The 452369-nt window shown below is 40.9% G+C and overlaps 1 protein-coding gene and 12 non-coding genes across 14 annotated transcripts; 9 read left to right on the top strand and 4 right to left on the bottom strand.

The window, feature by feature from the left end:
- Positions 1-3564: 3564 nt before the first annotated feature.
- trnap-ugg (transfer RNA proline (anticodon UGG)) lies at positions 3565-3636 on the bottom strand. Its single transcript has one exon. It is a non-coding gene; the product is annotated as a tRNA-Pro (tRNA).
- A 3577-nt stretch (positions 3637-7213) lies between these two features.
- Positions 7214-7285, top strand: trnap-ugg (transfer RNA proline (anticodon UGG)). The gene has a single exon. It is a non-coding gene; the product is annotated as a tRNA-Pro (tRNA).
- Positions 7286-10980: 3695 nt separating this feature from the next.
- trnap-agg (transfer RNA proline (anticodon AGG)) lies at positions 10981-11052 on the top strand. Its single transcript has one exon. It is a non-coding gene; the product is annotated as a tRNA-Pro (tRNA).
- Positions 11053-13938: 2886 nt separating this feature from the next.
- Positions 13939-14010, top strand: trnap-agg (transfer RNA proline (anticodon AGG)). The gene has a single exon. It is a non-coding gene; the product is annotated as a tRNA-Pro (tRNA).
- Positions 14011-16351: 2341 nt separating this feature from the next.
- On the top strand, positions 16352-16423 carry trnap-ugg (transfer RNA proline (anticodon UGG)). The gene has a single exon. It is a non-coding gene; the product is annotated as a tRNA-Pro (tRNA).
- A 638-nt stretch (positions 16424-17061) lies between these two features.
- Positions 17062-17133, top strand: trnap-ugg (transfer RNA proline (anticodon UGG)). The gene has a single exon. It is a non-coding gene; the product is annotated as a tRNA-Pro (tRNA).
- Positions 17134-19914: 2781 nt separating this feature from the next.
- Positions 19915-19986, top strand: trnap-agg (transfer RNA proline (anticodon AGG)). The gene has a single exon. It is a non-coding gene; the product is annotated as a tRNA-Pro (tRNA).
- Positions 19987-25636: 5650 nt separating this feature from the next.
- Positions 25637-25708, top strand: trnap-ugg (transfer RNA proline (anticodon UGG)). The gene has a single exon. It is a non-coding gene; the product is annotated as a tRNA-Pro (tRNA).
- Positions 25709-37091: 11383 nt separating this feature from the next.
- LOC110951091 (partitioning defective 3 homolog) lies at positions 37092-437124 on the top strand. Of its 2 annotated transcripts, XM_051940403.1 has the most exons (25): positions 37092-37759; positions 90914-91015; positions 171465-171639; positions 202111-202295; positions 206055-206192; positions 231398-231504; positions 232236-232319; positions 236081-236206; positions 238796-239026; positions 240085-240272; positions 245731-245870; positions 246348-246476; positions 264201-264386; positions 264957-265127; positions 278476-278620; positions 290813-290999; positions 301081-301229; positions 312790-313023; positions 316230-316461; positions 338453-338572; positions 347803-348105; positions 413386-413506; positions 424084-424149; positions 425900-426027; positions 431486-437124. In XM_051940403.1, exons 1-25 carry the CDS (start codon positions 37640-37642, stop codon positions 431937-431939), a joined length of 4221 nt encoding a protein of 1406 aa, XP_051796363.1. In that variant the 5' UTR covers positions 37092-37639; the 3' UTR covers positions 431940-437124. The 2 variants fall into 2 exon arrangements, with proteins under 2 accessions (XP_051796363.1, XP_051796364.1); XM_051940404.1 differs by lacking the exon at positions 424084-424149 and having other exon boundaries at positions 37093-37759.
- trnaw-cca (transfer RNA tryptophan (anticodon CCA)) lies at positions 50938-51009 on the bottom strand. The gene has a single exon. It is a non-coding gene; the product is annotated as a tRNA-Trp (tRNA).
- trnaw-cca (transfer RNA tryptophan (anticodon CCA)) lies at positions 81668-81739 on the bottom strand. The gene has a single exon. It is a non-coding gene; the product is annotated as a tRNA-Trp (tRNA).
- trnaw-cca (transfer RNA tryptophan (anticodon CCA)) lies at positions 129662-129733 on the bottom strand. Its single transcript has one exon. It is a non-coding gene; the product is annotated as a tRNA-Trp (tRNA).
- trnac-gca (transfer RNA cysteine (anticodon GCA)) lies at positions 185432-185503 on the top strand. Its single transcript has one exon. It is a non-coding gene; the product is annotated as a tRNA-Cys (tRNA).
- Positions 437125-452369: the final 15245 nt, after the last annotated feature.

Below are 452369 nucleotides of genomic sequence, written 5' to 3'. Positions count from 1 at the left end.
CTCTCTACACAAAGTTTCACTGTCATTAACATATTGAGTCACTCTTGACATGGCAGATTCATGTCTGTTGTAAACTGGCAAATCCACCACCATGATTGCTGTCGTTATTGTTGGACCACCTGGATTCACAAACATTCCCACCTTGAAGTACATGAGTCCTGGATCATTCATGGGCCATGGGCATGTGAACTGAAAAACTGAAGCTACTTTAAAAATCTGTAACTCCTCATCAGTGAGTTATAAGTGAAGAAGCCTCTTGAATGAGATAATCTAAACTCGAAGTCCAGTTGATTTCTGCTGAAGGTAAGGGGATTACCATGGATGAGAGAAAATCTGTACAGACATATGAAGTGTGGAGGTTCATATAAAGGGAACATATACAGCTTTCACCACAGTTTAACAGTTCAATTGCAGCACTTTGCTGCATGGAATTATAGATGTGAATGACTGGATATGTAGCTCATTGGTCTATTGGTATCATTCTCGCTTAGGGTGCGAGAGGTCCAAGGTTCAAATCCTGGATGAGCCCTAAGTTTTGAAATCTAAACAGAACAACTAATTTCAATCTGAAGCTGCTGGTGTTCTCAACTGTGCTGTGATAAAGGTAGCACAAAACTTGTCATAGCCAGTCAAATTCCCAGTAGCTGCTACAGAGTAACCTATACTACGCATAAAACGGAAGATATTTGAACACCATATCAACAAGAAATCAGCTTTTTTTCATTTGAGCACCAAATTCTAATCAGTCCACGCTTGAGTCGAGAGTCTAGAGTCTATTGCAGTACAAAACATTCCTACATTCACAAGAATAGGTGGTAAACGTTCCATCCACAAATCAAATGCTGAGGTCTCTCATTGAGAGAGAATAGTATGATTAGAAATAATAAAATGATTATTTGAATTCTTCTTTTCCTGGGAACAGGATGAATGTGTGATCAACAACCCAAAAACGAAAATCTTAAATACTTCAACTGTGATATGTAAAGGTTGAAATCAATATGGAACTTATCAGCAAGATTCGGGAAGACCAGCAGGGCTGGGCCACGGCGATGCACATTTACAAAACTATACATAATTTGTGAAGCATCCCACATTTAAATCCTGGACAAGCACATTGTATATACTTTCAGGATGTGTAAATGTCTCTGGGGCCAAACTTTCTGGGAATCAGTGTTATAATACACAGCAAGGTGAATCCATAAAATCCCTCACCAGAGGGTGCTGTTGGATCAGATAAAATGTGGAGCCCCAAGTCGCCACATCCCCACCTTGAACACTTCAATTGCAGGTCTTTGCACACAGAATTACAGATGTGAACAGCTGTATATGTGGCTCGTTGGTCTAGGGGCAAGATTCTTGCTTAGGGTGTGAGAGATCCCGGACGAGCCCTCACTCGAACCCGTGAGTGATGTACTAACCAAAATATTTGTATAAAATGTATCTCAAACAGAGCTGTCTTCTGAACAGGTCTTGTTTACTGTGTCAAAGTAATAATATTTCAGATAAACCGGATTCTGTCTGCCACAGTCAAAACTGTCAGAATGTAGAACAGTGACAGTAGATACTGAACTGAAACCTCAGTTAAACAAAGTTGGTGCCAGATTTCATTTGATGTAATAATTTCTTTGGTATGAATTGTAACAGAGCTCAAGTAATCCTGTGACTCTGACCAGTGAACACAAGTTTCAGCTCATTTAAAACCTTCAACCACAACTAAGCTAATGGCAGAGCAACAGGTGCCTTGAGTTAGCTGGACAGAATTACAGCTGTGAAGACACCTACATGTGGTTCATTGGCCTAGGCGTATGATTCTCGCTGAGGGTGTGAGAGATCCAGAGTTAAAATCCTGGACAAGCCCTTGCTTTAAACTACAATTCAATCAAACAATGGCTTTCACATTTGTGCCAAAATGTACAGGGCTTAAAATGCAAATGTGTCAACAACCCCACAGATTCAGCTCAGTTGGAGGACAAAATTAAATGACGTTACCTCACAGAAATGCCAGGTGTCACAAAAGAGTCAAACAGGTCATGATACCTTAAGGTCAAATCTGGATGGACATGGTTTGTTGGAGGCATAAAACAGCAAAGCACTTTATTTGTACAGTACATCTGTAAAATAAAGTACATATACTGTGTTCTAGCACTGATGCCACAGTCACAGTGCAATTTGAATACAATAAATGAGCAAATTGATTGTCCCTGACTTCTTCTTGACACTGAAAGAGACATGTCAGCCAAGACAACCCAACTGTGTCCTGAGCCTTCAGCATCTCATCCAGATCTCATTTACCAATCACACATTGTCGTGGTGAAGCTTTTTCACCATCTCAGCAGCCAAAATCAGAGAATTGTACATAGATATTTAAACTGCAGCATGAAAAAAGCAAGAAGAACATTTTAACCACCAGGGATGCTGTTGGACAAGGTGAAATGTGGAGCCCCAAGTCACCACTTTGAGATCTAGTTTTAGGTCTTGGCACCACACAATTACAGATGTGAACAGCTGTATGTGTGGCTTGTTGGTCTAGGGGTATGATTCTTGCTTTGGGTGTGAGAGGTCTCGGGTTCAAATCCCGGACGAGCCCTCACTCTAACATCTGAAGCTCACAGAAACCTAAAAATAACAATTGATGTCTCATGAAAACCTTAAGATGTTGATTTCCCAACACTGCTGGGACAAAAGCAGCACCAATCTTGTCATCGCTCGTCAGATTACCAGCAGCTGGTACAAAGTAATGCAAGTTGTCACATATTAAATGAAAGTTGATATATATAATGAAAGTATGAATATATTGAATGAAAGTTGATGCATGTTGAATGAAAGTACCAATATATGGAGTGGAAGTCTGAACATTACATATATTCATTCTTTCATTCCATATATTCCAACTTTCATTCAACTTTTTGTACGCTAAGCGAGAACCATACCCCGAGACCAACGAGCCACATATACAGCTGTTCATACCGGCAATTCTGTGCTGCTCAGACCTAATATTGGACCATTCAAACTGGTGATGTGGAATCTTGGAATTCTGCATTTCATCTGATACAACAGCACCCCTAATGGAGCATTTTACGTATATGGCTATCGGGCTGTGTTCTAGATATGATAATAAATCCTAAAATGTTCTCAGCTTCACCAGAAAACATGACATATTTTGTTGTATGTATGCTATATCGTTGGTATGGAACAGCTGACTTCTTGTTTATAATCCACACCAGTGACAAACAAGCGTTTTGTTTTCGAATTGTCTGTCTGAACCTCCCATTCCCAACAACACAAAATCCCAGGAATCTTCAGAGGGTTTTTTTAGATTTGACTTTTATTCACATGGATGAAAGTCATGGATTGATAAGAATGTGGTGGTGAAATGTCAGTACAGTTGCAGGTATACAGTTGATTTGTTGTTGGTATCATTTTGAAATATGTCGTGTTTTTTGTCTTCATTAGATTACTTTGTACCAGCTACTGGTAATCTATCTCGCTGTGACAAGATTGGTGCTACTTTTGTCCTGGCTGTGTTGGAAAACCCAACAACTTGAGCTTCAGATGTTACAGTGAGGGCTCATCCAGGATTTGAACCTGGGACCTCTCGCACCCAAAGCGAGAATCATACCCCTAGACCAACGAGCCACACATACAGTTGTTCACATCTGTAATTGTGTGGTGCCAAGACCTAAAACTAGATCTCAAAGTGGTGACTTGGGGCTCCACATTTCACCTTGTCCAACAGCATCCCTGGTGGTTAAAATGTTCTTCTTGCTTTCTTCATCCATCCATCCATTCTCTATACACCGCTTTATTCTCATTAGGGTCGCGGGGGGTGCTGGAGCCTATCTCAGCTGACTCGGGTGAAGGCAGGGGACACCCTGGACAGGTCACCAGTCTGTTGCAGGCCTAAATATACAGACAAACAATCACACTCACATTCACACCTATGGACAATTTTAGAATTATCAATTCACCTCAGCTTATTTTTGGACTGTGGGAGGAATCCGGAGTACCCAGAGAAAACCCACACATGCACAGGGAGAACATGCAAACTCCATGCAGAAAGATCCCAGGCCCAGGCCAGGATTTGAACCAGGGATCTTCTTGCTGCAAGGCAAAAGTGCTAACCACTACATCACTGTGCAGCCCTGCTTTCTTTATGCTGCAGTTTAAATATCTATGTACAGTTCTCTGATTTTGGCTGCTGAGATGGAGAAAAAGCTTCACCACGACAAGGTGTGATTGGTGGATGAGATCTGGATGAGATGCTGAAGGCTCAGGACACAGTTGGGTTGTCTTGGCTGACATGTCTCTTTCAGTGTCAAGAAGAAGTCAGGGACAATCAATTTGCTCATTTATTGTATTCAAATTGCACTGTGACTGTGGCATCAGTGCTAGAACACAGTATATGTACTTTATTTTACAGATGTACTGTACAAATAAAGTGCTTTGCTGTTTTGTGCCTCCAACAATCCATGTCCATCCAGATTTGACCTTTGACCTTAAGGTATCATGACCTGCTTGACTCTTTTGTGGCACCTGGCATTTCTGTGAGGTAATGTCATTTAATTTTGTCCTCCAACTGAGCTGAATCTGTGGTGTTGTTGACACATTTGTATTTTAAGCCCTGTACATTTTGGCACAAACGTGAAATTCATTGGAGTTTAACCACAGTTATCGAGAACAGACCTGGCTTTTCTTCTGCTGTTAATTCTGAGTGAAAGACAAGTGCAGAAAACTATCAGTGAAATGATCTTGAAATCTGTCAAATTGACAACTTCACTATGATGTGTTTTAAGTCCATGTGCATATCAGGTTACTCCAGAGTTTTAATCATATACTGTAACTTAACACAAATGTGTTAGAACTGAAGATAAAACCATCATTTATTCATTGTTAAAGTTTAAACTATGTCTGATACAAGTCACAATTGTTACACAGTTGTCCAGTTTAAGGACAGGGTCGCCAATATTTTTCTTCCTAAAATGATTATTTCAGTATTAAACAGTTAACATGCAGTCAGTGTTACAAAAATCAATCGACTATCACTTTTCATTTGTGACACAAAGAATGAGTTTTGTGCTATAAACACTGGAAGTGAGTCTGCTGAAGTCTCACATTTTTGTGCCTGATTGTAGATTTTGTTCCCCATCACTGACATTCAGAGGAGACTTCTTAATGACCTGTATGACCAAGTGGAATGATTACTGCAAGAAATAAAATAAATGTCCATTTGGGATTCTGGCTATTGATTTCAAAGTAGAAAAACTGTGAAGCTATCCTTTAAGACCCCACTGATCAAACATATGTGTGTTACGTCTCTGAAACACACGAAGAAAGCTGTTCATTTACAATAAAATTAAATTCCACTTAAAGCGAACTTCTTAGTACAACGATGAAGTGGAAATCTTGATGCTTCTCTGGATGGATAACCTGAAGACGAGGAAAACACACTGACAAGCTGCCTACAAACATCAACACTGACAGCTGTAACTTGAGATTGAATGAGATCAAGGTTTGTATCTTAGTGATGGGTTGCAAAAATCAGTGGGCAATAATGATTTAATTTTGTGTTAATACTTTACTTTGATACTTTTAGTTTGCCACAGTATTGATAATAAACTAGTATAATGTGAATGTATGATGAATTGTGGAGAGACTGGGTTGTGATGACACGGTGGTTGGAAACGGATACATAGTTGACCCTCCAAAGTCAAACTTAAGAACTTCGATGGAAGAAATCCGATGGCAAACTTGGAAAGAGATGGAGTTGTCCTCCAAAAGAAACGTATTAAACAATTCAATAAATGCAATAAAACCCACAAAACAGTTGATATCACCTCGTTCTCGATTGCCTGACTGACTTTCCTGCCTGTTAAAATGATCTCAATTTGTTTGAATAAACTGTTTGTATTGATCCAAAAGACAAACACTTCAAAGAATAAAGACATGAGGAGTTAAGTCATGCTGTTGGCATGGTTTTAGGTTTGACAGTGTTTAACAACCCTCATTTTTCATTTGTAAACAGAACACACTATAATGTATTTGTACACGGAAATAAGAACATTTAAATGTGTAATAATGGACAGTATTTGTTGATTACATCTGTGTTTTACAATATTGTCACTCAGCCTATTCTTATGAATACCCACAGAAGCAATTAATAATATACTTCACACATACTCCTCATCTGGCATCACCAGAGGATGAGGGGCGACTCCTCTGGTTGCAAAAGTAAGTCAGATTGTATAGAAGTCTGTGACAAAATGACCCTACTTCTCACTGGTTGTGTTTCCTCACTAGAAATTTCCTGAATGAGTTTACGGTCTATAGCCCCTCCTGAAATTGTCGGCAGTGAAAGACAGGTGAAAGTACTAAAGCACACGACAATTTAAGACCAATTCTTCTCTACGGCGCTGAGGTGTGGTTGCTGATGAAGAGAAGGTCAGAGCATGAGAGTATTGAGATTCATTTATAGAGTCGCCAGATGAGATAGAATAAGAAATGTGAAAAGGGGTCAATTTTGACCCACAGCACAACACGAGGGTTAAACTTATTTTGGGTTTTCTTGTAAAATTCAACTCAAAACAAGATAATTTCAAGATTGTTTGACTTAACAGGATATTTAAGACGCATTGTCTCAAAACAAGTCAGTCTATATTGCTGAAATGTCACAAGCTAAGAGAATTTGTCTTAAATCAAGTAGGATGAGACACTGGAGCTACAGCCTCAAATTAGCAAGTAGATTAACACAAGAGCTTAAAAAAAGCCTTACAATTAATGCGTGCACAAATACATAGCTGTAGCTTTAGATAGAAGACGGTAATTGTATTATTATTATTTCAACTATGCGTATGTATTAAATTCAGAATGTGTTTCCCCAGATGGCCACTAGTAAGCGTTGTTCAGTGAATTGAGTCCATTGAAAGAGACATGTCAGCCAAGACATCCCAACTGTGTCTTGAGCCTTCAGCATCTCATCCAGATCTCATCCACCAATCACACCTTATCGTGGTGAAGCTTTTTTGCCATCTCAGCAGCCAAGACCAGAAAATGGTACATAGATATTTAAACTGCAGCATGAAGAAAGCAAGAAGAACATTTTAACCATCAGGGATGCTGTTGGACAAGGTGAAATGTGGAGTCCCAGGTCACCACTTTGAGATCCAATTTTAGGTCTGAGCAGAACAGAATTACAGATGTGAACAACTGTATGTGTGGCTCGTTGGTCTAGGGGTATGATTCTCGCTTTGGGTGTGAGAGGTCTCGGGTTCAAATCCCGGACGAGCCCTCACTCTAACATCTGAAGATCACAGAGATCTAAAAATAACAATTGATGTCTCATGAGAACCTTAAGTTGTTGGGTTTTCCAACACAGCCAGGACAAAAGCAGCACCAATCTTGTCACAGCTCGTCAGATTACCAGCAGCTGGTACAAAGTAATCTCATCAAGACAAAAAACACAACATATTTGAAAATGATACCAACAACAAATCAACTGTATATCTGCAACTGTACTGACATTTGACCACCACATTCTAATCAGTCCATGACTTTCATCCAAGTGAATAAAAGTCAAATCTAAAGAAACCCTCTGAAGATTCCTGTCACTTTGTGTTATTGGGAATGGGAGGTTCAGACAGACAATTCGAAAACAAAATGCTTGTGGTCTTGATTGTCACTGGTGTGGATTATAAACAAGAAGTCAGCTGTTCCATACCAACAAAATAGCATACATACAACAAAATATGTCATATGTTTTCTGGTGAAGCTGAGAACATTTAAGGATTTATTATCATATCGAGAACCTCTGACGCTCACAGGGATCTAAACATAACAATTAAGTTCAAGTGAAAACCTTAAGTTGCTGGGTTTTCCAACAGTGCTGTGACAAAAATAACAATTCTTGTCATAGCTAGTCAGATTCACAGGAGCTTGTACAGAATAATCTAATCTACTTGCTTGCAAAAATCCAGACTGACTTTATTTATGTATTAATACAAATAAAGGCAGTCTGACATTGTGATGATAGGAGACGATTTCTAAAAGGAGGGGCTAACGAATGCAGCTTGAATGAGAAAGAACCAATCAGCGTAACACGGATGTGACGCACAAACAAATCGACCTTGAAGTCCATGCAGTCCAAACAACAATTGCATGCAGCCGAGAAAGCGTCGTGGTGAATGATTACTGCCGTTTTTGTCACAAAAATCTGCGAATACATGGGGTGCTCTCAAGTACAACACTTATTTTTGAAAAGGCTACGCAACAAAAGACTCCTTCCAAACGATTAGCGGTGTTAGGAATAACTTTGTTAATGTTTGTGTTTGGTTACGGGAGGTGCGCAGGTGTTTTATGGGTAATCCAGGCACTGAAGATGATGCAGCATTAACTAAAGCCTCCCGTGCTAGGATTGGTTGTACCAAACTTTCCTGGGAGGGAAACGTGATTCAATTCGTCCAATGCCAAACTGATTCTCCTGTATCTCCTAACATGAAAATAGGAGATTACATGGAGATTCAGTTTGGATTTTCCAAGCTACTAATCTACATAAAAACAAAATGGATTTGAACATGTGTGACGGCCACAGGACTTGGAGTCAGTATGTTTGTTTTCCTGTGTCCTGTCTTTGCTTTTCATTTTAGATCCTGGCCTGCCTGCCCCTCCCTCCTCTCACCTCTGCTGTTCAGCAGAGCAGCAGATCCTTCTGCCTGCCCCTCCCTTTCATTATTCAAGATTGGCTTCACCTGCTGGGGGCCTTTAAAAGCAGGTTGAATCCAAGATGTTTTTTTCTCTCCCCTCCCGGATGGCAGGTGCCTGCCAGGCACTCTTCTTGATTTTGGTTTGGATTTGATTATGTTGGGTTTAGCTTGGGTTATTTCTTGATTGAGTTCTTTAATAAATTAATTTTATTGTTTAAAAGTTGTCACTGTGTCGACCTCCTTCTTTTTGTTATGCTCTACAACGAGCTGGGCATAACAAATGGGGGCTCGTCCAACTTTGAACCTTAAATATTACTATTGTAGTTGTGTTTGTGTGGTCTGGCTACGTTAGGAGGCCAGAATTACAGATGTGAACAGACGGATGTGTGGCTTGTTGGTCTCGGGGTATAATTCTCGCTTAGGGTGTGAGAGGTCCCGTGTTGAAATCCTGGACGAGTCCTCTGTTTCACCTCAAACCTTAACATAGGGGTGTCAAGCCCACCGGCCAAAACAGAGCATCCAATCTGGCCCACTTCACAATCTGTAAAAACTACAGAGAAAAAAATGTGAATTTGAAACAATTTCTAGACCTTCACAAGTTATTGGGATCATACAGTATAATATTGTGTCCTTTTGTATTTCCTTTTTGCAATTTGTATCTATTTCATCTTGTTTGTTTTGTCTTTTGTTTTTTGTCTCAGGTTGTTCATAATGTTTTGTAAAAAGATAGTTGATTCAGTGTGAACATTTTCAGAATGTATTTTTTTGCACGACAAAGAAGGGAAATATTTGGAGTTGTGGTTATTTATAAGTTATTATTATCTGATTTTACTGGTCCCGTCAACTTGAGATCAAATTGGGATGTATTTGGCCCCTGAACTAAAATGAGTTTGACATCCCTGTCTTAACAGAACAACCAACTTCAATCAAAAATCTTAAATTGCTGGGTTTTCCAGCAGTGCTGTGACAAAGGTAGAACAAACCTTGTCATATTTGTCATAGCTAGTCAGATTCCCAGTAGCTGCTACAGAGGAACCTAAACTACACATGAAATAGGGCATATTTAAACACGATACAAACAACACATCAGCTGCAAATGCACTCATTTTTTTCATTTGATCTTCAGATTTTAATCAGTCCACACTTGAGTCCAAGTGAATAAAAGTCAGATCTAAAGAAGGTTTTAAGATGCAACTGTGTCAAAGGTTCAACTAAACTAAACAGTTAAACTAGACACCAAGTCATCAAACAACAGCCTTGGTTGGAGGCACTATCTGGTGGTCAAAGATCACTTTGATATTTCTGGTCACAACACAGAATTCCTCCACATTATGACAGAACTTCACAGAAATGTCCTATTGGAAGAAATGATGAAGCCACAACAATTTGTATCCAGCAGGTGTAAAAGTCAGAATAACATGGATGGAAACTGCAAATTGAGCATTTCAGAGTGAAGCAGTAATTCTAGTTTCATAGATACAAAGATTTTAAGGAAACAGCGCAATAATTACGGACTGGATTTCTTCCACTACAGACTGTATTTCAGACTTCACTTGATGGCATTTATATCCAAAAGGTATATGTCAAATCTAATTGTAAAGCAGTAATTCTATTTTTTCTACATCTACATACCACAGGTGAAGTAGCTAAACTCATCCGAACCTTAACTCATCCGACCTGCACCGTCTGACTTATGTCACTCTGGAAATGGTGACTGCTTGCGTGGTTGCCATTTTCAGAGTGATGGTGAAGTCATGCATGCTGCTGAGGAGTATTTGGAGGCCTAAGATGTGACCTTCTCCCAGGAAGCAAAAGCAGAGCTTAACATTGGTCAACAATGTTAAAATAAATGCAAGAATAATGTTTGTCTTGTGATGTTGTTTGGTGAGGTTGAGACCTTTCTGAAATACTCTCATGAGTCTAATTAACAGAATGTCATCACTGTAACAGAATAATGAACCTGTCAATGTTATGTATCCCATTTCAGAAATTGATTCAAAAATCTTCCACACACAGAAAACTAAGGTTGAAACTATGCCTATTTTTCAAGACTTTTAAAGCGCAGTGTTGGATATGATAATGTGTACACATCTGTGAGGCCAAGCTTTCTGGGGTTCAGTGGTGTGTCTACACACAAAGCAAGATGAACATATAAAATGCTCAACCAGAGGGCGCTGTTGGATCAGAGAAAGCACGCAACTCCAAGCCGCCACATCGCCACTTTGAACAGTTCAGCTGCAGCAGTTTGGAGCTCAGAATTACAGATGTAAATAGCTGTACATGTGGCTTGTTGGTCTAGGGGTATGATTCTCGCTGAGGGTGTGAGAGGTCCCGGGTTCAAATCCCGGACAAGCCCTGCTTTTGATCTCCGAATCTTACGGAAATCGACATATCACAATTAATTTCGACTGAAAACCTTAAATTGCAGGGTTTCTCAACACAGTTGTGACAAAAGTGGCACAAACCTTGTCACAGGTAGTTATTTTCTCAGTAGCTTGCATCGAAAAAGTTTGACCTGCTCCTGGCATAAAGCAAAACCCAGGATGTGTTGCACAAATATAAATTTTAAATTTAATTTCTGAGGAAAACAGAAATTTGCAGGGATTTAAAATGCAACATTACACTTCACACTCACACAGTAGAATGTACCGAAAAGCCAGAACCTATTTGAACCTGTTACCAACAAGAAGTCAGCTGCGTACCCATGCACACCTATAAACTGTAACTCTATACTATCCTTGCTTGAGTCTAAGTGAACATTTGAGTCAAATCTAAAGAAATCCTCTGAAGATTCCTGAGATTCCTATGATTTTGTGTTTGTTGGAATTGGACAGTTGTGCAGACAGAGAACCCAAACGCAAAATGCTACTGGAGTATCAACAAGAAATCAGCTGTTCCATACTGACTACAGAATACCATACATACAACAAAAGATGTTCTTCTGTGCTGCATCTACCTCTGATATTGCAATAGTTTATCTATAAGAACACTTAAATAACAACATAAAACACTTGGTCAACAAAAAGACAATAATAATTTATATGTTTTTCTTCAGATTGTAGTAATTACACCTCTCATCACTACATACCCCTTTTTGTACTGTACTTGTATATTTGTACTTGCTACTTCAGTTTAACTGATAAATGACTGCCTTTTGTACATAGGTTTATCACGGCACTCGGCAGAGACATGAACTCAGACCGCAGAGAGGACAGATGGTTTGAGAGAGCAGTGACGGAAGTCATCTATGTCAAGTTGGAACAGCCATCTCTAAACAGACGGGGAGGTCAACAACAGCACTTATAATGCAACGATAAGGTCTCTCTCCACAAAGTTTCACTATCATTAACATATTGAGTCACTCTTGACATGGCAGATTCATGTCTGTTGTAAACTGGCAAATCCACCACCATGATTGCTGTCGTTATTGTTGGACCACCTGGATTCACAAACATTCCCACCTTGAAGTACATGAGTCCTGGATCATTCATGGGCCATGGTAGCCTAGCCGCGCTAGACAACCCACGGCAACAAATTTAATTCTCTGCCAGGGTGGGTCTAGTTCCCCTCCATAAGGCTCAAGGCTGGATTCTCCTAAAACTGGCCGGACCAATCACCATGAAGTGTAGAGTCAGAAGGCGGGCGTAACGAAGTGACGAAAGAGGCGTGACGATTCTGACAGAAACAACCGGCGCACAACAAACAGTTATCTTTCGACTCGGCTTTGGCCACAGCCCTTAAAGATTTGAAGCTAAAATTCAACTTGAAAGATAAACAAAGCACGGCACTGAAGTGTTTCATTGAGAAGAAAGATGTATTTGGACTTATGCCGACGGGATATGGCAAATCCTTAATATACCAGTTGGCTCCGTGGCTCCGCTGGTTGGGAAGCTAACGGGACTTAGCCACAATCCCCCGGTGCTCTCGGAACTACGTCAGCCTATTCGTTGCGTTGATTGGTTGTATACCTACCCAATTGCTGCAGAGGGATTTGATAGACAACCTTTTAGCCCGCCTCCCTCCCCGTCGAGCTTCCCCAGACCCTTGTGCCGTCAGAAACATGGGTGTAGCATGGCTAGGCTAGGGCCATGGGCATGTGAACTGAAAAACTGAAGCTACTTTAAAAATCTGTAACTCCTCATCAGTGAGTTATAAGTGAAGAAGCCTCTTGAATGAGATAATCTAAACTCGAAGTCCAGTTGATTTCTGCTGAAGGTAAGGGGATTACCATGGATGAGAGAAAATCTGTACAGACATATGAAGTGTGGAGGTTCATATAAAGGGAACATATACAGCTTTCACCACAGTTTAACAGTTCAATTGCAGCACTTTGCTGCATGGAATTATAGATGTGAATGACTGGATATGTAGCTCATTGGTCTATTGGTATCATTCTCGCTTAGGGTGCAAGAGGTCCAAGGTCCAAATCCTGGATGAGCCCTAACTTTTGAAATCTAAACAGAACAACTAATTTCAATCTGAAGCTGCTGGTGTTCTCAACTGTGCTGTGATAAAGGTAGCACAAAACTTGTCATAGCCAGTCAAATTCCCAGTAGCTGCTACAGAGTAACCTATACTACGCATAAAATGGAAGATATTTGAACACCATATCAACAAGAAATCAGCTTTTTTTCATTTGAGCACCAAATTCTAATCAGTCCACGCTTGAGTCTAGAGTCTAGAGTCTATTGCAGTACAAAACATTCCTACATTCACAAGAATAGGTGGTAAACGTTCCATCCACAAATCACATGCTGAGGTCTCTCATTGAGAGAGAATAGTATGATTAGAAATAATAAAATGATTATTTGAATTCTTCTTTTCCTGGGAACAGGATGAATGTGTGATCAACAACCCAAAAACGAAAATCTTAAATCCTTCAACTGTGATATGTAAAGGTTGAAATCAATATGGAACTTATCAGCAAGATTCGGGAAGACCAGCAGGGCTGGGCCACGGCGATGCACATTTACAAAACTATAGATAATTTGTGAAACATCCCACATTTAAATCCTGGACAAGCACATTGTATATACTTTCAGGATGTGCAAATGTCTCTGGGGCCAAACTTTCTGGGAATCAGTGTTATAATACACAGCAAGGTGAATCCATAAAATCCCTCACCAGAGGGTGCTGTTGGATCAGATAAAATGTGAAGCCCCAAGTCGCCACATCCCCACCTTGAACACTTCAATTGCAGGTCTTTGCACACAGAAATGCAGATGTGAACAGCTGTATATGTGGCTCGTTGGTCTAGGGGTATGATTCTCGCTTAGGGTGCGAGAGGTCCCGGGTTCAAATCCCGGACGAGCCCTCCCTTCAACCTGTGAGTGATGTACTAACCAAAATATTTGTATAAAATGTATCTCAAACAGAGCTGTCTTATTTACTGTGTCAAAGCGAGAAAAATATTTCAGATAAACTGGATTCTGTCTGCCACAGTCAAAACTGTCAGATTGTAGAAGAGTGACAGGAGATACTGAACTGAAACCTCAGTTAAACAAAGTTGGTGCCAGATTTAATTTGATGTAACAATTTCTTTGGTATGAACTGTAACAGAGCTGAAGTAATCCTGTGACTCTGACCAGTGAACACAAGTTTCAGCTCATTTAAAACTTTCAACCACAACGAAGCTAATGGCAGAGCAACAGGTGCCTTGAGTTCTAACCACTCCATTATCACAGACTAACACAAAAGAAACACCAGTATGATCATCCATCCATCCATCCATCCATTCATCCATCCATCCATCCATCCATCCATCCATCCATCCATTCTCTATACACCGCTTCATTCTCATTTGGGTCGCGGGGGGTGCTGGAGCCTATCTCAGCTGACTCGGGTGAAGGCAGGGGACACCCTGGACAGGTCGCCAGTCTGTCACAGGGCTACATATACAGACAAACAGTCACACTCACATTCATACCTACAGGCAATTTAGAGTAATCAATTAACCTCAGCATATTTCTGGACTGTGGGAGGAAGCCGGAGTACCCGGAGAAAACCCACGCATGCACAGGGAGAACATGCAAACATGTAAGGCAAAGTGCTGACCACTTACGCCAATGTGCAGCCCCCCTATCAGTACGATCAATAAAACTAAAAAATACATTGAACAAGAAGAGAAATAATGTGATTAAATCAAAGGGACAGAAAGAGGTAGAGATGAGGGTATAGAACTGTACTCACCTGCATTGAAGAGGACTGTGTTTCAAATAGATCTCCTGAGGACTCTGGCTTATTCTGTTATGAACGTCTCACTGACATCGCTATAGTTTATCTATAACGACAATAAAAAATGCATAAAAAACATTCAGTCAACAACCATGAAAAAAAAAACAGTGTATGAAAAAACAGAACAAATTTAGCTGTTGAGTTGGTTGGGTCTTTATCTCAAGTGTACTTGTGGCCAACTACATCTCACAAGTAGTTTTCTTTATTATAATTTCAAGTGAATCTTATTCATCACACTCTGTCAGACACACTGTATTTGAGACTTAAGTAAACACTGCAAACAGAGCATAAACAATAAAGAGGAAAAAAGAAGCTACATTCACGGCCTGTAGAGTTTAATCACAGACATTACGATATTCCATTGTCTACAAATCTCACTCACTTTGTTTTGCACGTTAACCTTCACACTATAAACATTGCACATATTTTTTTTTACCCTGTTTCTTCAGCAAATTATGTTTTTGCACTGTACATTTTATGTTCAGTATCGCCAAAGTTCATATGAGTAGATCTCAAGTTTTCTGTCTCAAAAAGAGGTGCACAAAATAAATGCTACAAAAAAAACTATTATCTGTAAATGCACTTTTTGTATTGTTTGGTACAGTACTAAACTAGACTTGATTGTTGTGTCAAAACACCTCACATGACATGAACGAATCATGCTGACAGGGTGCCAGTTTATGAGATGGAATGTGAGGCAATACCACATCAACAATCTGAAATATTCTGTCAGCCCTGAAAACACATGTTGTTGACACAGAGACGTGTCCTTTCACAACATCTGTGGGTGAAAGGTCACATCAGATATGGTATGAATGATCTAAGCTGACACCAATGACTCGCTTACATCATACCTCGTATCTCAACGAGGATCAGGATTCATTCACAAAAAAAAGAAACTCAAGAACTTCTTCAAGGCAAAGACGTCCTAAACCTTAAATTCTTTGTATTTGTATTATGTCACAAAAGAGTCAAACAGGTCATGATACCTTAAGGTCAAAGGTCAAATCTGTACATCTGTAAAATAAAGTACATATACTGTGTTCTGGCACTGATGCCACAGTCATAGTGCAATTTGAATACAATAAATGAGCAAATTGATTGTCCCTGACTTCTTCTTGACACTGAAAGAGACATGTCAGCCAAGACAACCCAACTGTGTCCTGAGCCTTCAGCATCTCATCCAGATCTCATCCACCAATCACACCTTGTCGTGGTGAAGCTTTTTCACCATTTCAGCAGCCAAGACCAGAAAATGGTACATAGATATTTAAACTGCAGCATGAAGAAAGCAAGAAGAACATTTTAACCATCAGGGATGCTGTTGGACAAGGTGAAATGTGGAGTCCCAAGTCACCACTTTGAGATCCAATTTTAGGTCTGAGCAGAACAGAATTACAGATGTGAACAACTGTATGTGTGGCTCGTTGGTCTAGGGGTATGATTCTCGCTTTGGGTGCGAGAGGTCCCGGGTTCAAATCCCGGACGAGCCCTCACTCTAACATCTGAAGCTCACAGAGATCTAAAAACAGCAATTGATGTCTCTTGAAAACCTTGAGTTGTTGGGTTTTCCAACACAGCCAGGACAAAAGCAGCACCAAGCTCGTCAGTGTACCAGTAGCTCGTACAAAGTAATCGAATCAAGACAAAAAACACGACATATTTGAAAATGATACCAACAACAAATCAACTGTATACCTGCAACTGTACTGACATTTGACCACCACATTCTAATCAGTCCATGACTTTCATCCAAGTGAATAAAAGTCAAATCGAAAGAAACCCTCTGAAGATTCCTGTCACTTTGTGTTATTGGGAATGGGAGGTTCAGACAGACAATTCGAAAACAAAATGCTTGTGGTCTTGATTGTCACTGGTGTGGATTATAAACAAGAAGTCAGCTGTTCCATACCAACAAAATAGCATACATACAACAAAATATGTCATATGTTTTCTGGTGAAGCTGAGAACATTTAAGGATTTATTATCATATCGAGAACACAGCCTGATGGTCATATAAAATGCTCCACGAGGGGTGCTGTTGGATAACAAGATTCCACATCGCCAGTTTGAATGGTCCAAGTTTAGGTCTGAGCAGCACAGAATTGCACATATGAACAGTTCTAAATGTGGCTCATTGGTCTAGGGGTATGATTCTCGCTTTGGGTGTGAGAGGTCCCGGGTTCAAATCCTGGATGAGCCCTTCTTAAACCTCCGACGCTCACAGGCATCTAAACACAACAATTAAGGTCAAGTGAAAACCTTAAGGTGCTGGGTTTTCCAACAGTTCTTGTCATAGCTAGTCAGATTCACAGGAGTGTGTACAGAAGAATCGAATCTGCTTGCTTGCAAAAATCCAGACTGACTTTATTTATGTATTAATACAAATAAAGGCAGTCCGACATTGTGATGATAGGAGACTATTTCTAAAGGGAGGGGCTAACGAATGCAGCTTAAATGAGAAAGAACCAATCAGCGTAACACGGATGTGATGCACAAACAAATCGACCTTGAAGTCCATGTTGTCCAAACAACAATGGCATGCAGCCGAGAAAGCGTCGCGGTGAATGATTACTGCCGTTTTAGTCACAAAAATCTGCGAATACATGGGGTGCTCTCAAGTACAACACTTATTTTTGAAAAGGCTACGCAACAAAAGACTCCTTCCGAACGATTAGCGGTGTTAGGAATAACTTTGTTAATGTTTGTGTTTGGTTACGGGAGGTGCGCAGGTGTTTTATGGGTAATCCAGGCACTGAAGATGATGCAGCATTAACTAAAGCCTCCCGTGCTATGATTGGTCGTACCAAACTTTCCCGGGAGGGAAACGTGATTCAATTCGCCCAATGCCAAACTGATTCTCCTGTATCTCCTAACATGGAGATAGGAGATTACATGGAGAATCAGTTTGGATATTCCAAGCTACTAATCTACATAAAAACAAGATGGATTTGAACATGATACCAACAAGAAATCACCTGTAACTGTACTGACATTTGACCACCAAGTGTGGAGCCCCAAGTCGGCACGTTTCAACAGATCGATTACAGCACTTCGCTGCATAGAATTACAGATGTGAACAGACGGATGTGTGGCTTGTTGGTCTCGGGGTATGATTCTCGCTTAGGGTGTGAGAGGTCCCGTGTTGAAATCCTGGACGAGTCCTCTGTTTCACCTCAAACCTTAACATAGGGGTGTCAAGCCCACCGGCCAAAACAGAGCATCCAATCTGGCCCACTTCACAATCTGTTAAAACTACAGAGAAAAAAATGTGAATTTGAAACAATTTCTAGACCTTCACAAGTTATTGGGATCATACAGTATAATATTGTGTCCTTTTGTATTTCCTTTTTGCAATTTGTATCTATTTCGTCTTGTTTGTGTTGTCTTTTGTTTTTTGTCTCAGGTTGTTCATAATGTTTTGTAAAAAGATAATTGATTCAGTGTGAACATTTTCAGAATGTATTTTTTTGCACGACAAAGAAGGGAAATATTTGGAGTTGTGGTTATTTATAAGTTATTATTATCTGATTTTACTGGTCCCGTCAACTTGAGATCAAATTGGGATGTATTTGGCCCCTGAACTAAAATGAGTTTGACACCCCTGTCTTAACAGAACAACCAACTTCAATCAAAAATCTTAAATTGCTGAGTTTTCCAGCAGTGCTGTGACAAAGGTAGAACAAACCTTGTCATATTTGTCATAGCTAGTCAGATTCCCAGTAGCTGCTACAGAGGAACCTAAACTACACATGAAATAGGGCATATTTAAACACGATACAAACAACACATCAGCAGCAAATGCACTCATTTTTTTCATTTGACCTTCAGATTTTAATCAGTCCACACTTGAGTCCAAGTGAATAAAAGTCAGATCTAAAGAAGGTTTTAAGATGCAACTGTGTCAAAGGTTCAACTAAACAGTTAAACTAGACACCAAGTCATCAAACAACAGCCTTGGTTGGAGGCACTATCTGGTGGTCAAAGATCACTTTGATATTTCTGGTCACAACACAGAATTCCTCCACATTATGACAGAACTTCACAGAAATGTCCTATTGGAAGAAATGATGAAGCCACAACAATTTGTATCCAGCAGGTGTAAAAGTCAGAATAACATGGATGGAAACTGCAAATTGAGCATTTCAGAGTGAAGCAGTAATTCTAGTTTCATAGATACAAAGATTTTAAGGAAACAGCGCAATAATTACGGACTGGATTTCTTCCACTACAGACTGTATTTCAGACTTCACTTGATGGCATTTATATCCAAAAGGTATATGTCAAATCTAATTGTAAAGCAGTAATTCTATTTTTTCTACATCTACACACCACAGGTGAAGTAGCTAAACTCATCCGAACCTTAACTCATCCGACCTGCACCGTCTGACTTATGTCACTCTGGAAATGGTGACTGCTTGCGTGGTTGCCATTTTCAGAGTGATGGTGAAGTCATGCATGCTGCTGAGGAGTATTTGGAGGCCCAAGATGTGACCTTCTCCCAGGAAGCAAAAGCAGAGCTTAACATTGGTCAACAATTTTAAAATAAATGCAAGAATAATGTTTGTCTTGTGATGTTGTTTGGTGAGGTTGAGACCTTTCTGAAATACTCTCATGAGTCTAATTAACAGAATGTCATCACTGTAACAGAATAATGAACCTGTCAATGTTATGTATCCCATTTCAGAAATTGATTCAAAAATCTTCCACACACAGAAAACTAAGGTTGAAACTATGCCTATTTTTCAAGACTTTTAAAGCGCAGTGTTGGATATGATAATGTGTACACATCTGTGAGGCCAAGCTTTCTGGGGTTCAGTGGTGTGTCTACACACAAAGCAAGATGAACATATAAAATGCTCAACCAGAGGGCGCTGTTGGATCAGAGAAAGCACGCAGCTCCAAGCCGCCACATCACCACGCAGAACAGTTCAGCTGCAGCTGTTTGGAGCTCAGAATTACAGATGTAAATAGCTGTACATGTGGCTTGTTGGTCTAGGGGTATGATTCTCGCTTAGGGTGCGAGAGGTCCCGGGTTCAAATCCCGGACAAGCCCTGCTTTTAATCTCTGAATCTTACGGAAATCTACATATCACAATTAATTTCGACTGAAAACCTTAAATTGCAGGGTTTCTCAACACAGTTGTGACAAAAGTGGCACAAACCTTGTCACAGGTAGTTATTTTCTCAGTAGCTTGCATCGAAAAAGTTTGACCAGCTCCTGGCATAAAGCAAAACCCAGGATGTGTTGCACAAATATAAATTTTAAATTTAATTTCTGAGGAAAACAGAAATTTGCAGGGATTTAAAATGCAACATTACACTTCACACTCACGCAGTAGAATGTACTGAAAAGCCAGAACCTATTTGAACCTGTTACCAACAAGAAGTCAGCTGCGTACCCATGCACACCTATAAACTGTAACTCTATACTATCCTTGCTTGAGTCTAAGTGAACATTTGAGTCAAATCTAAAGAAATCCTCTGAAGATTCCTGAGATTCCTATGATTTTGTGTTTGTTGGAATTGGACAGTTGTGCAGACAGAGAACCCAAACGCAAAATGCTACTGGAGTATCAACAAGAAATCAGCTGTTCCATACTGACTACAGAATACCATACATACAACAAAAGATGTTCTTCTGTGCTGCATCTACCTCTGATATTGCAATAGTTTATCTATAAGAACACTTAAATAACATAAAAACACTTGGTCAACAAAAAGACAATAATAATTTTTGTTTTTCTTCAGATTGTAGTAATTACACCTCTCATCACTACATACCCCTTTTTGTACTGTACTTGTATATTTGTACTTGCTACTTCAGTTTAAGTGATAAATGACTGCCTTTTGTACATAGGTTTATCACGGCACTCGGCAGAGACATGAACTCAGACCGCAGAGAGGACAGATGGTTTGAGAGAGCAGTGACGGAAGTCATCTATGTCAAGTTGGAACAGCCATCTCTAAACAGACGGGGAGGTCAACAACAGCACTTATAATGCAGCGATAAGGTCTCTCTCCACAAAGTTTCACTGTCATTAACATATTGAGTCACTCTTGACATGGCAGATTCATGTCTGTTGTAAACTGGCAGATCCACCACCATGATTGCTGTCGTTATTGTTGGACCACCTGGATTCACAAACATTCCCACCTTGAAGTACATGAGTCCTGGATCATTCATGGGCCATGGTAGCCTAGCCGCGCTAGACAACCCACGGCAACAAATTTAATTCTCTGCCAGGGTGGGTCTAGTTCCCCTCCATAAGGCTCAAGGCTGGATTCTCCTAAAACTGGCCGGACCAATCACCATGAAGTGTAGAGTCAGAAGGCGGGCGTAACGAAGTGACGAAAGAGGCGTGACGATTCTGACAGAAACAACCGGCGCACAATAAACAGTTATCTTTCGACTCGGCTTTGGCCACAGCCCTTAAAGATTTGAAGCTAAAATTCAACTTGAAAGATAAACAAAGGACGGCACTGAAGTGTTTCATTGAGAAGAAAGACGTATTTGGACTTATGCCGACGGGATATGGCAAATCCTTAATATACCAGTTGGCTCCGTGGCTCCGCTGGTTGGGAAGCTAACGGGACTTAGCCACAATCCCCCGGTGCTCTCGGAACTACGTCAGCCTATTCGTTGCGTTGATTGGTTGTATACCTACCCAATTGCTGCAGAGGGATTTGATAGACAACCTTTTAGCCCGCCTCCCTCCCCGTCGAGCTTCCCGAGACCCTTGTGCCGTCAGAAACATGGGTGTAGCATGGCTAGGCTAGGGCCATGGGCATGTGAACTGAAAAACTGAAGCTACTTTAAAAATCTGTAACTCCTCATCAGTGAGTTATAAGTGAAGAAGCCTCTTGAATGAGATAATCTAAACTCGAAGTCCAGTTGATTTCTGCTGAAGGTAAGGGGATTACCATGGATGAGAGAAAATCTGTACAGACATATGAAGTGTGGAGGTTCATATAAAGGGAACATATACAGCTTTCACCACAGTTTAACAGTTCAATTGCAGCACTTTGCTGCATGGAATTATAGATGTGAATGACTGGATATGTAGCTCATTGGTCTATTGGTATCATTCTTGCTTAGGGTGCGAGAGGTCCAAGGTCCAAATCCTGGATGAGCCCTAACTTTTGAAATCTAAACAGAACAACTAATTTCAATCTGAAGCTGCTGGTGTTCTCAACTGTGCTGTGATAAAGGTACCACAAAACTTGTCATAGCCAGTCAAATTCCCAGTAGCTGCTACAGAGTAACCTATACTACACATAAAATGGAAGATATTTGAACACCATATCAACAAGAAATCAGCTTTTTTTCATTTGAGCACCAAATTCTAATCAGTCCACGCTTGAGTCTAGAGTCTAGAGTCTATTGCAGTACAAAACATTCCTACATTCACAAGAATAGGTGGTAAACGTTCCATCCACAAATCACATGCTGAGGTCTCTCATTGAGAGAGAATAGTATGATTAGAAATAATAAAATGATTATTTGAATTCTTCTTTTCCTGGGAACAGGATGAATGTGTGATCAACAACCCAAAAACGAAAATCTTAAATCCTTCAACTGTGATATGTAAAGGTTGAAATCAATATGGAACTTATCAGCAAGATTTGGGAAGACCAGCAGGGCTGGGCCACGGCGATGCACATTTACAAAACTATAGATAATTTGTGAAACATCCCACATTTAAATCCTGGACAAGCACATTGTGTATACTTTCAGGATGTGCAAATGTCTCTGGGGCCAAACTTTCTGGGAATCAGTGTTATAATACACAGCAAGGTGAATCCATAAAATCCCTCACCAGAGGGTGCTGTTGGATCAGATAAAATGTGAAGCCCCAAGTCGCCACATCCCCACCTTGAACACTTCAATTGCAGGTCTTTGCACACAGAAATGCAGATGTGAACAGCTGTATATGTGGCTCGTTGGTCTCGGGGTATGATTCTCGCTTAGGGTGCGAGAGGTCCCGGGTTCTAATCCCGGACGAGCCCTCCCTTCAACCTGTGAGTGATGTACTAACCAAAATATTTGTAAAAAATGTATCTCAAACAGAGCTGTCTTCTGAACAGGTCTTGTTTACTGTGTCAAAGTAATAATATTTCAGATAAACCGGATTCTGTCTGCCACAGTCAAAACTGTCAGAATGTCGAACAGTGACAGTAGATACTGAACTGAAACCTCAGTTAAACAAAGTTGGTGCCAGATTTAATTAGATGTAATAATTTCTTTGGTATGAACTGTAACAGAGCTGAAGTAATCCTGTGACTCTGACCAGTGAACACAAGTTTCAGCTCATTTAAAACCTTCAACCACAACTAAGCTAATGGCAGAGCAACAGGTGCCTTGAGTTCTAACCACTCCATTATCACAGACTAACACAAAAGAAACACCAGTATGATCATCCATCCATCCATCCATCCATCCATCCATCCATTCATCCATCCATCCATCCATTCTCTCTACACCGCTTCATCCTCACTAGGGTCGCGGGGGGGGGGGTGCTGGAGCCTATCTCAGCTGACTTGGGCACCCTGGGACACCCTGGACAGGTCACCAGTCTGTCACACTACTCCACTGTGCAGCCCTATCAGTCCGATCAATAAAACTAAAAAATGCATTGAACAAGAAGAGAAATAATGTGATTAAATCAAAGGGACACAAAGAGGTAGAGATGAGGGTATAGAACTGTACTCACCTGCATTTAAGAGGACTGTGTTTCAAATAGATCTCCTGAGGACTCTGGCTTATTCTGTTCTGAACGTCTCACTGACATCGCTATAGTTTATCTATAACGACAATAAAAAATGCATAAAAAACATTCAGTCAACAACCATGAAAAAAAAGTGTATGAAAAAAAACAGAACAAATTTAGCTGTTGAGTTGGTTGGGTCTTTATCTCAAGTGTACTTGTGGCCAACTACATCTCACAAGTAGTTTTCTTTATTATAATTTCAAGTGAATCTTATTCATCACACTCTGTCAGACACACTGTATTTGAGACTTAAGTAAACACTGCAAACAGAGCATAAACAATGAAGAGGAAAAAAGAAGCTACATTCACGGCCTGTAGAGTTTAATCACAGACATTACGATATTCCATTCTCTACAAATCTCACTCACTTTGTTTTGCACGTTAACCTTCACACTATAAACATTGCACATATTTTCTTTTACCCTGTTTCTTCAGCAAATTATGTTTTTGCACTGTACATTTTATGTTTAATATTGCCAAAGTTCATATGAGTAGATCTTAAGTTTTCTGTCTCAAAAAGAGGTGCACAAAATAAATGCTACAAAAAAAACTATTATCTGTAAATGCATTTTTTTGTATTGTTTGGTACAGTACTAAACTAGACTTGATTGTTGTGTCAAAACACCTCACATGACATGAACGAATCATGCTGACAGGGTGCCAGTTTATGAGATGGAATGTGAGGCAATACCACATCAACAATCTGAAATATTCTGTCAGCCCTGAAAACACATGTTGTTGACACAGAGACGTGTCCTTTCACAACATCTGTGGGTGAAAGGTCACATCAGATATGGTATGAATGATCTAAGCTGACACCAATAACTCGCTTACATCATACCTCGTATCTCAACTAAGATCAGGATTCATTCACAAAAAAAGAAACTCAAGAACTTCTTCAAGGCAAAGACGTCCTAAACCTTAAATCTTTGTATTTTGCCCTCACAAACACACAAGCTCACCATACTGTTACTCTCAATGTCATTACTTTGGTGTTCAGCATTAATTTGACCATAAAATGGCCTCAAACTCACAAAGAAGTCAAGTTTAATTAGACAGAAGCAGAGTTGTAGCCGTACTCGAAACCTAAGTTTGAATTTATTCACTAATTATGACAAAAATGATGAAGCCACGACATGGCAGTTTGAACAGTCCAATTTTAGATCTTAGCTGGACAGAATTACAGCTGTGAAGGCACCTACATGTGGTTCATTGGCCTCGGCGAATGATTCTCGCTGAGGGTGTGAGAGATCCAGAGCTCAAATCCGGGACACGCCCTTGCTTTAAACTACAATTCAATCAAACAATGAGTTTCACATTCATACCAAAATGTGCAGGGCTTGAAATGCAAATGTGTTAACAACACCACAGATTCAGCTCAGTTGGAGGACAAAATTAAATGACATTACCTCACAGAAATGCCAGGTGTCACAAAAGAGTCAAACAGGTCATGATACCTTAAGGTCAAATCTGGATGGACATGGTTTGTTGGAGGCATAAAACAGCAAAGCACTTTATTTGTACAGTACATCTGTAAAATAAAGTGCATATACTGTGTTCTAGCACTGATGCCACATTCACAGTACAATTTGAATACAATAAATGAGCAAATTGATTGTCCCTGACTTCTTCTTGACACTGAAAGAGACATGTCAGCCAAGACAACCCAACTGTGTCCTGAGCCTTCAGCATCTCATCCAGATCTCATTCACCAATCACACCTTATCGTGGTGAAGCTTTTTCTCCATCTCAGCAGCCAAGACCAGAGAATTGTACGTAGATATTTAAACTGCAGCATGAAAAAAGCAAGAAGAACATTTTAACCACCAGTGGTGTTGTTGGACAAGGTGAAATGTGGAGCCCCTACTCACCACTTTGAGATCCAATTTTAGGTCTTAGCAGCACAGAATTACAGATGTGAACAACTGTATGTGTGGCTCGTTGGTCTAGGGGTATGATTCTCGCTTTGGGTGCGAGAGGTCCCGGGTTCAAATCCCGGACGAGCCCTCGCTTTAAGCTCACAGAAATCTAAAAATAACAATCGATGTCTCATGGAAAACTCAAGATGTTGGGTTTTCCAACACTGCTGGGACAAAAGTAGCACCAATCTTGTCATAGCTCGTCAGATTACCAAAGATTACAAAGTAATGTAAGTTGTCATATATTAAATGGAAGTTGATATATATAATGAAAGTTGATGCATGTTGAATGAAAGTACAAATATATGGAATGAAAATCTGAACATTATATATATTCGTACTTTCATTCCATATATTCCAACTTTCATTCAATATATTCCAACTTTCATTCAACTTTTTGTACGCTAAGCGAGAACCATACCCCTAGACCAACGAGCCACATATGCAGCTGTTCATACCTGCAATTCTGTGCTGCTCAGACCTAATATTGGACCATTCAAACTGGTGATGTGGAATCTTGGAATTGTGCATTTCATCTGATACAACAGCACCCCTAATGTCAGTTTTACGTATATGGCTATCGGGCTGTGTTCTCGATATGATAATAAATCCTAAAATGTTCTCAGCTTCACCAGAAAACATGACATATTTTGTTGTATGTATGCTATATAGTTGGTATGGAACAGCTGATTTCTTGTTTATAATCCACTCCGGTGACAAACAAGCATTTTGTTTTGGAATTGTCTGTCTGAACCTCCCATTCCCAATAACACAAAATCCCAGGAATCTTCAGAGGGTTTCTTTAGATTTGACTTTTATTCACTTGGATGAAAGTCGTGGACTGATTAGAATGTGGTGGTCAAATGTCAGTACAGTTGCAGATATACAATTGATTTGTTGATGGTATCATTTTCATTGTCTTGATTTGATTACTTTGTACCAGCTACTGGTAATCTGACTAGCTATGACGAGATTGGTGCTACTTTTGTCCTGGCTGTGTTGGAAAACCCAACAACTTGAGCTTCAGATGTTAGAGTGAGGGCTCATCCGTGATTTGAACCCGAGACCTCTCGCACCCAAAGCGAGAATCATACCCCTAGACCAACGAGCCACACATACAGTTGTTCACATCTGTAATTGTGTGGTGCCAAGACCTAAAACTAGATCTCAAAGTGGTGACTTGGGGCTCCACATTTCACCTTGTCCAACAGCATCCCTGGTGGTTAAAATGTTCTTCTTGCTTTCCTCATCCATCCATCCATTCTCTATACACCACTTTATCCTCACTGGGGTCGCGGGGGGTGCTGGAGCCTATCTCAGCTGACTCGGGTGAAGGCAGGGGACACCCTGGACAGGTCGCCAGTCTGTTGCAGGCCTACATATACAGACAAACAATCACATTCACACCTATGGACAATTTTAGGATCATCAATTAACCTCAGCTTATTTTTGGACTGTGGGAGGAAGCCGGAGTACCCGGAGAAAACCCACGCATGCACAGGGAGAACATGCAAACTCAATGCAGACAGATCCCAGGCCCAGGCCAGGATTTGAACCAAGGATCTTCTTGCTGCAAGGCAAAAGTGCTAACTACTACACTACTGTGCAGCCCTGCTTTCTTTATGCTGCAGGTAAATATCGATGTACAATTTCTGGTCTTGGCTGCTGAGATGGTGAAAAAGCTTCACCACGACAAGGTGTGATTGGTGGATGAGATCTGGATGAGATGCTGAAGGCTCAGGACACAGTTGGGTTGTCTTGGCTGACATGTCTCTTTCAGTGTCAAGAAGAAGTCAGGGACAATCAATTTGCTCATTTATTGTATTCAAATTGCACTGTGACTGTGGCATCAGTGCTAGAACACAGTATATGTACTTTATTTTACAGATGTACTGTACAAATAAAGTGCTTTGCTGTTTTATGTCTCCAACAATCCATGTCCATCCAGATTTGACCTTTGACCTTTTGAGTATAAGTTATCATGACCTGTTTGACTCTTTTGTGACACCTGGCATTTCTGTGAGATAATGTCATTTAATTTTGTCCTCCAGCTGAGCTGAATCTGTGGTGTTGTTGACACATTTGCATTTTAAGCCCTGCACATTTTGGTTTTAATGTGAAATTCATTGGAGTTTGATTTCTGCAGTTATGAGAGTTTAACAATGTCTAGACTGGATTTCTTCATTGAAAAAAATCTTTTCCTTTCAAAAATGAGGACATTTCTAAGTGACCCCAAGCTTTTGAACAGTAGTGTGTATGCCTCGTGATGTCGGTAAAACGTTCTGTCCATAGTTGATGCTACAAATACTGCAGGTGGCGCTATGGAGCCATTTTTCCACACACATATGCAAGTCCCATAAAATATTTTTAAAAAATCTCCAGTTCTGATGTGTGTGCAAATTTCCATGAGTTTTTGAGCATGTTTAGGCCCTCAGAAATGTGATTCTTTAGTGTGAAAAACAATGACTTGCATTCCAATAGGGTTCTATGCACTGTCAGTGCTCTGGCTCTAATAAGTATGAAATATTGGGGAAACAAAGCTTTACAAAAGTAGAACAGAAAAATAAGAAGTAAAACTCGTAATGATGCTGAAGTAGTAATGTTCTATGTACACAAATGAAATATTGCATGTAATATTGAAATAATCACTATCATGTACCCTCATATACAATTCACAAAATTTAGATGGGATTTTTAGGTAGAGGTGAAATATCATAGTAAGTCTGTATTCTAAGAAAATCTACATTAGTATGTTTTAACAGGGATCGGAAAATTACAAGACAGAGAGAATATGCAAAACAGCAGCTGGCAGCATTTGCTAATCCATGAAATCAGAGAGCTAAGACTGTGCTAACACCGTTGTCAGTGTTCACAGCGTGCGCTGGGCCCAATCCTCACAAACATGGCAATTAAAGGCTCTGGGCTTAATCCAAACAAGGATGATTCCTGCAGAGAAGACAGGACCAGGTGTAATACTTCTTAAAGCCTGCAGATGGGACCTTTCAGCTTTCAGAAACACATACGGTTTAGCAGTGAGGCTCAGTGAGCTAACCTTGCCAGCAAGTTGATTTCTCGCGACATTTGTGAGTTCACAAATATCTCAAGAAAGGATCTTGCACCGCTCCAGCCTTCACTGTCCGTACAGAGCCAAGTTGGTTCGGGCCAATCACTCAGCAGTATTCGTGTGTGGGGCGGGATTTCCGGGTGTGAAGACGACACCAAGCGCCAGTAGATCAAAACAAACACGGCAACGGAGGACAACGATCGTGTAGATGCTGCTATTAAGTCAGTTTTAGCTGAATCTCCTATCACTTCTTTGAAGGAAGAACAACGAGAGGCGCTTTGCGCATTTCTGGATGGTAAAGATGTTTGTGCTTTTTTACCTACGGGTTTTGGTAAGAGTTTAATCTACCAATTGGCTCCGCTCGTTGTGAAGATCCCGCGATTGGCTGAAAACAAGCCTGTCAGAGGCGGGACATACTGTTGCATTGTCCAATCTGTGCCTCTTTCCTCCGAACGGATTTCCATGGAGCGGTCCCAGATTGATATTGTGGAGTACTATCAAGTACTACACAATTATTAATCTGGCTATTGCCAGGTTATCAGTGAGCTGCAGGCTGAAGAACACATCAGACTGAAAGAGACATGATGTGATTCCTACATGTCAATATTCAGATGGTGCAAAAAATGTCTGGTTTATTTATAGGTATGGCAATCTACCAGCTACAAGAATATAAGCCACGAACAGATCCCAGTGTTTGTTTTTAGGCTTAAAGTCTTATTCCATTTTTGCACGTTTTGGTGCATTAGTCAGAGTTAGGTTTGACTGCAGGGTTCCATGGCCTAAAGCTCTTCATGATTCATATAAAGTCACAGTTCTGTTGTAACAGCTGCTCATGCATCTCATCAGTGAAACTTTAATCAGCCCCACCACTGGAGGAATTGCACAGACCTTGGCATGTATCAGAATAATGTTTAGCAGGACACTGATTAAGTAATGTCAGACATTGTTGAGTGTGATTTATTTAAACCACAACACTGCAGGGTTTTTCAAAGTTGTGCCTGCAAGAGAGACATCTGTCTAACATGATCCAATGCTTGTATCTTGGTGTACACACTCACATCTGGAGAAGAAATTTCCAAAACTAGAGTCAAAAGTGCATCATATGAGAAGCTTTATGCTTACATTGCATGGAACATTAAAGAGAACAGCTTGCACCCTCTCTGCAGTGTCAAAATAAAATCTGTTGAATTTTTCTCTTTTGCTAAAACAATAGATTGTCAGTTTATGTCTCTAATGTGAAATTAGATTCAGTTTTTTAAAGATTTTGTTTTTATTTACTATAATAATAGTTAAATTTGAGTTTAATAATGTAAATCTATTTATAAATTTACATACCTTTAGTGACAGTTGACAGGAAAAAAAGTATTGGTTTTTGAAATTTTTGAAATTTATCTAAGTTCAGTTTGCTGCTTCCAGCTATTTGTAAGAATTCCTCTAAGTTTATTAAATATCTGCAGGATCGATAAGTGCGTCTAAAAGAAGAGAAGTGTTCACATTTATGCACAACATGCACACCCACACAAACACAATGGTAGCTTCATTCATTACTAATAATTATGAATTATCCATATTTATCCTGAGCATCATCACATCTTAAAATTATTTTAATGGAAGTGTGAAAATTTCAGTGACATTATTGTGGATATAGATACCTTACAGAATGTGACCTCTCTACTCATTAAACTAATGACATACTGGGTCACTTAGTAACAATGATAACACGTTGTTTGATAAAGTTCGATAAATTTTCATTAAGCATGGACAGAATTTTCATTTTAGAAATCATAAATAAACCAACGGATGTCTTATTTAAAGCTGAGCTTTTCCCCTTTGAATCCTTTGCAGCGGCTGTTCTGCTGCTTTAAACAGAGGTCACTGTGAGAACCAAGATGCTAACTTTAGCTGTATTGGTCTGTGCACATCTGGTAATTAGTAACTGTAGAGACTAAAGGATTGTGAATTGCAGTCTTATTTTGACACCGTTTTCAACTAGCATCTATAGTGAAACAACATAATAAAATACCTGAAATTCATTTTTGTTTTTGGTTTTTTTATGCCAACACAACGCTTTCTGTGGCACCATCTTTCCACCCCTATGAAACATCTCTGCAGGCGCCTCTGCATTTCATCGCTGACCCTGGCATGGTTTGGTTTTCTGATAAACTGGTGTCTTTATCTGCGCTTCACTACCGCTACAATGTGTTTTCTGTGCCCGTATCTCTCCACAGCATGTAAGTTCTTGCACCACATGTTGGCAGTAATCAGAAAAACAAACAAGGAGGAAGAGATAATTCCTCAGTTTGTTGCTCTTAAGGATTCTCATAACATGTGAGACATATACCTTGGCTTTCAGTGCAGCTCACTTTTTTTGGGATCTGAAACGATTGATACAACATTTATTTGATTCAGTTTGATCACTGACATGTCTAGGTTTGAAATACTGATTCCAGGTGAGCTTCATATCTTCAGATGAAGTCCTGCTGGTTGTTACAAAGTTGCATTGTTGATTGAAAGACTGTGTGGTGCAACTGTAGCGTGTCTGACTCCAGATCAGAAGGTTGTGTGTTCAAATCAATGACTCTGGTTAATACTTTGGGCTTCTGATCTGAGGGTCTGCACCCCTGAGCAAGGCCCTTTACCCTACCTGCTCCAGAGGCAATGTGGTGTGGCTGCTCCTATGCTCTGATACCAGCATCCTGGGAAATGCCATCAATAAAGTACATAAAATTAAAATGAAAGTGCATTTGTCATCAGGGACCACGAGCTTTGGAATGACTTGGCCGAGGATAAAATTCTGTCAGAATTAATGACTTCTTTTAAATCACTTATTTAAGCCCATTTTTATGTGATAACATCTTTTTGTGGTTTATTAAAGTTTAATTGCTTTGATTATTTTATGTCTATTTATTAATATTAACATATTTCTTTTTATACTTTTGTGTCTGTTGTCTTCTTGTTTTAACTTTATCTTAATTTTACCGTGTTGTTTCCAATAATTATCACAATAAAACTTATTATTAAAAAAGATTTGCTTAAGTGCTGATTAATCACTTCTATTATGATAAATGAATAATAAGAATAAGAAAACAGATGGAGAACAGAGACCACCGCCTGCTCTCAGCACCATAGAGGGTTAGCTTTGTTATTCCATTCTGTTTTACAGCAGCTGGCATCCAGATAGTTTGTCTTTCTTTTCCGTCTTTGAGTTAAAGCGAATGGAATTTATGACACTGCGATGCCACGCTTCAGTGGTAAACAGCACGTGGGTTGGTCTATTTATTACAGTGAATAAATGATGAATTGCCCTCATGCATGAATCATACATCAGTAAAAGCATGATTTTACACATGATCCAAGAAGATGAGGATACGGAGACGTAGAAATACCATACTGTCAAGTTTTAAACACATTTTAAAATTTCACAAATCCATGTGTTTTATTCAGAGGAGCCATTCTTACATTTTATGTTCATGTGACAGTTCACTTAGAAAAGACATCTTCCCCTGAGCTCACAGCCAAGTCCATATGATACTAAATTTTATTTATAAGAGCCTCAACGGTGGTATTAAAAGGTGGTATTAAGAGGGAAGAATGCAATAAATTCCACATGTATGAGTGAGTGTGTATGAAGCAGTGTGTGTGTGTGTGTGTGTGTGTGTGTGTGTGTGTGTGTGTGTGTGTGTGTGTGTGTGTGTGTACTTGTTTCTGCTATACCGGTGGGGACTTTGACCTGACTATTTGCTATAAAGGTGGGGACCTGTCTTACGGTGGGGACCTAAAATGAGGTCCCCACGGGTGGCAACACCGTTTTCTTGGCCATATTGTTGTTAATAAAAAATGTAAAAGTGCAAAAACGTTTGTTTAGGGTTAGGCATTGATTTGGTGATGGTTAAGGTTAGGGTTAGGGTAAGGGTTAGGAGTTAGATATGAATGGGAGTCAATGGTAAGTCCCCACCGGTATAGAAAAACAAACATGTGTGTGTGTGTGTGTGTGTGTGTGTGTGTGTGTGTGTGTGTGTGTGTGTGTGTGTGTGTGTGTGTGTGTGTGTCAGTGTTGAATTCTCTGCTGTTGAGGTAAGTCTGTCATGACAGTGGGATGTGTCAGGAATGACCTCCTCCACTCCTGGGACCATGTTGGAGCATGTCTGCCATGGAGGTAACACCTCTCTGGCAGCGACAACAGACAGACAGACAGACAGACAGACACACAGACAGACAGACACACAGACACACAGACACACAGACACAGACTTTGTTCACTGTCTCCACTGTAAGGTCAGTTTATCTGTAGAGCACAATTCATACACAAGGCAATTCAAGGGGCTTCACAATGGCAAATAAATACATGCAGAAAAAAAAGATTTAAAGGTAGACAAACATTAAAATCACAGAAGTAAAATATAAAATTAGACATTAAGATCATAAAAATGCATTAAAAGACCATAAAGTAGATTGAGCATCTAAGAGAAAGCTGCAGTTAACAATCTGCTTGTCAGGCCTGATTTAAAAATGCCGACAGTTAGAGCAGATCTCAGGTGTTCAGGAAGTTTGTCCCACGGGTGAGGAGCATCATAGCTGAACGCTTCTTCACTAGTGTTGGCTCTGATTCTGGGAACACACAGTAAATCTGTCCCTGATGACCTTAGGGCTCTGGATGCTTCATATGGAGATAAGTCCAGGATGTGTTTTGGTCCAGGACAATTCAATGCTTTGTAGACCAGGAGTAAGATTTTGAACTCTATCGTTTGACTTACAAGAAATCAGTGTAGTGATTTGAAGACCGTGTAATATGGTCCTGTTTAATGGTGTTAGTTAGGACTCTGGCAGCAGTGGTTTGATTAATTTCTTGTTAAGATCTATAAAGACACCATTAAAATAATCTAACCTACTGAAAATAAATGCTTGAACAAGTTTCTCTGTGTCTTCTCTGACAGGAAACCCTTGATTCTGGCAATGTTCTTCAAGTGCCAGATTTAGTAACAGCTTTCAAATGGTTGTTAAAATTAAGGTCTGAGTTAATGACACCAAAGTTTCTGGATTCTACTGGTTCTGCTCTCCACACAGGACCAGTCTGGAAATGTGTGGATGAAGAACGGAGATCTTCCTAAGGTTCAAAAATCAGGGGGATCGTGAAAGAAACTGAACATTGAGACTGTGTGTACACAAGACTGAATATCTGTGTCATGCCTGCTCTATAAATCATATTACACACCCACAAGACTACTTCACTTTCCACACCTGTATTGTGTCATGCTTGGCTTTGCATCATCATACATTAAACATGTGAAGAAGCTTTCTCAGATGTAATTAAATTCCATCACTCTTAGACTCAATAGGCATGACTCCCATTATGTGGTATATTTATTTTAAAATGTAAGAAGCCAACGAGTGTAAATTACATTCAAATTTAAGATGATTACTATACAGAACCCTACGTAAAATCACATTTATAGTGCATGTGAAGGTCCCTGTGGACTCAGTAAAGAAGTGTTATTTTACCACGAGCAGTTCAAAAAGGCAGATACAGTGGTGGAAAAAAGTTTTTGGACACCCGCAAAATTTTACACAATCTCCAATGTTATCATGAAATATTCATGGAAAAATGCTTTTTGTGTTTCAAAAGGTGTGACTGCATCAGACAGACACAAACAAATACAAATTATATTTTTTTTGTTTATCGTTTACAAGGAAAACTAACAAAACTAAATTCTATCAAAATGACCCAATATTTGTTATTGTTATGGAACCAATCAAGTTTAAGTTTTTAAAGTCTTTTTAAGGATTTGTTTAGTATTATGGCTGTGATTGTACTAAAAGAAATTTCCCTTGAAGACCACACCTAAGAGTGATTCTTTATTCAGTCCACGTGCAAATGTATGGGCTGTCTGAATTGTTTTGTTCCACCACTGAATAAAGGGATTCCTTGAGAGCAGCGTTTGTGTGTTTTTTGTGATGTTGGTGTTGAAAGTGATACTTGAAGAATCCTGATTTGTTTAGGTTGTTTGAGGATAACATGATGAGTTGTATTTTTTAAATGTGGAGACTTCTGTTTTTCTGAGATAGCTAGAAGATACCTGATAGCTAAAACAGAGGACACTATCGAACATATCAGGGCTTGTGAATTAACTGAGAAGAACTCTTTGAAATCTCTGAAACTGTACATTCTGAATTGTCACATGGCCATTCAGGTGTCTGGTCAGCTCATATGCAGGGATGGAAAGTTGGCCAGCCCACACAACCAGTGAAGCCTGTTAGATGACCATTACATACTAATAGAACTGTAATTATATCCCCTAATGTAACTGGAATGAAATCTGCCACTTTTGCATAGTAGTCTGGCCTGCATGAACAAATGATCAAAGTGAGGGACTAAAAAAGTGCAAGTACTTGACCTACAAAAATTTCACACAAAGAAAAAAAATAAAACATAACAAAAATATCCTAGTGTGAGTAATGGTCTGTCTGCTTCCATAACAGCTGTCTGGCTCTGTAATTGCTAATATGGGCTAGGAGCCAGACTTTGCAGGACACTCAGATAAACAATCAATCAATAAGTCCGTCAATGTGTTAAATTAAGAGCTCTTGTGCATGTGGACCAGTCAGTGGCAGAGAAGAACTTCCATCTTGGCTTAACATGTCATTTCCTTCACGTATCACACAAATGCAGCTTGTCTCTCTGCCTCAATAAAATGCAATGCTGTAAAAAAGAGAGGCCAAACTGTATTCTTTTTAGGTACACAGTGCAGAATGAAGATGTCTCCATTCGATTTTTAATAATAAACACAACAGTGAGGACTGTTGAGACATTTTATGTTCCAAACATGCTGAGAACGAGATACAGGACCATCTTTCAGCATCGCCTTGCTCCTCCTCCTCTCTACATTCCTGATGTGCAGTGGACACACTGCATCCCAGACTGTGGTCTTATCTTACTGTAGCAGTGCAGCTGAGTAAATAAATGGCATTAATGAGTGAGCAATAACTCTGGGGCTGAAAATCAGTTTGGATTTTATGCTCACAATTTCATCCTCTTTCAATTGTAAAGAAATGACAGTTGAAAGACACGATGTCTAATTGAGTAAAAAAGAAGCCCGTTGTGAGCTTTAATTATTTGTGTCCATGTTTCTAAATGATTTCCAGAGTTTCAGAGTCAACTGATGCACACATGGAGCTCATAATTATGGATACAGCTGAGACTTATCACTGAAAAGCTAAAAAAAAATTCACACTTATCATTTGCTAACCTTTTTCTCCTCGGTACCACTAGAGGGAGTATTAGTAGTGTGAAAGTGCGAGTGTGTGTTGGAGCTGCACTTGTCAAAGCACATTTAGTACAACCAGTTGAAACAGTTCCCACAGATCCAGCTTTTCACTTTTTCTTTGCACTATTTATGAAATTCAGTGCAAGTGGAAGCATTCACATATGGTTTAAGGTTTCTGGAATGGAGTCAGACACACAGCACTGGCTTCCAAAGGCCAAGATGAAGACATTTCAGGAATTATACTGCACCTTGCATCACATCTAGAGCCCAGCAGTCTGGTTCTGGATCAGTGAATGTAAATGGAAAGGAATACAAAATGAAAGGCTACATTCATTAGAAAGAAGCAGGCTGTATTAGTGCAAAATACGGGAGTTGTTATAGAACTTTATGACCATCTTTCAATATGCTGATGGTAGAGTTCATCTTGCAGTGGTGTTCATGTTCACTCACTTGGACCACATTCGATCATAAAGAGCAAGAGCTGCAGGGAGCGAGTGCAGCTCCACAGAAAGGAGGTAAACTGGGTCAGACTTTATATTCAGCCCTGGGCTGGTTCCTCGTCCTGCACTGCAGGTCAGCAGTATCTCCTCATTCATCACATTAATATATGCTTTGCAATCAGTGGCATAAGTGCAGATCAGTCAAACCTCAGCCTCCATCTGAGAACTTTCTCACTCTGCTGGGGAGTCCGACTCACTCAGTGTGTCTCATTTATTCAGACTGAAATTCAACATCTGTTCATACAGAGTGTTTCATGTGTTGAATCATTCGAACATTTCTCATATCTATCAAATCTGAGTGTGGCAATAAATGAGTAATGCTTGCTGCAATATATTCCTGGAGCCGAGATCAGGTTTTCCCAGACTGCAACTCTCAAACAGACTTTGGCCAGAGGAAGTGTAAGAAACGTTTGTAGAACAGTTAGAACAGTGTTGTGCATCTGTGGCAGTTTGTAGTTGTGTGAACTTCTAGCCTGGGAAATCACTGTTCATTTAATATGGTTTCAACAAGGTGAGAAATGAGCAAAGTGGGAAAGTTGTCAAACACTTAAATGAACCAGAGGTGGGCTTCAATGGCACCCGCAACTCATGTTTACCCATTTATAATCCAGTAGTAGTTTAAACCTTTTGGATCCCAAATTACAGCCACTAATTGAATGGAAACTAAAAAATGTGGTTGTTCTATAGTTATAATAACCAGAAACCATCGTGGCAGCTGATTGTAAAACTACTTGCAAACGTTTCATTCGATGAGGTTTTCCATTTGACTGTCATTCCTCGAGAATCCCCACTGATACAAACCTGCAAACTCAACTTTCAAAACTGTTTTAAAAAAGATCAGATCCAAAGCCCGAGCTGCAGCTACTGGCTGGTGCTGGAAACATTCTTAGTGCCTGCTCTAACATGTGGGCGCACTCGCAGTGTCGGTTGTCAGCTGTCCAGTTGTGCGCTCTCGCTGGAGAGGCTTTTTGTTGGGAAGTTTCTGTAAGTGAGTCAACACGGCACAGGGAGGACGCCACCCAGCCCCGCCGCTGGATCCTCCGCTGGGCTTCTCTCTGCTTCCTCCCAGGACACGAAAGAACAACTTGACTCCACAACAGAGGATTGAGGTTTTTGATCTTCACACACCGGGGATGGTTATCGTCGTTTTTACGCGGCTTTTTCCTCTTTGGAATTAACGCAGCGGAGGAGAAATGAAAGTGACGGTGTGCTTCGGGAGGACCCGGGTGGTCGTTCCGTGTGGAGATGGGAATATGAAAGTCCACAGTCTTATCGAACAGGCGGCCATGAGGTATAAAAAGGCCATAGCGAAGGTAAGTCCCTCCTGACACACACACTCCTCCGCTGCTGTGTGCTTTTGTAGCGTTTCCCTGTGAGAGCGCGGAGCAGCGTGTTCTCTGGAGCCTCAACATGGCGCTTTTCTCGGGGAAAGAGGCACAGATCCAGCGGCTGCCCTCAGAATCGGAGCCGGTGGAGACCCCCAGGGGCCCCTGGAGCAGGGAGAGAGGGGGGAGTGCGCTTTTTGTCATTGTTTCAAAGGAGGCGCACAAGAGAAATTACTTTATTAGCTGGTTTTCTGTTTTGTCTTTATGAAAGCTGTAAAGCAGTTGTGATCACTTCATGATCACATGTTTGTCTGCTATGTTGTCCATGAAAAAAGTTCAAGAAGCAGAAGTACTGGTACAGTAAAGGCAGAGAAATGCGCAAAAGTGCACACAATGGGCACCTGCACTGCCCTAACTGCAGGTTAATGTCACAGTGAAACTCGATTGTGCAACAGCACACACAATAACTAGATCCACACATAATAAACCGGCTGCTACATTATTTTAAACAGTCAGTCCTACAGGTGCTGTCCACCTTGCTGTATTCACTCTTTAGACATTCCAAATCTCATGTCTTTATATCAGTTAAATAAAAAAAACTGATAACACACAAGTGGAGCATTTCCCTTCTATCCACTGTGCACTCATTGCCCTTCTAATTACATGTTTAGAAAGTTCATCCAAGTTTCATGTGCAAATGATGGAACACATGACTGTGTGAAACCCCTGTGCCAAACTCCAATGAGGACACTGATTGCTTTTCCCTATGTGGGTTTCAAGTGGCTGAGCTTTAAAGCCCATTAAATGACTAATGAATGAATTGAAGTTTGCTATGCCGTGGCTGGTAACAGCACTTTCTCCCCTTTCAAAGGAGGTGTCATTACTATTAGAGTCACGTTAAAGCTCCTGCAGGATTGGAATATCTTGGTGGGGCTGTGCTGGTTTTCCCAAGTTATTGCAGTAACTTTCAGATGTGTTTCAGTAAGGTCAGGAGTGGGAACAATATCTGCTTTTTGCCATCAGTATAATCCCAGACATGCAGTGATTCACTGTAAACCTGTACGCAGATACCCTCCTGGATAATGTGAATATTCGCTGTTGTACTTCGGTTGCACATTTGACTTCTGCAGTCAAACAATGGCGAAGTAGGTCAACATAAACACTCTTTCTTGAGAAGCACTTCCTCCTTAGACACACACCAGCTACAACACACATACGTCCATTCACTCCTCTGTTTACCACTGCTTGATGGTTTTCCATGCTTCAGCAGAATGGAGGCGACTGGTCCATTGATCCATGCAGCTGGACTGTAAGTGTAGACGTGTGTTTTCCCTCTGGAGAGCGCTTGGCTCTGGGTTAACACAAACTAAATACCATGTGCCAGACTTCTAGATGACAGGAAGATGTAATCATACATAGGTCACTTCCACATTTATAATATCACAGCAGCTGACAGCTATACATCATTTCTGCAGCCTATCATCTTAAAATGCTGAAATTTTTTAAATGTTCAACCAAATTCACAAATGTGCTAAAAGATGTGACACAAAATTGCGTTGCCTAGCTTGCAGACACTGTGATATACGGTTTTTGTTTGAATACACAAATCTGAATGAATTATTGCTCATATATGAAATCCGATATTATTCCACAGCAGTCAGACTTGCTGGCTGTAGACTTTGAAGTATGACTGTGCCATGGTCTTCTTCTTCCCTCCTATTACTTCCGTTCATTTACAGGGTATTAAAAAGTACCTACTCCATAGCAGGTGCTTCTGATTAGCTCTGAAAAACTGTTGTGTGAGACTCAGTGTTGATTAGTTAAATTCAGAGAGGCCAAAAGAGTGCCATCTTTTCTGCCATCTTGATAGCCTCCAAAATTGCAGTCTTTTCCTTTGTAACATCACCATAGACAATGTAAATTTCACGACATATGCTAACATAGCAAACCTCCATCGTTCGACTTCCTATGAGCTTAAAAAATGGAGTTATGTCCAGTATGTGCTATCTGTCATTTAATTGGTGCACTCAGCGTTAGTGTTGTGGTCAAAGCTGCCACAATCTGCACTATAATGGAAACAGAAAGGCAGAAAGGCTGATTAGGAAGCTGTTTACCATAAATGTTGTGCCACATCACGCCTTCCACGCCTTCTTGCAGTGGAAAGACGCTATTTTGCAAGGACACCATCACTGATTGTGATGCTGTAGGTCTGGTTATGCAAGACTAAGGTGATCCAGTGTTTACATTTAGAACTGAGAACCCAAGGACAATAGAATAGGTGTTGGCTACAAATCAATGTCCAACACTGGCAATACACACTTTGAGAGAAGCAGTTGACGAATGTGATATACAGAAGTCAGTCAGTGTCAATATTTTTTTGTGTTGCAATTGGATGTATCTGAGAACATATTTAACACTTGGCATAAAAGCACTGTAGTTATGATCCAAAGGCCTTGAAAGCTTGATGTGCTCCTGTTGTCTTCTAGTTCATTAGCCATGCACTAAGGTTAAAACATTTATACAATCATGAGCTTCAAACATGAAGTGATGCAGACCAGCAGTTGAGTCATTAATTGGTTGGTTATTGTAACTGTTATGTATTTTCGAGCGACATGGACCCATGTGGTGAAGTCAGATCACCAAGCTGAGCATCACCAACTACTTTTCGCTGCCTTTTCTCTAACATCGGATCCTTCTCTATGCTTTGGTCTAGCCTTCACCTCCCTTCTGCCTCATGTCCACTACCATTCAAAAGTTTGGGGTCACTTAGAAATGTCCTCATTTTTGAAAGAAAAGCAGTTTTTTCAATGAATATAACATTAAATAAATCAGAAATACAATCTAGACATTGGTAAAGTGGTAAATGACTATTCTAGCTGGAAACCGCTGATTTTTAATGGAATATCTCCATAGGGGTACAGAGGAACATTTCCAGCAACCATCACTCCTGTGTTCTAATGCTACATTGTGTTAGCTAATTGTGTTGAAAGGCTCATTGATGATTAAAAAGCACTTGTGCAATTATGTTTGCACATGAATAAAAGTGTGACTTTTCATGGAAAACACGAAATTCCCTGGGTGACCCGAAACTTTTGAACAGTAGTATGTGTGCCTATCTATTATGCACCCCCTGTCAAAAGTTTTGAGATTGGTTCTTATTCAAATAAATGAGAACCTGTCTCAAAACTTTTGACGGGGGGTGTACATAAACTATGTGGAATTTGAAGATGTTTCTTACATGTAGCATTCAGCTTTTTCTGCCATTGCTCTGCTTTTTATGTCTTTGTTTTGTATCTGAGGCTCTGATTTTACTGTGTTGAAGTATCTGAGCTCTATCAGCGACACCACATGCCATGCTGGTGTACCTGATCTTCCCTGGAGAATCTTAAGAGTTGTGTCACAGTCTCAGTGGGACCAAAAATTGTGCATCAGTCTTCCGCCCAAGCACCATTAACTTCAGACTCAATCTGCTCTACAGTATGCACAGTCATGAAGGATTAATGCTAAATGGCTTTTCAGGCTCCTCATCCTGCCTCTATGTTCTCAAGGCTGTTGTTTTTAGCACTTAGCCAGTTGTGTATTACTGTGGATTTACCATTGTTTTTTTGTTATTTAAGCAGGAGCAATATGAAGATGTTATTTTGTTGGCTTTCCTTTTGGCACACAGAACACCACATGGACGTGACTGGGAGGTGCAGATCTGAACTCTTCCTCTTGCATTCTGATTTCACCCACATCTGGTTCAATGTCATGCGCGCATGAAACAAAAGAATACTCAAACATTCAGTCACCGAATCCGTAATTTGTGACTCTAAATCTAGAGCTGCGTTTCTACCTCCTATTTGTCCTCCACTTTCCCACAGTTACTCAACCTAAATATGGGCTAAACCCTTAAAGCACATAATTGCCCTTTTTTCTCCCAAAATTCCACAAATGCAGACTTGGAGACATGTCACAACATCGTCATGTTGTGTAATTACACACATGTGGAAAACAGTCAAACTTCTATATTTCCATATGATCATTTCTGTCATTATCAGCAGCATATGATGAACATGTGTGTTCTGGCCCCTGCATGTCTGAAGGCAAATGCGATGATATGAGTCAATGATTTATATATCATAGCTCATAAAAATGCATATGACATCAGGCATCGTATATTAAAAGGGTCACAGATTGCTTAACTGTGACTGAGTCAGCTGTAGAAACCCTTGGAACTGCTTGATGTGGTATTAAATGGTGCAGAGATATGGGACTGTACGTGCTGATGTTCATGCACTGCTGACTCTCTTGATTACAATGTAGTTTGAAAATAACAGACCTTCTTATGCCCTGACTGGGATCACTTCTCCAAGAAATTATTATTTTCTTCTACGCTTATTGTCACCATGTCAGTCCTTTTCGTTGCTCTAAACTACAGGCTTTTTACTAACAACCATGCGACAGAATCCACAGTGAAAATTAGGAGTTACTGAGAGTTCAGTCAGAAGAAGAAGACACTAGTCAGAGGTAACTGTTTGACATGATTGGAGGTTTGTGTTCTTGCTGACCTTTAGATGACAGGATAGATATTATTCTCATGTCTGTCACACAAATATGAAACTGGCAGTCAAATAGGATTGTTTAAAGACACAATGAGGGATAATTAGTTTGTTTTACCCTTGAAACAATCAAAAAGAAATGACACGGTAAAGCTGCAGTAGGAAGAAATTTGGAAAAACTCTCTGATTGGCAAAAATCTCTGATCACAGAGTACTCATCCATCCATTATCTATACACCGCCTAATCCTCATTAGGGTCGTGGTGGGGCTGGAGTCTATCCCAGCTGACTCGGGGTGATGACAAGAGACACCCTGGACAGGTCACCAGTTTATCACAGGGCTACACATAGAGACAAACAATCACACTCACATTTACACCTACGGACAGTTTAGAATCACCAATTAACCTTAGCAAATTCTTGGACTGTGGGAGGAAGCCGGAGAACCTGAAGAAAACCTATGTAGTCAGAGGGAGAGCATGCAAACTCCATGCAGAAAGATCCCAGGAAGGCCGGGACGTGAACCGGTGATCTTCTAGCTGTAAGGTGAAAGTGCTAACCACCAAGCCCCTGTGCTGGCATGGTCACAGACTAGATTTTCTACAACCAGAAAACACTTCCAGGATGAGGTCTAGAAGTCTAGTTTCATCTTAGATCAATTGAATTACTAGCCTAGCCACGCTAGACCCAGGTCTGAAGACACAAGGGTCTAGGAACTCTCGACAGGGAGGGAGGCGGGCTAAAAGGTTGTCTTTCAAATCACTCTGCAGCAATTGGGTAGGTATACAACCAATCAGCGCAACGAATAGGCTGACGTAGTTCCTAGAGCGCCGGAAATCAGAGGATGCGATAGTTCGGTGAAGCCTTATTTATACAGTCAATGGGTGAAGCTCAAGTATATTACAGACATGTTAACAGAAAGATGATTCAGAGTCGGTACTAATGGAGTTCAATGACTGTTGTCGTTTTTGTTGTTGACCCTGGCAGAGAATTAAATTCGTTGCCGTGGGTTGTCTAGCACGGCTAGGCTAGTTGTTTCCGGTTGTTTCTGTCAGAATCGTCACGCCTCTGTCGTCACTTACTTACGCCCACCTTCTGACTCTATACTTCATGGTGATTCATCGGCCAGTTTTAGGAGCATCCAACCTCTAGGCTTACCGAGGGTAACTAGACCCACCCTGGCAGAGAATTAAATTTGTTGCTGTGGGTTGTCTAGCGCGGCTAGGCTATTGAATTACACTATGCTGAGAGGTTAGTTTGGAAAAAAAATCCACTGTGATAAAACAGATGGGTAGAAAAAGTGACAAAGATGAATTCAGAATTGTACTCAGAGGTGAACATTTTTCAATTCAAGGTGCAACTTAATGCAGAACCAACCCTCAGTGCCCCATCTCACTGTTGACATTTTTAGCGTAGTCTAAAAACCTTTTGCGTACAACTGTCCTAGCTTCATGGAAACATATTTTGTTGGACACGCCCAAGAAATGCTTGGAAATGTTTCCCCTGTTTCCCGCTTTATACTAAGTTAAACTCATTTGATGCTTCATATTTAAGCTATGAATATAGTCTCTCACATGGACAACTGTGGACCTCACAGATGTGTACTTGTTCTCACTATAGTACTTTTCGAGTTTGCGTGAGTCCATTCCATACAAAAGCAGTAGGGCATATTTACGTATTTTGCACGTAAAACACTGCTGTGGAGGATGTGCACCACCCTTGTAGCATAGTGGCAGACAGAAACTTTGTCCTGCACATAGACGTCTGCAAAGGTAGCCATGCAGACTTGAGGAACTATGAAATATATGTAACACAGACCCTCCAGTACCCTTGTGGATGTGGAAAGTATATCACTGGCTTCTGAGTACAGACATCGACATTCTCAGAATTTTTAGCAAGAAAACAAGTTAACGTAATTCCAGAAATCTCAAACTGTCCTTTTTAAAATTCTCAACAGTCCTGAAGAATCAAAGGTTGTCAGTCAAATAAAAAATATCCACTAGGGATAAGGTGTTTTTTTAAGGTGTTTCTTTGACTTCTTGTGGCAGATTTCTCTGCCACAAAGTCTGTTTGTGTGCCATTTTTTCCCACTTTACTTACACTATAGTTCAAAAAATTTGGGGTCACCCAGACAATTTCATGTTTTTCATGAAAACTTACACTTTTATTCATGTGCTAGCATAATTGCACAAGAGTTTTTTAATCATCAATTAGCCTTTCAACACCATTAGCTAACACAATGTAGCATTAGAACACAGGAGTGATGGTTGCTGGAAATGTTCCTCTGTAGCCCTATGGAGATATTCCAGCATGTGGTGTCGCTGATAGAGCTCAGATACTTCAACACAGTCAAATCAGAGCCTCAGATACAAAACAAAGACATAAAAAGCAGAGCAATGGCAGAAAAAGCTAAACGCTACATGTAAGAAATATCTTCGAATTCCACATAGTTTATGTATAATAAATAGGCACATACACTATTGTTTAAATGTTTTGGGTCACCCAGGGAATTTTCGTGTTTTTCATGAAAACTCACACTTTTATTCATGTGCTAATAATTGCACAAGGGTTTTCAAATCATCAATTAGCCTTTCAATAGCATCAGCTAACACAATGTAGCATTAGAACACAGGAGTGATGGTTGCTGGAAATGTTCCTCTGTACCCCTATGGAGATATTCCATAAAGATCAACCGTTTTCCAGCTAGAATAGTCATTTACCACATTAACAATGTCTAGATTGTATTTCTGATTTATTTAATGTTATATTGATCGAAAAAATGCTTTTCTTTCAAAAAATGAGGACATTTCTAAGTGACCCCAAACTTTTGAACAGTCGTGTGCGTCCCAGATATTTTACCTCTTATAACTCCCACCAAAACAGCTGTAAATCATGAATTTTTGTTTTCATTTTGAAAGTGAACACAGTCATAGAACAAGCTGTGTAGTTAGTTCAGTTTGCTGCCACATTCACTTATTCAAACACCCTTTGTCTGCTCTGGGAATTGTTGGCCTTCAGTGAGAGTACAGCTAAGGTTTTTAATCCTCATCTATTCTCAGGTAAGGGCCTGAGTGCAGCTGTGCAGAAACACACTGCAATGAGAAAGTGGGAAGTGCCTCCGAAAAGGATTGTCAGGCCCTATTAGCTCACTACACTCAGCGGTTATGTAATACAGTGGAGCTGCACACTGTGAATAGGTTTATGGAAGATAGTTTAAGAGTGTGTGTGTGTGTGTGTTGGGGGGGGTCATCATATGAGTTGGATGATGGGATGCAATGTGATTGATGGTAACTGAGTATGAGTAGGTCTGTGGTTCAACTAAGTGGCAGTACTTCATTTCTAGAGAGTAGGGAAGAAAAACGGGGGAAGAAGAAGATGAAAAATGTGGCCTCAATAACCTCTCATTCTCTTGTTCTTGTTCTCCTCTGGCTTTTCTTTAGTTTTCCTTCCTTCTTGTATCCCGATCTCTTTTCTTTCCAGCTGCTTGACACAGTCCCATCTTCCAGCTGACTGAGCGGTATCCTTGCTTTCGTGCTGCTGACTCCTTCCAGGGGAATTGTTGGCTGCCAGTGTTTGAGTAAAACATCAGACACCCACAGCTCCAAAAGTCACGAGTTGAAGTTTGGCCAAGCATCCTAAAAAGATGTTCAGCTCCCTTGGCCGGCAACGCAATCCTTCACTCTTTGTCTGCTGACATTATTTACTTAATCTTAGCGTTAACATGTTGAATTGAGCTGCTATATGCAAAGTCAAGCATTTGCTACAATAATAGAACAGTAGAATACAGTAATGCAAAAAAAAAAAAAAGATTACAGGGGGAAAAGCCTGCAATTTGACGTGGAGGCTGGTAACAACATGTTGTACACACGTGGACAAAATTGTTGGTACCCCTCAGTTAAAGAAGGAAAAACCCACAATTCTCACTGAAATCACTTGAAACTCACAAAAGTAACAATAAATAAAAATTTATTGAAAATTAAATAATCAAAATCAGCCATCACTTTTGAATTGTTGATTAACATAATTATTTTTAAAAAAACAAACTAATGAAATAGGGCTGGACAAAAATGATGGTACCCATAACTTAATATTTTGTTGCACAACCTTTTGAGGCAATCACTGCAATTAAACGATTTCTGTATTTGTCAATGAGCGTTCTGCAGCTGTCAACAGGTATTTTGGCCCACTCCTCATGAGCAAACAGCTCCAGTTGTCTCAGGTTTGATGGGTGTCTTCTCCAAATGGCATGTTTCAGCTCCTTCCACATATGTTCAATGGGATTCAGGTCTGGGCTCATAGAAGGCCACTTTAGAATAGTCCAACGCTTTTCTCTCAGCCATTCTTGGGTGTTTTTGGCTGTGTGTTTTGGATCGTTGTCCTGTTGGAAGACCCATGACCTGCGACTGAGACCGAGCTTTCTGACACTAGGCAGCACATTTCTCTCCAGAATGCCTTGATAGTCTTCAGATTTCATCGTACCTTGCACACTTTCAAGACACCCTGTGCCAGATGCAGCAAAGCAGCCCCAAAACATTACTGAGCCTCCTCCATGTTTCACCGTAGGGACAGTGTTCTTTTCTTCGTATGCTTGGTTTTTGAGTCTATGAACATAGAGTTGATGTGCCTTACCAACAATTTTGTCCACGTGTGTATGTAAACGCAAACTGTGGTGACAGTAAATGCAGTAATTCAAGTCCCTCCACAGTTGTTGATTTAACCCCTAAAAACTCATTCTGTGTTTCAAAGTTAGAAGCTTTTTAAGAAAAGAATTCCTTCCTGCCTTCAAACGGCTGAGATGTAACTCTGCACTGTCACTTTCTCTAGAATGCGCAGATCTACGAAGTCCTTTCTTCCCAATCACTCCTCAAACACCGTAGAACTACTCTACACAAGGGCACGCTTTAATATTAGAGTAATTCAGCTATACATGTTGGACGTGTTCATAAACTGGAAACTGATTATGAAGAAGCATATTGGTGTGGAAAACCCCACTCCCACCTTTGAATCCTTAGGTTTGTTACATATAAAAACCTCAGAAGTCTGAACCTGGGTCATTTCAAAATGCACACTTATGGTGTTGATTTAATTCACTCATGGTATGCCTCTGTACATACCATGAGCACCATATTAAAGAAACAACATATCAAAAAGTAAATGAGGCAAATTTTTGATTGGGGGAGTATAAAAATTTGTAACTTTTTTTTTCAGTGTAGAAGCATACATATTGCAGCCCATAAGTCACTTGTGGCATGTTTTTTTCTGTTATGTTAGCAGTCAGCTCAAGCACATGTATAGTAAAGCACTAACTTTGTCGTAAATTTGTGTCTTGTAGCTTTTACAGTGCTAAACAAAAAATCCATTGATATACTTTTTGATAAAACTCTTTCATTCAAGCTCCATATTAAAGAGGTGATCAGAGTGGCCTTTTTATTTATTTATTTTTTTTACCTCAGAAACATCTCCAAGATTAGACAGATTCTGTCATTTCAGGAGGCTGAGGTCTTAATTCACGCTTTTGTTTTCTCACGGTTGGATTATTGCGATGTCCTTTTATCAGGTGCAGATGGTCCAGAACGCAGCAGCTCGCGTTCTGACCAGAGCGAGTAAATATGAGCATACTACTCCAGTGCTGGCCTCTCTGCACTGGCTACCTGTTCTTGTTAAAGCAGACTTTAAGGTGCTGCATTAACCTATAAAATTGAAATCTTATCTGTCCAGCCTGCTGAACCCGTATGTCCCCACTCGGGTTCTCCGTTCCCAGAGGACTGGACTTCTGAATATCCCGAAGGTCCGTAAAAAGACGGTTGGGGAACCGACATTATGGAACAGTCTGTCTGCATTAATGTATTTAAAACTAAGCTGAAGATCCACTTCTTTTTTATATATGTGAATCTTAAATAGTTTGTTTTACTGATGTCTTTTTTATTGTTTTATTTTCATTGTTTGTATCTGTCTTGACTGTTTTTATTGTTTTTATTTCTGTGTACAGCACTTTGACGGAAAGCGCTGTATAAATAAATAAATACAATTATTATTATTATTATAGATTGATATTATGTGTGTGTTGTGTTCCAGTTTTTCCAACTGTTCAACCAGTTGTGGCAACCGGCAGTGTTAATGCCCTTGTAGTAAGAACAGTTGTTGCTTCATGTGTACTCAAGTGTGCTGGAGCTGGTACAACAAAAACTGTGCCACTGTCCAAAAAAGTATCAGCACTGTAGGTGCTACGGGCTCTGGTCTGCATTTATACAGCTTTGCATATGGGTCAATGGCGACTACTTCCACAAAGCCAGCCTGGCTGGCTGATTAAACGGCTGTCTGGCGGGCTTCCCTGCTCACGTGAATGACATCAAGGACAATGACACCACACTCTGAGACTCTTATCTAACCCAAACAGTGCCGCTCTTCAGGGTCAAATAATGTTAAGGCTTCCCACTGAGTAGCAGGTGTACACACATGTACTGATATATAGTATTCACATGCATGCAAAGGCTGCAGAGAGGAAAACATCAGCAGGTCTGGATCTTGAAAGCCCTCAGCTTGAGCATTACAGACAAAGCTGTGAGAATTTCTGGCTGTGGTGCTAAACACACAGTGTGAGCAGGCTACATGCCATGTTGGTAACTGTCAGAGTCTGAGTATGCCATCGCCATGCCAAGCCATTGCGTGACTGGTATCCTGGCTACATATATCCTGTTTAAGGCATTCAGGGTCATGGTCAGTTTTTGCAGCCATTGCTGATGTGGTTTTGCAGATTTTAATTTTGGTTTTGCTTGTGTTTATCCACTGCCCTTGGAGCTGAATAGCAAAAATTCCTTTTGTTGTCAAATCATTTACAGATTTATCACGACGTAACATTATGTGGCAAGAAGCACGCGGTGAATTTCTGGGCTGTGTTTTATATGTAAACATGTCTTAGAGTGTGTTCTCCAGTAAGTCTAAATGGATAACTGCATTTGGACGCACTGTGTTGGGACTGAGCTCACATATCCAGTTTGTGAGTGTTTCCCTGTCCCAGCCACAGCCTTGTTATGGTGGGCATTCTCTCTTTTGTTATCTCAACCTGCTTTTTCAGACAGTCCAGCTAATCATTAGCCTGAACCGTTAGAACCAGGACAATAGAAGCGATGACTGCATGTGATCCTGCATAACTTGGACATATGCTGGAGTTATTTGCATATTTTCAGGCATATTACACCTCAGAGACATGAGAGCCTCTAGTGGTTCCCGTATATTGAAGATGGTGAATAACGCAATGTAAAAATGTGACATCATCAACAACTCCTTATTTTGCCATTATTGTAAGAAATTGTTTGTATTTGTCTGTTTGAAGGGACCTTTAATATTATTAGGCAGACATACTGATTTATCAATCCTGATAAAGGGAATCCCTGATTGGAGGTTTGGAAGAGACTGATGGTTTGCACAGATTATCTGATTAACTGACTGAATGGTCTGAGCTGTATGAAACATTAGAATGTTGTAATTCATCAGCAGCAGCATCCTGAATCGGCCCTTTCATACAGCTATTTTTTAAAGAGGTGAGGCTACCTGGGAGGAATTTGAGATGTTTCAAATCATGTTTACCAATATAATACAATTGAGGAGGATCAAGGAACATATACTCTTCAGTGTCTTCAGCAGTGTGCACATTTAAACAGTTCTCTGTCTAAATAATTCAAACAGTGATTAAAATACATTTTCACTCTGCCCATTGGGTCTAACTACTTTAAAGTGATAGCAGCGGCAGCAGTGGTAGCAACTTAAGAGTATCAGATGTTTCAGGCTTTTCCAAACAGCCAATGTGCATATCCACCTCTTCTTTTGCCAGTCAGGTGGCACAGATGGCAGAGATAGATGGTGATGGAATGCAGGAAGAGAAACAGCTCGGAAACTAAGAGGTCGTTTTGTTTACTAACTGATCTGATGTCCTGCTGAACCATGTCACTTTTCACTAAATGCTCTATAGCAAGGTGTCTGTAGACCTACTTGAGACAAGTTGACTAACTGTCTGTCTTAAGTTCCAGTTAGGCTGTTGAGCTTGTGGTTTGAGCACAATATCAAAGTATTACAAATTACATCAAGCCTGTGTAATGCAAGCAAGTTTGATTGTTTTCTATCTATAGCATCATTTATGCCTGGATATATTTTAATAATTTACAATGTGTTAAATAGACCGATCCATGCATATTAATCCATTTATAATAATGTCTTCTACTCCTTCACCAGCAGCCTTACATCACCGTTCCTGTATTTGATACTGATACTCAAAAGAGTGCACTTACAGAAAAGTTTTATTGTCATCAGCTGGTCATTTTTCACACTGACACATTAGAAGCAGAGGCCTGTCAGCACTGATCATTTATGGTTTATGTACAGTGTGTCAAATGATATCAATCACAGGACTACTCCTTTACCTATATAAGTGCCTTTGATCCAAATGCAGGCCTTTGTATGTCAAAATGTTTTGCCTTTCTCACATGTGCATGCATGCCAACCCAGCTTGTCCACATTACAAACCCTAGTTCAACCTCTGAGTTAAACAATGGTCACTTCATGTACTTGAGAGCATTGCTAATATTCACATCCATCATATTCCAAAGGATTGATGTGCCTGTTAAAACCATGACCCCGACGTGATTTGAACACGCAACCTTCTGATCTGGAGTCAGACACGCTACCATTGCGCCACGAGGTCTTCACCTTAGTACATCCAGCATGCCTTTTATGACTCTCCTTTCACACGAAGGTTTAGGCCCGTTCCCCTCTGTGGAAAGAAAGCATTGTGAGTTAACAGTGTTTAATGCTGCCTTATTAAAGAGTTGTGTATGATTTGGCAACAACACAGTTTCTTTCTGATCTCTTGTCAGCTGCTCTATCATTAGTCACTTCACGAATTTGTGCGTTTCCAATTTGTCTTTCTTTTTGCTCCTGCTTCCCATTCTAACTGCGACCTTACTCACCTAACACACTCCCATTAGTTATCACAGATTAGTCACCAAAAGATAATGGGTTTGCTTTGAAACGCTTAACAATAAGCTCCTTTCATGTAATTCTGTTGATCTGACTGGTAGCTGGAAGGTCGTGTTTGGGAGTCAAAGGATGAGCTTCACTGCAGTCCACTGAAATGTAGTAGAACGTTGCAGAACAAGTAGTAATCTTTTGTTATACTATACCTGCCTGTAGCTTATGGTTTTAATGAATAACTTATCCGAACTGTAAATGATTTATATGTGTTTTTTTCTGCTGCATTCAGAAAACTTTGTCTCTTTTGTGCCAGAAAAATTGATCGAGCAATCTTATTTTTTGGTAGCAAGTTTCAGAAATCTAAATTGACTTCTTCCTCAAGTGTCAAACCACCCTCTGATGTGTCACAGAGGCCTATAATATGAAAGAAAAGACATTGTTCATCTGCTGTTGCCATTTGATAGGTTAGAAGATGGACTGCATAACCCATATCTGGATAATTTTAAATGGAAAATTCGAGCAAGGTGACAGCCAGAATGAAATGTATTTCAGGCAGAAAATCCCAATAGTATGTTTGCTAATGCAGCTAAGATGGAAAAACACTTTCAGCCTCCCTGGTGCATTCTTAAAGGCTTTTTTGACAGCTTCCATTCTTTACACTTTGCACGTCTTAACACGGAGGTCCTTTTTTTCTGCTTTTAAAATACACACAGACATTACTTTTCCATTCAGTAATCGTGTAGTCTGCTGCAGCTCCACGTTTTAGTTGAGAGATGCTCCTAAATCTGGCACTGTGCAGTGGAGAAGCTTTCTTCCTGCTTTTATAGATCCCAGTTATGGTTATACAATCATTTTTCACAAGCAGAGCTGCTCTGGAGGCAGAAATAGTCACTTGGGTTGACTTAAACTTCTGTGGGTGCAGCAAAGGAACATGACTTTATAAACTGATAAACTAAAATAGTTGAGTATAAAATACTGATCTAAAATTTACTTAGAACATGAGTTAGGAATATAATGTATCTCAGTCTGTAAGAATAAAGAAATGTATCTAAAATGCAATACAAATGCAGCTACCCATGTAAAAACTTACAAAACCAGAGTTATTCTCTCCCACGGCAAACAGCTCTCCCTACTTGCCTGAAACACATTGTCTGAAGTCTGAACTTTTCTTCCGTTACTTATCTATGTCATCATGTAAGACATTTGCATAATGTCTTTGGCCACAAAGACAGAATGGGCAGCTTCCTCACAGCCAGCCAATTTTTCCTCACCTGAGCCTCTTCTGCTCAGACTCTCCACTGTAATTAGAAATCTAGGGTTACTTTAAATAACCTACCCCTTTTTTCTTGGTCTAAAATGGAGCATTCCAGACAGAGGTTAAAAGAAGTGCTGTAGCAATGTGCATTATGAGAAAAATAGTGGGATTTTGGAAAAGTAAAGCATGTAAACCCATTCCAGTAGACCCCCAAAATCTAATTAGAAACCTTTAAGTCTGCATAACATGGATCCTTGCAGCTGACCAATGAGTCAAGGAATGCGAAAGATCTCCATGAACAGCTCACTAACGGCTACGTTGTTAAGGATAATGTATATTTGTTTTGTTGATCCATACGATTAGAACTTTTTCTCATGATGGCATGATCAGGGTTAAGAATTATGCGTGTGTTTTTGTGCCTGTGGATTTGATCAATCTATTGATTTGGATAACTCCAAATTAAATTTCCCTCTGTTTATCTATACAGTGGCTTTTTGAAGTACGTGCTTCATGTTGACTCTCTTGTTTTTCTCATCCCACATCTCCGTGAGATGACAATTCCTGCCTCAAGCTGGATCCAGCAACGAGCAAGTTGTAGCAAAGGCCAACTATGTGGTTTGTGGTGTTTCGACATGCAGACCATGCCAGGCCCTCCTGGGTGTGATCCACTGTTTTGTCAACAGATTATTTCTATGGCTCTGATTGCAGCTGCAGCACTTGGCTATTGGAGTGAGAGCACAACGTGTTTGTCAGAAGATTAGGAACTGTCTTTCAGAGTGGCAAGAAGATATATTTTTAGGAGGTTATTTTCACATCATGTATTGATGAGGAGTTTGATACATTTGATGTCACAACAAGTTTGCAAGGATATGTGGTTTATAGCACTAGAACAGTGGCATAGTTATTCCTTTATTTGTGCTTTATACTTTTTGAAATAATCCTAAATTAAAACATTTAAAGAAAAAAATTACATATAAAATCTTATCAGTTCAAAAGTCTACACAGTCATGAATTTAAAGCTGCTAAAGACTATTTTAGCTGCTGTTATTTTAACTTTCTATTGCAAACAGAGCACAGGTGTAGCTACTGACTTTAACGATGTGCCTGGTTCCATTTAGTTTTCTCAATAAGACCTGATAGTGAGTCACTATACACAACACCAGGCCCATAGAACTAGCACAGCTAAATGGAATGCAGCCCCAATGCTCCTAATTACATTGTGCTTGTCCACCTGCTTCATGTCCTGTTTGTCGTGTACGAAATTAGCAAGCAAATGCCTATTTTACAGCCAGCAAATAACCAGAAAATATTGCAGAGCGGCATTTCTCACCCATATGTAAGATAAATATTTTGTCAACTTTACCCTTAAAATGACCTCCATTGACCACTGTGAAACATATTTAGCTTTTAGCTCCCCTGGTGCAGACTTTGTTCAAAACTAAGCTAGCTGCTAATGAGCTAAATGGTGCTTTGAGGCTCTTGTTGTACAGTTAGGAGATATTTTTTTTCCCGTGCTTGTTACTGTGAGTGTTTCTGTCATGCTATATGTAGCATTTTAGATAGTTAGTTTTTGTGTTGATACAAAAAGATTTGAACTGTGTTTTAGCCACCCAGCAACACTGCCTTTGTTGTGCATGCTTTCGACTGTAGCTGTGTTTTTACACAAATTGTAAACACATTTTGGAATATTGCTTTAGAACAAGTTATTGGAAATGACAACACTGCAACGACATGCTTAATTTTTGCAAAAATGTTCTTATGTACGTGTTTGACTTTTAGAAGAAGAGAGAGGGAAGGAGTTGGAAGCATCTTTCATTGTAAATATTTACTAGCTGACTTGAAACAATAATTCGAACTTGGCTGTTCGAAAGCAGTTCCTGAAGACTTCTCTTCATTTTTTCTTCATGTACGTAGGTTCAAAGTTTAGTTTATTTATCTTCTTCAATTTTTTTTTTGCAGTGAGCTAACAACTGACTTTGTTTATTACAGCCATGTTAATGTAACCTATACCACTGCCTTCTGTTGACACGATACAGCCTTGTTTATTTAATTCAAAACAGCTAATTGAAACAAACCTCATTTACATTTTGTGTTTTCCTTTTTTCCTGCAACAGTTTGGCAAATTTGCTTGACAAATGTTTGGGGACATGGCTTGTTTTATTAAGATAATGGTTACTCTCCCTGTTGCAGTGTTTTCATAGATAGATAGAGAGATAGATAGATAGATAGAAACTTAAGAGAACTGTCTGACAGATTTATGACCATTTCCTCTTTAAGCAACAATACCAGAGTACTGCTGATGGTTCAAATACAATGGCTGTGTGCACCAAGGGAACTGCACCAGCTTTTACTCTCACAGTCCTTGCTTTGACATCCCAACTAAAACTTTACAGTATCTCTATGAAATTATGTTTCTGTCCAAAATGCACACAACAAAATACATCCTGCACAAACACAAAAATTCACCAAAGAGGAACTCACTAAGAGTCACCAGTCATTCTGACTTAGAACCACATACTACTGCAGAGTGTAGAGATGAGTCCTGTTTTTGTTGACGTGTAGTGTGTTGTCTTAAGAGCAGAGCTGAAAATGCCTCAGAATTTCCACCTTTAAATCTCATAAAACGTATAAAATCAAATATAAACCTAGTGTTATATGAAACACTTTTCCTGATGTGTCTGTTCCACTTAGTTACGTCTTTTCAACTTGCTTAATTTTTGTTTCTTTTAGCATCTTTATCAACTGTGTTATCTTTCTCTGAACAAATCCTTTCATTTTCTCAAGGGTCTCTGTCCATGCATGTCTCCATAAATCTTTACACAAGTTCCTAATTAGCTATCTGTCACTTGGCTGCTGATGAGAGATGCTTGAAAAATAAGCAGTTCAATGAGGTGTGCAAAGCAGTAAAAGGAGTTTTGGCATTTTTTTGTGGCCTCAGTGGAAAAAATGTTTTGTATCCTAAGATGTTAGCTCTATGCCAGGCACAGTCAACACATTCTTGCTCAATAACACCAAGGCAGGGCAGTTGTAAGTTAGCCTCTGGCAGAATGAGTGAAAGTCTTTGAATACACAGTGTTTAAAAAACAATTATAATGATAATGATAAAAAAATGCTAATTGATTCATCTGGGGTTTTAAAATTGGTAGTGTCTACAGATACGGACCCGTACCCGTAGCCTGTGGGCTACGGATACGGCACTTTCCATTTGCCAGACAGATACGGACCCGTACACGAGTCTCGCGAGTCAAGAAGCTGCTAACCACTGCAAACTGTTGAAAGGTAAGCAAAGATTAAGGTTAGGGTTAGTGTTAGGGTCAGGTTTAGGGTCCGTACCTGTAGTACCGATGCTACGGGTCCGTACCTCCAGCGTCTACCGGGAGTCACGTGACCAGATCTCGCGTATCTGATTGGCAAATGGAAAGTACGGGTCCGTACCTCTAGCAACTACCTTTAAAATTTGTTTGGAAGTCGTAGTTTGGCTTGACTAAGTCACGCTAGATTTGGAAAAAGACTTCGACACATCAAAGTGGTCCTGCAGCTTTGTCTGTCATTGGCTTTTGATCCCCCTTTGCATTCTGGGTCTTTTAACCCTCGAGCACTGCGCACATTTTCAGTGGATAAAGTCAATAAACATGGTTATGTATGAAGAGTAGCTGGACTAAGCCTTCATCAACGCTGTTTAACCTACATTTTGATCTCGCATTTGTAGATAAGCTTGAAAGATGTCAAAAATAAATAGGAAATGGCAACTCAATAAATTTGTGACACTGTACTTTGGTCAGTCAATAAAACAATTATAGTACAGTAAAAAAACAATTAGTGAGCAAGACCGTAGCAGTAACTTAAATTACACCAAGATCAGAGGCCTTTCTGATAATCAGTGCATTGAAACTTAGAAACTTACAATAATGGAAGTGAAATATCTAATTCCAATATGTTTTTCAACCCTGATTTTAACTTTAAACTGGGTTTGCCTTCAAGACTTTTCAGTATTCATTATTCATTTATCATTCAGTATTCATTATCAGCCACAGGTTAATTTTTCATGCTGTTGATACAGCAGTTCACTGGATGCAGATTAACCTGATTAACTTACAGATACAGAAAAACCCTTGTGCCAAAAAGAGACGACTAAAATGAATTTAAAACCGCATATCTATTGATCCTTTATAACAATGAACTGTGTACTGCTCCCACTGGTCTGAAATCTAATTTATTTCATGTCTAATACAATTTATTTTATTCATCTGAGCTGAGGGCACTTCAGCACTCCTTCCTTCTTCTCCCGTGATGTATTATTTTCATTTCATTTTATTGCGTTGTTGCAAACACATTTGCAAATAAGCCAGTTTTTCTGAAAAGAAAAAGCAAACTCCTGTCCATTAGCATCTGATAGAAAATATCCAACTAACACAAAAGTATAGCATTCACCCGTGAATGTCAGCTTCAAAATATTTATACGGATCCTCATAGAAATTCAGTGAGAATGCTGCTTGCATTATTGCTCATACATTGAGATCAGTGGCGTTTTATATAAATCTGTTTGTGTCAGTTTTGCCAAGTCTCTTCCCACCAAGATACCCTCTCAAACATCCAGACTAAACCGTGAAATGGAATTGACATGCTCAGGGCTACGGGAGAAAAGTAAATCCTTGATATTAGAAGGGCTTAGACATTGGCAGGACTGTGAGATATTGCAGTCATTTAGAATGATTCATTTTCAATCAAGAATTGCCTTATGAACATGGTAGTAGGAACATTCTGCTACTATGCTGAAGTGGGTTTCTCCCTGTGAAGTTATTGAATGCACGGGAAAAGGTTTTAGCAGGCTTTGTATGCTGGAGTTTACTGTCTTTTTAAACTTACAATTAGGACTTTCTATGCTGGGAATTCACTCTTTGCATGGCACTGATTCTAGAGTTTCTGTCGTGGAAGTAAAGTAGTCAGGAGTCCAATGTGGCTTAATTCCGATGAACAACCTTTGAGATAAATTATCGCTCTGAGCTCCAGCCTGTTTCTGCCGTGTTCCCATTCTGGAGTCCTGTAAAGTGTAAATTGATGTAGAATGTTCTTTCTTTGGACCGTCTGTCTCTACTCAAGCTGTTTTTGTTACTGTAACACTGAGTAGTGTTGTATGTGTGTGGCTTCAGTGTGTATGCCCTTTGGAGTAAATGAATGAGTCCTTCATTGCTTTTCAACAATTATGTGCTCGCACCCCAAGGCTACCAAGATCTTCTTGAGAAAAATGATTCAGAGATGACTCAGTCTTTTTGTCATGCTGACTGAGATGCCTTTAATTTGAATTGACATGTGCCCAGAGGAGCAATACCAAGATGAATAGTTTGTTGCTTATCTTGTGGACACCTTGAGAGAACCGCATCATACATAAAGAAATTATTTTCTTTTTTGCTGTAAGGATGGCTTCACTACAAAGGTTAATATCAGTATCTGCTTTGGTGCGCTGATGGATTAGAGATGATAAATTTTTTTTGTGTGTTTTGATTGATGATGTCGTGACCTGTCGGTTTCATGCTCATCCAAGTCGGCAAGAAGAAAGCTACTAACAGTACAAGCATCAGATAAATCCGCCTCATCCAAACAATCCAATTATCTTGATTGGTTTTTACCATAAAACTACATTCTTGCTGGCTCCCCTACCTTTCTGCATTATGAAGAAATAGTCAGATAAAAACACCGGAATGAGAGTTAGGCTGCAGTGTAGAGGATAGACTGCATAATAAATTGACTTGTTTAGTCATTAAAGGCCAGAAAATTCAACTAGTAATGATAAAACATCTACAAATGTCTTGTTTTGTTTTCCACCCAAAGATATGTCATAGACTGTCATAGAGGAGGAAGAAAATATTAAATCTGAAAATCTAAATCTAAAAAGAGATGAAATCAGAGAATTTATTTATTTTTAAAGAAATTACTGAATTTGTTGATTATAAAGACAATTGATGAATTTAATAGTTTACAACTAATCAATATATCATTGTGGCTCTAAAGGACAGCAGGGTAATGTTTGTTAAGATGCACCAACTACAAGATAATCCCAGAGGACTAAGCTCTACTTTAACGGGACGGGTTATTGGACACGTTTTCATTTCAACTTCAACACTGCGGTTCCACAAATGGGTCGCATATTCAGCTCATCTGGTTTTGGTGGCCAACACAGAGATTTTGCTGGGAGAATTTCGCTGATGAATATGTAAAGTTGCGGATTTGTCTGTGCAGAGTAATTTCCTGCCCAGACATTTTTCTCTGGTCTCAGAACATGTTGCGGGATGATTAGTCTTTGCTTGGACCGTGAAATGGGGTCGTTCGGTACAGACTAAGGAAGTGCGGCTGAAAGACATGGGAACTATTTAAAAGTGAAATCAGGGTCATTCACAGTGCACTCTTGTGTTTGTCTTGACCTTTCTGCCTGCTCACATTACACTTTGTGGGTACATCGTGGACCAGTTGTCCCAGTGAGGATGTTTTGCACTTTGACAAAGTTTTAGGAAAAGCCAAGATGGTTTCTGCAGGACACTGACTTAGAATCTTAGAATCTGTCAAAGTAAGATTTCTCAGCATCTTTTAGAGTATAACTGACCTTCCCAAGAAACAACTGAAAGACAGTTGAGGCTGACAAGAAGATGGCATGAGGAATGGTGTTTGTGTTATCCTGCAGCTTCTGGGGTTAGAGTTATAGTACATTGATAACAGATGGGTTTGTGCTCGTCTGTTTTCTGAGGCTGTGAGGATGCTGAGCTGCCGCTGACAGGCCAACCATCTCACACCCTATGATTAGGGATCAGTAATGCCAGAGGGAAGGAGGCAGCCTGCAAATAGCATCTGCTTTCAGCAACCAGATCTCCAAAAACGCCTAACTATAAGATACCGACCAGAAATTATAGCTGCTGATTTTATGGCTGTTTGGTGAAGAGATGGGAAGGCTTGCACCATTAGATTAAAATTTTAATTCTCTTCACACCGGGGGGGTATTGTTTGTAGTGGAGGATCGAGAAGTTCTGTTTCTCAATGCGAAAAATGTCTGTGAAGAAAACATGCTTGTCTTTGGTGCAGATTTGTTTTGTAAATATGCTGTTGCTTATGAAATGGAATGTGGCCAAGGTTTGCTGGGTATAGCAGTCAATTTTAAACAGTCAGTAATTTATGGTTAGCATAAAGCAGATTTTTATTTTTATTTTTATTTTTACCAGCACTTGTTGTAGTCTAACATAGGCCTGGATGATAAAATGATGATGATACTGTGAGACACCTCATCAATAGCAATACTAAATTTGTTCAATGAAATCTTGAATATTTTCACTTACAGTATATCCATCAGATGCAAATCAGCATAAAAGCACAGAATGAAAACAACAAGTTTGTTTGCATGAACAAACTCCAAACATGCTCTCTTCCTGACTTACAGATAGTCCATGATAATAGTTTAATCATGGAGCTCCTTCTCCTGAAAGGACTTGACGTTGTGGTGCTCAAAGGGGTCAGTACCGGGTCGCTGACACATGACATCTGGTCCAGGCCTGGTTCTCATGACCTCAGTGTGGTGTGACAGAAACGCTCTGGTCTCACTCCCTGCACCTTTGGGCCTTACAGTCAAATGACATCTTTTGAATACCTTTTTTTTCGTTTAAAAATGATCATAATGTTTTGATGTAAACTGAAATAGGGTTAACAGTACTGCCCAACCCTAGTGTAGCATTTTGCTTAGGTTATATTTGTAAATTTCTGAACTGAGGTTTTCAGGGTTTTGTGTGTCCATCTCTTGTACTAAAGAAAGTGAGTGTAGGAGACTGACTGGCAGTGGGTGTTAGGTGTCTGAGATCACATTACACCACAGAGTTTGCTGACTGGCTTAACTGTGACACAACAAGGCCTCTGAGCTGTTTGTGTTTTAATGTACTTAGTGAAATATACTGAGAAGCAGGGCTATGTCAGTACTCCCCATCTGAATGGTACATCAGTCGGACACAGAAACCTGATTACAAAATAATGCTTGTGTTTTCCTCGGCATATATTAATGGCAACCAGGAGAAAGTCAGTGTGTGTGTGTTACTGTATAACTGCTGCCAGGCGTAGGTGAAAGACCTGGTTTAGCCGGTTTCTCACTGTCAGCACTGTCAACCCTCTGTCTGTCAGCCAAATAGATTTTCCTGCAATTTCCTGTTTGTAAATGACAGCTCACCCTGAGGATCTGTTGCCTGTAGTATTCCCCAGACAAACTTCAGCCTGCCCCTTCAGTTCTTCGCTGACCCAGGGTCAAAATTTTGCACTTCTATGCAAAATCTGCTTTCTGAAGCTCATCTTTTTTGTGAAAGAGCACTAAACTTTCACTTGATATTAACATTCATGGCACTGAGTGTCTTTTGGCTTAGAAATACTGCACCGATCCGGTGCAATCATTAGTGTAGTTGAAGAAAGTTCACTTTTGAAGTAATAAGCTGTTGCTGTTGAAATCCGTTGACCTTCAAGTGATTCTAGCGCCCAACATTCTGATCCAATGGCAGTCAAGAAAAAAATGGTGGATTTAAATAGTATTTTCTCCTTTGGAAACAAAACAGGTTCTCTCTTTTCTGTGTTGGCTAGGAATCAGTAGAAAAATATTCTGCTGTCAGACATAAACACACGCTCTCTCTGATGTAAGTATCCAGTTTAACCCTGTCTTCAATTCCTCGTCACGTTTTCATCTTTACAAACAGACAGCCCCCACTCTGCCAGCACATTTAATCCCACCATCTCCACCCTTGCGCACTTAGGCTCGCCACCACCAAGCAGTGATGCACATGGACACTGAAGTCAGAGCAGTACGATGCCATTTTCCTTCTCTGGTGGCTCTCCTTTGACACCAAGCCTTCAACTGTGGTGGTCCTAAAGACGATTGATGGCACGCTCCTCCATCACTCACTGACTTTAATGAGCACAGCTTCAGTGAAAGCGGTGGGAGGAGGAGGTGGAGTGATGGAGCAACGAGGGAGTTATAGGCAATCAAACAGATACAATGCCACTTACGTCACCTTTCACTTCTCAGACTAAACCACAGTAGAGTTGGCGCACTGGCGGCTGGCTCTCTAAGCATTTGTTTGTCTGTTGGAATTTTTGAGTTGGACTGAATTGTGTTTGTGTCATGCTATGGCACATAATAGAGCAAGACATAAAACAAGAAAGAACAAGCTGAAAATTGAATAAAATAAAAATAACAGAGCCACAGGAATGAAATCCGTGATCCACATGGAAGCATGTTGTGGATGTACTTCACACGTGGAGCTGCTTTGCATCGATTCTGGAGGTTATTTTCAGCTATTTCCAGATGCCCAGCCTTCAGAGAATGAGATGTATTGAGGTTGCTTGACGTTACAGTCTTGTTTCAAGCGTCAGCAGGTCCCGAAATTACCTAGAGTGGTTGTGTGTCTGTGTGCACGCATGCGTGTGTTTTAGCGGGTGAACATTTCTGCTCTCACTGGTGTAATTGTGTCCCTAATTCACTCGTCGATAAACACTGAACTCATTAGATTTAACCTTGCAGCGTAGCCACCGGTGCTTTCTCTCAACATCTTCCTTATTCTCTCTCAACCTTCTTCTCCTCCTTCACCTCCTGTTGTTGTCTTCCCTTTTTCTCCCCTCCTCTTTCTTTTCTGTTGCCCTCCTTTTACACTCTACCCATTCCCATTTCTTCGGTTTTATTTTCTCTCTTCCTTCTCTTCCTGTTCATACTTTGGCCCTTGTTTTGGTTTTCTTCTCCACATTTCTAGCTATCATCTTTTCATTCTCGTATACTTTCTCTTTTTCCTTGCGGCAATGTATGAGAGGTGATTGTTACGCATTCTTGCAAGATGCTTTCAGGATATTCACACCCTCCAATTCATATTCATTATCTGATTATACACTTAAAATTTTTTGCTGAGAGCACATCGGAGACATTTTGAAATACGTTAAGAGATTAAAATAAAAAGCATGATGCTGGATCACGTTGAGAGGTTTTGAAGGTTGCATGGTTGGTCTGTTAGGAGAAAGCAGAGGAGAGAGGGTAGTAGTAGTAAGAGTAGGAGGAGCAGCGGCTTAATGACTGCAGCCTGGAGACATGACATACTCAGTATTGTCTACTGTTTCATTTCTTAAACTCTATATTTTCCAGCTGCTGCTCCTGTGGAGAGATGATGAAACCCATGTGAACACGCTATGTCTGTGCTTTGCCATAGAGGACATTTCTCATGCAAACCCACTCTTTACTCGTTAGCGTACATTTTGACGGGCACTGCTCCTCTGTCTACAGGCACTTCATTAGTTGTGGGTGGGTATCCTGAAAGTTAAACTTAATGTTATTATGTTTGGAAGACTCTGTTGCCAGTAGAAGGGTGACACAGGGAGATCGGAAAATTACAAGGTGGAAAAACAAGACAGGCAGTTCTGTTTTTGAGGTTATGGATTTCCCTCTTTTTGACACTTTACACAGTTTTGTATGGAGGAAATTTTTTATTCAGCTGGCGACTGGAATGAATATAAGACGTTCTGAAACTCAGTGTTTTTTGGATGATAGTCAGACCTGGTGACAGTGATAGTGATGAATGTATTTTTTTAAGACAGGCTTAAAGAGACTTATTTTGCGTTGACAGCTAAAGTGTGTTAAAGTTGGTTTTTAACGAGCTTTGGATGACAAAGTCTATACTTTGTTAGTACACATGGATGTAGTTTTCATGCAGACTCACACAAATAAATAAACATGCAGCACATATGTAGAAAGACTGTATTTAGTGAAAGCTGGAGACGAGTATTGTTGTATAGTAATACCTGCTGTTCTTTCTGAACAGCGGGAGCCGGGAATCAGTTTGTTTTACACTCTGATCTGACCTTCATACATTTTTAGAATCTCACCACTGCATTCCAGCACTTACACTTGGTAGTTCAGACTAGTGACAGTGCAGGAAGTTTACCTCAATATGGACACTGGAAACTAGTTTTTAGACACTTTCACTAGCAGGTTGTTGACAGTATGTGTTAGCCAAATGTGTCCCACAGCTTTTGGCCTGAAATGTTACCCGTGCTGCCAAGATTCGAAACAGTGAAACGAAAAGCAGCCGAGTGGCCATGTGTGCTTCCTCCTAACACTGCTTTAAGAGTTGACACTAGGACACGCCAAGAGAGACAAGTAGACTGCATTAATCAGGTATGTGCTTATGTGGCTGTGTATAATTCAAGATGAATTTCCTAACATCTCAAGTCATGGGTGAAATAAGACTGGGCCTAATTCAGTAGCTGTGTCATGTTGTTCCTTTGTGTCAAGCCCACATCCTCTCCATTGGATTTAGAAGATCTTTGCACCCACATTTTAACACAGCTGGGTCGTAATTATGAAATATTTATTAGGATAGGACAAATCTAATCTGTCCCTCCACCTTTGAATCCTTTACTGAATGTTATTCTGTATACTATTTGAATTTCTATAGAACCCACTAGCTGTGGAGCAGTGGAGTCAAGAGACAGTGGAAGACTTTTATAATGGGCATTATCAAAGTGCCAACATCAGTGATGCAAATAGCTGCTTCAGTTGAGTGCATGTGCTCAGAAAACCTTTATCTGGAACAGTTAGTAGAAGGCCTGTACAATATAATGTGTCTGCAGTGACACTGGGATGTGTGCACGCAAAATAATTAAATCGCAGGAACTGCAATGTCTGATATGGCAAATTAAGTCAAACACATCATACTACTAAATTTTTTGCTGCTTGAAACAAACTTGCACAGTTCTGATTTTGCTTTACTAATATATAAGATAACTTTTTTGATAGAACATTATTTATTCCAACTTAAGGGTTCTTGGATACTGCCTTTTTTAACCCTTTAAGCTGCAGTCAATTCCAGCCGTTTTCAGTACAAAAAATCGCTAATATTCTATTTTTAAATAAAAAAAATTATGAAAAATACAGAGAATATTGGACGCGCATCACGAGGTGCATTTCCTTGAAAACGACCGATTCGTGGATTTTATACCGACTTCAGGACATGTTTTGGATAAAATAGTTTACTGGCTTGTGTCATCTGGATGTCCAAGGTTGGATTATGGCCGTTTTTTGTGGAATCTTTTTTTCTGTGTGTAATAATAAACCCGGAAATGTGAGTCGCGTTGTGTGCGTTGAAGCCGTGTATAGAGAACGGATGGATGAATATTTGTTTTTGTCGGACAAATGTGTTTTTCTCACCCGCTGTGGTAATCACATCTGAAAGTGGTTTATACCGGCCGATTCATGAGAATCTAAGCTTTCCATCGGCGTATAGTGTTTGTATAATCGCGTTTGCAGCCGTCGGACATTCTTGAAATTCCTATGCAAATTAGTACGCACTGAAGCGCAAAGGGTTAAAACATTTTTCTTTTAAAGAGATGGAAATTGCTCACATGCAGGTTTCACCTATACGCAGTAAAGTGAGTAAGGATCAGGTGAGAAGCACAGAAAATTTAAATTTGGTCGCAAAAAGAACTCAGCTTCCAACAAGCCCTCAAACTCATACGACCACACAGGTCGTATGTACGGTGCCCCTGAATACGACCCATGAGAGCGTATTTAGGTTAGCACCCCTACGAGGGACAGGAAGGCATTACGGGATTTAATTCGCGAAACAGCTTTTCCCTCGCGAAACGGCTTTTCCCTCACTTTCGCAAGATGGGTTTAGGGTTAGGGTTAGTGTTAGGGTTAGTGTTAGGTCAAAGTTTGTTCATGGTGATATTTCAGCTGAGACACCAGAGTGTCGATATTTACTCAACCGCTAGAGGTCGCTTAACTTCAAAACGTAACACTCGGTCGTAATACGGGCGTGTACAGATGACCTATGTAGTCGTTTTTTCAAGGACAGTCTCCACCTTCAGTTGTCTTACCATTTAAATCAGCACCACAAATGTGCAAAAAACATTATCCGTGGATTTGTCAGTCTTACACCATATTAGAAAAATTCCAAACACCTTGTTTCAACTTGTTTAAACTGTTTTTTTTTAAAGTTTGCAATGTAGCTGCACTGCACTACAAAATCACCCTAATCAGTCTACAATTGTACATTATTTTTGCAAATAGAGTTATTGAAGTAAATTGGTTTAAATCCTGTATGTCTGATATTACAAAATATACATCATAGAAAAAGAAAACATCAACATCGCAGTCTTTTTTTCAGTATTCTGCTGTCCATTATAGTAGTACTATGGTTCCACATTATCACCACATTAAAGCAGGAGACTATGATCAGGAAAAAGGTTATTGATATTTACTCAAACCGCATATTTAGACAGTATGTGGCAGATTTACTGTCACACTTGCTCCCACTGCCCCTTCGTCTTGTCCTGTGTGTTTTGTAGTGGTGTTGTATGAATCAGCCCGAGCCGATGTTTGTTTACCATTTACAGAGAAAGGGTTGTGTATGAATGTAGTTTTTTTCAGTACACAAGTGGACAGCTAGTAGACTATGAAGGATATTCACTGAATCTGACATAATTTGCTTTTAACTCCACAAAAAATCTAGGGATACATGACTTTAACCATGCTGCTATGTGATGAAAATTCAGCCAATTCATCTAGATAATGGGTTTGAATGACGAGGCTGCAAATGAGAAGAAATCCTTTGAACCTTGCTAATCAAGGTGCTGATAGATGTGTGTTCCTTCAGCACATCTACTCCAGAAGTAAACAGTAAAATGATTCAGACTCTCAGATATTCAGAATCAGAAAATCAACTCTCAGAATCTTAGAAAGTCCAGATAAAATGTTGTACTGTGATGTGCAGGTTGTTTAGTTTTGTTCAGGTAAATATCTGTCATTTAAATGTACCAGATAAAAGAAAGAAGCTTAGTCATGTTTAAACCCTGGTGTGGATCTTTGGTCTGTGAAGATGCTTCACTGCACTAAACTCAACATGACATGAACATACAGCCTTTTGATCTGAAGTCAGCTTTGCTAACACTTCGTCACAAAATGTTTTGGACGCATCACAGCTCTCCTTTGTCTGAACGTTTTACCTCTGTCAGTTTTGTACATATTAGCTGCTGTGTGATTATCTGGAAATGGGGTTTCAGTGAGATTTTTATCCATCTATCTGTGTGTTTTTCTGATACTGAAACATGATTCTGGCAGAAATCTTTTTCCAATCGTCAAACTTTGATTACATTTTAATCTCCTTCCTGACCAGGGGTTTCTGTCTTCCTCTTTAGTTATAATGTCATGTGCTGGAGGCAAGTCTCACACTTTGTTTCCTTTGTAACAATGTATTTAAATTATATTTGTTTAACAATTCCTTGAAGTCAAACTGTAAAAAACTATAAATTGATCACATGGGGTAGTTTTGTATGGTTTAGCAAATGGTTAGCCATTTTGCTGTTTTACTATGAGTGTGTTTTTGGTTTATCGTCTTAGTTTGTAACTGAGTTTGAAGTTCCCAAAGTGTTGTAGTTTGTAGATATAGAATCAGATCTGACTTCATTATGTTTAGAGGTGATGCACTACACTTACTCTCTTTCCTATCTTCATGTTTACTCTGTCTGAGCTACTGAATGTATCCGCTGTTCTTGTTATATTTCCTTTCTCTCTTTTTCACTCTTTTCTGTCCTCTGTCTTTCCTGTGTGCCGGTCCCACTTCACTTTTATCATCCTCTGTGTCTTTTAACCTTCATGCAAGTTTCTCCCTGCTGTTACCTCTTTTCAGCCTGAAGTGCTTCCCTTCTGTGTCGTCTGCTTCCTGTGACGGGTCAATAAGTGTTTCCTCAGCTCGTCCATCACTCACTGGGAAACTGGAGTGCTGATATGAATCTGCAAAGTCTTCTGCTTAACAAATGTACATTGGCAAGTGTAGCATTTGTCCTGGTTAAAATTTTACGTATAAAGCTGTATATTACTGTGTTTAAAGAAAACGTTACTTTCTCTATTAAGGATAGTTTTCCAACTCTGTCTGTAAAGCTTTGTGAACATGTGTAGCTAGGCTTTGATTGTTTTCAATAATAGAGTAAGAAGTCATGATTGTCCGTATTATTCTGTTTCTTTGGCTGTGTGAAGCATCAGAGTTAGCTTTTGTGTTACAGAATGTAATTGCCACAGAAAAAAACAAATGGAAATCATGTCTACAGTGCTGTATAAATGACACGGTTTATGAGTATTGATCATAAATTTGTAAATGATCAACAATCAACAAGTATTAGACTGAGCATGAATTTACATGAACTGACAATGTTGTTAGAATGACAGTAGTTCAGTCCTCAGGACATGGAATATATCATCAGTTGTAAATTGAGATTTTTTTTAACTTCCTTTAGCCCACTGGACCCCAAAATGTGGTAATGGATTGTAAACGTGGTTTGAAACAAATTTCACTTTTTTTCATGAAATCGTTGTAAAACAAACAATTCATGAAATTTAACTCATTTTTTGATTTATAGCATTATCATATTATATTATTATTTTCTTTTACACAACATAAACAGTATTTGAGATTTCACAGTATTTCTAGCCATGGTGTTGCAGTTTTCATAGAGGTGCAGCTTTTTGTAGTGAAAAATTCACTCACGGTGAGAAAAAATGTGACAAGATTAAAAAACAGGTAGTAAAAAACAACAGTCTGGGGACCACTGGATTAAGTACGTTTTTGTGTGGGGTTTTGTTGCTTTTTTTTTTTTCCAGCAGTGCTGAAACAGTCAACTGTACATTAAGATGGACAGCCCGTTCGTGACATCACCCATATATTTTTTGTTTTTTTTCAGAAAAGCAGTTTTGCGGTTTGTTGTGATGGTTCTGTCTGTCTACTCCTAACTCTATCTCACCCAATAATGAGCCAAGAGGTGGTGCTTGAATGGAATTGGCAGGCCATGGTAGTATCTGTGGGATATGGACTATCCTGTGATGACACCCACCTGTCACTCAAAGCAGTCACACAAAAACATCAACTGATAAGTTACTTAAAAATGGGCAGCATAGTGACTCTGTGGTTCGTACTGTTCACTCTCAGTCAGCTAGGATATGCTCCAGCTCCCAGTCTGTGAGCCTACAGAGGATTAAGTGGTGTAGATAATGAATGGATGTGTGGAGTTATCTAAAAAATCACCCCTCCACAGTTGTCTTGAATGGAGAAATAAACTCTAGATAACAAGGCTTTGGTTTTTACCAGACTGCAAACATTTCTGCTGTAAAGTCAGACACTTTAACAAGGGGGTCAGAGAACATTGACTCACTTTTGAAGTTAAGTGGCCGTTTGAGGAACGAGTGTTTCAAGCACTTTGCGTTGGCTTTAGTTTTCAATCCCAAAGGTTGCTCTTGTGTTAAACAGACACAAGCAAACAAAGATTCTCCAGAGTCACATTACTGTAAATAGAGCTGTTACTTTCAGGTTTCTAGTGAAATATGATGACACACACACAGTGCTTTTAGATTCATTTTACTTTGACCAAGTATTTACTTATAATCAGTAGCTAATGGATATTATAAGAGAGGTGAGCTCAGTCTGACAGCTGGTGAGACATTAATAGAATGTACATGGATACATTGAGCCCAGCTCCTTAACGCAGTTCCACATCTGCACTTCCTCTTTTCCTCCTCAAATGTTTCTCCCTTTGATTCAATCCATCAATCAAGTGCTATGCCATTCAGCTTAGGCAAGCATTTCTCTCCATCTAATCTGATCTTTTGCTTTTTGAATTGTGACTGTTGCCTGTTCCATGTGTAGCCATAATGTCAGTCCGTCTATCATTTTTATTCTCTGTCTGCCTCTTCCTCTCTTCCCATTATTATTTTTTTGTTGTGACAGTATATTCCAGGATCTCTTTCCTCATGATGTGTCCATATAGTGTTGCTTGTCATTTCCTAATTTTGTTCAATAGCCTCTAATTTGTGTATGGTAATTTTAAAACATCTTCATTGCTTATTCTGGCCGTATACGTAACATGCGTCTGTAAAACCACATCTCTGCTGCAGTATTTCGGTTTGCTTCTTTACTGTAACTCTGTATAGCTCAAAGTCTCAGATGTTGGTGTTTGTGGATTTTGGATGGTTGCCCCTATGATCCTTTGGAAAATGCTTCTCCTGAACTTTTTTTTTTCTCCTTCCATGTGTCTGGATGTTTTTAAACGGTGTTTTTAAAGCTGAATTTACATTGCCTCTGATTTAGAGCGTACCAGCTGTGTGTGTGAAAGTGGTATTAGTGAACCCTTTACTGGGTACATGAGCTAATTTTGTGCCCAGCAGTTGCAGTACAGATGTGGGTACTGTGGTGCGCTGTCTCAACATGTGAGACCAAAGAGTTGCCACTCCCTTCTGCTGGCCTTCACACCCTTAATGTCTGCTCTACATGTGTTGTTCTTGAAATGACTGAGATTTGCACACACATGCTCTCACAAAGACAAATGCACATGGCACTGAACCAATCCTCTCTTCATGGTGTGAAGTGTGAGGTGTGTGCTCTTTTGTAAGGTGTGTTTGACTGTTTCAGGGTCACAAACCATGAGCTGCACACTCCTCATTAACAGTGCATTCTGTCTTTCAGGTTTTCTTCACAAATTTGCTAACTTGACTCACAACTGTTCCCTCTATGTAGATAATTAATGTAGCATCCCTGGCTTTATTAAAGAAGTGCTCTCTGACTGATGCCTTTTCAGTTGTTTTTATTTTGTAAGACACCGTAAGAGCTCGGACAATTCACCTTATTCAGGAACTGAGGCAGGGCGGTGCCATTTTTGAGATCGACTTCCGGTTGACCGTCTTCGCACTACAATAACATCGAGTCCTCTCGCTCCTGTAGCTACTTTTAACTGTTCTTTTAAGTGATTTTAACATGTTTGGCATCAATTGCGCTGTCCGTGTGTGCCACAACAACTGGGGAAAGATGAAGCTTTCTCTCTCTCAGAATTGTTTAGAGCACGGAAAGGTTAGATCTGAATGCTGCGGACCAGCTCATGGCTATGTAAACACACAGCTTGCATCGGTCACTGTCAGCGCAGCTACAGCGATTCTACCAAAGTTCAGTTTCCACTAAAGACCTAGCTATGCCATCAGTGAGGTAAAAAGATACTCTCTGCTATTTTGAAACGTTGTTATGACTGCGGTTTGGTCAGAATCAGTTTTTTGTTGCTCCAGGGAATTAGCATTAGCTTGTGACAGGGCTAATAACACAGTAAACCGCAGGAGCTGTTTCAGAAATGACAATAACAACCTACATTTGCACAACCACATCGTATATACATGAATCAAATAAAGTTTTATTCAAATCAACATACCTTCCATAATATCGCAGCAGTGTGACTGCAGGACCGTCCCAACCCAGCGATACAGGAGCATCCCGTGGTCTCCACCGCTCCATCAGCTGTCACCAACACCCACCATGTGTGAGGAGGTACTAGCCTGACTCAGGCTGACGTTAGCTTTAAGAAACATATATTCCCGTTCTTGATGTAACAGAACAGCGCCGACTTTACCACTGTGCAAATATTGATAGGCTTCAGTGCTCTTATAATTCCTCATAGCTGAGCGATCAACGCCAAGAGACAACACGATATAGTTAAAAATATCGCCATACATGACTTGTGGCCACTTTTTCATGTCATCCTCCCACTCTGTAATAAGTCGCGGATGAGGCAGACTTGATCCATTTCTGTTTTTTAAAGAGGTTTTCGTTACTTCCCACATCACTTTCTCAGTTGTAAACACCGCCATGACCGAGTTACCGGAAGTGCTACTCAAAACAGGAAGTCCCGCCCGTTGGAAAATGGGCGGAGCTGAATAAGGTGAATAACAGAAAAAGAAAACGAAATATCACATTCATGTTCATATCTTAACTTGAATACATTTACTGTAATAATAACTGATCGAATAACTGAAATAATCCCAAAATATACACATTATAAACGAACGAGTAATGACCGGACGATACTACAAAAACTCAACCTAGCTAAAACACACAGTCAAAGTCAACACAAAGTCCACAAAACCATCAGTAAAAAAGTCACAATTTAAACTACCATAAACTCAAATTAAACAGAAACACACACAAACCTTGTCCCCTTTAGCCAGGTGCTGAACTTTAAATGGTTTGTCCGTTTTCTATTTCCTTAACTTTCCGTTTTTTACTTACACTCTACACCCTTTTGTTGTCGGACGCCATACTCCTTTGTGCTGTACAACACTACCAAAATAAAAGCACCCGATTTAACTTAATCAAAAGGAACTTAAATTATAAGAAAAACCGAGATGAACAGATAAAATTTAGGTCATTTACAATTACTACTGTTTAATATTTATACTATAAAATATGCCCTTTGTGATGAATACCTGACTATACTGAGTACCCACGGCATTTTTCCTTTACAAAATTAAACTGCAAATCTACACACTGAAATCAGGTTTGTCCTTGTCCTGCCAGAATGCCTATTTCATCAGTCAAAAAAGTGTCTTTTCCTCGCATATTTTACATTCCAGAACTTGACACTCAGCACTCTGTCGCATCTGCTCACAATCCACACATACAATGACAGTTGGACCTGCCTGCCACCTGTTTAACTTGTGTGTATTGTTTTCTTGTTTCCAAATCGGCTGTAGGTGGACATTTGGCAACATGAGCAATGATGTAATGTTTGTATTTAAATACTACACAATAAGTGGCATATAGTGATGTTTATGTGGACGTTTAGATCCAAGACACCTCCTCCTCCTCCAAACACTCTGTGACTTCTTTGTGCTTCACATCTGCAGGCTGTGAAAGAGCTGTGTGTGTCGTGACATCTCCACTTCGGGTTGTCTGTTCTCAGTGATTCACCCTGCGCTCTGTGTTTCTTTTGGCTCATTTGGAGGTCCCATCTGGCAAGCACAACCTCTGCGCTTACAAAATAATAAACAAAAGTGTGCCGAAATCGTGCTGACTGCCGCCTCTATAAGTAGACAAAGAGTCTCACAGGGCTCAACAAGTTAGACTGAAACAGCAGAGCTTCAATTGCAGGGACTGCATTGACTTTGGTGGTAGACATTGTTCCAGGAAAAACTGGCAAACTAAGTAGTTTTTACTTTGCTAGGTGAAAATGACAGGGATTTATTCTGAGTATCTTCAAAATGCACAACTAAATGGGATCACATTTATTGTTGTTGTTTTGCCTTGCTTTAATTAACAGAACATTTTAGGCATGCAGATAAAATGACACACTGACAACAAATAATAGATAACTGATATTGCACATCTGCACCAAATCTGACTGTTGCTGTTTTCTGCCCAAGGCTGAGCAGATGGGCTACGTGGGAGATCTCCCACAGGGTTTGACTTAAAAGCTTTCTTCAGTAATGTGACACCTGCACCCTCTGTTACTGCTCATAGATGATTTCTGATAAACCTTTGAAACTGATAGATTGACTCTTCAGGCAACTGTCTGTTGCTTTGTCTCATTTAGGAAGGTCAGAGGTCAGGGTCAATTAGAGCACCATGTCCTGTTAGCATAAAGGTCATTTCATGGTTTTTGCATGGCTGATGTGGAATTTAAAAGCACACTTGCTCGTGGTTCTGTTCATACTATGATAGGTTTCCGTCAGGCTGCTGCAGATGTTTGATTTGACCCTCACATTCACTGGTAGATGTTTTGAAAGGCTGTGACTTTGCTCTTTTTACACATTATAGCAGCTGATTACAAATTGGGCAGTAGCATTTGAGCATTTGTCTTAGGCATCACTTTTGTTTCCAGAGCATAGACAGTGCATACAGTAATCAAAATATTTGGGCTACACACAGACTTGAGTTAATGTAATTTACATCATACAGACCCTTGTGGACTCCTGTGGACGTGGGGACATGGAAAGCATATACTGGCTTTAGGAATTCAGTTCCTCGCAAAGTAAATTCATAAGAGAACTAAGACAAAATAATGTAATTCACTCTCCAAGGTTTAAAAGTCCAAAATTTAGTCAAGGAATGTTTTACAAGCCTGTGTATTGTCCCTTATAAAATGTTTACCCTAATGCATGACATGATTTTCTCTTTAGAGTACCACATTTGCCAAACCATGCATGTTACTTTACATGTCTTGTGTTCCCATAAGGTTTTGATGGCTAAAATGTGACATGCTAACATGTGTGCATAAAACCCTCCTGGTGCTGCTAATGATCGCTTGTCTCAGATGGGATGAAACTGACTAGCTGCTCAAATGAGCTGCCTATCGTGGCCCTCCAGACAGACTGCTCATAAACATGCTGATAAAATGCGACTTTGGGATGCGAGCCAACATGCTTCCAGTGTAGAATAAGCATCTGAGTGAGTCTTTGTTTTTATGTCAGTTATTTGTAACTACAGTAGCCTGTTTCTTTTTTGAAACATTTATAAAGTAATGCATGTGGATAGCTTCTGCATACTCATGCAGCTATATGCTTATAATCCATGGAGAAGTTGCTTTAAAATTGTCCAAGTGAATTGAATCCACTGAAATATTCTGTCATACAGTAGCAAACTACTGTATTTTCTAAGTCCTTTCATACTGCTCTGTCACTGATATGTCCTGCCTAAAGGTTTACTCTTTAATTGCTCTAATGATCATTATGTATAATTATGAAGCTACTCAGTGAGCTCCTCATGTGATAATGTCTGTTTAACTTTGTTGGTGAAGCCTTCATCGCAGCAGTGGGTCCAGCTCATACTGAGCCATGAGGCAGCATGTCTGGTCTGTGCGGACACACATGCACACACACACACACTCTCCGACCTGCTTTTTTTATGCAGACCAGATGCTCAGCTTTCCACGTTGTACTTACCACGAGGGCAGAGGGTATGCTGTTGTAGTCCTGGAGACTACAAATCCCCGACTCAAGCAGATCACACAGCAGGGAAGATGTCTACAGAGGTTTATCCAAGCACATAACTCATCTGAAATCACAAAGCTTCAGGTGTCGTTGGAATAAAGAATGGTTGTGCTTTTGACTTACAGTGACTGTAGGATATTTATTCTGGCTCTTTTCTTCTTCCCTCCTCTGTAGCTACAGTATGAGACTCCAGAGAATTGACAGTAGCAGTGGCTCAGTGTGTGTAGGTGTGGTGGATACATGGAGGGTCTTCATGTCACTAGGCTGCAGAATTTGGCTGACTGTTTGGCAGGCTGGCTTGTGTTACCAGCCTGATTCCTTGCTAACCTCTTTGGCACTAATACTGCTACGTTTTTAGTACTGATTGGGTAAATATTAACTGTTTAGCCAAAAGGAATATACATTTATCTCTTATAGTCTTTCATATGTGCCGCTGCTGCCCAATGGACAAGCCGTTAATCTTGCAGTTGATGCTTTTAAAATCATGTTTCTTAGTACAAATAAAATTGTCTGCCAGCGGACTGGCAAGCTTTTGCTTTTCTCCCTCTGAAAAGCATATGGGAAGAATAATTCATTAACAGACTTGTTTTTTGGGGTGCTTTCTGAGTACTTTGTTGAGCCTAAATGGAATATGTTGCTTGAGAAACCGAGCCACTAACCTACATACCTGCAGCTGAATTTTTGAATTAACTAAATGATTCATCAGAAAGTATGTTGTTCATTGGACCACTGACAGCAAGTGAATGAATGAAATTTGAGACCCGGTAAGTTTGTTTTTGCATCCAGGCAGCGGTGAAGCTATTGCCAAGTTAAACTGATGACAACTATCCTGAATGCTTTCTTTACAAAACTGTAATAGGTGTAGTGAAGCGGTGTTTTTATTTTTGACTCACTTGGCTTCATGATTGAGAAATTCTTCATGTGCAAGTCAGTTTGTCCTGGGTACTTGACTATTGTGCGGAATTTTTGTAATGCCTGGTAGTCTGCCTTCTAATCGCGCCATTGGAGAAAAAACTTGAATAACGTCAAGTTAGCAGAAGTTTAAGAAAACCATGCATTACTAAAAGGATGGCTTCATTGTTGAGACATTATTCTCTCTAAGCTAATTACTCTGACATCATTTTCATCACATTTCATGACATGCTGTTTAATACAGAGCACTGATGCTTTATCAGTCTGTTTACATGAAAGCATTCCAGCATTCTTAGGTCCTGATCAATCCTCTCTCTATGTTGGGGATTGTGTCAAAGTTATCAGTGATTAATCAAGTTACTGATGTTATACTACATGTGGAAATATGTGCAACACTCTCAGCTTTGGAGATGCTTTTATGGATCCTTCTGCTGTGTGATGCTGCAGATTTTGAATAACCTAAGAGAAAAAAACTCCTTTAAGTTTCTGAGAGTGCCACTGCTTGTGTGTACCTATCCTGTGATGTCTCATAGTTCATGTGTGTCATGTTTAAAATGATACGGAAACGTCACTCGGTGTGACCTAGTAAGATTTCTGTTCCTACTTTTGTGGAAAAGTGACCATGGAAGCTCATTCAGACATGAAGTCGACACATTCAGATGCCATCAGATTAATAGGAAGGTGTGCATGCATCTTAAAGGGGATTATACAAGTAGTCAAGCACAATCAAAATGTATACTAAATATGTCATTAGTGTGAAAAGCAGCATTTTGATATTTGATAAGTATGTTTGGGGTAGTGTAAAGTTGTCAGTAGAAGACTGGCTAGTTTTTTGTCACGTTGGTTGAGTTTAAGCAAGACACTATACAAGTTACTTAAACAAGCATTCAAACATGAGGTCACCCCTCCTGTTTGTTTATGTTTCTGTGGGTAGCCACCCTTCTCTTTCTCTGCCTATCTGGGTGGAGTACAGTTGATGCCTTTTTTTTCTCTCAGAAACAATGTTGTAAAGTAATGCATTTTCTGTTACTAACCAATTACAGTGTCTGCACCTCCTTAAGATATACAATGTGTGAAAATCTTTTAAATGTAATTACCACAACATTGAAAGGTCTTTGTGCTCATTAAATGTAGTTTTTGACTTTCCACTCCAGTTTCGTTGTATCTTGTTTTACGCTATGGAGGTGTTCCTATGGAGAATAATTTGCAGTGGGCCTCCAGACCTGCATGCATGTCTGCAACTGGGTGTCACATTTCTCTCAGTGTTATGCTCTGCAGGGTTCAAGCAGGTAAGCCATCAATAATGCACAGACCCTGGAGGTGACTTTGTCTCAGAGGAATACCAGTGTAAGGCTTCCCTCAGTACACTAGCTTTAAAGCCAGTTGCAGTGTACCTGCATACAGACAGACTGTAGTTAGCCACAGTTTGGGAGTGTGATTTTACTCTTGGAGAAAATTGTTATGCCCTGATGGGACGTTCAGTCTATTTTAGTGAGCTTAAGCAAACCTGGTGAACTAAACTAAATTGGAAAATTAACTATTGTTTCCACAGACAAGAATTTGCCTCAGTAAGATGTCGACTGGCAAGCTCATCTAGTAGGTCCACTAGGGTTAAAGGCACTCAGTAATTAGTTCTCATGAATTAACAGTGTCCGCTATACAGGAAAGTCTGACTAGACAACATAAGCTGTCTGTAGAGCAAAGCCAATGAATGAACTCATTTTTAATATTATAGGAGCATGACCTTACTGTGCAAAGTGCACTTCAATGACATGAGCTGTGATTTGGTACTATATGAATACAATAGAACTGAATTCAAATTGTGTATGTGTTTGCATAAGAGTACATTTATAGAGCCTATAAAAAGACATGAAACACAGTTATTTACCCAGGATTTTGGTAAATCTATCACTAATTGTAGCTTTCGTTTGTCATTCAATAATGCACATTTAATTTTTCAGCGGTTGTTCCTTTTGAGGTTTGTGGTCTTTGACCTCTTCTCAGCCCTAATAACATATGAGTGTCAGTGATATAAAATTAATCTGTTTTTTTGTGAAATAAAGTATGACACGCAAAGCAGCAGCCCTGCTTGTAATCCTGAGGAGTATTAGCAGTAGCCTGCTCCTGTTGTGTAGCTTCTTTTTTGTAACTCTGTTTACTTTATCCTGACAGCAGTTAACGATAAGAAACCTGGGAGTTTGTGTGTGTGTGTGTGTGTGTGTGTGTGTGTGTGTGTGTGTGTGATCAGGTTGTAGCTATGGTTGTGGGGACCTAATGTCCCAACCATAGGAAAACCAAAAGAAATGTCATTTGTGGGGACCTCATTTGGGTCCCCATGAGGGGAAACAGTGTTTTCTTGGCCATGTTGTTGTTACTGAAAAAAGTAAAAGTGCAAAAACGTTTCTTTAGGGTTAGGCATTGTTTTGGTCTAGGTTAAGGTTAGGGTTAGGGTTAGGGGTTAGATATGAATGGGAGTCAGTGGTAGATCCCCACAAAGATAGGAAAATACAGTTTGTGTGTGCGTGTTTGTGTGTATGTGCATGCACAAGATGCAGAAAGTGTCTGTGACATTTATGTTTATGACTCACAGGGGAGAACATGCACTCTGTAAATCACAGCCATTATTGTGTCAGTAAGTGAAAACTCTAAGAGTGGGAGGTTGAAAAGTTGAACTTCTGGTTTCATCCACTGATTCACAGAGTGGCCTGTACTCCCAGGGATCAGGGGTCACAGTGTGATGTCGTTCCTAAGCTCCTTGGTTAGACAGTGAAAGTCTGGACATTCTGCAGTCACTTCTAAATGACTTTTTGAAATTGTTCTTAGATTTTGGTAGTTACCTTTTTGGTTTTGCATAATTTTGTCTTGATTAATTTACCGTTTGAACAATATACTTCTTGCAGTATAACTCCAGAGTTTTCCATAAACACCGGCTGTTGACCAAGCTACTCATATAAGTCCAGTTTTTTATTTCATTATATTATTTTTTATTCTAAAAATAGCTTTGATTAAAAAGTTGCGTGTACATTTGATGATCACTGGCCTCTGACCTGTACGCTCAGTTGAGAGTCCTAGTAAGTAGAAAACAGAGTGTCGTCTTCAGTGTCTGATGAATACTGACAAAGTAACTAATGACAGAGCACATTAGAATTTGCATGGTTTGCACAGTAAAGGGGGATCCTCAATAGACAGGCTTCTTTGAAAAACACCAGAAAAGACAGATGGCAACTTGATGAAGTGCTGTATTTTCCATAGACAGCACACAGATGTTTATGGGCTTAATGAATGAACAAATAAATGAATTATCTTTATTAACTTTGCTCTCTTTACAGCAGACAATGACTCAGAGTTGAGCGGATTCATTTGATTCTGATGATTTGAGTCAAGTGAGACACATGTTTGTCATTTTAAAGTTATTTTTGACACATTTTTCTTTCCTCTGAACAGTATTGGTCCTTGAATTCAAGCTTCATTTTACATTGCAGAATACACAACTTTAACTGAGGGAGATTACTTGTCTTCTATCTCAAAAAACGAACACACTCAACAAATAATAATTTAATGAAGACATACATATGATGAAACATGGGATTAAAATTATGATTCCCCTAAAATAATCTTGTTTATTTTCACTGAACAAGAGTGCATTTATGTTTCTTGTGAAACACTACATTAACCGTCAGTCTTAACTATAACAATAACAACAACAACAACAATTACATATACTGTAAGAAGAATAAAGTAGGTCTAATGCAAAAGTTTTGATCATAGTGGAATAGGCATGGTTCAATCATAATAGCTACTTAAAGATTTACAAGAGAAGTTTAATTCTTCTTTACAATACATGCAATAATTCTTGCCTGGAAAATCCAGACTGACTTTATTTATGTATTAATATAAATACAAATAAAGGCAGTCTGGCATTGTGATGATAGGAGACGATTTCAAAAAGGAGGGGCTAACGAATGCAGCTTGAACGAGAAAGAACTAATCAGCGTAACACGGATGTGACACACAAACAAATCGACCTTGAAGTCCATGTAGTCCAAACAATAATGGCATGCAGCCGAGAAAGCGTCGCGGTGAATGATTACTGCCGTTTTTGTCACAAAAATCTGCGAATACATGGGGTGCTCTCAACTACAACACTTATTTTTGAAAAGGCTACGCAACAAAAGATTCCTTCCGAACGATTAGCGGTGTTAGGAATAACTTTGTTAATGTTTGTGTTTGGTTACGGGAGGTGCGCAGGTGTTTTATGGGTAATCCAGGCGCTGAAGATGACGCAACATTAACTCCCGCCTCCCGTGCTATGATTGGTCGTACCAAACTTTCCCGGGAGGGAAACGCGATTCAATTCGCCCAATGCCAAACTGATTCTCCTGTATCTCCTAACATGGAGATAGGAGATTACATGGAGATTCAGTTTGGTTTTTCCAAGCTACAATAATTCATGTTTTTGATCAACTAGTAGAGCCTCCAGAAAACGCGATTATGTGATCGCATGAATTCCCGCATTAATCACCAAAATGCTGCGGATTATGCGGGGGTCAATTATTTCCCAAAAGGCCGCATAATCCCCGCAAAACAGCTCATAATTCCCGCAAGAATCTCACATTTCCACGAAAAAAAGAAAAATATGTGGGTCCCACTTGATTTCACAATTTCCGCGTAAAATGAGAAAACTATAACCGATATAAATGGAGTTGTGAGTGAGTTTTTATGTGACGCCCGGCCTGACGTCATCAGTTCGCGCGAGAAATTTGTGATTGAGGAATGTTTAAGTCATGCTTAAGCTGATAATAAATGAAACACTGGCAGCACTTACTGTGATGTGTCTTGCATGTAGTATGTCTGTTTATCTTTATATTGCTCTTTTTCATTCAGTGGTAGCCTAGTAACAGGATGTATGAGAAGAATCACCTTTTTTCCCCAGTTCTTACATATTTTGCATCTTTTTGCATATTTCACAACTATTCGCATACTTTGCAACTTTCTGCAATTTCCCCGCATAAAATGGCATAAAAACCCTGCATATATATTCGCATAATCAAGGATTTTAGCCCGCGGAATCAAGGATTTTTGCCCGCTTTTTTCTGAAGGGTCTAAAGTAGGCGAGCTCATTAAAGTATTCAGTGATAATATTAGCTTATATGATGGAATAGTGACATTAGAATTTAGCAGTAAGAGACCAATAACACCATAATAGTTTATGTTTTTGGAAAATTTGAAAACAGCTACACAAAATGACACGTTATAGATCCATAATAATACAGACTTGGAGGTTGAATCCCAAACCTCTTTAGGTGCGAGACTGCTGTTCTAAAGGCTGAGCTCTAGAACTTGCCAGGAATCCTGCCTTGCCCAAGTTTTCTGAAGCTTTATGACATTTAATTAGCACCCAACATTGTGAGAGCTGAAAAATGTTGTGAAAACAGGAAGCTTCAATGATTCATCTAACTTCTGGCCAGTGCTGTGAGCGCTATCAATCATTACAAAAACTGTCCACGCCAGGATCAAAGTAGGAAAATTACTGTGAAGAAACTGCACAAACCACTGACCCAGCATGCCTCCCTGACAAACAGATGTGCTCATGCACACACATTCTTGAGCTGAAGTCTAATTAGATGAACATTGTACATAGATGGAATAGCTTTGTGAGAGGGCACAGTAAAATTGTATCTGCAGAAAGGCTGGAGTAGATGATGTCATCGTGGAGTTTGGATTTTGTGACCTGCAGGCTTTCAGATTTGAAACGTACTTACATTCATACAGTTTTCCCCATGCAGGTTTGTTCATTTGTTTTACATTTCAAAGCTTCTTAGGCCTTCATTTTTGACAGATGAAGTTGTGTACTTTACGCAACAATGTCCAAATTTTAACTTAAAGATAAATCAAACTGGGACATTGCTAGACTTTTTGAATTGAATTCTGGTCTTGATTTAATTACCTGACACATGAATGAATGTATTTTGAAAGGAATAAATTAAAAAATAGGTTTTTCTATTCTGGACAATGCAGGAAAGCTGTGGCAAGATAATGAACACAATGTTGTTCTTCTGCGTTACTTCTCTTTTGGCAGCTGCTTGCATACTTATTACATCTCACCCACTTTCTCAGTTTACAGAGCACAGTCTGTTGATGCCATCTTCACGACAACAAATGTGATCGCATTTCATCAGTCCTGTAGACTGTGGCTGCTTGTGGTTTGTGAAACAGCATTGTCGTACGAGCTGTGTGTTTCAGGGATCTTCTCCTGGTGCTTGACGTTCTCCCGTGGTAACCAGTTCACTGCGATCAGTGGTGTCTCTCTTTTGCCTTCATTAATTTGTGTCACAACAGTATTCAGCTGTGTAACGTAAATTACGTGGCAAACCTACACTGAGGTTGAATGAGTGTTCATGCTGAGACTGGTCAGTCTTTAAAAATCACTGACCCCGACGTGATTTGAACACGCAACCTTCTGATCTGGAGTCAGACGCGCTACCGTTGCGCCACGAGGTCCTGCTGCTGTCCTCTCTATTTGAGAAATCTATCCAGCCGGTGATATTTCCCCGCTGGGAATAGCAACACTTGCAGGAGCTAATAGCAATCATAAAACACACACAGGCGCATGTTCTCTCTTTCTCACACACACTTTTTCCCACCCTCCTCCCTCACCAGAGTTTCCTCCAGGGCACCAGTCTTTGTGTGGTCTTTGACAGAAAGAGGCAATCCGCTTTGGTGTAACACAAAGACACAGATACAGGGGTGAAGAGAGCTGTTGTCTCACCTTTTGTCACAAGTCTGTGTGTCTGTGAGTGTCTGTGTGTGTTACACAAAGAGAACAACTAGCTCTCTGTTTCCCTTCACCTTCTGTGATGAATCACTAAAGCAGATACCTGATAAGACAGTGGTGGCAGTGTGTCACTCATTCAGTGCGTGAATGAATGAGTCAAACTCACAAGTGACTGAACAGGTCACTGGAGCAGGAGCTGAATGCGATGCTCACTAACTCAACCTGCAAATCTGCTCACATCTATTGCACCAAATACTACAGTCTGATAATTAACAAATCTCCCTCTTCATAAGCTCAATACACTTTTGACAGTAATTCAAAGATTTTTGGAAGAAACATTTATCAAATTAAAACATTACTATCTCAAGTATATTAATGATAGTGAAGTTATCGGCTACCTGCTGTATGCTTCCATACCTGTCAAGTGTCATCTTTTAGAATCTTCTCTGGCATCTCCTATTTCACTGTAACATGGAAATCCCATGGATCAGAGTATGTGCATTGCAGTCCTTATTCCCGGTGATAAGGCAACAGCACTGTGAAGATGCTGCTGTTCAGAACTCATGGCTGACCTTAAAAACTCTGTACTTGATCTGAGATTGTTGTTCAGCACTGGCATAAAAACTTAAACTTGACAAAATGTTGATGTCACCTCAGATAGATGCTGATAGGTGTAACACTGGTTACACTGGTTTCTACAGGTTTTTAATAATACTTCTCCCTGTTTGCAGGAATGGTTGACAGATATATGCTACTATCACATTTCACTGTGCACCTGGATCAGAATGTCTCCTAGAGCTGGGCTTGGCAATTGTACTTGAGATGTTTTGTTCATGTGATTCTTTTCTTTCTTGCTTTATTAATGAAATAATGCAGAGCTTACCTACTGGCTGTTTAAAAAAATAATTATGAATCACGATAGTTTTAGGCAAGAAAAGCTGCGTTTTAAAACGAAGCCGTATGTAAAACTTAAGCAACAATGTGTACTTTATGAATGTGGATTCTGTTCCTTTGATGCATATGAATTTTTTTGCAAAGGTTTAAAATGCCTTTTCTGATAATCAAAGACTGATTGTCTGTCTGTTTCTGGAAGGGCTTTACTTGAGACTAGTTTTTGGGTGTTAAGATGTGATTATACTGAATGCATCTGGACAAGAGTTTCTTCACCTGCTGGCTTGAAGACTTTCAGTTTTGTGAAAGTAAATGTGAGTGAAACCAAGTATTGAAGAAAATATATTTGTTAGGGGTGTGACGATACACTCAGCTCACGAGACGAGACGATACACGATAGTGGGTTCACGAGAACGAGATGAGAGGAGACGATATTTTCACATTACTTTAAGAAAACTAAAATGACAAAATATATAACTGGACAAAGAGGTTTTTTTTAGGTTGATGCTACAGGTACGGACCCGTACCCGTAGCATCTGTACTAGAGGTACGGACCCGTTAAGGTCACTGAAGAGCTGGCGCCGGTTAACTACTATTTGCTGCACATTACAGGCAGTTTATATGAATGACTTTGACGGCGAACATTGTATAATTTAACCAAAAATACACCGTCTCCTCTCACACTTTAGACATTGCAGTTTTTACGCTTTTAGACGGCGTGTCTAAATTGTTTGAAGTCCAGTTCCTATTAATTAGTTTACCGTGTTCGGTGGTGGAAGCGGCTGACGAACTCCATTGCAAATGTTCCCATTTAATTTCGGATGCTAATTTACAAGATAAAGTTAAGGATGTCGAATATGAAACAAACACTCGTGAATGGTGAGGAGCAGCTCTTTAATTCGGCATGAATTAAAAAACCCACAAACTCGATTTACTGTGATATTGTGAGATTTGTTTGTGGTTATGTAACTTAGCCATTCAACAGAGTCCGCTAACATTAAAGTGACTGACGTGCAGTGTCTGTGTTGCCAGACGTAGAAAATACGTCAGGGTTTTGTTTAGGTTGTTAATATGTAATAGTCTGTCGCTACTTTTGAAGGTAAAAAAAATACTTGTAGTTTGCTGGCTGTTAGTTCCGCCATTTGTTTTGTTTGCTGTTTGTGCTTTATTAGAACAGGATCACGTGAATAAAAAGTTTTGCTATTTTTAATAGTAGTGCTGATTTCAACCCCCAAATCGCTGTCCGTGAAAAAGTCAGATAATGATATTTATAAGACATTATGCATGATAGAAAAGAGAACAGCAGATGACTGACATGACAGGCTCGGCACGCAGATTCACTTCGAATCACGGAAGCGTCTTCATCACTCGGATTACCAAACCGGCTCATTAATATTTATGTACGTCGGATTACCAGCCAATCACAAAGCACGTTCATCAGCCGGCTCATTAATATTCATGTCCGTCTCATTAATATTTATGACAAGGTAAAGTGCCGTATCCGTAGGCCACAGGCTACGGGTACGGGTCCGTATCTGTAGACACTACGTTTTTTTTATTTGACAGTCACAAAAAGATGCACGGGCATTTTGAAATGTTTTGTAACTTACATCCTTGCATGACTGAAGCATGAGCTTTTAACTGTTGGCCTTCTTTCCACAAATTAAAAAAAAGTACTTATTTTTTAATGTGCAAACAATATGCGCAAAACTGTAACCAAAGTACTACTCTGTCAATACAGAGTGCAAAAAAGTGCAAACTTTAGTCTTCGACTCCTTATAAAGGTTCGGGACCACTGTGCGTGTAAAATGCGTACCTGACGGAATGGTGTACTTCGGTTCCAGTTTATGGAGGAGTCGATGAAATCCCGGGTTTTCTACCACAGAAAACGGCCTCATATCAGCTGCAATGAAAACGCCAATTTCTCTCGTTATTGCCGTGGCCCTGGCGCTTGAGTCTGGAAGTTTAGGTGCAAAGGCGTCAGTCAGTGTTGTCTGGCCTTTAGCTGCTTTCATCACAGGTGCAGGTGATTTTAGCGAGCTGTGGTAGTTCTGTATGTGTCTTAGCATTGTGCTTGTGTTAGCAGCGGTGTACGGCATTATTTTCTTACACTGCTTACATATTGTCCATGTCTTGTCCGTCACTTGGTTGTTGGTTGGATGTTTCTCCACTGGGTACCCAAAATGCTGCCACACAAACGACTTAAATGTGGCGGGGGCATCTTCAAAGGTGATTTCAGACTCCGACGTCATTCTGGCTATTGCTGCTGCAGTATTCCTTCACCTTCTTTTTGTCAGTTTTTGGCAGACTAAACGCAGCAAAGGCACATTACTGCCCCCATAGGTCATAAATAGATGTTTACATAGCTCACAGTCTGATAGACTTCTGCCCTGTGCCCGCGAGACAGCTTTTCACTTAAACGAGAAATATCGTCACGATGTAATCTCGCGAGATCTCGTGGGACGAGATCTCGTCACTCCCCTAATATTTGTAGATGCAGAGAAATGCCATTTTTATTAAGTTACTTTCCCATCTTGCTTTTTGCCTAATAGCAGTGTTAGCATTACAAAGAGCAGAGCATATTCACATGGATGTATCCCCATCCTGTTTATCTACCTTTGCCACTAGCTTCAGATCTTTGATTTTGGTGATCCTTGCTGGCACTGATCTGCTGAACCCAATTAAACCTAACTGACCTAATTTTCAGCTATAGTGATCCAACATGAAGTCATGTGGCTACTACTACATCTAGCTATCACGGTAAAATATACAGACATAATACAGTATATGAATGAACTAATACAAGAAAACAAGTAAAGCACATATAAGTCCTAGAGGGACAGGAGTGCTTGAATCTAGTATAGCAGTAGTCAATTGTAAGGGACACTCTTAAAAGTAATGCAAACTTGCCTACAGGGAGGCAGTAAAGTTTTCATTGGTCCATGTCATAGCTGGCATTCTGTTGGCTGGGGACTTTTGACACCTTGTTTCACAAAGATCTGGGTGCAAGAGCACAGATGTGAGAGCTGAAGTTTTGCAAGTAGAGAGTGGAGGAGATGCACTTAAGCTGAATAAACAGACGTTTGTACAAGTAGCAGTATTTCTGAGTGCAGACAAGCAGTTTTGAGCAGGAGCTGAGCAGATTTGCACTGAGCATGAGATAATGGAGAAGAGAGCAGAGTTTTGAGGGAGAACATTACAAAATCTGAATGTAAAATGAAGAAATAATGCTCTCTGATTAAAACACAGGGCTCTTGATTAAAGACAGGAAAGTAACTCCCAGAAGTACAGAACTGAAAGTGAGAAGGCTTCGTGACTTTGCCATGTAATCTAACACCAAGTCTTGCATACAGTGTTGATTTAGTTGCAGAGATTACAGTAACAAAATGAGCTGAGGTTGACTGCTTAGCGTGCTAACACTTTATCAACTCTACGCTTGTCCTCCCTACTCGTTGTTACTATACACTACAGTAATACAAATGACTTACAATGCACTCTTTGTTGGAAGGATCTGCTCCTCTTCTTCTCTGTTTCTCTTCAGTCCATTTGTACTGGTTTCTAGCGTAACATTTCATTCGGCCCATATGTGCCTATATGTAATGACACTTTCTTCACTTAAGTACACTTGAGATTGCTCTACTAACAGAAGGTCCTTGTGAGCAAGCATGCACTGTATACCAATCTTTATATATTAGTAACTGTTTTTATTAAATACACAATAGCAGCACATGGTATGTAATATGTGATGACATTAAAGAGACCTCTTATGAAAAGCTGAATTATATAGCAAACACAGGACAGCCCACCAACAAACAAAAACACCCCACACAAAATAACAGAGCTTTAAGCAAGAATACATCATCATCACCATCATCACCATCATCATCAAATTGCGTGGTACATTCTCGAAAGTGGCAGTAGTCTTCAGAGTGAAAGAGGAAAAGTGATACTAAGAAGTAGGCTAAATAGGATTTGACCGTTGGCATGGTTTTGTGAGTGGAATGGCTAACATGACCAGCTGTGTCTTATAAGGAGGGCTTACTAGTATTTACAAGTATCCACCAGAGGAAGAAAAAAACCTGTAGGCATCATTTGAGACCTTGGTATTTACACCAAAGTATTCAGATGACCCGCAAAATACAAAATCCAACCAGAGTCAGGCAATGCTGCAGTAATGAGTCCTTGGCTTTTTGGCTTGCTGGTGGCAAAACATTCGTGATGTAAGACTCCTACATAATTCTAACCTAATCAAATCTAAACAGTGGTTCTCTAAGTCAAAATCTTCCCTTCCATCTTGAGTGTATTTTTAGGATTACGTTTTGTAGCTGAGCTTCTATCAGAATGTCCTTGTAATCCATCTGAGGAACACGTCAGGATGAGGACCGTGCTAAATGGAGCGTGTCAGTATTTGGACAGTTTCCATTTAAAGCTGAGGGTCAGTTTGAGTTTTGTAATGACTTACAGTTTATGTGGTGTCTTTCTTGTTTTTGTTGGTTTTCACTGTGTTTGTAGTGGTATTGTAGCATTGTTTCGGCATTTTATTTTTATTTTTATCCCAAATTGGATGTCTTTCAAACCCAGACAAACGGTCTTATGTTTTTCTGGGGATCAACACATGAGATAATCCAGATACACATCAACTCCACAATGTTCTCTAATGTCTGTAACATGCATTGTTCTTTTAGTGGTCATTAAACTACCCAACTCTCTCTTTGTTTCTGACTTTTTGTCTTGTCTTTTGGAAGCAGCCTGATGAACTCACCATATTTTCCCTCTTAATAACCTCAAAAGGAAGAAAAATACCACACAGTCATTCCCCTCATGATTTGGACCATTTTCTCTGGTGAACCGCAGTGAAGTTCAGTACAACAGAGCTGTGCATGAAGGCATTTAACCACAGTCCTGAAGACAGCTCAGTTTGGAGGAGAGCGCAGTGGGGAAAAGAGGCAGAGGGAGTGAAACAGAGTGAGACCAAAATACAGACAAAAGAGTGAGGAGGTTCTTTCATAACATGGTGAAGGAGAAAGGACAGCCACTGAGCTGAGCGGTTTGTCTTCACCATCCTGCCTGACTAGGCCATCATGCTTCAATGCTTGTAGGCTATGAGCTGGGCAAAGCCAGACTGTGGGAGCAGAGCACGGAGGGAACAGGGCAAATGGAGAAAATGGGAAGCTTTCTTTAGCTTTTTATTTCTCAGTATCAGTCATCCAAACCAAACATGAAGGCCGCACTATTATGAGTATTTTTCGGGATGAACATTTTCCTCTACATTTGGGCCTCTCATCCACATGCAAACAGTGCTTTAAGGTCACTCGAGCTGTGATTTTCTTTTTGCTTTCTGAAGCACAGATTTTTAAAAATCCAGTTTGTGTGAGTTCACACATCTAAAACTGAGAGTTTGGGAAGCAATGATGTCTCACCTTAGCTTTAAATATCTTATGGTTTCTGAGAGAAACTATGCTGGTAAATATTGGCTAAATGTAGTAACTATATTTGTTTTGTTTTTTTTACTTTGTAAACATGTTGTTATGGTGTTTTTATATGGTAGAAGACATAAGTCGAGTGAAATAAGCAGTGAATGCCAAACAGCATTTTCTCAATAACAGTCTCTAAAACATGGATTCAGACTTCATAGGTTTTATTTGGAACAAACCTCAATAAAATGGAAAGCTAGGGTGTGACTTTCCACTTAACTCCTCTTCTTCTGAATCAATTTCCAGCTGAAACATGTATGGCTAAATTACTTCAATATTACAACTTGCCATTGGGTAATGCTGCATAGTTTTGTGGGGTTTGAGCAGAGTAAGCAGTGAGCTAGTGGGCTCCAGCTGCAGCAGTTGTGTACTGGATGATATACGGCGAGAAACTTCATAGATCTGTATATTTTAGAGGAGGCAACATTACATAGTTACATCTAGTCCATTTATAAGCATAAAGGGATTCTTTTAAGCAGTACATAACTCCATGTAGCTAAATCAGGCACTAACCTGATGATGGAGAAACCCTACCTGCTAAACTCCTAAAGCTGACGAGCTCATCAGTAACTGCCATTTTGAATTTTGACTCTACTGTCATGTGAATTTGTGTGATTCAGCTACCTTTTAGTTACATAAAACTGATGATTGAATTACTCTACTGATTTTTACAATTGACAGTCATACAAGATGGACAGACTTTGAACTTCACCAAGCTATGAACCATACATAGTCAAAGTAGTTAGGGTTAGGGTTTTTTTCTAGCCTAGCCGTGCTAGACCCATGCTCTGAAGATGCAAGGGTCTAGGCACGCTCGACAGGGAGGGAAGCGGGCTAAAAGGTTGTCTATCAAATCACTCTGCAGCAATTGGGTAGGTATACAACCAATCATAGGCTCCTAGACCGCCGGAAATCAGAGGATGCGGTAGTTCAGTGAAGCCTTATTTATACAGTCAATGGGTGAAGCTCAAGTATATTACAGACATGTTAACAGAAAGATTATTCAGAGTCGGTGCTAATGGAGCTCAACAACTGTTGTCGTTTTTGTTGTCGACCCTGGCAGAGAATTAAATTCGTTGCCGTGGGTTGTCTAGCGCGGCTAGGCTAGTTGTTTCCGGTTGTTTGTCAGAATCGTCGCGCCTCTGTCCTCACTTAGTTACGCCCGCCTTCTGACTCTACACTTCATGGTGATTGGTCCGGCCAGTTTTAGGAGAATCCAACCTTGAGCCTTATGGAGGGTAACTAGACCCACCCTGGCAGAGAATTAAATCCGTTGCCGTGGGTTGTCTATAGAGCGGCTAGGCTAGTTTTTTTCCACAAATAATCCAATCCAATCCAACTTTATTTCTAAAGCACTTTAAAAAAAACACTGTCGACCAAAGTGTTGTTCACATTAAAACAAAACAAAATAAATAAATAAAAAAATACAAATAAAATGATGCGAATATAAAATAAGACATAAAACACAGGTTGTACAATAAAAGTCAGCTCAAAGCTAAAAAAAAAAAGTATTTTTAAAAGAGGTTTAAAAATAGTTAGAGAATCAGCCAGTCTGATATTCAGTGGTAGCTCATTCCACAGTTTAGAGCAGCCATGATCACTCCTCAGTTTCTTTTTGGTCTTTGGCACCACCAGTAAACCTACATACAGTATTGTATGAGCTCTACAGTTCTGATTTCTAAGAATAACATAATCTACCCATCCCTAACTTGAAAAGGTACTAAACAGAGGCATTATAAGGAAGAATAAAGGGCTATGAAACATACAAAGGTGGGACATATGGAAGAACATGTGGCATCCTGTGCACTGTACACTTCCTGGTGCAGCATTATGTAAAAGACTCTTTGATTAGGACAAAGCACCAAATATTATACACCAGCCTCAGTTAGAATTTGAGAATATCATGTTTATATCATCCACCTCATCATATGGACTACATTGTTGTGGTTGTAGAAAAGGAACTGTTGAGTTATAAACAAGCTGAGTTGCTAACAGTAAGCTGAGACGATCTGGAACTTTCTCTCTTCCTGCTTTACTCACTGCATTATGTATGTGGGGACCGTGTTCATATGCTAATTCAAACCAGGTTATTACAGCTTTATTTAAGTGACTAGGGGAGGGTGGAGGAGTGTTGTCTTATCATCTTATTTGCATGTAAATGTGTCCATAAGAACTGATGAATATTATATCTCCTTCTCTGCCTTTATCAAGCTGATTCTCTTTCTGCACACATGGAAAAGAGATCTGAGCCATATGCTTAGCTTGCACGCCATCCATCAGCAGATTAAAATATTTCATAACAAGTACCATGATGTCAATCCATAACCATGTCAGAGCCCTGCCTGCCAGCTGACTGGATCATTATATGAACCACATTCTGATTAGATCAGCTGATCAGCTCCTAATTCTTGTGGCCTGGCAAAGCTAATGTATTGTATGGCTTTACTTACATAATGCTGCAATTCCTAAGGCTATATGGTGGAAATACAGCTGATCTCATTACAGAGCTAATACTCTCCTTCTCTTTTCTTTTAGGACCCCAGCTATTGGGTTCAGGTCCACAGGTTGGAACATGGAGATGGAGGCATTTTGGACCTGGACGATATGCTGTGTGATGTGGTGGATGACAAAGATAGGGTGAGTCAAAGTGTGTGTGACATTACAGAAAGAACAAGTATGTGTTTGCATATCAAGCCATATTTTATTTATTTTAAAAAACTGTCTTGTTATAGCATCTTTTTCTGTGGAAAAGTAGCCTCTCATGGCGTGCACAAAAGCCTGGCAGTGCTACAAAGGTTTCACTGACATGTGCTTATGATTTCACCTGTCTGCTCATACTGTGTCATCATTACTGAAATGCTACAGGACGGTAAACCACTGCACACCGCCATGTTCTCTGTTTAATTTTTTCAATCTGTTGGCCGTGTTCTATAGCTTTCATATTTGTGGAAAGTTAAATGACGCAGTATCGTTTGCCGTGTTACGTTCAAAGCCCCACTTTGATGTGTTTGTTTCTATATCTGCAACTATAAGGGTGTGTGAGCAGAATCTGTGTCAGAGGCATTATGATATCACACTACCACCCCACCCACTAGACCAACTGGAAGCGATTACCCACAGTCCCACTGCATCCTTCTCATGGGAACAGTGCTGACTGCACCTGAGTCACAGGCAGGTTGGCTTTAATGTTGGGCCAAATAGTGAGCTATACCCTCTTATTGTGTCTCTGAGTCGGAAATGGTTTAGATTAATGTTTTCAGCTAGTTTTCAACTCATTTCAAATTTTAAATGTTTACTAGAATGACTACAATTTACTCCAAAGCCAGTGAATACATAGTTACTAATTTGAAACAGTTCAAAGATTAAAACCCCCCAAAACAGAACAAAAAACAGAGAGAGATATTTAAAGCAGTAATAACTATCTGCCATTCCTCACTGTGGTGTATTGTAGTATAGGATAGCTGGGATTGTTTATCTAGTGTTCACATCACTGTTATCTTTATTTCCAATCAGTCAGCAGTTTTCTTGCAGTATCTTGTATCTTGCAGCCCCTTTCACCTTTCTATCTTTCTTAATATCTTTTATTTGTTTAAATGGCACATTTCCCACAAGTGATATTGATGTATAAGGCAATTTGTCAAGCTGATTGATGTGACTGGTTTGGACAGTTGGTGTGTTGGATACATTGATGCTTTTGGTTTTCTTTATGCATATGCAAAGGGTGTGCTTCTAAATACCTGACAATGACCATGTGGAAGGTGCCATGGTTACACATCAGGTGGGATCGCTGAGGAGAGCAGCTGTTTTGCAACTGCTGCCTGAAACACTCCTTTTACTCTCTCATCTCATCTTGTCCCCTGTCCTCGCCCATCCTCTGATGCTTTTGTCATTTAAATCTACAAGAAAGAAAGAAAGAAAGAAAGAACGAATTGCACTTATAGCAAACAAATGGAGAACTACTTGTCAGTGCTGTGGAAATCTGCTCCCCCTGGTGGTAGTTTGTACTCATTACCAGCTCGCTGATGACAGAGTGTACTGTGTAGTATAATAGAATAAAAAATTCATGACCATGACATTTTAGCCATATAGCTATAAACAAATTAAGTTTTATAGTGATTTTCTTAAGGTTATCTTGTAGCTCTGAACTCTGCTTTCTACCTGTATTACACTGAAAAACCCCAACTATTGTCAGTCAGCCTGAAAAGTAAACAGTGAAACTCTGGTCACAAGACTCACATAGTGTAGTAATACTCTGTTGATAGTTACTGTATGGTGGAGCGCAAGGCTCAGCTGGAAGTGGGCTGGCACAACCAGCTTTGCACTGGTGGAACAGCCTTCTGTCTGTGTGTGTATACACACAGACACACAAAGAAGCAAACACCCACACACTGAGATAAACTCATGCGTGTGTATACAGTTGTAGAAGTAAATCCAGTCTGTCCAGTTCTTTCCATCTGCCACTGCCTCCCTTCCTGTTGCCTTATCTATTAACAGGCAGGAACCCAGTTAACCTGTTGGTTTTAACCTGTTAATGACAACACTGCTCTGACAGTAGTACTTCCACAGGTATCCTGAGCTGGACAGTTTAGAGACTGTATTGTGGAGTAACTGATGAGCCACAAGTAACATTTTAATCCCGTACATGTCAGCCATTAAGCATTTGTGTGGATTGCTTCAAAGATATTGTAGGTGGAGTGACAACAGTCCTTTCTTACCTCAGAAGCCCCTGACCCTGACATGAGCTAATGCCAAACATGCTACTGTTGTGACTTGAAGTTCCACATTAAAGATTTGACCTCTGATACAAGTTGACATTACCTGGTTTACATAGCAGAACTATTTCAGCTCCTAACAGCTTTGTATGTTTCTTCCTGTCTGCTCATTTAGAAAACACAATGCCACATTTACAGTTAACATTGGGCTAGTCAGAAATTGGGGAACCAGACAGACACAAATTCTGCATAAACAGTCTTCTAATGTCCATTTAGTGCTGTGATGCTTCAGGTAAAGAGCATGTAGGGTTAATTTTTCACTTCATAAGCACAGTTTTCTCATAGATTACCCTGGGCCAGTTAGGTACATTGGTACTGGATCAATGCTGGTGAACTGTCATAGGAGTTACTTTTGTTTGTTCAAAGTTCAATTTTACACTGGAATTAAAACAAACCACACCTTTAGTTGATATATACATAGATACTGCTTTATAGATAACCATCTTGACTGTAATTGCTCTTTCTTTTAATCTCACGTCACATTGCAAGTTTCAGTCTCTCTCTCTCTCTCTCTCTCTGTGTGTGTGTGTGTGTGTGTGTGTGTGTGTGTGTGTGTGTGTGTGTGTGTCTGGCTCAGGTTCAGCAGGTATATTATCATGGTGTGATTCATTTGCAGTCAGAGCTGCATGCTGCAGCCTGTCTGTCTCTGCTCCACAGATCTTCACACTGATGATCTAACTTCCACTTCACAGGCTGGATGAATATGAGTGTACTTGTGCAGTTCGGTTAGTTTTGGTTTTGTGTTGCTGACAGATTCCTGTTTTATGTCTCCCTTTAATTCTTATTTTAAAAGAAAGACGTTTTGTTGGTGTTAGTGCTCAGACTTCATATGCTGTTGAGATTCTGTGTCTCTGAGGAAACTTCTTTTCTTCAATCAAGAAGTTAAATTAGGCTCAAGCCTGTTTGTCCATGACGTCCAAGTACTGCGTTTGACCTTTTACTGGTAATATGCATTTACTATGTGATGTAGCAGTAGTGAAAGTTTAATGGTTCATTGATGTTTTTTGGCAGTTGCTATGCCATCTTTTTGATGCAGTACTGCCACCACCTGACTAAAGTGTCGTGTGAGCAGACACTGGGTTTACCAACCTCAGTTTATCTCTAAATACAGCTAGATTTAAGTGGTGTCACTGTGGCCTCTTCCACCTTGAATATACCCACTCATGTTTATGTTAGAAATCTACAGATTACGTAAAATGAATCGTTCCTCTCTCACCATGTCACCAATCTACAGTCAAAGTAAAGGCTAACTTCCTTTATAGACATTTATAGAAATTATTCTTCTCATTTTTAGAGTTTGTTACAAAAACACGAAAATTGGATGGATTTAAAGGGAACATCTTTATGACACTTGTAAAACATTGTAATTCTATTTAATCAATTAGTCGTTCTTTGTGTTTTTATGTGCACGGTGTTAGTCTGACCTGACAGCTGCACAAATGTAGATATGATGATTCAAATATGATGAAAATGATGAGGAACAAAAATCTCAATCCAGTTTTTAAACTCTAAAGTTGAATAATGTTTGGATTCATTTGCAGTAACTAAAATGTGCTCACTCAATAACTGAAAAGTAAACAGCAAGACAGCAAACTGGGCATGAAGTTAAAAAGCATGTTCCCTCTAAGCTTCTCAAAGCAAACCAAATTATTCAGGCTTTGCTGTATTTTCCTGTCATTTTTTTTCACACTACGCATCCTAGAAATATACAATTCCCTCTTCAATCTGTAGGAAATGCGGACTGCAGACATCCACATTCAGTGCATAATCAATAACATTCATTAAATGTCTTGATACCTGTCGTCTACCACCTCACGGTCACTGCTTAGAGCAAGACGTAATTCAGTAAAAATAATGAAAAGACATCAGTTTGTATACAATTTGTGTATATTGGTGAGGAATGAATGCTACTGTGTTAAACCAGACAGAGAATGTTATGGTCAGTGACTCAGTGAGGGACTGTACAAAATGAATTTGCTGCAGAGGTCAGAGGTGTTCAGGACAAAGGTGGATGCAGGTAGAGATGCTTGGTATTTCTTCTATTAAGAAACTTAAAATGTTTCTAAGGTTGACCTAGAGGTTCATGAATACCCTCAGACCTCAGACTCAGAGTTGAGGAAGGCCGACGATGATTTGCACAGCACAAGAAAACAAACACTGACCACATTAGATCTGTGATCAGACCTACAGAAATGCATGAATGTGTAAATCAATGTGTCTATAATCTCACTTAGATTTTGCATGGACAAAAGGCACTTGAAATTACATGTACAGGGGCATTAGATGTTGATGGTTTTTAACCTCCTAAATCTTCAGCAGGGCTGCATGAGAGCTCTGACTAGTAAAATAACAACATTCAGTCTCATGCTGAAGAAGAAGATGTAGCTCAGCCTTAGGTTAAACTTTGAAAAATTAATTTAGGGTGAAAAAAAAACTTATGATAGCCATCAAGTGGCTGGAAGAGCTGCAACACAGATACTTCAGCCATACACCAGATGGCAATGTGCCAATTAAAATGACTGTTGGTTAGAAGATGGCCTTAGGTAAGAAATTCACAATATGGGTCTGCTGAAATGAGTTCATAAAAGCAGGAAAAGCCTGTGATATGGCCAATTAGACTAAATTAGATTAAGCTTTAATGGTCATTGCGGGGAAATTGGGCTATTACATTTGCAATTAGAATGTTATATTAACTGTCTAAATTGTTGTTGCTGCACAAGACAAACTGATCACAAAGTTCTTTGAATGGGTGGTAAATAAAATGTGAATTGCACATCTTCTATCAAGCAGAATGTACTTAATTATCTGATATGTAACATTTGATTTCATAACAGAAAAGAGAGCATGTAAAACATATTTTCTGGAGTCAGATGTATGTCTGTTGTGCTGAAAGGCTAGCTTAATGGAATAAAGTTTAGGAAACATGCAACTCTGACCGACACAAAAAAAATGCCTATTTGAGTTCAGTGTCCGATGGCTCTGACTGCCCATGCATTCTTCTTTCTAAACTGCAGTGCTTTGATTTTCCCTTCACTTCGGACAGAATTAACCCTTCACACTCAAACTTGTCAGCTTGCTTAGTGTGCAAGATGCTGGCTAGATGTTTTGTCTAAAGGGAACAAGTAAGTGCAGCTGATTTGAGGAGCTGGGTCCCTTGGTGTTTGCTGTCTGGATCTCCCTCCTCATTACGAGAGGCGAGACAAAGCAGGCCTGTCTCCTGGGCTTAGTGACTGTAGGGGTGATGGGTGAATCCTTAAGTCATTAACAGAAAAAGCTAATTACAGCAAAACTACCTGAATCAGCAGCGCTGTGTTTTGTGTTTTACAGCAGGTGCATGTTGACGTGGACCTGCAGGCTGACGGACGTTGCAGTGACACTTGTAAACCACAAAGAGGCACTCAAGCCTTGGTTATAGTGGCTTACACTATTGTCTGTGTACTGGATGCTGCTCAGAAACTGCATTTATATTTTTGTTTTTGGCCGTGGACATTAGTGCAACAGAGAGTAACAAACAAATGTCATTTCATAAAAGAAAAAGTAAAATTGCAAAAACATATATAGATATGAAGTACTAAGAAAAGAAAAGATATTAAACAATGAAACCTAACTGAACTGTCCAGATCTGACTGCTTCCTTTATTTCTGCTAATGTGTCCTGTTCATAATGAGGATCACATCCCTGGCCCCTGTGGCTGAGCTCCTTTGACAATTGGCATTTTCTTGGCCCCTGAAGTTGGCATTACCATGGTAACGGTGGTTGGGTGCCAAGTGGGCACCTGTGCTGGGTCGAGATCAAGCCGTGAGTGAAATTAGCCAAGGCTAAAGCAGGGTCCCAGCAGCTGCCCCCTGGTACCAGAACACTGCCGAGGGAAATCAAAGACTAATTACTCTGTTTGTCTGTCAGTGTGTGTGTGTGTGTGTGTGTGTGTGTGTGTTTGTGAGTGAAGGAAGCCTCTTTTGGCATAGATTGAAGAGTGTCTGGCTGGCTGTGTTTCACCATCGTCTCTCAGACAGTGTAATGCATTCACTTGGCACTTTGCGAACTCTATTTATTCTACATTTTCTGTCCATCTTTACACCCATTGTTAGGATTAATCTGACTTGAGCAGTAGTTCCTGGATATGTTAATAGATCTTCCATTGAGCCTAGTTTGATTTTTACAATATTGCGTGATAAAGCTGGCATTTCTATAGGCAACAGCAGAGAATATGCAGCTACAAACATTCTCTTAATGTTTAAATATAAAAACTCCATTGAAATTAACAGTAATTCCTCTTCCAAGTGTAACAGTTTTATATCTGTTTTGCTGAATTGAGTTACAACATGTGCTATTGCTCATTACTAACACTGCAAACTAGTTATTAACTTTTATCATTTCCCATGGCTGCAGAAACATTGTGATATGTGCTAAAACTGAGACCGTTTCCAGGTTCCATTACCCCAGCTGCTGCCCCCTGGTGGTGGAACGTTAAGCTCATGGCTATTGATAGAGACATGGTTCATCTGAGAAAGGATTATTTTTGCAACATTGCCGACTGGATTGATGTTTTGTTTTGCAGGCCTGCTTTGTTCCTAATCTTCAGCTAATCTACAATCACCACACCCTGGAGTGCACAGTGGTTGCAAATGTGGTGTAGCTGACTTTGATAACCCTGTTTTAGCACACCTTACCTCTCTGACAGAGGGAGGCGAAAACTGCAAGGATGTATGAATGTATGACAGTTTTTTTGGTTCTCTGTCAGCCGGCAAGGCCTTTTCTGCCGCGAAGAAGAAATCCCTTTAAACTGACGCATGTTCTCAGAGTGACACTCAGATTAAGCCAAATATATGGTTATATACTTGAACTCTGAAAGGCGTTACTGCTGTTGAAATTGCACATGCACACCAAACACACCTGCTTGCACATGCACACTCACACCGGAACGTCTCCCGGCCAAGTGCAAATGCCTTCACCTCATACAGAGACAGTAAAAGAACACTCAAGACAAAATAATGCTTAGCTCTTACACATACAGAGTCACACATATCCACACTTACATCTTGACAGAAGCACTCTTGGTTGTCGTAAGCTGTAATTAGCCTGTAAGGACCGGAGTCAGCTCTGCGTCCTGAAAGACTCAGTGTACTGGCGGATTTTATCCTCACCTCCGCTCCTCTGCTGAGAGACTTGTGGGCGGCAGCAAGCAGTTTTTCATTTCATTTTCCTCTGGGGCTTTGGATTTATTGTCTGTTGTTGCTTGTTTATTCGGTTCCCAGTTTTTGAACTTCACTTACTCTGGGAAGATTTGTTGAGCGCTGTTGTTCTTTTTTTTTTCAGCAACTCCCTCCTTCCCATTTAAGCAGTTACATGCCCTTGCAGTGGGGAACTGCTCGGTGTAGCCCATTGTTTGTCGGTCAGCTTCCTTTTTTTGATCGCCATGTGAGACAATAGCCTGCTTTTACCATGTGGAAATAATCTTTGCGAGCAAAAGAGTGATGTAAAATTGTAATCTTATTTCTGTGTGCACATTTACACTCAAGTACATTACAATTAGATAGAAAGGCAGGCAGGTTTACTGGCTCCTTAGATTAAAAAAAGCCTGTTTTTACATTGTGAACTCTTTTATGTTTCATTGCTTTTTATGTAAAGATTTGAGGGTGACACTATGTCCTTATTATGTGAAAAAGTCTTCTGGATGAATGATTATAAGAAACCTGAGCTGTGCGTCAGGAAGGCAGGCTTTTCAGTGTCTATTTGTAGAGTTTGTAAAGGGACAATCCAGAGGAGTTGTTTGTTTGCAGTGTAATGCTGGTAGCATTTGTTCAACATGTCTGTCATCAGTGCAGCTGTGTATTTTGGTGTCTTGTGAGCATATGTTCTCTAGGTTTTTGTATGTGCATGCTTTTGGAACACACTGACATTGTGATATTTTGTTTTTCTGTAATATATATTGTGAAGAACCAGAGAACAACTCGTGATGATTTTGTCGGTGCATCTGCAACAAACAAACAAACCCTCCCCCCTGTGTATTTCTAAAAGTGGAAAAATGCTATTTGGAACTTTTTTCAGATACTACAACAAAGGCATCAGAAACATGTATTTTTTGTTTTTGATGGCTTTAAAATCTAACCATGTTGCCTCATTTGGTGGCAACAATTGCACGACACTGATAAAGTACCTGTTTTGGGTCAGTGTCATCCTTTCTGTATCCAAAATATTTCCAAGCTGTGTATTTACTGGGCTGCACAGTGGTCTAGTGGTTAACACTTTCACCTTGCAGCAAGAAGATCCCTGGTTCAAATACCGGCCTGAGCCTGGGATCTTTCTGCATGGAGTTTACATGTTCCCCCTGTGCATGCATGGGTTTTCTCTGGGCGCTCCGGCTTCCTCCCACAGTCCAAAAATATGCTGAGATTAATTGGTTACTCTAAATTGTCCATAGGTGTGAATGTGAGTGTGATTGTGTGTCTGTATATGTAGCCCTGTGACAGACTGGTGACCTGTCCAGGGTGTCCCCTGCCTTCACCCGAGTCAGCTGGGATAGGCTCCAGCACCCCCCGCGACCCTAATGAGGATAAAGCGGTGTATAGAGGATGGATGGATGTTTATTTATTCCCTTTTAAATATAAAATCTTCCTTTTCAGTGTTTCTCCTCGCTCATTTTTCTGTGCACATGTGGAGCCAACACATTAACAAACTCAGTGTCATGTGAAAGAATTTTAAAAAACTCATTGTTTCCCCTTTAATTGGAGCAAGTTATTTCCTCTCTCACACGGACTTCTTTTGTAGATTAGTAATGAGAAATGAGAACTGTGCAAATTTTCTTTTTTATCAAGCAGAAAATAAACTTGTTGCTTTCTGCGTTTCAGCTAATTTGCCTTACCTCACTTCCATTGCACTTCTAGTGATTTGACTATTACATATGCAGCCCTCATAGTGCTCTAAAACATTATATTGTGCAGGTCTAGAGCATGACACACTGAATAATTAACTTAATAACTGTATTGTATCAATTAAGAAATACTATAGAAACTTGAAAATTATCTGAATAAAACATGCACAGAATTACAAAGTAACCCCACAGAGGTTGTTATTGTGACATGTTTAAAAAAACAATGCAATTGCTGTCAGACTTTCAGAACTGAATGTTGAATGGGGTCAAATGTGTGTGAGTAAAAAAGAAAATACCTCTCTAAAGCTGTGTCCGTCTGTGGTACCGACTCGTGTGCTCCTTTGTTGGCGCTGATACTGATAATGTAGACTAACCAAACTGAAGAAACTAAGAATTAAACAAAGATGTTTCATAAGCAATGTGTTTGTATTTTGTAGCTCTTACTTTTACTAGGAGAATGTCTTTAGATTAGAGTATCTGAAATAGTCACATATTATCATAATGTGACAAAAGAATGTAACAAAGATGTCTGTGTAGGTTCTCATTCATCCAGGTCATGTCTGAAGAAGGAACAAGGACAGTCTGAGAAGGTCGGCATGTGTTCTTGAACTTTTGGTAACACCAGTGTCTTCTGAATCTGCTGAGCCTGCTGTTATAGACCTGCTGGGGCACCAGTAAGGAGAACATTAGTCTTCCTGTTGTGTTTTTGTTGACAAAACTAGAGCTTCAGCTGTACAGCATATGCAGTATGACATACACATCCCTGTGCCTGGGGTAAGAATGATATTACTCCATATTGCAAAGCAGCAGGCAACTCCTCCATCTTCTGCCATGGTTTTCTGTAAAACTGGTGAAATCAGGTCATGTCACCAAGCTTGTCTCTCAGCTCGGGGGCAATCCAGCAAGTCACGTAAGTGTCTTTGATTTCTCCTCCATGACAGCTCCCCTGCAGGAAGAGATTTCTGTCGATGCGCCAAATTGGTCCTGACATGGCGTCGGGCCGCCTGAATACTGTCTGGAAATGCCAGGCTGTTTAACCAAAGCTGTGGATAGGCTGCGCCAAAGCAATGTGTACACATTAAAGCACCTATCGAGTAAAAACAACCGTACACATCCTCACACAGGCAGAGACGTACTCCGGTACAGACACTCACTTCCATCCTCTGTATTTGCGTGTGTCATGCAGGAGGATGTTGGTTCTGGTTGACAGCTGTCAGGGCTGCTTTGGTTCCAGTGTCTGGATACTTTGCCAAACAAGCCTATTATCTGCAGTGGTGGAGTCTTGTGGAGGACCCCGGCATTCCCCCGGGGGGCTGATTTGGGTCAGCCGCCATGAGACAGGCCCTAAACTGAGGTGACAGATACAGGCCCCCTACTGGGATCCTGCTGGCCTCCTGAAGACCCCTGGAGGGGTGTACCTAGGAGCGCTAATATAACAAAGGAGGCATTTTCCTCTGCAATGTGGCGAGTGCTACACCCACAGAATCCACTGGCATCAGACAGAGGAGCAGACAATGGCCTGGTTTCCACTTTGAAACTAGATGAATATTATTTGATATTTGTTTTTATTGTCTCATTATGTGCACGCTGTAAGTTTGGCCTTTTTCAGAAGAAGTCATCTTCTCCACGTGTTAGTCTTTTCTACCTTGCCTCTTGGGGGCAACAGTGCATTCTCCATGTGTCTCTAAACCTGTGATTGCCTGCAAGGAAATTACTTATACAAAGTCACCGCCAGTTCAACAGAAACCACAGTCTTAAACAGAAAACTTCAATCTACCATCAATTGCTTATTCTTCTGAATATAGACCTATTTCCCTCTCACCCCGCTGCCTCTCAACTACTTGTTAAACCAAGCGAGTGTCTCTTCTGCATGACAAGTATTCCTCTGTAGCTTTTGTCTCAAGAGTCCCCAGACCGTGAGCGGCTGTTTTCAACACTTGACTACTTCTCTCGGAACCATATATAATTACCCTCACAGATCCAAAGTCACTCCAAGGTTGTGTCTGAAAATTGGCTCTCAAATAGATGTTGGAAGGCAAAGCTCTGTTTTAGACTGGGTTAATTTATTACAGGGTATATGATATATACCAGGGTAGTTAGGCAGTTTGAGCGGTGTGTGGATTTAAATTCTGCAGTAATTAGTATAGATGTGAGTATGGTCCAGGGGCTAATAGCAGAAGGATTTGGTGAATCAGCTCTGCATACACATGAGCTGAGCTGCCAAAAACATACTTACTGTAGATGTACACACTTAATTTATCTGAAATGAAAAAGAGGCGTTGCTTTTGCTGCAACAACATGGAGTGCAATGACAAGACAGCTCCAAAGAATACTTTTTAATAACTTACGAAGTGACTCAGCCAACGCCTTTTCACCATACCAAGCTGGAAATACACACTGAAGGCAAAGAGGACAATGAATTGTGTCTAGCAAGACAGAACAATGAACAAAGGAAGGGACATAACTGACATCCAAGCCTTGGTAGGAAGGAAGCGATGATGTTGAGAGTGTGGAGTAGAGGAGCGCAGGCTTTGCCACAAGCTAAGCTGAGTCTGGCGTTGGCAGCTGGCACTCAACCGAGCTGAAGTTGACACTGGCAGGGAGAAGGAGGGACGTGGTGCCAGGGCCAGGAAGCTAAGCCTGGTTTGGAGAGCTTTAGACGGGCATATTGTAGCAGACAGAGAGCAGAATCCGTCCTAACACCATGACTGTGTGCTCTCATTGCCTCTTTTCTCATGAGAAAAGGCTAAAGACCTCTTCAGATTATGTCCTGCTCTGCTAAAATACTGGAGGCTTACAGACATGCTGAACCGCCGTATGTTCTCCTCTTGCACAACTGCTGGTCAGTTGACTGTCAAACACTTTTTGATATGTTCAGCTAGGAAAAAGTCAAGTCAAGCAGTAGTTGCATTTTTTTTAAACATAGTCTTTTTTTTACACAAATAATATAGTTTATTTTTCACTCAATGATGCTAATGCTACTAGGCTTCACATATCGTTTCAGTATTGACACTGCAATGTGTGTAACAGTCACACTGCAAGATGTGTGATGCAGAGTAAGGCAAATTACTTAATCACATCATGCTACAACAATTTTTGATACAAAAAGGAAATGCATGGGATTCACATTTTCTCATGACTGGCCGACAAGAGAGGTCTGTCTAATAGAACATTTGCTCCATTACAAAACACAGAGTTTGTTGACATCTAGTCTGCAACACATGCGAGAAAATGAGCAAGAAAAAGGTGATAAGCACTTGTTTGGTTGCATAAAGAAATAATTTGACTACAGAAAAGGTGATTCTGACAGCTACATTTTCTGCAGCGTTTTGCAGTTGTTAGTGTAACATGAGATAGCGAATCACAAAGTAAACAAACTGCTTTATATGACTTTGTCAGTGTTACACCATATTACAAAGGGTCCAAATGGCTTTTTCAGCCTCTTTTAAATTAGTTTTTTCTTTTCTTTCTTTGTATTTTCTTCACTCCCTTGAAAATCCCCTTAATCATTCTAGAATGATTAATTCTTTCCAAAAAATAATTAAAATCATCTGATGATGTCGTCAAGAAATACTAAATGTTGTAATGTCCAATATCCAATATCGTGCAGCCCTGTTTGCTGCTACTAACACAGTTTCTGTAGAATACAGCGGATTAGTCAATGGAACAAGAAAATTATCAACAGAAAATGTATTTTGTGAATCTTTTCTTTCATTTTTCGAGTGCAAATGACAAATGTTAGTTAGTTGCAGCTTCCTATGTGGAACTGCTGCTGGTTTTTGTTATATATGACAATGTGTTTTCTAGATTTGAGACTGGGGTTTTTAGACATTTTTAGTCTGGGGATTTATCCTGTAATATCCATCCATTTATTATCTATACACAGCTTTAACCTCTGTAGTGTCGCAGGGGTCTGGAGTCTATCCCAGCTGACTTTGGGTGAAGACAGGGGGCACCCTGGACAGGTCACCAGTCCATCACAGGGCCACACAGAGAGACACACAACCAAACACACTCACATTCGCACCTGTGACTGATTCAGAATCACCAGTTAACCTTAGCAGACCCAAACAGCCTTCTAGCTGCACCAACCACTCTGATAATATATTATTGTTACTATTATTTTCACATTTTTGTCTTCATGACATAGTGGGAGTAGAAAGCAGACATAAAATGAGGCTAATATGTAGGAAATAGGAAAGAGAATAGAGAAATGACTGAGAGCTGAGCCAAAACCTCACAGCTAAAGGCATTTGTAACCACGTGGTATACGCCCTAACCACTCGACTTGCCCCAACCTCTTCCATCTACTATTAGCTGTGCTAATGATGCATATAATAAACAGTTGATGCAGTGGAATCTGATCAAAACAAAAGTTTGCCATAGACAAAGAGCACATATACCGTAAATATTTAAATGGAAAAAAAAAATCCAACTAACCAAATCATAAGACCATAGAGACTCATTGTGTGTATAAAGGATTTTCTCTGTCTTAAGCAGACAAAGTTCCTCTGTCGCCATCATATTCTGTCCTCTGCCTGCACTTGAAGTCAAGAATACTAAAAGCTGTATTCATTATAGAGGGTATCTGAAGGTCACTGGGCCAATTTAAGAGAATGTGTCTCAGTGTGTCTTTGTGAGCAGCCATGGTTTTATCCAGAAGGGATTTTTAGGTAAGACTGTCATAAGACCCCTTCACTACTATGTCTTCCCTCTTCCTTTGTGTTTTAAAAGAGCTCATTCATCACATGCAGTGAGTGTGTATGTGTGTGTGTGTAGAGTGCGTGTGTGTTTGTGTGTACAGTATGTGTGAGTGTGGTATTATGGAAAATCTTGAGAGTCCCTGCATGAATGCCTTATGTCTCTTCTACAACAGATGTGCCACAGCCTAAGGCCCCTCAGTTGTAGCTCGTTATGTGAATGTGTGTGTGTTTATGTGTGTGTGTGTGTGTGTGTGTGTGTGTGTGTCTGGAGGAAGACGGCACGCTACTTCCATTCTGAAGTCAGCGGGGAGTTTGCCTATAAAAGGCACAAATAATAGGCACCCATTTATCTCTGAAGACACTCATCCATCAGCGTACACACAGCCACATATGTGCACACATTAGATGGTTTGGGATATTATTGCTCTGTTGTGCCAGAAGCCCTGTCCTGTATACATGCATTAGTGTAAATGTCTGTCTTTGCACAGGGAAGGAAGTGTCATGTGACATTCTGTATTGTCTTCTATCAGTCACTCTGTCTGGCTTTCTTGTTTGAAGGCCATTACACTGTAAAAGCCCTGATTCTCACACTGAGTCTGTGTGTGGCCTCACCCACTGCTGACACTCCCACAGGACACACAAAGAACCCTCTCTACAGCCATCATAAATGTGTGTGCATTATTTTATATGTTCGCAATCTTGTGAGTGTCTGGCCTGTGAAGCTTATTTGTTGCCTGTAAGAGTCAAAAATCTTGTGCTTGGGTGTTTTGTTAAGGCTGAAATTAAAATAAGTATCGGGTAAAGTAAGGCTTGTTGAGATGAATAAGAAAAGAACTCACTCTTCAATGTGTCAACCTGTTTTTTTTCCACATGAGGTTACATGTCCAGTCTGTTACAGTATATGTTGGACTCCTTCAAGATTGCACCTTTTCTCCAATCCTGTTTATCATGGATAGGATCTCAAAGTGCAAGTGTTGTCAGGAGGGTGTCCATTTTTGAAACTTCAGAGCTGCATCTCTGTTTTTACCATATGATGTATATGAAGACCTTTAGCACATATTGGGACACTTTGCAGCCAAGTGCTTACACTGCAAAAACTCATAATCTTACCAAGTCTATTTGTCTTGTTTTTAGTCAAAATGTCTCATTCCATTGATTTAAGATGAATTCACTTAGCAAGTGACATTTCAGTAAGATGGAGGGACTTGTTTTAAGACAATGCATCTTAAATATCTTGTTAAGTCAAAAAATCTTGAAATTATCTTGTTTTGAGTTGTATTTTACAAAAAAACCTCTCAAAATAAGTTTAATACATTTCAAATTAGAAGGTTACATGAAAGCAAAAATCTATTTTTGAGTGAGAAACTGCAATTTTTTTAAGCATATCTGACTTATTTAAAGACACCTAAGTTTGACAATCCTGGTAAAATATAGCTTAAAATAAGTTTTCCCAGCAAATTTTAAGATCTCAGTATTCTAAATATCACATCTTATTTCAGGAAATCTTACAAAGCCATTTTTCACTTGTTCTATTGGCAGATTTTTTCACTTATTTCAAGGTAAAAGTTCCTTGAAATGCGTTTTTTTTTCTTGTTTTGATTTTTTTCCAGTGTAGCGGCTCGGATGAGAGTCATCACCTTCAAATCAGAGGTCATGGTTCTCTGCTGAAAACTGATGGATTGTTCTTTCTGGGTTGGGGTTTCTTCCCCAAGTGAAGAAGGTTAAGTATCGCTAGATTTTGTTCACGAGTGATGAGAAAATGGAGTGTGAGATGGACAGACGGACTGGTCCGGTGTCAGTAGTAGTACTGGCTTTGTTCTTGACCAGTGAAGAGGGAGCTGAGCCAAAAGGTGAACCTCTTGATTTACCAGTTGACTGACATCCACAACCTTATCTAAGGATGTGAACTCTGGGTAATGTAGGGTTGTTGGCCTCTGCCTTTGAGAATGAGTGAGAAGTTCAGACATCCAGAGGGAGTCGCTGCTCCTTCACGCTGAACAGAGAGGTATCTGATTAGGATGTCTGCAGGACTCCTTCCTTTGGAGGTATTGTAGGTATGTCTGACTGGAAGAAGACCCCGGCGCAAACCCGAAAGTAACTGGAGGGATTATATATTTCATCTGGCTAAGGAACACTTCAGGATCCCTCAGGAGGAACTGGAAAATGTTGCTGGGCAGAGGGATGTCTGGAATGCCCCACTTAGTCTGCTGCCACTGAGAACTCTGGATATGCAAAAGAAAATTGATGAATGTACAGAAAGACACGACATGACAAATTACTAGAGTCAACAAAAGTTACCCAATGCTGCCATGTGGGAACGCAAATGCATTAAAGTACAGCATAGTTGTAAGGTTATGGGTAAGGGTTAGATGACGGTTTATGGACTATATCGACCATGTGAAAAAACAGAAATGTTGTTGTCATAATCATGTGTGTATGTGTCTGAATCTGTAGTCTTACAGCTTCCTTTTTGTATGCATGTATCCTCACAGTGTCTTGTAATGACCTAATTTTGGTATGTCCTGGTGAAACTTTGTCCTCATGGTAGCGCTGGGTGATATGGCCAAAAAATAAAATCTCGATTTTTTTAGTCATCTTGAACGATTACAATTTTAATCAATTTTTGTTGTTTCTTTGCGGTCTGTTTGCTATGGCTAGTGCTAGCCATGCCGCACTCCCGTAGCTGCGAGCACTCTTCCCATTCTTTAGGATGCCTCTGCCGGAGGTGCTGAAAGAGGTTAGTTGTGCTGCTACTTTTCACAGTACTTTTGCAAACCTTGCACATGACTGTAATTTGCTCTGTGTCAGTCTTGTCAAAGCCGAACCACTTCCATAGAATCGATGTAACATGAGGCCCTTTTCTTGCGACCAACTCTTCGTCTGCTGTTGTCCGCCGTGACGGGAATGTGAGTGTTTTGGCGGAAGGAGATAAGAGGTGGAAGCAACCGCCAGTGCACAAGTCGTGAAAGGCAGAAGAAGAATCTGTATTGTTATATATTTAAGCTCGCCTCGATTTTACGATTTGACAAATTTTCAAATCGTCAGGTTTTAAAAAGGCGAATTAATCGAATTAATTCGATTTATCGCCCAGCCCTACCTCATGGTGTTCGAGGAATCACAGTTAGTGCTGTCTCTCACAACCCCTCCTTAAGCTCCACTAAAGACATTGTCTTTCTGTCCACACCTCATTTTCATTCTCTTTTTTATTCTCTACTGCCTGCGTTGTCTTCAACAAGGCCCATAAAACAATCAATGAAATGACAGAAAAGACAAGAGTCAGACCTTGCTTGTCCTCTCTAATCCCATATTGATCATAAAGCAGCATACATACTGCACATGTGCTACCTCTACTGATCACATCAACATACTTATACACACACATTCGCACCCTCGTCTCAGCTCCCAGAAGTCTTATTATAGAAAACTCTTCTGTCAAACTCAAGGATGTTACTGTGTGGAAAATGCTAGTTATATTATGTGTAAAGTGGTAAGATGGTATCAAACTGTGCCAAAGTAAATGTGAGTGAGTTCAAGCCCCACATTAGTGAAATGAAGTTTCTGTAGCTCACAGATGAAATTAGATGTTTTCTTTTCCCAAATGCCAAACATTTATTCCAATCCACATACGGAAATAATCAGAGTTGTTTTTGTTATTTAATTGAAAGTCAGATATTTAGTTTTCAATCGTGACTCTATTTAAGAGCAATAGCCATGTTTTATCCGGTATTTTTTGGCTTTTGCGTCATGATTTTACCGACCATTTTTGCCAAGAATCTGTTATTGAGCAACATTTTAAATCCCAACCAGAGGGTTATTCTATGAAATGAGAAAAATGGGTTAGTGAGGTATGTGGAGCTTAAAGCCACATTTTTGAATGTCACGAAGGTGGCTCTATTTTAACTGGGCTTGATCACCATGGTAACTGATGCTGCACAACTAGCCTTCATCTTAGGAGGTTCTGTTTAGAGTCTGGGATTATAATCAGCTATAAGTGCCACTCTTTCACAAATTTGTGATTTGTGAAGTGATGTGCTAAAGGCCTGTTCTACGGAAGTGTGCACAGAGCCTGGTGAAGAAAACGTGGATTAACAAATATAGTTGCTACCAATTATCTCTGATTAGGAATTTAGGTTTTGTTGAGCCAGCTTACACAAAGAAAGCCAGGCTATGTTGAACTTGAACCGTAGTATAAACCTCAGCTTTACAGGTGTTGTTATGCTGCTCTTATGCAGCTGATTGCTGACCTCTTGTGCATGCCGGTCTGGTATCACCCATTAAAGTGCACATGTAACTGTTTGATTAAGTGCAATTTAAAATCCCTGTCATAAACTACAAAGCTTTTGCTGATCATTTGGTTTGTTTTCTGTGCTGCAAAGTATGGAAACCCCCAAGCACAAAGCATGCTGCAGATCTGGAAGTGCAACATGTAAGAAAACTTCTGCAAGACAATATATGGATAAGCTTACCTCTGGTGAAGTATATCAGTCCTAGAATAAAAATTTCAACAGATTTAAGCAAGTATCTCTGTAACTTTGCTCCATATCCAATTAAGCCCATCACTCTCTGTTCGGGTCCTGGAGAACTTTGTTATTTTTTCATGTGCTTTCCCTACTTGTGTGTGGTTTTCTGTATACCATATATACAGCATGTTTTCCTCCATGTTTGCCCTTTTATTCATGTATGTGTTTTGTCCTAAGGGTCTGCTGCATTAAGGGCCTCCAAGTTTCCACACCACAAACACTGTGTGGTCCCAGATACAGCATACAGTTCTGGCACATTACTTTTATTTCTAAGTAAAATGGTGACGGTTGCTGCTAGCGATGACAGGATGTTAATAATTCATGACAGAAAAAAAAAAAAAACATAGTTGACAGATGTGCTACCTACTTGTATTCAAATATGGCCCTTGGAACAACAACTGTGTAACACACCCCTTTCACACAAACAACCAAAAGAAATCTGCTTTTTGTTGTTTTGATTCACTACGCTCCTTGCTTCTTCTGTAGGAGTGTGCAGATGAGATGCATGTTTCTTGCAACAACACACAACTCTAAGTGAAATGAAATAGCAGAGGAAATTATGTGTGCTGAAGATGTGGGATTCAGCACAAGTAGGATAGAATACGTGTGAGATTTACACAACAGTGGAGGACGGTGTTCACAGCAATCTGTATGTGTGTGTGTGTGTGTTTGTGATCCAGATAGTTTGTGTAATGTGGAGACATACTGCAGAGTGACAAGTTATTCATTGTGTTCATGCACACACACATACACTCAGATCCATAACCAGGTTGCTCCATCAACAACACATGCTAATATTTTATTCAAGATGTTGCTTCCACACTTATTTTTAGGAAAAGAGGGATTGAATTAAAAAGACCTAGAAAGAGAAACACACACTTCTACACTTTTGTCAAGTCAAAACACCTCTGAGTCTTTGCATCTCTTCCAGTTTCTCTGTGTGTTTTATGTATGCTAATGTTTAATAATTCAAAACCAAGACATTAAAAATGCCCCTGTATAGAAACACTTGTTCCACACACACACACACATGCACACACACATACAAGCACACACACACACACACACACACACACACACACACACACACACACTAGAAAAACCCTGAGTGTATCCTACAACTCCCCTGTGGCCTGCATGTGTGTATATGTGTGTCTACTCTTATAGTGCTATGCTCCAATTAGCAGTCCTGTTAGCCGAGGTGTGTCACCTGAGACCAGACAAACTGCACTGGGAGTTCCTCCTCTTCAAGCAGCTTTAGGAGAACCAGCCCCTACTTTAGTTTAACAAAGAACTCACTCTGACATTTCATTCTGAAGCCTATGTTAATATTTTGTCATGTGGCTGTGAAAATGAGTTTTGCCGCAGGGGGAGAATACAGAGCTACATTTCAGCCACACATTACTTGGAAGGCAAAATAAATTGCATAGTGAAAACTAAAGCATTTACCATTACAGTTGTGTTTCATATAAGGAGAGGAGAGGGTTTTGCGGCAGAGATACATTTTCCACAAAAGTGCAATAAAGTCCAATATTATTGCACAGTGAATACTCAATCTGTGTTAAACAAAGCAAAGCACAGAGAACAGTGGATGGCCAAGACACGTGTAGAATGAACCTATTCTTCTTGATTTGACAACCCCTCATCCTTATCAGCATCTGCTCGGGTGGGATAATTTCACGTGTTTCAGAAGCAACTGAACATGTTGATGTGTGTTGTTTGTTTTTTGTTATTACCTGTCATTCTCTTTGCAAAGAAGATTCCTGAAAATGTATATGTAGAAAAAAACAGTTACCTTAATCTGATACTAGAAAAATAGTTGTGTAATTGTGTTGTGTGAAAGCTATTAATATTACTTTTATGTTGCACATATCTGCTCATTGTCTGCATTTTTAAGATATTTTTTATTTATCATTTTTTTGTCCCTCTCCCCCCATCAGTGCATCCGAGTCTACCAGCTGGGCACTGCTATCTAATTGTGATGTTGATGACAGTCATGATGGTGGATTGTCCTCGGCTGCCTGGAGGGCAGTTTGGCAGGACAGTCACCCTGGCCTCGTGCCCTTCCATAACCTGGCTTAGTGCCCTTTCTGTTGCTGCTTACATCTCCACACACCAGTCGAGAACAAGTGTGTGTGCAGGTGCTTCTGATATGATACGTTCATACTGCTGCCTCCATTTTTATTTATTTCTTTTTGTTGCCGCAAACTTTTTTAGACTTCTTAGCACTTTGTTTATTTGTCCCTTTCTTTGCTCTCTCCACGGTTTGCAGATTGCGCGGCTCTAGAAAATCTGGCGCGTTTTCTTGGGATCAAACACCCCCTTGCACAGCTTCATTTCAACATGCCACTTTTATGTGGTGTTATTATTTCTGGGAGAGCGATAGAAAGAGATAGAAAAAGGAAAGTAAGAGGTATTTGATTGGAGTGTATGGAGCTGGAGGTTGATATGAATATCAAAGAGTTTGATTCCCGCAAGCAGGTGATGCTGCCTGTGGCGTTCGGCGCACATCGACAGGTGGTCTGTTCTGGTGTGTGTGTCTGCATATATGTCTGCCTTTCCGTTGCTATAGGTTTGGCTGCGTCTACGTGTACGAATGCACGCCTTTCTTTGTGTTATTTGGGTTGTTTGTAGTAAGCTCTGCAGACGGTGTGTATTTGTTCGTCTGCAGATTAACCCCACCATATCAGACTGTGGCAGTGTGCCTCTGTTATTTAACACGTGTGACGTCTCATCCATTTAAACGAGGCTGGTCTCAGTGAGGGGGTGCTGTGTTTATGCCGAGTGGAACAACACACTCACCGCCTGTATTTCACGGCTGGCTTGATAGAGGAGAGACTCCAGATGAAATATTGAAATGTGTTACCTGTGCTTTCCCAAAAAGGTTTTTTGAACAAATGTTGCTTTGTCAAGACAGCATTTCTGTGTTAAATTATTGTGTACCATTACTATACAAAGAAAACACTTGGAATAGCAATAACAAACTATAACATTTTTGCACAATACATTTTCCTGTAGATATATGAAATTCTCATGGCTCTCCGGGCAAGCCCATTCAAGCCCAGATCTACTGATTCTGATTTTGAACGACCCTGTCTTTTACAAAAAGGTCTGTCTCAGAAAGTTGTATGGAAGCTTCACTACGGATCAGACATAATGTATCAGGAATGAGAATGGATGGGCCTTTTTCCACTGTCCACATTTGCAGTGTAATAGTGTTTGTAAAACATTTGTCTGTGATATGGGCTAATTCTTCTTTGATATCTGAGATATTGCTTTTGAATTTGAATACAGAGGAACACCCATTTTTTTGTACATACTTGAAAATCTTTGATTCACTGCATGTGTAAATGCTGTTTTGTATAACTGTTGTAGTAGCTTGTATTGCTTCTCCCAAGCAGGATTGCAGAGCAGGTAATGAGGAGGGTTTTAAACTATTTTTGTCCAATATATCTCTTCAACGGGAGTGCTATAATTATCTTAACACAGTGCTTTTTTTATGGGGATTTTGATGAAGAAAGAAATAGGAACTTCATAGATCTGCACATTCTACTGGAAACAACAGTGTATAGATACAATCGAACCATTTAAAGGCAGAAAGGGAATATTTTAATGAAAGATACTTGTCAGTATGTAACTTTGACATGAAGATGAGTTTTCAATGACTGAGTTATTAGAGAAACTTTAAGAAGATGTATATCTTTGTGCATCCAGTCAAGCCCCCCTCTAAACATGGTACAAAATCTAAATCATCATGCATGGCTGGTAAAGGCAGAAGCATTATACCTGTTTCCAAAAAGTGATGATGTAATTCAACAATTAATTACTCACTCAATAATGCCAGTACAGCTGGAGATGCATATAACATTGTTAACATCATTGAATCCAAAGGAGCTTGTAATTCTAGCCTGGTTTCTGGATCTTTTATGAGCCATTCTAATCTAAATCTTAAATGAGAACACAAGTGTTAACATTTAGTGGATAGACCTGCTGATCCTCTGAGGTGGGTTGAAAGGGAATAATAAATATGTCATACAGAGGATGTAGTGATGATCAGAGTTTTCATCACTGTTGAGTTTCTTTAGACACATCTCATTAGTAAACAAGGTATGTTTTGACCTTGTTTCACCACACGTGATCAACTTACTTTTGCAAAAGTCAGTATCTTACCAAGTCAGACGGAGTAACCTTGCTGTAAGTGCTGCTATGGTTGATTGATCAAATCAAACTCTTACAAAAAGAAACCAGATACACAGATAAAAAATGTAACCTTTATCTCCAGGAACGTATTGCACATGTTCTTAATATGAGCGCCTCAAGTGAGAGCTGTCAGAATCTGATACAGTCTTTATGACTTGCTTTACCCATTGACTAAACTCTACAAAGCACATTACTCTGAGGGGACAACTGGGAATTCTTGATCTATAGCAAACATCTCCCACTGACTCACTCAACTGTGGCAGGAGCATGTCAATGAGTGCATACATCAGAAAAAGTATAATCTCCTCTCCTGGGTGTCAGAATGATCCACCAGCTGAAACAGGAGCTTCCAGCACACTGATGACTTGAGGCTCCCCAACAATCGTATAATTTTCCTGCTTCAGCAGGGGGCACTGTGGTGTCACTGTTGGAGCTTGTGTAGGCCGACTATTGAATCAGGTCAAATTCCTCTGTAAGCAGGAACGCTTGTAGTACTTACTGCCAAGTCACTCCCAGAATTAACTTTTAAAATCTTTCACATTAATACAGAATTTTGTGATTATATAATAGATTGTATCCATTTGGCCAAAGACATATTTAGACCACATTCTGTCTTCTATTATTCCATCACTATTTCAAGTATTCAGTTGATGCTGTTATCCTAAAAGTGACGTTAGGTGGGTTTTTAGTCAAGGACACTTAAGTCAGTTGTTGGTTGCAGATCAAAACCATGTGCTGTGCTTCTCCACGTATCAGGGATATCACATTACCCCTGGTGTTGAAGCGTGCCTGTCTATTCAGGGCATATTGAAGACATGGGTATTCAACAGCAACAGTCCACATCACGAGAACTCAGAGCTCCACAGATTCCTGTGGGGCTGCCACTAAAGACTGTGTTTTTTAAATTTATTTATTTGTCGACTATTGTACAGATTAATCAATTAATCTGAAATAAGTTTCCTTCAAAAAATCAAACAGACCATACAATTTAAGTTCCTTTTGAGTTCTGAACTTTATGAGTGTATTTCAAAGCTGTAAGGACAATAAATCCTAAAGTTCTCCCTAATGAATTCACAACTCTTGAGTGGCTTTCCTTTTTCTGGAGGTGATCTTCCAGAACGGCACCTGTTTGTTTTATGTTCAGGTGCTCGTGCAGTGGGAGTGTTGTGGTATCCCATTTAAACTGCTAAAACCACCAACCACTAAAATATTTATTTGCAAATTTTCTGACAGCTATTGCGATTATAATTTCTTGTTTTTTTTGGTCAATTTTGAAAGTCAAGCTTAAGTTTAATATTCAGTGTAGATTTTGAACGTGTGAAAATTTCCACATGAGATACCATCAAAGCATGACTGTCACACAAGGAGGCAGCCCTGTCACAAAAAAATAACACTCCTGTGCAATTGTATTCTCATTCAATTACATTTCAAGGAACATATTTTCCACGTTATTACCTTGACAATATGTTTCAAATCAACTTAACTTTGCCATTTATTTTATTGCTTTACTGTTGCTCCCTTTTAGCCAACTGATCAAACATTAGATGGGACAAGACTTGTCAGCCTGGTAACCCAGATAATAGAAGAGTAACTTCAAGGATTTATTTTAACCCGAACCAAAGCATTTTTCTACATGTAGTCACATAGATGTGGCACCTAAACTTAACTAAATAATAACAATGTAGCTATTGTTGTGAAAATGTCAACCAAACTGAGATTTTCCCTAAACCTACAGCCATGGCCATAAGTTTGGACACAAGTACCATGACGCTTGTGAATCTCAGAAAATACCACAAAATTGTCACTTACAATACAGTACACAACTCCTGAGAACTATATTAAGTTTCATATTTAAAAAAAACATCAAAAGAGTTTGGTGTCATTTTGTTATTCTTACCAAATTCGGTTGTGAAAGTACTGCATTTTTTTGTTATTTTCTTCTAATATTATGTTTTGGGAACAAAGTTGTTCCAATTATTGGAATTTATTGATAATATTATATCCCTTGTTGATTTGTTGACTAATTAAACTGGTGCTATCAAAAAATATTAGTTATGTTCTGTAATAGACATCAAAACAGACATAGTAAGTCATGCTGTGTCCAAACTTATGGCCATGGCTGTAAGCACATAGGTTTGGTGCGTCAGCTTAACCAAACAGCAAGTAAAATCAAAAGCAGACATTGTAAACAAAACGTACGTATAAATATAGTGGTCCACATGGGATATGGGCCCTGGTCTCCTTGGTAAAAGTCCTGTTGCTGACTCATACTGCCATCCTTCCTCCTTACATTGACTTTGTGGGTCACACATACTGCATAATGCATGTTCTAAACTGTAGCCTTTGTGATTTGCTAACAGCATTGTCTCAAATCCATATTTCGATTTAAAATCAAGTAACCGTTTACCCTAGTTATAAACATTGATTGTCTTTGATTATGGTGACTAATCACCGCAGCCTTAGATTCCTTTAAATGGTCTCTAAAGGGACTTTTGATCACAGAAACTTAGTCTGCTTCTTCCACTCTTCAGGATAACGCATGCTTTACATAGATATGCATTTGACCAGATTTGCAAAGTTACGAATGACAATGTAATGCTGGAAACTTCAGGAAACTTGTTGGAGATGTGAAGACCTACATTTCCTCAAAGAATTACTGAAGTGCTGGAGTTCTTAGGCATGCAGTCATACCAAAAAGCATAACAGGCATGAAGTAGAAACCAGCCATGCTCTCTCTTTCCTGCCGTCACCTTGATGTGGGAAGAGTGGGAAGACTGTCTTTCTCCAGAGGCAGATGGGGAGGGAGAATGTCCCATTTATTATCCACTGTCCTCCTCCTCCTCCTCTTCCTCAGACAGTTGCCTTACACCATGCGTGAAATGACTCCAAATGGTTTCCTTTTGTCTATTGGCAGTGCTGCTGTTATGCCTTACATTAAGCCTGGGTGCTATGGGTGCACAGAGCTTCTGTGGTATATGATTCAGCCTGCTTTGTAGCAGTCACTCTGTAAAGTATCTCACAGCAGGGGACACCAGACACACAAGCTCACCTAAAGTGTCCAGGAGTGTGTGCACATAAATCTGAGCATTCAGCCAGGATTTATGTTTCTATTCCATGGTCTGCTAAGTTGTATGTGTGTTTGTTTGTGATTGTACATTGGATGGATTGTCATATTTTCAACTCAGAAAGTTTTTGGACCGCTTCTGTTTCACTCAGTTTCTTCCTGAGTGATCAAAAGGGCCTCAGCAGACCCCTCTTCTTTTACGAGTAAATCCTGTTCATTGACTTTTCGAAGACACGGATGGGAGCACAAATCACTTTTATCAGTCACACAGATGGTTTACACATTAGTTCTTCAACTCATCCCTTCTACTGTAAGACTGGTTCTCCCTCCCTCTGCGAGGAAATCTCCACTCAGCGTACTTCAGAAAACTTCCCCACAACTACAGTACTTTAAAGCCCTAAGCCTTCTGCCGCTCCACTCCCACCATACACATCTTTGAAGCATCGCTCATTGGCAGTACTACACAGCTCTGAGAGCTTACGCATTGAAAGCCTAATGGCCCAGTGCTGGTTAACTTTCAGGCTTATACCCTCGATGATGAACTCAAGCAGCGATCACCACTGTCTCTCATCCCTGCTAAAACCTGTATTGTGCTGGTGAGGTTTAGAGATGAGGAGAGTCCGGATTGTCGATAGATAGAGGGAGAGAGAGGAAAGCTGGGAGGAGGACTTGCGAGAAACCTGTTAATAGGCGTTTAAGTCGCAGCTAAAAACTCTGGAATAATGAACTTTGTGGAGAAGAGACACACGTGCATACACAGTGTCGACCAGATTTAGAGAATCTTCAGGGTTGGATTTACCCTGTATAGCACCTACACAGTTTCAGTCAGGGTTATGTGAAGTCACGTAAGCCCTAACGACACTGAGTTGTGCTGCACTTTAGCTTCAGTCAGACACCCCTGACTGAGACTGAGTGGCATTAAGATGTAAAACATTTGGAGAACATCTCCATGTTGACACGAGCGCAAGACTTTCTAAAGCTGTTCTGATTAAGGGCAGTCATACAAATCCAACTTGACACAAAATACAGCTCTTGTCACACTATACAGATGTCTACTTTACTCTGATATCAAATGTGACAGCTGTTAAACTATAAAGTTGACACTGCGCTCCGGCTACATTGGTGATGGGGACGTGTTCTGTGACTTACCTGCGACTGTTAAACCTAATGGGGCTTGAGATGATGTTGGTGATGTAATGGCCTTCGCTAACAACGTGCTAACCTCCTTCCTCTTCTGTCTGTGATGCCACACATCAATGTGTAGATTTTAGAGGATCTGTTATTGTGTCTCTGGCTATGGTACATGTTCAGCAGAGAAATCAATGCTGTAAAATATGCAGCATTCTCACAAATATCAATAAAACCCAGGAGGAAACATACTATGTTGAATCACATCTCCTGACATAGTTAGAAATATATGTGAAGGGTGTATATTTATGGTCTTCGCTCCTGCAGCATCCAGCAAACCTGTGTATGTGCTGCTGTTTTATGACCATCCCTCCGTAAGCCCAGCTGACAGGCAGGCCTATTTACCAATCAGCCTGCCATCATGGTTTACAGCTGCTGATTTCACTGCTCCACTTCCCTGTGGCCCTCAGTTTTCTAGATGACTCCTTTGTCCAAAAGAGGAAACATTATGGTATTTCTTTGTGTGTGTGTGTGTGTGTGTGTGTGTGTGTGTGTGTGTGTGTGTGTGTGTGTGTGTGTGTGTGTGTGTGTGTGTGTGTGTGTGTGTCTTTCAACGAGAGAAGTTGGGACTTAAATTTACTTGAGGAGTAGCAGTTTTCTGCCCGGGGCGGCTGAGTTTTATTGCCTCCATGAGAGGGGCTTATTGGAGGGCTTTTTTGTGTGAGGGTGAATTTTACAGCTGATTGCGTGTATTGAAGTAATCGTAAAACTAAGTAGACGAGACCTGTCTTTATGGTGTCAGTGGTGGCCTGTTTTACCCAGAAATAGAACTGCAGTATGTCAGTGTGTATGTGACTGGGGCCTCACAGAAGCTAGTCAAGACTCTCTGGTGTGAAACAGTAGCTCAGGTTCCCTCTAAATTTAGTGTCTCCTTCCAGAGTAACAGTGCAATGCGCTTGTTGAATAAAACACAGACGTGTGGATTTGTTTAGTGTCATTGCGGTGTGTATATCACCACAACCATAAATGCCAGAAGTGCTGTGCTCGCTCAGTTTGTGAATTTTTAAATGCGTTTCTTTTTATTTCCATAAATGTTCAAAGAGTAGGGGAAAAGGGTGAATACCGACTTTCTAAATACTAGCGTGCTCTAATTTATATTTATGCTCTTCATTTGTGAGACTGAATCACATCTAATTGGCAGTTATTAAAAATCATTGTGACATTAAAGACAATCTGTGGAGTTTTAGACCATTAGTGATTCTATTAAACGCTGTGTTTATAAGTACAAGGACACTGGTTTTTGTTGGTGTCTCTTGCTAAAGGGTGCAAGATGAATGTGTGCAAGAGCATGCAAGTCGGAAAAAAAAGAAACCAGATACACATATATAGAATTCATTGCATATTATATTTTCAAATGAGAGTTATCAACATGTTATACAGTCGTTATGATTTGCACTACCTGTTGACTAAACTCTACAAAGCACGTTACCATGAGATCTGTAAACAGTGAAGGCCATAACATGTGGTTCATGCACTCATTGAACTATTCAATGACCTCTCATGTCTTGTGGATGGGGACATTTTCATCCCGGAACTAACTGTCTGAAATGAAACTTTTATAAGCTTCTTTCTCACTCACACTGAATTGTGCAGCTTGAGAGACAAGAACAGCAAGGAAACAATTCGTTGGGAACATGTTGCCCACACCCGGTGGTTTTCTCAGTAACCATGGAATGCTACAAGTCTGTAGTCTTCAAGGTGCAATGTGTATGAGGGCGGTTTAAGAAGAAGATGTGTTTAAAACATGTTGGGGTCCAGTTTTTTCAATGTTGTAACAATCCTCTGTTCTGCACTCTCTGGCATTTCACTGCTTTTGTGTAACAGTAAACACAAACTGATTGTTATATGAAGACAGAAACATTGTAAATAGTGGAGTACAGCTGCAATTCAGAATGAAAAACATCATGTATTTGCCTTTTTAAAAAAATGGATGCAGATCATCTCAATTCCAGCATCAATGAAAATTATGCAAGAGAAAGTAAGGGTCAGTGTCCTACCTCATTTATTCGTTCACTCTTTTGTTTTTATCTCTACACAACCACACCGGAGCCTTTGGTACAAAGTGTCTGTTTCATCTTCCCCAGAAATCTGTTGTTCTTTGTCTCTCTCCGTGTCTCTCAGGCAGATTACAGTGCAGCACTGTGTATATGTCCAGAGGTTGTTGATGAGGTTATGGTCAGTGTATTAGCATAGAGCTGAACGGGGAATACTCCACACCTCATCTCTCTGCCCACACAGCCACTGATAGGAGGCTCATTATGCATCAAATGGCCGTAAATGGCCCTCAGACTGCTTGTCTTATCTGGATGAGCAGCTTTCCTCAGGCTCTGTGTAATCTGAGTGCGTGTGCTTTACAGTAGTGAGTCGAATGTCTGCATGTGGTCAATATATGCACACTTATCTATGTGTTTCATACTTAGATTTTCTATGTGCATGTGTTTTTTATGTCCTTATGGTACCTGTACTCCATGGCCAACGTTTGTTTGTCTGCATAATTCATGCATTTTTGTATTTCTGTATGTTTGTGCATGCATGAGTCGATGCTTGTTTACCAGACTGCTTACTTGCCGCCCTGCATATCTAACCTCCCCTCCCCACTCTCCTCCATTAGCTCATGCTTCTGATAGAGAGCTGCGATAACACACGCTATCACATCAAACAAGCTGAGAAGGGGGCTTGGAGCGAGAACTCCATCCTTCCTTCCACTCCTCTCTCTCATCCTTCTTTCCGTCCATCCCCATGTTAAACCAATTAACAGTAATTACCGGGCCACCCCAGGCGCAGCTTCTTTCTGCTGGCTCCGCTGTTTTGTCCTCATCACCACGCCGACATGAAGTTAGGCTCCGAGACGTGTCGGGAAGCAGGTCATTACCGTTTATTAGCTAAGGGAGGTTGATTTCCCTTGATGGTCCCTGTAGGAGGCTGGTAAAGTTTGACTGTTTGGTCATACAGCTGACTTCACACATCGGTTGACTTTTAGTGGTATTGTTGTGGTGTTACTGTCACTTAAGGAACAAGTGAGAAGAGTTTTCAGAAGCTGTGGATAATACAGCCTCATTTGTTATATTGTTACATAAGGTCAAGTGCACTGGTACAGTTTAGGACAACTTTGCAGCTTGTTTTCACCCACATTGTACTTACCTCAGGGTCTTTCCTTGCCTTTCCTTAAATGCTTACTACATTCTTAGGAGAAACAGCTTCCAAAGGAATATACACATAATTTAAAGCTTATCTGCCTGTGTCTATTTTCCTTCAGCAATTTGGAATGCATACACTATTTAAAATGTAAACTTCACAGGTGTCCAATGTTTAGAAATTCATTGCTGTCTTCCTAAAATTTGCCTCAAGTCCCTCTCCAGTCATACATGAAACCCCTGTAAGGCCTTCTGTGTATCAGCGTTAGATAATTAGAATGAGAAAACATGTTACTTTCAAAAATGAAATAAAGTTTATTTCAAATGAAAATGCAGTTTAGTTCCAACCCTCCCCACTCGCTGCAGCTCAAGCACTTCAACTCATCTAGGACTCAGAATGGTAAGTTGTAATGTCTGAGTCATTCAGCCCTACATGTGTGAAGCCCTGAAAGTGTGAATCTGTGTGTTATTGTGACTGTCATTGGTACACTGATGCTTGAAGGTGCAAATGCTCAGTCATGGCGCTGCCTAATTATTTCGCTCATGATGTGTTTTCTAGCACGTAAAAAACACCATATGGACGTGTTAACAGGGTAAAAAACAGGATTTTTGCCAGAGGGTGTCTTTAAGGAATGGATGAATGGATGTGATAAGTAACTGTGTGAGGCAGCAATCTGTCTCTTCCTATCTCTGTGAAGTGATTGACAGTAACCAGACTCTAATGTAATGCACACAATGATATGAAAATACTCATCTCAGCACACTGAGATAATGACAAAACAGGCCAAATGCAAGCTTGATAGTTGTTTTGATGGATTGTCTTGCAGTGTGGAAGTTGTTTTTCATACAGTACAGGAATGAATGGAAGTTAATGGCTTCCTTCTCAGGGGCGGAAAATGAGTCCTGATATTTCCATCAATGCTGAAACTCTTCAGACTCTAGACGTCAAATGTCTGACTTTGTTTAGACTACTCTGGGCAAAACTAGACTGTCGTGCTGTCTGTGTTTATCATTGCTTTCAGAAAAAGCTTGCAATTATGATAGCTGCAAATCAGGCATTTCAAAGTGTTTTTTTTCTGTGAGAGAAAGTCATAAATATCACTTGCTGTGGAATTCAAGTGTGAAGATATGAAAACAGCCTACCGGACTGATAAGTTAGAATAAAGACATGATGCCATTGTCACTGTATGAGTTGTTATATATGATTTCAGACTGTAACATGCAAAACTAACAGCTAATCTTTATTTGCTCTGAAAATACCGTAATTCTAGTCTAGCCGCGCTAGACAACCCACGGCAACGAATTTAATTCTCTGCCAGGGTGGGTCTAGTTACCCTCCATAAGGCTCGAGGCTGGATGCTCCCAAAACTGGCCGATGAATCACCATGAAGTGTAGAGTCAGAAGGCGGGCGTAACTAAGTGACGACAGAGGCGTGACGATTCTGACAAAAACAACCGGAAACAACTAGCCTAGCCACGCTAGACAACCCACGGCAACGAATTTAATTCTCTGCCAGGGTCGACAACAAAAACGACAACAGTCGTTGAGCTCCATTAGCACCGACTCTGAATAATCTTTCTGTTAACATGTCTGTAATATACTTGAGCTTCACCCATTGACTGTATAAATAAGGCTTCACCGAACTCCCACATCCTCTGATTTCCGGCGCTCTAGGAGCCTATTCGTTGCGCTGATTGGTTGTATACCTACCCAATTGCTGCAGAGTGATTTGATAGACAACCTTTTAGCCCGCCTCCCTCCCTGTCGAGAGTTCCTAGACCCTTGTGCCGTCAGAAACATGGGTGTAGCATGGCTAGGCTACCATAATTCCACTTTCACATTTACAATCAGCATTTGGTTGAGGCATTCTTCATATATATTTTTATTTATTTACAACATCGTTTTGATCCATCTTCAGAAGAAGAGAGGTCCAAACACAGAATAAATATGTATCTCGAATGTAAAAACTGATGTTCTGGCCACTGGAAGAGATGCTGAATTTCTTCCTTGAGATGTATAAATTTTAGTGTCTGCTGCACTCATTATGCAGCGCTGATGAGTGAAGATTTTCTATCACATTTAGGAACAATTTGATGACATTTCATAGCAACACAAGTAGTCGGCAGTAAAAATTCAAATGAGCCATTTTGTGCTGTGAGACACAATCAATCGGTCACAGATCACACATTATCCCAACAATGAGACACAATCAATCATGCTTAGCAATTTGCCTAACCAGTAATCACAGTATATGCTGATTCCTGAAGTTTACTTGAATACAAATGAGTCTCACCCCTCCCTCTTCTTTATCAAACGCACACACACACACAAACCCTCCTGATTAATGAAGGTGGTGTTAGACTGTGGTGGTTTTGAAACTGAAGGTGAGGAGTGCAGGAGGTCACAGCCCTGCCGCTTCCCCTGGTGATAAATCCAGCGATGGACTCGGTCGACTTCTTTTATTTACTAACCTCCAGTTGACACATGACACATGATCATGAGAATACATACACACACATATAAACACACAGACACACCCTCACGCCCTCCTGCGTCTGAGAGGCCATGAGCTCATCGTGTGAGAAATCCCCCACTTCCCAGCGTGGTATGGGCACCTCGTTCCTGAATAATTTAAGGCCCTTTTATATTGGGAGTCTTGATGTTGGTGAATGATGCCCCTCTGCAATTATGTCAGCTTCAATAATAGATGAGCAGCAGAGCGGGTGTTGATGCCCATTCACCAGTTTGGCAAGGAGGGCTGGCATGGTAACACGATCTGGTCCATGTCAGAGGGAAAAAGGCACTTTTCACATTGGTTTCATAAAGAGACCGGGGACTTGGTGTTGTGCATGTGTGTGTACATGGACAAGTGTGTCTTTAGTGCCTGTATATATGTGGTAATTTCAACTCTCACCTGTCCAGATGAAGGCACACACATACATACACACACTCATGTGCCTGACCTGTTTTTGCATGTATGTTTTTGTGTGTGTGCTTTCGTCTGTAGATCTCGGTGTGTCTGGTTGGTATGCTCTTTTTTTTTTCAAGGAAATCCATCTGTCTAGTAGTTGGTCAGCCTTCTCTGTCTTTGTTCTCCTCTTTCATGCACACACAGAGTCAGCCTCAGGTTGAGGTTCAGCTTGCGTCTCACAGCTGCAGGTGGCTCAGAGGTCTTATGGCTGCAGGGCTGGAGGGGCGCACTGACCTGTGAAAACCTTCAGCTCCAGACCGCTCGCTCTAGTCTCTGGTTAATTCAATAAAGGCCATTCAGACAGACTGTGGCCAACATCTGTGTGCGCTCACGCATCGTAGTGGCCCCACTTGGAGCCACTGAGGCCGCGATTTATACTCAGTTACCGCTTCACTTAAGTTTTGGGCCTGAACAAGCAGCCATTTAGTGACCCACAATGCTGCAGAGGGACATTACTCTCGGGGTTTAACTGTGGCCAAGTGCTACAGTATTTCTTGTGTTCATTTGGAATATTTTTGTACTAGGGCTCCAAATATATTCTATTTTCAGCAAATCTGTCAATTATTCCTCTGAAAGCAACATGTCAGAACTGTGAAAAGAGCCTATCACAAGCTGTGAGAGCCCAGTGTGATTTTATCCCACCCACTGCTTCAAACATAAAGATAGTCAATTCACAATCAAATAAACCAGAGAAAGGCAGCAAACCATTACTTCAGTAAAACTTTGCTTTTTCCTTTATAGTTTTTTTTTTTTTAAAATTTCCATTTGACTTACATCACAAAATTGCACACTGATCAGTTTAAAGAAGCTAAATCCCAAATTTTTGAACCTGTGTTTTGCACAAGGGAATATAAACATGATGAAATGGACTGTGACCATGTAGAAGTCAGACTGCCACTGTGCATAGATGCAGAGTTCTACAGGTAATGTATCTGAGATCCAAAGCACCATGTTGCTCATCCACCTGTCTCTCAGCTTCATTGTGTCATCTGTCTGACAACAGAAAAGATGGCAGAAAGGAAAAAAAAACAGGATGTCTTTGTCTGGAGATGCAGGGGATGGATGGGGTGGGGGAGCAGGGTGGAGAACAAGGAGAGGAGGAGGTGTGTGAGGTGAAAGGGGGCAGGAGGAGGTATTGAGTTACCTCCCTCCCCCTTTGCTCCTTATGCTGTCTCCTGGTTTTATCAGTCCTCTGCACCTCCAAATTAAATTTGTCCAGAGATGGGGTGAATAGTGGGGAGTGGGTGGATGGGGTAAGTGGAGGGAGTCCAGCCTGCTTTGCTTCATCAGAGCAACAGGGGCTCCTGAAGAGCTGAGCTGGCCACTGATGATGACAGACCAGATGCAATCAGAGACTGGGCCAGGGCTTGAGCAAACCTGTGAGTGTGTGTGAGTGTGTGTGTGAGAGAGAGAGAGGAGGGGGTGAAAGGAGAAGCCTAACATAGAGATAAACATAGTGCAGCATCAGTGGGGCCCTCAGGCTGGACCAAGTGCACACTTCCTGTCTGCTCCATGTGTTCACTCACAGAGAATTGATTCATCTCTCCTGTGCAAGTTGACCCATCAAGAGGAGCCTGTTGGACTGCAGCTTCCTGACTCAGTGCAAACTGCAGCGTCTGTCAGAGCAGCGGATGGACAACAGATGAAAGCAAAAACATCCTCTCAGGAAACTTTGAATGAAGGCACTCAAGTCACAACTGACAAGCTCCCTCAATCCCCTTAGTGCTCAGAAACTATGGAGAAGATTACAGTAACAACCCCTCCAAACATCCTCCGTGCATCTATTCTTAGTCTGCACATATAGATTGCAGTTGCAGAATTCAACCTCCGTCCATTCATCCATTGCTGGTATCGTTATGAAGATCATTATAAAGTGCTCTGTGTTTTATAGATTAGAAATGATGGATTAGTTGATAAATCAAATATTTAAATAACAGAACATTAGCAGCAATTTTAATGGCTAGCTTATATTTTGCATTTCTTTGAGTAAAGGTGGCAGACATTCTCTGGGTTTGAACTAGTGGACGCTAGGGGCAAACAGTTATTTTAATGGTTGATTAATCTGTTGTTTGGTCTATGGTAAAAATAAAAAGCTTAATAACATCAACTTGGGATCTGACAAAATTGTGATGGAATGTTTGACTATTTATTTATCCAACCACAACCAAAAAATGGTCTTAATCCTACCAGCAACAATAAAATTAAAGAGAAGAGAGAAGACAGGACAAATCAAATTAAAGCAACTCCAAGTCTATTGTAACTCTTAATTGTCCTTTGTAATATAACTATCCATTTCTGACTATTTTTTCATATCCCTGCCTTGTTCTTTTGAGGATGCAGTGTACCAAAAATAATATGACTGTGGTGTCTGAATTTAAATATACACTGACACATATCACGTGGTTACATTTTTTCACACATGTAATAAGTATAGTTAGCAGGTACACACTTTCTCCAGCACTTCACCCCACACCAGAAATGGAAATTCTCTCCCCTAACTGAAACCTTATTATCTGCTTCTTCATGTCACACCAGTAAAGTGTTAAAGTCACTGTAATGTATTCATGCAAACATTCGTCATTATCAGTGTCTGACCTCAGCTTGTAATGCCTTCTTTTCCCCCAACATGTGTGCAAAAGTTCTTTCAAGTTCCATCGGTAGAAGAAATTCCCCACAGAAAATGATTCACCCTGTATGTGTAGCACCATTACCCAAACACATTTAGTTTTTAGCATCCTCCTGTGAAGAGGCTCCGTCAGCTTTAGTGGGCTGCTGGGGAGCTCTATTGTTTGTGGTCTTTTGGCACCATCTCGTCAGGCAATCGCTGTGTGAATACTGGGAGTTTTGCTTGGCATTTTGTTTTGTTTGCTTTTTTTTGTTTTGTTTGCTCAGACGTCTTAGTGAAAAGGTCGATTCCCTGTAGGGCCCACTGTGAAAAAAATAACCACACCGATTGAACTCTGCATCTGACAGCTACAAGTACCGTGGCTCCAATTTCTATTGTCGTACATAGTGTAAAAGCAGACAAGAAGCTTTTGTGGGATGTGAATCCTTCAGCATAAAGGTTACTCTTAATTGACTGAGCATCTATGAGCCCTTTGGCAGTTTCAAAGCATTCTGCCGGCTGTTGAGATAAGAGGCAATGTTAGCGGCTTTGAGATATGCAGTGTGTTGGTACAAAGAGTTATAATGAGCTGCTGGTATGCAAACACACGGCCTGCTGCACACACACAGAGATGCAGTAGTAAACAAAAATGCAGCAAAATACACACACACACACACACACACACACACACACACACACACACACACACACACACACACACACACACACACACACACACACACAGACACGGTGACGCAGACACACGCCTACACAACAAAGCACACACTCACACATATATTCCCTGATTGGCCTTCCATTGGTCCTTGGTGATGAATGGAACGAGAGGCCCAGAGTGCGAGGCCTGGTCTGGCTGGCTGATAGAGCCATTGATTCTGGCTCTAACACACACACACACACATATGCACATGCACACACACACTCATTGTCTATCTATGATTTGACAATGCTTCTTTTCAGACCTCTTAATCGGCCTGACATTGACTAATTGAATTCATTAACCGTCCAGCCGCGGGCCGCTCATTGTGCTCCCAGTTATTTACAGGTCCATTTGAAAAGCAACAATACAGAGGAAATGTCAGGTTATAGTTGGAATGACATTATATGAAAGCGCCGACTGTGTGTGTCTACATCTGCGTGTGTGCTCACATTTAAGTGTTACATTTTAAATACACACATGTCCTGTTTAATAGCCATGAATGATTTAGTACACAGCCTAAAAGGAGTGAAGGAAAGCCCCCATTTGCTTCAACTGACTTTGTTTTATGGGTAGACGATGACAAAGAAAATGAATAACAACCTAGTTAACGTTTGGTGTGTGCGTGTGCGTGCTGAATTGTGTATCCATGTCAGGTAGGGTTAACTAGGCTATAGGAGGAGGAGAACTCTAGGGACGGTTTTTATTCCAAGCCAAATAAAATCCTACATCAAGCATGGTTTCAAGCTATCCCTAAGGCCCACTTAAGAAAATATCAACGCCCCATATTCCAGATCCAGGGAGTTTTCAATTCTGGGAACGACTCTCCCTTTCCTCTCTCCTGTTTTTCCACAGACAAACTATTTGGACATGTCATGAAATATGCTTTTCTTACTCTCTCGTTAGTTAGCTGTGATTTATTGAATTAATTTTTGAAGTGTAGCATTTTGGAATAACATATTTGGGCATGGCTGAGTAGTATTTCAGTGGAATGGTGTGGATTTAGTTTCCCTGCCTTGTCATGTGTTTTTCTAACGGCCTCACTTTGGTTTACACACTGACCAACAACAGTGCTTCTTTTGCCAGTTGTCAGACTGTGGGTGTTTAAGTCAATCAAAGGCCAGTGTTACAGCAAATTGATTACTTTAGTTTAATTACAACACGATTTTTATTCATTCAACTCTTGATTTAATTCCATCATGTTATGTTTGCAGAGCACACTTACCGTATTTGTGTGTTCTGTCTCTGTCTCTCACTCCTCCTAACATACCAAGTGTTTGAGAGTGTGTCCTGCCCATGTCACAGCCCGAAGCTTAATTTAGACTTCCCAGTGATGCTGCTCTGTTCAGAGCACGTCACGCTTGTTTGACAGGGCAGCAGTGAAAGGGGCCCAGGTGTGTGAATGAGCTCTATCCACACTCTAGTAATGGCTTTTAGTGCCAGATACACACACTCCCTATCACACACATGCATGCACGCACGCACGCACGCACGCACGCACGCACGCACGCACGCACGCACGCACGCACACAGTCGCCTATGTATAAACCTGAACCCTAAGAAGACAAAACAGACAGTTCAGCTAACTCCCTTGTATTTCTTTACGTGTTTTAAACAAATTTACTTAGAGTGCGCTGCAGGGAAGGTTTCAGTGGCCCAGAGGTTAAATGGTTAACATGCTGGATGTGATCACCCCAGGGTCAGGCTGGAGAAGAACTTGTCTCTAAAATGTGGGTGCTGAGGAAACGTAAGACTAACAGGGGACAAAAGGAGGAGGCACAAAGAGAGTGACTCTCATGTTTCCCTGAATGTGAAATAATTGTGTACTTAGTGTCCCCCAAAAGATTTGCTTCATGGGAAAAGAAAGGGATGAAAAATATAAGTAGGTGCAGACTTGAAGTGGAGGATAACAAGGCAGGTCCAAAGGCACATACATTTTGTCAGGGCCAATTAGCTGTGGGAATGTGAGCCCAGCTCAGGGTTGTGAAACCTGCCTCTCAGTGTCTCCTTGGAAATGTTCAGCGGAAACCCTGTCCATACAAAGGATTTCAGAGGTTAGGTGTTGTAACTGAATCACCCGTCTATGCGTAGGACATTTGCCTAAAAAAGCAGTTTAGATGGTGGATTCAGGCTGCTCTGGACAGTTGTATCCATCTGTTAGTAGGATCACAGGACAGTAGACACCTTGCTGCCTGGTAGGTACGACTGTGAAAATGATTATCACATTAAGACACACAAAAGAGTCCTGTGTCACAGACAAAAACATGGAAGAGAAAAATGCAGACATTTGTTCTTTCATAGGAAATTATTTCAATGAGACCTGATGCTGTAGTATTATTTTGCTCATGAGTGACAGACGTGAAATTAATGGATAGATTTAAGCTGTTAAACACAAGGCCTCTCAGATTTCTTTGGTGGAACTTTTTATTCCTGCTGTAATAACTCTTTGAACATTTCAGCATGAGACAGGTGTTTGGTAAGAAGTTTATTTGTTGCTAACAATTGTGGAGCTTTTGTAAGTTGTGACAAAGAAAAGCTCTGACCCTGACGTGATTTGAACACGCAACCTTCTGATCTGGAGTCAGACGCGCTACCGTTGCGCCACAAGGTCCTCGTTTTATGAGCTTTAAACCATACCTCCTGAGTGTTGTTCCATGGAAACTACAACAGTTACAGAGTGAGGATGTAGAGGCAAAAGAGGAGCCAACAAGGCTTTCAGTGCACATTTCAAAAAGAAAGAGAAAAACAGTGTAGCCATATGATTTCTTGTTTTAAAAAAATGAGACTAGTGGTGGAGCTCAACATTTTATAAATCCACAGCAGTTCAAAGAAGTAAACTCTAATTAATGCATGAGAACTGTACGGCATTTCCCCAATATATAAAGCCAAAATAACTACATTAAAGATGCAACTTCTTCACCATGTGTTGCTAGTTAAGAGACCTGAGGCTCAGTTTAAGAATGGCCCCCATCTAGGCCTCTACCCCAAAATCCTGTTCTTATACAACCAATCTGCATTCTCAGTTTTTGAAAGAAAAATATTTTCTGTGGCATAGTAGAAAGGGTTTCCAGGCTGAAGTAGCCACTAAGATGACATAAGCAGGTGAAAGAGGAGGTTGTGTAAGTCAGACACAAGATATAGAACCAGAAGACTCTGGTTCATATCCTGTCTGGGGCTATTTTTCTAAGAAATAAATTTAGTTTTCACATGTTGTTAAAATGAAAATGTGTTTAAGTTTAGGAAAAAAAAGCATTGTTCTCATTAAAATATGACCACCGCATAACATGTTTAAAGCTTAAGTTTAAGTTAAGCTTCAGCTAAAGTTTCTGGGGTGATGAATGCCATCCTGTTTAATATACGATTGTTTGGCTGACAAACAAAAGTAACTCAGCTGAAAAAGCCTTCCCCTGTCAGACGTAAATGAAAATGCAGTGTAGTTATGCAGAAATGTCATTTTTGTCAGGACTCCATTGAAATACTCTGCACAGCCTTTGGTGTCATTTTTGAATGTTCAGAGTTATGCGATACACCTCTAAAAACCTTCATCAGGCACCGTGACCCTGTAGCCAAGTGTTCGCTGCTGGTGTGTTGGTGAACTTGGTGAACTAGAACAACTAGAAGTTTGCCTTGTAAAATGTGGTTAATGTTGTGAAATAGTATATTTTAACCTATGCTCTTCCCATACTTAATAGTTTGCTTATTTTCATGTAGTTTTATTGCCAAAGCTAAGAAAAGAAATAGAATCATCCAACTAGATAGATAGATAGATAGATAGATAGATAGATAGATAGATAGATAGATAGATAGATAGATAGATAGATAGATAGATAGATAGATCGATATTAGACATGTATATAGATATCTATATAGATATATAGTTAGATAGATATGGCAATAGGTAATGCATTGAGAATTGACAGCTCTTATTTTGCGAAATCTCACCAAACTGCAATGAAACAAGTGTTGAAGAAATGCAACCAATTGTACAGAAATTTTGAAAGCACTCACATTAGTCTTTATTCTAAATTTTGCCAGGAACCACATTGTTTGCTGTACTTGAATGTAGCATTTCCTTTCATTCTTTCTTTTTGGTTCTCCTGTCATTTAAGCCTTGTCTTCCTCCATTTTCTAAAATATCTTGTTTTTGGCGTGCAGCTACGAGTCCTCTCTTTTTCTCTATTTCCTTCTCCCTTTCTCCTATTATTTCTTTTCTCTTTGCCTCATTGCTATTTTAATCTTGTATAAGTGCCTCAGTGTTTTTCTCATCATCATGCTGCAGGACAGTGGAGCATGTCTGCGGTCTGCTATTCCATAAACCCTTACAGGCCAAGTACCATATTTGGCTGCTTCTTCATTCTAGCACACGTGCACAGAACATTATGATGTGTTAAATACATTCAGCAGCTGTTTAACTATTGCTGCTTACTGCTGTGTGTACTGAGAGTTCAAGTGAAGCGGTTGAGAAGCGAGCCATAGCAAGTTGTTGAATTGCCACTATAAGAGCCTGATATTGCTTCAAGGCAAGAGATGAATATGTATTTAAAAAAAGATTAGTATACATATTCATTCAGATACACACACACACACACACAGGCATGCACACACTCAAACATCCATCAAAAACACTGTGGCCTTCAATTGTGTCCTGATGCAAACTACCACATCATAGGTAAACAGTCCATTCCAGCAGTAACCTCTCTCTATATAACAAATGGCTGGTCGCTGAAGGAGAGCTCGTATAAATACCTATTAGACGACCCAATTGTCTTACTGCCAGCTTAGGGATGGCGCCCTGGCTCACTAAATTGAGCCCTGAGTGGCATTCATCAGCGTCCATTGTCATTCTTCCTTCTGCCTCTCTCACTAGAGGTAATTGACTGGAGAATAATGCCAGCCGATCAGTCCACCTATGGAGAGACGAGCCGTAGATTGATTAGCTCTACGGCAGTGCGGTGAGCCGCACAGTGACTGAGATATTGTTATTCTCCGATATGAAACAGCTCTAATGGAGCTGGACAAGGACTGATGATCAGAGGGGATGGAATGGAATAAGAAAAGTGCTTGAAATATTACTGTGACTCGTTTATTTAAGAGGCACATGTTGCACAATGAAAAGGTTGAGCTTCTCAGAATTGCTTGTCATATTTAGAGGGCAGGGAAGCAATAACGGAGGTTATTAGACTGACAGTCTGTGTGGATGCTTGCTTATTGCAGATGGCACTTTGTGATGCCATAAACTGAATGCTAAAGCTGAACCAGACAGGTTTGCACATTGACAACTCTGAATGGCAGTGAGACTGAAAAGTGATAAATTTTATGATGTAAGGCCCCTGTAAGGGTAGAGGAATGAGACCTATGTTGTTTGTATTTTGTGTCTCATTAGTAATGATAAATTCTAGGTGTTTAGGCTGGTAGAAGGGGGTCATTAAATACAATATGGAGATCTAAGACAAGTTAAGATAAGAGACTTTATTGTCATTGTGCAGGAGTACAACGGAATTTGTCTGGAAGAACATGACATTTAGCAGCAGTGCAAATAAGAATAAAAATAGATAAAAACACTCTTAAAAAATAAAAAGAATCAAAATACTATGTACAAAGTAAAGTGGTCCGTGTTGATAAAGTCGTCAAGTGTTGCAGGAGTAGAGTTCTTATTGCACAGATGAGCCGGGACGGGGGAATGTCTGGATGGTGGGGCAATGGATGGGGGGTGTGATGGTGGCAACAGCTCTGGGGAGGAAGCTGTTCCGCAGTCTGCTGGTTCTTGTTTTTAATGTCCGGGACCTTTTCCCTGATGGAAGAGGGACAAACAGTCTGTGTTCAGGATGTGTGGGATCTCTGGCGATGCTGCTGGCCTTTTTCCTCATCCGGCTAGCATAGACAGAGTCCAGGCTGGGACTACAGCAATCAGTATTACTTTATTGATACTGTTCAGACCAGGTTTTAAGTGTCATGTATTAGTGGGTGTCTGTGCGTTATGCTGTGCCTGTGTAGTGATTACTCTGATTTACTTAGTAGCTAAAGGCTGCTTGTATTTGAAGAATGCTTGCACTTCTGCACAGCAATGCTCGATCAAATCAAATCCCTGATGTGTGCACTTTCCAGATTAAAACTACATTTTACACTTGCACGCATGCTTGTTATACACATAGCCATTTAGGTGTACTAGCATTCACATGCAACACAAGATCCCCTTTATCATTGGACGTGAACACCCACACAGACATTTGAGCATAACAGTTAAACTTGCACCCAATCAGCAAACCAACATTGCTTTGCCCATTCCCTGGAGTCTGTCCTACTTTATCCGTAAACAGCTCAGATACACTCACCAGCAGTTGGATTTACATAGAAATAAATTCCACACTACAACCTGTTTTGTAAAGAGACTTGCTGAATATCTAATGAAAGAGAAGTTTATTTTAGTGGCACTACAAATATTTGTCCTATTATTTATGTGTCACATAGTCAGTGGCATTCAAACTCATCTGTAGTAGCACTTTATGACTCGGTCATTGTATCACACAAAGGCAAAAAAAGGATAAATTACAAACAAACTCAATGTATTGCCGAGTTGGTTTTGGATTGGTTTGTGTTCTCCCAGGTATGCAGCCAAGACGAAACTGAAAATATCAACGTAGAACTTTGTGTTCTCCATTAGCTTACCTCCATGCTGTACAACAGCTATGTCAAGAAATTAAATTGCCCCTAACATGCCTCATATCATTCATGTTAATTATAACCTGAACAGGCCTTCTGTTTGCTGCTGACAGAAGGTACAGTTGAACTGGAGCAGGTGAATGTACATTGTCTTCAACATCTATACCTTAACTCATTATTTTCATATGTGAGAATGTTTTAATGTTTACCTAACTGTAAAGAGGAAAGGCAAGAAAATCCTGGTTTGTTGAGCCCTGTGTACTATTCTCTTCTTGGTACATTCTGGTTCTTTCTACGTGTCTTTCCGTACAATGGTTGGATGATTTTTCCAAAGCTGCCCTAAAGAGAGAGAGAAATATCAAAAGACAAGAGACAAAGTGAGAAAGAAAGAGTTTCTTCTGATGAAAGTGACAGTGACACCGGGCTTATTGCCTAGTCAAACACACACAGCCGCTGCCACACGCAGCCTGACCCAGTAATAGAGGCCAATGAAATCTGCTCATTGGGAGCAAGGGACCCGAACGTCGGCGCGGTAACTGAGCCGAAACAGTCTCATTCTGCTGCTGTCATACGCAGAAAATAGGCTGACTTCAGTCACAGTCGCGTGAGGCCCTGTGAGGTTCCTGCCACTTCTCTGCTGCAGCTGTGGCGACTGTGACACCGAGGATAAGAATTTATGCTTTTACACTTGATACCAAAACGGATGTGACATGCAATTTCACCTGGAATGAACACAAACTGTGTTTTTATGGAGTTGTACTTTTCCCGGCTTGTTTAAAATCAAACCCACGTTCAGCAGGGAGGGGAGGGTTGAGCTTGAAGTTGAAAGAGATACAAACAGACCTGCATCCACCTCATAGATGGTGGATGGTATTTTTCATCGTCTTCCTTTGTTTCCCTGCCTGTAATCAGATTGTACCGTAATGAGGCTGTAGGGGAAGAGGAGAACAATTATGTGTTCAAAATGAGCTCAGCTCCTCTGTGGAAAGCTTTTTTCCCCTTTACGTGGCTGTGGGAGATGCTGCTTGGAAATAGCCCAGATTGCTCCCCACAGGCTTTTAACACAGCTCTCTTCTGATTGCTCTGTGTGATTGCAGATTGAATGCGGACATACACGTGATTTTGTATCATTTTGCCAGACAGAGCTATAAACAATGGTCTGGCAAACTCAAACTGCCTTTGTTTAGGGGACTGTCATCCCTGTAGATCCAGGTTTGGAGCAGGTCATCTATCTCTGCCAGTTCCTCCATAATAAATATCACAGTTACCCGTCCAGTGCAGCAGAGCACCTCATTCATCCCATTTCACAGGGGTTGTTCATGTCATGGATTATGTTGGGTTTGGAGATGAGCTACCACAGCCGTATCAGATGTCATCATCCAGCTCATCATCCAGTCTTAAGAGTCACATCACGTGTGTTCATGTGTGTGTTGGCATGCAGCAAGCCTTCTGTTGTGATCCCGTGCAGTGCACTGCTAAAAGGATTTGCAAACGGACAAATGTGAGCAATTCTCTGCAAATCAAATTGTCAGTAGGTTGACCATGCTTTTTACTATGCCACTTTCATGCAGCTAATTTACGCATAGCTCTGTGTATGTATGCAAGTCAACCAGAAGTCCATTCATTGCTATGGGAACCTCTGGTTTGGAATTTGTGGCAACCATGTTATTAAATTTCAAACATTTGTGGTACTTGCCTATGATGACAGTCAAAGAAGAGACTAATATAGTTTATTTAATACATGCCAGCTTTGTAATGCACACCATGCATACATAGTGCTTCATATGTTAATATATTCCACAAAAGTGGCTACACAACAGGCAGAGAAACCTTCCGCTAGAGGGCCTACTTCATATGCTGTGCAAAATTCCAGAAATCAAGAAAGCTATGTGGAAATGAGGCATTCATGTCTGTCTGTCAAACCATTAGGCCACAATTATATCCGAGACGGTGCTGCACATCATTAGTAAACTTTATTTGGCAGGCTAGGATCTTCACTTTCACTATTGTGACTAAAAAAAGAGTCAATAAAACTTTACTTTCTTGGCTAAATTATAAAGGCAGATGAAAGTAAACACAAAACAACAATGCTTTATGTCTGCTCTCTCCCTCCCTCTCCTCCTCCTCTCCTGCCATCTAGCTGTGTGTCTCGAGGGGTTTGGAGAGCCGAGGAAAACCCTCTTTTTTGGAAGCTTATCTGTCGTGCAGCTTGCCCTCATGCAAACACCTCACAAATGCCTCAAGACACACTGAAATTAACATAATTTCCAATTCGCCATGCTTTTTTTTCAAGTTTTCTTCTACTTCTCTTTCTTTTAAAAAAAATTCTACCACCATTTCTGCATCTAGTCAGCTGCGCAGTAAGTTAACAGTAAAAATAAATAGGCTTTTCTCAGGAAGAAGAAGCTACACAATCCCATTGTTTCTTCATCCTTTCAGTGGAGGTGTTTAATATCAAGTTCAAATTCATGTCTTTCTACTAAACAGCAGTATATACAACCAGTTGCTTTGTCACATCTATCTATCTATCTATCTATCTATCTATCTATCTATCTATCTATCTATCTATCTATCTATCTATCTATCTATCTATCTACCTGTCACCTTTCTCATAAATCATTTTATCATTTCATAGGTCACTGTCTTTTTGGAAGGTTCAGTTCAGGTCAAGGTCAAAGTGTCTTTCACAAGGATCTTAAAGTAGTCTCCTTTTCTCATGATGCGAGGTTGCCCAGCTGCCCAGGCCCTTAGCTGAAAACACCCCCAGAGCATTACATTCCCACTAACATGATTATCTATTGGCATGGTGTTTTGGAGTTAAATCGTTATTCTTTGTTTTCCCAATTGAAAAGTTTTGTTGTCCAAACAACTCTTTTTTTTTATGCCAAAAGCTAGTTTGTTTTAGAAAAATGGGCTTCTTCTTGGTTGGCATTCATAGGAACCAGCCTTGTTCAGTGTTTGCCTTTAGTGATTGGTCCCAGAACTTCACAGATTCATTAGGATGGTCTGGAATGGACAATGCACAACTCTCACTCAGTGATGGACCTTAACCCTCCTGTTGTCTTCATTTAAAAGCACCAAAAAATATTGTTTCCTTGTGTGAAAAGATTTCCAAAAATTCAGCAAAAAAAATCCCCACATTTCTGAAAATTTGCAAAACTTTCAGGAAGAAAAATTAAACAATTCCTTAAAAGTTTCTCTTAAAAGTTTTAATTAAAAAAATCCACCAAATTTGGCAAGAACATTTTTGCAAATATTTTCAAAAATATATTAATTATTTTCCCAAAAAAATCCTAAAAATATCTAAAGTGATTACGTATATAATCAGTAAAACTTCTAATATTTTCTTTAAGAACATTCACATAAAATCAACCAAAATCGCATTTTTAACATTTCTTTTTTTCCACCAAAAAATGTTTAAAAATGTAGAAAATGTGGACATCAGAAGTTTCACTGTGAAAATATCTATATATTTTTTTCCCACATTTTCAAACTTTAAAACGGGTCAATTTGACCTGCATGACAACACAAGGGTTAATAGACTCACTAAGCTAAGGTAGAAATTATTCTAATGTACAATTAACATTAAACAATGTGTTCATGTTTTTTTGTTATGTGTTTTGTCACATCATTTCTTCCACATAGAAGAATTGTATTGATTTAATTAAAAAAAATCGCTATCAATCAAAATTAGGCATGGTTATGGATATTTTGGGCTTAACTGTGTCTGTACATCTATACATATATACATAGTTTATATTTTCATATCAAATAATAGACAACAACTCTAGAAAATATGGTCTTTTCAGTCATTTTACCTGTAATCTACATGTACAATGGTCTCCTTTTGATTGGGTCTTTTCTATCTGACTATATTTCAAGTCTCATTATTTTATTCTGTAGATACCTTTACATGGCCTATTTTACAGCCTTTGCCAGATATGTGTTTCTTGAAGGATTCATATCTCACTTCTTTTCCTCTGCTATTCTCACCACTGCACAGGATGTCTCGCTCTTTATCTTTCTCTCCCAGTTTTCCTCTGATTCAGTCCCTGTTTTTCTGGCTCTCATCTGTATTCTTGGTTCCATCACAATGCGGTTTTTACTCCTCTCCTCTCCTCTCCTCTCCTCTCCTCTCCTCTCCTCTCCTCTCCTCTCCTCTCCTCTCCTCTCCTCTCCTCTCCTCTCCTCTCCTCTCCTCTCCTCTCCCAGTAAGTGATGCTGGGTTGCCTGGATACTTGTTTTCTCCTCTATGTATAAGGGGGGTGGACTGGAGTTAAAGAGTGGATGGAGAAGGGGAGGATAGAGAGAGGGAGCGAAGAAAGAGGCCAGTAACATCACCACAGGGCTATGAACCCACTGAAGAGAGACGGCTGTAGGAGAAATGAGGAGAAAGGGGAAACAGAGGGGGATGGGGGCAGCTGTCAGTCTGTCACTGTGCTTGTTACAGTCCCTCCTTATTTATCCATTTCCTCCCTTTTTAGCTTCATCTGTCAGACTGTATGTTTCTTTGAATTATTGAGTAATTTGTCTTTTGTTAAGTATTGATATTGGTAGTGAGACAATAGAACTTTGTCTGTAGGTGAACCTCTCGATAATAACACACACACACACACACACACACACACACACACACACACACACACACACACACACACACACACACACACACACACACACACACACACACACACACACACACACACACACACACATCTGTCTTGCTGCAGATTTTTGTATTGTGGCCCTCGCTCACCCCCTCTCACCCTTCATTTCTTCCTTCATAATAACCCATGCCAGTCTCTGTTTCCAAGACAACCACTCCATCAGCCTCTCATGGCTTTGCTGCCAATGGTATTGCTGATGATTTGTGTGCGTGTGTGTGTGTGTGTGTGCGTGCGTGTGTGTGTGTACTACAGTACTCCGTGTGCTCTTTTTCTCTCCTGTATGACATATTGAAGATCAAGAGTCAGTCAAGATTGAAAATTGATTTCTGATGTACTATGTCTAGGCTTGCCCTAAAAACACAGGTGCATCCAGGGATACATTAGGGAGTAAACTCATCAAAACTTTCTAGACTCATATACAAACTGTAGCAGCATAACAATCATAATGTGTACAATTTACCAACATCACTGAGGCTCAGAAGAAGACTACATGACACGTTTATTTACTCTGTTCTGATAGTATGACTGAATTTGTTTGACTTGTGTTTTTTCAGCTTTTTATTTACCACAACCTTACTGGGCGAATCCCTTTTCACATGACCTTGATTTTTATTCAGCTGTAGTGCGTTTGCACAGTATGCTCAAACCTCACATGGACTGTTTGTTTATATTAACACATCTTTCTCTCTGTGTCTTTCTTTCCCTGTGCTGTCCTGCTGCTGCCCGCCACGTGTGTGTTTCTGATCCACCAGGTAAGTTATTTCATCACCACCGTGTTCAAACCAGCTGGTCATGCAGGCAACATAGACCACACACACTTCACACACACACACACACACACACACACACACACACACACACACACACACACACACACACACACACACACACACACACACACACACACACACACACACACACACACATCACAGTGCACCCACAATGATCAGAACTTTCCTTCTCCATCTTCTCTTCTCTAGTTCTTGCCACAGTGATAACATTTCACGGGGTGGGTGTGTGTTTTTATTTTTATGGGATGTTTGTTCATGCCCCTCCACAATAAAGCGCCCAGCGTGTGTTAGTGTGTGTTTGGTGTGAGACAGCGGTGTTGATGAATGGGCTGTCAGGGCCAGATCCAGATGGAGGCAGGCCTTGTCTAATAGGATTCCATGAAGACAGAGTTCCCAGTAGGGTGATGAGATGAGTGGCCTCGGAGTCAGAGTAGGCTCAGTGGAGAAAGAAAGAGAGAGAGAGAGATTGAGATGAGAGGCAGATTTGAGGCCTATAATTGTAGTTTTTGTTTCATTCTCTTTCTGTCACTTTCTATTACATTCACTAGTGTTATAACTGTTACTACTCTTACTGCATAGACTATTTGCTTTACCTTAAATCTGAAACTTAAAAAAGCTAACTTAACTATAACCCTGATCAAATCTTTGCATTTGAATTTAATGATTTAGAGTATGACATGTGTTTTGTCCCCGAAATAGATGAGAGTCCCCTTAATGTGACTGTGTGAACAGATGTATGTTTCATCATGAGCACATGCACACACACATTCATTCTTTCAAAAAAACTTTACTTTTTTAAAATACTTATTTCAGCAGAGTATTTCATTTGACATTAAATATTAAAAAGAAAGACTTTGAGAAAGGTTTTGATCATTTCACTTTCCAGAGAAACAAATCAAGTTCATCTGAAGTTCATATAATTAAGAGTGAGAGTATTACTGACATAGCGATTTGTCTTAAATTGAGGATACTGGAAGCAACAGTATAGAAGAAACGGCAAGCAATTAATAGCTACCTATTTTACAGTCATTTTGTGAGCAAAATCAAGTTAAAACAGGTTAGAAATGATTCACTGTAAGAGGGCGACATGTATTCACATCTTCTTATCTTTCATTCCTTCCTAAGTATTATAGTGGTACTGGGTGTAATATGTTGAATATTTATGGAAAATGTCTTTACTTGTAATTATATGAAAAGCATGTAAGCAATGACTGTTTAAGTGTCAGTTGTTCCATATTGATGTGCATGAACGGCTCAAGGACTCGCATGTAAATGAAATTCTACCATCACTAATTCATTATTTTTATGACCTGTGCTTTTGGCCTTGTTACATGTCGAAGTACCTCTTCTGAAAACGCCTATTGCGATGTTGTGAATTCTTTAACTCTTTACTGAGAAACATAAACATGTCGGATTTGATTTCTACATGGACCTTCAACTCCTATAATTTGATGCTTCAAGCTTGATTTTCTTTCAAAGAAGATGTAGCTTTGACTCCAGCTTTCTCAGTTTGTTCTCTTTGTTGATGGTAATTACAGTTACCCTTAATATTAAATTAACAATGATTTATTTCTATATGTAAGACATTTAAGTTAAATCCAACATGCAGCAGGTTTTGAGATTGTCGTTATTTGCTAGACATTTGCAACAATTTAGCATAATAGGCTGTTTTCCAGTCTAAGAAAGTTCGGCATTTTGATGCAGTCTGTTTACTTTAGAGGCATGTGGAGGCCCTCAATATCAGATCGATGACACCATCATCACTGGAGAATTATACAGACAAGATGGTCCAAATACAAGGATCCTTTATATAAAAACTTGATGTAACAAATTTTAGAGTTAAAATTCTTAGGAGACAAAATACATGAAGTCTGAAAGGTGCATTATCCATCTTTATTGTGATACTGAAACTTTGTTCCCCATACCTGCAGCTACTGGTTTTAAATGAACTTCCAACACACAGAGAACCAAATGAAGTACCAACACCCGTTACATACTGAATGCTGTGCACCTTTTTTTCTAATCTAATGGGGCTACATCCTCTTCTACATGCTCGAGAGAATAGAGACAAAGAATAAAGGGTTCTTGAGAACAGTATGAAGCTAGTGTGGGATTCATGACCTTGCTTTTAAGCAAGTTAAACAACTTGTTTCACAGCATAAAGCTCTTCTAATAAAATGACAGAAAACCATCTTACTCGTGTCACTGCTGTGCTGTAATTATATGCAGAATAGAATGAAAGCTGTAATAATACCAGTGAAAGGAATGAAGAAAAGACCATAATGTATTCAAAATATTTCATTGTCATTGGCACCTCAAATACCTGCCAGCAGGGTGAAAGCTGCAGCGCCTCGAAGTTTAAATTAGAACAGCACTTCGGAGACTGCAATCAAAGAAAAAGTAGGAGACACTTTTGTTCAGCTTAACATAACTTTATAAAAGCATCTATGTCTTTGTCTCACCTTGGTTCATGCGAGAAATCTGAACTAAACAGTTTTTATCTAATTTTTGCAGCTTTTTCTCACTTACTCTTTGCCCCGCTTTAACCTAACGTTAGCATAAGCTCTGGTTTTTCAGGTGTAATGTAACAGACACTGTGTGAATGTTAAAACATATGAAGTGGGCCTATTCTTGGAAGTCACTGTAACCCCTTTGTTTGAAATGAGAGCTTTCCTCAGCGTGTCAGAACTACAGTAACAGTGCGTCTTATTCACTTTGAATTGGCCAGTTTGAGGTTACACTGCTTGGGTTCGCTTTGCTGCTTCTCTGGTACACACACATACACACAGTGTCTTTGTCCACATGTCTTCCTCCATCTCATTTTCCTCTAATTGATGAATGCCGTCTCTCACCCCTCATTCAGCCTCTCTGGCAGCTTTTAAGAATCTTTTGATGGGAGCTCAGAGGACAACCAGCACCGTCTTTCTTTCCCTTTCTCCTCCTTCAAGCTAACATCCTTCAATGAGTCTCTTGAAAACCTTTCTATATGTGTGTTCGAGAGAGAGAGAGAGAGAGAGAGAGAGAGAACCAGCTGTGAAGTGTGCTAATAGGCTCGCCCGGCCCGATGTCGCTGTCTTGCACGGTCACCACTTCCATCTCCTCCCCGCCGCCCTCGTGCCCGATGGGAGCTCAGGCAGCCTCCGCAATGAGAAAAAAAAACACTCAGACATTGTTAGCTGAAGAAAGAGAGAAACAAGCGGAAGCAGAGAGAGAAAGTGAGAGCTGAGGAGATAGAGAATGACTCTGTGTACACCCAGTATTACAACTGTTTGATCCAAATTTGGTGGATTATATTTAATTTTAAAATGTTTGGTTTCTATCATATTAGATTTTTCTTGTAGTCAGCATCCTTTCCTCATCACCTCCATATTTGATGTATGTAGCCCTTCTCAGACTCTGAACACGTGACACTGCTTCTTTATCAATCTGTTAATGTGACGGCATTCTAGGGCACTTTTGCATTATTCTTTATTCAGACAGTCACCACAGTGATGGGGAGAGCCTCAGTACATGTGTCAAATCTGTCATACAAGAATGATTGGACAATACCTTAAATGAGGTATAATACAAAATAAATCCAAATAGTAGCAGCTTATCAAACAGTTAAACTTAAAAAAATATCTATACTAGTTTATTTATGGTACAGAAAAATGAAAAGTAAAAAAAAAAAAAAAATCCCAACAGCTGTGGTGGAGCTCACCCTGGGGATGCGCCGTCTGAAGTGAAGAAAGGTGCACTGTTTCATGAACATTCAGATCCTGGCTCTATGTCAGGGATAATTTAGAATTGTATGTAATCAGTGAAGTTACACCTGTTGTTTTTATTTGGAACCTGCTGCTGTCTGATGCTGGTGATAGTTAATCTCAGAGGAAGTTAGCTACAAACAACTGGAAGCAAGAAAGTAAACTTCATATCCTGTAAGCCTCTTTGTCAAAACCTGGACTGATGGTGAGTCTCATTAACCTCATTGACGCCTGTTGTTGTGAATTTACATCATCCCACTTTCATTTAGACTGCAGCCGACATGGTGTATCCATTCCCCCAATGCTGGTTTGTGCAGATTCAAAACGTACCTCAGAACTTTTTGCAAGCACTGGTTTCTCGTAGGACCGGTCAGAGTGAGACCTAATTATTATGTATCTGTTTTTATTATTATATATCTGTACCATGTATAGTAGACCAAATAACAGTGTCCACTTATTTTAGCATCAACTGGAAAGTAAAAACACACTTAAAAAATAATTGTAAATATATTCAGGTGTCAAGGGGTTAATCTGAGCTATTACAGTGTCTGTCTTCATCACTGTATAGTTTATTGTTGTGGACATTTAAGTGTGCAATAGATGTGAAATGGCGAGGCACAATAAATGAGAAAGGCATGCAAATGTCTCTTTTGTGCCCTCCGCGATGTTTTTGGACAAGGATCGGTGCTGAAATGTGTCAAAAATCTTCCTCATATTGCTTCATGCAGCTTGAGGTGTCCATGCCTATCTGTTGATGTATCAGTATGCAGTTTAGGCTTGTGCTTTGTTGACAGCAATGAGGAAATTTTGCTAGGTAAAGTCTAGCAAGTTCAAGCAACTATTATGGGAACATGACCAGAGTGCTTGTTCGTACATGAAACCGACACATTCAGATGTCGTCCGATTAATGGAAAGGCATACATGTCTGGAAGCGGTCTATGGTCATGTCCAAATTACTTCATCACTGTGACAATTAGATGTGTTTGCTTGATGGATTTACATGTCAAAGTTTATTCCATGAATGTAGTTGCTGAATGTAATTTAGATAAACTGCTCCTCAGTATTTCGGTGGTTAAATTTTTAATCTGGAGAAAATAAGCATGCAGACAACCACAATTCTATACTTTTGATCACTTAGGCAACATGCCGCAAAGGAAACAAGGTCAAATACAGTACAAAGGAAGAGCAGAAGAATGAAAAAGAGGCCTTTTTCTATGAAACGCTGCTTTTTCAAAATGCTGTTTGTTGCACCTTTTGTCTGTCACCACCAGTTAGTTGTGTAAACTGTGTGATGCTTTGTTTGGAGGAGCCACAGCCCTTTGCTGAGCTGATCAAAACAGGCAGAACCAATAGAGATGAAGGGCTGCAGGTGGGAAGCAAAGACAAGGGGGTTTATCAAACACACTCTTCCTGCCTCTCTCTCACACACACACAGACAGTCATGCTGTTTTTGACTCTCCCTGTGTTAGCCTCCCTTGGCACGACTCAATGAGCACATCTGTCAGTTCAGTTCTGCTCATTTCATTAGCTTTATTGATATGACTGCTGATCAGAAACAATATGACCAAAGGAGTATGCATTTCACTATAAACTGTTTATGTATTCACACATCAAACTGACATTACTTGCTATGAAATGATTAACGCTGTCTCCTACAAATTACTTTCCTAAACAGGTAAACTGCATACTCATTTACATTTCGAAAACCAACACAGTTCTGTTTTAGAAAAAGTATTTTGTAACCTAATGACACAACTGTGATGTAGTAGGAAAGGCATTCGATTTAAAAGAACCACAATGTCTGCATAGTATGTATAGAGGCATAATTCGGCAGCATGACTGGAGCCCACATCTCAAGTGGAACCAATATTCTTCAATTCATGCTTTCTTGTCAACAAAACTACCGTAACATACATTTTGTCGACCAACCAAATCATCTGTGTACGTCCACATTCAGCCCAAACTCTGACTGTGCAGACTGTCTGGAAGCACACTGGCTACGCACATTCCAGGGAAACAAGTGTGTGAGATGATTCTTTGTCATCCACACCTTTATGGTTCATTATTTAAAGAGTTGTAATTGAAATAGTTTCTTTGACTTTGGAGGTGCTTTGATTTGTACATGCTTTCTATCAACAAAGTCCAACCCCAGCAGGAAGTCCTTATTTCCCCAGAAATCCTGAGCTGTGTCCACCCGCTGTGGTTGGTACACCTCAGGAATAAGAAGATTAACACGATGCTACAGCCCAGTCTATAACCAGCTGCTGTATCCTGTGAAAAGTGCAAAATCACAGCCTTTCAGAAACATCTACAGAAGCAAGTATGTTTTTCTGTTTCCAATATAAGGGGCAATGTGACTAACTTAACTTTTTTTAATAACTTTTTTTTCACCTGTTGTTTACTTTCAGTGTTCACATGCTGTTTGTTAAGGTTTAAGCACTAAAACTGTGGTTACATTTAGGAAAATAGCACGGTAGTTAAACTACAGCCCTTTAACAACATGTTAAAGGGCTGTATCTATCTATCTGTCTATCTGTCTATCTATCTATCTATCTATCTATCTATCTATCTATCTATCTATCTATCTATCTATCTATCTATCTATCTATCTATCTATCTATCTATCTATCTATATTCTAGGTAGACTGAAGAGAAGCAAAAGAAGCAATAAAATAAATAGCCAAAAAATGTTGATTTGAAATGTATTTGTGATATGTTGCAAACAAAAGAATGCAGTTCTATAAATTTGGGGAACAGCGCTAAATTTCTATGCACTGACTTGTAAAAATATTACGATATGAATTCCAACATATGGCCTATATTACGGACTATTTCTCTTGAAAAGCAGGCAATACACAGTCACACTGCCTCCCCGTTCTCTTTGTCTTTATCACCCTCTGCCGATCTTCATCCCCTCACACCCCATTCCCACCACCACCCACACTCAATATTACAGCACTAATACTGCCACTTCATGTGCAAATATTTGAGTCTGCTGTCAAATCCCTAATCACACTGATCAATCTCCCAGATATTACCGTTCAACTGAAGGCCTTTGGACAACCGCATTGATTTTGCCGTTTTTCTTGACATATCCCTTCCCCACGGATATATCAAACCAAAGCTTTTTTAATATTTTGTAAATATTCTCTTCATCCACTCTCAGGGTGACAAGGGAGGCTTGTCTCATAAATCTGCTGAAGTTGGATTGCTATCAAACAGCAATAACTGGCGACGTTTTTCTCTTGCCTTAGAAACCTTTCATGGAATCCTAGCTTTACTTGAAGCCAGATCTTGCCCTTTTCACGCACAAATGCAGCTAAAATGCCCAGAATTCAAATCACATTCTAATCGTGCCTGAAAGTGCACCAAAATAACAAGCTTGAAATGTTTGAGGGTAGAAAACAAGAAATGTCTGCAGCCTGCATATCATCAGGCTAATTAGGCAGAGCCAGGCATTCTAAATGCATAGCTAATGAGTGCCTTCTCCATCTCTGCCGGGATCACCCGACACGTCTAATGGTCACATAAATTCTCATTTATAGGTCATAATCTGTCATTTATGTACATGGGCTCCCCCAATTAGAGACTTGGGCCCTTCAGACTGATGCGTCTCTGGGGGATTCACAGCTCTGGTACACTGGCATTCACACAGCCCCATTAATGACAAACCCTGACCTGGCGTCTCAGTTGACCCCAGAGGACTGTGGATAACCTGGCTCATAAATGACGCTGGTATGGGGAATGGTTCCAGGTGCTTGTTGTGAGTATCCTGTGTGTCTGTTTCCATGTCTGTCGACTGAAGTGGTATGGGACTGGCAGGACACCAGCATTGAATCTTTGACATGAAAAGCAGGAGCCTGGTTTGACTGTGCTTCTTGTGCTGCCATTTGCCATTCTGCTGCTGCCATTTTGCTGGACAATTACCATTGTATTATGAATTGCCAAAATATTTGTATGAAGCATGTGGGCTGAATTAGAATTGTAAATAGATCATAAACCTGGACTGCATTCTGCTTCACGTTAATTAGGAGACAAAATGAGAATTGCCAGTGAATGGGGACATTTAACTTCTTCCCAGTGGAATCACCTAAAGGCCAAAAAGTCACTTTCTCGTGACCCCAACAATGCTATGTGAGTTTGTCCCTAGATGCAGGAGATGCGGGCATCCAGCTATTGAGGGTGTATGTTCTCTCCCAGAAAACTCTCGGGGTTCAACCTTAGACTCAGATTTTAATTAACTACTCACAGCAATGTCCTCTCAAAGCAGTGAAAGGAAAACAGAACACGTGCAGTTCTGAGGGGTTAGATCATCCCTGAAAAGCAACAGCTTCCTCCTTGTATGCATATTTGTCATTGCACCTTAGCTTGGCAGGGATGAATGAAGTGTTATACTGCATTATTACTGCTGCAACCAGTGAGGCAAAGGGGTGATTTATCCTTAAACCTCTGTAAGAAAAATGAACTGACACCAGTTTTATCTTTAGAAATATCTTTTCAGGCTTGCATACTACTTTGGAACACTACTGAATAGCTTCATGCTATTGGATGCCTTCTAAAGATAATGGAAATACATAAATGTTTTGTTGTGAATTTGCATGCTTTACTTGTAGTGTTCACTCATCTATTTTTGTCAAAATTTTTCCTGCCTACATACAATAGTAGCTGTACCAAAAACAAAAGATGCTAGTCCCATTGGTTTAGCATTGTCCCTTAGTAAAAATGAACTGCACATGGATCTTTTCATATTAGATGAGATTATCTCTTTCACAGTTACTCTCATGCTGCTGACATACACTTACAATACCTGCAAAGTATGCAGATTAAAAAAGAACCTGCCTCGACAGTGAGTCACTGTGCCAGACAAGGCTAAAGTTTAGTTAGCTTTAATGGGAAAAAAAGGCCAAGCAAAGAAGAGAAAGTTGAACTGCCTGCACTGTGATGGCCCCCGGACGAACCCGGCTAGTTAGCCCCTGTTGACCCATTCCACATGCAGTACGTGTTGCTGTTGCTTTTCCAGGAAGTCGATTTGGATGCTTTCAGCTTCAGCTTCCTCTGGAGACCCCTCTATTCTCCATGGTATGTCATCGTAGTCACATCTTGTCTTTCTCTCGCTCTTTCTCCCCCTCCTACTCTGTTCGTACTGACTTTCTATGGTTCTTAGAAAAAGATCTCTGAGAGACTTCAAAGTGTTATTTTATTGAAAAGGAAGGCAAGGAGGCCATCCCACTTCTGTCATCCCTGTCAAATGGTCAGTGCACATGGTTTGCTGTGGAAAGGAAGCATGTCTGATATCAGCACAGAAAGCAGATAAAAAGGACAAGAAAAGTAGGCCAGGCAACCAGTTCACAACCCCGGCTTGTTATTCACTTACACAGCAGTCTGTATTACAGTGTGCTGTAATCAAGAATTTACAGTAAAAGAGCAACATTTTGACTGCATGGCCAATGTTTCTTGAACCATCACTCACAGGAAGGATTCAAAGTCAGTACAATGGCACAATCCAAGCTCTTGTCGTGGGCCAGCCGGCTGTGTTGCAACCCAAGACCTTATAGTTGAGCCAGAAAGCCAGTACAGGTCAGAGTCGGTATGTGGGCGTTTAGCAATTTGCTTCTTGCAAAGCACTCTCCAGAGAGGTTCCTCTTGGGTTCTGTTACCAGACAAATAAGAGAGGAGACAGTTGTGTTGTGGTTCACCTCTAAATCTGTGGGAAAAACTCAGAGTGCATTATTTGATGCCTCTCTAGGATGCAAGCCAAGCATATTTTAAGCTCTTACTTGAAAGGCAAAGTTTTGATGGCTAAGGCTTTGTGTGGCTGGAACTGTCAATCTTCATGAGACTAAAAAGCTGGAGTACTCAAGGATGGATAAAACAACTGGGCAAAACAACTTAAAAATCAAACTGATATAGAAAATAGAAGAAGTTACAGTCGAGGCTATAGTATAAAACCAAGGTACGAACAGCTTGTATAAATATAAGTCTTCACTGGCCCTGTGTCACTGCTTGACAAATCAAACCTGGCAATCGTATTGCTCTTTCCACTCTGCTGCAGTTTGTTTATTCACTGCACTGAAAGAGTCATTGAGGCTTTGATGTGGCCCTGACTCTGCTATTATATTCTTGTTGACGTTCGTTTCTCAGTTCATACTGCAGTCTCCACTGGTCAGTGGTTAGCTCTGAATAATGCATATTAAGTAATGAGCTGCCCAAATGGATCAGTGGACAGTCAGTTAGACCATGCATAAAGCAATCAATTATTCGATCAATAACCCTCATTAGGCCATCATATAGTTAAGCTGTATGTATGGGTCTCGGAATGAATGAATAATTTACAGACAACAGAGGAAAATGGGAAGGCTGGCCTAGTTCAGTGCTGTCTGATGTCTGATGTCACCTACTTGTTGGAAGAAATAAGAATACAGACATGTATGGGGGATACTGTGGGGTACTGTTTGTAAATCTTTTAATTTGGTACCATATAAGTAAAACTTAAAATGTAATTGTAGGAAGATATTTTTAGAACACATTTCCACATAGAACACTAAATGGTACGTTTGTCCATAGCACTTTTGTCCAAGTGTTTACATGTGGAACATAGTACCAAATAAGGTAGCATTACCCTACAGAATGGAATGCATTTGAGGTAGAAACCTTGGCGACACATGTGAAATTTCACCTTGTCTTCAAAGCCCTCGAAGAAGAGTCGTGCTGCGCGGTGTACTGTAATAATTCTAAGACGTGTTTTCAGATCTTGGTCGGCGGTCGAGATTCAGACCAGCAGTGGTTTGTCTGTGTTTCGGTGCTAATGAGCGCCGTGACATGCGCCGAACACAACCTCACTGAAGGGGGCAATGGTGGGAACCTGAGCCAAGCCGAAACCGCTGGCGCCAGTCCCACATAGCGATAATCTGAATGGGGCGAAGCCTTTGGAGATCAGAGTGTAGTGCTTCCATTGCCGCCTTTTCCCATGGGAGCCTTAAAAACTCCTTAAAAACAGCCTATAGGACCATTACACCCATTTTTTTGCTTTATCACGTTATCATCCTGAACCTGAAGATTTTCCGAGGTCTAGGGATTAGGCAATTTTCGCCTTACCCTCGATTTTCACTCACAATTATCAACAAATATTGTCTACCTTCCAATCATTAGGCTAACCAACAATAGTCTCAATTCCCTGCTCAGTGTCTTAAATCCCCTTCCTGCTATAAGTGGCCATGTTTCCTCCTTCTAATTGCATCCAGCTGTTTGGAATCAGACCTCAATGGTTGTCTAGGTGTTAATTGGTTTGAAGGACTGCTAACAGGAGACGAACACTAGAAAGGTGAATTAGGGCGGTGCATGTGGCACATTAATAGCACGGTGTGGCCTGGCTGCTGTCATGCCTTGTTTGGAGGTACTCTGGTTTATGTTGTGCCTCAGGTGGCTGTAGAGAAAAGACACATGCTTACAATGTAACTCACATGTTTTTGCTTTTTATTATTCACCCTTAGTAACAAAGATGGATATTAACTTTAACATGAACTAAGCCTTAATACGCCTTTATTAAAAAAAATACATTGAAAGGTATTAGAAACTTACAGCTAGCTGCTTATTTTTTCCAAGGACTGTTGAATATCAGCACTCCTAAAACTTTCACCCACACCCACACATAGCTCATTTGGAGTAAAGAAGCATCTTTCATGCTTCCAGAGCCATCCTCGTCCCCAGTCACACCATTTATTCATAAAGTGTTTTATAAAGCATGAGCTATGGGTGGAAACATGGTCATGCTGCTCATGGGAAGCTCACATTTGGTCACTTCTGTTGGCATTGCCCAGTTTTTACTGTAAAAGAAAAATGTAATCAAGTGCTTATCTTGTACCCCATCATTTAAAATGCAGAGCGTAGGAAATGCACTTTTAACAGTCTGCTTTACTTAACTGTGAGATGGTTGTGCCACAATGCCTAGTTCCATTCCTTCAATGACTCCTCCAGTGATTCTCAGTCTAAAGAAACTTAGTTTTGAGTGCTCTTGAAAAGGTGAGAGTTTGACATACCAACACTGAAAACTAAAGAAAGGCAAACTTTGCCCTTTTCCGTGTCTGATTTACAGCTTTTTTTGAATATCGTCCAACTGATTTCCTTTCCAGAAGCCATGTTCTCTGTAGCTTTAGCAAAGTATCATCAGGTTTTACATGCACTTCTTGTAACAAGTGTCACTAGGTGTCAGAAGCTGCTGTTTTCCTGCTGAGAAATCTGCTGATTCTGTTCCTTCAAAGCTGCAGCTTACACATCTTCTGAAGGGGGAGCTTATACTCTTGGGAGGCTTTTTGTTGCACCTCAAGACACTGCTGCCTTACCCGCCTGCCAAGGCCTATTTTCTGTCCAGATCAGCTGTCCACCTGCTAGAAGAACTGACATTTTGGCTGCTGTTGCATGCTCTACTTTCCAAGGGAGCCTTTGAACAGGGCTGAGGGGATTTGCAGCTGTGTACAGCACAGGGGAAGCTGGATCTCCAGCTGGTGTTGGCACTGTGGTGGCACAGAGCAGCCTAGTGTCACTCTGGCCAGAAACACTTGCCTCAGTGCTGCGAAGGGATGGAGTATGAATGAACATCTCTCTTTCTTCATCAAGCTTTTTCTGTTTTTCTTGTTTTTTCCCCCCATTCTTTTCCTTGAACCACTTTCACACCTGCCCAGAATTCTCAGTTGCCACGATGGGCACTAAGAGGCAATGATTGGAAAATGTTGGTATCAAGGTGGTATTGCCTGTGGTATTAGATAGCTGACAGTGGAGAATTGACAGGAAATTAGGGGAGAGACCAAGGGAAAGACAATAAAAAGCCCCCTTTATATAAACTGCTGTTGCTGAAATTGTCCCCTAAGCCAGCGTTAACCAGCTCTTACAATGAAGAGGTACTATTTCTGGCCAGACCTTCCACCAAGTACTTATCTATTCTCTGATATATAATGATGAAATTAACCCTTAACACATGTCACAAAACTGAACAATCCTCAACCTGACCTGTAGTCTAGCCTCTTATGGATTTAGGCTTCAGTCCAAACCTACGTCTGAATCCCCAATTCAAGAATCTGTTTCTCACAGGTTTAGAAGAAATATCACCCACACAAAGAGACACTCATATGTGTCTGTAATCACTTCCTTCTTACACCCAGTGCTTTGGTCATTTACACTGTGTCAACCGCTGACTGCCTTGGCAGTGTCAGTTTAATAGCACAGCAAATTCATGCAAAGCTTCAGTGGAGAAGCTCATTTACTGCTCCATATTCAGACAATGAAGTATGCAAAGACTGGTGACTAAAAAGAAATCAACCCTCTGAGAGTGGCCAATTTATATACTTGATCTTTGAAAAGAGATATTTCAAGATGATAAGTGAATGGTATGCACAGAGGATGCATCTGCTTAGGGTTGTATTTTTTAATGAGAAAATTAAAAAGTGGAAAAAAAAAACTGATGCACAGAGATAAAGTTGTACTATGCGGAGAGACAACGAGAGTAAGGGAGTAAGAACAATACTGAAAAAGAAAAACAAATCTTGTAGACAAAGAAAGAAAGACTAAGTTTTGGACAGACGAGAGTAGAAGATATGAGTGGTAATTCTGTGGTTGTGGACAGGAGAGAGGTGCAGAGTCTCTGCTCTCCACCCCTGACAGCATCTGACAGCATGATCCACCAGCTCATTTACATTCATGCCACTGTGTGTGAGCCGAGCTCTGCCATCTTGTGAAGAACAGATCTTTATTTTACCTCTCTATCTACCTCTCTTTATCTCCCTCTTCATCCCCTGGCTGAAAATCTCTTTGGTGTTTTTTAAAAATCCTTTGAGTTCTGGGTGAGTCCGAACAGTTGGATGGTTTTTCAGTATGCATCAGGTTTTGCCAGAGTAATGTGTTGTGTACCTGAATGAATTTTGCCTCTAGGCTGCTTCTCTCACATGTATTTGATAAGTCTCAAACTCAGGGCCAAGTCTTGACAGGTAGTATCTAAGATGACCTTACTGATGATTTGTGCAACTTCTTGCATTTACAGGGCCTTTTAAACTATACTGTTGACTGACAAATACCATAAAATGACACCAATAAGTTAGGACAGATCTGTGTTGCCAAAATATAACTTGGTAGCATCAAAGCACATTTTGAACCCAGGTCTAACACATCTCTAAGCACTGACACAAACAAGAAAAGAAACTCCAGTAAGACACAACATAATCACATGCTGCTGACATGATGTACAGGTAGAAACACAGACATCTGCATGTCTGGAGACAGTTAATACGTTGCTTTAAATCTGCAGTAGACAGCAGTAAACAGGCACTGTAGTCTGCCCTGCTTGAACTTGTCATCAACACTGCCAATTAAGCACTGATTGCCGTGGAGCCGAATTGCCGACAGCTAACTACTCACTGCCAAGACCCCAATTTTACCCTGTTCACCTTTTAGCCACCCTCAAAATACACACTCCAGAAAATACACCTCCACTAACCTACCAGAAAATTCATCAGCTGTCAAAACTGTCTCTCAAACTCAGCTCCTGCTTCTTAAAAATGTTCATCATGTGTAAATGGATAAAACATGCCTGTGTGGTGAGATCTTTCAGCATTGATATATTTTTTAAAAGTTGTGATTCACAGATTTAAGTACAATACCACAATTTAATGGATTCTTTACAATTTGTCCTCAAACATACAATACACAGCACAAACAGTAACACCAAAGAGGCATACATAGTGCATACAATGGCAGAATGACTTCGCTCACATGTTCCAAGATCTACTGATTATCTAAAATATAAATGCAAATCATTTAGGAAGTCCCTTTTAAAAATGTATTTGTTTTTAAACTTTCTTGAAACAAGTGACAGCCACTGCAAATAAGAAAGATCATTCCATTAGCATCATGCTATAATCAAGAGTTTCTTTTCCTGATTTGTTAACTTTCTTCTTTTAGCAAGAAACAATGGGATTTTTATACTATTTCTTAAAGAAGACTTTTAAAGAAGTGAGATTTTAAAATTCAACACTAGATTTATGCCTGAGGACATTGCTTCAGCACTCTCTCTCACCTCTCCTCAAACCTCTAAACCCCTGATCCACCTCAGCCTCCTTGAATTAGCACACGCTCTGTTAGGCGTCGGGCCTCAGATTTGCCCCCTCCAGTTTTCAACCTCCAAACCTGCTCAGCCCAGATCAGTGCTCTGCTCAGCCCAGCACAGCTTCTCAAGGTTGGGCCAAGGAGAAACTGCAGAAAGGCAACTCTTGCCATCTGTTTTATTTGGAACCTGACCCATGTCTGATTATCCAGCCAGGTACAGAAGAAGGCAGACCTACCTCAGATCAAGGTGTGGTTCAATAGTCTTTTTTTTTTGCTAAGGGAGGTCTCTGACTGGATGTAATGACCCAGAAGTCTCTAAGTGGCAGCCATGATAAGAGTTGGTTGAAATCTCTAAATGCCGAAGTAAAGTTCTTCAGTATTTCATTTCTTATCTCCTTCAACATAGGATACATTGTTCCATCTGTTACAAAAGGAAAAGTGATCATGCTGCTTCAGAATTCTATGCAGCAAGAACATCCTTTGTTGCATGTTTGTGCAGCCTTGTCTAAATAAATCAGATTGTCTTACCACTGCAACTGTCTTTTATTTTGTCCTCATAAATTCTCTTTCACATCTATTCCTGACATCATGACAGTTTACTTGTAAGTCAAGGAAAAGTGTTCAGAAAAAGCGTGAGACAACTCCTGGACAGTGTGAGAAATACTGACGCTGACTTTTCCTTCATCGTAGTGTTATTTGTTTTCACTGAGGATGGCTTGGACACTAATGACTGCTTGAGAAAACGGCTCAACTCACCCAGATCGTCAACACTAGTAAAAACACCCTATAACCTCAAACAATTAGTCTCCCCCGCATATGGGACAGCCACAGAGTTTTCCTTTCAAACATAAATATTGTTCCTCCCTCAGCAGGACCCTCAGTCATGGGAACCCTCTGGCCTCTATGCAACATCACCCTCTCTCCCCAAGGTCGTCAAGCCACACTAACCAGTCCCCTCAACTCTCACAAACTAACTAGTTCATGAGCTGCGACATCTTCATCTATCACAGCCTTGATAAGGGGTATCTTTAATTACACCCTCCTCTCCTCCCGTTGATCTGTATCTCTTTTCTCTCTCCCCCTAACAGACTCCCATCCATCCATTCTTAAAGATCCCTCCCAGGGAAGGCTATAGCATGTCACTGTCCCAATGCTCGGGACTCAGTAAGTCGATCCAACAGGAAATCAATAGCAGGGCCTAATGCTGAATAATTGAGGTTACGGGAGTTCAGCAGCACTCCCCAGACGTACACCCCCACCCGTCGTGTAACCTCCCATTATGCACAGGGTGGGGCGCACTGTGTCCTCATGTCCCTTCACTTATACTGAGTGTACAAAGGCATTTGTTTGACTTACTGACCATTTTAACACTCCATTGCTCTTAAAGTTTACTCGTAGCTTTCCAGTCATTGGCCTTTGGCAAGCAGTCTTATTTAGTGAAGCTACAAATAAAGATCAGCACAGACAAAAGGCCAGATTCATGTGCCATCCCATGAGAAACATACTGAAGATGTGAGAAAAAAATCAGTAAGAAGATACAGATGTGCACGAAACACCATATTTTCAAATAATAAAATCTTGATATCTGCTTACATGTGGTAGCGCGCTGTATAGTCACTTTTCTATTGCCACTGCATGCTGAAGTGGTAAGAACAGAGGAGAGAGTACAGTTACTTGCAAGATATTTGGAGTGTGACATGCACTAGAGGGCACAAGCTGCCTTGCAAAGACGCCAACTTGCAGCTGGAAAGAGCAGAGAGGGTGAACTTAGATCTGGACCTCGACTCAGAACATTATTAGGAGACAGAACCAAGGGGATGAGGGACTCACTGAAATGTTTCACTTTTGTGAAGAAGGGCTTGCAACATGAAAGCCGTTTACTTTTTGGAATGTGTGATTCAAGTGTTTGTCTGAAGTTTGAGTGAGTTGGCATTTGAGAGACAGCCTGATTGTCAGTTTAGGCTGCAACACTCATACATTGAGATTTGAGTTGATTTTATGCTTAGCTGTCAGTGTTTCATGTAACAGTATGAAACAGCAAAAAGCTGTCAGTGTCAGTTTACTTTTGACAAATAGTGTGCTGACCTCTTCTGTCTTGGAGAAGAAGCAGAACGAGAAGCGCTCACAACACACGCACAAGCACACACACAAGCACACACACACACACGCACACGCACACACACACACACACACACACACACACACACACATGCACAAACACACACACTGCAGCTGTATCAGTGCTGCTGATAAACTGATAAGCTGTGTTTCATGTCCTTTCTCTTCAAACTTACACCGGCTTCTGGTTCTCTCATCACTTCTGGGAATCTGCGCACACGTCAGCGTCTTCTTTCAAACTCATGGATGTAATTCAGCTTCTGCATGAAGCAGACTGCAACACATCATAACACACACTCACTTCTCCACAGCCAGAACCTTGCTGCTGTAGAGGTGCCGAGCTCTGTGAAGTGATGTGCTTGGCTACAGCCACAGAAACAGCAGGGAGAGGAAGGAGCCATAGAAAAACATTCAAAATCTCAGCAGCCTGTGCCCTTGTTATTCAGTCTAAAGCTCCTGTGCTGAGTTTTCTTGCTGGTGTTTTATTCTGCTACGTTCTACATACCCTGCTTACAGTTTGCCCTCTTAGGAAAGCCCTAACACCTCAGTCCTTCATACAAATACGCTATGAATAAATCTAAATAATTGCTTCAGAAATTTATTACAGCGGGACCATTTTTGTAAATAACACACAACAACAATTATAGGGAAGGATAAATGTGTTTCATGAACATCTACATCTGTCCGAATTGTGCGCACTATGTGAGAGTCATCCACACACACTTCACACACACACAGATACACTTGTCATGGTGTTTTGTCTACCAGGTTGCTCTTGTTGAGCACACTGATGTATTGCTCTCTTGTAGTGTAACACACTGCTTGTACACTTCCCTCTCACAAAGCAATGCCTGTGTGTTCGCTTATGGGCACAAAGCCATTTCTTTGTTGTCTTCCTGTGCATTTCGGGGTGTCGGTGAGAGCGTATCACTTCTCACGTTGTGAGTTTACTCCTCTACAAATACACACAAAAGTACAAGAATCCTCTCTCCCTGCTTCACCTCCCTCCTGTTCCCTTCCTCTCCCCTCCAGGCTAAGGCCACTCAGGCCTGCAGATGGCAGATAATGACAGTGCTGTCCCCACTGGCTAGTTGTGTGTGTGTGTGTGTGTGTTTGTGTGTGTGTTGTGGGTGTTGGCTCTGCCTCGGCTTCGGCTCAGTTCAGTGCCAGCAGTGGGGTGTTTCGCTCCACTTGGCTACCTCCTTGCTGGCTGGCTAGGTGACTGGGCCACTGGTTGGCTTTCTGGCTGAGCACTTCTGTTGGCTCACAGCTCACTGGTATACTAGTGGTTGATGTACTAGATAATGCACACACTGATTGGCTGAGTAACTGGTTGACTGGTTGGATTTTGTTGGCTTACTCATCAGCTGACTGGCTTGTTGACTAATGCATTTCCTGGCTGATTAGCTGTCCAGCTGATCACCTGACAAGCTGATTGACAAGCTGGCTGGCTTAGTGGCGCAACACTGACAGCTGCACAGCTAAAAGACAGGTAGGGATATGGTGAACCAACCTATATGTGTGTATGTGTGTTGTAAGGACCTCAGATGTTCCTGTGTCTGTATCCTTCAGTTTGTGCCTGCTTGTATTTGTCTTCCTGGTAGATAAATAGATATTAGTCTCTAGTAGACCATCTATCTTTCCTCCTTGTCCTATGACATATGCGTGTACTTAGCCTCAATTTTGGAGAGAGAGCACACTACCTATGATCATACAGTGAGGGTTTTGTTATTCTTTTGCTTTTAGTTACACTCCCCTCCAAAAGTATTGGAACAGTGAGGCCAATTCCTTTATTTTTGCTGTAGACTGAAAACATTTGGGTTTGATATCAAACAATGAATATGAGACAAGAGATCAACATTTCAGCTTTTACATCCTGGTATTTATATCTGAATCTGATACACAACTTAGAAGATAGTATTATTTGCAACGGAAGACCCAATTTTGAGGTGAGCAAAAACATTAGAACAGATAGACTTAAATATTTAGTGACAAGTCATTTGCTTTCAATAACTGCATCAAACCTGTGACCCATTACCTTCACCCAACTTTTGTATTCTTCTTTTGTGATGCTCTTCCAGTCTTCCACCGCAGTGTCATTCAGTTATTGTTTGTTTTGGGGGGTTACTCCCTTCAGTCTCCTCTTCAGCAGGTAAAATGCAGCTGTATAGAGTTGAAGTCTGGAGATTGACTTGGTGACTAAAAACTTCCACTTCATGTCCCTGATGAGCTCTTTTGTTGTTTTGGCAGTGTGTTTTGGTCATTATCTCGCTACACTATGAAGGATCTGTCAATCAGTTTGGTTGCATCTGTCTTTAAATTGGCAGACAGAATGTTTCTGTAGACTTCCGAGTTTATTTTACTGCTGCCATCATATGTTATATCATCAGTGAAGACTAATGAGTCTGTCTCAGAAGACGCCTTGCCAGCCCAAGCTATGACATTACCTCCACTGTGTTTCACAGATGAGTTGTATGTTTAGGATCACAAGCAGATCCTTTCATTCTCCAAACTTTAGCCTTTCCATCACTTTGGTAAAGGTTCATCTTTGTCTCGTCAGTCCATGAAACTTTGTCCCAGAATTGTTGAGGCTCATATCTGTACTTTTTGTCAAATTCCAACCTGGCCTTCCAATTCTTCTTGCTAATCAGTGGTTTGCATCTTCTGGGGTAGCCTCTGTACTTTTGTTCATGAAGTCTTCTGTGAGGGCTGCACAGTGGAATAAGTGGTTAGCACTTTTGCCTTGCAGCAAGAAGATCCCCGGTTCAAACCCGGGGGTGGGCCTGGGATCTTTCTGCATGGAGTTTGCATGTTCTCCCTGTGCATGCGTGGGTTTTCTCCGGGTACTCCAGCTTCCTCCCACAGTCCAAAAATATGCTGAGGTTAATTGATGACTCTAAATTGTCCATAGGTGTGAATGTGAGTGTGATTGTTTGTCTGTATATGTAGCCCTGCGACAGACTGGCGACCTGTCCAGGGTGTCCCCTGCCTTCGCCCGAGTCAGCTGGGATAGGCTTCAGCACCCCCCGCGACCCTAATGAGGATAAAGCGGTATATAGAGAATGGATGGATGGAAGTCTTCTGTGACCAGTAGATTGTGATGCCTTCACTTCTGCCCTATGGAGATTGTTTCTGATGTCACTAACAGTTGTTTAGGGGCTTTCTTTACAGCTCTCACGATGTTTCTGTTGTCAACTGCTGCTGTTTTCTTTGGCCTATCCACTCAACGTCTGTTGCTTAGGCCACCAGTGGTTTCTTTCTTCTTCAGGACATTCAAAATGCTTGTGCTGGCTATGGCCAGTGTTTGTGCAATGCCTCTGATTGATTTTCCATCTTCTCTCAGCTTTACAATTGCTTGTTTTTCAGCACAGGCAATACCCAAACCTGAAACTATACGTAGACATTAAGCACTATTTATTGTTTGAATAATCAATGTAGTAGGACACACCAGGGTAACAAAACACACCGGTTAGTCATATGTTCTAATACTTTTGCTCACATGAAACATGGATGGGTTCAAACAAAGGTGCTGTCTTCTAAGTTGTGCATTAGATCCAGCTGTAAATACCTGGAAATATAAACTGAAATGTTGATCTCTTGTCTCATATTCATGGTTTGATGTCAAACCCAAATGTTGTCAATTTAGAGTAAAAATAAGGGAACTGGCCTCACTGTTCCAATACTTTTCCTCTTTGGACTTCCTCTTAAGAGTTTTCTGGAGTTAAAAGGGTTGGGATATCCTGAATTTTAGTCCTAAATCCTACATTTTCACTATAGATGCAATCATATATTAGACCTTCCTTGTAGGACGATGAGATACAGGTCGATGTTTTATTTCAGTTAATAATGAGGTATTTTATTTAAACAACGACAAACAGAAAGGGTTTATTTTAAACTCTATGCACTTTGCTTTGACCACTTTAACCTTTTTATGAAAGTACACAGATAATAATTTTATTGTTAACACAACATGAAAAACACAAACAAATGGATTGTTTCTACAAATACTTGCTGAATGATGTCACCTTAATAAACATCAGATTTTTAAAAAAGAAATTGTAACCTGGAGGTGCACAGAGGATGACTATGGTAAAAGTACTGCATTGTGTTGATGTTAAAGTTCGAAGGGCCACGACCCATTACCACCAGACAGAGACACTGCTCAGGCCTCTGCACAAACCCTGACATCAAGTCTGTCAGTCCTGGGAGCACGTTTCTTCAAAGTGGATAAAATGTTGTAGGTTTTGATGGTAAAGCCTATCCTGCAATGGCAAAGGCAAGTCTACGCCGACTGCAGCTTCTGCAGGAGATAGTTTGAGGATGTGGTTGGAGGCAGTCGGACTCCAAGGCAGCTGCAAACTAGTGCATCATGGAGGTCCTGCACTGAAACCACAAGAAGTACAACTAAGGGTGAAGAGGTTCCATTATCAAGGGATATAATTAACTGTTGTATGAGTTATTGCGGGAGCACACCTTGTTTGTTCATGCAGCAATGAATCATTTTCATTAAGTGCTTTCATGGCATTGTTCATCTGATGCATTTCAGTGAAACTATCAAACATTCTATCAAACTATTATTTTATTATTCTTCATGAAGTTTTTGTAGCCTATACGTATTGCTGTTTTTCTGTCACCAAGGACTATGTCCTTAAATCCTTATATCTTTCAAAGTGCACATACTTTCTTTTTAAAATTTATGGAATTCAGGGCCAAGCTGAGATGCCCCAGATGCAATCATTAGGTTTATTTTCTCAGACTTTAAAAGGCTCCCTTCAACGCCACTGAAGACATTCAACAATTGTTTACATAGGCCGAGTAATGCTCCTTGTGATTATACTGAACTGTAGCTGTAAGTAATACTCCCCTTAACCAACAGTAACATGGAAGGTTTTTCTGTCTCTTAGTAAACATTAAGTACATTTTACCATGCTCACTATCTTAATTTCTAATCCAAGATTATTTTTATCCAGTGAGAGATTTCATTATTGCTTCTGAAATTGTGTGATTTAGTTATGTGTTAGTTTGTTACAGACCAGTGAGTTGCGTCTTTATGGTATTTTCCTAAATTTCATCATCTAGTGCGAGTCGAATTCACAGCTCAGAACATCAAAACACATGAAACTGCTATGTCGTATGTAATTTATTCCAAGTGAGGTTTTGCTTTCAGCCGATAAACCCATTGAGGTGTTTGTTTTGAAGTCTACTCTACACAAGTTCAAAGTGCCTGCCTTTGAATGTAAAGTAGCCTGTGCACACATACAGCCTCTGTTGTTGGTCCATGGCCTCAGGCTATTAGGCAGCTCACCCAGGGCCATCCCAGGTGACAGGGTGAAGGCCACCCGAGAGGGCAGCAAAACCCTAGAAACTGTATATACATCTCAAATAATAATAATAAAGAGAAAATAAAATACAAAAATCTTTGTGTCATATTAGAATTGTGTTTTGATCTATAAATGTAGTTGCTGAAAATTTCTGCCTGAATCTGCCGAGTTTATAGAGGCTTGTTTGAAAGACACAGCTCACTCTTTCTTTATTGATCCTCCTGGCTTCCTTTTTGAGAGTAAATCTCGCTTTAAAGATCATACACAGTGCTCCTATCCAAACTCCAACAGGTAAACGTAACACACAAAATGAAAACAGTGATTCAGATTTAACACTCACGCTTTAAAGCACTGTTGCACCCTGGATTCTGATGTATGCTGGATTTTGGAATTTTTAAATGTTTGCCTCCAGCTACAAAAGATTTTTAATCTGTACAGCTACAATGGAAATTCTGTAGCTACCCAGTATATTTGTGCTAGATGTAAGTGTTGGAAATCAGCCTATTCTACAATTAACCAAGCCAACAGAATACGTGTAAGGCTATTTCCGCCCAGTTCTTTTGATGGAGTAGTCAGGAGACTTCTTCTTAAAATCAAAAGTATTTATTACAGCAAAATTGAATGTGAGATACAGAGCTCTGGGCCTGAATCCTCTGTCCCTAACCAACAACAAGTGTTCGGTCAGTTCGGATGGAATCAGACTGCTAACTGTTCCTGACCCAGTCTTCTTATACTCTCACAGCGTGTGTAGCTATCTAGGTCACGTTGCTGGCCGCCCCCTCTAGTGCTGCGTTGGTCCATTCTCCTCTTTCACAGCTGATGTTTTGTCATTATCGCTCACATAGAAATGACTTCACCCCTGCAAAGCAAGATTAGAGACTGCACACGCAACAAGCTCATGTTCTTTACTGATTATGGCTTATGTCAAAAACTGTCTCTACTTTAATTATCAAAAACTGTCTGTACTTTGATTATCAATCACCTTATGTCTAGATCATCCTTGCATTCAAACACATGAGTAATCAGTAAAATAAAGCATAAGCCCTTCTTATTGATTCTGGACTTTTCTTCTTTGTTCATTACAGTCACACCGTGGTAATGATGCTCTTGACCTTCCTATTCCTCAGAACCAATACAACTCAAATATGCACTCTTAGCAAGTTATAAAACACACCATTTCCCACATTTTCCTGCTGGTGCATGGACTGAGAATCAAAGAGAAAGAGTTCTTGTTTAGATCTTTTCACCATGACTCTGAGACAGACGATACTTAAGCAATTAGGGCAAACGTGTATGTTCCAACAATCCTGAGGTGTAAATTGTTCTGATTAATGATCAGGTCTAGCCTTGCTGAAGGTATGAAACACCTGATTTCTATCCGCCTTCACTACAGAGGATGTATGGCCTTGTCAAGGATACGGCCCTCCCTCTCTGTCTGCTCCACTCCACTTTCTGCTACTCATTCCTTCCATCTCTTTCCACCAGGGAGGCCTGAAATGTTTGAAGCTTTCCCTTTTTTCTTTTGGCCCTCTCTCTCTCTCTGTGCCGAGGTCCCTGGATGTGGAGTTTTTAATTACTCTCTCCTAGCTTTGTGCATAACCAATGAAAGATTGAAGGGCACTTCCCTCTGAAAGGCACTGTTAGAATATGGGTTTTTCTAATGCTATCGCATTGGGAGAGGAATACTAATACACAAACTGTGACTTTTTGTGCTTTTGTGTGTGTCTGCAGTTTGTGTGTGTAAGGCTAGGTGGGTGTGCTCATGTACTGTGTGTGTTTGCGAGTGCGGCCCCTAGACAGACTGTCTGGTTGTTGTTTTGCATGTGAATCAGGGCTGGGGACGAGAGGCATTATTAGATTGGGTGTGCAGTGTGGTGGGGGCGGGATGGATGAAGACTGTGAGAGCAGGTAGGTTCATTGCATTGATTAGATTTCTTTAAGACCAGTTTGAGGGTGCAAAACCTGAAGGTGCCCTCAACAACTCTGTTTAGACAGCAAAACGAATATAGGGTGGCATGAAAATCAATAGAGGATACCATAAACAAATGATTAGATGACACAAACTGTTTTTGGCACAGCCTGTAATCTCTCCACAGTCAACCTATGTATAATGCCCTTCATAGGACATGCAGCAGAAGAATATCTTAGACTATATTTGTGAAGGTTGTAGCACAAAGTGAATTGAAAGTAGGACACGTTTCTGTACGCATAGACTATAATAGGTTAATGAATATTATTACATTTAAAAGTGTAGATGGGCTGATGGAACAAGATTAGGTCAGCATTATTTCATAAGTCTGCTCAGTGTTAATTAATGTCAGGTGACTGATTGTAATTTATCCCATCAAGGTCATAAGATGCTGATCATGTTTCTTACTTTCTTATGGACACCCACCCTAATTGCTTTCATGAATGTGTCATCACTTTTCCTTCTATTGCTCCCTCCTCTCTTTCACTCTAGAGTTGCAGACAGCGAGGGTCTTTTGTGTGTCTTCAAAAAAGTGTTATTTATTTCCCAAGGCCTGAATAGTGTTGAATTGTACATACGTCCACAGGTTCGAAGGTATTAATAAACATGGAAGAATGCGTCGGGGGCGTAGTAGGAATTTTCCCTCCTGTCAGCACTGTGTAGGTAGCGCTCACACACAGCGCCCTAATATGTGTGAATTCATTTCCCCTACCGCAGGAGGAAAACTTCAAAGGCAGGGACGAGAACTTAGCCTAGTGGATTTGAAAGGGATGAGTCTCTAATCTGGTTAAACTTTGCTTGCTCTGTATATTTTCTCACTGCCTCTTGGTCCACTGTAACACCCCTCCCACCTTGTGTTTTCTTCTTTCTGTGGTGGAAGTACCTCTTGAGCTGTTTTTTTTTAAGTGAAAGAAATGATGATTTAATGTTTTAGTGAGTACAGCAGCGTAAACCAATCTCAGGACTTGCGTCTGCTTGTTTGGGGATTATATTTCTTTAAGCCTGTCATCGTCCTGCTCACCGGAATATAAACTTCCCCCTCCCCTTTCATTCCCACCACCCTCCACCACTGCCCTCGCACACCACCGCTGTTATAAACGGGAGGATGTATTCCATGTGTCGCAGCATCTTTATGCATTAGATTTGCTTTGTGGCGTGTGTCATCGTTTCAGGTCTTGCCTTAGCAAGCCTTTGTGGTGCGGTTCCTTTGCATCAACCCCCTGTGACAGCACCTGAAATATGCATATGTTTCCAAAGCGCTGCAGGGTGCCATTTGAGCGTTATTCGGAATGCTAGCGATGGCAGGCTGGAGTGCTCAAGACTTACTCTCTGAATATTTGATGGTCTTAATGAGCAGGAAAAATACAGGACTAAGCACTTTGTTGGGTTGCTTGACTTACGGTGTGTGAGAAATAATGGACAGCAGGAAAGTATAAAATATTGAAAACTGTGTGATATCTTTAAGAGGAAGGTTTGTCCTGTGTGATGTTGCCAAAGGTCATAAAAAAGTGAAAAGTAAACGTCATGTTCTCTCAGATTAGTGCATTAAGGGGAATGAAAAGACCATGACTGCTTCTTCAGTGGAGGATGTATGGTCAAAAATCATACTCGACTGATGATTGAATTGTACATAAATGATGAATGCGTTAAGGATCCATGACTGCTTGAGAATGCCAAAGGGGGTGAATGGATGGATGGACAGATGGATGGATAGATGGGTGGTGTGTGGATGAGCGATGTTGATCCATGGCTATTACTCAACAAGTTTGGAGTCCTTGGAGCTTCTGGTGGAGTAAGTGGCTTTCACAGTTTCCACCACTACTGTACCTGTAATAACTTTGCGCCCCTGGTGCCCTTGCAATAAAATGATGATAAATGATAGGAGGGGAGATGAAACCGGTCTGGGTGTGTGGGTGTGAGGGTGTGTTTGTGTGTTTTTGTGTTTTCCACCAGAGACAATATATATGCAAAGGCAACCCTGTCTCCCAAAAATTATGTTCCTATGCCACTAAACTGCATTCTCATTTAGGTTTGGAAGGAAATGTAATTTTGTTTTGAAGGAAACATTTTCCACATTGACATGTAATCCTGTGATGTAGTAGAAAAAAGGTTCCACTTTGAAAAGTCACAAAATCTGCATACTTTCTACAGGTATGCAGGGTCCAGAGATGGTATACGTTTTCTCTAAAGTCTGCCAGAGTTTGCACAGACTCCTCTGCACATGCCCAACTATAGCCCATAAATTTGTGTGTGTGGAGACAGGCAATGCAGTTACTCTGCTGCAGGAGGAAAATGTGTATGCACAACAGTAGTGTGTATGTAGAGTACATAGATACAACCTACTGTCTACAAGGTGGACTCTCACAGACTAGAGAAGTAGTATAGAAGCAACAACCACATATAAGCCGTATCCATGCGAATAAAAGTAAAATTTAAGCTCAAGGAGTTTTTGACTCTCCACAAACTGTTTCATAGTACGTAATGGTCTGTCTGCACCTCAGCATCATTCTACTATTGGGAGAAGAATTACTCTGGCGTTGTCGTATGTCTTGAAACCAGTCACTATTGTCTTGAGTGGAGCTAAGTGAAGATGTTTCTCCAGTATCTGGGTTAACATAGTGATGAGTTTTGCTGTATTAATATATGATTGGTTGGTTTGAAAGTGTTGACAGTAAAGCAAGAAAATACATGGCAAAGATATGCTGATTTGAATTTATGGGATGTCATAAATGTAATTTTTCAGAAATTGAGTGTCTGTCAAAATGTAACTAAAAATTAAATTTAGTTGAGTAGAAGTGGATTTTTTTTTAGATGCAAATGATGCCTAAGACAACGTGACTTTCATGCTTTCATCATGCCAAATAATATACAGACTAAAGTGTTACTCCTTCTTTCATGTCCAAACACACGTGAAACATTCCTACAGAAAAAAACCAAACAAACACATCCACACAAGCAAACACTAATAAATCAGACAAAGGGATATAAATGCAGCTCAGTATATTAGCCTTATCAGTCTATTGTTTGAGTTCTAATCTGTACTTATTAGACACACACTGAGTTTTTGCTTTTGAAAGGGGTGGGGAAAGCAAAAAACAGTGCGAGACAAAATAAATAAGCTTGCCTCCAAGGGGTGACTTTTTGTGAGGCAATAAATATTCACAGCGGGATGCAGCCTGGCAAGACATTGGATGTGCTCTTTAATTGAAGGAATGGACTGAGCGGACAGGTTTCCCACGGGTTGACTCATGTCAGCCGTCCCTTCCACTCGGCTGTGAAAAAGCCGTTGTGGCAGATATGGATTAGCGTCAGACCATTGCGGTGCAGGTATTACATGTCTCTGTTGGCACTGCCAGCACTGCGCGATGACTGCTAATAACCTCTGTTGTCTAGTGTCTTTGGAGCGCCACTTGGTGAACGTTTGCGATGGCTGTTTTGTACCAGCGCCAATCCTAATGCCCTCGCCTCCTGGCGGATCAGAGTTTCTGGAGGTAGAGGGGTGTATTTGGATGGCGGGGGGTTGAGGAGAAAAGAGATAAAGCGAGGATTGTCAAAACAACTCCTCATCCCCCCTCAGCTGCTTCCTTTCCATCTCTTCTTCTTCTCCACCTTGCTGCCAAAAGTTGGAGGAGATCAAAGGAGGCCAACATGAAAGGAATCCCTGAGATTCTGTTTTTCGGTGCCCTGTCTCCCTGCTCTCTGTGTTATAGATATGGAAATGCTGAATCCCAAATACGACTTGTACCTCGGCTGCCGAGAATGCCCGGCCTCATCTGAGTTTCTCTCTCTCTTCCTCTTTTCTCTTGCTTCTTCTCCTATCCTGCACCTCGTCTCACCCCTTCATCATCATCTCTCACCATTCCCTGCTCTTGCCTCTCTCCAGCAGCCCTCAGGCTTCCAGGTAGATAGCGGTTGATTGGCAGCTGCTGTGACAGTCAGTGGAACCGTCTGAGAGTGGATAAGTGTCAGCCTTGCTCCAGGGGCTTAAGGCAACAGCAATGTTGTAGCTCCCTGCTGCTGAGAGAGAGGCCCATGAAATAAGACTCAGTCAGTTCTTCTCTTTTCCTCGCTTCTCTCAACTGAAGCAGGTAGGAGCTAAATAGGTTTTTCAAATCGCTCCACAGTTTATCCTGAGACTGGAAACTGGAACATTTCTCCAACTCACATCCTGTAATGTGCTCTCTTTCTCTCATTCCTCTTTTCCCACCTTTGGTTTTGATATAAGTGTGGGTTTTATTGTAGGTTGTAGCATCTTGTTATTCAGAGGCACTTTAAAATTCTCTCTCTCTGCCTGCTTTCCTTCCTCCCTCCTATCTGTTCTGAATCCACACACTCAGCTGTCACGCCACTTGACAATTAGCCATGCTGTTCCCGTCTGTGCATCACTAAAAAACTTTTTTCTCCTTTTGAAAAACTTCTGAATACAACTCAACACCCGCTGTACAGCAGCCACGGGGGGAACGTGCGAGAATAAAAAAAGCTGAAACGTGAAATCGTCTCAGTTCTAAAGTGGCTGTGACCAATTCCCAGACGGAGGGAAAGCGTTTTGTGATGGCTTTCGCTGCGTTGCCGCCTGAGCTCTGTCCTGTCAACAGCAAGAATTGCGTCACTTTTCCCTCTGGCCAAGTGTGCCCTATTCTCCACAGCACAGACAGAGGACAGGATGGTGATGGAAAATGCTCAGAGAGAAGCAAGAAAGGGAGGACGCTCCACGGGGTACTTCTCAAAATCTGGCAGCCCTCTTCCAAAGACGCTGCAGATGTGTATTGATGATAACTGTGGAAGTCAAACAAAGGTTTAGGCCTTTTCCACTCCTCCTCCCACCCTCATTTGTATGTTGTGGTCACAGCACAGACAGCAGCCTTCAATCATTAATCTTCTGGAAATAATAATTCTGAGTGTCACAACTACAACCGAATACACCAGCATACTTGTTTGGAATCCAGATCGTAAGGAACTTTTACATTTTGGTATGTAAAGATTATTGACTGATAGTCAAATAGTTTGCATCAGTGCAGATATGAAATGATAAAAATACAGCTCCTTCTCTCTTTCTAATACTGTACCATTCTAATACTATATGATATTAAACTTCACCATTCTTTTTATCGAACTTCTTTTTTGAGAATTAATTGGAACTAACCTTAAGTGAACAGATCAATAAGAGACAGCAAAAAGCAGAAGATGTGTCTACTGCCTGGAAATCAGACGATCATTCCATTTTCTGTTTGGCCTTATAAGCTGGATGACTTGCAGTGGTTTTATGTCTCTGCCCTCAGCTTACATTAAAAGCCCTCCGATTTCAGACTAGAGGGAACTTTTTATATCTTTTTTTGGTTTCAGGGACGGACGCGCACTTTCAAGAGCCCATAAATATTGAATGCAGGATAAATGCAGGCCCATTTGATTATGAGATGGAGGGTGTGTGAATGAGTTTAGCTGCACATGTCAGATACCAACAGAGTGCTCTGGAGTGTCTGGTGAAAGGATGCAAGGCATGGCAAAGTGGACCTAATTAGAGGGATTTGGAATGTATTTAAAAATGAATCACACTTTCCCGCGACACCAACAACAGTATTCACCACTTCTCTAAATGGGCAGCTGGCAGGCACAGGGCTTGTCGGGCTGCTAAATACTCCCAGCAACATATGAATGGGAGGCCTGATTACTTTGTCACTAATGATTCATTGGCTTGCACATTTACACTGGAGCAGTGTAAATACCTCTGGGGACAGCGCTTCACTCTTGTCTGTGTTCACAGCCGCCTCTGGTTCTTCACTTAGCTGTCCTTCTCATCATTATCACTCCAAAAATGTTAAGCCGAAGCAGCGTTTATCATTCATACAAACACAAACAAATCTGAAATAATCTAACGTGTGTAAAGAAGCATCCCTAAGCCACTTTGATCAATATTTATCCTCATTTTGCCTAGTTTGCAGTTAAACACAGCAATTTCCATGCTTCACATAAGAATTTACACATTTACCAATAAGCTAACCTGCAGGATATTACCTCCTCAAGCTGCCTGATTTCTAATATTGAAGCTCTGTTGCTTTGTAGCAGCGGATCTTCCTCCTTGCTGATTGCCTCTCTTTTGCAATGAGCAAATTTGTGATAAACCCTTACAACCTGAGGAATGTAATTTCAAGATCAGAATGGAACGTGATTAGAGTGAAATGGGTGAAGCCTTCAGTGATAGAGTACGTCTCAGAGATGGTATTGGGATGCGAAGAAACATCTTAGGAGGGAAAAAAATAGCAGTCTGCTTTAATTGTGCCAAGCCAGCGTGAGAGATATCGCTGTGAATTACGGCAACAGTAAACCACATGGGCATACTCACAGAAAGGCATAAATTCAGCAGCAGATACACAAACATATACACACTTAAGCATCATCCTCTGCATATGAATTAAATAAAAAAGGAGAGCAGGGGCTTCTAAACTTGTTTATATGCAGATTTTCCAATGTTGGGGTGATGAAAAACAGCAAATACATGGAAAAACACTTGTGCTATTTTTACCTTCAGACAAATACTGTGTGGGATACACGAAAGCTGTTTGCTCCCAACAGCGACTAATGCTTTCTTTGTTGGCTGCTCTCTGCACATTTATGCCTTTCCTGTACATAGATTTGCAGGTAGCACAAAGACATGAAAAGAACTCATCTCGAGTCTGTAATACACATACTATTGTTCCATATAGCATGGTGTATATCATTCCTCTGCTGTAAGATTGCTCTGTCTGGATGGAAGAAGAGGTTAATCTTCCTGTGAGAGGTGTAGTGACAGGTTGTGCTGGTAATAAAAGCCGCTTGGCACTGCTCCCCTCAACCGCTACAACAGTTTGTGGAGTATTTCCTGTGTCGCTCGCTCATCTCTCTCAATTTCTTTTTCGTCCCAAAAGCTTAAAGAAAACCCTTAATTCATATGTAGTCAACTGAATACTTAGATCATTTTCTTAAACAGTGTAATGTTTCTTTCATGCCACATTCCAGATTGCTGACTCGCGTTTACCATCTTGTTAAGTGGGCAAGCTGGCTATAGTGAGGAGCAGTGTGTGTCAGACTGATAATTATGGGATGCAAGGGGAAGTACTCCCTATCTGGCTTGGGAAAGGTGACAACATGTCACCCTTGTTTGCTGCTTGCTGTGGGAGCCAGACCTGGCAACCTGGAGCACCCTTCGCTGCATGACTGCAGATGTTGTAAGATTAGATTGTAGAGAGTGAATTTGTGTGTATGTTTGTGTGCTACTACCAGACTTCCAACACAATTAGATGATTTGGGTTGATGCCTAATCCATATTACAGCATGACAGCAGATTACCTGAACAAAAACACACTTGGATATAGTAACTGCATAGTGAATATCATGGTATATAACCTTTTACATGCAAGGAGTGATCCAAAAATTCTGAAATTGTGTCCTGTCGAAGTAGTGATCTTGTGTAGTGATACACCGCTCCCATTGCTCCAGCAATGCTTGTGATGCTCCTTGGAAGGCCTGTTATGTACACATGTCAAGCACCATCCGCCCTGGTGTGCTCATGACCAGATGCAGTTTTTCTCATCTTGGAGACGTCAGGCTCTTTCAATGTGAAAACTGTTGTTTCTTCTCTTGGTGGTAGCCGCAGACCCACCTCTTGCCACCAGTAATGGATGTCAACATGAGGGCTGGTTCATTCTGGCCCTGTTGACTGACGTTTGCTCACCATGGAGAAATCACAAGTGCACACTTGTCAGTGGTCCCAGCAACATGTTTAATACAGGTCCCACCACTGATTTTAGGATTATCAATCTTGACTTGAGACAATTACTGCTAACACGTGTTGCATGTGTGTGACCATTATGCAATTTGTGCACATTGACAAACAATAATTACTGCATAAACCCCACATTTATGTAGTTATTGGCAATATTTTTTTCTGTGTTTGCTTTCCAAAACATGTACTTACATGCAAACATTTTTTTCCCTTCTCTCTCCAGCTGGTCGCCGTATATGAAGAGCAGGATCCACACAATGGAGGTGATGGTACAAGTGCCAGCTCCACAGGCACACAGAGTCCAGAACCTTTTGCCAGTGACATGAGTTCAGCATCGGCTTTCCAGCCCTATCAAGCCAACAGTGAGATCGAGGTTACTCCGTCTGCTCTGCGATCCAGTGAGTCCAATGACAGTGCTAAACTCAATTGCTTTATACTGCTACCAATAGTTGTGACCGTAAAGGAAATCTATCATCATTATTGTCATACACATAAGAAAAACCTTTATTAAATGCTCAATTCTATCATAGTTTTTAGTATTTCTAAAATCGCTGCGACAGCTTTAAATTCTACAGAGAAAAAAAGAAACAATTACGGCTTTTGTTGCGAACAAAACAACCCACTACTTACTTCACCAGAGTATCAGTCTGCTAGAAGTGAACTTCCTACCTTCTAGCAAAAAGTAATTGACATTGTTGAGAGCTACAATATGAAATAGAAAAGGCAGTCTTCTGATGCAAAGAAGTGAAAATTTAGCATCAGTATGACTAGTACCTTAAGGCCCATGCTGTGCTTTTTAAAAGAATGAGCAGGTATTATATGCCAACAGCAGGAATTCAGATGTGAGGCTTTAAAAGTCAGGAACATGAAAGCTGACATCTGAAAGCTAAAAGTTACTTGAGAAGCCAAGCATAACAAAAGGGAGTGAATGAAAACTGCTGTCTGGACTGATGCTTAAAGTCAACTGTGTGTTGTCTGGTATGGAGTTCAGCTAGCCTAAATTACAACCAAAAACAAAGATCTACCTTGGGTAAAGCTATATTTTTGTCCTGAATCATGCAAGTTGTCTCAAAAAAGATGGAATGATTACAGGTTGTCAAAACATATCCAATAAATTTTGATTTTCTGTCATGAGACTTTTATTATTAAATTTAATTTGTTTGCAACAGAGCAGTCTTATATTACCTGACAAAACCAAGAAAAAAATGCGAAAAAAGAGAAAGTTAACTTTTTGTACTCTACAACAAAGTGGCCAGACTGTGTTTTATTTGACATGCTTCAGGTGTATTGTGTGGAGTTGAGTGTCTGTCAAGCTTGTGCAGCGTGTCCAGGGAATGGCATTGCACTAACTTAGACAGACAGGTCGAAACCGAGACAATGGAAGGAATTGAGACACTGTGGGATACTCAGTCGTGCATGAGCGAAACCACACATGCCAGAGCAAGGTGGACATGCACACACTCACACTCACACATCACACACAAAACCAGCAAATGGCACACACAAGTGAGTGACTCAGATGTTTCTTATGTCCACATATTCATGGGCCATGAAGTGGAACCAGTGAGGTGGTGCAAAGCTGTCTTAAACTTCAAACGACATCTAAGACATTCAAAGCCAAAACTCACGTACATGCATAGACTGACACACTCATGCACATGAATGAACAGTTGACTTTACTCCCCTACCTTGACGTAAGAGCTCATTCTGGCCTGATAGACTGTGGAGATTTATGGAAATTGTTCTCAGGAATGGTGCAATAGCAATCTGAAAGTGAGCCAGTAGCACAGTGTGAAAAGCAGGATTATTTGATGCTATCTGACCCGCTGTCAGCTAACTTCAAACAAACCAATATTTGAAAGGTGGATTTGGTTTATGAGAGATATTTTGGTGTCGCTTATTCCCTAAACCAACAACGATTCTGCAGTATTGATTTGTTGCTTTTTAAACTGTTCACATATGGCAAAAGGATGGTTTGAAATTGCATCCCACTGCCCCCAACAAGCCTTTAGACAGAGTTAGAAGCTTCTGACCTCTAGAAGTGTCTTTGAACAACAATGAATGTCTTAATCCCAATTTGGCCCTATGCTGCATGTTTGTGAGGACTGTTATTCTGTGGCCAGATTGGACGCTTTAAGGCACAGTATTGAATTACAGGTCAGTCACATTTTGACAGCACCCAGAGCCAAGTCTACAGTCACTGTGCTTAAGTGAGTAAACTGTAAAGGAAAACAGAATTGAAGCATGCAAATACACTTTGACTTGAACCACTACACAACCAGTCTAGACAGTTGGACTGCTTGAAGTCGAGGCACATGACGAGAAAAGTCTTGTCTGGGAAGACACACCTTAAAAATGGCCTGTTGCAAACCTGTGTGTGTGCGGTGAAAGTATGCAATAAAATTATGAAACAGTAAGTATATCTTAAGGGATAGTGAAATGTTTAATAATGCAGGAGATATCATACTGCCTGGTTCATGAATCAACCACTTATGGAAGAGTCTACCATCCAGCAGACATGACTTCTTTGGGTTGCTGATGGGCATGGGCATTGTTGTGCATTTACAGTAGTTACATGTATTGTAACTTAACATGTACAGTATCTACATCCACACGATTATGGGCAAAAGCAGAATCGCAATGTTTTGATCATTATTGAGATCATGATTATTTTTTGATTTTAAGTGCAGAATGTTTTTTTTGTTGCACTTTCACATTTGAATAAACAGAGCTGTCTTTACTTCACTGTAGCTCTACATTCCTGCCAGTGTACAAAACTTTTTCTTCACCTCAATTTAGTGCATTTCCAAGAGGTAAAATATAAAACAAAACTGTATCCAAAATGCCTCACTTGCTTAACACTTCTTCATCGATGGACATTAAAATTTAGTGATTATCTATAGACATTTGATGTGCAGGCTACGATAGCTCAGGATTTCAGACATAACAAGAGAGGGACTTTAATAGATAAAGACTTGTTAGAAATATTAAGACTTGAGTTTTAGTTGGAATCTTGTCGTGCTACATTTAATTTTTCTCTGATATCACAATGATGAGGCTATAAAAGCTATATCCACCCAGACAGCCTACTTCGAAGCCTGTCCCTTGCATTTTCTGAGAAAATTGTACATCTTAGAGTGAGAGCACTGATTGCCACCTCCACATGGCATCTTGGTGATAGGTATATGTGTAGCTCTGTGATTTGTAGTTAATGACTGTGATAAAGATGGAAATGGTCGTCAGGCAGTTAATGACAATGATGTGTTTTCTTTGAATCCAACACGATACCAATCACAATGCATTGTTCGCAGGGTACGTTTGTTCTTTGGAGATTATACATATATAATGCACTTCAACTTTTCCCTCTTTACAAGTTCTGATTTTCACTCCAAAGGTACCTCAAAAGTTGTTTAATTTTAAGCGCTGGGCTGACTGGCATCACATATACATGGTCAGGCAAGACAGACAGCTGACGGTCCCTCCAGAGATGCAGATGAGCGAATTACTGGCAGCAATATTGCATATCAGACATCAAAGTGTACCAGCGGCGCCCTTGGCAGCTGTGCTCTGAGGCAGAGAATTATGGCTATTTAAAATCATCATCTTTTAGAGCCATATTGATTGTTTTTTCCCCTCCCACAACTCCCAAAGTCCCAAACTCTACCTCTCGCTTTCTTTCTGCTCTCCACCCCTCCCTTGCCACCGTCTTGGGAGCCCATTTTAGATTTCCATGCTAACATGTGCCATGCAGGTCAAACTGCTAATAATTGGATTGGAGATGAGATGTAAATTACAATAATGAATGTAATTTTCCCGTAATTATACGGATGCCGGAGCTGCCTCTGCCTCTACTTTGGACTAAATTCTAATCTTTCAGAAGTAAGAGAAAATGTCTTAAACTTTAAATTAACGCTGGATCTTAATGGTGCTGGCTTTGAAATTGAATTTTCTGTTCTGTGTTGCTCCAAGAGTTTTACCAGGGGTTCATTTATTTGACCCATGAGATGGCTTCAGTTGTTTATATCTGGCAGCGAGGTTGTTATTTGTTAAAGTTTCCTGTGGAATAGAGAAACAGGAATGGACACAACCTCAGTGACAGAAATACTGCAACAAAGTAGGAGAATTTTAATAGTTATTTGAGACTACAGTTAATGAAGGTTGGATATTAGATGGCAGGTGTGCATAAAGTCCACCATAATGGCTTTAATTCCCTGCCCCTTCCACCTGCAGACAAACGAGAGGGATAAATAGAGAAAGCTCCCTGGAGTCGGTGTTGTAAACAAGAATCAAGCATGAGTGTCCAAATCAGAAAGTAAAGTACACAGTGCCAAGGTCACAGGTATATAATGCATATAAGCTGATGTCATCTGTGTCTTAATCATCATATTTCCTACATTATTGAACCAAAATGTTAATATTTCTGCTGCTTGAAAAACACTTTAAAGGATCGCTATGACTTACCTTCGACACACACTTATATGTTTGAAGTAAGTATTTGACAGATCACACAGACCCTCTTGAACATCCCATTGAGGTTCCTTCTTTGAACTTGACTTTCACAGATTACTAATTTTCCTAGATTATTATTTGACTGCAAAACTTTTATTTTGAGGCGCAGTGGCAGTTGTTCAGGATACACAATCAGGAAAAGGCAGAAGCTCAAGGGCTATTGACTGAGGTTAAAACTGCACTGTCATTGATGTGGAGTAGCTTTAAAACACTAACAGAAGATCACAGTGATTGCAGCGATACTTACACAATTGACCCCCTCCTGAAAGTCTTTTTTGTCTGTGTACAGATCAAACTAAAATAACTTGTCATTTTTCCATTTACACCACTTTACAACTTTCAACTCCAGCCAAATCACACTTACAATGTAATGACAAATTGTCCATTCCTTGACTGACCTGCTCCTCTGGTGAATCTCTTGAATCTCTGCCTCCTTGGTCCTTAAAGCTCTGTGGTGACAGGGTTGCTGGGACACCATTAGAGAGATTGCCCGTGGGTGGGGCGGGGTGGGGAGTGGGGTTGACACCTTCAAAGAAGAGGGCCTTCATCTAATCAATTTGACTTAGTGGTGTGCCACTGAGGAGGCTCCCTGCCACCAGCCAAGGCCATATAAAAGTCACTGCAGAGGAGAAGACATACCGTGACACCCTGGCAGCACACAGCATTAGGGCACGTGATGCATAATGTCCAATACAACTGTAGAATGCCTCACCAAATTTGAACACCACAAAGCTGCTCATAAAACACATTTGTTCTCATAGACACTTGTATGTATGTCCATTTCTTTTTTTTAAGATGTCCATCTCAGATTTAAGGCTTAGGAAGTGAACTGTCCCTCCATCATCGGCTCTCCCAATGGGTTTGGGTGACTTCCAAAGGCACAGATTGCCTATTATAGATAAACTACCAGGGTTAGCTTTGGAACCAAATGCAGCTAGGTCTGATAGTAGGAACTGATACTTATCTCTCTCATCTGTCGTCTCTCTCTCTCTCTAACCTCTCTGGCCCAGAACCACCTCTTCAATCTCTCACTTCAGCGGCGAACAGGTGATGCAGTATGATCTTGTGGCTTTGATATCGGAAGAATCACAGAGTTGATAACAGTGGTGGTGTGCATCAGCTGATTGGACCTGTCTGATGGTTAACCCATCTCGCGTTGTCTTGCTCTGTCTCCCTCCTCCTTTGTCTCTTAGTAAAGTTCTTAGAGTTTTTCTGTGGAGCATGTTATTACATTGATTCACTGTATGAGCTTTCATGTAGGATAAGGCTATGTACCAATTGTCTGTAGTTCAGATTGATGACATTTGTAGCTGTTGTCTTTTGGAGGGTGGGGTTTGTATTTCTTGAAAAGTGAAAGTTGAAATACTGGCAAAGTAGAGAGATGGGTTTATGACATGCAAGAAAAGTCTGGACAGCTGGAAGATGAACTGTGGAAGTGATAATGTGATATGCTCGATTAAGCCACTGGATGCTCCTGCTATTGGTAGCTTTGAACATATTCTTAGCTCTACCTATTCTCACCAACAGGATCTTGACCTCATACCAGTCTGTGCATGACTGGATTAAGACACCCTTGAACAAAAGATGGATTTTGGGCCACAATGACCCCCTACCTCCCTGCCTATCAATGCTGGTTTAACATGTCTGTGTATTGTGCACGTACCCCAATGCCTACTAGATCCCATCAAGTATACAGCAGGCTGTAAATGGTTGGTGACATCAGTGAATTTGATGGAGAGGTGAACTTGAGTCTGGTATGCAGGTGACAAACAGGGAAAGAGGTCTTGAGCATGGACTGAGCATGTGGCAGGAAAGGACTTGCGAAAGATAAAAGACATGTAAGATGCTGCAGGAAGAACATATATGTGCACAGTTGCTTGCAGGAAGAGATAACCAGCAACCCAGTGCTATTAGTAGAGCCATCAGGAAATTACTTAGTTGGAATATGGATAGTTTAATGATTTCTTAGCAACCCAGTAACACAATCAAACTCAGTGGGAGGACTGGCCAGTGGAATAAAGGGATGCACAGTGCTGGAAATAGAAACACTCAAAGTTAGTGAATGAGTTTAGCCAGATTTAAGACTGGATTGCAGTGTGTGTAGCAATAATGTTGTAACATGGTTATACTAGGCTGGCAACCATTTGCCAAGACTGACAGCAGGATGCTGCACTGCAGGAAAAAAAGACTTAATTTGATAAAAAGAGGGTGACACCAACACAACTCATACAGGACTTTTTACACTTACGTTAGTGGAGAGTAAAAAAGAAAAAAAAAGAAGAAGAATTTTAAATCCAGTTGTACTCAAGGAAATCTGCTGTAAATGGGGGATGGATTAAGAACCTCACAACCCAGTGCTGATAATGTGATCGGATTTATTAGGAGTTTAAAGGTTTGTTAATATATGTTAGGGCTACAAGGGAAAGGGCTACAAGGTGTTACAGCAAAATTAGCTGTTATGTAAGTACTCCAGCACCTACATCTGTAAAACCAGATTTACAACAAGAAAACTGTAGAGTAGAATAAATCTAAGAAGCACCCTCCATTTCTCACTGAGTTTTATCATTACAGCCAATGGAATTGTTAAGAAACAGTTCTGTTTGTTTCTTTCTCGCTTTTATTTATGGCCTCTGGAAGAGGTGATAAAATGGCTTTTTTTTTTTTTAACTCTGTTTCTCTCTCATCCTCTGTAGTACCACACTATCCATCACCATGACATTTGTCATGACAAGCTTATCCTCTTAGCTCACACATAACAAGAACTGGACATTTATTTAGCTCTGATTCAACAAAACGGTGAAACACACAGAGTTGTGTATGTATTTCTCCCTAAGATTTATCTCTGTTAAACGTGGTTACATAAATAAATTTCCATTGTTCCCATTCAGCTATCAGTATGAATCTCCGAAATTCTCTATGAAGAATCAGGTTTTGTCAGTGCAGGGATACCGAAGAGTTGATGGGACAGGGGGCATGTAACAAGGGTCCTTTTTTGTGTAAATGTATAAGATTTTGGCAAAATAGGGAGTAGTAGAGCTATGATAAACACACATGGTTGTATACAAAAGTTCATGAAAATTACACATTTTGTCAATTTGTGAAGTAAAATGTAGTAAATAGAATTAATTATAATTAGCTGCGTTTTATTTTAACTGAATTTTTAAATAAAAAAAAAAAACAGGTGAATAATTGAAAAGTTCAGGCACCTTGCTCCCAGACTAACCCCACCTTCAGCAGACACCACTACTATTTGTAGGAAGTTTTTTTAAAGTCTCTTCTGATCATTTTTTGAACTGTGTATTGTATTTTTTTCTCTTCAAAAATGAACAGAACATACAATTTGCCCGAGGACTCCAAAACCTTTGCATATAGAAGTGTTTGTGACATTGTCGCCCTTCGAAGACCTACTCAGCCCTTCGTTGCCAATGATCCAGAGCCACTCCAGCTTTGCATAACACCTCTCCAAGTAGCTTCAGAGTTGAGTACACACTCAGCAGCGAGTATGTTGGGATAGCAAGCTCATCATTAGCGAGCTGAAAACACTTTTAAGCCAATTGGTCCTTGTGAGACTCTGAACTGCCTTTCTTTACCTGCGTTAGTGGAGAGGCTATTAGTTATGTCAACTCTTAATCAAACTCACACTTGCACTGGGAGAGGGAGAGAGGGAGTGCCCAGGGTGGGTCTTTAAACTGCTGAGAAGTGGGCGTTCTGTTCATAGTCACTGGGAATATTAGTCATAAAAACACTCATACTGTCATAATATCATCCAGAGCTGATTATAGCTAATTATTGCAAGTGCCGGCACTGCTAAATGGTGAAGACAGTGTTTTGGTAATGAAGTGTGAAGTGCTTGGAGTGGTAAAAGTCTCCACTCAGCACTGCTGGGAATGTGCTACCAGTATTATTCCTATTATTACTTCTGCCAGGATCCTAATAAAGCCATAGCTAGACAGCTGAATCATGTGGAGATGTGTGTGTGTGTGTACAAGTGTGTGTTTGTTGACTGCTTTATTACTTCCTGAGCTGGGCTGAGAGCGGTTCTGCAGGTCACTTGTGTCACACTTAAAGCAACACAGGAGCACTGAGGTCCTGATTGGGAAACAAAGTCATTTACACTTTCTGACATGGAGAAATAGACTCAAATGGTGACTGGCTATAACCCTGTGACAGGGATCATGGGAAAAGAGTCAGAGTTTGTTTGCACTGACTTAGGTGTCATCTCAGTACCAAAGACACTGAGCAGAAGGACATTTAGCAGAATTATGTGTCTGCCTGTTATTGAAATATGGCATTCCCATCTCCTTCTGACTTCCCATAGGACTCTTAATGCACAGTTTGTTTGTCTGCTATGTTAACACTGACATCTTTGTGGATGTGGTAAATCTTTTTCAGAATGACATGGCTTTGAGTGGCTATTTGCTAAAACTTTGCAATTTTCCAGAGCTGTGAAACGTTACAGGAATTGACTGAACCATCTTGGTTGTCTGACCTTTCTTCATTTATTTTTGGAAAAGAAACACCAGGAGATCATATCTCTTTCTGCCTTTATGTCCACAAAAAATATCAAGCATGCTTTAGTTACCAAATTCCAAACTGAACATTCTAGGTTTAAATTTTAACAAAAATGTCAGGGCTTGAGATCTTTAGTAGTAATCCTCCGTGTCATTATTAAAAGTAATTCATTTATTCTCTCTGCCTGGTTCTCTCTCTTAAACGCAGAATAGTTAACAGAGTGTTTAAGCAGGAGTGTTTAATTTACTGCAGTCCTACTGATTTCAATCACATGAAAAACTGATTTGAAGCTTTCATTATCCTTTTTTTACTTCCCAAATGGATAATTGTCTCTCAGTTTAATTTTTAATTGTTCATGTTTGAGTTTTTAGAATTATTTTGTATTCTTAGTGTTTTAATTTTTAATGACTCATTATTCAAATTTCCCATGCCCCTGTTTTGAACTTGTTGTTGGAATATACCACTGGTGATGGGGGAATGTGTGTGTGTGTGTGTAACCATGGACCCAGTTGAAAATCATGTATTATTATCTATCTGAACATACAATAATTTATTTGGCTATACTACATGTTAGGCATGAAATGAATGCTGTACACAATATATTGTCTTTAACAACATTACAGTAATATTATTTTTGCATGCATTTAATTTATTCATTCATTTATTTAGCCATTCACTTAAAAATATTTAAAGGTCACTGCTGGAATGTTTAATATAAAAAACATCAATAACAATGTGGCTCCAGTCTGTGAATAATGTTTAGTCATGTCTCCAAAACCTCCCAACAGAAGATGGCTGATAAAGTATTCCATGGAAAGATGCACCATGATATAATACATAATGTGACTGTGCTATTGGATCCATGACGGGCAGTAGACTCCCCCTAGGCAGTAATGGTACAGTCCAATCATGAGCGCCAAACACAGAAATGGAAATTTAAAAGAATGAGTCAATTTAATTTTTTGTTTAAAAATCAAACTTTGAAGCAACAACCCTAACGTGAACAATTAAAAATTTAAATGACAGACAATTATCCATTTGTAAAGTAAGGCAAAAAAAGGGTAATTAAATGTTCAAATCTATTTTAGAAGCATCGTATGAACCACACTGGCTTTGCATTTCTTTCACCCTGTTTTGAATTCCTCTGCTTGCTTTTTAGTCTCCCTCTGTTTGAGCAAGGACACCAACCAAAAGCAAACCTCTTGTAGTGTCAGTCAGCACTTAAATGGCATATCAAAAGCAGATTTTATAAAACCCAGTTTGTTTTCTCCCAAATAAATGAAACGGGGAGTTCACTGCTATGTGTCCTCCACTCAGATGTCTGGCAAAGTATTTATTTGCCAAAACAAAAAATATGAAACATTCAAAGAACATTTAAAGAAATCATAGAAAGTAAAAGAAAAAAAATAGTGTAGGCCCCATCTAACAACATCACTGCAGATATCATGATAATTATAATGATTATACTTGAGAATAATTAGCATAATTACTTAAGCTTTCATGTCTGTTCAAATTCAAAATATTTCTAAGAACTGATTTGATTATATATGCACACAGAACATGTGGTAAATTGTAAATCCGTCTTTATTTCTCTGTCTGTCTCATTAGTCGGTGAGAGCCTCTGTGGCTCATTTACATCGTGTAGAACATGTCAAAAGAGGGTCACAGTTGGCCAAGGGCAATACCTCCTGCTCTTGACACAATAAGTTCACAAAGGGTTTTGGGGTGTTTAGCATCTCTTTGTCTCCAAGCTCTTTGTCCCAGTGGACCGAGCACACAACCCCTCGATTCCTCCACCCTCCTCATTAGTCCTTTTGGAAGAGCCTCCCTCCTGTGTTTACTTCTGCGTCAATCTCTTTCATTGTCTTCCACAGGGAGGTCACCTGTGAAATTTGTCTGCTTCATAGCACACAAGATAAGAGCACTCAGACAAATGTGTAGCCACATGTGGTTGGCAACACATGCGTGTTTACACATACTTCATGCGGCAAAACAGGTATTTATTAGGGATGGGAATTTTGACTAATTTCCCCACCCACTAGTCTCAAATTGTATTTGCGACTAGTCGACTAGTTTATAAAGCCACATAATGACAGTGAAGAAACATTTTCATTTATATCCCGTTCCGTAAGTCTGGATGGGATCAGTAGTGACTTTGCGCATGCGCGATTCATCTGCCGTCTGGCCGCGGAGTGATGTGGGTCTCCTCCATAGACTGTATATAAAGATGGACGTAGCATCTGGCTCCAAAAATGAAGCCCACCCGGAAGTGTCAAAAACTTGCAATATCACGCTGTCCGCTAGGGTTGGCTCCAAAAAGCTTTTGCTCCATAGACCCCAATTCATCACCGGAAAAAATAAAATTTGATAGACTGATTTTCTACAGCTCAGGATTTTTTTCCCGTTAGTTTTCATGGTCAGAATGAGAGATCAGGTGGCCGATCTTAAAATAAATCAATACTGAATTTTAAATAAATCGTTAAAGTTGGCGGAGCCAGCGGGCGTGGCTATACTTGATAGACAGTCTTGTCTGGACTGATTGACAGATCCTTTAGGGCGAAAGCAGCAACAGAAGCCTCTGCGGTAAAATGTGGGCGGGATAAGAGAGTCTTCAGCTCTCAATCTGGCCTGCCCATAGACTGGTCCTGCCCCTAGTTGCTCTCCGGTCAAGCCTGTTTGAAGACGCTTTTTACGTCACTGGCTCCAAAAAATCCAAAATGGCGACCAGGAAGTAGCAAAATCCAGACTTCATTTTCTCGCCGTTGAAACCAACGGGTGACGTAACGGTTAGTTCACGCCTGGTCTCCTCTAATCAGACACTGGGACTGCTGCGGGGTTACTGGACTGACAGCCTGTGCTTTGGGACGGGCAGGAGCTCACAGCAGCACCTGCTGCTTGTTGAGGACAGTAAGGTGCATGATAAGTAGGTGCATGATGGTTACTGCAGCGTTTAACTGACTAGTAAAATACTAAACGTTTAATTTAGTAGGCGGTTAAAGGATTAAACGACTCGTCGTGCGCATCCCTAGTATTTATCAGCACCTGCTAAAGCACAATATGCGGGCATTGTTTGCATACAGACAGGACTGATTAATTGTTTGAAATGTGAATGTGTCCATAGATGAGCACACACTGACCAATACTCTACACAGATATGGACATGCTACACAAAAGAACTGCCTTAACGATTGTTCAGTCATTAAACTCATCTTAAGATTCAAACTATTCAAGGAAATCTCACTGTTACCTTCTCTCATTGAAAAACCCTTTATTTACCACCACAGTAATCAAATGGTGTTTAGAACTGTTCGCAAGGTTTCTACATGGATCCACTAGTATTTTGCTCCACTCTTTGTTTGAGATGAGCTTCATGTTTTTCAGATTAAAAGCTTCTTCACCTTCTCTCTAGTCATCGCTTTCCTCCACAGATTCTTGTTGGGATTCAGGCTGCAAACGCTTGATATCTTTTTTTCAACATTTTTAACCACTTTAGCTGTATGTTTCAGATCATTGCCTAGTCGGAAGGTTCGATGCTACACAGAACAAACTGCATGAAGTTTTCCTCTAGAGTCTAAGAGTAGTCCACTTTTCTCATGACACCTTCTGCTTTGAACCGACTGCTTGGATCATCAGCTGAAAAACACATTCCAAATATTACATTCCAACCACCATTGTGGGCATGATGTTCTTGGGACTGAATACTTCTTCTTTCTCTTGTCAAATTAAAGGTATGTCCTTGTGTTCAGACAACTCCATTTTTATCTCATCTGAGCACAGAATTGATTATGAAAAGCTTTCCTCTTTGTCCAGGTCAGCATTTTTTTTGAAGAAGCAAAGTCTTCCTTAGTTGGTGTCCATGGGCATCCTCGTGAAGGACTAAAGTTCATGTCTGTCTTGAGATATTGGTGCAAGAATTACTCAGATAGCTCAGAACTTCTTGATCAAACACAAATTCATAACTACGCATCCATATGAATAATTTTGGCCTGAACTGTATGTCAGGAACAAAACATTTTCCAATTATAAAGAATATATGGAAATTGCTTCAAGAAACTAGGGCAAGTTAATTTTCCTTGATAACAACTGAAATGATCTCCCTGTGTGACTGTGCTAGATACAATTAGACCACCGATTTTCTTTTGCTGTGCACTCCAACAATATTTGCTGAATAACAAGCAATGCATTAAAACCCACAGTTTTATGAAGTAAAATAGCAGAATGAAAGTGTACGAAGTACTCATGAATAATGATTAAACTAGTCCTAGCGTGCTTATGGAATAGAGAGGCATCTCCTTGGCCATAGCTACAGTAAGTCTGTCATTCCGCTTCTCTCCCTCCTGTTTTTCATCAAATCCATAAAGATACAATCCACCCCCAAGCTGTGTGGAAATCCCAGAACACTCCTCTGCAAAATTCCCATATTCCCGCAAACATGATCGCTTTCAGAGTGCTTACTTTGGATCACAATCATAGCTTTGAGCAAAGCAAAACACTTGTGTGTATCCTTCTCATGGAATGGTTTCATGTGAAGCCATGTGAACATTAAGGTCAAATTAATTTGACGATGTGCAGCAACTAGCCAGTGGACTTCCTGCTAACCATGCAACTGTTTAGAAGCACATGTTGGCATATTTTAAAGTCTGGAACTCTTTCAATTAAACATAAAGCCACTTCCTCTATTCTGTAATAGATTTGAACTGTGAATCTTTTAATACATCTTGAGATGCTTTGATTTGTCTACAGGAAACAGCAGAAACAAATGCATGAAAAATGAAAACATTACTGCCTTGCCTTTTGTGCTAAACTCCCTGATAGTCATATCCTTCTTGGACTGATCAGTTACAGAGTTCTGTTTCCATCATGACAGCACATTCATAGTAACAGTACTTTATTGATCTTCATAAGAAAAGTCTCCTTTCATTTGCAGCCCTGTACATACAGTTGTCAGCACTTAGCACGAGGAAGCACCCTGGAGCTGACTCGGCTTTTAGTGTCTTACTCTAACAGAGCAGATGCAGGTTGACATGAGAGGTTGAATTTCTTGCCTACCTCCTAAAGCCCGTTGGCCCAAATTGTCTTTGTCATGTGGAATTTAGTCAAGTAGCAGAGATCAAACCCCCAACTAGCTGACTTGTAGTATCTCCCCAATCAGCTCCTGGAACAGTATCAGGGGGTATACCTCAGTGGCAGAGCATTTGACTGCAGATCAAGAGGTCCCCAGTTCAAATCTGAGTGCCCCCTCATCTAAAAGCAGGGTGATGACATGTTTCACACTTAAAATGGAAATAGGGCTGAAGTAGCCCTGTCAGCAAGCTCACACCCACGCTCAGTAGGTCTTGATTCAGTCTTAAAAGAATGCCCAGCTTCATCTTTTTCACTTAAGATCAGTGCCTCAATCTTGCCCAGTTTCCAATTTTAAGAAATGGAACAATCCAAAATCTTACTTCAGTCAGATTTGTTTTTTAAAAAGGGCATTTTTTGGAACAACGTGAAAGTTTGTCATGAATTTGTTACAACTGCAGGACTGAAGTATGTGGCAGGGCTTTATCTCTAATTGACCTGTACAATGATGCAATCAACAGTTGTTTTAGTTGTGTTCACTTGTTTCCTTGGTTTCTCATTGGAAAACTAATTTGCAACCGCAAATACATTTTGGAGGAAACGTAATTCTGCTTGGATTAGGTTTTCTATTAACTTAATGAGGAAATGTTGTTAATTAACATATCTGCTAGTCCTCTGTTCATTTGATTTCAACCCTTACTATCCTAAATTCCTTTGAATAACCCATGATAGGAGACAGGAGACCCTGTAATTTCTTCTGATTGATCACCTTACCTGTTTACACAGTATGTGATTAATCAAACAACCACTAAGCACACTGTTAGCAGGGTTTTTTTTTTTTTTGAAGGGCTTAAGCACTGCTGGCAGAGGGGGTGGGTTGACTTTTAGTTTTCAATTTGATTTTAATTCATCATGAAGTTATTTCCTCTGTGGCAGCAAAATAAACTATAGAAGCCTTCACAGTCTCCTGTAGGTTAAACTAAGTTAATCAAACAATTTGCTGCAGTGTTGGTTAACTCAGTAAAAACAGACTGAAAAAACTTCCTTACTTAGCTACATAAAGGCTACCAATATGGCCTGGGCAATAAAATTATAACAGCATTTCCCACGAATAGCCTCTTTATCAGTCACAATAAGAAGATAATTCAATAGAATGTTTGAAAGTTTCTCTTAAAAGCAGTGATGCAAGCTGGCACCATAGCACGTACAGAGAATCCAGAGATTGGTTGCATGAACCAACTAGATGAGCCCTCAGTAGAGGGCAGAACCACGTCCTCTGCTGGCGAAAATCCTGTCTTCCCTATACAACTGATGCAATATGTATCAATTTTGATCATCGTACGTATCTCCCTCCCTACTTGATCTGCTGACCTGTAACTCCACAACTGAGCAGGGGACCTTAGACTGATCTTCAGTGCCAAGTTTGATTATCCTGACTTCAGCCCTTGCAGAGATATCGGACCGGACATAACCACATACATACATGCATACACACATACATACATACATACATACATACATACATACATACATAGTTACCCAGCCAGATACCGCACCGAATGCAATAATCCCGCCGACGTATCCGTCGGGCGTGGTTAATGACAAGTATGTTTACTGCCTGACTCATAACAGTCTATCACATCTCTTAATAAAGGAGTACCTTTGCCCATTTACCCTCCAGTCGAGTCGTTCTCAAGTCTCATAACCCTACATATTAAAAAAGGCTCACATTCACATTCAGTTTAGTTGCTAACAGATACCTTCAACTTCACCAAAAACATAGACATTTTCAATAATTGTGCTTTTTCAACACAGCCATGCACAACACAACAGCTTTTGACATAGGTTTTTAAATTCAGTGCTACATGAAAATATTGCCTGTGTTTTGCATTGTAGGGGAAACTTTACATGTGATGCAACGACTGCTTAGATTCAAGTTAGCTGAGCTAGGTGTGATCATTTGAACTGAGACCAGTGTGAATCATGGTCCTTTTGATGATGGTTCAAGTCCAAAGGACACAATTCTATATGTCTCAAGAAATTAAGTAGCAGGAAAACTTCTATCTATGCATGATGACACAAGGCTTCTTCACTCTTCAAAGGTTGTACCGAAGGAAATATGTGTGTGTCCAGACAACTTTGAAAGAAGAAACCCTGACATAAAAGTTCATGCTTTTTAGCATACGATCACTGCTTCAGTACTTCAAGTGCTGTTGCAATTGCTGAAATGTTGCTTGCACATTTCATCACTCTACACTCTGTACTGCGGGGTCAAGTTGTGCCACTGGCATGAGTGAAGGAGACTCTGGACCTTGGATGAGACTGTTTGCTGTTTCCATCTGCAACTGCAAGAAACTCTGTAACTTAGACTCTTACTGAAAGAACATAATTCTTTTCCTGAGATGTAAAGCAAACTCAGTTTTGTGCCATGACAAATTCCAGCTAATTCCCTGTGAAATCCAACCCAGCGGTATGTGAAGTTAAAAGCCGTATAGAGTGACTGAAGTAATGATTTATTGACATTTAAGTGCTACATGTAAGCACTTAAATGTTACACCAACACTGTGTATCCCATTTAATACCTTTTAAATCACCATGCACATATTATTTTGTGTGATATTGTCATTATCATACCCATTATGCTACCCTGTTGCCCAATTAGATGTGCTATCCCTACCCAGGGTCCTAACTAGAAAAAGTTAGCTTTTTTAAACCCCTCCTTCCCTCTCATTATCCCCAGCCTCCAATTTCAATGAAAACCTCATGTACTTTCATAAACCTGCGTGACCGATCAGAGCTTATCTAAACCATAAACTGTGCACATCAAAATACCATCTGTTGCCAACAAACTTATAATCACCTTTTCAAAAACAATTTGAAATAGTAAAAAAGTTCTTAGTACAGAGTACTGCTTTTGTTTGAGTTCTTCTCTTCTGTTTTTGTTTTCACTGCTCTGGTCTGCATTAAGGAAAGGACTCTTCTCTGATGTGCTTGGACTTGTCGCGTGTCAACTCCTCTGAACTCAGACATGCTGTTATGTGTGTAGAGATTTTTGTGTATGAGACCTTTATCAAGATTAACATCTGCTCTCAGCGGCAGCTCCCATCAGGCAGTCCACACACTGGACATCATATTTACACCAGGCCAAACACCAGTGTCCATATCAGCTGTCCTGCAGCACTCCTCTCATCTCACACACCAAATAACTTTCTGGTTTTCCCCAATAAATCGTTAAAAGGATTCAGAAGAAAAAAGTTAGTTAGTCTGGTGGAAGTTTGTGTTTGTCCTCTTTTCTGAAAAGAGCAGTCGGATTGAGGATGTTTTTTGTTCACAGTGTAGAGGAAGAAGCTGTTCTTACTGCTGAAATGTTTGCGATATGGATTTTGTGTACGTGCTGTCTGGAAGCTGCAGTGGAATGAGCTCCATGCTTTAGATGCTGTCCAACCTGCCAGAAACTGAAATTCATTCACTCACTCATCGGCCTCCAATTTCTGTTTGCACGGCTGCTGTGACAATTAAATCTGTGACGATTTAAGCTTGCTTGGAGATAAAAAGGAAAATATTTTGTGCTGTAAAATCATTCTGAGAGTCACGGATTCCCATTGTGTAAACAAAGTGTAGAACAGTGACACTTATCTTACGGCCTGTGGGCCTAATCAGGTCCGTGATAAGGTGCAGACTGACCCGCCGACATCTTATTAAATTCAGTTGATTGTGGCTACAGATTTATTTCCTAATTTATTTTTTTTTTATTTTTAGCCATATTCCCTGGCTGTTACTCAGTTAATTGCAAAAATAAATATGACAAGTAAGGAGCCTTTTAATGGTACTTCAAACTTCTGTTTAACCAGAAAGTCTTTTTTTCAAAGGAGAGCTGGCAAAGAGGGCATGTCATTTCTCAAAAAAGTCTTGTAAATATTTTATATTTGTTTACTAATTGGCCTCTGGCACCGGCCAATTGCCAAACATATCCTCTGGGTAAAACAAGTTGGTTATTCACCTTATTCAGGAAGTGAGGCAGGGCGGCGCCATTTTTGAGATCGACTTCCGGTTGACCGTCTTCGCACTACAACAACATCGAGTCCTCTCGCTACTGTAGCTACTTTTCACTGTTCTTTTAAGCGATTTTAACATGTTTGGCATCAATTGCGCTGTCCGTGGGTGCCACAACAACTGGGGAAAGATGAAGCTTTCTCTCTCTCAGAATTGTTTAGAGCACGGAAAGGTTAGATCTGAATGCTGCGGACCAGCTCATGGCTATGTAAACACACAGCTTGCATCGGTCACTGTCAGCGCAGCTACAGCGATTCTAACAAAGTTCAGTTTCCACTAAAGACCTAGCTATGCCATCAGTGAGGTAAAAAGACACTCTCTGCTATTTTGAAACGTTGTTATGACTGCGATTTGGTCAGAATCAGTTTTTTGTTGCTCCAGGGAATTAGCATTAGCTTGTGACAGGGCTAATAACACAGTAAACCGCAGGAGCTGTTTCAGAAATGACAATAACAACCTACGTTTGCACAACCACATCGTATATACATGAATCAAATAAAGTTTTATTCAAATCAACATACCTTCCATAATATTGCAGCAGCATGACTGCAGGACCGTCCCAACCCAGCGATACAGGAGCATCCCATGGTCTCCACCGCTTCATCAGCTGTCACCAACACCCACCATGTGTGAGGAGGTACTAGCCTGACTCGGGCTGACATTAGCTTTAAGAAACGTATATTCCCGTTCTTGATGTAACAGAACAGCGCCGACTTTACCACTGTGCAAATATTGATAGGCTTCAGTGCTCTTATAATTCCTCATAGCCGAGCGATCAACGCCAAGAGACAACACGAAATAGTTAAAAATATCGCCATACATGACTTGTGGCCACTTTTTCATGTCATCCTCCCACTCTGTAATAAGTCGCGGATGAGGTAGACTTGATCCATTTCTGTTTTTTAAAGAGGTTTTCGTTTCTTCCCGCATCAATTTCTCAGTTGTAAACACCACCCTGACCGAGTTACCGGAAGTGCTACTCAAAACAGGAAGTCCCACCCGTTGAAAGATGGGCGGAGCTGAATAAGGTGAATACCGCATAAGGAGTACTATATCGTAATGATCTTGTCTTAACGTTACTGTCTCAAAATGTCTGCAGTTAGTATTATTAATTGATGTTTACATGCTACACATTTCACCTGCGTACAGCATAAAGATGCATTGTGGATATCAATGCCTGAATGCTACATGAGCACAGCTTGTTCTCACATGCATAATCAATGCAATAAAAACCTGGATTCATAGTCAGTGTGGATTTGTGGTTTAGTGATGGATTTCTGCTGTTGATCACTCCACAGCAACACCGCTCCTTAATTGCATTCTCAACATTCTTTCATTTACTCTACTAGTGTTTACTCTACTTTGTGAAATGGATGAAGGCAGAAACCTTGTTTCATTACAGAAACAGCATTTGACGACAAGGTGACATGGCTTAGGGAAGTGGCATTTAATTTAACAAAGCCCACCTGCAAAGTACATGTGTATAGTTTAGTCTTAGGTAGAGATTAATATTAAACACAAGTAAGAAATGATTACGCTTTACATAAGGACAATGCAGCTCAAAGCCAGAACTGTTTTCTGTTGTCAACATTAATGTGCAACATTTTGTGCCACTATGGCAGCAACTAGTAATTATTTCTATTGTTGATTAATCTGTGAATTATTTTAATTGATTAGTACCTTGATCTGTAAAAAGTCAGAGAATACTGAAAAAATCTTAACCTGTGTTTCCCAAAGCCCAAGATATTCAGCTTATAGTTGCAAAGGAGTAAAGAAACCAAGCAACCTTAAAGGTTTTTTTCTTTCTTAAAAAGCTGCTGATACCAAAATTAATCAGTCATCAGAGTAGTTGGTGATTCATTTAAGAGTTGATAACTAATCGACTCAACTGTGTTGAACTCTATGTGCCACCGATGTTCAGTGTTTTATTCTAGAAAATAATATTCTTTTTTTCAGTTGCAAAAGCCTTGAAATACCTGCAGAAGACAAAAGTAACTCAGAAGGATATTAATAAAATTGTTTAGGGTGCCTGAGTGACTTTTTAATGGGATTCCAGTTTCATTGCAGCTTTTACAGACTGACACCAATGAAGCTGACTAAAGTAATCTCCCTCACTGAAGTGACATCTCAGAAGAGAGAGAAGGTTTGAATTAGGAGAAGCGTTTAACTATTTTAGCGGTAGCAGCTTTTTAATTCTTTGTGCACAAGTCAGAATTTGTTCAGTCAACCAAATCCTAAATCTAAAAATTGAAAAAAGGCTGGTAGCTTTGTCCATTCTACTAGCTTCTGTTACTCCTGGCTCATGACATTTTCACAGCGGTGTTTTTAATCATCAGTGACTGGGCCACATATCGGGCTGAGTGAGATTTATAGCCCCTTTTCTCCAAGAGCCTGTTCTTCTGGACCAGCCATAATGGAGAAACACACAAAATGGTGTTTACACGGAAGGTGCTGCTGTGGTCCTGTTTCTGGACCGACTCAGGGTTGTTTGGTTTGTTGATTAGCAGCTCCCTGGAGGCCTGGGTGTGGAGGGAAGTCTCTGTGAGTCTGGTCCAGGTTGGCATAGAGCGGGATGTTGTAATAGGGCTGCTGCATTTTTAACTTGGTTTGTACCATTTTTATCTTTCGCAAATAGGTGGGAGATTATGAATAGTTCATTAATTCAATTTAAGCCAGCATTGAAGCTTGCAAACCATTGCATTCTTTAAAACCTTTTCAAGTAAGAAAAACTTTCCTGATCCTGAGATCAACAATGATCACCTGACCCTCAGTGTTAAATGTTCAACAATTTTAACATCACATGTAAGTTGCACTCATATGTGCACAGTTGCCAACACACATGCACACATATGCAGTTTTTTGTTGCTCTCTGGAGTCCCAACATGAGTAGAACCTCGACCTAGATGAGTCAGGTTTGATTTGGGGAATGAGCTCCACCCCGCCCCTCCTCGCTGAGATCGTCATTGTCTAGGGAAACACGCTCACGCACACACACACACACACACTTTGGTGTTATTGTTGTTCAAGTGTCTAGGTGTCTGCTGTTGGAGGCCTCATCTCTGAGGGCCTGGAGGAGGCTGACATCCTCTCCTCTTTCTCTCCAGTAAATTGTCTGTATTGTCTTTCTGTCAGGAGAAAAGAATCAGTCTCTGCCTCTCTCTATTTCTTGTTCACATTGAAAACTGGATGGTTGACTCAGCAACCCTGTGGGAAAAGAGCCTTCTCCTGCCTTAGTCTTCTACTCAGGCACAGTGATGGGACATTACAGCCAACTCCAAAACAAATATGACTGACATGGGAAGTTTGACAAAGAGGACAAGGCTGATTCTGAGCAGAATAACTTTGTAGGTACACTGTAATATCCTCATTTAGTAGTAAAGTAATCAGAAGAAATCCCACGAGCAGACTATTTGAATTGTTTGGTTGCAGAGTAGTCTAACCCTCTTTCTGTAGTTTTTAAGAAAAATAAGTTTTGTGGTTTTAAGAATGGTCTAATATTTGAAGCCTCACTGTAACGCTGTATTTGGGCGGTGGGTTAGACCATTTTGTCACTGAACTCAAGACATAAAATATTACTGAAATTACATAAAACTCAGTTTGGACTTTTTGTGGGTTAGCCCAGTCTGCTTCTAGCCTCCTAATATTCAAAAGGAAAGACATAGCAACAATGACATTACTCAGTGATTTGTGATTAACTGTTGGCTTGATCTTTTGAAACCAGACAAAATGAGCAAGGGGTGGATATGACTAAGATACCATGGCAACCTGTCAGGAGCCTCGTCCTAAAACACAACCTGCTTTATCTACTATTTTGCTCCATATGGGACCAGAATCTCCAAAAAGAATATCATGCTGTATTTGAACATTATTCAGACTAGTGTTTGCCACCATAAACTATAAACCTCTTAGGTGAATGTTTGCTGTGGTAACACATCATGTGAAAAGTAGGGTCGTTTTCTCCTAGGCGTCAATACAGTCTGAGCTCTATTTGCACCCAAAGGAGTTAACCCTCCTAATAAGACATTTCCCTTCTTCACATTAGACAAAATGCAGGTTTACAGCACTTCCGTATTGGCTTTACATTTCAGACAACAGAGGCTACGTACATATTTTATTTACAGCCTAGAACCACCCCATGCACTGTATGCCAAGTGAGGCCGAGGAGGATTCAAGTGATCACTGACAGTCATCAGGCTGATCCTTTAAGCACTTCATTTTCAAGAGGAAATATTGATGTACAGCACCAGCACAAAGATAGCAGTTCAGTAAACCATCAAAAGAAGTGCAGATTTTTTTCTAGAAAGGTTACACAGCAGGTCAAGTGATAGTTTAGGGCAGTTTACGAAAGACGCCGCTGGGCAAAGAACTTCATCTTAGCTGTAAATAGTACAGGTGACAAAGTCAGGGCAGTGTTTTGATTTCTCTGCAAACAATGCCTTCTGTGCCTTAACCAGCTAACTTATGACTGGAGCTTTTCTATAACGTAGAAAGACCAAGCTTTTTCCATGACACATTAGGAGTTTTTCTTCTTCTTTTTTTAAATCCTGTTGTTCAAGTGAAAGTCTGTTGAAGGATTTGACCTTTCAGGTTCTGATGGAATAAAAATGAAATGACAGAAAAAGCTGGTGGCAGTCATCTGTTATATTTCCATGTTTGGTCACGCAGCCACGCTGTGCTTATAGTATATATAAAGGATTTACTTAAAGATAAGTGAACATGACATTGCAAAAAGAAAATATTTATATTTATGCACAAGTGCACATGTAGAAGAAAGCCCAACAAACCCTCATATAGATTTAAACAAACATACTGTACATATGCTCAGAAGCACGCACACAAAAACACGATTTATAGACAGAAGAGCACTTAACTCTAAAGTCAAGCTGGGTTTTTGTTTTCATAACTGCTGCTTTGCTTTGAAGTGTTTTTCCATCCATCCATCTATTGGATTACATCTTCACCTCTTGGAAAAGGTCAGCAGTCGGTGTTTATTCAAAGTTTGTTTCGTTTCGTTTTCTGACATTACATCAGATTGGAGTTTGCTAAACATTTCACAGAAGCATTCTGAGTGGCATTCTCGACCTTGCTTGGCCTTCGGTTGACCAGCGTCCTATTTAAGCCTTCTACATATTTCATCTCCTTCTCCTGAATCTTGGTTCCCACCACTCCAGAACTGTCTTGCTCCTCTCATAAAATGGAACCTTTTGCCCCCCTGTTGATGATTCAGGTCAGGGTGTATTCAGTGGAAGTCCCCCTCGCTGCACACAAGGGACATCAATATGTAGTCAGTGGTTGGAGAGAGAGTTAAAATGGCTCAGTGCCATAATTTATTCAGACATTGAACTGGCCCAAGCTTGAAGTATTCAAAGCAGCCCAGGAAAAAATAGCTTTTAGACATTTCATGAAGCCATGGTCGCTTGGCATTTATATTTAAATCAGCTCGATGTGAAAGCATAGACTCAGAGTACTCCAGGACTAGAGGGCCACAGGAGAAAATACCCAATTCATGCACCATATAGACTTCATCCCTAGCTGGCTGGTAGTGCCTATAGGCTTACTCTGTGCACACATTTGTATTTAAATACTAGTAAGGACCTGACTTTATTTATTCACTAACCTCTAACCCGCATATCATGCAGAATAATTTCAACCTTGGACACATTGTAGCATGTTGCCATCTGCTATGTTTGGTGCACTGCAGATTTTTTACTGAAATTATAAACTCTCCTCACATCTTTCAGTGAAAGTAAGGATGGATCTATACCAAAGCACTGCTCTTGATCATAGTCAAACTCTTCAAAGTGTTGTTCTTCTGGGCACTTCCCAGTTATTAATGTCAGAGCAGGTGCATTTTTATTTACAGCTGTGGTCAAATACCTCACGTTACAAGTTTCAATCTACAAAGTACCAGCTTTAAGCCCTGTGAGATTTACTTTTGAATTTCGCCTTTAAGTTTCATTTTGATCTTACTGTTTGACAACCTCAAGAGAACGAGCGTATTCAAGCGGCAATGAAATCATTGTTATTGGAGCAAAAAGTGTTCCAGTCAAGAGTCATGACAACACTGAATCTTTACTCACCAAGCTGCTGTTTATCACACGAGTTTGTTTTGAAAATGACCCAACAAACTAGTGTAAAAGTTGGAAAATTTGACTAAATTTACTTTTTCAACCCCTGTGAAGTAAATGTCTTCATGAAAACAGAAATCCAAGACTACAACCACAAGGAAGTCTATCCTTACTGTGTCCTTTCTGTAACCTTATCAGTATGCTGAAGCACTAGCTCCATTACCTTAAGTTGGCAGTCAGTCAGAAGGGAAGAGCCACTCCCTACTTCCCAGGTATAGTAAGGACTTTATACTTCATGCCATTTCGGTGATTGGAAAATTCCAGAGCTAATACATTAGAGCTGACCCCCCCATCTCTTTCATCACTAGGTTGGAAGCTGATTTTGCTGTGTTATTAGAGCCACTTGACGAAATAGTGGGGAAATGAGTGTAGTGAGGTGAATGTAACTGTGCTGGTTGGTGTTGTTTATAACCCACTAGACTGATGACTAAGTGAAATGTTTGCAGTGTTGTAGTGTTTCTAGCGGAGTGAATTAATGTGTAGACGTGTTTGGGCCATTTTTACAACACGATGCCTCATTTACACTGCAGAAAATGTTGTTAAAAGGTCATCTGTGCAGATTCATCTCAGCCATCCAGCTAATAAGCCTTAGGTAGGTGTGTAACATTCCCCTGGACTCACTGACATCAATGTTAATCATAGCATTCTATCTACTGACAACACAAAATTATCAGGAAAATCTCAATGTACTGTAAAACAGCTGTGTTGTGTGGGTGTTCTCAAACATGTCAGGAGAAAAAACACCTCGTCAGGGATGAAGTATGATGTTGCCTATTGTTTTTAACCATAAACACACCAAACAGGGGACTGGTATAAATGATTTCTTTAGATTTTGCACCTAGAAAGATGCCGATTGTCTTCGTTTTTTCCTCAAAAGTAGTGTATTAATACACGTGGTCAAAAGTAAGCCACGAAATGTTCAATTACGTTCGACTTCACATTTCTAAAATAAGCATTTGTAAGTGAAGTCATCATCCATGAAAATAGTGAAAACCTTTGCCCCAACTGTTGACCCAAATTCAACTATGGTAGCCTCATATGATTCAGAATACGATTAAGATTCTTCAATGTAATACGAGGCTAAATTACTTTTATATTGACTTTTTGCTATGTATATTTGACAGTGATTTTATCCTTGGTGATTCATACAAGCTAATATATTTCTCCTCCAAACAAGGTGAGTGTGAAAGATAAATAAAGGACAAAGCAATGTGAAGTAATGGCCCCTGGAGGGTCTGACCTCTCAGTGGTGAATCGTGATGTGTGTACATGTCTATGACCCTGCGCCCTGACCATAATCCCTCACTACAGGGGCTGGATTAGGGCCTCGTCTTATTAGCCACCCCCCCAATGGTCTCACTCCCTCTTCAGCCTGGATCGATTGCTGGCTCAGTCTGAAGTGGCGTTGCTGGTTATTAAACGTGGGACCAACCAAACCCTTCGGACAGCCGGGATAATCCCATCACAAATTAAGTGGAGGAAAATTGGTCAGGGAGAACGGGGAGGGGAGAGAATCTTCATATTGTGACCTTCTTAACAGTGAACATATAAACAAGTGTACACTGTCTTGTTTATCATATGTTAATCTGTAAGGATTTGTGCCCAAGATGGATCAGCATTTATTAAAGAGAAGAACTCACTAAATGGGAATCTTGTCAGTGTTTAGATGCCACTGGCATTGTAAAAAAGCCAAACATTATTAATAGTTCATGTGTTTGCACAGACCCAAAACGAGTTGAAGGACATGCTTTGTATATATAAAACATGTGTGTCTACATCAGGGATGTTTTGAAATCTGGAAGCAAACATGTGATGGCCCGCAGTGACATTTGATAAAACTGCAAAACTAATCATGAGTCTTATACATATAAAATTAAATGACATCTTCCAGATCCTCATCACATGATGGAATATCCCATCTTTTATAGGAACTGTCAAATTCATTTGCAGGCTCTCTGAGCTCTCTTTATCAACAACATTACAATTTATATCGGTTGTTAGATGTGACTCTTGGATAAGCATGTTGTCTAAGTGATACAAATCAGGATTAGTCGATAACAATGAACATATTCTGTTAACATCTGGAAGCGATCACGCCAAATAAAACAAGATTTATGTTGTCATGGTTTCCAAAGACTCAGAGATGTCCAGTAAGAGCTGAGCCTTGAGTTATTCTGGGAAATGCATCAAAGCTTTTTAATTCATAACAACTGTCTTGTGTACATGCTTGTCCACAGACACATAAAGGTTCAAAAATTGTTTTCGATTTGGATTTGTCATTTGCTATCAATTTGCCTCCTGCGGCCACGTCCAGGGAGACTGGCTACAGTCCCACGGATCTTAAATTTCTGAATAACATGTGCAACTGTAGTCACATGAACATCAGGCTGCTTGGAGATGGTCTTATGGCCTTCACCTTTAACATGCATGTCTATAATTTTCGTTCTAATTTCCAGAGATAACGCTCTCCTTGGCTTCCTGTGGTCCATATTTGGTGCCACCAAACACCACAGTGACTACTTGTAACCCTATAAATAGGCCGACTGACTGATTACAAGTTTGTAGACACCTGTGATGCTTATTTTCAGTCTTTTCTAGGGGTAACACCATTTTTGTCCAGGCCTGTTTCATGAGTTGTTTTTTTTTTTTTTATAATTCTGTTGAACCACTGTTCAAAAGCAATGTCTGATTTTCATTGGTTAATTTTCACACATTTTTTATTTATTATTACTTGTGTCAGATTCAAATTATTTCTGTGTATTTCTGTTATCATTGTGGGTTTTTCTTTCATTAACCGAGGGGTACTAAGAATTTTGCTCACGTGTGTGTGTGTGTGTGTCTGTCTGTCTGTCTATCTGTCTTTCTATCTATCTATAATTGCTTTATTGGAAAATACAGATGTTCAGACATTTATTGTGAAGGATCAGTTAAGTACATTTTCTGACCCCGTTTTTGTGTCAGTTTTCCTTCTTTGGTTTTACAGTTTTTCCTCTGAAATTTCCCTCGTCTCCTTGTGTCACTCTCCCTCCTCCCTCCAGTCTTGCTCAATTTGTGTGTCATCTCTAAGATAATAGTGGACGTTAATTACCTTTGCTGTCTGAGGTGAATATCATTAGAGCTCTGAACTGGACATGAACCAGCCGTTACTAAGAAGGGGCAAAACTTAATTAAATGCCATTGTTGAATCTTCAGTCTCTTTTAAAAGTAAACGCACAAAGACTGGCCGTCTGGCTGCTAGATGCAGTTTCTCCCTTCCACCCCCAACATCCTTTGACGAAGCCAGTGGGCAGCAGCCAAAATAAATGAAACACATTTTGCAACAAAGGAATACACATTATATTAGAAGCTGCTAGTGAGTTTTGTTGGCCTGGTCTGTGTCAGAGGAGCGGTTTTGGAAATAGAGAGATTCAACTTTGTTGAGAAAGTTTGGTTTTACCAGCTACCTGTTTCTGCATGAGAACTTGAGTTGCACCAATGATTCCCTCATGAGAAATAGTGTTTTATTAAGTTGAGTTACTTTGAAGAGTAGTTTGAAAGGTCTGTCATCAACTCTCTACTTTCTGGTTGCTGAGAAAGTTCCGAGAAGTTTCCAGATGTCATCATACAGTCATTTGCATATCAAGTCTCCCCTCCAGAGTTACCCTGCTCTGAGTGGAAGGAGGGGGCTGTGGGACATAGCGTGACAACAGATGTGTTTGACTGAAAATGTAGAATGGTGCAAATATTTCTGCACTGGCATCAGTCATACCTGGAGCTCTGGAAGTTTTATTGGGAGACTTAGGGTAGGTTGTTAAAAAACCCGCTAGCACAGTTGGCAAGGATTTTTTTTTTTTTTGCTGTTTTTTTGTAACACACAGCTAAGATTTAATGACAAGCAATCATCACCTACATTTACATTACTCTGCTGTAATGTTACGGAGTCCTGACATTGGATTCTTTTTTGCTGCTCTGTGTTTTTTTAAAAAAAAGTCTTTCCCTCTTAGAATAATGTCAAAGTTGTTCATTTCAGGAAGTGTCCAACAACAATATTTCATGTTGTTTTGACTGCAAAGGAAGATGTCAAGTTACTCAATAGGAATGAAGTCAGAATGTGCAGATGAAACATTAAACTGTGTTTATTATTGTTGAGATGTCAAAACTTTTACAAACCTAATTTAGTAATCATTTTAATCATAGACCCAAACAAACCTAACCAAATCTTGATCATAGTATTTTCATATTATGTATTGACTTTTACATTTCAGCAGTGATTTGTTTTGGAATACAGACACTAATCCAAATGTTCTGTTCTGTATGTTAAAAGCATGGGCAAATGATGTCATTTATTTTACAGGACTTGTTGTTATCATCAAACAAGAATCCCACATATTTTGAAAAGGAAAAATAGATTGTATCCAATTCGGAAATCCTAATTTGGATTTTCTATTTTTGCGATGTAATTAAAGGTAGGGAAAGAAATTAGCCTATGGCAAGACATTCTGGATAAAATACCAGGTAAATCAAGCAATACACAGTTAATTAAGGGCTAATGTAACTGTATGTCACTGCCAGGACATAAATGGTCTTTAGTCTACTGCTTAAAGTGAAGTGGTTGAATTTGAATCTGCTGTTCGGCTGCTGTTTCTGTATGAAGTTTGCATGTTCTCCCTGTGCTTAGGTGTGTGTGTCTCTTTGTGTTGCCTCTGAGACAGACTGGTGACCCTTTCAGTCTTGGCCCAATGTTAGCTCAGACCTTCTACATAGCTGATGGATGGATGTAATTCATAGAAAACCAGGCTGCTGTGCCTGAGGCTGCATAAGGACACCAAAGTTCCTCATAGAATCACTTTCATATGTATGTGGATGTAAGACCCAAACCACGTAGACTGCTACATGTCAAGCTTATTTCTATAGCTGTTTATGACAGTCATGGTTCAAGTTTCAAAAGACACACCTTGAAAATTGCAGCAATCATATGGCACAGGTAAGCAAGAAACCAAAGTAACTCCAAATGAGTGTAAAATAAGGTTCAGTTTTAACATAGATTAACAACTTTTCAAGCAAAGAGTAAATGAGAAAACAACAGTCCAGTGCCCTAGAGCCCTGATTATAATAGGGAGATTATCATGTTGGAGATAGTTGGAGCAGAGCTGAAATAAATCACCTTAGCAAAAAAACAAACAAACAAACAAAAAAGCATCAGGCATGGAGAAAGGTAGAAGGAATAGTTTATGATGTGAACAAAACAGAGCATCATTGAATCACTGACATGGCAGAAAGAATGTGAGTCACTGGGTTCATAAGATGCGTCTTGAAAAGATTACTATTTGGTTGGTTCATGAATACTATAAATATACAGGTATCTACATGCACATGTTGATCTCACCTTTATTTTTGGGGTTTTGTCTTTTAATTTGCCTGCCTTTCTTTCTTGCTACCAGCAGGTGAGAAACACTTACAGTTGTGCTCAAAACTCCCCAATCTTGTCACAGTGTTAAATACGCATGACTTGCAGCACAGCGTAAGCCGTGATTAAAATGCGCTGCCGCTACCACTAAGTCGTGTCTCTGGTGTATCAGATGGAAGCTTAGCTCCAGCATATGCTCACTGCAGTGATCCGCCGATGGATGACAGGTGCTATCCAACTATTTGCATAATTCTGGGTGTAACATGCAGGCTGCTAGAGCGTCATAAACAAATCCATATGGCCTTTTGGGAATATCCAGATGATTTACACCACAGTTCATGGATGACATTTCCCTGTGTTACAGGCATCAGCGGGATTTGTCTCTAAATGTTTTGACCGGAGTGTGAATCGTGGTGCGACTTCACTCTCTGAGCTTGTTTTGGCAGCTGTAATCTGATGTGGGGACTTTAAACCAAGTTTTAGTTGCAGATAGGTCACTGTGGCAGCTGTAACATGGCCCCATGTTTCCTCTAGGGTTTTTCCTGGAGATGTTTGATGACTGGGGCAGTGTTGGCTGTGACACCTTGTTTCAATCCTTGGAAACTTTCCTGAATCAGCTTTAGTTGGTCGCAGAGTTTGTTAGAATGACCCTTATCTGGAGAGCCAGATCATGATAAATGAGCAATTTTACTGCAATTATAATTATTATTTTTAGAGTAGCTACACTGAGTACAGGGTTAGATGATCCCATGTATATTTTTTCTCTCTCTCATATTTACTTATTTTGTAGCTGTCTGGGTAATTTTCCAGCTACAATTGTGTGTGCAGTACAGCTACAGTAAATTTCTTTCACTATAGCCGGACTTAAGCCAAACCAAACTTTCCATCGTTAGGTTGTGCAATGTTTTCTTAAGGACTTGACAGACTTTTTAAATGAAAACAACGGTACTTATAATAACCACTTCCCATGCCTCAGCTAGCATTTCATATAGTGCAGTTGAAGAGGTGCAGTAGGGGACAGAGCAGTGACTCCAAAAACAGGCCACAGTTGTACACCGCAGTGAAAAGTGAGCTCTTTAATAAGTAGATAAACCAGCAAGTGGTTTGATTTTACTGAAACTCTTTTCTTAAGTCCACTTTTTCTTGTCATGTCACCGCTCTTACCTTTCCCTTCTTATTCTTCCTTTCCACCCCCCTCATACTCTGCTTTCCCCCCACAGGCATGTCTCTCAACGTCCGTCGCAGCAGTGATCCCTCTCTGGCTGGCCTTCCTCTAAGCGAAGTCCCAGTTGGTCCTGAGGAACCGTCCAGAAAGAACCCAGCTCGCTGGTCCACAACTGCTGGTTTTCAGAAGTACAGCCATAAGCCAAGCACAAGTGGAGGCACAGGCAGCCTAGAACGAAAGGTAACATATTCCTGCAGGGGGTGGTACAGCTGTTAATCTAAAGTCAAGGTTGACTTGAGCTGTGAATTCAATCAAGAGAAATACATACCTCCAACAATGTATTATTCATGTCATCAACACTGAAGTGATTGTAAAAGGTGTCAAAATATGAGGAAACATTAAAAGGTTGACATTGCACCTGTTCTTTGTCACACCACTGTGAACTAGTTGATAGTGATTCAAACAGCATCTTAGCCAGAAGTTTTGCCTCCACTATGCTGCAGATGTACTGAAACTGCGTCAATTATAATGTCAGATGTGTGTTCTGAAATCTTTCAACCTCCAGCAGTTTCTTTTTTCAACTTTCTTACAGCTTTCTACCCTCATTTACATTTGCTCTCTCGTCTGCGCCCTAAATCAAAGAAAATAACTGTTAGATATGAAACTTATGCTGCCCTGCTTGCAGATATCCAGCGGTGGCATAGATAGCCTTTATCTTAAACTAGTTCCTTCTGATAAGACTCCTTCTTGTCTCCCACAAAGACGAGCAGGGATTGTTAAACACTTTCCCTTTGTTCTAAATTCACCTTTCGGAGGCTTTTTAAGCCTCTGATTATAAATCCTAAAAGAAAAAAAAACACAGTTCAGGTACATCCTCCCTGCGGCTCTCAAAAGAGAAGGGAAGCCAATTAACTTCTCAAAATGGCTGCCCCCACAAGGTGCTGACAGACCTTTACTTCTTGCTGAGAAAGAGGTATGTTCCCAATCAAAAAGAGGAAATGATTGAGTGCTCGGAATGCGAGACGGCAACTCTCCACGTGACTAGAGTGTCTGGAAGCGTAGGCTGACAATCCTATTTAAAGACACTTTAGGTGTCAGAGCACAAACAATGTAACAGCACAAGTCTCAGCTGAAGGTAGAGGAGATAGCTGTGGCTTAAATAGTTATCAGAATTATTATTAGAACTCTCATTTTGTCAATGAAGCTTCCTTTCTGACCTATGCCACACCGAGCTATGATGAAAGATTTTTTTTTTAAACCAGGAGATTGTGTGCTTGTATTGAATGAAACATGTAAAAGCAGAGGACTAAGAGTGTCAGTAGATGTTGTCTCTGAATTTCTGCTTTTCTTTGGCCCTCCTTGCCTGCCTTATAGTGCTTGGTTGCTTCCACTTTTGAAAACACTGCAGGGAAATGCAAGTTTCTGTTTACTGTGATGTAAGAAGAGTTTCAATATAATATACAACAGGACTGAGATTGTAAGCAGTTACTGTGACATTACATAGCAGATCTATTTAGACAGCTCAGTGTAATTTAATGACAATTCTAGAATATTTACCAGTGAATGGAAAATGAGACATACAGAAGCCTGACCTGTGCTCTCACACTCAGTCTCCCAACTCGACCAACAACTGTATGTTTGTGGAAAAAGTGTTTTGACCATTTTATTCAAACAGAATGTAGTTATCTTTATTCACTGCATAGACAGTTGTTGGCCAGTTGGATTTCTTTCATACTTGGGTCCAGTTGATTTACTGAGCAACAGTTGAAGTCTGTCTTCCCTCCCATCCAACAACTACTAAGTGTGCTTTAAATTCAAAGCTGTTGGAGGGTTCTACAGATAAGCAACTAGCATTGTTGGAAAGTTGGGAAGTTGCATTTTTTAATGTGCTGCAGTAGAAATTTTGAGAGCAGTATAACAGAGACAAATTTGTGTTGATTTGAGTGAAAAGTGAGACTGCTGGTCTCTTAAAAAACACTTCTTGGAAACCTGCAGGAACGTTGTAACACTCACAATGTACAGTACATGGGTTTGTTCTGGAATCACTACAATGGATGTACAGGGCACACATTTAGCCTTACCCACAGAACTTTAATAGGAAATATGTCTAGTTGAAGTAAACTAGAATTATCCTTTGATGACAAACCTACAATGTTCAAATACCCCATTTAATTCCTCACTCCCATCTGTAGCAGGTGATCGGTTATCTGAATAGAAACAATTTAAGTCGTCATCTTGTTACAGGCATTTAAAATAGTATGTTATGAAAAGTAATGAGCTAACACCAGGAGGCTGTCATTTTTGTTCAGCTGACAGAATCATTAGATTTTTTTTCAGTAACAAGGGAGTCTTAGGCCTCATAATCCTCATTCTATTTTCATACATCCAACTGTCATGTAGCCCAAGATGAAGTCTATTTTCATGCAATCTACAACAGATGTTTAATCTATGAGTCAGAAATGATATATTTGTTTCTTGGCACAACAACTCTGAAAAGGAAACATACATCAGAGCATATGGATGACAGCCATACACAGCATGCTCCTAGAGTCTCTCAGTTGTCTGGAATCCTTGCCTTTACAGCCAGTCATGTTCTGTTCAGTTAAATATGGCTGAGTCAGGTACAGCTCTGCTAAATCTCTACATTATAATCCAATGGGAGTCCTCAGTCATCAGCTAGCACTGTAAACTCATCACATCTCCCAATGACTTTACAATGCTTCATATTCTGGCTTCTCCACGCTTAGCACAGTCAACTAAAGGGATTAGGCAGTCGATATGAGCCTGCTGATTTACTGCTACCTCTCTGCTATCTGGCTTTCTCTGCATTTTACGATCTGATGTGTCGTTAAAGTTAGTGGAGTGGGGTCCTTTGTCGTGCTGTGACAGAGACCATGATGGCTATCAGGGCTGTCTGAGTATAGAACCCACATGTCCAGCTGAGTTTTACAGTCCTGTCTGCACTGCTTCCTCAGGCCCCTTCACGCCACATTCAACTGTACTAAAACACACATGGCTTATTATAGCATGCAGGGGATAAATTTCTCTCTCCTGATCTTCCATTGTTTGGTCTTATTTTGTGACTCGTTGAACATAACTTGTTTTCTTTTGCCTCTGCTCATCTTTCTGGCTGCTTTTCATTCTCAATCTGTTTTTCAGCAACAACCCACTTGGGAGTTTTTTCTTTTTCTGCTTTAGATTTTGTCTGTGTTTTTTTTTTTTTTTTCCAGTGTGATGTCTCATTACAGATATCAAAACTTCTTTTTTCTGTCTGTCACGCTCTTCAACTGCTGCTTCTGTAACTCATCAAACCTTAAATCATTGTCATCCTGTTTGTCTGTCCTGGTGAATCATTGCACTTTGAGTTTTAATATTGATTTGCTTTCTTTTTCATGCTAATAATTTCACCCATGACCTTCAACTGCAGTCCCAAATCCAAGGCGAGCATGTCTGGAACATACTTTTGTATGTCTGGGTGTGTTTGCTGCTTGTGGCCATTGTAATAAGTCTGCTTAAGTCTGCTCGTGTTTGACATTACCTTGGCAGGAGCATTTTAGAAGGCGTTTATTGTGTAATGGAAGAGCTCAGCTGTGGCTGTCTTATTATAAAAAGCCTCTTATTAGCAGCTCAGGTTTAGCTGTGAGGAAAGGTCAGGGGTGAGGGTGGGATAGAGTGAGACTTGAATGAACAACTTGAAGTCTGTGGCACAAAGTAGATAAACTGAACAAGTTCGACCACAAAATGTCAGTTATATAGCCGCTATAGATAGCAGCAGGCAACAACAATGCCTCTTTATGGGCTGAAAATAGAGAGGATGGATCAGTCTTTGATTTTGGTGGTTTACGCAGGGTTTTAGATTGCTGATTATGTGCCTAGTCATTTCTTTGTGGCAGCAGTGATAGAATCAGTGTAAAGAAACTTTCTCCTCTGATAGTATAGCTTCTGTATCAAAGACATGTAAGGGTTTTAATCTCTCCATCTCGTTCTGTTTCCTCTCAGGGGAGAGGGGCCCATGCCTACCGGAGTCTTCCTCGTGATACGAGTGGCTGGACCACTCAGTTCCAAAGAGAGATGACTAGATCCTCTTTGAGTGCCAACCATCCAATGGTGGACAGATGGCTAGACCGACAGGAACAGGTATGGACTAATCCGAAAGCATATGGTCAAATGGTTTTTGGGTGGTTTATAGTATGTACACTGCAGTTTTTCTACAGATGTACACAACTGAATTTACACAAGAAATATATTCAATTTAAACAGAATGAACTGATGCTGGATTGATTTTTGTCTTGATATTCACCTAAGTAAGTGGATTGAGGATTGGCCAAAACATGCTGATCAACATTAAATACAGTTTCTGTCTCCATGTCTACCATTCGCTTAGTAATGGTAGACTACTGACTCAGTGTTTAGTGCCACAGCAGTCACTGCCTCCCTGTTTTGTCCACAAAAAGAATTCTGACATACACAATGACATACACACAGTGAGACACTAATATTGCATTTGTTGTTGAAAGATACACAATACATCTGACACTGTATGGCAGTTATTACTATCTGAATGCAGGAATAATTTTCCTATCCCCTTGACAGTCTTGTTACCTTAACAAAATGAGGTTTGATCAAAAAGTTCAGAGTCTGCACACATAAAAAGCAAAAACAGTACCTGATTTAAAATTGGCTGCCAACCCCTTTGGAGTACCGTAGTTGGCTGTTGCAGTGATACATAGCTTCCAGCACTGTAGCCATGCTTGGAGCACTTCATGGAAGTCCTGTTCTGTAAACATGTCAAACGCCATCAGTGATGCATGCTTGATGTCCTCTACTATGGCAAAATGGCAGTACACTGATTTTTTTTTTAGCTTTAAAAAAAATCTGTTTTAATTTTCATGTTGGGGAGGAAGACATCAGAGGGAGCCAAATGAGGCAATCTTTGAAGGTGGAAAATCAACAGTTGTTTTGGCATGGTCAGAAAACATGCACATTTTCAATGCAGTGGGAGCAGTTGCATCGTAATGATAAAACACTGAGTTGACATTGGGCTGCACAGTGGCACAGTGGTTAGCACTTTCGCCTTGCAGCAAGAAGATCCCTGATTCGAGTCCCGGCCTGAGCCCGGGATCTTTCTGCATGGAGTTTGCATGTTCTCCCTGTGCATGCGTGGGTTTTCTCTAGGTACTCCAGCTTCCTCCCACAGTCCAAAAATATGCTGAGGTTAATTGATGACTCTAAATTGCCCGTAGGTATGAATGAGAGAGTGATTGTCTGTCTGTATATGTAGCCCTGCGACAGACTGGCGACCTATCCAGGGTGTCTCCTGCCTTCGCCCGAGTCAGCTGGGATAGGCTCCAGCACCCCCCACGACCCTAGTGAGGATAAAGCGGTGTATAGAGAATGGATGGATGAGTTGACATTGTGCCACAATTCAGGTCATTGGCTGGCTCTTCAATTGTAAAAACTGTTGTTTGGTCTGTGGGTCAGAGCTATAGACTGACCTCTCAACACCACAGATGATTTTTGACATGAAGGTTGGATCATCCCAGGCTGTTGAACTTGCAGACGTCGACACAGTGTTGCTTCTGCAGGTCCATGGTGAAATCACAAATACCATGCAAGCGATTCCAAAAACACATCCAACAGAGGTCTTGATTTTGATCACCTAAACACCTGATGCATAGAAGAATCCTGATTCACAATAGTTGCTGCTCTCACCTGTTACATGCCCATGACCACACTGCACTTCACTCATGTAAAATGGTAAATGGTTGTATTTATATAGCGCTTTTATCCAAAGTGCTTTGCATGATACGTCACATTCACCCATTCACACACACATTCACACACTGATGGCGGAAGTTGCCATGCAAGGCGCTAACCATGACCCCCCAGGAGCAATTAGGGGTTCGGTGTCTTGCTCAGGGACACCTCCACATGAGCTCGACGGGCCGAGGATCCAACCGGCAACCTTCCAGTTACAAGACGGCCACTCTACCCACTGACCATGCCGCCCCATGTGCAACAGGAACACACTGAACATTTTTGATCATCTCACATATCCTGTTCAGCAGCATTAACAAGTAAAATATGCCATTTGGTTGACACATTAATTGAAAGCACCTTCAACTTCCATGAGTAAATATATTTCTTGAACGTCACTTGCTCCAATGTTTGTAGCAAATTCTGTTTGCAGAATAACTGTGCCAGGTTTTTTTTAGCCTGTGCTGCACTGCTTTCTATTCCTCATGTCTTGCCATAGTTTAATAGCAAAGGTAAACACAATAGTGACAGAGAACAGAGTAGTGATTACAACAACGCTGACTGCTCACTGACCTAGCCAAGTTGAAACAGATTCAGTGGCTGACATCAGACTTCATACTTGTGTTGTGTGTGGCGATACTTTTCATAAAGTAACACTGCTAGTCATTGCAGGCATGTCTCCTCACTTCACACCTCCTCGCTCTGTCGGCACTTTGTGATTGACTCACCCTGTGACTGGTCCCTCTACTCCTCAGTCTGTCAGAGGAGAGAAAATATGCTCCCTTTAAAAGTTATTAAAAGTGACAGAGGCTCTCTGTAGGGAGAGCAGAAATGACCTTGGGAAGTGTTGAACACGCTGAGCTCGATGTGAAGAGGATTTTTCCCAGCTTGTGTGTCAGTCTCTGCCCATCACTACCACAGCTACCTGCTCTGACTCATGTAGGAGGTGTTTAATCGATCTCTTCTTCACATTAAAGAGCAAAGACAAAGGTGTGAAACATCGAGAGATGAAAAGAAGACCATAGTCAATGCAGTAGCAATTGAGAAAATAATGATGGATTCAAAATGAAAAATCAATTGATGGATGTTAAAAAATGCCAAATATATTACTGCTGACTTGTTTCACAAAGTAGAACTTGATTCAGCTTTTTACTGATTGAATTATTATGCTGTGGTCCATTGTGCTTTGTCTGCCTTATACTCTCTCTGAAAAGCAAGATTGTGTTTCATTGTCCCTTGCAGCATTTTTCTCCAGCTAGATACATTTAAAGATCCTCCTGACAGTTGTTTGCTAAACTCAGTAAATGAAAATACATACAAATTGTTCTGGCAGCCAGTCAGGTCATGCGTGTATGTTAATTCATGGCTGTGCAATCCAGTGCTCAGCCAGTGCCACAAGAAGAATGTAATATCATTATTATTATTATTATTATTATTATTATTATTATTATTATAAAACCTATTACATGTATGCTCATGTAATTTCAGATATGTGAGAGTCTCTACTCCTGTTTGGAGGCTCCTCTCTGCTTCTTCTTCTACACTTGCATGTGTTTTGCTCTAGTCTTTGTGTGTCTCTTTCCACACATGAATCCACTCTGTGTGTATGGATCATGGGAACAGACTCATATAGTGCAAAGCAGACGACATGCTGCTCTTTAAACATCCAGTACTGCATGTCACACACTAAACTAATTAATGCACATACAGAGTTCTTGTAGCATATTTTATGACCTCTGTCATAAAGCAGGGCTCTCTGTTTTCTTTCACTGAAAGCTAAGCTAGATGGCCTTAGCATTAGCTTCATATTTATCATAGGGACATGACAATGGTATGGCTTTTCTTTTGTAGTTTTGGGCAAGAGAGTGAATAAGTGATAATGTCCAACTCAATCCTTAAATACTAAGAGTTGTTGCATTGCTATGCCAAAACTCCTGTCCACTTGATTGTATACTTCATTTATTTTTATTTAAGCTGCATTTAGCATTTGTAGTTTTCTTCAAACTCCTGATTTTAGTCATTGTTAAACTTGCTCCAGTAGAAAAGATTACATGAGCTAAAAGGGCACTCAAACAGTGTAAGAACATGATTTTGTTCAAAACCTTAAAACCCTCCCAAATCCAAGATTAAAGTTTCAAGTTAATACTCATCAACAAAATGTGAATATAAAATATGAGATTATTATTTTAGAGCAGGGGTTATACCAACAGCATTATGCAAATATATAATGACTAGCAGCGGGAGCACCACAGTAGGAGTCTAAGCATCCACACAGTGGCTAATTCTTAGTGCTACCTGACTGTTTGTAATCTGACAGCTGTGCGGCTAAGATGAGTCACAAAACACAAATCCGCTCATTAGAGGTAACACAGTGTAGTGGCACCTTGTCGCTCAGTTCTTTCTTCCCTTCACTCACTGTATCTCAGTCTTGATCACTGCTTTCCCTCCCACACATGACAGTTTGATATTTTGTCTTCTTTGTTTGATGGGAGGGCAACACAGCAGCAACGCATTGTAAGATAAAAATACACAGCGTAGGTTAATTAAAAAGAACTGTGATCAGTGCTAAAGCGCTGGCGGAGCTAATGAATGTTCGCACACACACACACACACACTCACACACACACATGTGCCAAGGTTTTAGGGAAAACACACCAATTAACACTTGTTTGTTTGTCATAGATTATTTATCTGCTGTATTTTGTTCTTCTACTTTATGAAAAAAAGATTAAAGTTAAAACGAAGAACACTACAAAAGAATATCACACTCATTACTGTCTCTTCACTTGAACAGCTGACAGACACTTTACTTTGTACATTTGTTTGTGGGTGTGCAGCATGCTCCAGCAGCATCATTTCTTAACCACACTCATTGAATCATACAGTAGCTTAAGTTTTTAAGTACTTCTCACATCACATCTTTTAGCTTAATGGCTGCTGTATGTGAAACAGCTCTGTTGTACCCGCCACCATTTGGCAAGCTCTTAAAGTGCTTTACTTCCCCATTTATATTTAAGCAGGCCTGCTATAAATTAGGAATGTAAAATCAGACCGACTGAAATGACACATTGACTTCTGGGCTTAAAATACCAAAGAGGTTGGAGGAAGCTGAATCCACAACACCATTAGGGGTACAGCCTGTCGTCACCGTGAGAACCCAGAGGTGATAAACTTAGAGAGGTTTGAAGCTGGGCTGCAGCAGAGGAACTGTACGTGCAGGAGTTTTTTATTTTTGATCAGTGGCTGGTACCTTCAAAAAAATGCAGTGATTAGTGTTAGTTTTTGTAGCTTGATCTGCTTTTTTCTTCAAATGTTCACACTGAGCACAAGGTTGTCTGGCTCATTGTTGTATCAGACAATTATGTTTATCTAACCAGTTAATAAATTCCCTTCAGTGTCAAATGGTTCCATCGAAGACTCCAGGAGCCCCTAAATCCCTCATCACCCTTCCTCACACACACACACACACACACACACACACACACACACACACACACACACACACACACACACACACACACACACACACACACACACACACACACACACACACACACACACACACACACATGTTTGTTTTTCTATACCGGTGGGGACTTACCATTGACTCCCATTCATATCTAACTCCTAACCCTTACCCTAACCCTAACCTTAACCATCACCAAATCAATGCCTAACCCTAAACAAACGTTTTTGCCCTTTTACATTTTTTATTAACAACAATATGGCCAAGAAAACGGTGTTGCCACCCGTGGGGACCTCATTTTAGGTCCCCACCGTAAGACAGGTCCCCACCTTTATAGCAAATAGTCAGGTCAAAGTCCCCACCGGAATAGCAGAAACAAGTACACACACACACACACACACACACACCCTGCCAAATGTGGCGTGGAGAAAAGCATGCTTTATCAGCCCATATACACCAAGGCCTTATGAGTTATTCTTCATATAAACAGCTGACATTAATGCTGGCCTATTATCCCACTGATGAATGTTAATGGGCCTTCCCGCTCACCAACACACACACATGCTCACACACACACACATTTTGATCTGGTTGAGTGGCTCTCCACTGTATTATTTTGCGGCCTTGATGAGGGACCGGAGGCCATTATCATGAGCGGTATGAGAGGCGGGACAGACACCAGCTGTCAATCACAGAGGGATTTAACCCGATCAGTGGCTAACAAAGAGAGAAACAGATATGTTTGTGCTTCGTCAGTAAAGTTCACAGTTGGGGAGTTTCAGGCAGGAGTGAACACAGAGACAGCTGAGTATATCCATGCTGGTTAATCATATTACATGAGTATATTTTCAAAACAATTATCGTAATATGATCTGCATGCTTTCTTTCTTTATTTTGTTTTTTGTTGGTTTGCAGCTTCTGAAAATGCTGTAGCAAACAGTCATGCCCACAACAAATTAAAATAGAGGGGAAAAAACCGAACTAAACCGTTACATAACAGCATCAAAAACATGTCTGAGTGGAAGCAGCTCTGATTAGACATCTTTGATCAGGCCTCCAACAGTCGGAGTGCCTCTCTCTCTTTGTTGTCTAAATGAGGCACCTTGTCTGGCGAGTTTTTAAGGAAACGCAAAGTGGCGAGGTGCCCAGCTGAATCACTGAGCCAGCATGTTGAAAGGAGATGAGCCCGTTCAACTTGAAGCTGGAAGGAAAGAGCGAGGAGCAGTGTCAACACTCTCCTTTCCTTTTATATTTTCACATCAAAGATTTCTCACCAAACAAACATGGGTTGGCATTTGTGAACCTGTTTGATTGTTATTTGCGGTCTCTTGTTTGATTCCATCAGTTCAGTCAGAAGCTAACTGTTCTTAGTTGCTAAAAAACTGAAACCCAGTGAATTATTGTATTTGAATGATTCTGAAATGTGACTTGCTTTAAAAGGATTCCCAAATTGCTACTTTCTTTAAAGATTTAGAGTGTTTGAGCGGATTGCTGTTCAAATGAGGTGCTTTGGAAAGCTATGGGAGGATTGCACTCCCTGCTCCAATCAACCTCATTGTTGCCAGAGCTGTAAAAATCTGAATACAAAGAAGGTAGTGAGTAAAATGTCTCCATGGCAAATAGTCATAATCAGTGCCAGGAAAGTTCACCTCACAGAAGCTAAATCAGAGTTCAGTTTAAAATCAACTGGTTCACTTTCATAGTTCACAATTTTGTATGTGAAACAAATGATCTAGTTCACATTCATTTCTTCTTTTTTTATGAGCTGCTCTGAACTGTTTTTTTCAGTAGAGCCTCCTCCTACCCATCCAGCCCCAGCTCCCAGTCATTTCCACACAACAGTAATTTTTGAAATACACTGGTTTTGTAGGTAAACTCTGCCACTTTGAAATCCTGCAAGGAATTTTTTTTCAAAGTTAACACTAATTTAAATTGACCTGCTGTTCTGTCTTGACTCATTGTTACCATTAGATGGCTACATTTGTGTCCTTCTCTACAGAACACAGAAAGATGAACATGAACGGTTGCTGTTGTTCAGTTCTATCAATGGTCTGTTACGTTTAGAAGTGTTGGTGATCTGAACTCAGTGTTGAAGGATTCACCCAACAGGATCAAGAACGTCTAACCTGTGAAGTATCCCCTCTGTCCAAGTCTCTGTGAAGTCTCTTAGCCTTGTATATTAATGAAGCTCAAATTCACATTCAGTGACATACTCAACAAACACACTCTTATTAGTCATAATCACAGATCATTTGCATATATACTGGTCAGTATGAACCTCCCCAACCTTGTAGTAGGCCAGAAGCTGTGTGTTAATATTCACTCTGATCATTGATAAACAGAAAGTAATCCTAATAGTGACAGCAACCACTTGCATTAAATAAGTGCATTTAAATCCTCAGGTGACGTTATCATCCTGAAAACATACAAAATGGAGCTTTGTTACATGCAGTAAATGCAGGTACTTGATGTGTTTAAAGCTTCCTGATCCTTTTATAAATATATCCAAATAGTAGCGGTGCCAAACACTGACTGAAAACACGAGTAAACATCATTTGAAAAACAGCAAGTCAGAGTGACAGTCAAAATGAGACCTAAATGAAAATTAAAAAAAAAAAAGACAACTTTCAAACGTATTGTTTTGTTCCTCTTTTAACGTGTAAAATCTCAACTCCTCCACCATTACAAGGAGGTGATACATTATCTCTATTACTGTGACAATAGCCTACTGAGTGTGGTGATGATCTGCAATGTAAAAGATATCTATTAGACTGATAGCATCCACTGGTGACAGCACTCATCATAACAGATATAGCCATTAGATTAATGACTTTAAATTCTGATGCTTTTCTGGTTGTTTGTTATTGAAAATGCACATTCAAAAACAAGTCACGCTGAGTTTTCATTTGTTTTATTCAAAATGCAATGAATACAGTGTTGAATGTTCTGAAGTGGAGGGTCTTAAATTCATGACAGTCTGGAAAACCCTTGGGCAAGACAGTATGAAAGTTAGCATTTAAATCTTGGTGCCGTTGTTTATGAGTGAACTAGGTCTATTCTCCTGACTAGCTAGTTGGTAAAGCCCACACAGTCTGCAGACCCTGAGGCGAGCTGCGGGCAACGTTAGAGCAGCTGAGCATGGAGAGAAAACACTGCAATAACCCCCAATCCCTCCTTGGCTCATATAATCTCTCTTTCCATCTCTCTCCTATTCTCTCTGTACCTGTCTGCACTGCCTTCATCTCTCTCCACTGCTATCTGGTGGATGCAGTGTGCATTTGTCTCGCTTGCATTTAATTCTGTTAAATTTGGGGCAATGTATGATGAAGAGCAGGGGGTTTGTTCAGTGCAGGGCAGAAAACACAGAAACCCACATTCCAGAGGAGTGCCGTCAGTCCTGCTTTGGTGTCTGCAGAGAGGATCTTGCATTTATCCAGGACTCGCCTTTTAATTCTCCCTGAAACACACTGATGGGTCCCCAAAAATGCTACAAAGAGGAGACGGGAACCCTTGTTTGTTTAGTTTCTGTACACATGCACTGATGCTCAGTGGGTCTGATCAAGATCTTGAGGTGTGTATTCAACTTCCACACCCACAAATGTATTATTTTTCTATCGTACTCCATTTTTGTCTGATAAATAATATATTTTTCCTGCACTGCGTTACCCTATACATTTTAGGGTTTGTATTTTGTATTTATTTATTTTTTTACAAAAAGCACCAAATCTGCCATGAGGTTAAATTTTCAATATTCCAAAACTGCTAAAGGAAATGGTCTTACATATTGTCTCTCATTATTTTAGTTGATGCTTGTAATGCTGCTAATTTGACCTATTGTATCTTTCTTTGAAACACTGACTGCATCTTAGTGATTTTTGACAAAAAATAATTTGGGCAGCTAATTGAATGATCTCACCTGAATTAAACAATCGTTTTTTTGAAAGACTGAATTGAAGACAGTATCTGAGAATAAATGACTTGCACTGTACATTATTGACATGGAATAATTTCTCTTTTCTCCTGTGTGAGTGCTGTGTAAATGGCAGCTCACCAGAGATGCTCCAGTCCAGCTGAGGACCTGAGTGAGAACAATGTAGCCCTGAACCTCACAAAGGCCTCTCTGCTCTTAATTAGCCGCCGCCGCTGAACTACTGCTGGAACAGCGCGACCTCAGACAGCCTGGTTTATTTTCAGCTTTTTCTCTCAGGGTCTGCACTGCTTTTTAAGCCTCATTTAGTACTACTCACCTCCTCTTTTCACCTCTGAGTGGGCTCAGGTAGTTAGCTTTGGCATTGTACTGACTTGTAGTGCTTGTTGAATGACCCAGCCTATTAATTGGGGGACTCAGCGTGAGTTCTCCAAGCTTTATTATTTTTATTACATTCATATTTTTTGTGATGCTGTTGTAAATCTTATGTACTGCTTCACTCTTTTATTGTTGGTGAACTCACTGTTAAACTTTAGACATGGAGGACGGTCAAATCAACTTTATATTTTGTGTTCACCTCAAATTTAATTTCTCTTGGTACTATTGTATGTTTTTCAAGCAGTTTGTACAATTTTTGATGGTAACTTGAACACAACATTCATTGCTTGTGGGGGTTTTTTTTGGCACATTTTAAGTTGTTATTCTTTTAGGTGAACTATTTTTAAAGGCCTCTAGCAAGTCTAAAAGAACACCAGAGGCATGTATGTGCTTGTTGTCTTAATTTTTTATGCTTTTTACTGGGTTTTCTTGTACAACAAGAACAAAGGATCCAAACATCTAACCTTTCTATGCTGGGAGTAAGCAATAAAACAGCTTTACTGCAACACATGTCAGTGCAATATTATCACTATTCTCTATGTTTGAACATTTAAAAATCCAATAATGTGGTGGAAGTTTTACTTAAACTCACTTGAAGTACACTTTTGATTTACATCAGACTCTAAATTAGAAACCTTTATTGCTCAAAAAGTTTCACCTCAATGTGTTTGAGTCACCAAGTGAGAGAAGAATCCTGCAGACTGCCTGGAGTAACACAATTCATCGTATTCTGTCATTAAATAATTGTCTCTGTGTGTGAGTGTGTATTCATACTGTAGGATGTACATGCAGGTAGTACACACAATCACGCGCTGTTGGTAGTGCCATTTAGTTGATTCATTCCACAGCGGGGTAAATAAGTTGTAACAGAGCAATTATAAAATTATTGCGACTTCGCATCTCATTATTAACTTAATGTCTTTGTAAGAAACAAACAGCAGTGATAATGACTGTGAGCCTTAATGTGGATTTGTGTTTGTGCGTGTGTGTTTGATTTATACTGAGACTGCAACAGTTAACCATCCACCAGCTTTTCTGCCCAGAAGCTTTTCTCACTCGACTCTCTGCGTCTATCAGCATTCATGATGGCTCCCCTCTCACCTTCACACACACACATTCATAGACACGCAGTGGGAGACGGGATGAAAATGATAGAAATAAGTGTTTAACAATTCCCAACAACTTTCACAACTTAATCCCAGGCAACATAACAGAAGAAAAATGCAGCTCCCAAGGACAGTGTGAGAAAAGGCCATCAGCAGGAGACTGGAAGAGAGACAAAGACAAAAGTGTTGTTCTACTCAGAAATGTGAATGAACTTCTATGGAAAGACAAGAACAAAAGAAGCTGTTATTCTCTGTAGTTCCACAACAAATTTCATGCCACTTTGGCCTTTTCTTTCTCCTCTAAACAAGATATGTCTCATTTGATCTTGTTCTTTTCTTTGTATTCCTACTTTATTGAGAACTGTGCAAATCATGTCTCCTCTCTTATCTTGTTTGAACAGAAGACTAGACGGCAGATTTTTTTTTTTTTTTTAAGTTGCCAGCTCTCTTCTCTATCAGCTATACTGTAGCCTGAAAATGTTTAACCTGTCTTCCACTGTGTGTGACTAGACAGTTCCGATTAGAGCTTGACTGATTCAGGCTCCAGGAGGTTGATAGCAAAGTTTTTCTGAAGCTCCCAACAGTATTTGTGCACCATCCTCTCAATCTGACTATTTACTGTTAAGGTTTATAATATTCATACACATGTCAAATCAAGATTAATGGTGATTTTTTATTTATTTTTTTGACAAGTAATTTTTATTCTGACTGGAATTTACTTTAGAAAGTGACAAAAGATGATAAGGCACCGTATTAGTGATGTTAATGAGAAACTTTTACTGTTCCCATGTCCAAAATAGCTCCACTCTCCACTGGGATTGTTCACCACTCTGTATCTTTGAAGTTGGAAGTCTTCCTTACGTCACTCTGGTCTTCAGTTCCCTCCTCAAACTCTTGATGGGATTTGGTTTTGGACTCTAGCTGTGCTTCTCCAACAAGTTTATATTGTTTTCTGTTAACCACTTGTTGACCACTTTGGTGCCAATTTTTATTGTCATTTTCCCTCATGATGCCATTTATTTTGACAAGGTCATTGTCAAGGTCATTTCCTGAAAAACACCCCAAAGCATTACATTCCCCCATTTTTGTGTGGTGTTCTTGTTGTTGTATGTTTTCCCTTTCTTTTGACCATAGCGAATATCCAGAAACTTTTTCTTTGTCCAAATTAACTTTTGCTTGGGGAGGTGGGCTCTTGTTAGATGGCTGTCCATAGGAGCCGTCGTTGTTTGGTGTCTGCCTTGATATGTTAGCACAAGAATTGCTCAGATTCATCACAGGGGTCAATCCTTGGATTTTTCTTGGCCTGTAACATTCCTCCCAACTCAGGGTTGAATGGTTCCTTGCATTGTGACCACTGACACTTAATCACTTAGACATGGTTTTATAACATTTCCCCAACTCTGTCTCAGTGATGGATCCTAACAGCAAGCTCACTAAGCTTTTCGGTTTGAGCCATGACTTGTAACTGAGAGGTAACTGGACAACTAAACCATCAGTTGTTCTCAATGTATACTTTGTATGTATTAGAATATTGTGACTCATAGTAGAAACTACCAAGATTGCTCGGAATGGTATCGAAGTTGTATTTTTTTCTCAAAAATCTGCAACAACTTCAAGAGTTCTGGATGTTGAGTAAAGCTGCTTTTTAAAAAAATCAATCAATCATTATCATTGAAATCTCTAACACAGTTTCTTACCATCTAACTATTTGTCATTTATGTCATTTCTAGTGAGAAGAAACGTATTGGTTAAGTATAAATTTGCTACGAATGGAAATTTGTCATGAGTATGAATAATTTAGGGCTTAACCGTATAAGCAACAATTTCCATCTAAGAATTAAACATTTTGGTACATCTAGTTTTGGTACAAATCTACAACTAAGACTTAGTTGTGGTGTTGAGTAATTAATAAAACAGTAGTATCACCTTTATTTATTTATAAAGAAACGTATCTAGTTTTAAAAGTTTTAAAAAATGTCATTGTCCTCAATCTTTGTGCTGAAACTGTCATTCCGTCTCCTTTGTTTTTCTTGTCTGGTCATTAGTAGTCGCTGAGATGTGGGTTCTCTTCATCTCTCCTCATCACTCATTTTGCTTCTCTTCAAAGTTTGCACTTGCGTCTTGCTTGTTCCTCTTTTAGCTCCCACTCTCTGTGGTTAATTACCACTCAGATATCATTCTGTCTCACACATTCACCTCATCCCTGCGAACAGCCCTTCAGCAAGGCTGTCTGTGCTTCACTTGTAAACACATCACCTTTCTCGACATGTTTTGTTCAATTCTTTATTTTTTCTCTCACTTCAAAGCACTGAAGACAACAGAATGTACAAATACAACATTTTCCAGGGACAGGTTTATCTCAGTGACTGTCAGTATTATATTCCTCTACCCTCCTCTTTACTTTCTTCCCTCTTTTTTTGCCCACATCTACTGCACCTCTACAGCATCGGTGTGGCTATCCTTCTCCGCACTGTTGGTTGTGAACGTGTTAATTCTTGATTAGAGTTCATGCATTCGCCTTCTCCGATTTGCTCTGTGGAGTGAGAAATCACTTTCTCAATGAGAATAATTGAACACGAGCAGGGGGGTGCCAGCTCATTACCCACAAATCACAGGGAGCAGGGGCACCTTAGCTGAAGACAATAATGACTTCTGGGAATAAAACGGGGCCGCCAGCATGGAGCCAAACCAGCATGGGCAGCAGGGAACAAAGCTGGGAGAGGAAGATGCACACTCATCTTAACATTGTCCCTTTTATCCCTATCTTTTGTGTTGAATCAGTCTACTTTCCTCAGAGGGACCAGTGTCTGCGCTGTGGATGGAAGTTCAGGCAAGGTGTCAAGTGTGTCCAAATCCACTCTGGTTGGACAAAAGATGTCCTCAAATTATATTTCTATTAACACTAACACTTGACTCGTGCTCAAAAGATAAGGTAGAAATGAAGACAGAAAGGTTAATCAAACCATATTCTTCAACAGTTGTCTTAAAAACTAAGCTTGACACTGAGGCACAAAATGAACCTCAGTGATTGACAGTACCCGTTTCCCAGAGAGCAGTCATTTACCCCTATTTATTTGATTTCTCTCTACTTTCTCACCCACTCTCTCCCTCACTGCTTTTTTTTTAATATGCCATACATTTCCACTCTCCACAGAGTGCCAAATGAGTCCACTCTGACACAATGAGGTCCATTGTCACAATAGGCTTTTCTCACTGTTTTATAGGTCCCATTAGGGGGCCAATGCTTTTAAGTTGCTGAAGGAATGTAATAAGGCCCCGGCCGACAGTAAACATCCACATCTCGGGGCCACAGAGAAACATGAGATGGAGCTGCTTCGCCATCTCAGCCGAAGAGAGTCGTTTCATTTGCATCGGCCAGAGAACAAAGTGGTCACAGTTGGATGCAAAGAGAGAGGAATAGGGTGGTTTTATTTCAGAGCCAAGGAGATGGAGGAATAGAAAGCCTCTAAAGAGAGAGGCTAAAGAGGAAAGAGGTGGTCGTGGGCCAATCAATCCATTTCTGTTACTCACATACAGATGTAACCGTGGTAACCACCCATTTAGAGCTATAACGCAAAAGCGTATTATTGAGATCCATTCAGATATTTGTACGGAGCTCTTAAATGTGCACCTTTTCTATCAGGATTTGATCAAGAAAAGACCACAGCAACTTAAAAAAATTGTTTTATACAGTGACATGTGACAGTATAATGGTTGTCAAGGCCATGCCCATGCATACTGATGAACAATCCCTCAACTTTTCAAGACTTTAAATTTGCTGTTGTTGTCGTTGTAAACACAATGACACCTGCATACTGTCTTGGTATTTTTCCAGCAGGTGAAAGTATCAAATGGTCAAAATGCCCTCTGACAGGAAGCTCAGATATCCTAGATTTCAACATTGCACTTAGACGTGAAGAGAAGCATGTGGCTAATGTGAGTTTTGCATCACCTTGGGTAATGTTAGGGAGCTAAATCTAAATTCTTGGATGTTGGAATGGATTAATTCATCATACTGGAAGACAAATTATGTCATGCTTGAGGACGGCACCCTACCATGAAATGTACAGCGAGTTTTATGAAGGTAACATTATGTTCCGAGTGATTGACTGGCTATCTCAAGCTTGTTTTTATTGTCGCATTTTACTGAAGTGAATGAACACCAAGTGGCTCCCACAATGTCTGAACAGCCTGACAAAAAATGGAAACACCTATGGTATACCTTTGGAAGTCTTTTGCTGTAAAACATGTAGCAATACTCTCATAACTCTTTGTGTTTTTCAGGGTTGGATACCCACAATGAATCTGGAATACCCCAGATAGCGTTAATGATGTCATTCTAGCAAAAGTACCACTGTAATGGGCATGCTTTCCCCAGCAGAGCAGTTTTCCATTGGAATGTTCTCTTTATGCTCTAGGTATACAGGCCATGGGAGCTGTTGTGTAGAATAGCACCCCCGCTGAGTTCCATCACAGCAATCTTTGATATTCCCACATCCGTTCATGATTTCAACCAGAACCACGCTGACATCGTTTTCCATTTTGAAAACGGAGGAGCAGAGAATCATGTGTTGTTGTGCTTGATGGGGTTCCTGTGTGTCTGTTGGGTTAGATGGTGAGAATCCTGCTGATGCTGTTATGTGGTTGGCTGAAATAGGCACAGGTTACTTCATATATAAGTGTGCCAAAGGGTGCCCCCTGTGTGTTGCAGGTGTGTGTCTCCAAATGTACAATGCTTACATGCAGCTAATTGACTATCCATACTCCGATCTGTCTTGTTTGTTGCACCACTGATGATTTCCCTCTGCTCTTATCTCATCAGTGATTGCAATCACTTGTTGTGTTTAGCAAATAAATTATCATCAGCTCTAACTAGCACACTCCTTTGATCAATCGATATCTTCTGTAATCTTGCACTCATTGCATTCAGAGCCAGAATGAATACAAACAAAATCTGACTTTTTTATAGTAAAGTAATTACAAGGCAGTTCCCTGTTTTGCACATAACTTAAATATCACCACTTATGGGTCATTTTCTCTTTATACCTCGTGTTGCCTCCCTTCCCTTCCTCTTTCCCCTCTCCTTCTCCACCCTCACCCCGCCCTGCTTTCCTGGGCCCGCTAGATTACTGTGGCTGTGCTCAAATCTTTAGGGACCTCTCTTCATTACTGGCCCTCCACAGGCCCCTCATCTCCACACGGTCCTCTTCATTTAGCCCTGGCTGAGAGCAAGGACTCGGCCAAATGGTTTTCTGTCTCCCCCTTATCCAAGAATTTCAGCTTCCAATTAAAACTAAATGGAAAGTGCCCCCCCACCTCACCCCACTCTACTCCCATGACGCTACAGATGAGGCCCCACTCAGCAGCCGCCCCACCTGCTCAAACAAGGCAGCAAACACTGGCTGATAGACCATTCACCCCCTGTAATAACCATCCGCAATGTGTACCAAAGCTTTACTTTGCTCTAAATTATTCATAGTTCAACATCATTCATTCTCATTCTCTCTTTTTTTCCTCTATTGTATTGAGTACATTTAGGGTTTGAGGTCATCGCATGTTAAAAAAATCCTATAGAAAATGGATGAGCTTCTTTCCTCTCCATCTTCCCCAGTGGTTCCAATTTTACTTGCTGATACGACATTTGCGTTGCGGTACCAGTTGTATTAAGTAGTTCAGACGGCAATTTGGCAGCGCAGGAAGCGGAGTTTGTTGGCAGCCACCGTGCAACTCAATAAGTCAGCGTGATTTTGACTCATGTAATTGTAGGAGCGGCTACTAAAAACAATTATAAAAACGACACTGAATTTAATTACAATCCAGATCTGATCCATGGGTGCTCTCATTGAAATTCAAACAGCCGTTATTATTTCAACGGGGGCAACATTCACTCACTGACCTTCACAGTTTGAAAGATGGATTAAACGTTCTGAGCAGTGGAAAGCAGACTGTCCTCCCACTTAATAAGCTCAAAATGATGATTAATCTGTGAAAAGCACCACAGAGCTCTTTTTAATGCATGGGTAAAGACCTAGGATTCAGCTGGGACCGTCCGCTCAGCGGGGCTGCGCACTCAACCCCCAGGATTATCTGTTCAGAATCATCTCCCTTCACCTAAGCCAGGTGTCTAGAAAGTCGCCATAGCCTTTTTGAACTACTTTTTTTTTTCAGAATGCATCAGAAACTCTAAATCTGCTTTAAACACCTCTTTTGAAGTTCTGTTCCAATGCAAAACGCCAAGCACATTCAAACTCTTTGAAATGCATCTACTGTATTCAAAAAACATTATTCACAGAGCTTAAGAGTAAGAAGCAATCTGGACAATCACCGGTGATGATAACTCAATTTGCAGTAATTCCTACCCGGTTTGAACCTCCGGCTCTCCGGTGCAGGAGTGGTCTGCTCCAGTTGCAGCTGTTATTGATGAGGTTTGGAAAAAGTCTTGTGCCTCTCCGTCCGCTTTGGGCCTTAGTTATTGACCTAGTGATTGATTTAGGCCCTCATAATTAGCAGGCCTAATTTAATTAAAGTGCAATTTAACGATACAGTAGGCAAAGGCAAAGGCAGCTGTGTCATTGATAGATCAGCTCAGGGCTGATATGAAACAGGCACTGGCAGATGATGTATCCCCCACAGCAGGGTTACCAGTGACAGGGAAGAAGAGGCAAAGATTGAAGCCAAGAGACAAAGAAGGAGAATGAGGGGAGTAAAGAGAGAGACAGGCCTTTGTTTTTCCAAATGTCAGCCCACAAACAGGACAGTCTGCCTCTCACCTCCGCCCCTCCACATCTCACTGCTGCTTTCTGATGTGGACAAATGCAGACTCACATCTCTGATCTAATTTGCTTAACAGCATTAGGAACCTGTCTGTCCCTGTAATTTGCTCCAAGTATCCACGTCAGAGTCCAAACTTTATGAGCCAGAAGCCATGTCTTTCTAAAGCAAAACAAAGAGAGACAGATTTAAAGGCTGGAGATTTTTGTTGATTAAAAAGAGCTATAAGGATGGGAGAGCCATGGCCATTTGGGAATAGAATCAGAATCACTTTATTCATCCCTGAAGGGAAATTCAGTTGTCAGGGTTCGTATCTGTTTAATTTTGAATTGAATAGCCTGACTGCTAATGGCAAGAAAGATTTTTTAAATCTTTCTGTCCTGCAGCGCAGGGATAGGAGCCGTCCACTGATGTTTCGTTGTTCACTGAGGCAGATGTGAAGTGGATGATCCATGTTTGTCAGAATGGCCTCCATCTTGCTCAGTGCCTGTCTCTAGACCTCATCCTCCAGCGTGTTCAATCCGATTCCAACCACAGAGCCAGCTTTTTTAATCAGTTTGTTCAGACGCCTTGCCTCCTTCTGTTTTATGCTGCCTCCCCAGCAGACTGAAGCATAAAACAGGACACTTGCTACCACAGACTGATAAAACATCTGCAGCATCTTACTGCAGATGTCTAGTGATCGAAGTCTTCTGAGGCAATAAAGTCGGCTCTGACCCTTTTTGTAGATGAAGTCTACGTTTGTAGACCAGTCCAACTTATTATCAAGGTGGACACCTACATATTTATATGATGTCACCATCTCGATGTCCACAAGTGTTCACTGGCTGAAGAGGGGGTTTGGATCTGCGGAAATCTATGATCATTTCCTTTGTCTTTGAGGCGTTGAGTAGCAGGCAGTTTTTGTGACTCCAGTCACTGAAGGCACTTATCAGATCTCTGTATTCAGCTTCATGTCCATTTCTGGTACATGCCACGATAGCAGTGTCATCAGATATTTCTGAATGTGGCAGGACTCAGTGCTGTATTTGAAGTCAGATGTATACAGAGTGAACAGGAATGGAGCCAGGACTGTTCCTTGTGGAGCCCCAGTACTACTCATTAATGTCCCAGAAACACAGTTCCCAAGCCTGACAAACTGCGGCCTTCCTGTCAGGTAATCTGTAGTCCATGAAACACAGGAAGGATCCACTCCCATAGAATATACAAGGGCTGCATGATATTGTAAAAAGTGGACATTGTGATAGTACATTTTTCTATGAAATATATTGTGATTTGAAAAAACACGTAAATTCTCTCTAGATGACTTTGAACTCTATTTGAAAATAATTTTAGACTGATTGGGCTCTGTAAGGGCATCAGAAATAAATTTTAAAAAATCTAAAACAAAGGCAGAAAAAAGCCATTTAGAACCTTTTTGCATATGCATTATACGGGGAAACACACTGGATGACATTCAGATCTGGCTTAGCTGTTGCCATACACAGCGTAATACTGTTGACTTAAATGGCCAAACAAATGAGTCATGTTGCCTCATGCTGTGGCAGCAAATGCAAGACACTGCAACAAAGTACCTGGTTTTAGTCAACATCATCTATTCTCTTTCCCAAACAATTCAATGCAGCTAATGTTATGTTCATTTTGCAACTAAATCTTAATTATCAGTGTTTGTCTCCTGTTCCTTGCTCACTTTGCTCTGCATATGTGGACCCTGCATATCAACAAGCTCTGCATTCTTGAAAATATGGTTTAAATGAATAAAATTGTGTTCTATCAGACAGACTTCTCTTGTAGAACAAATTATGAACTGTGCAAATTTTCTTTAGTATGAAGCTGTGATATTGTGTTAGATTAAATTCACTTACTTCACTTTGCACTCTCTCCGACATTGGCATTATGCATGTGCACATCATATTGTGGATGAGAATGGAGATTCAAATGCTGGTTCTAACTGCTGAAATGATTGGGCTAGGAAAATATTTTTTTCAAACTAAAATCAACCTTCAGTGGTAATTTCTCACAAGTAATGTGTTTTTAGAGATTTTTGAGACTATTTTGTCAGTAAGATGAATACAAACAATCGAAGTAGTTTCTGTCTTGCCATCCACAAGGTGAATGTTTCCTATACATAATAAAATGCTAACATTAGCTGATGGTGAGGCTGTGAAAATCCTACTGCATTCATGAACTGCACTGATTAAAAATATTACTTTCAGATAGATTTTCTCAATTGCATGAAATGATTTATCACATTGACTAAATGATGTATCGGGCCAGTCTTATAAACAATATATATGTGCTTTCTCTACTTGTGCACTGGCAATATAAACAGTATGAAAGAGTGAACTCCTGGAATTTCCTAAAAATGTGGACATGGTTCCAATTCAAAACATGTTCTTGATACCCAATTCCACTCCCCGCTGTCTTCACCGAGCACAACAACACATATCTGCCTCCCTGTCCTCATTATCAAAAGGAATAGTACATCTAATCTGGAATGCGAGTGCTCTGCTTTGAACAAGGCTGGAGCCCATGGGTGCGGGGTGTGAAATATGAAAGACAACACATGTCCTCATCAGAGGACAGGCGCCGCCTTGGTTTCTCCTCTTGGCTCACAAACAGAGGCCTGTTAAATCATAACCTTCCTCTGTATTTTCCTCTCTCACACACATAAAAAGCAAAAGATGGCAGACACCAGGGTCATGCTGCTTTGATTTTCTTCCAGATCTGCAGTTTCCAGTCCAACAGGGAGTTAATAGTTTGCCAAACAAACGAAACATTCAGTGGAAAAAGGAGTGATACAGTAACATAGATAGTAGGTAGTAGGTTGCATATCCTTCTTGCAAAGGATATGCAACATCAAAATGATAATGATTCTGATTGTTCTGTATTGAAGTCATTATTAGCTTACATCATCATTGTTAAAATCATAGCAATATAAATAAGATAAGACAGTATACTTAACCTGTTTTGTGCCTCTGCTGACAACCATTAAGTGCCATTAAGGGAACTTGTGGGCAGAGTGAAGGAGGTCATTATGACCCTTTCATCATTCGCTAACCAGTTTAACTCTTTCCCAGCCTTCTATAATGTACGTCTATCACCAACATAAATGTAAATAAGTGTCTCATAATCTCAGACAGCATGATTTATTGCTTGTTTTAATGGTGGTGGAGTCTGATGGACTGGTGTAGAATGAAGGGTTAAGGATGGTGAAGAGGGTGGGATTCAGTCATTGGGTACAACGGTCATGTTCAATCTAATCACAGAGGCCTAATTTGGCTCTAATGGGAGGTTCATCTGTGAGGATGCATATGAGAGAAAAAAGTCCTTGTGTAACATCAGAATAATTCGCCTATGGTAAATTCTGACATAACAGTGATGAGGCCATCCTGCACCCTGGATATGGCATCCATCAGTAGCTGGTCAAGACTCTCTTTTAAAATACACAGGTTGTGATTATCTGTTGAGGAAAATCATTGTGTTCAGCACCGTAAAGCTTCTTTAACTGCTGATTGAAAGCAGCAAGATTCTGGCTCTGGTTAAGATGGAAAAATATTGGTAATTGCTTCTTGAGGTCAAAGGAACTTTAATAGGACTATTAGGAGTTATTACCAGCAGCTTGTCTTTGTATGTCAATGCCATTGTGCAATGCAGCGGTACTGTGAAGTCCTTTTCAGTCTTGTCTGTTGTACAGTGTTTAGTCGAACTGCATTAACTGGAGGTAATGAGGGTACAATTATGGCTCCTTAACCTTTAGTGAGGGAGAGGAAAAGCCTCTGCCTTTGCTGCTTTTTTCTACTTCCTTTTACTACTGCACAGTCTTTTCACATGTTGCCATCATGTGTTACCTTTGGCTGATTTAATGTTTCCATAAGGGGTGTATGTCACTGAGCACAATTAATGCTTCGCATTTTTAGCAAATTAGGAGGAAGGGCCGTCTTTGTAAATGTTTCAGCAGTCTTTTCAGTAAATACACCAGGTAAATTGCTTGTTTCCTTTATTTTTTATACAGTGAACGTACCACATTATTCATGTGGAGATGTTTCTTCATTCTGTTCTTTGGCTTCCATTGTTCTCGTGGACACACACAGCCCATTGTAAGTCATCGTCTGTGAGGAAGGCCTGTTCCACACATGAAGCTGTCACACAGATGTGGGCTTCAGCCCTAAAGGAGGGGTGGTGGCCAGAAACACACCATTTGCTGCGACCTTTGAACCTGTCCTTGTTAAGTCCTTGATGCCAAAGATAGGCTCAGAGGGAATGCCCCCACCCCAGTCCCCTAGCAGCTACATGTTGTACTTGCCCATGGTTAATGGCACGACACACACACACAAACACACACACACACACACACATTCCTACAGTAGGAGGATGACAGCTCCTCAACATGCCGCCTTTGCCCCAGCCCTGAAGCAGCAGTGTGTGTGTGTGTGTGTGTGTGTGTGTGTGTGTGTGTGTGTGTGTGTGTGTGTGTGTGTGTGTGTGTGTGTGTGTGTGTGTGTGTGTGTGTGTGTGTGTGTGTGTCTGTATGTGTAGAGTTCCCCCTCCTGACCAAACACCTGCTACCTCTGTTCCCCCGCTTTCTTTTCTCCCCTTGGTCCTCTCACCAGTCTCTAACCTGTCTGCCCATTTGAAGGAAACAAGGCTCTGCACTTTGCAGCTTTCTGTCTCTTCCACCATCCCTGTCTCACTCGCTCTTACGTGATTTGCAATAATCTAATGCTGCAGCCGATCAGTGGCAAAGCCTCTAACCCTTGCTTTTTCTTGCCTTCATTGTCAAAGAGGCTGGTAGATTTTTGGCCACACATCAGGGATCTGAGCCCTCCCTACAGTATGGGAGGAAGGGGGAGAGATGGGTCAAGCAGTGACAGAGAAAAGAGAGAGAGAGCAAGCTAGGAATGAGTGCCACAGGGAGCTGAAAAGCGTTGTTGCATCCCCTCTCTGCTGGTTACCAAGAGATCAACAGGGTGCTAAAAGCACTCAGGGGAGGAAGAAATGGATGGTTTTTAGGGAAGGGAAAAAGGATAGATTTAGAGTGATGGAGACACAAAGAAAGGGAGCAAAGAGGGGGCATGAAGGGGTGGAAATTGTGGATGTATATTTAGTCTGTGTACCCCCCTGCTGTCACTTAGTGCTCAGCTTTGCCACCGACACAAGGACAGACAGTACGGGGGTTGACAGTGGGGGAGATGGGTTCTTCTTTTGCCCCTGGACGACAATGAGACTCTAGACTCTGCAATACTGACGCAACACCCTCCCTGTTGGGATATCAGTAGTTGTTCTTAAGAACTTCACTGCAATGTCAACCAAAACCAGTCATTATTTGTCACATTCTGTCTTAGAAGTGATATTTGCTAGTGTGATCAAAAACGGGCTTTGCCAAGAGTTCAGAGAGATAATGCCAAGGCTGTGCCCTTGTTGGTTGGCTCTGCTGAGCCAGTGCCCACTTAAGCACTGTCTCATGAAAGTCTATCATATGTCTGTTCAAGACACAAATTGACTGGTATCTGGAGCGTTTAGTGCATAATTTGCTCTTGATACTGACAAACACTGTCAGTAACAACTGCGCTGGTGTAAGACCAATGTGTTATTTGTTTCAGCGAAACAACATGACAGCATGTTTCAGCTGAAAGGAGTAACACATTAGCACATTTTCCATAAAACATTACAAATCCCGGTGAAGGAGTGAAACGATTCCGGGTCTATATCTTAAGTAATTCACACATGTCCTTGGAAGGAATGTCACTGCATGCATCAGCTTACTGCACTTCCAAGAAAGTTTTTGAAATAGACGAGAAAGGTCACCTTTCGATTTTTGCTTGTTTAAACAAAACACGAGATATTTACTTTTATTGTCATGTTTTCTCTTTGTTCACAACTTCTTTTGTCTCCCTGTTTCTATGTGACATTACCAGCTCACTCCAGTATGCTCACTCTTAAAAAAGATACAATAAACAAATGTTCACCAGGTTCCCATTTTTCTTCAGTGTAATTTTTACACTCCGTCTTGGTTTTTCACACCTGAATAGACATATCACCTTGCTCTGCTGCTGCTCTGATATCTACTTGTGCCATTTTATGGTAATTCTGCCTGCCACATTCACACACTGCACCCAATTGCTTTGTGATTTTGGCCCGGTGGAGGTGAAGAATCCCTTCCCTTTGGAGCTGTAACAAAAATAATCACAGAGAGAATGCCTTCCCTTTTTCGCTATTTGTGCTTTAGTCCATCACATTTCTCTAGGTTTTTTTTCTTACATCAGTGCAGAAATATGCTGAAAGGAAAGATGAAAAAACCACGTGTAACCTACAGGATCAGTCTAATTACCGGGGGAGCAACTGTTACTGGAGTTAATTACATGTCGGTGCCAGTGATGATGTACTGCTAAACTGCTTCCCTCTCTGATCACGCTGTCTAATAAGACAAAGTTTTTGAGCACCACCTTCATTTGTTCTCTGCGTTTTAAAACTCTTCTTCTCAATCAATCTATCCGTTTGCCTTTTTAACCTTAGTTTCTGTCAATCTTGAGTTATAGCACATACCTATATTTATTCTTCTCCTTCAATTTCATCCACCTTCTCCACTGAGTGCCTTCCCATCTTTATTAATGGAGTTTCACATGTGGCCAGGTCCTTTGTGCAGAGCATATAGAAGTAGATGTAAAAACCATCTAGCCACCCACCTAGGGGGTTTTCATAAAAAGCTTTTTGAATAACAGTCCCCACGAGACGCCCTGGACCTCAGCTGACACGTAATTAGAGGCTGGGGTGAATGGTTGACTGACTCATTTTCATACCGGACGGTTGGAGAGGGGAATAGACAGGTAGGGCGAGACGAGGTCTTTTAAGGTAGACTGCTGATAAAATTTCCATGCCCCCCATCCCTCCTTACCCCCACACTCTAATAAATAAATAGGGGACAGCATCTTTCTGCACCACCCTTGAATGTCACCAAAGATATCCTGGTCCCTGAAAGGGTTGAATCTATTACCATAAAGAAACCAGAGCGACACAAGACCTATTTGGATGTGCTTGACATTTTAGTAACAGAGAGAGAAACAGGAAGGTGAGAGGTGAGGGCGGGGAAATAGCAGTGGCTAACAAAGCACTTCAACAGACCCTCCCAAGAAGGCGATGCACTGTCTGGATGCTGACAAGCACGCACGCACACACGCACACACGCACACACACACCTTGCTAGTCGATGAGCTGTTTACTGTAACTAACCTTCAACAGTTGATGATTGGTTGAAAATGAATCCTTTCTTATTAAATATGTCTCCCCTCCTCTACTCCAAATGCACAATGTCATCACTGCATGTAAGTGCTCTGCTGAATCTGTACCATCCCCATGAAGAAAGCTCAAATGAAGATTTTATCCCCCATTAAGGAGAGCATGAAGCTGCTGTCTCTTCTTAGAGCCTGGTTAAGTCCTCAGACGTCTGGCCTGCCTGTAAAAGCCACTGCCTCCCGACTTTGCTGCCTAATGGCCTTGAAGGAAGATGAGTAAATGAGATGAAGAGAGTGAGAGAAACAGATGACAACAGGCGCACTCTTTACCTCACTCCAAACCTCAATCCCATCACCTCAAAGACCTGGCAGCAGTGCCACGCCCCAGGTCAGACCTAATTGATTGAACAGGAGCAATCAATCATGGCTTCTTTGTCACTGAAAATTTTTTGGCTGGAGCGAGATGCTTCCACAGCTGCACCAGGGCCTCAGTGTGTCCTGCACTCAAAGTCTTTGATTTAGATCAGAGGCTCTTACTTTTCCTGCAGGTAATTGGATTAAAAGCCAGAAGAGAGAGTTATAGGCAGCACAGGGTGAGATGCTAGCAAGAGTAAAACAGAAATAATGACGGAGCATGTCAGTTTGTACGTTTCTGGGACAGTCTTTTAATCATTTATCCCGTCTTTTTCTTCCCTTGTTTGTAGGAGGAGGAGGAAGAAGAGCAAAGGAAACAAGAAAGGAGAATTGAACGGATAGAGCCAGTTGGGAGGGCCGACTCCTCAGTGGAACATTCACCCGTTCTACATCTAGAGTGAGTACCCACAAAATCCTCACCCAAACTAAATAAACCAATTTTGTCTCTTCATCATTCTAGTATGGAGCCATGCAGATCTCATTAACCTATTTGTACATTTTTAATTAATATATAGCTTAACTATCTCCATGGCAACTGACCATTAGATGTAGGGGATGCATTCATTTTTTTTTTTAATATTCCAGATAACATTAGAGATGTTTGAAATTGCCAGAATACTCATCCTTAAATAAGATAATATGACAATAACACAAACATCAAGGCCCAGGTCTCCTTCCGTGAACATCATCGCACACATCTGCATTGATGGCTGCTTATGTTCATTTGTCTCCACGTCTTTATCTTCATAAATTAACCTTCTTCTCCTCCTCCTCCTCCCTTCCCTTACACGTATTCAATTAATTTGTTCTCTTTTAGCACAACAGTCTGATGCTAATCACTTAATTGGAGTCTCCATTTGGATCCCTAATCGACTCTGAGGTCCACCAGCCAGACTTTGTAATGGATGTCTTTGTGTAGGCAACAGAATGCAGCCTCCGCCAATAAGGCCCCGCCAACCCCCATCCCGTCCATCCTATCGACCTCTTGTCATGTTAGACTGTGTTGTCTTTGATATTCTGCATTTCTACATTTTCTTGTCACTCCTGTTACTTTTTATTCATGCGTGTCTCCCCTCCCGCCTCCCCTTTATTCTCTTCTTCCTGGTCTCATCCATCAACGTCCTGCAGAGGCATGCTCAAGCCGGTTGAGGTGTCCAATGAAGGAGGGCCCCTGGGGATCCACGTAGTGCCTTTCAGTGCGCAGGACATCAGGTAAACGAAAAAAGACAATCTGAGATTCAGTGTAGCTTAGTGAACAACAATAGCTAGTTAGCTCCACTGTTAGATATGTGTCAAGTATTTTTTGGATCTTTGTGTCTTGAGAATGTTGTTTCTTTCCCCTCCCTTTGACGCATCATTTTTTTCTCACTTCTTCAGTTTTTCCTTTGTTTTATGTGTTGCTCGAGGCTGTCTTTTTCAGTGACTCTGATTTTTATGGCCATCCTTTTATTGTTGTGAGTCTGACTGTTGAAACACCACGCCCATACTCAGCACTGCTCATATCCCATAGCTTGGAAGCCCCCAGTGGCAAGGACAACAGATCAAAGTAGTATTGCTATGACTGCACAGTTTTCTCTAAGTCTTCTAATGCTTTTTAAATTCTAGCCTATGTTTTCAGTCGCAACAGCGCCTGCTTTGTCTTGAAAGTTGTGATTCAGTCTGCTTCCTTTTACATTTTTTTTAAACTGAGAAGGAGTGTCGATGACAGGGGACAAGAGGAGGAATGCATCCCGGTTTATGGTTATTTCAGAAAAAATAAAGGACAGATGAAGTGGCCAGATGTAATCAAACTAAAAGCTTGTGTATAACACAGATCCCTGCTGCACAGCAAGGGACTGGCACGCCACCAAGGTGATTGTGACTACTCAGCGCTGGAAACAGGACGAAAAGGGGATGAGGTGAAAAGACTGAGTGAGAAGATGAAATGGGATGACATTTGAGGGAGAGGGGAAGGCTGTCATTGAAGAGGCCTGCCTGAGACACTAATCTCATTGCTGTTTATAAGCAAGTGTCAGGAAACTATATTTAGCTTTGACCTCGTGTTAACTCCCTGGGAAGCTGTGACACTTAGCGTTACCCTGACTAAGAGAAGGAAAATATTGATTCATGGTGAGTTACGCTGAACAAAGTGAAGCATTACTAAAACGAATGAGCAGTTTCGCTTGAATAAAGGTCAGATCCAGTAGTTTATTAGACATTATCCTTAAGCTCTCCTGCATTCCACAAAAACAGACATTGTGTAAGGCAGAGCACTAATGCTGCATGGCCAGTAAATTTCTTTTACATCAGCTAAGGCCGGTACTAATAGCTATCAGAGCCTTCAATTAACTTCAGCCATGATAAGACTTAGTGTCTGGTCAGTGGGAGGATGTTAATGGCCTGGCCCAGCTCTTTCCTGTGAGCTAGGACAGGAGACATTAGGCTCAGCGGGCTGTCATTAGTGTCTAGACCGGGGCCAGAGGGGTCAGACAGCCAGCAAAACCAGACAGCCAACAAGGAACTGCAGGCACTCCAGCATTGGCTGCCCGCATTCTGCTCCACTGCACTGACATCACGTTACATTCAAACAGGAGGGGAAGACTGAAGTAGAGAGATTAGACAGACTGTCACTCCAGCAGGCACAGTTTCTCTCCTGGACACACCAAAATTCACAGATCTTTACCTGAAAAATATTAAAATCTTTTACCTAAATAATATTAAATGTTTTTGAGGTTTGTGAGCAGTATGGCTCTATCTAGAAGCATGCACTCACACAGACTCAAGCTTTCTTTTCACATGCAACAGCACAATATACCGTGAGAGCCTGCTTGCAAATGTACATATACCCTCGTCCGCACACACAAACACACACCCTCCTTCCAGATGCATTCTTTGCTTAATGAACTTCTCATTCCATGACCAGTTTCAATTGTAAACAAACAGCGGACATAATTGCCATGCATAAATGGATCCTGATTGGATTATTATTTGATTAAAGGCAGTAGATGAGAGCAGGTGGCCTCCTTCAAATCAATTTTCAACACTGCTACCCAGCCACAAGATGGAGTAAAGCCAAACTGTGCAGCAAAACAATGAGTCTTGTTCTCTGGGAAACTTAGCAAGCCTTGTATTTTTCTCCAGAGTCTGCAAAGAATCTTTTAACTGGAAACTCTCTGTGCTTATAGTGTACCTGGCACCTAATGAATTCACTGACTTGCAGCCCGTGAGAATGCCATTTAGATTTTACTTTAGCTCCCCTCTGCACGGAACTGACAAGTATCTACAAAAAAAGCCCATCAATGAGACAGGAGGGAATTGAGAGGGTGGCTGTGCATTACAGTCAACACAATAATAGTGCTTTTACGAAATCATCATCTTCCTCAAATCTCTAAGAGATGCTGCTTTATCCCCAATCCTCCCTGCTGCTGCTTTGAATACTGATCAGGGATCAGCCAAAACTCCTTTATCTACTGTCTGTAGTCTCCTGCCAGATCAGAAGTCATTAGAGTGTGTCCATGCTGTAATCTCCATGCGCAATACTTTGTTTTCAAGCTGCCAACACTTATGGAGATAAAGCATAATCATGTCTGCCACCGCACTGCACGCAATTACTCTCTGCTCCACACACTTAAGCTGACCTGGCAACACCAGCTCAGACACCGAGAAAGAGGGAAGGGCCTTTTGTGTTCTTTAATTTCAACTTAATGCTCAGCCATTTACCCCCATTGAGGAGCTGAGATGAGTCTGGGGTGTGAGCGTGGACCTACACATTATGCAGCCAATTACAGCAATGTTCTGAGAGTGGCTCTGTTTGGCTGAAATGCTAAAAAGCTCTACAAGTCTGCCCTTGACGTCTGCGGTAAACAGGGTCACAATTTAAATGTGCTGTTGTTTATGTCTCCAGTGAAGAGACGGGATGTAACCGAGAATCCTGCAGCTTGTGTCCTTGCCACCGACAAGATGCTGCTTACAGTGTAATTCACCCTATCTAGTGCATCTCACTTTGGCTTCTTAGAAGTTTTCACTGATTTATTTCATCATCATGTTTAATTTTTCCCCATTAGGCCTCCAAACTTTTTGTCAGTTTATGCAAGGACACCAAACATTTAAACTGAGTCGATCTACCTGCTTCCTCAGGCGTCTGGCACCTTACACTGTAGCTCTGCTGTGTGAGCACACATCAGATCTCTTTGCATGTGGTTATCCTCAGGGCCTAACTAAAGCCCCAAAGAGCTCACTGATGTATTTATTTAGAGGGGGGATGGAGGGAGCGGGGTGTGCGAAGGTAAAGGTTGTCTTTTTTGAAGGGATTGCTGAGATGGCACCGCTGTGGAACTCCTTGGGTATTTATTACAGCGCAGACGGTTCTCATCTTAAGCTCCAGCAAAGGCATCTGTAGCGTTACCCAGAAGCCATAAGATGATCTCTTTGCTGTTGGTCTGGATTATTTCAGACAAACTTGCCCTGTCATTCTGTCAGACCTACCCACAGAAAGAAATGTAGAATGGTGGACAGAAGGACGGACAGAGGCTTAAAATAAAGTTTGTAATGCAGTGCTTCTCCAGGCAGCAGCAAGATGCAGGTCTTTATCCAAGCTTAAAGACTGAAAAGTTAACTTTTGTTGACATCAGAACATATTACAATAGGAATAAACTAACTTTGAAAACTTACTTAGTCTCCCTGAAATCTGTTGAAGTCACACACTTTATTTCACTGTTGATTCAAAAGTATAAATTTATCACATGTGATGTATATTCTGAGAAACTACTTCATTTTTGATTATGACAGTTGCCCAGCTTTTCTGTAATACTTCCTTCTTTTCCACCTTCGATGCGTTACTGCTAAACTTCTCTAGTCTGTCATGACCTTTTAAAATGTAAGGATGGAAGAAAAGGCTTTCAACCTGCACCCTGCTGTTCACTCCATTGATATGTGTGGTGGATTTATTCTGTGACTCATGTTTCATCTGTAACCTGTTGTATGATCATTTGCAGGACTCAGGGCTTGCTGGTGAAGCGTTTGGAGCGTGGGGGCAAAGCCGAGCAGGAGCGTCTCTTCCAGGAGAACGACTGCATAGTCAGAATTAATCAGGGAGACATACGCAACCTGCGCTTTGAACAGTAAGCTTTAATGTGGCCTTCTATTCAAGGTTGTAACATATTCTTTTCCATGCAGCATCGTTCTGCATGTCATCAGTGGTTTTCTTTCCATTTCTGTTTCATTTCCTACTTCCAGTAACGTTCCTCCTCCTCTTGTCACATTCACTGAATACCATGCTGATTTTAATTTCTCATCACCACCTCTAAAAGTGGGACACGCATAGTATGATCCTGATGTGCTGTCTTCAGTGTGATACAGTTCACAGTGAGAGCACTGAGTTGGACATTAAGTGCAGTGACAGTAAATAGTGTTGCTGTTGATAAGCTGAATCCAAACTGCAGGACGACGTGACACCCTCACAGCTGCACAATAAAGCAGAAATATTACAGACTTGTTGGCCTTCCTGTAATAGGTCTCAATGAACTGCAGTCCTTCACCGCCGCTCTGGTTTCTGATCCAAAACTGCCTACGCTCTTCTTTCGATTCATTTCTATCGATTCATCGCTCCCCTTCATTTCCTCAAGTGGAAAGAAGATATAAGCCTGGGACTTTAAACCCCATTTACCCAAAGCCAGCCTGAATGTCTGGACTCTCACACATTCTTACACATGCGCTGACATGCACATGCAGTGACGCTGAGCTATAAACTCTTATCTACACCTGTGTATGTGTGCCTGGCTGAGAAATAGATTGCTTCTCCTCCAGGCTGGATTCTGGAGGCAGTGTACAAGGTGGTCTGCCTGGCTCTCTTCCGTATCATCCACTCCTCCACAGGAAGAAATAGCCCAGATTCCTGCTAATGAAGGCCCAGCCTGCAGTCATGTTGAGCTGGACATAGTCATCTAAAAGCAGTGGGCTTACAGTCACCATGCTGGATAACTTACAGAAAGTTTGGAATCCGCCTGCATTCAGAAGTAGAATCAGAAACTGAATTATGTCTTAATAATTGTGTCACTGTCAAAATATGTTTTTTAAGCAAGACATTCCTAGCATTTTCTAACTAACTTTGGCTAGGTCTGCATCGTCTCATAAAAACTTCAACTGTTACCTTTCCACACTATGCTAATGTGCTCATCACACTGTGTACAAAGCCACTGAGGTTTTAAGATCCATTTTTTATTTCTTTTTAAAACGATGCTTTTGTCATTAGTAAACACCGCAGTTTCCTTCCAAGCCTTTTCTACTGTGAAAGAGGCTTACAAACCAAATCCGCAAGGGAGTGATGTTTTGTAGCATTCCGCACTTACCCTCCCCTGCCAAACACACCCTCCTCAACGGCATCCAGATGCATATGATGCTTGTGATTTTGCATAAAAATGAGGTGAAGGAGCTAAACTTTCTTCCCTGTCCGCCCCTCCTCACACTCTCATCGCTCCCTTATCCCCCCCTCTTTTGATTGTGTGCCACAGAGAGTGACAATTTAAAGTGATAGTCTAATCTCCTTGAATTGTTTTGCATGGGTAAATATTTTGAGGCGCCTAATCTAGCTGAATGTAATGATGCATTGATGGGGGTAATTTATTATTCAATCAGGCTCGTGTGGAGGCTGATTACTGGAGTGATGGCACTATATATGTGCATGAGGGAACATTTGCCTAAAAATAAAAAACGTGTGGACATGTACACACACACTTTCTCAACCAGCCATCATTACTCAGAGCGTATATGCAAGTGATTTTTGTAAATTACCATAAGAATAAAGATGGGAGAGACCAAATCCTGCAGAAGTGGCTTGGTACGGCATGTGCGCCTCGCCTCTGTGACACCGCTCGAATGAAGTGCTGTCTGTTGTGGCGGAAGCAGCTTAGTGGCTGTCATTTGGACAGAATCAGCATGGTATTGCTGGCGTGGTAATGGGGGCCTGGAAAAACAACATGGGATTGTTGGAATCCAGACATCCACCGCTCCTCTCGCCCCTTATGCTGCAGTGTGGCTCACTCCTGGCCAGCCTATCTATATGCTAAGTGCCGCTGGCAAACCAGACTAAACAATTCTCGCGTCTGGGAATGATGTTGAGCTCTTGTCTTGGCTTATTTTCCCCCCAAACTCACATGAGACTCAGTGTGTGTTTTGTCCTTTTCTTCTTATTTTGTGTGTAAGGAATGAAGTGTGTGTCTGCTTAGTTGGGACCTCATTGTCTGGAAGGCTTCCCTGGTGCATGATTCATCATCTCTGATCTGATTGTTGAGTCAGCTCATGTCCATTCATCTCAAACCACACACAGACTCACACAAACACACAGTGTACTACAGTATAGTGTAGAGACTCCACATACAGTAGCTTTTGTTGGCATAAACTTGGAGCACACAATATATAGTATTTCATCACTGATGCACCATTCACCATCCTTATCTCTTGCCAGTTTTGATGGTGGTAATTATAGATAATGCAATTTCTGTCCACTACAGGGAGTAGCCCTGCGATTAGCCATGCTAACCTCAACTCTCTATATCGCCTTTCAGCATACAGTACATCACTGCTGTCCTTATCCGTCTATATCAGCCAAGCTATGATAGTACATCATTGTGCATGTATCTCTTATCATGTTAAAGCTAATTCATTTCTGTCTGTGTGACCTTCCTGCTCTCTCTCTTCTGTATCACCTCCAGAGCTCAGAACATTTTCAGGCAGGCGATGCGTTCCTCAGTCATCCTCTTCCATGTGGTCCCTGCAGCCCTGAAAAGGCAATACGAGGTGCTGTCTGTGCGGAATGAGATCAGCAGTCCACCCCAGTCCAACAGGGTCCGCTTCAGCCAAGACTCCCAGCAGTCAGGGGACAGGTCGAGTCTGGTGGGGGGAGCGATGTCCAGATCTGGACCACAATCCAGCTTCAACCACAAGTGGGTTTCACCTCCTATGTTTTTGTAGAAGATTTTTTTTCTATCCATGAACTTTTTGATGCAAGAGATGTTCAAACGACCTACACAGATGTGGAAAGACATATGAAATGTAGCACCAAAATGATAGTATGACATCTATGGGACTTCCCTTATGCATTAAAATGAAAGTTGTCCTTCTGATTAGAGAAAAAAAAAAGACTTTTGTATTTTGTATCACTGCCACAGTCTCTATTTGTGTGTGTGCACCAGCTCTGTTTTAGTCAGTGGCATTCTCTTAATATGTTCACTGTGAATCAATCATTTTTTAAAAGTCACACAATAAAAGGCAAGAGAGCAGCTTTATAGAAATTTCTACCTGAGACCGGCTTCACTGATCGTCTTTTGAAAAGCCCATTATATCTGCCTGTGGTAGCTATTAATTTCTTTAATATCCTTGGCTTGATTCCAGAAAGCTAAGCATGTGGGTGTTTATCAAATAGGTTTGTGTTTACAGGTATATAGTCTCAATTTCAGTTCTATAAATTCATAAATGAAATATTTTTCTGTATGCCACACTGTGCAGAGACGATCATTTTATGATGAGGCATCGTTACTGTACATCATACTTTGTAGCTGTACAGTCTGATATTGTTATGGTTACTGTGGATATGTGTGATTTAATATGCAGATTTAAACTTTTACCATGGCGACAGACAGACATAGAATGGCTGAATCTGTTGAATCAGGAGTTCTACAAAATATCAAGCAGAACATCACAAGAAGTTTGACAATCAGTGAATTACTGAGTTGACATTTACATGCCCAGCTCTTCAACAACCAGCCAATCATTTTTGCCCTGATGCTTGTTTAAAATGCACTGTGTTATGGTATTGTATTCAGGTTGCTGTTTAAACTGATGCACATCATTACTGGCTACATGTTCATCTACTACTACGTAATTTAAACATCCATAAAATTCTGAAATTGGATGCTGGAAATTGATGAATTGCTGCTTTTCCATCTTCTTCAGTCGGTGCAAAACAAAGCAAACCTTGAAATCTGTCTTCTTCTTCCTGTAGCCACCAGGGTCCTCTGTCAGGAAGCACCCCAGAACCAAGTCGACGCTTTGGCACTTTACCTCACAACTTGGTCTCCAGGACCTCGTCAGCCCCGTCCCCTTCCCTGCAGCGCAGGATAAGCACAAACGTGTCCACCAGCTCCTACCTGAAGAACAAAGGCCGCAGGTTCAACATCCAGCTGAAGAAAGGTGAGAACCAGCAACCAAATGAGTACATGGTTGTTAAAATGAACATTTTAATAAGAATAAGGCTGGAGTTATGTCAAATGGATGAAAGCGAAACAAACAAGACAAACCCTGGATAGGATTTTTGATTGTTTATATCACAGGATGACGTGACGTTTCCATGTCTCTTTGGCTTTAAAACACATCCGTATGTCACAGTTTAGCTCAAGGCTGGACAAAGAGGAGACCACACATGAGCTGCAACTGAAAATACACTTATTGTAGGGAAGTTACCAGGAAATAACCTAAGTGCAAACTGAGTCACAGTCAAACTAAGAGGCAGCCAGTGAAGAGCGAGAGACTGGCTGACTGCTGTAGTGGAACCACACCAGGTAAATTAAATCCCCATGTAGGCCTGATCCTATCCACTTAACTCCTTCAGGGATAAGCCTGCCCAGAGGGTTCTCACACATGTTAAGAAGTTGGATGTATCATATAGTAAAGAAATATTTGAGATTTGGATGTGGGCATTCATGCCGTTTATACTTCCACATGTGGTTGGAATAGTCATGCGGAAGAATTGACAGCAGGTTGACATTACTTTCAACATTATGGCATTTTTTTATTAAAATGAGATTTTTTGGCAGTCTAGAACTGTTTCAGCTAAAACATCCACCAATCCCTCCATTGACTGATTAAATCAGTCTCCATTCTTATCAGCAGAGAGCTGAGAAAGAGCTCCATGTATCTGATAATATTCTATCATCAAAGAGTGAAGCTTCTGTTTGCTGGCTGCTAGATTCTCCATAAGACAGATTCAGTAGTAATTTAACCTTTAACTGCACCTAAAGATTACTGCAGAACATTCACTGTTTTATGATTTTAATCATTAAGCACCTGATGTGACAATGAAGCCGTGCAGTGATACAGCAAACAGCTCTTTCTATTTCTGTCTCTATCAACCAGCAGTCGCTCTTTTTTCATGAGCAAATAAAAGTTTGTGGAAAAAATACTGAAAAAAAATCTTCTTGCCTTGTTTAACAGAAATCAGCTCTGTTTTAAAAACACAGTTTGTGGTCTGATCCATTCAGGCTATATCACTATTTAGCAATTCATCTGGTTTTAGCTGAGGTTAGTTTGTTTGTGGACCTGGACAGCCCTCTGATCCTGAATAGTTGTATTCCTTTCCTTTCCTTCGTTTTAATCAGTTCACCGTCTTCATGTGAATTAATGAACAGATAGTTGTGAAGTGAACCAGTGCTCAGGTGACTTGCCTGCTGCCTCTCCCTCGCTTTGCTCCTTTTTTTCTGTGGAAGGGAGCAGATGTTTCGTTGAAAGCTGGCACCGGGGCCTTTGCAGCGAGCTTCAGGGAATAGTGCGGCAAGTGAGGGCAGCAGCTCAGGCTAAATGCAACACGCTCTGGGGAAATGCAGTCACAAGCTGCTCTAATATGTTTGGCAAAGGTTTCAGAGCACTGCCAGCATACTTCTTATATGGCAGTACAAGTTATATTTATTTGTTTGTAATGTGATAAAGTTCCTCTCTTTTCTTCTGCACACAAGCCTCTCATTTTAGAGAAACCAAGTCGGGGAGATGTTGGGGGAAGTCCAGCACGAGGCTGATGCCAGTAGTTTAGTTTATTTTCACTAGCCACATGGCTTCATGGTCTGATTCAACACCACTCATAACTCTCAAAGTATGCGTGTTCTTGCCCAAGTGACAGAAATGGTTTCAAAGATTAGTGCTCATAAGTTCAGTGAGGTTTACTGGAATGGATGTGCTTCACTTATAAACTTAAAGGCATTTGTGAACTCTAAATGGAGATAAATTGTTGGCCAAATGTTGTTGCACTGGAAATTTAACTGAGCACTAAAATCCAGCAGAGCTGAAGGGAAATGTGCCTCTGAAATCCATTTTGACAGTTCCATTTGATTCCCATCCGCCTTTTTCACTACTAATGTACTTTTAGACGGGCTTCAGCAGTTTTGTTGTTGACTCGTTGTAATTGTTGTGATTCTGTCTAAGTGGCTCAGAGTTGCAAGTGGCAGGAGCAGATCTTGAATGGCAAATTAACAAGAGTGCCTTAATCAAATACCGCTGTCGAAAAGGACATATGCATCCCATTAAGTCATTGTAATGTGCCTCAGCCTCTCCTCATGTTTGCTGTTTAATTGGCTTATTGGAGCCAGGATTCCAACTAATCCAGAAAGGGATACAATTACTTTTATCCTGGTCTTCTATTACCCAAAATAAAGATGTCAGTGGTTAATTACTGCAGGCCTATTAGAGATGCATTCTCCTAATTGCCTGATTGGAGACCATTAATGATAAGATCTTGCACTGAGCAGGAGTTTGATTCTGTTTTCTTAGGCTGTGTGAAGGACAGTGGAGATGGAATGAGCTGGTTGGGGAGAGGGGTCGGAGTGGAAAAAGAAACAAAGTCTGTGGTGAAGAGGATATGAAAGGGGCATCATAATATAATAGTCATGATAAGTATCTTGTATTGAACACTCTAAGACAGAGATACACTGAGGGATCAGTGGTCATGCAGTAATGATCAACAAATCTGTCAAAATTTGTAAAATGATAATCATTGTTGCCTTTCTTGTTGGAAATGCATCTTATTTATATCTGTCTAAATTCTTAATCATCCAGATCATGGTAATCCTAGGAGCCTTAGTACAAAGCATCATCTCAGGTTATCCAAGAGACTTCTTCACTTCTCAGTGACTGATGAGAAATGCCAGATGTATAACGTCACCTCCAAATCATGTGACTAATGGCCCATAAACAACCTCAAACTCATGTACCTCAAGGTGTTAATGGAGTGAATCTAAAGTAGAAGTCCAGTTGCTTTATATCAAAGCTCCTCAGATCTGTGTAATTAAATTTTCTTTTGATTGTACCGTAGCAACTGCGCTGAATATAAAAACTTCCACAGCAACAACTGTGTGACCTTGTATTAAAAGTTTGGCAGTCATGAAGTCATGCAGATTTAATATTCAGCCTAAACGATGACAGCTATTTCTGTCTGCTCAGTTAGCAGGCTGCATTGATGGAGAGATCACAGACCATCGTTATCCTCAACAGCTCAACTCTCTAACTTTATAAGCAGTCTCTTCATCACCTTTCTGCAAGTTTGTTTGTGTGCAAGGAGCCGTGAGAAAGTTGCCATCCACGCTTCTCCCGCTTAACGTTCCTTGTTCATCAACACCATCACTGTCAGTGAGACGACAGATAGACAGTTCAACAGACTGCTAAAGAGACGTACAGGGAAAAGTAGGTCATGATGAACCATCAGAGGTGCTGACAGCTCTGTGAAATGAGCAGACACTTTGACATGAATGCTAATCACTGCTGTTACCGTTGGAAAAGCTTCCATTGAAATCACGTAACATAGCTTTTCAACTTAGCTGCTAGGAATGCTGACAGGAATCCTAACTGTCTCTGTGAATGCTGTTCTTAATGACTCATCCAATACTCTTTTGTAGCAAGGCCACTGAATTTTTAAATATCCTGTTAAAGAATAACCCAGCATGCAGCATTTATTTGGTTTACATTGTTTCCTAGCTGACATTTGAAACCATTTCTTGCTTTTATTTGACAAATTCGAGTTCTGGTCAGCAGTAAAGGTCAGACCTGAGATCCTCTTATTTATCCGTTATTGTATTTGCCTACTTCCTCTAGACCAGCAATTCATATTCATTTGATGAACCTTAAAGGTCAGCCTTAAAACTCAGAGCAAATGGCTTTGCACAGCTGATACCTAAAGCATTTTCATAGATTCAGCTGTTAAATTTTGTCGCTGAAGCCACTGGCCTCCAAAATTCACAAAGGATTCATGTGTAAGAAAAAACTCTGGATGAACACACAGTGATCACTGCTTTCTCCATTAAATGACCTTAAAACTGCTTATATATCATAAAAGATTGCCCTGACCCAGACAGGATTTGTATGCAGCCTCCTGACCTGCCTTTGCACCAAAACGTCTGCAGTCTTTTTTTTGGTTTAAACATCTGGCACAGCACAGGATAATTGAAAAAACAGCATTTCTGCTATTTAGGTGTCCTGCACTATATTTTGAGCAGCTATTGAACAGCATTTGGATGCATTCTACAATCCATAATCATTCATTTCTCTCTGCTTATTCTGTTTTCTAACCAGTCTTTAATCTGACCAGAGCTTGCAAGAGTGGCCTTTACAGTCCACATGCACTTATCTTAAACACTCAATTTTGGTTCATCGCATTGATACTATTCTTAGAGTTAGAGACATGTTTTCAGTTTTACTTCCCAAAAAACCTGAGTGAGACACACCCTGATGGCAAACAGATGAAAAATGCCAGCATGGAAGCACGTGTGTTTATATTAACTGTAGGAGGCTCAGAACATGGTGGAAAACCATAATTTGATCCCTGCTTAGTGGTTGCTCACCACTGTACACTTAGAGTCACAGTAAAAGCAATATGACAGTCAGAACCTGAGTTTGATCAGCGATAAGTATGACTCTGCTTATTTCTTGTGAAATTCAGCTCAGTGGAAAGTGAGAAAAATGTACGAGATTTTAAACAGCCCCCTGCTGTTTTTTTAACCTTGTTAATATGCCCATATGGTGTATTTTATGTGTTAAATACCATGATTGAAACAAGCAGTCAACATGATAACTAAGCATTTCCACCTTGACACTGCAGTTTACTTCTGCGTTCTGTAGTCAGCAGCAGTGCAGCGTTACATGTAAGTTATTTCATGGAAAGTCTTCTACGTATTTAGTACAGAGGTGAGTTTTTAGAGGTGAAATTAACAATCGTGACAGATTTTAAAGAAAATTTCTGCTTTATCTACATTGGATTTTGCCAGACTTTTGAAAAGAGAGCAACAAAAGCAAGTCATTCTGTTCATTTTAATAAACACATCTAGTATTATTGACATTTGTAAACTCATGTGGAGGTTGTGAAAACTTTACACTCCTGTTACCTGTTACCACTATTTAATCAAATGTGTGGTTGCATAATACAAATTCTAATTAATTTCGATTCTTTTAAGCTGAAATCGTTTTAATAAGTTGTTTGGACATACTATTGCTGGCAATTCCATCAATTTATTTTTGTGAGCAATTTAAACTAAAATCTCTCTGCTGGTTGATATATTGATATAAAACAAAATTCAAGTTGTAGTGTAATAAATCTAACTGGCTTGATAACTAAATATTTCATTTTTTTCACCTTGAGTTCATAATTTTAAATCCTGTAAAAGGTAAAAATGTGGGCTTATTCTCCCTGTTGCCCTATTTTTGTTTAATTTCTTCTACAGTCTTGTTGAGTAAGACATTGGATTGATCCAGGATTGATGTTAAGTAACAGACTTCTGACCTTTGCCCCTTTATATGATTGTGGCAGGAAGGACAAGGGAAACTTTCATCTGCAGCTAGTATAATACCGCATTACAACATTTCTAACGATATTCATTTGTTCTTCATTTCCTAGGTCCAGAGGGCCTTGGATTCAGCATCACATCCAGAGATGTCCCAGTTGGCGGTAGCGCTCCCATTTATGTCAAAAACATCCTTCCTCGAGGGGCTGCAATCCAAGATGGAAGACTGAAAGCTGGAGACCGGCTGCTGGAGGTGGGGCAGCGCTTTCAAACAACCTCTACTTTTAAGCGAGTGTGTTCTGTGAGATTGCACGTTATTTCAGAAACTAATTACTCTTTGCTGATATGGCTTTGTTTCTAAATTTAGTCTTACAGAGCTTTTGTTTGAATGAGTCAAACACTCTGAGTTCCCTATGGCTATAACAATTTGGCTCCAGCTTTGAATTGCTGGGAAAATTTGGTTAGATTGAGCAATATTTTGATTATACTTCAATCAGACTGACATGAAAATCAGCTAGTGCTCACTTGAGGGGGAAATAACCTATGTTTAATTCCAGCTCCAGCCGGCTCAGAGGGTAATCTGCATAAAGGTTATGTGGAGGCCACATTTCCCTCTCTTTGAAGTAGAGTTAATGTTGCCCCTGAATGTGCCTGTATCTGAGGTACATTTATTCTGGCCTCTCTATATGCACTCATCTTTGTATTTCTGATTGTTTGTGTATACATGCAGGTGAGTGGAGTGGACCTGAATGGTAAGAGCCAGGAAGAGGTGGTGGCCCTCCTACGAGCCACACCCATGGGTGGAGCTGTGAACCTACTGGTGATCCGTCAAGAAGACTCCCTGCTGCCCCGAGAAGTGGTGAGTACCCAGCTAGCATGCCGTCTTATAACCTTAATGTCATTCATGATCACTCTCACATTCAGAAATGAGAATATATCATTATGGGGTTATTACATCAACTTTAGATTTGTACTTTTTTTCTACAACTGGTGTTATATCTCTTTCTAAAGTGTAAAGTAGATGAAGTTGCACAGGCAAAACTGTGATTTTCTATGTAATTTTAGTTACAATTTTAGTTTAATTTTAGTTCATCAAAGTATAAATGTGACACTTGAATGGGAGGGTGTGTGACTGGGCAGACAGTTTGTTTTACAATTCCTCATGTGTATTACAGTTATTACTTTTCTCTACAAATTAACCAAACTCCCATAATTAATTTGATGCAGCGTGTCCCAGCTGATTCAATGAACTCTCAATCTGGTAAATGTCACTAAATGTCTAACGTTCTGTTCAGCTTGAATATTGATTTGTCATGGTGGCTGCACTGATCTGCCTTTAAATGTCCATTCAATCCATCAGCTCCTTTATCTTTCTGTTTTTCTATTATGCTGTCAACACTCATGTTTTGTTTTTGTTTTTACATTATTTTGTCAGTTGTGTAGTTCTGTGTAAATATTTTCATTGTAATTGCAAGAGGTGGGTAGCTGTTTTCACTCAAGACTTTCCTGCTAAAATGTAGGGCTGGACTCAAATCAGAATTTTTTATTTTTTTTTTTTTTTTAAAGTTGGCTCTGAGTTTCCAGTTGAGGCCAAATATTAGGTTTTTCAAGCACAGGCTCCTCTGAAGTTCTGGATCTTACTTATCCATAACTTTTTTTTTTCATTTTTATATCAAACTACATTATTCATGCCCGGTTAGAGCACACCTGCAGAGCAGCTGCAACACACAGAAGTCTTATAATAACCTGCATGTCAACTTTCTGACATTACTTGCAAGAGTTGCCTTTTAATTTACTTACATCATTGCTACTCACCATCGTGTTTTGAGTCACTCTGCACTGCATCAAAACAAGCTGTACTGCTTCACTCTGTCCTCTGTTTCACCCCTCTCTGTTTCCAGAACAGTTTTGATTTGCGATAAGTTTGCAATAAGTTTAAAAATTGCCACACCGCTGTGTATTATGCTCATCAAAAATGTAAGAGATATTACTTGTAAATAAGGTTAGCTTCTCAACTGACAACATCAATATTTATAGTTTATACATTCAAGGATTATGAATTATGAGTATCGTTTTCAATTCAAGGGTAGATTGAGCCGTTTTCTAGCATTTCCACAACCAGGTACTTGAGTTGCAACAGTGACTTCACATTAGGTCTGGGTGATAAAACCATGTGGTTATATACCAACCATAGATACTTTATCAATGCATACATGCAAAATACAGAGGAAATAAATCCCTTGAAATGTTCAATAATTTCACTTAAGCGCATTAGATGTGTACATCTGACGTAACCAAAACATACAATTTAGCTGGACAAACACACCTGAAATGCACTCCCTCCCTGGCTCGTACAATCAGTTATATCCCTTGATGTGACAAACTCTGTAACTCTGCCTATGGTTTCCATACAGGTCTCTTTAAAGACATTACTTCACGGTCACTTTGGCCTCTTGTTGAGCCCGCCTGCTGCTGCAGATCTCCTCTTGAGAGATAGTTTTGGTGGTCTAAAAACACGTACGACCCTCTCTCCACCTCTGCTCTGGGGTCTCTCTGGGTTTGACATTCTTCCTTTATTTAATGTGTCTCAAGACCGTCTGTTTTTATTCATGTGCAAATGTATTTATTTGTCAGTGTATTTTTTATAGATCAATAAAAATATATTTTAAATATTAACTACTGAAATTTAACATTTTTGCACTTTTAAGTTTACTTACGCCAAGCCGTACTTTACACCCTATCTAAACTTTCCTTAACTGAATTTAGAAGATCCAAACTCTTTACTCTAACTGCCCTCACCTCATCTCTACCAGGTTCAGAATCACACAAACACACATGGTTCTGTTAGTGTCCACATACACAGGAACACTTTAGTGAATGATGAGTGAACTTAAGTGAGTGCACAAAATGATGCACAGTTACAGCAAGGGTCAAGCATTCATACCTACAGACATGCACACACATGCACACTAAGATATTAAATACACACAGCAGACCTAAGGACAGACTTCAGCACACAAGGAGACACAGACTAACTTATACCCACAAACCACTACATGTACACTCAGACACTCTAAAATTATGTATCTAAGCACTCACAGATACAACATTTGGACATATGAAAACACACACACACACACAGACACACATACAAACGCACACACACTCCCACTCAGACACGCAGTCTACATGCAGGGTGACTTTGGCTGTCGCGCAACAGATGGTGAGGCTACTGCCCTCATCCAGCCTGCATTCAATGGCTTTGACAGCAGGCTCAGGCTTCACAGCACCCTGGCAGACCAGGGCCCTCTGATGCCAACCTCACTCCTTCCCATAATACTCAGCCTTGCACCCAGGCTGTTAACCCCACCATAGGAGCTGCTCAACCTGTAGAATAATGGCCCTTAGAGACACATTTTCCTCTCCTAATGTGCTGTTTTGCCAGTTTGAAAAGCACCATCCTTGGACTTTGCTGCACTTTTTTTCTCCTACACTTTAATTTTCTAATTCATAAACTGGCAAACTGGCACATATTTAACACCTACTGAATTAAACAAGGCCGCAAAGATCCTCTCTCTAAATTCAGGAGGCTTGCACAGGCTTATGTATCTTTGATGTTAAAACCATGCTAGATTTTGAGGTCTGTTAATGGCTTATTGGCTGCTGCTGGCTTCAGACCTGTGACTTTCAGGTACCTCAACTGGCTCTTTCACTAAAACAGCCAATACTTAAATTCCAACTGGAGGGATGCACCAAACTGATACATGCAGCCTTGACAGCAGCTGAATGATGCTGCGAGGGGTGTTAAAAAATGCACGGCTGCCCCTGGCTTGTCTGCTCTTGAGTGGAGCAGTATGAGAGGTTGATGGCTACACTCTCTTAGCTCCCCAGGCATGGCGTGATTAGAAAAAGTCCATCATGGAAACACTGTCTAATAATCTCTCTCTCTCTCTTTTTTTTGTTTTTTCTCACTCTTCACCAACTTATACATGCTGTGAGAGACTGCTAGTTAATATTTCATCACTTTCCCCGCCAGATTAGCATTTTTTACTCTCTCCCTTACTGTTCCTTTTTTTCATGCTCTCACACAGTTTCACATTACCCAGCAGTGCTTTCACAAATCTCAATAATCCCTACAACTATGTTCATAAAAATCAGATAAGGAGGCCAAGGCTCTGCCGGTGACAGTTATTGCAAATAAAGCATGGTGGAAAAGTGGGGTTCGTAATTGCCTCCTCTGTCACACACTGTGGATAGGTGAGTGAGTGAGTATGTGTGTGTGTGCATATGTACCACACAATGCATTGCTAGGCACCCACAAACATGCACTTATGGATGAGCATTTATGCGCTGTCACTCATGCAATTCCCCCATTGACAATGCGATGATATTTTAAACTGCAGCATGAGTGACATGCCAGGCATCAGCATAGATGTCTGCTCGTAGACACAGACACACTCATGCACGCACACACACACACACACAGAGGTTCCAGCTGTATAGATGAAAATAAAAAGGAGGTCTTTTTTGTCTCGTTGACATTTGCCTGCCGATGTTTAATGTCAGCGCCGAAAATCCCTTCACGCCTCCTTTTGTTTAGATGTTTTATTGTATGCTTGGCGTACTGCACGCACCCCCAGGGGAATTAATTTACCCTCCCAGCATGCTTGCGTTGCATCTTTAATTACCACGGCTGGGCCGTATTTTGACATGCTTTCGGTAGCAATACCAGCAGCTTTTGAAAAGCTTTCAATAAATATACACGTGCAGGGAAGAGAAAAGGTTAAATGGCAAAAGAGCAAAATGGGGCTTTGCCTCAGAGATTTACCCTGCCTGTTTACTATTCTGTCTCCATGCCAAGGATATCAATAGACATTTTCAGACAGACACAAAATATTTTAGAAGTAGAGCAACTTTAACCTTCTCCGAACTTCATAGTAATCAATAGGAAGGCTGTTTTTGGATAACAAGCCCCTCCATCATCAGTCTGCACCATTCATAGCAATGTTTTATAAAACACATAGAAGAGGAACTTATTTAGTTTTGTTGTCACGTTTGGTTGTATACACACGTGGACAAAATTGTTGGTACCCCTCAGTTAAAGAAGGAAAAACCCACAATTCTCACTGAAATCACTTGAAACTCACAAAAGTAACAATAAATAAAAATTTATTGAAAATTAAATAATCAAAATCAGCCATCACTTTTGAATTGTTGATTAACATAATTATTTAAAAAAACAAACTAATGAAATAGGGCTGGACAAAATGATGGTACCCATAACTTAATATTTTGTTGCACAACCTTTTGAGGCAATCACTGCAATTAAACGATTTCTGTATTTGTCAATGAGCATTCTGCAGCTGTCAACAGGTATTCTGGCCCACTCCTCATGAGCAAACACCTCCAGTTGTCTCAGGTTTGATGGGTGTCTTCTCCAAATGGCATGTTTCAGCTCCTTCCACATATGTTCAATGGGATTCAGATCTGGGCTCATAGAAGGCCACTTTAGAATAGTCCAACGCTTTTCTCTCAGCCATTCTTGGGTGTTTTTGGCTGTGTGTTTTGGATCGTTGTCCTGTTGGAAGACCCATGACCTGCGACTGAGACCAAGCTTTCTGACATTAGGCAGCACATTTCTCTCCAGAATGCCTTGATAGTCTTCAGATTTCATCGTACCTTGCACACTTTCAAGACACCCTGTGCCAGATGCAGCAAAGCAGCCCCAAAACATTACTGAGCCTCCTCCATGTTTCACCGTAGGGACAGTGTTCTTTTCTTCGTATGCTTGGTTTTTGAGTCTATGAACATAGAGTTGATGTGCCTTACCAAAAAGCTCCAGTTTGGTCTCATCTGTCCAAAGGACATTCTCCCAGAAGCTTTGTGGCTTGTCAACATGCATTTTTGCAAATTCCAGTCTGGCTTTTTTATGAGTTTTTTTCAGCAGTGGTGTCCTCCTTGGTCGTCTCCCATGAAGTCCACTTTGGCTCAAACAACGACGAATGGTGCGATCTGACACTGATGTACCTTGGCCTTGGAGTTCACCTTTAATTTCTTTGGAGGTTGCTCTGGGCTCTTTGGATACAATTCGAACGATCCGTCTCTTCAATTTGTCATCAATTTTCCTCTTGCGGCCACGTCCAGGGAGGTTGGCTACTGTCCCGTGGGTCTTGAACTTCTGAATAATATGAGCCACTGTTGTCACAGGAACTTCAAGCTGTTTAGAGATGGTCTTATAGCCTTTACCTTTAAGATGTTTGTCTATAATTTTTTTTCGGATGTCCTGGGACAATTCTCTCCTTCGCTTTCTGTTGTCCATGTTCAGTGTGGTACACACCTTTTCACCAAACAGCAGGGTGACTACTTGTCTCCCTTTAAATAGGCAGACTGACTGATTATGAGTTTGGAAACACCTGTGATGTCAATTAAATGACACACCTGAGTTAATCATGTCACTCTGGTCAAATAGTTTTCAATCTTTTATAGAGGTACCATCATTTTTGTCCAGGCCTGTTTCATTAGTTTGTTTTTTTAAATAATTATGTTAATCAACAATTCAAAAGTAATGGCTGTTTTGATTATTTAATTTTCAATAAATTTTTATTTATTGTTACTTTTGTGAGTTTCAAGTGATTTCAGTGAGAATTGTGGGTTTTTCCTTCTGTAACTGAGGGGTACCAACAATTTTGTCCACGTGTGTAGATAGATGAACTCTGTGGCCTTGAGGTTATAAGGACCGGAGTAGAAAGAACTATTGAGACATGCAGACGGAGTTCTCTGGCTGAACTCAAACCCTGAAGACGCAGTAGGAGGTTCTGATCAATGACTGTGTGAACAAAGTCACTTCATGCCATGCTGTTCCTTCATTTGACAGCACTGGGAGTTTAAGTCAGTGAAGGGAGGAATTCAGTTGAATTGCTGCCTCCTACGGGTGTGGAGGTTAGTTCAGTGTTGTATCATCAGAAGGAGCTGATTTGAGAAAGTAGAAAGACTTAAGCAATATATGCATGAACATGAACGCAGACTTCCTGCTTTGCGTTCTTTTGAAAACTTTGACTGCTTTCTTAAAGCTTGTGTTTGCAAACCTTTGCTTGTTGTTTGAGATTAAAGTAACTGGAGAGGGAATGCAACTGAGATAAAGGCCTTTGTATAGAAATGAAGGCCTGTGTCCACTCTGTGATTTGTTTTTTCTCATCCAATCAACAAAAGTCCACACATCCATGTGCAGCCCAAAATGTGTGTCCATGCGACATCAACTCTACAAGTGCAATCGTACACATTCTCAGTAGTAGCGTGTACATGTGGTATATGTATGGACCATGGTGTGCGTGGTGTCTGCAGCTTTTTGTGTGCACATCAGCAAGTGGGTATAATCCAGCCTATGGATATGGAAAGAAAGAAAAAATCCATCCACCCATCTATTAACTCCACCTAGATTACCCTGGAGAGGATCATGGGTAGCTGAAGCCAACTAGTGCAGGGTTCTCGCTGGACAGGTCACCAGACTGTTACAGGGCTACTACAAAGAGACAGACAACCATACATTACACTTTGTAGGTTCATGAATAACGCTGCCATGTGTCATCCTGAACTTTGGGAAAAAGCCAGAGCACCCAGAGTAAACCGTCAACGGCTCATGGAGAACATGCAAATTCAAACGCAGTACATTCTTGTTGTGAGGTGACAGTGCTAACAGCTGTACCACTGGGGAGCTAAATATTATTGAGAAATGATCTGAAATAGCCAAAAATATGTATAAATTAGAGTTAAATGGGGGTTTGTTCAAAACAAATGAACTTGGTTGGTTCCAGTAATGTTTCAGCATCCTCTTCCTTCACTTTAATCTTACGCTAAGCACCACTGTCTCCCCACTCTGTTCACAGGATTCATGTCTTCAGATGTACTCACCTGCCTAGTAAGAATGACCACAGCAAGGCTCAACAGAAAAGTTGTATCGTAATGCAGGCCCACGCACTTACACACAAACCGCTAAATTTCCTTCATAAATTCACGAGGGGCACATTTAAGTGCATTTGAAGACACATATACTCTATACACTTCCCACGCATAGCCAGTGGATGTTATTTATTGTAGCTATTTATCTTCCAGCTTGCAGTACTGTTTGTGCTTATAGCTGCGAGCAGCACTTTCCCTTTAGTCCACCTCTCCTAGCATTGTGGAGTGGAGATTGTGTTTGCAGCCCCGTTTTTTCCTGTAATAACCAAGTCAAATATCATGCTTCATTGTACAACAAGCAGCAGTCAAAAAATGAGGTACTACTCATGCCTCCTGCTGAAGATGTCCATTCACACGATGCCACCATTGATGGAAGTCCACATTAGTTCATCTGTTGCCAGTGTGCTACTCAGAGCACACTCAGCAAAACAAAAGGAGAGGGGCATAATCTGTGACTCTTACATTAAAAATGAGTTGAGAAAAAATGTTCCTTCGGATGACAGATCATTTTAATTCATTCAAAACCCCTCGGAACAGTGTAAGTGAATCAGCCTGTTGGTATTGCTGCTGAGTCAGGAACACTGCTTTTATCTCAACTCCTTGTCTTGCATGCTCATGCTTATAGTCAGTCATGCTCTGAATGCATTTTAAACAACACAAATGCTTAACCCTTCCATGTAAAATCTCACACGCAATATGATCTTGATTGGTCACATATGTTCAAGTACCATAATAATATTGTCCATGCCTGCCCTTACATCATCCTGTGACCCTTCTTGAACTGGATATTTTACTTCCAGTAGGACTTACAGACTGTGGAGAACAAATGGGCTTGTGTAGCCTGTGTTGGAGCACTGACGACCATATAAGAGCAATTAGACAGTACATTAAAAACCCCTCTTTATGATCATATCACACTTGTCACTGATCCATTAGTAGCTATATCTGCCAAGCAATGAGAATCTTAATTGCACAATTAATTCTGGGCTCTGATTGATGTGACAGCCGAATTTATGGCTCATGTGAATGCTGAGGCCGCGGTAGACAAATGCATGACAGTATTGGTGACAATTATAGCAGACTAATGGCCCGTTTCATAAGTGCCAACCCCGGTGGCCTGGTTTAATATCCTTCCTGCCATGTTTTTACCACTGGACTGTAATTGAGGCATTCAAAGCTGCTCCGTTTGAAGACAGTTTTAGCTGAAATAATCCTGTTTTATATAGGTTTCTAAATGATTATGTACGATAGATAGATGGATGGATAGATAGACATCTGTTGCTTTTCTCTTCCAAGTCAAGGTAATCATTGCCAGTACTGTCTTCCTTTGCACAGATATTCTCAGCACATAATGTTTTCTTTTCCTTGGCCTCCATCTAACAGTGTTACACAGCTGGCTGTTGTTCTGCCTGCAGTACAGTGAGGTTACCATTCATGATTTGCCCGTATTAAAGTTGGAAGGCAAGAACAGGCGTATGAAGCTGTATTGATTTCCTTGCTGCAGAGATCCATTTACCGAGTCGGTAGAGGGAGAAATGAATTGATATCAGGCAAACACAACACAATCCCTTGTCTTTGGAGGCAACTGAATTATACACAGATCTGTTGAGCACGAGCCAAATACAATCCGTCTCATTCATTTATTTACTGCTCAGCACAGAGTTTAACTTTGTCATTCTTAACAGTGTAGGACAGGTTCCAGGGGATGTGGAAGAAGAGAATGTAAGCTGAAAACAAGAGTAGCTTTACATGGATACGTCTAATGTAGGCATAAGCTGTTGAAAGTACAATATAAAAATACAACAGAATGCTAAATCTGCTTCTTGCTGTTAGCAAAATTGGTCTCGGATCAAATCCCTTTGATCATTAAAAATAAGAGAGAAACTTTGTTCAACACAATCTTGCTCCTTTTAACTTTCATCTGTGTTTTGGCTTGTATCTTTCAGTGCTTTAACGGTGTAGCATTTAGATAATGATAAACCTTTTGGCTCATTCCAAAGAAGTGGTGATAAATAGTGCTATCTTAAGCTGTGCTCTATCTACAGGCATGCCAAAAAATGACATCTTTGGCGTTAAGATAATTAGATATCTCTTGGAGTAGTGCTTTTTTGCATGATGTAATTTACTGCAACCTTTGTTAATAAAGTGCCAACGACAGCCTTTCGTGTGTGTCTTTTATGCAGTTTATTTATATAAGAGCAGGTGACTGCGCCAGATATTTTACCTTAGTGAAGCTTGGCAAACACCTCGAGGAGATGAGTCATTTTGTTAGTGGAGCAGATAATTTAAGGTGCTGTAACATTTTTGCTGGTATTCATGCTTCTTCAATAATGAATTCCCAGTCGTACTCTATGATATATAAAAAACAGACTCACTACTAGAATATAATTGGATGTAATCAGCAAATTCCTGTACTATTACTAATGTCTAGAAATAGCTGAAAGTTTCTCTGTATATCACTTCTGAAAAGCTGGAACTCAGGTGAAGTCAAATTACAGGAATTGCTCAAAAGGCCTTTGGAAGGTGCAGTATGGAGCTGTGGTTGGCAACCTGCAATCAGTGAGAGCATCTATGACTTTCCAGAGCTCTTCAGAACAGTTTGGCAGCAGCGGATGCATCTTAGAGGTCACTTTGTCTTCCACTTTATGCTTAAAAATATCTCTGAAATGACAGACCATGGTGATTTGGTAGGTAGGGGCTGCAGTGTGTTACCATGGCACCAAAAATCTTTTCCCCATCTCCTAAAAGAACCCTCTTGTAGAGACACTTTACCCAAATTGTGTGCTGACAGCGTCATAAAATTCATACTTTGCTGTTTCTCCTTGATGTTTATCAGTAGAACGCTCACATCACACTTTAGTCCTCCTTCTTCCCTTCTCCTTCTTTACTCTTTCCTTTTGTTTATCCCTGACACCTTCTCTTGGAAGAACGCTGCTGAGGCCTTCCTGCATTATTAATTTGGCTCCTATAGAAATGTTTTCCGATCAAAGTGCAGAGTTCAGATCGACGCTCTGTCATAATTAAAGCTAATGCTGCCAAGCGTGGTTGAAGACAATGCCAGCCTGGTTAACGATTTCTGAGCGTGTCTCGTCGATGCCACCTGTTTTCGTTTAGCACTTTTCAGCAGCTGTTCCATAATTATGCTTGCTGTCAGTGCAGAGAACGGGAGGGTGCACCACAGCATTGTGCAGTACCGATAAACAAGGTAGTTAAAGGCCACTTATGGCGACACAGTTACTCTCCCGAAGGGGATTCAGCGTCTGTTTCCAGAACACATAATGGGTTGAAGTGTGTATGTGCAGTTGGACATAGCAAAGCGCTTTTTATCCACCATTAGCTTGAAATGAGAGGCATCTGCTTCATGATGTGCGTCTATACTTTGGTTCCACTGAAACGCCTTTGCAAACATTCTCAATCGCCAAGTGTGGTCAGACAGTCACCTTTATTTTAAATGTTCTTTTTGATTAGCTCTAATCTCTTCCTAAATCGCCAACAGAAACATCTAGTGTCAGGTTGACTCTGCTTGTGAGTTGGTTTTGGTTGCTCTCAGTGAGATCCACACAGTGGCTGTGTCCGAAATGGCATTCTATCGTACTACATACTACATACTCAACAAGTATATACAGTGTACTACGTACTATAAGTATGATTAGAATGCCGACCGTTCACACTGTAGTATACTACTACGTTTCCCATAATGCACTTCAAACCTCCGACGACAAAAACCGGAAGTACAGCTATCAAATATCTCGGCTGAATGCCGGGTTCAGGTCGATTTTACGCTAACAAACAGTCGCATAATTAATGTGGCAATTTCAAGCCGGCACTCCTCATGCAGTTATTAGCCAGATTATGCGAATGGTTTCAGTTGTAGCTACAGGCTACTGGAGGTAGCTGCTACTTGTTCTGTATGCAAAGCGAGCTGCTGCTACTAGCTGCTAGCATTCAGTAGCACGTTGTGAGGCGTCTGACAATTTGAAACGTTGGTCAGAAAACGCCTATTTCTCAAATCTGTGGGGTGATTAGGATGACTACTTAACCACATAAAATAAAATAAAAATCGCCCCGGTCGGGCCCCGAGTCCCGCGGAGGCTTCCATTTCGGTGGATAGCTCGCAAAGCATTATGGGGCGGTTGAGTATGACTAGTGTGGTCACCGCGCATACTTAAAAATTTTCCGGAAATAGTATACATCCGGGTATTTCTCGCGTACTCAATATTTTCATACTGTCTAATGTGAACGCACTACATACTTATTTTGACATCACACTTAGTATGAGTAGTACGTTAGTATGCACAGCCAGTGTCTTGTCACTGATAGCCAGTAGTCATGATGCATTTGCAATGATGTCGACAGATCTGGCCTCAGATGCCCTCATAGAAACAGACTTTGCTCTGCTAATGAGCTTTCTCATGAGAAAATCTCTAAAGAGGAGCAAACCCAGTCTGCCAGCTTTGAGTGAAAATCTACTGGATTGCCCAGTGAAGAACATTGTTGTTCACAAACACTTAAAACCTGCCACTGCCAGCTGTGTGCTTCCTGCCCTTCAGTGTTGTGTAACAGCTCGCCTCTCAACATCCCATTGTACCTGAATTTGTTTTTTGGGCTTAGAGGTATTTAATATTCAACCTCTTTGTCAGAAAATGTTGTGAGGAGAAAACACCGCCAAAAGAAATTTGTGTTTCAATACTTATCACGCGTGCACCACTTTTGCAATTACACCCATGGCTGATTTCTTTTAGCCCTTTTAAATTCATTTCCAATGACCTTTATGTTGCCAAATTGGGCCAAGTGTGGAAAGAAGTTTCCAGCAGTGTTAATTGTTTTAGGCAGTGATGTGCGGAGAACTCAGACTTATGTGTGAATAGAAGTAATTGTGATTCATTTGCACTCTATCTCTATCTCTCTCTCTTGCATCTCACTCTGGCTTTTTCTGTTGCCGTGTTTCTCTGGCACACGTTTGCACACCTACATCCAGCACATATTTCTTGTTAGCACGTGAAGTTAAGCAAGGTAGAAACGAAATGAAAAGGCCTATTAGGCAGGCGGCACTCCTTCGCTAGACCGATTAGCAAATGGTTTCCTTTCTCTGCCCAGCTCTATTCACCTGCTTGTGTCTCTGCTGAAATGCTGCCTCCTTTGCCCTCCCCTCCCAGTAATGACTGGGTACTAGCCCATCACAGTGTTAATTAATAAAGGACTTAATTGTATAATGGACTGTGACTGCATGGCTGAGTCAGAGAGGACAAAAAGAAAACAGCATGGCCTGCTTCTTTTGTGATGAACTGGCCAAGTGGCTACTTGAGCTAAGGGGATAATTATAACAATGATATCAGAACCACTCCATTTAAAACTGGCCTATTATTAAGTTTAACCTTTATGACCAGTACCTAAACACAGCATGAAATTTACATGCACTTTGCATATTTGCTGTCATTTATGGCATTTTATAGATTTTGTTGTGACTTTAAACCTTAAATTAAGAGACCCACAATGTTTGATACAAAATCCAAGCACTTCTTTGTTTCAAGAAGGGAATAATATAATGAGATTTGACTGTGAAAACAGTATAAAACTATGGAGACTATAAAGAGTTGTGAAGAACAATGAATGGATGGAATATTGTGACTATGGAGCAGCATGGACATAGAATAGAAATACAGTTTAATTGCAAACTAGTATCTTTTGTTTGTGTTTTTTTTTTCTTTTTGTTTATCAAAAAATTCTCTTGGCCTTGCTGCACATTCCTAAGTATTGCTCTGCGGGTCATGTGCTGAGCTGCATCTTGTTAATACGTAGCCAACTTTTTTATTTCCTGACTGAGTTTCAGTCTGCATTACGTTGTGTTTGCTTTATGTTTTACTCTCAGATTTGGGAGGTCTGAATGTGATCCTGTATTTTAAGCAAATCTCAAAGGAAGCGGTGTTAACCTGACAAAATAGTTGACTACTACATGTGCAGTGCCTTCTCTTTCTTCAGTTTGCTCCTGCCTTTAGCAGCTTGTAGAGGTAGTTAAAGGCAGTCAGCCGTCTTAAGCGAGTGCAACTTTCTATGTCGTTTAAAAGACACTTTGGCTTCGTCACTTCATGTCAGCAGAATGTTTTCTGCCAGTGGCCATATGTAAGGGAAAGAAAATGACGGGAGAAAACAGATACTGCAGTTATCAAGATGTATTTTGCATAAAAGTTTTTTGCAGTGCTTTTTTAAATTTATTTAAGCCTGTAACCTTTTTCCTGTTTTTACGTCAGTTCATTGATTGTCAGTAGCTTTCTCTGTCCCAGGTGCATACATGGGGCTGAGCTCAGAACAACGAGCTGACTTTCTTTTTTCTCTTGTTCAGAGGTAGCTGAATCTAGCTCTGCTTCAGTTGAATCGGGTGCAACAAGGCCTGTCAAGCAGCCTGACAAACTCATTCTTGGCTAGCGGCGCTTGTTCCTGTCTGATGAAAATGTTACACTGCTCTCTCATTCTCTGCCTCGGCCCTCTATTCCCGGAACACAGCTCTGAGTGGGTGGTTATTCTGTCATCATTTTGGAAGAGAGTGTGCACATGCACACACACAAAAGCTCAAACACTGTCCATCCAAAGTAATTTTTTAACCAGTGTATTACTATCTTCGGCTGCCGGCCTAAAAGCTTCAGAAAGGACATAACTCATAGCCACTATTTATTTATTTTATTTTGATGAAACATCTTGATTAAAGATAAAGATAGTCCCTGCCAGTGATGCACAAGTCCATTCATCCACAGATGCTATTTTCAGAGTGAAAATTGTACGTTGGATGTGCATGTTTGTGGACCTGCATTGCCAACCAACTGATCTCAATTCACAAGTTAAGTTAACGTCAATATAACAGCTGTCAGAGCCTATAGAACTTCTGACATGATGCCATTGCAAGCTCCAGGCAGGAATAGAGCTTGAGAATTGTTAATGCATTGTATTTACCTCTGCCCTGGATAACAAATTGGTTTTCAATACCTCTTTTTTTCTGTCCCCTATCCACTTCATTCAGCAGTCTGAGGGAAAGCAAGGGGTCATTCCTGACAAGAGCTGATGATTTCTGTAATAGAACTAGAGGCGTTGAAATGCAGTGTGATTAAATGGATTCCAGTGGTCTGAATTTACTAAGGGTCCAGTCACAGACAAAGCCCAGTTGGCAAGTTGTACAGACAGGTGTACTACACTTTTAAAAAAAGGAAAGAAAAAGCAGTGAGAAAGAAAAGGGGACAGATAGCAGGGTCGTCTAGAGAATAGGGGCTCAGTCAGATGGTGTTGAAAAGAGCCTCCACCTGAACGCACTGCTGCATCCTAATAACTCCTCAGCCTCAGAAAAAAACACTTTATGCTCTATCTTTTCCTTCTTTCCTCTGTTTCGCTCTTTATCCGAGCAGCTGTGAAGGGCACACACCTGGCTGCCATCCATCTGGCTGTGAGTGTGCACATGTGTATTGATGTGAGTCTATTTAAAGAGGTCTTGTGGTGGGTTTCTGGGTTTGATTGCTCTCGCCGCCAGTATTGTGTGTGGATACGGCTGCCATGGCAATAACTACGCATGTACAGTACAATCTGACCAATCACAGTATTACAGCGCTGCTCCCAGGCTTCCTGTGGAGCAGGCTCGTGATCAGATGTCAACTCCCCACTATATAGAAACATATGTGCTTAAAGTAAATGGAAGACACTTTTCATCAACTATTGTTAATGTACTTTTATGCAAAACACATACACCAGTCAGCCACAGCATTAAAACCACTGACAGGTGAAGTAAATAGTGTTGCTTTTCTTGTTACAGTGGCACATGCCAAGGAGTGGGATGTAAGAGGCAGCCAGTAAATGGTCAGTTTCTTAAAGTTGATGGGTTGGAAGCAGGAAAAATGGTCAGCCTGAGGATCTGAGTGACTTTGATAAAGGCCAAATTGTGATGGCTAAACGACTGGGTCAGAGCATCTTCAAAACAGCATGTCTTGTGGGTTGTTCCTGATATGCAATGGTTAGTATCTACTAAATGTGGTGTGGGGAAGGACAACCAATATACTGGGTTATGGATGCCCAAGTGTTACAACCTGGCTGTCTAGGGTAACCAAGTTGCAACAATTGCAAGAGTAAACAAGCACTGAATTTCCAGAGTTCAGTCTGCTTTATTTTTTTATGTGAGTAGATTTCAACACAACACGTGAGGGGTGAAAGCAAATGGGTGCTGCTGAAATTAAAGAAACAAATACAACAAAAAGTAACCTTGTCTAAGAAGGAGACTCCACCAGACTGTGGGAAAATAAAAATACATCAAACACCAATAAAGAAACTCCAAATAGAAACGCAAAGGCAGCAGCACCCCTAACTGAAGCTAACAAAGGTTCTAGATAACAAAAGATCTCGGATACAGTTTTAATTTCAGCAGTTTAACTCCTGACTAGCTTCCAGTCCCAGATAAATGTTCACAGAAACAATATGGGCAGCTCCCTTCTCTAAGAGCTGCCACTGAATGCTGGCATCAACTGGGCCTTTTAACAGCAACTGGAACCTTGATTGAAGTGACAGTCCCTCCCCTGCTCCAATCTAACCTCAGCTCCAGATGTCACAGGTGGGGTGGGACGACACGGAGGCAGGCGACAGCAGCATAGCACACAAAAATACAAATTACCAGACAGGAGGAGGCAGACAGAGGCACAGGGCCATAACACCAAGGCTCATTGATGTCTGAGGGGAGCAAAGGCCAGCTCACATGGTCTGATCCCACAGAAGAACTACTGTAGCATTAAGTTCTGGAAGTCTTAATCCTGGCTATGATGCAAAGTTCTCCACATATTCGTCTGTGTAGCTATGTTTAGAGTGCCGATTCTGACCCTCGTTTACAGCCTGCAAACAACTCTAATGGTTGGTAGAGGGAGTGTGATGCTCTGTCCAGTCTTCTGCTGGGAAACCTGGGGTCTGGATGTTCAGGTGGATTTTACTTTGACTGAACATCCTACCTGCACAATGCTCCAGACCACATACACGCTTTCATTGTAATCCTGAATCACAATGACCTCTTTCAGTAGGATAATGCTCCCTGCCACACTGCAAAAAATATTGAGGAATGTAGCAGTTCAAGATGTTCACATGGCCTTTGAACTAATCAGTCTGATAAAGCACCAATCAGATGTGCCGAAAAATCAAGGCCGACCCATGGAGGAACCATTTCTAGCACTTGAAAGATCTGCTGCTAACGGCTTAGTCAAATGACACCTTTACAGGTTTTGTGTAAATGCTTCAAATGGTCAAAGCTGTTTTGGCCGAACAAAGGGACCTACACGGCATTAGGTAGGTGATTTAATGTTGTTGCTAATCATCATAAAAACTTTATTTTAGAGTTACCTTGTCTTTGAAATGTACTGGAAAAAAATCGGAGTCTTCTTCTCTGCGATACCAAACTGTTTGGAAAGAACAGCTGTGGGCTGAGATCAAAGATTTTGGTTTCAGCACATGTACTTATGGTATGTTGGCTATAGCTACAGAACCTTCGGTAGGCGCTGAACCATTGCACAGACATTTTAACACTTTATTAAATCTTTACCAAGTTATCTGGTAGCCAACTTGAGAAATACACTGCCAGTTGTTTGATGCCTCTGGTGTTTCCTCTAGACCATCAGCTTTCTCTCACACCTCTTTTCCACATTTGTTTGTCTGTAAGGAAAGTAAAATATGCAAATGCTCTTCCTTTGGCTATTTTTTGCAGATGCTCTTTGTTAAACACCAATGGAAATTGTGAGAAAAGTGACTAGAGTGGTTGTTTGATGGAGTATTTTCCAGCTGAATTGATTGTGCTGGGTGTTAGACACTCTACAGTATACTCTCTCACACCTTTCTGACAGCTGAAATGAACATTTTTTTTGTGAACGGTGCATGAGGAGTATTTCAGTATTGGCCCATCAAAATACTACTCCTGTAATTTTCAACAAAGGGCCTGTGGATCGCACAGGGAAGGAGGGTCCTTTACATGTAACAAATTATCTTTCAAAAGGGTGTTGTTCAAAGGAAGCCACCGTTGTTTGAGCATCAAATTGCTACCTGGTGTTTTCAAAGTTCTCCGCTGTCTCTGCTGTTCCTACACCGAGCTCATGATGGTGGAAAGGAATTAGTAGCACTCAGCTAGACAGTACGGCCAATTGACGATGACAGCCCTGAGATATGTGACATGCTTGCCATCCATTCGCTTTCTTCTCCTGCTCCCCTCATCTTACCCCTCTTTATCTTGTCTACTGCCTGCTTTCCATTTTCTTGTCATTCACCATCCCCGTTCTTTTTTTTTTTTCAATTTTTGTTCTGCTATTCTCTGTTATCTTTTCTGGTCTGTCTTTTTTCTGCCTTTTAACCATTTGAATGCAACAGTGGCAGTGTAGTGGGGCTCAACAACAGTTTGCCAACTTTAGAAGTAAGTTGAGTCATCACAGAAAGACTCAGAGGTGTGTGCAGATGTTTTTCCCTTCTTATACTTTTTTTTTTTTTAAAGTTTATGCTTTTACAATGGTAGAGCATACAGAATGAACATTTTTCTCTCTCAGTTTTATTCAAGGACTACTGATATTACAGACAACATATCTCAAACTGACGTCTCTCTCTTTGCTTCTTTCCTTTTCTTCAACATCAGCCAGAGGAAGATGACATTGTGTTAACCCCTGATGGTAAACAGGAGTTCATGACCTTTGAGATCCCCCTGAATGACTCAGGCTCAGCAGGCTTGGGGGTCAGTGTCAAAGGTAACCGGTCCAAGGAGAACCATGCAGACTTAGGCATCTTCGTAAAATCCATTATCAATGGAGGTGCTGCTAGCAAGGCAAGTACCTACCCCTACCCACCTACCCTCTGACCATTACTTTGATGTATTTCATTGATCTCATTTCATGTTTTTGTTGTAACACAAGGACCTACAAGTAAGTACAAAAATGAGCTGGAGCACCAGGCTGCAGAGTTGCTGCCACACTAAGAGAAATTGGAATCTAGTTTATTGTCATTATGGTTTTCAAGTGATCACATGGTGTTTATGAGTAGCATGACTGCCCTCTTATAAAATAAGTCCTTGGGGCAGTACTGTTCAACAATATTTTTTTATGTGCCCATGAAAGAAAAGATACATTTAAATGTTCATGAATTCCGGTGGTTTCGTGCAGTTTGTCCTCCAAAGTCTAAACCTGGGAGATGAGTAACATTAAGTTTTCTTCCTGATAAAATGATTAGGAAAAGAAGCTTTTGATCTTGTGCTGGCATTTATTGGAATTTTCTCTGAGAAAAGGGTGCATGTGAGTTGCCTCCAGAGCAGCTGGAGAATGCTGTTCCTGTTCAAAACTTTTGATGACCTTATTTTATGAGTCACGTCTAATTTTCCCGTGACGGTGCTTGTCTGCAGGATGGGCGTCTACGTGTCAATGACCAACTCATTGCAGTCAATGGGGAGTCGTTGCTTGGGATGACCAACCAAGATGCCATGGAAACGCTGCGCAAATCCATGTCGGTAGAGGGCAACAAGCGAGGCATGATCCAGCTCATCGTGGCTCGGCAGGTGGCCAAAAACAATGAGGTATTCTAACAGTCAGGGAGGAGTAACACTGATGTGACAGCGATTAATTGACATCATGTGGAGTCACATTTAATTGGTCTGCCTTTATTATTTTAATCGGGTATCATTACTAGCACTGAACACTGCATAACTTTAAGATAGACTGTGCATTATGATTCCTTCAATTGTACACACATACAGTAGGAAGCACATCATGTAACATACACAATGTCAACAAATTGTTGCTTGATTTAATGCATTTGAGGAAGTTAGGAGGTGGACGACATATGGAATGAAGATGAAGGATAGCTACATTTCAGCTTCACTGAATGATAAATGAGACTGATTTTCCTCTACCTTGCCACTGGCGCTAATCTATTCCCATAGGTTTTGAGAAGTTTGAGATAGCTGGAGAAGGACCTTTATGAAGCGACCACACCACCATGCAAATCTTCAAACAGTTCCATTTCCTGTGCGAGATAGATGATACTGTGTCACATTTCCCCTCATTCTCTGTATGATTTTCTTTGCCCACGGTGGGCCTTGATATGATATCTAAGAAGCACTTCAGTGAGTTATGATTGACAGCCCTGCAGAATAACACTGTAGGATAGAAAGATAAAAGAATATGTATCATGGCTTGGTGGATATTTGTCATAAGGTAACAGTCAAGAATATTGAAAGCGTTGGGAATTCTACCTCATGAAATGTCTATTGTGATACTGACCTTATCCCAGCCTACCCCTTTTTTTTAAGGAAAAATAGCCAGGATAGGATAAAAGGAGATGAATGCAGAAATGATTTAGGTGAATGTGAAATGCACAGTGTGACTGTATTTCAGGATTGTGGATTCATGTGTGAATACATTCACAATCTCACGCACGTTCACTCTCCCTGCAGCCAGAGGTTGTAGATCAGGTTTGATTAGTGTTGCAGTGACTCTAATTGGAGCCTGTGTCCTGTGGCTGTGTGTCAGTTTGGAGTACCATGCTGAGCCCCCATCCCTCCTCCTTACTGCCCTTCACCCTCCCTGCTAAACCCTCATCCTCCAAGCGTTCTGTCTTTCCCTCTTCTCACCACGCATCATCCCCCTGCGACCCTGTGTACTTGTTTTTCTTCTTGTTTTAATGTTAATTTTCACCTCTCCCTCCCCCCAACTTGTGGTGCCCCATAGTTTAACAGGTAGAACATGGCATAAACACAGCCAGGATTGGAGCTGAATCCATTTGAATGGGGCCAGTGTAGTGACCCAGCAATACAGTTGTGTTTTTAATCGCAGGGCTGTGCTTGATCTCCACATCTTACTCTTTTCTTTCTGCCTTTATTGCTTCTTGCTCTCCCCCTCTTCCCCCTCTTCCTCCTCCTCCCTCCATTTGCCTGAGAGAGAGAGGACACATGTCCCTCCTGGGGAAGCTCAGCCCCAAGGTTCAGTGAGTTCTATCACTTGGGCCCAGTCACTCTCCTGTCCTCTTTAATCCCTCACCAGCAGGCAGACAGGTAGACAGACTGACACCAAGCAGACAGTTATCTTCAGTCATCTTAGGAAATGGTGAAAAACTTTTTTTTTTCCTCCATTTTTACACTATCACTCTGCAGGTGAAAAGATAAAGAACAGTATTTTTTTTTTTTTACATAAAGCTTTTATTGCTTCTTTGATCCATTTAAAGACACACATTTAGCATGAATTATGACAGCTTTGCGTATAGCTTGATATTTATATCAACACTAGTTGCTATGAGACAGCATGCTGACATAGTTGCATGGGAAGATGTAAAGAGAGCGTGTGAAACTAAAGGAGTGGGAGACGTAATAGTGCATTTTAGCTTCCATCCATCAAAGTCCCATTACAGGAAATCTTACTTAGCTGTGTTTTCAGGAAGCTTAGTGGTTTGAACAGGTGCCATAAAGTTACTAGAAGGGTATTTTAATATACTCTAAGTAGAGAAAAGATAAGATTGTAAATTGTAAGAATTTAAGGTCGGTAGCACACCTCGAGTAAGAAAAGCAGAAGTTACATGTCGACACAAGCTCCGGGCTGCTCCATCCACCGCCCCTTCTCCCCTCCTCTACTGTATTGGCTGGGCAGATATGTGGGGAGCCTGCACCAGTTTGCCACTGTCACCCAGCCGAATGGAAGTGAGCACTGGAGGCCACCATTGAAATGAATCAGATCCATCACTGTCTGCAGGGGAGAAGAGCCGAGCAACATGGCCTAATGCATCGGAGGGTGGAGAGGAGGAGACAGGAATTCTATGGGTGCAGCATATCCAGGCCACCACACTGAAAATTGCATTGATTTCATCATCACTTCGCTTAGTCCTTTGGGCTAAAATAAGCTTGTCTTCGGTAGAGCACAGCAATGTGATGGTTCTTGTTGGTTGTGGCAAGCCTGGTTTGGTGGGTGTTTGAAAAAAACACATTTTCCTCAACTGAAAACGACCCTGTAGCACATGGATGCAAACATGAAGAGCCCTAACTGAAATGTGAAATGCTCTATGTGGCTCTCTTTGTGTGTCAGGAGTGTGTGACCGCCCAGAGTAGCCTCTTCACAGGCGCACACAAGCAAACGCATTACCTAGAAAAACACACGCACTTACACATATTGCCCAAGGTTTTTCCAGAGGTCCTTTTGCTTTCAGCAGAACCTGGGGCTTGATCCATTGCAAATGGATCCTCTCAGTGGCAAAGACAAGTGTTTTGGTGCGTGGGTTTAGACTGCTGATGGCCCATGATTAAGCCCATGTCTGAGGTGGAGAACCTGGTCTATTTTACTGCTATAAAGCGGTGACTACAAGGGGCCTTTGCCTTGGGTTAAAATGAGAATTTTCGCCAACCTTGGAATAACAAAAAATGAGAGAAAACCTTCAGCATGATTAAGGATGTATTCAAGTCTAACAAAGCAGTGGGGGGTCGATTTTTCATACAGCACAAACTTGGAAGGTCTTCATTTGCTTGATTCAAAATCTGATAAGTGTGGACACTTTACTGCCCTTATGTGACATTAGAAGAACCATTCTCAGTTGGTTGAAGAGAATTCTTTCAACTAGGTCACAGGATAACAATGATCTAAGTTTAAAAATAAAAATGACAAAATTTCTCCAATAGATTGAAGAATGTTTTGGAAATGAGTGCTAATACCAACAGTTTTAACACACTTTATGTGCAATCAGAGAGAAGACAGAGTCTGTCAGAAATAGTGTAATTCATAACATTTTGAATACAAGCACAGATACCAACAAACACACTCTGTATTCACATATTGTGTCCCAGAACCATTTTTTTTCTTTGCTCTGCTTCCAGAGATAGCCCCTGCTTGAAAAACTGCCATTCTGCCCCAGATAGTCAAGTGATATGATTGGTCATTGCCAATTTATTTGAAGCATTCTAATTGCATCGCTGCTTCAGAGGCTGTATAATTTCTCCTTCTATATCTGAGTTCTATTAATATATCGTCACATGTGTTTAAGCAATTAAATTCATGAAAAGTCATTTCAATTCCATTATTTTTTTTCAACCACACTTCCTGAACATTCTCTATCTTCCATGTTTTCAGCTCAGGGTCTGATCCTCCAGTTGCAAACCCAGAGTCTTGTGACTGAAGCAAATATTATGGTAATTTGACTGTTCAGCGTCATTATTCAATTTGTTCTCAAAGCGTCAACCTTCCACTTCTGATACTGCGCTAAAAAATTACAAGAAATTATTTAATTATTTGAATATTGACTCTAACGTGTCATTGTTTCATTACATGATTGTCACATTTCTCTATGACAATTTGAAGACACAGTCATGTATATGTTTCTTGGCCTCATGGCCACAGTAATGTTAATGATACAGTAATTATACGTAAGATGGAAGAGCCTGCAATTACAGTTTTCCATTTGCTTGAAGGCAGTTTCCTTGTGGGAAAAGAGAATACGCAACAGATTGTAGCACAAATGTATAACTTTGTAATAGGTTGAGGTGAGAGGTTTACTGCATACACTGCATGCAAAACAAACAGAGTGAGAGTTGCTATGACGATATACAGACATACTTCACAGTTTATTGGAATGTGATATTGAAAGCACTGTTTTGTTTATAGTTCGTTATCTGTCCTCATCTTGGTTGTGGCTAAAACTGAGAAATTGACCTTTGCAAAGGCTGAACAAAGACATCATCAGAACTAAGTACAAAGAATATTATTGTGAAACTACAGTAGCAGCTAATATATGGAGATTTAAGGTTTTATCATGCCAGTAAAATTAACTGGATTTTTTTGTCTGAGCAGGCATCAATTTGCCTCTCATTTTTAGCTTGTTTAAGGACTTTAACACAGTGGTAGATGCTTTATTTTTTTTCTATTTATTTTTTTCTGTCTTGCAACAGCCGTAGCAGTTCATGATATTACCAAGATACTTATCACACAAGCGTCTAAAAGCAGACAGGCTGATGATAAGCATGCTTGTGGCTCGGTTTCATTTCTCTGATTTGAAATTCAACACACGATGTGCGCTCACACCTCTCTGTGCATTTGTGATGTTATTTATGACGGAGATCTCCTGCAGACATCGACTATTTTTGACAGACTGGCAGTCTTGTGGTTTTTTTTGTTTTCCTTCTTGACAGCTCTACCACATCTTGCCAATGAAGCTCCGCATTAATCACAGCTACAGAAACATATTTCCACCAAGATGCTTCACCACAAAACATTTCTTGTTTTTCCTGTCTGCGTTTGCTCATTCTGCATATCTGCACATTGTGTTGAATTTCACAGTGTACTATTTTTACATTGAGAAGATCCACCACAGAGTTTAATGATAATTCATAAGATGGAGCTTCTCCCTGAGGAAGGCATTGCTATTATTTGAGTTCTTCACTTTACCAGCGATCCCCTCCCATTGGTTTGATTTCATTTATTGAAGTAAAGACATTTCTAACTTTCGCTTTCTTTTTGTGCTTGTCTCAGCAGAGCTTTCTGTCAAGACCGCCTGAAGTCATAAATGTAAAGCTTTTATGTAAAGCATTCCCCTTCTTTTGACCACTTGAAAGACTTTCCAGTCCAGCAACCCCAATTATGTAAATACCATGTGGGACAAGAAACCACCACAAAGTGGCCCTGAGCATTTAGTCACCTGAGAAACATGTTTCTGGTTTCCTGTTTTCTCATTTTCTTAAGCCACTGACATAGTACCACATTATAGAAATATCCACTGGTGTCTGCAATTCCTCAGCAAATGAACCACTAGTGATGCCAACATTTACTACACTGCTGAAGTTTTGATGTTCATGACAGCTAATCAGCATCAGTGCTTTAAATTGGAGGAATGTGACATGCTTCTAACAGCATGAGGCCTAATGATGACTGGGCAGAAGAGGAGTGAGATTGGGGGTTGAGTTAATTCAAGGCAATTGATATCACTGATCACTACTTTTCATAAAACAGACACGTTGCTTTTGATTTTTGAAGTAGCCTATTATGTTAAATAAGGGCATGGACAAATTGGAAACCTTGTTCTGTGAACATGATGTGACTTACCAAAACGCTCTCTTTTTTCAGCAGTGCAGAGGATAATTTCTAAGAAGTGTTGTGATTTATCAAAAAACGTCATCTATCAAAAGAAGGGTTGCTCTGTCTTCTTCTATGGAGCACATTCAGTCTCATTAAATAAGCGACACGTGGTGCAACCAGACACTGGTCTACACTGTTCTTGGAGGTCAACTTGTATCTGTTTGAAGTTTTCTGTGGTACTTTTTCCACTATTCCAACTATCCCTCTATTCAATCTGAGTCAATCTTCCACTTATGGTCAGATCCACAGAGTTCTGGTGTGAGCCCATGGACCTAAAGCGTCCTGATGATATTAGCAGCTGCCGTCATGTAAACCTGAAGTTGCTTATAGAAAGTAATGTAGTATTTGTCTTTGCTCTGTTTGTTTAAACAAGCAAAAAGGACGATTGAAAACTAAAAACACCTGTTATACTTGCATACATGAATCAGCTGCTTGAGATGTCGCAAATTTCTCATTTGCGTGTGCACCAGGAAAACTAACTCAGTGTTTGCTACCCAAATAGGCTGTGTACTGAGCCTTTACAAGATACCATTGAAATAGGTGTAATTGTAGTAGTTCCAGCTCATTTTTCATCAACAGTGCTCAAATACAGTGGGAAGTTCCAAATTCCCCCAATATTCTGATCTGTCACCCACTTTGCATTTAGCAACACACTCTGGCTCCTGGCTATTCCAAAACACTTGACACACCTCAGAAATAATCGTCTCCCCTCTGCTCTAGTCCAATCTGTGACTAGCTGTTATATGCTGCAAAAAAGACATTTATCTTCATTTGATATAATGGCCATTGAAACCACATATGTATGCAGATTGTTTTGTGTGCAGCATGAATGGAACAGCGTCTGCTCTCTGCACTCAACTGCATTGGTCAGAGCACATGAATGCACAAACTATGAATTGGACTTGAGGGTCTGAACCCTTTGCATAGGATAGGATTCCCAACAAATATGACCTCTTCTCAGAGTTTGTTGTTTACTGTGACTGTTAGCTTTGTTATAATGACCAGCTACACACAATAGGTTGTGCCCTTCTGTTTTACAACTGCACTGGACAAGGCAAGTTGAAACAGTTTCATTATTGATGAGAGGCAGTAGGGGTACAGGATGAAGATAAACACAGCAGTGACTTTATTTCTTGCTTTCACCTTAGTGTTGTTGCATCATCAAGACTCCACACGTTAGCTCATATAAAAGCATATTCTGTATGACAGAATATCAAAGTTGTCTCCTCAGCATGCCAATAGCTGTTTGTAATCCATTCTATAATGTTGCTGTTAGTCACTTAGACGAGGCTTATGCAAAGAGACAAGAGGGAAGGAAGTGGCTGGCCCTAACAAAAGAAGCTCACTAGTATGAGAGAAAGGCTGATCGATCGAACCTTGCGAAAGCTATCAATCAGAGACCCGGCCTAGTAAATTATGGTTTTATTAGTATTGAGCTGACCACTGCTGGAGAGACCTGAAAACACTGAGATGCTACCCTACAACAGAGGCAAGAGAAAGGGAAGGAAATATGTTTTGACCCCCCTCCTCCCAACTTAATATGGACTGATTTGCGACCAGTTAGATCATGACATGTAGAAACTACAGCTCCCCTGTTGTCATAGCAAATAGGAGTGATTTATGGAATGGGATAACGGGGGTTCAGAGAGCAGTGCAGTCTGGGAAATGCAGTTTGCAATGACGCAGTGACTAAATTGAGGAAAGTAGATCGCAGAGCAGCAGAAATGCAATTCCAGCGCTGCCGGGTCCTCATTCCCAACCGGCTCTCTAAGGACTAACTCATTTAGGAGCGGCAGGGGAAACTCAATAGGACCAATTGAGAGAATAATATATTGAATCTAGTGGTTGAGTGGGCTGCATCGGCACGGTGGAAGACTGTGGAGGTGAAGTGTGTGCTTCGTGTCTGAAAACCCAAGTCTTGTTAAACAACATACGCATGTGTATGCGAATAGATAAACGGATGCCTTTCACTACACAGCAAGGTTTGTGGCCTTTACAAGTTGGGTATATGTGGCACTTTTAAACTATTGTTGAACTTGGCATGAATTTGTTCAATGTGAACACGTAATTATTCACTGTAGAAAAAATCACAAATAAAAAAGAAATTCTGGGCGCCCAGATAGCTCATCTGGTTGAGTGGGCGACCCATGAACCAGGGCTATAGTTCCCTACGCAGCGCCCTGGGTTTGATACCTGCTCCTGGCCCTTTACTACATGTCTTTTCCCCATTTTCCTGTCTGCCTCTTCACTGACCTATCAAATAAAGGCAAAAAAAACTAAAAAAAAGAAATTCTTCGTGAGTAAAACAAATAAAAAATCTATCAGAAGGCATTAGGTTGGGCTACAGTGGTTCGGTGGTCAGCACCATCGCCTTACAGCTAGAGGATCCCCAGTTCACTTCCCAGCCATGGAATCTTTCTGTGCGGAGCTTTTCATGTTCTCTCTGAGCATGCGTGGGTTTTCTCCAGGTACTCTGGCTTCTTCCTACAGTCCAAAAACATGTGCGGCGGCATACGCGACGTTAAGTCTCCTTGGACAAACTTCCCAAAATGCATTGCTAGAGACTTTTCAGGGATTTTGAGTCATTCTGTGCTGCAGAAGGGTTATTGCATTAAAATTTTTAATAAAATTAATCAGAATTATGGATTAATTCACATTAACATGTTAATTTTGAAATATTTTATTGAAAAAAAATATCAAAATTACTCATATACAAGGGTATCATTAACATCAACGTTGTGTGGAAACTCGTCCACTGTAGCATAAAGGGCAGGATGAAAGAGGTTAATGTGTTACAATGTAATGAAGTATTTGGCAGAATTTAAATAACAGCAGTACTTAGCTCCATTGGTTATTAGCTAGTGTTTGTAACTAATGTACATACCTAGCACAGTCCAGTTAGCTTGACATGAATTTTGTTATCCCACCCATCCTTAAGCTGATAAGCCCATAAGGACCCCTCCACAGATATCCACATATAGCCAGCATGTGTTCAGCATGTATTTTGCATATTCTTCTATTCTTCTCTGACTGCAGACATTTTTTTCCTGACCGTTTTTTTTTCGTTTTCTAGCACAGCCACATAATACTACACTTGAGGAAGTTGTTCATTTTCTGCTGCATTTGTTTTACAAGCACAGAATTACTTTGTTTTTGTTCTTCTTCTTTAACATGGTACATGTTATTGAATCTGGTTTAATACAACATTGATGCCCAAGCTGGCAAGACTGATTGGCATTGTGGTCCTGATCTGCTTGCTAAAAAATATCCTTAGTGCACCAGTGAAGCACAAAACAGGTTCTGTTAGCATGGAAATCAAAAAAAAAAAAGCCAGATAGTCGGTAGCATTGCATCAGAAGACACTTGCATAAAGTTGTGCTTTCCAAAGCTTTTTCCTGTATTGCTGCTGTATGACTTTTAAATCTCTGTAGCTCGATAGGTAGTGCCCCGCTAAAGCATCATGTTCTATTCAAAGTGGATAGCAGTCGTTCCAGCTTTTTAATTGTTGGCTTCATCTGCTCATGACTTTTGTTGCACACAGTCTCTTGCAGTGTAGAAGGAGATGAGTGATAGGGTCTGGTGTGGGCCAAGATTTTGATAATCTTTCATGTCAGCGTTACCAAGAAGAGACATTTATGATGTCTTTAGTTAGTTACACAGCAGTAGTGCAACAGTTAACGCTGAGCTGGAGTTATACTCACATATCCTGTAGTTGTGCTGACTTCCTCTCTTGATCATGTTTTGGTGAAATTGAAGTTTTGCTAAGAACTCCTAAAAGACCTGGGAGCCCACTTTCGGAAGCACTGGCATTAGGTGAGGCTCTGGGTGGATGTGAGAAGCTAATGAAAGTGGGGTATCCAGCCAGCAGAGAGGTGAGTTGTGCCTGGGGCAGGATGCAGCAGCTTAAGGATTGTAATTACAGCATTATGGTTGAGGTTGACTGGATTAGGGCCACGGCAACAGGCTGAGTCCAGGATAGAAGGCCAGGAAATGGCCATGGACTAGACATTATTAGCCTTAGTTGACAGCTTAAGACCATGGCTGTCAACACACCGCTTCTTCTTCCTGACTGTGTACTCAAGGTCAGGCAGATGTTGATGCACGGGCAAGAACACATTTGTGCATGACTCTGCACTTACCACGAATGTATGTAAACACATCCAATCAAACACATACACGTGAATACAGTTTGCACATGCGCACATTTACACTGTGTTCTCACAAAGACAAACACAAACATCACCTTGAACACACAAACACACAGGCATGTTTAGTGAGTCCAACGGGAGCTGAGCAGCAGCTGATCTTGACTGGGCTTAGTGTAAGTCACAGTGCTCTGCCCTCTCCCTCAGTCAACAGGATAATCCACTCTGAAAATGACTAGATTAAGACAGATTAAATTCATGATGAGGTGATGAAAACTGGAGGTAAGGAAGGACTAAAATCTCACCAAAACACTAAGAGACTTAAAGGAACAAGTCCACTTTTGGACAGCTAAGCTCCTTGATCAACTTGCTGTTGTTGGACTGAAACATTCCCAGCTGGCACACTGTGACAGCACATAGCAGTTTCTTTTTCTCTTGGGTTGTTGGGTTTATGGTTAGCCCTTTTACTATTGTGTTTTAAACTGTACTTGTCATTAATGTTTGTTCTGCTCAAATGATCATTTATTAACCTGCTGCCTCAATGAGATGCACATGTATTCATTCTTGGGTTTCAAAACATTTTCTTCAACAAAGAAGGCATATGTTGACAATTGAGTCTTTGAAGGTGGAACATATTAAGATTCCTGAGGTGATTCACTGTCAGCACAGCACATGTCTCAAACATGTTGTTGTAATATGGGTTGGTATTCTCAAACGTCAGTGCTTTAAGGTGGGAAAGTGACAGTTTGTTACTTCCAGCTGTTTGAAGGAGTCTTTCCTCTGAGTTTGTTACATACCTGCAGCGTCAGACAGCAGCAGGATCAGTCCAAGCATCTCCAAAGCAGTAGCTTCATTAATTAATTACAATTTAAATCAACATGTAGACAAAATCAGGATCTACTGGCAAGTTATGCAGTAACTTTTTTTCCACTTGAATTGTCATAGATCCACAGTCTATCACCTGCAGTTTAATCATTTGTTTCATAGTTCTGAGCTCCATCACAGCTGTTTGGAGATTTTATGGTACTGTTAGTAAAATAGTAGTTAGATGATCGTCACATATTTGGGAAGCTATAGATAAACTGAGCAATTGATCATTTGGAAGCCTTGATAATTCTATTGTTAGTTTACAGTTTGGTTAGTTTAGTTTAGCTTAACCTCACTTGATGACAAATTTCATAATGTGGCGGTCTCCGTCACTGTAGTGGGCATGTCTGAGTGAAGCCTTGCAGAACACTAATGTCTAAATGGAAAATGTTGATACTTTAACAGATTGATGAAGCAGCAGTGTAACGTAACCCCGGTCTAAAAAAGAGCTTCATTCACTGACTTCAGTTACACACGTATATATATTTATATCCATCCTTGCACATCTAAAGACATTGCCTTGGAAACGGCATTTGTCAACAATTGAATATGACGTGACAGCAGAGTGCACAAATTTTACATAAAAAACAAAGCAGCTTTTCTTTAAACTTTCACCAGTCAGAAAACATTCATGAATCTGTAAACAGAGTCAGAGTGTGCTAAAGCATTAGCATGCACAGGAGCAGACTTAATTAATACTGAATACACAAAGATTAGGTTGCTGCAATTTTGGCCCTGTGTTATGTTGACTTCAATGTCTGTTTGCCTTAGAAGACAGTGATTTGTCATCAAATAAACCTGTTCAGCTTTTACAGACAGAGGTAGACACTGACATAGTCGTCTTTCTGAGATCCTTTCCTCCTTAACACATTCTATACATAGTTTTCATACATTTGGTTTTTGGGTGCTTTCTCTCTGTTCCATTCTGTCCACACATCTGTTACCCAAACCCTTCCATCGTACCTCTTTTCAGCTCATGACAAGTCTCCGCTAGATCTAACACAGATTAAAAAGTGCAGAGAGTGATTGAATAAAGGAGGAAAAAGCGAGTAAAATAAATCTTCATTTCAACAATTTGAACCTTATTGAGTCTGAATCATCCAGGGACGTGCGTTTTATTAAAAGGCTGCCAGTGGCTGTGGCTCTGATTGTAATTGCGTTGACCCAGCCCTCCATTTCACAGACACTCACACACAGCCTCTCTCCCTCCTCGCTCTTATCAACACACTGTCCCGATAAAGTCTTGTGCTCTCAACCTCATTAAACCTCTCATTTATATTAAACAGCTGATAAGTCCCTCTATCCTGGTATGCGTCTCCCAGCACATACAACTCCCGCAAGGAGGCGACTTGTCAGCCCCCACAGTACGCTGGGGCCTCAGCTCCCACAGTACCGCAGCTCTCCTCTTCATGTGTAATTCCCTTCATTTTTTTCCCAAAATTTTCCGACCACCTCCTCTCTTTCTCTGTCTTCCTCTCTATCCTGCTCCCTTGTCTTCCTGCTTCTGTCATTGCCTGATTTTTGTTTTATTTTTTTTCTCCCTTTTGGCCGGAAGCCAGCAGAGTGTTGTGAGACATCAACATTGACCAGGGCCTCCTGGTTTAAAGCATGCTTGAGGTACAGAGTTGAACTACGCTGAACTATCTTGCTGTGAGGGAGCTATCTGTAATAGGTCCTATACAGGGAGATCTTCTCCAGTGCATTCTGCAGGTTGCCCACAGGCTGCTATGAAGCATTGTGGGGAATAAGGCCAAGGCCGAAGTTTTAATTCTCCACACGTGGATGTGAGAGTTTTTTCTTCTCTGCTTCCTGACTCTTGTTTTGGCACCTGCATTGTCTCTATTATATAATACCACATTTGATAGACTGTTGGCTGTTGAAAGCTGGACACACTATCTTGGCCCAGTGGTCCCTGACCTAAAGACTAACCACTGACCATGTCCCCTTTTCAAGAGTGGCATGTGCACTGAGTGTACAGTGGGCTCAATAGCCAGCAGTGCGGCACATCGACGACGTGGCAAATGTCACTGGTCCATTTACTGGGGTTCATTGTTAGAGACAGCTGTCTATTGGCCTATGGGAAATCCATGGAGCTTTATCCAGCTCAGACTACTGCAGGGCCCGTTTCACACTGCTGAACCAGAAAATACCGACGTAAGCTGAGATGGATACCGAAGCTCTGGTTCCATGTTTCTGGAGTATTGACGGCACCACATTAGAAGCTACATGACGTATACACAGTTCTTCCTTTCTCCATGAAAATGTTTCCTCTTGTTCATAAAGCTCAAAGCAGTGCACTGCAGAAATGATTACTATTTACTGGTTACTTTAAAACTGTAGCATAACTCAAATAAAATAGCATGTAACATTTTCAAAGAGTAATCTTCCAATTTGAGACTTGACCTAAAAATCTCAACATAGAAAGTGAATAGCATTGATCATCTTGTTACAAAGCAATCTCCTATTCGTAAGGTGGTGGCATTAATGTGGATCTTACTCTGGCACATACAAACATTTCTCGAGACCAAGCACACCCTCCCATATCAAAGGCATTCCCTTATCACAGTGGCCTCCCCCAGCAGGTTACTGTGTCCTGCCACACTCCGTAAATGGCTCTGGAACACCTTATTTTCTTAAAACATGACAAAGATAATATATCTTTTTTTGTGTGTGGTCTAAATGTTCAGACAAAATGCATTTTTTTATATCTCTAATTTAAAATGCACATTTCTTCATATTTCCATATTTAGATTTAGCATTCAAGGAACATATTTTAAGACAACATTTCTCTACCTTTCTCCATTAGGAAGCCCTTGGCAGCCCTCCGTTGGAGCATCCTGTTAACTCACTTGTTGACAGCAATGAACGCCGGATCTCCCATTCTCTTTATGAAACCACTGAGAGCTTGGACAACATTTCCACACCACGAGCTAATGCCATTGGACGGATTGGTAAGTTTATTATATAAAGATCTTTTTTCATTCTGTCTTTTTCCACCTTTGTGTTTTTGTGTCAATTGCTACTCCACAAAATGACTCCATAAATTGGATTTTTTTGGCCTATCTTTCCCTATTCACCTTGATGGGAAGTGTGGTTGACCTGCTAACCTCATCCACACTGAATATATTTTCCTCATGAACTGGTGCTGTCTGTAATCTGACATTCCCAGATCAATTTTAACATTAACCTCAGCCCCTCTGAAATGCATCTGCTTGCTACTTCCTTCAAAGCCCCAACCAGCATCACCTTCAAAGGCTCATCCCCCCTCATCACATTCCAAGATACGCTATTTCACTATTCAAACCTCTCAGGGATTACCGTCAGCCCCAATCCTCCCCACCTTCATTCCACTCCCGACTGGTTTCACATGGGTCAATTCCCATTCTACCCAGTTGACATCAGCCGGCTGAGATCTCGGCTCTTCAGGTGTATTAGAATTGGCAATTCAATCCTCGGCTAGTCACTGCTGTCATCTCGGCATTGATGGCCCTTTCACATATGCATGCAGACAGAAGCTGAAGGTGATTGCATCAGTGTGGGGAGAGCATGTTTGTGGGGAATGATGCAGTGTAGTCAAACGTATCCACACTTCTTTTCTCAAGACACACTATAGGTTTATATACAGCTGTTGGACATTATTTGGTCTTAATCCTTTCTTCTTTCTTACACATCTGCTATTTGTCCTTCTTTATCTCTCTTCTTCCTCCACTTTTATACTAGTTATTTTCCTTCTTTTCACCACTTTTCATTCTCTACCAACTCATCTGTTTCCTAATGACTCCCTGTCTTCAGTGTTTCTCCTTTCTCACCTCTCACCCTGTCACCCTTCCACCTTCGCATTCTGCAAAGTAAATTTCTGATCCATCAGTGATCTACACTTTCTCCCTTCCTGCCCTTCTCCCATCCGTTCTCCTGTTTCTTTTCTATAACCTCTTCACCATCTCCCCCAAGAGCAGTGCCACTCTGCCACTGATCATAGAAGATCAGAGACTGTGTCAGAGGCATCTGATGGTTAATTAAGCCTCCAGATCAATAGGGCTTGCCCCTGACACTCTCGCTCCCCCTGTTTCCCTCTCTCTCCCTCCCCCCTTCTCTTTTTCACTCTTTTATCCAGTTTTTCTCCTCCACCCCAACTCAAATGTTTTCAAATTGGTTGGGTTTTCCTCTCAGTTTGGCTTATTTATTCCGCTGGCTTTTCCGATGCAGGCTTTCCAGAACGCTGCTCTGATCATGAGCGGCAACTGTGGGCGCACTGATGGAAAAGTTTTTTGCTATTGAAACTTCAAGGGCGCCGAGCTCTCGTCTCATCCTGCAAAGTAGGAGTCGAATGAGCCAAGTGGAAAAGTTTTAGAGGTGGGGGCGGAGTGGGTGCTAAAGCAGTAAGTTATCACAGCCGAAGCTCAGCGGAGTCTCAGATCTTTGACTCGGCTTGTCTGAGTGCAAGAAAATGTCAGCTTCTTTTCTTCTGTGTCTTGAGGCTGTCTCTGAGTCATGCGCTCATTAACCTGCGCCTACTCTCTGTGACAGGTCTTCATCTTTTAAACTGACACAATTCTGTTATTTAAATGTCTAATGCAGTGACAGCTGACTTTATATCCACTGCTGCAACACAACACTGCCGCACTGAGGTGGAATGCAGCACCTGAGATGCAGAAGCTGGAATGTCAAATGTTGATCCTGTTCATTGCACAACATCGCAAAGATTTGAACATGTCTTAGGGTCCTTTATTTTATGCTCCCAAGTTATTGAACCAATTTCTCATTCCTCTACGACCTATGAAGACAGTGTTATTCTCTTTTGTGAATGTTTGTGTCCCATCTTGTTTCCAAAAAGCTGTCATACACCTGCTGAAAATGTCTCAACTCCTCTCTTCCTTGGTCACACTCATCTTTGACAAATTTCTGCCAGGTTTTAGGACATAATACCACAGAATCAGCTTTTGATGGGGACAGATGATTGGACACCTGTCAACTGCCGTGGACACCTGCTTTTGTTTTGAAGGCATGTTGCTGCGTGTTGCATGTCCCTTCAGACTTAGAACTGATAATGTCCTCTTCCTCTGCACAGATGTCTTTGCAGTAACACAAGGCTTCACATTTCCCCTAGATATGATTTTTTGATGTATATTTAATGAAAACATAATCATCTGGCTGCATCTCCTACTAACTTCTTATGACTTATGCTATTTTATCTCTCTTCTGAGTTGTAGCTTAGGATGTAAAATCCTGGATGGCAAAAAGTTTCCTTCAGCTAAACCACAATAATGCAGTGATTAGCCTGACATAAACGGACTGCTTCCAGGACAGGTGTGCGCCAGAATATATATTTTTCATGTCTACTCCTGCAGAGCATGTACAGTGTAGAGATGCAGTTAGACAAGACAGCGGGCTTTCATTTTGTGATTGTTGTGTCTTCAGTTTTCTGGACCCAGCACAGTATGGACATCTTAACATTTGGACAGTGGACTGCATCAGGAATAAAATGAATTCACTGATGCTAGTAAAGTAAATGCAGACAGGGACAGGGTGATCATATATACTGCAATTTAAATTCACAGTTAGCGTAGAAAATAAAAATAGAAGATTGGCCTATTTTTACATGTGCGGTGTGGATGTTTGTGGTGCATACACACCACTTAGGCCTTATACATTCAGTGCCCATGAGTATGTGATGGTCAGCTAGGAGTGGCATGATGTAAATTGCATCATTACACATTTGATTCTGTTTTAAAATTTGAGGAAACAAACGAACTCCATTTTCTGAATCTAGAATTCATTTGACATCTATTTTGTTTGTATAATTACCTTATTAATTTGTAACTATCAAAAGAAACAGCAGAAGAAATTGTTTTTCTTTTCAATGTTCTGTGTTTTGTAGCCATGACCTGGTGGCTCACTAACTATACATATATTGACAGATCTACTATATGACTTTTGTCAACAGTCACAATATCTACACTGAAGGCAAATGCTATAAATATTTCTGACACTTCCAACACATTTATATGTATCTGTCATGCAGGCTGTTATTTATGAAAGCCTGTGTAGTGCACATACCTACTTTATTTTGAATTAGGCATGATATTGTCAAAATATCCCTTGTTAAATTGTCTCACATTGTGAAATGTACTTATCAGTGGAGATGGTGAATGTCTGCAGACCAGACAGAGAGTAGCTGCTTCCACTCTATCTTCTTCTATATGTTATTTCAGATGGGCTCAGACATATTGTCTGGTGCGTAAGATGTGACAGTTGTGTTTAGAGGACAGATGTTGAGAACGACTCTGCAAGGTCAGGAAGCACACAGCCGCCAGGGCTTGACTGACAGCTTGATGTGGAGTGTATCTAGACCTGCTAAATTACTGAATCATGAAGGCCAGACGTGTGGCGTTTGGGATACAGCAGTGCACACTTTCATCAGGTACACATAGTTGCATGCACACAGCCTCTACATCAGGTTATACATAGTTTCCACTGATGTGAGTCGTACAATCCTCTTCAGACTAAACAGTGATCGCTGACAAAACTCAGAGGCATTTTATCTCTTAAAAGACAACAGAGGAACTCTCTAACCAAATCAGGCCCTCTCCTCTGCTGCTCTGCTGCATTATACTGCCTGTACTGCTATAAATGAACCAAGACACTGAGGTAAATGGGATGGAATGGCTGTGCTGCTCAAGAATTAAGACCTGACTATGATTGCGAGTTATTGCAGATGGCAGCAAGTCAATACAGTGAAATTGTAAACTCCATTTTTCTACCAAGCCATGAGTGTCTATTTACTGTAAGAAAAATAATAAATAAATAAAGCAAATAACTGTGATGTCCTATGGATGCCTTATCTCACCTTACCCTGATATTGATCACAAACTGGACTGTATTGTCTGCTCCCACCAGTCACATGTAGTTTTTAGCCTTTTTTCTTCTGAAACAGCGGGAATAGGTAATTTTCTGAAATGGTACAATTCCATGAATTACAGAAATTTTAATTCCCATGGCAACAGCAAAGAAAAGCTCGAAATGACACAGGAGACAGGTGCTATTAAGCTGCCATCATATTGATTGTAAGGACACTTTGCCTTGATCTTATTGCAGTATTTTGGGCTGTCATTCAGAACTATCTCCTGTGTGTGTAATTCAGCTAATCAATAGTTAGAGGTAATCCCATTCTCTGTTTGCTTCAGTAAGTCATGCAGTGCTGTGATGTTGTCAGCTTTAGCTTCACACATGCACACACCATGCATCATAGCATCATGGCCACAGGCTGAATCTGCAGCTAGCAGGTGGTGAACATACAGTCTGCTCTGCTGGACTCCGTGCTGAAATTAAATGAGCTCCTGACACTTTTTCCCTCTTTCCCTGCTTCCCCTCTATCCATGCCCTCCGTTTGCCCTCTGGAGGTGAAGGGATAGAGAATAAGCTCAGAAGCTTTCTTACTCAAAGAAGGAACAACAGAGAGTATGAGAGAAAGAAAGACGAAAAGCCAAATTGAAGGGGAAGAAAAGATGGAACTGAGTGAGCTCTCCTCCGTGTTCTCACTGTGACAGTGACAGCCAGGGTTTGACGCAAAGGTCGTTAGCATCACACCCGGCTTTGCCTTCCGTCTAATTGAAAATTACTGCTGGGTGCGGGGTCCACATGCTGGGGTGAAAATTGAGGCCCGTGGAACAGCACTGTCAGTGGATGTGTCAGTTTGACCAAGTCAGAATGCACACCTTGGGCTGGCACCAAAGTAAAGTAAGGGGTGGACGGCTAGGATGGAGGTGGGAACCAGGCAAGCGGACTCAAGCTGTTGTCACACAGGAAAGTCGGTGTTCACAGGATGTAATGTGTGCGGTGCAGGTGAGGGTGCAAAATCCTGCAGGCACACGTTGACCTAAATCAAAAATTACAGTGGAACAGAACAGCAAAATTCTCTCACTTTGCAGGATTCTGGCATTATAAGGACTTTAATTCATAAAAAAAAAATCTGAAAGCACAAGTGCAAACACACGCATAGACTGACAGGTCATGACACACTAACCTCTGAATGACCCAGACACTTTAGTCTCTCCTGATGGTATTAAAGTGGGATTGTCTTCCCTGGACATGACCCCGCTGTACCTTCACCTCCACTGTTTCAAGCCCAATAGAATGACCCTGAAACTAAAGTAGCTAAATGGAATCTATCCATCATCTTATAACAAAAAATACAAAAACAATATAGTAAATGATACAATTCTATCAACGCCTTGAGCCTTTTTAGGTATTTTAGTCATATGCCATATATCCTTTTGTGTTGTACTCATATTAGTCCATGAAGGCTGGTGATCTAACACAATTCCAACTTGTATCCGAGTAGACACCAGATTAGCCAGAGTAAGTTAAAGCACCTATGAGGGTATGCAAGTTAGCAGTGCTGTGGTTAAAATCGAGCATTTAAAAGTTATGTATTTAACTGGGTGATGATGGTTCTTGATTCACTCCTGTTGAAGGGCAGAGCAAGAAAACCTATTAGCCTCCTCATGGTGGTACATAGTAGAGAAATAGTGGTTTGACTACGGACAGAAGATCATCTTTGCCAGTAGCGATGACTTCCATAGATTGCATGATAATATTTTTGCATTCAGTTGTCATCACTTCAGTTTTCCAAGCACACCAGTAACAACAGTCCTACTGATGTGTGGTCAATGGACCTTTGCACCAATATCTTCTAGCCAGTCATGGCTGGTTGCTGAACACTTTATTCCTCGGTCCATGTTAATCACTGATTAACTTTATATGTCTATCTAAGGCTTAGTGTTTGATGTCCTCGTTTAAAGCCTGGACTTCTGGATCCTTATGTTACATTTGTCTACAAGCTAGTGAGACACTGTCATTAAGCCAATCTACTAAATGTTCTGATCAATTGCGTTGATGAGGGAATCCCTCGTGGAACATGGTAGAACACCGGTAAAAAATGGCATGGGTGTCCCCTGGTGTGCATAAATTCCTTGGTTTCCACTGGTGTATACTTAGGGTGATTACCTGCTGCAATCCATGTCTGCCTGATAGCCATGACAGCAAGGATCAACTAATGATCTTCCCTCCAGTCAGATCAATAGGCCAAAGTGTCAGAGAAGAAGGGAGGACAAGAAGGAACAGAGAGGAAAAGAAAGTGTGAGAGTATATGATGGACAGAGATGGAGGAAAGCGTGCAGGAGAAATAAGATAGAGTGAAGCTATTAGTGTGACCTCTCACCTTACAGCTCAATGTTTCAATGGGCAGCACTTGGTCAGAGTGCAGAAAAAGAGGAGAATGAAGCTCTGATCCATGTGGATGGATACGTCCAGGTGGCCTCTGGAGCCAGAGAGCTCATCTGTCTCTGTCCTCACTCTCTGCCAGAGGGAAGAAGAACATCTCTGCTGCAGTATCATGGAATAGCTTCCACATGAAATGAACAGCTGGCCAGAGGCCTGTGTTTGTTTCAGTACAGTAACATTTGACTTTCACCATACTCATCATCATACCTATTGAATGGTGGAGAAGATGGCATCTCTATAACGCAATGTGATGCTCAGCAGACTCAAGTATGAAGTAAAAAAATAACATTTTTCTCCTTTTTTTGTGTGCTGTAAATGAAAATATGTTGTCTATGAGCCACAGTTGTAATGAAATTTAATGTTCTGACATTAAAATTAACAACCACAGTAATCACGTTGACTTTAATGGCCTACAGCTGTTAACTGTGATCGTGTAAAGCCTTCACATAACAATATTATTGCTCCATAACTAACCCCACCCAACAGCTTGTGTTTTGTTTTTAGCGGGATAGAAACTATAGCGGTGAGCACTGGGATGGTTGGCTGTGTGTGTCTGCTGCTGCCAGTGTGACTCATCAGAAGCTATCTTTAATTACAGTGTGACAAAGACCACAATGAAACTATCATAGTGCCAGAGAACTTTTTTCCTTAACTGCATAGATGGTAAATATGAATCAGAAGCTCTTTAGCAAACACTAAATAGGCCCTTTGTGAAGGAGTCAGCATTCTGTGAACCATTATTCATAATTAGAGTAATATTTGTCCCTATGTGACCTCAATTACATTTTTAGTGTATGTGTGTGTGTGACTGCTGATTATTTGGCATCGAGATATTAATTTCCTTTTTTTTTTTTTTTTTTGCTTTGTAATGCTTTTGTTCCAAGAACTGGAGGGTAGGGAACTGCTTGAAAGGCTCCAGTGTTTTCAGGATTGCAGAGTTCATCACAAGCTGAATAACAGCATTTTGATTTTAGCCAAGATAGCGGTTCTGGGGTTTAGTGGAAACAGAAACAGCACTCACAGCACTCAGGTTTAGATGCTGGTGGTTATTTAGTTTGTTTTTGTTTCTTTTTTTTGTTCTGATGTTCTTGGACATAAGGATAGTTAGTTAAAAACAGAAAGTTGCTTCAAACTTAATAAAAACCTAAGCTGACCTTTTCCACTCAGTGCACATAAAAGAAGACTAGGCCTTTCATTATTTCATCAGCACTTGTTTGCATTCAGAAACATCTCTCCGTGATAAACAGCAGTGACTTTCAGCTGCCTCAGTCAGTTCAGTTCAAGCTGTAGCACACACAATAGGAAATGAGATGCCTCTGCTGGTTTTGTCACCTGCCCTTTTTCCTCTCATCAAGTACGGTGAGAAGCTGGTAAGAGACAATGGTGTTAAAACAGCGAGCGAGTGGCACCATCTTCGCTGAGGTGCTTAAAAATCCTCTGTCTCTCCAGGTTCTGCCTCTGTTCTCACTCTGCCCTTTGCTCAAGCCGAGTTTTATGAACCACAGAGCGATTTAACTCGTATCAACATACTGTTCCCCATGAGTCATTTTCTTTCGGTCTGCTCTAGTCGACCTTAGTCTTGTCTGCCTCATTGTCCCAGTTTAGCTGTTCAGTCATGTTCAGAGTGAGTTATGCTATAAGAAGCATCGGGGGGGGGGGTGTTATGTGATTTCCCTCTATGCTTATTATGCTGACAGTTGCAGAAAAGTAGGTGCTGCAGCGTCTCTAATTATTTTCACCTTTCAAAGCATCGGGTGGCCCCAGTTATACCTGTCCACCAGCCTTCCATTGTGTGTGTGTGTGTGTGTGTGTGTGTGTGTGTGTGTGTGTGTGTGTGTGTGTGTGTGTGTGTGTGTGTGTGTGTGTTGCTACAAAAAGGGAAGTAGGATGACTTTAACAACTCTTCGTCTGCTCTGCTGCCCACTTGTGTCAAGAGGTCCTGGCTGGAAATATTTCATAAGGCTTGGGGGGAATCCTGCAGACTTTCTAATTAAAACTGTGTCCTCTAGCAAAAGTGATCTGCTGACATAGGCGGATGCAGGGTGATTATGGGTGATGTATTGTCTTAAAGAGCAAATATTGTGAATGCAAGCAAATGCCACGTCCATGTTCTGTGTAACTGAACACACACACCGAATCTTTGAAGGACACAGCTAGTGGTGTATGTCTCTTCCAAGTTGCTACTGTAGTGAAATTCTCAGTGTTGCTGATGCAACCAAGAGGTAACTCTACCTAACAACTAAGGGAACTTAAAGGCTGATATAAGAAAAGCCCCCATGGACGCACAACCGCAGGGCATTTCTTATTGACACAGCCGCACTTTGCAAAACTGACTGTAAAGCAGATACTGACAATAGAGGAGGAAAGTGTTGAAACTGAGAAGGCAAAGTGTTTGAGAAGTGACTTAGAGGAGTTGTGCAAGGGCTCAGAGGACAAGCAGAACTATTTCATGGAGCATAAGGAACACTGAACATAATTCTACACAGATTAAAGATAGAATAGGAAATGGATTCTGAAACTCATATACATGTTACACATGTACATAACTTACACAGACTTTCACAAGTTGTACTGGATATGCAATAGTTTCTTTTTCTCTACTGGAGATTTTGAGGGAGCTTGAAATTTTTGTAACAAGCTGTCTCCGTAATAAGACAAACTTTGACCGATGTTGCTTGACAGGACATCCTACAAACCTGGATCCCCTTGGAACTCCCCGATCCCATGGCCCTTACACTGAGTGGATCTGGTAGCTCTGCTCTACCGTGTTCTGCATTTTGTGAGCCTGTCTTTGCAAAATGATGTTCCTGTATTACAAGACTGCATATTAAATTACATTATGAAAGAACAAAATAATTTTGAAAGTGCCTAAAAGTATGTGAAAGGAGATGGAGAAAAAAGCTGCCAGCAGGCCTTTCACTCAGGAGACTGGGGTTTGTGACTGTATGGGGCCAATATTCTTCAGAAGAAGTTTTGTTTCTACATTTTTTTTTTTTAAATTTTAGATTTTACTTTCACAATAAAAACCATATGTTAGAAACGTGGTTAAGTTTAGTTGCCAAAACCACTTTGCTAGGTTTAGGAAAATAGCACAGTTTAAATAAAAAAACAAAAACAAAATGTTAACAACATGTTTGAAGCTTTCCTTTCATTTTTTGGGTTACCAGGGCAACAACTCCACCCTATCTAATATGTGAGTGACAGTAAAGCAATAAAATAGATAAATATTTGTTCATTTGAAAAGCATTTGTTACACATCATAAACAGATACAATCCAGTGGAAAATATGTTTTTCTCATATTTAAATGAGAATGCAATTTAGTTGCACAGGGATAGAATTGTGTGGTAACAGCACAGATTTTTCTGTTATGAGTTGGTTCCACTTGTGCCCTTGGAGGGAGAGATCACTGCAAATCCATACAAAAGGGATCACCTTTGTCCTGTGATGAAACATTTCAGTCATAAAGGAATTCTCTCCTCCAGGATGACAATGCGCTCACCCATAGGTCACAAGGGGAATCAGATGTTATGGCCATCACAGTCAACAGATCTCACCCCGTGTGTTTACCTATGTAAGACTGTTTTAGACTGATGAGTTATGCAGCACCCTCCACCACTATCATTAAAACACCGAAAGACGGAAAATCTTTTGGAAGAATAGTGTTCACCCCTTCAGTAGACTTCCAGAAACTTGGAGAATTAATGCCAAGGCGCACTGAATCTGTTCTGGTCACACATGATATATTGTTTAGCAGGGAATCAATGATAAAGTAAAGGCCAAACATTGGAATACTGTTTTTGACTGTCATTCTCAGCTATGTCAGAGATGACTGCATTTGTATTTTCTAAACAAAAAAATGTATTTCACAACTTTCCCCGAACCTTAAAAAGCTTCCAATTAGCAAGATGAATTATCAGTATGCAGCTGTAATTTAACTTCTGTCCTCTCCAATGAAAGTGATAGACCCAGCTTCATCTACCCTACTTCCTGGAGTTTATCACTGCCATTACTCCAGTCCTGCTGATTTACAGTACCGGGTGAATTCAATTACCTGTGGTCCTCTGTCAAGCTGCCCAAGTGAGAAATAGCCTTCATTCCACCTGTACAGTGTTGGCAGCCATCTTAACTGGTTCAGATGAGCAGTCCAAAGACAAAAGGATGAGGCTTTCAAAAGAATCAATTAGCAAATGTGCAAGTACATCCAGGGGCTTTTGGATAGTTTTCTAGTCACGGAGCAGCGCAGCAAGAATGCCCAAGGAATTCAGGTATAAACAAGCTTATCCTGAATTAGATTTCCATTTTGTCTCATTTATAGTCACTTTTCTGTTGATCAACGAGCACTCTCCCTGTCAAATAAAGCAATAAATGAAAATGGAAATGAAACAACGCAATAAATAGATTGTGGTTGGAAAGTAAGCTGGTATCTTCACTATATTACTCAGTCTATGCTCATGACATCACTGTTTGAAGTCTGTGATATAGAACATGTATTTACACAAGGCATGATAAATCTCTTTAGTCACATACCTCTGATAAGAGCCCTGACAGATATGACAAATAACCTCCAAACGGACCTTTTGAATTTTTTTTTGTGTGACTTTTCTTCTTATGTGAAGACCTGTATAAGCCCACCTTGGTGTCAGTCCTCCCCCACACAGCTGTTTTGTTTTGTTCCTTTGCTTTTCTTGTCTTTTTTTTTTCTGTGCAGATACCAAAACTAAACTATACACCTCATTGCTGTGTTGATTGGTGCTCAGATTTGCTTCCACAATGTGCATTTATCATTTGTCGGGCCCCAGTGAAATTAAATGACTCTCAGATTCATGTTGGGATCCTGCCAGAGTAAATATTGTTGTCTGCTGTTAGTGATTACACACAATTGTTCCGAAGCTATTAAATTTGCAGAATGGCTCTGCGATAATGGAAACAAAAGCAAAGACCACAGGAAGTCCAGAATTTCTGAAAACCTTTGTGTAATGGTAAGCAGGTGTGTGGCGGAATTCAGAGCCTGTCGCTTGTGTTGAGTTTGGTTTGATGTTTTTTAATGTGCGTATTTAAGTCATGCACTGATCAGTTTTCAGAGTGAATCATCCACCTCTGTATTGTAATGCCACTTCTCATGCCGCCGAACAATGCTTCTGCTGCCCTTGGCGCTGAGTGCCTGCACATTCCCCATTGACTTTGACTCCCGAGGAGAAGCAAAGGAGCCTTTCAAAGAAGTCCTCAGCGGGGAGGGTCAGGCGGGACAGAATACAGATCAGGGGAGCTCTTCTCCTGCTCACATTTGTCCTTGGAGAAGAGTGAAGGAGAATGGATAAAACTCCAACTTTTTCGGTGACTTTAAGAAGTGGTATTCAGGGTAGTAGACATGAGATCATTGATGTGTTTTTCTTATGAGTCTTCATGGTCTATTAGTCTTCTTGAGGGTGTCATGTGGATGCCACTGTTTGGCAGTTGTTCTCTTGGCTCGTCTTTGTATGCATTCAGCTTTGGAAACATGTCCCTGATGAGCAGTTATTTAATCTTTCTGAGGATGTTTTTGTCCTTCAGGCACAACCTGATATGAAAATTTCATAGTGCAGTCACATAGTTCAGCTAGTCTTGGCTAAAGTTATCTGTACACAGTATCATCTTGGTAATTGGTGAAGTGGAAATATAATTATTATGTTTACACAGATGTGTCTGTGGAAGTGTGTGTGTGTGTCTCAGCATATTTCCACATTTACTATCAGACACCGCTGATGGAATGTTATAAAACTGAGCACTGGTGCAGTTTTAGGTTTTAGAATTGTGAAGAAACTTCTACAATCATGTAATCGTATATAATGCTCATTCTTATCCTTCCCCCTCTCTCCTTCAGGTAACTACCAGTTCTCTCCCACTGTGAACATGCCGCAAGATGACATCGTGATGATTGAAGATGATAGGCCACCCCTGCTTCCTGCCCATCTTTCTGACCAATCATCTTCCAGTTCCCACGATGACATGGGCTTCGTGGGAGAAAATCCTGTCCCCTGGATCCACGAACTGCCCGGTCAGAATGAATGGTAGGCAGCGGGTTGATTCCTACTTTGCAGTGAAGTCAGCTGAATTATTTATAACTTGATGGACTACAGACAGTGTAGAAAGTGTCTGAAGAAAGAAGAACAGCGTTTATATGAGGTGTTAATTGGCTAGTATGTGCATAATATTTGTATGCTTGTATGTGCCACTGTGGAGGGATGAGTGTTTCCTAGGCTGGTAAAGAAATGCACAGAATCTGATTTCATGACTGAACAGCAGAAATGTTCAGTTATTCCAAGTTATTGCCCGCATGCATTGCACTATAGAATGACTTTTCCTTAGCAGAAATCAGTAAACCAGACTGCATGGCAAGGTGTGTGAACATGGTAAAGCATATGTTTGGGTGTGTGTGTGTGTGTGTTAAATAATGGATCGGCAGCAGTCGTCAAACTGTGGGTAAAAGACTCCCAGGGACTCATACAGTACTTCCACCTTTCCAGCCCCCAACCTCTTGTGGGATTTAAACCCTCACTCAGTCTGTAGACCTCAGTCCAACTGGAGCATCCCCATAATAAAATTCAGCCAGGGCTCATCAAGCTTGTCAGAGGACTTTAGAGACTTAAGCAGAGAACCCCGACACACCAGGGGGGTAAAAAGAGAAAGTAGGAAATTTCACCACTTCAGTACTGTTATGTGCTGATTCTTTTGAAAGTGCTGTATTTCACTTTTAAAATGCTGTGCCAAGAGAGGTTTAATCACTCTAAAATTTTACAAGACACTTCTTGCATGATTGCTGTGCTCAGGTTCTAGAATTTTATAGACAATCCAATCATGTAGGCATTTTGTTCCTTGTTCTATCTATTGCCATTATTTAATTTTATAACAATTTTTGCTTTTTCTTATGATTGCCTGATTGAGGTCACATGTGCGCATGCGGTGACAGAACTACAAGCTTAAAGACTTTTTCTCTTGCAGGCTGCCACAAATAGAGTTGCTGTATTTATTTCTTTTTTTAGTATCTTGATTTTGTTTTCCCTGGAGACTCTCAACCCTCCCCCATCTCCCACCTTCCCCACCCTCTCCATCTCTCTCTCTCTCATTTATTATGAATGAGTGGATTTGCTCAGCATGCCTGTTGTTCACGTGATGTCAGAGGTTTGTCATAGTGGATTAGGTCCACAGCATATGGCTGAAACGCTCTCAGACTTCCTCACACACTCCCCGTCTATGTAATCACACAAACACACACATGCATGCGTGCACATAGACATGAACGGTGTGTGCACATAAGGCAGGAGTGTGCCATATACCAGTGCCTAGGGTTATTCTGAATATTTCATGTCCTCAAAGTCACACACGCACGCACGCACGCACGCACGCACACACACACACACACGTCAGGTGCACATTCTCTTTTACTCATATGCTAACAGCTGCTTAAAGCGTGTATCATCATTCTGTCTGACTTATACTGTTTCTCATTTTCCTTTTCAAGTGCCCCCAACATCCCAGCACATACACACACACACACACATACACACACGCACACATACGCAGCGTTAACAGGCATACTGAGCCAGCAGGGGATGTGGGTCAGCCAGACTCCAGTGTACTGGAACTGTTACTTTTTAATTAAGCTCTTGCAGCAGTGCAGCCAGGGCTCTGTATGAACTGAATATGTATTGTGCAGAGCTGTGAAAGTCTCACCTTTGGCCTCCAGTATTATGCAGCCTTCCTTCCTTCCTCATGGGACATGCCTTGCCAAGGCCACAGCTATATACACCTACAGTGCATACACAAAGTGCAAAAATGGCTGGTTGGCTGGTAAAGTCATTTTAATTCAGGCCCTTGCTTCTCTTGTCCTTTTTTTCCCCCCCATGGGAATTGAACAACTTTGCATTTTCCATTTCTCTACTGTTTAATCCTCTTTATTCATGTGTTTATTTTCTTCACTTGTAGCTGAATTGTAAAATGACTTTCAGCCCTGCTCACTTCTTTCTATTAATTTGGGGAATCTTAAAAGGCCTTTTCAGTATCTGATGGTGGTTAGGAAAAGCCAAATAACTAATCAAAAAAGATCTTTTTTTGTGATCTGCTCACCTGTCTTTTCCCTTTCTCGTTTTCATCGTTGAAAAGTTTTAGAAATGTACGTTCTTATCTTTCCCTCCTCAATCATTTCTTCTTTTCTCTTCTCTTTGGGTTTCCAGTGAACGATACAGCCCACCTGTTAGTGTGGTAATGGGTTGGCCCTCAAGATAAATGGTTGTTTTGGAGGCAGAAATCCCATCTCACACTCAAAGTCGAGAGACATTAAGTGACCTACTTTTTTTTCTTGACAACTCTAGCCAATACCTAAAAGGTGTGTGTTCTGTGTGTTTGTACGTACGTCGTCTTTGTTTGTTCACATTTTACTGCTTTGCTCTCACTTACTGCCCCATAGTTATGAACCATTGTTGTATCACATCGGTTTTACAGGCCTCAAACGAACATAAAACAGACTGTATATATTACAACCTGGTGCTTTAGACCTGCGTTAAAATGGTAATGTAAAGATACGCATGCTTTTATTTGCCGCTGCTGTATTACAGACTGTTTTGTTAGTTTTATTATGAATTCCTCTGCCTCGTTCTATCCGCTCGGTGGTGGGAGTGTTGATGTTTGGCTTGAAGATTCAAATCCACTCCAGATAATCAAGACCAAAACTTCAATGCACTTGAGATTTATTTTAATCCGTTGATATGACAGCCAGCTGCAGAGGATTGTGTTTGTACCAGTTTAGTACAGACTGCCAGTGCACAGGGTTGAAGAGTGTGTGAAAGTGATTCAAAATAGTGATGGAAACCAGCATGTGTCATCTGTCAGGCTGCACTGGATAAATAAAGGTTGTAAATTATTACTTTGCATATCTGCGCTAAGTTCATTTGAGTATTGGGTCCTGACCCGCTACATTTATTCCCTCAGCGGTGCCTGCCTCCTCCTTCATTAGTTTGATTTCAGAGCCAAACAGGAAAAGCCATGTCTAAATGATTTACAGTTAAACAGATACGAGGTACTGGTTGATATAGTGGCTTTGCAGAATAATCTGGATAAATGAGAAGATAAAAGGTTTTTCTGTCGAGAACGGAATGTGGAACAGTGTCAGAAAAATTTAGTGTACACTGCTCTGATACAAGCAGCCTCTTCTAAGATGAAAAAGGAATGTTTCTAGTATCCACCTGGTTTTCATCCCAGGAGTTGATAAAGTCCAGTTGCAGGGTGTCTGCTCACTCCAGCCAGGCTCCCAGTCCATTCCTGCTTCTTTCTAGACCTGTATGTATTCAAATGATGAACTTGTTTTATACAGTCTAGACATCAGAAATTAGACACCTAAATCTGCTATTTTAAGATGTTCAGTTTTGCAGAGATGCTTCCATCAGCTTTCCAACTAACTGCATTAAGTCTGCGCTCTGCAGTGTTTAACTCTTGGGAAAGTTTTAGCTTTCATTTTGACTGTTCTGCACCATCACCCACGCCTGTATGAATACTTCCCTTTTCACAACAATGCCCCCTTGATACTTAAACAAATCCTCACTGAGATGCCATCAACTTTGTCCTTCAGAAGCAAAAATAACAGCTTTTAAAAGTATTTCCAGGCTCATGTTGGAATGTAGCATCTCAAGAAAACAAAAGACAAATCTCTGTGCTCGAGAGAAGTTTGTGAGCGCACTGTGAGGATTGAAGCAAAGCATCTGGGCTTTGAAGTTCAGGCGCTGTGAGAGAATGGAAATATCTCTCCTCTCAACAACAATACATCTACTTCCTCATGCTATTTCTCATTTATTTAGAACTTGCTGATCCCATCCCTGATATACAGACAAACAGTCACACTTACGGGCAATTTAGAGTACTCAATTAACCTCAGCATATTTTTTGGACTGTGGGAGGAAGCCGGAGTGCCCGGAGAAAACCCACGCATGCTCAGGGAGAACATGCAAACTCCATGCAGAAAGATCCCAGACCCACCCCGGGATTTGAACCAGGGATCTTCTTGTTGCAAGGCAGAAGTGCTAACCACTGCCCCACTGAGCAGCTGCAGTACAAGGACTATTAAAAAAAATTAAACATCATTGTTCTCTGAATATGACATATACTCCACAGAGATCAGTGCTTTAACCATGAGGAAACCTTCTAGTTTCAGCTCATGTAGCAATCTGTATCTGTCTGATTGATGAACGTGTAATTATCTAACTTATGTGAGGGCAGAAGATGAGACTGCAGAGTACTCTGAGTTGTCGCTGAAGTGTAAAAAAACCCAGGGGGTTGTCTGCAGCATGCTCGTCACTCTGAAGTATAGGAAGTGTTGCACAACATCACTGAGAGCCAGGAACTAACTACTACCAGCTAGCCTGTGGCGCACAGACTTGTAATAGCATGGCAGCACTGTCATCATAGCTGCCCTGCAGACTACCTGAATTAGGTTTTACTCCTTGTAATAGGAAAGGCAATGAGTGCTGACATCAGATTATAGCCACTTTTCATTAATTATTATCATAGTTATGGTGCTATTTCTTTAATTATGCATTGATTTTACTGAATGTTCAAATAGTGTGAGTGCCTGTTGGAAGCTTTTGGTGTACTTAGTATGGAACAAACCCAGAATTGTATTGATTTTTACATTTATTTAACCACAAAAAACACACCTCCTTGTATCATAATGATACAAGGTATACTGATCCCTGAATGTGCAGATCTGTGAGGTCACCCCCTCTTTTTCTACTTACCCTTCAACTACTCACCTATAACCCAAACAGAAGGACAGCTTCCTTTTCACTGGAGGGGGTCTTTAACCTTGTAACTCGTTCATGCACTGCCTTTGCAACTTTTGTGTTTTCAGACCCTTCCATGTTTGTACTTGTCCAGTCCTAAGCTGGTGTGGGGCGTGTAGTTTGAGGCTGATTTCTTCAAATAAATTGTTTTTTCTTTCAGTTACAGAGGTTTATTTTCTTTGCTGAAAAATCCACTGTGATCACCCAGCAGCAGATGGATGTGCCTCATTTAGGCCACTTTAAACATGTTGAGGACCCCGCTGATTGTATCTGACACTGAAGTGTGTGTTTGTCATGAGTTTATATTATTGTGCTTTTAGAAGGGTCCAAGATTAAAAAAAGAGATTTTCTCCAAAGGGCACCTTTTTCTTTCTTTCTTTCTTTCTTTCTTTCTTTCTTTCTTTCTTTCTTTCTTTCTTTCTTTCTTTCTTTCTTTCTTCCAACCCTTTCTTCATTAAAACCAGGCTAAGCTCTCATGAGTAAAATGTTTGAAAGACATTACATTGGTTAAATACAGTGGGGGTAAAACATCACTTTCCCACTTGTATCACTAGGGGCACTGTCACAACCTTGGTAAAAATAGCTTCTTACCGTGTCTGTCCCCCTGGTTTGGACCTCAATCTGGATGAGGCTGACAGAATGGAGGATAGGTGTCAATTCTCATTAAGGTGAGAGAGAAGAGAAATGGACAGCGAGAGAGACAGCGAGAAAGAAAGAGCGAGAACTAGACTGTGTCCTTCACTGTCTTTGTGAGATGTCACAGGTGGAAACATCATTTCCCAGGCAGCTCTGACACAGTCTGTCAACCAGCAAGGATGGAAAAGGACTCCAGACAAACATGCACACACCCATTTATTCACACCCGCACATACACACCGCTGCACAGACGCTCTCAGTCTCACGAGTGTTTAGATACACATTGGCTGGTAAACAATTTCACAAATTAACATATAAAGTGGAAAAGGTCCACACAGACATGAACAAACAAACTTTGCAGGCAGACTGCCTACTTCAGTTGACTCCCTAATAGTCTCTATCATCAGCAATGTAACTAAGAATCATAAGTGCTCTATTAACCACATGTTTTTCCCATCAAGCGATCAGCATAACTACATACAAATGCGAACAGCCCCGTAGTGGAAGCACAGACACAGTTTGACTAATCTCAAATGTCCATGTAAGTTGGAGGGACTTCCATGCCAGGTTGTACACATTTACACCCTCACAAACCAAAATGACACATTTTTTACTTAAAAGCTGTTAATGACTTGTAGCTTTATGAATATTTAGTGTCTCTCAGTTGTGCACCGTTACTACAATCCTGTCACAGATGCTTTTATTTTTATGCTCCTCTTCACTGTGTCTACCTATGACTTCCTATGTGCCCTTCATTGTGTTATTGTGACAGGGTGCAGGTGAATCTCAGTGTGAGTGATGCCAGTGTAAGCCGCACACACACCAAAGTATCTCTTTTCCTGGTCCTTGTCAGCCATTCTCTCATTGAGCAGACTGAAGCACTCGGTCCAACCAAACTCAATTAAAGCATTCGTACAGCAGGCAGGGAATGAATGAGAGAGTCGACACAGGAGTCAGCAGACGGACAAAGAGGTCTTAATTGATCTCGCTCTCTCCCTCTCTGTCTCTCTCTGCAACTTCATCACAATTAAAAGGAAATTACAGCGACTCGCAGGTGCAGCTGCTGCTCTGCGTGGCACTGATGGAACCATTTCATGTTACAGTTGTGATTTATGTGTGCAATTAAGTAAGAGAAATAAAAATAGTAATAGGAGACATCTTTTTTTTGTTTGTTTTACAATACACTCATGTTTAAGAGGATATTACAGGCAGAAGAAAGAATTTTGCGTTCTCTTTTTTCTTCTTTCAAAACAAAGCAATATTTGGGCTGTGTGCTGTCCACTGGTGCACATGCTAACAATGCAAACCTCTGCACCAGCGTCTCATGCAGGGCTTCACACAGTGATTGAAGGCAGTTTCAAGCTCCTTCAACCCAGCTATGCATCCATGCAGTCAACTGAATCGCCCCCCTCAAACTTCAGAAGAGCCATTTCAGTGAAGCACCTTACTGGGCATTGCTCTGCGCCTCTTGCCCCTCTCTGAGGCGTTGAAGCTAATGCACAGAACCCCCTCTCTCGCTGGTCGATCAGACCCGAGCTGCACTTTCCTAGGGAGCAGGATGCTTTGAGATTTAACTCTTTGGGGTCGTTTTTAAATGTGGGTAAGATGGGTTGGTAGTAGGAAAAATGAAGAAAAGAAAGTAAAAGTCATAAGTCACCAGGGTAACTGTGAGCACAGAGGGCTTTTAGCACACGCCACTTAGCAACAAGGCCGGTGTGCAGTTTGACACATTTAACTTCCTGCGAGGGAGATGGAGACAGGAACAAGTTAATGTAAAATGCAAGTTAAAGCTGTGGATTTGCCTGTGAGCAATCCTCAATGCTACTTAATTTTAGATGATGGGAGGACTTTGAAGGGGGATAGAAGCATCTGTTCAGGATGGAGGAAATTGCTTTTAAACACTGCTTAAAGAAGGAGAGATGAGGGAATGTGTTAGCCAAATAGATTGGGCCCACTATTACAGATAGGCCAGGGGCGGGGACAGGATGGATGGCTTGAAGAAGAAATTGTGCCACTTTTTTATCTAACTTGTCTGGGAGGTGGCCAATGCATTTTTCATTGAGTAACGAAGCTTTCCAATATGGGTTTCAGTTTCAAAGACTCAGCCAGTTAAAGTCTCCTAAATCAGGAGCCTTTTGAGCTTAAGAAGCATCTGGAACATGGACAAAGGTTTTGGAGGCAGTATCTCATTACAGCAAGAATTCCTATGGGAAAATTAATCATGAGTAGGAAGTGAACATGAGATCAGTAATTGAGTGCTGTGTTTCCATTAATGGACTGTAGTAACTGAATCTTTAAGTACAATGCAGAAAAAATGTATAATAAAATTATAAAAATTGCTCTACTCTGGCAGTTGGGTGCCAAATAATACTGTGAAGTAAAGACAAATATATATAATATAATATAGAATTCCAAAATTGATACTTCTTTTTCTGTTAATTATCATTCATGTTTCTAATTTTAGAATTATGTTTTCAGTATTAGACTTGAATTAAAAATTTAATCTACTACATAAAAAATACTTGTGAATGTATTTAACGGCCTTTTCTTTTATGATATTTTGAAGTTACATATTTTTAATGTTATTTTACATTAGACATGTAAGCTCACTGTCAGTTTTATTGATATGTGTATTTCAAAAATATGGAAAATACAATGGAAAATAGAAAAAAAAATACTATTTTTGCCTCACTTTTGGTCCATTAATGGGCAAAATTAATTTTCTAGTAACAATGGCACAAACAATTTGTATTGTTCTGCTTTTAAATTGCTGTTAATTTGATTTTCAGGTAATGTAACTGATTGAACTTGAGTCGCCATTCGCCCTTGACGTCATTGCCACCTCTTTAAATAGTTATGATGACTGCCACAGACACTTTTAGGTGCAACATCTGACAGCAGGTACCTCTGGCTCAGAAGGCCAAACAGAGGAAAACCATTGCTGTTTCTGTTTGGGTTCATGCACATCCCCATCCTGGGCATTTTGTCAATGCTCTGCATGTACCAAAGTAAAAGAGAATTTGTGCTAAAAAAAAAAAAAAAAAAGAGCAGTAGCAAAAACCAGCAGATCTGATTTCCTACTAAGTGAATTGACACCACCGCTGGGTTGTCCCTCCAAATGTGACTCTTACTGCCCACAGATTTCTCACCATTATTTGCTCAGACAAGCAGATTTGTCCCAAATGCTCGCGTGCGTAATTTCTCTCGCAAACAGTCGCACAATTGTCAGCTCTCCATACCTGAGCGACAGGACGGTGCATGATCCCACCTGCTGGCCTCTCACTTTGTTCTACGTCTGTACAACTGAAACACAGATGCTGGCACGAGTGCATAAAATCTAAATTCAGACTGAAAACACGTCCTTTCTCGCCTGCGCCGTCTCAGTCACGCTCCAACAGATGACATTTGCGGAGGCAGAAAAATAGAGGGCAGGCTGGTTTTTTCATGGGTTTGAAATGATGAGAGGAAAGAAGAAAGGGATGATGAATAAATGAATAATACATCTGTGCTGTCATTCCTCTCTTCCTGCTCCACCTCCCTCTCTTCCTGTGTCATCTGGAGTTGGTCCTGTGAGGCGGTCTGATCTTAGTTGGGATTGTCAGGTACGGTCGACAGCAAAGTGACACGTTGACGGCGGCCCCTCTGTGACACATGAAGCAGCTCTTTTGTTAAATGGGGTTGACAACCTAAATAAGAATTGTTTACATGCAAACAAATGCCAGCAGGTCTGCAGGTCCTCTTAAGGGATATTACAAAAAGGGTGTTTGAAGGAAGATCCGCTCCCAGACGACACATTCACAAGCATATTTCCTGCCTACTAGTCAACTTATACACTTAAACATGTAATTTTAACCTCCAACAGAGGACAAAAGATTTTCATGTGCATTCAAAAAATAGATTAGATCATTTGATGAAATTTCTGATGTCATTTAATTGCCACACTGTACGAACATGAACAGAACAGAACAGAGCCTGTCCTCTCATGCATATAACAGTTATTAGACCCCATCAGCACCCACTCCCCCTCCCGTCAAATGGCACCATGTTCTCACCTTAATTTTAAATGCACTTTTCTGAATGCAAATACCACTGTCCCCCTCTCCCAACCTACTTTCCCCGCTCCCTTCCGATTTTCAATTAAGATCCAGACAGAGATAGAGGATCTCAAAGGGAGTGCGCTCTGGTGGGTTGGGCCCTGCCACTGCTCCAGACATATTGGAGGAGGGGGTTATTGAGTGGCCATGACCCCAGAGCACCTTCACCTCACTGGGGTATCACACATCTAGGCCAAGCTTCCCAATTATGGTGCATCATGAATCTACTAAGCAGAGGCGGAGGTGTCCTTGATTAGAGCAGTCATTGAAATGAAAGATTGAAACCGACTTTGTGTGCGAGAATGTGTGTGTGTGAATGTGAGTATTGAAAGTCGATGGTCATTATCTGATAGTAAAGGGGCGTTTTGGGCTCAGGCTTGGAATTGTATGAATATTAATAGCAAGATTTTATTTCTCAGTCTTATTATCAGAATGGCAGCTGGACACGAAAGTGCAACTTGATGTAGATGATTGCAAAATATCTCTTTATTTAGATGCTCTCCAGACAAAGGTATGACCTTCCACTTGCCAATATCGTAACATTTTTGTCTCTTTTTCTTCCTCTCTCGTTTCTTCCTAACAAACTGTAGCTCACTAAGTCCGGATGCGGACGCTGACGGTGCATTCCAGAGGGAGGGCTTCGGACGCCAGAGCATGTCAGAAAAACGCACCAAGCAGTATGAAAATGCTGCTCAGCTGGAAATCATCAAAACCCGCAAGTCCAAGAGCATGGATCTAGGTAAATTACACATGAATGAAGTCAAGAGAGAAGGAAGAAGTTTCACACTTTGGGAAATGGAGTGTGTGTTTTCATCATAGCAGTTTACAAAGCACCTTTTCACCTATTTCACACACACAAATTCACACACCAGTAGCTCATTCAAGTTAATTTGCCATTGGGAGCAACTTAAAGTTCTGTGTCTTGCCCAAGAACACCTCAGCATGTAAACAGGAGGACCTGAGATTGAACTGCCAGTCCTGTGATTAGTGGAAAACCTGCTCTACCACCTGAGCCACAGCCACTCATACACTTGTTTGCCGTTTTATAAAGGGTTATGCACTGGTCTGTTTATTGACCACAACCTTTATCTTCCTAGAGCCTCTGCTGGTTGCTGGGCAACATCCTGTAAAACAGCAGAATATTGTTTCTTTTCCCATGAATTAAACAAACAAGGTGCATGTCAGTTTGTGCACATCAGAGGTGCTGGTAGGCTTTGAACAGAACCACAACTGCAGCTTCCACCTGTTTGTCATATTGTGTGAAGCTCAGGTATTCAGCTCATACGGGATAGCTCCATATTTAATGGACGGATGTGAGAGGGGTATTAAATTCTCATTTGCGTCTCAGCAAGAAAACAAATGCATGCATTTCGCCCAAACGTTTCCTTCAAAGCATAATTTGGGTTTATTACAACTAGGTCTTATCATTTTTTGCTCTTTGTTTTTTGGATTACTTATAAAAGGTCGTGTTGAGGCGTTGGAACATGGAAACATCACTACAACGAAGTGTTCAGATGATCAGGGTTTCATGAGTCAGGCAGAATGTCAACAAGGACACTGTTCAACCTCCTACTTTTAACCGTTTTATTAGAAGAGAAAATCAAAAATAAATGCACCTGATGGGTTAGTGTGTTTTTTTTACTGTGCAGGAACAGTGTTTGCACATACAAGTGCAACCAGTCAAAGCTGAAACTGAAAGTTTTTCTTTACACTGTGATGAATGCAGTTTAGGTAACAGTTTTTCCATTCATGTAAGCGTTGATGATATTCCCTCACTGTTGTTCCCAAGGACAGGTGGTGAACAACACACTGTAGTGTTGTCATTATCCTACTTTTCCAATCCACGTGAAGGCTAAGATCCATACATGCAAGTTGTATCTGCATATTCTGCACATGCAAATTCCTGCCGAGCATGTGCACCACTGACATCCCTCCTTAGACTGCTCCTTTCTGCATTGGACAGCCCAAAGTAGTGATCGATCAAATCTTGTTTTAACCTGTGCCTCCTCAAACTATTCAGTATGCTCTGCTGTGAAAAACAGTTTTACACCTTGTTAACATGTGCATATGCTGTTTTATATGCTAGAAGACACATCATTGGTAAAACAAGCAGGCAGCACTGTGGCTGAACATTTCCACCTTGAAGCTGCAGTGTACCGATGAAACACAGCATTAGACCTGCAGGGTTTCATGCTGTATGTAATAAACCAAAGGCACCAATCCTGTCAACTTGCAGGGTGGGTATACAGTATTTTCATTGAAAAAACTTCTAAATGTATAACTTTGAAACAGAGAGATATTTTTCAGGGATTTAGCCAATGATTAATCAGGGATTAGACCCAGACACAGTATCCAAGAACTTAAGGCACTTTCAAAAATACTACTCACAAATGCACAAAAGCACACACAGTCATTTCAGCCCCGTACAGCCACCGCCTCTCCTCTTTTGGCCTCCATTTCCCATGGCCCTGTGTCCAGTGGACCATAGGTATAACACAAGAAGCAAGAGAACAATGGCCTCTTTAGTGACTTTCTAGTGATGGAAGGCCAATCAGAGGTAGGCATGCACATACACACAACAGCACACGCACACGCTCAAACAGACAGACTGTATCTAGGGAAGAAGACTGTTTGAGTTCAGAGCCTCTCCCACTGAGGCTGAGGCAGACGCTGCCTTCTCTCGGATCACTGGTTAATCATAACAGATAACAGCCGACTCTCTTCCACATGGAGCCCAGAGACCTGAAGAAATCTTTGACTCGCCCACAGACTGGTGCAGGTCCGGGCCACTGCACTCAGCTCTGTGGGGTCTACCTTGACTGTGATAGCCGTTCCCTCTGTTCGGCACCAAAACTTCACCACAAAGTGAGCCCAGACAACACAAACTTTCAGTGGAAAGTGCTGCTTCAGAAAACGATGGTAGTCAGTCATCGGATAGGTTTCACAGAGCAATTTGTTGAGCATAAATATGATTTCCATTATGTTCTTAGTGTTGAAAATCTAATTGGAGATTACTGAGAAGAGGAAGTGAGCAGGATGGGCAAGATGCTACGATAACTCTTTGATGGTGTTCTCATTATGGCAAATGCACATTTTATCAATGAGTTTAATCAAAAAAGCTTCTTAATTGTTCCAAACTGGAGTAAGCATTTATTTGTGAATTTGATTAGCTCCAAACTGCAGTGAATGTTTTTTTACAGAGGGAAACTGGTTTATGTGCCGCTCTTGGGATAACTAGTGTTATTGATCTTTTACAAATCCCTGTTATTGCTGTATTATTTCTAAGTTATCATGATCCCTCTGCGAGCATGTTATTAGATGTACTTCAGAATAACGTTCCCTTCCTTTCCACTTCCACAGGGCCCAATTGAGTTTGTGAAATATCTTGCTGACAGAAATCATTGCCAAGACAAAATCATAATCCATCAGTAAGAATATCTCAGTGTTCAGATTGTTCGGGGAAATAACTAAGTTGTTCTTCTCATAATAACTCTTGTAACTGACACGGGTTCCCAGAAGAAAAATGTTTCAGTCAATATGTGAAACTCCCTGACGTTTGAGACTCAGTGTTCAAAATGAAAGCTACATATTTTGATTTGCTACATATCTAGTGTCACATAACTTCCATTTATCTCAAAGGCACACGCTGCTGTAGTACAGTGATTATTTTAATGAAATTACGACATCAAAGCCCCACAATAAAAAATGGCCTGTGGGTAATGTATAGCAGGGCTGAAAATTAAATGAGCCAAGGAATGTAGTGCCAGTGTTTACCCTTAAGCTTTGTCTTTGCCACACTGTTGGACATTGTAGTTTGTCTTCAGAAGTTATGTGAAGTAGCAGGTGTAAGGCTGCCTCTGCTTTCCAATAACACATTAATAAAGCTGCTCTGTGCTCTCAAGCTGCTCTGACTAAATAGTTAACATGCTTAAGAATGCTATTCCCTACAGACTCTCATTTTATTTTGTCACTAGGTATTTTTGTCCCTCCTTTTAATCACGTTCCAGGTGATCCCAGATCACATCAGCAGATGGATTTCATGACTTTGAAGCCCATCATTGTTGAAATATGCTAAACTGGTCGACACCCTGCGGTTTAATCCCATTTAGATGAGGAACAACATTGAATGAGGGAAGAAAGAGACGGTAGGCGCCACGGCTGGCAGTAACATGTTCGCACGTTCCAGACACTTTGCTTTGTAAGCCTCATGATGGACAGGCTCATGCATTCGGTGTAAGATCTGTTCTGCTTTGATCACTACATCTGTCCTTCACTTTCTCAGTCAGTGTCGTTTTGCTTTACATGTCCTTAATAACATGGTGCAGAAGGTACTAACTACTCTCGCTTGTTTATGCTCTTTAACAGTAGCATATGAGATTAACTACAGCACAAGAACAAATAGAGGTAAGCAGCCGTGCCGAGACCAGCTCATTACACTCTCACCATTATTACACTTGACCATTATTATTGTTCAGCTCGGTCCATGGGTCAATAACAGAGATTGAGAAAGCAGTCGTTCTCTTTCTCCATAACTAGCTCACAACCAGCCATTATTGGATGTGTGATCTTGGCACCTTTATATGCATATAGAAGAGAGTGTTGTTTGAGGTAATTGCAGCATGATCAAAAGAGGGTTTTCATATTGTTGAGAGGGAGTTGCATGGCATTGAATAGAGATTTGGCAACTAATCTGGGAACCTGTGCCATTGTGCTCGTTCTGCAGTGCAAATGATTGAAGAAAACATTCATTACTCCAGGAGGTGTGGAGGGCTGGAGGGAGCCAGCAATAGAGTGGCATTTGCAATAGATGTTCATTGCCAGTTGGCCTCTTCAGCTCTCTGCAATTGATCTATCATCGTCAGGCTCTTTTGAACTTCAGTTGGAGCACATTAGAGTAAATTCACTGGAATAAATTAACACAGAATGAGCTGATAACTGAGTCATGAACACTAATTGTAGACTGACATACCTGTTTTTTACAGGGAGAAAATAATCTGATGCATGCCTGTGTAAGGTACAGAGAGTGAGATTTCTCTGCATAACATAACCATGTCTGAACATCGTCCTAAACATACTGGTGTAGAGTTGGCAGCTGAGTCACAGATAGGCCAGTGGTGGTAAATGAGAAACCAGCTGATAACTTCATCTTTACCATAATTGTAAACCACCATTCCAGCCAAGTCAGTTGCTGATCCAGAGGGTTGCCAGGCTTGGCAAAATATTTGGCAGTATCTGCAAATGAATACTGTGTTGCAGAGTGAGTACGCTCACAGAAGAATGATGAACAGATTTCAGTGTTTCATTTTGCTGGATTTAATCAAAACACTGAGCAGAAATACCCAGCATCCTCAATTGAGATGTTAACCATAAGTCCAGGTAATAATGAGTCCTTAGTGACATGTTCAGCGTATGGAGGACGTCCTCTGTCGGGCTAATGATCCACAACTGGCAGAGACATAATAGCATAGTCGACCCAGGGACGCCTCACTTCCACTGGGATACCTGGACATGGCCTTCCTTCGACCACCTTGGAGGCTATTTTTAACATAATTACCCTTTTACCGCCCTGCTTAAAGCCCTGACTCTCTGAATAAATTATGTGTAATGGAGCCCCTGTCTGTACACAGATCTTTACATGCAAGGGCCTGTGGTGAATAATGGCTGGGAAGCATAGTTTTAGCTGCTCTAATTATACTATGGGACCCTGTCCCTGTAATAACCACTCCTGATTTATTCATGGAGTTTGCAATACCTTCCCTTTAACGCTTAATGGCAATGGATCTTCTCCAATTAACTGTCCTTGCCCTTAATCTGGTGAAGGAACACAGCACACTGGCCAGTTTTGTCTGTAGCAATGACAAAATTCCTGGTGCACTTTTCCCCTATTTGGTTTGATTGTCTTTCTTTTTGTGTATTTCATTTTGATGATTTTCATTTCTCCTCCAGACGTGTGGGGAGTGGCAAACTCATGTCTGTATGCAATGGGGGAATATGTATTTTCATCCCTCTGAATAAGAGGGAGATGAGGAGCAGAGCACTGAGGCTTCTGTTGTGTGATAGGAATCACATAATAGACTAGCATACAGAGAGCTGTCCGTCAAACTCTCCCAGGAGAGCCATGGCTGCTTCTGATGAAAACAAAGGCAGGTTCGAGGCAGTTGGGTCCATGGACAAATTCTGTCTCTCTTTGCTTCACTCTCGCGTTCTCTTTGTCTCGTTGCTTCTCTCAGTCATTCACCGTGCTGACTAGAAACAATGGTGAGCTGGATTGTGGAACAGAATACCAAGCAGGAGGATAATTCCCTGTTTCCAAGTACAGCAGATGTCATTTGTGTTCCCTTGAACTGTTGCATCCGGTGCAGCTCTTAACTTGCAATCCCATTGTGTCAACCATGCACCCTGACTTCTTCATGTTCGCTGTTGGCAGGCTTTCTGCTTAAGCTTCAAAAAACCCAAATTACATGGCTTTTGTACTGGGTTGATTGAGTTTTATCCACAAAGTATGAAGCACTCCATCATGTTCCTGTTACACTGTATCTGCTTCTATGTTTTCTTACAGTGATTTTTTTTGTCAAACTATCCTCTCTTGTCCTTCGCAGACAAGACTACTCTTGAACAAATGAATTACATGACTTTTATATGCATTCTCTTGGACTTGTAAATCTGTTTTTGCTTTCCTGGCATTATTTTTTGTCATCGTAATCAAAAATGTTCCACCTCTTCCAAGAAAGAAGGCAGTAAAATGAATCTTCTGCTTCTGAAACCAAAAAGCTCTTAACCTCCAAGACATTTGTAGCACACAGTAAAGCTTCATTTTACTGTCTGATGCAGCCTGAAGGCTCACATATGAGCTCTTTTCACTAAATGGGATGCACCATTATAGGATTGTTTTTTTCTTTTATTTTGAATGGAACTTTCAGAATTGAATGTAGGTTCTCTGAGGATTGGGCACTTTTATTACCACTGACAAAAAGAAAAGGAAAAAGACAGTACAGTAACACTATGCTTGCTTGTCTTGACAACACCACTGGCTAACAGCTGACCTCTTAGCCTGTCTGACTTGTTTGACATTAGATCTATAGCTACCATTGATGATAGAGAAGCACTCACACTGTCAGTGTGGGGCTGCTGGTAGCAAATGTTGCAGAGAGAGGAAGGCCCTTGTGACCCCAATGATCCTAAACATAACATGAAAATGTTTAGATTCTTATAATAACAAGGATTGAAATAAAGAATAAAAAAATCAACCAGCACTGCTCTTTTGAACACTGGTCCTCTGCAAGTAGAGGTCAGAATATTGTGTTTGTACGGTGAAACTTTGCATCATGAAGGTAGCTGGCTAATCATAAGTGAGCTCCTGCAGGTTTGTTTGGTTAAAGGACTAGCAACATGGTTTAACCGACAAAGGACAACAAGCTGCCTCTAGTAAAACTAAAGTAAAACAGTGTAGCAGCAGAGCGTATGCATTTCTACACTAGGCTGTCAGTTTTCCTTCTTCTTCTGTAGTTGTTAAGTTCTGTCTCTGGTCATTTATAAATCCTTTGGGCCCTAGGCTATTTTCAGAGAAATGCCACTACTTTTACTTTTAAAGGCATTATGGAGTATGTTCTTTTATTGTTTAATTTGTCTGATTCACATAAAATGAATATACTGACCTTTAGTGGACTTGTATGTATGGTCTCTAAAATATTAAAAAAAATAAAAAAAAAAATAACTGTGGACATGGCAGGACCTGAAAAACATCAGCCAATCAACGTGCTCGGACCGAGGCGTTTGGTTTGCTCCCTTTCCTGTCAATCAAAAATCTTCCGGCTCAGGCCTAGTTACGTAGATTATGTACGCCTTGGACTTACGTGTTTTCTGTATGTGTTGCTTTGGTATAGCTTCGTAGTTAGCTGGAGACTTGTTTTGCTCATCTTTTTTTACATAATGGCAGATAAAGATCCAGGGGGACCCAGCCGTAAAAGACAACTTCACGAGTCCTACGCAAATTTCTGGAGGGGGGCGTTTCTTCGTAAATGTTAAGGGGGGGGGAGGTTAGAGGGGGGTGAGGGAGAGGTTGTATGTGGGCATGTGCATGCTACGTTCAAAGTCGTAGGAAATTAAATCTCCTCTAATGCCTTTAAGCCTTTATCTTAGTCATTACAAGGGCTTCCCCTGAATGCTGTATCTTGTTTGTGTGTGTGTGTGTATGTGTGTGTGTATGTGAGTATTTAGTGCATAACATATAAGGCTGTCATTGCCTGTCTACTTGCAGAGGTGGTAGACCAGTCAAGTTCCCACCAAAGTAAATCTATCGGGCTCCAAGAGTTAAATATCTAAGAAATCATTTCTGTTTGTTAAAGTTACACATTTAGAAGCTTTTCCATCAAAATAAATGTCTTAAAATGGCATGGGACTCTAAACCATTGGCTATTTTACAATGTGCAGATCTGTGAAGTCCCTACCTCTTTCTCCACCCACCCCTCCTCACTCGTTGTCGGTCCAGCAAGTCAGCTGACCTACAACTACACTTATACACTGTAAAACTCTACACAGTGTCAAGTTGTAGTAGTGGAGTAACTCGGCCATTCATGTTTAAACCGTGCATTGATTCTGAAGAAGAGCCCGCAAAAATACCCACCCTGAAAGTGTACAGAATTAGTTTTGTGGGTTTGTTACATGTGAAACCTTGGAAGTTTGAATCTGTGTTTTTGAGACTGTGATCGGCACACTGCAGTTTCAAGGTGGAAATGCTCCACAATGATGGTACCTGCTCATACAGCAAATGAAGTGTCTTTTAGCATATAACAACCACCATATGAACATGTGAACAAGGTAAAAAAAAAAAAAGCTTGACGTTCACTGGTGGGGGCCTTTAAACTCATAACTTATTCATGCCCTGCTTTAACAACCGTTGTGCATTCACACCACTCCGTGTTTCCTCTTATCCAGTCCTAAGCAGCGTGGGGGGCAGATGAAGGCTGGTTTTCTATATAACAAATGAAAGAAATAAAACTCCCCCATAGCTGAAAGAAAACTCTTTGCCTGAAGATCCATTGTGATCACCCAGCAGCAGAGGGACATGCCTCATTTAGGACACTTTAAACATGTCGAGGATCTGTTTGATTGTATCTGGCACTGAAGTGTGTGTGTATGTCATGAGCTTGTGGTGTTGGATCTATTGGGAAGTCCCTGCATGAGGCACGCAGTGTAAACAGTGTTTGCATGTGTGTGTTCTGTTCAATGGGAGTAGAGACAAGCCTTATATAGCAACATTCGCTAGTGAAACCCAACAGGAAGAGCTGTGGAAGACGTTTATTTACACCAGCTGAAGCCACAGAGGAAACAGCAGCACACACTTACTGCATGTAGAGGGTCTATACGGTCTACAGGGAGTCGTAAAAACACAATGCTGCTCTGTCCAGACTCCATCGACATGTGTTTCACCCTCTGAGAGTCTGTGAGACTGCTAAAGCAATTGAATCAACAGTTTATCTATTATTAGTGATAGTTTCCTCCACAGATGTTTACATCTAACAAGGCTCCACTTGCACATATTCAGAAATCCATCTTGTTACATTTGACAGCACCTTGTTGCATGCTGAATCGAAGCACAATAAAGGGGACAGAAAATCAACCAGGCTACTTGTTTACCAACTGGCGAGTAAAGTAAGAGCTCCGGGGAGCTGACGGACGCTCCCTGACAAAATGAAATACCAATACCTGAGTCGCGCTCCACTTACATACTCTAAACAAACCCCTGGCAAGCATTGGAAAAATAATTACAGCTGTCCAGGGCAAGGCTCCACTGTTGAAGAGGTTGACTGTTCAAAATTCACTTTGCTCTCTACACAGTTGGTTGTCCAGCTTTTCTATCAGCACTATGTATATCCTTTAATACTCTGAGCTACAAGCAGTTCCTGCATGTTTTTTGCTGCTGTCACATTTTTACCTCCACCAAGGAGGTTATGCGATCGGGTACGTTTATTTATTTGTCTATCTGTGTGCGTGTCTGTGGACAGGATTTCTCGGAAACTACTTGTCGGATCTTCATGAACTTTTCACCAGAGGTGGATCTTGGCCCAGGGAAGACTCCATTCAAATTTTGTGTTGATCCGGATAAGGATCTTCCCTTGGCGGAGGTCAGAAATCTCGGATTGCTCTTGTTAGACACTGCAGGCTAATTTTTTGCTGCCGTATAAAGTCCTTCACCTTTATGGAAACAGCGCAACAATGGTTAGAAGGAGAGAGAGCTCAGAAATATTTTTTTTGCAGCATAAAAAGGTACGATACCCTATATCATGAAACTGACACAAACAAAAATAAAATGTCTTTAAATTATTAATTTTACAAAAGTTGATAAAATGTGTAAACATGTACATTTTTCCAAGTGCCCAGAAGTGTTACCAGTACTCGGAAAAATGGTGATTGTAAAAAACAATATATATATATATATATATATATATATATATATACATATATATATATGTCAGGGTAGAGACTGCGATTTGGTAGAATTGGAGTTTCTAACAGTAGAGATTGTGATTGGAGTCACTACCAGTAGAAACTCCAATCCTACCAGTAGAGATTTGTCAGGGCTAAGGTTAGACTTTTAAGGTTGTCAGGGGTCAGGGCAGGGGTCAGATTTAAAGTTCTATCTCTACTGGTAGGATTGGAGTTTCTACTGGTAGAGATTACAATCGCAATCTCTACTGGTAGAGACTCCAATTCTACCAAATCACAGTCTCTACCCTGACATACATACATATATATATGTGTATATATATATATATATATATATATATACTACTTTCATTTAAAATGCATTTCTATAGTTCTCAACTCTCTGCTCTGAGTAAACACGCCTCATAATTTTGCTACAAAGTCTTAGAATTGTTTTCATTTGACAGCTCACAGACTCCTGCTGCCATGAAGGAGCTCAGAATTTATTTTATTTTAAAAGAGTCTTGGTTGAGCAAACAAGTACCTTTGTGATATTTTGCAACAAAGTTTTAGGTCATAGCAACCTTTTGTTTGCAACATGTATAATTTACATGTTATTTGTCAACTTGTCTCAATTTGCAGTATTATTTAAATAAATAGTAATTTATTAGTATTATGTCATAACGACATTGAAGACACTGAGATGATGGGAGAGGATCCGGTGGGTTGCAGAGCTTGGTGTCCACAGATCGGGTTAGCTCCATCACGTTGCACAGAAGTTCAATCAGAATGTGATTTGGAAACTTTGAAAAGACTCTTGGGTGTGTTCCTTGAGGTGTTTCTAAGCAAGAGGACGTTGTCCTGCTGGAGGTCACGGCCAATGAGCTGTGTGCTTGAGGTGCAGCAATGTTTAGGTGGGTGGTACATGTCAAAGTAACTTTCTCATAAATGTCAAGACCTACAAGACGACCAGTGTCATTCCCTTCACTTGTCAGTGGTTTTAATTTTGCATCTGATCAGTGTACTGTGACTATAAGTTCTGCGTGTTGACTTTGTTCTGCTGCCTCTCTGCAGTCGATTTGCCTGTGCCAACATTTGTTGACACCAAGAACAATAACAGGAGTTTATTTTGCAATGATTCTGCCTTCATGTTGTCATTGCATTCGCCTCTGCTTCATTTATTCACTAACACCTACACAAACTGCTGCTGCTTGCTGTTGTGGGATGTTGTTTCTGCTGAGTTGGACTTGTGAATGCAGAAGAATAGTGTTGGAAATGAATGGACAAAGATTTATTTTGTCTATTTGCCTTCCCCTTTTTCTCTTCCTTTTGTTTTATTCAGTCTCTCTGAGAGAAACTGAACAAAACTGAAAGGGGATTGAGGAGCACCAGTGGAAATAGTTCTAAGTTTTGCAGTTTATCTCAGCATGTTGGGAATTTATTATGTTTTAGCATAACACTATAATCACTCTGGTGCTGTGGTACATTGCTGTCTTTGATAGTGGCCCATTTATATGCATTATGTTTCAGCCACATAATTTAACTGTGCAGACACAAAGACAAAGGTTGAATTATAATTCTCAACAGGAAAATGTCTGAGTGAAGATATAATACTCTGTTCTCATTTCACACACTTCATTGGTCAGGCAATGGCGTCATTTGTTTTTCATGTTAATTGCCAGACTCACACCTTCTCTTGGCTTGCAAAGCACGATACATACCACCATCCTCATATGAAATGAGGAAAATGTAAATGAATGTTGTGTGTTCACAGACATGCATGATTATTGGTTACCTTTGTGGAGGAGGTAGATTCAGTCCAAAGTTAGTCCATTTGTCTTCTGGCCTTGCTGACACTATTCGCTTTTCCATAGGTTCTTCAGAACAAGAGGTTGGACGCTCGCTGGGTCTGAAAAAGTCCAGCTCTCTTGAAAGCCTGCAGACAGCTGTTGCCGAGGCTACGCTGAATGGTGAGATCAACGTCAACAGGCCGCGCTCACGGATCATCAGGGGTCGCGGCTGCAATGAGAGTTTCCGAGCTGCAATCGACAAATCATATGAGAAACCCAGTGTCACCGCAGGAGAAGAAGAGAACAGCATGGAGACATGTGAGCATTTACACACTGAGTACTGTTTGAAGTATTTGTTTGAGTAGAGATCCAGAGTGGTGTACGCAAAATGTGGCATCACATAATGTACGATACATAATATTAGGAGATTATTACGAAGAAACGCAGTCACTGCACTGTAGGCAAATGCAATAATACATCCCCAGAGTAAAATCACAGGATTCAAAACCAAGGTAACTGGGTTAGAGATCTCCTTACTTGTTTTATGGATGCGTGTGTCACAAAGCACATTTGCAATAAGTGTCTAGATTATACACTCATTAATATTCACATAGTTCACGTGGAGTGGAGTCACTAGAGACTGTGGCAACATGTCTTCTCAGGGGTTTACATACTCTTAAAGTGCATTGCCTTGTATTTCTAAAGAGTGTGCATGAGGAAAAACATCTCCTGTTTACCCACATCTGTCAGGCTCATATTGTATCCATTTTACACATGCTCACACTGCATGTATGTGGAATTGCATTTACTATAATTATAAATGAATTTCATTATTTCAGTCTGCGCCGGCTAATTTTGGCACGAAACACCACACAACTTTGCCAGATTTCTCCCTGTTTGTTTGCTTGTGTACCTGACTGGAACTGAAACCAGAATTAGTTTAATTTATTCTAAACTATAACGACAAGAAGAAAAGGACTAGAAAGACACACTACCTTCCTTTTGAGTGAATATATCCGTCCCTACTTGGTGTATGATGACAAAAAGACATGCAGTGGATACAGAGAGACAGCCGACTGACGTTTTCCGACAGGTAATAACACTGCAACACCACAAGAGTAATCACTCGATATAAATTTCCATTCACCATTAAAGGATTCCATTAAAAGAGCTGGGAGACATTTGAAAAAGAAGGAATTATTTGCCTGAAACGCTTTGTTCTCATAAGCTCTGTCGGCAAGCCACTAAATACAGTCTTATCTCGGCAAAGAAAAATGGGGAAAGCAACCGATTTCCCCTGCCGCTGTATATTGCATTCTCCCCATGATATTCAAATAACTCTGTTTTTCAATTTAGATAAAAGCAGCCAGTCTGTGCTCGTCACTGAGGTTAATAGTCAAAGTTGACAGATAAGCTCCTGCCTTCCACTGCTCCCAGACTTTTATTTACATAAAATAAGAATGTGGCATCACCTAAAGAAAATGTGTCCCCACAAGATATCCTGCTGGGCAAAATGCACTTCCCCTTGTGCTACTTTGTGTTGCATCGTTTCAGGAAATAAAAAAGAAAAAGAAAAATCATCTCCGCTGTGCAAAAATCCCGTCTTTCATGTATTGGAATAAGACTGGCAATTTCACTTGTCTGTCTGAACCTTCACTGACAGGCCAGCTTAAATGTCCTTGATTATTAAAGCAGGAAAGTTTAATGGTAGACTTTCACAAAAGTGACAAAATGTTTCCTACGGTGGTCTGTCCCTGCAAATTATCTTTCAGCCTCCTGACACTTTCATCAATGCCTCTGCTGCCATTTGAGATTGTCAGCCTTTTTCTTTTGAGTTCCATCAAACCGCTGTAGCTTCACCTTTTGATGTCTCATGTTAAAGTCTTTTGTCTGTTTTTTTTTTTTTTTTTTAGTATAAAATTGCCTCATTTCCATCTCGTTTTATTTGAAATTAAATGATGACGGATAAAATGTTGCTTTGAATTTTAAAATCATGTGTTCGCTTTAGATTGACCCTCCTGCTAACTCACTATGACTTTATCAAAAGACAATATGAACCTCTCCACAAACCTCTTCACGTACGTGCATGCACACATGCCAGTGGATGCACACGCATAGCGACACACGGCTACTGCCCTCTGGGAGGCTCTGAATAACAATGTTCAGAGCGTTATCTGTAGCTTGGCATCATTAAGCTGTAGCAACATTAGCACCACTTGCTAATCTCAGTCATTTAAATAGCCAGATTGAGCTCACAGCTGCTATTCACTGCCATAGCGCTTAAGTGGATAATAAGCAGGCAGCAGATTGAGTGATAAAGCTGATACCCATCCAGAACCTGCTCCCAAATTTGTTGAGGTGGAGAAATGGAAGGGAAAGGCTACGTGCAGCTATGAATTGCATAACTGAGCAGGTTTAAACTGCTGGTCCACTCTCTGTTCCTGCCATACAGTGTGTCATGTTGAGATTCCATTTCAGTAATTTCCTCCGAGATGGCAGCTGAAAGAAATCGCAGATAGCTCCACAGATCACAAGAGAAAACAAACCCCACTGTTCATCCTTGAAATGTGAATCCAGCCGCTCCTCCCTCCTGTAGTCTCTCATCCCGTATGCTGAAAATTCATCATGGTCTCCCCTCCCTCTTCTTTCCTCTCGATAAGCGCCTTTCTCTCCTCCGTCAAAGGAAGAACTTGGACAACGACACGCAAGACTGTAATAAGTTGTAATCTGAAGGACATCTACCTCATACCTCAGAGCCAGAGATATAGCATAGACAGGAGCTATGCCGATTGAGGAGCACACCATATTTGCAATTAAGATCCCCGGGAGCCTTTTTCAAGATTATTTAAATGTATAATTACTGACAGATTAATTACATTTTGCACATCGGTTCTGATTAGATGTGATGGAAACTTTGAGTTTAATCAACCTTGCATCACCTAAGGAGTTTGGTTTCAGTTTGATGTCTGGGTTGAAATTGGTTCAGACATAATTAAGAACCAGATTCATATGACTATCATTACAGCTTGCACTATCCAGTCTCATCTTTTTTATATAAATTCTGCAGCAGAGGAGTTGGGAAATGAAGTTCTCTTGTGATCTTTGTGAAATATACACAATTAAAATAACTTAAGGCTTTCAGCTAAGTGAAAATATGTTCAGCTGAACACTATTCTCAGTGGGTGCACAATGTAAATATATTCTGCTCTAATGAGAGGAAGGAATTGTGTGTGTTTTGCACAAAGCTGCGATACCTTGTGGAACAGCATTTTATTTAATGGTTCCTCTCATGTTCTCCAAAGAAAGAAGTGATGCTTTGTAAGTGAGAAAAGAAAAGTGATGTTCTTGTCAGCTGATTTTTAAACACGACTTCAGTGATGTATGGGGAGTCAAGGTGGAAGTTTATCAACCTGTATTTCATTTTTTCTTTCTCTGCTTGTGTTTGTATGAGTGTGAGTTGCTTTTTTTTGCTCTCAATAACTGTTCTTGACACTCTCTCCCTCTAACTTGTGTTTGCACTCCAGTGGACGAGGACACAGAGGGAAGCTCCCGGTCAGGTCGCGAGTCGATGTCCACCAGCGGTGACCTCATTGTGGGCTCCGGGCTAAACGGCAACCTCTCTAAAGATGACAGACGGAAAGATAGGGACAAGGTTGGGGGGAAGGAGAAGAAGAAATCGGAAAGGGAGAAAGACAAAGATAAGGACAAGAACAAAGCCAAGAAAGGTGTGCTGAAGGGTCTGGGCGACATGTTCAGGTAAGAACAAGACGAAGCTGAGCTCAAACTCTTAAACAACTCCCCGCTGTGTTGCCTCAAGCATCACTCACTACCTGCTTTATTTAATTCCACTCGTTCACCACCGGATCATACAGAATTTGAATGCATTCTCTGGATTTTGCCAAGTGCTAATCAGGGACCCCTCTCCTTGAACCCTGTGAGGAGGGGGGTTATCGACCTCAAGGGCCTCTGGCACTTTTGAGCCAGATTATTTTTAATAAGGGCAACATGTTTTATTCATAATCCCATGTGCGCGCACATCCTATCCAAACACGCTCAGCATTTGTTAACCAGCAGAAAATGTTCTGGGCCCATACGGCTGCTAATGGGGGAGCTGTGATTTGGCTTGGGGAATAAAAGACCTTTGGAGATGATAAAATCGACTGCAGGTTGGAATTGTTGCCCGTGGCTGCTATTCTCAACGGCTGTCTCATCATTCGGTTGCAAGATTTTACAGGCAGACTATCTTGGGTGACGATAACTGGTGACAGGACTCTGCTCACAACATGTTTTAGATATTTTTGAATTTAAAAGGTGTTCACAAGCCAACGATTTATTCACGGTATTTGAATTTAGTGATACTCACACCTGCTGCAGGTCTTCAGCATTGTGTTACAAACTCATTTAGCCTACAACGTTGGAGGCAAAATTAAACCGGACACATCCTACTGGCACATTTTGGGGTGGTTATTAGGTTTGTCCGGAAAATAATTCAACTGCCTCTGAGGAAAAGTGGTCAAATACATAAATTCTGTTCAGTGAATTGTGTCACTTTGAACCACAGACTACATTCATAGACAGTAGTAGAAGAAACATGCAAAGAGAGTTGATGAACATAAGCATCCTGCAGGTATTCATTCAGCATATCTGCCACAAGGAAAATTAGTGGGGGAGTCACATTAATTATTTCAATTCTGTGCACATTTAAATATGGCATAAATTAAAAGTGGAGGCGGTGCAAGCCGTTATCGTGCCGTAAGTTGTTTTCATGTGGATTAGTTTAATGGGATTAGTTAGCATATCGCAGCGCACGGCTCAGTAATGAACAATAAAGACGACAAGTGTGTTTCGAGGTCACGATTGAGGAATGTGGGGTGCTCGCTCATCTTCCATTATTTTCACTTTTGTGTGTTTTTTTTCACAACTGCATCCTGTGGTGTAAATGCATAATGGCTCATACAGGCTCACATTCTGTTGCACACCAGGCGTGAGCACATATGTAAAGACACACACATGTTCACGAGAGAACACACAAAGAAATGTCCTAGAATACTAAATAAAAGTTGAAGTTTTAGCCACAGGTTTGACACTGTGACATGCAATCAGCACCGCTGGCAAACCTTTCTGAGTGGCTGTGTGCTTGGCCCGATATAGGTGGCTGCTGGGTGATTTTTAGTCGTGCACGTGGGCCCTCAGCATGCCCTCCTTGGCCTCATCATCGTTCTTCATTATCTTTGAGTGCCACAGCCACTTAAGAGTTGGCACGCGGCAGGCCTCACTGACATTCCCCCCTGCTCTGTGCATTTAACGCCAGGCCCTGTGCCTTGTGAATGTAAAGAGGCAGCCTCCTGGACTGGCATGATTCTCAAGCTGTTTTCACAAATGCACCACAGTCCCGAACTTGTGGAAGAACACAAACATTTGCATCAGCTGGGATGGACAATAAACTCTGCCAGCTCCTTTATACAAAGTCTGTGTTATGTCTGATTTCGCCCATGTGTGAAAAGAGCAGGTCATTTTCCAGAAATTCACAGAGGCAGAGCAGGCATGCTACAACGCTCTTGTCAGAAAACTAGTGTCTGAAGATTAAGAATGAAATATCTAACAGAAGAGAGGATGAGTATCGATATCAGGGCTGAGTGATGAAGCTGAAAAGATAATCAATATGAAATATTTTGCTTTCGTTATTATCAATAATTGCTGATATGTTTTAATGACCTGTTTATTAATAAGACTAGTAATAGCAAGCTTTAATTTGAATTGACACGCTTCAGTATATTTACCACATAATGCCAGTAATAATTTTAGTGCTAGAAAAACACAGAAATAGGCAACTTTATATCATATAGAAATACTAATAGAGATAAGAAATCATCTCATTAAGCAAGAAAAGCACTTACAGAGCGCAGTACTCCGCCAAGGCTGCTCAGACTTTGTATGATTTCCAACGGATAAATCCCAATAAGTCTGCAGTGGTGGATTTGTAGTCGGATCGCAATTATATGATCGTCAGCAGGCAGCTGATGTAGTGTTCACTTGTTGTCATACAGCCATGGCCATAAGTTTGGACACAGCATGACTTACTATGTCTGTTTTGATGTCTATTACAGAACATAACTAATATTTTTTGACAGCACCAGTTTAATTAGTCAACAAATCAACAAGGGATATAATATGATCAATAAATTCCAACAACTGGAACAACTTTGTTCCCAAAACATATTAGAAGAAAATAACAAAAAAAATGCAGTACTTTCACAACCGAATTTGGTAAGAATAACAAAATGACACCAAACTCTTTTGATGTTTTTTTTTTAATATGAAACTTAATATAGTTCTCAGGAGTTGTGTACTGTATTGTAAGTGACAATTTTGTGGTATTTTCTAAGATTCACAAGCGTCATGGTACTTGTGTCCAAACTTATGGCCATGGCTGTAGTTGCAGTTACGTTGTGACGCTATCTCACAATACAGAAATCTTTAACAAATCTGTGGATCCAGACTATAAGCCACATCACTGCCAAAATCTAATCAGGTGGTCCTCTGACTTTCCCTGGAAATTTCAGCCAATTCTGTTTGTCCGTTTCTGAGTTATGTTGCACACAGACAGACAGATTAATGGAAAGACAAATGTACGCCGATCATCACGTAACTCCACCACATTCCTTGACTGAGTAATAAAGAAAATTGGGGGTCCTGTGGCCGGTCTGGAACAGATTTCACCAGAGACCCAGCACCAGCTTCCTTATTACTCAGGAGGTGTTGGGTTTATCAGACTTGATTGGTCAATTCTAACTGATGTTAATGTGAAAATGCTCATCATTACTAGTGATTACAGTGAGTAGGTAGCCTTGTCTGCTATCTTTGATATGCTGTGAACAAAACACTCAACATACACTTTGAGTCATGTCCTGCCTTCATCATGCTCTATCCCAGCACCATCTCTCACCTCTACCAAATCGAGTAGGTCCAGTAGTGCAGCAACTGATACGGACTATTTGTTATTTGTTTACTTTGACGTTTGCTGCTGCCTCTCTTGGCCAGGTCACCCTTGTGAAAGAGGTCTCAATCTCAATGGGTCTTTTACCAGGTCAAATAAAAATATATATATGTTCCACATGTGACTCCTGAAAATATCCAGACCTTTATTTGAGCAAACCGCTTCTGACTCTCAAGCTCTTTCTTCTTCTCACTGCTGCTGCTACTTCGTCTGCTACCTCAAACAATGTTCTACTTACAATTATGACTTCTCACACCTACACATCTATACTGTCCTTTTCTTTTTTCTCTCTGTTCACTCACAACCTAACAGGTTTGTGTGGTTTTTTTAAATTACAGATGGCAAAGAACTAAGGCTAGATTGAGTGAATCCCACTGGATAAAATAACAAACTTTTTTATAAAGAACAAAATGGAGTGATGTGAAATGCCTAGCGGTCAAAATGGAAGAAAGGGAAGGAAGATCTGTCTGTTGTGTGTCTCACTTTTAGAGATTCTGGGAAAAAGTTTTGACTGATTTCAGAATGGGAAAGTTTTAGTGTGCATGACAAAGGCTTTGGCAGACAGAAGCTCCACACTCAGGCTTACACATCACAGATGAAATTTACATTAGCAAGCTTCACATCCGTGTGTCACCGTTGCATCGAAACATCAAAAACACATTCTGATTGGGTTAATCCTTTGTACTGCTTGTCTGTGTGATTCTCATATGTATAAAATGGACAGCCCGGTGTTCTCTTTTCCCTGCATTTCTCACAGAAGCATGTCTGAGACTCACAGTCCTCCCTCTAAGGAGATTTCAAGGAGCTTGCAGCGCACTGCAATTTGAGCTCATTTGCATGCAGGTCTTTAGATGGCCTGATGAACGTGTAGTGCACGTCCACTTAATGGACAGCCTGATTGGGAGTGCATTAACATGAGAGCCAGGGAAAAAGGAGGATGGCCTAATATAGGGAGAGAGAGGGAGCACAGAGTGAGAGAGTGTGAGATAAATACTGCAAGTGCAAGAATGACTGAAAGTGTGTGAGTGTGTGATGGAAAGAAAAAATGACTGGCTAAAGTCCAAAGCAAAAAAAAAAAAAAGAAATCCAGCACATAGCCTCAGATTCCCTGCCTCTCTGGATTCATACCGTACCAACTATATCCTGTCTGGTATACAGTCCTGTACCACCCAGTAATGGATAGTTCATAATCTTATGAATGGATAGCAAGTGCATGCATGCGTAGGATAAAAACCAGCCCCAGGCAGTTTGACATCACTGTTATTTCAACAATGTCTGTTGCATGCATCTTCTACTGTGTCCATGTCTGCATCCAGCGGGATATAGGGGAGTGCATGGTCATGCATTATACCCCAAACCATTGTACGTGATCATTCATGTCCTATCTAGTGGAGAACATGTGATCATTACTTTCCAATCCTATCAGGATTGTTTAGATGTTACAAGCTTTGCCCAGGGCTCTGTTAGCATGCTAGCAAACAATGATGTCTCGGCCGGAGTGCAACTCCCTTCAACATGCCTAATGAGGTGTTGTTTATCTGCTCTGTGACTGACTGACCTCCTCCATCAAAGCCCCATCTCCATCTCTTGATGTGATTATGTGTGTGTGACCATGCTGTGTGTGTGCTCATGCAAGACAAAAAAAAAGACCTTAATCAACCTGAGCTATAGCAATGAGGTTATTGTTAAAATAACATGACAGTGGATATATTAATTAGACTTTGCAGCTTTGTATATATTTATACATGTGTGAATGCACCTTCTTCATGTTGCTTTAAGGTGTGTAAATGTGCATTTTTATATGTTTAGATATCTAATATTCAGATACCATTTTCTTGTGTGTAAATGTTTTACAAAAGAGTGAGAGAAATGTATCATGATACCACAGACAATGTAGCATGAAGGAGACAAGTGGGTGAAGGCTGCAAAAGTGGAAAGAAGGACTGGGATGGGAAATGGGGACCCGAGAGAGGTGGGGGTGGATTGGGTAAGGGTGGAAGGAGAGAGGGAGCGTGTGCACTGGAGTGAACTGGGGCACCAAGGGAGAGTGGGAAAGAAGGATGAAAAGGAAAGGGAGAGGGCGAATGAGAAAAGACGGGAGCTTTTCACAGTAGTAGTCACGGCATCGTGCTGCTGTCTGCCTGCAGGGAGGATCTTTGGCAGTTTCGTATATTTTTGTGTGTTGTGGCACGTGCATGTGCAGTTTCAAGGTGTGTGTAAATTTGCATGTCTGTGTGTGTGTGTGTGTATACATGAAAAGACTGCGTTAATGGGCTTGGGCATCACCTTCATCCTCTCTCCCCAGTGTTTCCTCATCATTCTCTTTTTTCCCAACCCCTCCAACTCCCACCCTTCCCACCAATCTGATAAGTGGCATGCCTCATGCCGAGCCATCAGCCAACACTGGTGCTCAGGGTGACAGCAATGCACCCCCGCCCCTTTCCTCGCCCTCTGTCACCCTAGGGACCTCGTCTGCGTGCTCCTCCCCACGAAGGCAGCCGCACTCAAGGCTACGCAGAGAGACCCGGGTGTAGAGTGGAAAGGAGAGCAGTGAAAGCTGGCGTGGAGGGATCCTTCAATCTTTATTATTCTTAGGCATAGTGGGAGCACGCCTGGAGTGGGTAAGGGGTGGCGCGAATGTGTGTGTGTGTGTGTGTGTTGCATGCTTAAGTATGCCTACAATATGGATACCATGCCACAAAGGCATGAACTGCCTTGTGTGTAGCATGAGAGTTGGTAGTTAGCATGCCTGTGCCCTACTCCGTGTCTTCATACCAAATGATTCTTTCTGCTCGTGTGGGTGTGAACAGCTGATGGCGGGTAAGCCGGTTTGATGATTAGTGCAAAGATATGACACACACATTAGCTTGGCTTTTTATGCACACACACGTGGCGTGCCTGATGGATCAGCGCACACACTTTCTCTGTATAAAACACCCCTCAGCCCCTCCACTCTCCCCAGCACACACGCGCGCTCACATATGCTTGTAGTATTATGCCACAGTTGATTTGGAGACAGCAATTAGCCGCCTCCACATGTGGGCCCTGACATCTGCTGAATGCAATCTGAGAGAAAATGATAATTGTTCTTCCTTTGCTCTGCTCCACTCATCATAATGTCTGTGATGAGGTAGTACAGGCGAGCACAGGGCGCAGGATCAAGCTGAAGGCCTATCGGTCCACACGCTGTCCATTTTAGGGTCGCCTACACCTCTGTGCATACAACTGCAAAACTAACCCTGTACAACCTTTTCTAGGGCTGTTTTTGTAGGAAGAAAAATGTGGCTATTTAGAGGATCCCTGGTTCGTGTCCCAGCCTGGGATCTTTCTGTGTGGAGTTTGCATGTTTTCACTGTGCATGTGCGGGTTTTCTCATGGTTCTCCAGCTTCCTCCTACAGTCCAAAAACATGCTGAGGTTAACGGATGATTCTGAATTGTCCATAGGTGTGAATATGAGTGAGTGTGTGTGTTTGTCTCTCTTATAACCCTGTCATAGACTGGTGACATGTCCAGGGTGTCCCTTGTCTTCCCCTTAAGTGAGCTGGGACAGACTCCAGCCTTCTATGATCTTACAGAGCTGTGTATGGATAATGGATGTATATGTGGTGTGCAAATACAGTATGTTTAGTGTATTAACCCTCGGGCTAGACTGTCCTTACTTCTACGCTTTCATCTTGGTCATTATAAGAGCTAGCCATACATAAATGTATTTATGTGAATTTGATTGTGTGTGTGGGCTGCTCAGTGGAGTAGTGGTTAGCACTTTTGTCTTGCAGCAAGAAGATCCCTGGTTCGAATCCCGGGGTGGAATCTTTCTGCATGGAGTTTGCATGTTCTCCCTGTGCATGCATGGGTTTTCTCCGGGTACTCCGACTTCCTCCCACAGTCCAAAAATATGCTGAGGTTAATTGATTACTCTAAATTGCCCGTAGGTGTGAATGCGAGTGTGATTGTTTGTCTGTATATGTAGCCCTGCGACAGACTGGCGACCTGTCCAGGGTGTCCCCTGCCTTCGCCCGAGTCAGCTGGGATAGGCTCCAGCACCCCCCGCGACCCCAGTGACGATAAAGCGGTATATAGAGGATGGATGGATGATTGTGTGTGTTTGTCTCTGTAGTTGACTGATGACCTGTCCAGGGTGTGCCCTGCCTTCACCCTAAAGCCTGTTTTATGCTTTCTGCGTCCATGAAGTCCATGCGGCTCCGTGCAGAAAAATTGAGTCATTTTAGGAGCTACACCCTCGTGCGGCCCTTCTCACGTGGAGAAATTCCCCGTTGTGCACCTCCACATTTTTCTGACTACGCGGACGGAGCCACGTGGAAAAACATGGCAGAGGAACAAGACCTACTCGCAGCTGAAGTCTAGAAATACGTGCACTTATACGATTTATCACACAGAGATCAGCGGGACAACCGGGTTATGAGCATTTCATGGTATGAAATTAAAAGTAACCACTAAAATGCAACTATTCAGTAAAATACCATGTTGTAAGTGATGTAAACAACAGCAAACGTCTTCTACTATAGCTTAGTACAAGAGTAGAACAGGTAGCTGTGTGTTTCTGATACACTGCCCCCTGCAGTTTCGGAGCGGAGACCGCACAGAGTACAAATGCACACACGTTCTCTCGTGTGGATTTCCACGCGGCCGATTTCCGCGTGGCTCGTTCGTGCAGAAAGTATAACCCAGCTTTTAGTCACCTGGGATAGGTTCCAGCCCACCAGCGACCCTAATGAGCATTAAGCGGTGTCTAGATAATGAATGGATAGATATACAGATTTCTATTTGTGATTGTTTGCTGCCCTCTTAGGTGATGCCATCGTCAAGGTGTGGAATCCTACACCAAAAGCAAACAGAAAGACTGTAAGCATCAATAATGGGACCGTTCACACCACCTCACAAGTGCCCTGTGTTTTTGCAGAGGAAAGATGCCTTTTAAGATCAAATGACATTCGGAGTGATGCAAACAATATGAGTAATGCAGTGAAAGTGATGTAGATAGTAGTGCCAGTGTAAATGGCACCACTCTCCAGTGGAGAAATGGCTTTTCTGTTGTCGATAAATCGTCTGTCTGCAACAGTGTGCCTTCTTGTCAGCTCTAGAAGAACATTTGCGTACCTGACCTTTGACTTCTCTGTGGATCGGATGAAAGCAAAGTGAGCCACAAATTTTCGTTGTCATGGTTAAATATTTCATTGGGAACTCAATACAGAACTTGGCAGCTTCACCAAGTGCAAAGTCATGCCTCAATATCACCTTCAAATGGCTGCCCAGCTAAAAGAAATATCATGTCACTGAGGGCACTGCACAGAGAGTGGGTCAGCTTTTTCAACTTCTTGGGAAAAACATCCTTTCAGAAGACCTCCCCTCTCTTGCATCTTCAAAGTCAATGCATGATTCCCTGACTTTAAAGGGGTCATTTTTACGGGGTGAACGCCAAACTCTCTCACAAAAGTGTCCTGTGAGTGTGACATCCATTACTCTGCTGTCAGTCATGTACCAGAGAGGCCCAGCAGGGGGCCAAACAGCGAACAATAAAAGCCCCTGCCGAGAAGATTAGCGCCACTGTCACAGAGAAAGCAGCGACAAGGGATGAAAACAGTAAAACAACAAAACTATTTTGTCTGCCAGGTTAAAGCAACACGGCTTTGTGTCTGTTGTCAAAAAAACACACACAAGAAATGTCACTGTCAATTTCTGGAGGGGAAACTGAACCATTCAGACCTAGTAGAGGCTGAGTGATAGAATTAGGGAAGGGGGAGGAAGTGATGCTCTGTGACTTTAGCCACTATACAAGAGTGAGATATGGCCGTTTTAGGCATAAGGCGGTTGGAGGAGGGCTTCAGTTGTCTGGCCACACTTCCTCTGCTTTTGGCCACTCGATGCAAATGTGATTGGGCAGCACTGGGCCTCCTCAGACGGTCCTGGAGTAATTAGGTTTAGAATGATCATGCAGTGCTCCAAGATAGACCTTAAAGCATAGGGATTAGTGAGGAGGCTAGTTTGTATGTGCGTGTGTGTGTGTGTGTGTGTGTGTGTGTGTGTGTGTGTGTGTGTGTGTGTGTGTGTGTGTGTGTGTGTGTGTGTGTGTGTGTGTGTGTGTGTGTGTGTGTGTGTGTGTTACAGAGAGAGGGGAGGCGGTGTTGCACGATGGAGTTAATTGAATCTGAGATCTTGTCGGCCTGAAATGAGATCCACCGATGTCTCTCATGCTGTGTCTCCTGCAGAGGGCTGCAAACATGACTGAATTCATAAAGTGTGTTATTAAAGAGCTCAAATTAAGTGTAGCAGTGCACCCCTCCATACTCTACCAGGCCTATGACTACTAATGATCCAACCCCAGTGGAATCTCAACCAGATACACACCCAAGACTGGGTTTTCTCTTCTCTTCTCTTCTCTTCTCTTCTCTTCTCTTCTCTTCTCTTCTCTTCTCTTCTCTTCTCTTCTCTTCTCTTCTCTTCTCTTCTCTTTTCTTCTCTTCTCTTCTCTTCTCTTCTCTTCTCTTCTCTTCTCTTCTCTTCCTGTTAAGCTCGAGCTATCCATCTTGCTTTATGCCCCCTCTCTCTTTTCTGAAAGAAACCGCCTGATGTTTCTTAACTTCCTGGCTCTCTGTTTGATATTTGTTTTTCACACTTTGAGACACTTTGATGTTATTTTTTTTCGCTCTTGCCCGGATCGCTTTGATCAATCAGAGAAAGGATGTTCAATGCGAGTCGACTCTCGGAGGGCTGATTTGAAAATAATGAGAAAACATAAAGAACACGTACATGGATCTAAGAACGGCACAATCCCGGTTTGTTTTCTTAAATAGTGCAAATGAATCACTAATGTGTCCTTTAATAAACACTATTAAATGTACGTTTTGGTCTTAAGAAGAAAAAGGTTTACGTTGAATTAGAAATGCATAGCATGCTTGATATTACAGAGACAGAGGTGAGAAATGCACATGGGAGAATCTATTTATTTTCCCCTATGTGCTATGCAAATGAAGTGGGCTGCCTGATACAGTAGGGGTCATTACTAGTCTGCTCACCCATCCAGCAGGCTTAGCATGTAATGAAATAGAGGCCTTTGGCTGAAATGACCTTCCCCATTCGCTGAGTTCCCACCTGCTGATGTACGCATAGACCTTAACATGTGAGTGAGAAGATGGGTGGTGAGAGAGAGACAATCGCGGGGTAGGCAAGCAAGAAAAAAGAGCTGGGAAAATTGCTTTTGAATTACAAAGGTAATATCAATCGATGTTGAATTACACTTCTGATTTCCATCAAAGGCAACCAATTAAAGTCAGGATCCGTTTTCCTCTTGTTCTGTCGGTGTCTCAACATGTGTTCAGCATGTAAAGTGAAATTGTCTGTTTTTTCTTTGCGGTTTTTAACTTCTCTGCCTCTCTCTCCTGCTCTGATCTTTTTTGTCTTTGGTGAGCATACCAGAGAAATGGAGATTCTTTTCATGGCTAGATCAGAATTTCATTCCTCCCTGTGTTTGTCATGAAGGAATCTTAATTGGACTCTCACTGCCTTACCAAGATGTGTGAGCTGCCTGCCTCTCTCAGTTTGTGAAATGAAGGAGTGTGGTTAATGCAAGGCAGAGAGAGAGCAGACAGTATGTGATGATGGATGCAGCAGCAGATAAAGGCCAGGTAATATTTTCACCTGCAGATCCATAACGTGTCACGTTCAAGGCCCCTAAAAGTTAATTGTGTATCAACACTTTTATATCCATGCCCGGATAAGAATTATGTTGATACTGGAGAGTTTAGCACCTTCTGATTGACATCTAGTACCCCCACTTGTGTGCCCTTCATTGAGCAAAGGTGAAAAATAACACCATAGAGGTTGAGATAAGTGTGCAACACAACTGCCATTAGTCCAGGTTTCCCAACACAGACTTAGGCCAGTGTTCCCAAATCTGTGGCAACCTATGCAGATCCCTCCTCCCCATGCAGTCCAAAATTTAGCCTGTAAGTTGGGAAATTTAATTAAATGACAGGCTATTGTCTATAGTCAGATTGTGTAAGTGTGAAAGAAACCAATTTGAAATCAAAAAATTTGCATCAGAACTTTTTAATTTTTGTGGCTCAGGCGGTCATTGTGCATTGATTGCACAGTTCCTGGATTGATCCCCAGTTCGTCCAAGTTCCAAGTGTCCTTGGACGAGACAGTGAACCCTAACTTGGCGAGCACCTTGCATTGCAGCTTCACCACCACTGGAGTGTGTGTGTGTGTGTGTGTGTGTGTGTGTGTGTGTGTGTGTGTGTGTGTGTGTGTGTGTGTGTGTGTGTGTGTGTGTGTGTGTGTGTGTGTGTGTGTGTGTGTGTGTGTGTGTGTGTGAGTGAATAGGTAACTGAGGAACACACTGTAAAACACTTTGTCGAGGCTAGCTGAGGTTAAAAGGTGCTTTATAAGTGTGGACCATTTAGCATGTAATTCTAAAGTACTTTTACCTGATTAGGATTTTCCATGCAGGACTTTTATTGTAATGGAGTGTTTGTAGATTGCTGTATTGGTACTTTTACTGAAGTAAAGAATCCAAATCTTCTTTCACCACTGATTGCTAACTTTTTAATTCACTTTTTAATATTGAGTGGGAGATTGCTAGCTCACAATGCATCATTGGTCCATTTTTTGTTATGATTGTACCCAATGCACACATGAAACTGAAATGCTTTTCTCTGCATTGAAAGACAGGGTACGTGGTTTGTAGATTCCAAGGAATTATGGACACTAAACAAAGCTGTCTGAAAGCAGGAGTAACTCCCACTGCTCCTCAAGCAAGAGGCATCTCACTTTTGTGATGCAAGAAATGCTTTGACACAGCAGTTTAATCATTCTCACCTTCCTGCTGTGGCATAAAGCACATGCTTGTTGTACTGTCAATCAGTATAGCACACATTGCACATATAAAAGCAACATGTACTATATGGCAGAAGTGGATGCCTTTTCTACTCAAGTTGATTGATCCAATTGATTTACAGTTGTATTGTTCGCTGTATTGCAGATAATTAATATCTTGAAAAATGCTATATGAAGCTTGTTTATTGTGATATATGCATGGTTCTGTTCTTGTAGGTGTTTTTACCATCTCCAACTGTGGAAAACGGTTGTCCAGGATTATTTATCTAACCCTGCTTGTGATGTACAGTCACTGTCCATGAGATTCCTCAGGATTCCTACTCTTGCTCATCCTCACTTTACTCCCCATTACTGTCACTCCCTCCCTCCTTTTTGTTTCCATATATCCACACATATCCCCCTTCCCTCCTCCTTCCCAGCTGCCCTGGAGATTCATCGTAGCATTGACAGAAAGACCTCTCCCGTCTCCCCCTGAACGCTGGGAGGGATGTATATCACGGATCAGCGGTTCTGCTGTCTCTTCTCTCCGATGGACTCAAATGCAATGCTCGGGCCGGCGTGCGTCCATGCCTGTATTTCAAAGCCTGACGTTTACGAGACAGAAAACCTGCCTCACTTCTCCCCTCACCCGTCCTTTAGGCGAGCATCTTGGAAATCAGGCACTTGAGCGTCACAAAACACATCTGTCTCCAGACTCATCAGCATGTAAATTAGTTGGGAGACAATTGCGAGAAGCACGGATAATCAAAACAGAAAAGACAAGAGGCCTGACGAGCCAAATTAATTTGATGTAATCTTGTATCGTGACAATAATCATAAGCTGTTTTTTTCTCTCACCTACACATCTTAATGGGTATAAGCTGTAGGAGGTGTGAGCAGTTGTAAATACGTCACCAAGCCTATTGTCAATAGAAGTATCTGATTCTGATGACTTCATACATAACTGTGGTATTTTATACAGCTAATCCAGAATTTAGGTTATCTTGTCTTTCTCTTTTTTTTCTAATATGAGGTTGCCATCATTGAAAGACTTTGACTGCTGTGTTTGCTGAATGCTGAGTGCGTGTGTTTGAGGCATGTGGCAGAAGCCTAGCTGAGGACACACAGAGTGGCAGTGATCAAAATGGCCCATTAGGAATGCAGTGTGCCGTACTGTATCTAGGTCACAGGCTGAGCCACCTACTGTAACTCTTCCACAGAGAAACCACAGCGCTGCCCCTTCTCCTCCTCTACTCCTGCATCCCTGTGTTACTGCATAGACTAGGCTGGTTAGGCATTAGCCAAATGTGAATATCTATATGCATATGAGCATGTGAGCTTGTGTGTGTGTGTGTGTGTGTGTCTGCTTATCCATTGCTTGTGGCTACAAAGACGTTTGGCTGCTGATCGTTTGTTTGCAAAGTAAGAGAGAGGGAAAGTGCAGGGTGATTAAGAGCAGTAATAATGTCAGCAAATCAAATAACACAATCTGATTTTGCATGATCAGAAGTAACAAACGGTTCTCCGCACAAACACCCACACACAAGCTTGACTCAAACATGAAGTTCCCTCCGAGCTGCTTCAAGTGCTGCGATGTAAATTGTCCTTCAGAAACTCCCTCCTCACCGCACTCATACACTTTAACAAATGGATGTATGAATGTGTTTGGACTGTTTATTTGTGTTGTAATGAGAGGCTTTAATCAGGGGTGTCAGGGATTTGAAACGTTCCTCTGAGCGTGTGCAAAAACACACCTCCCCTCCTCACACATACACACACACACTCTACACACACACACACACACACACACACACACACACACACGTACACACACAACTCAGTGATTTATGTGAAACATTAAAGGCAATCATGTTGGGCTGGGCCTTGTCCTTTGTATTGCACAGGCTGTTTGAAATATGGAAAAGCCAAGCTGTTCCTTGATATACAGGCACACACATATAGATAAAACACACACACAGATGGTTGTGTGTACCTGCTTTTGCTTAAATCTGAATAATTAGAGTAAATGAATGAATGTTTTTTTTTCTAGCTTGCAAATGCACAAACCTTCACACACTCAAGAACTTTTAATTGTAGACAGACATTCCCCCACACATACACACAAATGTGCACTTACTCAGTTCAACAGTTGCTTTGATACTGATAGTTTAAAGGCAGAGAACATCCTCAGCTATTCACTCTGATGTAATTGCGATATGTTGGATGCAGCTCTGTGTATCTATATTCTGTCTGGTCTGCACGACTAGAAAAGAAAAACATTTTTCAAAAAGAGCGGATTAACTCTGATGCTTGAATTCTGAAATTCTACCATACCCTCCTCCACATACACACACACACACACATATTCACATTGAATGGCGCAAACAAACATAGTGGAAGTACAATAAAATGTGTGTAGGCTGAGATACCACCTAAAAATAGCCCCGCAGCTCCATTTGACTGACCATTCTCCACAGATGTATTTATTTTAGTCCAAACCCTTTTGCTTTTATCTCCTTGTCCTCCTTTGGGGTGTTCGTTGTGGGGGATAAGACGCGCCTGTGAAGCTATGTTTGTGTCTTTGGTGAGCTATGCCGGCTCACAACTAGACCACCACTGAAATGTAGCTGTTAATCAGGCCATTTGACACACATACAAGCTTGAAAAGAAAAATAGAGCAAGCCAGAAACATAAATTCTAAGCATGAAGGAAAGAAAAAACTGATGGAAGACAGAACTGACAGAGAGACTGATATGGCAGGAAAAAAGATACATTTAAGTATGAAAACAATTTTCTGAAACGGTGGTGTAGCATCAATTTCCATGCATCTGCCAGAAAAAAATGTTCATTTCCATATAAGAACCTCTTTATGGTAAACAGGTAGGGACACTGATATTGGTTGAGAAAAAGGCTATTAAAATACACTGATCTGAGATGGCATACAATTCATGTGCTTGTAAATTGTTTTTCTTTTTCAACATTTTAGCATGGTGGAGAGACCACATAGAGCGTCACTGAAGCTGAGCAATCCCTAACCTGACGGTATCTTCTTTGCTCAGCTGCGAGACCTAAGAGGCATAGAAGTTTCTGCTGAGAATCATTTCTCCTCCACCTCGCCCGTGGTGTTGTCCCCCTACTGGGGCTCGGCCTGATGTCATGAATAAATGCATGTCATGCCTCCACGGTGCAGAACACGCCGCTTTCCCACCCAGGATGAACCATTTCGGCTCCCATCCTCCCTCCCTCCCTCCTTATACCTCTCCCCACTGTTTTCACACCATTCTTAGAAGAATTAGGCCTGGCTTCCCTCCAGAGCTTCAGCCAATCAACACAAGCCGCTCCCACTTTCTCAGGAGAAAATCGATTGGTTTAGTGTGCGCAGGCCCTTGTCCAATGAGGCGAAAGCGCAGAGATGTCATATCTTGCTGTGACCTGTAAGAGGCAGAGTCTCAGTAACAGGCAAGGGAATGTGCAGCTGCACTGAGGTTGTGTTATTTTGAAGGTACATTCCATATCATCAACCCCAAGATGGCATGAAACCAAAGAGATGTTACCTTATCTTATACATCCATTGATGAATCTCTCATTGCATACTTTCTCCTGAAGCTCCTCAGCAAAATGGCTTTCTGAGGATGCTTCAAATTCCACATTCTAGTTTAAAAGAAGTCTGGCTGAGCAAGGAAACACTGACTGACATTACAGGTTGCAGATAATGAGTTCCGCGGGGAGGGAGATAATCGGCTAGCAGCGGTTGGAGGCTGGAGGAAGGATGGAAGAACATCCTCACATGCCTCTCTGGGGTTGGTGTCCCAGGAAACCAGCAGTGGCGACATTACACTGAGGCCACTCTAGAGTAACGAATGTCCCTTTAATGGCTGTTAACGATCGCTGGGTCACAGTGTGATTTCTGAGGAAGAGAAAAAAAGGGGAAAAACTGTCCTTTTTCTTTCTGTGACTGTCTTATTGAACTTTCGTCTTTTTTTGTTGAGACATCTATGTGCCTCGCCACAGGTAGAGAGTGTTTACTCACCAGAGCTGCAACAACACTTAGCGAGCGGAGAGGACAGACAAATCCAAAAGTCTAGCCTTCCTAACAAGACACTATTAAAATTACATGCCACTGTCGGTATTTTGCCCTGGGTGCAGCACTGTTTAGAAACCATGTACTGCTTCATACTGACATGTGCGTGCATTGGACAGGAATGCTGCAAGTGGAGATAGAAAGAGAGAAATGTGTCTTTGCTTGTGTGTTTGTGTCCTGCTCTTAACTTTGTGTTGTGTACTTTTTGCCATCAATATAATGATGATAACAGGTCTTCTCTGAGAGAAAAGAGTATTTTTTAATGGTGCTTTATAGATTATCACCATGAAATTCAGGGATGGAGGCATGGCTATTTATTTTCTTCCCGACTGCTACAAATACAGTTTCAGGGGATGGGGGCTCAGCCACATCAGACGTCTGTTGGGGACTTCGCCCTGGGAGATTTGGATTAACTTTCAGGTTGGCCGAGCAGAAACCATAATGATTCTCTCTGTCTGCCCTTGAAATTATCTTCTCATCACTTACTCAAATTGATAGATGCAGTCATTTTTTTTCTTTCTGGCTCACCTGGTTCCATTTGCAAGTTTGAATAATGCCAAAAGATTTAACTCTGCATATGATAAGTGTATCGTCTGAGGTTAAACCAGGTGGTCCATCACATGCTTGCATTCACTTTCGAAAAGCAGAAATTTTAAGAGAAGGAATAGATAGCTCTTTCTGCTGTGTTTTCTCCCTAAGTCAGCAACTTACTGCGAGCCAACCGCAAAAAATTCCCCACAGAAGATGTCAAAACAGATTAGCTTCTCTCAAATCTACTCCCCAGATTAAATGATCGTAACAATCAAACTGGCTTTGAGGCTTTGCATAATTTACTTTTTTTTCCTCCTCCTTGGAAATTCTGTCTTTGACTTTTTACTCTTCTGTTGTGTTGCAGCCTTGAAGTATTATTACCCTGTAAATCGATGAGGATGATGTATGAGGCTTCCACTGTTAGTGGTATAAACCCTGCTGTTTTCTGTGATATATGATGATGTATCAAATTGAATCGAGCACCTATTTACTGATTTCTTTTTATAGCAAAAGCTGGAATAAAATAAAGCTTGCTAATCAGTAAAATTCCTACGGTATGACAGTATTTGAAAATTTTACGAGATCAAAGTCAAGACACTTAGACTGAACACTTTAATTTACCTGTCAATGTTTCATTACATCAGCTGCCATCATAACATAAATAAAGCATACACTATTTATATATGACTGCCACATGCTAGATTACGTACCGTCCAGATGAGTTTTGATAGCCAATCAGTCATTATTGGGGGCAAACAGTAATGACTATCACAAGTGGCTCAAGATTTGAATGAATGACGCCTAAATGTCATAAATATTTCCTGCATCTGTCTAGATTCTGTTTGTGGGTCACTGTACCACTCATCAAATCTGCTTTTCACTCAGCTTCTTTGTATTTGTGCCCATGAAATCTTAACTTAAATCCTCTCTATCCTGAATGGTTTCCCGTCTCATCTCACCATCGTTCTTTGACTTCCTCTGTATTTGTGTATTCATCACTCTTACCTGCTGTTTGACACACTGAGGTAGCGGATCATTAAATAGGGCTTCGGTCTAGTGGACTGAAGCAGAAGAATAAGATCAGGCCTTTATCAGGACGTAAATGGCATAGCGTTGTTTACCAGGCTTGAGTGGACATGTGAGGGTCCAGCAAAGAGCACCCATCGCCAAAAGTTTCAAATAGGAAGTTAACAAAAGAATAACCATTCAAAGGGATGTTCTTTCCAGAAAAAAAATGAAAATAAAGGATTGACTTAAGATTATTCTGTTATTCGACCAGTGACCATCGACTATGCTTGATACAAAAGCAGTTTTCCGTCTGTACAATAAAGAATAACATAAAATGTCATCAAGAGTTCCAAGTTAGAAATATACTGCAGTGCAGCTTCATAATGAAGGAACGGGTCAGACTTTTGGCCAAAATAAGTTCTATTTCCCCAGCTGCCAGCTGCCGTGTATACTGTAGTTACTCCATTGTCATTCTGCCCATGGGCTGCAGCTGCCAATCAATATCTTATTATCAAGCCTCATCAGGCTCACTCTCAATACAACTATTCTGATGCCAGCCCCGATTAATGCCAAGGTGCCAATACTGACTCGAGAGTTTTAAAGAAACGGCTGAGTTTCTTCTTCCCACCTGACACTGATTAACTCCAAATCATTACTGTTTTTTATCGGATTCCCTTCATTTCTCGAATGAGACACTTATCTTCCACAGACAGATAAGAAAGTCAATATGTTTTGCAGCTCCTAAACACACACACTGGCACGAGGGATCTACGTATTTCTCTGCTGAGAAAATAGTGAGTGTAAGATATAATATTGGTGTTTGTGCGTCAGTGAAGTTTTGGTGGCTAATCCTGTGTTCCACCATGGGTCCCACTGGCAGTACTCAGGCTGTTCAAATGAAGGGCAGAGTCGTGTTGCCAGTGAACCAGCAAGTGTCCCAATAGCCTGCTAATAGCTCTGGTAGTATTTTCTCTTTCCTCCGCCTCTGCTTTGATCTGGGCCCTCCTTTTAGGCCACCAGCGATGGGGGAATAGTCTTTCATATGGGAGCTACTGCTGTATGCCCAGGGTCCTGCTCAGCTTAATCCGCCAATATGGTACACCATACCAAATCCCACACTGTAGTGATGTTGATCCAGAACAAGAAAAAAATAATTAAGTGCGAGTAGAAGTTTTTCCCCTTTTGGGTTATTTTGTGTTTTTAGTGGATGGGTGGGAGACATGGAGAAAAAAGATGAAAGAGGAAAAAAGGAAGGTGAATTTCCTTCTGGAAGGTAATGAAAGTCCTTGAAGTGAGGCGAGAGAAGCTGTCACCTGCCCTGGTGATAGATAGCAGGCTCGTTATTATTAGCATTCCCAGCCCTAGCATAGAGTTTTATGCCTTACTAGAGCCATTTGTTGATTAATTAATCAGGTAATGTATGCTATCTGTGCTACAAAAGAGCCCACATATCGCTCTCTCTGCCTCCCCAGGACTCTTTACAAAGCCACAAACTGGGATCTCCCACCAGGCCGCAGCGCATTCAAAAGATTACAATTCCAAAGCAGCCTCTACCAAAGAGAAGCCTTTTGCACAAAGGTCCAGGTTGCCTTTAATGTAAAGTAGAATAATAAACATCCGTGAGGGAACCGGCCTCCCATTTCATGAATATATTTGCTTGCAATGGCCCAAAGTCAACCTTGTCTGATGTAATTTTTTTACCTTTCACAGAAAGTTTTCAAACTGTCAAATAAAGCTCAGCAATGAGGAAGGTAAAAATAAACGCAGAGTGAAGCAACACGGGGCTAGGAGACTGCAAAGCTTAATGCTTCCTCTGTCTGAAATTGAATAGGAGTGCTCAAAAAGCCCATGTGGAGCATTATAATCAATGTCTGTATGTACAGTGCAAGAACATGAAATTACATTATGTAATGTAAACACTCAATAAAAATCCAGTCCTCTTCTGTGATTATACTTATTGAATTATGCAGCCCCATGCTGTCCATACACTGTCTGCTTTTACTTTGTCTTTACGATCATCAGATTTATTCATATGTGTAGCCTGGTTTCCACCAACCAGACAGTCATGAAATTTACAATGTTTGCAATACTTAAAGTTTTATTGAGTTTCACTTTCAAAACCAATTTGTGACCTCAGTATAAAAACAATTCTGGTGACAAAGTTGGCTTATTCTTTTTACCCATCCATTTCTGCCACATCCAACTTTGAGAAGGTATGATTTACTTTCCTTTGAATATATGCTAAACCTTACATGTGCAGTTATTGCAGTTGTTTATTGAATCTAATTATTGCATCTGTCACTGCCCTAATGTTTTACCTCATCGTATAATGTCTTCAACAGACTTAGGCTTCGTGCAGTGTGGGTGTGATTTACCGGCATACAGCTTCTGGTTTTGAGCTACAAAGAACAGGTCCCTGTCTAAATGAATAGGGAAAGAGAGAAATCTGCAATTTTAGTGGTCACAAGGACGTGAAGACTGTTTGTATCGAGTCATTAGTCAAATCAAACAAACACACACAAAAAAAACACTTAGAGACTTTTCCCCAAAGTAAGGTTTAAAAAGCAGTTTTCCCACAGGTTCTAACTCTCCTACACATGCACACAGTTCCACAGCATCATCCTTCAGTAAGTGCAATGACACAAGTGAATGAAGATCCTCTTTTGGGGGAAAGGGTGGGACATGTGTCATACAATTCCATCTTTTGATTCCTAAAATGGTGAGTCTCCTTTGTAGCTGGAACTACTGCTGGAAGAACTATCAGTTAGCATTTTGTAACAATCCTTTGCATTGCTGCATGTACCTTTGACTGGCATTTGTTTTTTATTGATGGTAAATGTCGTACCTCCTTTGCTGTACCAACCCAAGGCATGAGTTAAGGCTGTGATCATCTAAACCCTACTCTTGCCTTAAGTATCCACAACATTCTTAATAGATCAATTCATGTCTGTGCAATGACCAGTCCTTCAAAAGAACAAACTAATGATCTTACGAAATCTTGCCGTTTATAGGTTACTGTACATAGAAATGGTTTCATGGCTGCATGCTGTATAGACTTGTCCAGTTAGGGTTTACATGCACACATATTTAAATCCACACACCAGACATCAAAGTATATAGAGTAACACTGTTTGAGGACATATATGGCATACAGATGTGCTTCTATTTCTGTGTGCAAAATGACCATCATGTGCACTTCCTGATTATCTGTGATCCTTCCCTTTTCTGTAAGCGGCTGTTTTGTACTTCCTCCACAGCTGGCCTCATTGTGGAGCAGAGGGAAGTGCCATATTTTTATGATATTGCCTTTCCTGTTCCCTTTTATCACAGTGTTCTTTCATCCCTAAATTCTATGCACATGTATAAAGTTGGGTGCTATCCACAAGCACACTGGTGTGATCAATACAGTCCCAGACAGTGGAGTCAGATAATAGAACTGTCTGTGTGTGTGTGTTTGTGAATGTGCCGTACTGTAAATGTACTGTACTCCCTGTCAACTGCAGGCCTCCTTTCTGTTTTCTATTCATGTTCTCACCCTCCTCCGTCAGTCAGAGTCTCCAGCCTTTTAGTCGCCCAGCACCAAACATGGCCGATGTGAGGAATTTACGATCATCGTCTTGGCTTATTCTCACCTTGCTATAAAGCTGTCACGGATTTACTGCAACCAGTGTGTCACTCTGTCATTAAAATGTAAAAGTTTGCAGCACTGCCTAGAAAGTTACAGACGATGCCAGGGAGGTTGCCCGTTTCCCTCACTTACATTTTACCCGGTTGCAGGTGGTTTGTTCCCTCCTCGCTCAAAACTAAATCATGAGCTGTCACTGCACCCATCACTCTAAGTAAACTGTACAGCTCAGGGAGGAAACAGGGAGCTCATCCTCACTTTAGAGAAGCAGAGTTTTCCCATTTTCTGCTTTTCAGACTTACTTTCAACACTACTCACTGAATCTATTCTGCTGTCCTGGATGGAGACTTGGCAGGGTGGGAATTCACTATGCTGAGTTATCTTTTGATATGGCTTGATGCATTCTGATTGCATTTATATGAAAAAGCCTAAGTTATTCTTTCAATAACGAATGGGTGCCCGGGGAGACTCCTTCTGAGCTGTCTTCCCAGCACAAATCCGACCTGAAGATTTTGACAGTTTGACACTTTAATTTCCTACAGAGTATTTCACCTGGATTTCCTGGACAAAGGAAGAAACATACTCCTGTAGAAAAATATCCATATAGAGTTGGAAATTATTAAAGTCTGGAGCTCAATTAAATCCACTCTGTCCTTCTCTTTTCCTCAGGTTTGGAAAGCACCGGAAGGATGAAGACAGGATGGAGAGGAAGAGTTCCAGTAAATCTAAAGCTGAGGACATGCAGGCGTCAGAAGAGGAGACCTTGCGGATGAGGCTGGAACAGGAGAGGTGAGTGCTCACACAGAGCCTTTCCTCGCTAAAAGCCTGAACAATTAAGTCCCAGCTGAACAAAGGAGGAAAAACACAGCTGACCGGAAAATTAGCAAACTACCTAATTAACAAAATGGCAAAGCAAGGTTGGGAAATTCTGGGAAAGCACTCTGATGCCAATTTGTGAAATGTCTCCTTCTTTTATATCAGTACATTAAATAGATCATTTATGGATTGTTGTTGCCTGTGCCTCTCAGAGGCGCTGACCTCCTAACTCCTAGGCCCCTGTGGATTTGGCATGATTGAATGGTGCTCATTATAATAGTGAAATCGATGTAGCTCAGCATTTGTCTCCTCCTGCAGCTCGCCCAGGTTGTTAATCGCTCAAGAATACACTGTTCCTTTTTGTCCGCCCCTCTTGGCTCCATGTCCTCCGGGCATTTGTGGACATCAGGACATTCAAAAGAATAAGGCGAGGCATTGGTTTTTGCTGCGTGCGCCTCATCCCTTACAGACAAGCCACATTTATTTCCCTCCACTAGGGAAGACAATATTGGTGGCAGGGTGAATGAAAAGACAGCTTGCTGCCTCCATTGTTCTCCACCAGCCAAATGAACTCAGTAATCAAACTGCCGTTGGTAATGACAGCTAATTGAATAGAAACAATAGGGCTTGATAGTGCTCCCTCTTACAGCGAAGGGAAAGAGGGATGTGTGGCTGTCGAAACAAGTGCGCACACACACAAGGAAAACTGTCACAAATGCCCTCTTCCTTGCTGAATGGAACATCTGGAGGCCTTGCTCAAAAAGCTGTAGCACATTTCTTTTTGGTATTCCATTATGACTTGCAGTGAAGGTCCTCTCCATTGAGGGTGTGAACCTCCCTGGCTGGAGGCCCAACACATTTCCCTCAGTGGGCTCTGGAGACCCACAGGCCTGGTTCTCCATCCAGATCTGTCCCCTTTGAGCAGCTCCCAAACAACTGTCATGCTAAGCAGCAGAATCAACACAGACACACAGTGGGCATGAGATATGTAGAGGACATGCCCTCCCAGCACTCCAAGCAAACACATACACACTATTTAAATCCCATTCCTACTGCTTTTCCTTTCACTGCTGTCACCCATTTCTTTGTCTGCTTCTTTGTCTTGCATCACATTCTCATTCCCTGTCTTGTTTGTGTCCGTTCTGGATGTGTGAGCTCCGATCCCAGCTTCCTATGCACGAGAGCAACCTAATTCTTTCCTTTTGTACCTGCTCCCACATCCCATCACTCAGCCAGACTGGGATTGTCCCTCAGTTAATGGAAAGGGAATCCTGAGGGAAATTCTGGTGGGTAATAATAAACCAACCTGCCATGAAGCCAAGTCGATATTCAAAGTGTTCGGGTTCAGCAGGACGACAGCTCAGAAATCCATTACTTGTATTTTTTGGTTGCATTACTGTATTACTCTCTCAAGGTGCTACGTTTGATTGCCACAGTTCTTCCCCATAAAGCAAGGTACACGCTCAGATTGATTACGCTGCTGACACCGAGACGGAGAGCCGTTATGAAATTATGGATCAGACCGTATCAGCCTTCTGAAGCTGGCAGTCGTCAGGAAGCGATGTGTGTGAGCGCGACCCGGGATGGGCCACAGCCAAACTCTCGGCTCAGCTGACATTAGCGATCATTAATTCGAGCAGACAGTTTTGACAGGGGCTTTTAGTGATTCAAAATAGGAGTCAGCGAAGAGGTGAAACAGATTAATTCATAAAACCTGCCCCTTTTACCCTGCAATAAGGTAGCTATGGTCATATATTTAAAACTCTGACCTTGATATGATTCCTGCAGTTTATGGTTTGGCCTGTGGTCCTTGCAGACACAAACCATTTATTTTGAGTAAAACTACTCGCCTCCTCCATTGATATCTTGTCGGCCTCTTATAGACTGAAAATGATGGAAAAGAGAGTCCATAAAACTTTGACTTCATTACTAGAGCACTTGCATCGCAGCCACTCGATGAAGAGCACTTAGCAGCAGCATTTGTTTTGCAAAATTCTGGCAGATTTTACACAGCTCCTGTGATTGACTGTTTCATATCTCATCAAGGAAGCATTATAACCTGTGGTTAGGCTGATATAAATCTATGTTCAGCTCAGCAGAGGTAGCCATTACTCTGGCTTCTTTGTGCCTGTGGACAGCACCCAAGACACCCCTATCTGACTGGCTCATGTTGAGAGAAGCGTGGAATCAACAAGCACTCTGATTGGACCCTGGGTGGCTGTGGCCCTCTTTCATGTAAAGCCACGGGGGTGAAGAGAGAGAAAGAAACACAGGGCGGGTGGTGTTAGTAGAGCGTCTATCAGTCTCTCACTTATCTCCACACAAGCTAGGCCTGAAGCTGTTTTTGTGTCCAAAGTGGGGAGTTCACAAAGCCAACCTGACAATGGTTCTTCTTCATTTTCCGCCTGGACTGAACTCTATTCTCTCTGTCTTTTTCTGTGGCAGCTGATTATGATGTCCATTCTCTCTTATCTGCTTGGCTCCGCTTGGCTTCTAATCAGCGGCCAGCACTCCACTGCCACTCTTCTTGTTCCCACTCCCCAGACCACAGCAGAGCACATCACTGTTTTTTTTTTCCTAGACAGTGGCCTGTTTCCTGTTGTTTGTTGTTGGACTTCCTGCTGACTCTAGACAAATAATGCCCAACCAGTGTTTCTGAAACAGCACAATTCACTTTTGACAAACCTGGATTAGGTGTTAGAGTTTGCTCTGAACTAAAGAGATGTTCTTTTATATTCTGTGTTCAGCTTACAGACACCCTGTGCCACCCATAGAAAGAAATAAGGCAATTTGCTTTAAGTCAATTGCCTCCCTTCCATTTTTGTTCCAGTAATTGTAGTACCGGTGATATTATTTCACTTTGTTAAACCATCTCATTATTTCAGTATCCTATTTGAGTCTCATTTGCATAGCGAGTTCAAAGGAAGCTCCAACTGACTGATTGGGAAGTGTGATTACATTTGTAATTATATTGATACCTACAGCAAGTTAATGTGATTATTAACACAGTGAATTAACACGGTGAAACTTGAACAATTATCTCCATGATTGCATTATGCTGTTACGGCCCAAGTGTCAACAGAAAAGATATCGGAGGCTATCGGAGGTTTGCGATTCTACAGACAGCTGTATGCAGAGTCACTTACTGCACTTTGATTAGATTCAGATACATTCTGCCCTCCATCTGCTCTTCAGAACAATAGAACATGTTTTGATGAGGGAGTATTGAAAAGAAAAATCTATTCAAGGCAGCTGGATGAGAAAGTAAAAGAGCAAATACATTCTGTTTCATGCACCACAGTAACAATGCATATTGAAGAGGCATGCTTTCAAACTTCTAAGTGGGCTGACTTCAAAATGAATGTCTGAGAGTAAAGACAGCCCCGCCTCTTCCCTTCTCCCTGTTGTCTCCTTTGGGTAGATTAAAGATTGACAAACATATGGAGAAGGAGTCTGCTGGCTTTGTTGGTCCAAAACAACAGCCCTGTTGGATTAACAGTGTGATTTATTCAGCACGGAGAGGAAGGACTTGAGCTGACATATTGCTACCGATTCACACCAGATCTCTTCTTCTACCAGTCTACTGTGTTAAAGTAATTGCTTGATGTGGGACTTTTCTATTACTATTCATGCACTGAAACAAACCTTGAGAAACAGCATCATTACAAATTCAGTTTTAGTTGCTGTGAACGTGTTTTTCAATGACAATAAATGGGAAGATGAACAACAGAGAGAACAAAATAGCTGAATAGGGAGTAAGTTAAGGAAAAAACAGCCTCATCTGGCTGACACATAATTTTCTTGAAGACATGGGCAGCCAGTGGATTAGGGGCTGAACTTTAACTGCCCTAAAAGCCTCAGCATTAGACTGTCTAGACTCCCTATTCGCCAGAAGGAAATACCTTTCCAGCTCACTGTTATGAAGAACAAATAAGTAAGCATAGTATTTTACTTAAAAGGTACAAACAACTCACAAAGACTCTGATGGGACACTGTAACGATCTGCCTTTGTTTCATCAGTGTAATTAAATTAAAAATCCACATTGGGGCTGCTCTGGACCACTACAGCTTGATTGTCCCCTTCTTGAAATAAAATCTCCTCATGCTGGTTGCATTAAAAGCTACAGTGCCCTCTTCACTAAAATGTACTGTAGCATCTGGTAAGAGGAGAAGAGAGGAGAAGGGCTGGTAATTGGGGCTGTACAGTAATAATGTGTTTAGTGTGGGCAGCACTTTCCTCAATGTTAACATGCCGGGCCATTAATTGACTAATGGAGTATATATGGTACGGTGCAGGGGTGGCCTCTGAGGAGGAAGTAGGGAAAGGAGAGGAGCTGGAGGAACACAGTTAGCAGATGTGCAAGGTTTGGGGCTAATGAGCATATTACAGATCAGAAAAATGGCTTCAGAATTCCAATGCTGTTCCCAACAAATACATTCATATACTTACCCTTGCTTAATGTTTTTGTGAACTTTGAGGTGACAGCATGGCCGTACAGGCCAGAGGCCCCTAAGACAGAGGTGTGCCATTCAGGTGTTAAGGCTACTTAAACATCTGGTTATCATTAGGAAAAGAGTATGGATCTGAATAAATATGAACAAGACAACAAATTCCATCTTGTGTATGACACAGAATTAATTTGTGATTTAACTTAATGTAAATTGTAAATCTGAATAATCGCTCCCAAATTTTTCACTGCTTTCATTTACTGTATATAGTGAAGACTATCAAGTGCGCAAGTGTTACTGAGAGAATCAAAAGACATAATCAAATCCCTTGCATGTGTATGGCTAATAAAGAAGATTCTGATACCACACAAAACTGTAGTCATGGTAGTAGAAATATGGAGGATGATGCCAAGACACAACTTCAGTAGGACAGTGCAGAAGATATACGCAATCATCACAGTTTGAAGGTGGGCACCCAGCAATAGTTCCACCAGATCACTATCCAAATTTAAAATATGGTCACACTCTCTCCTATTGATCCTTTGACCTTTTGGATGTAAAAAGTCATCAACTCTTGGTTTTATCCTATGAGACAACTGTGTTAACTTTTGCCTTAATTAGCACATCAATTCTTGAGTTATGGCCAAAAATATATCTTGTGAAGTCACAGAGACTTTTGATCACCAAATTCTAATCAGTTCATGTTTGAGTCCAAGTAAACATTTGCTCCAAATTGGAAGAAATTCCCTCTGGGTGATTTTAGGGAGATATTGCGGTCACAAGAATGGGCCAGACAACCATGAGAACATAATGCCTGCGGCCAAAGCTGTCACTGGCATGGAGGCACACCAAGTGAAATGTGCTGACGGTGAACATTTTGGAGATAAACTGAAAATAAATGTTTCCTTGTCCTATAAAAAGAGGCCCAAGAGTCCACAGTAATGCTTGCAGCACAGTGAGGCTGTACGCATGGTACTTTGAAGTAAATAATAGTAATTTCAGATAATGTGCTAGTGTTCTGCAGATACATTAGTAACTATAGTCCCGGTATAAGCTTGAGGAATATTACAATGTGTTAGCATGTTAACAGTTTTGTTTGCATTGAACAAAAAGTGCTACCAAGGCTGATGTGAATGCTGTCATAAATACTGTTAACCTGATGATGGCACTATAAAATTGGAATGATTGGGCTTCACTCTGAGGGGAATAATGCTCTCAATAAGTATTGATGGCTACCATGAATATCTGTGCAATCCGTCCCGTAAATTGGTCAAAACTTTGGTGTATCACTGAAGAACAGTCAAAAAATCACTCCACTGATTCCGATTCATGCTCATCGCTCCATGAATGCCCGTACCACATTTGATGGAATTCAATAAATTAGTTGTTGAAATATTTCAGAGTTTATCAGAGTGGTAGACAGACCATTTTACTCCCTGGGAAAGATGTCACTAATGGGGCTACAAATGTAACCTTGGTTGAATTTTGTACCAAACAAATTTCCCAATGCGAAATAGAGATGGGTGACAAAGTAAAGGAAAAGCCTGAACCCTTGACCCCTACAGGGGATACTGTGAGGGTCATTTTGTTGCTATGGTTTGTGTCCACTTTGATAGATGGAGGGTGAAGAGTCAGTACCAAGGTGTATTGAACCTGATGTGGTAGCACAATACCTGACTGAGACACCTTGATCTTGGCCTTATTTCAATCTGTCAGACATTTGTAGGTGTGTATGAATACAACTCCAAGGCAAGAGGCTTCCTAAATTCCTGCTGGTTTCATTTTTGACACATCAATAATAGTCATCTTTGGAATATAGCATTTGAATACCAGTTTGCCAAAAAGAGAGCGACTGCTTCCTGGCAAGGGATGGAAACTTAACACCATATGATAGCCCAGATTCTCTTTCTGACAGACAAAACAAGTTGGAATTGGCCTGTCACAGCAGAGTGACAGGTTTGGATTGTGGACATGTTCTATCCATACACACACACACAGACAGCGTTTCTACAACAAAAAGAGCTATGACCCTAAAAAACTTTAAGGATGTGATGCATTGAAGTGAAAGTTTTATTTGCCAAGCATGTTGATGAGTGATGATCCACTAATGCCAATAGCATGACTCACAGCTTTGGCATTTTCGCTTGTTAATATGCTTTTATTGAAATGCACCTATTAGCGTTATCCATGTCAGACTCCTGAGGGCTGGAAGAGAACTCTTTTAGTTTGATGTCGCCAGTCTAGCCGAGGCCATTATCTCATCCCAAAAGTCAATATTGCCATTTTTATGAATCTGATTAGTCCATAAAACGCCAAAGGGTCTTGAGATCCCAGTGGACTTCCGTGAACCTGTGGTAACATCATTGTCTGGTCCTTCCTGGCAGAGATCTGACATCATTTTAGCCAGATGGCAGGTAAAGGGGCTTCTGGGAATTAGTGTTTTTCCTGTCTTAGGCTTGTTTTCTTTTTCCTGACACCACGGGTGAAAGTGAGCACAAACTCACTCCACACAACTGAGCTTATTTTCATAATGTACCTGGTCCACGACAATGCAAAAATACGGCAAACCAGCTTCGAGGCGGCTTTGTAAATGACTGCACATCACGCAACATTGCATCAGGCCTCCATCAAAATCTCATTCTGCAGATAATGCTGAGAAAATGGGATTTTGGACGGCTAAAAATAAACAAGGCAGTCTATGGGTAGGATGTGGGAATTGGGTTAATCCGGCACTGAAAAATGGGGATTGTTTGAAATGTGATTACTGTTATTAAAATACACAGACATGGGAGTGTGAGTTCTAGGGGGAATTGTAGCTCTCTTCCAAACCTGTCAATCATCTGTTAGGAGCAGCAGTGGGGGCGGGGTCAGAGGTCAGTTATGACCTGAGGTAATAGGGAAGTCTAGCACCAGTGGGAGGCGGCATGCTTGCATCCCCGTGTGGATGAGTGTGTTACCCTACAGCACATATAACATCTGGAGCTAGTGAGCAATCTAGTGGCTGCTGCCAGGGTCACCACAGTGGGAGGTCAGCTCCCCTTCGTCACCTTTCCTCAGCACTCCCCTCTCCTCACTGTCCAACTCCCTGCTCCTGCAACACCAACTCTCCTTACTCCCATTCAACACCATGACTGTGTCTTGTTAGCTGCGGACAGATGGCCATTCACATGGAACCATTCTTTGAGACAGGAAAGGTCTGTGAAAGGCTCTGTTGTGTGGCAGTGGTCCTGGGGTGAGCAACAACATGGAGGGAGAGGAAGGGGCGGGAAGGAGGAAGAGGAGGCCTGACAGTCTCCCCCCACCTTGTTTTTTCGTTAGAGAGCCTCGGGGATAAGATCAGTACGCTCGTCCTGGCCAACTAGTGGCTCATGGAAAGCTGCATATTTCAATAATGCCGTACGGCTTCGCTCTCTGGAGGACTTATTTTTCTCTATTCCCAATCCCTGTTACTCAAGAGACGAAAGCCACTTTGGAAGTTTGTGGAGGAGAGGCCTGTTCGTCTCAAGTCTGGACTGATCAATATTTAAGATTAAAGTTAAAAGTTGGAATGCTGCTGTAAGCCTTTCTGAATCCAGGACAGAGTATTACACTAGGTCCTTATTTAAAGCCATTCAAACAAACACAGTCCCTGAAAAAACAGAAATAATCCTTTAAGAACTAGTTAACGTTATGCCATTTGATATTCTTCTTTTGCACTAGATTAAGTTGGCAAAATACATACATTACCCTGAGACAAAGGCGATGAATAGAGGTTGTAAAGCATTGCTTGATTTTCTGCATTTTAAATGGTCCAAAACATTTAACTGCTGAAAAGTGCTACTATTTGTCAGCCTGATCATGTGGAACTCAAGTAAATTTAAAATGTATTTTCGTCACAGAGGGATAATGTTGTTTAAACATGTTATGTCTTTTTTTCCTCGGTTTTTAGTAAGCCAGATGGGTCACAGATTCATATCACATCCAGGCCAGGGCAATAAGGGAATATGGCATGGTATAATTAGGATACCAAAAGCAAGACATTACCCATACAGTTAGTGAAAAGAAGATCAGAAGTATTATAGGCTAAAGAACAATATAGTCCATGTCAGGGTTGCTAACAGCAACAGTGGTCCATAAACATCACAGACGGTACAATAGCCATAGTTTGTGTTTTTTAAGCCTTGTTGAAAGAGGTATATACTTAACAGACCTTCATCGTAAGTTTTGCCTCATTCAGTTTGTTCTACAAATAAGATAAAATAAAGTCCCTCATCAAGAAAAATACATATTTATTGCATATATATGTACACATACATGCCAGCAGCACCATATTAGCTTTTTCAAAGTCAGAAAGACGTGTTCCTTTATGTACAAGACGCAACAGCAGGAACTTCATTAACTAGGCTACTTATAATTATGAATTGTCCCCAACATGGAGACTGGATTTGCTCAGTTGTCAGATCAATCGTTAAATGTCACTGCCACTTTCTCAGAATCTCACTCCATCTGGTAGCTGAACATGGGATGGCAACTTACCCTTCAGTAAAGTCACCATATTGATATTTCTTTTCTCCAATTTGGATATTGGGTGTAAAGGTAGTCCAAAAGTGACAGAAAACCCTAAAGTCACATTACCTAATCATTATGGTACTTCAGTTAGATTACTGACTACATTTTTTTTTTAATCAGGAAATTATAACAAATCCATTTTTAACATCCTTTTTTTTTTGTTAGCGCTATCAACCCTGATCACATCCTTGATTTGTCCATCACAGAATACAGGCCAAGACACGAGAACTTCGGGAGAAGCAGGCAAAGGAGAGAGAGTACGCCGAGATCCAAGATGTTGTCAGCCGCACCTTCAGCTCAGATGAGGACCACACGTACGCTGGCATTGGATCTTTAGACTCGTCGGTAGATAGCAGCAGCATAGACCCTTACAGCCACCCCTACCACCTCCCTCAGAGTCCTCAGAGCCCTCACCCTCCACTGAGCCTTCCAGACAACGGTCCGCCCCTGGAGGCGCTGTACGCCCAGGTCAACAAGCCACGCAATGGACGCCCTGCAGCTTCAGACAGGTAGGAGACCCCAAAAAACTGTCCACATGCAGGCGTTCACACAATCACATCTGCAGTACTCAGTGTACAACACTGTACTTTGTACTCTCTACCTTTCCTGCTCATTCCAGTAACACTAACTAGCTTTGTGCATTGTGCTTGTCCTTTGCAACAGTCTAGTTCATTTACACTTCATCTATAATGTATAAGCAGTAGTGTGATTTTATGTGTTCACTTTTACTCGTCATGCGGGACACATGGCTCACAGGAAAACAATGAATTTCACATAGGGCTTTATCGCATGCTCTGTCCTACAAGGCATTCCCCAGAGCAGGCAGGTAAAATGCACAGACAAAGTAGAAGAACACCAGGAGCCTATCAGTAATTCTCCATGTGTTAGAATTTAATATCAGATCTCTTTTTTTTTCATTATCCTTGGATCACAGGTAATCCTCCCCAGCCTCTCACACACCTTTTCAGTCAGTCATACTGCATCTCAGTTCAGCTTCTTGTTGCTGGGGCGCTGTAATGCTCCTCCATGTCAATACAAATATTTGATGTGTGACAGCGCCATGCAGAGCTTTAGTTTCATTTAACTGTGCTAATATGTGATTATATAAAGCCACTATGTGCTTCTTCCACATATGTTGTACACTTTAAGTTTAGGTTGTTTTTTGGGGGGTTTGTTTTTTGTTTTGTTTGTTTGTTTTGGCAAGACTTCAACAAGAAAGCAACCATGTTTTTTTGCTTAACATTGTCAATGAAAGTGATAAGGTTTTTCTGCTGACAAGTGATATGACTTTTCACTTTTTAGTTAAATAATGACAACCATGTAGCAACATGTCCAAGAAACAAACAAAGCCTAAATCAATCTGATTTTGTGAAACCTGCACTTTTTTGTAATATTACTTTGTTGTCCATTTTACAGAAGTAAATTGGTAAACAATGATATGATTATTAATATAAATGCATTTTCTAATGAGGGCATCTGTTTTAAGAAACTTTCTTTCTCTACATGACATGTATATGTTCTCAATCTAGCATTTGCAAGGAGTTTAACATTTCATTCAGTTTAATTCAGTTTCATTCTGTTGTATCGTACGGTTTATTCCACTGAATCCTAACGGCTGTATCTTCACTTATTTGAGGTGATCTCAGGGTGCAGATTTCCTCTAGGTCATGTCCAGTGCTTAGAAGCCTGGACACCACTATTCCCATGGTCTCCCAGAACCTTTCAGGGTGTTATTAAGGGATTGGATGGTACTCACCTCCCGTGATTGACATCTGTCACTTGGGGGTTTGTGACCTTTCACTGCTGGGCTCGGGGCTGAAGTGTATGTGTTACTGTGTGTGACCAACACCGAGCACCTCACTCTGGGTGTGTGAGTGTGTTTTAAGAGGATTTACAGAGGCAGAATCTCCATCATGTAACCCTCCTATAACAACGAGAGCAGAAATGGCAAGGTTATCTGTCCCCTCTGATGGCCCACTAAATCCATGTGCCAATATATCCAGGGCTTAGTGAAGGCCACAGATCTGTATGCTTTAAATGAAGATTACTTCTACAGGTTTCCTCTGTATGCTGTAGTCATAGCAACTCTTTAGTGTAAACTAACCCACAGAAATTAACGACCAGCCTGACAGCTAGTTAAATAAGGAATACTGTCAGGTCTGGCAAATTTATGTATATTTAACTAATCAACAAGTATTCAAACTAAATAAATTACTGTACAGTATCAAGGGGAGTCTTATACTTATAAACTCCCCTTGGAAAAGCAAACTTGTATGGCACAATGCAGCAGCCAGATCCCCATTCTGCCTGCTCTGTTGCCAGACAGGACAAAAAAAAAAAAAAAAAAAAAGGAATACAAGACAGTGCATGACTAATGCTGTGTGACTGTTGATTCAGATCACAGGAGTCTAAGATGTTGTTCAGTGACAGACTGATGCTATTGATTGTCAGTTGGAATATCAATGCGCTCTGTGCAGGACTATAGCATGAAACCATACAGTGTTTTTTCTACCCCACTGCCAGTGGAAATATAAATAGCAATCTGTTTAGTGGTTTTCACTGAGAAAACAAGGGTTATGCAAGGTTCCTCCAGTGTGAAGGGTCTAGTTGTAAACATGCTCTGTTGCTTTGATAGGATTTTTTTTTTGTCAAAAATTGTGCTTCTTTGGTTAATTCAGATTTTGCCCAACCTTCCTCTGACCATCTGGAAGGTGTTCCATTTTTGTAAATACATTTTTGGATTAGAATATGAATATATTTTACTATTTATGAGGTCATCCTTGAAATAGTTTGCTTTCAAATAACATAAAAAGAATCGATCTTATACTCACCTTTTCTCCTTGCGGTTTCTTAGAAATACTGAGCTCTCACCTTCGTTGGTTTATTTTAGCATTGAAAGCTTAGTGCTACAGGTTAATTATAAATACAACTTTATATTCAGTTTGGAGTCTGAGCCTTGAGTATTGACAGCAGAGTATAGAGTTTTATATGCAGGGACAGGATTAGCTGTTGCAAGTGTTGTGATTTGATTTGAAATATGCACCACATGTTCAACACTGCATTTCTGTTTTGCACCTCTTGCTGCTTTGCATATCTTGTGTATGCCAGCCCAGCCGTGTGCCTGTATTATTTGTCTTGCTGCCTTTGAGATATAATAATATTCACTAGTTTTTATTTCACTCAGAGGCTTTCTATTTACAATTTGCAAAAAGGAGCTTGAAACACATTCAGATTCAAGACTCCCGTCACTTGCCTATCATAACAAACATAAACAGTAATTTGCATTTCTAAATAAAACTTAATGGAACTTTCATTGTCAAGTATAAGGTGCCAACACAACTGAATTTGTAATCGTTTCTAACTAATCCATGTATCAAGACAGCAAAACTTCACTGAGAGCTGTTGATTTACCTTTTTAGCTATATCACTTTCGCCTTTTCATCCTGCTGCTGCTACTTAAGCCTTATATTTTTGAACTGCAGAGATGACATGAATTTCCTGCATGAAGTTTGTTCATGGAAAGCAGCTCATTCCTGGCTGTCAGTCAGTCTTCAGTATGAAAGAGAAGAATCTAGCATTTAACCCTGACTGGGATACTGTTACCTCTTTCTGAGGTGGACCCTGGAGAAACACACTCTGATCAAAGAGACAGATTATGGATCCTTCTTTACTGGGCTATCGGAGTTACTTTCTGGCAGAGTTAAGGTCCATAGTCAGAGATCTGACAGCTTACTTGCACCTTGTAACACAACTGAAAGAACTGGACATGCAGAACAAGTAAATTCCTATAAAATCCACTGCCATTTCACCTGACTGCAGTGTGTAGCAGTACACAATTTACAAAAACAAATTAAATTATTCCAAAATAAATTTGAGCACAGATTTAATCCATCCAGAGAAAATTGCTTTACATTTGTTTGCATATATGTATAAAAATACATATAGAGATAAAAAAGTAAACCCAGCACTCTCTTGTTGGCTTGTTGCCATTCTCTCACAGCATAGTAAATAATATTATATGGGGATTTTACCATGGTGGAGGCCATCTCCTGATTATCATATGACCTCTAGAAGCATGGCACCATTGCACAAACCTTACCTTGTAAAGCAGGTTCCAGGAAACAAGTAAATGGACTTACACTGAGTGGAAATTAGCCGACAGCCTTTCCTTTACCATGCTGTCTTCTCTAGGAAAAGCTAGAAAATGTGTAGGAAAATAACTAGTCTAATCTTTCATCTAAAAACCACCAAATCAAACATTTGCATAGCTGGAAAGACATGAAAAGATGCTAGTGTACTCAGGAGTCTGAATTCCCATCAGGCTGTTTACCTTACATCCCTGGTTGCTGTCATTACAACACAGCATTTTAGTCAGATAGAGGACATCTCGTTAGATCCAGTCAACTAATTAAACCCTTTAGGGGCCCTTTGTTGATGTGGGGAGTCGCTCTGTTTGAGAAGAGGTGGGGTCCAAATTCCTGTGATTGCCAGTTACTGTACATTATACTTTATGCCTTGGACTAATTTAAGCTTCTTGTGTTTATATGTCTGTGCCCTTATAAAGGCATTCACCCATGACTCTGCAAGCCTTACAAAGTTGCACCCTTGTTTATCCACTACAGTTCATAAGAAGAGGCTGCAGCTGGATAAATAGCCTGGATGTTTGCCTCTCTCTCTAATAGACCTTTGGTAATAGAGCCCTAATGGGAAGGTCAGTGTGACTGTAAAGCTGGAATGAGGCAGACCTGAGCCTATAAACCCCTTGGAGATACGAGGACCCCTAGTTGCAGTGGGCGTCCAGAGATCCTGCCCACTCTGCCGTATCAGGTTTTACTGTTCCTCTGTGGGATCACGGTACAACAAGAGCTCACTTGACAATTTATTACTAACCTCCGAGTTATTAGAACTGGCAGCTCCAGTGGTGTTTTGACAATGCTGTCAGACTCAGTAAAATTGAAGGGCACCAATAGAAATATAGGATTTATTTATGTTAAATTTGTTAGAACCTCATATAAAGTAAACGTAAATATCATTTTTCACCCTAAAACCTGTAGCATGAATTCAGCTCAGTCTGTAACTGAGTTTACATGAAAGTGAGTCAGACATAGACACTTCAACACAATGTTTTCTTTTTAGATTGTTTTGCCTCACCTTATTAAAAACAAAGTAGACCTCGCAAAATGGAATGACCTCATTTGTCGACAGGCAGCTGACAAGTCAACCCCTCCATCTGCTTAGGGACCGGGTGGTTTGGGTGACTGACATCGGATGATGCGTTTCAAAACGGCAGCCTGACAGGTGCCAGGCTCGATGGGATATGTGGGAAGTGAGCGTGAAACAAAGCATCACCTTTGAAACTGCAATTTGATTGACTGCTGCTCCCATTACCCAGTTGAGTTTCTAAAGCTCCTTAGAGCACGAGCAAGAAAGAGTCGAAGAGACACAGAGGAAGAGGTGGGGGGGGGGGGCGGAGGGAGAAAAAGATATGGAGCTCACAGAGCTCAACTGTGCAAAGCCCTTGAAGTCCCCTGCAAGTCAGCAGATCCGAAGAGTCTGGCAAGCAGGCAGCAAGAAGAGAAACAGAACCCAATGATCCTCACCTAAAGAAACACTCACTGTGTTTTTTCTCCCTGCTCTCGCCACACTAAAATTCAGTCAAACCTCCATTTTGCATGGTCTTGAAATTGGATTAAGAGGCTGCTAATGCATTTTCCGCAGCTGATAAAAGGTCAGGCTTTTCATCTCAAGAGAAAGTTTGTGGGGATTTCTCCCCTCTCGCTACCTTCCCACTCTGAGGCTTGAGACACATTCACACCTCAGAGGAAGATACGTCTGCCCAACCCCTTTACCCTCACTATTGTTTTAACCAGTATTACTGAGAACTGCTCAGCTTGTCTCGTTTCTTCCGTCCCCTTCATGGTTTTTGACCAGAAATGATAACAGTCGCCTTCCAGTAGAGACTCGTGATCATTTCGTTCTGCTATGTGCCATATTGTCTGAATGGACCATTGGACCACTCCATTAAAGTAATGCAGATGAAGAGTAAGTCCTTATGAACAGTGATGCTCCCCCTCAGTCAGATGATCACTGAGGCCGTTGGAAGTAATCACTTTTTTATTGTTTACTGTCTATTATTTGGCGTCTGTAATTAACTCTGCAATCACCAATCAGCCTCTGTGATTTTTTTCGTCTGTATTTTCATTTGGATGCAATCAAAGTGAGATTAACAACATTTTCTGACTGCAACATCTGTAGCTTTGATTAAATCCTACCTCTCAATAATTCATTGGTAAACAAATGAATCTTTTACGAGCCCTGCATCTGCGTTAAGACTTTAATAACAGCTCGTAAGTCTCTAATAACGTTTTCTTGCAGTTCCCAATGGAGGACAATTGATACGTCTAGCATCAAGGAACAGGTTTCTTTCATGAGACACGTACATTAGAGGTAACTAATTGAATTTTATGAAGTCATCGGTATCTCTGTTGGTCCAGGGTTTCTGTCTGGGGTGTCTGGTTCCTTCACCTCTTCTAGGCTGCCAAGTTAAACAAGACTAAAGACTCAGTGCTGACTCTATCGCATTTTATTCCCACAGTCTTGGAAGCATATTTTGTTTGTCTCTTACATCCGCCAGCGTTTTCTATTACTCCCTCTGAGTGTCCTTGCGTGGGTGTGAAATTAGTGTCACAGTAAATGTACGGAGTGCTACCTTCTTCTGCTATAATTGAAAATAAAAGTGAGACACTGACATGATGGGGAGAGTTCATCTACAATGTTAGCTCCTGTTAAGATATCTGATGAATGAGCCCTCAGGTGAATCCTAAGGTCAGCTGTTTTTAGCTCTGTCTTCAGGACATCTTCCACACATGGCAGAGCTGTGTAGATGATGTTTCAGTTGCCACACAGCTTTGGACGAGCTCAGTGTAAACCCTGTATATAGGTTACAAAACGAGGGTGCAGGTCTCATACAGACACCACACATTTGTGCACTGACTTTTGCCCTTTTCTCTCAGCCGGCTCTGTGCTGTGGTGATAGTGCAGGAGGCCTAATGCACCAAATGCACATCAACCTTATCGTAGGGGTTCTACACAGATAGCAACGTGTATCTCCCAGGCAAAGCAAGTGAATTATTTTCCTGGTCTGTTTTTTTTTTTTTTTTTTTTTTTTACCCACCCGCTTTGGAAAGGGCCCTGTGGGATGGATGTGATGAGATGGAGCGCACAGAAGGCAATTTATCCTCCGTTTGTACCATTACGTTCATTTAAGAAAGCAAACAGCCTGAAAGCAGATCGAGAAATAGAGAGAGAGAGAGAAAGAGAGAGAGAGGGAGGAAAGGAAGCGTGAGAGAGAGATATAGACCCACCTCCCCTTCAACTCTACATCAAGTGGATCAAGCTGATTAAGGTTGCGCGTACAGTATTTTATCAACGTCCTTCAAAGCCTGGAAGACATGCATACAGTACCTAATGAATTTTCACAAGAAGATGAAAGGAAAGGAGGGGAGCGTGCCATATAGGGCAGGCATGCCCTAGCAGACAAAATGGGAAGTGAAGATGGGGGGAGTTTGAATGTGGCCGAGGGCTGCCGAAGCCTCGTTTGTTGATCAGCACCGGAGGGCATCCCATTCCTGGCAATCAGCAGCTGCAAATAGACAGTTAATCCCCCTTCAATTCTCCTGAAGGTGGAAGATGCCTGATACTGTTCCCGACTGTGCTGCACAAAGCAGAGATTCACAAAAAAGACAGGCATTTGCCGGTCCTGGCAAGTTTTCCTCTGCAATTCAGAATAAATGTGATGATTTGTTTGGAAAATGTCATGGCGACTAATTGGGAGAAAGCACACAGAGAGCATGCTGTTTGCAAATGTGGGATATACTTCTCTCTGAATTCAATCACTGAGACACACACCGTGGTGTGCCTGTTATGTGAATATGAGGCTCCTCTGTGAGAAACTCTGTTTTTCACATGATAGATAACCCAATTTCATAAACTAATCACGGGTCCTCTCCGCTAACATAGCATCACTGCTTTCATCCCTGCTGCCCGCTGCTGTCTCACAGCCTCTCCAGAAATAGATCAGGTGAGGAATGTGATTGAGAGGCAGGTGACTGCAGAGCGTGGGTTTGCACTATGAACCACGTCAGCAAGCAGATGACTCTCATGCCTCTTCATCCTCCTCACCTTACTTTCATCTCTCGCTTCAGCTACAGCAGATGTAAACACACAGATACACATGAAAGTGACCTCAGAGTGTCAGGCTTGGATCCTAACTGCCGCATTCTTCCTTCTGCGCTCTGATGTTTGCAGCTAGTGAAGTGAGGTCAAGGAAGTCATTGTTTACTGTAAAGTGGAAGCTCGTGGAGGCATTAGGAAGTGTTTAGGGCTTCCCTTCTCACTGTAAATACTTGTGGAAGACACAAGAGAGTAAACTGGACAAAGAAAGAAATTAGATATGACTACACAACAGAACACAACAGAATATGAAACAGTGCTCCCTGTTAGAAAGAAACAATAATAGACAAGGACAAGGGCATCAACTAAGTCACTGAATCAAATAATAAATACCTTGTATAAATTTTCAAAAAGGAACTTGTTGGTATTGTGTGTTAGTGATAGGATGGAGGTTATGCCCTGACTAGATACTTCATTCTGATCCTCATTTTTATAGACCAATTCACATCGTACAGTCAAGTCAAAAGTAGTCATCACTGCAAAGATATGCTTACAGCTACATATGTGATCTCTATGTAATACACTTGTTATATATTTTAACAGATGTATGCAATGATTTACTAATATCATATTACAAGAAAAAGTGAAATTGGATCTTTGTAATTGTGCCTATGGCTGTCCCTTTAAATGACCAAGATAGTAGCTTACATATGAAGGTATGACTCTAAAAACAGCATAGGGCTTGTAGAATTAATAGATTTCTTAAACTACAAATTTTAAATCTGTTACCTTGACAACTTACAGCCACCAAAATCATATTTTATCAAGAGCATCAAATGCTGAACAGCCTGCTACGCCTCAGATCTGTTTTTAGTGAATACACTCCATACGTATGCACCAAAACCTGGAATCAGCTCCACACTGATAAATGACTTTTGAGATATTTGCAGGCTACTTTCGTCTGTCTCTTGGCAACTGCCTGCACTAATCAACCCAAATCTAAATTTTTTTCGCTGTCACTGTAAACACTTGAATTTTACTCAGATGTAACAATAATCGTGGCCATTTTTATAAATAACAGAAGTAAACCAGCTGGAAGCTTAGCCTGTGGTTTGATGACACCCAATATGTTTCAAATTCTTAAGAAAACACTAAATATTTGTAATTTACTTGTAATGTAATCCACAACAATTTTATTCTTCTTTTTTAAAAAAAAGTACTATTTATAATATTAAAAATGTAATATCTGGACAAATCACAAAATATCTGTGACTATAGTGTTAAATCAATGGTACCAGCTCTGTTTCTCAGTACAGGACTCTCCCGTTGCACTGGGACAGAACTAGATTCACATTTGCTTTTAGAGAGGATTCAAGTCCATAACATTATATGTGGAAGGTGACACTTCACAGACATTAGAACTATTTAGGCCTTTAGTTGTATTCTCCATCAAATATCAGACTGCATCCTCAACGCTACTTTCTAAGTGGTCACTGGGGTGCAACTGTATCAAGAAGTTGGTTCTTTCTAATCGAAATCTAGCCAGTGTGTACAGGGCACATAATTAAATTTACCTTGCCCACATCTGAGTCAGCGAGCCCGTGCACTCAACACAGAGCAGCATTAGTTCTCTCTATTTTAAGAGCAGTATCCATATTCCTTTGTCAGACTACGCCATTGTCGTTCCAATCCCGGTGCCTTGAACAAGCTTCCAGTGGCAAATCGGATCTCAGCAAAAAGCCTTTGTAATTACAGGGAGCTGAATGGGTGAATACGTCCCAAATCCACAAGACCAGCCAGCGACACATTCCATCTGTCTTAAGCCTCCTTCCAATATTTGAGATTGACTCATGAGGAGGTTTTGAAATAGTGCACAGCACCAACATTTTTCCTGCTGTTTGTGTAAAATGTCTTTTGGAAGTTTTGAACAAGATTTGTCGTGGAAAAAACTGTAGGCCTTTCACATCAGTTCTGGATAAATAATTGTTTCTGGTGTAATCGTGTTCCATTCTAATTTAACATGTTCATAACACTGGTATGTGGATGAATAATCCTCAGCTATTGTCGTGGTTCATCTCACAGCTACAGTATAGTATTTCATAAAATCCTTCATGCTGATCGCAACATGTAGTCAGATTAGGAGTTCCATTGTTTTCATTGAAAACAAAGAGCTCACATTGTCCATATTTACAGGTGCAGTTGTGCTCACAAGTTTACATACACTGGCAGAATTTGTAAAATGTGCTCCATTCTTTAATGAAAACATGAATGATCAGAGCAAATACAACTGCATGACAATAAATAGTTTTGTCTGAACACCAGCCCTAAATGAAAGAAAAATGTTTCCATGAACAAACATATTTGCTAAAAAATAAAGGACAATATTTCACAAATTTGGCCAGGGTATGTCATTTTATTTTTGTTATCTGCATGCCAATTCAGGTTCACATTATTTTTCTTACACTGTACATTGCTGTGGCACGTCTTCTCACCCTCTGTCTAAAATACGTTCCGCAGAGCTATGAGTGGAAGGAGAAACACTTAGCCTTAGTGGTTCTGCTGTCAAAGGAATGGTGGACTGCACGGAAGCTGCTCCTTTTTCATTTCTACGTTAGGCAGGAATTATGCAAATGTGCTGCACAGTGACGTAGATAAGAAATAGAAATAAAGCTTGAACTTCAAATGAAGCAGATCAGGAGGAATATTAAATATTTCGCGCAACTTCATGCCAGACTTGTGGTTCCATATTGTTGGACAGCCACAACCTTTTCTAGCCTGAGAGTTAAATATCCACGTGTGTCAGCAGAGTGTATAACCTGTGGTCATACAGAGAGCATTGAGTTCAGTTTGTGACTATTACTTCATCATCTCACACTGGTAGAACAGAATTAAAACAGAATATACCGCAGAAAGCCCAGGGGCTTCTCTGTATGTGTTTCAATCCACCACAAGCTCTGCTTGGGCCCAGGCTCTGCTTTAGGGCCCCTCTAGCAAAATGGGACAAGTGCTTCATTAGGTCACCTGAGCCAGACCTGTTTCAGCTCTCTGTGAAAGCTAATAAAACCCTGTGGAGGCCACCAGACATGTCTAATGCCATCAGCATGCCTGTAAAAATGCTCTTTGTCCCTTGTGAGAGAGTAATGGCCACACATGGCCTTGTTGGTCCACTGTAATGGGCACATGATGTCATCATGGATCATCGCGGAGGCAAAGGTCTTAGAGCCTGATTTGTTCTCCAAGAAAAGCAGGCTTATTCACGGCAATCACATTATTATCTTAGTTTCCACTGTATCTGCTTGGATTGGCGGGGCCTGTTTGTGCCAGAAGAAATTACCAGGGAAGTTAATAACCAAAGGCATTTTAACCTAGTCAGACTTATTGAATTGGTTCACTGATTGGACCAGATGCCATGCTGGACTCTGCTAATAAGCTCTGCTGTTTGTCTCCATTACCCTCTTATCTAGAGCTACACAGTAAACATTCAGATTTATAATAATTTAATCTTGTTTTTAGTAAATTTTAAAATATTTGCCAAACTATGACCATTTCACCTATATTGTAGAAAGACAATTAATTCATTAAAACTCTTTAAATGACTTTACTTTGTAACCATGTAAGAAGCAAAAATAATGTAGGTACAGTTACATTTTTTCTGCTTCATTCTGTTGTCACTTAAATTGGACATTTATTAGATCTATGTACATTTCTGAGAGTGCAATATTGTTGTCTTACTGTTGGCTATTACAACCTAAAACACCTGTGTGACTGTGTCCTGTCTGCGCTCCTCCATCCTTTAGCTTTACAGCCTCTATGGCTGATGGTCTGTAAGCGTCCCAGTGAGAGACATCATCCCAGAAACACAGTCTTCTCTGCCATGATTAAACATAAAGAATAATCCCCATCCTGGAGTTATATGGCTGTCATTAACAGCTCAGTGCCAGGCCTACCTGCAGTCATTCTCTGCCATAATAATGGCCATGTTTTAGTGGTAGTCAGGGATGTCCATTAAAATCCACAGCTTTTTTATGACCTTTTGTACTAAGTTGTGATTTATCCATTGCATGTCAGTGATGGTTGAGTAGGTAAGCATTTAATGGTTTTGTGTTTATGGCTCAGTATTGCCTTTGTGTTTGAGCAGTGATGTTCATGTGTGCACTTGTGCCTGAAGACCTGTGTGTTACCTTTCCTTCTCAGCTGTGAGTTATTAATAATGCATCAGACTCAGAGATGATAGTGCAGATGGACTTTAATAGGGTGCTTGATAGTGGGAGCAGGAGTTCTGAGTGAAGACAGAGTGTCTCTCAGATGATGAAGCTGACTGTGGCAGGGAAAAGCCTAGTGGAATGCATATGGTTGCATAGAATTGCTTCCTGTTGCACTGCTCCTTTTAAATGCTACATGTGGTTTATGTGGAATTATGGTATTTCGGTTGCACCCCTCCACACGGAGGTCAGAGGTCAGGGTCAGCTGTTAAACAGCTGTCCTGCAGCAACACTAAGTTGTGTAACTTCAGCACTGAGAAACTGCTAGCTTAGGTTTGAACCTGGTCGATTTGTTGTTGTTGTAGTAAACCAGTGATTTTGTAAGTTTCTCTTTCATAGAAATTTCATTATTCTTTACATTCCTGCAATGTGACTGATTTAACAAAGTGTACCAGATGCTTGAGATCAATTTCCCACTTTCCAGCCAGCAATGCTTTGTCATTTAAAACCAGTTGCACAAGCTGGAAATTTGTTTGCTTGTTGTTTTTCATTTTAGCAAATCTTTTGATACTTGTTTTGGATCAAAACTGTGTTACTCTAATCATAAAGCAAAACCAGAAAAGATTTGTGACAAGGACTACCAATCAGCCTGTGGAAACAGTACAAAATCTCATGTTGCTGTAAAAACAATGTGATGTTAGCTTGTACTGGGGCAGAAGGACTCTGTTATGAACTTAGGAAGTTGAGTTTAAAGACATCATGTTAATTTCCAGCTCTAAATTTTTATACTGGAACTCCATAGAGTAGCTTTTTATGTCCACAGTCTCCTCCTGCAAAAAGGTCTTATTTATCTCATACTGAATGTTATGCAGTTCCTCAGGCTACATCCACAATAATATGTTTTAATTTGCATAGTAACACGCTGAAAATGCATATCACATGAGCATTCATGGATGTTGGGCATACAGAGGCCAGTATAATCATGAAGCAGAGGGCTGGCTAGAAAATCGTATTAAGGAAGAACAGCAACGGCAAAACATAACAGATGGGATTTCTTTACTTCAACTGTTGACAGAATCTACAAGGTCAGCAACAACTGTAGTTTATTATCAATGTAGAATTTACTAATACTCAAGATTGATGTCTGTTTTCTTCCAGAAAATGGTCACGTTACAGGAGCATGACAAATCAGGCAGTGGTATGTAGTGACATCAATGATCAATCAGAAAGTAAAAGATGAAAGTAATCATGACAGTCTGTGTCATTGTTTCCAAAAATCTCATTTTCTGCCTTTCTAGACTAGAACGCAACCCTAAGTTTTTAAACTACAACAGGGTCAGTGACATTTTCAAAAGTCACCTTTTTATGGTTCCTGAAAAGCACATTAGAATGAATGTGGTCCCAGCTTAGGCTGAAATACATGCTCTTTAAGGCCCTCCTCTCTAAACAGAGACTGTCATCTGATTGGCAGGCTTTGCAGAAGCCTTTCCTTGTGAGCACCTCCTCATTTGCTTGCCCTAATTTCTTGTCCTTGATTGAAAATGGTGACTTCACTTATCTGTCCTAATCCAATCTGAAAAATTAAAGTTGATAGCGCAAACATTCCCAGTAACAGATTGCAGCAGGATGTCTCTGTTCAGTAAATTCCTGTTACCTGCATATTGTCTTACATAATGGTGGATTTATTCCATCCACCCTTCCATTTTCTGTACACCACTTAATCCTCATTGGGGTCGTGGAGGGGCTGGAGCCTATCCCAGCTGATTTAGGGTGAAGTCAGGGGACACTTTGGACAAGTCGCCAGTCTATTACAGGGCTACATTTACAGACAAATAATCACACTTGCATTCACACCTAGGGACAATTTAGAGTTACCAGTTAATTAACTAGACGAGCCCCCAGTAGAGGGCAGAACCACGCCCATGCATGATGCTCTGTATCAACTTTGCTCATCCTACGTATCTCCCTTCCTACTTGATCTGCTGACCTGTAACTCCACAACTGAGCAGGGGACCTTAGACTGGTCTTCAGTGCCAAGTTTGATTATCCTGACTTCAGCACTTGCAGAGATATCTGACCGGACATACCCACCCACCCACATACATACATACATACATGCATACATACATACTTACCCAGCCAGCCAGATACCGAAGCGAATGCAGTAACCCCGCTGATGTACGTCAGGCGTTGTTAACAAGATCCCAGGAAGGCTGGGATGCAAACCCCGAATCTTCTAGCTGCAAGATCACAGTGCTAGCCCCTGGATTTATTCTTCCTGAAAACAAATAAATCCATCAGTGCCATGTTAATAAATGTAAGTGTATGCTGACTGAAATGCAAAATCTGCTCTCTGGAAATACCAAAAATACATTAACAGATAAAACATTATCTTGCAGGTGCCAAACTTCTGCACCGTCAGTTCTCTGTATGCTGGATTCTGCACAGACACTGTCCAACAAAGGAGCTTCTAATTACAGAGCTTCATTATGGGAAATGTAAAATGATATGTTAACAGTATGAATATTTTGTCATTTTTTTCTGTTTCACTTGTAAATCCATTTTATTTCAACAGAACTTGTCGAAAGTAAAATCTACAAAAACTGTCTGCAAACAATCCCAAGTGCAGTATAATGCAGTCGTGACAATTCTATTCACCAGTTTTCCTACTTTCTTCTTTCTACTGATGCTGTGTGAGCTAACACACAATTCTAAATCTTCCCATATGGAGCTTTACAAAATCTTACCACATGACCGTCTGTGCTACGAAGTGAGTCTGTCTGGGGATCCACAACATGAAAAAATATCTGTAGTAGGATCATATTTAAACTATAGTTATGTCTGTAGTTTCACTATTTATCTACATAATCACAGTAAATCTCACCAGACATCTGTTTCACAGCAGAGCCTGAGTCATGGTGTATATCATCAGGGACAATGGAATCACTCTCACAGTCCTGCGAGATCATAAACTGTAAGATGAAAGGGCAATAGATTTGTTGATAGCCCCAGTACCTGAAGTATTTCCTGAAGTCGCTCTTTTACATTGCTATCAGGGGACATATTCAGGTTGGCCAGGAAACATTCTACTTCTGTGTAATGAAACTCATCACAGATTTTCTGCTTTTGACAAAACCCCTTCTTGTAAAACGTTGGTTCTTTAAAGCTGCATGACATTTGCAAAGTGAACATTTGGATTATTACTATCATCAATAGTACCTCTGAATATTATCTGTAATGTTCATCTCTTACACAACTCATTTCAATTTCTATAAGCGCTGAAACTCCATAAATGGATAGCAATAGCTCCAACCTTGAAGCAAAAGTAATATATGTGATTGAAGACAAGTGGAGTGCATTTGTCTCTTGAAAATAACATGTCTTGCATAGAACAAGACAAAGATGTTCTAAATATGATCACATTGTAGAAAAGACGGAGGAGGACAAAGGAAATTTGAATGTTAACATCCTCTGTAAGATGGAGACCTGAGATGTTCTTTCATGTCGCGTCCTTCCCCTTCATTTCATCTGTCCTCCATCGTGGGATCTGTTCTGCTTCATTAAGGCTCCTTTCTCTCAGTCTGCATTCATTCTTATTCTTTTTCTCCCTTTTTTTCCCTGGTGCGCTCTTTTACTCCCCACCCTGCATTTCCCCTCTATGTCTCTTTATCTGTCTTTCTCCCCCATTCTCCACCAATGCCAGGGATACTGAACAAGGCCCAGCTATCAAGCCATAATGAGCATGTTCACTAAAGCACTGATTCATCAGAACAAAGAGAGGCAGAAAGAGCGAGGGAGAAGGATGGATGACAGGGGGGGGGGAATAAGAGAGAGATGCTGGAGTGTACCCTTGAATGGCTTTGGACAGTAAACCCTACAGCTTCCTCCTCCTCTGGCTGTATTTTTTCCTAATAGCCTCTTGGGCTATTTCTGGGTCCCTTTTTAAATGGGAGGTGGGTGGGAGTGAATACAGTGAAGCGGGGAGGGGATGCAGGGGAGTAGTTTGTGTGTGTGTGTGTTGGGGGGGGGGGTATTTGGCCCCGCTGAGGCAGTGAATAAGCACTCTGACTCGCAGCAGGATCAGTGGTGGCGGCGGCAGGGTTGTGTGTGCGGGGACTCTCTGTTGCCACTGGAGACGAGGGACGAGATGCACACAGACACACACACACACAAACCCCGAATGTGGAACCTCCAAAGCTGATTAGTCAAACTTGTGATTTCCAATTTCAAACCCGCGACACAAATCCCACACTTAATATTCATGCAGAAAGCAGTTAGGGCTCCTCGCTGTCCCATGCTGCCGCAGGGCTGTGGGTTAGACGGCGGGTGAGTTGAGAGGTTGGAGGATGAGGTGGTGGTGGTGGTGGTGGGGGGTTGCCTTTTAATCAGCTTAGTTAAAAGGAGGAAGATGAGGAAAAAGAGAAGGATGACAGGAAAAAAGCAAGTAATGTTTTTGCATCATCTTATCTGGGTGTTCAGGGGGACGGGATGAATCCTATGAACCACCCACTCACCCATGTCTTGTCTCATTCAGTCTGATGGCCCGGAGGTGACCAATGCAAACAGACAGCAAAATGTCCTCTTTAATCAAACTGTTTACAGCACATTTTTCATTTTGTTTGTTGTATGTGTGTGTGTGTGTGTGTGTGTGTGTGTGTGTGTGTGTGTGTGTACGTTTGTGCCTAATTTTGGGTCTTTGTTGGAGAGCACACTCATCACAAACAGGATTACAGCCACATCTGACAGATGTCATTTCTATTTTAGCGAGGGTGACTTTAGCAGTGCCACTGTTTGTGTGACTCCTCAGACAGTGTCTTTTAACCTTGTAATCAGAGTGGCATGCTGTGTCATCGTCACTTCCATGCACGGGCAGAGAGAGCTGGAAGCAAATGGGTGATGAATGAAAGAGTGAGAATGAAGGAGTGTGGAAATAGCAGCTCTGTCTCCCAAAAATGGCGTTCCTATACAACTAGACAGCATTTTCAATAACATATTGAGGGAAATGTATATTCATCCGGATTACATTTGTGTGTATGACAAATGCATTTTAAATCAACTTGAATTTGCCGTTTATTTTATTGCATTACTGACGCTCTTTTTCAGCCAATCGATCGTGTATTAGATGGGCTAGAACTCATCACCCTGATAACTGGTATACTTGGCATGAAACTTTTATGCAAACTGCACTATTTTTCTAAACCTTAGTGCTTATAACTTAACCAAACAACAAGGGAAAGACAAACTTAAGTGTAAGATTAATGCTCTAACATAGGACAGAAACCCTGGTCTCCTGGATGAAGCTCTTTTGTTGACTTAACCTTTGATTTAACTTTGGCACAGATGTGCTAATGGTCAGCTACAGACAAGTGCTTGTTGTTATTATACTATTTTTCTGGTCAATGGGACTAAATTTCAAGGTCTTCTATACTGTTGTGCTTACTTACTGATGCAAAGTAACTAAAACCAGCCTTGTGTCTCCATTCTCCTCTCTACATCCATGCAGACTTTGTGGGTTTGTGTAAGTAGCTGCTATATCTTGTAAGAAGTCGTAGTTTTTCAGAAGCATCTACCTTTGATATGTGTTGGATTTGAAAATTAAGGTGACCTCCTCTGCATAGCACATCTATTTCGGTATGAATGGAATTGTGTGCCCATCTGCTGTTTGCTTTCAAAATACTGTAATCTTTTTGGCCTGAAGGGTTTTTATAGAAGGTCATCCTGGATGGGCAAAAAGTAGCTGCTTCCATCAGCGTCTGTTTGATATCTGTGTGGTCCAGTTTGACTGAGTTAGTTCTGACATAAGCTGTGTCATTTATATGGGTTTTTATGAGAGGATTTTGTACGTGTACATTTCTGCTCACTACGTGCCTACTGAAGTAAGAGCAAGGGCAAGTGAGTTAGGGATAGAAGACACCAGAGGGAGGACACAGCAGGAGAGATATAAACACAAAGGGACTTAACGACTGAGAGAAAATTGTTAGGAAAATAACAACCAGAAGGCAACAAAAAAATAAATAAATTGCAGACAGAGAGAGAGAGAGAGGCTAAACAGAAGTGTGAACTGAACAGAGGTAGACACAAAGGCAAAGATTAATCCAGAATAATAGAATCCAGCGAGACAACTGGACCTCCACCTCCCAGAGAGCGAGAGTGATTGCACTGAAGAGCATTTCACCCTCCTGCCCCTCCCCGTCGAGGCCACAGCTGTAGACTCCCATCCCATCATTCATCCGGCCATCACGGTGCGAGGTGTTTCCAGTCTCCACCACGCTCCATAACTCAGCCCCTCTTCTCCAGAGAGACGCTCCTTAAACACCGCCTCCCTCCACCTCTCCTCCCTAGCTCTCATCACTCCCATCAGTCTGTCTTTAAAACAACCATTGGAGATATGAGAAGCAACAGCCTGCGACCCTGACTGTAACTCTCCACGTATCTACCAGCCTCATCCCTGCCGGCCTGGAGGAGAAGAATGTGGCAGACATGTGGATGGTGTTGCTCCTTAGGGAGACTTTAGGAAAAATGGCAGCAATAGAGTCTACAGGGGCTATAATTCAGCAGGCTGGCTCCATGATGGTGTGACACGGTTATTAGCCATATAAACTAGAGCTGTCACTGTGTCATTATTGCTCACATTCACGCGAGACCATCCTTTTCCTTTTATTTACTTATTTCTTTATAACAAGCTTTGGCCGCGGCTGCTGATAATTCTTTTCTTTGTAACATGCCAGTGCGATTGATGCCTCTGGCCGAAATACTTTTGCTTTCCTTTTGTTGTTGTTTTGCTTTGTTTTCCCACTATCTGAGCGAGAGTAAAAGCACACACTGGCACGTTTACAGGACATAGATGTTAATTAGGTGGCTGCATGCCTGCAGTGTGTTGACAGCAAGTAAACACAGCGGAGGAGCTTTCATGTGTCAACTCTGTTTTCTACAGGTTTACCGAGTTCTCTGCAAAACTCTTCAGAGCATTACATCCATAAATACATGACTGGTTATCAATTAGCTTCTGTTTTAGTAGTTTTCATATTCGTACATCTGTTTTTAAAACTTTGTACTACCTGTAACATGATTGAAGAGGTAAGGCTAATGAATTTTATGTTTCAAAAAACATTCACAGTTTTTTTTCGCTATTATTTTCTTTTTTTTTATCTCATTAGCATTGACCAGTTATTTTCACTTTGTCAAGTTATGTGAGTAAACTTTCTCACCTTTTTTATTTAACTTGCCTGTGATTGTTAATATCAAACAATAGCAGAAAAACAACAGAGAAAATAAAGTGTTATCGGTTACAGGTTTTAAAGGGGCACTCCAGTGATTTTACACATTTAGATCAGTTTATTTATCCTCAGTTCAACTTGGTTGTGTCATCCATTTAGTCACATACTAAAATTCTAATCTGCCTCTTTGTACAAGCAAAAAAGTGGCCCTTTACCACATTAAAAGTATTCTTTTTACTCAAAGACCAACTTGCAGGTTGAAGCCCTCAGTTAATTAATGTGTATTAAAACTGAAGCAGTGACTAGATGTTTGGAAAAAATATGTCTGAGTGATTGAGTTAAGGAAAAAACAATGATTCAGAGAAATACTAACCATTGATAGAAATTATTAGTGGTCTGAATGGAATCAGTGGAGAGCAGGAGAGGTGTCTAGATGTGTGGTCAAAGTCAAATCATCATAGCTAGCATGATGCTACATCTCAGCAGTGTAAAGTTGCCGTCACATTTCTGGGTACAACATAGATGGTGTTTACAGGAGTGTTGATATTTACCGTAACGGAAACTAATGCGGAAAGATCAGCTGTTATCAGTTGTATCTTGCTTGTCTCACATAAATCAACACTTTGTTTTACAGTATCACATGAGAAAGAGAGAGATCTGACACATTTAGACGTTCACAGTTCTCACTTTTCTTGAACTGATTTGTGAACAGATCTGTGACCACTGCTGCTGCGTGTGACGGTATGAGACACCGTGTCCTGAGAAAGAAGTGCACTGTCTATCAGTCTCCCATGGTCCTGATTTAAACATCCCATTCAGAACTCCGTGAACACATTCCTCTTGTCTAAAAGGAGTGTTGCATAGGATCACATTATTTGTAACAGATGCAGCAGTGAAGTCTTTCCACCTGCACAAAAATGACCCAGGCAGCTCTGTTTTAAGGAAAAATATACACTTGATGTTGTGACAGGCTGAAATTTGTACAACTCGCACAACCACAAAAGTTCGCCATCCTGGAAAATAGGGAAATGCAAAGTAATAAGAAAAACAATCCACTTTCAAAACCATTACTACCTGCTCAAAAAGTCTACTTTAAATCAGAATGTCTGCCTTTATGCCTTTTCTCTCAAACATTTAAAATAAATGTTAGGTATAAGTTTATTCAAAAACAGAAGTGTAACCTTCAAGTTGCTGTTTAAAGAAAATACTCCCACTGAAATTTAGACCCAGCTTAAAAGCATTTAATGGCAATGCATACATCTTCCACATTCAGGGGCTTCATGATGATGTTTTCTTGTTCTCTGATTCTTCCAGATAGCCAGAAAATGTGACAGACTGATGGCACGGGAAAATGAAATGAAGTAATAGTTCAGTCATTGATCTAAAACATGAATTCTAACAGACAAAATTTTTCAGAAAAAAAAAATGAGAGCCCCTTTTTTAACCTTGCAATGCTGCTGTGCAACAGCAGTATATTTTTAGAAATGCTGAAAAACACAAAGGTAGCTTCAAGCTGGCAAAAGGAAAAAAAGAAGCAGATTGTAACATTTTAACAGGGGAAGGGAGACAGGGGTTGAGAACATTTCATTTAGTAAATAAGTTGAATTTACAGTGTCTCAATTATCAGGAGTGCTTCTCTTTGTTGCAGTGCCAGTATGTGATAATATATAAAGCTGCCAGCCGCAGAGATCTCTGCCATGTTTTACTCCACAGTGTAGTTCCTCCATTCAGCGTGCAGCATCGTGACAGTATCTAAATGCTAAACATCAGGTACAAGTCCTCCCTCCAGGTTTGGGAGTCTATTTTATGAGCTGAGGAGCAGCGAGGTCAGGGTCTCTGTGGCTCGAGAGATAAATAGACTGTGAGTCAGTGTTTACACCTGGGTCAGAGTGATATATGTCCTCTGGTTTAAGAGAGACATAAAGATCTCCTTCTCCCATCTTTGTCCAGCAGTCAAACATCACAGTTCAGCAGTCCACAGGCATGATGGGAGTTATAGGCTGCAGGTGTGATGTACGCTGAACAGTATGCGGGCAAAGAGAGATTTATGCACAAGCACATGGGAGATGTAAATCTCTGGTTTTATTGCACATCCCTTCTTGTCAAATTCAATTTTGGACGACATAGAACAGTCTTGTCTCATTATTTGCAGAATGTTTAGAAAAGACAACTCAATCTTCTGATTATTTTATGCATTGAATTGCTTTTGTTTTACTGTTTACTATTTTAAAAAGACTGTTGTATACTCTACCCTCTTCGGATATGTATGCACAGGCCTGTTCAGCGTGAGCTATTTAAAACCCTTCATAACTAAATTACAGTTTGCAAATGAGTCAAATAAACACAAGAAAAACAAGGTAATCTACAAAATATATTACCACACACACAAAAAAGTCTGAAAGTTGTGTCTTATTTTACGTTACTATTTAATTTAATTTCAGTATTTATGATAAACTGGAGTAAATTAAATGAGGTTAAACCTTTAGTTCTGGCATGTGGATGTCATTTCACACATACTACATACCTACAACAAGCAGACCAACCAAGGCAACACGTTCCAACAGCATGCGCCTACTTTAGGTCAGTTCAGTCATTTTTATTGATCTGATATCCAAACTCCCTAGATTCAAACATGATCGATATACAAGATGTGCTGGAACAATCCTAGTCCATAGAGATGCCACCAGATGTGTTACCTGAATCTCAGCATGAGGGAAACCTACACAGTACTGGGCCTTTGGTTATGAACAAGCTTCTGAGGGCATTATGAACATAAGCAAATGTTTTCTAAATGTAAATACACTATTCTTTACTTAAATTTGACCGTTAGACATGACTACTAGAACTGTAAGTTTAATTCTTCTGTAAAAATTTGAGATTGACTTTAATTTGAAGTAAAACAAAAAACAAAAAACAAAATTGGTAACAGAAAACCAATATATTTATGTTTATATTCAGAGATTGCAAAATCATTTTATGTCCTCTGAATCTACGCGTTTAGCAGAACCGTTTGAATTTTTCACCAAATAGTGTGAATTTATGCGGCAACATATATCAGCATTTTCAGAAGATGCCTATCAAGCGGTATATGGTGCATACTTAGTGATACTTTATATACCACAACACATGAGCAGCAGCACAAGTATGTACACATGAACACACACCTGCATGCGTCAGTACCCACACCAATATCGAATTACTCTGTCTGGTAAACACCTTCAGTCCAAACCATTTTGACGTTTGAACCTCAGTTCTAATTTGGTTCTGCGTTGAATTACCTACAATTACCTTCTCAGGGCTGCCTCAGTACTCTCTTTCTCTTCATCATCGGCAGCCCCTTGTCACCTCATCCTCTCTCTGTCTTTCTCTCTCCAGCTCACTTTCTCTTTCCTTCTGTCAGTTTGACGCCTTCCTTCACACACACACACACACACACACACACACACACATGCAGGACAGCTTAGGCGCCCTGAGGAGTAGCTGTCAATCACCCATCAGGCTCCCAGGTCAATTTGCCAGGCTGCCAAATGTGTCGTATCAGTGTGCTCCCCGGTGTCAAGAGCCCTCATTATAGGCCAAAGGCTAAACCAAGGAAGTGAATGAGGCTTTCCTCTTCATTATTTCCAGTCCCCCGTGACCCCCTAACCTCCTCATGCTCTTTCTGCACCTCAGTGCTCCCACCACCCCCTCACCCACCTGGCTTGAACAACACTATAACCTTTAACAAACCATACTGGTGTAACCCTGTTTACCTGCAGGCCATGGCCCTGCTGCTGCCACCGCCTGTGAATCCTCTCATGCTTCTAGCTTCTTTCCCCTTTCTTTCTTTGCAAGTTTCCTTCAGTGTCCCGCCATGTTCTGTTTCCCTTCCAAGTGCCCTGAGGAGCTCGTGAAAAGGAAAGTGTTTGACAAGAGGCCTTCCAGTAGTGTTTTGCCACAATGGGCTCTCCATGGTGCCCACCGCTTCCTGCCTTTAATTGTCACACAGATAAGGAACTACATCAGTGCTTTTTTTAGTTGTCAGTCAGCTAGCCACTGGGGAATTTTATGTCCAAGGGATGCCGGTTGGGAGAGTTTATGTGATAGCAGCTTCACTTGTTGCAAATCTCCTGAACAATACATGCATTTGACAAAGAAATAACAGATTAAATTGTGAGATAAAGTGTTTCATCTTCTATCAGGGAATGTTTTCAACAGTATCAGTCTGATCAGTAAAACCACCCTGCAGCATCTGGAGTGTCTCAGCGTTGGCAAGGTACCGTGACGGTGGAATCACATTGCCGGCAAAATTATTTTACCCCTTATTATTAATTCACAAATCAATTAACTGTCATTGCAGCATCTGTCTGATGAATCGCTAGTAATTAGCCCGTAGGTGTAACAGAGCCGTCCTGCATTATCTGTCTCCCTACCCGCCTGCGTGCTGGTCAGGCTGGCTGATGTGAGCATAGATGGCTTTCCTGCACATTAGCCTAACACAATTAAACTAATTATTGATTTTTGTTTCGCCTCCGTGCAATTCACGGCGCAGATAACGCTCAGCAAAATATAAAAGCTCCTGATTTCTGGGTAGATTAGAGGGAGTGACTAGAAGCGTTTTGCTGAGGGATGGCAGCAACTTTGGAGCACAATTTATTTTCAGTTTTGAACTCTGCAAAGCTGTTAGGGCAGCAGAGTTTCATATTATATGGGACATACATACAGAGGAGTAAACAAGGTTATCTGGAGACCTTGATTGCTTCACCTCACTAGCACAAAGGCTCCAGTGTTTGTTTTCCAGTCCATCTTATCAGAAAGCAAATGAATCACAAACGGCATCTGTGCGTGTATTAAATATCGTCCTTGGTGTGCGTGTAGTCACAAAGGATGCACAGCCTGTGGTAAACACATCCTGAACACAGCAAAAATGGAACAGAATTCCACTTGCACATTGTCAGAACTGCACAGTAGCTACTAAACAAAGTATAAGTCAGCCTTGTAAATGATGATTTAGCACTGCAATTTCCAACAAACACAAGCATACCACTGAGTATTACTAAAATTGCCAGAAAGTACCACCATGATACACATCAGTGCTTTCAATAAAGCATAATACTGTAGATACTATTTAAAAAATCCTGTCTCATGCAGTATGGCATTTTTCAGTGAGGATTTTACATCAGGGAAATTACAGATGGAACTATATAATACTAGAAACGGTTTCCCTTAGAAACCTTGCAGAAGTTTCTACTTGTAAAAGTATTTGTGCTTTGGCATTTACAATTTAATGGACACATTTTGCATTAAAAGTCACATCTCTTGTTCTCACTTGAAATGTTCTTCAGGTATGTGAACACCACCATGGATAAAGTAATGACATTTATTGCTGTTAGGCATGAAGTACATATTTTCCTCTATTCTTAAGCCATACAGTTGCCCACTGTAATTGTTCTGATATTGCCAGATTCCAGACAATGCTTGCGACACAACTGGAAAAAAAAAAACCTCTACTGAGAGTGTTTGATGGTGGGATGCTTGTAAAAATAGAACAATTTCAGAAAACATTTTTTTCCTTGATATAAAGGCAAATATAAAATACCTTAAATAAAAAACTATGGAAGATCTGGATAGCCTAGACTGTTCTGATACAACAGGCTAGAGCATGTATGGCTAGCTCTTATAATGACCACGATGAGAGCTTAGAAGTAAGGGCAGTCTAGGCTGAGGGTTCATACACTAAACATACTGTATGTGCACACCACATACATCCATTATCCATGCACAGCTTAATCCTCTGTAGGGTCATAGAGGGGCTGGAGTCTATCCCAGATGACTTAGGATGACAGCAGGGGACATCCTGGACAGGTAACAGTCTGCCACAGGGCTACACATAGAGACAAACAATCACAGTCACATTCACACCTATGAACAATTTAGAATCACCAGTTAACCTCAGCATGTTTTTAGACTGTGGGAGGAAGCCGAAGCCGAAAACCTGGAGAAAACCCATGCATGCACAGGGAGAACATGCAAACTCCATGTATAAAGGCCAGGATGCAAACCGTGGATCTTCTAGCTGTGAGGCGACAGTCCAATCCACTCAGCTTTATCTATATAGCATTTTTAACAACCACAGATTGGACCAAAGTGCTGTACATCCAGAACAAGGCAAGTAAAATAAGACATACACAATAGAGGCACTAAAAACGAAATGAAATCAGAAATACACAATGATGGCACTAAAAACAAATAAAATCCCTCTCTCATGCTGGATGGAAAGCCAGGGAATAAAAGTGTGCTAACCAGAGACGGTGCTAACCACCGAGCCACTATGTCGCCCTGTACATTACTAAAGGAACTTATTATAGCACTTTAAAAATCAGACAACAATTCAATGTAGATACTAAACAACCATTGTGCCGGTTTGTTAAAAATTCAGTTAATAAATACAGCAAATTGAAATGTTTATGCATCACTTTAGATTGAGTTTCTTCTTTATAATAATAAATTATTTTTTTTCAACTTTTAATTGAGTTTATAATTCATGTAAACCTTTATCTTAGTTGACATTTTTATCAGTGGTGTGTGCAAGATTATTAATATCAACATCAAATATCAGCAAATGTGAGTTTTCAATGCCTTACACAGCCACAAATCATAATGTGCACACACAGATTTGTAGAGTTCACAGGTTTGCTTCACGGTTGAAACCTTGTAGATAAAAACATTGTGAATGATGTGAAAAATGTTACCAGTCTAATAATTATTAAAACTAACATACAAAAAATTGTTTTCATGTGTGGATAATATCTCGTAGATAAAGCATAATAAGCCTGTTATCACAGTTTGTTGTTGTTTTTCCTGCCGTGATGAAAGCCTTGCTTATTTTGGCCCCTACATCACTTAGCTTACAGTAACAGAGATTTCCTATCATGGATAAGTGCACCACTGTTGGCACGATCACAAGCAAGGGCTGAGCGTGCATGTGTACCATTTGGCCTCATGTGTGTGAGAATGTCAAGTAGCTTAACCCAGAGCCCATTCATCTCAGCCTCCTCCTCCGTTCATGCCAGTGTCGAGCTAAACAGCGCTGCATGTAAAGCCTGCCCCTCACGGATAAGCCTCATTCAGTCCGACATGTGGTGCTTGACCACGATGGGAGGAGAACAAAACAGGAAGTGTGGCGGGAGAGAGTCAAAGAGTAGACAGCATTCTTGAAGCGGTTAGGAGGCACACTAATCCTCCCTCCCCTACCAGGTGCTGAGAGGGGAGATAACCTGGGAGACAATGGCAACGGCCAGGCCTCTCCATATGGTCCTAAGTTTGTGTTCTGTGCGTGTGAGATTGTGTGTGAAAGCTGCTAAGCAGTGGAGAGGTGGGCAGGCTGAGTGACTGGCTGGATGGGTGTAGAGGGAGAGGACTGGCATTGAGGGGGATAACAAGACTGAGTGAGAGGGAGGGAGAAGGCTTTGTCTTTGTTTTTGCAGGCCTAAACAGGGATTAGTAGCTTGCTGACGTTTTCTGTCACTAGCCACACTGTGACGGCTGCTTTGAGGGGCTGCAGCTCAATGAAAGTGGCCCGCCTCAGCTGAAAGCCTTGCTGACTGATCCGTGTCTGCGATCAGCTACTGTTCACACACAGGGCTGCACTGACAGGGACGCAGTTATCCAATTTATATGTTTATATCTAAACAATCTTTAACTCTCATTTTTGTGAACACATCCTTTGTCTTTAAACTTGTGTTGTCAAGTCACAAATGCATTTCTTCTTGTGGTAAATATCTGTCAGCTAAAGGAACAATTCCACAGGGCTGACCTGTTCTTCAAACTTAAGTTTACCGTTTACTTTGCTTTTTCACATTGTTAATACCTTAAGGTATAGAGCTTGATTCTCTTGTGTTTTTTACTGGACTAGAGTCCCATAAATTAGTGATTTGATGGAGATTTGTGTGATGATGTCAGTACTGGTAATTTCATTACTGCAATATTTGTGTGGGAGGGCACTCAGAAAATAGTTTAATTTCAAGCAATTAACCCCTTAACATGCTCAGTACGCCTTTTATTTTCCCTAGTTAAAGGTTGTTAGAAGCCTCTTAGCCCTCACTGTTTGAAACATTGAAACAAGAAATGCTTTTATTGAGCTCTTCCTTTTTTTTCTTCTTTGGTAACTATTTTATATTTTTAACTTCAAAGCCCACTTTCTCAATCACAGACAGTTGTTTTTTTTTGTTTTTTTTTCGGTTAAAGGCTCCAGTCTGTTGTTTTTTATAAACCAGTCATTGCTATTTGAGCTGCATTGCTACTGGTGAGCCAGCGCATGACTGTCATCAGAGACACCAAATGTAAAACTCCAGTGTACCACAAAACACAGAATGATTTACCTGGTGCAGATAAGGTTGTAATAGAATTTCATTTACGTGTAGAAGTTCTGTACTTACACTTCAATATGACCTAAACCATTCAAAATTATTGGAAGCACTCAGAGGAGTTGCAGGGAGCTTTAAATGAGGAGCTGTGTCACATTATTGGAAAATGCAATTATTCCGTTTATTGTGCAGTAAATAACAATTCAGTTCAATCATTGTTTTGATAGCTGATATAATAATCTGGCTGTTATTAGAGACTAACCTCAATCATGTCAGACTTTTCTGAAATGGAATGCTTTGCAAAACCTCATCAGATCTACAAAGCTGCAAATTCTGTATTTTTTTTTATTAAAACAATAAGTCAAATAATAAAATACAATATATAGAGAATTTGCCCAGCTGTAGTGACCTCCTCTTCCACCCCAGATCCCTTTGTAAATCCCCAGCAAATAAGAGAACTAGTGTGATCATGGCTTTGTAGGGGCCCATCACATTTGATTCATTATAAAACCCATATAAAAGTGCAGTACAGCAAGTTTCCCCAGTTACCTCACCGCCCACACGCAAGCATCTGGCAGCCCCCATTGTGAATTCTGTGTTTCATGCTTCCACTGTGTGAAAAACTTTACGTCTGTCTGCAGAGCTCAGCGCTCTACCTTTACAAAAGTGAAAGTCTACCAGCCACAGACCAAAGAGAATGAGGCCTCTTTGTTTCTTTTTGCTTTTCATATTCATACCTGGATTGCCATCAGTGCTGTCAGATTACAAGCAAGTCACCGTTTTCTTTAACCTAGATTTTTATGTCATGCTTTTCTATTTCTCTCATTGTTTTACCTGAAAATACATCATCAGTTGTCTAGAACTTTTGCAATGAAAAACTTTCTATTGTCGATTCATTTTTTTTTTGTTTTATTGATCCTACATTTCTCTAACTCTCTGCATTTACCTCTGTGTTTGAAAGTACATGGACATTTGAAAGGGAAAATGCAGGTGAGAGTTCAGACGAAGAGAAGGATAAAGTGGGAGGGAAGAAAAAATACAGTAAACTGAGATGGAAAGATTGCAGTCATTTTTTATATGGGAAGTAAAGTGTTGTTTATTATACACTTTCCTCTGTCTGAGAGGGAGAGAGGGAGGTGATATGGCGATAAAATGCCATGCGGAGCGAGATAGGACATGACACAAACTTGGCTGCCACTCGACAGGCTTTCCACTTTTCACCTCACTTGGGTGAATGTTTTCTTTCTTTTTTCTTTTTCAGCATGGAACACGAGCAAGTAGAGATATGCTACATTCTCCACGGAGAGTTTTTGCAACAGCAGAACTTGAATCATGCCCCACTGATAAGATCAGGAATGTAAGATAGCGGCCCCGGTTGAGATACACAACCCTTAGACTTTTCCATATGTTAACAAATGCTAATGAGATAAGTTATCTGCTGGTAGATGTTACATGTCAGCTGAACATTATGTCCATTGTTGCGTGAATGAGTGCTACACAAAAACTCCCTTTCTTTGCACTGTTTTTGGAAAATTCTGTTTATTTGTTTAACTCTGAACCACAAAAGCTGCCTCTGTGCTGGAGCTTATGAAACGTCTGACTGCACTTGACACGTGAAACATCTGACATTATCACTACGGAGGATGTCTGCTTTCTTTAATCAAGGCTGGCTTTGTCTGAACACCGCAGAAGGCACACAAAATACCGAGCATGGAGATAACGCTACAATGACCACCTTGTATGGCCGCTGTGGGATGACTGGGAGCAGCATGTTGCCAAAAAACTGCGCTCCAGCTGCCCTGAGGTGTGTACCAGTCTGTTTTCGCAAGCAGACACCCAAATAGGAGCTGAAAAGCCTTGGAGAGCAAAGTAGTTTATGAAATGTTGCTACTTTGGAGAAGTAGCTGCAGCTTGTTGATGTTCAGTTGAGAGATGTCTCGTGTGTTTATTTGCAGAAGAGAGGAGGAAAAACACTGATGCAAACGGTTGAAAGGAGCTACAAAACCCTTTGCAACTGCCTCCTTCTGGTATAGCTTGTTTAAACACAAGGACACCCTTTTGTTATTATTGTTTAAAATGAATCCAGTTTAATTTTCTGTGAATTCATTCAGTGTGTATTACTTCCTGGCTGTATACTGCTGCGCTGACAGTTTGAATGTTTTTGCTTTCATTACAGAGAGTAATTGGCGTATTGACTTTTCACTTCATGGAGAATGGTGGTATTTCTTCCACTCTGATTGCACTTTTCCATTTGAGACCTTTGGTGTATTTTTTTTTTTTCAACTGGATCTCCTTGTTACCATCCCAAGGAGATGCCCTTCATAAATATTGATGTTTAACCGCTTGCATTACATGGCGCTGTCTCCGTTCCACACCAGGTGTTTGAGAATATTCTGAAGCATCTAAATCCAGACTCTGGCTGGTTATAGCAAGATGTTCTCTCTCCATTTTTTTTCAGTCCTCCTCCAAAGAAAAAAGGGTTTTTTCCAGCTCACAGTTTCACTAGCCTAGCACTCCTTCTCGCTTGTTTTGATCTTAGGTGACAAGTGAGGGCTTTTGCAGACGGGCGAAGAAGCAGGCAGCATGGTGCGCTGAGAAAGTGGCTTTGATAGTTGAAATTAATGAGGCTGGATATGTTTGGCTCCGCTCATTATGCCTACACATAGACCCCAAACCCTGGGGGCCCCGGAGCTCTGCTTCTCGTCTTTGTGCCATGATCTCTCTGTCTCCTGATTTAGAGCCTCCTCCACTCTTTTCTCCTTTTGCTACTTTTTCTGTCTCCATTTCGCTGTCTCGCTGTCTCTCCCTCCACCCACACCTCACCCCCATCTCTCAAACTCTTTCCTTCGGTGGCGTGTGGAAGAAAGAGATAATATAATCAGCTGTGCATGGTGAGAACAATAAGTGTGTCGTGTCGGGTTGACAAGAAGCAGACACCTCTTCAAAGCCACCTTAACATTCCACTTCAGCCATAACTGCATGCGGCTGGAGGAAGGCAGAGGGGTGGAGCAGCTGAAAGAGTGTCCTCTCTCTGTCAAAGGAAGGGCCAGCAGGGCCTGCAAATTTGTTCGTTTCTGCTGTTATGGAAGTGTGCGCATGTTTCCCATGCATGAATTAGTGCTCATAATTGAAAGTAAGAAGAATGAAAGTTCACAACAGTGCCCAGTCTCACTGCGTGTGTGTGTGTGTGTGTCATTGATTGTGTGTGTCTCTGCGTGTTAAGGGGCTGATGGGCTTGAGGTTGGTCTTGAGATAAGAGGAACATCTGTTAGTCTGTCTTTATCTCTGGCAGAGCTCCTGGCACACCGTAGTAAGAAGCCCCATCTAATCAGAGCAGACACAGAGTCGGGGGGGTTAGCATGGCTGCCAGCTCTGTGGTCCGTCCTGCCTCAGCCCTGGCACTGACACACACACACACACACACATATATACACTCATACACAAATCAGCCAGTTTTTTTGGTTGCCATCTTTACACTTTCACACATTTTGGCAGCATTCTGTCGCTGCACATAGCTTGATTTGGGTAGACTTCTTGTTCTGTCTGTTTTGTTAGTTTAGCAGTGAAACTGTCCTAACCATGGATGCTCTTTTCTGCTAACACTCTGTAGCTACTCAGTACAGTGCACTCTGACTACTAATGGCACATTTAAAGGTCTTCCCTTAAGGGTGTATTGAAGAAAGAATGACCAGATGTTTCATTTTCATTACCCTTTTTTTTTCTCAGAAAGTCTCTAATGTTGCAGTGGTTTGCTTTTGCCTCCAGAAAACAAAATTCAGTTTTCTTGCAGGTATGTAATCACTGCTCCCATTTCATTCCCTGTTGCTTTAGTGTTTTCCCGTCAAATTGTAGCAGTCCTGACGATGTCAACTGCAGCCAACTTTCAGAAGTCAAACACAATACCTGTCGCGCTCCTTGACATGAATTGTCTGATATTGACTGCTCGGTGGTCTCGCTGTGTATCAAGATCGATTTGGATCTTCCATGTTTTTCCCATCTGGAGAATTCGTTTTGCTCTGGTTATTGTGGTTGTCTGTGTGTGCATGTGTGTGTGTGTCAGGGTAAGCAGCAGTGACACCAGCCTGCAGTGCTGCATGGATCTGGTCCTTAGGAGGCCTAATAAATCGAGGTGGGCCTTGTCACCATGTGTCTCCGTGCATTGCCCTGCCGATCATGAGAGTCGACAGGTTTATGCAGCTGTGGTGACTCCCTGGGGAAGGGAGCAGGCACCCAGGGGCACACACATGCCCACACTTTAGCCATTTGCACAGTCAGACTGGTGCTCAAGTTCTGGTCAAGAGAGCATTAATCACACGTTCCTTCACTGCAAGCAAAGCAACAGGCTTCTGAGGCACAGACACGATCAAAAAAGAACAGTAAGTTCAGTGAAAATTCTGTTGAAATTTTAAACCATTGTGTGATATTGTTCAGAAAATATATTTTGACAGTTAAATGTGATACAGTTCCTTTTTTTCTTGAATTATTGCTTTTAACATGATCGTTTTGAAGGCAATCACACCTAGTAACACACATTGTCCGGTTAATACTGTTGTTTTGTATTTACCAACATTTAGGCATTTCATTTTCATTTTAATAACTGTGAAGAAAAATACTGGCATCAGGAGATACCATCTTTCATTTGCTCTAACTGTGAGTCAAAGATTATTATTTCCCCCTTCATCTCTGTAATGAAAATTTATTCCAACTAGAGGGGCTTGTATTTATGGGGATTAATTCATGTGTGAACGGGTGGCGGTGATAGAAACACTTGCTGACATTTGAATTACGAATTCCGAAAAGTTGGATGAGGGGTGATAGGGAATCAAATGTCGAACTTTTCATGGGGAGTGTGAACTGTGTTTGTTTGCTTTTTGTTGTTGTATGGGTCATGGTTTGGAATAGACTTAATTCATCGTGATCTCAACTACAACTCCACTGAATTGTAACCTTGTATTTGAACTAAATTATGTCTGGAAAACGACTCCCATTCATTCTGCATTTGATCCGAGAAAATGACAAAACCATTTCAACCGGCACAATGACTCCCACCTGTAGCAAACTTCTTTCCTGACAAGCTAACACATGGACATTTCCAAATATGGGTTGCTGATTCAGTCTCTCCCTTTTCAGAAGTCAAAAGTCACACACCAAACCCCCCATAATGACTTAATTAATGCAATTTTCTTTTTTTAATCCCTGCCATGAAAACTCTCACAGAGGGAGACCTTTGACTTGTCACCCCCATACACCCACCCGCAAAGCTCTGCTGCCTTTGTTATGTTGAGTCTTAACATGTGTCACTTTTCCTGCTGCACGTTTCCACGGCCTGTTTAGATAAATGCCAATTGGAAGCCCTGCTTGTCAGGAGAAATTACGGTATCATGTCTCATGCTGGAGAAAAGCCAGAAGTCTTCTTGTTTACACACATCATCTAAAGCTGGACTTTAATAGACAGACCCTCTCTCTCCTGAGCAAACACTCAGGGATTTAGGAGATATAGGTGAACTGAAACTCTTCCAGTGACTCGCGGGGGAAAGAAAGTGTAGCAAAAGGTTATGGCAGTCTTGTCAAAACCAGTGGAAAGAGGGAAAATATAAACAGACTTCAGAACAGTTCTGGTTTGTATCCAGGTTAGTGTCTGTGCAAATGGGGGTTTGTGTATCTAAAGGTCATACCTTTGCATCACTCAGTGTTTTTTTTAAAATTTTTTTGTATCTGCCTCGATAGGACATTCAACTTTCAGAAATTGAAAAAAAAAATGCGTTGAGGATTTGTTTTCTCTTTTTTATCCACTTTTACTTTCACTCTAATACCAGAACAATTGAAGAATTACAGGTAGATATGGATTTATCAGACGTCTATGTTTTGACTCATCAAGCACTCTTTTTCATCTGGCTTTGCTTTGGCCCCTAAATTTATTCAAGCGATAGTGGAACTGCTTTGGAACAGCACTTTTAACTACAACACTGCACATGTTTTTGACCATAAGACAAATTATACCTTTCATGGATCGACTTTGAAGAACCCATTCAGTCGCTGACACATCTAGGTTCAGACAAACTCGCTCCCATGGCCTCCCCTTACAGGTCTATTGGAAACACAGTAATGCAGCAACAAGGGCCAGACCCCAGCACTTTAAAACCTTCCAAGCTCATACCTCTGGAGGTAGGCAGGCATGGAGGAGATAAGGCTAAGCCTCTACCCCTCTTTTTTCTCTTCCTGTCCCTCTCTCTCTCATGTGTCCTTTCTTTCCTCTTTCTTTGGAGCAAGCTGAGGTGTAGGGGGAGGGGGGGTTGAGATATCCACAGTTCAGATGTCCTATTGTGAGTCTTTGATGTGCCACCTCATAAAGTTACAGTATGGGATCCATCAGTCACAGCACTGTGTGGTGTGACTCTAACAACCTTGAAGCAGCCATCATGTATCCAATAGACCTGTAGCAGATAGTTGAGCCATACAGCACCACTGAAACTGCTCTGAATGGTTTGACAAAATAGAAGTCTCAGAAAACTCCCTAAATGTTTTAATATTTTTCATAGCTGGTGGAAAGAAATATCTTGGAGAAGAGAGCACAGCATGTTTACTTCAGAAGTACAAGCTGTCGCATTCACCTCCTGCATGTTGTTTCTATGGGAACCTGGGGCTAGTTGATGGATCTAGGTATTTTTGTCTGCTGAGTGAAGTACTTGGCCTCTGGTAACTATCATCAGTGTGGCAAAGGTGGGAGATTGTAGCCATCAGCTACTCGTGTTAAGATTAGCTGTTGCTTGTTAATTGGTCTCCTTAGATCAGTATGTCTCCTTGGTGGGAGTAAAATAAATCTCTGGTTTGCAAATGTCTTATTTTCTGAAGTGTTTATTTTGGCACCTGATTTTAACAGAGTTTTAGTGACAACCTCAGTTTCCATGTCCTTTATTCTGCAATAATGCAATAGGTAGATTCTCCTCAGTAAATGCAATTAATGTTTCTTTCAAATTCTAAACCTCTCCCACTGAAAGTAAAGCGTTACCTTATCAGTTTCAGCTTACTTTTTCTAAAGTGTTGGCTGCTGCCTGCATTATCTGTCAATACATTGTTTGTTTGTTTGTTTGTTTTTTACCAGAAGTACATCAGCTAAAACAAAACAAAAAACAATTACTGAACATAAAATATTTTTGATGGCAGAGTTTCAAACTAAACACAAAAATATGGCTTTTGCAACAATCTGAAATGCTCTGCTATATGCATATTTGTTTGAGAGCTGCAGGGTGTGATGCCACAGATACCCAGCTAAATGAAAAACACCGCATAAAAACTGTGATTAGTTTAACTGTCCATTTTTTATCTTGAACATTATAATTTAGTTTTCATTCACTGAAAGGAAAAAGATTTCATCAAAGTTCCCATTTCAAAATATATTTTTCATATTATTTGAGTTTTGTTTTCATTATGAAAAGGTAGGTGGTCAAAACACATTTATCATCAAAGTTTTCGTTGATAAGATTAGCACTGTTTTCTTGCATTATTTGTGTCTTTAGGTTTAACTTTACCTTTTACCAGCAATTTTGTTCTCCACAAATGCAGCAGCTGGCATACCGGTTTTAATAGTGTGCCAGTGTGATGCCACATATAGGTACAGTCACTGTTCAGCTAAGTACAGGGGAGGGGGAAGACTTACACCCCAAATATGTCAGCTCATAGCAGGGTGCTCAGCATAACAGTAGAAAGGTAACCACCCAGCACACTCCAATCCCCCAAAGAGCTTCCCTCCTTTTCACAACCAGTGCATGTAGCTCCTGGGTCGGAGTGAAGCAGCAGGAGGTTTGGCCTTTACACAGTTGGAGCCTCTTCCTTCCTTGAAGTACTCATCAGACCATCATGGAGGAGCTGCCTCATCTTTTACCTTTGAGTGAAAATACATACCTCGTCGCTTTGCTATTAGCGTGCTATTCAACACTGCCTGTTTGCCAAAACAAAAACACTCACCAGCAAAACTAGAAATTGCATAAAGCTTAAGTGATGACGCCATGGGTGGTTGGTGTCATTTGTGAGCGGATTTGCAGACAAAAAAAAAACAAACAAACTAGAAATTCAGCAGATCCAATGCCTTTCACAGACATGTTTTGGTTTTGCACAAAATAATTCTTAAAAACACAAGTAATAGTTTGTTCACTGCGCTCATCTGCAGTGATGCCACTTGAGAACAGATAAGACTGAGAAAATGTCTCTAATATCTATGTAATGGTTTCTCTTGGGGTCTGTGCTTAACCTTGGGCCCTTAAAAATTTACATTTGCTTTAAGCGTTTGCTGCTCACTGTTCGTGGTGTCCTGCAGCATATGGCATCCAATGCACATGTTCAAAGATGTTGTGCAGTACGTTTGTTTTCTTACAATAGTCAGGCAAAGACCACTTTAGTGCTTGTCTAGCAAATTAATGACTCATTGAAAAAAAACACATAGTAACGTGTGCCTGTGTTTTAGCTACATGGCCGGCAGAGTTTGCAACAAAAACAAATGCCATGTCTCACACATTCATAAATGCACAGGTACACATAAACTGTTAGATCTATATAAAAAAAATAAAATAAAAAAAAAACAGTAACAAAACAAAACACCACATTCCAGTGCCTAGTACAACATGAGGAATATATATCTGAGTGTCACAGTTACATTGGAAACATATACATCTCATTATATATCCACTGACCTACATGGAGCCCTATTATCCAGCATGTATACACCCTGTATTTCATACAATCATTTGAGGCAGGTGTATTGTGCTATTGTCATGACCTCTGCCATCTGAGGAGCAGGTGAACTAAAAATGTCTGTCATACTTCATGCACATCTACAGAATCTGTACTCATGCAATTTGCACTTCAGTGGTTACACATTGCCAAACAATTTGCACAATGCACACTTCAGTATAATGCAACCAGGTATCCATACAATTTTTATCCAAACTATTTCAGCTTGTTTGCATAGACATTCCAGTAACAATGTATATTTGTAGTAAAGCATTACATCCACACTCCTGACACATCAAACAGTAGGTGCAGACTCTTTTCACAGTCCAGAGTGGCTTCATAGCCTGTGATTTAATGGTCATTTTGTTGGATGCAATAGCATCCTTTTCCATCCCCTGGTGCCCACTGGTGAAATAACAGGCTCTGCGCTCATCCACAAAACCCACAGGACCACACTTGAATCATTGCTACAATTTGAGCTATCAAATCATAATGGGAGGATGAGATTGCCTTTCTTTCCTTGTGTGTATGTGCGGGTGAATGTGTACATGGCAGGTAGCTAAGCAGGTTTATTTTCTGGGCCTGTAGGCTTGGGTTAATGTGTTTAGATAGCTCACATTTGTTCTCTTATTTTCTAACTGGGGAGATGGTAGTTGTTCTTTGTTGTTTCGTTGGTGTTTCTCTTCAGAGATCCCTGTTTTGATTAGCAAGAATTAGGAACAGCTGAGTTGTTAGCTTTCAGCTTGCCTCTGAAAGCAGTGTTTGCCAAGTTTTGGCCTTGACCAGTGTGGTCTGTTTCCACGTTGTTATATTGTATTTGCAGTAGGGTTTGGCAATGTAGCTGAAAAATTTATCTCGATAAAATGTTTTGTTTTAATTGATATTAATAATGATTGACATTCACTTAATTTCAAAGGTCACGAAAAGACTTATTGCGATTGTAAACACTTTACTTTGAAGCTGACCCTTTATTTATCAAAGCTCACAGATAAAAATTTGAATGTAAACACAACAGCGGAGAACCTTCACATATAAATCAGTGAATGTGGAGAAATAAGAAGAAAGAACTGATGTCTTCTTGATACAGTTACATCACTAAGATACAATAAACAAACGTTGAAGAAATACTTGACCCTGCTAAGTAAAATATTTTGTAATTTCTGCAACGTAAGCAGGTTTTGAAAGTGCACAGAAGGTGACCATGGTGAAGTGATCACACCAGCCCATGCTAAGGTTCCCATGGCAGACCGGGACCAGGTGTCACACGAACTGGGACCCTGACCGGGCTCCATGTGTACCCCACCATCAAGTCCATCTGCCCTTGGAGCAGGCTGTCAGGAAAACATTGTTTAGGTGGAGGTTGTGGAGGTCACAGAGTTGTGTGATTGGGAACCAGGCCCAGACCAGAAGGTGTTTGTTTTGTTTTTTTTTACCACAAAGCCCATCTTGCACTGTAGCTGTTGGTCCTTGTTGGCAGCTATCTTCACCAGAGGAGGCCTGCAGGCAGACTCAGGTGCCTTAGGAAACTTCCACAGAACCACAGGGACAGCAACAGAGAATAGAGTGCTGCTTAAACAAGGAATATGATAAACTGTTTGAGACCAGGGAGGAAGTCCGCTTGGGGGTTGTGCAACTGAAGTTTGTTTTCTTCATGTAATCTAATGCATTTAAGAGAAACTATCAAACATTCTGTCAAACGATTTTCTTACTGTTTAATTTCTTACAGAATTAAATGAAATGTCCCTTTTTGTTTTATTTAGGCCTAATGTGTTCTATTAACTTCTCCAGCTGTTGCCTTGACATCTTCACCTGTGTTGTTCATTGTGCTGCACATTCTTTGTTTGATCTACATGATAGGAAAATAGTGTTTTTATACATACACACATTTAAGGGAAAGTGAGGTCATCTTCATTGCAGATATCAAAGTGTGGTTGGATATTCAATGCACCTGCTGTATTTCTTATGACATCACATAGTGCAGACCATTGCGAACATCCTTTGTTTCTGGCTGTCCATGACTCTTGTTTTTGTCTAATTTCTACCTTGACATTGCAACCTTACTGCGAGGCCAGCTTGACGTCACCTAATTTGTGCCAGCATAGCTCGTAATTCACATTGTGGTGTCATTCCTTTGAGCTGACATCACACTACAAGTGACAAGATATCATTGGCACAGAAAAAGACAGACAAAAGAGAAAAGGGCAGAAAGCAATGGATGATTGCCCTCAGTCCAGAGACTCTGTTATTACATAGCTGCCTGTGCCACCACAAGAGCAGTGAGGTCAATTTTTCCTCTGTGAATGGAATGTAATTTACCGTCAGCTTTGTAAAGCCAAGGCTTGGTCATGGCGGAGAGCGCTCTCCCTTCTGCTCGGGCTAATGATCGCCTTTGACAGAGGAATGGCCACCGTGCTTTTCACCACAATCCTTATTCCACTCGCATTGATCCTTCTGCCTATTTTCACACAGTAATGGATGGCATTGTCCCTCCCTCGCCACTGTTAGTACAAATAATTACGAATCAATATGCACTCAAGGCCCCACATCAGAATATAATTTTAACACATGATTTATTTCCACCAATGCTGTGCAGTCCTTCCCATGTGGGAGTCAATGGTGGGCTGTTCTGTGACCGACTCTCTTGCCGCCCTGTGAGATCAATCAGAGCAATCAGCTAAAGACTCACAATTGTAGCTCCTGAGTGAAAGAAGCAGTGCTCTTTGTCTGCCTTTGTGTCCCTTCAGTGGCACCTATGTAGATTCAGCCAGGTGACATCTCTGACAGTAAATACACGCAACAGTGAATCTATTTTTGTGCAACTGTGAAAAAAAGCCAGTTGAATTTTGTATTCTGCCAGAGTGAATATACAGAAATTGGTGGTTGTTTGACTAAATTATACCCATGGTTTATTGCAATGCCCTGCAGCTCATTGTAGTGCAGCCCAAAGTCCCTCCAAACTTGAAAAGACTTTCATGTTGGCTGTGCAAAGCTTCAAACAGCTGCAGTAAGGTCTGAAATTGCTCTCTTTAGCCATCAAACTGAGATTCTAAACATGACTTGGCAAGCAATTCATATCAAAATCATCTGTTCGCCTAGGCTTGGCACTCTGAGGTTAGTACGCTAATCTCTGCGCTCTCTGGCCCTGTCAGGGCAGCTGAAATGTCATGCAGAGTTCCACACTCAGATGATGTGTGCGTGTATATATGTGTTTGTTAGGGCTTGCCATTTGACATTTTGGCAGACAGAAAAGCCAGATTGCTTTGAATCGGATTTTGAGTATTCCACCTACCCGAGCCTTTCGTATTCCAGCTCATCCATCATGTGCCATTGCCATTGCTGTCACACAGAAGTGTAAAAGGTCACTCAAACCGTGCCTCTACTCTTGATAGCCCATAAGTAAAGAGATGTCTCATGTGCACAGAACCGAGTTTTCAAGAAATTGCAGATATGCCTCTCTGAGTAAGTGAATCACATTCAATGATTTAACAAATACTGTAAAATGTCTGATGAATAATTCCATGATTGTGTGTTTTGTTGAGTTGTTATTGTTGGCTCATTTGTCTGTGCAATATAAAATCTTGCACCTCAGCTGAAGCAGCACAACAATGACTAGAAGTGGAGAGAATTCGGGAATGTCTTTTGTCCAATGGAACACATTTTAATGCGATAACTTATGAAAAATTCGAAAAGAAAGTTAAATTCTTTGATTTATTTCAAAAGTCAAAAGAAAAAAATGAAATCAACAAGTGCAACATTTTTTCAACTGGGTAAAAAATATTGGGGCTCCAAATTTGGTAGATTTTTTATAATCTCTGCAAACTTGGTGTTTTTACACTACTGTAGAAAGACTTTTCACCTTACTGAATGGATCTGCTACCAATTTACTGAGAACTTCCCCCTCTGAATACTGCATTTTAACAATGCTGTCTTTATTTTATTGATCAAGTTTGTATTATTATTTTTCTCTGTCTCTCTCTTCTCCTCTGTGCTCTGTGTAAAGACAGCCTTCACCTGAAAAATTGAACTTTTAAGAGTGCATCATGGTTTCTAAGTTGTCCTAAAGCTCGCAGAATTTTGTTTTATAGCGTCAATACCACAGTACCACATTTTAAGCTTATTTTTTGGTAATTCTTCTTGACGGAACTGCACAGTACTTCAAGGAACATCAAAACGTTGAAAATCTGATCATTCTTTCCATTTCTACATTTCTCCATTTCTCTGGTAAATGGTGTAATTTTGACAACTTTTTAAAAGAAACCTTTCAAACCTGCCAGTATTCTTTGGGGTTCAGAGGGTAAAAACAGCTCATTTGCAATCCCTTTTCCATCTGCCAATCCTGACAAGTGCACTACACAATCTAACAAAGCCTTCTTCGTGTACCTGCTAAGCTTCCTATTTTTCCCAGACTGGCATCTCTTAAGCATGAAAAACTTGTAATTATTGACCATTGCCTTAAAATTATGTCGATTATACACTTCTTTCTTACTGTCTTTGTCTTAGCACACATGCAGTTTTCTGTAATGAGAGACAGAGACTTGGAGATTGAGGGAGGGAAGAAGTTTTATTTAAACCTCTGCCAGTCCTCGACCAGCTCAACACCCTCTCTGTATACTGCTGTAATTCAGTTGAATTTACAATATAGCTGTTCACAGTTACAAATTTTTCTGATAAAATGAACCAGAATACAGGTTAATGACAGCAGCTGTGCTGGGATTCTGGCTACATTGCCTTTTAAATTGAGTAATGATATCCACCTGCGGGTGAATAGGCAACGCTCTCTGACACCATCCATGCATTGGCATTGGTCATTATTGTGGGAATATTGTGCAATGCGATTCTGGTAAAACTCTGTTTCAAATACTCAGTCTGTCTCAACTTCTTAAATGTTCAGCAATTGACTCTGAGGGTCTTAATGGCAACATCAAAAAGTGCCATTGGCAAGTGTTGATGTTTTGGGCACTGAATGACTTCAGTTTCTCCAGGCTGCAATCGAGAAGACCTAATCAGGAAAAGAGAGCTATATGAACTCCGTCTTGACTACACCCATTCCCTGAAGGCAGAGCCCCACACTGGCATACACACAGTGGACATACACTCACAACAGTCTTCATGTGCTGCACACAGACTGGGACTGTCTGCTGAAGGGCTACTGGGGTCACTGTCAAAAATACAAAGACTGTGTAAGACTGACTGCATGTTCTTGTGCATTAGCAGACACAAAGTCGGACAGCCAGCTGGTGGGGTTCGAGTCAGGTCCTGAATGTTCTTCCTTTGTCAGCCACACACCCACACACTCCCCCACACACAGATACAGAATCATCTTTACACACTTCCTCTTGTAAGATGGCGTGTGATGCTGCCCATTTCAGCAGGATTACAGTCTTTGATTCTTAGCAGATGAAACAAAAACAAATATGGCACCAGCCGCACCAGACAGATGGAGGTCAGACACTCTGAGAAGTAATTTTGTGTGATGGATTTCAGAATGAACATGTTCATGCACACTCACACGTTGGAGCGTATATCCACACACATTTCTGAGCGCTAACAAGTGTGAGCGCAGCGTCTTGTCGGCAAAGGGAGATGAGTGGTTTTGGGATTCTCTTTGATGGCTCTGTCCCCCTGCTGAGGCACCAAGTCATCTCCTCTCTCTGTCTTGTGTTTCTCCTTTCACACACACAGACACACACACACATACACAGTCTCTCCATCCATCCTGAATATACTGATGACACAGTGTGGCTATCAGAAACACAGGAGCCATTTTCATCTTTTGTGGGGATGTAATGGCAAAGAGAAGGTCAGTATTCCCATCGTCTCCTGCGGCAATGCCAGTCTGTCTTTCAGTGACACACACAAGCACACACACACACAGTCGCACAGAGGGAAAAGATCACAGTCTTGGCAACGAGAGAGAGACACAAGAAAGCCCCAGTGGTACAATCGTTAAGGGTGGGAGTACATGAAAAGCCACAAGTCTTTAATGTTTAATGTGAAAGGTTATGAGCAAACAAGTGTCTTATATTGTAGTTATGTGAACAGAGTTTATGGCACAGCTCAGTTGTTGCCTTTTTACTTTCAAGGTGACATTGAATAACAGTTACCACAAATCCTCTCCACCTTGCCACCTCTTCATTACTGAGTGACCTCTTACAGAGATGCCCCTAATTAAAAGTGGACGCTGTCAGCTTTCCCAGTTGGACGGAGTCTCTGCTTTACCTGCCAAGACAGAGCAGTCCAATTCATCGCTCCTTGTTCTCAGGCCATTACCTGAACAACGTTGAGCTAATGAACACTGCCGAGGCAGTTCGCTTATCTGCTTCTTTTTGTTTCTGCCTTTTTATACACTCCATTGGAATAAGTCATGATGCACCTTCCCAGTGGTGGCTTTGTACCTTAACGAAGGGGGCAGATTTAAATAACTCAAAGTGCCTTCACTCAGACCTAATCCCCAACCCCACTCTAATCAACCCCACTGTTCCCCTGTTCACTTCTTAACATTTTCTATGTGATGGAGTGAAGCATGGCCAGATAGAGGCATGTAAATGTAAGTGCAAGCGGGCTAATCTTTTCAAATCCACCCTCTACTGCTTTTCTTTCTCCACCCAGGTGTGTGTTGTTTTCTTCTCTTTTCAGGTTGTTCCCTTTATATTACAAGTCAGAGAGTGATTTCTCACCATGTGAAAGATTACAATTTGCTCCAGTCTCAGCTCCAAGAAACACCTCAGGCTGCAACGTGTAGGATGTGGATCTGTTTTGTTATGTATCAAATAGCAAACTATATCTGTCAGGCCAAAGTCAATAAAGACGTGATACGTTCATTGGTCTACAGAGCGGTGTAATAATCCTTCTTCACTTTTTCTCCAATCATGGCATTTACCTCATTATCTCTGTGGTGAAAACATTACCGAGATCCCGAGAAGATAAGTGAGATCATTTCTCCTGGCATGGATATGACACCCCCGCCCCCTTTCATTCTTTGGACCTTGAGCCCTGAAGCAAAACGACACAGTGAAATACAGCTTTCTAAAGTGATTCAAGCACCCAAAGCTCCGGTGACATTCAGTAAGGATAAAAATCTTTGGGGAGGAATCAGCAACATCCCCAGGAGCCTTAACGTTTCACCACAGGGGGAGAAAGCAATAAAAGTGTGGAGATAAGATGAGCTGATGGCGCAGGCAGTTTTGGCACTAACGATGTCTTTCATGTTTTTATTGTATATTTGGCCCTCTATTTTCTGCAGCTTTGCTGTATACTGGCTTTTGTTACAGAGCGGGAAGCCAATGTGGTTGCCTCCCATGTTTATGGTTGCATGTGGGCTCTTACTTTACTATACCATTGTTGGCAAATAGAGTATTTTATATTTCCATAACCTGCAGGCATGGTGTAGCACTCAGCATAGATGATGATTCAAGCTCACTTCAATACCAGCTATACATTGGTGTCATTGAGGGCTCCTCACAACTTTCTCTTGGATCTTGTGCCTTCCCCTCCCTGGGGTAGGAGGACTTCAGGACAAAGACATCTATCTCACTGGATATTTTCCACATCCACTGAACATATCCATTGTGAGAGTGCTAAATCCACCCACTTTTTCCTCTCTTCCTGCCTGAGCTTTGAAGCTCAGCGTTTGTCTGTCCGTCCGTCCATCTTTCAGTGTGTCCGACAGGGTTTATGACACAGATGCCCCAGCAGTCGGAAGGCTGGAACATCTGTGGAGCCTTCCTGTTCGACCCTGGTGTACCGATCTCCAGTGTGCACCAGGAACTGATTAAAGGAAGGTGAAAAGGTGAAAGTTTCAGATTTTAAAGGCTAGTGCCAACTTTATTAAACCTGTGTCTCTATAGCAGTGTCAGGATTTCCCTTTGAACAGTGTTTATTTATGGAACTCAAAGTGAGGTCAGCATATCACATTCTGAAATGCTTTTCAGCATTCATTGCACCTGTTCCAGCCAAATGTTGTGCAACTGAAAATGACTTATGTAGAAAAAGAAAAACTGAAGCAAAACACATGAAACCTGGGTCACCTTTGAACTTCACATGCAGCTCCTTCTTGCTGAAGAAACAGCTGAAGAAATGAGCAATTATCAGTGGACCTGTGTGTGTTTATTTGTGTTCAAAGGATGCACGCATTAATGTTGTTCATCCATATGTGCACATTTTTCTGAGTTAGCAAGTGCTCACTAAAAAGAAATCAAGTTGTTGGTTGTCTTTCAATGATATAATATTGTAAGGTGTTGACCTAACTATGTGCCATGCCCTGAGATGACTCATGTCATCTGTTATGTTGTGAAGTGGCACTTTGTGAACAAATCTGAACTTTATTTAACTGAACTGAGTACAGGTGGATGCTGTTTCCATGATGGTGTGTAGTATTACTGGAACCTACAGAGAAAAAGGTAGATATTCATTGAATTAGATTATTTTTTGCTGTTGCAGAATAAGAAAATTATTTTTTTTTAAATGTGAATCACCACCAAAACCCCTGTCTGCCTGGCATGAAACAATTATGTGCAGGCTTGAAGCATGGCTGATTAAAGCTGCTTGTTTTTTCTATTGCTTGTACATCACCCTGGCATGGGGAACCCTTCCTGCAGTTTCTTCCGTTCCTTCCAATGAAAAGACTTTCCTGAACCAAATCTGGCTGTTGTATGTGGGACAAACTGTAAACCTTCTGGAGGCAATTTAGTGATAGTAGGATATATAAATAAAATTGACTCGACTTAATTCCAGCAGTATGATTCTCATTTATGAAACTGTGGTAAAAATTGCACTTTAACTGTGTTTGAGGGCTCAGTATTCCACTAATAGTGGAGTCACAAAATAATATGCAAAAAGTCATTATGAACTATCTAAGCACTTTATTTAAAAATCTATTTAATCATCATTTAGTGAGTCATTTAAGACTGAATAATGAAATAGAATTATGAAATGGAAGATTTAACACTTTTTTTTTACAACACTTTAATTGCATAATTTAAATGCAAATTTATTTAATCATTTTATCACTTGTTTTATAAATATATCCACTTTAAAGTGCATTGTAATTAACTTTATTTAATTATTCAAGTGCCATCCAGTGTGAATTACCATTCCCAACATGATGTAACCTTTAGGTGTGTCATAGCATATTTCATGTTATTTTGACCCATTTTGTGCAACAACATAAGAATGAACTTTGCTTAACAGTTGGTTTCAGACATGGATTTGCAGTCCACATACTTGTCAGTAGCATAAAACTGATTCATCACCAAGGTTAATGAACCTTCTGTCAGCTCTCTCTCCATACAGACAAGCTAAAATACAGTATTTGAGGCACCAGAGGACCAACCTCTGGTCTTCTTTTGTATGGGATCTCTCTCAACAGTACAACCCCCGGCACTTCAGAGGAACTCCCTTCCCCCATTCACCCTCAGTTCACAAAGAGAAGACAGAGCTGGCCTGGGTAATTTGGATAATAATTATTTCTGCATTTAGTGCCAGCTGGGTGCCTGAGAAGGTCAGGGAACAGCATGAGGACAGGCTTATCTCCATGTTGATGCTGGCTTCCATATGGCAGCAGACAATAGGAAAGGGCCTTGGCCCCGGACACAGCAGCATGGCACAGGACAGCTCCCACAGACAAAACACAACAACACACTGAGGCAGCACTAACAATGGTGGGTCTCAGAGCTGCCACACAGGCTGGCTGGCTGGATGACTGGCCACACAGCGGTGGACTGACCATAAAGGAAAGAAGCAGAGGGAGGTGGAGGGAATGGAAAGAGAAGCGACATAAAGACATAAAGGACATAAGTATGAAAGGAGTCATTTCTATAAAGTGAAAATCATGAACTGGTCGCCATTAAATCCTTGTCTCATTCAGGACCCAGATAGTTGTGTTCTGGCCAGAATGGAAACAATGAGAAAGGCTTCAGTAATTTATGAATAGGACTTTGACCTCTGTTTTGAAACTCTACCTTTATGCGTTTGCCTTGTAAAGGCTCAAGGCTTGATGAAAAGATGTGAACATTGAGAGGTTAAAAGTCTCCTTTCTTTTTTTCCGCATTCTGCTGCTCTTTAGTCAACCACCCCTTCGACCTTACCGTTCACTGGGTTACCATGGCACCAAAATCCCTGTAGCAACCCAGCCTGAGCTTCATAAATCAGATTTTTACTGTGTAGCACTCCTTTTAATCTCCGTCCACTGACGGCTTTATTTGATTCCTTCTCTTTGGAGGGCTTTCAGTGGTCAGTCCATCCTGAAAAGAATCCCAGGGTGAGTGTATGCGTGTGTATGTGTAGATTTGTATGCATGTGCACAGGCGTGAGAAAAGGCCTCTGGAAAAACAATGTCCTCCAAGGCTCCCTTGAACCCCCTGCTTTCACTTCTTTTAGTTTGGGTTACCGAGTGCTCCCCTCCCTGGTGTGGTGACTTTGAGACGGAGCCTGAGTGAGAGTCATCCTCATTTTTAATGACAAATTGTTAATCCCCTGCAATCAGACCTTACTTTCATGTTCAAATGAGGAGGAGAGTCAATTTTTCACCTCTTTTCTCATACTTTTTTGAAAGAATGTGACTTAATTTAATTAAAAGGGATCTTGGCAGTGTCCTGGCAGATCTATTACCTATTCATAAGGCGGCTTTGTTTCAGCGCAACCAGTTAATCAGAGCGGCACTATAAAGAATGCAAGCCAACAAGTCCTCCTCCATCAAACTTTAATACAACTCACTGGTCCAGGTCACGGTCTTGTCTCAGAGTCCATCTCCCAAACAAACAGCTGAGGTGAGAGAGGACGGCCCTGATAAGACTGAGACCAGCGTAGGTGAGCCAGAGAGGAGTTAGTGCACGGCTGAAGCGGTTAAAGCGTCTGGGCTGGATGACACACTGCTCCGAGGGCCATTTCAGTAACTGTCCCATTGATCTGCAAGTAAATGGATGAGATGGCTCTGTAATAGCAGGGACCTCTGGCTCTCAACAGCAGCTGTCCATCTCAGACGTTATAAGCTGTGATCGATGAGCTGGCCATGTGAAATCAGACGCTTGGCTTGGATAGTCTGCCTTAGAGAGCAAATATGTGAGCTGTTTCATTCTTCTTGGTGTATAAGGATTAATGCTTTCACATTCGTACGGATTAATACAGTTTTAAATACTGTAGGTCAGTGAGAACATGTTTGTGTGTGTAATGTAGAAGACTTTTGAAGTTTCTTCGGACTACAGTGCCAGATGAAAGAAATGTAATGAACAGATGGATGACAGACTTGTAATGTAGTGACTGCTTAACCTTAGAGGAATGGTTTGACATTTTAGGATATACATTATTCACATGTTCCTGCTGGGATATGAGAGATGAGAAAGTTAATGCCACTCTCATATCTGTCTTTGAAATATAAACCTATACGAAGCAGCTTGTCAGCATTGCCAACTAGACATTAGACATTTCTCTTTCCAGCGCAGTTGACTTTTTTCATATTCCGGTGAGTGACTGAGGTTTGTCTGCTTTTGTGGAGATATTAGGTGTGTGTGTATGAATTAACTCCAATGTTTTATGTTTGCTCTTCCATCCACATGCCATATATCTGTGCATGGAGAGATGAGAGGCAGCTTTAGTATGAGGGGATTGTGTTGATATTGGTGGTGGTCCTACCATTCTCTCTTTCTGTCTGTCTTGGCTGCTGAGGAGCGGAGTAAAGGTCTAGAGTTCATTATCAGAGATTTTCCTCTGGAAGGGGCACAGCGAGCAGAGCATGTGGCAAGCTCTCATTACTCCCAACGCTGTCACATAATCTTTGCCCACTTACATCCCAGACACAGGGACCTGACTTGTCTGGAGAGTGACCTGTTTCGTGTATCTATCCCTATTCAACACATGAAATTAATCTGAAAGTGCCTATAGAGAAATCGCCATTTCAAGCCATTAGCACTTGTCGTGCAAATCTGCCATTACTGAAATAACCTGGCCAGTGAAGAATATTGGACTTACTGGAGCAATAGCCAATTCATGCTACATAAGTTTGCAAATCACCCACTTGGGGAATATTGCAATGGTCTTGTGCAAATGTGGACTTATGCTTAGGAAAACCATCATAACCTGCCACAAGTGAAGTCACTCGGTTCTTAAAGTTCTTAAACAGCCTGAAGGAATATTACAACAAGCACATCAACCATATAAGTATGGAAAAACTTCATCTGTATCTCATAAGACAAGTTCAGGGTGGGCCACACACACATAAGCACATTAACAAGCACATATTGAAGCTGCAAAAGAGGAATGAAATAAATCCATGTTTTTACAGCTTTATGGCCTATCTTTATATGATGTGATTGGATTTTAAGGATTTTCCAATTGATTCCTGAGTAAAGGTTGACATTTGGCCATTCATCAGCATAAATCTGTCAATTGTTAATGCGTGGTCTTTTGTTTGATTGGGCAGATTTTTTTCATACACATTGCTAAAGCCAATGAGTTCTTGGTTGCAGATAGCGAATTCCTTCTGTGCCTATAAAATGTTCTAATCTCAGATCTAACTGGAAAACAGTTCCCCTGTCCCTCCTGTTACCCAAGTTCAGCCAACTTTTGAAAGCTAAATACATTTTTTTTTTGGTTCCATTTTTGGCACCACCGCCACACCCTGCTTTGGAGATTGGCATTGCGTGAACGCCAGCCAATTGGCAGCCACTATTTACTGCTACCAGCTGCTTTTGCTCATTGAAGTTGCTGCCTCTCGTTTACACATCAATCTACTTTCTCTCTCTTTTCTCCCTTCTCATTAATCTTTACAAGATCCCAGAGTATGGCACAAGTTAAGCTTTGCCATATTAACTGGCCTTTGAAGCCCGTTAAAGCTATTTTCAGGAATGCCTTGGTTTTGATCTGAACGACAAAAGCATAGATACCACTTGTTGAGCTAATTTAATTTTTCTCATTAAGTCTCTGATTATGGTGATGGATTGGAATTGTGTGGGAATGAGCAGACGGCTGACAGCCTCTTGGGATTTTAGGTGCGTTGGTGAAAGACAGGCATGGTGGGGCTGCATCTCTTGTCTTGTTGAAGATGCTCATTTTAAGTCTGTTTCATGTTGTTTCCCAGTTGACCCAACGGTGTCCTTCAGACACTGTCGCGCCGTCAGAAGTTTCAAAAGCCTGCTCTCTTGTTCTGCTCCCCGTCTTCTTTAGAAGATCACCTTGCCGTTGCTTTGGTGTAAAAAGGGGAGGAGGGTAGGACTGTTTAAAGGTGAAAATGGTCTTTAATCTGCACCAATGATGATTTATCAACTTCTGGCCAGCCTCCCATTGCTTAGCTATGACTTTAAAACATGAAATAGAAACTATTACCTCTGACTGACTCATCTCCTTTGAATTTCTAATGGTGGGGAGGGGAGCAAGTAGGAGAAAAAGTTGGGGGTGGGGGATTTGGAAGGGGTTGGGGTGGATAGGGAGGAGACAGTCAAGGATTCATCTCTTTTTTTTTTCCTTTTTTTTTTGCAAAGCCACAACAGCTCCAATCCAATTTGCCAGGCATGTGGAGTTATCCCTAAGCCTGTCAAACGCACTGACAGGGAAAGCTGTCACTTTTCATATGGTCATATGGTCACAATCACTACTCAGGTTATTTATAGGTCTCATCCTTCACACATCCACTGCTGCAAGGACCCACATAACAAGACACCACACCACACTCAGGGACCATAAGAGACTCAATTTACTCATTTAGCATCACATCTTTATTATCCTTTAAGCCACTAACTGCCTTTTACTATGGAGCATACAGCTGTTGGGAGTTGTGTTTTTAATTGATCTGCGTTTTGTGAGGTGGTTTGGTCTTGGAAGTCACCAAGGGACACATAAAAGGAAGAAAGATGTAAAATCAACTCATTTTCTTTTGATAGTCTCATTTTCTGTACTTATTACACCATAACATCAAAATTGAATTGGTAGCTAAATCATCAGGTAAGTCTTTGACACATTGCAGCTTTAAATTAAATGCTGAAGATCATGGTAAATAATGGAATACTTGCTTTGGCTTTATGTGGAGGAGAAACTTAACTGAATGATATTTCTGCCTCCACTTGGACTAGCCATACTGTTCTCAGTTACCAATGGGGCAATAATTGCTTCATTTTCATGCCATGACCATTGGCTTTGTGTAGGAGTGTGTGTGTTTTGTCATACCTGGAGGATATGTGTTAACTCAGCAGGTTGAGCTTTACCAAAGACCTCTATTGTTCTCCACTCCGTTGAGAGTTCTCCAAACACTGGCCTATAATTAAAGGGCTCACTCCTACTTAATGCTTTTGTTCCCATGCCCCCTCACCCCCCTATTGCGGGGGTTAGGGATAATGAGCATTTTGTGTACGTGGGTGTGCATGCCCATATGTGTGTGTGTGTGCAGGCAGATGTAGTGACAGTATCTTAATTCAGTTTTGACTCACTGGTGCATTCATTCACACATCAGCCACCGCGGTTGCCATCTGTGGGCGAACCCATGACCGCTTGGTCTCTTTAATCAGCAGTAGGGGCTAATCCCTTATGGCTTGTCTGGGACTGTGGGACTGCCATCACAAATGTCTTCCCCCACACCCATTCCTTTAACCACCTGAAGGTGACAGTGTTTTGTCATCAGTGCTTTGCAGCTCTCTTCAGTTAAAGTGCAGTCTAAAGCTCCAGTGCCAAAGAGAGCCACCTAACCAGGCCTAAATAATTCTCTCGGACATTACAAGGCACATTAGGAGTTTGGCTGAGTGCTTTGCTGTGTTACATTTAAAATGTAGCTCCTTATAGGATTTTTGCCCATGAACATATAGCTTTGCCAAAGGGAGGGACTTTGTTATGAGATGAAATAAGAGACATGCCAGGGAGAGCGGGTTTATGAGAATTACTCTCTCTTTTCTTATCCACTCTACGTTCTTCTCATGATGCGGTAGTTTCCTTTCATGACTGCTGAACTGGCAGGAACTCCTGTCAGGGCAGGAAGTTAATTAGATAGATTTCTGTTATTGAGGACACTCTGCTTCTGTACAAATTTGTGTCTTTTTGCTGTCCCCTCTCATCTCCTATCCCCCTCCCTTTCCTCACAGCTCTGTTTTTCCTGCCTCAGAAGCAGTTTAGTCTGAGGATTAGAAGAGATTACACCATGATCTGATTTGTGATAGCAGCTCATATTTGGGGAAGTCCAATAGTCACCTGCAGAGAAAGACAAACAAAGCCAGACAAAACATCCAACTTATTTGTGTGAAATGCCAGCAATTTGGCCTCATGACAGAATCTCATCCTTATTAGCTGTGTGGCGAAAGGCGTGGAGAAACACTATCAGATCTCTGTGTGCTCACTGAAGCTCAAAGCCCATCTTAAGTTACACTGGTTCAAATCCCTGTGGCTAAGAAGAAACAACAGGTTGGGACTGATGTTAGTTTAAAGAAATAACCACTGAGACCCGCTTTAGTTGCAGCCTGTCCTAGTCAGGGGGAGGGACAGGAGGGTGTTTGTGCAGAAGAATGTGCATGCACTTGGAACGCTGCCATGACTGCTGTCTTGTAGACTTAAAGCTTGTCACAGCTGACCTCAGAGCTTTCTGTTGCACTGAACATAGACAGCTATGGCTCTCTAAATCTCTCGAGAGGACAAAGACGCGTCAAAATCATCTTTAGCCTCACTGCAATGTCACAAGGTGGAATACACAGTAAACACATACTATACGGGTAACTAAGAAAAATTTAAAATCAGCCTCGTTTAGTGATGCATGATGACTTTGTTTTCTTTCCAACCTCTTCATTTTCACATTGGACTGCAAGCTTGCTAATTTAACCAATTGACATAAATGATACCATTATACTTGGCCAATTCTGCAGCCGATGGCCTTATGCATGCCTTGATTATTGACTGGCAGTGCTCCTGATTAGCATGTCGGTCACAGGGGAAGTGGTGGCCCGCGGTCATGATGATAATTGAGATCCTAATCACAACCAATGAGTTTATGTGTGTGTACCTCTACAGTGGTTGCAGAGGTAGGCTTGGGGTGGGGGGGCTTCCAGCTGTCACAGGGGCTTTTGATTGATTGATGGCTGATGTGAGATGATGGATGTGTACTCACATTAAGCCGAGCGACAGCCATGCTGAGGTTCGTCGTGGCCTCAGCAGTTTAAGGCAGCGTTACGGCTTCATTAAGGCAGAGAGCCACTGTGGCCATAGATCACGGCGGTGACAGGCCAACATTATGTCTGGTTGGATTGATAATGATGTCATGAATGTGAGGGTCACAGGTTGAAGGGGCATTAACATATGTAAGGCTCCTGGAGGTTGATGGGAGATAGCAGTAATGGGAGGACTTCTTCTGCACAGATTTCAGTTTGTAACTTTATGGGCTGGTATGACAGACACAGGACTCATGGAACTGATATGGTAATGTTTCTCATACAAAATGGAACAAATAAGTATCAATCAAGCACATTTAGTTTTGTGTAAACTTGGCTCTTCATTATTATGCTTAATAGGTGACGAATCATCACCAAATGTTTTCTGCCCATTGATTAGTCTTTTTAAACTCTGATTTTCTCGTTTTCTACTTTTTGTCTTCCCATCTGTCAGTATCTGCCAACCTCCTGACCTTCACATTGATTATTACACAATATCGATAGCCTAAATTGAAATTATGCTGCCAGCCTTGTTTATTCTTTTTGGTTTTTTTCTGATCATTCGTCTGCCTGGCCATTACTAAAGGTCACGACCCCTGACCTTCCTCCTCTTAACTCTTTCTGGATTTCCAAACAGGAGTTAATCCAGTAATGGAAGCAGGAGCAGAGCAGCCAGTAGAAGACGCCAGGGATGGTGAGGAGGGGGAGGGGAAAGGGGTGCAATCTCCCTCTTACTCCTTCTATACCCTCCCCTGTCTTTTAATTCCTGTACCTCCATCCATTCCCTAGAAGTAGCACCAACCACTACTCCCCCCCTCCCTCAGCCCCCTACTCTCTCCTCACCACTTAAAGCTGTGACCAGCTGTGCTTGGAGCAACAAAAATCTTTGGAATCCATCTTTTTAATTCTGCTTTATTACACCCACTATCAATATTGTTATTGTTTAAAGTGGCTCTGGCTCTACCCGGGCTCTGACTGACGGGCGTCCCACCGCGCCTCTCTCGTTAATTATGTATAGAGGAAGTAGTGGCGGCACAGGGGGTCGTGGAAGAGAAGACTTGCGGCTTGGTTGTGTATGGGACAGTGAGGAAAAGCTACGCTGGGCTGGTGTGAATTATTTACCATTGGCTCGTGGCTCACACGCTGAGCGTCAGGCACTGACATTTGGAGAGGGAGCGATTGTCTGCATTCAGCACAGTGAGATGTCGTGCTGAAGTAAATGAGATTCTTTATAGATGTAAGCCCACCAGAATGAACCTGGGGAACCTCAGTGCCCTAATAAAAGACATGATATCTGCTCTGCTTGTTAGTCACCAAAACAGATTAAAAACTGGGTGTACATATGACCAGAAATGCCACAGTAAGCAGCCAGTCCCACTGAAAATGATGCAGCAGATGTCACATGATCCATCTCTGAATGCACATGTAGCATATGACTAATGCACCACTGCTGTTCGGGCCCATTTGAAATCTAATATTAACCTTTCATTATAGGTAGCCAGGGAGAGTGTGTCACTTTGGCAACGTGCTATAATAGCAAATGCATATGTGAGGTTCAGCTGAATGTGAATATCAGCATCTGGAGTGGATTCATCTGCTGCTTCGTATGGTCAAAGCTTTGCATATATTTGCGTTAAAGGACTATACCATCTGCTTTGTAAATCTTTACACACTACCAATCATATACCAGAGCACACCATAATGTTGTGTTTCTCCTCCAGTGCAGGAAACCATTAGCCTAGCCGCGCTAGACCCATGCTCTGAAGACGCAAGGGTCTAGGCACGCTCGACAGGGAGGGAGGCGGGCTAAAAGGTTGTCTATCAAATCACTCTGCAGCAATTGGGTAGGTATACAACCAATCAGCGCAACAAATAGGCTCCTAGAGCGCCGGAAATCAGAGGATGCGGTAGTTCGGTGAAGGCTTATTTATTCAGTCAATGGGTGAAGCTCAAGTATATTACAGACATGTTAACAGAAAGATTATTCAGAGTCGGTGCTAATGGAGCTCAACGACTGTTGTCGTTTTTGTTGTCGACCCTGGCAGAGAATTAAATTTTTGCTGTGGGTTGTCTAGCGCGGCTAGGCTAGTTGTTTCCGGTTGTTTCTGTCAGAATCGTCGCGCCTCTGTCGTCACTTAGTTACGCCCGCCTTCTAACTCTACACTTCATGGTGATTCATCCGGCCAGTTTTAGGAGAGTCCAACCTCGAGCCTTATGGAGGGTAACTAGACCCACCCTGGCAGAGAATTAAATTCGTTGCCGTGAGTTGTCTAGCGCAGCTAGGCTAGGAAACCATTGATTTTTAATTAATCTTATGATAATTTCATCCATACATGTTGTGGCTCAGACATGTAAAAATAAAATATTAACATATATTTCCTATTCAAACGGTGTATGTGATGTTATACTTGCTATGTTTGTATGAAAGTCTTGGAGTGGGTGAATCTAATTAGCATTGAGATGGTCCCATATTCAAGAATTAAATCCCTGCCCTATAATTAATTCATAATAAAAACTTTAAAAACAAAATGAATTCTTTCCTAATTTAAAATCATCTCAAAATCTGCAAAGTTTACCTGCAGAAGAGAAAATGAAAAACATTACGGTGTGATTGCAGCATTGGGTAGTCAAGGAGAATATATTATGATAGATTTAGTACAAGCAGTCATGCCCCAGACATGAATCTCAGTGACGGTCAATTTAGCACCAACTGAAATTTGAGACGTTTTAAAGGTACACTAGATGAGATCATGACATCACCAACTATTACATTTAAACAATATTCCTCACCCCTGTCTTTGAAATCCTTCCCTCCACTGTTTGTTTTCCCGCTGCAGTGCAGAGAATATAGAACACTGTGCTTGAAAAACTTTTGCCTCTCTAATAGGTTGCCTGTGGGCATTCCAGCACTTGAGAGCAGCTGAAGGATGAGGCAGTTTGAGAAAGCAAAGTTAAGAAAGTTAAGTGGGGTCTGGCACATGGTTGTGAGGTCATACAGCATCCACTAGTACTGGAGGGTCTGCAAATGTAAATTTTATGATGTCCCCAAATCCGCAAGAGTTCAGCCCGGCCCCTTTCTATTCTAACCCAAAATTTGTGTACAACAATTGTCTATGCAGACTTGCAAAGGAGTGTAAACAAGGCTTAAAACTGATTCTGTGGTACTATAGCTATAGCAAACACTGAAGCCCCTTTCAGACATGTAATCTTTTCCAACAGCACCTGAACATGTTCTGTAAAAGCTACGACAGCTATTTTACTCGATCAGACCTGGTTACATTTGTAGATCACTTTTGACACTGCACAAGTTTGAGCTGGATTCCCTCACATTACCAGATAGGCGCACACACAGGAAACATACTGGCAGTTGTTAGTAGGAGTCTTTCCTCTGAGTTCATAAATTACCCGCAGCATCAAACAGCAACCGCATCCATGTAAGCATCTCCAAGCCACACACACGTGGAATAACATCATTAACTTCAACTTCATTAATTACTTAAAAGTTGTCCTCAATGTGGAGACAAGATTAGTCAGGATCGAACAGCAAGTCTTAAAGAGTGCTTTTTAAACATCAAATACGTGAGCTGTCACACAGAGTCCCAGTTTCAAAGCTACAGTTTAAAACCATGAGGAACATTCTGAAAGGCGCAATGCTCTCACTTTACCAGATCAATGAACCAGGTAACATTATGTATCCCATGTCTGAAAAGAGCTTGGAAAAAAAACATTCCCCCTGTCCCATAGTTCTATTTTCTTGTGCATTTATTAGTTTAAACAAATTTGCCTTCCCAGTAATTTTACCACAATTTACTCACTTTCAATTTGCTGTTTAATTCCAGAGGTGGCATCTATTTAATGGAACTCACTTGAGACATCCACACTTGGCTGGACACATTTGTCTCAAGATCAACTTGGCTCCTTTATGTCTAAATGCCAGCAATCGTCTAGCCAGCACCTCTGCCAAAGTTTTGGAGTGGTAGTCCACAGAGAAACCTGAAAAGGTGACCTGTTGCTGCAGCAGACCACCCTCATTGGGCATGTATTTAAAGTCTCATAATGAAAAATACAGGTACCGATTTCATATTTCATGGCACCACCCTATACTTAGACAAACTATTTTAGTGTCAGAGTCCATAAAAAAGGAAACCAAAGTCATATATTATGCCCCCGGCTCACTTCTTTGCTTGCCTCTTAGTGTCAAGCTAGCTGATATCTCATAAAAGCTGTCTGTAAAGCCTGATGGGCTCATAAAAGCTGACTTAACCTGTTTAGAAGGATACTTTAGCCAGTGGCCTTCACACCTTATTTAAACTGACACTTCACTCTTTTTACCCTGACGAAGACTGTTGACTCATCAGATGCATCAGTGCAACTTAAACAGCTGTAGCACTGTACAGTACAGAGAGAGACATGTAAAAAGAAATTCGATTTCAACCTGTAATGAGGTTTGCACTCGCACATGTGTTTTCTTACTGTTTATATGCCACTTTGAAAATAATAGATCTGCTGAATGAGATTTATTCACGATCCAGCTAATGGATTTTGTATGGCTTGCAAGTTTGGAACACACGATTAGCTTTAATCATTAGCATGCAGTGCAGCTTTACGAAGTGGCACTGGTCTCAACTTACTCTGATGTGTACGTATGCATGTGTGAGTGTGTGTTTCTGATTGTGTCAATACATTATGCAGTCTTAACTGTACTTCAGGTTTCTCTCTCTGCGTCTCTCAGAGTGAGCGAGCCCTTCAGAATCGATGAATTGGGATTATGGGCCTTAACCCTTTAAGGTCTGGGCAATTTCCGCCCGAAATTTCTACTGAGATTTACAGAAAGTAAATTGAATGCTGTTCTTGAACTGTTTGGAGTACATGCATGGTTGGGGTCTCATTTGAAAGCTGACAACCTGAATTTTCACCCAGTGCAGTCAGAATTACTCTAGGTGCTACTGGCACAGAGTTATGTATGTTGGAACACACTGAATTAGGATGAATTTTTTTTCTCGCCTACATTTTTTCCCTAATAAAACACCTGAAAATCAGTGTGGCAGCACTGCAACAGCTTGAAAACACAATATTGCAAAAGCCTGGGGTCTTACATAGTTCAGGTCAAAATTTCAGAGCAATACTACAAGAAATGAGTGTTTCACACATGTATTTGTACTGATATGCTCCGCCCCTGTCAATGTTGGATACACTCTTTATACACTGTGCACACTCTCTACAGAATGGTATAAATTCCTTTTCACTCCATTTTCCACTTCATTTTCATTCCAAAAACTCATAAAGAACTCAAAAAATCACTTCAGATAGGCTTCAGTGTCGATCACACACACAGATTGAGAGGAATACAGAGAAACAGCAGGTGGAGCCCGGAGCTCACGAATGAAATATCATATAAAGCCGCTGGCAGAGGCGGGATTTATAGGCAAGCCATTCAGCAAGCTCATTGGCTACCAGGCCTGTCAATCTAACGTTTCCTCCGGCGTGATTTGCTGAGAAACAAGTCAATCAAGTGATGTAATCGATATCTGTCAGACTCGGCCATGGTTGGCTAAATCGCCGAAGTAGGCGGAAACGAGTCACCTGATTGGTTGAAGTTCGGTTTGAAGCGGTCGAGAAGCCTCCAGTATCCATTTTGAATCGCGAACAAAGAAAATAGGACCGTGTATGATAAAGTTATAATAGAAAGATGCAGTGAATATGAAACGCACAGCGCCACCACGCGCCGCGTGCACGCGCACGGAGCCGATCGTTTTCTGGATTTTTTACCTATTTCGAGACATGTTTTGGCCAAAGTATTATACTGGATTGTTTCCTCTGGATGGCTAAGCTTGGGTTCTGGCCGGTTTTTGTGGATTATCTTCTTTTATGACCAGAAACGAGCGTCCAAACTGCGTCGACAGGTGAGCTGTGCACGTTTACTTGACTTGTTGTTTGTTGGATAAATGTGTTTATATTACCCGCTGTGGTAATCACATCTGAAAGTGGTTTATACCGGCGGATTCATGAGAATCTCAGCTTTCTATGTGTGTATAGTGTTTGTATAATCGTGTTTGCAGTGTCCTTCTATTTTAAAAAAAGCGTATACCGATAAAAAACGGCCCGCCCGCGGGCCGCCGTACTTTCTTCAAAGTTCATCTCTTTCTTCATGGAAAAGGCAGCTGTGCTCTCTTCTTCCCAGGAAAAAAAAATGTAGAAAAGTTGCAATTAAAGCAAAGAAAGTGTTGCAGAGAGTCTACCATCCATAAAAATGTTTTGCTATGCCCAACCAGTGCAAGATACCTTTAAAAACCTCCTCTTCTTTAAGGCCCAAAACCTCTTCTGGTGAAAATCAAATTGTGTGTGTGTGTGTTTTTTTTTATCTAACATGTCAAAAAGCAGTGGAGTGATTACAGAATTCACATTTCTGTGTAATTTTTCTTCGTCATTGTTGGTTTCTGGCTCTAACATATATGGATGGATTACTGCAATATTCCTACTTCTCACTGTGTAATAGTTTCACAGTGAGCAGAGTTGTTGGTGAGCTGGTGTGCCGTGCTGCAGTGAGTGGGGAAAAGTGAGCAGAGAGAGGCAAGGACTACATACATCTGCACAGCATTCTAGAGGAAGGAACAGTGTAGTCTTACATTAAACCATTTTAAGGTAAACAATAAAATAGATAGATAGATAGATAGATAGATAGATAGATAGATAGATACCATATTCTATGTATGCAGCTCTGATACACAGAGATATTTTCTTTAGAGGTTAAATCAAAGACCAGAGAGTGACTTTAATGTTGTGCTTCTGCGGTGGTAGTGCTGCAGGAATAACAACACCTCTGGTGTATCTTTTTAACTGGAGTGAAAAACAGTCAGAAAAACAGTGGCTGCTGTGGGATACAAATTGAATTGGATTTGATGCACCTCATGAGCGTTAGCTAAATGAACTGTGTAGAGTGTTTTCTTAGAATGTATATTGGAGTTTTCTCCATAAATCTTTGACTATACTATGTAGTGAGCCTTGGTGCACATTTTACACCACATTCAAAAAGAACAGATGCTCTTTTTTTTACAGAGAACTCAAACTTTTTGAACTTAACTTCTTTAAGTTCGATTAACTTCAAATGAACAGCCACTGCAACCTTGTGTCTGTCCTTCGGTCCGAGTTAGAATAGCTGCCATTCGCCTCACAGGATCAGTTGAATAATTGATACATTTCTGGACTGCACCTGAGCAACCTTTTTCTTTTTTTACTTTTATTTACTAGAATGTTCTGACTCCCCAGCTGGCTCGGCCACAGCTTTGCCTCAAGCTATTTCACTGGCCTGTAGAGCCCATCTCAGCCTCCTTCTCTTTTAGGCTTAAAGCCACAGACCATATAGTGGAAGTTTTAAAACAACTAAAAACAGTTTTGGCTAGTCTTTTGCAGAAAAGGTCACACCTGTTTCCTTCTAACCACGAGTAATTTATCCACACGGCACAACATGCAGAAATAAAAATGCCTTTGATCAGTTCCAGTACATACTCTGGGGAACCAAACCATAAAACACGCCAGTGAAAAGGCAGGATGGAAGGCATCAACAGTTTTTCTCTCAAATGTAGACAGTTGCAGGGCCATTTCCTGATTTTAACCTGTATTTTGCAAAACCTACAAACAGACAAATGGAAAAAAGAGATAAAGAAATGTCTGAATTGTAAACATCTCTTTGTAATAAAGCAAATTGGTGTGTAGTTGGAGCAGTGCCGGTGGGAGGTTGTATGTTTGCTGGAGCAAACAGTGCTTTTGAAATGCTGAGGACTATAGGTCTGTAAAGGGACAAAGAGATAGCAAAGAACTCTTTCCTTTATTTCTTGTGAGCTCTGTGTGCCTAGTGGAGGGCCTTCTGTGGTCCCCTTCAAGGCAGGGCTGTTCCTTCATTTCTCACACAAGGGAGGCCAGAAATGAACTGTACACTAGAGGCCGGCCATGCTGGACAGCTTGTAGGAGGGGGCAGCTCTACAGGCGCAGCTTCTTTCCCTTGCTAATCAGAGCTCCACGCTCCCCAGTCACGCCACCACCATGGCCTAGGCAGGCATCCCAGATGATGGCCTCTTAGGACCCCCAAGGACCCCATATGTGCAGCTTCAGAGTCTGAAAGGAGCCATGGATTCACATTCACACTCAGCTCAAATACAGCAACAGCCCCCATCTAGAAGTGGGATTTTTAGCTGGCGAGGCGCCACTGTCGGTGCATCAGTCACAGGAGGACATGGGTGAAGTCAGAGCCTGACAAATCCAGGGTATTATCAGGCCTTTGTCCAGCCTGCAGCTGTCACTTACCAGGCTAGTGGGAGAGGATGAGGGGGACAGAAGGGAATTCATGACCTATCCCTGTAACCACAGAGGAGGATTGAGGCATTCAGAGATAAAACATATGGGAAGAAAAGGACAGAAATGAAGACGAGAAATGAGGCAAGGAAAAAATTGAGGAAATTTTTATGTAGATGCAAAAGAAAGTGTAAAGTGGAGAGGGAAAGAAATGCCAGAAGGGGGGATATATGCTTCAACTGCTTTCATTTGATTGCTTGCAAAAATCATGGCAGATTGGCCGATATATGCTGATTTCCTCTGAAGACTCTAAAAAAATGTTTTATCTTTGTCCCTCTCCCCTTCAAAAATGACCAGCGGTAATGCAGATCTAATCTCTTTCGATCATCGCGGTAGGTCCCAAAGGCTGTCCATTTCCCCACAAATGCCTCATCTATCTGTCTTTGAAATAAATGAAAGTCCACAGGGTGATGGAATAAAGATGAGCTAAGCCTTTGACTTGATGCAAGATTGCCAAAGGGCCCAAACTTAAGAAGTCTGCCCCCTCATCTGCTGCAGAGAGATACTGGGACCAGAGTAAGAAACCAGATAATCTGATAGAATTTCAATCAACATTGATCTGATAAGAAATAACAGAACGTCTGATTTTACAGTCACACCGAAACTCCAGCAGTTCAGCCTTTTTTACTTTAGCTGGAAATGAACGTTCTGTGACAACTCTCAGAACTTATGTCAGACTTCATTTGTTGAAATTTCATCCTCAACAACATTTTGCTCTCATTCCAATTGGCCGGGACTGACCCCTGACCTTAGGTATGCTCATATGACCCATGTTACACTCTGTGATTGGATTACTCCTTTATTAGCCAGTGGCAGTGTTTATGAGGCATGTCGAGACTCAGTGCAGCTTTGATCCACCAACAGAAGCAAATAGGAGGACTGTCACATAGTTTGCATCTTGGGCCTAAGCCTTGTGGTGTGTGAGACATCTGCCAAATCCTCCTGGATCAAAGGATGGCTATTACACAGACAGGCATCCACATACTTCTAACTGCAGCTTTAGAGTGATCATGACCCCTGTCAACAGGTCTGTTTAAAAAACACAGGTGTGACAGGGGTCATACATACATGCATGCATAAACACGTATTCTTCAGTGTGCTGCAAAACTAAAGCACTTGCAAAGGTGTTGATGTATAAATTGTAAAACTGTGTTGTGGCAAATAAACCCCAAGATTCATGGCAAAAAAAATTAGGACTTTTCTGTTATTCTTTGGTACCTTTCTGCTTCAACTAGTTTTCATAACCATTATTCAATAGGAGAGAGGATCGGTCGAAGCAGCAGAAATAGCAAATCAGTGGAGGTTGTGTTGCTGAGATGGGTCCAGGTCGTTGTTGTTTGACCTGACTCTGCATGTCTGTGAATTCACACATTTACCTCTCTCAATAAGTTCTCAGAATAAACTTCGAGCCAGGCTATAAATACAGCAGCGGTGTGACTCAGCTGAGTACAAGCGTCTATTAAGTGAGCGCAAGAAAATAGATAGTGAGAGAATGTGTCGGCTTCTTTGCGTCTTTTTCTACATCTCGGTATTTCGTGTTGTGCCGATACACTTGCATGCGTTTTGGAGGAACGTGGCCAACCTAGAGAGGCCAAATGCTGACATTTCAGTCTGCACACTCACACATGAATTTTGAGCAAATCTCATTATACTGGACAGAATGAAGATGCTGGCTGTGAAAATGCTGTGGCATATGGATACTTTATCCATCCCATGTTTTTTAATTACTTTACAGGCAGTATCCCATTTTCCACTGACGTACAAGCCCATGCGACCATGATGCAGACAGCCAGCCGGTACCCCTGAGTACACTTATACAACCTGTGACCTTTTCCTCTTATGCACAAACACACGGGTTATAGCAAACTGATGAGCAGTCCTCATTCATATTCTCTCATATCCATCTAATTCAAATCCCACATCTCTCACACCCAGCCTTTTCAGGCGGCATTTGTTCCTCAGGTCCATCACAGACACTGGTGTATATAGAGGTGAATTTATAAGCAGTGACACCTGATACATGTGCAACAACCATGCTGGCTAATTATGTATTGAGGTGCCCGATCAATGCAGAGCTCTGAGTGAAGAAAACTGAGGCACAGACTTACTGCTGGCTAATTCAGTGATAGGAGGCAGCATGTGCCAACTCTTTGTGCTCGATTCCCACTCTTTTACAATGCTTAGTTTTCCATCTCTATTTCTTACCATATGAATATATTTACAAACCATGGACTGCTTTCCAAGAATCCCATCAACTTGGTGCCCCCATGGTGGGTAGAGGACCAAGAGGAGAAGCCCCTGCAGATAATCTAGATATTGCACAGGCCTCCTTTGAACTACCATGACAAATTCCCCCCTCGTTAAATCCCACCCCCACTCCCAGCCAGTACTCGATGCAATTTCCATTTGTAGCGCTTTGAAAAATATATTGAAATGCTATGCTGCCAGTTCTTTAATTTGCTAGAGATCTTGTCTTCGCTCATCTTTTCCCATTCCTCACCGCACCACTTCATACACACACACACGCTGGAACAGATCTTTAGTAATATACAGGCCATCACTCTCTCTCGGATTGACACTTCAGTGGGTGAGAGAAGGGCAATACTGTAGGTCTTATTACGTAGTGAGTGTATATGGACTCACGTAGTCTTGTTTGTAGCCTGACGTTTGTGGATGCCCAGCTGGTTCTTCCAGCCCAATGGTGCATGTTTGAGATGCTGATGGTAGCACTGACCCTCCCTGGAGGGTCAAACAGAAAAATTTACGAGGCTGTTTGCTTGGACTCAGCTTGGTATTTCTTTGGCTAGCCTTGGGGATTAAGCTAATTGCATGCATTGAACTTCACAGATCTATGTTTGCTCCTTTCTCAGCCATTAGAGACAACCAAGGGTGATTGCATATATACTGCATTTCAGTATTAGCAGGCATATAGCTAAGGAATGTGAAGAACATATAGTCAGATATGCATATGTGCTTTTCCTCTCAAACACATGCTATGAACATGTAGCTAAGATACTCACTTTTCTGCAAAATATCTTTAGAGAAATCTGGAAACCTTTGGGTGAAGTGATGTTTTCGCATCAGTAAACACATTAAACTGAACAGATGGCCTCAGGGTCCATAAGAGTATGTAGCATTGGTGTTCATACAGAAACACACTGTCTGAAGCCGATAAGAGTTACATGAGACACTTCTGTGCTACGTTTGTAGTTCATAGAAAAACTTACATGTAAAGGAGAGAAATGTTTGAGGAATAGATTTGTATGGCTCTATTGACTGCAATTCAGAAATTTAATTTTATTCAGTATTGCATTTGCTATTTAAGCAACCTCAAGTAAATAGAGAGGGAAGATTGATTTTGTAATGAACAGTAATAAAAGGACTTCACCATCACCCTAAAAGCATAAACTACCTCACACCCCAGTGAGCTACTTAATTGCCCACATTCACATAAAAGCCCTAATGTACACTCCCTGAGCTCCCACACATATAAAGCTATAGGAATCAAATGGAGTATAACTAATACAATTGATTTTGATCAAGCAGTACGAATAACACGATAACCGTGTCTCGCCAAGTACTACTCAGGGGCATGCACCGAAATCCGTGCATCCTTTATGAGCTGCTATTTATTGTGCTTTTAATGAAGCTTGATTGGCAGTATGTCCTAGTCCCCATTATCATCAGAAGGATGTGCTCATTCTAATCTGCAATTATCACCATAATTGTGCTCAGAATCCTGTGGGCCCCAATAAGCAATCACTTTCACTGCTGGCCTGCCACCTGTAAGTGCTACACAGGAGGACTCACACACTGACAGAGTTCCTTGTATCAAGGAACCATTTTTGAAAATGTTTTTGGCCTTGTCTCCACTTGCTTCTCGTTTCATACTGATTTTGCTCACTTTGCCCTGGCTGACTTTGTGTCTTTCTCTTCTCTCACATGCTCTTGATTAACCTTTCCCTTTTGCACTCAGCACCATCCCCAAGAACACCCCTCCTACCTTTATCTCCCTCTCCTTCCCTCACCCTATCCATCCCACTCCCTACATCCCCTAGCTCCCAGCACAGATTCCTAACCTTTGGTCACTTTCATCCCTGTGGTATGCATAAATGCAGGCCTATTATCAAGCCGGTTGTCTCATCATAATTATGCGTTTTGTCATGTGCTGCCTCTGTAGCTGGTGATAAAAGGAGAGCCTGATTAAGCCGAGGGAAGGCTATTGATTCTTATTGACAGGCCCCTCAAAGCCCTTTAATGAAGGGGATGTAAATGAGGGTTTTCCACAGTGTTTAATGACTGTGAACCGTAAAGGGCCAGCATTCTTCTGCAGTCTAAAAGGGACATGTGTCACTCACAATTGTGCACAAGGGACACTTTTACTTAGAGGGATGTTCAGGAGCAACAGCTCCAAGGAAGAGGGTGGAAAGAGAATGTACATAGAGATGTCAGTTATGCAAACAGGAGTCATGACTGTCAGATCAAGGGATCTTCAATACAATTTAGGAGGGTGTTATTGTGGCCAAGTGGATTATTCAAATATGAGAAAGCACCTGAAACAACATGCTTGTGAGGCTAATGTGCCAGGTGTTGCTTCTGAGAGAGAGCTTGCTGAGAAATTACATCCAGATAAACACTCAGCTTGCTCTCTGGTCTCTCTCCCAGCAGTCAGATGGCTCCCAGTAACCACGACCGGATACAGAGGCTGAGGCACGAGTTCCAGCAGGCCAAGCAGGAGGACGACCTTGAGGACCATCAGCACACCTACAGCTTCGACCAGCCCTGGGTGAGTGTCTGTTAGGAATCCCACGTCATCAGAGTGGTGCTTAGCTGCACTAACCCAAAAACAAACAAAGCACCCTGTTTTCAAAGCTACAATGGCAATCCCTCCCAGTTCACCACTGGGTATGATTCTTACATTCACACCAGTCTCATCTAAATCTGATTACTCTGATAATCAATTTGTGACATTCTATCAGAATTGATGCTACTTGGTTTTTCAGTGTTTTAGTACTGTATTTCAGGATTGCTACAAAGAGAAGAAACATTTCTTATTTGCATCAGTATTTTCACATTTACTCTAGTTCAGTTTATGAAATACAGCGTGACCTACTGGATGTAGTATAAAAGCAGGATAAAGCCTAGCTCTTGGTTTCCACATGACTGATGCAAACTGAAAGCAGATAGTGCACATGTTACAATAGATACGTGTTGGTCTGCCATGCATACAGTCACATTGTCCCTAATGTCAAACACAAAAAAAACTTCCATAGATGCTGCTGAAAGGCTGTAAATTTTGCACTCTTTACAGAATGTAGCAGGGGTAGGGCTGAGCACAGTAGGCAGCACAGCACAAGATTTCTGGAGAATTTAGAACTTCCACCTGTATTTGGGCACTGTTAATGACAAGTCTGAATTGTTTTGACAATAAACTATGAAGATGTGGATGTGGATAATTTTCCATCACAAATTCTGGTGTGCATGCCGGCATGCCAAAATGTGTGCCCACAGAAGGGTACAGCACCTCATGTACTTGGAGGATGGCGAAATGTCCGTCATATGTACCCTTGTGGACACATGAATGTGGAAAGCAGAATTTGGCCGATAGCCTGCCATTTCTATCGCACATTTAAAGCAGTCTGTTTGGTTCTCAGTTCAGTAATTTATCCATTTTAGACAGTTCTTGCCTCCATATTTCACTACAACAATTCCCTCCACACTGTTTTGCAGGGACACCATCACTACATCATGAGCTAACTACATATCTTACAACACATGTGTCAAACTCAAGGCCCGCGGGCCATATCCGGCCCGTAATACAATTATATCTGGCCCGCGAGATCATTTTACATTGATTTATTATTATTGTTATTAATGGTCCGACGATATGAAGCGCTGATAACACACAAACTACAGATCCCATAATGCAGCGCAACAGCTGTCTTGCCGAATGATAGGTTACCTGGAAACATTTCTGCGTCATTTAAGTCAAGCATCTGTTATTGTTTGCAACCCTGTAATGCACAATGCACTCAAATAAATGTTAAACTGAGTCATAGTGTTCTTGAAATTGCACTTAATTTAATCTCTGGTTGTTTCTAATATAATTTTTAAAAGGAGAGTTCATTAAATATAAAGATTTTTCTAATATACTTGTTCTCCTTTGCACCTCTCGGTAATTATGCTATAAGTTTACTGGTCCGGCCCCTTTGAGATGAAATTGGGCCGTATGTGGCCCCTGGACCAAAATGAGTTTGACACCCCTGTCTTACAACTACCTGCATTGACTGTGATTGAGTAAAAAAAATAAAAGTAAACAGATTTTCCTCAATATGGCAGAATGATGAAAAGGTGCAGTCAGACTATTCTCCTTCTCTGATACAGCACTGAGCATGGATATGATTCATTTCCTGCCAGTATTCCCAGCGTATGACTCCAATTAAGTAGTGTCATAAATTTGTGCACCCTGAGACTATCAGTAAGAACAATCTCACTTGTGAAAGGAACAGTAATTGATATAAGACGGTAAGAATCCCAACACAACAAAATCAACATTGTCCAGGAAGTGTCTCAGTCATCTGATGCTGTCATCCTTCTGGACAGTGAAGACAATCCGACTGCCAAACTATCTGACTCACGTTGCTTAAATTTCAGGCTTTAGTCGCAACAAATGGCAAATTTCTTTGACTGATTTCTAATATCCAGGTTCAACCTTTGACCTGAAGCTAATTGCTAATTACTCATCTCTGCCTGTATCTGTTCAGTCTTGGAAGCATTGCACACTTATGGAGTGAAGGAAGACGGGAAACATAAGATGTCAAGGCAGTGTTAGGGGAGATAGACAGTGAACTGCACTGTTCATTATAATTTTCATTAGACTTGATTAAAGGGATTTTTGAATTAATTTTTGACTTTTTTAAATTAAAATTTGAGAAGAGCTTCTTTAATCCATTCTCCTCTTCCATGATTGATCTGTAACAACAATGGGATTTATTCTTCATAATTGGAAAAATGTAATCAAGTTAATTCCTTTGTTAATTTATTCAGACTTGATCTCATGTCCCTCTTTGCTGCGCATGACAAGTTCAACTTTGGTTTAAGTACAGAAGCATATATTTCATTTTTTAACCACCCTATGGTATCATTGATGGTCTTAGCTATTTACTTAACTCTACCGGAGTGTTAGAAGTAATATAACTCATCGCTTTGACATTTTGGTAAGGTCATACATCCTTTTATTTTATAATATGATGAAAACCTAATGGAGCCAGAAACATATAACCAAGTAGGAACATGTCAGAGGTTAAATATCTGAGGTTTATTTATGTGTTTTTGCCTTGTAATGGCTTCAGACCGACATGGATTTTTCTTCTGTGTCTTTTGCAGATAAGTGGTCACTAATTGTTGCAGCAAGCAGAGCTATTTTCTAAATTATGGGTCAGAATGTCAACCCTCGAAAGTGAAAATATTTGGCATACAATTTTCTGGCAAAATTTCAACATCAATTTGTCAGGGAACTTGGCTTGGAGTGGCAGGCATCTTCTGCTGTTTTTTCTGTTGTCTAAACAAGTTTGGGTAAAGGATAGCAGCATACTTCCCACCATCTTCTCACAGAGGAAGGCAGACTTTATTTGCTCTGGATTTGCTTCAGTGTTTGTCTTCCTGATGGTTGAAAAATCACTGAGCGGACATCTATCACTGCGTCCTTAATCTCTCTCTCTCTCTTCCCATCTTCCCTCGGTTGTTAGCTGTTTGTTCAGCACTAAGCAGTTTCAGTCTTTCTCTGTGAGCCTGTGAGCTCCTAATTGCTTGTGATTGTTGACATTGTTGGGCATACCGCTGCTATTCCACTGGTAATAAGATATAGGGCCGGCCCCTCGAGTATTGAAGTCTATTTTATTAGTCCTCTTTCATGTTATTTCAGTCCCGTGAACAAGGATTCACAATGGCAGAGCTTGTTAGGAAAGATACATTCATACCCATGTTATACATTGACACTGATTAGAAGAACTCAAGGGAGGCCCTGCCTTAGTGTCATCCAAAATCAGAGTGGATATGGCTCTATTCAGTGGGGATGGACAAGCTATTAAGCTGAAGGCCAGGGGGAATATGGAAAGAAAAAAAAGAAAAGTGTTCTGTATGTTTGGCAAATAACTGCAAAAAATTAAAATGACTTGGTGGGTTCTGAATACTTGACGGCATTAATTTAACAGCCCCTTTGACCTCATTATCAATGCAAAACAACAGGCACAGTCTTTCCTGGTCCACTGGCTGACAACACTACTGTCCTGTTGTTTATAATGACTCATTTAATGCAGTACAACTGTAGGAATCTCTGTTCATGAAAGAAAGAAAGAAAGAAAGAAAGAAAGAAAGAAAGAAAGAAAGAAAGAAAGAAAGAAGCAAAGTACAACTAACAAAGCAAAAAGATTAGAAACAAACAAAACCGATGCAAGAAAAGAAGATGAAAAAAGAGCGAAAAACAGAAAGAAAAAAGCAACAAAACATAGAAGAGCAGCCAAAGACATAAACAAAACACAAACAAACAAACATACAAAGAAGCAAACTAACCAAGAAAAAAAATTAAATTAGGCAAGAAAGATTTATGAAAGAAGGAAAGAAAATAAACAAAAAGAAAGAACTCTTAATTTAGACTTTCCATCCAGACTGTGTATTTTTAGACTGATTATGAAACTGAAAATTCGATACAGCTTTCAGAACTTGTTGCCGTCAAATGTGAGTTTTATAACTTTGGGTGGAGGCAGTAGTGGTAATAATAGCATTTTTAGAAAATGTTTGACCCACACTGAAAAATGTGACCTTGTGGTTGTGTTCTGTTGAAACCGATTAGAGCTACTCTTTGGACAGAAATCAGTATCTCTTTCTTTTTTTTATTTTATTTTTTTTACAGTGAGTTCACTCCTTGTCATTGCACAACATTGTCCACAATGATGAAAGTGAAACCTTAACGACCCTCTCTTTTATAAATCAAAACATTCAGTGAATGTAACCGCAGACAAGACAAGAAGTTTGAGGAGGCAGTTAAATGCCGACCACATCAAAGTGTGCAGAACTGCCCTCTGATGCACGCTTTCCCTGAGTACTCAAGGTTACGCCATAATAGCTTCCACGCAGGTTACAGTGTGAGCCAGAACAGAAGGAGCTGCTGCCATCTCAAAGCATGGCTCTGTTGTGATATGTATACACCACTGTAGCGCCAGTTCAGATTTGCTCATTTTTTTATCCAGATATCACAATCAAAGTAGCTTTAGCAAAACAGTCTCGCCTCAAGGTCCATTTATTCTGTTGTGGATCATATCCAATGATTTCCATCAGCACATGGTGTTTTCCCAGATGTCGTGAACAAGCAGAACATTGAGTTCTGTAAGATTTTTCTCTTCCATTGGTCTGATGTCAACACTCGTTCCTCACTTTGGAAACAGCAGCTAACTAAACAGTCTCACATCAAGGTCCATTTAGTAGCAGTTGTTGAGTTTTCAGTCCTTTAGCATGATCTTTACCTGAAGATCAAGACTTTCCAGTTGCTAATGAAATTTAGGTTTGCCAGGCACCATGCGCTGGAAAAAATGCTCCTCTCAAAACAAGAGAAAAAACTTATTACAGGGAACTTTTACTTTGAAATAAGACAGAGAAAAAAATCTGCCAATAGAACAAGTGAAAAATGACTTGGTAAGATTTCTTGAAATAAGACGGGATATTCAGAATATTGAGATCTTAAAAATAGCTGGGAAAACCTATTTTAAGTCATATATTACCAGGATTGTCAATCTTAGGTGTCTTAACCCTTCTGTTGTCCTCATGTACGGCACCAAAAAACATCCAAAAATTCTGCAAAAATTTCCCCAAATTTCTGAAAATTTGCAAAATCTTCAGGAAGAAAATTCCTTAAAAGTTTTGTTTTAAAAGAATCCCCAAATTTGACAAGAAATAAAAAATGTAAAAGATAAAAAAAGAAAATTCTGAATATTTAAAAAAAAAATAAACAAAAATCTTCAAAAAAATCTTCAAAGTGTCTAAAATGATTACATATTTATCAGTAAAACTTCTAATATTTTCTTTAAGAACATTCGGGGGGAAAAATCAACCAAAATCCATCAAATTTCGCTGAATTTTGGTTGATTTTTTCCCCGAATGTTCTTAAAGACACATTTATTTAACACTTCTTTTTTTCCATCAAAAAATGTTCAAAAAATTCCCAAAAAATGTTGATAATGTGGAAGTTTTCAATGTGAAAATATTAGTTTTTTTCCCACATTTTCAAACTTTAAAACGGGTCAATTTGACCCGCAGGACGACAGGAGGGGTAAAACAAGACAATTTCAAAATTGTTTGATTTAACAAGATATTTAAGATGCATTGCCTTAAAAGAAGTCTTTCTATCTTGCTGAAATGTCACTTGTTAAGTGAGGTTATCCTAAATCAACTGAGACTAGACATTCTGACTAAAAATAAGACAAACAGACTTGGTAAGATTTTGAGTTTTTGCAGTGTGTATCTTCCTCCACTAGTTCCATATCAATGACCCTCTGTGAAAATGTTGCACTTCTGAGGTTAAAAAAGCAAATATACAAGAAAATGGTCATCATATTGAGAGACAGTTACAGGCAGAGCATATGGAGCAGTGTCAGGTGTGAGGCAGCTCTCTGAGGGTTTGACCTCAGCTTCTCTCTGGGGTGTTGGAGATTCCAGATTCGTCTGCTGTAACCGGCTGTAATGACAAAGCTCAGGTCAGTTCTCGAGCCTCAGTTCCTCCTTAATGGAATAATGACCGAGACACGAGAAGACCTGTCTGTCATGCAGCCCTAAAGCGAACATACACAATTAGACCTGGCATGTTTCCTCTCGCTCCGTCCCAGCTGCTCTCTGAGAGGGGAATTCCAGATGTTCATCATAAAGTGCTACGTATTTTTAAAAGAGTTGCCTTTCTCTGGCTCTCTGTCTCTCTCTCTCTCTTTCTCTGGCAATAAAATCGATTTGTGCTGTTGTGTTAGAGCGCCAACGAGCATGACCACACAGAGAAGTGTGAGCGTCATGCTGGTACCTTGGATCAAACACCACCAGCAGCTTGTAAACCCATATTTATGTGAATTCTTTTGATTTTATTATCACTTCATCTCCTGCTACCAGGATGCATGTGTCTGCAAGTATTTGTTGCGTTCATGCAAACGCTGAGCTTCCATTTTGATGGGTGTTGGATTGTGTGCAGCTAAGTCTTTCCAGTGTGATCATGTGAAGAATAAGCCACTTTTAGCCGCAGTCACTTGACTTCCCAAGGGCTAAAGGTTAGCCTTAAGACAACCTCGCTCTGTGCCATGGCAACGTATGAATTCTAACCAGTCAAACACGACATGGAACATGTTGTGTGAGGCTATCGAGCATGAATGTATGGCAACTCTCTGAAGAATGCAGCACTGGAGCCAGAGAAGTTGAACACAGAGTAATGCAGTGCTGAGATAAGCAGGGCTGATAGCAAGCTTTCCTTTGCATCTAGATTTTATTTCGAGCATAACAGAAATATTAAAGTTTGTGTCAGGCAGTAATGCATATTAGTCTGCGTTTCTGACAATGCAGAAAACTTTATCAAGCACCCACCCCAATGTTCATGGTCAGAAACATCTCTGCGTATGTAAAATCTGCTTTAAAAATTGTAAAACAAAACACTTTGAAACATTGGTAGTGTATCCACTGAAGGTGCTGATCAACAGCATTCACACTAGCACAAATTAACTGTAGCAAATTTGCAAATTGACATGAATTTCTTAGATGGAAAATCACACAAAGTTACTGAAGGTTTGTAAATCTACATGCTATTAAACAGTCATAGCAGAAGCAGGTGTTGCTGTCATCCTCAGCTCTCCATCACTGCATTTTTTTTTTTTTTGCAGAATCAATTAACTTCTTCAACTCATCATTATTAGCTAATTCAAATAAAGGGACTGAGCTGTTCTGTGCATACAGGGAAGATGCATTTGCTACATAAAGGCAAAGCAAACTAGCACACTGTAGGACGTAGTAGGTGTAGTATGTTTAGTGGGAGGACACCTGAAAAGAATGCGCTCTAGTTTTTATAGCATTTCAGTGTTAGGATGAAGGGTCATGGAAAGAGCTCCAGTGAATCATCAAGCCATGAGCTTTGGTCTACTTAGAAAAAATCCTGAAACTGAAAACAAAATCAAAAATAGTTTAATGATATAGCTCCACAATTTAGTACTACATGGTTCACAGTCTTTTCACGTTTTCAGCAACTATTTTTCAACATGTATCATTTTCAACATGTAAGAATAATTGGAAACAAATGTCTGAATTTTCTTCCTTTACAGCTTTATTGAATTATGTCCATAATTAAACCTTTTTTTGAATATCGTCATATTAATGTTATAGCAATTTTACCTAGTAAATGTGCAGTGACACAATAAAAAAGGCATGGTTTCTAATAAAGGAGGACCATGACAGAATCTAGAAAACAGCAGGGGAGTCGTATAACCAATCTTCTACATCTGTGAGGTTTTTCACAGTGCTTAGAGGATTCTCTTTTCTACAAGATGTGATTTATTTTCTCCATCACCAAAAGGTACTTCAGTTTTGGTTTTCCACCACATCGTTCTGTCAATTATGATGATTTAAACGGATCTTTTGTCAACCTGTCACTCAGTTTGCTCAATTAATTTGCAAATCTACATCTGTGAACTATGGATATGTACTGTTTATACTGTACTAGTAGTGAAGCAGCCATAAGCAAAAGGACATACCATCATTTCTGAACACCTGACAGACACTTATTCAGCTTGGTCATGGGTGTGGAAAGGATCGTTTTATAGTGAATGCAATATTGTGCTATTTGCCCTGCTGCCAAAACCTAGATAAAACACACATCTGTACTCACATACTATCATACATGAGCACAGATGTAAGAATTCTTATGCATCCAACAATTTTATTGCAGTCAATTTGCTGAGATACCAAACTGTTTACAGATAAGATGGAAAGAGAAGAGCAGAGCAAAACGATTCACTTCCTCTTATGTTAGCCATAACAATATTTTCAGCCCTATTACCCCACACATTTTTCGACAGAGATAACTTAAGGACAATAAAAGACACTCCAACATTTTGTTCTGCCTTTTGTGCATACTAGTAAGTCCTTAAGTGATATGGTGATGACCAAACCAACCTTCCATTCACTATGGTTCCTTGGGCCAGAGACCGGGAAATGGCAGACCACACTGCTTGCTCTCAGATGGATACTCCGCCCGGAGCAACACACCCCGGCAACCACAAATGGACTGGGCTTGCTTATAATAAATTGGCAGAATTGGGCCGGCGTGCTGACTTTAAGAGAGAGTCATTATCCAACTGGGCTTTTGTCAGGATGTGGTGTTTCACTGCCATTCTCTCACTTTCTTCTTGCTCTGTCTGCCCATTAGCAACTTAAATGTCTTCCATATGTCTGTTTGTGTACAGCTTGGCTGCTCTCCTAAAACTGTTCCCTATGCGCCGGCCTACAAACACAGTATCATGAGGAGTGTGGGTGGTAAAGCCATATGTTAGTGCTGACCCATCACAGCGACCTGCTTTGATATCTGAAAGGTTTGCGACCAGCTCTGAACCGAGAAATATTACACCCTGGTCTTGCTTTTGTTTTGAACTTTTAAAGCTTCCATCCAGCTGCTTTCCTCGTCGCAGACTCTTGATAGCTGCAAATAATTTTCATAATTATGTCCCCCCGGCTCTTCTGTTTAAACAGGTGGAGAATTCTTTCTCCTGTCTGCTTTGTCTGTGACACCACCAAGGAAACAGGGGAGAGATAAAAGTGTGCTGTATTGACATCATTTTTCACATTATTGGATAAAAACAAACACGGACGTCTCTTTGATTCGATTTCAACAAATGTCATGTTTTATATGGCATTGTATTCCAGGCCTAACGTGGAATAATCTGATTCTCCTTCCCTGGATAATGCCATTACACTGACTGATTTTCTCTCCTGGCTATATTTCTCATGCATTTCTCTTGGCATGGCGTCATCCACCTCAACCCTTCAGTTTTAAACTGAAGCGTCAGGCACCTCCGGATTCCTCTCCACTTCCTTTCAAATCACATCAAGAACTTTCAGTGTGCGTGACTAATTATTTTCTCACCACCACATTTGGCTCCGGTAAAATAATTTCTCCTTTCCCCTTTACAGTTCATCTGATATTCGTTTATACGCTCTACACTTTCTGAGCTGGAGGAACATGTTGTTGCACAGAAACCTGAAACATATGAGTCCAATTCACTTCACCCACGTGGAATACCATTATGTTTTTAGGACTTGGAAAGCTTGAGAAAGGACTGGCTATTGACGCTGAGTGAAATGTAATTGTGTGTTATTGCAGCTGTCCAAGTAAAGAGGAAAGCAGCCATTTCAGAAACACAAGATGTTTCCAGGAAGATGTTTTTACTGACAGCCATTTATTCTGCCAACACACCTTTACCCCATCAATCCATTCTATGAAGCAGTGCTACTCCTCTACTACCAGTCCTAGAAACACATTTTCACAGATTTTCCACATCTTCTAGAATTTCTTTTCAGGCTATCAAACACTGCTGTTGGAGATGCTGTTTAATTTTGAAACTCAACTACTCACTAAAATAGTCAAAAATTAGTTATTATTTGCTCATGCGGAAATATATTCCAACGAACCATCCACACCACCTGCCTACCACATTACCGTCCGAGCTTTATGAAAACTGACACTTGGTCAAGCCACGCTCGCAACACCTCCTCAGCTCACTTCTGTTTAATTGGCTTGTCATGTTTTTTCATCAGCCAGCTCGTTAGCAGTGAGCTGGTGTTGAGGGAGATGATATCTCCATGTCAACCTCACAGATGATCAGACAACAAACACACATACACACTTGCTGGCGGTGTGGAGACACACGCAAATGTGTGGAATGAAGCAGTAACTGGTGATACTCATCTATATTTAATGTTCTCAGCACTGCTGGTGCTCACAACAATTTTTTTCTTATGTTCCTAAGCACCAAACTGATGCAACCTGTAGTTAGAGCAGTGATGTTCGCTGCAGTTGGAGCTCCATCAATAAAAAGTCAAAGAGATACACCTCAAGAACTTCAAGTATGAATATTTGACACTGTAAGAATTCATGTAAATCCTCCATATGGAAAATAGCTGAAATATAAATACATATGAATAAGTCATACTAGAACAATATTAATAAACAGCTTGTTTATTTTTTAACATGATCTATATACAGTTGACTGAAGAGTTTTTGAAATGGCTGTCAGTCCAAGGTAAAGATCCTCATTCTTAACTCTTTCTTGACTCTTCTTTTCTCATTAGGATGAAACAGGAAATACTCTGACTAAAGAACAAAACGAATCCCTCACAAGAACAAGCTATGTTCTGGTACGTTGTCAGATGCAGTAAATTCTTCATCAGTCACATACTCACACGTTCTCCTGTCAGGCACTTAGAGATGGTTTAAATGATTTTCTCTGGTAGTTAGGTCTTCAAACAGGACTTCTTTTTGAGCTTCTTATGACATTCTGTAATACCAGTAATTCTCTGCTGGTTTTTACAGTTAATGCAGTTCACGGTTCATTTTACAGTAAACACATCAGGACATGTTCTCAGCTAGGTGTTTGCTTCAGTCGAAGAAAATATCGGCTGTTTTGAAATACAGACTGCACATAAAGATGGACAAACCCTCCAAACATCTATATGATTCCCAAACAGTGGTTTTGAATCTTGGTGTGGTAGCTTCAGCTGCCACGATCTCGGAAGAGGTGAAGCAGTAGAGCTGAGGTGGGCCATGGAGTGTCCTGAGATGGTACTCAAGTGTAATTTAAAGTGACTACACCCTTAATTATGCATAATTTTAGGACTTCATTCATTTTAGTTATGTGTTGTGCAAAAATTCACCCACATACAGTTTTTATGGTCCAAGAAACTGACTTTCGAGACAACCAAAACATTTTTTTTTTGGACTAGACTGTTTATTTGTGCTTTAAGTTGGCCATTTTAACGAAGAGATCTGTGGGCATGGACTTTCTTTTGAGACCAGCCTCAAATGACCATTGGAAGAACTTCAGTTTTTGACACTTTCATGTAAGTCTTGCCGAGCTAGATTTAACTCTGCAACATTATGTCAGAGAATGGAGAATGGTTTGGCATTACCTCATTTCATTCTGCTACAGGGGAAGAAAACCTTTTGGTTTGTTTGGAATGTTTTTAAAGTAACCATTGCCATCTAAGGCAGGACTAAGCCCAGGATACAGCAGTGATGCCCCTGTAAAATAATCACAGAGGATCTGTGCTGTTGGAACATTTGCATGCAGGGAGACATGCAGTTTCAAGTGGTTGCTTTCAGCATGTAGGCGGCGGGGGGGGGGGGGGGGGGGGGGGGGGGGGGGGGGGGGGGGGGGGGGGGGGGGGGGGGTTGGAAATGTTGACATACAGTGGACTGAAGGGAAGGGGAATCCTATGTGAAATGTGCACCATAAGTGACACACTTATACCCAAGGTCTACGTTCTATCAGTCAGACTACTTCTGCACTGGTTTCCCTTTTCAGCCTCAGAGGTTGCTATTTGCTGTGATCATCCGTTGAGATTTGAGATATGATACTCTGCTTTTCAGAGCTAATTTTCATCTTAAAATGTTTGGTTTTTTTACATTCAGTGCATACATTATTTTAAACTTTTGAACATTTGAATGCAATTAAAATGCATCTTTGGTTTTGAACCGTTACCACTTTGAGAAGCTTCCTTTTTCACGGAAAATGCAAGCATTAGCCGTGTGGTAGATCAAGGATTTGTAATTCATCAATATTCTGGTGAAGGACTCCTTTAACAGCATCATCAAGGGACTTTTTATCCACTAGCACAGGTGCATTTTTAGTGTCACAGTGATCATGGAATCACACCTCCTAACTAACTGATCCCTGAGGCCAGTCCAACACACAGGAGGCATCACACTGTCAAAGCACCTGCTGTGCTGAGGGAAATATATTCCACAATCTAAGTGTTCATTTATGTGTGAGTGGGCAAGGAAGCAAGCCTCAGTCTGCAGGTAACAGAAATGTCTGGCTTTCTTTCTTCCTGTGTTTCTGTGTTTCTTAACAATGTGTATACTAACTCCATTTGGTGACTGTACCAGGTGACCAATGGGACAGAGGCTCAGAGTGGACGCCATTCTGTAACAGTTGACACTCAGGTCCAGAAACAGCAGCAAGACGACAGAGATGGTTTCCAACAAGCACCAAGACAGTACAACTCTCTGCCACGGTGAGACATCCATCGTCTTCCTCTTCCTTCATCCCATCTGTCTGTCTGTCTGTCTGTCTGTCTGTTTGTCCGTCTGGGCAGCATGGCTCAGTGGGTAGAGTGGCCGTCTTGCAACTGGAGGGTTGCCGGTTCAATCCTTGGCCCGGAGAGCTCATGTCCAGGTGTCCCTGAGCAAGACACCTACGCCCTAATTGCTCCAGGTGGGTCGTGGTTAGCGCCTTGCACATCAGTGTGTGAATGGGTAACTGTGAACGCTTTGGGTATCTTTCAGGTATAGTAAAGTGCTATATAAATACACACCATTTTACCATCTGTCTGTACATAATTCTGTCTCTGCCTTCCTTATCATGTCCTCTGTGCCCTTTCTCAACCTCTTCATTTGACTTTTTCGATTCCTGTCTTTTCTTCCCTGATATTTTTGCTTTTATCTTCTTTTTTCCTCTTCTCTTTGTTTTGCGTATCTCTTTGGCTACCCTCAAAGTCAATCACCATAAAGGCACTTTCAACTCATCTCTAGACATTTAAATGATTCTTAGCAAAACTCTTTGAATGAAATCATTTAATGTGATTGCTTAGAATTATCTGACTGATATTTAACTTCATTAAGTCAATGCTGACCTCAAGGAAGTGGTGACTTTGTGAAAGGCACTGGGCCCCCTCTCCAACACTCCCCGCATAATGAATAACAACTTCAGTATGTTTTTAAAAGGAATTTTCTCTTGGTCATGTCTTGCCTTACACAGCTTTAGTTCAGAGCTACACACTGCTCTCCATCTTCTCCATCTTCCTGTTTCGATTCTTTTGCATGTTAGTCAAAGAGATGCCAATAAAGCTTAGCATATCTTTCATCTCAATGCCCTGGGGGAAATCAGTTTAGTATCAATTTTTGCAGTCCCTGTCATCACTCTGTAACAGTCCTCTGAATCTTTCTAATCTCACTTGAAAATCCCCACATTTGAAGCTTTGCATCCTGAAAGAGAAGGTCCCTAAATGCTCTAATTCTACCCACTGATTGAAAGTTTATCATAAAATAAACATTATTGTTAAATATTTCCATGCTGAAAACAATCCAGTGTGAGTTTTTGGTGTTATGAAATGTACAGTATGGTCTACAATGCAGCAAGTGAAGGTTTATTTGAGTTTTGCTGCTTGCCAACTTAAACAAAGACAACCCTCAACGTGTGTTTGTGTGTGTACGTGCGTGCGTGCGTGTGTGCGTCTGTTTGTGTGTGTGTGGTCTTTTCATTTTCTTGGCCAGAGTAACTCTGATCTCCTGTGTTTTAGTCCCTCCCTGTGCAATCATTTCTTCATAGCTGTTCCCTTTTGCTCTGCTGCCTGTGAACACAGTTTGGTCGATTAAAACATGTTCCTGTCTATGGCTATGGATTTGTGGTCCACATGGACACATAATCAATGTGGTCTGTATAAGCCAGACTGATCTATGCATTCCCTTCTTAGCTGTTATCTGCTGGTATCTCATGTAATGTGACAGTAGGCCCAAGTCCCCCCCCCCCCCCTCAGTGAGTTGCTTTTCTTGGGAAGTTCGCATGGCCGGCCAAAAAGCCAGCCAAGAATGGCCTTTGATATGCATTCCTCTCATAATCTCATAGCGTCTTTGAGAAAAGAGTCGCATGAGCTCAGGCTTGACGTTTGACCCTGGCTAAGGCTTTTCAGAGCTCGTGTCTCGGTACTGCTCCTCATTAAAGAGCTAAAGTCTTACATGCCCAGATTAATAACCTCAGCCTTCTAACTCCAACCACCTCTCTTTTGGAACCTCCTCATCCTGTCCTTCTCTTCCAAAACAGGAAGCCTGAGCAGTGAGCCGTTCAGTTGAAAAGGGGACATTCCCTCACAAAAAAAAAAAAAAAACCCTCCAACCCAAAGAGCTTCCAGAAGAAGCCATGGTAGCTGGTTATCTGATGACGGCCAGACTTAGCTCGCTGTCTGGGCTGTGAGGATTGGAAGAGCACTAATGAAGGCTTGTTGTTGGAGCAGGATTAGCGGTGACAGGCAGCGGAGGACGAGAGGGGGCCGGGAGAGGAATGAGTGTTTTAGTAGGAAGTAGAGACCACTGATTAGCCAGAAAGAAACGCACTCACACACAAAAATACACACACACATGAATGCCGTCAAGATAAGGTTCTTAACTGTGGCCTGAGAGAACCGCCAGTAGCTCCCCCATCTACTCGTACAGTTTGTACACTCCTCAGCCAGAACAACGTCCTTCCACGCTATAAAGAAAATATTATTCCACGTTTGTAGACAATTTATTTGTACAATATAGAAACGATTGTTCCATTGCCCACTGGATGCATTTGGGGCTTTTCCCTAATCATTTTGAGTCTGTGCATGTGTGTGTAAGCTTTCTCCTCCTTCTCATAAACTCTGATTCTTCCCAGCTGTTTTAAAGAAACACACAGCGGCCACAAATTTTTTGTGTAAGCCAACTTCCTGGCTTTGTTTGTTATTTTCTGTCATTCTAAATTTACCCCACTCTTTGGCATGATATATGTTCCCATCCCCTCCCTCTGTAAATGTAGCTAATCTACTTTGTGACATATTCTGGCGCAGGAGTATAGGTGATAAGAGAACTGGATCCCCTGACGCATCAATCACGATTACATTCCTGTGGAACAATGCCATCTCTGCTCTCTTCTCTTCGCCGCCGAAGACTCCCGTTTTCTCTCGTCTACTTTAAAACCTAAAAGGTCATTCTGGAAACACAGATCGCCGCCTTGTGCAACAGGCGTCCTGGGTTTCTAAACAAGCGGCTCCCTCATGAGCGGTGCTGGCTGCTCTGTAAGCCAAGCCGGGGTGTAAATGCATGGCGGCTCGCCCAGACAGCAAAACCCAGATATGGAGCATGTGGTGGGGCTCTCTCTGCAGTCTGTCTCTACATCTGCCCCTCGGCCAATTACCCTCATACGTACTTACATGCACACACACATACATACATATGCACAGTGGAACAAGATGATGTGTTTGTGCTGCCCATTTACAGCACATAAATGCATACACATTTGTCTACACATGCATAAATGTAGACCTTAGCCAACAAAGGCATCCACACTCACATTACAGTGCCATGTGCTTCAGCTCTTCCCCAACCTTTAAACACTGAGAACCACAAGAGCTTTCATTAGTAATATTGGAAATGTGGGGCTTTCATTACACAGATATAAAAAAAGAATGTTTAACAAGGGTAACTTAATTTAAATGTTAAGAATGAAGTAGTTCATGTTTTTAACTTGCTTGTTGACAGCCCTGGGGGGTAGTTCCTGATTTATATTTGCTGAGGATTCTGTCTGTTGATGTCACCACCGTGACACTAGACACTGCTCTTTAATTATAATTTACACAGTCATTGTGTTTATGTTTTATTTTCCCGATTCTGTGACTGACTGTTAAACAAGGTGGCAACACTCTTTCCTAAAGGGAAACACAGTGAATCTAACGGATAGCTTTGTGCAAGCATACAGGCAACAGTGGGATGATAAAGCTCCATTTGATTAAAAAGAAACCTCCAGCAGAACCGGGTATAGGCAGGACGTCCTCCTGCCCTAACCAGTTGGGGTGAGGGTAAGAACAGTGTTATACTTTCCCTGTGTGGAAGTACGTGAGCATATGATGTGCTGAGCAGTCCAAAATTGTTACAACATAGGACAATATGCACATCTTCCACAATAGTGTACATGCATGGGATGCATGTATGGAACAGAGGTTTTTAAGTGGGCTGCAGTGGATTAGAAAAATATTTTCTTAGTAAAAACTGTAGATTTTTGTTTTAGAAACAATTTTTTTTAAATTTTTTTGGGTCTACCACTTGACTTTTTTGTTCCATAATGCTCAGGATCTTTCAGAAAATTTAGAATGACCGTCTTACTGCGTCCAACCTCAGCAGCAATGGCACGCTGTGAGAGGCCTTGCTTATGCAGCTCGACGATCCAACCACGTTCAACAAGAGAAAGCTTCTTAGCTTTAGCCATCAGGAGGGCATGACCGTGTGAATGGCTGACAGAAAATGAGAATTTTGAGCAGATTTTGACTTTTATAGCCTGTGGTCTTAAACTTTTGATCAGCTGATAAACAGCCTATTTCAGTTTACTTGTTGCTTTCAATAAATTACTTTTTCAAAGTGCTTTTTGTCTCACTCCCCCTTCTTGCTTTTGCATATTGTAGCTCTACTTAAAACCTCATTAAGATCCAAATGTGCAAAAGGTAAATTCTAGCAATTTTTCAACTGGTCTTAAGATTTTGATCAGGTCTGTACATCTATAATCCCATCTATAAGCTTTAGAGAATGTTTTTTCTTGTGGCATGATCAAGTATGTCCTCTAATTTTCTTAATTTAAGGCAGTATTTTGCAGTGCATACAAAATAAGAAGTTAAATCAGTTTCTCTCATTTTAAATTCTGAGTTAAGAAAAATGAATAAGAGAGTTGTTATTTGAACAATAAATTACCTATTTAGTCTTCTGTCTATTCCTCTCAGCTGCTGGAGTGAAACTCAGCCTGACAAGAATTTCAGGTGTTTTAGTCTAAAAGCATTCCAGGCCCCTGTCTCCCTCTGCAGTCTTGTGCTGTGAACTCAAAAGCCTTTTAAGCACACACTGGGTCAGTGAGGTGTGAATGGGATTTCTCTTAGCACCCTTGATGCAAAAGACACTGTCACAGGTCTTCCATCGCACATCGGCCTTAATGGATCGTAATAATGGAGGAGCAGAGTTGACACTTTAGCCAAAGACCTAGCAGTTTCCAATGACGGCTTTCCAGGGCCAATTTCTGAAAAGGTGAGCATGTGTGGTGGAAGGCACGCATGTGCGTTAGATTGTTTTTGTATGAGAGATGATATGCGTGCATCTTGTGCTGTCCTGTCAGTGTAGGAGCAGGCAGGCCGGGTGAAGATGAGTAGAAGGCGGATAATGCCGTGAGGCCTGCCATTACTCTGTCTGCTCTGTAAGTGCACCCGTCTGCAGCTCCAAAAAGGAGTTAAATGGATGAAAGCAGTCATTTTTCTCATGGAGGTTTTAACATTTGTGTTTGTTTACAATGTGGAACTAATAGTCCTGTGGGCATTTCAGCCTTCCGCCGTTTGTTTCCTCTCTCTTTCATGTCTTGTCCTTTATGTCACTGGATTCAGTGTAATCATGCAGCGGGCTAAAACAGATCCCTCTTTACTCCACTCATGTTGCTTTCAATATTTTAAGTGAATACCACGACCACATCCCCCTTTTAATGTCATAAAATGTGAAAATGGCTACATTCTCTGCTGAAGTGCAGTTTCTTTTGAATCTCCCTTCAATAGTGCTGACCCAGAGGCTGCTGGGCGAAAAAAATAAAAATTCTTTTTTGAGCAGAATTAAATGGCATCCTTCTCTTTTCACTATAGACTCAGGCACTGTTTAAGGGGACTTACTGAACATCGCAATTGACCTCTGTACCTGTCTTTGTGTGTTTAGGCAACCTCGCAAGAACCCCAGCACGGTGTCCCAGGAGTCATGGGACAAGGTGTACATGCCAGCAGAGGGTTTCCAGACATCCAAGGAGAACCCTCGCTACTCTGGGGGCCAGGGGTCACGTAATGGCTACCTGGGAACGTCCAACTTTAACGCCCGGGTTCTCCTAGAGACCCAGGAGTTGCTGAGGCAGGAGCAGAGACGAAGAGAGCAGGAGGCCAACAAAGCCAGGCCGCCTCCAGCCCAGGAAACCCCGAGTGGCAGCAGCTATGACCACAATGGAGACCACAGTCAGGCCCCAGCTCAGGCCCCAGCTCAGGCCCCAGCTCAGGCCCCAGCTCAGGCCCTACCTCAGTCCAAGGGCCCCTACAGACAGGACGTACCTCCGTCACCTTCTCAACTCGCCAAGCTCAGCAGGCTTCAGGGTTCAGAGAAAGGAAGGCTGTTTTATTCCTGAGACAGTGAAAAGGAAAAGGAAAATGAATGTCTGTGAGAGATTAGGACTGATCCGTACAAGTATTTACAGGGGAAAAATACAAAGAGGGCAACAAGTCAAGTTTTTTTTTATAAAATACTGAGGTACAAAGATTTTTATGGGACCGTTGTTATAAAATGTTAATATTTAAAAAGAATTTAATGATATGATCCTTTATAGCTGTATCAAAAAGAAATGATTCTAGATGTTTATTTGTCCAGCATTGTGATCTTCTGTGTATATAAGTGCCTTTTAGTCCATTGATTGTTCACCTTTTGTAGGCACCGGCCCCATTGTTTGACTCATGATGTGCAGCTTTAACCCATCCACGTCAGTCAAGCAGCTCTACATCTGACAGCAGTCTGACCTAAACAACAGAACTCCAAATGCAAGACGTATTTTTGTTTTTTCTTCTTTTAGGATTTGTTGGTTGGCAACAGCTGATTTTGCTTCTTCTGCTCTGTTTGCTACAGCCTTGTCTAACACAGCCTATAAGACAGCCAAGCTATTCATGGAGACTTTACCAAGCAATACACAATAACCGTGTTTCCATCGTGTATTTTCATGCACATTTTTAAGTGCTGCATTACAAAAAGTTCATTGAAAACAGTATTATTTTAGAAGAATCCCCATTTTCACCGAAAAGTTTGTACACCAATATGCACATAGTAAGTGACAGAGACTTTGCAAACAAACGGCATATGACCGATCTGCTGTTTCTGGTTCTTCCATTGTCTTTGTCTCCAGACAGCATGAAACATGACAAATACCAGCTGGCATGAAAGAATGATTCTAAGTTTCTGAAGCCTTTTCTACAATGTTTTTCTCTCAATGGCCAAAATTCTATTTATCTCTTCCTCTTTGATGTTTTTTAGTTGGTAAACAGCTGATTGAGTTTCCGGCTTCTTCTACTTTGTTTGTTGCAGCCATGTGCTGTGCTGTCCATACTGCCTTCTGACAACACAAGTTTATTTACTCCAAAGTGGTTAATGGACACAAATCAAAATCTCATTATCATTTTTTATGTTTTTGCAACATTTCAAAAGTGTGCTTCATATTTTCTCATTATATGGAAACACAGCTACTGTCTGTGTTTTTGTAGCATCCAGGTGCTGGCATGAAATTAGTGGTTATCATGCTCATGTAAATGAGGCTTTTTATTATGAGGCAGTTCATGGTCTTCATCAAGTAATACGCTGTGTGTGCGTGCATGCGTGCATGTGTGTGTGTGTGAATGTGAGAGTGCTGGCAGGAGATGACATGTGCTGACAGAGTGTGGAGGTTAAGAAGCTTGTGTGAACTGTAGCGTCAGAGCTTGGGTTTTGGGCATGAGCGCCCATCCCCCCATGCTCAGGCAAATGTCCCTTTTGGTTTCAGATGCAGCATTTACTCAGAGTGTATCCTCTTTCCATCCCCCTCTTGTATTCAGTATGATAATCCTGAAGTCTTTCTTCCTCTCTGCCGGCTGTTTTATCTCACTTTTTTTCTCTACACATTGTCGCCCTCACCATACGGCACTCTCAGTGGAGGAAAACAGCTTTAGATCTTCTTTATTCCTACTCTGCTCCACCCATCCGGGGAGCCCAGCGGTATAAATGGGGTCAGGTCTGGGTTATTAATTAATGTGCCTCATTAAAAATAAATGCGCCCCACTGTGTGTGTTTGTTGTCATGTGTGACTAGGAAAGAGAAACAGTGACCTTGCCATCACTTCTCTGGCCCCGGCATCACCTAGAATGATTTGGCTGTAACAGAAGCCTGTTGGCCTTTAGGTGTCTGAGCTGTTCCTTACTGAATATTTCATCAGTGGTTACATGGGAAACCACATCAGCTCTGCCATGGACGGCCTCAGTGTGGGACTGCTTGTCCTTTGGCCACATACAGTGGAGCTGATTTTGTTTTCCTTCACAATTAAGTCCATTGATAAAAAGCCACTCGGGAACTTTTTCACAGTTAAATCAATAATTAGCTGTGTGTTTTTCAAAGTGTGAGTGTGTGTGTGTATATGTACACTCCTACTCAAAAGTTTGGGATCACTTAGATAACATTAAATGAATTATAAATTCAGTCTAGACATTGTTAATGTGGTAAATGACCATTCTAGCTGGAAACGGCTGATTTTTAATGGAATATCTCCATAGGGGTACAGAGGAACATTTCCAGCAACCATCACTCCTGTGTTCTAATGCTACATTGTGTTAGCTAATGGTGTTGAAAGGCTCATTGATGATTAGAAAACCCTTGTGCAGTTATGTTAGCACATGAATAAAAGTGTGAGTTTTCATGGAAAACATGAAATTGTTTGGGTGACCTCAAACGTTTGGATGGTAGTGTACCTGTATGTGACTATGTTTGCATGTGTTCTTGTATGTAGACCAGTTAATGTGAATTTTTCCTGAAGGGCAAAGTTCACTCCTGTATGTGCTCAGTAAACCAGGTTACTCTGAGAAAACAGGACACCCAGACAGTGGTGTATATCTGAAGAGGTTGAGAATCAGATTCCTCCTCTACCATAACTTTATCTTTTATCGTTCGCAACTTACTGTTGTCATGACACAATATGCTGCGTTATGATGAATGTGTTATACCGTCACTGGACAAGTGATTTTAGCTTTACAGTACATTTGCTCTACATTATTTAATTTTAAAATACATCACTTCTGCTGTGTTTACATCTAGTGTCCACAGTACTCTGGGCATTCAGGAGCCCTAAAGTGGAAACTTTCTGAAATGTTTCTGACCCTGTTTTAGTTTGACGACTCAGAGGTTACATTTAGTCTAGACAGGAAGAGACGGAATTTTTAGAAACAATGATAGAGACCCATGTTCACTTTTTCTTTGTCTTCCTTCTGAAAACTGCTGTTCTTCCTTCATCATATTTCCTACAACTAATCAAACAACCTGCTGCTTTTTGCTGACACCAGCATTTGCATGACGGACGCATGTGGTCATGTGAGATGAATTTACAGGCATGAATATGCGTATAGATTTCTAAAACAGCACTAAGATGCACACCTAAATAAACAGAAATCATTTTCAAACAATATGTATTAGTGTGGGCTGCACAGTGGTTTTGTGGTTAGCACCGTCGCATTGCAGCTAGAAGATCCCTGGTTTGTATCCCAATCTGAGAGCTTTCTGCATGGAGTTTCCCTGTTCTCTGTGTGCATGCGTGGGTTCTCACAGGTTCTCCGGCTTCCTCCCACAGTCCAAAAACATGCTGAGGTTAACTGGCTAACTAAATTGTCTGTAGGTGTGAATGTGAGTGTGATTGTTTGTCTCTATATGTAGCCCTGTGATAAACTAGTGACCTGTCCAGGTGTCCCCTGCCTTCATCCTGAGTCAGCTGGGATAGACTCCAGCCCCCCCACAACCCTAATGAGGATTAAGCGGTGTATAGAGAATGGGTGGATGTATAAGTGTCTATGTGACTTCAGCCAAGATGGGAGAGAATTATTCTGAACATGCAGCATATGATGATTTTGAAACATATATTTTATAACTACTGAACTTCATTCTTATTTTTGTAAGACCTAAATGTATTTTTTCCCAAAACTTTAAGACCGTGATGTAGTAGAAAAAGTTTCCAGTTTACCCCTTTGGTGCGCTGTGTGGGTCAGGAGATAACCATTTTCCATTGGATTTGGGTCACTTTTGATCCATGTTGTGCATAGAAGGGTTACAGGAGCCACACAGCAATAGTACAGTATTTTCACTCATCAGAACAGGGTTTACATTACATGTGGGACCGTTATTGTTAGACTTAGGTTTGGTTGAGTTGAAGTACTAGAACTACTTGGTTAGGTTTAGGAAAATACAATGGGTTGCATTACATGTTTGAAGCTCCTCCTCTGTTTGTATTTTTGGGGAGATTAGTCCTACCGCATCTAATGTGTGATTGTTGAAAATGATTGACACTAAAACAATAAAATAAATGACAAAGATGTCAATTTGAAACATATTTGTGATATTGCCACAAACAAACGTGACGTAGTTTAGCTGTACTGGAATATAGTGTTTGGGAAACAGGCCTGTATTGGCGTCTGCTTTCAACAAGCAGGGAAGAACATTGTCCCATTTTTTAATATTCAAATGAATTTGTGCCTCTAAGCCTTACTTATTTCCTGAGCTCTGGGTTTAGGGTTCCGACTAGATTTAGGATTAAGAGAAAGCTCATGGCTAGTATTTATTCATTGGTGACAGTATAGTTTAGGAGGTTTGTGCTCCTCACAAGCATATAAAAATGAATGTAAGGGTATGTAAAATAGAGCACTAGTATGCGTGTTTGTCTAGCAATTTTCCAGCGTGTGTGTGTGTAGGTGGACATGTGTTTAAGTGTCTGTAAGCGCTGCCAGTAACTGGATGCTCCAATATGTCTATGAATATGTCTTGGCAGCCATATGAACCACTTGGCTGTTGAGTGGGAGAGGAGCAGAGGAGTGGGAGGGAGAGAAGATGGGAGGCCTGACCTTGCAGATGATTCAGTCAATGGAGTAATCACAACTATTCCTCTGAGTCTGCAGTACAAACAAGAGGTTACCAGCCAGGCAGCGCTCACTTTTGCTGTCTCTTCTTCTTATTCTCTACATTTATCTGCTTCGTCTGTCTGTCAGTTGTACACATTTGTTGTTGTTGTTTTTTTTTCTGGGGCAGAATTACTGCGTCTGCTTTGGATAGATGAAAGTAGCAGCAGCTGAGTGTTTGTGTGAGGGGGCTCAGCTCTGACACAGCAGCTGTTTTAACTGGTGTGTCTCATCATGAACTGGGGAGGTGCCTGCAATATCTAACGAGTCTTTTTTTTCCCCCTCCTCATATGCAAATTTGATAATATCCCGTAATGCACATTTATTATTTGTGTTGTGTAATTAATGTTTGTGCACCGCCTCTGTGACATATGGATTTTTCCCATAAAGCTATTGTTTCGGGGGATGTTTTTAAGTCCTGGGAGAAATGAGAAATATATTGTTAGCGTTTTATTGTGTTTTAATGGCCATCCTTCATTGTGTTTTATTATCCACAATATGGTACTGTGCTGGTAAAAAATGACCAATATGTAAGCACCGTGCAATTTTCCTTTTTCCAACAGTGTATCATTAAGATATGTTTCTGCTGTTGTTTGTACATACAATATAAACTTTTTTCAATGAATAAATTGAGGGTAGTTTCAATCCTTGTAGCAATAATTTTCCTTGTGTTTCTTTAACATTCACAAATGGTTTCCCTCCTTGATAACACCCCAGTGAAAGAAGATTCATAATTGAAGGCAAATAATGAATGTTTCTTGCTGCCATACAGCATAAGTGATTCAAGAATTCATAATGAAACACTTCTTTTTGAGTATCCTTTTTTCGACATACATGTGCTTGAACTGGGAAGACTTCAAATTTGTCTGTCAGTCATCTGGCTGCCAGATCACTCCTCCTGTCTTCAATGGTTTAAGATAAAAAAGCAAGAAAGGAAAAGAAGAAGGGGGGGCATAAAAAGGTCGGAATTGTTTCTCATCATTGGAGAAATGCTAAAACAATATCAACCTCTGCTTTAGCTGCAGCTATACATCGCTCAAAATGTGGTTTCCACATTTGTTGAAGTGACAGCGACTGAGACAAAGACACACATCCTCTGTCTCTCCATCTCTTTAATCTCCGTGCTCCGTTGGTCAGCGTAACGGCGGGCCAGGAGCTTTTGCCCAGAGCTGGCTCAACTTCTGAGAACATCCTGTGATGACTCTGATGGTGATAAAGACAATAGTCAAATTTATGATGTTCAACTTCAGGGGAAAGGTTTTAGAAAGTCTTGGCGCTGGCCCAGCATCACAGAACTCCTGCCAAATCTGCCTCATTCTGAGGACGGGAAAGGCTTTTGAAAGAACCTGTCTGGTCAGAGTGGAAATATACTAGAAAGCTCATGAATCAGGAATAAAGACATCTACTCGTCTTTTTATCGCCTTTGGGAATAATAGTAAAATTTAGGTAAGGAGGAGAGGAGACCAAACAGTGGAAATTTGCCCAGACTATGAGAAGGTAGAAAGTGGTTTCAACCCTGGATAATGCCTGGAGGGGGAGTTTGAAAGCACCTCTGAAGTAACTCTGCTCTGAACATCCCTGCTGAGCAACAGTCTGTTGCCTTCCATTTTACCTTTGATTGAGGGTCAGCAGAGCAAATGGAGAGAAATAATCCTACATTTGGTCTGGTCTTCCTTTACAGTCATATGCTTTTTGAGGTCCTTGGCAGTGTTTCAGCTTTCACCTTGGATACATGCAAAGAGCTTCATTATGCAGAATGTTTGCTGAGTCACCATGCAAGGGATTTGTGTTTTACCTACACATTACTGGAAAAAACTGACATTGCAATGTTTAGTTTTTCTGCACCAAATATTGCATTATGAAAAAAAAACTTTAGTGAGTTTATTGTAGGTATAATGTACCAAATGCAAAAGTCTGCATTCCATGGTTGAAATGAGTGGGAATTTGTTACTGTACCATTTTATCATCTCTGTCCATTCTCTTGTGATCTCTTCCGTTAGCAAAACATTTTGGTCCACGCAACTGCCGCTCACTAGATATTTTCTTTTTTCTGGACCATTCACTGAGAACAATAGAGATAGTTGTGTCTGAAATTCTCAGTAGTGTTCCAAAATATTCAGTTAAATCTATTCAAAGTCAGTTAAAAAAATGTTTCTTTCTCATTCTGATGCTTGGTTTGAACTTCACCAGGTTGTCTTGACCATGTCTACATGCCTAAATGCAATGATTTGCTGCCTTATGAATGGCCGATGAGATGTTTGAGTTAACAAGCAGTTGAACAGGTGTAGCTAATAAAGTGAAATTAGTTTAACAGGACTAGATACCAGAACGGGAATTATCAGAACCATAGGGGCCAACAAGGACCTCAGTTTTATCTAAATTTAATTTTGTTGAACAGTCTTGGAGATTGGAGAGCTCACTTGAACTTTTTCATGTTTGTAAAAGATGGCCAAGTGGTAGTATACAGTAAGCAAATAGTAATCCATAGTGGAAATAAATTGGCACCAATATTAAACCCTGAGGAACTCCGCACTTCATGACTGAGGCTAAACAAGGTCATCAACAGAAACATGACACTGGATGATGCAATGAGACCAGATATAGAAATGTGTTTTAGTTCTGCACATGTAGTACAGTATGGAGAAACAGTTCAGTCTGTACATTTTTATATTTCTATTATGATTTGTGGAAGCGCACAGACGGCAATAACATCATCACCACAAAACTGACGGCACAGACATAAATCCAGCTGACACATCCATAGAGGCAATCCAAAGCCATCAAAACACAATAGGTTTCATCCCTGCATGATACACAATGCAGCGTGTAACCTACTCTGCTGTATCAGCTTGCACCTTTAACACTTTGAAGCCTGTGGGAACACTAAAGCTGTCTTTGGCCTTGCTCTGTCCGATCATTACTCACATTGAAAGAGCTCTGCTGAGTCTTTAATATCCCCCCGTTTGCATTCCCTCCCATAATAATACACCATAATGAAAACCTTCAGTGATTTCCAGTGATCAACAGCAGACTCTTTCACTGGCCAGTTTGATTTCATTACTCTGCTTTGTCCTCTTGACCCCTGCAGGCCAGACCGGTAGACCCTGTGTTGGCAAGTGCAAGTGTGCTGATATGAGAAGCAGATGGGGTTCGTGTGAACTGCCGGTAGATAAAAACACACTTGTGTCTAGGGATTGGGGAAATCATTTTTTTACGCTTTTTTTCAGCCCGGTGATGGCTGAGGCAGTGTCACCTGTTTTGGGTTGAAGAACCTGTTTCTCTCTCTGATCCGCGATCTGCTGCCCCACTGGGGTTTCAAAAGCGGAAGCCGACTCTGTTGTAGGAAAAGCTGTGGTCATAAATCTCAACAGATGCGCAAGGAAAGCCAATTGTGGGAGGCTGACATGAACACACGCATACCTGGGGCTTCTTCCCTAAAGCTTTGGGCAACATCTGGTGAGTGCGTGTTTGTGAGCAGAGGATGGTCTCTGTAATATGTGGGCAGGGAAGGGAGGAGGGCTAATGTTTGTGAGTGTGTGGCTAAGAGACAGAAACAGTCACAGATGAACTGGCTTACTGAAAAGATGACCAGATGAGGAACAGAGAAAACGTACTGTGTTTACCAGAACTGGCCCAGCCTCCTGCTTAGTGTGAGAAATTACAGTCTCAACTGGAATCCAAGCACTTTGTACAGCCAGATATTATGTGAAATTGGGGGATAATGTTGCAGGGCAATCGGCCCACTGTTTGACCTTTAATAGCAGTAAAGGATGTGGTATTGGATGAATCTACCAGAACTGAGCTTACTGAACTTTAAAGGCCGACATAAATCTGAAGGCCTCATAATAATGTGTACTTTTCCTATTTCTCCCTCAGGTTACAATAATATCAAATTGATACAAGCTGCATTGCTGTAGTGTCCTAAGAAGAAAGAAGTCATGCTACCAATTCAACAAAGTCATAGCGTCTCATAAACAATCATGTCAAGCACCATTTGTATTAGATTTATTCTTGATGTTGTCCAAGTTCTATCAAAGTTTCAGATGCAGCTGACAAGAAACAAGCCTGAAATGTGGACTACGCCGTTGTCACACTCAGATCCCAAACATCTGTTTCAGAGGAAATGAGATCAGTTTGCTTACTTCAAGATTCAGAATAATCATCCAGCCTTTATCTATACACCACTTAATCCTCATCAGGGGGCTGGAGCCTATCCCAGCTGACTGAGAGCGAAGGCAGGGGACACCATGGACAGGTCACTAGTCTATCACAGGGCTATATAGAGACAAACAATCACACTCACATTCAGGAAGCCAGAGAATGCATGCACAGAGAGAACATACAAACTCCATGCAGAAAGATCCCATGCCCAGGCCAGAATGTGAACCAGGGATCTTCTAGCTGTGAGACGACAGTCCTAACCACTGTGTCACTGTGCAGCCAATCTTAAAATCAGCCAAGTGAAGAAAAAAAAAAACAGCAAATGTGTATGCTCCCACTTTAAGAAGTGCATTCTAAGTGGGTGACTGTACTGCACATTTAAACACTAAATCTGGTTGGACATAAGGGCAATACTAGCAATAAAATAAAATAAACTTGCATAAAAGTCCTGAAACAAAATGTGACTTATATGTTTAGATATCGTATGTAATTAAAGTCCTTACAGGAAGTCTGGCTGCTCAGGAGCTATCTTGGTAACGTCAAAGGACAGTTATTTCAGGGTAAAATATTGTGAATATCAGGCTCTGCTGGGCGGTTTATGATCTCAATGTCTGTGTCATGTTTGCTCAGATTGTTCTGGAGCATCACTTGAGCAGAGTCATTCTCAGTGACATTTGAACAGCAACAGCACATTCATGAATGACAGAGAAAATGTGCTTTTGCTGCTTATTGTCTCAATGACATTCAAAATGAATAAAATTGAATTCAAGAAATGAACATTCCAAAAGGGCAAAGCAGCAAACCCTCATTTCTGTAGTCTAAAATGAAATATATATTTTATACATACCAGTTAATTCTCTCAGTTGGCTAATTAACTAATAATAATCAACTTGAAATGCCACTTACTGGTGGGTACTTTAAACAAAAAGAAAGCATATTTCATCAGCTTTTCATATGTCTTGTTGCAAAAATCTGCAGAAGTAGAAAATGAAAAGAATCATTAAGTAAGTTTTTGGTCTCACTGCATCTTTGTATTTTCCTGGAGAAGCTCGGCCTAATCAGAAGTAAAGGATCTGCACAATTCATGTCTTGGTAACGCTTGAGTTGCATTAAAATAAATGTCAGTCTTAAGAAATGTCTTCATTTAATCTTTTGATCTGTTATAAAACTGCAGTGCGAGAAGTTTCTGTGGCTGAATTCCTATGCAGGCACAACATTGATGATGCATTTTACCAGCGATGACTGGGTGGCCAGAGGTGAAAAGGGGAGTAACCGTAGCAACGAGTAGGTGGAGTAGGCTACAGCTGCTACTCCTAGCTAATGGTAGAAAAACTGGTAAAGTTTCTCAGAAAATTGGCATTCAGAGAAACAATTACAATCATCCATCCATCCATCCGTCTAAACACTGCTTAATCCTCATTAATGGCACGGGTGGCTGGAGTCTATCCCAGCTGACTTATAGTGAAGTCAGGGGACACCTGGGCAGGCAACCAGTTTTCACAGACAAACAATCACACTCACATTCACACCTACGGTCAATTTAGAGTAACCACTTAACCCCAGCTTGTTTTCAGACTGTGGGAGGAAGCCGGAGTACCCAAAAAAAACACACATGCAAAGTCCATATAGAAAGATCCCATGTCCAGGCCAGGACATGAACCAGGGATCCACTAGCTGCATGGTGATGGTGCTAACCACCGAGCTACTGCGCAGCCCCAACAATTACAATGTAAAACAAAAATATTCAGTAGTGAGGCCAAACACAGGGTGCATTCTTAGCCTGAGATGTGACTGGTGAGTGAGAAGTATATGGAGGGGAAACCATTTTCTAATGGGAGGAGGTGTTGTCCTAAATAAAGCATGCAAATCTGTGAGAGTGATCAACGTTTCTAATGCTATCAACTGTTGACAAGATAACAATGTCACCAAGAAAAAAATTATAGCGGCAAATGGTACCTGCTGGCTGTTCTGACGTGTATCTGTATGGAATGCACTGACCTATTTATCTATTTAACATTGTACTGTTGCTTGGTGTCAACCAACCGACTAACCAGGTTGTATCATGTGGTCAAGGTAAGGTAAATACACTGCTTTTGTCACATGAACTGACGTGCGCATGTGCACCTTTAAAATGGTGAACAGACTCCACCTACTCCACCTACTGAACCTGTACACCAGCTTGGTAATGGTGCAGATTTAAGGATTACCTTTGGGCATACCCCATGAGTGCACACTTAATGTCAGTGTAGTTACTCTTCCTGCCAGAAGGAGGACATAAAAGTCTCACACTGCTTAGGTCCGATTGTCTTGTGCTTTGATTTGTATATCAGGTCCTCAAGTAGTCATCTGAGACATTTTTGTGTATCCTGTCACAGATTTGTCCAGCACAATTCTGCAGATTAACAGACCACCCAAGTGAGAAAGTCACTCGTTTGGCACATGTTAATCGTCAACTGGAAGGTCACAGAAGCTCACCAGCTTATCTGACACGACATCACTGATCCATGTGCACACCATGAAATTAGGTCTACTTGGACCATAATCGGGCCCATCCTGGCTGTAGCAGCCCCCCAATAGCTCTGCTCTTCCTGTGCCGCTTTAACCTGGGGCCTTTCCCATCCTGCCACCCATGGAGTGTCACACGCTGCCTACAGCCCCGCAGGCGACAGCAGCAGAGGACTTCCCCATAAATGAGGAAAAACAATCAAGATAACAAGCCTACACATGTGCCATGAGTCACCGCCTTGTGAAAGCCGGGGCTTGATGTTTTACTTGAATGTTTTATTTACACTCCAGTGGCGTTTGAGGTCACCATGAAAATCTGCAGCAAAGTACATGAAACAGAGTTTTGGGGTTTCTGCTTCGACTATGATGCAACTTGATTACACAGAAAAATGGTTTCATTAAACTGAGTCTTGTGAAGCCTGAGAACTGCTCCTATGACAGCTGCTTCACTCTGGTGTGATCTCGGCCCGTAAAACTGCTGCTGCTGTTTGTTCTTGCTTGTATGACATACACACGTGGACAAAATTGTTGGTACCCCTCAGTTAAAGAAGGAAAAACCCACAATTCTCACTGAAATCACTTGAAACTCACAAAAGTAACAATAAATAAAAATTTATTGAAAATTAAATAATCAAAAACAGCCATTACTTTTGAATTGTTGATTAACATAATTATTTTAAAAAACAAACTAATGAAACAGGCCTGGACAAAAATGATGGTACCTCTATAAAAGATTGAAAACTATTTGACCAGAGTGACATGATTAACTCAGGTGTGTCATTTAATTGACGTCACAGGTGTTTCCAAACTCATAATCAGTCAGTCTGCCTATTTAAAGGGAGACAAGTAGTCACCCTGCTGTTTGGTGAAAAGGTGTGTACCACACTGAACATGGACAACAGAAAGCGAAGGAGAGAATTGTCCCAGGACATCCGAAAAAAAATGATAGACAAACATCTTAAAGGTAAAGGCTATAAGACCATCTCTAAACAGCTTGAAGTTCCTGTGACAACAGTGGCTCATATTATTCAGAAGTTCAAGACCCACGGGACAGTAGCCAACCTCCCTGGACGTGGCCGCAAGAGGAAAATTGATGACAAATTGAAGAGACGGATCGTTGGAATTGTATCCAAAGAGCCCAGAGCAACCTCCAAAGAAATTAAAGGTGAACTCCAAGGCCAAGGTACATCAGTGTCAGATCGCACCATTCGTCGTTGTTTGAGCCAAAGTGGACTTCATGGGAGACGACCAAGGAGGACACCACTGCTGAAAAAAACTCATAAAAAAGCCAGACTGGAATTTGCAAAAATGCATGTTGACAAGCCACAAAGCTTCTGGGAGAATGTCCTTTGGACAGATGAGACCAAACTGGAGCTTTTTGGTAAGGCACATCAACTCTATGTTCATAGACTCAAAAACCAAGCATACGAAGAAAAGAACACTGTCCCTACGGTGAAACATGGAGGAGGCTCAGTAATGTTTTGGGGCTGCTTTGCTGCATCTGGCACAGGGTGTCTTGAAAGTGTGCAAGGTACGATGAAATCTGAAGACTATCAAGGCATTCTGGAGAGAAATGTGCTGCCTAGTGTCAGAAAGCTTGGTCTCAGTCGCAGGTCATGGGTCTTCCAACAGGACAACCATCCAAAACACACAGCCAAAAACACCCAAGAATGGCTGAGAGAAAAGCGTTGGACTATTCTAAAGTGGCCTTCTATGAGCCCAGATCTGAATCCCATTGAACATATGTGGAAGGAGCTGAAACATGCCATTTGGAGAAGACACCCATCAAACCTGAGACACTGGAGCTGTTTGCTCATGAGGAGTGGGCCAAAATACCTGTTGACAGCTGCAGAACGCTCATTGACAAATACAGAAATCGTTTAATTGCAGTGATTGCCTCAAAAGGTTGTGCAACAAAATATTAAGTTATGGGTACCATCATTTTTGTCCAGCCCTATTTCATTAGTTTGTTTTTTTAAATAATTATGTTAATCAACAATTCAAAAGTGATGGCTGATTTTGATTATTTAATTTTCAATAAATTTTTATTTATTGTTACTTTTGTGAGTTTCAAGTGATTTCAGTGAGAATTGTGGGTTTTTCCTTCTTTAACTGAGGGGTACCAACAATTTTGTCCACGTGCGTACTAGTACTCTGCGGACAGGCTGCCATTAAACATATTACTGTGGAAACAGAAGCAACTATGTAGGCAACTATGGGCCATTCCCTGGTGGGCTCCATGGAAGATAATGGATGCTGTCATGTACGAGAAACATTCGGGACCCTTTGCTTTTCAAGTAGCCCGTCAAAGAGGCGGATTGAAAACAGAAGGTGTTCTGAGGGTTGTTTGATTGGCGACATGTGTTGAAAGAAACCGTTGGGAATGCCAGAAGTTTCTTTTCCAGCAGTGGGAGCCTTTGATTCCTCTGAAAGTGTCTTTGAGGCATCTGTCCTGCATGAGGCACACAACGCTATTTACCCCCAAGACTTTATGCGAGACATGAGAGAGTCAGCACAAGTTCACTGCAAGAGATAAGCTGAAGGTTCCCTGGCAGGGAAGCAGATTGAAAAAAAAAAAATCAAATCAGCAAACAAAATTTCATCGTGTTTTCATGTGTGGACAAAGAATTACACATACTTGACCAGCTTTGAAATGGTAATGCATTGTTTGAAGTATTCTGGTAAACAAAGTAGCACAACAAATGCAAATATGCGCAGCGGTTTTGATCTCATAATAATCTCTTCCCCCAAATTCAGGTTGTTTCCGTGTTTTCAACTTCAAATAAATGAATTATTCTACTGAGTATCTGCTTGTGCGATAGCATCTGCAATTAGTGTTTCAGTCCAGTTTGCTGGTTTCTGCTTTATCCACCTTTAACTGCAGCGATGACTGTGATTCTGAGAAGCGGTTTGTGCCCCGTGACACCGAACAAAGGCTCGCTTTCTTGTTGCAAAACAATGGCTGAGCAGTTTTCAGCTGCCACTCTGCGTCGTGTACAGTAAATATATACTGTGTTGTCATTTCTGTTGACATTTCATTTGTTTGCCTTGACACACGCACATTTGATCCATGTGTACTTGCTCTGCCTCACTGTCCTGGGTAATAAAAGACATGGTGCTTTGGCGTTGCTCAGTATTTATGTATTTATGTATTTATACAGAACATCCCAGGCTGCACGTTCTGCTGGGGGGAATAGAATGGCTCCAGCAAAGCGTCTCTGTTGAAAATCTACATGGGAATAAATCCTATAATCTCTCCCCAGTTTGCACACTAGACTGGCTGAGAGCAATTACTCTGACAAAGAAAGCATTTTTTCCCTTCCTCCTCTTCCTCTTCCTTGTCTTCTTCCGTCCTCTCTGCCTTGTGTCAAATTAATCCTCTGAACTTTCCTAAAGATCTTCGTCTATTCCCTTTTTTCTTCTGAGAGTGCAGCCACTCTCTGTCTTTTTTCCACCCCTGTCTTTTTCAGATATGGCACCCGGGAGAGGAGATTGCCTTCCGAATGAAACAGCTGTCAAGAATTCCCAATGTCTCTGTGCGCTCTCTCGCTCTTTGTTCTACCTGACCCTCACCCCGCCTCATCTCCCAGCCTTCATACAGAGAGAGAGAACAGGAGCTACAGAAGGCCTTATCTCCTCGTTCCTCGCTCCTCTCAGTGGGATCTTCACAGGTGCTGAGTGATGGGAGCACTGGGGGGTGAGGGGTCCTCACGAGAAAAAGCAAGGTGAGGAGAGGAAGAGGAAGGAACAGGGGAAAGCTGAGGTTCCTTTTTGACACACGGCAGCAGCAGGAGGAGGAGGAGGAGGCGAGGCGGGACGGCAGATTATTTAACGCTGGAGGAGGAGGCGGTGGGAGCCTGACACCTGTGGGGGAGCGCTCAGGGAGGGGGTGGAGCCTGAGAGAAAGAGGGTGACCATCTGTTGCAGTCACAGGCGATGGAGACGAGAGGCACCGAGAGCCTTCAACCCAGTCCAAAAATGTTAATGGTGTGCCGCTGATGCATATCAAACGCACATCTGCGCACTGAGCAGCTCACCGTCTGACTGTAAACATGCGATTCAGCCCCGGCCCAGCCTGCATGGGATGTGCGCTGTATGTCAGCGATTAGCATTATCACCCTGGGTTGTTTGATTTTCTCCTCCACGTGATGCCAAAGTTTCATTATTGTTTCATTATTGTAATATTGATTCTTCCTTTAATTGACCTGGTAGCATAAATGCCCCCAAACCAAACAATCTATACCCTAAGTGACTCTAATTTGATTTTTGTTTTGTTTTTGTTTTAAACATTAATCTGGATTTGATTGTAGGTGCAGTGGAGCAAGGATGATGAATTGTTTGCTTCCCAAAAGCTGCAATACGGCAAGGTTACAGAGCTTAACTTGTAAAAAGAACACGTGAGTACAACGCACTGTACAGAGACATGTAATTAGTTAAGAGCAAGGTTATTGGCTGGATAATGGGTTTGCATATCTAAGGCACTGTGGTTCTTCATGTCCTGCAGCATTAATAACCTTTCTCACATGCAGAGAAATATGAGGAAATTATTAAGACAAAAAGGAAAGAAAAAACTAACAATTGCACCTCCATTTCTGGGCCCATTAACTCTCTGAGCAATTTCTGGGCCTTTTTTTTTTTTTTTTTTTTTACATTTTTTTTCTCACTGTCATCTGGTTCATTACTGCAAAATAAAGTCCTGCACCTCTATGGAAATAGCACCGCCATGACTAGGAGATAGAACACAGAAATGTCTTTAGTGCAGCATTACACAGTTATAATGTTGTAAATAAAAAACAAAGGCACATTTTTTTGAATATTTGTTGTACAAATGTCCATTGGTGGAAAATAACGGAGGCTCGATATGCTAAACATATCTTACTGTTTACATTTTTACAACCTCTACAAGCTAGACGCTTTTCATGTACACCTCAGTTCTTGAAAAAATGTTTCAGGAAGTTTTATTTTCCTTCATGTAGCTTCTATCAACTTGCTAACAACCTTTTTTTCGCCATACTGCATCTATTTTATTGATCAAACATGCTGCATTTCCTCTCAGTCTCTCCTGTTGTCTTCTTTTTGTTCTGTGTAAACACAACTTACAGTTCAGCAGAAGATTCATTTAACTTGGTCTCATCTGAGCTAATTGTCCTCAAATGTGTTGAGGAGAGCAGATTTTTTTTTGTTTTCCAGTCGTTCAGGTGCAAATGATTCATTTTCGGCAAATTTTTAAATTAGTTCATTTAATATCCTGATTTTGAAGCAAGATTTGGTTCATTTTCCTGACAGAGATGCACATCATGTAAGTCTAGTTCAACCACCATCAGAAAGTTGAAAAATCTGATGACAGTTTGTAGTTGCGATAGATGTGGTCATTTTGGTGATTTTCTAAAAAGATTCAAAATGTAACTTTAAAGACGATGCGTTTCAAACCTGCTGGGAGGCTTCTTGGACATAATTCTGATGTCTGAATACCGGTTTTACTGCAAACAGTACATGGTGCTTGTTGAATGAGCAGAAATAAAGCTAAAATGTGGCTGGTGAGGGTAAAAATATAGCTTTCTGGGAACTGTAATAAATCAGTAGCCAACCCTGTCTGCTAGAAATTATATTTATTTACAGCCAAATAGTTTGACCACATTTGGTTTGAAGAAAATTGCTGAAACACTTTTGTTGAGGAGAGGGAAAGTTTGTGGTTTGGCTAAATAGTGGATATATAAATAGTCAGCATTGTCTTTTTCAGTATTTAGCCGCGAGCTTGATCTCTCCACATTTTCTAAAGCAAATGCATTGAATGACTTACGTAACCATGAGAATGTTAATCATGTGAAAAAGCCTGCCTTCTGAGATTACTGGGTTGAATGATGACTCTACATAAACCCCTACTAAAACAGTTCCTCACTTTATTGATAAAAAACAAATAATAACTGTGTCAATTTTATGTTTCTTTCCCAGCATGCTGTTGTGAATTAGTAGCATATGAACATAATTTCCCGTCAGCAGTAAACACCTATTACCATTTAAAACAGCTCGGAGCAGTTTGGTCTTCAATGTGGCCAGTGCATGTGTGGAATATTCAGCACATGTTCTCTGTCTGCATCTTCCAGATGCCTTGATGTTACGGCACACGTGGGCTCGATCCCACCGCCGACCTGCGCCTGCCTCCTTCCACAGTGACAGTGAGTATCTTTAATGGTGACGCTGTTTTGTTTTTCCTGTCTCCAGGGATAGATAATAGGGAGCGCCCCCCCCCCTCTGAGGCAAGCAGGCCAGGAGAGGCTCTGTAAACATGGGGGAATGAAGATTAATCACACACTAGAGATGGTGTTCCCACTTTAATAATCAGTATTGATTACTGTCACCTTACATCTGCACCAACAGCTGCTGTGAGGGGGGCCCGTCGCCCAAGGCTGGTCCACCTCACACGTCCCCTATTAAATCCTTGTGTACTCAGTGGAGAATAGTTGGGATAGCATGCCATACACACCAATAAATTTTCTTTATTATCTTTCAAACAGTAAAACTATACAAGCTTACTTTAGCTTTCCTGCCACAGTGTAGACCAGCATTAACCTCATGAGCCTGAATGTTTGTTTTAAAGTTTAGGGTAAATCTCGCTGGTCTCTTTTGTTTAAATATATTGAATTTAACATTTTATTCCCACTATACAACATCAACTATGCTGACCCATGTGAGCATGTAAAGTGATATGAAAATGGAATTGCTACAGTTGCTTTTATTATTAAAAACATTGGTATTTTTTTCGCAAAATATGCCTTTGTTTTTTTATCTTTTTTTTTTTAGTTTTTCACAAGCGGAAAATAGTTTTGCTCCCTTCTGGACAAGTTTGTTTATTCTCAAAACATCAGCGCTGCCCGACAGGCACATTTAATAACCTGATTTCACTTGAAGATAATTAAGGGTCCCTGTAGACTGAAAGATGTTTGGTTCAAACATATCATTGCCAGGTTAAAGGAAACAGAAAAGAAAACGTTCTATCCCTCGACAAAACACTGAAATTAATTACTACCAGTCTGATCAAGGTTTTTGCAGTTAAGAAAATAACAATTGCTTTTTAAGGCAACAATGTTGTTTTCATTTTTATGTGTAACCACTTTGGAAGTTCTGCCTTAACTTCTGGTCATTATTGGACTTTTTAACAGGCTTTGTTTTCCCTCTTTTACTTTGTTGTTCTGCTGAACTTGGCTTTAAGTAAGAATAGAATCAGCTCAGTCTCACAGCTAAAGTGTCACGGTTATGGTTGTCCACAATGCAAATGCATCATTCCCACAAATAAAAGGCTGTAAAATTGTGAGATGTCTTTACTGGCATTTTTACGGCAGGGTTTTCATCCTGGCAACGTCAAAACAAAAGAGCCAAAGCTTTGTGGTAACTGTTTATATGAGTGTATCTTAACCAGCTCTATGTTTTCCAAAACATAACCAAGTAGTTTCGTTGTACAAACCAAAGCAAGAAATAGTGTCAAGTTACAAATACATTTACTCATGTATTTTACTCAAGTAGTTTTAAGAAACATTTTTGCTTAAGTAGTTCCAGTGGTGCCTTACAATGACCAAGCGACAAACAAAGTCATTAAAATCAGCTTCACAATTACCAGCTGCAATGTTAAAGCACTGAACATATTGATGCAACCATAACAAGAAAGGCACTCAGAGGATGCAGTACTCTGCCAACGTTGCTCAGTTGTCGTGTGATTTCCAAAGGATAAGTCCTGATAAGTCTGCAGTGGTGGATTTGAAGCAGGATCACAATCATGTGATCATCAGCAGGCAGCTGATGTAGTGTTCACTTGTCGTCATGGTTACAGTGATGCTCTGCCACTATCTCGCAATGATACAGAAATCTTTAACAAATCCATGGATCCACTATACTATAAACTGCATCACTGCCAAGATCTAATCACTTGGTTCTTGTCATTTCTGACATTCCCTGAAAATTTCATCCAAATCCATCAGTCCGTTGAGTAATGTAGCTAACAGACAGACAGACAAACGTACGGCAATCGTCACATATCTCAGCTGCTTTCTTGGTGGAGTTCAAATAGTTAATTAATATAATATACGTTGTTATGATATGGGCCATTTTGCATATTCAATACCTTTGTTTTCGGTATATTTTGTTATAATAGCTAATACATTTGTACTTGAGTATAAATTGAGGCTTTTACTTGTAACAGAGTATTACATAGATGTATTGTAGCTTAAGCACAAGATCTGACTACTTCTTCCACCAGTGGCCAACAACAACTGAAAATGACCGCAAACAGAAAAGGAAAATAAAAGCAAACAGTAACTAAAAATGCCAACAACAAAAAAAGTGTAAAAATAACGGTCCCGTACACAGCAGTCATCTCAGTGACAGTCCAGTGTTTGGTCAAATCATCGCCCCGCCAGGCTTCTAATGTGAAGTTTGTTGCTTTTTTATAAGCAAATGAGAAAGAAACTAGTGAATCACATGACATTGATGGAGGCCAGTAGAATCATTTCACCATTTTATGACCTTTATTGTGAAACTAACTCATTTTGCTCTGTGGTCCAACACAGCTCAGACCCGGTCAAGCATTTGCAGTGCAGTTTTGTTTTTCTCTGTTTTTGTAGTTTAACAAATTGACAGCAGTATGTTGAGGTGTGAAGGACTTTCTTGCACCACAGTGCCATGAATGGAGGACGTACTTCATCGGCACATAAAATCCCCTTTGTAACTCCTGTTTGTCCAGACCTTGCTGGAGCAGTACTCAGTCTACATTGCTCCCTTACGACATGGTTACCTGTAAAATCAATGTTATATAATATTATCGACATGTTGGCATTTTGCATGTATTGACCCTTCAGTGCTTTCAGTCTCTTTCAGTCATTATCACGCTGTGACTGACGGCTTTAAAGCAGCAGATCACAGGTAACAGGACTGATCACGTTTGACGACAGCATCTGTTAAAGCGGAGTTTGGAAATGACCAGCCGTACTGTTCAGTGCATGTGCATCGCTGCTTGTGATTGAAGAAAACACCACCTCCTGTCTAGAACATTAAGAGTTTATACAGGCACATTCTGTACTTGAAATCACCAAGACACACCAATTCAGATCCATCTCCTTATGAAGCAGGCACTCAGGCACTCACTTAGTGGCAGATGTCTTGCAGGCATGAATGGTGGCATAAGTACACTGAGGACTGATGATCAATGCAAACTGTAGTTTAAGTGCTGCTCT

This window comes from Acanthochromis polyacanthus, chromosome 20, assembly GCF_021347895.1.
Source record: "Acanthochromis polyacanthus isolate Apoly-LR-REF ecotype Palm Island chromosome 20, KAUST_Apoly_ChrSc, whole genome shotgun sequence".
NCBI lineage: Eukaryota > Metazoa > Chordata > Actinopteri > Pomacentridae > Acanthochromis > Acanthochromis polyacanthus.
The sequence above is the reverse complement of the archived record's forward strand: the minus strand, read 5'-3'. Positions and strand labels throughout refer to the sequence as shown.

Coding starts and splice junctions, on each gene's coding strand:
- LOC110951091 (XM_051940403.1), top strand. CDS start 37,640: ATGAAAGTGACGGTGTGCTTCGGGAGGACCCGGGTGGTCGTTCCGTGT. Junction 91,016..171,464: donor TGGTGGATGACAAAGATAGG/GTGAGTCAAAGT, acceptor TTCTCTCTCCAG/CTGGTCGCCGTATATGAAGA. Junction 171,640..202,110: donor TCCGTCTGCTCTGCGATCCA/GTGAGTCCAATG, acceptor TTCCCCCCACAG/GCATGTCTCTCAACGTCCGT.